This window comes from Lycorma delicatula, chromosome 6 (genome assembly GCF_047948215.1).
Source record: "Lycorma delicatula isolate Av1 chromosome 6, ASM4794821v1, whole genome shotgun sequence".
NCBI classification, from domain to species: Eukaryota; Metazoa; Arthropoda; class Insecta; order Hemiptera; family Fulgoridae; genus Lycorma; species Lycorma delicatula.
This window is the reverse complement of record NC_134460.1, coordinates 111,617,180-112,106,585: the sequence shown is the minus strand read 5'-3', so window position 1 is coordinate 112,106,585 and position 489,406 is coordinate 111,617,180. Positions and strand designations below refer to the sequence as shown.

Sequence of the window (489,406 nt, the reverse complement as noted above, 5' to 3'; positions counted from 1 at the left end):
TGTTAGCATATTTTAGAACAGCATACTTTACAATTTTTACTTGAAACATTTTATCTTGTTTAATGAAATGAAAATGCAAATTTTGTTTTCATTTTTTAACTAAGATCAGATGATCAACTTGAGTAAAATAGTTGCCCAATTAATAAGAATAACTGATCAAAATTTTAATGTTTTATGTGATTCAGTGGCTACCTGATCTACTGATTTCTTGCTGGATGTAAGTAAAAAATATTATTGTTTACATTCTGATGATAAATGGGACAAATGCATTCAAACTTAAACCTCATCATGCATTTTTAAAAAGTTGATTTTCATCTGCTAGGTTATTGGACTGATTCTAAAACACTGTTTTCAAAACACAATCATATGCAGCAAATAAGCACATGTCTCTGAACTGTGGTGTATAATTTTCTATTTATATACTACATTCTGTTTAAAACTAACAGAATGTAAATTGGAGGTTATGATTACTTATATTTGATAATTATGTTATGTATTTGATTACTATGTTTATATCAGAACTATCTAATTCGACAACTTCATCTTTAACATTATAATGAACTATTTTATACTTGTGGATGAAATTTTATCAGTCTTAAGTTTAAACTTAGGTTATTTCTTTGTTCTATTTAATTTAAGCAATTAGTTTTTTTTTGTGAATAAACCATCAAAGGATCATGTAAATATCATTTTTTAGTATTCTTTTTTTCCCAGAATTTCTTCATCTGTTCTGATTTGATCTTTTTCAATAGATTTCCACCATTAGGTTTTTTCTATTCCACAGGAATGTTCAAATTATACAAGAACTTACCAAACTTATATCTGTTTAAAAAATTTTCCTGAGTTAGATTGAATTTTTGTATTTGTTTTAAATTTTTTGATGTAGAAACCTTGATGGTTTGTGAATTTTCAAAACTTATCAAAGATCTATTTGTTCAGTACAAATTCATTCATCTTCATATATCTAACAAATGGTAATCTTCTTTTTCTACAACCTGTTTCTATTGTATTAATTTTTTTTATCAAATAAATTTCTTTATTTGAACTTAATTTAATAATTTTGGTCCTTTTTAGGTTTGTATATTTTTCTGAGGACACTCCTTTCTATTTTTAATATTTTTTTCTCTAAACCGTTAAACTGTTTTCATACCATAAAGAATGACAAGTTTAATTACTACATCATTATGTCTAAATTTTGGCAATGGATTTTTTTTTAAACACATTTAGTTAAAAATGTTAATTTTCTAATTTTGTCAATTTACTGCTTATTGAACAAAAAAAAGTTTTGAATCATTTCTGTTGACTTCAAACGATTCAAAATAAATCTAAGCAGCTATAAGTAATAGACCACTCTGTTTTTAAAAAATATTAACTGTCAAATACTTAATTACAGGTAAATATGGACTGAAATCTACTTCTCAATAAAATTACCAGTGATTCTGATGAAATACCAACAGAAAATCTTTTTGATCAATACACTATTTAATGTAATGGTACAATATTACATCAGGTCATTACAATAGATGACCTGAGTTTCTACTTTGTTTTACTTCAATAGATAAAATTTCATTAACATATTTAGTAATAACACAATAATGTTAGAAAATAAGATTTATCAACTTAGGCTTATACAGTTTTAATTTAAATATATTAAATATCAAAAATATTAATAAATTATAATTCCTGTTGTATTATACATCAGACTCTGCGAAATACAAACAGACAGTTATACAACCATCATCATTTCAATGACTCATGCTTAAATTTATGTACTGCTGCCATGATGATTGTTCTGAATCTTTCACCAATTCATGATATTTTTTAAGAAAAAGTTTTGATATTCAACATAATCTAAGGGATGTTATGTTAATCAATCGAAATGCCAAATAAATTATTACTACAAGTTTTGTTGTATTTAGTTTTTAAAATGGAAGTATTTTTCTTCTTCTATATACAAGTTATCGAATATGTCTCAAGGTGCAACAATAGTATAAATCAAGAGATTACTGATTTAAATACTTATTTGAATACTTATTTTTAAAAAAACTGCAATTATTAATTGCTAAAAAACCTCAAAAGGATTTTAAAAAAAGCAACTTAAACTACTATACCGATTGTAACGTAACTTTATACATGTGTTATATTTTTATCTGAAATTATAGAAATATATTGTTACTTTTGATCTATTGAAAATAATCACTTTACAGATTGGCTTCTTTTTTTTAAGCTAAGTGGTGTAATTTTTGGTAGTGTCAGCTATCTATCTGTATATTGTATATTTAACTAATGTTACAATTTTAAATGACTGCCAAGAATGATATCTTTGAATTCTGCAGTAAAATGAAGGAGCCACAAAAACGAACATATAGGTTGGTTTTAAACACCCTTCTGTAGGGCTTATTCGAGTAATATAACTTATACAACTTATATAAAATATACGAGCTTTTAAAAAAAAATTTTAAATGGATAATGTTAATATAGAGAACTAGCAAATACGTGTGCACCTCTACGTCAGAAGGTATCCTGTTAGTATTTGAAGGGTTAGTAATAAAAAACCACTTTTAATGGATCTAAGATACAATTTTAAGTAAATATAACATAAATAATACTAATTAGCCAACTGTGGTTTGTAGACATAACTGGAAAATAATAAGAGAAATTAAAAATTTGATCAGGTATACTTTCAAAAAAAATCTGCCAAATAACTCGTTTATTTAGGACTGAAATAATAATTTTAAAAAATTATACAAACTAATACTTCATGTAAAAATATAAATTATTTTGAGTTGAATTCCTTAAGTATATTACAAATAATTACAATGTAGAACTTGAAGATTAGTATATTGTGCAGAAGCAGGGGCTAATTATTGTAATGTAACAGGAACTAGTCGCATTTCTTTTCCTCAGAATCTCCAATTCCAGATAGTAGTTGTTAATTTTTGAGCCAAGATTCTCATAATTGGGAAGACAATAATGTTAAACAGCTTTGGTGATTAACATTATTCATCGACTTCAAATTTAACACCCAGTTGACTTCTAATTGTATCTTCAATACGTGCAAAAATTAGACTGTCTTCATGACTCATCAATGGGCTTTCCAGTAAACCTAGAAAAAGTTGACATTTCATATCAATAGCTATACCTCATCTTACTAAAAATTACACATCTAATAAATGGAAAAATTAAGAAACAAACTCTTCAATTCACCTTCTTTAATCTCAATATTCATGATTACTAAAGAATATATTGTTAACTGAAGACAGTGCAGTGATGGAGAATTAAGAATATTACTTGCTGATGATATGTCATCACACAGCCTTGAAAAAGACTAACAAATAAGATGTATTTTAATTATCAAACCCATTTACAGTGTAAATGGTAGACTGCCATTTGTAAATGTCATTACACAAACCTAATATTTACAAAATTAAAATAAAAAAAACATTAAAAATAGCCACATTAGGGCTAATTTCTCAATTGAATTATTATTTATTCAGTCTAATTTGGTGTTTCCCTAAATGTTAGATGAAAAAAGTCATTGTGTATGCTACCATGAAAGAAGTCATTGTATGCTACCAGGCAAAGCGCTGAGTAACAATGAATTCATTATCAAAGATGTAGGATGACTAGAATTAACTATATACATATCCTATATGGTAGAAGTTACTGTATGTGCTGATCACACCATGTGATTTACCTTAAAAATGCCTATCAAGTAAAAAAAAAATATTTTATTTGTAAAAATTAATTTTTTCACTTTCACCGATTGCTTTTCCTCTATGTTTAGTGCTTTCACAGAGAACTCTACTTCGTCAATATGTGTTTGTGGAAATTAGATTAAAAAATGGTTAAAAAATTAAAACTAATCATAGATTATTAGAATTAATAGATCATAGAATTAAAAGTATCAGCATAGTCAATGATATAAAATGAATCGTTCTGTTGCTGTTACAATCTGCGACAGATAATGTGGAACTAGAATTTTTGGTATCATAATTTTAATGTATTTTTGTAAAATCTTAAATTTGAATAATTAAGTATACTACTACTTTGGCGATCTATTTATTATTTTTTTTAACTATGTTTTTAAACTAGATTTCTTATTTTGTTCTAATAAGCCAGAAATATCTATATAAGATGTTAAATGTTAAAACATGGAGGAAAAGGAAAAAATTATAAACCAGTAAGCAAAAAATGTTTCTTTGGCACATGGTGATATAACTTGGAAACCATTTAACTAACATAAAACAATATATTTAAAATGTCTTGCATTATTCAGATCTGATGATATTGCTAATATTCTTCATTGCAGTTTAATAGATAAAAAAAGATTTTAACTAAACATGTGTTTGTTGCTGGGGCTTTTGTCTAACCAATATGGAGTAAATAAATCCATGCCTCATCTCAAAAGCATGAGAGGAAACTATTCTAGATTTAAGGGAGAAAGTGGTATATGGTTTATTATCTACACAAAACCTGCTATTGCATCTATATACCTTTTCTACAATTATCTTTCTCTCATTACTATGAGATTTATTAAGCTCCAAACACAGTATCAAATATAAACAAACATTCACTTATAGACATTTAGAAGAAAAATATATGATTTAAGTCTTATACAGATTGTTATACTCGTAAATAGAATGGAACCACAAAATATTTAAAATTAAAAATTGTTTTTATTAATATTCATTAAATTGAAAAAAGAACCCAAGGTAAATTTTTATTGTATATTAACACACATGAAAAATTACAGTCCCATGGCTGTGTTTTGTTTGAATGGACAGAAATAACTGATTAACATAGCCCAGGTGTTCGTATTTAAAATATTTATAATGAAGTGCCAAGGATTTGTTTAAAAAAAAAAACAATGTCTTTATAAATTCATTGAATGGTGTTTTCTTTAATATTTCTTGCAATAGTGAAATTCTTATAACAGTACAAGAAATGTTTTGATTATGATGCATACAAAGCATGTGTGTGGTATTTTTGATTCTGTGAATCTGTAGTTCTGTTTTTTTGTTGTTTTTTTTTTTACTTTGATTCCTTTTATTAACCTGTATGAATCTGTTTTAATGAGTGGTGTCAGGTTAGATGCATAATTGTAAACACTTGTTTATACATTGTGTAAGTTAATGTACAGAAAGATGCTGGTTTACTAATCCACAAGTATGTTAAGTGAAAAATTGCAAGTTTTATATATATGTTAAATATTTAGGCTTTCAAAATGAGTACCTGTCTATCAGTGAAAACAACGTTAAGAAACAATAGTTAATAAGTCTAATGGGACTGATGAACTAAATACTGAGAATAGTAGTTGTGGGAAATTACTGGTTCCTACTGATGCTGTTTGTACTTTAATAAGCTGTGCTAATTAGAGTAAATGTGGATAACTTCAATAAATTAGAATAATTTACTGAAAATTTAAGAGTGCTTGATCAGGTGGGAAAGTAAATAACAGACTTTTTAAAGAAAGGTTATCCATAACACCAAAAAATTATTTAGAAGGATAAATAAGTAAATTTCACGTAACTGCATATAAATTATGAAATACAGTTTATTTATAGTTGTCTATTCATTTCACATTCTCCTTTATTGTTATTTTATTCCATTCCATGTAATCTCTGTTTCTTTATACAGACAAGAAAAATTAACCAGTTCTAACTGATGAGCATAAAATATTTTTCATTATATTGTGGTTTCTTTTTATCAGTTTTATAAACCAACATTTTTTATACATGTTTAAAACATGAAAAAAAAGTGAATTTAAATTATCTTCCTTTTAAAAATGTTAAAATTTTTATGTAAACTAAATAATTACAAAAAGGAAACAAAGTTTTTGGTATACGGCAAGAGAAAGAACCAATTAGGTAATTTATTTCAGTTTTCTAGATTAGAATTATATAAAACTTAGATCATACAAGCCACGTATATAAAAACAGAATTTTGTTTAAAATACAAATTTTAAAAATAAACAATTTATTAATATAATACTAAAATATGTTCTTTCTTTTCTTAAAGAGCAACAATTGTAGTGGTATAGTACTTATAAAAATAATTATTTTAATTTTTTGTAGACTATTATGTATAGTAATTAGTATAGAATAACTTACAGACTATAAAGCCAGGAAATAATTTCCACTGAACAAGTAAAATGATAACTGACTACATTAAATTTGTTCTAATTCATAATTTATATTTAAAGCTATTAAATACTGATGATATCCTTTTTAAAATTTTATTGGTTTAATTCTTTCAGATGGCTTTTCCAAAATTACTGCTTGCTTAGACAGAGAACTCTGTCTAAGGATTTTGTTTTAAAGACTACTCATAGCTTGATTGTACATTTCTGTCTGCATTTTTGATCTGTTCATCATTACTGAGCTCAGCATGATTTTACACTATTATTTTTTTATCTTGTTACACAACATGTTGCTAACCCTTATCCAGTTAACCCAACCATCATATTATAAACTATGTTTAATTCAACCTTTGGTATTCCATTCTCTATATGTAATTTGTTCCCAGATGCTTGAATTTAGGTTACTGGTAGAAACTTTTCACCCTGAAGTTTTCTAAGTAGTTCTTAATACCCTTTGATTATTACATATCCTGTTTTTGCTGTTGATAATTTTTATTTCTTTCTCTTACAGAATGTTCCTTCATTCCTCCAGTTTCTTCTGAATTTTGTTAGCTGACATTTTATATAAGATGATGTTATCTATAAATAGCATACTCCATGATGAAACTCTTCTTACAGCACACTAACCCATTCATTACCAGAGTGAATAAATATGAGCTAAGGCCTGATTCTTGATGTAGCCAATTTCAACGGTAGAATCCTCTATCACACCTATAAACCTGCTTTTCTTGGTTAACAAAACAAAGACCTGACTTCTGATTTTTAGAAAATAAAAACCTTGGCCTTCTTTTTAATACTGCACACAATCAAATTTTTCTAAAATATATACTAAGTTTTTATGACTTACAATTACTTTTACACAAATTGTAAAACTTTTAGATAAACCTTGTGCAGAATAAGATATGTATAGTTTGAATATCCAATCATTTTTTATCTGTAAGAAATTCTAAGTGAATAAGCTGAATGTGACTTTTATTCTATTAAAGCTCATTTTCTTCAGAGATACTTTTGAAAAATTTGGATTTTTGTACCTTTTAGTAAAATCTGAGGTACAAGGAAAATGTTAACATCAGATCAAAAGTAATTATATATATATATATATATATATATATTCATATTAAAAAATGATCACCAGAACTGAATGAATGGTTAACTAAAACTGCTGAACTAAAGTATTTATTTTTTTTTGAATGGACACCAATTAAAATCAGAATAGCAACTGAAAATCAGAAGACATGCCACAAACAGCTGATAAAAGATTTATGACTAATGGAATTTACTTATTACAGTTGAATTCATAAACCAATAGAGATCAAGAAATATTTCTCACATAAGGTTATACAAGATCACTGAGGAAACTAATTTTTGACTGTACTAAATAAAGGAATGATTGCATAAAGTATATAATTTTACATTATAATTAAACAAGGTTTACTCATTAATGTCTTATTAACAGAACATCAAGAGTTATGATCAATAAATTATAATAAAAAAATAGTAAGTCTGCAAAAATATGTGTTATACCTTGTTTTATACATCTGTAAACTTCTTTAGCTTGAAAATTAAGTCCAGCACTGTTAGTATAATTATAACGTCCTTTATCACTGTCAGGCAAAGGGTATTCAAATTTTTCACCATTAACTGTTATTTTTGTGGGACACCAAAATGGCTGATGTATCTGAAAATAAACGTAAAATATATATTTTCAAATATTATATTTGAAAATATCTTATTGTTACCTGACAAAAATAATAATCACATTACAAAATATATTTTAATAAACAAGAACAGTTTTGCATTTTAATAATGTAGTATAAATAAATTTAAATGTTTAAAGAAAAGAAGAAAGATTAATCCTACTCACAGATTTGATAGTCGTAAAAAAAAATAAACAATGCACTCGACTTGCAGTTTTGCGATAAGAAAATTTAAAATCATTGTTTTTTATCATAGTAAAGTTTAAAACTGCTAAGAGCATACCTTCTAGGAAAAACTAGAATATTGATAAATTTATTATTAGAAAGCAGTTTAGTAAGATGAAGAGATGGTCAACTAGTCATTCACATTGCAAGAGTATAAAAATACAGTACTACTCAAATTAACTGAACACTGAATGAAAAACAACAACCTCTTATTACACAATTTATTAACAATAAAGAGTATAAATTTATACTTTAATAGTTGATATGCCCCTCCTTGTTCTTTATTACCTCCTGACAACATTAAGACATTGTGATTCAATTAAGGTTTTCATGTTGTTTTTTTTTTTAATTCTGTCATAAAACCATATCTTGATTGTTGAAGGAATCAGAGAAATCTTTGTTTTACAGTTATGGTTGGCAAGTTTTTGCTTACAAATTGACCACAGATTCTCAATTTGGTTTAAATTTAGTGAATTGTTAGACCAATGAAAAGCATTTATAACATTTTCAGTGAAGAAGTTTTTGCATTTAAGACAACAACCTTTGTAAGACTGTAACCATTCTTTCCTAAAGTAGTTACGTATTTATCAGAATTCATCATTCCTTCCACTCAAACCAATTGTCCTGGTCCATAAAAGATCATACAGCCCAAAACCTTTTCTTTGGAATATGTTTTAGTGTTTGCAGGATATGAAGAGATTTGAATCAGGAATGGTTGATCTGAGACTGTACAAGACTACACCACTTTAGAAGATAATGTTACTTAATTTGGACTTTTGCTACAACTTTGTCTTTCGTCTTCAAAATATGATTAATCAGTAAAGAGAACTCTTTTCCATTGTTCAACTATATACTCTTTATAGGTTTTACCCCATTGTAGACATTTTTTGGGCATTATTACAGTAAGCTCTTACTTTTTCATTGGTCATTGTGTTCTCCGACCAACTTCCCAAACTATCAACTTTCATTTGTTTAAAGGAATTCAAATCTATATAAATACAATTTTTTCTCATTTCTCTAATTAAATTACACTACAGCAACATCCAATTAATTTGAGTAATATTATAATTCAGCAACAGTCATACGTACATTGTAACCTTTTTTTTACTTCCTTGTGTGAAGTAAAGAAGAAGTATTGTGATCACAAAAAATGTTGGTTTCTAGATTTCAATGGAAATATCTGTTCTGACCATCCCTGAATCCATTTTGACTAGTTTTGGCGTGACGTCTGTATGTATGTATGTATGTGTGTATCTTGCATAACTCAAAAACGATTAGCCATAGGATGTTGAAATTTTGGATTTAGGAGTGTTGTAACATCTAGTTGTGCACCTCCCCTTTTGATTGCAATCGACTGAACCAAAAGTGTCCATAAAAGCTCAAAATACAAAAAAATGGATTTTGGACTTTTTCTTAATTGCAGTAATAAGCCCTCATTGAGAGCTTTTCAATGATATATATATATAAGTGGTACTTATTTTCATCGGTTCCAGAGTTATAGCCAAATAAAACTTTAATTAATGAATATTTTGATCTTACAAGGGGAAGGGGCACATCGGTTCGAATCAGACTTCTTCTTTTTTTTAATTTTTATATCGAATTATTAATAATTAAATATCAGAAATTTTTAATGAAATAAAATTTTATATAACTTTCATTTTTTTTAAAAATGTGTAAATGTAAAATTTAATAGTCAAGGAAGTCATGTGTTGTCCACATCAAATTTTTTTTAGATATTATTATGATTTAATACAACAGATTATTTTTATAAAAAGCCAACTCCCAATAAGGAATAAGGGTCAGAATACCAATCAATGAATAATTTAATGCAGAAATGTGAACAATAACATTGAGTTATATTTTTAAAAAAAAGAGAAAATTATATTTCTCATGTAAACTCATTTTACATTACAGGTTTTATAAAAATAATGTGATAGAAAATACTTCTGATTCAGAAATTTTCATACCTGTGTGCAGTATCAGAAGTATACTAGATCAAAGTGCATAAGAATTAAAAATATTTATTCTCTTTATCAAAATCTAGTTAAATTTTTATTAATAATTTTTTACATTACTATTCAGTGAACATCTTAAAACATTACACTGATAAAAGTAAAATAATAATTTCTCATTGTATATTATTTCACTGTGTGAAATAATATATAATGAGTATTTGTATTTCTCACCACCTTTTGATCTAAAACCTTTAAACCTTTGAAAGTGGTTTTATAAAAGAAAACATTTTGATGAAATGCAAATAAGTTTTCCCATCTAATAACAAGGACAACTTTCTGTGTCGGTGGTCAATTAGCGAAAGTAAAATGTGAACAAGATATAGAAAATTTTTTATGTTCCTAACATAAAATATAATTACATTTTTTATATAATATCAAAAAAACTGTTCATTGAAGAACTGTGAAAGTTTATGTATTCTAACCAGAACTTAATTTGTATATCATTAGTAAACAAAATTCTTTCATCTGCAATTAAAACTGCAGTTTTAATTTAAAAAAAAAATGATGTGTGTTGGAGGTGGACTCATTGCTTGCTGATAGTATTTGAAGGCTAGTAATTAATCACATGAAATCACAAAAACTGTAATTTCATGTTTCAAAGATAAATACTCTTAAAATAGATTTGCATTATACAAAATAATTTTAGTATTTAATGTTACAATTATTTACTAGATTCTGCTTTTTGTTCTACAGTAGTCAGACACTGAATTTCTCTCTTTCTCTCTCTATTCCTACACTTCAAACACAATTACTTGAAAAAGCTCAAGTAACTGAAAGGTGTTAGGATAGGAATTAACTTATGGTAATAATACAGTACTGATGACATAATACAGTAATTACCTTAATAAAACCTTTGGTACCATAAATGTATGCATCATTCTCCAATCTAACAATACTGTGCAATATGGTTGTTGCTGTTTTACCTTTAGGATATTTAATAATACAAGTACAACTTTCATCTACTTTATCCTGATTAAGATGACCAACAGAAGTTATCTCAAACGGAGTATTTTGTCCAAATACTAACATTGCTAACTGTATAGTATAGACACCTAAATCAAGAACTACACCACCTCCAAATTGTTTCTGTCTATAAAAAAATAACATGAACAATTATTCTGTTAAACAAGTTACTTCATAATAAATTGCTTTAAGCTATTAAGAAGAGCAGATCTTTTAATTTCTAAGGAATCAATAACCAATTATTCCACATGTTATAAGAAAAATTAAAATGTAAGATTCTTATAAATGAAAATAAATTTAAAGTTCTGTCTCTTTTGTATATATTTTCCCGAATTAATTCTTTATTCCCTTCTAAGGCAATGATTTTACTGAATAGCTACTGATCTGTTCTTGTAGGATGTAATTCAATAACCACTTGATTTACAAAAATTTTTGTATATGTAGATTTGGTTTGGGCAGATCAGCCAAGTGCAGAGAATGAATTTTAGTTGTTGTAAACATAAAACTGATACTTCTAAATCAGCTTGCAATATCTAGCAATGTAAGTGTTATTAGGAGACCCAGCTTTACCCAAACAAGCACTTCAGTCATTAGGCATATTTTACGGCTATTGAAAAAGTACCATTCATTACCCTTTTTATTATCTTATCAAGGATAGTGAGAAAGGGTGGCTGGTAAAAAAGGATATTATCTTGATGGATAGACTGTCATAGTTTACTACCTTATACAGGGCCTAGTCTAACAATATAGTAAATCAGACTCCAATAGAGTAGAGATGGATTACAATTCCATACCTGTTAAAAATGTGATCATTGTGAATATAAGCGTACCATTTAATTGGGAGGGAATTTGAATTGGTTCTGTGATTGTTCACACTTTTCTCTTAAAGATAACTAAGTTAATAAGATGGTAGCGACTGATTATTAAGGGACTAGAATTCCAAGATAATTTAAAATGCTTTTCTCTATGGTGCAATATAATTTTGTAAAATGTAGAATGAAAAATTATTTCCAACAAATAAATTTCTGTTCTTAACTTATCAGTACAACTTTCATTATAGGAATTATTTTTTCTTTCATACTATTTACTGAATTTATCAGTATACAAACTACTAATTTTACTCGTTTAATTTGTTTATATTGTAAAAAAGAAATATAAGAAAATCTTATAAATTCATACTACCTACTTTGATTGACAACCAGATTGTCCCAGAATTACTTTTGCACTGTGTTATCTAGTACACACATGAATTTTTTATCATTCATTAATAGTAAATATTACAGTTGTTTTTTATGTCCTTTCATTTCCTCTTGTTACAAAATTTCCTATACCTAGGAATGGAAAAAACAACTAACTAAGAACAGAGCAAAGGTACAATACAACAATCTTAAGAAAGACCTTTGTTTAATCTATCCACTGAACTGAGAATGGTTTAAATATATATATATACACATATACTAGCATTCCCGTCGCACTATATGGTTCACCTGCGCTATATGGTTACTTGCTTTTCCCATGCCTGTTTCCCGAGCTAAGGTGCTCTACTCTATGGTTCATTAAACTCACGCTTATAAGAATAATAATGATAATAAAAATTAAACTCTGTTCAATTTATAAAAACTATCAGTGTATTGTAATTTCTCCAAAGCAGAAGTTTGGTCAATACAGGATCCAGTATTTAGTGTTTAGATTTCCTGTTGCGGCTTCGCTCATGAAATACATAATTAGAATTACAAACATAAATTACCATCAAAATGTTACCAAATCTCATAAAGATTGATTGAATAACGGTAGCACAGAACTGTAAAAATTTAAGAAACAATTTATGTTTTTTTATCCCTTAAAATATTAAAATTCAAAAAACCTGAAAATGGGTTTTAAATATATATATCTGAAGAGTATTTGCAAACTCAAATTGAGTGAATATCTTGTTTAGTATAGTTGGAAATGAGGAAAATTTGCATTAATTGTTAAAATTTTTTTTTACCTTCCTTCACCCCTTTCAGGTCAAATTTAAAAAAATCTAGAATTGGTTTTTGGATATTTGCATGAAGATTACATCAATGAAAAATCAAGTTGATATCTTTATTTGTTACAGAGAAATTCATTTAACCCTTTAAATTCAGAATTTAAAAAAAATCATTTCTTAGTGAGCATACATACACCATAAAAAGAATGTATGTGTATTCGAATTTTCATCAACTTAGTTGATGAAAAATGAATACCTGGGTGATTCAAAAAGAACTTCACAACTTTAATGCTATAAAAATTTATTGAGGTAATTTACAGATTTGGTTGAGATCTCATTTCATAGAAAAACACATCAAGTTAGTCACCCAACATTAACTTTGGTTCAATATGGCTTCCATTGTAATGCAATATGCATCCCATCTGAATTCAATTTCATTCTAGACTGTAAGACTGTAGCCAAAATGTTGGGTGTTACCTCTTCAGTTGTGGCATTAATTTGTAGTCTTAGCTCAATAAGATCATCAGGCAAAGGCGGTAGGTACATAAACCGATTTTTAATGAAACCCCACACGAAAAAATCTAGCAAAGTCAAATCTCAGGAGCAAGGTGGCCATAGAACTTCATGACCAGTCCACCGACCTGAAAATCGAGTATCAAGAAAATCTTGGACTTCTAGATGGTAGTGAGCTGGTGCCCTGACTTGCTGGTAGTAATGGCATCCATCTTGGTTGTCATCATCAAACTGAGGAATTAGAAAATTTTGAAACTTGTCCAGATAAAGGTTGCCTCCTGGAAGAAGAACAGGCCGTACAATCTTTATTTGCTTAGGCCACAAAAAACATTGACCTTAGGGTTATCACAAATGTGCTGCAAAGTTACATGAGTGTTCACTATCTCATATTCGGCAGTTATGGATGTTCACCTTGCCACTGATGTGAAAAATTGACTCATCACTAAAAATTACATTGTTTAAAAATGTATGTTGTCTGCTATTCCATCAATCATTTCCACACAAAACTGCAGCCGAACAATTCATTGTCAGTAATGTGTTGAACCATGGTTAGTTTGTACCGCTTCAAGTGCAATTGTTTACACAATACGTGCCAAACAGTAGTTTGTGGAATGCCAGTCTCATGTGACGTACGTCAAGTTGATTTCTTCTAACTACGTGAAAGCTTTCTGTGAATTGTTCCACAGCAGCTTCAGGGATGTGTGGGCTTCCTGTTGTACATTTAACAGAACAACCTATCTCAACAAAGGTTTGGTGTCGAGTAAATCAATGCCTACTAGGAGACTCCCTGCTGTACTCTCCATGAAAACTATATTGAACTGTATCATTCTATCCTCAACAAGCTACCTTCTCTACAGCAAATACGATTTTTTCATAGTTTCTATCAGCCTTAAGGAGCAGCGATAACCAGATGGAAAATAACAGTATTTTGCATGTTACTAAACCAGGTTTCAGAGATAGACATGAAAACTATATTGAACTGCAGTTGTTGACTGCAAATCATGAAACCATGATAGTACAGGCCTTAAAAATCTTGATTTGCTTAGGGCACAAAAAACATTAACCTTAAGGTTATCACAAATCTGTTGTAAAGTTTCACAAAGGATTTCGCTACCCCATATTTGGCAGTTATGGTGTTCACTTTGCCACTGATGTGAAACATTGACTCATCACTAAAAATTACATTGTCTAGAAATATCAACAAAGAAATCTCGTTCTATCCTCAACAAGCTACCTTCTCTACAGCAAATACAATTTTTTCATAGTTTCTATCAGCCTTAAGGAGCAGCGATAACCAGATGGAAAATAACAATATTTTGCATGTTACTAAACCAGGTTTCAGAGATAGACATGACCTCATAATAACAATCAGATATTGGATTAAAAAATCCTTTTGTATTTAATTGTATGTCCTCTGGTGTTCTGATAATATATATGCAGGTTTACCATTACTTATTAGAATCTTTGACTGTCCTCTGCAGTTATAAAAAATATTTTCTTCCTTTAATTTGCTGTCAGTTGACTTTCAGATAGCCAAACTTCCAGATTACCCACTGGGTTGGTCTAGTGGTTAATGCGTCTTCCCAAATCAGCTGATTTGGAAGTCGAGAGTTACAGCGTTCAAGTCCTAGTAAAGCCAGTTATTTTTTTTACATGGATTTGAATACTAGATTGTGGATACTGGTGTTCTTTGGTGGTTGGGTTTCAATTAACCACACATCTCAGAAATGGTCGAACTGAGAATGTACAAGACCTACACTTCATTTACAACTCATACATATCATCCTCATTCATCCTAAATAATTATCTAAACAATAGTTACCGGAGGCTAAACAGGAAAAAGAAAGGAAGAAACCTCCAGATTACCTAATAGATTAAAATCAGTTGTAAATCTCAATATGAAATTAAGAATAAGTATTACACTTCATCTTCAGATTTGAACATTTGAGATAAATTAATTTCAGGTCTTTGATAATTGTTAAACCACTGAACTATCCACTTCTGGCCCAAAACATGAAAAAAATAAATTTTTCATATTCCTTTTGACAATTTATGGGATGATTTTCCTAAATGCAACTTTAAATCTATTAACTTTGTTAAGTTTATTTTCTTTATTATTATTTGTTTTAAGAAGTTCATTAAACTACTCTGTTAATCTTTTTTTTTACTTTTTTCCTTTACTGCTGACGATCAACTGGTAGTCACTGAAGTATTTTGAAATTATAATAATTTACTTAGTTCCTTTTTTCAAGCAATTACATGCTTAACCCCTCCCCCCCCCCCCAATTACACCTGGTGATATCAGATGGATTTTGTAGCATGAGAAAAATGCCTACCGTTATTGAGATTTTAACCCAGGACCTACTGAATGAAAAGCAGAATCCCAGAACTTCACCACAGAGGATGGCATAATAATAATAATAGAAATGGGTTATATTTCTAAGATGACAATGGATAAAACCATTATCTTGAGAACTGTTGATTTAATTTTGATTCTAAAACTTAAATAAAGGTAGAATCTGTGTTTTTTCCAACCCGTTCGTTTAAACCATGTTACTTACTAATGTATATCAGAGACTCAACTCAATTATTTAGAAAAATAATCATTAAATTTTATAGGAGCAAAAACTGAAGAGTAATATAAATGCCTGATAGATGCTTATGAAAGTCAGATTTCTCTAAAAGAAAGTCTAATTTCAACCACACATGACTGAAAAATTATTCTTTAATAGGTAAAATACTATTAATATAATATTTTAAGAAATTTAAGTAATATATTTCAGAAATGTTTTGAGAAAAAACTGATTCAGTAGATTTCTACTTTTATCACATTAGTAAAACAAAATGATATAACACTGTTTAAAAACACTATTTGCCAAACTCAAGACAAAAGCCATCACTGAATTTATATCCTTATAATAATACATAATCCTTATAATTAATACATACTTAACTCGCTCAGAATAAATTTCCAAGCCAAAATTTGCAGTCAGCTGAACAACATCTCCTATTTCTTCTTTTTCAAGTGATAACCTGAGTTTATCATATACTGGGAAAAATCTGCTCCAAACAGCTTCCATCAAGAATAAACTCTTTGATTTTGCAATCTGCCATCAAATAATAAAATAATGCAATTGCAGTCATTAATTAAAAAAATTTGTAAATTTTAACTTTTAAAAGAATAATTCAATCCAACATCTTCAGAACAGAATGTTTATATATGATAGAAATAAACCTTTTTCATTCAGTTTAATAGCTTAGGTACAGAATAGCTATTTTTTCAGTAAGGCTGTCATAAATAAACTTCTGCTTATGATTAGGTATAAGATGAAAAAATTGCAATGATGAAAATTGTCAGAAATCCAGCATTGACATTCAATAAAATCATAAAATATTGTCTTATTTGTAAATACTAAAGATTTGAAAAAGTACTGAATTGAAAGAACCATTGCTAGAAGAGATAAATGATTTCAAAATAAGTTTGAAAAAAATTTAAAAAATGTAACAGAAAGGGTAGTGTTTATTTAATAAAATATTATGGAAAACACATAACATATTCAAAAGAATTTTAATTAGGCAAAAAAATATTTTAGTTGAAAAGTTATTATGATCTTTTTAAGCTATCAATATATCAAAATAAGCAAGGAGAGCTTTTATCTAAATATTAGCTGTAGGAAGGTATATTTCATACAAATAACCATATAACAGTGTTTTAATTCAGTAGAATAACTTTAGAATATATTAATTGTAGTTCAATGAGGATCATCAAGACTTTGTCTTTGATAAACATTAAGACATTTTGCATGATTAAATCATACATATCGTTTTAACCTCTAAAGAAATTTCTACAAACTACAGTCCCTGCATACAAAACATGCATTACGGTAGAGGATTATAGCTTTTACCTCAGAAGACTATATCTGCAGATTATAAGCTATCTTTCAAAGTAGTTTTCTGTTAAGCGCTTTGCAATTGTACCATTTATAAAGACTTAAATATCTGATAAGGATGTTTTCAGGACTTTATTCTGAAAAATCATTGCATATTTTAAAAAATCCACGCTAAATCACTTGAATTTGGTTTGATATATAAAAATTTTGAATATGACCTTGGGATATCCCAATCTCTGAAATTTTATGGAGTGTAAATATAGCTTCAGCATGAAATATGCTTTCATAATCAAATGATATGATTAAAGATAGTAAATATCAGGTTCCAAGTCAGAGAATACATGTTGAATGTTCTACACACATCCTGTTTTCTAGAATACTACCAGAGCAGATATTTTTATATCTGATCAATAACCTTTTAATATCAATATGTAATGTCAGGCAACAACTGAGAGTATTCTACTAGGACAGCCATCAGCTACCTTGAGAATGTTCTTTTGTCATGAGACAGTGCAATAATATTATTAGATGCCCCGTAAAGTAGGTCTGTGCATAAAGAAAACTATTTATAATAAAAATTATAATTATAAAACAGAACTACACAGTTAATCTCATTTGCCACCAGATATCATATAAAAGGAAATAATTTGAGTGTGAGAAAAAAAATATATATATATATATGTATATATATATATATATATATATATATATATATATACACATTTCATAAAGAAAACATACAGAAAAACTATTTCTCTTCAATCTAAGAAATTTAATGCTGTATTTACCTTTATAAGTTTTTCAGCTTCTTTATAATTCATGCACAATGGCTTTTCACACAAAATATGTTTTCCTGATTCAAGCATAGTTTTACATACAGACAAATGTTGTGTATTTATTACTCCAACATATACAACATCTGTGAGGAAAAAAATATCACAATATATGTAAATAAAATAACAATACAGAATTAAACATATCCATGCAGCAGCATACAGTGTGTGTCCATAGACTCACATTATCTTTCTAGAAACTGGAAAATATACTAGATCATACTGTACATACTATTCTTTGTTTTATACTCATTTATGTTTATCCTCAGTGGCGGCTTGTGTGTAGACATTGTGGAACTGCAGCATCCCCTATTTCCATTTGATATTATCGATAATATTTAATATAATGAGTCTTAATTTCTTTAATTCCTTCTTTATACTTGTACAATATATAATCCTTAAACTTAATGTTAGTAGCCATCCCCCAGTTTATGAAAAAGGTACATAACATTTAGTTGTTTTTTCAGTAGTGATCAGAAGATGGAGGAAAGCAAAACTGCCAAATCTCTCCAAAAACACGCTGGAACGGTGAAAGAGAAGGTAATTAGTAAAAACTAATTATGTATTTATTTCTGTGTACATAGAAATTTAAATTAAGCACCATTAGTGTTTTAAGTGGATATTTTATTAAGTTATTATAAATGTTTGGTATTCGAGAATCTTTTGCATCTAGTAACTTTTCAAGTATCATTTATATTATTTTATACCCATAACTAAGTAAACTGAAAAAAACAATAATATAATCTTTATCAATAATTGTTATGACTTCATAAAATAAAATATTATTACAATTTTTCTGATTGGTAAAAAAAATGTTTCATAGGGAAATATATAATAATTGAAGTCAGCTTTTATATACAGATGTTTCTGATTTAAAAATAATTTTTTTTTTTAATTTTCCAGAAGAGTAAAAAAATCAAATGGTGATAAGATGGTAAGTATGAAGTTGTAGAACATTACAATGTTATTTTTTATCAAAACTTCTCAAACAAGCAATGACATGTGAAGTGGGTGGAACATTAAAAATTTAATTTTCATATATTCTACCATAAATTTGGAGGATTCTACTATAAATGATTTGAAGAATTTTAACACCTGAAGGCACTGTAAAAATTCACGGAACTGTGATAAAAAAAGAAAAATGAAAAAAACATTTAATGTGTTTTTTTGTTGTTGTTGGTCTTTGTTTTGATGACATAATTATATAACCACAATTTATCAATCGTTTATGATGCATTAAGGAAAATGTAGTGTCATTAGAGACCATTTATTATTTCCTCTAAAATTTCTTGATGATGTAATATTTTATCAGAATTTAACAATTTTTAATTAAATGTTGCTGCCACTTGTGTCAAGCCCTAAACATTGATGAAAATTGTTTCATATAAACGATACGAGATACTAACCAATTCAGTGATTTCCCTAATAAAAAAAAAAGTGAACTGAATATTTTTTATTAGCTTTTTACATTTTTGTTAGTCATTTATGTGTTTGTTTGATCTACCAACTACATAATATTTAATTAATTTATTATCATGCAAGGTTTTTACAATTCTTAAAATAATATTCCAGTATTCTAGTCGTCAATAGTCTTTCAAACAATTTTACAGCTCTTGACCTCATTTATAACAAAAGATCTGATCTAGAAGGTAGACCATCCTCATATCATTATTTTATAATAAAACAATAAATCCCCTTCATCTCAATTAAGTTACACTGTTAGTGAAAGATACCTTCAAGTCAAAAAAAAAAAAAAGATATAAACTTGTAAAATTATTGGTAAGCGTAAATTAGCTAGTTTTGGATTTGATTCCTGGCAAGAGTAATCTTATTTTAATCTTATTTTCCTCATTAAAATATGAACGAATGCATGATTGAGTTTTTAATAATAAAAAAAAATTATAAATATAGCAACCCACCCATTTACCATTTGTAGTCTACAACTTTGCTCTAAACTAATATTAGATACTCATTTCTTACTGGTTATAATTATACTAAAAAGTGTTAAAAGATACATTAATATAATGAAAATAGGTTACTTTCAATATATCAGTAATGTTTTGGATTTCAAGTAGCATATTCATTTCAATCTACTTTTTTTGGTTCTTAAACAGAAATACAACCAAAACTGGCAGTAAAAAAATAATAAAAAAAAAGATAACTTTGTAAATAATTACAGTTAAGAATTTACCAATGTTTGGGTTAGCAGCAATTTCTTCATAAGAACCATAAGCAGTAGGAATATTATGAATTTTAGCAAAGTTATCAGCTCGTGCTTTATCTCTTGCAGCAACTGCGATCACCTCATGTTCATCTTTTGGTAAATTTTTCATTGCACAAGTAAAGTCATTACTAATTTTACCAGCACTAACAATCCCCCATTTTAGAACCATCTAAAAAAAAATAAAACAGTAATAATAAAAACCACTTAAAGCAATAATTAGTAGTAACATATCCCAAGCTTCAATGATTTTTTTTTCAGTTGTAAATGGAGGTCAATACCTGCCAATTCAAAAAAAAAAAATGTATGTACTTCTATAATTATCTGTAATTCAATCAAGTTCCATGAACCACTATCACATTGAATGAGTGGAAAACTTCACTGACGCGAAGATATGAGTGTAAATTCATAGCAGGTAGATAAATTACCCCACAGGAGGACCTCAACTTTCGAGGCCTTGGGGAGTGGCGTCCCTACGGCCCTGAGCCCCTGCAGCCTCTTCACTTTATACACAGCTGCAGGTCACCACACTCACCACACAACTACATGTCGCAACACACATCTGGTTATGCACTGTACATACCTTACATGTCTCACCAGCAACACACCACCACACTACTCCCAACAAGAACATTATGAATTTCAACACTTCTTCCTACACACCCACACTTCACACGGTGACGCCTAGACACCGTGATTGATTTTGATTCCTGGCCGAAACTTAAGGTGTATCGACCGTGCCGATGGGTGAATCGAGAACAGTGGCCTCTGGGAACAAGGGCGCACCTGGTGGTATGAAACTCTAGCCCCAGTAAGCGGTACACTGCCAGGGTGGTCATTTTTATTCACTGGGACTCGTGGGACGACAGATGGAACCCGATAAAAACAACATACAAACCACAGTAGTTGACGGTCCACTTAAAAAAACCACCACCCGCTCAGAAGGCCAGCAAGAGCACGAACCCCTTTGAAACCAGCAGTTAGAAGAGATAGGGAGGAAGATCACAGAGGGAAACAAACAGCTACCCAACATGAACAGAAAACAGCACAGGAGAGACAAACAGATAAAGTCAGTGCGACGACCGAAGGCCGGTCAGAAGAAAAAGCAAACATGGAAGTTCAGGAACACTCCAACAAGAGCTCCGTAACATCGAGGATCTTCACCAGATAATCCACAAACCATAGAGAAGGGATGTATACAGATATGTTAACTTCCAAAACGGACCTCCTAGACACAATCGGGGACACTGATATTCCTCAAGCAAGAAGACACTGGGAAAGATTGACGTTCACAGATCTTATCACAGCAACGTCACCGGAGATAGCAGCACAGCTGGCTGGAGGTCAGGAAGCCCCAGATGGCACAGTATTCAAAGACTCACAGCAGGTGGAAATATTGTTCCACGAAGAAGAAAAAGTGACCCGCAATGAGGTTTACTTGCGGTATTGAGTGCACTCTGAAGAGTTAGTGGAGCAGGTGAACAAACAGGTCCTTCACAGACTGTGTTTAACAGAAAGGGAAACCCTGCAGTTCTGTGCTCCCGACGGAGGGTTTGGTGAAATGGTCAGTAAAGCGATAGAATATTGGACCCGTCGTAGCGGACTACCAGAAAAAATTCACAATCTGTACATCGCGAGTAAACGACGAAAGACAGAAATCCCACAAGGCCCTCCCTAATCAGTAGTTGAAGTGAAAAAAGAAGGCGCCACATATGCAGATTTAAAGAGATGAAAACCAGTCTGGGGACGGACCTCGCAGAAGACATCCTCTTCGTCAGAAAAGGACGCGTGGACAGCCTGGAGATCAGGATCCGTGATAAAGGCAACAGACGGACGATGTCGTGAGACGTCTCGGATCGGGCCTCGGAGACGTGAAAGTGAGCGAACGTGCATACGATGGACGGCTACAGGCTTGTGCAATCAAAGACATAAACGTCGACGCGACGACAACAGAGGTTGAGGATGCGGTGTGACTGGCCCTGGATGACAGCATCCCGATCCGTATAGTCTCATTAAGACCTTCATACTTTCGAAGACACCTCAGTACACCATGTACAAATGACGGCTCGACAGTACGTAATCCTTTCGAGCAATTCTACTAAGCATGTGCATCACTGAGACGGCGTCCGCCGCTACTTGCCTAATGTGGTTGCTATACAGCAACTTCTCATCAAACAAAACACCTAGGTACTTATGAACTCGAACTCGACTGATTACACAGCCTTTACACTTAATAGGGGGTTTACAAATGGTTAACTTGTCTGCACTCTTGAGAAGCATAAACTTCGTCTTGGGCACAGAGAACCTTAAATTTTGAATGTCCCTCCAGCCCTCTGCGGTAGACAAAGCCGCCTGCTCTCGGTCTTCTAGTTGCGGTCATGAATTACCACGAACTAACAGGAGACAGTCATCGGCGAAAGCCTGGGTCGTGACCCCTTCCGGAAATGTCACTCCCAAAAATCCTTCGAATACCAGGTTCCACAGCAAGGGACCGAGAACGGAGCCATCCGGGCTTACCCTGTTGGCGGATTTGTCCACAACTAGGTGCGCATCCTTAAAAAGAGCCGTACGATCCGACAAGTAGTCACACACTACGACCTGCAGGGCTACGGGAACATTGCCGCGTTCAACTCATAGAGGACAGAATTCCAACACAAGGAAGGAAATGCTGCCTCTATATCAATAAAAATTGCCAAAACATATTTACAGTCGGCGCTTTCCACCTCGGCAAGAGTATTTAAGATGCAATCCTCGGTGCTAATCTATTTTCATGAAGCCATACTGGCCTCGAATTAGAAATTTCATATCGATGCTTTCCCAGAGCCGTTCCACAACCAGCCTTTCAAGCAACTTGCCGATTACCGGCAAGAGGCTGATGGTTCGATAACTGCTGACCTAACTGGTATCCTTTCTTGATTTTAAGAGCACCCTCACTAAAGCCACCTTCCAACAAGTCGGAAAGCAACCCCAGTTTAGGCATCCTGAGAACAGTCTGCCAAGCTGCTCTCTTGTGACAGGCAGCAGATGATAGAAAATATCCGGATCAAGTTGGTCAATCCCCGGTGCCTTTCTCAGTGTCATTCGAGAAACCACTCGGGCTATATCTACGGGTTCCACAGCCCGTACGCCAGGGAATGGTGTCTCACCCGCCCTAATGCCGACTTCTGTTTCACCCTCCAGAGCATCTGTAAACAGAGAATCCAGGAACTCCTGGTAAGTCGCCACAGATGTTAAAGTGTGGTCACGACCACCAAATTTGGCAGGAAGCGGCCACCGGTAACCAAGTGCTTGGCTAAACCAACTAAGTCCTCGAGGCAATCTCCCCCGGATTGCTCCATCGCAGCTTATTAAAACAATACAACTACACTGCCAGGCACTACAGCTGCAGTTTGAACGAACCTACCACCTACATAAGGCAGGTGAGCGTTCAGCTTAGTTATTCCGAGCAAGGCCGCCTGTTCTCATGCAACCTCGCTCGAAAAAGTCAAAGCTTAAAAGCTCCTAATATAGACCACCGGCGAGGTAGAGCGAAATCGTTTCCTGAACCTGCCAGGGGATCAGAAAAATTTACTGGCCTCACGAGCCTATGAAACTGGGGACACGATTCAAACAAGGGAAACGTCCTTATTTAGCCGACAGTGGTACTTCTGCAACACACTACGCAGCTGTGTTGCCTAAACACCACAGCAACGCAGACTGGCTGACACCCACTGATCGTTGTCAGCCACGACGACGTAAATGTAGGCACGCTGTACATGTTGAAGCAATATATAGCTACCGGTATCAGTAAATACAAGTTTTACAGCACGGGGCCAGAGGCCGAGAAGCGATCCTTGGCCATAATATTGTACGCCGTGCCTGACTGGTTCTCGGCGCTGAACGTACAAGAGGAACGTCCCCAAATTATCAACACTACAGAGGAGAACGGCACTGCATATAATATCGAGATATAGGACTCTTGAAAGAAGCGGCAAACACCCCACCCGTACACCTACAGGTGAGATACCGCAAACGCGTATACTAGGGTATAGACAGGGCCGCAGGCAAGAGATTACTCAGGCAGGAATGGCCGGAGGAGTGGTTGACATCAATGAAGGTACCATGGACACATACCCCGTTATCACTGCTAGACACGTGGCTGTCATGTCAGACGACATGGCGAAGTGTCATATTATGTGACACAATTCCTGACAGGACACGGAGAGTTCGGCACCTAACTCCACCGGATGGCACAACGCCCATTCCCAAATTGTCTGCACTGTGGAGAGCTAGATAGCCCTGAGCACACATTCTTCGATTGCGCAAAGTGGACACAACCTTGAACCGCTTTGAACGTACGACATTTAATGCCTCAAAACATAATAACTCACCTAGTAAGGAACGAGGAAAACTGGCTGAAAATACAGCGTTTCATTACACAGGTTCTCAAACAAAAAGAAGAAAGCCGAGTTTGGTTCGGCTGATGGACACAGATAGGGGGCAGCAAAAACAAATATTAACACGCACGAACAACCGCTGAGAAGTCGGATAACACAGAGCAGCGAACACCCCAGCATACAAATAAGGCTCCGCAAACAACATTGGAAGGCTGGGCCCCGTTTTTTTCTAAATATCAGAGAAGAATGAACCCAAAAAAAACCCCCAGATGATACGGGCTCATCTGCCATGCCGGACATACAACCGGCAGGTGGGGAGGCCCGTTAGTCAGAAGGACGCCTCTCCTGATGCAACCCTATTTTGCTTCACTGCGGACCCATCACAGATAGGTAATTGAAAAAAAGAAAAAGGTAGATGAATTCACCAGATGGACTCCTGCTAGAGCGAAAGGTTTTCAGTGGATGGTCTGAAGGGGAATTGTGTTGGTAGAAAGATGCAAATATCTTGTTAATCCACAAGCAATAGCCAGAGTATAAATACTTTTCGTAAACATAATGTACGAAAAATCAGAGCACAATCCAAACTCTGTCCATCTAAAAATCTAACTAAATATAGATATATAAACTACCATAAAAAACAACCATAAAAAAAAATACCTGCCAGATAAATTGAGAGACCTAGCAGTAAGGGACAGATGTCTAGGATCTGCAATTTATAGGGGGATAAAACATCCACCGATATCCTTGTATTCTGTTCTGATGCTGAATCAACATCTTACCACTCATTAATTGTAACTTATAAATTAATACATAATAAAAAAGATCCAGTTTACAAATGGATATAGGACATACATAAGCAACTTCTTTAATGGTTGGCAACTATAATGGTTTTAAAATGATGGCAAAGCTAACCATAAGCAGCTATCATTTTAAAAGTTACCACATTACTTGTGATACCAACTAAAACTCTTCAAAATACTATCGTGATTTTCTTATTCTATAACATGTATGAACAAAAGTAGCTTTATGTGTGCTAAAACGTTCACTCATCATACAAATCAATAGCTTGTTTTCCTTTAGTTTGCAGGAAAGTAATTGTTAACACATCTTCCTACAACAAGCGTATGACTATCAAGCATTGTAACTCCACTATAGAAAAAAAAATTTAAAGAGCGCATGTTGGAGAAGCTGTTTGTATATACTCCGAACTCTTTGAGAAACTTTATAGTAGGTGAATGGAGAAATCTTTTAGGCATAAAAATTCATTATCAACTGATATTTACTTTTTGAGAAGTAAATTCCAGGAAATCTTTTAAAAAAAAAAATAATCTGATATGAACACTACCTGACTTGCTTGTACACTTATCAAACTACATATTTTTGTTTTCTACTGTTCCAAAATGGTGTTCTTTGACGTGTTTTTAAAGTTGGGAACAGAAAAAGGTTGCAGGTGCTCAACTCAAGTGAATAAGGTGGATGAAGAACTACAGGAATGTTTTTCTTTGTCAAAAACTCATTAATTGAGAGTGCAGTGTGACAAGGTGCATTATCATGATGCAGCATCCAGTTGTCTTTGATGGCTGGTCTCACGTGGGAAACTCTTTTCCGTAGTCTTTCAAGAATTTCTTGGGAAAGATATTGATTTACAGCCTGTCCTGTAGGAAAAAATTATGGACAATGCCATTATTATTGATGAAACAAATTAGCATGGTTTTGATTTGCTCATTTTTGGTTTTTGGGACGTGGTGAGTTTGAAGTGTGCCACTCCTTTCTCTGGCATTTTGTTTCTGGATTGTACTCAAATATCCAAGATTCATCACCAGTAATAACATTTTTTAGTAAATGAGAATCAGTTTCAATTTGTTCTAGGAGATCATAGCATACCTCCACTCTGTTGTTTTTCTGTTTAACAGTGAGGTTTTTTGGGGCTAATTTTGCACAAACAATTCATGTCTAATTCATTTGTCAAAATTTGATGGATTGTGGTACGGTTCAAATTCAATTGTTCTGCAATCATTCTGACAGTTAATCCCGGTCAGCACAGCATTTTCACACGCCACAAAAATTGTTATTCATTTCATCCTCTCAAGTTATAAGTAACGGTGTCCTCGAGGTTAAAAAAAAGAAGTTTATCCTTCTTCCTGCTATTCTGTTTAATTTTTTTTTGTTAATTTTACAGAAAACTTTGTAAAAAGTTTTTCAGGCCTTGGAAAGGTCCGGAAAAAAATTTTCTGGAGCAGCATTCCCACTAATTTTAGCTATGAAGGCTAAAATATTAGCCACTAATATAAAGGAAATATATTTTATTCTTATTTATTGTCTTATAAATAAACAAATGGTTAAAGGATATAAAGTTAAATTAAGAAATCATAAACAAAACTTTAACATCACAATGTAAAATATAGTTTTACTAGTCAAAATGCAGTCCTCCCTTAATAGTCAAATAATTTGATTATGAACGATTGAATTGTATTAAGTGGGTATTATGGGTGTATTAATATGAATTTTCATTAAATTAACGATTAAATAAATAAAGTAAATAAAGCAAACACTGAAATATAAATTTTACATAAATATAATGGTCTACTAAACGTATGAAAATATTTTAGTTTAGGATTTTGTTTATATAAAGAAATGTTTATAAAATAAAAAAAAACATGGTGAAATGAATATTTAAATAAATGACTGTGTATTGAAAATTCTGTGTGTCTTTTGTAATGATGTCTCATATTTTATTAATGAACTGTAAATTAATATTTAAACAAAATTTTTCCATTCATTTGTGTGCTTTATTGTTAATAATGTTAAACAGTTTAATCTTTATTTATTAATGGTCTGCAAATTTATTATGTTACTATTACATACATCATAGACTGTTGAGTATTTGAGATAATAGCTATCAAAAGCAAATAAATAAAGAAAATGTTACTTTGATCTGCACAGCTACTTTATAAGTAGTATACTGTTTTTATTTCTTGATATTTCTAGTCTCGCAATAAATTTATGTCAAAAAATTTAATGCGTCAAACAATGTAAAGAGATGCTTTTTACATATGAGAGATATATGAAAAAAGTGCAGTTGTGGTAGAGGTGATGTTCTGTGTCTAAAAATCCTCTTTTAAGTGGTACTATGTCAGTAATATTGCAGGTGGTAATATTGTGTGATCACGCAAGGTATCAGAAACAAGGTTTAAGGAATGATGGACATCATAGCAAAAGGTATCACAATATTTTGTTCATACCTTTTAGCCTACAGAATTCATATGCACTGTTTTACTCCACATATGCAATAAGATTGTAACAAGTGTAAATAAAAAATATTAATAACTCCTCAACCCTGTAGGGGAAGACACCTGCTTTATGATAATCCCAGTTGTCAAACCAGCCCCTCTGTTCCTAGCCCTGATGAGATTTACCGGAGCTCGTCTTTTATATCTTCTAAACCTTATAACACATCACAACCACCAATTTGACCCCTGTCAGGATGCCACTGATGCAAATGCCTTGGCAAACATTTCCATCAGTGTGTTTACTATCACCTTAGCCTCAGCCTTCATATGGCTTCTTCCAAGCACGACCACCTAACATAACTTAAACCAAATTCAAATAAAAAATCAACTATCAAATTAACCAATTCATGGATGCGCTATCCCCACATCTTCCTCATAACCCTGAAGGTTTTACACAAAAACTCTTCCCATATCTAACTTCAATTAGTCTTTTAAACACCAAAAATACTACTTCCATATCAACAAAACAAGAATTGATTACAACAACAATAATTTTATCCTACAATTCAAAGTTTTTGATTTACTCAAAAATCAAATTCTCTAATGAAAACATACACTATCTGTCATTACTAATAACTCACTTTCAAATTAAAGTGTTCTGACAAGATTTTTTTTTTGAGTTAATTATACAGTTCATTCTTAAGTGAAATTTAGTGACACTTTTTTTAATAACCCCTTTCTCATTTTAAATAAATTCATTATATTACTATAATAGCTGCATAAAACTATTTAATATTATATATATATATATATATATGGTATCATATATACTTGGTATCACAAAGTTCTTATGGGACTTTGATAACCTATTCTATTCATGAAAATAATACAAAAAATTCATGTAACATATGTCCTAAAACTGTCCTAAACATTTATTATTACTGGTACTTATAATGCACTTTGGTCTAGTTTCTAAATAGAATTCGAATTTTTCAAACTTTCTTTTGTTTTATTCAGTTTATCTTACACCATTTTGTTCAGAATTTTTATTAAAAATGTCCTTATTACCCATTTAACAAAGTTATTGTACATTAAATATTAAAAAAACTGGGTTTTTACTCCAATTTATTAGTATTCATCACAGATTTCTCAAAAACTACTCCAGATATGATTCTGGGTCCTATTTTATTCGATTTTCCAGTTTAAAAAAACCATAAGAAATCATTAATTCTGTTTTAACGTCCTAAATATTTCAGTACGATCTCATTTCGCCGGGGCAGCTGAAATCCGAGAGAAATTTTTCTCTAAACGTAACTCGCAACATTTCCATTACATTTCCATTACAGAAAATTGTGTTATTCCATAACATTTTACTGCATGTATAAAGTAAATGATAAAGATAAATGAGTAAGAATAAAAATACTTTTCTCAAACAATATTTAGAGAAAGATATTTATGTAACCTCGAAACAACAATTTAATCTAAGTTTAAATAAATTAAAACAACTTAAAATTCATGAAGCTTTACATACAGTTAATGGTCTTAACAGAAAACTAAACTAAAAGTTAACATTATTAAAGTAAAGAATAAACATTTCGGCTAGAAATCATTTGTGATTAAAAACGAAATTACGTCATGAAAAATTGTGCGATAACAATTATTATATACTGTAAGAAACTTTATAGCAAAGTACTTACGATTATTGATAAGAGAAGTAGATTTTCACGTGTTGATAGATTGTGATACACAAATTGTTATTACAACTGTCCTGTGATCAAACAAAATTTAAAGCATAATTATTCAAATAAAATAAATCCTCTAATAGTTGATATTCTTTAAATATGCAAACAGTAATGTTATTTAATACCGTGTAAATAACGAAGGTATGTAAGCTCGTCTCAAGATCGGTAGACTTGTTATTTTATTCTTTTAATAACGAGTGCGTGCGTTATACATTCGACTCATTATATCGTACTTAAGAACGATAAAAAGTCAGATACAAAGAGATTAAATATATTCGATTAGATTATCTAAAACTCTTCTCCTTGTGTTGTATATACTTGGTCTAATTTTGTAATGTCATCTAAATGAACATTATTGGAACTTAGGAATAAACGAACGTTGATTTTTTTAACGGTCTGCGCTAGGTCTTGCTACGCGTTACTTTCCTACTTATTTAACCTTAAAACAAGTTTACGTTGTGCATTTATAAACAAACACTTTTCTTCAGACGAGCTTACAAGGGTTAAAGAGACTTCGAGAAATCTTACGATTCTCCTAAAATAATATCTAAATAATTTACCAAAAATATGTTACAATAATAAATACCTTAAGAAAATAACCCAAATTCAAACTACTACGAACTTACAACTCAACTCGCCACGCCCGCGCATTACGTAATCGGCATAGAACAGCTTGAATTTACAGCATTTTCGTTTAGCCATTATAATTTTTCCGCTTCGACTAACCTCCGAATTTATTTTGCTAAGATTATTTATTTGAGATGATTGCAGAGTAAGTATGATTGATGAATATCAGGACTGTGACATATTTTTTACTAATTAAATTATAAAAACAGTAGTGAACATTTTTCTCCAATAATTTTTTTAAAATTATTATTCTTTATTTTTAATTCTAGGTTTGATGAACTACATCAAATAGATTTCAGTTTTTGGTGTAAAGGCGAATAAAAATAAATTTAATTTTAGAAGTTGGTAGCAGATATAAACTTTTTGGAATTTCTTTATTTCATTAGTTGTTGGCTTACTTCCAACTAGTCATAGGGGGTCATCGACTGGTGTCTTTAATCGACTGATTTCTTTAATCGACTATTAGTCGGCGACTAATTTCTAAAATCGACTTAAATAAGTCGGACCGCTAGTTAAAGTCGAGTGGGACATACAACCAATGTAACGACTGTTAGTTGGGCACAGGATATAGTAATAAATAAGGCGCTCCCATACGCAACTGAGATGACGCCAGCTTTGTTCATCATTGTGCAATTAATTACAAATAGATATTCGCTCTCACTATTAATATTACATCACAGTTTCGTTTTATCCGCGTAATTAAAAAGTTACGTCTTCTTATTTAATGCAACGTTTCTTATTTTGTACGGTGAGTTTAATTATGATTTATGCTCTTTATATTTGTTGGACGGCAATAATCTTCTGTAATTATTTTTAAAAAAACGAATTCTTATTTTATAATTATCTTTCGGTGTAGTTTCTTAGGTATAAGTAAAATAATTTTTTTTCGTAATTACAAGTTGACTGTTATTGTTGTTTACGAATTGCTATCCGTCCCGTTACAGTTTTTTTTTAAGATGAATAAACGATCCAGTATTTGGAATTTTTTGAGAACAATTCTCCAACAACTGCAGTATGTAAAGTATGTAAAAAAGAATTTAAAAGATTCAATAACTCTTCAAATGTATGAAAACACCTAAAAAAGAAACACATGGGAGTTTACGAAACTAGGATTGTATCATCACCTACCCAAGCTGATGCAAAGGATCATGTAACCGATTGTTATCGGTTACATGATCCTTTGGTTCGCGCCAAACCATAGGTACACCAAATGGCAAAGCCTTCCGCGTACCTTTCAGCCATACTATTAAATATACAGAACAATTAGTGCATACTATATGAGGATCCCACGTCTTATCTTGATGACCAATTTTACACTGAGAATACAAATAATATGCTTTTTTAATTAAAGGTGTAATGTTTTTTCTATTTGATTTCACGGTAAACTCACCACGTACATAACAAATGGCATCCACATCATTTACACAATTTCGAGACATTATGACACTGCACTGTTAACAAACTTAGGACAGCAATAAGACTGAACAAAATTAATTCATTCCTAAATCCACTGCTTAATACAAAGAACACAGCTGTATTTTCTGCTACACGTTCTGACCTGCACAGACATGATTAATCTTGTCCATGAAAGCTCACTCTTCGGTATTGTTTATTATTTTTTCATTTATATGTGTCTATTATTGTTTATTTATAGCTTACAAATTATGTTAACAAAGTAAAACAATAAAAAATGAGCTAACAAAATGACAATATAGGAGCTTAAAATGCTAACTATACGTTGAAAAATGAAAAAAATCCTTTAATTAAAATTTAAAATTTTTTCAAAAATGGTGGGTGATAGAAAGATTCTGAGTTCATATTCGTTTTAAGCATCAAAAAGCAGATTAAAATCATGTATTGCATGTTAGGAAACAAAAACTATGATTATAAGTGCTTATATTATGCCAAACATATATAAAAAGCAAAGTCAGTGGTTAAAAACATATTAGACAAAATTTTGTATTTCTTTATAACAACGAACGTTTGGACATCGAGAAATACGATTTCTTTTCTGACCGTAACTAATCATTTTTTTTTTTAACTAGGACGGGGTGAGTTAATTTTCTTCGTTTTATCTACAAAACAATTGCAAGAAAATCATACAAAGCAGTATTTGGCCGAAAAATTAAAAGAGGTTTCTACGAATGGAATGTTAGTAATAAAATTTGAATGTTAGTAAAAGTAATACAAATCTGGAACCCTGCCTATGACGGCATACTTCGGATGGCTCTACCGCGAGAAGTTAAAATAATGGGCTATTCTGACGACATGGCCCTGGTCGTCGAAGCGGGAACACTCCGTGAAGCCACGGAAAAGATTACCAACTCCTATACAGCAATAAGGGAATGGATGGCTGGTTGACGCTGGCCCCAGAAAAGACACAGGCGGTGGTGATCTCCTCTGCCAAACGGAGGCAGACGATCATGCTTGTGATAGAAGGTAGAAGGATTGCCTCCAGGTCGGCAATCAAATATCTTAGAATCTGGATAGGCTCCAGGCTCAGATTCGATGTACACGCTACAGAAGCTTGCAGCAGGGCTGAGAAGATAATGAGATTGATCGCCGGCCTACTTCCAAACACTGGCGGACCGACGCAGCAGCGGAGGAAACTACTGGCCGGGGTGGCGTACTCCACAATGCTGTATGGTGTGGAGCTGTGGGTAAGTGCAGTTAAGTATTCCAGATACCGTGGCAGAATGGAGGCGTTGCACAGGAGGTGCTGCCTCAGGATAATATCGACATACCGATCAGTCTCTAAAGAGGCTGCAGAGGTTTCAGCGGGTCACCTCCCAGGTAAGGTCGATATTGTTGCGGAGGAAATTGAGGGAACATTGCCACCTATAGATAGAAAACGGCTAGCCAATGATATAGAAGAGCTAATGGACGATTGGCAGGAGCGGTAAGACCGGTCCACGAAAAGACGGTGGACTCACCGGCTCATCGGGAACGTCAAGGGTTGGTATAGGAGATCGCATTATTAGCTGGGTTACAGACTCACTCAGTTTCTGGCGGGCCATGGCGGATTTAGGGCACACCTGTTCCGATCCGGTCTAGACCACACCGACCTCTGTCCGGAGTGTGGAGAGGAGGGAAGCCCTTTGCACGTCTACTTTGATGTCCACGTTTCAGGGAAGAGCGAAAGGAGAGTTCATTAGATACCCTGAGCTATGAAAATATGTTCCAGCTGGAAGACACTCAGCGAATATTAATGAGCGGAGAGGAAGAGTGGATTGCGGTGGATCGATATGCTAGGAAGGTGACAGACAAGCTCCGTCTGGGAGGAGTTCCGGCAGAGAAGAAGACGTCGGGGATGCCGGGCTGGACAGATCTGCGGCTGAGTGCCTGGGAAGCTCCTGCGAGCGTCCAGAGGTCGCCTTGGCACGTTGAGGCCGTGGACACTCCGTTCCCGGTGCCTGAGCGTGTTGCCTTCATCACTGACAGCAATGACTGTTGTGGGTATGTGAGTTGGGTGCTTGTTTTGCTAGGCGTGTGTGTACGGTGAATGCATATGTGGTTGATGGGCGCCTTTTGTGTTTAATGTTTCTCTCCACTTGATTTCTTGCGATGTCTGTGTGTGTGTTGGCAGGGTCTATACCTGTGTGTAGGAGTATGGTGTGTGTGTTTGAGGAGGTCTCATGTGCCTGTGGGAGGGTTTGTGCTTGGTTGGAACTGTGTTTGATATCCTTTTGTGATGTGCTGTGTTTTGTGATGCGCATGATGATATGGCTTTGATGTTTCCTTGTGGTGACCAATTGTGTGTGTGGGGGTGTTAACACCCCTGAAGTAATGCTCTACTAAGCCTGGCACTTCTTAGACACCCATAAATGGGGTTCGTTTACCTCTAAAAAAAAGTAATGTTCCTAGATGCTGTACACCAATCTTTTCTTTGTCTTGCCATTGGTGCATTTAGATCAAGCCCTGTCAAGCATACTTGTTGACTACAGTGAGCCATCATTTTAGCTAGCAGCAGGACCTGCTGCTAGCATCTTACTCTGCCCATCTTAAAGGACAACCAAATCACTCAGTTCTTAAAGCAATTCTTGCAAACCCTCATTTCCAGTGGATGAAAACCATCCACGTCATACAGCCCCAATGGGTGTTTATACCCGACGTTTAATATACCTTTACATTTTAACCCGCCTTCTATTTTCCCAACCTATCCCTACACATATCCTCTGTGGAGACTTGACCTCATTAATTTTAATCACTACCTCGGTGTATATAATAACAAATTAACAACTCCTCTCGTCTTTCAACAAATATTTTATCATTTTCTATCAAGATAAACCCAGATGCGGTAGTATACACAGATGGGTTGAGGTAGAGTGATACTGTTGCCCATGAAATTTTGTTGTAAGTGACAGAACTTTTGTGTTTGGTGTACCTGGTATTACAAGTATTATAATGGCATACAGTTCACTCACTGTATGCCATTAAAATGGTCTTGAATATCATTAAATCAAAATGTCTTCACATCCTTATCTGTAGTGATTTGTATAGTGCTCTCCAAGCTTCAGAGGATTTGTATTCCAGACATCCTATTGTCACCAAAATATATAATGCAATCGCTGAATTAAATCGTCACAATACACAGGTATTGAGATGATTTAATTCATTTTCATTTTTTGTGAATTTCTGCTGGATCCTTAGTTATATGTGAATCCTGGGTAATGAACATGTGGGTTCTGCTACTAAAGATGGATGTAGCCAACTGTCTTTCACCAATCAAGTTACAACTTCAGATTTTATCAATTCCATTAAACATGCACTTTGAAGAAGGTGGCAAGGTCCTGTGGACCTTGCCACCTCTCTACAGTCCAGACTCTGGACCTCTACAGTGGATACTAAATGAGAGGAAGTGGTCCTGTGCCTATTGTGATTAGGACCTACCAGAGCTATTCACAAATACCTGATGTCAGCAGAGAGTGCACCACTAAGTGTCCGATATGACTGCTGCTTGACTATGCACTACATCCTTGTGGATTGCATATATTGTGTGGCCTTTCTCGCAAATTTAAATTGCTAAGGAAGATACAACACATCCTAGGAAATGCCAAGACTGTATTAGACCAGTGTTGTTGCTTTTAAGAATAATTAATATATTTAATAGGATTTAACCCGTTATTAATTTTGATTATTTTGTTATTCGTGTTACATTTTTATCTTAACTGTTGCGTTTCTTTTACTGTTTCAGTTTTATTCCATGGGACCTCTGTACCATCCTAAAGAGTTTTCTCCAAAGCAGCCCAAATTCTTTTTGAGAGAAGTAGGCTGAAACCAAATAATGTTGACAAGCTAATTTTTTTGAATAAAAATGTAATGAAATAGACAACTGCATAAACACCTGTTTTCATGGTTATCTAATAGTTAAATCTTTTATGTTACTTCTTATATTTTTAATGTAATTTCTCATATTTTTTTATTAGTAGTATGCATACTATTCTTTCATATTACTATTTATTTGGTTTAAGTATGGCGTCATACTTTTTCAGTTAAATGTAAAAGATGAGCTTTAAGTTAGAAAATTTACTATGAGCCAACAACCATATTCCATTCCCTTTTGGTTTTCCAATTGACTTGTAAATCAAAACCAGAATTGATCCTCGCAAGCAATATAGCTACTTCAGTGTGTTCAGCTTCATACCTGGGGCAGACATATGACAAGACGCATATCATTGGCCCCGCACTCTGAATTAATCAAGCCAAATCTCTCCAACCTATCTCAAAAATCTCCATGTCCAGAAAAAACTGTGTAATTTGCTGATTGGGGGAAATCCACCTAATTAATACTGTGAAATTAGATATATGAGCATGTTGAAAAGGAACTGTTTTTAATAAATGTACTTGCTTATGCAGTATTGTTCGTAGCTGGTGTATTTAAATTAAACGTGTGGTGGTGGGGAGACGGAGACAGCATGGTGGGCTAATGCTAGATATGTTTCGTATGGAAAGAAACTGAGAGAAATGTTTCTTCTTTGTATAGCAGTTAATGATTTCGACTAATAACTAATTTGTAATTCAATGCAAAAGCAGTTTATTCGATCAAATTGTTTATGTGATTGTGACTAATATTGTCAGAGTATGTTGTCATAGGTAATGACTATTTTTTCAAAATCAGTAGACTAATATTTGTGTCTTGTCTACTGCCATCACTTATGTTATTTTTTCTTCCCTAATGTGTATGTTGCAATCTGTTCAACTAGTGAACAATAAGCAACTATCCAAGGTTCAATGAGATGAGGATGATATGTATGACATGTAAATGAGATATAGCCTTGTGCAGCACAGGCTGACCCTTCCTGATATTTATGTTAGTGATAATTATTGTAATGTGCATTATGTCAGCTGCAAACAGATTTCTTAACATATATTTTGAATGCAGCTACAACTGATTATTAATGCCGCCTATGGACTACAGTATGAATTATATGTGCTTAATTACAACATTGGTTTAAGTAAAAATAACACATTTCTGGCAGAAATGTGTTAAATGATATATTAAAAGTGAGGTGGACACTACTAACTGAACACTTGGTAACTGAAAATTATCTATTGAGAGTTACCTGTAAATGACTACATTGTATGTGAACTATAATTGTAAATATCTTTACTTCCAAAGAGAATAACTCTTTGTTCTAAAACTTCCTAAATTAATAAAAAATATCATTATATTTTATGTATCAGAATGCAATTTATGCTTAAATTGTATCTTGTTTTGTACTTTCATGTCAAAGAATGTTTCGATTTTTCTTTTTTTTTTTTCTTTCTTTGAATATTTATTACCAGTTTAATTACATTTATGCAATAAAATCTTGATATTAAAACTCTTTTTAGGGAGAAGCTATATTTGAAAATTACAACTAATTTTATTTCCATGCAAAATTTAATTTTGTAGCTTTGCATAATTATTGTATTGTATACCTTCTACAACCTACAGAGAAGGCATCTGGCTGTTCTTATTCTTGTTTGGTTATCACTGTAACCAAACATGTATAATGGTTACCTGAGATAAGTTGCTAGTCACTTGCAATAGCACAACCATTGTTAAGAAAGAAAAAGCGTTTCTACTATGCTATGCTTATTGAAGTAAGAAATGAAATAAATGGTTTCCTGCTGCTTTCTTCAATGAGGCAAATTTATTGTTGCGTGTTAGCACGCCAAGATCAGGAATCCTCTATGAGTGAAAGTATATTTCAGCTTAACATCTTCTCTCTGACCATCATGAAGAGTTGGTGTGTAGTGAACATCTCAGAGAAGAAACCAACTCTGGTTGGTGCCTCTTGTTCTTGTGGTTTATGTAAACTATCATTGTACATCTAATGGGTCACAGCCATAGAAAAAAAATGGAACAGAAATTGTAAAAAAAATTGTTAATTTGTTATGGAAATGCACATCATATACAATACCTCCATTTGTAACAGAACAAATAACCAGTAGTGGTAGTGTCTCGGTCTTTCATCAGAAGGTCCTGGGTTTGAATCCCGGTCAGGCATGGCATTTTCACTTGCTACATATCATTCACTTTATCCTCTGAAGCAATACCTAACGGTGGTTCCGGAGGTTAAAAAAAAAAATAGGATAACAGAATTGATGCACTTAATACAAATTATACAGATATAAACCCAGTACATACATGAAGTTGATTTTTTTTCTTGTAACATAAGGTGTATTCATATATCATTCTTGTGGTGTGGATCATACACCTTTTGTATGAACATTTTCAGAAAATATAGCATAGTGAACCTTATAATTTTGTCTAACTTACATGTAACATTTTGCTTTTAGTTTCTTACTGCTTCTTATATATAGATATGTAAAAAAAAAAATTTTTTTTAATAGAAAAACTTAGTTTTCCTGTATGTGTACACGATTAAGATCAGGATGTATCCTTATCTCATTTCTTTCTGTTATTCAACTTAATTTTTCTTACCTTCTGATTTTATTATACTTCTTTCTTCATAATTCAATAACATCCATCTTAAGAAAAACTTATTTTTTGTCAGATTTCCAGCATTAAATGACTTTTCAAGACCAACAAATGATGTGATGGTGTTTTCTTTTTCTTCGGCCTGGATTTGAAAATTAATCAAGCCCTATAATTATTTTTTTGGTCTCATATTTAAAAAAAATTTAACCTTTTCCCATCACAATGCTCCGCGCTTCTTAGCGCTCCGCAAAAATAGTTGGTATCTGATTTCCTCTCTTCATAGTCTTATGCTACCCTCTTGTGAAAAAATTTTCAAAAAATTACAGTATATTAACGAGATTTAACAGATTCTGACAAAAAAAAAAACCTTACGATTGGATATTTTTTATGCCTGTAACAACAAAAAAAATTGAAACCGTACAAAAATTACGATAATTTAATTGCAGAATTTTTTTTGCGCATTTCTACCGCGTTTTTTATTAGCGAAATTTTTTTTTTTTGATTTGTGTTTATGAAACATAGTTTGCAGATTAAAAAAAAAATACTTTCAAGCAAATCGGTTGAAAGTTGGGCAAAATATGATGAAAAACCCGTGTCATAAATTACAGATTAATTAGCATATCAGTTTCGAGAAATTTTTATAGTTATTTATTTTTTCTTAGCGTTACATATAATGTAAAATTTATTTTAAAAATTATAAGACTTCCTTAGAGCATTTATTACGTAAAAAAACTTTTTTTACAACAGAGTATTGCTGTTACACGCCACGGGGGGGGGGGGGGCAATAGAGTTCATGAAACGCATAATAATTACCCCAGTAATTACAAGCTATTCGGTACAAACAACAGTTATTTTTTATGTTACTATGTATATAAAATCGTAATATATATTATATATATATAATATATAAAATAAGAAATTACGAGCGCGCACTAGTTTTTACACCAACATATAAATCGCAATATGGGAGATTCCCCAAAAAAACAAAAGAATGAAATAGATGAAAAATAATAAATAACCTAAACAAATAAAATGAAGTAATAAATTTATAAATAAAAAGCTCTTACCCCTAGTTGGTGATATTTTGGCGTGTGTGATACACGAGAAAGCATCCATCTATACAGAGTGGTACCTCACAAGCCATACACCTCCAGACTGATCTTACGCGAATGCCGTTTGCCGAGCACACAACGCATTGTCTAAAACTGTTTGTTCCCTCACGTTTAGGAAAATGTCTTGCTTCACAACTTTCAAGACGTAAAAATTCACGATTTCTTACATAAGATCCTCGTGCAGAAAATCTCGTAGGAGATGATGAAACAAGCCCTTTCAAAACCTCATTTCGAAACCATCAGAAGGATTGGTTCTTCTCCATCTTATTGCCGTATTATTTATTATTTATTGTAAGCCGTATAAGCATTGACAAGAAGCATATCAAAAATGTGGAAAAAGAGCATGTCAAAAATGTGGAAAAAAAGTTTTTTCGTCCATTTTGTCATGCGCCTATGTAAGTAATAGCTTGAAGACAGAAGATAAGATTGATCAACAGCCCCCATATAATTATTGTAATCTACAATCATTACAGGTCTCACGACATTTTCTGTACCGTGAATTGTTACACTGTATTTACCCTCTTCAGCAGGCCCATGAATAGAAGACAGAAGTGTTACCATTCGCTTGTCATTGAATAGAATACAAGATATTCCATCCAGTGTCGTACGACAGGCTAACCGGTGTCTGGTCAAACCTAATTGTTTACGTCTGTTTCGTGTGAATTCAGCTGGCATTCCAGCACGATTGGATCGAGCTGTTCCACAAGCTAGAATTCCCACATCTTTCAGTCGTCGATATAATTGCAGGGATGAAAAAAAATTTTCCATATACAAATGATATCCACAATTTTCATAACCTGCAATTAGAATGATAACTGTACGTTCAGTAATTTTTTCGTTTACATTTTGTTCCTCTCGTTGTCTCCCGAGATATACATTCATATCGAATGTGTACCCAGAATTATCGAAAAGTCTGTAAACCTTTATCCCAAAGCGCTTTCGTTTACTAGGTATATACTGCCGAAACAAGACTCTACCCTTGTAGGCGCATAAAACCTCATCAACTACAATTTGTTGTCGTGGATTACAGAGTTCACGAGATTTCTGACGAGCAATTTAAAATATTTCGCGTACTCTCCAGAGACGGTCATAGTTACCAGTTTGCATTTCTGATTCTATTGGTGGATCCTGGTTAGTGAAGTGTAAATACTTCAAAATATGAAGAAAGACAGTTCTCGGTAATGTATTCCCAAACCAAGCGAAATGGGAAACCTCGTCAGTTGACCAGTATTCTTGTAAAGTGTGTCTTACAGTATGACCCATTTCCAGGATGATTGCAAAGAAACGTTTCATCTGGGCAAGACTAACGTCACCTTGAATTCTGTCCTTAGGTAATGGCCTATCAGGTCTACGGCTTTGAAAATACAAATTAGTTTGTGATGTTACTTTTTCAAGGATAGCCCCAAAAAACAACATAGATACGGCAAACGGCGTCTGCCCATGAATACGGGGATCAGGAATATATTCAGGCACATTGTGTAAATTCCTACGACGCTTCTTAGGCCGACCTCTCTTATGAGGAGCGGATTTAGCCAAAAGGTCGGGATTCTTTACAAATGCACCTGGTTCCGGACCCGTAAAAGGCAAACTGTTTAGTGTGTCATATTTACACCTATCAGTACAAACTAACCAGGGATTTCCAAGAACCGGCAGACGACCTTCCAACTCGTAACCTTCGTCATCTGTAACTGTTTCGTCATTTTGGGCCCGGTCAGTTGGATTTTCTTGTAACTCCGCCGTGTCAAGTTCCTCATCTTGGAGAGGAAATTCAACAGCTGGTTGCATTTCAACATCCAACTGCACTGGAGAACGATAATGGATTTCATGAAATATATTACCGTTTCCTTCAGCATGTGGATGTAGAACTGAACCGGCTACATTTATTTTCTGTTCCGTGTCAGTATCACTAATCGAATGACCTGGATCATCATCGTCGCTACTAAAATTCAGGAGATGCGGTTCCGAAAAATCGTTACTCCTAATTTCAGTATTTTTGATGTCATCCAAGCCCTCAAGGTCGTCACTGTCATTTTCGTCATAATCTGAAAGTTCTTCGTCAAGAGCAAACCTAATCTGTTCGTCATTCATTGTCTCGATAAAAAAAAAAATTACGGCAAATAAAAAAAAATCACAAATTTAAAAAAAACGCCCAATATGTGAAAAAAATCGCACTGAATAAAAAAAAACCGATGTAATTTTGAAAAAAATAATGAAATAATATATTACCAACGGAACGCCGGTTTGCGATAGTAAGTTACTTACTGCAGTTCACTCGTACTCACTCACACAATAAAGTAACATATGTTAGTATAAAGAAAGAGATTCAGTAAAAACTACGTTTTATAAAAATCCCCTCCACTTAAAAGGCTATTCGGATTGACAAAAAACTATTTTTACTGTATACTGTTATTCATTACGAATCGGTATGTGTTTCATTGATGCCGATATCTTTTGTCAGAAAAGATTTATTAGGCCTCAAATAAAAGTGACACATTTATGACCACAAATTCCTTTTTTTTTTGTGTGTGCCGTATAACATAACTTATTATGTGTTTCAATACATCGTTATGTTGCTAATATAATAAGCTAGTTTTGTAAATAATAAATAAATCCGTAACCCTCATAGCAATTATAATACACCAGTCACACACACACACACAAGCATATTTCTGAGAAAAAAATGGTCATATTCTTTCTTGTCCAAATAAAACATTTTAATTCGTATAACTATAGTTCAAATTGTATAATAAAACTGATTTCTTTGTGAATATAAAAAAATATAACCGACTTAGATCCCATATAAAATGTTTTTGTAACAGCGTTTTAAAACTGTCACCGCACAGAGCCACTTTACTGGCTTCCTGATCTGAAAAGGTTAAACTGGTCTTCATCTAGATCATCTTCCATTTCTCATTCTATTCTTCTATAAATGATCCTGGTTACTAATTTTGAAATAATATATAGAAATTAATTCTCATATCTTTCTTCTTCAACTTATTTTGACATGTTGAAAATAATATATTCTTTGAAATCAGAAATTTTACTTCTATTTGTTATCTTTATCTTTTCCTAGAGACTATTCACATAAAAAGGTAAATTTTTTCCATTTTGGTTTCATATTCATTGCTAAGGTAAGGTATGAATTGAACCTGCATTATTGACATAGTTTTGAAATTTGGATCCATTTTTACTGAATATAATAATTCACAAACAGAATGTTGTTGTGCAGTGTACACACACATGCAAATTTACTCTTACAAGGATGTTCCACATTTTTATTCAATATTTACCCTATTCTAATTCTATTAATTCTTTACTATTTTTTAATAAAAATCAGACTAACGGTCATGACATTCTACCAAACTTGATAAAAGATGCAATGATCAATATTAATAAAATGTAGCATGAACAAAAAAATTAAGCACAATAATAAATCTATTTAAAAAAATAATACTAAATGAATAACAAAATTCATAAACAAACTATTTATATCTAGTTAGTGAAAACCAGAAATCAAATAAACAAAAAAACTGGCTGTGTAATTTAGTGCTGGCTTGTCCTCCTCGTAGAGTAGAACTATTGAAGATTGCTAATTACAGTAACAAATGTTACTATATTCTGAGAGAAACAATAAAACAGGAAAAGAGTAAAAATGTAACGTTACATCAGTTTTACTTTTTGGTAACAAAAATGAAACTAATATTACATCATTGTTTGTATTATTGTTCTTCCATTTGACTTTTCATTTTTTGTCTTGCTGAAATGACTTAAAATCTGGAAGAAAGAACTAAACTAATTTTTACATACAAGTACAAAATAAATGTGCTAGAAAAAGTGTTTAATGAACGCCATCCACATAAATATGTTTCACACTCTTACATTGTAAAATTTGTAAAAAAATTCCAAGAAACTGGATCTGTCATGAACAAGAAATGTGCAGGGTAAAAGGTTTTAGATGAATTAACTTTGGTTGAAATCTTGGAAAATGTAGTAGCTAATCCTTAGAGCTCGATTCGTAAAATATCCCATGAAACTGGGGTTTCTTATGGTTCTGTTTTCACTACATTAAAATTGAAATGTTTTCTGTTTATAAAATTCAACTGCATCAAGAACTGAATGAGGATAATGCTGACAGGACTGAATTCTGTGAAGAAATTTTCAATTAATAGATGCCAATCCAATGTTTATAAAAAATATTTGTTTTTCTGATGAATTTACCTTATTTCTGAATGGCTTTGTTAATAATCTGCTGATATTGAAGCGATGTAAATACTCATGATTTCAATGCTGTAAACAAGCAGCATCCTGAAAAATAAATGTGTTGGCTGGGATTTATGGTGATTACATAATTGGTCGAGTATTTATCGATGGGAATTTGACAGGTGAAAAGTATTTGCAGTTGCTGGATGAAGTTATTCACCCACTAATAGTCCAGGTCTTAGAAAATCAGTTAGATGACAATGGTAGCATGTTACTTAACAAAGACATGCTTCACTTTTATTTCAGAAGAGAAGCACCTGCTCACTGTTCACTTCCAGTTCGACAATGGTTGGACCAAATGTTTCTGGATAGGTAGAAGAGGAACAGTTGAGTGGTCGGCAAGATCTGCTTATCTTACAAATTTCAACAAAGACTTTATTATTGTTTAAAGGAAAATGGGAATCATTCTGAATAAATGATTGACAAATTGATACTTTTTTTTTACTGAGGTAAAAAAAAGTGTTTCATTTATTATTTAATAAGGACTCTTACTGTTAAAAACATTCATAAAAAAATTAACTAATCGATGATTTAAGCTTTATTTTTTGATTAACAATTATTCATTTATGAATTAGTTTTTATTTAATTAATAACTTTTTCGTATGTTTAACTGATGTTATAATGCTAGGTTTACTGGTATGTTTTTTCAATGCGGGAGAAACAAAAAACCCATATTTTTAATAAGAATGTACGATTTCAGATCTAATGCTTTGGGCAGTAACACTGTATCCCAAAATAACCTGAAAAAACCACATTTTTAATCATAACTTCAATAACAGTGAACCAATTTTTATCATCTTTGCACCAAATTACTTGTTATTCAAAGGGCCTTCCAATAAGGTGTCACAAGCTTCATTGTCTCATTTAAAAAAAGTAAGTTTTCAACCCTTGAAAATTTAGAAAACATTTAAAGGTGAAATTCTGTTGGTAATTTAAAAAATAATTTTCAGTTTTAATCCACAGTAATTTTATAGTTATCTTTGTTGAACTAAAATTTCAAAAAGTACTACCCCAAATGGTTTTTTGTACCTACGGAGCGAAGCGGTGGGTGGATTTTAACTTTCTTTCCACCAAAATTCATTACTTTTTTTGGGTTGTCAATTAATGTAATTAAATATTACCATTGCCATTTAAGATTTTTGAGTTAGGGTAGGTGTAGCAGAGAGGGTGGGTTCCCCCTTTTGAAAATAATTTTATAAAGGTTCCCCCTGAAAATGATATACATGTCTGCAAACAGAAATACAATGGGACTGATAGCTGTTGAATAATAATTATGGTAACTTTTCAAATGATCACCTGGTATAATATTTCTTCAAAATGTCTTAAACTTTTATTATTATTTACATTTCTTAATTTCCAATAATTCCAAATTGGTTTGAATATCAGAAGTAGTATGTTTATTGTTAATGAGGTGGTCAGCAACATTAGAAAACCCCAATTTTCTATATTTATAGTGTCTAATATGTTCATGAAATCTGGTTTTAAAAGATCTACTAGTTTTACCTATGTAAATGTAGTCACAGTCATCTCAATTTATTTTATAAATTCCACGCAAATTGTAAAGTTATATGAATCAGTATGATTACTGTTTTTTAAATGTTTTATTATATAGTTAATTTGTTTTGTATGCAGGTTTAAATTTACCTTTATTATAAACCTTATATTTTCAACAATGTTATCAGTATCCAATATATCAAATTATATTGATCAATATAAATCCAATATCCAATATTGATCCAATATAAATATATATATATACTGTAACAAGACTGGTATAGCGGACCTGAGTAATGGATTCCTACCAATTATTATAAAAGTAATACAATAACGATTGGAAACAATCCAGAAAGGGACAAAAAGAAGAACCCTTTTTGTAAAGAACAGGTCCGTTTTACAATTGTCTTTTGTTATACTGCCCTTAACACACAATGAACACCTGTTGTATAGTGAGAAGAGACCAGGCTTGGAATTCATGGGAACAAAGCCTCGGTCGACTGTTCTCATGCTTAGACTTGGGTACGGTCTGGCAGGTAAAGCCGCTAGTAGTATAAATAGCTCTGGAAGACCAGCTAAAAATCAGTTTGGCAGAGTTCCACGAACCAGTCTGTGAGGTGTTATGACTTCAGTCCCACAAGGGCAGTTTTGCGAGGAGAGAGTTGTATGAATTCAGCAGAGTTCTGCAAACCAGTCTAGCGAGATGTACAACAGTCCAGCGTGGAGAGTGACAGGTATGAGTCTGTGAGACATCAGTCCAAGACAGTATCTAATCAACGAGTCAGTCAGCGAGGAGAGTATCTAATTTGATACAATTAAAGTGACACCACGAGTAATTCAGTAACTTATAAAATTACTATCATTGAGTTACAGTAAAATTATAAGTGTATAAATGAAAGAAATAATGTAATAGACTTCATTCAAAAACTGTTAAGAGAGACAAAAAAGAGATTTGCAAGTGAATCTTATGAGACTGCTTGTTAATGGGTGTGAATACTAGTTTTCTGTTTATATACCTGGAATAAATTCTGAACGATTATTTATTTTTAACTCTCTCATGTGTAATCTGTATTTACTTATTTACTAATGACATTTATCACTATTTGATATGTAATATCTTGATTGCTATTCTTTGTTGATTACGCTTTGTTGATTTTTGTCTGTTTTTATGTCATGCTTACTGTTTTGATTATGTTATGTCTTATGTCATGTAATTATCATTTACTACTATTGTCCTGACTATTATTGTGGTTGTAATTACTATATTAATATTTGTGTTCATTAATTGTTTTATTATTTTCACTTATTATTATCATTATTGTATTTATTATCATTATTAATTTGCCTGGTTGCAATTTAAACATTTTATACCAATAAACTATAATTATATAAACATTATAAATTGTCAACAACCTCTCAATACCTGATTGAACCGCATGCAGAACCATCACATGTGACAATATATATATATATATATATATATATATATATATATATATATATAAAATGGTAATTAATTTGGTTTTCTTTATATGTATATGTAAAATATATATATATATATATATATATATATATATACAAAGAAAACAAATTAATCACAATCTTTTAAGAAGATTGAAAAAAACTTTATTTAGTAAATATAAATACATTTTATTTTTAAAGAAAACAATATACATAACTTAATATTGCTAAAATAATTACTATGGCATCTGTTTATGTAATTATGCATCTATACAGATAATCATCTATTCTTAATTTACAAAGGCAGCTACAGATTAAAAACATTTTTAATGTGGTAAATAAAACCTTTATTAGGTGTAATGTAAATGCGTAGTAGAGACTTAGTTTAATGCAATAATAAATAGACACCGTTAACATAATAATGGATATAACTATAAAGATTGTGAGAAGTAAAAAGATATTTAATGAAGTCATAAGAATTTTAACTTTCTTTTTTTGATTTATTTTTTATATTAATTCATATAGTTGAAAGTACAGATTTTCATGAGTCAGTGTCAAAGAGTATTGCACACTGAACACAGAAAAACTGCACATAAATTTTATAACCAAACATATTTCTATAATTACTCATTTTTTTATTACAAAATATTATTATTTTACTAATTTAAAATCTGGCTGCCTATTTGAATGAAACTACAAACAAATAAAAATAAGCTGTGTCAACAATGTTATTTTTAATATTAACATCATCTGTGAGGGTTATTTTTTAGTTTTAACTAAAAAACTTTTTTTTAAAGACTGCGATAAGTATTTTCTGAACTGTTATCTACAACAGAAATTTTACTTTTATTATGTTCCTTATCATTACTATTGTTTCCCACTATTGTAGATCCAAATGAAATTCATCTTTTTGTTTCTCCCGACTGTTGTAACGAATTAAAGTTGGGTGTTTAGAAATTATTTCACAATACGCATGACACAATCTACCAAACTCAGGAACTGTAAGCTGAAATGGACGTAATGTTTGTTCAATATCAGCCAATTTACACATCTCTTGAGCTAGAACTTCTTGTGAAGATATGGGAAATAATGTCCTGTAAAAAGTAATATATCAATTCATTAGAAGTAATCATAAGAAAGATCAAGTAAATAATTATTATTAGTTTTAATTATAGCATTTGAATAAGTACCATAACATATTTATGCTACATTAACACATTTAAAAGCACCAATATATGATTCATCTTAACCATAACTTTTCATAGTAATAGTGATTTCATTACTCACTGTTTTTTAATAATTGTTCATTTGCCAATACAGGCAATGATGTAACATATAAGGAATAAATAGTTTATGATAAAAATGTAACCACTTATCTTTGATTTTTATTTCAATTCGACAGAATAAATTGAGTTTCATACCAATCATACCCTTTCTATTTATGTGAATAAAAACTGTAGAAATTATATAAATTAAAATAAAAATCACCTTCTTTTTGCCTATTTTCTTGTTAGTGCAATTTAAACTTTCCAAAGCTTTGAGAGGAATATAAAATATTACTATTTAAGGGAGGCATTAAAAAAAAACAACAAAAAACAGGTATTTTAACTCTCAATAAAGGAAGGAAAATTTTGTTTGAATTTAAATATGTTTTTTCCACACCGATATAATATATACATAGTTTCATTTCAATTAACTATGGAAATGATGTCTTGAGCTCCTAAGGACTCCAACGGGAATCTTCCCATTGCATGGAGAGGGTTGGGTCTAGAAACATTTCTTGGCGTGGAGTTCTGCTTTAGTCTGGATCATTTAAATAATAACTTAAATCAATAGAGAATATAAATTACATTTTTTAATGATTTTATAATTTTGAAAAAAATGAAAATTATAAATATTGGAATGTATGTTTATGTTACAAACAATAATTATTTTTAATTACAGAAGCTTGTTTGTTTAAACTTACTCAACACCTCTAATTAAGTACTTCTGACGAAAATGAAAAATACATCTTGTGACTTTTTCAACTATTTCAAAAGGCAAATCAATTACTGGTGTATGTAATGGAACAAGATGTACCACACCAACATCAACATCTGGTTTAGGCACAAATGCTTTACCTGCAAAAAAAAATTTTCAGTAATGTTAATACACAAACATATATGCAGAGAGAAAATAACAAGAGGGAAAGGTATTTGTTTCAAAAATGCTTCTGTACAGCAGAGCCGTTCCTAGCAAGGCGCTTTTTCTCTACTTACAGCCATACATCTACTTCTCTCCACAAGTGCCTTGTTATAACTACTCGGCTACACTTCTATTCACGTGAAGCAGAATGAAATAGTACGGTTTTGGTCATTAGCAACTTATTTGAGCCGTTGCAATACTATTACTGGTGAATGATTATTACCAAAATAGATTTGAATGAGTAAACAACATGCATCAAAAGTTTCCATAGCTAAATTTATAAATGAAAAATATTTGTTATTATATATAACAAAGTGGGTATTATTACAGACTAAATATATCAATATAAAACAGAAAACAAATTTATAAAACATAAAAGTTTTCTATTTTTCCCATGGCAATAATAAATAATTAATTATTTTTTATTATTCTTTAGTTCTTTTGTAGGCCAAATGGCCTATTGCATTTTTTATGTTCTTCATAACTTATATCAGTAAAAAATATCACACCGATGATGCTCTTGTCCTTTACCACTAACAGATTTAATGTTAAATATTTAAGAATACTATGACAGCATCAAAGAACTGGCTGACAGATTAAAATATGTTACTAATTACTAGAGACAAAAAGTTAGCTATTTACAAAATTACTACATAACGTATAACATGATAAAATAAGTCTCTACAAATAGTAACACAAATTAATTTTAATTTCATCATAAAAAAAATTGTACTAGTTACCAGGTATGTTAAATTTATGTTCAACATGACACCAATTCTGACACATAACAGATAGGCGGCACCTTTGTGGAGAAAGTATTGGAGCAGCTATTCTTTCGGCAACCTCTTTTTGAAATGTCAGTGTCATAGCCACTCTTCCATACCTCCAGGCATTTTTCCTATTTATAAAATTAAAAAGAAAAATAAATTTAAAAATTAGAGAAATAAAGATTTTCTTAATAAAGTAACATTAATAAAATTCTTATTTAGTCAGCATTTCTTTCTTTTTTATTTTATTGTTTACCATTACTACTGACTGCTGTGGTTACAAGGTAGTAATGTGTAGAGATACTTATAAATTCACTTATCTGAAATAAAGCTGTACATAATTGTGAACTAAAACGACTATAAAAAATTAAAAAACAACTCTGAGCCCTTTCCAGTATTAAAAATGAGTTTTTTTCTTATGATTGTGACGCAAGAGTTTTTGTTCTTGATTTTCTTGTTTAGTTTTATATTATCTGTGGTGCGTCCTGGTGTAAGGCAACTTTCCTTCAGATCAATTCTATCTTTATTTGTATAACTGAGATGAAAACTGGTTTTTTATTACTAGCTTGCTATGAATGATAGATGGTGGTTTACTTCATAAGGTTCTTTACAATCCCTTAATGTATTTCTTTTTTTTGTCCATGTCAGTGTACTGAAAATATCATTTGTGTATGCTAATATCTATTAAATATGTTTGTTGCTTAATCTGCAAAACAGCGCTACTATTTTTGGTAAACAGATAATATAACCTTCAGAAGCATTTTTCAAAAAATTTGAATAAAATAACTGAAATAGATTGATAACTGAAAATTATACGTAAATTGTTTTATCTCAGTCACATACTTTAATTATTTTATACAAATTTCAGTTCTGAATGAGCCGATATCTTTGTATGAATGAAAATGGTCTTTTAATGAATGAAAATAATTAAACCTAATGGTGAATTAATTGGTTTTCACAAAACAATTCTGGAATATAGTCAATGTTAGAATTGTTTCCTAAGTAGTAACACTCTTATTTAATTTTAATTTTATTGGAATATATAAAGTTTTTTCAAAGTCACTGACTACTGTGGTTACCAACCAATGACAATGACGAGAGAATTCATTTAAAACTATACTACATAATGCATTGCTTAACTTTGATTATAAATAGGAGCCAGTTAGTTAAATGTTGTTTTCTTACTGGCATCTTATCCTTCTCAAATTCCAACTTACACGATACTACTCCCCAAAATGTCTTTAAAGAATGCGGTTTACAATCTGACTGAGAACCATTTAATTTATCACTCATATTTTAATTGTTTCAAACCTTTTACATTATGCAATAGTAGTTTTTTCTACCTGAGAATATAAAATAGTCCAAAACTATATTCTTCCTTCAGGTAGCAGATAAAACATATGAACACTGCAAGAAAATTCCCAGTTCAAACTTAGTAAGGCAAGTTCAAAAACAACACAAAACTATTTCACAAAAATCTGTAACTGTGTGAAAAAAATCCTAAAAAAACATGAATCATACTTACTTTTCTGAAACTGCACGTAGCCATCTAATAATAAGAGGTGTTGCAACATTAAATGGTAAATTACCAATAAGATGAATACTTGGTGCATTTTCACTCCACTGCCTTAAATTACACTCATTAAATATTCTTTCCATATTAAAAGTTAAAACATCTCCAAATATAATATCCATCTGACATGGTACTGCTTCAGCCAACATCTAAAACACGATCATTACATGTGATCATTAAAACACGATCATTACATATTTTGTAAGAAATTTATTATATAAAAACTAACTACTCCATTAGAAAAATTGAATTATTCTTGTGGCTACTTATTTTCTAGAGAAAAATGATTACAGCCATATAAATTTAAGCTAGCAAATGAAAAATCACTAATGTGATGCTCCCATCATGGGTTAAAATGCCTTGATCTCCTGACAGTCTGTAAAAGGATAGGTACCCCATTACCTGCACAACATTGAAGCTAATCCTTGGTGTGCGTTGCTTTTTCAACTGAACCAATTTGAAAAAATTATTTCGTAATTAGTCTACTTTTTTCAAATGACAGTCTAAATAATAATTATACAATCTCTAACTTATTTACCCTTGATTTTATTCTTTTGAAAATATTTGGGATATAATCAAGTATATAAATAAATAGATGCATTATTCAGATCGTTATACAACACATAGATCTAATCACCAAAGGTAAGTCCATAATTTCACTGATTATAAATAGGTACGGATCCACCTTTTGTCAGGTCAACTTTGAAACCATTGATCAAGCAGCATTGTAAAGTAAAAAATTAATGAATAAAAAATACAAGCATTTGTGGTCGATAGTAACACATAACAAAATAATTATATAAAGTAAAAATGATGCAGCTATATAAAGATAAATAAATAGAATTTATACAAAATAATGTAATAATTTTGAAGTATTAATTGCTTAACATCTTAGCGAGTGTGTATTAACCAAGTATAATTGAGTATTAACCAATGTATGGAATATTAAGTTTTATGTAAGTATATTTAAAAATATCTTAAATGAATAATATTGCTGCTATAAAGGGCATTTTAAATAAATTGACCAGGAAACCTTCAAGGCCTTAACTAGAGCATCATAAAGCCCTTTCTTATTGAGCAATACATTATTTTTCATAATGTGAAAATAGTTCTGTTGTCTGATTTGATATTAGCAAGTACTGTTATCTTTTAGAAATAAATTATTACTTTTTTGTAAAGGTTATATACATAAATATAAATGCATGGAGATGTTATAATTTTTAGTGTAAAAAACCGTTGATCGCATTTACTGGTGTAGTAATATACTTCTGCTTATTATTACAGAAATACTGAATAGTTAAATCTGAGCCTTCAGGTCTGAGAAGGGAGATAAATACTAGATCAGGTGATGGCTGGACTTCCACAACTCTGCCACAATTAACAAGGTAAAATTAAACTAATATTCAAACATTTTTTAACTTTCAGGGAAAGTAAAGAAATTGAATGGTTTACCTTGGAGGGCCAGAAAACCAAAACAAGCCCATTTGTTAATCTGCTTTGTCATTAACTGCATAACAATGAGCTATAGGAGCCCCCTTTGTGGGGGATTTGAATAAGACCATATCAACAGAGACTCATTCTCAGAGTCCTTCTGACCCCTTGACCAACTGATACCAAAATTAAATATCAACTGTAAACAGAAATAATTGTGCTAAATTTCATCTTAACTCGTCCATCCAGTCCAGAAATATTAAAAAAAAAACAGGCCATTATACACGTGTGAAATATGAAACCAGTAGTTGTGCGAAAACACTGATGTGCAAAATTTGACCAGATTAACATACTTTCCCTTATACAGAATACTAGATAGCTATAAAATACAATAACATTGAAAGTTAAAAGAATTAAATATTTGTTTCAAATATTTGAAATAATTATGCTCAGTTCTGTAATAAGTTCATTGGCATCATCATATATGTAATTAAAAACTTTGTTGATAGTTGATATTTTTAAATAACAAAGATGTATTAATTTGCTTTTTATTGCAGTAATTGGAACTACTGATTCTGCGTAAACTACTAATAAAAAAAAATCAGAATATGAAATAAGCTTTTTAAAAGCTTTTATTTAACTCGGTTTAGGAATAATCAAGTCATGCAACTGCTATATCTTTTGATCTATCGTATGAAAATCAATGAAATTTGGTACATGTATGTAACTTCGATGACAATACAGCACTACGGTGTCGAAATTTGATATGACCCACCCCCACGCGGTACTCCTACGCTAAATTCATGCATTTAGTTGAAAATTTTCTCATGAACTATCGTATGAATATGATTGAAATTTGGTACACGTATTTAACTTCAATGTGTAAAAATAAATATTTTTACTTTTTTAAAAGCTTTTATTTTTAGTTTTAAAAAAATACAAAAAAACAACAAAAATATATTTGATTACATATAAAAAATAATTTTTAAAAAAAAGCTTTTATTAACTAATATTAATATTAACATTAATAAAAAAAAGGAAACAAATTAGAAAAATCCTTTAAAAAGTAAAAATTAGGAATTAAATCAAATTTAGAATTTTAAATAAAAAAATATAATATATTAACAAATATAAAAATGCACTGAAAAGTAAAAAATAAATTATATAAATATCTAATAAGTAACCAATAAATAAAAAATAAATGTAATAATTATGAAATTTTAAAATTAAAGGTAATGAAAATATTTAGTTAAATAAAAGCGTGGTGCAGTTTTTATAGTATTGTTTTTTTAGTATTGTTTATTTTTATGGTATAGTTTTTAATAAGTATTTATAGACATTTGCTGTATTTTAAAATATATTTTTTGTTTAATGAGGTTGTTTAGTATATGTATATACTTTATTTATCTGTACTAAAATAACTCAAGTTTTAATTCTTTGGTGGTTCAAATTTGCATCGAGATGACCTTTAAGGATTAATAAGATTAAAAATAAAAATTAAATTTAGAAATCTTGCATAAAGTTATTACATTTTGACGGTAATCTGAAAAATTATTAATTATTATAATTGTAATCGTAATTATGAATTCATTAAATAAAGATTCATAATTAATTAAAATGTTTTTTGTATTTTTTAAATGATTTACATTAAATACAGAACTAACAGATTACACTATTCACAGAATAATCACATAACCAAACAATCAGTTTTTAATTTAATTATACTTGACTAAGCAAGAAAAGGATGTCTGTATTATTTCTGCTGTTAAAATAAATGTTAAACCTTTTATCAAAAATGTATAAAATTTATTTTAATTATTCTTAATTGCTTTTTCTTTTCAGTAGAATTTAAAATTTTCAGGATATCAGAAAACTCAAAAATAACACAAAAAAGTGAAACTTTAATAGTTATTGTGGATTAATCAGAAGTTATTTTGGTTCAAATTTTTTACACATAAAAACTCCTTTTGAAAATCATACAAATTATGAATTTATTTCTAATAAGCAAATTAAATTATTAATATTATTGTATTAAAAAATGAAATAGCTTATTTATTTTAATCAACTGATTACAAACAGAATCATAAATAAATTGCTGTTAGGAAGCAAAGCAGTCATTTCATACATGAATTATTCAATTGATATTGGTAATTACTCAGTTTATTACCAAATAAAATTACATAACGTACTTTCTGTAAAATTTTATTTAACATAATTTAAACTAGCTTTGTTCTTAGCATTGGGTAAATCTATACATTAAATCACTACTTTTCAGCTTTTTTAAATTGTCATATATATATATGTTTTTAAAGAATAAATTTTAGGATCTTTAAACACATAACTTATAACTGCAGGAAGAAAAGTGAAAGATACAGTATCCCTATAAAAAGGGATTAAACTGAATATAAGAAACAGCTTAGTCTATCTATAAATATATTAAGGTCTAACTGGCAAAATTAAAAAAAAAATTGTTATATCATATTTGAAAACTTGTTCAATACAATTGTTAAAACATGTTTATATTTTTAGGGTAAAAAGTAGAAATGATTCACAGTATCAACAGAATTAACAGGCAAAAGTCTGATCCATTATCAAGCATGTGTATGGGGCATGCACCAACAGGTTGTTAGCACCTGTTACCAAAGTGTAAATGATATTGTGCACGAGTACAGTGCTGTGTATCTTACCTCTAATGGAGCTTGAAACCTCCTATCTTTTTCTATAACAATCAGTTTAGATGGATTTTTTCTAAGGATTGACCGAGTAATTGATCCAGGTCCAGGACCAACTTCACACACTTCACCATCTTTAATATTTCCAGCCGCACGAACTATCTTATCTGTTACACGTGAATCTAATAAAAAGTTTTGAGAAAGTTCCCTAATTGCTCTTAAACGGTATAATTTAATAATATCACGAACTGAATAAAGTGGTGGTAAGATAATTTTACTTGCTTTTGTAGCCATTTTGTTACTTATTATTATTATTATTATATTACTTTATTTATCATCAGATTTGGGAACCAGTACAGGAGGTTCAAAATCGTCTAAAAATGTTTCTTGTTTTACAGAATATATTGAGTAACCATAAATTCCAAATACAACTGCTCCTAATCCAAGACCAGTGTAAATATTTTTCTGCCTAATTCTTCTTAATCTTTCAACTCTTTCTCTATTTTTTGCTTCAACTATTTTCATAAATTCTAGAGTTGATTTACTTAGCAAATGTTTTTGTTTTTCTGGATCAAACTGTTTTAACTGATCATCTGCCATTACAGGAAAATCTGAAAGTAGAAAAAGAATACTTCAATACATAGTAATACAAATTAAACAGCATTACTCTTAACACTGCATTAAATTATTTATTATTCTAAAAATAAATCATGAACCATATAAACTTATAATTTTATTTATTTAAAATATCTAAATGTCTTACAAGTCTTAAATTTAGGAATATAACCAGAATGTTTAAGGTTAATGTTTGATTTATTCCAAAATGTTATAGAAGTGTCATCAGAGTACAAATGTACGTAACAACTCTTCAATTGATGCTGCGGAATACCTGTTTTAACAACTGAAAGACAGGTGTTTCTAAAGAGTTATACATTTTTTTCAATACACTGATAAATTCTTGGATATTACTGAAAGACGGCACATAAGTTATATACAACTGAAAAATTCACATTATTTATGATCTTACTGTGACTTGATATTATTGGAACCTTTTATCAAATCTAAAGCAAAACCACCACATACTCTCCAGCACTGATTTTAGAAAGAATAGTCTGAAAGAAATCAGTTAATGCTGAAGTTGTATAAAATCCTTTCTGTACAATCCTTTTGAAGCTTATTGATTGGGGGAAATATTTTGAATTATTTGAGATGTTTCATAAGGTGTGTGTTACTTTTTTAAAAATAACTTGTTAACAGTTGGTGTTAAAGATTTTGGTTTATTGCTGAAAACTTTTTTTAATAAAGAATAATTGACAAAACAGACTAAAGGATCTATCACATATTCTTGACATTATTTTAAAACAAAAGATGATAAATCATTCAACTACATTACTTGTTAAAACTGCAAATTAATTTATATTTTTCATGACTAGAAATAAAATTGAAATTTTAGTCATCAGTTATGGCTGTATTTGGAGAGAAGCTTTTGCATACAGAGAATGGAAAGGACTGACTGAAAATCTATCTAATTCACTGATTATTTATCTGGATTACCATTATATTGCACAGGCAAGTCCCTTCATACTTTTAAAATTGGTAATGTTTTATAAATCTTTGATTTCATTTTCAATGTTTTCTTACATGTTGTTTATGTTATCTCACTATATTTCCAAAAATGTTATACTATTACAAAAAATAACATTAAACATTTTTATAGAAGTGATAGGAAATTAAAATGTTATCTTAATTTGAAAATATGAAGGATTTCTATATTTAAATTAAAATTATTTTTGTACATTCTTTAAGAGAAAGAATTTTTTTCACAAACAAATCTATACTTTTTTAAAGTAATGCATACAAAACACACTAAAAGTCTGCCACCACAGAACGTGAAGACTAGATTAAATAATACAAAACAAAAGGAAATTTGCAGAAGTTTAGAGAGTAACACACAAATATTAGGCATAATATAAATTTTATCAAAATAGTATGAATAAGGCTTGGCTATTTATTTTCCTAAAGTGTATGTTGCAATTTGCTCAACTACTGAACAATAAACAACCCCCATGGCCCAAGTATATGAGGAAGATATGTATGGCATTTAAAAGAGGTGTAACATACAGATTAGGCAACCATTCCTGAGATGTGTGGCTAACTGAATCCCAACCATCAAAGAACACTGGTATCTCCTGTCTACTATTCAAATCCATATAAAAGCAACTAACTTTTACTAGGGTTTGACCTTCAACTTCAAAACTCAGCTGTTAAATTACTGATTTGCAATGACAAGGTAATCAGTAGACAAGCCCAAAGGGCAATTTCTTTATTACATGTAATTTCTTAAAACTAGCTTCCAAACATTCTGGAAACAATGATGATTCCACATAAAACATAAAGTAATTTTTTTTTCATAAAAAGGGAAAAAAATAGTTAAAATGTAATTTAATAGCTAGTTAAAAACACAACTTACTTAAGTAAATTGTAGAAAAAACGTAAAACACATGTCTACCATATTAAAAAGGAAATTGTGTTATAGATGAACACTAATTTCGAAGTTTTCTAATACACACACACACACACACACACACACACACACACACACACACACACACACACACACATACACATACACATACACACGCGCACTTAACATTCATGCCAAACACACTATAATGTAATCCCTAATTTCTTGAAATGAAAACCTTGGCCATAATGAGTTTATTAAGATTAACCCCTTACACTAAATACCATAATATTATGTCAGTCATATGTGCTGAAAAAGATGGTCCCATTATATTATATTTGTCACTTTTAGCCAATTTTGTTTTGCTATACAAAATAATGATGATATATTTTGGTGCTGGCCTAATTTCTCTTTTTACATAAAATTCTTAAGTGCTATGTAAACTATAAAGTGAAAAAAGGTTAAATTCTCTCATTGATTTTCAGTAGTCGATTGTGAAATATTTTGTTTACATACAGTTGAGTTCTGCTTTGTACAGGTTTACTTTGTGTTACCCACTGGCTTGGTCTAGTGGTGAATGCATTTTCCCAAACCAGCTGATTTGGAAGTCGAGACTTCCAGCATTCAAGTTCCAGTAAAGTCAGTTATTTTTACACAGATTTGAATACTAGATTGTGGATATCGGTGTTCTTTGGTGGTTGGGTTTCAATTAACCAGACATCTCAGGAATGGTCGAACTGAGACTGTACAAGACTACATTTCATTTACACTCATATATAACATCCTTATTCATCCTCTGAAGTATTATCTGAAAGGTAATTACCAGAGGCTAAACAGGAAAAGAAAGAAAAGGTTACTTTGTGTGAGCTGATAAGTAATTACTTTTGTAATTTGTTGTGTCATATGTAATTCCCTTTTTAGTTGTGAGCTACTGTTTGTTTCACATATTAGATTTGAGTGTGTGCAAGACTGTACGAACAGATGAAGTTTGGTGCTGATTCTTAAATAATTAGTCATAAGTTGATGTTATTATCAATTCTTTATTATATTTGAAAATACCTTTGTGTGTATAAATTGAATGTTAAATATACTTGAAGCATTAAATGAATTATTTATGTATTATTAAATGTTTATTATAATTGAATTATGAACTGAAACTGTTACTGAATGAGATTGTACAAGAATAATGCGATTGCCATTTGTAGGCAACTGGCTGGAACTGAACAGGAGTGACGACTGAAGAATGAATAATGAATGACCACATGAATGACGATGAACATGCTTAAGCTGGAGCCACTGCTTCATCAGGAGCAGGGTGTATCTGAAAGGAGCTGTGTGAACTGTCAGGCGTTGATTGCATCCGAAAGGAGCGAGTGACATGTAAGGAGCTGCTGAATCAACAGCAGCCGAATGCATATGAAGGGAGCCGAGTGTACTGTAAATATCCGAATGAATCTGACCAAAGCTGAAGAAATAAAAATTAAAAAATCCTATTAAATACATTTAAACGATAATAACAAAATATAAATATGTAAAGAGTATTTAAAAATTAATGAAACCTAAGTCTGAACACAAGACAATGGTTGAGAAAGTGAAAGGTAAAGGCATTGCAGATCTTTTGCATCAGCTTGAATCAAATTGTAGTGATAGTGGCTCTGATAGTGATGGACATGTAACTGCAAATGGGGAAGATGTTGAATTAATTGTAGAAGGCGAAATAATTGATGAAAACATTTTACTGATGGAAAATAATGCTCCAGTAACAGAGGTTATATGTAAAACAAAGGTTATTTACAGGTATGTAAACTACCATTACACCAATAAATTTTGTGTACCTAAAACGTTTACTGTTGAACATGGTAGTTAATGGATTACAATAATCCTATGAATTATTTAGATTATTTGTAACAGATGAACTTGTATAAGAAATTGTCAAACAGACAAACCTCTATGCTAAAAGATTTTTTATCTTGTAAAGTTCTGCAATAGTTTTCATATCTCAAGGCTTGAAAACCGACAAATAAAGATGAAATATTTGTTTTATTGACAGTTTACATGACAAATGGCCTTGAATGGAAGCCCAGATTAGATGATTATAATGCAAAGAAAAAACTGTTCTAAACAGGATAAATTTTATCTCTTATACCCTTCAGCAGGGTAAAATTACTTTCTAGACTTTTACATTTCGGTGATAATTCTCAGCTCCCCATAAAAAATAAGAACTATTTAAAATTAGTCAGTTTTTGATTATATCTGAAAAAATTTCAAGAAGTGTACACTTCTAAAGAAACATTGCTGTTAGTAAGATTTACTGTTAAGGAAGGGGTAGCTAAGCTTTCGCCAGTTTATTAGAATAAAAAGAGCATGATTTGACATTAAATCTTATGTAGTTAGTGTATTCACCTGGATACATTCAAAGTATTATTTTGTATGTAGGTAATGAAACTAATATTACAAAAAATCATGTCTGTGGACACTCGGCCAATTTAGCGATTTCAGTTTTGGAGAATGGGCTTCTAGATAAGTTAGTGTTTACACAATTATCACTGTAGTCCTGAACTTGTAGTGCAGTTGAACCAGAGAAATACTGACTTTGTAGGAACAGTGCAGAAGAATAAAGTAGGTAGGTGTTCCTCAAGAAATAGTCAAAGTAAAACTTTAAAAAAATGAATTTATTGCACTTACAGAAAAAAATGGCAGATTTATGTTGTTAAAGTGATTAGATAAATGTGAGGTCCTGTATCTTAGTACAGATCATAAAATACATTGTACCGAATTATAAAAAAAGGAAAATACAATGTAGTGCCCACAATTAATACACGACTTCAACACAAATGGGTGGTTGACAAGGTAGATCTGATGCTGTCAGTATATCCTATCAAAAGGAAGAGACAAAAATTGTGGTAAAACAAAGTTTTGGCATTTGATAAATCAAAATATTTTCAATATTCATGTGTTATGTGGAAAAGGGGAAGGTAAAATGAAATCTTTGGAATTCAGGGAAGCACTAGTAGAGGCAATCAATCACTGAGAACCACTGGCTGAAAAAATACGACCTCTTGTGGAAAGGCCTTCAAGTTCAGAAAACCCTCAGTGTCCAGGAAAGTCATTTTCTAAAATACATCCCTTTAAAGGAAAGAAACAACACTCGACCAGATGGTGTTTCATCTGTTCACTGGACAAAAAATGGAGAGAGAGTAGGTATTACTGTACTCCTTGTGAAATAGGATTTGTGTGCAATGCTATGTTTCAAGATATATTGCACTAAAAAAATTATTAGTTTAGAAATTATATATGTCTAAATAACAGAACATTAGTTTAGGTAGCTAAACTAGTAGTATTTTGTGCAACAATATCTAATTTTTTTTTATAAATTTTATGAAAAATGTAATAGCAAAAATTGTGAAATAAAGACATAAACGAGCACAAAGTACTATTTGTAAATAAATTATTATTATCATGTAATAAGTACTATATTTAATTGCAGGCAAACAGATAGAGTACCATGTATGAATGAAACATGATGGGAAATTGGTGAAATGTAAGTTAAGATATTAGCTTATACAAATTATATAATTGACATATAAAAATACTCATATAATTGTCCAATATAAAAATTTGTAAGATAACACCATCATCTTTTAAAATAAACAGTCAAGAGATTAATTCTATTTTGACTAAAATTATTTTTATTTCGTTAAATCAAAATCGGCGATGAATCTATAACTCATACAGCCAACAGTTCAAGACCATAATGAAAACGGATCTAATCATAAATTATATCTTAACATCAAACAGAAATTATATATTATTATAAATTACTTTTTAATATCATAAAATAAAAATTTATTTAATTTTTATTATCAAGTTTCTTTAAGTTCAACCTAATTTCTTTTTCCTGTTTAACCTCCGGTAATTATCTTCCAGATAATACTTCTGAGGATGATATGCATGAGTATATATATTAAGTGTAGTTTTGTACAGTTTAAGTTCGACTATTCCTGAGATGTGTGATTAATTGAAACCAACCACCAAAGAACACCGGTATCCACGATCTAGTTTTCAGGTACAACCTACTATGAATGCGATTATAACGTTTGTTGATAGCTGAATTATGTTTAACAGTTTTTACAAAATAGTGAATATGAATTACAATTAGTTAATGTAAACCAAAAAAATAAGTAAAGTACACGAGGAATAACAAGTAAATAAACATTTTACATCTCCTATACCAGAATACCGACACTTGCTGAACTTGAATTCAAATAGAAAGTAAAAAGTGTTATTACTCACCAATTAAATAAATGTATTTAAAACGAATTTCTCTGCATATAGATGTTGAAACAAAATTATTTGGTCATAAGTTTAACAATAAATTCCATAAAAATTTTAAGATACTTTAGGACCTCTTTATTAATACGCTAAGGTTATCTTTAGTTAAGCACATATGATTATAACGATGATTCTGCTGCTCGCGGATAATTTTCGAAGTAGACTGCCAGGCGTATTTGGAAGCGGTTTATTCGAATGATAATTATAACATAAACAGTGGCGGCTCGTAGCTAAAATTAGTGGGAGTGCTGCTCCAGAAAAGTTCTAGCCTTTGCTTTAAAATTTTGTAAAACGGAAACAACATGTATAAAAAGAAAATTAATTCAGAAACTTGATAAAATGCTAAAAGAACAAAATCAAACATTATTTATTTACTTTTTCCTTAATTGTTACAGTTCAAGCTTGATCTGTTCATTTAAAAATGAAATCCATTCTTCTTGTTTTAATTTAAAACAAAATTTAATCTTTAATTAAAATAAAATAACCAAAAAATTTAATCGAATAGAATAGCTGGAGGCAGGATAATAATCTAATTCTACAATTTATCACATTCAAGAATATGATTTTAAGCACAACTCACACGGAGTAAAAAAAAACCTTCCTTGTACCAGCACACCAGGGTCGACACTGTGGGGGTGATAGTGCTCTCTCTCCCTCACAGCCTCACATGCAGCTTCCTCCTATGTGTGCATGCGCACAACAGCCGAATACCACACCACTGGAACTGTGAAGCACATAGTTCCATACAAAGATTTTTATATCTTTTTCATAAACTGGGGGATGGCTACTGACATCAAGCTTAAGAATTGTGTATTGTACAAGTATAAAGAAAGAATTAAAGAAAAAGGACTCATATTAAATGTTATCAATAACATCAAGTGAAAATAGGGGGTGTTGCAGTTCCTATATGTGAGCCACCACTGATAACAAAAAAAGGTTAAATAAGTAGATATTCAAATGTTAGTAGAATTTCTAATTACTGATTAATGCTCTCAATTATTCTGAATAGAATTTCCATTTCAACTACCACTAAGAATGTATCTATTCCTACTTTAATAGAAAGCAATCAAGAGCATGTCATTTGAGTTGTGCCTGCTTTTTTAAATGTTTTTCACTTTATAATATTTTCTTTTTCTAGAAGATAATTTTGACCATTGTAGGCTACCACACCGATTATCATACTTATTATCTTGAATTTACTGAGAACTGGCTGGAATAATGCTTCTGAAGACTTTCCATATCACTAATCCCATGAAAGTTTTTAAGCTGTGGGTAGGAAAATGTCTTCCAAGGATTTTCCCTTGCAGTATGAGATTTTAGATCCTATAGGTATCTTATCTTCATAAGAAATGAATAAACATAAATAGGCCAGACATTTTTTTATAGGAAATTTTATTCTCTGAAAAAATTTGTTAATTCTTCCAAGAAGATAGTAAAAACAGTAATTTAATTTTCTTGGCAATCATATTTCTAAATCTAGGATTACAAGTTCATTGTTATGTAATTCCTGTAAATATCAAATAATTCCAGAGATGCTGTTAGTTTAAACTATTTGTAAATACTTAGCATTTTTTAATGTTATTGAAAAGACTACATACAGCAAGAGAGCTGTTATGTATGTATAAATAAATGTGTAATATAATTTACCACATATTTTTAGTTCATCTGTGTACATTCATGTTATAAGATTGAGAACCACAATTTATATTAGGTTGGGCTGATAGCTTCTGTAGAATCTATTTTTTAGTTTTAGACAAAAATGATTTGTGAAAATTACATAAATCCCATAGTTTAGAGAAATGCATGGAAAGTACTGAGACAATTTTTGTGTAAAAAAAGCAAAGTTGGGAAAAGTTTTTAGTAACAAACTGGTTGTGATTAAAACCTCCTGTAAAAATAAAATCCTTGATGGTATATTCCAAATTTTAATTAATTTATTTCATTCTGTATTATTAAAAAAAAGTTAATTCCTAACAGCTCTAACTTGAAACTAACAGTTAGCTGAAATAAATTGCAAAACAAAAAAAAAGGCTCAAAAACCATTCACAAAAGGTTTTACTTAAAATCTGAAACTAGATGGCCATTTTAACTGTTAACTATTATCGTTACTAGATACCAAGGAAATAATATATAAATAAATGAAAATAAAAATTACATAACACATAAACAATAGTATAAAATAATCGTATCTGACAATTTTTACAGGAAAAGATTTATTTATTTTCTTGTCAGAAACATGGTTTTAAACTAAATCTAAATTAAAACAAAAATTTACATCTAATTGTTTCACTGGTAGGTTTAAATCAAACAAAATTAGGTTGCAAAAAATTACAGGAAAATATTTAAAATGTACAAACATTATTGTTATATTAGGTGCTCCCAAATGGTAGTGTATAATTACCTAAAAACTACTGAAACCTCTACAACTCACCATGACCTAATGCAACATATGGTGTTGGGTGATATAAAAATTTCTCACAAGAAATACAGAGGTAGAAAGGCCCTTAAACCTCAGGGATATCTCCTCTTGTTATTAAAAAAGCTTAAGGAATGGAATTGTTTAATGTTCTTATGGAAGAAAACTTTATCCAAAAAATTATTAATAAATTTAAATTTCTATGCATTATCTGATATTAATTATAAAATCAAAAATAGTTGTGGTGATTAAAATCCATATAAATAATTTAAAATATAAAAAAGAAACAATATTAAATTCATATGAGTATACTAAATATATCAAATTCAAGGATTGTATGGAAAGTTCTAAGCCTGACAAAGAAAACTAGATTTTTAAAAAATTTTTATTTTTCAATGTATTCAACTTGCAATTCGATACATTTAGAACCAACAACTTTCCAGCTTTTTAATACCCTCAGTATAATGCAATATTGACCACCTCTGCAAAATAAGCAATTATCTCAGTTAACCTCATCATTTGAAGTGAATCTTTATCCATCAAGTTATTTCTTCAGGTTTGGGAAAAGGAAGTAATCACTGGGAGCCAAATCCTTTCACACTTCAAAGAGTAGGTCACGTAGTTTTGGACTAACATCATAAGAAGTGTGTGCCGGTACATTATTGTAGTGAAAGAGAATTTTCTTTTTTGCCAGATGTGGACGTTTAACCTTATTATTTTGTATACATTTTAGTTTCTGAATTCACTTTACATCTAAAAAGATCTATCTTTCTCAAAAAGATGAAGCTACAAGCAACATGATTTGTTTTTAAGGCAAGTTTTTAGAACTTTTCCTTCACCAAGTTATTCCATAATTTACATAGGTACATCAAATTACCAACCAGGTTGAATGACCACCACTGGGTTGGTCTAGTGGTGAACAACGCGTCTTCCCAAATCAGTTGATTTGGAAGTCGAGAGTTCCAGCATTCAAGTCCTAGTAAAGCCAGTTATTTATACATATCATCCTCTGAAGAATTATCTAAACGGTAGTTACCGGAGGCTAAACAGGAAAAAGAAAGAAAAGGTTGAATGACCAGCCTTCCAGAATTTATTTTTTTCTTTTAGGGAATGCTTAAAATCTCAGTTACACTGCCAATCAGCACTCTCACTGAAAGTTGAATCCAGCTAAAGGTTAATAAAATTTCTATTAAATTGTTGAAATGCATGATGGGTAAATTATGTAACAGTGTTTATAGATGTTATTTTTAAAAAAATGCATTATATTTAAATAATTTGTTCTTACATCTAGAATTAAATACATTAAGGAAATTAAATCATTTTTAGAACTGTCTATTTCTCTGAAATGTATTGTTTTTTACTAAATGTTAATATAAATTTTAAAAAATGAAATTTTGAAAATTTTTTACTAAAAAACTAATTTTGGTTTAATACAAAGTCTTATATTTTTATTTAATGTTATTACTTCCTCTATTATATAAAATTTCAAATATTAAATAATTAATATATAAAATAAAACTATAATATTTTGGAGTTCTTTTGATTTTTATAATTCTTCTGATTTTTTAATCTGTCCTCGACTTAAGATTTCTGATTTTTCAACTAAATCTGAATATTAGATTTTGTCTTTTTTAAAATTAAGCTCAGCCCTTTTGATTTTTTAAATCAAACTTTGTATAAGACTTCTAATTTTTTTTAAAATTTAACTTTGAATGTAAGGCTTCTGACTTTTTAAAAAATTGAAACCTGACATAAGACTTCTTATTTTTTTAAAAATCTTGATATAAGACTTCAATTTTTTACATGCTTTATTTTACAATGTTTTTCAATTTTTTTCATGTTTATCCTCAAATCTTGCATCCTTAATTTAACATATTTCCTGACATTGCCGACTGATGAAATTTTGCCGTTACTAAGGTCAAGTGACAGTACAATATTCCACCATTATTTCTGCAAACATCCCATCCTGTACAGGAGGAAATTAAGTGTGCAGGTATAAAAAATTGCAAAATCTGCAAAACAGCTATGCAGGGTTTTTAAATCCAAATTAATCTACTAATTAAACTGATACAAAGTATGATAATAATTTGATTAAAAAATATAAAGCAAGTTTTTAAAAATCTTTAAAAATTTATGTAATATTATTATTAAATTGAACCTTGAGCCTTCTAATATTTTAAACTGAACCTTGGCATATCAACAATTTAAAATATCTGAAATGATAATGGAATCTTAATATAAGACTACTGAATTTTTAAACTGAACCTTGGATAAGATTTCTGATTTTTTAAACTGAGCCTTGGTATAAGATTTTAAATTGAAGTGGGACCTCGTGGGCCCCACTTCAATTAATACCCACCTCATTTAATCTCCTTTCCATTATTGTTATGGTTCAACCATTTCTCTTTTGCTTTTCTTTTTCTTAAATTAAATTAACTGTTGTCAATTTGTAAATAGCTCTTTATGTTATAATCCCATCAAATGCTTCAAGTTTTTGTGATTGTTTACTTGTTTTACTTTCTTATTTTTGATGTTTTAAAAATCTATACTTCTTCTTCTTTCCATTTGGTTTTTATAAATGGGTGTGTGGCATGGTATGGTCACCTCCTTGTAGTGTTTGTTAAGTAATGCTTAGAACTGTGCAAAATACCTTTTTACTCATATAAAGGATGAGGTTACTAGCTATAACTACTATTTTGTAGATGAGGGCTGACTATTCTGAAACCTACATACTTCACATCACTCAAAGTTTCAAGTCCTGTGGTTACCAAACTGTTGCACTGAAGAAATCAGATATATAGCAAGGCCTCGACTTATGTGAATTCACATTAGCACGATTTTGTTGTACATGTGTACTGTAGGCTTACTATATGATTGCTAAATTTATTTCTGTTAGATACAACAGCATGTATGTACAGTTAGTGTAATTTTAGGAATTGGGGTTTAGTTTATTACTGTTACTACTGTACATACTGTTACGCAATAATTCCATGAATCATCACTTCTATTGTTTATCTTAACAGATGTTTACATAACATTATCTTACTCATTGCTCTTGAATAGATCAATTCCCCTACCTATTTTTACACTGGAAAGTTGCTTTATAAAGTTTAATTGTGCTACAACATTACAATTTGTCAGTCTTTCATTTCTTGTTTTTGTATTGTTACTGTGTGTACAATATGAATTTGAATAAAACTTTAAAAAAAAGGAAAGTGATTACTCTAGAAGAAAAGTTAGATGTTAAAAAATACAAAAAGGCGCTAAAAAAATTAAGGACTTAAAAGAAATGACTGGGCTTACTGAATCAACAATTCAGAAAAAAATAAAGAAGCCTGTAAAGGTGCTATGCGAATGAAGACTGCAACAGTTTCAGTGATTCGATCTGCAATTACAGAGAAAATGGAAAGGATGTTAAGCACAGGGATTGAATATCAAAATCAAGAGAACGTTCCTGTTTCTATGCAGGTAATTAAAGAAAAAGCTATTAGCATTTATGACTCGTTAAAATATAGCGCAGAAGCAAAAATGTTTATTGCCAGCAACGAATAGTTCCAAAAAATTTAAGGATTGTCATGGTTTCCACAGTTTGAAACTAACTGGGGAAGTTGCAGCTGCTGATAAAGAAGCTACTGAAAATTTTCTAATAATTTTAAAGAAAATTGTTAATGAAGAAAACTATGAACCCAGACAAATGTTTAAACTAGATGAAATTGGGCTCTTTTGGAAAAGTATATCCAGCCATATATTTGTTTCATTCAAAGATAATCTGTTTCAGGTTTTAAAGCACCAAAAGATCAGTGTATGATTTTATTAGACTCTAATGCTACCGATGATTTAAAATTAAAACCTTTAGTTATTTATCATTCTGAAACTCCAAGGGAATTTAAAGGCATATCATAAACAGAAATGCCAGTTTACTGGAAATCAATTAAAAAAGGTTGGGTTACAAGCATTTTATTTCAAAATTATTTTACTAAAAGAAGTTTCATTCCTGATTTGAACATTTAAGAAAATGATCCACAACTCGATTCAAAGGAAAAGAAAATGTTACACATTTCTTGAAAATATTTAATATCAAAATGGCTGTTGATATTATAGCAGAATGCTGGGGATGAGGTAACAAAGAGTTACTTGAATTGAGTTTGGAAAAGAATTTAGCCTGAAGCAGCTCTAACACAATTACCAAATGAAGGTATAACAAAACCAGTAGCTAATGAAATTGTTGGATTATTTTTTAAAGAATCTTGATATAAGACTTCAATTTTTTAAATGCTTTATTTTACAATGTTTTTTTCTCAAATCTTGCATCCTTAATTTAACATACGTCCTGACATTGCCGACTGATGAAATTTTGCAGTTACTAAGGTCAAGTGACAATACAATATCCCACCATTACTTCTGCAAACATCCCCTCCTGTACAGGAGTAAATTAAGGGTGCAGGTATAAAAAAATTGCAAAATCTGCAAAACAGCTATGCAGGGTTTTAAATACAAATTAACCTACTAATTAAACTCATGCAAAGTATGATTAAATTTGATTAGTGTTTGAATAAAAAATATAAAGCAAGTTTTTAAAAATCTTTAAAAATTTTTGTAATATTATTATTAAATTGAACCTTGAGCCTTGGGTTTGATGTACAGCAGATCAAGAAAACTTTGATGAACTAATCGAATCCCGCGTTCAAGAATTATCTAATGAAGATCTTGTATAATTACTTAATAGTGAAGAAGCAGAAGATAACCCTCAGGTAGCCAAGCAAGAGAAAAAAAAACATTCACTATTAGTGAAATGGCTAAAGCTTTTGAAAATTTGAAAGATTACTTATCGTATTTTGTTGGAAACGATCCCAACGAAGCAAGAAATGCAAACATTTCAAGGCTAATGCTGATGACCACAGCGGTTTTGACCGAAGCGTTACCGAGTCTATGGGTCGTTCCGTTGCTTTTAACTCACGAAGACACAAAGCGGTGCAGGCCGACCGGCGGTTTATCAACCGGAAGTAATCCGATTCTGTATACATCCAGATGACCCACCTCCACTGTTTTACAGCTTCAAGTGGTTGTTGTTTACCAGTATGTTAAGTTTGTCAAGTCAGACACAGCGGTTGTGTAGGCGGTTTATGCTATAGGTAAATTTCATTTCTTTACGCAGTTTACTGAAGCGTATCACATACATTTTTTCAATTGAATAATTTTATTTGTTGAAGCTGTAACAAAATGGAACAAATAAACATGAAACAATTAATTCATGAAATTGAAATGCGATCTACATTGTGGGACATGAGGCTGTCAGAGTACAGCGATATAGTACAAAGAAAACGGTGCTGGAACGATATAATTACTATTTTTGGACCGGGGGATGTATCAGAAAAGGAAAAAAGGAGTTAGTTGAGTAAAAACATAACCTTTATTTATTGAATAAAAATATTTATTTAAGTAAGATTTATAAAAAAGTAATATTTCAAAATTATAATTATAAAATAGATATTCTTATTACAAGAGCATTAACAAAATCAATATTTTATGTATTGTTTGGAAGCAGGAAACTCAAAGATATACTGAGTTTTAGCAAAATATTCAGCAAATTCCCAATTGCGGAACGCATCGTCGCCAACTATTACGTAAGGGTACTTTTCAGCTGAATTTGGTAATAAGCTTGGCTCTGGAAGAGAACGTTTACACTATTTTTTGAAAAGCTTTGAATTCTTAAAAATTCCTCGCTTGATTTTCCATACAATCCAACCTCTATATAAGTGAAATAGTTATTTGCATCGCACGTTGCAAATAGTACCGTTGAAAAGTAGATTTTACTTGTTGAGGGGGCTGCTTAGTTCTTATGTTCTTTTCATCTATTGCACCAATACAATGTGATTTTGCGTACGTTTCAAATCCTTTAGCAATTTCAAGCCATCTGTCTGTGGAAAATGGATGGAAAGCAGATTCAGCAGGACTGAGTCATATTGCACTGCATACATCTTTTACAATAACAGCAGCCGTAGTTCTACAGATGCGAAAATTATAATGCAATTCAGTAAAAGAACATCCAATAGTCGCGCACCTAAAAACAAGAGAACGGATGTTTCAATTCTCAGAAAACTTAAAAGTATATGCAATCATATTTATTTATTTTGAACAATGTATCTGCATCATTCATTGATTCCAAAATATGCAAGAATTCAAAAATTTGTCTGGCTTGAGCACAATATTGTGCTGAATTTTTGCATAATTATTACATTACCAGGTAATGTTAAACATTACCATTTGATATCTGTTTTTTATTCAAACTTGTGTTTTCGAAAAAAAAATACACTAATTCAAATTCCTTTTATTTTCAGGAGTTTTTCTGCAGAAAAAGAAGAAAAGTATTAGAAATAGTTTTTTTTTACGAAGGACATTCAGCGTAGAAAAATAAAAACTGGTTCCGTAGCCTCTACAAAGCGCCTTACATGTACTCACGACAGTTACACGTTCTTATAGAAACAATAGAACCAAGAGAAACAACAAACTTTCTCGAAATAACTGTTGCACAGCAAATAAACGAAGCCGGATCTCATGCGGCCACTGGGTCTTCTGATACCAAAAAAAACCTTTATATCCAGTTATTGGCAAAAAAATACTACATCCTGTTGAGCAAAAACTTACATCTTCCTTAGATACGGTTCAAAAAACAGATGACGACAACATATATATTTTCTATTGTCTTCACACCCATATCTGATATCATTGCCAAAAATGATGAATTCACAATGCAGACTCTTGAGGTAATCATAATTGTTAACAAATACGAAAAGTACGTTTTTCAGAAACAACACTGCTCAACATCATTAGCAGCTAAAATTGGACTTTCATACATACAACAGCAAACCCATTAAGCATTAAATCGATTGTGTCTCAATCCAACAAGAATAGACAACACAATATATTATACTTGGTTGACGTCCTGAAAGAACGCTTCAGTGTCTCTCAAACCAGCTGTCTGAGAGAACTGAACAACAAAACAAAGAACTGAACAGACAGAAGCACAATAGTTTGCAGTTCCTGCTCCAGAACATTAGTACAACCAAACAGGCGAATAACAGTATATTGTTTATTCTCCAGCAGATACAGTTCAGTCATTTGTGTCATGTTTTACTTCGGAAGATTCAGAATGAATCCTAATAAATGATGAAAGTAGACAATGACTAAAAATTCTGATCAGAAAATCTTTTCATAATATTACACTCTTGTAATAAAATCTTCTGATATAAAATTTGTATTGTTACTTTAACAATAAATTTTTAAAACATGTAAATGTTAAAATATTTACTTATAGTCTACTTACCTAACAGTTATAACAAGTTTTTCTTTTGGTGATATGCATGTTCCCATATGGGTGTTCTTTTTAGTTATTTTACCTTTTATTGCATTGAACATATCGTCAAATGAAGACTTCGACATCCGTGGGTAATTAAAAGATTTTTCTTCATCTTCCCTTACTTCATTGAATAAAGTGAAAAAATTACCGCTCTATGGTCTCTACTCGTAGTCGAGTGTATCCACATACGTCGTTGCTTCCGTTGTTTTCTCCATCGATAGTATATTAAGGATAACACAAGTATCTCTTCAAAATCTTCGCTCATATGTTTTTACAGTATTATTTGCATTGCTTTTAATTAAATCTTTGTACTGGTTTTATTTCTTCACTAATAAACGTTTTTGTCTATGGACTGCGCTAGTGTGTTACACATCTGGTGGTGCAGATGAATCGTCAACCGACTCATTAAACGAACTAATGTGTTGTGTCATACGTATTATAAACCGACTCGACAAACTCTTCGGTAAAAATATCTGTGTGTGTTATTAGCCTGATACAGTAGGCGAACGATTGTTTAGAGAAATTTTAAACGAGAATCGACGCTGCGCAAATTAGAAGACTTGAGATTCTTTCTTCAACCCAATACCATCGAAGCCCGTGAATGTGATACGTATGTGAATGATTTTAACAGACGAAACAGCTGAATAAACTAGTGATAGCGTTTTTTAAAATTTAAATCATGTCACTATTTTTTTTTTTTATTAATTATAATAAGTGTGGTCAGTACGTATGAAGGTTAATTAGTGTTGCAGCATCAACAAAAGTAAGTGTTTATTTTATTTCTGTTTTATATTTTTAAGACTGATTATTTCACTTATTTAGGTCTTCCTTTCATGTATTCTACTGTACATTCAAGTACTGCATATGCATATATTACTTTCAATATTTATGTATTTACCGGGTGTTTTAAGGTTAAGCCGAACAACCCAAGTTACGCGACGAACGTATCCCCCGCGTAAGTCGAGATCTTACTGTAATCGTACTTGTAGTTTTTATAAATTGATTAGGCTTTAATGGTTATTTATCAGTATCATTCGCACAAGCATGATGTTAATCAACACTGTGTGATGGGGGCAGCGAGTGGGGCCCCGGCCGGCTAGTTTACAATACAGTAAAGCAAGTTTTCCAACTACTTAATTCCTGTTATAATTAAACTTTTAAAATTCTTGTTTCTAATAAATTAATTTTCTTACCAGTTTCCATGTTTGGCAAAAGCTGACGTCTTTGATCGTGTAAATTTATAATTAGCTAAACGTTCCTGTATTGTAGTAGTCTTTTAGTTTGCCACTTGTGTCCTAAATTGCAGTTATTGTCTTCACAAAGCGGTTTATACATGCCTGCTCTTTTGATAGGTTTAGGTTTTATCTTTTAGTGTTTATGAGGACAGAAGCAAGTTTCCAAGAAATAACCAAGTAATGTTAAACTCAGAATTTTTGAAATATTTTTTATCTTGTTTCTATTTGGAGAACTAGATAGAATTTTTGTTCATGCTTTTTTCAATACTTCTCAATTATTCTAAAGTAAGATTGTTTTTTTTTGTGTTTGTAATGTCTTTGTAATAATGGTTTTTCTAGTAAAACCAAGGAAGTCACCTATACCTTTAACAAAATTTATTTCTCTTGTGATAAAATTCCAGTCTGTGACACACCTGAATTGCTGTATAAATCATCACATTAAAAGATACTGTTTTATGCTGCATTTGGTGAAAAGAATTCTTGGTGATATTTGTATCATCAACAATATACACTTACGGTAAATATTAAAAGTGATTTTGTTATCTTTATGAATTAATTTTATATCCAGAAATGATAACGTTTATTTATTTTTAATTTCACAGGTTAGTTTTATGCTTTTGTAAATTTAGTTTAATTTTTTATCAAAATTTTCAGTATAATGAAAAATATAAAAAACAATTAAAATATCACCTATACACCACAACTAAACTTGTGGAGAATTAAAATATTCTTTTAGCTTTCATTTCTAGATTACCCATGAAAATTTTAGCAAAGAATTTGGGCAGGAGGTTACTCTCTGTTTTATGAATTTGTTACAAGGTATCATTATTAAATTTGTAATTATTTTGTTTCATACATTAACATGTTAATCTTATAAACTTCTCTATGTTACATGAATCAGGAGATTGGTTGAATAAAAATCCTTCAAAATCTCCATTCTTTCCATAATCAGAATGTTGGGATAGTGTTGCAACTTCAAATGATATAAACATCTCACCAATCTAAAACTTAATCTTTTAAATCGTTAATTAGATCAAAGTTATTTTTAATGGAAAAATTAGAGTAGTTGCTGCAATCTGATAAATTCTTTTAATAATCATTTTATTGAATGATAGGTTTGAGCATTTATGCTGGAAACAATTGGTCGCATCTGATTACCTAGTTTATAAAATCTCAACAGTTTCAGATAAAATGTTTTCTAATAATTATCAGGTTAATTATATAGACTAGTTTTCACTAAACTACTTATTATAATAAGGCTCTACACAAGCTAACTACAGCCTGAGATTTTTCTTGAAACTCAGCAAATCATAGCAACTGCTAATAACCTGTTTTAATTTCTCAAATGAAATCAGTAAAAGTTATTAATTTTAAATCTGGATCTACTTCTATCATTTTATGAATTTCATTTTAATATCTAATTTCATCATACCTTGTTAAATATTTTGTAAATGGTTTACAAAATGCTTTCTTAGTTATACAAATACCAGTAGATTGTATTCTTCTTAAATTTAAGAAGATTATTTTCTTCTTATACCTGTTTCTAAGATTAGTTTGAGGCTTAGAATGGCCATTCTTTTATCCATACACGTATTGAAACTGAACTGGATTTCATCTAGAACAACCTCAAGCACATATTCTATTCATCAGAATATGTGATTGATGTATTCATTAATCTATTAGAGTGAAATTATACAGTAGTTGTTAAATTTTTTTTGTGCCTGATTTCTTTTGTACAATAACAATTACATTCCACTTATCTCTATAGCCTAATTTGGCATGCTTCTTTCAATCAAATTATTTACTCTGATACTACATCACTTACTTAACTTATATCAATTACATCAGTTACTTTTCTGTGCTCCATCAAAATCTTATCTTAAAACAGTGTATCGTATAAGAAAATCATTTAGAGTATTTCTTTCATTTAGACCTCATATGATAATTTTTTACATCTGGTATCTCTTTCTTTTACTCATACTGCATTTTTTTTTGTCCATACTTCTGGCGGTAATACATTTTGGTTTCATTTCCCAGAAATATTTTTTTTATACATTAAAAACTTTCACACAGTTCTTATCTTCTTTTATTTATTTCTGTATTTTCTGCATTCATACATTAATTTCAGTGTGTTTCTTGTTATTAATAACTACCTTTTACATTAAGGTTCTTCCTCTCCTTCATTTATTATTATTATTTTTTAAATTTATTATTATTTTTTTTAAATGTCTAGTTAACTTTCTACTGAATCTAATTTTATTTTACAAATTGTAACTTTACATATTATCTTTTTCAATTGTATTTCTTTTACTTAGGTTTTTCATTAGTTTCTTATACTTCAAGCCTACCATTTATTATCATAAAGTTCTCTGATCAGAATCAATGTTACTTCTTGATATGTTTTATGGTCTATAGTATGGTTTCAAAATTTCTAAATAACCATTCCGACCTATCTGTCTTCTTCCCATACCTCCTGGTCTCATCCATATGTACCTCCTTCTTTCATAATTCTTAAGGTGTTCGTAGTTGCATACAAACACTTCCTCTTGTGATTTCTTATCTCCACCCAAGAAATCTTGTACAGTTCTACATCTGAGATTTACTTACAATCTCTTATTTCATGAAGCATTCCTAACAATTTATTTTTTCTGTTTTGAGATTTTACATTTTAAAAATGTTTACTGATATTAGGCTGCATGTGTATAACAATAGTCTTAATAAAATTTTTAGATAAAATTGTCTAGTGTTCACTGACATTTCTGAAACAATCACTTTTGTTATAAAAAGAAATTGATTTACGTGACTTAGTTTGATATTAGCTTACTTTTAGTAAGTACTGGGTGAATTTCATGTGCAAATTTGTGGGTAAGTAGATGATGATATCCTTTATTATAAGGAGAGGGCTTCGTATTTCATTTTCAGAAAATTTATTATTTTGTATACTTTTGCGATAATTAAAGAGTTGGTTTTTACAAACTAATAATTAAAAAAAAAAAACTTTATTAACTGTCCAATTTTAAATCTTGTAAATTATTCATATAATTTACATTATCTTAAGATTAGATTTCTAAGCACTACATGTAAACACTAATGATTTTTGATGAAAATTATTTATATTAATTGGATATTAATTGCATAATACCACCTATTATGCAATAAAATAAATCTTTTATGAGTTACTAATGAACTCAAGAATGTTACTGGGGAATTTTATTTTACAGGCTTGAATAATGAACAATGAATAGAAGCTTTGAAACTTATTTTAATTAAATAATTATTGATTGTTAGTTGTAACTCAGTAGAAGCTTTAAATGTACACATCTTTAAAATGAAATTATTTTTTGTTTAATGAAGGTATTCTTGCAAAATATTTTATGTGTTAATCGTTGCAAATAAGTAATTAAAAACATAAAAAATAATAGGAAGCTTTCTTAAAATTCATTGTACTTTGGTGTATGATAATTTTTATTGTGAGACACCAAAGAATTCTTTCGTATTCCATCAAAACAGGAAATATTGGTACTAAATTATTAATATTATTGGTACTAACTTATTATTATAAGTTGTAAATTGTTGTAATTAACTTACATCTATGCATATATGTGGGACTTGAGAGATTTTAAATCCTGGTTTAAAAATTAAAAATTTTTTATTTGCTTTAAATTTGGAAAGGCCTATTTTAATATTATACAATGCAACTGTATTATTATAGCTTACTATATCTTTCAAAATAAGTAAAAATATATTTAAAATCCTGTGCCCTCAATGGTAGAGTAATAGTGCCTGTCTGTTGTTTGATGATTAGTCAGGTCATTTCTGTATAAAAATCCTTTCAAATTCTATTTGGCAAATTCCAGAAATATTAGAAAAATTAGATTTGAAATGATCAAAAAGTAATTTTTATCTATTTTATAGTTTATGTGAAATGTTGCTAGCTATTAAAAGTTTATCATTGGAAAACTTATCACCCACGGAACGTCGCTAAAATTGATAAAATATTGACTGGATCTTGAAATCATACATCACAACCAAGTTTATATTTTAATTATTTACTTAGCAATCATTATTGAATATAACAACTATTTACTTACATGTATAAAATATATGTACTGAAAATTCATCTTTATAGCTGAGAATATAGACACAATAAATCAAATTTCTTCATTTCATCATCATCAAAAGCAATCAACAGTAACACAAATCAAAAATTTCCTGAAAACAAAGAATGACAAACACTCTTATTCACTTCAAATCACTCAAACTGACATACCACCTGTTTTTAGATGAATTATCTACAGACTCAAAATTATGTCATCTGAGGACCATGTAGAAATCAATGTTAAATTTTCACTTAAAACGTTACAATGCTTTAATTAACACATTCCTATGCAAAGTAAATAAATATAAATAGAACACATCAAATTAACATAAATACATAAAGGGTAATGAAACTGATAAAAAAAATCTTCTCAGTGTGGCTTCAGAAACAATAAACAAAACAAATAAACCCCAAACATACAAAACCAAATCACCAGACAATCCCAATTCCTTTGTAATATATAAAAGTGAATTGTTCCTACCGTGCTGTGTTTTATTTTGTTCAATCTGGATGCAACTTTAAGATGCAATTAATATTTGAATGCGTTTACAACTATTGTTACGTCATTACATGAGTAATATGTACTTTAAAAAAAATAATAAAAAATAGAAACCATTAAATCTAATATTTAGTAAAGAAGTGTTTTCCTACAGTCATTTAATAAATTGATTATCTAATATTTAGTAAAGAAGTGTTTTCCTACAGTCATTTAATAAATTGATTATCTTCTGTTAATACTGCAACTGTTTTTTGATAGAATTAATGTTATGGTGATTTATTTAAATGTGATTTAAATTTAAAATTAATTGTTAAATTAAATTTATAATTTCTCTTATCCAGTTATCCCTGCTGAACTTTAATTGTTCATTATTTTGTTTTCATTATGTGTAATTTTTTAACAGTCACATTTAAACTTGTTATTCCCTTAAATGTTCTTTATACTTTCTATTTTAGAAAAAAATATATTCATAGTTTTTAATACAATATAAATGATTACATTTTTGTTTACTATACTTGTATCTTGCAAGTGCTTTTGATAATGTTTTATTAAAAATTCTCTAGACAATACATGCATAATTTTTTTTACAGTTCTGTTTTCCATATTATATTTTATGAACATTGCTTTATTACTAATACTTATTTTGGATTTATTTTTATTAATTAATTTGATTTTTTAATAACTGTTTTATATGCTATTATAACTGGCTAGATATATATAAATATGTAAAAGAAATATTAGTAGTATTTCTTTTGTAAGAAATAGTTCATTATCTTCATTATTTCTACAGGGCGTCAGGTCCCTTATGCCACCATTTTCTTCATCCCTTTTTCCCAAGCTTTCTCCTTCATTCCTCTGTAGTTTCCAATCTTCACCTCATCTATTAATCCTTCTTCCTCACTTGTTTTCTCCTTCTACTCATCCTTCCAGTGTAGTTACCAAAATTCCATTTCCTCTAACCCCATGTTCAAAGTATATATTTTTTTTTGGAATTTTTAATATAGTAAATTTATCTATTTTAGTATTCAGTATAAATTTAATTTATTAGTTATTTACTAATATATATTTTTCATATTAATTTCTTTAGTTAATTCACTTTTATTAGCAATTTAATATCAGATTGCATTGATCATATGATAAGTTGGTATTTTTTTTGGTGATGTTGATCTTCTATAAACATTTGGTTTAAACTGATGTTTATTTTTTAATGTTAACGTCTAAATATTTCCAGTCCTATTATTTTTAGTGTATTTTAGAAAAGTATTAATGTTTTTTAGTGTAGAATCTCTCCCCCTCTCCGTCTCTCTCTCCCTCTCTCCCCCCTCTCGCTGTGTGTGTGTGTGTGTGTGTGTGTGTGTGTGTGTGTGTGTGTGTTTTTTTGATGAAAAGTACTTAATTTTTTAGTTATTATACCATGTTCAGAATTGATTTACTTAGTATAAATTACTAAAATTATTTTTTTATTATGTAGGAAGTTTTATTTTACGTCTATGTCTAAAATTAAGAATTATTGTATCCTCCATCCTATGTAAGAAACACTTTTGATAGTATGTTGTTTAAATGCAAACTCATTATTAGCCGTTCTTACAAATATTGTCTATCATTAAAGGTTAAATTATTTTGAAATAAACCAAGGTTTAATAATTTACTTGATTTATGATTAATTTAAATAACATTTAAATAAACCACTATAACATAGTTCTAATCCAAAAAACAGTTGCAGATACTAGCAGTAGAAAATCAGTTTTTATTAGATGACTAGAAAGTGACATATATATCCCTCCTACATTTTTAATCTAATGATTTTATGCTTTTAATATTTGTATAATTCATATGATATTAAATTGACTGCTATGAAACCGACTGATGTGTATGTATAATAAAATTGAAAACAATAAACTGAGTCATTATTAAAGAAATGAATAATATTATTCTATTGGTTTTACATGTACATAGAGAAAATGTATTGCTTAGATCTGTTGGGGTTTTTTTAATGAAAAATACATGAGAAGAATAGAAAAAAATCTTTATAAAGAGATTTAAACAAAATTAAAATATTTAATTAAAATTTCTAGTTTTTGGTGTACCAATTCTTATACATTTTTTAAAAATAAAAATTTGTGGCTGAAGTAGGTGCTACTTGAAAAAATTGAGAAAACTGTTCCTTTAAAAAAGCCTAAACTGGGCAAGGAAAATGAAGAAATGATAATTATTAGGCAGGCAGTAGAGCATATTTGTAAAATAATTATTTTGTTTATTTCATGTATGCATAGGTGTTTTGTTGAATTTTATTAAAATGTTGTCAAACAGGATATTTTCCAAACTTTATCTTCAATTTTGAATACAGGAAAAAAATTCAATTAAAAATGAAATTTTATAGGATTATAGAAAAAAGCAGTAGTAAAATAAAACTGCCATCATTTTTTTTTCATCATACGTGAATTAATAATATTCAAACTCATCTGAAAGATGAATATATTTAAAATTATATTTTATAAGTGCAATGTAATTAATTTAAACTGCAGTGAAATAAATATTTCTTCTTTAATATTTATAGAATGTCATCTTTAAATAAAAATTTAATCTTAATTAATAACTAATAATTTCTTACTTCATTTTTCTTGGGTATAAATTTAAAATACTGTTGATGAATTTCTAATGTTAATTTACTTGATAGACCATTTTGTAAAAATTGTTAAAATCTTTTGTAAATATACATCTTCAACGATAAATTTATAAAATATGAATCAAGTCTTCCAGGTATGTTTAATGACTGGTATGTAACACAGTTAACCAGGATAAGAAAAATAAAAGAAATCATTCAAGAAAGCATTAACTATTTGTACAGTATAAAATAAAATAAATAAAAAACTTCACTCAAGAACGCATTAGTTGTTTGTATTACAAAGGTTGTATGTGATTGAAGTGGACACCTTTCAAGTAGACTCAGGTCATGCATAAAAACCAACCAGCCTACCATTCTCCTCTAAAACCTTTACTGTATGTCCTGTCATGACATCACAAAGGATGTAAACTAAGGGTGGTTATACTATTTATCCCTCTCCTAACAGCGAGGACTTGCATATCATTATCTTACCTATCACCCATCAAACAGTAGCTGCAGTTATTACTACTACAACTTTTACTACTGTGTCTGTATAAATACTGAATGATTGATGTGATTTGAAATTAATACACATTTATAAAATGTAAGATGATATGTGAACAAAACTGGAATGTTAACATATCATGTTTGTTAACAATAGATATACCTGTAGACAGTTAGTCTTTTGATGTTTATTTATAACTGACAGTTAAAAAATTTATAAATAAATTACATTACTGGTTTACGAAAAAAAAAATAGAATGCCCAGATTCAAAAGCTTATTTGGATTTTCTCTTTTCATTGTTACTGGTCAGAATTTATTATTTAATCTTATAATTGTCTACCAGTTTTGCTTCATTATAAAGAAAAAAAAATCACAAAATTTAAATATATGTACATCATTTTTTTTAGACAATGTTGGCTGATTAGTCATCTACGTAAAAATATATTATGTAGGTTATTCATTAATGACATAGATAAAAAATATAGCCCTACATATGTTAACTTAAAAGTATTTATAATAATTTTAAGAAAATGTTCACGAAAGGTAGGTACAAGATATTTACAGATCTTTGTACTCCTTTAAGTAATAACTACGGATGTGATAAAAAAAAATATTTTTTGATTATGATTAATTCCAAAATTAATAGCCACAGGCCTCTTAAATTAATTTATATCATATATATATGTAAAAATCATGTTAAGAAAATAAAATAAATTTTAAATGGTTAAAAATATTTTAAAACTTTGTTTCCTTACTTTGAAAATATATTTATCTCTATAAATTGATGTTGATTAGAAAAATATTTCCAGAATAAAATTCTGTCTATCAAATACGACTCTATCTACACTATTATGTAAAGAAGAGGGTTTTTTGTTCAAGAGAAATGAAAACACTACCTGATCTGTCGCTACTATATTTTTATCCATGTTTCTTTGCATAATTGAGAAGGTTTCTGGATATATTTCACCTGTAAAAAAAAAATATTTATGTAGTAGTATATAGGTTTGCTGGTTGAAACACAAAATTTAATGAATTGTGAGCTGTGAGTGTCTGTTACTGTGTGAACTGGGTTTGAACTGGTTGATTATGTACATCTAAAATTCAATTTCTAGATTTTTAGAATTTTCTAGAGAAGAATTTCTAGATTTTTCAGTCATTCGGAGTTTCAAGGGTTAACATTGCTTTTGAATTTTTTTTTGAAACCCTGTTATGTTTTTAATTTCTTTGTAACAAATAAAGAAACCAACCTGATTTTTGGTGAGTGTAATATTCATGTCAATAAACCAATTTTCAGATTTTTAAAATTCGACCTTGATGAGAGGTAAAAAAATTTTTTAACAATGATTGTAAATTTTCCCACTCTTGACTTCAGTGAATGAGATATCCAGTAGATCTGGGTTTGCAAATATTCTTTAGATAAGTTATTTAAAATCCATTTTGGGGCTTTTTTTAATTCAGATTTTTTTTAAGGGGTGTGAAGGTATATGACACTGAAGGGTGTGAAGATATATCAACCACCACAGCCACTGCTACCGTTACTGAATATGTGTCTGGTTTCAGCTGCCTCAGGTTACTTGACTAATAAACATAAAACAAAATTGACTGATATGGGAAACACAAGTAACCATATCGCGCGGGTGAAGCTGCGATGAGGAACTATCATTATATAGTTATTAGGTTAAAATTCCATCAGTTTTAAACAGAACACAAAAGAAACGTACTTTAGACTCAGTTTTATAAGAAAAGAATAGATTTGCAATACAAATTAGATAACATGATTTAGTTATAACATATTATCCATTACAGGACATCCTGGTATCTTTTGCTATGAGCCTGTGTGAGGTGGTGAGTTTAAAATGTGGAATTTTTACTTTATAAAATGTCTATCACTGGAAAAATAATTAAATTATTATTATAATTTATCCTGTTCTTATTTATTCATATAAAAATTGCATTTAAAAATAAAAATATATTGTAATACTTGTAATTATTGTTCTGCAAATATATTATAATATTCTGAAAATCAGCCCAATTAATATTCATTAGGTACACATAATTTTTTATGAGAAAGTTTCTAGAAAGAAAAAATATTTGGATTATCTATAATCTTAGATTATTTATTACATTTTAATATTGATTTTATCTTTATTCTTTCCTAATTTTGGCTTTTTAAATTTTATTTTTTCTACTTACTATATCAATTTTCCTGTTTCTATTTTTTTTTGGTATGTATTCATTTTTTCATTCTGTTAGTCAATAAGTAAATGCTCTGCTTGGTTGGTATATAAGAATAAACTTCAATGCATATTTATTTGAAAAGGGTGCTCACTATATAGTAATAACAATAGTTAAAGGAATCTTTCAAGTGTGTAGTAAACAAACAAAATTACATTTCATCTGGAACAAATGGCCATGAAAGGTCAATTGTATTATACAAAAAAATAGTTTACCTTCCTTTCATGTAGTACTCACCCTTATACATTACTTCTATTAGATTTTTTTTTTTTTCAGTAAACTTGTTTTGATTCTTCTCCATACTTTTCTAGTCAGTTGTATTATGCATTCTGTACAGGTTACTGAAATAATTTTTTTAATGACCTTTACAGTTATATCTAACTTCACTATTTATTAAGCTGTAATTATTTTTATTATGAACTGTTAGATGCCTTTCTTTTTTGTCATTTCTATGTGTATAATGATAGATTTTAATGGTTAGAAAATACTGATATATATATATATATATATATATATATATATATATATTGTGTGTGTGTGTGCACGGGCGCATACACACACACACACACAACATATATCCCCCATTTTATTTTTGTTCCTTAATATTACATTATAAGCAGTTAATATTTTGTAAATTTTAGAATTTTAAATATGTTAGTTGTATATAAATTTCATATTGTAAGGAAATCTGTTTATCACTCATATTTTAATAATTAAATTTTACTAAGTTTTTATATTTATTTTTTGTAAGTGTTTCTTGGGGTTTTTATTGGTTCTTTGAAGTTTTATAAAAATGTGATAGTTATTCATACAAAATATTAATTTTTTTTGTATTTTGTATTTTTTTTTTAATCAAACTGATTATTTTTTGCTGATTAAAGACAGTCTTTAAGCCTAGTAACTACATTCTTTGGAACATATGTTTATGAGTATTCTATACCTTTCTTTGTTATAAATAATAATGTAAAAGTAAATAATAATTTTTGTCTTTAGGATAAATAAAAGAAAAAAAAAATTTACCAGAGAGGATGTATATATATATATATATATATATATATATATATATATATATATATATATTCAAAGTATATTTTCAAACCATATAAGTGTGTATATAAATATATAAACCATTCTTATTGTACAGAATGTGTATAAATATATAAAATTCATTTAATTCACTGTTTTCATTAATTTAATTAATTAAATGTTAATTGGATTTACCACCAAGACAATAAAATAACACTCGGTCAGAAAATTGTTTCCTGTTACTCACACTGTTGATCAAATTTAAAAAAAAAACTTGTAATAAAATATTTTAATAGAAATGTCATCAATAATAAAACTACATTCAACTATGACAGACCATCTGTTTTGTTTTCCTTTCCCACAGAATTATTTTAATACATGTATGTTTTTTTAAAATTAGACTGACCATTTAATATATAACATCATAAGTGCTGTTTGGTTGAATGTCATTTTATTTTGCTGTAATTGATAGTCTCTGTAATTAATATTTATATATATTTATTATAATTTGTTCACTTTAAGATAACAAATAAAAATATCTTTTGTTAATTTTTAATGAATATGGTCTACAATTTGTATGTGAGAATTTATCAATGGACTTTTTATCTTTCTTGGTCAGCCTATTTTTATTACCATTATAATTATTTTGAAAGTATATCATGTGTTATATTTATCAAGAAATACATATCAAAATTTATTATTTATTAACTTTTATCAAGATATAAGAAATGTGTGTGTGTGTGTGTTTGTGGGTGTGTGTGTGTGTGTGTGTGCATGTGTGCAGTGAAGGACTACATATATACAATTGTAAATAGAATGGTTATTATATACAATATTTCATGTTTGTTGAGCCTAACTTTTATTAAAAGATAGATAATCCAATAGTTAATAAAATAGTGTAGTTGAAATAAGCTTAAATACAGAGAGATGATAGTGTGAACTGAATGATGTATGGGTTCTTTAGTAGTGATGACATAAAAAAGAAGGGGACTTCTGGAGAACTAGCTACTACTATACCAGTTAGACACAAAGAGGTTTTTTATTTTGTTAAGTTTGTTGGTGGTGACACCATACATCTGCTTATGATCATCTTTATATCCTTTGAACTTGATAAACCACCATATGGTAAGGTTTAAAATGTATGTGAATACCAATTCAGATATGTTATATTCTTGTGGACTTTATAATGTTTGTAAAAGAAGATAAGATTCTTATTTAAAAAAAAAACACAAAAAAACAATTATGCAATTCTTTTTCTACTAGTTTTTAAATCCTTCTTTTGTTAGGACCAGTGAACAGCTTATATTTGCTAAATTCTCTTTTAATAATTCTTAGTTTTTTCTGTTTCCTTTAAAAATATAATATTATATTTCTTCTTTTTGTAACAAATAAATATTAATAAGCAATTATTATATTTTGACTATGCATGAAATTTACTTATAATTTAACTAACAAATTGTAGAATTTTGAGGAGCTTATTAAAATAAAAGTTTTAATTTTGTTGTTAAGTGAGGAAATCATATCAAAAATTTTTTCAAATACTTTCTTCTGTCTTGGAACAAAGGATCAAAAACTCATTGCACAGTTACATTTAAACAAATTCTAATTTACACAAGTTATTGTGGGAAAAACAATATAATAAACTGATAGTCAAAATGTCGAGGGAATATACTGACATATTTTAACAATATACAGAACAATTATTGCTCTGTTACATGTGGAATAAACAACTGATATATCTGGCTTCTCTTTCTGTATAGTTTGTTTTGATAAAAAACATAATTTTTTCTGAAGAGTAGTTCAACATAATCATTTTCATTGATTTTGTATCTAGAATTGTCAATATTTTCATAAAATTAACAACTTATTAAATTTAAATGACTAGCTGTGATTTACATGATATGCTTATGCTAAATTTTGAGCAGAATATTTTTTAGAGAATATGTATGGATGTTAGGCGTTGTAACTGTAATCATTGTTGGTGACCTGACATAAGATGCCAGCCACTCATAAAATTTGCTTAATGATTTCCAAGAATAACAATCCCATGCCTAGCATATTTGGGAAAGTGTAGAGTGAAGTGGTTTTCTATTGCCTGAGCTGGATATGCTGTATGTATATGTGAACGTACCAAGCCTTTCAAACTGTGAACCAGACCACTACTGGGACTGGTTATAAAATGAAAATTATTACTCTTACAGAAGTTTATTGTGTTTATTGCTGTTTGTAACTCAGACCAGGAGTGCGTTAAAAAATTTTCTAGTACCATAATGTATGATTTTGTATTATAGTAGACTACAAGAATGTGGTCCACAGCCACAGGCATCTGGCTGTATGATGATGTTATAAAACAATGTGCATTTGTTTCGATGTTTATATTGATAAAAAGCAAAACTTATGTTTTTCGTGTCAAATGTCGTAACTTTTCTATAAATTAAATATTTAACAATTTATTTATGGTGGTGTGGCAAATGTTGGTTGCCACACCACCATTCCTAACTCTGATGGGTTATTGGAGGTCATCTTGTAGATCCTATAAACCTGATAATATATCATAGTCATCAGTTTGGCTTCTGTCAGAATGCCACCAATGCCTATGGATATCCAAAATTAAGGACCATTTTCTTTTAAATGGTCATTGCAGTTTGATTTTTATAATTAGGTTATATTTTTGTTAAAATAAAATAAAGGCCAAACTTAAGTTAAAACAAATTTTATGTAAAAGGAAAATTTGTTATTTCTCATAAAAGCAGTACTGAGACTGTGTTACAGTGTGCTCAGCCACCAGTGCACTCCTGACTCAGACATTTTACATGCTTCATAGCTATAAAAAAAGACCAGGACGGATAATGTAAAACAACAGATTAATGAATCTCTTTCTTTTGTGAAAGAAGTATGTTATGTGAACAGTCTTCCATCAATTCAGGTTGTAGAATACATAACCTGAAAAAACATTTTAAGGCTTGGTTTTATTTAAAATTTTTATTCACTTTGTTGTGTAAAGTATATTACTAAAATATTCATTACTTCATACAAAGAAAGCTATTGTAAAATCTATATTATTACTTTTCATTAATTTTTTTTAGTAGTACATTGACAGATTTTCCTTTTCACATCATGCATAATAAATTATTTACTAAAAAGAGATAACTACTTTTATGGATCTCACAATTTATTGGATAATGTACAAAGCTTTGTCTGATCCTTCAGTGTAAAATGTGCACTGAATATTTACACTTGAATATCCTTATTTGATGTTAAGATTATTATTATTAATATACAGATAACTGTTGTTTTGCCTATTCGATGTGTTCTTATTTCATCTATTCAACTGAGGTGTGATCATTATTATGGGTGAAATAACATAATCAGACAAAATAGCTTGAATCAATTATCTGAAGAACTGCACTATTGAAATTTTGTATAAGAAGACATTATTTTATATCCATGAGCTTATAATAGCTTCATCCAATTATGCCTTTTTAGTGATTATAAATTATTTAATGCTCAGAAAAATAGGGTAGGGAATAACCAAATTTTTTATAGAATTCTAGTTCTTGTAATAATTTATAGTATCTATTGTACAGAAATTCAGGAATCATTCTTGCAGAAATAAAATGTTCTTGATAAGAAGGTTTTAAAGAAATCTTTGAAGAGATATCTCTTTCAAAATTTTTTTTCTCTGTAGGGTATAACTTTTTTTATTAGCCTATCCACATATTAAATTAAAAAAAGTGTAAAATAAACTTAAAAAAAAAAATTAAAAAACAAACTAAAATTTAAAATTAATCCAGTTTTAACTCTTCTTTAAATTTTGACTTTTTGAAATCAGCACCCAATGGAGGGTTAATAAATGTTGGAGATTGTAAAATTAAGAAGAAAAAGTATTATTTATTTTAATTGTTATTTTCACAAATTTTGTTACAGTTAATGGTAAGAATTATTTAACAATTGAAATGTGCATTTAGTGGTAAAAGCAGATCTTTAGACAAACTTATTTAATTAAATACATTTTTCTGAAGGAGTTGAAGTTTGCATAATATTAGTTTTGGATATGCCAAAATAAAATTGTTTGTCTAAATAAACAATCTTTTTTTTAGAAAAACTATATTTTTTCATACTGATAATTAACAGTTGAACTTTTTTTCTATTTTTGTAGATAAAATACATTTTAATGTAATAAAAGATAATTGTAGTTATTTTTATATTATATTTTTATGTATTTATCTCAACATTATTTCATATGTTTATATTTTAAATAATTAACATCACATCTATTTTTTTAATTTAATTTTTATCTTATAATTCAGTGTACCAATTCTTGATGTGATTTACATATAATCTATTATTATGTACTGATAAAAAAAAGAAAAGATTAATTTATTTTATGAAAAATAATACTTCTAATTTAATGATTGAATCATTGAATCAACTTATTTGAAATTGTTAATTTGCAATTCTTACAAATTAAAACAATAACTAGTGAGTGTAACTTAATCTTTGGGATCTATGAGAATTCCTTTATTAAACTTTCTTATGTTTGTATTTTATTTTTGTATGTATATATACATATACATATGTATGTTTTGCATGTTACTTTGAGATCTAATGAAGTTCTCAGATTGCATTTCCTTGTTTTAAGGAAGACTATTCCGCCGAATTAAGGAAGTATGATTGTATTTTAATGATTCCTTTTTTTGTTAATAACAACACATGTCAGTTGGTAAAGTTGACTAAGATAACTTTGACTAAGATACACAGGTATTACGAAGTTATTAAAAAGAGATACAATACACGCTTAAGAATATTGAATGAGAATAAAGACTTACTATAAGAAAGTGTAACAGAAAAAGTGAAATCTTTATATTTATTGAATGCTTTTTTTTTTAATGGCCTAGATGCACCATCATATCCAGAATGATGTAGAATTTGTAATAATATTTCTACTAGGGTAATTAGTGCTACAGCTTGTTTTTATTTTTATTTCTCTGATTGTGTAGTTATTTATCTTTACCCATTCATATTAACTACATCATGAAACTCTTTTGCAAAGTATATACTCTTATTATCACTGCTACTGACTCAGTTCTTTGCACAGCCAACCTGTGAATGAATCACATTAGCTTGATGTAACTTGATTCAGTTACAGCTAAAAGTATATATATTGCAGAATATATATTATTATTCTGCGTAATGTAACAATTAACTAAGTAGTTAATCGTTACGTTACCAGTTTTACAAAAGTAGAGAACATAAAAACAATTTTGTGTAGATAATAACTTTATGACTGAAATAATTTTCAAGTATTCTTTAAAATTTCTTTATTATTTTACCTATAATGTATATATCAACCTGGTTCTGGACTTGAATCATAGTCAGTCTTAACATTTACTAAAGTCAAATAAGTTTTATCGTTATATAAAAAATATAAGGATAGCTGTGATTGGTAACCTACAGGCAATGGAGTAATTAAATAAATAAATATTTGATAAGAAGAGCAGTTATATAAAAATTGTTAAAAAACTATGACAGCTTTTATTTTAATAACAAAAACGCAGTTCTATGAGCAGTTGAAATAATAAATAATTTATCAGTCGTGTAATAAAAAAACTTACGTTATTTTTATGTAAAGATAGTCATGTATGTTTTATAAACAAACAAAAATGATATTTCCCTGTGTATTTTGCTAAATAATGAAAAATCTTTCAAATTTTCATAATACTTGGTAATATTTAAAACTGTTTTTAAAAGGTAAATATTGATGAATGATGATGACTTTCTTCCGAAAAACGCTTCTCTTAGATTTTTGTTATAAAAAAAGGAGTTAGTTTCTTAAGTAATCTGTTACTGTATAAAGAAGAAACTGGAGAAAAACTCGAGCTTCATTCTCCAGTGTTTCGCTATTAAATCAATCTCTAAATTAGATTTCAGAAACTATTTATACTTGAATATTAAAGATATTCTTTATTTCCTTATAAGTCAGTGAAAGTAGTTATCCAAGGATTATAAATTTTTGATTCTTTAAATCTATGTCATTTTCTAGTGGTGGAGGATCTATTGAAAGACGAGGTGAAACGTAAAGGGGTCCCACAATTTCTAGTGAACATTCAGGATCTGATGATCTCCAACCAGCAAAACCTAAAACAGAAAACATATTTTTCTAGTGGTAATGTAAATCCTTATAAATCTGAAGAAAGCATAACTGGAGAGGAGTAAGTTTTCAAAATGTCGAGTTTTATGGAGATTGATAAAACTTTTGTAAAGAACATACAATACATATTATTAAGAAACAACACTAACTGCTTTGAAATACTAAAATGTACATACAGCTACTCAAAACCACTACATTGAAATGTATCAAAGCTACTAATGTGTGCTTCTGATGCAACTAAAGATTGTGAATGAGTGAGAATAGTGTGTAACCTTGCCCACTACACATTTTTAAGAGAAAATGAATTCTGTATACAGCAGAAAGAAAATGCAGATTAAAAGCCATACATTTTTGATAGTAAGAACTTTTTTTGTTACTGTAAATATTAAGGAAGAAATCCTTACTGCTAAATTGATATAGAAATGTAAATGATAATTTTTAGGTAGCTGTGACTAAAATATTTTTGGCATAGGTATGCGGCAACCCCATTGCCCAGACATTGCAGATAGCCTGGCTGAGTGATTCTTGAGACAAGGAGTCCCTCCCTGAGACAAGGACAGATGAGCAGGTAGAATAGCAGAAAGATGAGCAGATGAATAGGTAGGGCAACCTATTGTCCTTAGATGACAAATTGCCCCAAAAGGTGGAGGAATCACTGAAGATGGTCAGTGGGATTGGGATACAGAAGGCTATGGAAAAACACTGCATTAAAAATCCAACAAATATTCCCAGGACAATCATGGCAACGATGATCAATATGAAATTGAATGTTGAGTACATCTCTTTTCAGGACAGTGGTGAATAAAATTATAATCACCAACATAATAGCCAACATTCACAGAGCGGATAAGTCATAAGAAGGCTAATATTATTTGTCAAGGTCATCACTGTTTGGGTATATGAAAATGTTGAGTAATGTGGAATGTTAGATTAGTATTTGTGGTGTATGTGATTTTGAACTATAATTAAAAATAATAGTTTAAATGTCTACATGCAATTGTAATTTGTGCATAAATATGTATTATATACTGTGTGTGTTTATGCGTGCTGTATCTACCTGAAGAAAGCATTGGTACTGGACCAGAAGGCTTTAATGATAAGGATGGAAATTCTGAAGTTTTTCTATGATATTTTAATCTTCGTTTTTCTATAAAATCTTCATCTAGGTTTCTTTTAATAGCTTCTTCTCTGTAAATCTGTTATAAGAAGATAACTAATTAAAAAAAGAAACAAAAATTTTATTACGGGTACTGTAAAAAAAAGTATTAAAATAAAAATAGGAAAATAGCTGTACTAAGATTATTGTTTTTATTAACATGCTTTTAAAATGTCAATGTAAAAAATAATTTCAAGAAGATAAAAAACATGTTTCCATTATGCAATGTTGCAGTTTCTAAATAAATTTTTGCACTTCAATCTCTAATTTTGCATTGTCTAAATAAAAAGGAAAAAATTTAAGGAATTTTAATTTAATGTATGTTAATTTAAATTTTCTTATATAATATAATTAATAAACTACTTTTCTTTTTTGTCTTCTAATTAATTATTTTTTTAAAGTTTTATTAAGGTTAAGCTTTTTGTATTCAGTAAGAATAATTAAATTCTTTCACAACATTCAATTGTGTTTAAGCAAGATAAACTAATTCCTGTTATAAAATTGTGCTATTAATACATTGTACATAAGGCTAGACGGTGTGAATAACTGTGTATTTTTTCTTACAGTGACATAATCTTACACTGACAAGTGTGATATAATAATGAGATTATATCATGTAATGGTTTGTTAATGCATGATAATATACTAAAAATTTACAGATAGTTGAATTTTGTTTCTTATTTCTATTCTAAATTGTTTTTTGATTTTTATTCCAACCTAACAAAAATATTCATCTTTTTAAAACTAATTTTACTTCTTTGTACGAAGTAAAGGAAGTATTGTGATCGTGAAAAATTTCGGTTTTCAGATTTGAATGAAAATATCCATTTTGACCAACCCTGAATCCATTTTGATTAGTTTGGAAGCACATCAGTTCGAATAAGAAATCATCTTTTTTTTTTAACTTTTTTATTAATATATTTTTTTATTTCTTTTTTTAAAATTTAAATATATTGATTTATTGATAATTATTGACCCATGATTGTAAAAAAAATTGAAAAAATAAAATTGTAAAAAAATATGAAAAAAATCACAAGTTAGTGAAATAAAATTTTATGTACTTTTAAAAATTTGTATATATAATTTAATAGGCATTATTACATAGTTGTATATGTAATAGATTTGGTGAAACATCTGATTATTAATTAAAAATTATAATTTAGAATCATATAATTTTTGGATTTTCTAGTTTAATTTCTGTTTTTATTTTTTGTAATTTTTCTGTAATTTCTGTTTAATTTTATCTACATAAAGTTAACTACTGAGTGATTGAAAAATAGACCCTCACAAGAACAACATATACACTGAGGCACACATACCCAATCTTTAATATAAATTGCAAAAAATTCTTATCTTTTAGTTCATTATTCCTTTGATATTGTTGGACAATATTCTCCGTAAGTCGGAGTTGATCATCATTTTATTTATTTGTTTTTTGTTGCCAATCATTTAATTGCTCTTTGGTCTAATATAGTTCTTCTGATCTTAATTTGTGTACACGCTCTCTAGTTTTCAAATTTTCTTTGTCTATGTTCATCATCCTCTTTTAATCTTTTTATTCTTTCCCTTGTCTTCTTCCTCTTTATATTTATCATCTTCCCTTAATATTTTTATTCTTTCTTTGTTGGGAACATTTTCTTCTATGTTATTCTTTCTTTGGTTTTAAAATTTTCTTCCTCTTCTATTCATCATCTTCTCTTAACTTTTTTGTTCTTTCCATGTTCTTAACATTTTCTTTCTTTTCATATTCATCTTCTTGTCATTGTTTTTGAGATATATTTCTTCACGTTATCTTTCTTTTTCATTTTTGATTATTCACCAAATAATCAATAATAAAAACTGAATATTTTACACTGTAAGGTTGAAATTAACATTTGTAACCACTATACAGGAGTTTACTAAACGGAATAGTGTAATTATTATTAACTGTTATTTATACGACACACCAGAAATCTCAAAATTTTGTTAATTAGCAACTCACGAAGATATGAATAATATTGATCTAGTAATATGAGTAATAAACAGACTTTTACTCTATTCTAATATTTCATGTAAGATTGTTGAATTAATAATTTTATAAATATTTGATGTAATAAAAACTAATATTTCAGCAATTTTGTAACTGTCTACTTTATTAAAGAATTGGAGGATCGTATATCACTTTCAAATGAAATAGGTTTAATTGAAGTGCAACAAAAAAAGTGTATATGTAATTTAATATGTGTACAAGGAAGTGCACATCAGATTTTTAAATTTAATATTACATTTTTTTCCATGTATATTTATTTTGTTATTCTATACTTGGTCAGTATACTATCACTGTAAATAATCAAATAGTCTGATATAATTCAGTTGAAGCATTTGGTTCAATTGAGAACTGTCAGTGGCATTACTAGTATATGATGGTTCTCATGACAATATCAGACCGTTTTGACACCTTGCTTACTGTTTCAATGGGCAAGTATACATATTGAAGCAGGATTTTCATGTGCATCAGATTTTGAAGGTTGTTACGGTACCATTTTATTAAATGTATCTCTCTTTCTCTTATGATTCAGTTTGTTTTTTTTTTTAAATTGTATTTTCAAGGTGGAATAAGAATGAAGAAATGTTTTTTAAAGTTAGTTATGGAAAACATATGCTTATGTTTAAAGTAAATAAAAAAACAGCATTCATGGAGTAAGTGTACAATAATTGAAATTAAAAAAAAAAATTGGTACTCGGCACAAGTGGTTGAGTGACAGTTCTTAGTAAACCTTTCTGTTCACTACTTAATTTTTATTATTAATCATGTGTATGAATTATTGATTTATTATAATAATATAAATTGTGCTTTTATATTAGAATATTAGAATTCTTCAGAACATGTATATCAATTAAGTTTTTTGAAACAGAGAAAAAATTAAGCAGCATTATGAATGTTTTAAAAACAAAGTTCTGGCTTAAATAATTAAATGGAAATGTGTAAGTAATAATGTAAGTTTTACTTTTTGTAAATTAGAAACATAGAAACTCTTTATATCTATAGAAAAGAGTATACATTCATGAAAATTTCTGTGAAAGAATATATTTACAATTTAGATAACTTTGATTGGGTGAAGGAATGGGGTTTCAACTTTAAATCTGTTTTGCAATTCCTGAAATCATTAGCTACCACTGATAAAATAATTACACTTTATTCAGACTTGGATATCACCTATTGGATCTTCATGCTGCCTGCTTTACAATCTTCACCAAACTATGTTTTCTATCTAATCTATGTTCCTTATATTGCTTGAACATTTTTATGTTTAAAGTTTAGTATGTTTATGGGTGAATATATTTATACATTTCATATTTTTCCTGCAGTGGTTGCTTGTCTTTATTACAACGATATTTATTCTCTGCAGTTTTCTGAAGCAACTTTTTTTCTATTCACTTTCTTGTTTTCTCAGAGGATACTTTTTTTTTGAAGATGGTTAGTTGTCATGCTTCTGAATATTTAAGAAGAAGCTATAGGAAAATCAAAGGCTGTGTTATTTCATTTTAAATATATAAATTGAGCAATTTGCTGCTTATTCAGTGTAGTAAATATAACTAAAATAAGAAGACTTCTTTCCTGTAATAATCTAAGTTGATGTATCTAAATTTAAAAATAGCTATATGCTGGTCAGCCCTATTTTGTTGTAAGAAATTTCATAACAAACCTAGAAATTTTATTAAAAAAATGAGTATTATCAAAAATGGTTCTACTGGAATAAATAAAATTAAATATGAATAAAATATTGCCAATCTCTGTGACAGAGTGGTAGCTACTCAATCTTTCATCTTAGGTTCTGAGTTGAAAACCCAGTCAAGAATGGCATTTTTTATTTGCTAAAAATTTCCATTTCCATATTTCTATCCACAAGCTTGTTTGTAAGCTTCTGTGGTGAATTAATTCATCAGTCAAAAAAAAAAGTTAACTTTGTTACTTCTGAATGTATTATGTATCTTACAATTAGGAAATAGTTAAATATTTGTTACTAGTGGCAAAATGTGGAGCACCTGGTCAGTTAAGCACCTTTAGTTCAGATTTTAAAGGTCATGATAACTTTACCTAGTTGTACAATAAATCCCTGGATCAACTCCTGTTGGAGCTACTATTTAATTCCATCATTCTTTTCACTTATTTCTTAATAAATCATTTGGAATATAATCTAGCCTATGGATTAGTAAAATATTTCAGAATATTGTAATGAACATGTATCCGTGTCAGTTTTTCTAAGAAAAAAGTAACTTAAAAGTATTCTGAAATATTATTTTAATATCAGATTTACATTTACTTTTATAATAATAATATATTACTTTACTGTTAAATAATAGGAAAATCATTGTGAAGAACCTTTTCTATTTCTTCATGTTTCATGAATCCCCATTTTTCTTCCCAAGCAGCTTGTGCAAACTCTTGCATCTTTATCATTTCTTGACTGTAAAAAATAAATAACTTTAATTTATTATTGAACAATAATGAATAATTGAACATGGTAACCATTTATTAGATGGACGTAATAAAATTATAATATATAATTATAAAACCCCCTTGTCAACAAATGAACAGTTAATTATTACATTTAAATATGTATGTCTGTCTGTATGTGTGTGAACACTCTTTGTCTTGATTTTGATTTTGGATTAAGATTAAGCATTGTTAGAGGATCACAAAAGTACATGAATGGTCATGATCAGTCCTTGTATTCACTTCAAATTGTCATAAAAATTAAAATTTTATATTAATTATTATGCAATTATGGTATAAGCTATCAATTTGGTTCAACACACTAATGTAAGGTTTACTAAATATTTATTTATAAATCATGTATAAGACCCCAAAACGGCAGAAAACTAACGTTTTAATAATTGAAAAAACAAAATATGCCATAAAACCACCAAAACATGAGCTAAATAAATTATATAAATGTAGTATATATAGGACTCCAATAGAGATTTATTAAAACCGTCACTTAAAGAAATATTAAAAAATTAAAATTAGAAAAATGTGTAACTTTTTAATTGCCACAGATACTGAAAAGGAACCAATATCATATAAGAGTATAGATAATGATTAACATAATATGTGAGTGCTGATCACCACCAAATTAATGGTAACATGACCTAAGGGAAAACATAAAAATAATCCCTTGAAGACTTGTAACCGTAATTTACAATAATGATATTCAACTAATTATATTACAGTGACATATTAAATATTAAAATTATATATGTATATAAAATTATTTGTGTGTGTGTCTGTCTGTCTGTCTCTGTGTGTGTATGTGTGTCTGTGTGTGTGTATATATATATATATTTAGGTTGATCAGTCAAATATAATATGTATATATATCTCCAACCAGTTTTCCAGCTAGTGCCGGGTCTGGGTGTGTGTTTAGGTAAATGCAATTACTGCTACTGGTTTGTTAGGCCTGATGCAACTGCATATGTTGTATAATGTAAGGGTAAATGTATTGGTAAACATGTAGTCTGGAACAGACTTAGGTTGATCATTCCTGAGACGTGTGATTAATTGAAATCCAACCACCAAAGAACACTGGTATCCACAGCCTAGCAGTCAAATCCATATAAAAACAATTGCTTTTACAAGGTCTTCAACATTAAAACCCTCGATTAAAAAATCAGTTGATTTTGCGATGATGTGTTTAATTACTAGGTTACCCCGGTGGGTTATTAAAATTATATGTATATATACATATATATATAGCAGTTTGCATTAAATCAAACAATAATATTCAGATATATTATGCAAACATGTGATGTGTAGTAATCTGAATTATGTAGAAATTATAGACAATAACTGTTAGAAATGAATTAATAATTGAGAGAAGAGTAATAATAATAACAATAAGAATATTTGTCGGGGAAAGTCTTATTAGATTTTTCATTGATAACCGGTTTAAAATTAAGCTTATAATAATAAAAAAACAATTAAACAGTATTATCAAGGAAAATATATAATTTAAAAATAAGTACCTCTGTTGAAATTTCATATTCACTCCAGGAATATGAAAGTTTTCTATTAGTCTATGCAGACAAAAAATCAGATTAGTGTTAGTTTATAGTTTCTAGTATTGTTTCTGAATTCATCTCAATTTTTTTTTGTGTGATTCTTCATATTTTTATTTTCCCACAATACATTCTAATGAAAATAATACTGGCTGATTGAATTTGAATTATTTGTGTTGTTACAGATTATGATTACATTTGGATATTTTTCATTTTGAAACTTGCTCAATATGAGTATTCTATTTCTATGAGGTATTTTGTAAAACTTGATTCTATTGTAGTGCCTGTATGTTTTCTTTATATATAAGGTTGATAAATAACAAGCAGTTTGTCTAATCAACTCTGTAATGCAATCACAGCATTTTAAGTTTTATATGTTTGGGTTGGTATGTTTTTCAATGAATGTTTTGTTAGTTTCCTACCATATCTTGTGTTCACTGTTATTTTGAAAGTAACCTTCTGTACTTTAATGTTGACAACTTTTATAGGTAGGTTGATGTATGTTAGTATTCAGTATTTTATATTACTATTTACATTTATGATTTTATTCTTTATTTTATACACAGGATTTAATCTATAAGTGTCTATAAGTGGGCAGCCATTAATTTGTGTCAAATATTTTATTTTATGGAGTTTTTCAACGTACTTATTGGCTGACAATGTGGGTGTATTAGGTAATGATAGATCAATGTTATACACTCACTTTGATCTTTTTGTTTGTTTGTAAGAAAGTTTCATGTTTGTGTTATGTGGGATAGCTAAATACAAATGAACAAATATGTTTGTTATTTACTTTATTGGATATGATGAGATCAAGAAAGTTAAGTAGTTTGTTGTTATTCTACTGAATAAAATGCTGTTTTAGTAAGGTGTGAAAGATCCTTTAGAAGAACAGTTTCACTAAACATTAATTGTAGACTAATCATTCAGATTTTTAATAATTTAAAAATATTATATTCATCTTGCTGTCTGTTTCAATGAACTTTTTAGAGTATTAATTCAGCTTTCAGACTTTATTTTAAACTGTAGATGTACATTTAATATAAAAAATTCACAAATTTGAAACTAATTAATGCTGAACTAACTGTTTAGTTAAATAAACAGATAATAAAATGTAATGTTTAAAATATTAAATTTGCATCTGTAAGGACATAAACTTAGAAATATGACAAATCTAATGTCATCAGTTAAAATTTGGAAAATATTGAATTGTTTATTTTGTGTTGTTTAATGTTAAAATTGATTTCAATATAAATAATTCTAACATGATTTACATACTGTTTTTAATACTTACTATTTTCCATCATTTTTTGCCAGATCTAAAGCATTCCTTTTTTTATATGATATTATGTCAGGTTTTTGTTTCTGATTAGTTACACTAGAAGCCATTTCTTAAAAAAGTATAAAAAAAATAATTACTATATCTATAATCATTCACTAGTATAAATAAATTAATAATTATGTGCAAAGTAATACTCATAGAATATTATAAAAGTTTTTTTTTTATAAATGATAATGTGTATTGAATTAATCGCAAACTAAAATGAATAGTTGACTATTATGAAACAAAATTGGTCATATAGTGTAAAGACAAAAGTGAAGTAAGTAAGTTAGCTTTACCTTCTGGTTTATTGATCCCAGTAAACTAAACCGTTGTCAAGAGAGAGATACAATACAAACTCAGTCAGTTGAGTTGCTGGTGCTTTATTGTTGTCTAATACATATACATATATTTTCACATATATATATATATACACACACACACACATCAGGCATTCACAGTTACATACATACAATTATATTAAATTATATATCTAGTTAGTTATTACTTCATATAGCTTATAAAATTGATATACTTAATTACATATCTTATATATGTATGTATGTCTGAGCTATAGAAATTAAGAAATTGTAATTAATTTTAATTAAATTTAATTTAATTATAACTGATTTTGTTTTATTGTAGTTATATGATTATTATTTACAAAATGAAATACATTTTCATCCTAGCATAAATTCGGGATTGATTAATTATTTTTATAGGAACATAATGAATTTACATAATACATAATGTAGATACATAATAAATTAATTACATTATGAATGTATATATATCTATGAGATACAAACCATACTGTTATTATTTACCCTTCACTTTACAGGTGGATTACTCTGCTAAACTGTATACCACAGCAAATATTTGAGAGCTCCAACCAAACTGTAGCTAGATTATTATTTATACGTGATACTTTAAATTTATTATTTTGGGCCATTATCCATAAAAGTTTTAATATGATGTTATGAGAAATAAGTTGCTCTTGAAAGGCAATAGTCATGTTCAAGAACAACAAACACACCATACATGGCATATATTTTGGACTCATCAGTAGTCAAGCCTACCAAAATGCTGTTAATATTCAGCTCCAAAGTGAGATATTTTTCTCTGTTCATTAATATGATCTGGTAGCATAAAAAACATCATTGTATCAGAAAATGATTCTGACTGGTGCCAAGTATACTTCAGGTACATTGCATATGTTACAGCTGCAAGAAAGGCTGGTTCAGGCTGGTAAAGCAACAAATTAATGTAGTTCTTTATCTCATAAAACAATGAATCATATTATGCTACCTCTACTCATTTGGAAAGGATTATATTTATTTTTTAAAAATTAAATGCCAAAATTTTTAACATGTTTTCAAATGTTAGCTGCTTGTGCTTAGTGTAATGATTAACATGATGGCTTCTAGATTTGTTGTCTCAGCTTTAATTCCTGATAAGCATGTGGGATTTCATTCATCTCTTATCCTTCTTGTTAAAATATATATACGAGGTCTGTAAATAAAGTAATGAGACTGGTTCAGAAAAACTTTTTATTTACAATCCAATTATACATGGACTCCTCTGTCACCCTCGAAAGAGTTTCCTTGGGAAGCCATGCAATGCTCAAACGGTTTTCCCACTCTTCATAGCACTTTTGGAACTCAGAAACTGGAATATCCTTTATGTGGTTGGTTAGATTTTTTTTATGTTTTCTATTGTTCCAAAATGGTGTCCTTTAAAGTGTTTTTTTAAAGTGAGGAATAGGAAAAAGTCGCAGGTACTCAACTCAAGTGGATAAGGTGGTTGAGGAACTACAGGAATGTTTTTCTTTGCCAAAAACTCATTAATTGAGAGTGCAGTGTTACAAGGTGCATTGTCATGATGCACTATCCAGTTGTCTTTGATGGATGGTCTCACGCGGGCATTTCTTTTCCGCAGTCTTTCAAGAATTTCTCGGTAAACATATTGATTTACATTCTCCCCTCTAGGCAAAAATTTCTTATAGACAATGCCATTACTATCGAAGAAACAAATTAGTGTGGTTTTGATTTGCTCATTTTTGGGACATTGTGAGTTTGAAGTGTGCCACACCTTGCTCTGGTGTTTTGTTTCTGGATCGTACTCAAATATCCAAGATTCATCACCAGTAATAACATTTTTTAGAAAATCAGGATCAGTTTCAATTCATCCTAGAAGATTGTGGAACATTTCCACCGTGTTGTTTTTCTGTTCAACAGTGAGGGTTTTTGGGATCAATTTTGCACAAACCTTTTTTATGTCCAATCGATGTCAAAATTTGATGGACTGTGATACGGTTCAAATTAAATTGTTCTGCAATCATTCTGACAGTTAATCGCCGATCGTACCATATCAAGTTTCTGATTGGCTGAACATTGTCATCACTTTTTGACATTAACGGTATTCTGGAGTGTGGATCATCTGCAACTGATTCCTGGTCATCTGAAAATGCTTTAAACCACCTGGGCTCATGACAGAGCATCATCTCCATACACTCTTTTCAATTTTGAAAAGTTTCAGTAGCATTCTCACCGAGTTTAACACAAGACTTTGTTGCACAATGGTGCTCATAATTAGTATCGCTCATTTTTGTAACGCACAACAAAAACTCATTTCACGAAAAGTTTATTTGCATCTCATGTGGCAACAATAGACTAAAAATATTAATACCGAATATAAATCAGCTGCCCATATAACCATATGTATACTATTAAATTTACAGTGTTGCTGCTTTCGCTGTCAAAATAAACTAGTCTCATTACTTTATTTACAGACCTCGTATATACTGTAAGCATGTTCAAGGTTATAATGATAACCGGGTAGTAGCGTCTCGGCCTTTCACCGGGAGGTCCAGGGTTCTAATCCCGGTTAGGCATGGAATTTTTCACACACGCTACAAAACATTCATCTCATCCTCTGCGGAATGAATTACTTTCCCGGAGGTAAAAAAAAAAGGTTATAATGATAAACTAAAAATAAATTAAATAAAAAATTATAACTTTTTCAGAAGTTTTATTTTTTGAATCTTTAAGACTATATTATTTTTTAAGCTGGGATTTGTGTGTGTATGTGTGTGTGTGAGAATGGTGATAAAAGAATATACCTGACCTTGGTGGGTATAAAAGCACAATAGGTCTAATCAGATTTGAATCTTAGGTAAATTTTGATTTACCTAAATGGTAATAAATAGATAATTATTAAATTTTTTTAAATTGCACACTATTTTTTTATTTATTGTGAATTTGGGATAAGTTAGGAGAATCATGTTTACTGTTACCTTAGAAATAGCTTTTTATTATGATATTATTCAAAACATTTACAGAATTCTTTCTCTTACCACTCTGTTAGATTATAGAAAGAACTTTCTTTCATTAAATTAAAAAAATATAATAAAAATCATTTCTAGAGTTAACAGTACAAAAATTTGTATACACATTCTTTTTATAGTTTAAGTGCACACAAAGAAAGGATTTTTTGAGACTAAAGGGTTAAAGTGGAGTAACAACGAAATTTAATATTTTTTAATTTCTCGGTAACAAATGAAGATATCAATGTGATTTTTGGTGTGAGTAATATTCATGGGAATATCTAAAAACCAATTTCTGTATTTCGAAGTTCAACCTTGAAAGGGGTAAAAAAAGGTATAAAAATTTTGAATTATGATTGCAATTTCCCTCATTTCCTGTACTAAAGAGATATTCAGTAGATTTGGACTTACAAATACTCTTTAGATAAATACATATGAAAACTATTTTTTTTTATTTCGATTTTTTTAAGGGATGCGACGGTGTACGGGTGCGGAAGCTCAACCAATACAACCACTGCCACTGTTACTGTTTGTGCGACGCCCCTGGCTGCACCTGCCTTCGGTTACTTGGTTAAAAACCATAAAATAAAAAAAAAAATTGACCGCGACGGTAAACACAAGTAAAAATATAGCTTGGTCGAAGCCGCGACGGGGATGCTATATATAGTACTTTTTTAATTATTTAATTGTTACATGATGTATATTCATATTTTTTACTACTCACATTATATTTAAAAAAAACTTTTATTTTAAATGTAATCAACTTTATAAAAACAAGAAAAAAATTAATGTATACTTTTATTTAACTTCCTTTATCTTTATATATATTTTTATTTTTATTTATTTTTTTTTTTTAAATAAGAAACTTTTCTTGTTTTCCAGTTTCTGTTGCTCGTTATAATGGAATATATTATTCTAAATAGAAATCTTGATACTTTTATCTAAGTTCTCTTACATTTTCTTTTATTCTACTATTCTACCTTTACATTTCTTTTCTATTTTATTTTTTGTTTAGTTAAGGTTCTAAAGAGCTGTCCTATTTTATGGCACCGTATCTACTAGTAAGGATTATAGTGTATAAGGTCGTCTAGTTTCTTTTCGCTTCAAGTATTCCGCGATCGAGACCGCTCGTGTTTTTAAAAAATTTTATTTCTATTTATACTGGCATGAGTAGTAGGCTATATATATGTATATATATATATAAAGCCGGAGGGAGATGAAGCGGTTGTGTTTTCCCATCTGCACCTTGGGACAGCTGACCAGTTGATCCATCATTATTGTCATTATTGCTAACCCTCTCCCTTTATCATTTTAACAATATGTAAAATATGTAATTCTCTTAGGGTGGCCACTGTGACAGACGACTTAGTATTCTGTTTAAAAAAAAGTCTTAGGAATAAAAAAGAAGGCTTGATATGTTAGCAATTAGGTTTTTTGTAAACGCAAAACGCACTCGTGTATTGTGCGCGCGCGCGCACGCACACACACAAAACTTGCTACGCAAACGCCAAGTATTGCTGTGTAGATTAAATATACCGATGTTACGTTTTTCATAATACATTTTAGTTCTGTATTTCGCCTGTATGGGAAAATTTCATTTTTAAGTTTTTCCACCTTAATTGTTTAAAAAATACTGTATTTAAAAAAAAAAAACGTAGCATTCAAAAGTTGTTTTGTTCAAGCGGAAGGAGATGGATGTTGTAATATTCATTTTACGAAAATCTAAATTTTAGATTTTCGAGGTCAGTTTTTTTTTTTAATAGGAATTTATTATTTTTTAATTGGATATATTTTTTTTAACGTAAAAAAAACAACTCGAATTTTATCTGAAATTATTATAATGTATTTTATATATTTAATAATATAATTTTTAATTGGTTCAACAACTCGAGAGCTATTTGTCTGGATATGATGTGTGTAAATTAAATTAAAAAAAAGAAAAAAGAACTTGATTAGTAGTAAATAAGTATATATTTTCAAGTTTTCAGAAATAGCCACTGTAATTTCCTATTTACTTTATTAAAAAAATCATGATAACAAATGGTTTATTACTATTTATGAGAATTAAGGCGGTTCTTGATATGTGTTATCCTTTTCTTTTCTTTCCTTTTTTTTTGAGATGATGGGAATCGACTGCTTTGATCATTTTGCCGTACGAGGATGGACATTTTTAGCGTATAAAAATGCCATGCCTGACCGGGATTCGAACCCATAACCTCCGGGTGAAAGGCTAACGACGAAAAATTTCATTTTTTATGAGTATCCTGTGTAGGTTCTGTGAAGCAATTTTCCATTCGGTTCCTTTATCGATCAGAACTTAGAGTTGAAGGAAAGATTAATAAATAATGTGTAAAGTATAAATATTATATAAACTGTGCTATATGTAAAGTTGATGAATCTGGTTTAAGTAGTTAAACACCATTGATGAGGCGATGCGAAATTTGATTAGACACTATATATTGCTATTTTAATTCGTACTGAAGTAAACTTTTGTAAAAAAAAAAACTAACCCTGTTTTTCAAGAACATTTGTGATTAGTGTAGTTACTATTTCTTTTAGTATTTGATCTAATCCCTTCTAATATAATCCACCATTATTGCAGATTTATATTTCGACAACTAGCTCATGCATATAGACTCATACGGCGATATCAACCCATCTTGGTATAAATTCCCATTGTGATCGAGACTTTCATGTTCATACATATTAAAGATATTCATATAATCATAGATACTCCCTCACATGTATCTACTGTGGTTTTATGTATGAAACATCCTTAATTTCACGAAAATACAATTATCCAATCTATTATTATTTTTTAATCAAAAAACCTGAATTCCATTGTAATTAACTTCAGCCACACCTGAGACTTGCTGTACTCCGGTTAAAATTATTTAAATAATATATTACATATAATTAAAAATATAATAACTGTGTATAAGTTTTCGATAAATACCTTTATCCTATCACAGTATTTTTAATTTATCTATGCGCATAATATAATTACAGTAACGGAACATTGCCAACTGTATATTTTCTGCAGACGTTATTTATTTCTGAAAAATATACGTAATACAATGGATTCAGTACTTATTCCTATTTGCTTTTAAAATATTTAAATTTTTATCAGAACGTATATTTTTACATATAACTACTGAGCAATGTAATAAAATTATTTATTTTCTATCTGCCATCACCCTTTTTAAAATCAAAATACCTTAAAAAATAAATTATAAATTAATAAATATAAATATAATTACCCTTTATTTATATTTTCTTGGAAAACTAAAATTTATATTTATTTAATATGAGCATTATTTCAAGTATCTTTACCGTAAAAATAATTTTTCAGTGTGGAATTTTTATTGTTAAATTTATGCTTGTTTAATTTGTATATCTCTCTTAATTACCTGAAAATATTAACTTTAAAAAGAAATTATTTTACCTTTCAGCTTTTAATGCTAGCAAGTTAATACGTTTAAAAATGATGCAACATGGAAATTTTTCAACAAATTGAATATTAATGCTGCCGTTTTTTTATCTCCTTGAACAAGTTTATGAAACACTTTGTGTTTATGAACAAGTTTATCTCTGGAACACTTTTCTGAATTGTATTGTTTTTAATTTCGAAGTTAATTACCGCCAATATTATATAAGTGATTCCATGATGGATAAATACGTTATTAATAATTGCTTAAAAATTTTTCATTTACATATACGAGCTGATACGCTCGGATTTATTTTCTTTAAAAAAAACAATCTGCGTTCTTGTCAATAACCCGTTAGGGAACCCTAAATAAAAGTTCCAAAAAAATATTTCGAACGAATATTGTTTAATATATTTGCTTAATTCTTATTCCCTGACATTTTTCTAAAAATAGATTTACAGAGAGTAAAAAATAAATAATTTTTTTCGCAAGGTGAAGTAAGAAACCGTCTCAAAATTTCCAAGAAATCTAAAAAAATCCATTTACTGGTAAAATGTTACACTTCAGTAAATAAATCTTTTATTCTGATCGGTTTATAATAAATAATACGTGGCATTGTCATGTCAATATTGGGTATATGCTATTCCACGGATATAAAAAATCTGATGTAGAACCAAATAATTTCCTTGTACGCCTAAGTTACATATACACATGTTTTGCTGCACTTCATTTAAACTTATTTCATTTGAAAGTGAGGTACGATTCTCCAATTCTTTAATAAAGTGGACAATTGCTGAAATATTAGATTTTATTACAATCAAATATTTATACAATTATGAATTCAACAATCTTATATGAAATATTAGGAAGAGTATAAGTGTCTTTATTACTTGTATTACTAGATCAGTATTATTCGTATCTTCGTAAGTTGCTAATTAACAAAATTTTCTAATTTCTGGTGTGTCGTGTAAATAAAAGATAATAATAATTAAACTATTCTGTTTAGTAAACTCCTGTATACTGGTTACAAATGTTAATTTGACCTTACGAAATTCAATTTTTGTTCCAATTTTTATTATTGGATTATTTGATCAAAAATGAAAAGGAAACAATCATACTGGAAAAAGAAAGATAACATGAAGGCAATATATCTCAACAAAAAAAAACGACAAGAAGCTGTATATGAAGAGGAAGAAAATGTTAAGAACAAGGGAAGACTAACAACATTAACAGAGAATGATGGATATAAAGAGAGAGAAAATTTGAAAACTAGAGAACGTGTACACAAATTAAGATCAGAAGAATTAAATCAGACCAAAGAGCGATTAAATGATTGGCAACAAAAAACAAATAAACGAAATAATGGTCAACTCCGACGTAGAACCTTGTTCGACAATATCAGGAGTAATGAAAAGATAAGAATTTTTTACAATTTATTAAAGATCGAGCATATAGGCCTCAGTGTTTAATGTTCTTGTGAGGGTCATTTTTCAGTCACTCTATAACTTTAATGTAGGTAAAATTAAACAGAAATTCCAGAATAATTAAATATAATTAAACAGAAAGTAAACTAGAAAAGCCAAAAATAATACGATTCTAAACTGTAATTTTCAATTAATATTAAATAATCAGATGTTTCAATAAATTTATTTCATATACACATACGTAATAATTCCTATTGAATTACATATACCAAATTTTGAAGTACACAATTTTTTATTTCACTAATAACTTATTTTTTCATATCTTTTTACAATTTTTTTTCAAATTTTTTTCAATCTTGGATTAATAATTGTTAATAAATCAGTATATTTAAATTAAAAAAAAAGTTAAAAAAAAGGAGATGAAGTCTGATTTGAACCAATGTGCCTTCCCTTGCAAGATCCAAATATTTTATTACTTAAAATTTTATTTGGCTATAACTCTGGAACCAATGAAAATAAGTACCACTTATGATATATCGTTGAAAAGCTCTTAATGAGAGCTTATTACTGAGTTATGAAAAAGTCCAAAATCCAAATTTGTTTTGGATTGTTGGGTTTTTTGAACAGTCTGGTTCAGTCAATTGCAATCAAAAGGAGAGATGTACAACTATATGTTACAACACTTCTAAATCCAAAATTTCAACATCATACGGTTAATCGTTTTTCAGTTACGCGAGATACATACACACATACATACATACATACATACATACATACATACATACATACATACATACATACAGACGTAACGCCGAAACTAGTCAAAATGGATTCAGTGATGGTCAAAATGATATTTCTGTTGAAATCTGAAAACCGAAATTTTTCGCAATCGCAATACTTCCTTTACTTCGTACAAGGAAGTAAAAAGAACTACTTCAGCATTTGTCTGCATGGATCAAATGAAACTCGAAAAATATCACGACCAGAGCAGTGTCACAAAATAAACAATTAATTATAAAATAGAATAGAAGTGGCTAAAGCCATTACTAATAATTAAAAATATAAATAAATAAATTAATATTAAAGTAAATACGTGAATATACTAAACGTATAAGATAATTACAAAATAAATTACAATTCAGAAACCATTCTCAGCTAATAAATCATAATAATCTTTTTTTAAGCTTAGTTTAGGATTTGAAATGAAAAAGAAAACTCCTAAGGAAAATTACTTTTAATACTACTTTTGCTTGTGTAAAAATGAATTCGGTTAGTGTAAATAAAAAAATAAAAACAACCATATGAATTTTTATTTTTTTTTATATATGGAATGAATAAATGCAAAGATTTATTTTTCACCAAAAGGAGGCGTTCCATTGATACCAATTTTAAGTGTTGAAAAAAATAGTTAACATTTCAATTGTACAAATTGCTTCCTCTGATTAAGATAAGTTTATTCTGCAAATTTCGTTGAACGAAGTTTTGCTTTTCATGCGTAATCGCGTAGAGATTGCAGAGAGACGAAATTTACGTGATAATTCGAACAAATTGAATAATGAGTCTTTTGTACAGTTTTATATGAAATGCGAAGATAATTTGAAAATAATATGCTATCTTAGCAACTTACAGACAAAACTTTATTAAAGTTTGCAGTTTACAGATAATATTCGGTATGAAAAATTGCTTCAATTGGATAATTGTAAACATTAAAGTTTTGTTTTAATCATTGATATTTCATGAAAAGTTGATAAATGAAATTGAATAGAATAAAATTCAATCTTTTTCCAAATTTAATTTTTGGGGACCAATAGTTAACTTACTCTTATAGAACAAAATTTAGTCGGTAATTAAAATTTTATTGCCCGTAAAAGATCGTTTAAGTTTAAAACTTACTTTTCATCAAGTAAGAGAATTATCTAAATAAATTTATGGTTGAAACGTTCTTAAAATTTAAATAAATATCATTGTAAAAGATAAATAATGTTACAAATATATCGATAACTTACCACGCAAGTGATGAAAATAATCATCAGTAAACTTTTAAAAAATTAGGTGATTTTTATGAAGGATAATTTGTATATAAAACTATCATAATCGCAGAGATTGTAGGCGTACAAGTTACTCCTTCAGACTGACAATTCCATCTAGCATACTAAGAAAATTGAGAAGTTTCCTCTTATGTTCTTCATTAAGCCGAATATATTATTATAAATCAGTATGCCAAGCCCAATAAAATTCAGGTAATAATCCTGTATGTGTCACTGTTGAACCAAGACTGGCCGCCCTGGTTCAGCTGTGACGCTTACTGTTCAAATAGGACCGGTTTTAGCGAAAAAAGAGTTATTTTAGAAAATTTGATTAAAGTAGGGTTTGTTCCATTGATTTTTCTTTTTATTTTCAGACTGCCAGCATAAATCCAACTCTTAGAGAAAGCCAGTTTGTACGAAATGGTAAAATTTTTTTTGTTAAACTTTTATTCTGTTAGAGGTTTTTACTTCCCCGTATAGATATTGCTATAACCCACCGGGTTGGTCTAGTGGTTAAACTCGTCGTCGCAAATCAGCTGATTTCGAAGTCGAAAGTTCTAAGTTTCAAATCCTAGTAAAGGCAGTTACTTTAATACGGATTTGAATACTAGATCGTGGATACCGTTGTTCTTTGGTGGTTGGGTTTTAATTAACCACATATCTCAGGAACGGTCGACCTGAGACTGTTTAAGCTACACTTCATTTACATTCATATATACCATCCTCGCTCATCCTCTGAAGTAATACCTTACGGTGGTTCCGGAGGCTAAATAGAAAAAGACAGATGTCGCTCGCTATAGCTCTGGAATGGGAAGTATTATAATCGGTCCAATTTGGGCATATTGGACCGTTTTTAACAGGATCTTGGCGTTTTGACACCTAAGGAACCCAAAAAATTAAAAAACCGGATGGAAATTTTCCGAATGTTAATATTCGTATGTACATGTGTCTGTTCGGTGTTGACCTCTAAATCACCTTATATCTTTAGAACTATTGGGCCGATTTTGACCAAATTTGGTCAGATTACTTCTATGTATGAGGCATTGTTGCTATTACATTTTTAACTTAAAAGGCCCACGTAATGAGACTGTAGAGCAAGGTAACCCTCAGTATCTCGAGATTTCGCCTAATTAAGGTCATATTTTTCTTAATCGCATTTGTTAACAATTAAAAAAATAACAATATTTGCAAAAAAGGTTTTTGCAAAATCGCACCCCACCCCAAAAAATGCTTTAAACTATTGCTGTGTTGTTGTGACATCACAAGTGAGGGATAGAATTAAGTAAACTATTAATTTTTAAAATGTAAAAAGGTAACTCGGTCTGGCTGGGTCTCGAACTCGATCGCCCGGTTGACTCAGTACCTAGTGCATTAAGCCTCGCGGTTACACCAGTCTGCCGATCGTACAAGCGAAATTTGTTTTATGTAAGTTGTGAAATTATATTAGTGCTGACCGTCGCCGCTAGTACCGTCACACCCCTGCGAATTAAATATGATATGCGCGCGCGCTTTAGTTAGAATCATTGAATTAAATAAACGAAAAAATATCATATTTAAATAAAATAATAGATTTTTAAAATTAAGTGGTGTGTGTAAGTCGTGCATCAGAAACAACTGTTATCAACTTTTAAAGTTTTGTGATTATTTCATTTGATATTATTTTTCTATATGATGGATTTTTATAGTTTCTTCTTTGCATTTTTTTTATTGTATTCTTTCGCTTAAATTTGTATTATTATGAAAATGTTACGAATTATGAACTTTTTCGTTATTTTTATTATTTAAAACGTTTTCTATAGTATTAGGTAAAGCAGTGAAGAGATTATATATTAGTATTTAGAAGCTCATTACAGAGTAATATTGTTTTTGCTAAAGAAAACCGTTTAATTTTATCTTAAATAAATTCGGGGAAGTTCTTTTAAATGGTTCAGTAATTCATTAAAATTAACAACGGAAGTATAATAAGGTCCTTTCTTGTAAGCCGAATTTTTGTGTTGAGTGACTCGAAAACATTTCTGTTTAGCTGGATACTTCCATCTATTAATAATTATTTATGTATATTTATTATCTTAAGAATAAGCGACTGCTCTTTTTAGGAACGATTGCGTATTCATAAATAATATTTAATAACGTTAGCAAGCTGATTAAAACTGTTCAAAGCAAAATATTTCGGTCTAATTTTGAAGCAATTGAAATTCATTTTGATCATCCTGCGTGAATTTTTCATCTAAAAAAATACCGAAATTTCGCCCTACAGGCATCAGAAATACTATCGCTATGATTAATGGGAATTCTAACCGTGCGATTAGGAATTTTACATCCACCTGAGACGCTTTATGCAAAACTTTATCCGTATTTAAAGTTAATTAATTACTATCAATTCGGTTAATAATTCTTAAAACTGCTAAAGTAGAATTTTCTAATTCTTTTAAATACCTTCGGGTATTGATACCTCGTAATCTGCAAAGATGGTAAAAAAACTAAGCAGATCATTAATAAATAATAAAAAGAGGACTCTTTTCTGTGACAGTACGTTTTCTATATTTTGTCTTGAAGACCCTGTTTTTATTTGTTGGTATATTTATAAATATGTAGGTATACATGATTTATTTTAAGGTATAAAAGAATTTTGCTAATTAGGCGATAAAATGGAAAGCGGGTGAATGAAGTAATGCATACATCAAAAGCAGATTATCATGAGCAAGCTTTTGTGGGAAAAAAGTTTCGTAATATGAAATGTAGAATCTAAAAATTAGAAATATATTTTAGAATATGTATGAGTATTTGCGGTAGTGAAACGTGGATGAAAAGAAAAATAGAAAGGAACGTAAATGAAAGAAATAGGAATGAAGCTTTTGAAATGCGATGTTAAGGAGCTTGTTGTTGATTTGTGTTTGAATTATACCGGTGGATAAAATTCAAAATTTAAGGTGAGTAGGAATGTAGAAAAAATTACTGTCCAATTTTTTTAAAAGATGAACTTGGTTGGTAGATCATTATAAGACATTCAAGTTTAGTTAATTTGGTAATAGAAAGAAGTGTAGAAGGTAAAACGTGCAGAGAAAGAGACGATAGGAATTTATGATGCAAATAATTAAGGATGTAGGATAATGAGGATGTACGAGTATGTTGAGGTTAAAAGGTTAGTGCAGAACGGAAAGAAATACAGAATAGCATGCTACTAGCCAAGACTGACTTACGATTGGTATAGAAATTATAGCAATCAAAATTCGAATTAATTAGTAGTTCATTATTATTTTATTTCAACACTCGTTTAGTTTAGCGTAATTCTTTGCCGTTCTTTAAAATATCGGTGAGTACTAACTTACAGTTAAATAACTTAAAACTATTTCGTATCAGTCGTTCTGATAAAGTGGAAGAACCTTTCGCATATTACCCGGTTCAAAAGTATGACGATTAAAGATTGTGTTATACAAAAAGAAGCTTAAATTAATCCATTCAACTAAATACATTTTGTAAATGGTGTCAGTCATTTGTTTGTTTTTGGTGAAACTCAAATATACTACCGGTTTTATAACAACATTAAAATTACATCCTGTCCCCTGTAGGGGAAGACACCCGCCTTGTGACGATCTCGTTCGCCACATCACCCGCTTCCGTTCCTAGCCCTGATGGGCTTTACCCCGGAGGTCGTCTTTTAGACCCTTAAAACTTGATAACACAACACAGCCGTCAGTTTGGCCTCTGTCAGGATTTCCATCAATTGTGATGGAAATGTCTCGAGAGACATTTCCATCACCTACTACACGACCTACACAATTTACACAACCTACTACCGCCTTCGTATGGCCTCTTCCAACCCACGACTACTTTCCACAACTTTCAACCCTCAGCTATCAAATTAACCGATTCGGGAAAGCGCGATTTCTGCACCTTCCTCTAACACCGAAAGTTTCACGCAAAAACTCTTCGTACATTTAACTTCAAATGAAAATGTGCTTGAACTTTATAATAAGAAGTGAACTTTGAACCTGTTGATCAAAATCCTATCGCTGTTGATTAAACCAACTGCCTGGTTAAAAAATACGTTTAACAATTTTTCATTGGTTTAATTATTATAAATACTTACATTATTTTGTTGTATATTATAAATAATTAATATATTACTTTTTTTTTTAAACGAAATAACATTAAGCTTATTAAAAATTAACATGTATCTCATTATTTCATTAATAATCGCGTAATAACTTAAAATGTTTTAGTTATATATTATTATTATTATTATAGTAGTATGATTAGTTGATGTACATGTGTTATTTATCTTTATGTATTAAATATAGGATGTAATTAGGATTATCTGGTTGTAAATTGATATAAAATACTGTATATATATATATATATATATATATATATATATATATATAATCTGCCAGCATATTACAAACGCGACAAGAGATAGGTACAAGCATCATTACATGACCGACGGCGTACAGACAGCGAGACGAACGTAGTCAGGACCGGTCGATCTTTATCTAGGTCGGATGGTCGCAAGCAGTACCCGCCAAGAGAGAGTGTAATAGACAAAGAGGGTTGAGGAGAGAGAGAGAGCGAGTTGTGAGTGAGTGAGAGAGAGGAAGTATAGAGAGTGATTTATAGGATGATTAGTGTCAACGGATGGTATGATGAGATACTATCGTCCCTATGTCCCTGGTATAGCATACTACTGCTATGTTCCTATGTCCCTCTGTGCGATGTCCGACCCCTGTGTATTCCTCCGGTATCTGTGTGTACCTGGGCTTATAAGCAATGGTACTTGGTCAACCGAGTAGTGATGTAGAGTATTATACCGCACACCTCTCACTTTTGTAATTTAGTAGTTTTGTTGCATACATCTTTCATTCTGTCTTCTTTTTATAACTCTCACATTTACTCTTACACTTTTCTCATTTACACTTTTTCCTCGTATTTTATTTACTGTTATATAGTGGTGCTAATCTAATTTAGCTTATAGAAAGGATACCTGATAATACTTCCCGTTTTATCTTACGTGGAATATAATTAAATAACAGCCTTTTTTCATCTCCTTACCTCACATGTACTCACAATTCTGTGAATACCGGGATAAAACTTATTATTTCTTTGGCCTTTGTGGTAAAGATTAGTTAAATAATGAATAAAAATTTAATTAAAATATTTTAGTTGAAAAGAAAGTTTATTATAGTTAATTTATTATAATTAAAATTACGAGTCATTATTATGTTAGTGGAAATTATTTTCATTTATAAAATTTGTAATAAAATTTTCCAAAGGTATGCAGTTATTATACGCTTTTTATATCGTTAAAATATTGATACTGTTTGATAACGAACAGAAAGGACGTTTCTAGTTACCTTACTTGGTCAATCGTGAAGTTTAAATAGTGATTTTCTGAAAACATTTGTAATCTAGAATCCTTATTGCTTTACAATAATATCAACTGCTAACTCTATATTGTTTAAATAGTTTATCAAATAAATTTTTTTATTTCTATTTCAAAAATAAAATCTGATGTGGACACCACATGACTTGTACGCCTATGAAGTTTCATATACACATTTTTTTTAAATGAAAAGTTCGCAAAATTTTATTTCATTAATAACTTCTGATATTTTTTCATATTTTTTAAACAATTATTATTGAATTATTTTTTATCGTAGAAATCTTTTTACAGAAAAAAAGAAACCTCTGAAAATCTTTTTTCAGAGGTTAATATTTATTAATAAATCAATATATCTAAATTAAAAAAAAAAAGGAGATGAAGTCTGATTCGAACCTATGTGCCTTCCTCTTGTAAGATCCAAATATTTCATTAATTAAAATTTTATTTGGCTATAATTTTGGAACTAATGAAAATAAGTACCACTTATGATATATCGTTGAAAAACTCTCAATGAGGGCTTATTACTGCAGTTAAGAAAAATTCCAAAATTCAATTTTTTTTTTTGTTGGATTTTGGGCTTTTTTTGGACACTTTTGGTTCAATCGATTGCAATCAAAATGGGAGGTGCACAAGTAGATGTTACAACACTTATAAATCCAAAATTTCAACATCCTACGGTTAATCGTTTTTCAGTTATGCGAGATACATACGCACATACGTACGTACGTACGAACTTTACTTCGTACAAGGAACTAAAAAATGGAATTATTTTTATTCACCACAAAAGATTGTATGTTTGTTAGGACATATACTTAAAACATTCCTTATTTATTTATTAATTATTACTTAAAATACTCCATATACTTAAATATTCCACTTAGAATATTCCTTAAGAAAGAGCCATATTTACAAGTCGTATTTGCTGATGGGAAATAAAAATTAGTTGCTCAGTGTATGAACTCAAATCAATGTTTACAGCCTATTTCATTTATAAAATATGTTTAATATTCAATGTTTGATCAGCATAAATAATGAAATAAACGTGAAAGTGAAATTGATTTTTTAAATAACGTTTTCTTTAATTAACGCTCAAAACGCATAACATTATAAATATTATGCGTTATTTTTTGATTAACAAATAAGGAACTACTTTTTTTTTGTTTAAAATGTAAAAAAATTGTTTAATTTTTTTTTTGTGTACATCATACTGGTGTTTATTTGCAACGTCGAAACTTTGTCAGTTTAGTTTGATCACATTAAGTACGGACTAATATCTATACAATGGTTAGTAGTACATCATCCAACTCCTTTCTGCTCTTTGTCGATCAGTATATGACATCTTAATAAGTGTTTTAAGATTTTTTTCTCATGATAAAATAAATCTTGAATTGAGTTTGATACTTTTAGTTTTTTCGTGTATTCAAAAGATATTGAGTACATCATAAAATCGATTATTATATCCGTCTGTTAGAAAGATGTGCAGTCATAAAAGTTTCCATTAAAAAGTATCATCATTTGAGAGAATTTTATGGGTTAGAATGTTAAATATGCTCCGTAGTATGCTATTCGAAATCACGTCAATGCGGAATTTAAAGTGAAAAATTAGTTTAATTTGACTTTTCGTTTGAGTTATGTGTATTTTATTTTAATAGACACTTAATTTTTACATCTTTTAATTACCATTCTAGTTTTTCGGTGATTAATCTGGATGTTTGCAGCCGAATATCCTTCCTGATGTTAAAAAATATTAGAGGGATGTAGCGTGGAAAATCTATGTATTTCCTTAGACGAAAACAGGAAAAAAGTTTAGTAAAATATGTTTGTACGATAGGTTTGCCTCTTTTATTATGATTTGCTAAGAAATCATTCGATGGTATGGAGTGAACAACATTTTATTTGTTATTAAAAAAAAGATTGAACTAAATTATTTAGAAGGAATGGTATGACTGCTGTTTTGAAAACAGTTACATCTGTCTTCTTATGTAGATATCCAGATCTAAATACCTTGAATCTGTTTCGTAAGCTTGGTGTAATGTGGTGAACGTTCTGATTTTTGCATCAATTAGTCTCGGGTATGATTACAGGGTAAGGTCTGACATTTTTTCATCTGTAAAACCATTCATTGAATAATAAGAATAATCCAAATAACAATATCCATTGAAAGATGTTCATGATCATAATACTAGGATAAAAAATACATTAGTGAAAGAATAACTGCTATTTATGTCCAAATAGAAAGAAAAATTTCTTGAAATGATTTTGTAATGAATTAAATAATATAATATAATTATGTAATCAATTTTTAAGACCAACAATTCTTCAACGTAAGTTTAGTTGTAGTTAGAATTAAACTTCTGTTGGCAAGTATAAAAATATATTAATGATTCATAAATTTACGTTAGGTCTATAAGTCACTTTGAAATATATTTCTTAGATTGTTATTACTAAAATCCTGTCTATCCTGATAGAAGTAACCTAAATAAATTTGGCGACATAATCACATTTTCATATGATTTTATTTAAATTCTCGAAATCAAACTAAATACGTTAAGATGAAAAAAAAATATATGTATTCGTGTATATATATATCTTATATATATAAAAATCTCGTGTCACAATGTATGTTCGGGATAAACTTCGAAACTACTGAACCGATTTTGATCAAATTTCGTAACTATCTGTAATTTGGTCTAACTTAAAAGATAGGATAGTTTTTATCTCAATTATTGACTTCAGTATTTGTTATTGAAATTAAATGTTTATTAAACGACAATAGTGTGTTTTTAAATAACCTTGGAAAAGAACATATTCAACTAACATAAATTGGTATTTAATCTCTAAAAACAATCGAAAATAACTTATTTAAGTATAAAGATAGATATTTAATTTTTAAATAACCTTGGAAATTCTACGTCTAGCGTGCGGTGTAAAAACTAAGATTTTCTTAGTAATCGTGTAATTTCCCAGCACAATTTTCGTTGTCGCAAGATTAATTTGAAAGATGAAAGGAGAAAAAAGGAAAGGGGAAAGGGTTAAAAAGGAAGGAGGAAAGGGAAAATTGTAAAAAAAGGGAAAATTGTATAAATGAAAATTGAAAAAAGGGAAGAAGGGTAAAATGGAAAAAAGAAACAAGGAAAAGAGGGGAAAGGAAAAAAGGAAATGGAAAAGGGAAAGGAGAAAAAAGAAAAGGAGAAAAAAGAAAAACGGGAAAATATGAAAAAAGAAGAGGGAAAAGGAAATAAGGGAAAGTGAAATGAGGAAAGAAATAAGAAAGGGGGATAAAAAGGAGAAAATTGTGGAAAGGGAAGAGAGGAATCGGGGAAAGATAAATGGAATGTAAAAATGAAAATTGGAAAAGGAAAGCAAGGAAAAATTGAAAAAAGAAAAAGGAGAAAATATGAAACAGGAAAAATAAATCCAAAGGGGAAAGAAGGGAAAGAGAAAGGGAAATCAGGGAAAGAAAAATGAGGGAATGAAGGGGAAAGGAGGAGAAAAGGAGAAAATGGTGGAAAGTGAAGAGGGGTAAAAATTGTAATGGGAAAAAGGAATATGTGAAAGGAGGAGAAGAAAAAAGATACGGAAAATGAGAAAGGGAAAGGAAGAAATGGGAATTGGGAGAAAGGGGAAATAGAAGAAACGGTAAAAGGAAAAGGTTAAATTTTGTTAATTCCGTAATGTTCATTTTGGTAATTTTTTTATGAAACTTTCAATTGTGTTTATTTAATCTATATATATACACTCAATTCTAGCAATAGCGAAGCAACGCCGGGTTTGCTAGTATATATATATATATATATATATATACTTTGAAGAAAAATATTAGAATATATACATATGCGAATATGACTGGCCATGATTTAACTCAATAGGCATGGTTTAGATAAAAGTGCCTTATTGCTAAAAATTGAATACATTTTCGTTATATTAAACTTAAACGAATTTTATCTAAATAAATTATTCGAGTGATATTTCATTTTTTATATCTCTGAAGAAGATATTCCCGATTTTCTTTTCCGTACTTCTTTTTATTTGGTTTGAAAAGTAGAAGATGATTTAAATATTAAGATATCTGAAAATTAAAATGTTTAAAGAATAGATGTGATTACTTGTATATAACTTAATTTAAATTATATAATTTATTTACCAAATAAAATTCATAAAAAGGGCACGAAAATTTTTTATAATGAAATTTAAATTTAGATATAACTTTAGAAAAGAGTATAGTATGAAATTTATAATTTTTCTATGAAGGGTCGTAAAGTTGTTTAAAATACTGAGTATATTCTGCAGATCGTATTTCCTATTCCCGAGTTGGTAATATAGACGTACAGAATGGCTGCGGGTTTTCAATTAGGTTATACCTTTTGCTATTCTAGTTTCTGATAGTTGACATTAAAAACATTCATTTTAGTTGTGACTTTTTTGTATTGCTATTGGTAATAATTAGTATGTTTGTTACTAGAATGTAAAATTTTTGACCGTTTTATTAATAAAAGAAAAAATTTCATACGATGATCTCGATTTCTTGAATTGAATATTTTTTCTAATAAAACCAATCTATATGTTTCATTTTAAAGCATTTTGATCGGTCGCAAAAGTTATCATAATTACTTATTTATTACGCTTGGGTATACTTCTCCTTTTATAATGACATTAAATCTTGGATATTCTTCAAAAAGTAAGAACGAGTTTTAAGGGCAAAAAATGTGCTTATCTGTTTGACGCCGGTAGGTGATTCATGTAAAGCGATTTTTAGTTTATTAAAAAATAACCAAAATTTTCATTTGTTTGAATTTTACTTTCCTGGCATCATAAGTAAGAGCTATGTTGTAAAAAGAAAACTACGGAAATTAATCACAAAAGAGGGTAAAACTTAGTGTATAATTTAAAATACATAATTTATTTACGAAATAAAATTTACAGGAAAGTTTATACAATAAAATTAAAATTCAGATAAAATTTTAGAAAAGAATAAAGTGTGAAATTTTTATTTTTTTTTGTGAAGGGTTGTAAAGTTCTCTAAAATACAGAGTATGTATTCTGTAGGTCGGAAAGTATAATAATTATCGGAAAATATGTTTTTTTTTGCAGTTTTCTGCGTTTATGTCCTTGGGGGACAAACGTCGAGATATTGCATCATTATCCCCTCCCAAAAAGTGGGGGGTAATGTTCCTACGTACGCTCGCGCGGGCGCGCGTGTGTTGTACGTTTGACTGGATAAACGGATTTTGATGAAATTTGGAACAGATACTCTTGTATAAGGGACGATCAGAAAGTTTACACCCCCTTTATGAAACAAACATATTTATAAAACCATTTTTTTTTATTGAACAAAAACGACATATTTTTATCTATTTTTCGACATAATCACAAAGTTTTTCTAAATACCTTGTGACAAGTTTTTCAGTTCCACTCTCTCATAAAAATTTCGTCGTTTCCTTCAACCATTTAAGGACCGCTTCCTTCAGTTCATCATCATTAGCGAAACGCTCCCCTCCAAGGTCTCGCTTGAGAGTATCAAACAGATGGTAATAGCAGGGTGCTAGGTCAGGACTGTAAGGCGGATGAGACACACTTCCCATTTGAATTTTTGCGGTAACTCTTTTGTCACATGAGCTGAATGAGGAGTAGCGTTGTTGTCGTTAAGAAAAACGACCCCGTTCCTCAATCTTCCGGGTTTTAGATCTTTATTGGCTTTATACAATTTTTTTATGAAGTCTCAGAGTAAGATTCGGCATTTATTGTTGTTCCTCGGGACATAAATTCACTTTAAACAACTCTCTCAGAATCGAAAAAGACTGTCAGCGTAACCTTTCGAACATTTGGAAATGTTTTCACTTTTTTTTGGCTGCGGAAAAATTTTTGTGTCTCCATTCATGTGATGCTCGTTTAGTCTCAGGAGTAATGAAGCACTCGGCTTTCATCCCCTGTGATGATTTGTTTAAAAAACTGGACTAGTCCTGGAATAACGATGAAGAAAAGAAAGAGCAAACGCAAAACGTTGATGTTTGTGGTTGTCGGTCAACAGATGTGCACCCATCTTACGGTAACGAAGCTAATCGTAAATAATTGCAAACACACTTAAGTTCACTTGAAATTTCTTTAATTTTAATGCCCCGGTTACTCAAGATCATTTGATTCACGCGTTCCGTGTTACCCGTCTTGTTTGCAGTTGGACGACCAATACGCAATTCATCACTCACATTTGCTTTTCCGTTTCTGAACATTTGGCACCATTTTGTGATCATGGGACGTGACATTGCATTCTCACCGAATACCTTAACAATTTGGTGATGAATTTCACAACAATTGTAATTTTTTACCGACAAAGATCGGACTACTGAACGCACTTCTATGCTGGACGAAACCTCTAGAGGACACGCTTTATTGAAAACGACATTACACACGTACTGAAATGTTGTACAGAATTGCTGCTGGGGAAGCGTGAAGACAACAACATAAGTGCTGCCACCTCAAGACATTAGTAATATATCCCTTTCAGTTCAAGAACACGGCAAGAGTGTACCTTATTTTTTGATCCACTTATGGGGTAATTTGTCGGTAAAAGTTTAGGGTCAATATCTGAGTAGATAGTTTCTTTGGGGTCAATTTTCTCAAAATTTTTCAAATATTACCTCACGTTATATTAAGCTCAATTCTTGCGTACATGCTTATGTTACCATTTTAAAAAAATTGCCCCTAAATTCCCCATTCCTCAAAAATCGAAAAAAAAACTGTTTTTATTTATTGAATATTTTTTAAGCGATTTTGTTTTTATCTTTCTAAGCGTATAGAGTAGTAGCAGTGCAAGTGATGAGCCCCAAAAACTATTTGGGAGTCGGAGAGCCGACCAAAGTTTAAAAACTTAAATTTTTAATTTTTTTAAAACTCTTTCTAGTTTATTAAAACTTTTAATAATAATATTACAATAAAATTGCTTCATAGTTTACCCCCACCGCTAAAAAAGAAATTTTTGGTAACTTCTTATTGGTTTTACAGTTTTCAGTGGAACTTTTTTGTAGTTCCTTCCATTTATTGTAGTAAACGTGAACAAATAAAAAAATTTACGTGCGGGTGGGAAACCAGAAAAAAGTAAAAAAAAATAATTTTTTGAATTTTTAAAACTTTTTCTTGTATAATTATTTTTCTAATATGTAAGAATAAATATTCAATGTCAGGAAAATATAACAACTTTGTTGTCAGCCCTTTTGAATATAACAATAATAATATATTAGAACACTAATGAGTCAAGCAATAAAATTATACTCATATTTTAAGCACGGCTTCTTACCTATTTCAAACGTATCCATTTCATACGTCTTACGATCTGAGATAAAGGGCGTAATCATACTGCCTTTGATAAGTTTTCTAACCATTTATTATTGTTACTATTACAAACCTCATCATTATAATTATAAAAAAATTGTAATAATTATTATAAAGAACTGTTCGCTGATGTGTGACATGAAAGCGAAACTTATGTAATCGTAAAAAGAAGGAAACGAACACTATGACATCCTTGGAAAAAAAAGCTGCACCAGCTAGAACTTAAAAAAAATTGATGTAAGAAATTCGACGAAATAAGAGAACTTAGGTGAAAATTTTCGAAATGAATCGAAATACTCGTACTTGTAAAAGTACATGTCGATTATTTCTAATAAGATTATAAGGATAAAGCATACTGGAAAAAGTAGTTTATGAAAAATAAATAAGTATTAAAAGAGAAAATTTTATGAGATTAGTATTAGAAGACAGTTATGCCTTTTTAGGCTTATCTGTGGAAATGTAAAGGAAGGAAGGAGAACTAAACTGTTTAAAAGATTTCCCGAATGTTATTTATAAATTAATTGAAGTAGTTTCTCAAAGAAAATCAATTTTTACATGTTTTAAAGTAATATTTATTAGATTAATAGCATTTTCTGAAACCTCATTAAATTTTATCTTAAATACGTATTTTTATCAATTAATGGCTTCAAAATTGTTATTTTACTCTGTACCGATTTTATTTGTATATTATTTTCATATAATTGCATCATTATTTCATATTGTTATTATTTTTACTTTTTAATATGAATGAACCATTTTTCAATCTATCATTAACTAAGTACTTTGTGTTTCTGTCCTAATGAAAGATTTTCACATGTTTCCATTATTTACCTAATATTGAAGATCTTTTTTCAGCAGAACAATAATCCTGTTACGCTTGATATGAACTATAAAATGTATAATTTATATTTTGATCTGAATAAAGCATTTATTTACTTATTTTAAAAATTCTGATGTGGACACTACTTGACTTCTTTGTATGTCTATTAAAAACTACACATTTTTTTCTGCACTTCATTTAAACTTATTTCATTCGAAAGTGAGATACGATCCTCCAATTGTTTAATAAAGTGGACAGTTACAAAATTGCTGAAATATTAGTTTTTATTAATATCAAATATCTATACAATTATTAATTTAACAATCTTATATGAAATATTAAGATAGAGTAAAAATTCTTTATTACTCTTATTACTAGATCAGAAAATGTTAAAACCTAAGAAATAATAAAAAGGAAGAACATGCTGCAAACCAGAAAAAATAAACAGGAAGAAAATGTAAACAAAGAAAGAATAAAAAGATTAAGAGAAGATGACAAATTTAAAGAGTAAGAAAATATAAAGATCAAGGAAAGAATACAAAGAATAAGAGAGAGATGATGAATATAAAGAGAGAGAAAATTTGAAAACTAGAGAACTTGTACATAAATTAAGATCAGACGAATTATATCAAACCGAAGAGCGATTAAATTACTGGCAACAAAAAACAAACGAAATGATGATTAACTCCGACTTAGGGGGAATATTATTCGATAATATCAGAGGAGTAATTAACTAAAAAATTGAATGGGGCATGTATGCCTCAGTGTATATATGTTGTTCTTATGAGGGTCTATTTTTCAGTCACTCGGTAGTTAACTTTAATGTAGATAAATTAAACAGAAATTCCACAAAAATTAAATTAAAAATTAAACTAAAAAATCAAAAAAATAATACGATTCTAAATTATAATTTTCGATTAATATTAAATAATTAGATGTTTCACCAAATCTGTTACATATACACATACGTAATAATGCCTCTTAGATTATATCATATACACATTTTTACACTATTTTATTCATTTTATTTCACTATTCACTTTCTGATTTTTTTCATATTTTTTTTTTTTTTATTGTTATTGAATAATTATTTATTGGAAATCTTTTTTTACAATCACAGGTTAATAATTATTAATAAATAAATTATTTAAATAAAAAATAAAAAATAAATATTTAAAAATTATTATTATTTATTAATTATTATTATTTAATTATTTATTATTTAATTATTATTTAATTTATTATTATTTTTAATTATTTATTTAAAAATAAATATTTAAATTAAAAAAAAAGTTAAAAAACAAATAAATTAAAAAAAGAGATGATGTCTGATTTGAACCGATATGCCTTCCCATTCTAATATCTAAATATTTCATTAATTAAAATCTCATTTGGCTATAACTCTGAAACCAATAATAATAATACCACTTGTGATATATCGTTGAAAAGCTCTCAATGAGGGCTTATTACTGCAGTTAAGAAAAAATCCAAAATCTAATTTCTTTTAGATTTTGGTTTAATAAACATATTGGTTTATTAATAATTATTAACCTCTGATTGTAAAAAAAACTTTTACGATAAATAATAATTCAATAACAAAAAAAAAGAAAAATGTCAGAATTTATTAATGAAATAAAATTTTAAGTACTTTTAATTAAAAAAAAATTAAAAAATGTAATTTAATAGGCGTACAAGGAAGTCATGTGGGTTCATATCACATTTTTTTTTAAACAGTTCATATTTTGAACTCTTCATAAGATAATACATTTTATTGATAATGGAATATTTAGTAATAAATTTTTAAAAATTTCTTTTTATTAAATTCAGTTCATTTGTAAATCTACTATTGCTCTCTTGAGCAAAACAAATACATTTGTTTCACATATACTTTGTATTTAAACGAATGAAAAAAATTAATAATGTTAAGATGAATCAATCAAAGTCTTTTTACTTAGGTATTGTATTAATTTATAGTGTCTGCACGCACCCACGCACACAGTAAGGCTGGTGATTTGGAGTAAATAACTGGAAAAAATAAAAATATTTTCCTCTTAATTTTCTCTTAAGATAACATTCATATGATCTTCTCTTAATACAAGTTTGACTAAGTTATCTTAAAAATAATTTTCACATGATCGTCTCTATATGGGGTAATCACCTTTTTTCAATTTCAATGGACCACAGCCTATTAAAATCCTTTATTTCATCACCGTAACCATTCATCGCATACTCAGTTTTGGTTAGGCGTGGTTATATTGATACTTAAACCGTCTATAATATTCTATGTTAAATTCAGTCCATCGATCAATATCCGAAACAATTCCATCACTATCGATTCCTAAAACAATTTCGTTGTTTTTAATTCCGCGAACTTTTACGGGAAAGTTATTGGTAAAATTAATATCCTTTACCGAATTCTTGTTTCTTTTACTATTAAAAAGAAAATCTTTTGAAAAAGGATAAATGAGAACAGTTTTTGAACCTAGTACCGATGCATCAACTCATCTACTCTTTGGCAGAGACACCATTCATTACGTTCACACTTTGCGGTCTGTAGCTGCGGATCTTTAATTCAAATAGCTGTATTTCTGTGTGGCATTAATAAAATTAATTATTCTATTTGGTTTTTTCAGCCATTAATTAAAGGATCTTTATCGTTCGTGAAATCTAGCCAAATTAAAATTTATACTATACATTTTAAAATTACAGTATTTGGGAACTGATAAATTTTATCAGAATTAATTTTAAATATAGGAATTTTTAATATAGAAACAGATATTTTTATATATACAAATTTTAATATAGGATTTTAAAAATTTTAATTTTAAATATAGAAAATTCCAGAAATTGAAAACGTTAAAAAATGAACGCATAAAAAGTCAACTTTTTAGCCATAGATATGTTACTGTATATTTTTCACAGTAAAATCACTGACAATAAATGTCAGATGAGCACTAAAGCAGAAAATATTTATCATTACATCACAGTTGAAGAAATATTCAGTATAATTGCTGATTTTATGTTATTAGTATTAATTTTTTAACTTTTCTAGGTTCTGCCTCGATTTTTCCCTCCAAATCTAACTGAAAAGGAACTTGAACCTTTTACAAATATTTTCTTATCTTTAAATTTTGGAAAGTTTAATTGTTAACAAGAATTAAAGCTTCCTTAGATTTTCCGTGGGCTTCCTTAAGTTTTATTAGTTGCAATAATCTTATTAAGAGCTTTCCTCTTTGGAAAAAAGAACATTGTCGCAGAAAACAGGATATTGTTGTATTTAGTCCATTTATTTAGAGCGAGTTCTCCTCTACAATAATTAATCTGGCCAATATCTGTTAGGAGTCTGTTGTTTATTTTATTGAAGCAGATAAGTATTAATCTAACGTTTTTTTTTGGGTGTGCGTAAGTTCCGTCCATTTGCTAAGTTAAATAATCCGGTGTGTCTACTGTTCAATACATTAAATTTTCTAATTATATTTTTTAAGCCCTTTTGCGCAGTTTATCAAAATATTACACTTTTTGATGTGTATTTCACAACCATGTATATTGCACAACTATCTTTAGAACGGCTAACTTTTTTATCGGCTTCTCTTTGTTTCAACATCTTTTATTTATAATACATTCTTTTAACTTTTTTTTTGTAACGTCTAAGTTTGTTACTATTTATTTGGGACTCCTAGAAATCTCAGTTTAAAAGTGGTCGGATTTATTTTGCCGAAATTTATTTTGTGTATTCAGAATTATACAGAAAATGTTGGAAGCGCGAATATAGCAAAGGATTTTTGTATAGTATTTGAACTATACAAATTCAAAAGTGTCGGATATGATTGTTATGCGCAAAACGATAAAAAAGAAACTGAATCTGTAGCTGGTAACTTATAATCAGATAACAAAAGAAGTAAAGACTAAACATCTTGTAAATAAAATGATATCAAAGACGTTTCATTTTGATTATGATAAACGATCGTACTAGAAAAGAAAGATGGAATAATTGATACCTTACCTTAAGGAATTTAAATTGTTTTAGATGTTGATCGGTGGATTAAATTCTATAAAATAATTGATCCTTTTAATATAGAATATTAGATGGTTTAAGTATCAATATAATGATGTTTAAGGGTTTATAGGCTGCGGTTCATTGAATCCACCGGGTTGGTCTAGTGGTGAACGCGTCTTCACAAATCAGCTGATTTCGAAGTCGAGAGTTCCAAAATTCGAATCCTAGTAAAGGCAGTTACATTTATACGGATTTGAATACTAGATCGTGGATACCGGTGTTCTTTGGTGGTTGGATTATAATTAACCACACATCTCAGAAATGGTCGACCTGAAACTTTACAAGACTGCACTTCATACATATCGTCCTCATTCATCCTTTGAAGTAATACCTGATTCCCGGAGTCTAAACAGGAAAAAAAGGCTACGGTTCTTTGAAACCAAAATGGAAATTATCTTAAGAAATCACCTGAATACTCTCTAAAGAGAAAATTAAGTGGAAATTATTTTGACTTGGTTTTCACTTGTTTGTTCCAAAACATCAGCTGTACTACTACTACTACTACTACTACTACTACTGCTACTACTGCTACTGCTACTGCTACTGCTACTGCTACTGCTACAGCTACTCCTACTGCTACTGCTACTGCTACTGCTACTCTTACTACTACTACTACTACTACTACTACTACTACTACTACTACTACTACTACTACTACTACTACTACTATACACATACACACACAAAAAACTCTACACACACACACACACACACACACACACACACACACACACACACACACACACACACACACACACACACACACACACACACACAGACACACACAGAGAGAGAGAGAGAGAGAGAAAAGAATTATTTGATTAAAATAAATGTATTCGAACGTATATAGATTTTTATGAACTATATCCTTATTTCATCTGTAAAAAATTATATTTCTTAACAATGTACTTAACTAAGTTCATCGGATCTTAACTAAAAACCACATTCTAGATCTTACTTTAATTTTAAGTTCTTTAACGTCTATCTGAAGTATTAGTTAAAGGATTTTTTTTTGAAATCAAATATCATTGATTCCATTTCTTTAATTTACTCATTTAAAAAATGAAAGTTTGTTATTGAATCACTCTCTCTTTTTTTACTTAATTGTTTAAATCTAGATCCTAAATTAGCTAATTATATTATTAAAATGAGTATAAATAATAATTTTGGAATACATCTTCGAAATCTGTAATATGTTTAGATCACTATACTAAAACAATTAAATGTTGGAACAACATAGGAAACGAGATACAAATGCTATTATTTGTGTAATTTAATTATAAAAATTTACTTAATATACTTTTTTCGTGTGCTTCTATGATGTGCAATAAAACTCCATTAGAATTCTCGTCATTAACTGAATTCCAAGAATAGAGATATTTTATTAAAATCTAATCTAAAATAAGAAATAAAAAATAACCGCAGGATGTATCGGCGTATTAATTAGATAAAATTAATTACTTCTTTATTTATATATGATTATTTAAAAGAAAACGAAATTATCAATTATCATTTTTATAAATAATTCATAATTTAAATTATGTAAAATTGACTTAATTATTAATTTTTATCTTTGATTTTATTGAAGTACTTTCCTAAATAGGATTAAAAAAAAATACTCTGATTTTAACGAGAAGTTTCCTGAATTACAAAACCATAAACATTCACACAGGAGAGAAGTTTGTTAACAAATGTACAGTCAAACAAAAGTAATCAACGAAGTTATTTTTAAGTAATTTTAATATTTATACAGACAGGAATAGATTTAATATTTATCATGTTTTTTCCGTAAATTTATTATTATTACTATAAATTTATAACTTTTTATACTTATTTTAACAAAATTTATCAGTTTTATGCATAAAAAATTATGCGGGTAAATGTGGAATTATTATATAATTTTTTTTTTACTATCCATACCAAATAGTTATTTAGTAAATTGGCTTTTTATACTTTACTCTATTTTTTTTTTTTTTTTACAGACTGCAGTCAGATAAATCTGAAGTTGGATTGTTTTGGCTGATTAATATTCGTCGTGAGAGAACATTTATATATCTGCTGAATTTATTTAAGAAGTTGAATAACGGGAAAGTTTAGCTTTAGAATGGAAGTTTTAAAGTTTTAGATAAACAAAACTGGAGGTAAATGTTTTTAATTTTTATTTTATTATAAGATATACAGAATATTTTATATTCTTAGTACTTTATGCTTTAACTACATTCTATTTATTATATAAACAAAGTTACCGACTTTAAATAAAATTAATATACATACATATATATATATTCTTTTAATTCTTCAATTAAAATTGTAAAAATGTTTCATTTATTTAACTGTTACGTAAATTTATAGAATTAAACGAACAGACGGTAAGTATGCTGTTCTTTCGACCGCTTTTCTGTTGGTGTATTATAATATAACAGCTGTATTGAGCAGAAGGCTTAAATTGTAAAGAAAGAAGGGGAGTGAATGACCAAAGCCACGGAGCAGGCTACTGCTTGCTGCCTGTAAGCATCTTGTCCATAAGCTAAACGCGTTAGGGTTGCGTTGACAGTCCTATTCAGGAACACAGGACAAACAAATAAAGAAGGTATAATATATCACTAAACGTTATTTTACATATCATTTACGTATTGTCTTCTTAATTATTTTGAAATTAATACGTTGAAATGTTGTTATTCTACCTCTATAAAAGACCGTTGCAAGAACGTTTCTTATTTTTGGATCTCGAATGTTCATAATTTTTTTTTAATAATAGATCAATATCATTTATCTGTTTTCATGTTCTGCAGTCGTGTGATTTTTTTTTCAACAGGCTAAATTAATACAGCAAAAACGTTTTTTACACCAGTAACGAAAAAGCTAACCAACAGTAGTAGGTACATAGTACCTAAAGAACAGTCAATAAAGAACAAAGTACTAAAGAATAATCTCACTTATTTTTGCGTTTTTGTGGTTTGTGAAAACTAAAGCTTAAACATTTCAGATATAATTATTTTATTAAATAAACTTTTAATCTTTCATCAGTAACTAAACACTGTCCGCTAATATTTTTTGAAATTTTTATCTTTGTTTATTGTTTAGAATGTGAAAAATATGTTTTGTCTAAAAAGCTTATTTTATTTTAGAAATATTTGAAAATACGGTTAATTTTTTTTATTAATTACATTTTATTTATTGAAGTTTTTGATATGTTTAAGTTAAAAGACTTTATCGTTTCATTGATGTTCAATACCTTCTTTAATCATTTAACACTTTTACGAGGGAGGAGATTTTGTCCGTTAATTTGCAAAATTGAATTATTTATTGAACGAAATGAATTCCTTCTGAACTTCAGGGAAAACTTATATACGAATTTTTATTTAGATTTTATCCGCCATTCGAAGGTCCGTCGGATATGTTGAATACATGTAGCCCGTACAAATACGAAATATCGAAGATTTGAAGTTTTTACAGATTTCTTGCTTTACTCAATAAAAAAAATATAAAAAAATAAATAAAAGGGTTGTTGCTCTTTTTATCTTTTTACTTCACAGCGATTATTTTTAGGTTATGTTTGTTTAGATAGGAAGGTTTTTTAAATAATCGCATGATCTTGAATAATTTATGACTTCATTGAAATATTACGAAATATTATTATTCTCTGCAAACTCGTGCTTTTAAAGTTTACAATTTATTTATAAAATTTCTATTCTGCTGTATCTTTCGTTATGCAAATAAATAAATAACTCTTTTCATCCTTTCTCCAGGAAATGCAAATTTATTTGTCACATTCTTTTTATTTATCATATCCTTTTTATCTCATTGTAATGGGTTCATAAGATATATATTTGGTTGAAATGCATTTCCCAGCGTAAATATTTGCTTCATTTATTATTATTATTATTATTCTTTTTTTAATAAAATTTCATATTTTAATAAATAAATAAATATTATGATGAAAAATTTATGAAGTTTAAATATACTTCTGTTGTTAAACTTATTTCTCTTTCAAAAAGCATTCCGGTGTCATCAATAATGGAATGTAGTCGCTTCTTTTCAAGAACTCATCTGTACAATAGTTTCATTTTATGAAAATAATTGCGCATAGAAAGTATCTTGTTTTGTATTTTAATTTTTGCTGTTATTATTTTTAATTAAAATTATATTCTGTTGACCGTACAGAATAACACACTATGTTTATTTATTTATTTTTTTTGACTAAAAATATTATTGTAAAAATTGTAAATTCATTTATTTTACAATGTTTTAGTTAACATACCGATATCGACTATTAATATCTAAAATCAACAACAAAAAAACTTAGGTTTACTCTGTGAAATAATTTGGAATTTTTTAAGAACTCTATTTAAAAATTATACTTTCAAAATTAATTACATGCATTTTAACCTCTCCACCACATAAGGAGTCATACGCACAAAAACGTATGACGTCACACAAGACGCTATTGTAGGAACTTAAAATACTGGTTGCCGATAAACTATTAGAAAAACCTAATAATAATTCTAATTTGATTGACTTGGTTCATCGCTAGACATATATCCATCCTAAAAAATAATTTCTGGACTGGTATGCCAAGAACAAAGGAATTTTATTTTGCTATTTAAAAACTATGAATATATTATACCTTTATTATCTTTTCTTACGTATTTAAGAAAGAGAAGTTGTCTATAGTTTAAAATTACAAATTTTTTCTAAAAATATTCATAGATAGGTTAAGCTTACCAAATTTACTTAAATAAAGTTTTTTTCTAAATCTAACACCCTCTCCATTAAAGTCTAAAATAAGAACGCAAACATTTAAAAAAAAAAAACTTTTCAATTTTTAAGGTCCGAGGTGTACAATTTTGGAAAATTACAGTTTTTTATTGTAGGATATATATAAAATTTCAACAATTTAAAAAAACAAAAATAAAACCGAAGGGAAACAGACCAAAAAAACCACATACATTTCAATTTTAAAAGATGGAGATTGATTTTTTGAATGTTTTTTTTTATTTTTATTTTTATTCAATATAGATAAATTGCCAAAGTAAATTTTTTTCTAAAGTGCCTCTGAAGAAAATCGAAATTGGTTTTTTCGTGATATCCCTACCCTTAGAAAAAAATTAGAAAAAAATTAATACGATCAGTATTAAAGTATTGTGTAGAAAAATTTAAGCCAAGTTTGAAGAATATAGGTTTGGTCAGTCCTTAGATATAAGGCTAAAAGCAGTGCGATACGCATACGTTTTTTGATCTAGATAAACTAGTAAAGAATTGCAAAAAACTGATAACCTGTTTTTTTTTACACGATTACTTTCCCTTTTAATATAGCTATTCTAGCTGTATTCGCCGGTAAAGTAATAAAAAAGTAAATAATAGAAAAATAAAGAAATGGTTTAAAATATAATACTGAAATCAGATTTTTTAATAGATAAAAAAATAAAAATGATAACATTCACTTTTGATATTATTATTTTGGCTGAAATTAAGGACCATTTTGAAATAATATATGGTATGGATTCATCATACCTTGAGAAGAAATTCAGTTTGAAAGTAAAGAGTAGAATAAAGGTAATGAAATTAACAAAAATAAGAGTAATGATTGTTATAATAAATATTAATCTGGTGGAATAAAATGTTCCAGACGTTCCGGAATTTTATTAATTGGATGAAATTATTAAAGATGGATGTATTAACAAAGTTATCAAAAGCAGACTGGCACAAACCAGAAATATTTTCTTATGGAGTAAAATAATATGTTAGTGATAAAAATATATTTCGAAATTAAAAAAAAAGTTTCGAAAACATTTGTATGAATTTCTGTGTTTAGTGCTAAAAAATGAACGTGGTCACAAGAAATAAGAAACTTTTGAGTTCTCATGTTATAGTAGAATGCCGAAAAGGTTTGGATGAGTTATGAGATCGACCGGTTACATTGAATAAACATGAGAGGATTGAAACAAAATTTTTTATAAGAATAAACAAAATTTCGTTTCAACTAAAAACCCAGAGTTAGTAAATTTTTATTTCGAAAAAGGAAATTTATAGAGTGATATTACTGACTTTACATATGAAATATCTGTAAAATAACTTTAAAAATGAAATTATATAAAACGGAAAAATTGGTTTATACCATTTGAGATTTAGAATAGAGAAGATTTAAGATATAGACATGTGCATCAAACAAGTCAAATTATATGCCTGTAATAGTAACGTGTCAACTTTTCATCTGGAAGAATTTCGGAATCGAATTCTGTTAAGACTTGGCACTTTTATTTAACGCTACAAAAATAAATTAGCCCACCGGGAAGACCTAGTGGTTAACTTGTCGTAGATCAGTTGTTTAACAGCTGAATTTCGACGTCGAAGGATCTGAGGTCGAATCCTAGTAAAAGCCAGTTGTTTTGTACATCAAACAATACATCTCACGTTTATTCCCCCCGCAAAAATCTCGAGCATATTTGAAGATTAATATTTATCAAAATGTGATTTAAAAAATTTACTATTAGTAGAAAATGCAAACAGTATGATATTTTTCGGTTTTAGGGCTAATGAAATAGAAAAAAATCTGATGTAGACATCACATGACTTCCTTGTATGCCTATTAAATTATATATACACATTTGTTTTTTTAATGAAAAGTACGTAACATTTTATTTCATTAATAACTTGCGACATTTAAACAATTTTTTTTTATTGTTGTTGAATTTTTATATATCCTAATTTTTTTTTTAACAATCGGAAGTTAATAATTATTAATAAATCAATATATTTAAATTAAAAAAAAAAAAACTTAAGAAAAAGGAAATGAAGTCGTATTCGAACCGATGTGCCTTCCCCTTGTACGATCCAAATATTTCATTAATTCAAATTTTAATTGGCTGTAACTCTGGAACCAATGAAAATAAGCACCACTGATGATGTCGTTAAATAGCTCTCAATGAGGACTTATTGCTGTAATTAAGAAAAAATCCAAAATCCAAATTTTTTTGATTTTGTTATTTTTTGGTCAATTCGATTGCAGTCAAAAGGAGAGGTGCACAACTAGATGTTACAACTTTCCTAAATCCAAAATTTCAACATCCTATGGGTAATCGTTTTTGAGTTATGCGAGATACAGCCGTACGCACCGTAAAGACATTACGCCGAACTAGTAAAAATGGATTCAGGGATGGTCAAAATGGATATTTCCGTTGAAATCAGAAAACCGAAATTATTCGCGATCAAAATACTTCCTTTACTTCGTACAAGGAAGTAAAAAGAAAAGTTACAAATGTAGTCGCTGAACGGCCTCCGTGGCACGAGTGGTAGCGTCTTGGGCTTTCATCCGGAGGTCCCGAGTTCGAATCCCGGTCAGACATGACCTTTTCATACTCTACATAATTACTACTTAATCTCATCTTCTGAAGTAATACCTAACGGTAGTCCCGGAGGTAAAAAAAAAAATATATATATATATTTAATTAAAAGTTTTAAACAATTTTGTAAAAAAATTTATATAAGATAAAAATATTTTGAAAGAAAATTTTTAATTAAATTAATAAGCTGCTACCTATATATTATAATACACATCTTTTTGATAAATGTGATATCATTTTTTTTTTTGCTAATATATAAATAATTATACATAATTTATAAATTAATTTACATATATATGTCAATTAATTTATAAGTTATGTTCATTCTTGCAGAATTCAATCCGTGGTGAAGTTGTAACGTCTCGGTATTTCATCCGGAGGGGTTCGGGTTCAAATACCGGTTAGCATGGCATTTTTAATTCACTAAAAATTCTATTTCTATATTACATGGACAAGCTTTCAAGCTTATGTGGTGATATCAAGGCAAAAAAAAACCGATGCGCGCGACAGAAACATTTACAAAACATATAAGTTTCAAAAAGGATAATTTAAAACCAATAACGATGATTTACTGAAAATACTACTTTAAAATTCGAGACGCGTTTCAGGTAATTTTTTTTTATTTTTATTTATTCCTCTAATACAAAAACATTTCTTATTATATTTTGTCTTAAGCTCAATCTTTTTCTTATGTAAAGGTAACAATTGTGAAATAATGACTAATGAAAAAAAATGCCAAGTAGAATTCAAGAATCGAATTGAAGATATTAATGGAGATATCTATCGAGCTTCTGAGGTGACAATACGATTAAAAACTTCTTTAAGTATTTAAAAAAAATAATTTTACAATTATATAAAGTTTTTTGTGTATGAATTCATTCTTTAATGTATTTTACACGAAGTGATAAGCCGGATCAGTGATGAATTTTATAATACATTTTATTTATGACGGTTTTTTTATCATGTTTTTTATTTTATGCAATGACGTTAGGATTTGCATGAAAGAATGCTTTTGAATATATTAATAATAATAATAATAATCATAATAATAAAATAATAATAATAATAATAATAAAAATTCAAAAGATTTCGTCTTAAGAATTCATATCTTAGTTTGCTTTATTCCTTTGCTTAATACATTAAATAGAACAAAAAGGGGAATTAATGACATGACCCTGTAACTTAGGGTATTGCACTTTGTAACCCAAGTATTTACGACGTGCGAGCTGCTTTTAACATTGACAGATTTGTTTCTCAACAAGAAATTTATGGTAGCTATTAAGGAATTCGATGAACGCTTATTTACGCTGTTTAAAATCGGGGACAAAGCGAAACTACACTTAGGGGGGGACATTTTAAAACTCGCGGATGACATTCTGGGAAATTTATTTAATTTGATTTCTTTTCAAAAGTTTCGTATCATTTTTTCAGTCGATGATAATTTTTAAAGGTAGGACAGGCCTGTAAGCACAATAGAACTCTGTTTACGACTTCTCTTGACAATAACCTGAGCTGCTACTTGTCAAAGTTAACTGTGACATTTACGATTCACCTCCCAGCTGCTGTGTAACCGTCACCATCCTGTGTTTTGTCAACGCAGTATGTGTACGCATGTGTATGAGTAAGCAAAGAGGAAAAGAGAGTGAGAGAGAGAGAGAGAGAGAGAGAGAGAGAGAGAGAAGAAAGCATGTTTACATATCCGTATACGCGTTTTTATGTTGCTTAACAATTCGACGAGTTGCGTCACGATGAAAAACGCTTTTATAGATATTGCATATTCTTGCATAGATATTGTCGTAAATGTATTTTATATAACGTAAAGATAACAGGCAAAACATAATGTAAATAATTTAATATAATGTAGGTGTAACTTAAGGTTCCTTTAATGAGACGTATTGTCTTCAGCCCAAATTAAAATTAATTTTATTTATTCTATCACACAGTAATATGTACACCAAATCTTTACTTCTAATTTTTCACGTACTTTGTCGTTAAAATTACATAAATTAAGGCTCGTGCGTTAATTTTTTTTTGTTACATTTTTAGTTTATTTAAAACTGTAATAATAAAATAAATAATATGAAATCTAAAGGTAATAAAAATATAGCAAGAGTTTATAAAATAAAATGCAAAGAGAAAAACTGTAAAAAAAAGTTAATTAAAATAAATTAACGAAAAAAGCATTAGAAATATAATAAAAAGAATCTAGTTATTCTGAAAACATTAGAAAGATAATTAATTACATTTTAAAGTATAAATAATGAGCAAATATTAGAAATAAGTAAATTTATGCTCGTATATTCCGTATTCTCGAAAGACACATAAAAAAATCTATACATAATAAAATAGAATTACATATGATGAAAAATCCAAAAAAAAGTGATTTGTTTAAACATAACAAGTAAAGTTTTAGAATGGTCACTGGATTAGGAATTTAAACTATTGAAATTAACATTTTAATATATATTTAAATTTCGGTACCAATAAACAATAATTCTTTTATCTGTCATTATAGTAACAGTAAAGTAGTGTTGAGATGATAAGTATACCTCTCTATATTTAAACTTTTAAAAATTTATGTTTAATGGATCTCCATACATACATATATATATTTATATATTCTAACAAAGGATCTATACGGAATTGTTAAACGTATAGGAAAATAAAATAAATAACAAACAATAAATTAATGAAAATATTATCTAAAAAGAAAGAAAGTGAATCTGATATTGAAGAATCTTTAAAATAATTTATAATGAGTTATCTAAAGTAACAATTATTTACAAAAAAAAAACCAGATAATGAGACTAATGCTCAAATAAAATAATTTAACGGTTAATTTAGATAAACAAATATAAATTTTTACTATAAAAACCTTTTTATTGTTATTTAACGTAGTTTCATTTTCGTACGAAAATAAGATTTGATTTATCCTTAAAGTATACATTTTTTAATGGTAATATTTGACGTCGGGAACGTAAATCTTGTATAATTTTATATTTGTATTAAATAAAAATTTTTCATTAGTTTTGCTTTAATTTAAAGTTAAATATTTTCAGTTCATCTTAATTTTATCTTTAAAAAAAATGTAAAGCGGTTCATTTCAGGTATTAACCACAATTTCAAGTAGTCTCAACAAAAATCCATTTTTGTTGACCCAGGATGTATCTTTTAAATACAATTTTCAATAACTTCTACTTGGAAAAAATAGAGAAAATTATGTTTGTTATTCTAATTACAATTGTTTATTAATTAAATTTAAAAAAAACCAAAAACCAGTTTTTATTGTAATTTTTTTATTTCAATAATAAATTAAGTAAATGCCTAACAAAGATCATACATAGAGATTATTTTTTATTTAAACTAGCTTGGTTAACTGAGCTTTGAGTAGAGTACACCAAGGAGGCTTCAATTAAATATTATTTCTTGTGTGTATATAAGTTTCGTAGGGGGAGGTCGGTAGATGGCATACCGACAACAGTTTTATTTATGTTAAATCTTTTACTGTAAAGCTTGACTGTACACTACGTCTTTCGATTATCCGTCCGGAGCACAGACGAATAAATTATTTTGCGTAAGTTCCAGTCTATCTGTTTAATTGTTTCTAATATCTCTTTTGAATATTTCTTAATTTAATTGGAAAAAGTGATTGGTTTATTTGAAACCCGGAAGCAGGATTATGCAAAATGGTAGCAACCACCAAACTCATCCAAGCGAACTCCGGTCACAATGGAAATCGTACGATCTGATCGAAGATTATCCGTGAAAATGATTGCAGAAGAACTCAACATCAATCGACAAACGGTTCGTCTAATATTAACTGAAGATCTTGATATGACGAAGGTTTGTGCAAAAATGGTCCCCAAAAATCTCACACAACAGCGAGAAACACGGAAAAATGTGGCAGCCGATCTGTTAGAGCAAACGGAAATCAATCCAGATTTGTTGAGCCGTGTTATCACTGGTGATGAAGGTTGGTTTTTTCAATACGATCCAGAGACGAAACGCCAAAGTTCGCAATGGTGCTCAAAGGGATCACTCAGACCAAAAAAAGCTCGCATGTCATAGTCAAAAGTGAAATGCATGCTTGTGGGCTTCTTCGATTCCAAAGGAATTGTTCATAAAGAGCGGGTGCCTCCTGGACAAACAGTTATTTTTATGCCACCGAAAAACTTGAGCTCTTGACATAACCCCCTCTCCGAAAGCCTTCTGAAGCTTACCATAAGTTGTCGTCGCGTTTTCATCCAATTTAACGCAAAAAGAAATGGCATACCGTTGCGCAATATTTTTCGGTTTCATTTCTGTGACGTGAGACACAAACACGCGTTCACTTATTACAGCGCAATTTACGACTGAGCAGTTGCATCAATGTGCCGCTTGGACTAGAAGTAGCTTATAGACCAAGGCCAAAAATGGTGTGCCTACGCAAGCTGCAGGGTTGCCACATCTTGCAAAGAAAAATCAGACTCATTACTTTATTGTCGCACCTCGTGTATATATATATATATATATATATATATATATATATAGAGAGAGAGAGAGAGAGAGAGAGAGAGAATGTGTTTAGGATTCTTTAAGTTTAGAATTTTGAACTAGAGTATTTTACAGTTTTTAATAAAAACATGTGTTGTAAGTAGTATCATGGGATTAGACCGCTTTGTTTTATGTGTATGATGTGTTTATGTTTACTGTATGGAATTATTTTTCTTGAAAAATTGGAGAAATAAATAAAACTAACTTTTGTGAAAGAGATACAGCTCAGTACAATTTTGAATAAACATTATATATATATATATATATATATATATATATATATATATATATATATATATATATAATTACGTGACATCGCAATTTACTTACCTGTCACGGTCAATTTTTTTAAATTTTGTGACCTTTAGTCAAGTAATAGGAGGCAGGTGCAGCAAGTCGCATCACACATACAATTACAGTGTGAGTGGCTGTGTGATTGAACCGCCGCTCTGTACATCGTCACACTCCTTAAAAAATCGAAATTAAAAATAACCCGAAAATCTTTTTTCGATATTTATCTGAAGAGTTTACAAGCCCAAATCTACCAAATATTTCATTAAGTATAGTTGGATATGGGGAAAATTTGCAATCATTGTTCAAAGTTTTTTAACTTTCTACACCCCTTTCAAGATCGAATTTCGAAATAATGTAATAATTGGTTTTAAATACTCACATGAAGATTTCACGCACTAAAAATGAAGTTGATATTTCCGTCTGTTACCGAGAAATCAAAAAATTTTCAGGTAAAAAAAAATTCAAAAATCCATTTTACCCATTTAAACTCGGAATTACAAAAACTCCTTTCGTAGTGTGCACTTACACGTAAGAAGAACGTGTATACAAATTTTCATCAATTTATCTTCAGTAGGTTTTGCTTGGCGTTGATTATGAATGACTCACGACAGATATCTACATATACCGGGTGATATTTAAGTACGGAAACAGCTTTATACTGCATAGCTGAGAGGTATTTGGAGGCAGAAAGAAATAGGGTTCTACATAGTTAAAAACAATCTGCATTCTGGTGGGTTTTTAATTTTTGTCCGCCATCTTTGATCCGCCATACTGAATCAAACTTAATCTTTTTAAATAGGAAGGTGGACATATGACACATCATTTCGATTTAGAATTTTACAAGAAAAACAATGGTGAAATCTGTTTTTCTGTTAATGGCTTCGTTAGCGAGTTATAAGAATTCAAAGTTGCAAACATATGGAGAAATCGTGTTAACAATAAAACGAGGTAAAACGTGCTACATAAACAATTTCATTGCATTTTACATTCGCAATCCATACAATAAGGAACTTTAAACAGTGATTTAATATTGATAATAATAAACAACGACTAATAATTAATAATACAACAACAAATTAAACGGCTATGTCAACTGATATTATTTTCCAAATCAAAATTAACTTCCCGTGTTAATATCAGCTGTTATCTGTTACTTATCAGCTGTTAATTTACAACAATGCAGTTTGTATTTCGTTGAAACAATGCAGCTTGAAACTAAAATTTGATAGTGCTAGTAAAAAGTTAAGTTTTTACCTTTAAATTTGTTTTTTGGTGAAAGTTTTGTTATTAGTTTCCTCGTTCATTTATTTTGTTTTATTAAATCTTCAAATAACAATACATTCTTAAAATGAAACCGAAAGAATAACTCTGTTGATGTTTGGATATGATGATAAGAATTCGGCCTTTACAAGAGGTATGTGACTTATTTAATAATAAATTTCCAAACAGAGAACTAATAAGTAATTCGACTGTGATCAAGGCAGTGCAGTGATTCGTAGAAACCGGAATTGTAAAGAATCGTCCTCGCACAGGTAGACCAAGAACAGTCACAACTGATGCAAGTCATTAGATGTATTGTAGATCTCTGTTGAAGACTCTCATTCATCGATTCGGAAAGCTGTTGTTAAATATGACATTAATTATTTTTCAGTTGAAAAATTCTTCAAACAAATCAATTTCACCATTATAAGCTATATCTGGTGCAAGAACTTTCGGAAGATAATTTTGACAGTCGAGTTAAGTACTGTGACAATGCAAAAATTAGACATTGAGCAAATTTTTCTAATTCCATGGTATTTACTGATGAAGCAACTTTTATGTTAAATGGCCATGTAAATAAGCAAAACTGTCGATATTGGAGCGATAATAATTCCAGATTGATATTTTAAGTTCATGCACGATACCGTCAGAAAGTGAACGTTTGGCCGGGAATCGTGGGCCATATTATTGCAGGGCCTTTTATTTTAGATGGCAATCTTACAGGAGATGTTTACTGGAATTTGTTAGCCGATAGGATTTTACCTAATATCCGTGAAAATGTTGAACTAGAATTAAATAATAAAGCATGTTTTCAGCAAGATGGGGCACCACCTCATTATTAACTAAGGGCACGGCAGATTTTAAATGAACAATTTCCAAGTTACTGGTTAGATAGTAGAGGAACCATAGAATGATCTGCCAGGTCCCTAGACATATCTCCTCTGGATTACGTTTTTTTGGTGGTACCTGAAACATACTGTTTACAAAACAAAACCTGCAGACATTTACGAATTGAAAAGAAGAATAATTGACGAATCTGCTCGTGTACCACCAGACGTGATACAAGTTATAAACGGATATTACTTGAGGTTAGCATATTGCTAGGCTGTAGAGGGAAAGTATTTTGATTATTTATTGTAGAATGGCATGCTTTCTGAATTTATTTCATTAGTAATTTACGAATGAAAACATTTATGTAAAATAAATATTTTAATATTTAAAGTAAATAATATCAGTTGATATAAACGTTTAATTTGTTGTGTTGTTAATTATTAGTTATTATTTATTATTACCAATATTATATCACTGTTTATCAATATTATAGCGTTGTTTAAAGTTCGTTATTGTGTACGTTATGAATGTAAAATGCAATAATGTTGTTCATGCAGCGCGTTTTACCTGGTTTTATTGTTTAACGATATTTACGTCATTGCAATTTTGAATGATTATAACTCGATAACGAAGGCATTAACAGAAAAACGGGGTTCACCAGTATTTTTCTTGTAAAATTTTAAATCGAAATCACGTGTCATATGTCCACCTTCCTATTTAAAAAGATTAAGTTTGATTCAGTATGGCGGATCAAAGATGGCGGAAAAAATTAAAAATCTACCATAATACAGATTTTTGTTTGTTTGTTTAACCTGCGGGACCACCGTTGGATATTACTTCAGAGGATGGGATGAATGATTTGTAGCGTGTGTGAAAATGCCATGCCTGACGGGGATTCGTACCCGGGACCCCCGGATTAGAGGCAAAGACGCTACCACTCGCGCCACGGAGGCCGGCGTACAGATAGTTTTTAACTATGCAGAACCCCATTTTTTTCTGCCTCCAAATACTTCTCAGATATGCTGTATAAAGCTGTTTCCATGCTCTTCCATATGTAGAAGAACATGTTCTGACTTACTAACTGATTCGTCAACGCTCAGCAAAAACTACTGAAGGTAAATTGATGAAAATTTAAATGTATGTTCTTACGATAACAAAAACGTTTTTGAAGTTCCTAGTTAAAATGGACAATTAATTTACTATTATTTAAGTGCTTGGTAAAAAATAATGATATCTTGATTTTTGGTGTGTGTACTTTTAATGTAAATATCTAAAAACCAATTTCTAGAATTTTCGAAATTCAACCTTGAAAGGTTTGAAGAAAAGTAAAACAAAACTGAAGAATGCTTAAAAAGTTTTCTCAATTTCCGACTATACTAAACGAGATATTCACTAGATTGGGGCTTGCAACTACTCTTCAGATAAATATTTAAAAATCATTTTTGGAGTTTTTGAATTTCGATTTTTTAAAGGGTGCAATGGGGTACGGCGCGGCGGCAAAACCAATACAGCCACTGTTACTAAATTTGACTAAAAAACATAACGTAAATAATAGTAATTAAAAAAAAAGAGAAACCAAGAATCACGATCACTTCCTAGTGGTGTTTATCAGATAATGCTAAGAACCAGGAAAAAATATTTTTACCTGTTGTTCGTACCGGTTACCAGTTATAACTAATATTTTTAGATGGAAGCCGACTGTTTTGAAATCCGCATTCTTAGATCACTTAGATCAAACTGTTGCTGTGAAAAAATTACAATAAACTTATAGTTTTTATAAATTGAGAAAGCTTTAACTTTTATTATTACTATTCCCACAAGCATGAGTTTAATAAACACAGGGGGTCAGTGGGCAGAGCACCTGGGTAGCCCTGACCGACTAAACATCCACTGACCGCGACGGGAAACGTAAGTAACCATATAGCGCGAAAGAAGCAGCGAGGGGTCTTCTAGCTGTACGTGTGTGTGCGTGCGCGCGCGCGTCTACATAGTAATTAATCTCTTTAATAAAATGAGACAAGTAACTATTTATATTAATAGTAATAATATACACCGATGAATTTATTTGTTTATTTGTCTGTCGTTTTTTTCTTTCATTTAAAATTGTTATTACTTTAAACTAATGAACTGCAAGATGTAGAAATCCTAGTTTGTAACTATTTTATTTATATGTATAAATATAAATAAAATAAAAGAAAATGTTTTTTCTGTTGTGGAGTGGTAACACACCATTTTCAACTCAAATATTAAACTTTATATAACAATTGAACTTTTATGGAAAGCGCGCGTGCACACACACACCAATGTGAAAAAATTATAGATAGATACACACTGACATCCGTACTGAAATATAATGTCGTGTTGTTTGTTATCTTATCTTTATGAGCATTGAAAAATTACGGATAATAATAGTCGTAATAAACAGAAAAGTAATTACAATTTTTATTACTGTTATTAATGCCGGCAAAAATATAGGTGAAAATTGTTAGTAGAAAAATATTTTAATGAAATTGTAATTACGCCACAGTATCATTAAAAAAACAACTACAGAAACGCGTATTTTTAATTTTAATTTTAACCTCGATGAAGATTTAATAAAACCAGAAGTTGTATACGTATTTATATATTTTTCTCTTACTTAGCCGCCCATTATATATTTTATATAAAATTAAAATTTTTAATACATCTTTATAATTAACTACATAAAAATCACTAAATATTTTTTTATTATCTCAATAATTTATGTAAAGAATCAACGTAATTTATGTAAAAAACGTAGATATGTTTTATAAGCGATTCTGTTTTAAATTTTAAAACTTTTTGGAAATTAATTCCAATCGATAAATTAATTCGTAATCGATATTTTTTCAAAGCTATTTAGTGGGTTACTCGATAATCACATCCTATATAGCATTTATGTATTTATAAATTATCTATTCCGGTAAACGGAAATGATTTATTCCTGTTTAGGAGAATAGATCATCTACTGAAATGATTTCTACTGATAACGGTTGTAGATGACATAATATGAGATACAAGTCAACCTCAAAATTGGGAAAGTTCAATGTAGCATCCTAGAACATGAACTCTATGGAAAGTGAGGAATGTAAGTAGTTAACTCTATTGACTTCATTGAATTAAACATGTTTTGCTTACCGTCGTTCTAAACCCATCGAAATACAGGAGATTATTAAGCCCTGTAAGTGACAACTTCACTCTGTTCATCTCAGAAACTGACTGTATACCGATCATTTGATCATGAATATTATCAGAGAAAGAGCTCTTCAAATGTCTGCTTAACTTTCAGGAAGATAGTTTTAGGTAAAAAATAGAATAGAATGACTTTTTTCTACGATTAAATTGTTTTATTTTTTTGGTTGTTTGTTTTTACATTTTTTTTTTTAAAGTTTGATTTTTGCTTTAAAATTTGGCTTAATTATTTATTTATATATTTATTCGTAATCTATTTAGTTCAGTGAAACAGACAGCTAAAATTAAATTTTTTCTGATTTACTCTGGAAAATCAGACATGAGATGATTATTATTCATATAAATCGGATATCATATTTGTTGGTGAATTGCGTTTTTTGTTGGATCACCTTTGACTGTTATACATTACATCCAACAAACATCCTACGAACTATTTAACTTAATTAGTGTTTAAATAAAAATTTATTATTGTCGATCGGAAATGGTGTTAAGTAGTATTTTTGTTTTGTGTAATTTTGAAGGAGTGACAAACATGAAAAGTGAATAGTGAACAAACTTTTAAAGAATAAAAATTAAAAAAAAATTAATTATTAAATGTTCTAATTCAACAAAATACAACATTTATAATAATTTAAAATTATAATTTTTGTTACTGTTTTAACAAGGTATTAATTTTATAATCAAATCCATAGAAATTTGCAGTTGTGAAATTAATATGTAACTGCCCAGCTTGAAAATACGTTATCGTATTAATCTGGGTTAGTTTAATACGGGAGCGAAATGAAAATAATTAATAATTGACGGAACGTTTTTATTGAGTCATATGATATCACGTGTTTTTTTTTTTTGTTGTCTAGAAGCTTAATATTCAATAAATAGTTTTTAAATGTATCATTGTATAAAAGAATTTTATTTTGTTTCTCTTCCTCTGTAATTTACATTTTACAACAGTCTGAATTCTTCAACCTGGAGTACTTATTGTTTCGAACGGTAGTAACCTTTTTAATAGTTTCTCTTTTAAATAAAAAAAAACTCATTATTTCCTGTTTGTTTTTTTTATTGTTTTGTATTGGACAATAACCTTTAATAGTCTAGACAAATTTTAAAGACAATTATCAAATTTATTCATTGAATCCTGAATGAACTTAGGAAATCCGTTTGTGTATAAATTGAACTGAATCACCGTATTTTAAAGTGACGATACAATCCAATTTTTATCACCAGTTGATGTTAAATAAGAATTGTTGTTCACCAGTTGATAAAAATATTTTAAACCAAAGGAACGTTTATGATTTTATAAAAAATGTAATTATTGAAGAAAACTGTTTTTTAAGCAAAGTTTCCAATCTGTTGTTGCAACAATTTCACATTACAAATATTTGTTTCTGAGACATTATAAATATTCCGTTTTTTACCCACAGTATTATTAATTGAAAAAAAATTATGTTCACTTTAATTACTATGAACGGAATTACGACAATAAAGAATTCTGTGATCGTGAAACGAGAAATGGATATCAGAACGTTTTGTTTCTTTGCATTGAAGTTTTGAAATTATGTAAAAATTTGACTGGGGAAATTTTTCTGAGTTAAATTTTTATAAATTTTTTTTAGCTATTCAGAAATTAGCTGGAATGTTCTGATCTAGAAAATTTACACACACACACACACACACACACACGCGCGCGCGCGCGCGCGCGCGCGTTAGGCTTCTGGACGATAATAAACTGTTAAAAATAATAATGAATTATAGTAATAAAAATTACTAATATTTCATTTGGTTTGATATAATTTTTCTGATTTTAATTTGTGTACACGTTCTCTAGTTTTCAAATTTTTCTCTTTTATCTTCATCATCCTCTCTTAATATTTTTATTCTTTCTTTGGTTTTAACATAATTTTCCTCTTTATATTTATCATCTTCTCGTAATATTTTTATTCTTTCTTTGTTTGCAGCATTTTCTTTCTGTTTGTTTTTTTGGTTTAAAACAACATTTTTTCCTTTTTTTAACTTTTTATTTTTGATTTAAATATATTGATTTGTTAATAATTATTAACCTCTGATTGTAAAAAAAAATCTTTTCAGTAAATAATAATTCAATAATAACAATAAAAAAAAAAAAGTATGAAAAAATCTGAAGTTATTAATACAATAACACTTTATGTACCTTTAAAAACGTGTATATTTAATTTAATAGGCGTACAAGGAAGTTATGTGGTGTCCACATCAGATTTTTTTTATTGCAAAAATTTTAAAATATATTTTTATTATAAATTACTGTTTTGCTTTTAATTATATTGAAACAAATAGTTCAGGAATACATAGAATTCAACACATTAATTTCATAATTTTAATTAAAAATTAATAAATAATTCATTATCGCCCAGAAAGCTTAGTGTGTGTGTGTGTGTGTGTGTATGTTTGTGTGTGTGTGTGCGTGTGCGCGCGTGTGTATGTTTGTTTGTGTGTGTGTGTGCGTGTGTGAATTATTTCATGTAGTAGGTTTTAGTTACTGAATAATTTGTAATCAAAAGAATCAATTCTTAGAAACCATCTTTCTCTTGTGACAGCCAGTTTTCTATTGATTTAGTATCAATATTGATACTCAATCTATTGATTGAGTATTCTATTGATCTTTCTTCTACGGAAAATTCGAATAGTCCCGAGTATACGATTATCTATCAATTAACAGTGAAGATAAAAGGAGGTGTACATTTGTTTTCTCTTTCATAGGAAAATTTTTTCCTTCAATATTTTGGATGGATAACTATTTTTAAGAAGTCAAAAATTAGTTAAATTAGACATTTTCTAATATAATTATTACAGAATTATATTGTTACTGGGGATGTCAATGATAACAATAAAAACTAAAAAAAATGTAAATTTGTAAATTTTGGGTCGAAATTCTGGCCATTAAGTATCTTAATAGAAGTCTCAAACTGAAAATCCAGCTTTAAAAGATGTACTTTACATTTTGATATATTTTTGTCTTATTCTAATCTCTATAATCACAACTTACGTGTAATGAATTCAAGCTCAGTTTAAAAGCATAAGCCGAAACCGCACAGTGTTTAGTTTTTGCTCTTACAAACATTGAACAATAATAATTCTCGAATATCTCTAAATTCTTATTCACTTAGTACAAACAAAAAGGTAGTAAACGTGTTCAAATAAAGATTTTGAAGATATTTTTATTTATAGACAGGCTATTTGCATGCTAAATATTTAAGGAAGGAGCAAAACGATTCCTGATTTTCTGGTCTTGGATTTTTCTTTCTAATTTTCAATAGTAATGGGTTAATTAGAATTAATTGATAGGCCCAATTTTTTTGGCAGGAACCGCTTTCCAGTTCACAAAATTTGTTGCTTGGCTACCAATTCTCGTTGAGTTTAGAGTACAGACACAAACTGAAATCATTCATATGAGCAGAATTTCTCAATGCTGGTTTTATGAATTTATCTTAGCTCGGTTTCAACGGAATAAATCTAATAAGAGTTATCAGAATAATAACTATTATTAGTAATTTCATGGAAAAGATTTTTAAAAAAGCTTTTATTATGTACAGTTCAACAAAAATAATCCTTGGGTTTACATATAGACTTCCGAGAAATTTAAGTTTAAAATGTATATTTTTCTCGTAGAGAATTATCTCTTGCACAGTGATTTTGTAAGGATTTAATACTAATCGTCTATAATATTATTATATAATTTTCAGAATTTATTGTAACAATTTATCTAAAATTACGTAGTTAAAATATTTCATAGGAAATAGAAATAATTAAACCTTTCATAGAAAATGTAGGTAACTTTATATTAATTTTTACTTTATAAATGTTGCTGAGCCATGTTGCTGAATCATCTCAATCAATACCTTCCAGTTATAATGGAAAATCTTTTCTTCCTTCACAATTTTTTTTCAATTCCTCTGTTGACTGAAATATTAAATAATGCACGGTCCATAATTGAGATTTTAAATGTATAAATTAATCCAAAAACAATTTGCCTATTTTTGTTGAGAGACGAAATAACATTTTAAAGAAGGTGTCCACTATATTGAAGTCTGCTATAAAAAAATTGAAAAAACGTTTAACAATTACTTATGAAATTTCAAAATGAAGTTATGGAATATTGAAATTTACTACCGGAAAAACAAATAAAAAGACTCTTGCGCAGTTCTGCGCAAGAAGACCGATTTTTTGTTAATTTAATTTGGTTTAATATTGCTGAAAATAGATACTGCAGATAAAGAAATATCAGCGTTCTAACTTTCAGCATCATAACCGAATCGTGCTTGTAACCTACCCTGCTAAACTTTTTTCGACCTTAAATTGAACATAACTCAAGAACGACTAAATCATTCTTCATCAAATTTTCATATGCACAAATTCAAATATACTGCTGCAGTATATCTAAATTTTAATGAAATTGATTTAATAGTTTTGGAGATTTTCGAGCCACAAAATGTTATATATAGGTCTATAAATAAATATATAAGGATACTGTAGTGTAAGTGAATGAATATTTTCGTATTCCTCATATCTTAAAATAAAGAAAATTTATTTTCACCCCGTTCCACTATGTGACCACCAAAAGTAATATACTTTTCTTCGAAAGTCTGTAAAAAAAAAAACAAACAAAAAACAGGGTAATTATTTTACATGATTTGTTATAATATTTTTAAGAAATTTATTTGTTTGAGTGAACCACAAGAATAATATAATTCCTCAAAGACAAGATTTTTCTTTCATGAAGATTAATATAGTTCTGAATTGCTGTGTATTTACATTAAGCATTATTACAACCGATTGAAGTAAATAAATGTTTATTTTACCAGATAAAAAAACATTTATATTTAATTTTCCATTCTTTCCTCACATTCTGATACATGTATATTAATGAAATTAGTGTTCTTCTATCATTATATGATGTAAATGGAGCTCCTCATTGTTCTGATTCCTTTTTTACTTACTTGTACGAAGTAAAGGAAGTACTGTGATCGCGAAAAATTTAGTTTTCCAGATTTCAACGGAAATATTCATTTTGACCATCACCATCCCTGAATCCATTTTGACTAGTTTCGGCGTGACGTCTGTACGTACGTGTTTGTATGTACGTACGTATGTTTGTATGTACGTACGTACGTATCTCGCATAACTCAAAAACGATTAGCCGTAGGATGTTGAAATTTTTGATGTAGGACTGCTGTAACATCTAGTTGTACACCTCCCCTTTTGATTTTAATCGACTTTACCAATAGTGACCAAAGTAGTTCAAAATCCCGAAACATCTACATTTTGGACTTTTTCTTAACTGCAGTAATAAGTTCTCATTGAGAGCTTTTCAACCATATATCATGTAGTACTTATTTTTACGGTTTCAGAGTTATTGCCAAAAAAAATTTTAATTAATGAAATATATTTGGATCTTACGGAAAGGCACATCGGTTCGAATCAGACTTCATTTCCTTTTTTTTTTAACCTTTAATATACATATATTAACTTTTAATTTAAATATATTGACTTATTAATTATTAACCTTTCATTGTAAAAAAATTTACGATGAATAATAATTCAAAGACAAAAAAAAATATGTAAAAATATCAGAAGTTTTTTAATGATATAAAATTTTATGTACTTTTCATTTAAAAAAAAAAATGTGTATATGCAATTTAATAGGCGTACAAGTAAGTCATGTGTTGTCCACATCAGATTTTTTGTATGTAATTACTGTACCTTATTTATTCTTAGTTCATTCTGATGCAAACAGAATGACGTCATGAAACATTTTCTAATTGATTTGTCATACAATAGCGATTGAGTAAGAGCATGTGCAATGCCTGCAGTATGTTTACGTTCCTAACTAAAGCTTCTACCTCAAACTCATTGCATAATGTGTGTTATGCTTACTTACTGTGAGTTATTGATAATGGGGCATTTTTAATATGATTTGGCTGTACCTCCATGAATTCAGTTTGTTAACACTAGAATAAAACTAAGATAAAATAAAGTATTCTGTCAACTCTGTACTATATTTATTAAATGGTAGTTCAATTCTTTGTAGTTTCTTTAATCCAAATCATTCAGTTATAAACCTACAGTATTACTAATACGTTACTCTTACTGACTCAATAAATGAAAAAAAATTAAGGTAAATAATACTGATAAATCTCGTTACGTGACAGTAATCCTCATAACTTTATCATTCGATGCCCTTCTCTATCGTTCTCAAAAAATTTACGACTTGTAACAATTAATTTAAACTGTTCTGGTCATACTTTTGCCAAATATAGAAATCCACTAGTTAAAACAACATTACTCGATTATAAGATTCTTAGTCCAGAATTTTCTGTGAAATAATTTATACTCCGTGTCATTAACAAAATGAAACAATATTTAAGGATTTCAGAAAATATTACATACGATTGAAAAAAGTATACTAAATGAAATACTGTAATAAAATTTTAAAAGCGATTTCAAAAGTAATAACTATTAAAATATCGTTCACCAACTTTCATCTTGTTACCCTGAAAGTGTCTCCCGGCTACTAAGAAGTGGATGGATTGAGGCTTTTAAATTCCTAATTTATAAACTTTTTATTGCTATGATTAATCGGTGATAAATTGTGAACTATTATTGATTTCTATTTATCATTATTTTTTAACATTTTATTAATAAACATTAGTAATTGAATAATATTTTTGAAAAGGAACAAATAAAGAAAAAAAATGGGTAAATGATTTAACATCCTGATTATTAATATTATGCCTTCAAGAGGATGTTAAAGATTAAACTGAAAAATTATATTGCCCTTTTTTTTTTTTTTATAAAAAAAATCCCTTTCGGCACGCCGAAGGCGGAGATGGATTTCATCGATGCTATGCAGGGGATAAAAAAATTTCACATTAAAGTTAAGAAAAACTTCAAATTTACTCAATACGACAATGGTTCAACACCCTGGGCCAATGGTTGGTGATGTATCTAAGTAAACGTATTTACTTAGATACGGTTTAGGTCCTTATCCAAAGAGTAGTAGGAACTTTAAACGATTTCGATATTTTACTTAATAAGAAACTTATAGCGATATTTTGTTTTGTTTTTTGGTTTTGGTCATCCCTTGCCGTAAGGGTTAGTCATATCAAAAATTGTTTCAAACAAAAATTTTAGGGTAATATTTACAGGACTAACGACCACTTCAAACCGATTCAATATTGTGCCTATTAAGGGAGGTACTTTTTTCTTTTATCTTCGAAACCCCATTTTTCTATCCCCTGGGCCAATGGTTGGTGATATCAGAAAACCTTTCTTGGATAAATATTAGGCCCTTATCCAAATTACAGTAGGAAGTTTAAACGAATTCGATAGTTTACTTAATAAGAAAACTATAGAGAGTAGAAAAGTTCCCATTTCTACTCTCATGGTCCGATTTTGCCCATTAACGAACTCGACCGAGATTTTTGGTCGTTATATTTTACGTATCAGTTTAAAAATGATTGGCGCAAAATTATGGCTGTTAGCGTGTTAACAAAAAAGTGATGTATCTTTATATATATATTTCTTGTGTGCGTGTGTATGAAACTGAACTCCTCCTAAACGGCTAGACCGATTTTGATGAAATTTTTTGTGTGTGTTTAAGGGAATTCGAGAATGGTTTAGATTCACAATTTGGTAGTTATTGATTCACAAGTAGTTATTGATTTTGGAATGTTTTACATTGGATCCGGCAGACTGCGCTACCATCGCAGTATCGAATATTCAATAATATTCTATTTTAATTTTAGTTTGTCCCGACAGTTGGTGCTGCGATCAAATTGAGAAAACTATTTCGTAATTTTGTGTTATTATTGTGTTACAAAAAATCGTGAGAAAACAGTTTTAAAATAAATAAGAGGCTAATAAATAAGATGGAAATGTAAACAAAGGAAAACCAATCAGATCAATGCAAGATGGCCGCTGTCAAACACAACGACCAATCACAAAGAGCCCGTATGGCCGTTGCCAATGTAAACAAAATCGCAACTGATTAAGTAACAAGTAGGCAGCACTGCGATCGCGTTTAGAATTGTGCGCGTATTGAGAAATATTATATTATATTATTATTTACTGAAATAACGTTTTAAAGTGTAATTAAAAAATATACATTGTGCAAATTTGTAAGGTACAGTATTGAAGTGAAAATGTTTTTTTAATTTATTTATGTGTTGTTGATCTTGGGATGGTTAAGGTTCACAATTGGGTCCGGCAGGCAGAGCTGCGATCGCGTTTTAGAAGTTTTTTTTTAATTTTTGGTTTATCAGTCAAACCCGGTAATTGGTGCTGCGATCGGATTCTAAGAATTTTTTTTATTTTGTTGCTTTTTCGCATATCAGTTACTTGCGTCGTAGCTTAGTATTGTTCTTACATTAAAATTCGTATTTTTAACGGACTACTGTGTTTAGAGAATAGTTTGAATTAAATCCAATAGGTAGTGCTGTTCTGACAATTGGATTTATTTACATTCTGAATTTTATAAAGTTAAAGGTGAAATTTTATAATGTTCCGTGATGTTTTGTAAGTTTCTTAATGTTCAGTATTAATTGTAATGATTTTGCAGCCACAACACTTTTCGTTAAAAAATTATTTTCCACCGAATACTGTGATTAGAGAGTGGTGTGAATTAAATCCGGTAGGTAGTGCTGTTGTTTTGCCATTTGGATTTATTTACATTCTGACTTTTTTAAAGTGAAAGGTTAAATTTTGTTAAATTGCTAATGTTCAGTTTTTTAAGGTTTTATGAAACTTTCAATTGTTGTCATTTAATCTGTATGTATACTCAGATCTAGCAATAGCGAAGCATTGCCGAGTCTGCTAGAATTGCGCGCTTATGGAGAATATTATATTATTATTTATTGAAATAACGTTTTAAAGTTTAATTAAAAAATGTACATTGTGCAAATTTGTAAGGTGCAGTGAGTATTTTATATGATTTTTCATGAATTTTAATGATGTATAGACGTGCATTCAATAACAATCAACTTAACCTAATTGTCAAATTAACAAATTTAAATTGTCAGTTCTTATTTGATTCTATGCAACTTATGAAGTATTGAAAGGCTCTTTGAAAATAAAAATTTAAGTTTGTAAATTAAATTATAACATTTATAAAATTAAAATATAAGCTACTTATAATATAGTTTAAAGTATATCTAAAAAATTGAATTTATAATGTTTTAGCTGATTAATTTTATAAAAAGTTTTCTAAAATTATTTTTAATTTACAATTATCTAAAATTTGGTAAAATAGATGTTAAAGTAAAGAATGAGAAAAATGATAAAAATTTCTAATGAAATTCTAACTACGTTGCTTTTTTACAGTGCTTTAATTTTTTTATTAATTGATTAATTAAGCTGTTACATGGTTATGGAACATCAAAATTATTAAATAAAAAATAAAAAATATGAAGGAGGTACTTTTTTTAGAATGATGTTAAGTGAAAATTAGTAGTAATGTGGATGAAAATTTATTAATTACACTAATTATTAATTTTACGACGTTTCGATGTTTTTATTTCAATTTTCTTCGGACATCTCAATATTTAGTGAAAATAATGTATATATATATATATATATATATATATATATATATATATATATATACAGGATTATCATAAAAGAATGGTGCGGTTTCAGTAATTCATAGGAAGATTGTAGGGAAATTTCTGGATGTTATATTAGTATCCCTGAAAACGTCCAACTCAAAAGTTTATCAGCAGTTGTAACTACAACGTCAGTTCTTGTATTGTTGTTGCGGTGAGTTTAGTGAGTTACTATGTTCTCGGATAAAGACAAACCGAAGTGTGTTTTATTGATGGCTGAATTAAAATCCGTAATTTTAGTGCAACGTGCGTTTCGACGTGATTTCGGAAGAGATCCACCACACAAAAATAACATAACACGTTGGTTCAAACAATTCGAAGAAACTGGATCGGTTAAGAAACAGAAATCAACCGGCAGACCAAGTGTACCAGACGAAACTGTTGAACTAATTAGACAATCGGCAATTAGAAGTCCTGGGAAGTCCATCCCCCGTCGAAGCGTCAAATTAGGTATTCCAAAATCAACAGTTCACAAAGTTTTACATAAAAAACTGAAATTACAGGCTTATAAAATCCAGATACTGCAGGAATTGAAACCCGATTATGGTGTAAAACGTTACAATTTCGCTGTTGAAATGTTTGACAGAATAAGTGAAAACGAATCATTTTTAGATGATATAATTTTTACAGACGAAGCTACATTCCATGTGAATGGATGTGTTAACAGACACAATTCACGAATATGGGGCTCTGAAAACCCACACGCAATTACTGAGAAACATCGCGATTCGCCTAAAGTTAATGTTTGTTGTGGTGTGATGAAAAATCGTGTAATAGGGCCTTTCTCTTTGCTGAAAAAACAATTAATGGAGTTGTGCATCTTGACATGTTAACCGATTATTACTTTCCTCAGCAGAATGGACTCGGAAACATTCATCAACTTTATTTCCAACAAGATGGTGCTCTCCCGCACTTTAATGCATTGGTCACGGACGCTTTGAACGAAAAATTTGGAGATCGATGGATAGGCCGGCAAGGAATCCATACTTTGGCCTCCAAGGAGTCCAGACTTGACACCTTGGGGTTTATTTCTTGTGGGGGTACATCAAAAGCGTTGTTTACACACAAAAAATTCGCACCCTAAACCGCTTAAAAAACAGGATTAATGAAGCAATGACAACCATTAACGAAGAAGTGTTAACTAATGTTTGGAGAGAAGTTGAGTATCGTTTGGAGATTTGTCGAGCGACTAAGGGCGCACATATTGAAATTTATTAATTATGTAAAAAAATGTTTGAGACGACAAATTTGAAAAATAAAAAACATAAACTGTAAGTAATTGTGTTTTAATTTAAACCATGTTCAAAACCGAACCATTCTTTTATGATAACCTTGTATAAAAAAAACTTTTGAGCTGAGATGGTTTTGGTGTCTCGGAGATGTGAAACGCGAAGATATGTCGAAATTTTCCGGAAGTCGAATCATGGTACCCATTAGATTTCATAAGAAAGTTATCTAAAAGAATACATTTGATCAAATATTATTATTTGATCAAAGTAACAAAGATTAACACTGAGTAATTTATCTTATATTAATATATTGTTTATGATTAGTCACATAATTTCGTAAGTAGGTATAATCTAATCGTATGGTAACAATAAAAAAATAGTTAAAAACTGTAGAATAAATTGTAGATTAAAAAAAACAGATGAAAACGTCTGTTTTATTGTTAATATCGCTATTAATCTTTTTAACGCGATATAAATTTCTGTTTCAAATTGCAATCAGAAATTTTGTAATATAAATGCAAAATAAATTACTAAATGCTACTTGGTATTGACTTTTCTTAATGGATTTTAGTTCCATTCTTGTATATTCTATAAAATCTTTGTTTATTATATAAAGTAAAATGAGTTATAAAATAGATTTATTAAATTAAAATTATTTATTTAATTTAAGGTACTGTAAAGTAATTTTAATTTAAAAGGAATTATATATATATATATATATTCATTGTTATAAATGAACATTGAAATTTATGAATACATTATCGCGCACATTACATTAATGATATATTTCCATAGTAATCTGTAACACTATAATTGGATGTTAGATACTATATGTGCACAATAAAAACTCTTAAGTCCTCTCTGAAAATTGCATGTTTATGCATTATATATATATATATATATATATATATATATATATATATATATATAATAGTCTCATCATTCATTATGAAGCATTAAGTGCATTAAAGGACGTACTTTGTTGCAAGATAAATAAAAAAGAGAAGAAATCATATCTTTCAGACATTATTATGTTAAACACGTCTCATAATGATTTATTAAATGGATGGTAGTTCTAAGTGTGTGTGTGTGAGTGTTTTGTGTATTTTTCTGGTAAAAAAATTAAAACAGAATTAATGTTTTTAAATTGATTGAGACTGGGTATTTTTTTTAAACAATGAGATAACATTTTTTTATAATACCGATATCATGTTTTTATATATATATCATTTATCAATTTATAACACACAAAAAAAAATTATTAATGTGTTAAATTTCAATATTAAACTTTTTTATTTATTTAACACGCTATGCATGCTTAAAGATAGTTGAGATACTGTTCTATTTTGATGAAATGCAATATATCATTTCCGGTGTGTTGATTACAACTAATTCAAAGGCTTTATTACCCACAAATTTAATTCTCTGGCGTTGCTCCGTGTACCACTTCTTCTTGTTTATTATTCAGAAGGGAACCCCTTAATTAAAATTTTATTTCCACATCTCGAGTAAAGTATATCACAAAAAAAAAAACACTTCCGAAAGCACTTTATACTTTCATAAATCTTCATTTTAAATTTGAAAAACTAATTATGAATGAAGATTGTTTAAAATTTAGTTTTATTTCATTTTTAAACAACTTCAAAAAAAAGGTGGCTTTTTTAGTTTGACCCGTAAATATAACGTGTTACAAAAAAAATGTATTTGTTTATTAATTCCAGAATTCTACATATCAAAATGAACAAAAAATATTTTATGAAAAAAGTAGTGATTTTCCCTTAGTTCTTCCATTCATGTTCTGTTTTTAAAGAAACATTTTTAATTAAAAATCGATTGGAGGAATTATTATAATATTTGGTGCACATTTTTACACCAACTTTTTTCTGTTAAATAAAAAATTATGGTGTAAACACGTTCAAAAAATTCAAAAAGGCCAGGTTGGTATTTTTATCTTTTACCATATATCCCGGTAGTCGTTAACTCTATAAAATACAATTTTTTAGTTAATAATGTTAAGACTTTCGTTGTAAACAAAATGACACATTATTTTTTAAAACTGGTCGACGGGCAACTGAGTTATTGCTGAACTGATTATATATGAACAGATTTTCAGCCGAATAAAACTGAAGATTTAGTCGATTGTTTTAGTAGGTAATAATTATAAATGTACTTGCCACAGGAAAAATTTGTACGTTTATTACTTTCCTTTAAGACTTACCAAAAATTATAATTTTCAAAGAATAAAGACAACTTATTTGAGTTTCTATCTACTTAAGAATACTATAATAATTCTTGCGAAGAGCTGATAATTATTTTTAGTATAAGCAACTAAGAATTGTTAAAATCGTTCAGTAGAGAATAACTACTTTATGAATTTATCGGAAGGCATCTTGTGAGTTCCTAATTAATTATGCTACCAACTATAGAGTGACACGATATAAATTATTGATTTGGAAGAATCATGTGATATACACAATATAAAAACACATTTTCACATTTTAATAGCTAAAAATAACTCATGTTTCCTAATATTAAACGAAAAAAACATTTATTACATGCTCATTTTGATATTTATAAATTTATTATTTAATAATAAAGAAAAGTCTCAAGTGTTGCCAATAATTACGTTTACTACTTTCAAATTTTCTAAATATTTTTATTTATAACTAGCCGGTCAGGGATTGCTTCGTTCGCCCGACCGTCTGGACCCCTGACGCGTTCGTTATCCTCATGTATGTGAGAAACTTTCGCATTTATATGCTAGTTCAGCCTCCAGTCGCTGATTTTTTTCCTCTTTGGTTTCTTGTTCTCGTGAAATCCGGCTACGCTTAGCGGTACTTGATGATCCTCCTAGATTCGATTTCTTCTTAGAGGGCATAATAAAAATATTGAAAAAAACTACATGGAAGGAAAAAGAAAAAATGAAAATGAAAAGGGACGTTATGTACAAAAAAAAGAAAAGAGAAAAGGAAACGACGAAGAAGGAAGTGTACAGATTTTACAAATAACACTGGTCAATATAATTTTTGTCTCTCGAGTACGTGTACTTAATGCAGGTTTTTAATCCTGTTTTCAAATATGTGTTCGGAATTTCTGCATCACCCACAATTTTTTTGTTATTTTAATTTTTTTAAATATTTTCGTTCATTTGTCCATTGTCAAGTAAAAGCTCCTAGTGTAAATATGATGGAACCAAATGAGCTAACTCAAAGGGTAGCGTTGCTGGTGTTATGCAGGTTCAGAAGTGTGTAGACATGTATAAACGTAATCTAGTGTAGCACACATTCATACGAACGATACCAGTTGAGAGATAGTAGTGAATCAGTAAACTCGTCATTGTGAGTGTTTTGTGTGTCTAAATTATTGTGTATTACATATTTACAACTTTATTTTTTTAAATTAGTCGTTAGTTACAAAATGCCTAGTTTGTTAAATCATCCTAACAATTTTTGTTATGTATGTGGTGAAGTGACACTAATTCCAAAGGCGAAACCTTACTCCATAAAAAAAAAGTGTTATGAATTTTATTTTGGGTTAAAGTCGAGTTCCAAGCAAGGCTCTGGGTCTCACATATCTGTTGTTTATCGTGTTCTAGGCTTCTCACTGTATGAAAAAATGGCACATGCCATTTGTTATCCCTATGATTTTAAGGGAACCCAAAGATCATTCTTCTGACTGTTATTTCTGCTTAACATACATTAAAGGGATTACGTCAAAATCAAAACATGTAGTTGTGGTGTACCCTAACTTGCAATCTGCAATGATACCAGTTCTACACTGCGAAAAATTGCCCATGCAGAGATTTAGAACATGTGACATTAAATAAAGAGAGCTCAGAGTCTAATGGAAGTAAGGAAGAAAAAGAAACAGATTCTGGTGATACAACTTTTGAACAAAGCAGTTCATCTGAGCCTCATTTACTGACTTAGCAAAATCTTAACGATCTCATACGAGATTTAACGTTATCCAAAAAACAGTATGAAATGCTTGCTTCCCGGGTAAATGGATGGATTCTTCTTCAAAAGAATAGAAAGATATGTTCTTATCGTAATCGTCATTCTGAATTTAATGACTATTTTTCTCAAGTAAATGTCTTAGTGTTTTGTAATGATATTTCTTCTCTTATGGAGACACTTTATATTGAACATAACAGAATGGCGCTTGTTCATTCATTCCTCCTCTAGAGCTAGTTTTGAAGCTGTGCTTCTGCATAATGGCAATAAATTCCTATCAGTACCCGTGGCTCACTCTGCTAGTAAGAAAGAAACATATGAAAGCTTTTAATTTATGTTGGAAAAGCTTCAATATGCAATGTATGAATATTTCTGGTGATTTGAAGGTAATTGCATTTATTCTTGGTCTGCAGCTTGGTTACACAAACTACTGTCGTTTTTTTGTGTGAATGGAATAGCAGGGACAGAGAAAACCACTTCATTAGAAAAGAATGGCCTAAACGCGAATCAGTCATTCCTCTACAGAAAAATGTGAAAAAATGACCCGTTGTATAATCTAAAACCCGTTGTATAAAAATATGTATCTACCACCGTTACATATTACACTAGGATTAATGAAGAATTTCGTCAAGGCCATGGAAAATACTCCTGGTTTTATGTACTTAAAACAGAAGTTTCGTAAAATTAGTGATGAAAAAATTAAAGAAGGAATATTTGTGAGTCCAGAAATACGATCCCTTATGCCTGATGAAAAGTTTGAGGATTATTGAATCCACTGTAGAAAGCAGAGCCTGGCTTGCATTCAAAAATTACTCAGAGATTTTGGGAAATCGAAAGACGGAAAATCACCGTGATATTGTCAACGATCTTATAATATCTTATAAAAATGTGGGTTGTAATATTTCCTTAAAAGTACACTTCCTGCACTTGCACCTAGATTTCTTCCCGGTAAATCTTGGCGCAGTGAGTTATAAGCATAAGGAAAACTTTCATCAGGAGACTTCAGCTATGGGAAAGAGGTATCAAGGTAAATTGTATTCTAATACGCTGGCCGATTATTGTTGGACCATCAAGAGAGATGCTCCACAGGGAAAATTTGGCAGAAAATCGTCATTTCTTACTTTTTAGGCGAGTCAGATGTTTGAATTTTGTGTAATTAAGAATGCAGAAAGTATTAAATGTTTGAAATTATAAATGTGTCTCAGAATCCTTGCGTGATGGGAAAAAACCGATATCATATTTGAATTCAGGAGGAAAAATACTGACAGAATCACATATTTTTATTCCCGAGATCAAAACAATTCTTTTTGTTCTCCAGTGTAATTGAAAAAGAAAAAAAGCAGAAGACAGAATAGTAGTAAACATAGTAGTATGAATATTAAATATTTTACAGATATTCATTAAAGTAAAATGAATTTGTCATTTTATTTCATTATGTCCCTGTTGCCATGTTGACAGAAATATAGTGGAGTAAAGGGATTAATTTTTGTTAATTTAATGAATATTTTTAATTCATTACTTCACCCCCAAGGGTGCTAGGGCCTCGATATATGGGCCAAACCTTCCCTGAGTTGGTCGGTTGGTTCTCTCGTGATATTGCAAACAAACAAACAAACGAACAGATAAACTTTCGCATTTATATATAAGATAGCCAGTAAAATGTTGATGTGTTATTTAATGTAATGTTGTGTAGGTTATTTCCATAAAAACTGCAAGCTTTTTGAAAGAAGAATCCACTAATAAGTCTATCAGTTTGGTTTAAAATTGTCATCAAAAATATTTTAAGTTATAATGAACAAGGTTTTTCAAAATTTTTTCTTTAATATTTTGTATTTCCTGTTTTTTTTTTTTTTTATATGTGACATTCATCTTCCGATCTTTTACCTAGAATATTTTATAGTTTCCTGCCTATTTTTTCTGATGTAGCCCTATTCTATATGTGCCACCTGTTCTTTTTGTTTTATTAAGAATATTTTAATATTAAGTATATATGTGTTTTTTTGTATCTAAAAAAATAATTCATTACGTTAAGCATTTTAAATACGGATTAATTCTATTTGAGATCATATATTTATATTTTGTATGGTATAAAATAATACGTTTCTATCTCTGATTACATAATAATGTATTTATATTTAAAGTTGTATTATTCTACAAGCTACTTAAAATCTAATTTCTGTATGTACATAACTGTTTATTTATTAAATATACACTACAGTTCAAAACAATTAATTATCTTATAAATTATTTGTAAACATGATTGTTATTTTAACATGTCTAAGCTTTCCGTGAGCAGAATTTTATTTTACATTACTGTTTTTTTAATTATTCTGTTATTGGCTTCGGGGAAAAAATCAAATATTTTTTTTTCTTTTGTTATTTCTTAATTAGTTGATGAAAATTTGTACCGGCAAATTTATTTTTAATTTTTTTACAAACGAAAAAATTTAATTAATTAAATAATTATTAATTATGCTCGATTTAAAAATCAACATTTGATAAAATAATTAAAGTAAAAATAATAATTGCTATTTATTTATTTTTCAGTTAAAAAAATTGTGCTATAATTTAGTTTTAGAGAACGCTTAATGATCTGAGTAATAAAAAAAAATATAAGAAAAATATAATCTGCATAATCTACCTTACAAATCGGTCCTCATACTATTTGTATGATTAACATTACTATTTTTATTTATTTTTGATTTTTTTACAAAAATTAAACCACAGGTAAATTTTGGGTGGCTGTAAATTCACGAATTCCCTTAAAAGATATTTTTCATATTCAACAAAATTAATAACCATAGTTATCTGAACAGTTCTTTTGGGTTCATTTTTTTCTTTTATGATTATATTACTTCAGGCCGTTCAGTAATATACGATTACCGGTATATTTTAATATTTAAAGGAGGGAGAGAAAGGGCAGTCGGTAACAAAGAAGCAGGAATACAATAGATGAATCTTGAAACCTCAATAAGTTGCACCCTTTATGCTATGAATAAATTGAAAAGAACGTAAATAAAAACTTTATAAAACTTCAAGTAATAAAAGAAAATAATGCAATTATTCATGTCGAAAAATTTTGCTACACAAATGAAATAAAAATCGTAAAATCTTAATGTAAATTTTACTTCTTATTTATTTCCAAAAAATATTCTTGATTTAAGTATTTTCCCCATATTAAATGCCTGTAGTACAATTATCTTCTTCTAGAATTGTTATGGTCTTTTTGAAATCTTAATTATACCGATAAATTGGTCAATCTTTCTTTCTACTGTCAGACTAAATTCCCTCTAATTCTTTTTTGTCACTTTCTGATGGCAGCATCTTAGATACTGTTTTGAGCTACCTATACATAATTTTGCATAAAACATCCATTTCGACTGATATTAACTTTCGGCAATTTTTTTTTCTGTTTATTGTTGTGTCCATGCGATTTGTTATAATATTTTTAAAGATAATATTTATAATTTTTTTTTTTTATACACCAGTTGTGTGATTGGAAAAAATGAGTTAATATGTACCTTTCTGAGATGATTAGGTACCTTTATTTTTTAGAAATGCTGACTTGATAACTGATTTTGATATGGGTTTATTTTATTAGTACACAGTTATTTATTTATTTTTTTTTAAGTTTCCATCAGTTAGATTCCTTTCTAGGTTAGATGAACATTATTTTTCTACTTTTCTGTTTATGAATACGTAAAAACAAAAATATAAAAATTGAATCCTACGGTTTAATAAACTGTTCACTTTACTATTTTAAGAAGAGAGTTTTTAAATAGTCTTCTAAACCTTATAAGCAGTATATCATTTTTAATTGCATTTTAATAATCTTTTATTGATATACATTCATTTTGGGTTTCAATTAATGGGACTGTATGAGGAATGATCTGCTTGAGACAGGACAAAATAATCTATCCAACTATAATTCGGGTTACATTCTACTATGACAAAATAAAACTATCAAAATCTTTACAGATTTCTTCAAAATAATTTTTAATGAGAAAGGTATTTGTTAAACAGTCAATAAAAAAATTGATAAACTAAGCAGTATCCAGTAATTATCTAATAACATTTGTTTTCTTAGTAAAATCATTTTAATGACAGAAACCAAAATACCTGGCTTTGTATCATGCAGTAAATATCTTTCAAATTTTCCAGTTTAAAACCGACAGTGTAATTTTTTTTAAAATTTTATTATTTCTATATAAAGAGAATATTCATTTTTAATGAATTGAACAAAAAACTTTGTTACGTTACCAGTAAAAATCTTGAGAGCCATTTTTTGGATTTTTTTGTTGAGTTCATCAGTTTTTATCCGCCCTGAAGCCAGACTCGAAACCAAGCATGAACACAGCTGCAGGGGGTGCCATCGCCACAAACTGCCTGGCCGACAACTGACGTTTCCCCCAGACAGCCGGGGCTCGGTATTTTAGTCGCCATGTCTCTAATGAGGGGACCTCGTAGAGATCCACCCACCGGGACTCCGGTCTTGACGCTATGCCTCAAATAAGGAACCCGCAGGGATCCCCCACCGGGACAGTGGTCTTACTTTGTCTCCCTCATCGAAGTCCGATCCATTCTCTGGGGTTTTCCCCCTGCCTCCCGGAACCAGACCACCAAGTAAGCATGAACACAGTTCCGGAAGGTGCTTTGCTTCTAGTCGCCAGACGAGGGAAACGGCAGGTCCGGCTATGCCGTCCCCGGCCTCCATCAGTCAGCTCGGTCCTTTGTGCTTCGCCTCTAACGGGGACACTCACGGAGGGACGGCCCCGCCGGGGCTCAGTCGTTTAGCTCAGGGTCTCGAGAGTTCCCGCACTTCATCACCACCGACCATTCGTGCAAGCACGGGCGAACGGCAGCTCCGTATGAAGCTGTCCCTTACCCCTTTAGCTTCCCGATATTTCATTTGCAGTATTTCCGACACAAACCCCGTGACAGTGTCAAAGTCCATCTAACTGCGTAGCATCGTTCCAACGATGGTCCTCACCACGAGATGCCCAGTTACGGCAGTACAGCCGCGGTGTTTCTTGTTCCATCGCGGGCACTGGAATATCATGTGTTCCGGCGTGTCAACTCCCGATAGTAGTGGCAGAAGGGGTCTTCAGCTCTTCTTCGTTCACACGGGCATGAGCGAAAGACCCAATGGTCGGTCAGGAATTGTGTTAGCCATAATTTCAGTTCGCCAAACTTTCTCCCGCCCCACGGCTCAATGTGCGCGAACAAAAACGATGCGTCCACCTCCCTTTCGTAGATACCACCTGGCTTGCCAATCCCTGTAGACAGCATCGTTCTTAGCCGCACCCTGATAAACTTGTGCACGAGCCGCTACCAGTTGCTGAAGTGGCAGCATCTCAGTCACCACCGGCACCGCCTCAGTCGATACAGAGGCGTATGCCGACGCCACCTTAAGAGCCATACGGCGCTGTACTCCCTCTAACAGTCTTCTGTTACGCCCTACCGGCCATGACTCTCTTCCACACTGGGGCGCCGTAAAGAAGAATTGAGGTCGCCACACGTGCGTACAGCATCCGCTTCGACATACGGGGCCATACTATCGAACGTTGGAGGTTCGATAGTAACTTAACCAAGTTCTTGACAGTCTGCCCAGCTTTCTCACTCACCACATGTACGTGACGAGTGAATGACCGCCTATGGTCCAACCACACTCCAAGTTACTTGGCGGCCTCTCGTGATTGGACCATCGCTCCCTCTATCGAAATCGGGAAAGGAATCAGTCGCCGCCTTCCCGCCATTGGGAGAAACAAAGATTTATCAAAGGACAGATGGCAGTTCCACCTCGGCCATCCACTCACCGACCATCTCGATAGCGGCATTCGCGGTACATGTCACCTCCTCTTCGGTCTTTGTCAATCCTATTTTATCTTTGTCCTCCTAAGATAGCCGCTCACACCCCTCCCCCTCAGCGCCCGGAAGATGGAGTCTCAGCTGAGGGAGTTAAAGGCATTTCGGACGTCGAGTAGTATCATCACCGGAATCCTGCGTGTCCTCCAAGTGCCTGCCGCTGATGCATCCACAATCTTCGTCACCGCGTCAACTGCATCGACCGTACACCGCCCTGGTCGAAAGCCATATTGCCTCACGTGCAGTCCTCCGTTCAGCATAATCTCTTCACGGAGCCTGGCGTCGAGCATTCTCTCGAAAAGCTTTGTGAGATTATTAATAAGGCAGATGGGCCTATACGAAGTGGACGCCTCTACCATGCCAGGTTTCTTCACCAAGACCAACCTCGACCACTTTCAATCTTCCGGAAGGAGCCACGGCGCAGCATGTTATTAAATACTCGGAGGACTTCCGCGGGTGTCTCCTGCACTAAGATTCGGACTATTTCGACCGGTATGCCATCCGAGCCAGGACTCTTGAGTAGTCTCATCCGTCTACTGGCCCAAACTAGCTTCTCGACCTGATTCTTTAGAGTTAGTTTGCTGATTTGTTTCGGTTTAGTGAAGAAGGGAACGAAAACTCAGTTTTTGTAATACTTCTAGCTTGGGATATTTTATACCGAAAAAGAAAGTAGGTATTATTTCGGTTAGGGTATTTAAAAAAAAGATTTTTACAAAGGTTAACATAAGATTAATCTACGAAAGACTGTCAATCCGGATAATTTGTTTATTCACAGCAGATTTAAGTTGCGATAAAATTGTCTAGATGTTGTCTAGATTGTCTAGATGCGATAAAAAAGTATTTTTAAAACTCATAAGTATATTATGTATTGCTTTGAATATAGTTTATTAAAAACATTTTGTTATAAGAAGTTTAACATTATCAACCATCTACTTAGCATTTGATTAATAGCTGAACCCTTAATAGTATATTAATAAAATGACAGTCTATAAAAAAAAGTTAAAGATATATACATATATTAAAGATTCATAATGTAGCCATCGCCTAATGTGTAAAAAAAATATAGAATTAATGCTTTACCAAAAAATAGTGGTAGAATATTGTTCTGATTTCTCACACAAGTTATTAATTCAGAAACTTCAGTTGAAAAGAAAGAAATATACTAAAAATCTTGTTCATTCGAACTTTTTCAACTATATTCATCATTATTTACTTATTTTATCTGATATTAAAAAGTTAAATTGAAAATAATTTTATAATTAATATAAGTAGTTATCATGAAGTAAAATATCACAACTTAAATATATTAATGAAAATGGGTTGAAAGAAAATAAATAAGAAATGGAAACATTGAAAAGAAAAAGTTCTATGAAGGAGCAGATAAGATAATTAATACTCTAGGTGATGGAAGAACTACATCTAATGTTATTATAAGGAGAAAAGAAATGTTCTTACAAACCATGAAAGAACTGAACTCTGTGATACAAAAAATGATATGAAATAAATGGAAGAATTATTAAAGAGTCAAATGTGAATCTATTTTTTAATTAACCAAGAAAGTATATGACACTGAATAAATATTGTAAAAATTAACTAGAAACTCAGTCATACTGTCAAAGTAGTAAGGAATTCCTAAAAGAATTTTTTGTATTCGTAAAATAATATAAATAAGCTACTTTATTTTAAAAATGTTTTTATATACTTTAAAAATAATCAAAAAGATATTCTAGTTCAATCCAAGAGAGAAGATAGATGAAGGATTTTTAAGTCTGTATCTTTTTTTTACTAACTTAAGAGCACCACTACGTATGTTTATCTGACATCATCCTCGAGATTATACTAACGTCCCAATTTATAATTAACAGTTAATATTTACAAAAATATATCACAGAATTTCTGAAAAAAAAAAGAACCAGGATCACAAGCTAACTTTCCTTGTTAAGGGAAGTTATGATTGTAGTGATTTTTCATTGAATCGCAGTGTATACTTTAATGTATAATCTGATAACCATTGAATCTCAAAAACTTGAATTTGATTTCAGTCCTACAAGTCAGAATTTCATTCTATTCACACAGAGATATGTAGAGAACATAGTTTCTGTTATGGAAAGTAAATTGACGAAATATGCTTCTTGTAAATTTCAGGCGTTTTACATCACAACTATTAAAAAAAGTTCTTGTAGATAGACAGTGGCTTATTTAAAATTGCTTCACTCAAAAGATAAATATTTTAGTTATTTATAGAATATTTATGTTTACATTGTAGGTAGTAAAACGAAAATACCCAGATGATTCAAGAAGGACTTAACAACTTTAAAAAGCATATAAAAAGTAATTGATATAACTTAAAGATTCGGTTGAGGAATTACATAGGGCGTGTGGTGCAGAGGTAACGAGAAAACAGAAATGAAACCCCTAAGCTACTAAGGACTCAAAGGGAGTTGTAGGATAAGGGATTACTAAAGAAGAGACCAAAAACCGGTTGGGGGGGGGGGATTCAGCAATGGTGTACCCCCGCTTGAGTGGACACAAAACATTTAAGATCCGACCGGCGGGACGACCCGCCATTCCGGACGTACAGCCGGTAGATGGGAAGGATCGTTAGAGTTAAGGACACTCCCTTGCGCCGAGTTATACTTAACTGTAGGTCCGGCACAGGGGAAGTGAGGGGAAAAAAGTGCAATAGTTTACGTAATACGCGTCTAACAGACGTTTTTGGAATGCCAGTCTCACGTGACGCAAGTCGATTTGATTTCTTCGGACTACGTGAAAAGTATTGTCTGAGTTGTTCCCCATCAACTTCAGGGACGCATGGGCGTCCTGGTGATTTTGTATGTTTAACAGATCAGCTGTCTCAACGAAGGTTTGGTGCCAAGAATAAATTGTGTACCTACTACGAGGTTTCCTACTGTACTCTACAGAAATTACATTGAACTGCAGTTGTAGGCTGCAAATTGTGAAAATAAAACACAAAAACACAGCGAGCGTTCCGCACCACTAAATGTATCCATTTTTAACAACAGTGGTGAAAACGCTGATGAAAACTTGATGTGTTTTGTAATGAAATGAGACATCAACCGAACGTGTAAGAAATTTAAATAAATTTTTGTATGCTTTTAAAGTTGTGAAATCCTTTTTGAATCACCCAGCATTTATGTTGCATTATATTTTATTGAATGTTATCATACCATAACTTACTTTTCATAAGCTATTCTCTAATTCTCCAACATTTTTTCAAGTCCACGTGAGCACTTTTCAACTGCGCAAGGCTTTATTTTGACTAAAATTGATATCGGTTACTTTTAACTATATTTGTAGTCTTTTTCTGCATTACAGAAAAACGTTTGCGATTTAAGTTCAGTTAATTACAATATCTAGTGAACTTTGAGTTTATACTAAGCAATTCCAACTATAATCGGGCTTACATCCCGTTAGGAAAAAAATTATCTACATGGAATACTAATTTTTAATGGAACTATTTTATTTAGTTATATTTGCCAGTGTTTTCAAAATACTTTTATTAATTGTGTTCCTTTTTTAATATTTTTAAATGTACCAACACACTCCTCTTCTAGTGATTAATCTACGGTATTATAGATGTTTTTGCCGAGGGTAAATTACACTAACGTATGTTATTTGTAAAGTAATTTTAGTTACATTAGTTGAATTTAATAGTTCCATGCCTGCATAAATCCTGTATGAAATTTATAATTAATGACTTTAAATAAGAAGTACGTATCGCAAAGTATCATCAGAGGTTTTGTTGTCGGTTGTTTTTGGTTGAGAATATGATGGTAGTGGTTTTAGTTAAAGAGAAAAAGTAGAACGGATAGGAGGAGAAAGAAGTTTGAAGTAGATGAAGATGAAGAAGAATAATAAAAGAAGAAAAAGAAACGGAGGAGGTATGTGGAGTCGGATGCTCCTCCTAGTGATGGAACACGCTGTGGGTGGCGATGGTAGGTCTCAGAGGGAGGAAGATGTGTGCAATTTCTAGGTCAACTCGGTAGTACTGATCTCGCTCGATGCTACCGCCACACCGCGCCTTACTCTTACGCTCTGACTCTACTCGACTCGACGCTGGTTGTTCGTTGTTCGTCGAATATACAGTATGGAAATGCAACCCCATCCCTTAACAGTGTCTCCCACATTCATCTTGCCTCCTTATAAATTATTCACTGTTGTTTTATTTCCCATCTGCACCGGAGAAAAGCAAGTTATTCTTTTCATTTCCTTAATCCAAAACTGCAACCGATTTTAAGGTCTTTGTTTACATAAAATATATGAAACTGTTGTAATATATTCCCGCTGTTGTGGCGTTTTATACTTCAAAAAACATAAGAAAATGGAGCTTTTTTCTTCTGTCTTATGTTATGCAGAGCACACCCTTATTTCTTCTTCAAACTGTCAGTTACAGTTACACCCACTTTAAGTATCAACCGGCACGCAGATGCATTCTTCAATCTCTGTTGGTAAATACGATACGGTTGAGTTACGAACTATCCAATCGTTGTTGAACGGAATTTTCCGTTTCGTAAGTTATGTTGCGTTATCAACTATCTAAACCTTCGCAATAGTTTAACCGGTTACTGTTTTTGGCATCTTGACAAAACTACGTACTTATTTTGTAAATTAATGTATTTATTCTATCATCTTATAGGCCCACATAATAATTAAACCGACTGATATTAATTAAATCGGTGCATTAATATCATGTTAATATAATGGCCTACTAGTAAATCAACGAAAAATAAAAGATTTCGCAGTAAGATCGAATAAAAAAATCTATTTTTATTAATTGTATTTAAAACGACGACATTTCTATTTCATTTTCTGTAACGCAATTAAAAATAGTAGCATTTATATTCGGTTTAGACCGGTTTTTCTCTTGCTATTCTTAAAATAATTACTTAGTTACCTACATACTCTTCCCTTGCTGGTTGATTCATATTTTGAACTCACCTATCTTACCGTCAGAATTCCTTTGAATTAGCATCACGTTATTATGTACTAGCCAACCAAGTCAGTATTTCAGTGTTTCGGCGCTGTTGCCGACTATGTACTATAGTCATCATTGTTGACTATGATAATCTGCAGAATTTTTCTTTTGAAATACACTTAATTCCCATCATATTAAAGGTTAATTTTATTTTTTACAATCATTTTTATGTTTAGTTTACTAAAGCTTAATGATTATTAAATTTAAAAAGATAATCATTCGTTAATAAAATGGTTATTACTTGGAAAATGGACGATAATTGGAAACCTTTTTTTAAAAGTCCTCAAATTAAACGAAAACGATAGAAAAAGGTTAATTATTAGGCAATTAAAAGCCCTATATGAATTTTGTTGTTGTTTCATTTGAACTGTGAAATTTTTTCTTGTTAAAATGTAGTTAAAAAAAAGATTTTTGTAGTCTTTTTTCAAGAAAAAAAAAATCAGTAATGAAATCATATTTGTGTATATTAACGTGGAATTAAAAAATAATTATAAAATATCTGACCAGAATAATGATTATAAAAAATAAATAACGCTTATTACACGCAGCATTAAACACTGGATCTAGATATTTAGTGTATAAGGCGGTAGTTCTTCCCGTTTTGGATACTATGAGAGGTGAAATAGTAGCTTAATATTTTTTCGCATGTAATGTCTCACGTCTTTGTTTCTCCTTTATTAGGGTTATACTTGGCAATTTTGTGAAACACAATATGAAACACAAAGATGCAATAAAACACTTTTTCTGATAAGTATACTAAAAATTACACGTAGACTTTCATACTGTCATAATGTTCATACGTTCATAATGTATTAAATAAATACATTTATTTAGTTTGTTTGTATAAAGTTTGTTATAAAAATAATTTTAGAATTTTTATCATTTATGGCTTATCTTTGACTCTAGAATTTGTTAAAAGGTTCATATATTATTTATTTACTAATTCTTTTATTATTATTTTTTTTTTAAGTCTTCACTCTACATCCAACAAACTGAACAATATCAGAGACGATTTTCTTTGCTTAAAGAATTAGGTATTACGACTTGTTCCGCTATCTCATCGGCCGGTCACCTAGGTTTTTCCATTAATATTTTATCCTTCGTAAATGATTAAGCCGATAAAAATTTAGGACATCACTTCCTGGTTCAACGTTGAGCTACGTTCAGTTAATAGGATCATCCTTCAGATAGATCATCCCCTTACTTGAAAACTTTTCAAAAATTTAGTTTCTGCTATTTTCATCTGATTGACTGGATTTACTTCCATTTGATAGTATAAAAATGATTACATTTTATATAATATTAATCATTTAACTCATGCTTTAACCATTATATACTTTTCTGCAAACATTACGGTAATCTGCTAATTTTGCTATCTTCTCTGATGTTACATGAAACATTAAGTGAATAATTTTCTTGAAAACAAAATTATTTTTTATTTTTTAGTACGAATTTGATTGTTTTTTTAATTTTTTTAAAGAAAAGGATGTTAAATTTTTTTATTTTTAAAAAAATTTTATTTTCTCCACCGAGCTGAATTGTTTGAAATCATATTTGAATAAATTAAATTCTCCTAAGTTATAAAATTTCTTTGTAATGTTAATTCTATTACTATTTTTTAAATATTTTATAAGTATTTAAATTGGCAAGTAAGTTTTTACATCTAGTTGTATTAATTCTTTAGCAAACAAAAATATATTTATTTGCAGTTTTATTCTGTTTTATAACCCGGAAAATTAGTTTCCATTATTATAAATGGTAGTAGTTATTTATAACTAAATCAGATGGTTAGCGTACAGCCCACAGGGCTGGTCGAGTGGTTAGCGCGTCATCGCAAATCAGCTAACTTTCAAAGTGGAGAGTTCTAAGGTTCAAATCCTAGTAAAGGCTAGTTACTTTTATACGGATTTGAATACTAAATCGAGAATACCGGTGTTTGGTGGTTGGGTTTCAGTTAATCACACACATCAGAAATGGTTTACCTATAAGTGACCAAGGATACACTTCATTTACATTCGTTTATAACATCCTCATTCATCCTCTGAAGTAATAACTTACGGTGGTTCCGGACGCTAAACAGAAAAAGAGAGAGAACTGATTAGCGGAGGTAAATTTTAGAAGGTAAATTTACAGTAGTTACATTAAAATCTGCTTCAACAATCACCTGAATACTCAATCGACAGTTAAAATCAATCGGATCGACAGCTACATGTTATCGATTCAGCTCTCTTCCTCAAGAAGATCCCCTTGCATCTCCGACAACTTATATATAAATGTTCTATGTAAAAAATATAGGAATATTTGAAATTAATAAAAGAGTATTGTGTTGCCACCCGACTAACGTCGCTGTAAAATTTCACTGTTGGAAATGAGTTTAATTAAAGTTGCAAGATTTGAGGACACTGTTAAGCCATTGTCAGTTTTAGATCCAAAAAAATTACAATGATATTGTAAACCGTACGGTAAGAGTACCGCAGATAACAAAATGATATTTATTATATCAATAAAGGTGAGAGACTACATTTCTATTATCAAAATTGGTTGTTAATTTAGAATTTTGTTAAAATATATATATATATATATAGATAATAGATATACAATAATAGAAAATAAAAAATGTTTTAAGCATTCCATATAATAAGCAAAAAAATAGAAAAATCTGTTACAAAACTCTTACCGGCCCGATTTCATTTATTAAACAAACCCAGATAATTATCAGGGGTAGTATAAAGTCATTACCACAGTTTTGGTTAAATTTGAAAATTATAAATTTGTTGCCACAATTAAACATCTATTAGCGTTTTATATTGGATGTTGACTTATTAGTGATTCAACATCTTTTCTTCAGTTACATGTTTTTTTGAAAGTAATTTTCACCTTATATTTCACTATGACTGGTATTATCTTTATTTTAAATATTCAATATTATTTCAAGTTTTTAACTTTTCAACGTGATAAAAATTTGTTTTTTAATTTTAGTATTGGTTTATAATATATAATTGGTTTTATAACGTAGTATTTTACTAAGGGCTATAAACAGAAAAAAATGAAGTAAATGCGTTTTGCATTACTTTCTTTCATATTTTGATCTTTTTTTTTTAGCAATAGATGTACTGATTATTTACCTAGTCTTACTTCGTTAATTATCGTTTATTTTTTATATGTAAAAATAAAATTTAGCGTAGTTTCTTTGACGTTCTGAATGTGTTATGATAAAAAATGTTATATGTAATACATATCACATTTACAGAAATGTTTTTATGATTATTCGTTGTTTTTTAACTAATTTTTTGCTTATTATATGGAACGTAATTTTTATTACCTATTATTGTATATCTATTGTCTCTATATTAACCAAGTGTTCTTTTTAAACAAAATTCTAAATCAATAACAGATTTTGATAGTACTATTGTAGTCTCTCACCTTTTTTGATATTAGAATCAGTTTGTTATCTGTGAGACTTATAGTACGGTTTAGAATTTCATTGTAATTTTTTTGGAAATCCAAAATCTGCGTGATATCCAAAAAAATTTAATTTTGTTAATTATTCTTTTATTTTTTTATGAATTACTGATTTTTATCTTATGGATTTATTATTAAAATTTATCGCCTTTCTAGAACAAACAAATATATATTTTTTGAATTTTCCGGCCAATCTTTTTGTCGATAGTCGTATCATTCACTTCATACCATGTTTTTCCTTTTTTAATAAAACTAGTATAATGATCTTCACGAATCGAAGAGATGTGATGTAATATTGCACTTATTTTGTAATTGTAACCCTCGATTTTTATCGTATTCGTGGACACACGCTTTATATTATTATTAAATGAAATTTTTTTATTTCTCCATCAATTAGTTCAAATAGTTCTAATTGTAAACTTTTTGTACGCTACCTAGTACTATCAATTACTGCTACCTGTTTTGTTTAACCTACGAGTCCCCAGTTAAGTATTGCTTCAGAAGATGAGATGAATGATTTGTAGCGTGTGTGAAAATGCCATGCCTGACTGGGATTCGAACCCGGGATCTCCGGGTGAAAGGCCGAGACACTACCTAGCCGCGCGATTCGTATCATATTTTTGCAATGTTTTCCTACTGTTCGTGTTTCTTGTGTTTTCTTAACAATTTACAGCTACTAGCTGCTATTAGGTGTCCAAAATTGATTACCTCTTGTGTAAAAATATTTATTTTGAATGATGAATATTGATATAACGAAAGTTAAATTAGAAATTTAACTCTAGAAATTGATACTAACGAATCGGGGTTTTCCGCTAGTGACCGGTACATTCCGGTGCCTACTTTCTTGTTATAGTTCATTATTTTATGAAGAAAAACAATCACATAAATATATATGAAAAATATGTAAAAAAAACTTTTAAAACACCACTCTTAAATTAAACGCATTAAAATTATTTTTTTTACATTTTAGTGCGTTTAATTTAAGAATGATATTTAAAAAGCTTTTTAATAATTTTTTTTATTTTCTACTTTTTAGTCTTCTTAAGTTTATAATTTACAGCTGCGCTAGCGCACAGGTTTGAGCGTATTTAGCGAAAGAAAGGATCGGTACGTTTTACGGTGGGTGAGCAATCAAAACATAGGACTAAACGATTTAATTTCCAGATAACCAATATTTGGTCAATCAGGAGTGTACCCGATGCATTAAACAGTTAGCGCTTGACCTGCTGATACATATGCCGTTTGAATCGTGAAAATCGGACGAGTGGTTGCCGAGATATTACGGTGGGACTCCATCGCACCCCCACCCCAATTTCCGAACGGCGCCCCGGGAGCACTTGAAAATATTATCATTCAACGAGCGAGTGGGGTTATCATTCAGGGTGTCGAAAGCATTTTTCAGAGCGCTAGGACCGACTGTTTTCGAGATAGTTGCGATTTTCGTCCGAAAATTCGGATCCGGTTAAAAAGTAGTAAATTTTTCCAAAACTATATATCAAAACGATATATATACATATATATCGATAGATACATAATAATATAACAAGTATACATCTGACCACCACGAGACATGTACTAACGATTCGGGATTTTCCGCTAGTGATCGGTACATTCCGGTGCTAAGCTAAGAAGGACGCACACACAGACAAATGCCGTTTAGTAGGGTAGGATAATCTCTTGTAAACTACTACTTTTATTTTTTTCTAATGAAGTAATGGGAATTAAAAAAATTGTTTCATCTTCAGTACTTTCATTTACATAAAAGCATTTACTATTAAAACAAGCTGTAGTATATTTTCTTTTAAATTTTATTATTTCAAGTACATTATCATTCAAGTTTTTGTTTGTACGCTATGTAGTACTATCAACTACTGCTATCTAGCGGCGCGATTTGTAATGCCACCTTCTTTATGAGGAAAAGTAACATATTCGATTCCCGCGGTTCATCAGATGGACGAAAAAGTTGTCTAACATAATTCGAGGTATTTTCTGAAAGTATTCTTTATTACAAATCTAATTGAACTGAAAAATAATGTTTTCATACGTATTTTTTAATTGTTTTCCTCATTTTCAATTTTTAGGTTTGGTCATGTTTAGAACTGTAAACATAAGTTGACTTCGCCGATTTCGCTGATTTCAACTCGGATAAGACTAGGTTTTTTTGGTCGAATGTCTATAAAAATTATAATTACATTAAGTATTAAATTATTTAATAAATTTGAGAAATTATTTCTTGAGAAATATATACATAACTACATTTCTTTGTATAATGAATTAATAAAATGCGAGTAATGGTAAACTATTATAAATACAGTACTTATCTTTTATATTATAGCATCATAAATCTAAATGAAAACTTTTTTAATAATTATTTCATAAAGTAAAAAAAAAAAAGAAATAAAATATACTTTTAAAATTTTAATTCATTATATAAAATAAAGTTTAATTTTAATGATAAAATATTGTATCATTAAATTTAGCTTGGAAAATATTGAATAATAAAACAAAGAAATTTATTACAGTTAAATGTTACGTACTAGAGTAATAAAAGTAATTAAAATCCTTAAATAAAGGGTATGCAAATACAATTTTATAAAACCACATTGTCTGTCTGTAACTAAAACTTAAAATTTTCAGTTGTATTTAATAAAATATTACTACTTACTAACTAAACTCTTTCCACTACTCTTTTAATGAAGAAAAATTTAATTTTCTTCGCAAACCATATCTGTAAGAGTTATTATATATTCTTTTGTTTTTTTTTCATACTTACTTCCTACTTTCTTTGTTTCTTTATTCATCATCGTAAGCTTTAATATATTTCCTCTTGAACTGTTTATGTTAAAACTATAAAATATGAATTTTCCCCCTTATTTAATACGTTTAATACTTCCGTAATAATAAGCTTAAGTAATATTTTCTTGGTTACTAGTATTGTTTTATAAAACTAATAGAAGAATATAAATTACTACTTTATTTAAAAAAAATTATTATTCTACCCCATTTTTGCTGTGGTAATTATTTTGTTAAAAATTATAAAAAAAATACTTTCCAGTAAAATTAAATTTCTTTATTATAGAATAATTTGATGTTTTTTTTTTTTATAATTTATTGTGTTTATTTCATTTTGTAAGCTTGATTTCAACATTTTTTAGAGAAGAGAAGTTTGAGTAACATGTATTTAAATAGCTGGCAAAGTATTGCATGATTTTCCCAGCTCCGCCGATCAAGTCATTCAATACCATTTAAAGTATCTTTTTTTTACAGTCGCATCAACAGTTAAAGCCATTAGCGACTTATTAGTGAAATGTAACTCTACCGGTAAATATGTAATCTTGAACAAACTCAGGCCGCCATTTCTAAGACGTGTAGTTAGTTGAAACCCAATCGCTTAAGATCTAGTACGCTCTAGTAAGTTCTAGATCTATCCACGATGTAGTATTCAAATCCGAATAAAAAGAATTAACTTTAATAGGATTTGAATCTGAGAACTCTCGACTTCAGCTGATTTATGACGAGTTTACCACTAGACCAACCCGGTGGGTTATCTATCAAAGCAAAGGAAAACAGGACAAAATAACAAAAAATATTTATTTAAATTTTAAGAAGGGGAATGATTTTTGAAAATAAATTGTTTAGACTGGGTGTATTTGCATTATAATTAAAAAAAATTATTTTATAAAGTTTTCTCTAAAATACCTCTGAAGAAAAGCATATTTTTTTTTCACGATATACTCCTACCCCTTAAATTAAAAAAAAATATCAATTCATAGTATATAGAAATATTTGAGTCAAATTGTAAGAAAATCGGTTATTACAGAAATGTAAGGCCAAAAGCAGTGCGACACTGATACATATGCAGGTGTTTTTTTTACTCTAGATGATTTATTTGGAACATAAAATGTAAAGATTTGCAAAAACTTTCATAACCCCTTTTTTGACATGATCACCATACTTTCCCGTTTATTACAGGTATTCTAGCTATATTCGCCGAACCCACTGGGTTGGTCTAGTGGTTAACGCGTCTTCCCAAATCAGCTGATTTGGAAGTCGAGAGTACAGCGTTCAAGTCCTAGTAAAGCCAGTTATTTTTACACGGATTTGAATACTAGATCGTGGATACCGGTGTTCTTTGGTGGTTGGGTTTCAATTAACCACACATCTCAGGAATGGTCGAACTGAGAATGTACAAGACTACACTTCATTTACCCTCATACATATCATCCTCATTCATCCTCTGAAGAATTATCTAACGGTAGTTATCGGAGGCTAAACAGGAAAAAGAAAAAAAGCTATATTCGCCGGGAAAGTAAAAATTGTTACAGTTTTAATTTTTAACAAAAATTTTGAAGTCTAATTTATGTAGATATATCTTAATGTATTTTCTCATAGATTTCCTATTCATGTATATTTCCTTTTAGAAATTTTATCCTATCAATTTCTCATCGTTGATAGATCCTGATGAAAATGTTTACCTTGAATTTCTACCGCTTGTATCTTCATATTATGTTGAAAAAGTCCAAATGTGAATCAATAATTCCAAAATTGGATCAATATTGTTGTTGATTTTTAATAATTTTTTTAATTATTTCAATGTGGCTCACTTAGGCTCATTATCTCCTTATCATTTAGTTTTTATGTTAAACTAGCTGCCAATTAATCCTGTTATTGTGGCCAATGTTTGGTCTAATAAATATCCCTTCTTTGATTTTTGCGTGGCTGATATTTGAAAAATTGTTCTTAAGTTAAAAGAAACCTTGAAATTACAATCTATTTTGTAATATTAATCATCTATAAAATTCTATAAATTATGACAAAAATGATATTTCTAGCGTTTCAAAATAAAGAAAATATTTTTGTTTCAGAATAAAGATAATATTTTTCCCCATATGTGATATCATATCAAAAAACAAACGTAATAAAAAAGAAATATATAAGATTATATATTTTGAGAGATGTATTTTTACGATTACCCGTTAAAATATACATGTATTTGAAAAGTAAACTGATATTACATATTGTGAAAAGTTATCTGTTTTGAAATTTTAAAAGCATTCAATATCTACTGTGGAATTTTATAAGTTTCCAAAGATTTTATCTAATATATTTTAGATTATTACATTCAGAATATACCATCCAGTTCATTACGCTATTTGTTTTGCATTAAAACACCGTACCATTTGCAAACTGAATTGCGGTTTTTAAGTAGAAATATATGATGTAGTGTAAAAAAAATCTAATACGTTATCTTGCATACAAACAGTTTCCTTTAGAATTTTTTAAAGAATACACCTGTAAATGCACATATTTCACATACTAAATTGAAAGCTTGCAATATATACATTCGATTGTTTAAATATTGAATAATGTATGGTTTTGGACTGGTTTACCGATAATGTTTTTATGATTTTCGGATAAAATAATGTTGATAACTGTTTTTCTTGTGTTTTATAAAAATGAAATCTTGTCTGGAGGGCTGTCAGTCTTTGTGTCTGATTTAAATGTAACATTTTTAATTGTATTTAATATAGTTTAAACAACATTCAGGGACGGTATGTATCTTATCGGTCAGACATTGTTTTGTTCCAACTGGTAATTTTATTCTCAACTTATGATTGGTTAAAGAACAAGGATTATGATTGGTTGGAAATTACTTCTTTATCGATATTAAGCTCCTGTTACAGTTCTGGTTGGTGGGAATTAGTGACTTTTTGATTGGTTAACCGTTTTCGTAATTTTGATATGTTAGGGAAATACGGTATTCTGATTCGTTAGTTACTGAAGTAATCTTTGGGGGCGGTGAAACTTAAGTGATAATACCCATGCATTCTTAGTATTTTTGATAAAATAGTTTTACCAGTCTCTGTACTAATTAGCCATCATTATTAATAGAAACTTTTAATTTTTATCAAAGAATAAAAAAAGTAAAGAAAATTCAATTAAAATATTTTTTTATCATCTTAAAATTTACTATTTTTCCAACTAAAACTGAACAATTACAGAACGGAACGCAAGAATGGCGGGAGTTTCAGTATTTCTCATTACAGATCACAGAGCCTGGACAATGTCCTTTGCTGCTGTATGTTTCTATTATCGGGTGGGTTTCATCGGTTATAAATTTTAAGTTTTATTTATGGACGGGTTTCGTAATTTGCGTTGCTATCCGTATGGACCAGCGTGAAATTTATTTACTGGTTCTTGAGCCTAGTACACCCGGCGTGATTCCCCTCCAGTCGATCCGCTGAAGTCCTTTCGGTACCAGCACCTACGGGGCAGCAGGAATAAAATCGTGTTCTCTTCGTGGGACGGTCTTGGGTATTGTCTAGGTTTTTATAGTTTTAACAAAATTTTATTTCGAAAACGGTCACTTTCGCGGCTGGAATTTTCGTGCGGTTTCCATTCATAGGTTATGCAATAACCTATGAATGTCCCGGAGATAGCCATTATCGGACACGGCCGTTCTCCCGAACAGTCTGCGCCACCCACACCTAGGATATGGTGGGTGTGCCTTATCGTAGCGAAAAGTGACGTTTCTGAGGAACCACGGTGCTCCAAATATCGTCCGCAACGCTATGTTTTGGACGGCTTCTCATTTCTTTTGGAGCGTGGAGTTCAACAAAGCTCTCCATGCAGAGTAAGCAAATGTTAGAATCGGCAGGTCGTATAGCCGATAATGAGCAGTTTGGTCGCCAGTGTTGAACAATAAGTAATTGCTTAAAAACATATATATATATCTTTATATATATATTTCTATATATATATTGGCACATCGGTTCAAATCAGACTTCATTTCCTTTTTTTTAACTTTTTTTAAATTTAAATATATTGATTAAAATATTTTTTATATTAAATAAATTAAAATCTGTAAAAGAAATTTTACGATAAATAATAATTCAATACTAATGAAAATGTATCATAAGTTATTGATGAAATAAAAGTTTAACTACTTTTCATTAAAAAATATATATATCTTTATATATATATATTTCTTGTGTGCGTGTGTATGAAGGTGAACTCCTATTATAAACGGCTGGACTGATTTTGATGAAATTTTGTGTGTCTGTTCAAGGGGATTCGAGAATGATTTAGATTCACAATTTGGTCCACTGGAAAATGTTTTTTTAATTAATTTTTTATTTATAAGTAGTTGTTGATTTTGGAATGTTTTACATTGGATCCGGCAGACTGCACTACCATCGCAGTATCTATCGAATATTCAATAATATTCTATTATAATTTTAGTTTGTCCCGACAGTTGGTGCTGCGATCAAATTGAGAAAACTATTTCGTAATTTTGTGTTATTATTGTGTTACAAAAAATCGCGAGAAAACAGTTTTTTAATAAATAAGAGGCTAATAAATCAGATGGAAATGTAAACAAAGGAAAACCAATCAGATCAATGCAAGATGGCCGCTGTCAAACACAACGACCAATCACAAAGAGCCCGTATGGCCGTTGCCAATGTAAACAAAATCGCAACTGATTAAGTAACTAGTAGGCAGCACTGCGATCGCGTTTAGAATTGTGCGCGTATTGAGAAATATTATATTATATTATTATTTATTGTAATAACGTTTTAAAGTGTAATTAAAAAATATACATTGTGCAAATGTGTAAGTTACAGTATTGAAGTGAAAATGTTTTTTTAATTTGTTTATGTGTTGTTGATCTTGGGATGGTTAAGGCTCACAATTGGGTCCGGTAGGCAGAGCTGCGATCGCGTTTTAGAAGTTTTATTTAATTTTTGGTTTATCAGTCAAACCCAGTAGTTGGTGCTGCGATCGGATTCTAAGAATTTTTTTTATTTTGTTGCTTTTTCGCATATCAGTTACTTGCGTCGTAGCTTAGTGTTCTTACATTAAAATTCGTATTTAGAGAATAGTTTGATTTAAATCCAATTGGTAGTGCTGTTCTGACAATTGGATTTATTTACATTCTGAATTTTATGAAGTTAAAGGTGAAATTTTTTAAGGTTCCGTAATGTTTTGTAAATTTCTTAATGCTCAGTATTAATTGTAATGATTTTGCAGCCACAACACTTTTCGTTAAAAAATTATTTTCCACCGAATACTTTGATTAGAGAGTGGTGTGAATTAAATCCGATAGGTAGTGCTATTGTTTTGCCATTTGGATTTATTTACATTTTGACTTTTATAAAGTGAAAGGTTAAATTTTGTTAAATTGATAATGTTCAGTTTTTTAAGGTTTTATGAAACCTTCAATTGCTGTCATTTAATCTGTATGTATACTCAGATCTAGCAATAGCGAAGCATTGCCGAGTTTGCTAGAATTGCGCGCTTATGGAGAATATTATATTATATTATATTATTATTTATTGAAATAACGTTTTAATGTTTAATTAAAAAATAAAAATTTAAGTTTGTAAACTAAATTATAACATTTACTAAATTAAAATATAAGTTACTTATAATATAGTTTAAAGTAAATTTAAAAAAATTGAATTTATAATGTTTTAGCTGATTAATTTTATGAAAAGTTTTCTAAAATTATTTTTAATTTACAATTATCTAAAATTTGGTAAAATAGATGTTAAAATAAAGAATGAGAAAAATGAGAAAAATTTCGACTAAAATTTTAACTACGTTGCTTTTTTACAGTGCTTTAATTTTTTTTATTAATTCATTAATTATGCTGTTAACATGGTTATGAAACATCAACTTTATTAAATTTTAAAAAAATATGTAGGAGGTACTTTTTTAGAATGATGTTAAGTGAAAATTAGTAGTAATTTAGGACACATTCCTGCTAATTTTAACATAATTAAGTTACTTATATTTATGTGTGTGCATTTATTACAGAATAATGCCGCGTCAGGACAACGTCTGTCGGGTATATATATATATATATATATATATATATATATACTCGACATATACCCGATATATATATCGTTGTGTGTGTGTGTGTGTATATGTGTATATTTATATATACATATATACACACACACACACCCACCCAACAAAGATTAATTTGTTGATTGCTAACTAAATAAAAATAACGTTTATTAAATAATGACATGACTTGAAATATTCATTCATCTATCTGTCCTAGGTAATTCATTTGATAAATTTATAGGTTTTTAGTTGTATTCTGAAGTGTTAACAGTAATTTCCTTTGATATTTCAAAATTAACTTCATTTGTAATGAAAGATTTATTGAATAATAACTATTTTTTAAAGGAGTATTATAAAACATCATTTCTGTCAGAAGCACTCGGATTAAAAAAAAAAAATAACCTAATAAAATTTTCAATGAAGTATATAATTCTACTACATTGTTTGTAATAATACACCTCTAGTTGTTAAATTTATGTAAGTATAAATGTCGATAGATAAGCTTTATTAATCAGATGCAATCAAATAAAGTTTAAAATAGAATAATAATATTTGTTTTAGGAAACTAATAGTGAAAAATTATACCGTTTAATAAAGAAGGTAGCTGGAAAGATTGTGAAAATAGCATTTTACAATTTATAGCAAGCAGTTCTTTCTTGATTGAAAATAAATAAGGTCAGAATCAATATCTGAAATTCCATTTAAATTTAAAAAAAAATAAAACGAATGAGTGTAGAGATTTGCAAAGTGACAGGTAATTCTTGTTAGGATTCTTAATTAAAAATAAAATGAAAATAAAGAACAATTCTGTAATTCTCGGAAAATGCAGGTGCTAATTAAATTAAGTTCGTTCTTTGAATTACAAATAAATCTTAAGAGAAAATTTACTTTTGCGTTAAATGAATCGGAAAACTGATTTGAAATTCCCATTCATTGCTGTATTAACGTAAAGAACCTCAGGCATTACTTTTTACGGTTATAAAACAGTGCGCTATTTCATCACTGTTCTTTGTTGTCTTGATTACATACAATTTAAAGTTTATATCTAATAATGGTCTACCTTATATTACATATGTTTTATCTTCGTTGTAACATTATTAGTTTACTTTGTACTTCAATTAAGATAAAAATATTACATTTTTAATGTAATAATAAGACAATCAGAATATAGATTTACGTGTAACAAAGGTCAATATCCTCAAGTATTAATCGAACGACACTTTTTAAAAAAGTTGTTTATTATTACTTCTTTAATAATAATTAAAGAAGTAATTCTAAATTATAGATTTCTATCGATCAAGTTTTTTCAAGTTTTTTCTAATTTATAAAAATCAACTGAGCTTTCAATCAATTGCTTGAGACAATTCAGGTTATTTTAATTTGAAGAAAATTCCATGTCTGACGATTCCCTCATGAAAATGGCAAGACATCGAAAAACAGGAAAATGGTGGTCATTCCTTGGCATTCCGGTTCACACTGGAAAAGTTACATGCTGCACAACAAATGAACAAAGGAGGTTTAATCACAAGGTTGTTTAATAGTTCGGAGATTACATCTTGTAAAATTTCAAGGCATAAAATTGTTACACTTTAAAGGACTGATACATTTCGAGTGAAGAAGTAAGTTCCTGACATTCATTTTCTTTTTGGTATTTTATTTTATTTTCTCTAATCATAATTAACCACGCGAGGATTTTCATAAGACTAATAAAAAAAAATATGTTGGTTATTGAACTATTAAGTTTGATGCAAGCTTCATCAGACTATAACTCTTATCTAAAGAAATTAAGAACTGCTTCATAACGAATAATAAATTTCCCAAAAATTTCCCCTTCTGTCAGATTAAGTAATTTTGGCTGATAACACTTAAAATCCAGTTCCTTTAGAATCTTTCGTAAACTTCTTCAGGTTATTTCCGGCTTAACTGATTGTTTCTGTTTGAAAGGATCTTTTGTAATGCTTCCGAAACAAATTGTGTACTAAAGTGTAATAGTTGTAAATATACCTGATTGTGCAGCATTAAAATTCCTTCAATATTTTCAAATTTTACCTTAGTTTATGCAAATTTGTCCATTTCAGTACTGGAGAATTAGGAAATATCGTATGGAATTAAAGACTGTTGCTTCACGGATGGCAGTAATATTTTCCATCAGTGGTGAAGCCTAAATTGTTGTCTTTTTTTTTTACTTAAAACATCTCCATTCTCAGTAATGGTACAAAAATGAACTGTGCAACAATTAGTAGTTGATTATTTCCAACTGCGTAATCAAAATTTTCGATCTGTTAAAGAATTTAAATCTGCAAGTAGGCGCAATCTGACTTTCAGTCTATCGTATATATATATTGTAATTGTCTTGCTTATGATTCAAATCAATGATAATATCAAAACAGATATAACCAACTTTATCACATCTATTATTCATGTTATACAAATCTGTTAAACATATTATATCTGTTTATCTCTGCTACATATTATATTTTGTCGCATAAGTTACAGTTTTACTCTTTTCAGGTCAGGGATTAACTGTTAAATAAACATCATTACTTTCAGAGAAATTAACTCTATTTAGTCCATATTTTTCGAGCGGTGTAACGGTTCAAACATTGACAAGAATGATTGAAAGAAAAAAAAAACAGTAATATAAATAATTTTCTTCTTTCAGTCGTGAAGAAATAATAGCGTAGTGTTTACTAATTCTCCACTGCAAGGTATCGATCATATATGTATATATTTAGATAATACGAATAATCCTGATACTGATGTCGATGTTGTATTTTGACAATCTTAAAGTGAATAATATTAAAAACAGTAATACAAATAATTAATTTTCTTCTTTCAGTCGCGAAATAATAGCGTAGTGTTTACTAATCCTCCCCTGAAAGGTATCGATCATATACAGAATGATTCAAAGAAACGGGAAATTTTGAAAGTTGTGTTGGTAGCCGTGGGCGATTGGTACCACTTTGTAAGTGGCGCCAGCCTCTAACCTAACCTGCCATTTAGTTATCATGGATCCTTGGAGTGGTGCGCAACATGCATTTGCTATCAAAGCGTTTTACAAAAACAATGACAGTGTGGAGGGAGCGCGTAGAGAATTTCGCCGTCATTTTAATCTGGGACGGCACGACCGTGTTCCATCAACACATGCAATTAAAACATGGATATCTAATTTTGAGGAAACTGGTTCGGCAATGAAAAAGAAACCTCCAGGCCGTGAACGAACCGTCCGTACACCACAGAATGTTCAAGCTTTACAAGATGCTGTCACACGAAGTCCACATCGGTCAATCCGTCGTCTTTCAGCATCTTTACAATTGCATAGTTCAAATGTTCGAAGAATGTTAGTGAAGGACTTGCAATACCATCCGTACAAGTTGCAGATCATCCAGGAACTGAAACCGAACGATGCAGTTGTGCGAGCACAATTCTTTAATGTAATGCTTCAGAAGATAAATGATAACGAAGAGTTTGTTCACGAACTGTGGATATCAGACGAAGCGCATTTCCACCTCAGTGGATTTGTTAACAAGCAAAATCTCAGATACTGGGCACAAGAAAATCCTACGCAGCTACACCAGCGTCCGTTGCACAGCCGGAAAGTGACCGTGTGGTGTGCTATGTCATCTTACGGTGTTATAGGCCATTATTTTTTTGAGGATGGCAACGGTCTTGCGATTACAGTGACGTCGGGTCGTTACGTAGCCGTGCTTGAAACCTTTGTTGTGGAACAAGAAAAGAGATTTCCACCGATTCTTAAGACAGCCTGGTTTCAACAAGACGGAGCAACGTCACATACGGCACGAATATCGATGGCAGCTGTACGCCGATTGTTTGTACAACGTGTCATTTCACGTTGCTTTCTGTCAGCTTGCGATTACTTTTTGTGGGGTCACCTTAATAGCAAAGTGTTCCACAGTAGACCTGCTACAACAGAAGAAAAAAATCTTAAATGAATGTCGGATCTTTGAAGGCAAAGATCCGAGAAGCAATTGCGGAAATTCCAGTTGAGATGTTACGTCAAACCACGAACAATTTAACGAAGAGACTTCGTGAGTGTTTGCGTAGAAGAGGAGGTCACCTGCAAGATGTAATCTTTAAAAAAATAAACTAAAATGTATGTATCCTAAAATGGCAACATTTGTACAATTACATGAAATTAAATTAATTAAAAAAAAAATTTTCATTAACGTTATTTAATTTTTTAAATTTCCCGTTTCTTTGAATCACTCTGTATATATATTTATATAATACGAATAGATCCTGATACTGATGTCGGTGTTGTATTTTGATAATCTTATAAAATTTTATATATATATATATATATGAGGAAAGAGGAGTTTGGGTCTTGCTTATTTCATTTCTTTTTTTGAAAGGGAATTATAGAACAGTTTTAATAGTAAATAAAAGTTAGAGTTTTTTAATATTCTTTTTAAATAAACAAAAAACTTCCAGAAGTTTAGAAATCGAAACAAATTCTATTAAAAAACTCATTTTTTGATTTATTATTAAGATTATGTTAGTAGTGATTTGTTAGTATTTGCAATAATTGGGCAATCTTTCAGTCTAATTTAAATTTTCTAAATCATTTAGAACTATTAAAAAACAGAGCAGAGTAAAGAAAACAGATAAATTTGTATCTATTCAAAAGATATATAAAATAATACATAAATTTTATAAATTTATTTGTGCTAATAAATATATATGTTTTTCCAAATATCTAAGAAAAGTAAAGCGAATATATAATGTAATTGGGACGTTTAAAAAATTAGCTTTATTATTAAATTAATTCAGTTTTATAAAAGTTTTCCTGTGTTTGTATGCACTGGATACGAGTATATATTAGTAATATATTTTCTATAAATGTACATTTTTATAACTTTATTATACACATCTATTTTTACAAAACATTTATTTGAAATCACTTTAAAATGAAAATGAGTTGTTGAATAATGTACAAGAGGGATATTTAGAATGACTTTAAAAGGCAGTTGTGAAGCAATACTACAGTAGCGTGCTAAGTCTGTTTTTAAAATTCTACCTAGGGTTAACATTTTCTCACTGCGGGACTTACTGTATTTTCTTACCCACGGGAGCAACTTCCATATTCAGTATCTCTCTTTTCAAAGGACGAAGGAAGATCATCTAAGAAAGAATGAAATCGCCGTCATGAAATAAAATTTTCATGCATTTCTTTTATTAAATTTTGGTCATATCATTTCTTTTATTTCTTCTATACGTGTTATTATTATTATTATTATTTCTTTCTGTTACTGAAAGTACATTTACTAAGTGTATTACATACTTGTAGTATAAATTATGTAAATTTATATACAATATTATCATGATTTGAATATAAAATATCGTTATATTTTTACACTTAAGAGATTTAGTGTTATGAATTGTGTTTTATGAAAACATTTCCTTAATGAATTTTAAAGTTACTTAAAAGAAGACTATAATAATATCTAAATAAATTATAAATGTAGTTTTAGAATCATTTTACAAACTATGGATGTCTTTGTCAAATTTTTCTGATGAAAATGAATAAAAATTAAAAAAAGATCAACAAAATTTAAACTCTTTCGGTAATTTTCATATAAATCGGTTGTGCTATATAAAATAAAAATTAAATGGATAAAAAGACATACTGACTGACAAAAATATTTGGGAAGATTAACAACATTTACATTAACCTTCAGTGGATTCCACTGATTCGATCGGCTAGTAGACCTGTTTTTACACAACTCCTGAAGACAGTGACGAATTTTGACAATCTTAAGTGAACTGTGTATTAAATAGGTAAATTTACTTTCAGTTTTACATCTCTTAGACGAAAAAAGGCTTGATTTGTAATCTTTAATTGAACTACTGTAGTAGTCGTTTAAAATGTAATATATATATGTATATATTCAGAGTATCACGAAATTCTCTCGGGGTTTTCATAACCTGTTGTGAAAATAATGGAAAAAAAAAACATATGTCCTAAAATGCTTCGTTTTTCGAGTTAACGACTAGTGAAAAATGTAGCTCAGGTTTCAGCTACCATGGTGAAATGATATATATATATATATATATATATGTGTGTGTGTGTGTGTGTGTGTGTAAATTAAAATATAATAAAATGTATATATACAGAGTATCACGAACTTCTCGCGGGACTTTTATAAACTATTCTACTTGTGAAAATAATGGGAAAAATAAAAAAAAAATTACAAAAATATATTTGATTACATATAAAAAAATATTTTTTATAAAAGCTTTTATTTAACTATTATTAATATTAAGATAAACATTAATAAAAAAGGAAACAAATTAGAAAAACCCTCGAAAAAGTAAAAAATAAGAATTTTAAATCAAATTGAGAATTTTAAACAAAAAAATATAATATATTAACAAATATAAAAATGTACTGAAAAGTAAAAAATAAATTATATAAATATTTAATAAATAACCAATAAATAAAAAATAAATAAATGTAATAATTATTAAATTTTAAAATTAAAAGTAATGAAAATATTTAGTTAAATAAAAGCGTAGCGCAGTTTTTATAATTTATTTAAAACAACACAAAATTTATTTTTACAACAATTAATCTTCACTTCATTTCCAATAACGACGTGAGGAGGCAGAAAGGTCTGCTGGAACCTCTCCAGTTGAGACTGACTAGCTACAAGTAACAATCTGGGAAAATCCACCCACCCGCTTTTTTTGTACGTGTTCTCACATAGTTGAAGTTCATCTTCGAATTCTGCTTGTAATTTAAGCCAAATTGAACGCACTCTTTCCGCTAAAAGTTTTATTTTAATTAATTATGAATTTTTATTTAATGAATTCGTAATTACGATTACAATTATAATAATGATAATAATTAATAATTTTTCAGATTACCGTCAAAATGTAATAACTTTGTGCAAGATTTCTAAATTTAATTTTTATTTTTAATCTTATTAACCCTTAAAGGTCACCTCGGTGCAAATTTGAACCATTAAAGAATTAAAACTTGAGTTATTTTATTACAAACAAAAATATTTATTTTTACATATCGAAGTTACATACGTGTACCAAATTTCAATCATTTTCATACGATAGTTCATGAGAGATGAAAATGTTCAATTTTCAATATAATAAACATATTTCCTTAAATGCTTCGTTTTACGGTTAGTGAAAAATGTCATTCGGGTTTTAGCTATCACCGTGAATGAGGTTATACTAAAATGTTTAGAACATTAATTAAGAGGCAGATTTAGTGATTTCTTATGGTTTTTTAAATTGGAATTTTTTCTAATTTTTTAAAATTTTTTATTCAATTTATTTTACACAGTTTTGTTCAGAATTAAACTCTCTAATTTTAATTATTTAATTTAATTTAATTTTTAATTTCGTTTAATTTTTTTGTGTTTATTACCCATTTAACAAAGTTATTGTACGTCAACGTAAAAAAACAGGGGATCTTATCCCAATTTATTGGTTTTCACCGCAGATTTCTCAAAAATAACTGCAGATACAGTTCGGGGACCTATTTTATTCGATTTTTCAGGTCAAAAACCATAAGATATCTCCAATTTTGCTCCTTAATTTCAGTACGACCTCATTTCACCGGGGTAGCTGAAATCCAAGCGAAATTTTTCATTATTCGTAACTCGCAAACGAAGCATTTTAGAATATATATTTATATAAACTTTTGCTAAATTATTTGTTTACACTTTTAAAATTAAATTATATGTTTGTTTCGTGTGTAAAACATATATAATTTTTAAATTTCATTATGTAGCGCATGTTATATATGATCAGGCTTTGATTACGTTTTTTTAATCAGAACTCAGAGATATATTTAATATTAATTGAAAACTTTTAATATATTCCTTTAACTGTAATTAAAACTACATAAAAGTACCTTCCTTTAAAATGCCTCCTGCATTTTTCTTTAGAAGGAGTGCGTGCTATTTTTTAAATTATAAAAAGACTAATTCCATTAAAGGATTCAGAATTTATTTACTAAAGGGATTTTAAAGCAACTTTCTGGTAGAGGGTTGAGGAAATCGTGTGAGCATTAAGCTTGGAAAGAACCCACGGATTCCAGCTCTTACAGGCCAAACAATCTGTTTCCAATCATATTAGATTTTTTTTTTTAAAACTTGCTTATTCATCTGAAACCTACTGTGAAAGAAAAACATCCGTATTCCTCATCATCAGTTCGATTCAGAAAAGAAAAAAAATTCTACTACACAGAGAATTGTAAACATAATCGGTTAAAATTCACTAAGTTCAAAGTGTTCTTGGACTTTAATAACTTTTACTACAAAGTTCAGCCCTTGTTGGTTTCCTGCATCAGATTAAAATTAAATTCTAGTTCATTTGTTATAAAATCTTATCTTACCAATGGCTTTGATTTACCAGTATATATATGTATTCCGATATAGATTTTTTTATGTTCTCGTGTTCCTCAGAGTAGAACACTAAGTCCTGTATGCTTTTTTTTACATAACTGTAAATTGCTGAAATCGTAGGGTATGATTTATTAATGAATACGACTTTGGTGGATGATACGGTAATAAATAGCCACAGATCACTAAATTGAGCCATTAAAAACCTGAAAATCCACATCAATTATTTAAGGAGGGTGAAAAAATGAGACTACGTCTGCATGTATAACATTTACTGATGGAAACCCATCCAACTTTATTTTATGGTAAAAATATCACTCGGTTAAAGGAAGTGAAATGTTTGGCCATGCGTTTGAATAGATATTTCACATGTAGTAAACATGTATAAAAGTAACGAACCGCTTTAATTTTTTTTTATTATTTTTCTATTAACAGTTATTCTTAGAAAATGATTTCTTTGTAGGGTGATTTTTTAATCTTGTTACCCAATTGTTAATGTCTGGTAATTTTTTTCTTAGAAACGGAAATATTGTTTTGTGACACGAAGTTGGTAGCGCTACTCAACCGGTATAGATACGGCAGTGTGAGTTGATTCTCCTTGAGCTGTGAAAACGTTTGTGCCGTTTCCGGTCGTGTTACGAACAGAATGTCTTTTACCGTAGAATAACGAGTTTTCATTTTTTAACAATATTTTTCTACGAAATCGTATGCGAGTGTAAAAGAATCATTTCAAATTCAATTTCTTGGTGTTTCTCTGCCAGAAAAAATGTCAATTTCTAGGCTAGCAAACCGATTTCGAGAGACAGGTAGTGCTTGCGACAGAAAACGTAGTGGTCGACCAACTCGCTTGACAGATGACGTTTTAGAGAATGTGAAAACAAGATTGTTCAATTCTCCCCGGAAAAGTTTACGAAAACTTTCCACGCAAGTCGGTTTGTCATATTCGAGTGTTCAGAAAGCTGCTAAAAAATTGAAATTGTATCCGTATCGCGTACGATTAGTCCAAGAGCTTCAGCCTCCAGATTTAAACAAGTGATTGCAATATTGCAGTCGGTTTAAGTCTCTCGTAAATGATAACGGAATCGAATTTTTAAACACAGTGTTCTTTAGTGATGAAGCTTGGATCCATCTTGATGGTTATGTGAACAGTCAAAACTGTCGAATTTGGGCGGTTGAAAATCCTAACGCTTTACAAGACAAATCTTTGCATCCTGAAAAAATTGGTGTGTGGTGTGCGATATCTCGTCATCGTATAGTCGGACCCATATTCTTCGAACAGGCAGTAAATGGTGAAGTATACAGGAATATTGTGCGCCAGTTTGTGTCCCTCCTGGAATCTCAAGAACTGTATTGCTGGTTTCAGCAAGACGGCGCTACATGCCACACGTCTCGAGAAACCATGGATTTTCTGCAAGAGTTCTTTGATGGTCGAATAATAAGTAAAGGCTTATGGCCTCCAATGTCCTCAGACCTCACATCTCCTGACTAATTTTGTGGGGGTATATTAAGTCCGAGGCCTTCAAAAACAATCCTCACACTATTGATGAACTTAAAGTCAATATATCAGACTTAATCACGAATATTTCCAATGCAACTCTTAAAAAGGTTTCTGCTAATATGCTGAAAAGAGTCCGTGCGTGTATAACCGCAAGGGGTGGGCATTTTGAGTATATTCTTTAACAATTATGTAAGTAATAGCTTTTTATTAAATCTCTTTTATAAGTAACAAATACATTTTTTTATTCCACCTAAATTTCCCTTTCTTAAATTACATTTAAAATTGGGTAACAGGACTAAAATATCACTCAATATAAATCGTTTCTGGAAGGAGAAATAGAAATTTGTGTTTCTACATCTCACCTTAAAATACAGTAACGGTTTGTGACAAAATCTTTAACTCTTTTCGCTAAATCCTTAGTGTGACACAAATGAAACATTACGTCATGATTTTAACATTTTTGTTACAAAAAAAATTACGATATTGAAAAATATTATAAAATATTTATTTAAAAATCTATTAGCAAGCTTCAAGATACAGTGAACATCGTATTAAAATAAATCATTCACAGATTAAAACATTTAAATATAATCAAAGTTCATATAAATTTATTTAAAACTATTCACTAATAATTAACTTGATTATTTATAAAATTATTATGGGATTTAAATAAACATGTACGTGAAATACGTAACTAATGAAACTCACTAATCGTACTCTATCTTCAACAGAAATAAAATTAAACCAAATATTCATTTTACTAATTTTATTTTTTATTGAAAAATGCTGAAACCATTACTAAAAGATCAAGACTCCTGCAATGGAATAAATTATTTTTTAAATTCTCCTTAGAATCCGTGTGAACTTTAAGTGCTGGTTATATATTTTAAAATTATTGGAATAATTTTGCCCGTTTCATTTTATGTATTAAAGAAAAGTACACAATTGGTATTATAAGAAAACGATGCTATGAGTATAAAAACATTAATAAATACGGATTTAAAATATTGATTTTACAACATAAATAAAATTTTGAATATTCATGAATGAGGTATCGGTTTCAATGTAACGTTTTTCATTGCTGCTTATTTTTTTGTTTTTTATTTATAACGTTTTCCTTTTTATTATAATTGTACTAAAAAGTTAAATCATGTCATGTGTTATTTAAAGATATTATTATTTGTTATTTGATTAAAAAATAAACTCAAATTATATTATAATCTAAAGATATATATATATATATATATATATATATATATATATATATATATATTTGTGTGTGCGTGTGCGCGCGTAATGTAGTTTAATGTAGTGTTTCCATAAGCTAACCATATTTCATTTTATTTTTATTTCAACTTTAAAATATTGTAAAGTAAAAACTGTACATATATATATATATTTTTTACTTTGCAATATTTTAAAGTTGAAATAAAAATAAAATGAAATATGGTTAGCTTATGGAAACACTATTTAAGATAAACACACGCGACACCCCACAACAGGTAACATGGCATTCTAATCTAAGTCCCAATGAACTTCCTGTTTTTAACACGCGAATATATTTTAAGCAAAATAATCTATCCGTGTGTAATGTTAAAAAAAAAGTTAATTTTACTTTTTTATCTCGTCGTATTTAATAAATAAACTAAATGAATAATTAAAAATTAAAATCTAAATTTTTAATTTTTTTTTGTTGAATAAAACCAAGTCGGTTAACCGTTACCAAAAACGTATTAAAAAATTATTATCCACCTGAAGATATCTTACCTCGTACTCCCTAAAACAAACAGGATTATTGAAGTCTGAAAATCGTTCTATACACTTACTCGATGTACGTTTGGTGAAGTATATTTGACAGTTTGTCTATTACGCAGTACTCCTTTTGAACGACTTATCCGTTTTTAATGAAACTCACAGATTGATTTGTTCTTGATCCTAAATTTCATTTCAAAAATATTTCTGGGGCGTCACCTTTTTCTTTCAGGAATGCTATTTTTTAAAAGTAATTTTAAAGCTTGAATACTATTTTATTAAGGACTAATTTAAATCTTTAAAACATTTTTGAAAGTTTTTTAAAAATATATTTTTTCTTTTATTAAAATACTTTTCTAACAGTAGACATTTATTATAGACTAACTATTGTAATAATTATATTAAAACATCTGTTGAAAAGAAAAAAACAAATTATTACAAAATATGAAGTAGAAGACTGCGATATTTTATTCTTTAGGCCGTTTTAGAATTAGAAGTTTCAAGAACATTGCCTCTTTTGTTACTAATCAACAGCTATTAAAAGAAAGTGATAAATGGGTTCATAAAAAAAATTTATCGTAAATGATTGCTAAGAAAAATTAAATTATTCTTGTCATATACCTATTCTACGTTTCGTTCAACCTTCTGATGGAATTACCTAATAATGCTTTTGAATTTTTGTAGCTACAAAACATGAATTTTGTTATACATATTTATTCAAAATCAAATTATTTAAATTATTAAAAAACTAAAAAAATTACTAATTCGGTTACGGAAGGACCAAATCTTTAATACAACAAAGATACTGTGTTACCACGGGATAGTTTAAGAAGAAAAATTCACCGAGAGGAAGTGGTCGTCTGTCGATTGCGGTTAGGACATACCAGAGCTACTCACGGGTACCTGATGTCAGCAGAAACGCACCACTATGCGTACGATGCTAATGCCGCTTGAATGTGCGTCTCATCTTTGTGGATTGCGTATGTTGTACGGCCTTACGTAGTAAATTTAAATTGCCCAGAAACATTCGCCATATCCTGGGAAATGATACGGAAGTTTTAGACCGGGTATTGTTATTTATACGACATGTTAATATTCTACATAGAATTTAATATTGTTTTTTTTTAATGTGAAACAATCATTTTTGATTCCATTTTTGTTTTACTCATATATATATATATATATATATATATATATATATATATGTGTGTGTGTGTGTGTGTGTGTGTGTGTGTGTGTGTATGTGTGTGTGTGTGTGGGTGTGGGTGTGGGTGTGGGTGTGGGTGTGTGTGTTTGTGTTTGTGTATATATATATATATTATATTATATTGATGTTAAACAGTTTTTTGATGTAGTTTTTCTTATAATTTTTATGTTCTTTATTGTTTCTGTTATTCCAGAAGGGGGCCCTGTACACTCTTCGGATCTTATTATATTATATTTATGTTTAGTTATAATTTTTATGTTGGGGTTATTTAGTTTTACTTGGTTTTTTTTTGTTATATTTCTAGTTCGGGCGACGAAAGCGAAAGCGTTTTTCGCTCAAAAAAAAGTCTTTAATAAAATAAAATTAATTTTTGATTTATATTATTAAAGTAGAAGAAATGCAGTATCGTTGATATCAAGGTTCATTCACCTGCTGTGCATTATATGTAGAAAATATTGATTATATTAATAATATGCATTACGATATGCGAACTTTTTTATTTTTTCTTTATAATAAGTAAAAAAATCTGATGTGGTCATCACATGACTTCATTGTACGCCTATTAAATTACATGTACACATTTTTTGCTGCACTTCATTTAAAATTATTTCATTTGAAAGTGAGATACGATCCTTCAATTCTTTAACAAAGTAGACAGTTACACAGTTGCTAAAATATTAGTTTTTATTAACATCAAATATTTATACTATTATTATTAAATTCAACAAACTTACCCGAAATATTAGGATAGAGTAAAAGTATCTTTATTACTCTTTAAACAAATGTAAGTCTTATATCTATCTAATACTGTGTTTTTTTAATTATTATGATGTAACCACCAACAAAATAAAAAAAAACGAAACAGGAGAAGGTTACTAAATTTTATAGCGATATTTATTATCAAGTGAAACAAATGCATAAATAAAATAAAATGATTTTTTTAAAATAAATATACAATTTTTATAAGATATTGCTAAAAAAAATCCAAAAATAATACGATTCTGAATTATAATTTTCAATTATTATTAAAACACACTGGGGAACAAAAACGAATATTGTTTTGTCACAGGAAGAAAAATATGTGATCCTGGTAGTATTTTTTTCCTGAATTCAAATATAATATCGGTTTTTCCCTCATCACGCAAGGTTTCCGAGAGGCAAGCATTTATAATTTCAAACATTTTAATACTTTCTGCATTCTTAACTACATAATATTCAAACAAATGACTCGCCTAGAAAGTAGATATCTGATCTTTTTTACGTTTTTATTATCCTTTGACCATTTGGTTTTGCAACTTTGTTGTTATTAGTCAGTTGTATAATTTATTCAACTTTTCTTTCAACATTTAATTTTATTTTTTCTGTTTATAAAAGTAACATTTATACGAACGATATGACAAAGTACTTCATGTAGTTGCATATAACATGAAGTACATAGAATGAAGTTAAAAAATGTTATAAAGAAGAAATAACAATGAAAAAAAGAAAGACAGGATGAAAAACAGTGCATGTGAAGGAGAAGGGAGAAGGAAGTTCAGTTGTTGAGGGAACTCCAGGTGGCTCGTTATCTTCACAGTGGCCTCCAGATGGTTAGTTTTATTTCCACGCTGGGAAAAACAGATAAATCTGTGCAATTCTTTCCCGAGATAAAGGGAGGACGAAATAGAGATTCTGAGTAAAGAATAAAAGGGTTCCTTTTACTATTCTGAATTTAATTATATCCTTATTTTTTGAACTCTTACTTTGACTCTTATGTACTATAAACCAAGTTTTATTTTTATTTTTTTAATTTGTAATCTATAAATCCAATTTAAAGTATAAGTTAAAATGAATTCATAAAATATGATCTGTGGTTACGCTGTTGAAAATTTGTAATATCTGAAGGAATATTAGGCAAATCTATCTTCTTGCATTTAATAAATAAAATATTAGCTGTCATTAAAAAGTGAAATAGGTCACAAGTGAAAAAGGGAAATAGGGGCATGAAAGATATTTGTTTCCCTGTGACCGCTTTTTATGTTCTTGCAATTCTAATTGCAAGTAAACTATACTAATTCTAATAAATTAATATTGTAATAATAACGAGAACTGAAATAGCATTTAATTAAAACGTTAATACTTTAAGTTGTTACGTGTTTAAATAACCTAATAACTCGATGGAATGATCGAATAGTCACGTATATTAATATTATCGAGGGATTAATAATTTACGTATCTGTCAGTATTCCAGAGGGGGAAACGCCCACATTTAGGGCGTACCATCTCAGTCGTTTCCACCAATAACCCCTCTAGCCTTCTGAGCACTTACCGAAATCGTTTTATTTATTTTGAATATATTCCTTGGAATTTTGTGGTGAACCTATTTATAGTTAGGTAGCTAATCTATAAGGCCCATAATTAGATTGATTGGCAAGATCAGAGATTACTGCAACTGGATAGTCGACAGAATTCTATTGTGCTCTAAAACAGATTGAAGACAACAAATTCAATACTTCCTTACAAAACAATTATAATTACGTAAAGAACTTTTTGTAATTAATATTAACTGTAGATAGGAAAGATTCTATGAAACATCATAATTAACTACAGAGTGGTTCAAAAAGGACTTCACAGTTTTAAAAGCGTGTAATAATTTATTGACATAAGTTATAGATTCAGTGAAGGTCTTATTGCATAGCAAAACACAAAATTTTGACTCGCGTAGTTCATTAGTACCGAATTAGACCGCCAGTGTTGTTTAAAAATGAATGCATTTACTGGTGCAAAATATGCTCGCTGTGTGTTTTGGTTTCACGATTTGCAGTCAGCAACTGCAGTTAATGTAATTTTCATAGGGTGTATTGCTAAGAAACCTCTTAATAGGCATACAAGCTTCTCTTGGTACCAAACCGTTGAGACAGGTTATTCTTCTTTCAGACAAAACGGCCCGTTTTTCTTGCGGGTGGTGGTATCGTTTATGTGGACATGTTTCAAAATTTTCTCATTCCTCAGTTAGATGATTCCTCAGTTAGACAAAGTTGGATGCAATTTCTATCAGCAAGACGGTACATCACCTCACTACTGCTTAGAAGTCCGAGATTTTCTTGACACTCGATTCTCAGGTGGGTGGATTGGTCGTGAAGGTCCAATTGCATGGCCACCTCGCTCCCCAGATTTGATCCCGCTAGAATTTTCCTTGTGGAGTTTTTATTAAAGATAGAATTTATGTTGCAACTTTGTCTGCTAATCTTGTAAAGCTGACTTCGATTTAACGACGCAGCTGCAGAGTTAACGCCCGACTTGCTGGCTGCAGTCTGGAATGAAATCGACTTCCATTCGGATGAATGTCGTATCGATAGTCATATCGAACCAAAGTGAATATTGGATGACAAAGTTGATGTGATTTTCTATTAAATGACTCAATTGAATTTGTAAGTTATCTCAATAAATTTTTATTGCTTTTAAAGTTGTGAAGTCTTTCTTGAGTCACCTGGTATATTGGATATATCGCTTGCCAATCTAACAATTGATTTAAGAAATCATGCCAAATCTTAAATGTTTCCATACTAATGAATATAATCTCTAATCATAGCTTTCTTTCATGACATTTATATAAGTGAAAATAGTAGAACGAATTTGTATTAGTGTAGAATTATTTTTATAAATCTTATGATGAAATAAAAAAAAAAAAAAAATACATAAAATATGGGAAAACTGAAAGTTCGTATCGTTCTCAGATAAATTTAAATGTTGATCAGTAAATGAGTAAAACTAAAATATCTTTAATGAGAAAAGCATCCTCAAGGGTATATATACGAGAAATTATATATACCTACTTATGAATATCTATTACAAAGCTGATGATTGCTACAGTAAATTCAAAACATGTGAAATGCTTTTCATGTTGTTTTACACTGTGAAATAATTATTGTTTCGGGTTAAATTTTAAAACTAATTTGAGCAAAAATTACTTTTATCTTAAGGCTAAGGAACAGGCTACTAAATTTTATACAAGCTACAGTATATATCTTTTATAATACATCTGCTTATCCTGCACTACCGTGACACAAAAAACGAATATTAGTAGGAAATTAAAAATAATAATTATTAAATGACTTATACTTTAAAATGAAAGTTTTTAGTCGACGTGCGATTTATCAAGATTTTAATATTCTTATGAATTTTAATAATAATTGTATAAATTTAAAATTTAATAATTAATTATACGTTAACTGGTGATGTTTTATAAGCTATAAAAGGATTTCAATATAATGTTCTTTATATACATAAAAATAATTTGTGGTGAAATATAAAAACAAGTCGGAGTTTTATATAAAATGAAATATTTTTCAAACTTAATTAATAAAACTATTTTTAATTTTTTTTAACAAACGTTGTTTAAAAATGATATTATTCTACGACACAGTAAAAGTTTTCATTTTTAGCATTCTTTAAAGGAAAATTTAAAAACAATTTTACATTAAATTTATGCTGAAATAAAATTAGATTAGTCTTAAGTTCAATATTCATTGTTTTTTATTATACTGTGTTGGCTGCCTTAAACAAACGCGCGCGCACATACACACACACACACACACACACACACACACACACACACACACACACACATATATATATATATATATAGGTTCTTTTAACAAAATCCATCATTACTGTTTAATTGAAAAATAATCCTGATTAATTCCTTAAAACGTAGTGGTAGCTGCATCGTACTTTAAATAGATAACACTTTTTATTTCACTGCTTTAAGCAAATATCTCTTTCTAAATTACGTTTAAAAACCCGAAGAGACTACTCTTCCTTAATATCATTAAACCTAGCTAATGTAGTCAAAATCAATACCAATTTTCTATACAAAGAGCGTACAAGGTAATAGATATACTCTAAAATTGTGCCATCGATGAACATGTAGAAAAAAATTCTTACACGATTTGGAAAAATTGTTATAATTGTAAGTTTTACATCAGTTAAGTTTTTATTAAATTTTTATGATTTAAAAAAAATTATTAGCTTTTAAAAACAAGAGAAGAAAAAAGGACAGACATTAAATTTACATGAAGTCGCAATAATTGTCCACTAATAAGAATGATGTTGCTCAATGGCTGACTAGCTGTTATATGACAACCTTGTGTATCAATGACAAGACATCGAATTAGGTGTGTCTCGCTGCAGAGGTATGTAGGTGTATCCTACATTCAAGGAGCACTTTCAGTATGCTACCAAAAAGGCTTGTTCTACTTTCTTGGTTTTCGGAGAGTAGCTCACCCCGATTGCGTGATTAATTTCAGAACCATGTGTGTTCTATATGCGGGTATATGTGTATTGCTGTATGGTGCACCTGTCTCGGCTCATCGAATGAGATAAAAATGGTGTAGGAATATTTTGTTGACAGCCCAGCGTCTTTTATTGTTATCTGTGATTGGTGCCTATAGAGCTTCTCTCGAGAGGCGGTCTAATTACATTATGATACTAAGAAAATAGGCCAACTTACGTCTTGGCGCAAAAAAGAAATAAACGACCAAGGTTTCCATTTACGGCATGTCAAGTGGACTGAATCGCCCGATAGCTGTTTCACACATGGTTTTCCTTATGTGAGAAGTATGCAGGTAGTTAGGCGGATATCCTCAAATCGGCGTATTACACAGTTTCTTTGTGGACATGGTGCTTTTCGAAATAGCCATGGTGCTTTTTCTGGTTGGCCAGATTTGGTTTGATTAATTCAGGCTTTTGTCCGGAGTTAGGGCCATTGACGATGTGCGCCATGTCTGCCCCAGGTACGAAGATAAAATAGCAACCCGACTGGTTAGGGGCCCGCCTGGGTGCTTACTTTGCCAAGATAGGCGTTTTGGCATCGAGCCCCGGTTATATTAGATATTCACTGTTAGGATGAGATTGATGTGTGGAGAACTCTATGATGGAGCTTTGGTGTAGGAGGGTGAAGGCATTAACCTCGCTGCCGAAAGCGGAAAGCAAAGAGAGAAATAGGATATGTTTTCATTAGAGGCTTATTAAATTTGTAAATTTGTTTCTTGATTCTTAAGTAAATCAAGAGTAGTTTCAGTAAATTGAATTGAAGGACAAAATTGTTGTTGCTGTCAACACTTGTTTTTTTGGTATGAGGATAGTATTTTTTGGTATTTAAAGACTCGATAAAATCTGAGTGCATAGTCCAATTGATGTCAGGTATAGGAAGAGTTTTTTGTGAGAAACCTTGGGTATTAGAGGAAAGTGCGGGGATCGCGCGCTCCAGCGAATCGGTTAATTTGATAGTAACTAATTTGGTTGTAAGTTACGGTAGGTGATCGTAGTTGAAAGAGGCTATATGAAGGCGATAGTAGGTTATGTAAATACATTGATGGAGATGCCTGCCGAGGCATCTTGTATTTGTGGACAGAGATCAAACTGATGACAGAGATCCTGACAGAGATCAAACTGATGACTGTGTTGTGTTATCACTCAAGAGGGTCTAAAGGACGACTTCCGGTAAAGCCCATCAGGGCCGGAGGGCGTAGTGTGGCGACCGGGATTACAAGGCTTCCCCTATGGGGCTCAGGATGTCCACTATAATTTTAATAACATAAAATTCAACTGAAAAACGCTGCTTAAGACATGCTCAGATAGATGCATATATTACAAAAACCACGTTTAAAATACGCTTAAACAATTTAACATGACATTTACATAATTTTTTTCCCTTCTTTTTGTGGTAGTCAAATCACTGGTGAATAAAACATATGCTATACAAATCATTGATAAAATTTTGGCATAATATATCCAGTTTTGAAGGGTATTAAGCAATTTAAACATTGATATCACTCAGCTTTTCGGTTCGTAATAAAAGAACTGAAAAGGAGAATCGTGGTACATAAAAAAATTCCATCCAGTTTTTTGAGTCCTTAGGTGTCAAAAGTCAAGATCTGGTGAAAACCGCCTATGCCCAAATTGGACCGATTACAATTCTTTCCTTTCTAAATCTATAGCGCTATCTAGACGGGAAAGTAAAAAGGACTTTGAAATGTGAACGTATTTGTTCAAGCAAAGAAGAAATTAAAATTTCAATCTTAATTATGACGTAACCTTGAATAATTCCAGTTTTTATCCAAAGTAATTTAGCCTTGGATAATAGATAATGACGAATGGGTGTAAGAAAATCAAAACCAAAGAATTCTACGCTCTTAAATTAGTAATAAATATTACTTTTATTCAAACTTCTAATTTTAAAAACAATCTGATAAATTAAGTTACTATTTTAACACTTATTATTTTGAGATATTTTGTTGAAAGTTATAACTTTCAAAAGATAAAATTTTAGCACAAATAAATTAATATTTTTTATTGTAGAGTAGATTGCAGATGTTTACGAGAAAGAAAATTATATTTCTGACAAATTCTTTATAATTTATAATCTAATTTACACATTCTTTAGATTAAGTTATTTCAGATTCCTAATTGCGCTCGCCTATGATGAATTAAACGGATAACCGTATTTAAATTTAACCAGTACTTAAGGCTTTTAACTCAAACCGATGTGATTATATATTGATATGGAATGGAATTATAGTTGTTGTAAAGTACTTTCATCTTTCACCCTGTAGTGGTGTATTATAACACTGGTAGCGTGGATAACGAGGAATTAAAGGTATTGAAAGGGTTACTATCTGACCGTGAAAGGTGAAAATACTCCTGGCCTGAATCGGGATATACGTTAAGTACAGTCCAGACCAGGACATAGTTAAACAAGGAAATAAAGATTTACAGGTTGCTTATTCAGAAACCTTACAAAGATCTTTCTAATTCATTAAATATACTGTCACCAGTTTTCTGATTGTTTTATATTGTAACTAGACAACTATGAAGATTTTTAGGGAGGATTCGATTTGTAGAATGTAATACAGTGAGGTCAGTGGGAATGTTTTATTGGGATGTGATAGGCTGAAATATAAAATAAATTTTATTTTTGGAATTTCTCTCTTATTTTATGTAGGATCTGAGCTTGCGAATCATACTTCACACCTTTTTAAAGCTGGAACTAAGCTTGTAGGCTTAGAGTAAATAGGAGATACACAAATCCTTCTTAAGCCGAGACTTCTCCTCTAATCTAAATTACTTTATCGTAGTAATATGCTTACGTCTTACATATCGTAGTACTTGCTTATGTCTTGGCTTGTTTCAAATAGATTTCTTTGCGGTTAACATCATTATTTTATTATTGATTTTAATATTTGACTTTTTTTTTGGAAATGTAAATTTTTTATTATTTGGCAAAGTTAAAACTAATTTTTGGTAATTTTAATGTTAAATGTTAAAATTTGGTAGTTTAAAGGTGCTTTATAAAAAAAGAATTGTAATTTCTTTTGATAAATTATTGAAGGTTGTAGGATTTATATCAGCTTAAGTTTTTACATAAAATTTGTACGCGTTTAAGTCTACAATTAAAGAACCAGTTGCGATAAGTTTTGAGGAGCTATAACTCGAAAACAGATCGTTTAACCCAGTATTTATAATAATTTATTACTTAATTAAAAATCACAAATTCACAGCATGTTCTGATGAATTTCATCTGTAGAACGCTTTTCGATAATATTTACGTTACTTAGTGTCAGTACTTTATTTTTAATGCCTATCTGCTGCTGCATGTTTATATTTATTGAATTCCCATCAATATTTGTGATCACATTTTTTCACTATCCACAGCTCAAAATATTTTTGCCAGTTTCTGTGGCCAGACTACTCCCAAATATTTTTGAAATAGTTGTATTTTCGTTTAGTATAGTATTAACAAAGTAACTGCTAACTACTTAATGATAATCAAAAACAAGTATTCTTACGTCATAGTCTAACATCTCCTAATATCCAACTTTATTGACTTAAGATATTTTGCTTTAAGGATGTATTAATAATTTTATATTTAAATAGTTGTACATTTTTTTTGTAAAAGTGAATTAATGTGGTTCTATTTCGTAGCTATAAGTGGCCAACAAAAGCACACTACACTGTACTTGGAAAGACGAGGTAAAAAATACAATACGAGAGCAAGTAAACATGATTAAAGCTTTTTCTTAATCTTTCATTTAAACATAGAAATTGTAGAGAATCAGTAGAAACTGAAATTAAATTGAAAATTAAAAACGCTTAATATTTAAAAAAAAATTTAACATTGTAAAAAAATACTTAAAAATATGTTCGGTTTCACTTTTAAATAGTTTTATTACCCGGAGTTCTTCTTGGTTTTTATTAATTATACGAAAAGGTATCGTTACAAAAATTTTTCAAATTGTTTCCAGTGCAGCAATCCTTGTTGGACCCTAATGCTTGTATATAACAAGAATATATTACGTTAATGTATTCGGTTTACTTCAAAAAAAAAAAAAAATAACATAAGAATTTTATCACATACTTTTATTATCGGAAAAGAATTAAATAAGAGAATGGTACAAATAGGTTGTAATCAACTGTTTATTTCATATGGAAGAAAAGAACCTTTCAGAATCAATGCCCTGGAACGTGAACTGTTATTTGGGATTTAAAAATAACGGAACGAAACGCAAGAATGGCGGGAGTTTCAATATTTCTCCCTACAGATCGCAGAGCCTGGATAATGTCCCTTGCTGTTGTATCTTTCAATTATCGGGCGGATTTCATCGGTTATTTAGTGGCGGTTATGAATTTTAAGTTTTATTTATGGACGGATTTGGTAATTTGCGTTCCTATCCGTATGGACCATCGTGAAATTTATTTACTGGTTCTGACCGTGATAGACTAAGCTTTTAAGCCTAGTATACCCGGCGTGATTCCCCTTCAGTCCATCCGCTGAAGTACCCTCGATACCAGCACCTGTGGGCTAGCAGGAGTGCGCCTACCGGAGCTCTAGTTATTTGGAGGGAGAAATGCACCCCGTTCTCCGGAGGGAGTCGCATATGCTGATTAAATGAAATAGTGGTCTCTTCGTGGGACGTTGATGTCTAGCTTTTTATAGTTTTAACAAAATTTAATTGCGAAAATGGTCACTTTCGCGGCCGGCATTTTTGTGAGGTTTCCATTTATAGGTTACGCAATATAGAGGTTCCTAAGCCTGGCTTGTCATTTTTTGACTCTCGTATCGCCTCTTCACAGTGGTTCGTTTAATATGGCATGAGGCCGTTTTCTTATACCCTGTGGAATACGGTCCTCTCGGCAGATGTCCCGAAGATGGCCGTGTCCGAACACGGCCGCTCTCCCGAACAGTCTGCCTGCCCGCGCTACTCCCACCTCAGATATGGTGCGTACTCCTGCATCGTAGCGAAGAGTGACGTTTCTGACGAACCACGGTGCTCCAAATATCGTCCGCAACGCTATGTTTTGGACGGCTTCTAATTTATTTTGAAGCGTGGAGTTTAACAAAGCTCCCCATGCCGGGTTTAAAAATAAAGATAAAATGATAGTTGATTTTAGATGTTTTTCAGGTAAATTATTTTAAAAGAAATTACGATGTTGCATTACCTTATTTTGTTTTCTTTTGTCCTGCTAAAACACATACCCAATCTTCATGACTCAAAGTAGATAACGCTACTTGGATACACCGAGCAATATTGCAACAATAAATACCGCAGATAAAGAAACGTCAACGTTCCAGCTTGCAGCCTCATAACGAACCACGCTCATAACTTGCCCCGTTCAAATTGTTTCGTCTTTATATTGAGGTAATTGAAGAACGACTCAAACAATCTTCGTAAAATTTCCGCATGCACTACTTCATACCCACAACTACAGGATATCTAAATTGCAATGTAATTGATTTAGCGGTTTTAGAAATTTTCTAGCTACAATATTTTATACATAGGCTTATAAATAAATATATAAAGAAATCACAATTTAAGTGAATGGTGTTATCGTACTCCTCATACCTCATAACGTAAAGAAAATTCATTTCACCCATTCCAGTCGCCCATGCGATCGAAATTTATACACTACTTTTCTTCGATAAGTGTGTAAAAAAATAAAAACTGCTGTAAATTTTACTAACACAATTTTCACATCATTTAAAATTTATACACAAAATCTAATTATTGAGTTTTACCGTTTCGATGTAGCTCCTCCGAAATTTGACTCGAGACAAAACAAGAAAGGTCAATTAGTTACAAAGAAAAAAAAAGATTATGTCCCTTGTTATCGGAACGAAATAAATTAGTGAATAAAAAACAAATGTTTACTAAATGATAAATTGAATTTAGAAATAGATAAAATAAATTGTTACACCTAGAAAAGTTGATTCAGTCTTTATGTGGTTTAATCTTTGCTCTTTGAAGTATTTTTTATTTATTTATACAGCAAATCAGACAAACGCCTCAAGTTAACTTATGGATGACGATGATGACTTTTGTTAAGTGTGAAAAATACCATTCTTGACCGGGTCTCGAATCCAGAACCTATGGATGAAGGGCGTATACATTACCATTCCACTGTGGAGTTCAGTATTATATTATTTGAATAAAATAATAAGCGATTTTTAAAAAAAATTATTACAGGTGGAAAGATAGTTATTGTAATGATGTTTTAAAATATTTAATATATTTGTAATGCCAGGAAAATTTCACCACCATGTTCAACCTTTTTTTCATGAAATGTAAATTCGATCATAAAAAATATTTCCAGGACCTAGGCTGTATTCTTTTCCATAAATACGTTTTTTTTTTACTCATTTCCTTATTATAATTTTTTTTTTAAACGGAAGTGAAATGGATATTATAGTTATTCCTTTTTAAATAAGGAATGTTGTTTTCCTTGTAACTTAATAACTAGAATAACTTGTTCAGAGAATTTCCCGGAATTTTTTTTTCTTTTTACAAATAGTTAAATTTTTTTTAAGGTAACATTTTTTATGAACTTTTGTAATAAGCTGCCTGATTAAAAACTAATATTTCCTTAGGGAAATATTATTTAGAATAAATTTTTAATTATTCATTTAAATTTTAAACTTTATCTTTTTAAATTATCTGGAGAAAAGTAAAACAGAAAGAAAATTGTTCCGTATGTATATATGTATACGACTGCTGTCTAATTATTTTTAAGAGTATAGCTGCTACACAGCTTTCACTGTTGATAAGACTCTGACATGAATTTTTCAGTACTCATTCAGTACAAGGTATCTCATTCTCTGATGTTACTGTAGCGTACAAAAAAAAACTGAAATTGTTATTTTTCAGTGAAACGTAATCATAAAAATTGCTTCAGTCTTTTTCTGTTGTACTATCTATAAAAATTATATTTATTTTTAACTTCCTGATGTTTTATTACATTATGATTTTAGTTTTTAATACATATTAATCTTTTTTTCAAAATATACATTAAAAGTTTTAAAGATTACTAATCCATAGATTATAAAAATCTGCTATAAAAAAAAAAATACAAAAAGTCATCGATCCGTCCAATTCATTGATTATATAATTCGTTACTATATCATTGTTCGAATGAAAATAAAGCAGTTACCGCCATAGCTTTATGCCTAGTACGCCACTCCAATATTGTTTAGGCTTTGCAAAGTGATTATATGAGGAACAGATCGGCTTTTATTATTATTATTTTTTTATGTATCAAATAAATTATTCTTTTTAAAATAAAATATTATAAAGGATTTCTTTTATTGTCACTTAATCTACTACCATAAATAAACATTCAATGTTAACTAGTGGATAACTCGTCGTAACAAACCAGTTGTTTAACAGTTAATTTTCGAAGTCGAAGGTTCTGAGGTTCAAATCCTAATAAAAGCTAGTTGCTTTTATACGGATTTAAATGTTAGTCAATGGGTACCGTTGTACTTTGGTGGTTGGGGTTCAATTAACTACACATCTCAGGAGTGGTCAGCCTGAGTCTGTTAATGACTATACCTCATTTACATGTTATACATATCCGCACCTCCTTGAGCCGTTGGGGGGTTGCTTATTGTTCAGTATATGAACAAATTGTAACGGACATATTAGTAAAATAAAAAAATAACCAAACATTCAAAGAATTTTAAGGATATTACGTAATTTCATTTTAATTTTTAGAAAATTATAAATAAGAAATGAAATCATTAAAATTTCTACCTTAAATAATCTTAAATATTATGATTAAGTTTTTTATTTATTTTGTTTTAAATGTGGTAACGTGTCCTAACTGTTCTATATAGTGTACGTAGTCTTATATGAGATTTAAGTCACTCGATTCTGGTTTCAAACATTATCAAAAATAAAAGCACTCCGTGTCGGAGAAAGTAATTTTCCGATGCCATCATTACTAAGCCAAATGTAATGTGACAGCATGCTAATCCTACTGGGGATATTCAGCTTTAATTTTGACATCATCCTTCTGCTCGTCATACGAACTCATCATACTCATCTGTTCATCGTACCTTGAATGTCATTCAGTTATACATACTACTGATGTCTCTCCTTACATAAGTCTCTGATGTTTTACGTAAATTGCAGAAATAAAAAAGAATGGTCAAATAGTGGGAAAAAATTAATACATCCTTTTCTGTTGTAAAACAATTGTCTGAACACGAGGGGAATTTGTAAAATAATTATTGCTCTGTCTAAATTCAGTTTTAAAACTTTAATCTCCAATACATACATGCACACTACATTGTTCCAAATGCAACGAACATAACATTTTAAATTAGAAACCAATATTAATGTTTATTGAATTAGTTATAATATTTCGGTATTTGCATTATCATCATCGCAATGTGGAAATGGAAAGTAAAATAATTATATGATACATAATACGTATTTATTTATCTTAAGTTTAAGTGTTGCTATTTCATTCTCAAAGGGTAATTGAAACACTCCATTTACTTGAATATACTCGTATTTTTATATTTAATTAGGCCGTATCAGAACGAAATGAATGAATGAAAGCTTCAATCCTTTTTATGATCAGATTTGGAGACATCTACGGTCCTCCTGTTCATAGTTTCAGTGTTAATTTAAAATTCCTCGAAAATTGTTGTTTTTTTTTTATCTCTAAGGATAGTTGGGATCTTACTTCTTATCTTTACTTAAGTTGTTAAAATTGGTGTGCATAAAAATAAATTAAAAAGTATTTATTACACAATTTTCTATGTAGAATCTTATATGTGAGATACGGGGAGCTGATGAGGAAGATATTGCTGATTTATTTAATTGCCTGATTCATCTATGCTTCCCTATAAGAAGACCCTTCTCATCTGTATAGATTTCGCAAGAATTTTTAATTATAAATAATTTGAAAAAGGTTCCAGAAATTGGCTTAATCATTAACAGGATGTTATGTATGTTACCACCTAAAGCCATATGCTACACATAACTCACCTTTTTAATGCGATCCTTCGCACAACGTATTTACCGTCAGTGCCGAGATTATCACAAACAACCAAGCCTTGAAACCAGATAAACCGGTGCTCAATAAATATTCATACAGAGCTTATTGCCTATTCTTTCTAAGGTGTTTCGACTTCCCTCGAAGGCTGTGGAAAATTTTGATAAGCAAAGACGTTATTCCCGGCCATCAGTTTTGCTTCAGAAGTGGCTATTCAACCATTGAACAAACACAGAGTTATTACTGTTACCAATAAGTGTCTGGAAAAGAAACTAAACAGAATAGAAACAGAATATAATAGAAACCGGTTCTGGAAAAGAAGGAATATTGTTCATTTTTGAACATCTTTGGTGGTGCAGCAGGTCTTTGCCAGGGTTTAGTTACCTGGACTTCCTTACAAGTTGAATATTGAGTGGTTGCCTCAACCGTTTTGTTTAGTATTACATAGTTACCTGGACGGTTGCCTTTCGTAAGTTAGATATAATAAGGAGTTTTCTAACTTTATTGACTACCAAGTCAGGAGCTTCACAAGGTTTAGTTTTGGATCCTTTTTTATTCCTGATCTTCAGTGAAGACCTTCCCAGTTCGGAGTTTATCACAGTTACATGCTTGTAGATGACACGGCTGACTTGGCGGTTGACGATGACGCAACTCTGGCCTCAGATAAACTGCAGTGCGCATTGGATCTTATCAGCGTGTGGCGATGTAGGTAAAAGATAAAAGTTAATCCGGCTAAATCTAATCGTGTGACGTTTGCAATGAAGAGAAGATACTGCTCTCAAGTCCACCAATAATGTTTCAATCCCACATATAATGTACGTTGACGTACAATGATACGGATTGCATTTGAACCGTTGTATGACGTGGAGAGGTCACGTAAAAGAAAAAAAAGAAACAACTATAGATTAGGTTTAATCGGATGTACTGGTGGCTAGACAGGGGATCTCAAACAAACTATTATTTTATAAGCTATTCTTGAAAGCGATGTAGAGCTACGGCATTTAACTACGGGGTACAATATGTAACAGCAACTTTGAAGTCGTTCAACAATTCCAGAACAAATATTCGGAAAATAACTGAAGCGTCGTGGTTCGTGAGAAACAATGAGATCGACGACTATCAGGGGATCCTATACATTCGTGAGGAAATCCAAGGGTAAGCATGAAATACGTATCTAAGCTATACACATTTAAACCATCTAAAAGTGAATTTGTTAGTAGCGAGGTTGTTAGATGACTGAAATAGATCCATGTGTTGGACCTGGGAAAAGGTATATGATGACTAAATGTTAAATCCCTGAACTGGGATGATAACACTAGATGACACTAAGATGATAAATTATGCCTGATTAACTAGTTTCTGTTAAATATTATTAATTGTATTATGTTATAATATTATATTATTGTACTAGCAGACCCGGGATTGCTTCGCTAATGCTACAATTGAGTATATATGTAAATTAAATGAATACAGTTGAAAGTTTGATAAAACGTTAAAAACTAAACATTACAGAACTTCACAAAATTTAACTTTTTACTGTATAAAAGTCAGAATGTAAATAAATTCAATTGTCAAAACAGTACTGCCTATCGGATTTAATTCAAACTACTCTCTAAACACACATTAGTCGGTTCAAAATACCCTTAACTTTCTTTCTAATGGTCAGATCGAGGATTTAATTACCTTTAAACTTTCTCCGGACAACGCGGACCATTTTGTAAAAACCTACGCGTAAATGGGTCCAGTAGATTTTTAGTGTATAGCGGACACACATACGAACATTGCCTTTTATATACGAGTATATAGAAGAAGAAAGTCTGTTTGTATATTTGTTTGTTTCGTGAATATATCTCGATACCGGCGCCAACTAGCGGGCATAGTTTTTGCAAAATATTTTTTTTCCACGTAACTAATATATATTCTGAATACGAGCCAAATCGAACCATAAATATAATTTTCCAAATATCTCAACTTCAGCGCCATCTAGCGGGTCCATTTTTTGCAGTGGTATTTCTTTCCATGTAACACATATTCAGAATATGAGCTAAATCCGACCAAAAAATACGATTTTTCGAAATATCTTGACACCAGCTCCACCTAGCGGGTCCAAACTAATTCAGAAACCTTCGGGGGCGTGCGCACAACTAACCAAAGTTTCATCGTAATCGGATGAATGATATAGGAACGCATACGGGACAAACAAACAAACAAATATTCATTAATATATATATTCATATATATATTACGTATGATTAAATTATATTTTCTAGATTGGCAGATTAGTATGTGATTATTGGTAAGATTAGAATTCTCTCATCAATTGTACTTAATCAACTGAGGACTATTGATTGTGTTGTATTCAGTCCTGCTATCTAATTTATTTTGTATTCATCGATTGTAATTATTCAAATTTAGATCGTTATATACTGAGGACTGTTGCTCGTGTTTTGCTCTGTTATCTCATTCATTTTTATTTTTTGTTATTTTTTTATTTATTCTGTCGGACATTGTTGTATTGTTATAATCTCATTATGTATTGTTCCAGAGAAGTAATTCACAGTATTTTTATTTGTATACTTTGAGGAGTATCACGGGATACTTTTCTTTCAAGTAATTATTTGTTATATGATTTATTTATAGTTTTAATATACGAGGAATCATATGTAAGTAAAACATTGCAACAAAAAAAAAAAAAATTGTAAAATCCTGAAAAATAGCTACACATCTACTAATTATACTCCAGAGAATAGTAGACTCCACTAATTTAGGAAATCTCTGAATTATAAATAATAAATTAAAACTTAAAACGTTATTATATTAATCATTTTTTCATGAAAGTCAAATTATTTTTTCTTTCTTATTGTTAATTATATTACAGTATTTAACTAATTTTAAGAATAAGTAATGTGTTTTAATCTACATATACTCGATGATTGAGTGCAAAAGAGAATATATCTAAAGCGATGCATTTACTAGATATTGCTCTGTTACTGACTTTCTAGTACTTTCTCAATCTAACTTTTATAATGAGCTTTTGTGTCTTCGAAAAGTAAACACGTTTCACTGTAATTGTAATAAAGAAAGATACACAAGTTGTTAAGATAGAATAAACGATAATCTACAGAAATTTACTTTTAATTCGACACTTGATAAAGTTTTTATCCTTTACTTAGTTGTTTTAATATGAGTATTACTAGTTTATACTGGTTTAAACTTAACGAAAATTTAGTTATTATACTGCAACGTTTTGAAAAACGAAATAAAGATTAATGCACCTCTTTAATAACTATATTTTAAAGAAAATAGATTCTCTTGAAATTCATGTTTTATAATATTATTTCTTACAGTTATTAAAATACATTTCGTGACATAAATAAATTTCAAGTTATAAAATAACATCATGTTTCTTCTAAAAGCTTTATTTTTCTCTATAAAAATCAAAAGATAAGATGAATTGTCTTGGGATTGTATTAAGTTAAATTATTATTTGTGGAATTATAACCGTTCAAGGAAGTTTTTATAATATTTCTTTTTTTTATTCCTTTTAAATTGATTACTTTTTATTTTAGTTATGAAGTAAAATACTTCAGAATAATTTTATTTTTATTGCTTTAGTATTTAGTATGTAGTTATAAATTTTAATTTATTAATTTACTGTAGTATAATAATTTCAAATAATTCAATAAGAAAAATACTCCGTAGTAATTTATTAATTGTACAATATTTTATCTCTATTACCAACTTTAAAAATTAGTTGAAATATTTTAATATTATACAAAGTATAATAGGATAGTATTATAATAAACTCCTTGCTTTCTAATTAAAATATATATATATATTTTTTGTTAATCAGTATCGTTGGAGAATAGTCGCACGGTTTTCCTATTTCATTGTGTGTAGAAGGACTTTTACTATGGATTTAATACGTTACAAAGATAATATGCATCAGTGATGTTTTATAAATTTTTCCTAATTTTATGGTTTTTACGATAATATAAAAACATTTTAACGACAAATAGGACATTTTTAGGTATGTTAATAAAAGTAAAGTAGTACATAATTACTTGAATAATTACTACTTTAAAGTAGTAGATAATTAATTGCATCGGAAAAACGATGCTAGGAAAGCTTTCGAATAGGGAATCAAAAGCAATATTTAACCGGTATTGTGATCGCGATTAAGCATGATACCTGTTTAATATTTAGATAAACGAACTTTTACTTAATTTTAAATATACAATTTGATTAGATAATATTTCTCTTTAGAGATTATTTTTAAAACAAAATAAATCTTGTGATTATTATTAAAAAATACCTTGAATATAGTTCAAAATCTGTTGACCACAAAGATGTCTGATTTATAAGTGTGAAATCATTGTTTGAAAAGTCTATAGTATTTATAAAGTTTGGAAAAAAGCGTATACACAACATTTTTTCCAGTTGTGTTTCTTTAATGTTCAAAAACGTCCACATGAATGTGAATGTACGGAATGACATGATAGAAAGGTCACTTGTTAGCTGTGTATTTAAGTGTTGGTTCTCCGGCTTGCACATACGAACGAATGTGTACGTAATTACATCATAAAAGGTGACGTGTGTTGTAAATACTTATTTAATTACCGCCTGAGCCTGATGTAATCAGTGAATTCAGTAATATTAAAAGGGTGAAAAAGAAAGTAAGTTAACTTTAGCAACATCAGGTAGCATTGTGATTAAACCAACGGGTTGATGATCTAGTGGTGAACTCGTAATCGCAAATCAGCTGATTTCGAAGTCGAGAGAGTTATAAAGTTCAAATCCTAGTAAAGGAAGTTACTTTTATACGGATTTGAATACTAGATCGTGGATATCGGTGTTCTTGGGTGGTTGGATTTCAATTAACCACACATCTCAGGAATGGTCGACCTGAGACTATACAAGACTACACTTCATTTACATTCATACATATCATCCTCTGAAGTAACCTTATGGTGGTTCCGGAGGCTAAACAGAAAAGAAAAGGTTGCATTGTGGTATGTATACTAGCATTGTAGTGCTGTATACTAAACTCTAAGCACATTATAATTAAATCAAGTTGATTATTAATTTATTCGAATTGATTACTAACATAATCAACTCGAACATGAATGAAATTTTGATCATGAAATTTGTGTTAATTCATATACATACTTGCACGTATATGAACAGTTTCGTTAACTCAAGACGGCCACAATTAGTTTTGTGGAAGTACAAAATACAAAAAAGATTTAGGTGGAAACCCTTCCTTGTTTTTTAAGGGTTTTAAAAATAAGCTTGTCTGTCAACCTAAATATTTTAAATGGTAACCCAACCATTTAAATTTTTTATTGATTGTTTTTCGAGTAGACATTTCAGGGTTTTTATATTTAAGATCTTTTTTGGCAACCGAACCTTTTTGGATCTAAGGCCTATAAAATTTCACAAAAGTTTTCATTAATTTGATTTTGGAAGAAAGAACTAAAATTTTTTTTTCAGATTAGGAAATAAAACAAAGCAAGTGTTGGAATATAGAAATTATTTTATTTTACCGCTATAACTTAATATTCCTGTATTTGACGACATCAGACCTGAGATTAATGATGTAGTAAAATTAATGATCATGTCATGTTAAAATATGATTAGCTGATATTTAATTGTATTTATAAAAGTTACTTTGCTAATATTAATGTCTACAATTTTTCGACAAATCTTGATTTTGTTTATCCGAAAACAATTTTTTAAGAAAAAAAATTTAATTAAATTTTCGTCGTTCAAGAAATGTGATTCACAAATTAAAACACAATAGACTCAAACATTTATAGCATTTTCTAAGGAAAATCTGGTAAACTAATAATGAAAAATATATCACATTTGGGAATAAATTTATAATCGACGAGAAAATGTAAGGTTCATCAAAACTTTTATTTACCCTTTTATGTTTAACCCTTCTAACAATAAGATGTGGAAATAAAAAATTCACATCAATCAATGCACATGCTCATTTAATGAAGATAATAATACAAACCAAATCAAAGTAGACGAATTTTGCCAACTATAACAAAATTAAATCCATAAATTACCATAAAACCACATAAACATTTTAGGAAATTTTAATGCATAGCTTTTTTTTTCTTTAAGCCTCCCTGGGCCGGAGCCGCAGTTAAGCATAACACAGCCCTAGGAGGTGCTAGGCCTCTAAACCCCAGTGCAGGAGTTTACCAGGCCCGCCTATGCCGGACCCGGCCACCCGCCCCAGGAGCTGGGACTCGGTTTTTTATTGCCTGCCTCTAACAGAGGCAACCCCAAAGTCGCCCCAGCCGGGACTCGGTCATTTCTAGCTCCTGCCTGTAATAGAGGTAACTCGAAAGTCGCCTCTGCCGGGACTCTGTCTTTCTAATCTTAATGAATAGATTAAGAATAAAACAGCATAACAGAAAACCGTATTCGGTTTTTTGTTCTGCTGTTTTCTGTTTCTGTTATGTTGTTTCCCATCCCATAAAAGAAGAAACAAGCACGCCTTCATGGCGTGAGTGGTAGCGTCTCCCCCTTTCATCCTGAGGCCCCGGGTTCGAATCTCGGTCAGGCATGGAATTTTTTTTTGGAATTTTCATACGCTAGAAAATTGCCATTTCATCTCAGCCTGTGAAGCAACATCTAACGGTGGTCTTAGAGGCTAAAAAAAAATTCAGGCTAATACTAATTAAAAAAATACTCATACTCATACTCATACTTGAGTATTTAAAAATACTCAACAGAAAACGTAGCGATCTTCAATCCGAATTTCGAAGAATTCCAAATCGAATGTATTACCATTTCCTTTAAAATCGGAAAGAAATCCAAAATGTCATAGCAAAAAAGGGCACGAAGGTCTAAACTGATCACTACCTCACAACAATCAAAATGTAACACATTTCACAAAACAGAAGGTTTAGTGTTAATAATTATTTTTAATTTAGCGTTGAGTTCAAAAATAGAAATTTCAACAAACTTGCAAGAATATTATTTTTTACTTTTAAAAGTAATGAGGTTGTTTTTTTAGGTCAGTTTTAAGAGTATTATTTTTTAACACTATATGTTGTGGACTAGAAAATTCATATTTAGCTAATATAGAATTTTATTTAATATTAGCTATGTATAAAATAATATATAGCTAATATATTAGCTAATAGCTAATAGCTTATACAGCTAATAGTTAATATATTTTATTATATAAAAGTTCATATAGTAATATATAATGCTCATAAAAATTTATTTTTAATTTTCTTTCTTAAGAAAGAAATGAAATATGTTTTACTTTTTTTTTCGATAGACGGTTTTTTTAATTAAATTTACATAGAATGAAAAATATCCGTAAGAGAGTTTTTTGTTAATTTTTTTAATTATCTTTTTCAGTAATTTAATCAAAATTTTATTGAGTAATACTTTTTACATATTTCATAGGTTAAAAGTTTTCATGCAAGTCTGTGCATATTATATGCTGACACCTACCGTTTTTATAAATGTGTATTGTGTGTTACAAGCAACAGAGAAACTACAACAAATTCGTAATAGAATTTATGATTTTACTTGAAAGTTAAATTAAACGCATACTATTAATTTAAATAATAATATATACTGCACCGTTATAAAATTATTCAGTGCTGATATAAATTAAACTATCCATCAGGTTAGAGTGAAACTGAACTAGGGAAGAAGATTGCAAATATTAGAGACTACTGCAATAAGTAGAAGCGGTGATAGAGGTATGGGACAGACATACAGAAATGGGTCAGCATAGCCGATTTGCATATCAATAGGATGTTGCTATCGAAGTCGTGGAACAGGGGTGGAGTGCATATGGGGAGGGAGTAGAATGCACTCCAACAATAACACTCTTATGCATACTGCATACTAATTTCATTGTGATATCCATATTATGACAGAAAAGTACTAGTTTATAATTATTTGATTATTACTATTATTTATACATCTGTCTGCTTGTCTATTAATAAATAAATATTGTGAAATTTAATAAATAATTTCTAAAATAAAACCGTTTGTAAAATGTCGCACAGTTATTTTTACGTATAAAAATATCTTTTGCATAAATATTAATCTCATTTATTTGAATTTATTTATTTATTATGTAACATACATCCTAAATTTTCTTTCATAAGAGTATAGTTGGTTATATGTTATCCAAGTCTCATAAAAATGTACTTAAAAGAAAAAAAATCCTCTTTGGCATGCCGGAAGGCGGAGGTAGATTTAACCGGTGATAAGTAGGGGATAAAAAAAATTTCCACCTTAAAGTTAAGAAAAACTTCAAATTTACTCAATACGACAATGGTTACTTGTAAAAAAAAAGTTTCATATGTTTAGCATATGGCAGCCCCATCTTACAATTCCAGCAAAATTTTGATCATCCCTTGCCGTAAGGTTTGGTCGTATCCAAAATTGTTTTAAACAAAGGTTTTAGGTAATGTTTAGAGGAGTAACGACCACTTCAAAAACCGATTCGATACTGTGCTATTATGGGAGGTATTTTGTCTTCCAAATTCCATCTTTTCCACCCCCTAGGCCAATCGTTGGTGATATCAAAAAACTTTACTTACATAAGTTTTAGGTCCTTATCCAAAGAATAGTAGGTACTTTAAACGAATTCGATATTTTATTTCATAAGAATGTTATAGCAACATTTTTTTTCGAAAAAGCCCTCCCATTTCGACCAAATCGTAGCATCTTTATCTTTTCACCTTGTACTGTTACTCCGAATCTAAATTGTTCTTTAACATCATTAACTGCTAGTTCCATGTAAAGATTAAATAGTAACGGAGATAGGGAACATCCTTGTCGGACTCCCTTTCTTATTACGGCTTCTTTCTTATGTTCTTCAATTATTACTGTTGCTGTTTGGTTCCTGTACATGTTAGCAATTGTTCTTCTATCTCTGTATTTGAACCCTAATTTTTTTAAATTCTGAACATTTTATTCCAGTCTACGTTATCGAATGCCTTTTCTAGGTCTATAAACGCCAATTATGTTGGTTTGTTTTTCTTTAATCTTCCTTCTACTATTAATCTGAGGCCTAAAATTGCTTCCCTTGTCCCTATACTTTTCCTGAAACCAAATTGGTCTTCTCCTAACACTTCTTCCACTCTCCTCTCACTTCTTCTGTATAGAATTCTAGTTAAGATTTTTGATGCATGACTAGTTAAACTAATTGTTCTGTTTTCTTCACATTTATCTGCCCCTGCTTTCTTTGGTATCATGACTATAACACTTTTTTTGAACTCTGACGGAAATTCCCCTTTTTCATAAATATTACACACCAGTTTGTATAATCTATCAATCACTTCCTCACCTGCACTGCGCAGTAATTCTACAGGTATTCCGTCTATTTTACCAATGTTCATTTCTCTTTCCACTTCTGAACACTTTTCTTTAATCCACTCTTCTTTCGCTAGTTTGCACTTCCTGTTTATAGCATTTCTTAATTGCCGATAGTTCCTTTTACTTTCTTCATCATGATATAATCTATCTGATACCTTGCAGTATCGCCTGGATTTTTCCAAGTGATTTCCAAGTATCGCCTGGATTCTTCTATTATGATTTTTAAATTGGGTGTTGGCAATTACTAAATTATACTTCGTGCAAAACTCTATAATTCCTCTTTCATTCCTTTTGCCCAGCCCGTATTCACCCACTATATTTCCTTCCTTGCCTTTTCCAATACTTGCATTCCAATCTCCAACTATTATTAAATTTTTATCTCCTTTTATGTGTTTAATTGCTTCATCAATCTCTTCGTTTTCACACTCTACCTCATCATCATCATGGGCGCTTGTAGGCATATAGACGTTAACAATCGTTGTCGGTTTAGCTTTTGATTTTATGCTTATTACAATGATTCTATCGCTATGCGTTTTGAAATACTCTACTCTCTTCCCTATCTTCTTGTTCATTATGAAACCTACTCCTGCCTGCCCATTATTTGAAGCTGAGTTAATTACCCTAAAATCACCTGACCAAAAGTCGCCTTCCTCTTCCCACCGAACCTCACTAATTCCTACTACATCCACATTTATCATATCCCTTTCCCTTTTTAAATTTTCTAGCCTACCAACCTTTTTTTAAACTTCTTCTAACATTCCACGCTCCGACTCGTAGAATGTTATTTTTTAATTTTCTGGTGACCCCTTCCTTAGTAGTCCCCACCCGGAGATCCAAACGGGGGACTAGTTTACCTCCGGAATATTTTACCAAGGAAGGCGCCTCCATCATTGCTATATGAAAATGCAGAGAGCCACATTTTCTTGGAAAAAAAGCAGCTGTAGCTTTCCATTGCTTTCAGCTGCGCAACACTCAGAGGACTGAGTGATGTTGATATGGCCGTTTAAGTCATTCTGACTCATGCCCCTAACAACTACTGAATGAGCTGCTGCCCTCTTTCAGGAATCATTCCTTAGTCTGGCTCTCAACAGATACCTCTCCGATATGGTTGCCCTTCGGTCCAGCTACTCTGTATCCCTGAGCACTCAAGCCCTCTCACCAACGGCAAGGTCTCATGATTCATAGAGGAGGGAAATATATATTTAAAAAAAAAAAAAATTAAAAAAAAATATTATGACAGATTTTATCCTCTCTTGGAAAAATTGTAGGAAAAATTTTTCATTCAGAATTCAATTTAAATATAACGTAAAAGAATAAAATATTTATTAATTATTAATTTTCCGGTTGTTGTACAAAATAGAGAAAAAGTAGTTAAAAATATAGTCTTCTCTGACACTTTCGTACATCTTAACACTTTAAAGTTCATTATATCCAAACTTCTAAAGTTTACGTTACAAAATTTTCAATAATTATGTATGACTGTAATGCACACAATTCTAATGCTATTATTTTACTATTTGTTATAAAAAAGAGTTATAATTTTTTACACAAAAGTTATTTTTTTATTAGTTGTTATTTTAATGTACTTAAGTATTAAGAACAGTTTAGCACAGAATCGTAGAATTTAGTGTGTTAGGAAATTTATTTTAGTAAATTATTAAAAACTTCTCTTCATGGGTTGAGGAAATATTTCAAACCGAATTAAACATTAAAATTTATTTGGTGATTGTTTTTTGCTTGTAAAAAAATAATATTTTCGTTTAATATTAGAAGATAATATGTATATTTGAATACAGCTGGAAGTAATTTTATTGGAAAATAAAATTATAAAAGCATTATACACGCCTAAACACTCTTCAAACTTCTGATTTTTTCAACGTAACGACGTATAAAAGCTTATAATTGTGAGTTCGTTCGCTAAATGAGACATTGTCGTATAGAAAAAGTTTTAAACTCTTACGTAGTAACAGGTTTATTTATTCCAAAAACAGTTGAATATTTTAAAAATAATCTCTTGCAGGTTTATTTTATACTGAATACAACTACACTCAAGTTAGTTCGTTCGTACTTCGCCGGTAAGAGTCTGCAGAACTGGACGGCATGGCGTAGTCAACGAACTATGTTTACAATTCTAAACATGACTTAACCTAAAAATGAATTAAAAATGGGAAAATTTTAAAAATACGCATAAAAACTTTATATTTTAGTTCAGTTAAATTTTTAATAAAAAATACCTCGAATTTTATTAGACGTATTTTTCTTCTATTTGATAAACTGCGGGACTGGGATATATCACTTTTTCTTCAAAAAAGCGGCTTTACGAATCGTGTCGCTAGGTAGCAGTACTTAATAGTACTAGGTAGCGTACAAAAACATGATAATGTTCTTGAAATAATAAAATTTAAAAGAAAATATACTAAAGCTTGTTTTAATAGTAAATGCTCTTATGTAAATGAAATTACTGAATATGAAACAATTTTTTTAATTCCCATCACTTCATTTAAAAAAAAATAAAAGTATTATTTTGCAAGAGAATATAGCTGCTAAAACACAAAAAACAGGAACAGTAGGAAAGTCTTTGTTGCAAATGTGGTAACAAAGATATTCGATCGGTAAAATTTTTATTCTACAATTAGAACTATTTGAACTAATTGGTTGAGAAATAAAGCAAAGTTCATTTAATAATAATAATAATAATAATAATATAAAAAGTGTTTCTTCTGGTACGATAAAAATTCAGGGTTACACTTACAAAGTAATAAGTGCAATATTACATCACGGATCTTCGATTCGTGAAGGTCATTATACTAGTTTTATTAAAACAGGAAAAATATGGTAAAAGTGACCGAGAAATTAAAAAAAAAATGTAAATTTTGTTTGTTCTAGAAAGGCAATAAATTTTAATAATAAATCCATAAGATAACAAGATAACAGTAATTCATAAAAAAAAGTAAAAGGATAATCTAACAAAACGCAGTGATATCCAAAAAATTACAACGAAATTGTAAACCGTACGGTAAGAGTCTCGCAGCTATCATTTCTTCTGCTCAAAAAACAAAAATTTTTGTAATATAAATAAAACTGTTTTTAACAAAATGATATTGATATAAAAAAAGGTAAGAAACTACATTTCTATTATCAAATCTGTTAATAATTTAGAATTTTCTTTAAAAAAATACATTTTAAATAAAAATCTTACCGCCCCGATTTCATTTATTAAACAACGAATAATCACAAGAATTGTATTATTTCTGTAAATGTGATATGTATTACATATAAATGAAATCGGGCCGGTAAGAGTTTTATTTCAACCTGGGGTTCGCGGTGATATGAAAGAGGGGTCGCGACATTAGCTTACAACTTTACACGTAAACAATAATGAAATCATTTTATGAGAAAAAAAATTATTATAAATATTTTACTTAAATTTTCAAATAGATGATTATTTTTCATTTAAAAGTTTCTCCATATGTGGATCTGTGCTAGAAACACACAAAAGCAGATTGTTTTTAAGTGATATAAGACGATTACTATATTTAGTTTTTCACAGAGGTAAGACGTGGCGAAAGAGATTAATATTTTTCTCTGACGAAATTTTCATATTCACTTCAACGACCAAGTCAAACCGTATAGTACCTAATTCTTCAGATGAGAATTGTAGTTGTAACATTTTATCGGCAGACGTTTCGATGAACCGGTCCTGAATCTCAATTGGTAACTTAGCAACTGCAGAAACGTTTTCATTTAATGGATTCAGTACCCATCTATTTCTTCGAGAAATCATTTTTATCCGTGAAATGCTCCGCCAATTTAATTTTAGCTCACGTAAATGAATCTTCATGCTATCCAAATTGTGGTGAATCGAAACTTTCCTCAATGTAATCGGAAGTGATTGGAAATATATCAAAATTTTTGCTTTGAAAGCGAATAGTCTAGATATCATGAAGCTTTTTAATGAAAGCACAAACTTTATCTGTTAATAAAAAGTTTTTATCACGTTCTTTTAAATTCACATTCAAGTCGTTTAAATGCGAAAATACATCAGGTAAGTAAACCAACAGCAATATATACTCATTATTGTGTAAAAACATTGAGAATGGCGTTATTTTATTCTGGAAAAATATTATTAATTCGTCTCGCAATTCCAGTAACCGGGTTAACACTTTCCTCCGCGATAATCATCTGACTTCTTCTTGGAAAAGAAGAGATTTTTTTTCTGTTTGCCTATTTCATCGCATAGTTTAGCAAACAGCCGCAGCAAAATAGTTTTAACTAGGTTTCATCGGGTTGGAGTTGGGAGGTCGCGAAATATCATTATATGTGTCTTTTTACTTTTTGGTGGTCTTGGAGCTAAAAAGGTTGAGAGTCATTGGGATAGAGGTAAAGCCACAGAAATACAATTAAATAACTGGAATTAAGTAGGCCTATATTTACCCAAATCATAATTGCTACTAATTATTATCTTTGGTAGCGGACTATAAAGTCGTGTTTATAAATTAATTAGAAAATGCTTGTGCTAAAATTTTGTATATTTTTTACTAACAATGTCTTATTGTAATTTCTCTTAACCGTGTACTTGGATAATTAATCTAATTGCCTTTAATCTTATTTCTCATTAGCAGAAATTGAGGAAGTTTCCACGTGTATAAGGGTTTTAAACTCATTTTATACAAAGAAAACGATTGGCGAGTGCTGATCTACTATTATAATGTCTGATTTAAAAATATTAAAAAACTAATTGAATGAAGTTTTGTTAATTTGAATTATATAATAAATTTCAGTGATATTAAAAAAAAAAAAACATGAACTAATCAGTAAGAAAGACTGAATATTAAGAATAAAACTGAACAGTCACTATTCCTGTAGCAGATTTATTTAATAGAGATATAATTGGGAATGATAAGTAAGGAAATTCTATACGTAGTGGTTTAATATATTCAAATAAATATAGTATGTTTTTCAACTGAAAATTTAAATTAATTGATGAATTTATTTTTTATTTGATAATTTTAACATTTTGAGAAAATCTGAATCACACTATTAATTAAAATTAAAGTGATTTTTATCAACTTTTTTATTATTAAAACTTAAATAATATATTAAAAATCTTCATTATAAATTTCTGAAAATTAAAAATAAAATTGAATTTATGAAACCGCTCCAACGAGGTAGATTATAACGAACGAAAAAGTAATCATTACACACATTAGTAATAGTGCTGTGGAGTTTGTAATCTTAATAAAAATTTTAAAAATAATTTTTATTTATAGGAGCTGTGCTGTTGCGGTTAAATAATCTAATATTAAAAAATAAATTAAATAAATTTGGAAATCCGCATAGAAAATGTTGTAGAACTATTTTAAGGTAGAAGATTAAAATATTTATTAATTATTAAAATTTTTTTTTAAATTTGCGATGATAAGTGTATACCGGCAGTGAAGTAATCTAATTTATCAACTATTTTTATAAAATTCAATGTTTTGAAAAAAAAGGGGATCCTTTTGAAGTATGTAAATTTTGCTTTTTGGATCATGTAGTCTATAAAGTACTATTTAAAAACCACTCTTATCTTGTCAACCGTAGTCAAAATATAAAGCGGGAGGGTGGTTGAAACAAAGAAACTTACATGTCTTATTCTTTTAATATTGTAGCATGTCGTTAAATAATTTAATTTAAAATCTAGATTAAAATTTCTGTAAGAGTTAGAGGATTTTTGTAACAAATCATCATCGTATGAGGCATGTTCTTGGCGCTATATCCACCTCCATTCTCCTCTATTTTCATATAAACTTTTAAGATCTTGATAGTTCGCATTTTCTTTAGTGGTCTTTTTCTGTTTGTTACACCATGTACTGATCTTTATAGCATTGTTTATATCAATATATGTCACTCTCATGAGTCCCAGCCAGTTAGCCTCCCATACAATTTCGAATTGTTCATATAAGTTTCTATTCTCACATTATCTTCCCTCATTACCTCTCATTTTTGATTCTGTCTATTTATTCTTTTCCAGTCTCTTTCATGCCTACATTTCAAATGCCTTTCTTTTAGTGTTCACTACTCATACAGAAGGACACTCCAAATTATTAACTTCACACGACGCTTTTTCAGCTTTCAATGATATCGTACCTCGTAATTCTATTACTTTCTGTTCGTTATTATTCTTGTTTTTGTTTCGTTTTCACTTTTACAGTAATTAAGTAGGTCATGAATTGTAATTGAGTCAAAAAATGGCACAATTTTTTAGATTATTCAGTTTACTATAAATATATTTCTTCCAAATTTATAAAAAAATAATTAGTATTATCAAATTGAAAAATTACAGGCCCTAACAACAAATTAAATTTTTTTAGTTCAGAGATTAATAAAGCACACCGATCTGTTTAAGTACTGATGCTATCGTTTAATTTTAACTTTTACTTCACGAATTTCGTTTTATACATTACTATAACGTTGTACAGGATATTTTAAAATTTCATGTAATAGATTTATTTGGAATATTCTACCGCAAGTATTTTAATCAGAGGTAGCGTTTTTTAGTTTTAGATTTTAATGTAGTTATGATATTTAAATTTTCACTCGTTTCTTATTTAAAACTTTTGTACAACGGCGTCCACCCACACCTTTTTGTTTAATTTTACAGTCTGAGAAAGGAAGGGTATAATTTTTTGCCATAGAGGATAATACAAGAGTATATAGGGTTTATGAATATTTTCGTCTAATAATCTGAAAGAGGCGGTATTTTATGACGTGAAAAAATTGATTAAGAAGTATGATCTTTGTTACATTAGCGTTTACTTTCTAACAAATATTAATCGGGTTTATGACCAATCACCAGTTTTTTATGCTTATAAGAAGTGGAAAGAAAGTTCAGTAAAACAGCTCAATGAAAATTACATATATTTGTTTGACAGTGAGTCTTGTATTTCATTTTTTTACATATTTCTTTTTCTTTTTCGGTTTTAATAAATTACGGGGATTAAATTTAACACCAAAAATTAAATAAATAGATATTAATTATGTCAAATTAGAATACGTTATTTTTTTTTTTTAATAACCAGTTTCTGTTTTTGAACATCTCATTCCACTTTTAGAGTAGAAGACAATATAAGCACAGAACCCTTTTACTTTGCCTTTTTTATGATTATGATTTTGAAGAATACGTGACTGTCTTCTTCTATTTTTATTTTTAGAAGTGTACTTTATTAGATACTAGCCGATCGGGACCCACTTCGCTTGTACTACCGTCTAGCTATAGAGCGGAGACCTTTGACCCGCATGGGTCAGGTCGGCCGAGGTGAACCCCGGAACCGGCCCAGGGGTTCCTCGCGGCCGACTCCGGGGCCGCAGAGTTCGCTATGCTTGACGGGAGGCCTCACCCCCTGGACTTCTGTATAGTTCGCTTCGCTCACCCTTCTCGCAGAGCTCGCTTCGCTTGCCATTCCCTTCTAGCCAGAGGGCTTCGCCCCCCTTGACCGCCGCAGTGTTTCTTACTCTCATGGTTGTGAGAATAATACTGATAAAAACGATTTAAGTTGTTCAGACTTATAGAAACCTAAAAAAGAGATTAAATTACAAAATACAGAACGGTAGTAACTATGAGAACTAAAGTATACACATCTTTGACGACGTAAAACGTAACTTATTTCTGCCGCCGTGATGACAGACTATAATGATGAAGTAAACAGATTGATCGTTTTTTCTTTAATGAATATCTTTAATTCACAACTTCACTCCCAAGGGAAGTAGGGTCTTGGTCTATAGTTAAAGAGACTTTTCTTGAGATAACAAAACTGTACCCTCCAAATTTGAAAGCAAACAAACCCGTAGACACACAAAATTTCAATTTTATACATGATTACTGGTGTACATTATATTGTAAAAAATATATGCTATAAAAAAGAGATTTAGTTTTGCAAGAGAGTTGATTTTAGGAGGGTTGGTTTAGGAGCAGCAACTGTTAAGTAAAATAATTTCAAAAGAATCTCTTTAAAATGTTTTAAATAAATGGAAGATGCTGGTTAATTAGGTTACATAACTGGGTGTAACAGCAAAGCCAAGATTTAAATTTAATTAGAAAGTATTTTTAATATTGAGTTTTTAAATGAAAACATAAAAATTTCAATTTAGATAATGGGTTTTGATAAAAACTATCCTACTGAAGAAAAATGTTTATTTTTAATGTGCATTCTGATAAACTACAAAACGTCTTTAATGCTGATATGTTCTAAGAAATTTGAAAAGGCGTGACAAGTACAGTATTATTAATTACTTGATTACATTATGACTAAAGTATACATATACGTATAAGATAAATATCAAAATGTAATCGTTGTACAATATTATGATTAAGTTTTTAAATAAAACTGTCAAGTTGAAAATTTTAATTGTCATTATGAGTTTCTTAACCGGTCAAAAAGTTACAGTTGAGTAACATTTTAATATTAAAATATAAATTTACTGTACTGTATTAGTGAAAATAAATATGTCACAAGCTCTGGCTTTATATATTATAAAACATTACAAAATAATGCATTATGAAATTGAGAAACTCGTGGTAAAAAATTATAGATATTATTTTCCCATTCCTTCGTATACCATGACTAAATTGCAGAATTATATTTCCTTGTTTTAAAAGATATTATTTTAAATGAAAAATGGTTTGACATCCAAGTCAGTTTGAGGCTAAGTCTTCTCTAATTTGAATTTCTTTGACAATATCTTTTTTCTTTTTTATTTCACTCTAGATAAATGTCATAAAATAGTAAATCAGAGAGAAATATTTTACGTTCTACAAATATCATTCTAATCAGTAAAGTGCATTATTTTGCAGGTGTACATATATCTTTATTACGTACAATAATCTGTCACAGTTTATATATGTTTTGGTAGTTGGCAGGAACTAACAGTTAAACAAGTCCTTCCTGTGAAGGGCTAGTTCAACGGTTTTTAATTCGTGTGGATACTTACACCGTTTTTTTCGAAATATGAGGTGCCTGCGATGTTTTTGCTTGTCCGCATGTGGAGGATTTGAAGAGAAAAATCAGTATAAATATACTTATGGAAGAACGCATGGTGCCAGAGACAATCTTCGTTAGTGGAGAAACCAGCGGTATGATTTTATAGAACTGGTATTGGTAGCATTTATTTGGGGCCGTGTAGATCGTTGCTTTAGGGTAGAATTCTTTTGGAATGTGAAGCGTATAAAGTAACTTAGAAAAAATGTTATACAATTGTCTGAAAGTAATGCGTTTGTTATTTGTTTCTAGTGTCACAGGGATGATTGAGAATCTTCTTGACGCCCTTAACGAAGCCATTCCTGTTTTGCCTACCGTGCATTTAACCTGCGACGTGGATTACGGGTGGAGAATTTTATCTGCAACTAGATCACTGAAAAGTGTAAAGAAAAAAAGGTTTCCAGGAAGAAAGACATGTTGATCAGTAGTTCAGAGGTAACGGAAGGGATTGGGGTTTGTGCTAGCTGCCTCCGCCATTGTGCTTATAGAAAGGTATACTTAATTGTGTGTGTGTGCGCGCGCGTGTGTAGAGTATAAGATATGTATTAATTTAATAAGGAAGTAAAGGTATTAATTTAATAAGGAGGGAAGGCATTACATTTCTCTCCTAATCTAATATTTTTTTGTATCAACTAAATAACCATATTTTCTACCTAAACAGTTATGTACAGCCTTATCCTTGACTTAAATTACCTTGTGCAGTGCTATGCAGTGGCGTATAAATAACTTTTAAATTAAAATAAAGGATTTTACTAGTTAATACTATACGTAATAATAATAATAATCACAACGCTGAAGAAAACCGTGTTCCTATTTGAATCAAATAAATGTTAACAATATCATAAATATGAATTAACTTTCACAAAATAAAATAAGTTTAGTATATAACAGACATTTTGATTTCTTTTCTCTACATTTAAAATCAGCAAATCTTTTTTTTCATTGATACTATTAAATTTCTACAACTTGTTCCGTCGGAACAATGAAAAGATGCGTCGAATGTTTACAGTTGATGTAAAGTACAGAAAACCCAACACAGTTAACTGCTTTATATTCCATTTATTCTTATAATATCACATCTTATAATATTTGCCGATGAATGATAATGAAATAATTTTTTTTAACGTGTGAAATATGCCTGACCTAGTCTCGTACCTGAATCTCCAAGATGAAAGACAGGGACGCTAACACTCCACCGTGGAGATCAACAAAAATTCTTAACTACCTTTATAACATGCAAAATTATTTCTTTAGATTTTTTTAGGTTTCATTTTGTCAATTGTTTTAAAAATATTTTTGCTTTAGAATAAACAATAAAAAATGTAATTAAATTAATTTGGTGTGGTAGACATTGATATTATACATTTTATTGTGGAATAAGGAAAGACTGTGATTATACTCTTGAATTGCATATAGAATATTTCTTTTTAAAAGGACATTCCATTCCATTTTTAAAGACATTAATCTAATATAGTTAAACAGTAAAATAAAAAATAAGTTTTTATTACTTAATCATATGACGTGAAACATAGAAATATCTTAATAGATAAAAAACTGAAAATAAATTTTAAAATTACTGTTGGATTTATAGATTAATTTTTCTTTTTAGCAAAGGTAGATCTTCTGCAGATTTGAAGAAAACCTTCGTTGAAATACATTCATAGTTCATTGATGAACATAGAAATAATTACAATGATGAAATGCTGTTTAATAAATTTGTCTAGGGATCTCGTTTCATTACATCGATTAGATTTCACAATTAATAAAATAAATCGGTACGTAATAATGAAATATTTATTTTATAAATTTAATTTACCATGCATTTAGAACTGTCGGTATTAATACAATTGTATAAATTAAATTTCCACCTACTAACAGTTTAAAAAGTGCAGCTCCTAGTACTTTCGGAGCTGTTACTCCATCTTCAGGGATTTTCAGGGATGTTAATTTAAATTCAAATCAATAATCGTTTTTGAAATTAAGCTATTACGTTTATAATAGTCGGTCGTCAAGAATAAAATTAATTCTTACGTCAATAAGACAGTAACGTCATGTTTGTAAGATATTTGCGACTATAGTGGCAAACAATCCCTGAAGATGGAGTAACTGCTCCGAAAGTACTAAGGATGTACACTTTTTGAATTGTTAGTAAATGGAAATTTAATTTTACAATTTATTTTTTAATATATGAAAATTAAAATTGTTTTTAATAATTTAAAATTAACACAATTTATTCAATAGCACCTATTTATTTTACATTGAAATATTATTAACTTTTAGAAATTTTTTAATTGCTTCGGATTAAAATAACGGCACCATTTCAAACATTTTCGGTCTAAATCTGTCTAATAACTAGTGTAAAAATGTAGCTAGTTTTATAGACTGCTTCGAGAGAATAATGTTGCAATTCAAAAGAGTTAAAGTAAAAAAAAAGAGATAGGAAAAAATCTAGGTTAAATACATTCGAAGTTCCTTTTTATAAAATGAGGTTCTTTATCTAAAAAAAAGAAAAGAAGTAAAATATTCTTGAAATTAATTATAAGCAAGAATATAGGTTTACAGACACTTAAACTTTCGTATTGTTGAAACTTAATTGGAATAAAGGAAAAATAAAATAACCATAGAACTTAATTGATGTTATTTAGTAGTTGAAATTTTAACTAAGTTTAAATGGTGCATTCATGTATGACGACGAAGTTTTATATTTTATCACTTCGTCTCTTCATCATTATCTTTCCTGTTACTCGTAGTTTTTAAGAAGATAATTTTCTTCAATTAATCGTCTGGTTATTAAGTTGTAAATAGTTTTTTTGTACTTAGCCTCATTTATTCGTTGCTTTCTATAACAATTCTTTTATTGTATCCTATAAAAAAATAAGAGAACCGTGTTTATTGAGACTATTCAAATTTTGTATCCAGACACTTTAAACTGAATTTAAATTCAACCGATTCAATCAGTAGAATATTTTTCCATTATATAGTTCACATCTCTCATTCGGACTACGTGCGATAACTAGCACTTCATTTAGACCGTCGCCTAATATGAAAAAATCACGTGGGAGTTAAAAGAAAGCAGTTAAATATCAAGCTTAGGCGAATAAACCGGTTGCGAGAAAGGAGACCCGTGTTGTTAAATAACAAACTGTTGTTGAATAAGGCGTTTTTAAAGCCGATATGGACCTACGGGGTACAACTTTGGGGTAAGGGAAGCAATAGCAATATCGAAATCATCCAAAAGTTCCAGAAGAAAGTTCTGAGGAACATATCGGAGGCGCGAATAACAAGGAGATCCACGATTATCTAGGGATGCTGTCTGTTCGTGAAGAAATTCATCGATTAAGTTCAAAGTATATACTTAAGCTTAACACGCATGAAATTTATCTGGCTGTTAACCTATTGGATAACAATGAGAACGTGAGATGTCTAAAACGGTTGCATATAGTAGATCTTGAGACTGTTCGGTGAATATAACTGTTGTTCTTAGTTTGTTTTATTAGTTTAACTGTTGTATTGACCAGTTATTCTCTTTGCTCTGTTTCATTACTTGTTGATTTATGTGTATTTTGTTACGGACTTTGTGTGTGGATTGGTAGATTGTGTGTGGATTGGTAGATATATTTTATTCGTTGTACTATTAATTGTATTATTCTTTGTTCAAACTTTTATTGTATTGTCTTGGGAGGAGGTATCATTGGATACCTCTCTTTCACGTCATATTGCTTATATTATTTACTTATTGTTTCGTTATTTGGGAAACTGATTTATAAGTAAACTGTATAAAAAAAATATTTATATTGAACTACAACTGAAGAACATCTGTGGCTGAATCGTTTATTAAATAAATAAATAAATAAGAAGAAATGCTGGATTCGATTTCTGACTAAATTTGATTTCTTTCGGCGAAATTAAACTGCCTTTCGAAGTTTTTCAGTCATGAATGACTTAGAAAAAGTAAACAGATGAATAAAAGTTCTTTATATTATATTTAATCTTATAATCACTTGGAAAACTCAAAATTTTAAACGATGAATATTTTCAATATTTTATTCTAAGAAGTTCTACAAAACTTAATTCTCAAACATGATACAGTATCATAAAATTGCCATGTATGCTTTTAATGAAAGTTACAACAAAATTACAATTATAAGTAATATAGTTTTATTTTTTATTAGATTATAATTTTTATTATTTTATAAGTAATTAGATTTTATTTTATTTTTATTTTTCGTGTTGTATTATTCATTTTTGAACCACTACATCAAAATTTTTCTCTGATGAAATTGATACAGTTATATTAGAGTAATTTAGGTTAAATTTTCCAGAAAGTAATTCGGATCCTATACTTAGGACATGAATTATTAATAATTTCTCTTTCCATTATTTTATCCATTATTGTTTGAAATGACCATTCACAGTATTTCTTGATCAATGTTATAAAACGACGGGCAGTCTACCTGCATACTTTTTCTATGAAATCAGTGAATCATCTTATTAGATTCGATAAACTGTTTTAACCATTAATTTTATAATTAACTAAAGAAAAAAAGCATTAACGATTTTGTTAAATGAATTAGAAACAAAAGAAATACTTAGACGAAACAAAATTTTGAGTACTTATCTAATATTAAAAAGTTAATCGTACATTATGAAGTGAGTTCACAATAATATTTTTCTTATTTAAACTGTTTAATTTATGTTTAGATTCATGTACCTGTATAATGTGTAAAAAGTGATAAATTCTGAAGAGTAGTAAAGTATTTAACAGGGCGTAGTAATGAAGTAAATGTTTATTCAGGTATTTGTTGAAGATTGACATTTAACAAATCGGCAAGCTTTCTTGAAAATGACATCGGTGATATTTTTAATTCAATCAGCTCGTGGATGCAGTAACTTTCATTTTATTAAGATTAAATTTATTAAAAAATGAGCACAGGTCGGTCGGATATTGAAATATTGTCGTATCGATTTTTTATTTTTATAATCATATACATTCTGTGTAGCGAAGTGGTACCTACTCGGTCTCTCATCTAGGGATTTCGGGTTCGAATCCTGAACAGGGATACGCTACGAAATTCCATTTCCATATCCCCAAGTACAAGCTTCAAAGTTTCTGTGGTGAATAAATTCATCAAGAAAAAAAAAATCAGTGTGTGTTGGTGTGTGTGCATACATGTGTACATAAACTAACTCAATTACTGAAGTATTCAGATTGTAGGAATTTTGATATATTCCGATTAGTGTTGTGTATTTATTCATATACTCGTAATTAGTTGAAAATATTCAGAATTGTGATTGGTCGCTTTTATTTTCAAGATAACAACTGAACGCTAAATATAGGTAACTGCATTGGCTTCTGATGAGAAAGTCATATCTCACATTGTCCAATAAATTTTTGATTTACAAAGAAAGCTATCCTACGACCAATCTGAACTTATGATGTGAAGTTGTGGGGGACAACAAATAATTGTAACGTAGATATCATATAACGCTTCCAAAATGAGGTAACGAGAACAGTTGCAAAGGCGTCATGATTGACACGGAATGATGAGTTTCACGAATATCTGGAGTTTCTGACGGTTCGTGAGGTTGTGAGTCAGCGCACTGTTGAATACCAACAACGTTTAGAAAATCACGTCAGCCACTTAGCGATCAGTCTGCTTGATAACAGCGGGGATGTCCGAAGGTTGAAACGTCTCCATATGCTTGACTTAGGAGCTACTGAATGGCAGTTTGCAGTTACTATCGCAAAATGTAGTGCTGTTTTTTGTTTACTTCTTTCCTTTTTCGTTATCGCTGTTTTTTGGTTATTATTTGTTTTTATGAAGTGAAGACAGAAATAATTTTTTACAAATGAACTTTAAAAAGCATTGCTTACTGATAATTTTTCTTGTGAATTGACTAATTATAAGAGCTCTACAAGAACCCCTATCATGTGCTTATTACCAAACGTATTACTTACGGTTTCATTTAGGGAGCCGATTGTAAATATACTAGTGGAACAAAAAAAAATATGTATGTAGATTCTGAGGTTTGTTTATGTGTAGGAAGTAAATCAAGTACTCTCAGTTAAAGCATAAATATAGCGAAAGCTATTTTATGAGAGGAGTTTAGTGCACGATTTTAAGTAATTTAAAATATTTTCATCACTGAGTAGTGATTAAACGCATTAAAAGGAGTTTAATAAATTGTTAACGCCCGTTGTAGGCATTTGATTCAACGTTTCTAAATGAATTTATTTTTCATTAACTTTTCTCTTTCATTTTACTTATTATTTCAAATTTATCAACGACTATTTTTTTAATTACACTGCATCCCAATTCGATATGATACAATACCTGAGAGGGGAAATACCAAAAGTTTTTTAGAGCGTATCTTCATTGAATTTCTGTACCAAACTACATTGTATTTGTTGGGGTGAAGAAGATATAAAAAAAATCTGTTTTAACATAATTTTAATGTGAGAAATTTAAAAAAAATAAATAAGTACCGTGTTTGGGAAAAATCATAGATAAATATCGTGTTTTTCTGGATTATTTAAAAAGCATAATCTACACTTTTATAGTTATTTAAAAATGAATTATAATATAATAAAGAAAAGAAAATATTTTAGTTTGGTACCGATTTTGAAATCATAAAAACTTAAACTTAAGCGTTTTTCATTGGTTAGGCAAACTGTAATATGAATAATGTTTCATTTTGCTTTAAAAATTGAATTGCTATCTTTTTTCTATATCGTTTCTAGTTCCATGCAGCGCTGGCCTCTTAGATGTTTTCAGTTGAATCTTTTACTAGTTATTTCTCTATTCACTAATCTCAATACACTAATTAATGCATTTTTTATCTATGTTTTATTTATTTATTTTTTTCAGAATAATTCAACATGAATTGGTCTATAGATTTTTGAACTTAAAAGAAGAATTTTTTCAGTTTTATCACTGTTAAATTTCGCTTTTCAAAGCGAAACTTCACTTTTCGCTTAAACAAGCGAATATATAATATGTTTGGGGAAATCAAGTTGGAAGAACTCCTTTTTAATCCAAATCAGAAAAAAACGTTTTTTTCAGAGATCGAGAGCTCTCTCATAACTCATCAAAGTACACTTTCACAGCCTAGACTTATACTCACATTTTAAGACATCTATTCTATTATTGAGGATTTGGAAACTATTTGCTTTTACTTGAACTTAAAAAAATCATAAACATATACTAGATTTGGTTTAAGTTAATAAAGAAATATTTACGAATGATTAATTATTAAATTTTATTCCAATAAATTTCAATGAAATAAAATAATCTCACAATTCTTTTTTAACAAAAAAATAAAAACAGAAATGTTATTAATAAATTTTCATTTTTATAACAGGGTTCACAGATATCAAACATACAAATTTTCTTACCTATGGAATGAATTTTCAGGTGACTTTACGAGGGTACTTCCCTTCCGATCCTGTCTTTATCCCAGAAACACAAACAAATTATGCTGGCGAAGGCGGATGGGAGTTTATACACACGATATTTTTTTTCGAAATGCACATCGAAGAACGGTGGAGAGAATCGACAGATATACGTAAGTACTGAAGTTCTTCGCAATATAGTTATATTGTTACGTAAGCTCAACTATTTATTATACGTACCGAGAACGTCTATTCACAAAATTTTCAAGTATTCACCATTGTAATCTTGCGGATATAAGGTAGTTTGGATTGCAACTTGATACATACATCGTTTTATGCGGGCACTTCGATTTGTGGAGAGGAAAGTAAAAGGGGCGAAAATAATACGAGTCCAATACAAGATACGATTGAGCCTCACATATTCACACATTTTATGTGTGTAGGTGAACGCATTTTACCCTTCGAAGAAATTCTCCTATAAAAATACCTACCGTTTAAAATAAGTACCGTAGGCTCGTGTAGATCGGTGAGAAACTTATATAGTTAATATTTACATGGGGGCGATACAGTAATTCTTAACATAAAAATGTAAGCGCTCGCCTACTGTAGATACCATGTGTGTTTTAACAGGTAAGAATTTACTTATCATTCACAATAAAACTTAATGATTTTTTAAAAAGAAAAAAAGTAAAAAAAACAAAGTAGGAAAATATTTTAAAAAACTAATAAGAGTAAAATTGATGATTTTTAATAATAACTTGAAAAATAATAAACTTTACAATCAAATTTTGTGCTACGAAATGAATACACAATTTTAAAAAAATATACAAAACTAAACAGTTAAAGAAAGTTGCAGCTTTTAAATACACCAAAAAAGAAACAATTCTGTTATTTAAAAGGTTTATTTTGTTTGATTTTAATTTGTTTGATTTTCTCCATTGACTAATCAATTTCAAAAATTAATTAAAAATTTAATTTGTATAACTTCCAGTGGTTATAATTTAACTGTAATTATAGTTATTTACAATTAAAAAGATTCTGGTCGTTATTAAAAAAAAACCGAAAATTTAATTATTCACGCGAAAGGGATCTAATGTGATTAGTTGCTAATACTTGTAGAACTTGTAAACGGAGATTTTCGTTTAAAATTACGTACTTTAATTAGTTTCTAAAATGAATTACGTATTTTCTTTTATAGGTAAAGTTTTTTTTTTGGTCAAATTATGTTAATTTATGATTAAAAGTAACGTAAATCGCCTTAAACTTTATACACCCATTTGGAAATTAGTTTTTAAAATAACTTTATAATTCATTTTATGTGAGAGAGTTCTTTAGTTTTCTAATTTCTTCTAATGAAATGGGAATTAAGCATTGTAAAAATTGGGTTCAGGTAGCTAATTAAGTAGTTGTGGGTTGTTATTTATCTCGTTAATATAAATCATTTTATTCGAACGGGATAAGAAATATCGTAAGATTTAGTTGTCGCCTTTTTTTAAATTGTAAGTTTGTTATTCATCTAAATTATTGGATAACACTTAAAAAGTATACGATTAACCATATCAAATCTAAATTAAAATTTACAAGAACTGTAATGTATAATTTGAATGCGTATTTATATAAACAGAAATTATTTTTTACAAATTTTAATTTCCTCCAATCATCATATTATACTGTACGTTAAATTTTAAATTAGTCATTAATGTTAAAACTGTTTATCATTTATACATTGGAACTGGATATACACACTTTTAAATTAACATTCGTAGGCAATTTAGTTTTCATTTACATATTTTCCCTTCACTTCACCGCAATGTGTTTAAATTTCATATAAATTAATAGTGTATTTTGTATATGCTAATTGCTCTGAAAATGAAATTTTTGAATATTTTGTTACTTTTTAATGACAAATCAAATAGTTTGTAGATCTTTCAGTCTGTTTCGTTTATATTAATCAGTATCAGTTTAGAAAGTGAAGAAGAAAAAATTTGTGTATTTTCCAGATGAGGAATTCTTCAAATTTTAATTCTCTGTTATTAATTAAGCTCTGTAAATGCTACAGTGTATCGATGAACTGCATATTCCTTTGAAAATTATACTGATTTTATTAAAAAGATAAAAAAAAATTCTACATTTATTGGAACAAAGGATATGAAACCGAATGTTTCATGTCTGATCACTTTCGTTACTAGTAGTCGTTAATTTATCGGCAGATTGCGATATTAGAACTGATGAAAAGTAATTGGGGCAGGAATATTGGATTATTTAATCAAAATATAATTTCACTAAGAGAATATAAATGTCAAAGATCTACTTTTCGACAAGAACGACGCCGACTGCTAATAATTTTAAATTGAGTAATTACTGGCAGTTCTGCGATTTCATTAGAGTACAAATTACTGTTTCGTAAAGAAAGGTGCATATTTCATTCGTAGTCCCGTACAGCAATGAAAAGTTCATTTTATCAATTTCAACCGATTTATGAATCGATCTGATCAATTTAGTTTAAAATAAAAGGCTTAATATTTTATCTAATAAAGTATGAAACTAATTTCTAAGACCTAAAATGATTAATGAATTCTAAGAGATCGACATTTTGGAATATCTCTATCCGTTCTTAATATATACATTTTTATTGGAAAAAAAAACAAAATGGCTTACACAGAGAAAATGAATCGAGACAGGACATTTTTCCCCAAGAAATTTTTTGTTTATCATTTCCTTGTTTGGTCAATACTTCCGACGATACAGTAACAACAGTATAAAAAATCTGATGTGTACACTAAATGACTTCCTTGTACGCTTATTACATTACATATACACATTTTTTTTTTTTTTTTTTAAATGAAAAGTACATAAAATTTTAATATGATTCTAAATTATAATTTCCCATTAATATTAACTAATCAGATGTTTCACTATATCTGATGTGGACACTATATGACGTCTTTTTACGCCTATTAAATTCCATGTACACATTTTTAAAAGTAAATAAAATTTTATTTCACTAATAATTAATGATATTTTTTCATTTTTTTTTTTTATTATTAGTATTGAATTATTATTTATTGTAATTTTTTTTTTATAATCGGAGGTTAATTATCAATATCAATAAATATATTTAAATTAAAATAAAAAAGGTAAAAAAATATGTGTATACGAAGTCAGATTCGAACCGATGTGTCTTCCCCTTGTTAGGTCAAAATATTTCATTAATTAAAATCTTATTTGACTACAACTCTGGAACCAATGAAAATAAGTACCACTTATGATAAATCCTTGAAAAGCTCTCAATGAGAGATTATTACTGCAGTCAAGAAAAAGACCAAATTCTTTTGATTTTGGGCTTTTTTTGGACACTTGATCCAGTCGATTGCAATCAAAAGGGGAAGTGCACAACTAGATGTTACAACATCACAACCCCGTAAAAAAAAAAAAAAAAAGATACCCGCCTAGCGGGTATCTTTCTCTGTTCCTAAAGATGTTACACCAGTCCTAAATCCAAAATTTCAACATTCTACGGTTAATCGTTTTTGAGTTATGCGCGATACTTACATACATACGTACAAACGTCACGCCGAAACTAATCAAAATGGATTCAGGAATGGTCAAAATGGATTTAAAATCTGAAAACCGCGATTTTTTCGCGATCACAATACTTCCTTTACTTCGTAGAAGAAAGTAAAAATGCTGTTTAATTGCAGTAGAATCTGAATATTAAAATATCATTTAATAAAATTTAGTATCACCTTCTGAATTCATTTATTTAATTGAAAAGTATAATTATATTTTTAAGAAATTTAATCTAAAATATAATGAAAACACCCTATTTATTTCATTAGTTTTTAATAACAAATATACTTTAATTATTAAAGAATATGAAAACTACATTTTTAAAATAAAATAATAAATGCAAAAATCCATTTACAGCAACAATAATAATAATAATAGTAATAATAATAAAATAAATTTTATGTTACCGTAATAACCCGAACAGTATTAAACGGTTTTTCGTGTTATATTATTATTAAATAATAAATGATATAAAAGATTTCATAAATTTTTAGTGTTAGACTACTACTATATTGATCCAACTATAATGAAGTAAATGTATTTTTAAAAGGATAGGGAACTGAAACGTTATGTATCATTAGTTAGTCAGTCATGTGTGATATTCGTATATTAATTCAATCATTTAAAAAAATCTAAACTCAGATGTTGGCGGAGTAAAAAAAAATCGAAAAAATCTCTATTGTTATAAATAAAACAAAATAAAAGTTTAATTTTACTAAGTTTGGAAAAATTAAGTCTCTGTAACAAACAGTACAATGTGGATAGGGGATTCATTTTTCGTTTTTATTAAAATGTAAGAATGAATCAAGAGATAACAGTCAATCGTCATGTTCCGCGTTAGTTTTCGAAATGTAGGTAATAGTATTGCGTGTCGTTAAGGCGCAAGTTATTATAGATAACGGAGATAATGCATTTCTTATTATTTAGGAGGAATACGAAAGAGGTGAATAAGGAAATATTAATTATATATTCATGAAAGAAATGTTTTTTTTTTTTATTATTGATCATATTACAGTGTGAATTTAACAGCTGTCTTAACATATCTTTTGACGTCTTCATCGTTGACATGAAACTTCTGTAAAATCATATCCTGTAGCTTCACATACCGCTCCAGTTAGAAATCGATTTTATAGTATGTATAGTCAGTCTGCAATCTTCATCAGCTAAGTGGAACCGGTTGAAAAAGAAATGGTTTAGATTTTATTCTTCAACATCAAAATTCTTCTTCAGACAAGGACATTTTTCAGTGCTCAATTTAATTTAATCTTTCATTTTTTAACAAAATTCAATCTTTTAATTTTAACCATTCAACTCAGTAGACATTATATATTATTTTTCAATCTTCTTCTCTACGAAATTACTACATTTTAAGTAATGTGATTCAATGTAATATTGTAAATATTTTTGTATAGAGATGAGATAACTAAAGTGTTCATTTATTTTAAATAATTTTGTGTAGACGATTATATTTTCTGTACTACGATACTATATATTTTACCGTAATTACCTTGTTTTTAATTGTCGTTACCGTAAATGCTTATAAAATCGTAAGATTATGTGTCCGTTTAGGTATAATCGGATATGTAATAATTTTAAAGTTATTTTTACTTCCTTGTGCGAAGTAAAGGAAGTATTGTGATTGCGAAAAATCTGGGTTCTCAGATTTCAACGGAAATATCCTTTTAGACCATCCCTGAAACCATTTTGACTAGTTTTTGTGACGCCTGTACTTACGTACGTATGTATCTCCCGTAACTCAAAAACGATTAGCCGCAGGAGGTAGAAATTTTGGAATTAGGCTTGTTGTAACATATAGTTGTGCACCTTCCCTTTTGATTGCAATTTACTGGACCAAAGTATTCCAAAAAGCCCAAAATTTCCAAAAAATTGTATTTTTGACTTTGTAACTGCAGTAATAAGCCTACACTGAAAGCTTTTCAACGATACATCATAAGTGGCACTTGTTGTCATTGGTTCCAGAGTTGTAGGCAAATAAAACTTTAATTAATTAAACATTTGAATCTTACAAGGGAAGGCACATCGGTTCGAATCAGACTTCATCTCCTTTTTTTAATTAATTTTTTTAATTTTGTTTTTTTATTTAAAAATATTGATTTATTCGTAATTATTAACCCGTGATTGTAAACAAATTTTTACAATAAATACAATAACAAAAAAAAAAAATCCAAGTTATTAGTGAAATAAAATGTTATGTACTTATAAAAATGTGTTCATGTAATTTAAAAGGCATTATTACATATGTGTGTGTTTGATGAAATATCTGATTATTTAATATTAATTGAAAATTATAATTTAGAATGGTATAATGTTTGGAATTTCTGTTTAATTTTTTCTACATTAAAGTTAACTACAGTGTGACTGAAAAATAGACTTTCACAAGAACAGCATATACCCTGAGGTATACATGCCCGATCTTTAATAAATTGCAAAAAATTCGTATCTTTTAGTTCATTACTCCTGTGATATTGTCGGACAATATTCTCCGTAAGTCGGAGTTATCATTTCGTTTGTTTGTTTTTTTATTGCCAATCATTTAAGCACTGTTTGGTTTAATATAATTCTTCTGATCTTAATTTGTGTACACGTTTTCAAATTTTCTCTCTCTTTGCATTCATCATCCTCTCATAATTTCTATTTCCTTGATCTTAACGTTTTCTTCGTTTTTATATTTATTATCTTCTGTTCTTTTATTCTTCCCTTGTTCTTAACATTTTCTTCCTCTTTACATTCATCTTCTTGTCATTATTTTTTAAGATGCATTTCTTCATGTTCATCGTATTCCTGTATGATTGTTTCTTTTTCATTTTTGATTATTCACCAAATAATCAATAATAAAAACTGAATATTTTACACCATAAGGTTGAAGGTAACATTTGTAACCGGTATACAGGGGTTTACTAAACGGAATAGTTTAATTATTGTTAACTTTTATTTGCACGACTCACCAGAAATCTGAAACTTTTCTTAATCAGCAACTCACGAAAATACGAATAATACTTATATAGCAATACGAGTAATGAAGGGACTTTTAATATTTCATGTAAGATTGTTGAATTAATAATTATATAAATATTTGATGTTAATAAAAACTAATATTTCAGTAATTGTGTAACTGTCTACTTTATTAAACACTTGGGAGATCATATCTCACTTTCAAATGAATCAAGTTTAAATAAAGTGCAGTAAAAAATCCGTATAGGTAAAAAAAAATTTAATAGGCATACAAGGAAGTCATGTAGTGTCTACATCAGTTTTTTATTCATAATTCAGGCTTTATATCCTTAGTAGCCATATTTATTTTATGTTTATTTTAATTGACAATTTAAAAAAAATTGCTTAACACGATATATTATTCAGTGGAATTCCACCACCAATCCAGGAAACTGATGGAGCAACCGTAAATAACTTTTTATCTGTAATTAAATATATTAAAATTTAGTTAAAATCATTATGAAGCAGAAGACCCAGTTTGTTCTTTTGAGATGATTTTCTAAAAATTACATTTTTTTTAGGTTAAAGGATCCGTTTTCTCAGAAACACGCCCATGTAATTTTGTGAAGCGTTTTACCTTTTATAGTTCTTAGTTATAACACAAGGTTTTTGAGAATTCAAATTCATTTTGAGGCATTCAGAGGCACAAACATTTTTTATTTATTTTCTCACCCATCGAATGGTTTAAGACAATGTAACATTTTATTATATTAATATATTTTAATTCTCTTGTGCTGACGTTCGTAAAAAAGGGTTATAGAAATAAGTCTGAGATTTTAAGACAATGAAAAATTTAACATAGGTCACGGATCAAAATTTAACACTGATTAGTTAAGAGTCCCACACTTTCCCTTAAATTTTGGAATTAAATAGTTTATGATTTTATTTCTTATATCAGCTAACTGATTTTTTAAATTTATATAACAGTGTGATGATTTCATCATCACACTGTTACAAATGTAATTATTAACCGCATTTTTAGTTTAAAAAAATAATTAAAAACTGTGGTAATTAGAGTATAAAAAAAAAATTGCAGAATATTTCTCACGGTTTAATTTCATGAACAACTTTTTATAAGTGCGGTATACTTTAATATTATGTGAAAACGAGTTCAGTTATTACCAGTCAGTTTTCACCATTTTGCTTAATTTAACAATTTTGTTTAATACTGGTGCTATTTAAAATATTACAATTCGATCGAAGATAAAAGATTAAAGAGTCTACCCTCTACAAGTCTTTTATAGTATTATTTTAAATAACTTGCACTGACAAAAAATTGTTTTTTTTTAGCGATTTGTTAAGAATTTGTAGAAATCGGTACTGCACTCGGGCAGATTTTCTAAGTGTATGTCAGGGGGTGATGGTGGGGTGGAAGGGACCACCTTTTCTTTATGTTTGGAGTCAGATGAATAAGATTTCGCAATGTTTATATAAATACGTATGTATAAGATTTTTTCGCCCGCTTTACCGGACGAAAATCTTAAACGATCTTGCAGTGGTAGCAAAATAAAAAATATATAAATAACACATAGTGTCAACGTAACATAAAACGTTACGTAACACCGAAAGCAACGATATTTTCAAAATTTACTACAACGAAAAACACTGAAATACACGATTAACTGCGATTGTCAACCGTTCGAGAGGAGATACGAAGATTCGGAAAAAGATACAAAGTGAGAATGAACAAACATTTGAACTGGCTCGCGGTTTACCTCCTGGATAACAGCGAGGATGTTAGGCGCCTAAAGAGACATATATTATTTCTGTAATTTTTCTAAATTTTTGAATTAAATCAGCTACCCTAGCGTGTTGTCCATCGTAAAAATACTTCATTTTGTTTCGCTACTTATGTTGATTTTTTGACGTGTTTCACTGGTTTTTTGTTTGTTTTATTAGTTATTCTTTGTGTAAGTTTTAAGATTATTTTTTGGTGTTCTCTTTTTTTATGGTCTTAATTTGATTAATGTTCTTTGGACTAATCTTTGTATCTTATTTATTTATGTTTATTATATATTTATATATTTGTGTATACTACGTAAGATACCAATACATATACATAGCATACACAGTTCTCAGCATGATATTTGCATGAGTAATTTGTTTTGTATTCAAATTTACTCATGGTTCCGGTAAACTAGAATCGATTGTAAATTAAACACTGCGGCAAAAAAATCATTGTTGCAGGGCACATCCTTCCTTTCTTAACTAAAACCAGAAATCTGCCCTTATGACGTACTTCGACAGAATCTTTAATATTAGGTTAATTTCATAATTTTTTAACATCCTATCTTGTAGTTAGTATCTATATAATAAAAGAAATTTAAAGGTTAAATGTATAATGAGGTCGTTTTTTATAAAATTGTAATTTATTCATTGTACCTAATTAAGATATTTATGGTTACGAAAGATGCAACTTCAGTTATTAGATGACTAATAACTAAGACTACATTTTTTTCTTAACTACATTCAAAAGAGATTACCTTATATTTGGCGTAACACCGCTGAATGCAGTAAAGTCGACTTAATGTAGCTTATGGCAAAAAAGTTAGTTTTACTTTTATTTTTTTTTAATAAGCTGTTGACTTTTTAAAGTTGTTTTGAATAAGTTAAAAATATGTAATCTTATTTATAATAAAGTGGTATTAATTAATTCAGTTATTAAAATATTTTTTTATTTTTCAAAGAAGATTATTATTGTTATTTTCAGGGGGTACGCTGTGGTTCATATCAGAAAAACATTTTCTTATAAGTATAGTTTTTCTTTAATTCTTTTTCCTATCTATTCTTCTAGAATCTATTTCCTCCTACCGTTTTACTCAACTAAACGAAATCTATATTAATAATTTTTTTACATTTTACGTGAACAGATATAATCATAAAATAAAATAATTATTTTTATTTTTAATTCATTTATATTTAATAATATATTTCAAGTTTTGAATTCTTCATCGTAAGTAAAACGTCACCTAGATTGTTAACTGTAAACCGTGACCTATATTTTATTTTCTTCTACTATTTTTCTTACTCTGTCCGTTACTATGGTGATAGCATTTAAAGAATAATCTGTCAACATACAGACCGACTGATTTGTTATATCCACGAACTCTCTCTGTTTACTTCAAACCTCGCCGCTAAATAAAATAATCTTAGACTAATGCCTATTATTATTTAATAATAAGTACTATTATTTACACAAATATTGCTACAAGCTTAATATTACGTCTAAATTTAATATTTTACTTAAAAAAATTGATGTGGATACCACATGAATTCCTTGTACTCCTGGTAAATTACATATACACATGTTTTTTTTATAATGAAAAGTACATAAAATTTTATTTCATTAATAACTTCTGATATTTAAAAAAATTTTTTGTTATTATTGAATTATTATTTATTGTAAAACTTTTTTTACAATCAGAGATTAATAATAATTATTAATAAATAAAAATATTTAAATTAAAAGAAGAATAAAAAAAAAGGAGTAGAAGTCGGATTCGAACCGAAGTGCCTTCCCCTTGTAAGATCCAAATATTTCATTAATTAAACCTTTCTTTGGCTATAACTCTGGAACCGATGAAAATAAGTACGACTTATGATACATCGTTGAAAAGCTCTCAATGAGGGCTTATTGCGGCAGTTAAGAAGAAGTAAAATATACAAATTGCTTGTGGATTTTGTCCTTTTTTGGACACTTTTGGTCCATTCGATTGCAATCATAAAGGGAAGTGCACAACTAAATGTTACAGGAGTCCTAAATCCAAAATTTCAACAACCTACGGCTAATCGTTTTTGAGTTATGCGAGATACGTACATACATATGTACAGACGTCACGCCGAACTAGTCAAAATGGATTCAGGGATGTTCAAAATGGATATTTCCGTTGAAATCTGAAAATCTTCATTTTTCGCGATCACAATATTTCCTTTACTTCGTAAAAGAAAGTGATATATATATATATATATATATATATATATATATATATATATATTTATAATATTTATTTGATTTTACAATTATTAATAAAACTAAGAACAATATTATTTAAATATTAATGATAAAGCTCGAGGTAAAATTTTCAGTGAAAAAAAGATTGTTGTTATAAAAAATTAAATACTCTTTTTATTTAATGAACCGATGAAAGTAAATTACATTAAAAAGAAATTAAATATAGAACAGTAATATTACAAAAAAATTTCAAACATTTAATATAACTTGCTTTCTACTTTTTATTCATACTTTAATCAAATTGTTATCATACATTGCATGAGTTTAATTAATGGGTTAATTTGGATTTCAAAAGATAACATCATATAGTGAAATTTCTATATTACGTATTCACTATTTATATTTACAAAATATCAAACAAAATTTCAATCATCATTTACTACACAAAGTAACGAAATAGTAAAGTTTTTGCATAGTGAAGTTTTATAGTGAAATTTTTATTTCATTTACTTAATTAACTTTTCCAGTTTTCGACAAACGTTTTTATGAGTTTTCATAAAAGATTTCTCATTTGATGTATATGTATATGTATATATGAATGATGACGAAATGTTATCAAATTTGAAACCAACAAAACCTCCCGTACCAAGTTTTTGTCATTTTTTATTTCAAACGGCTATCGGATTTGTCATCTGCGACTCCAAAAACCCGGAATAGGCATTTTGCAGATTTTGTAATTTTTTACACCCGCACCCTTAATTTTCCTCCGTATGGGGGGATGTTTGCAAAAGTAATGGTGGAATATTGTATTGTCACCTGACCTTAGCAACTGTGCAAAATTTCATCAATCGGAAATGTCAGGAAGGATATCAGTGTTAAATTAAGGATGCAAGATTTGAGGACAAACATGAAAAAAAAAACATTGGGAGTTAAAGAAAAGCAAGTAAAAAATAAATTAAATTACTATATTAAAATATTAAAAGTAGAAAAAACTTAAGTTTAAGATTTACAAAAGGTAGATTGATAAAAAAAATAAGAGCTGTTGGTTGAGCGGACAGTCTTGCTTACATGTTTTCTGTCGTTAATTTCCCCTTGGCCTGATTTTAATACGAATACAGACCCAAGGAAGAATTAACCACTATACACTTCCTCCATTCAATCTTTGTACTGATTATCCTGATCAACATCTTAGACAATGAGTGCCATGCTTGTGTTCGGTCTGCAGCATAGTCTCCGTGATGTTATGTGGGGTAATTGGTTTGTTTGGCATTTCTCCCGCCACCACCCAATTCTGTCGCCCTAAAGCATAAGACTGAATGTCTGTGCCACAAACGGCTACTGAGCCACGAAACTCTTTAGCGACTAGTGTCCTAAATAGCTCCTAGAGCATACCTAACAGCGTGGGCGGTATAAGCGCGGTACCGTACACCACCGGCTTACATGTCCCAACCGCTCACTTGTCATATATTTGCTGAAAGTAGGCGCACCCCGTCAACTACTAAAAATGTATATGACATCCGTAAATTAAAATTTACTTCTAGACAGCAATTCGCTGCGACGCCTAGGTCGCAGAATGCCAGCAAGTTCCTGTCGACCGTATTAAAGCGCTTGGAGCCTTAATTGGCTGAGCTCAGCCATATATCTCTACGTTAGCTTCCGACAGCATTGCGGTAGGAGTCTTTACCTTAAGTAAACTACTGATGTCGGTTGAACATAGCAACCGCATCAAGGAAGTCTCATACGGTCCGACAATGCGGCTCTCGCCGCATTGACTCGCCGCTTGTGAGTGTGTCCTCCAGAAAAACACGTTCACCGGCCACCAAAACCTGCTGGATCTTTGGCGAGGTCTCCAACACCCAGTGACTCTTTTGGGCTTTCTTCCTCCCCAGCTGCCTGACCATCTTGGTTTCCCAAAGTAAATCCTCGACGGACATATCCAGTGTAGGATTTTACCCGTGCACGGTCCTTAGGAGTTCGGGCTCGTCCACCCTTGTCGCTCTTGGAATATCGTATACTAATATCTGCGGCCTCCGCTCGGCTTATCTAGGGTAAGAATACCGTAATTTCTCGGTCATCCTTTTCAGGAGAACATTTTTATAGTGTTTATAGCGATATCCAATCCGATCGCACTCGAACACCGTGTGTTCTCTGATGTTTTCTTCATTCCACAATAGTCACACTTCGCGTAGGGTCTCAATGCCCGTGCGCACAGGTGTGCTTTAAAGCGACCGTGACCGGTCAGGAACTGAGTTAACTCGTACCTCAGTTCCCCGTGCTTGCGGCTGGACCGCATCGGGGAACTGTTGGTCCGTTTACATTTAACGACTGACATTATCCTTTTCCCGGGTTGTGATGGTAATATTAGCGTTGAAATTATATCCCTGTTGGAATTATTTGCCGATAAATAAAACTTAAAAAAGTTATCTTCATCAGTCGTCCTAGTAGCCGCCGATCGAAGTCTGTCTGGGTGGTGAATGGTGCAGGCCGAAGATCTTTGGAACGGTCTAAGATACACTAGCTGCTAGTGTAACTATTAGTGGAGTTTCCTGACGAATGCGGTGATCATAACTCTGTCTACCGATTGGCTTTTACTGTGACTGACTGACTAAGAGGAGTGGGAGTCTTGTTCTTGGCAATCGCCCGGATTTATGTACCTTCGGGATACGTAACGTACATCACGTAGAATTTTCGTGTTACAAATAATTTAATAATAAATTTAGGAAGTGGAACCTCCTGGAATAGCTTTAAGCTTGAAGATTGCCTAGAAATTATCGATAACTCTATTCCATCGTACTTTTACATTATATATTTTTTTTTTACTTAATAATATTAATCGTGTCACGAGTAATATTAATTACAAAAAAAGTAGCCATAGCTTTGATTTTTTTTAAATTTTAGATTAATTAGTGCAGCATTAAATATTTCTTTATGAGGGGGTTCCATAAAGAATATTTAAGTACTTATCCCCTGGGCTTGAAAATTAATTACAATGATCACAATAGAATAAATGACGATAAAATAATTAAGCGTGGGCATAAACCCGTGCTTATGTTTATGTTATGCTTATGTTTCAATTAAAGCCCCTTTAGCTCTGTAGTATTGTGTATATGAAATTTGTTTCGAAATATATAAGAAAAAAACTTTCAACTTCATATTTAATTTTTACAGCTATTATAAATGAAACCCTATATCAATAAAAGAACTGATCGATTACATAATTACGTCATGAACTCGTAATTGGTAGGATGTGAAATGTTTATGAACAAAAAAAAAGAAAATTCTGCAGAAATCTATGTAAATTATTACGGATGGTTTTTTTTAACTTAGTACAAATAAAAATTTTCAGTTTTATTTTCATTGTTTTGGATTCTTTTATCGAGCTATTCTTTGTCTGTAATGAAATTTTACTGACCAGATCGGTTATTGTGATTATTTCCTATTCCTTAAATTACTTTCTAGTTTTCAATTACTTTTAAAAGTAGTGTAATGTTCCGTTAAAAGTATTATATTAATTAATTTTATTGATATTTGTCCATTATCAAGATAATCTACCTTCTTTATATAGTTTATTTACTGTTATAAATTTTTATTTTTTATTGCAAGCCACGTTACTAACGAGCGTTACGGTGATTAAATATTTCTATCAATTTTATATTTATTTCATGAAAGTAATTGTCAAAAGTAATTGTTATTTTATTAGATTTCTCTATTTTATATATTGGATGAAGTAAGCGAATAATATTCCTTTTTACATGTAGTTTGGAATGCACAAGAATTTCTTATCGGCATACTTTTTTTTATTATTTTTTTTTAATACTCATTATAGTTTTTTTCTTTTATTCAGTTTTAATGATTTACTTAAGAAGTCTGTAATTTTAGTACGAACACTCTACAGGTATTATCTTTCCAATGTTTGTGTGTGTGCAGAAGCGGAATATAAATGAGATTTAAAAGAACAAAAAGTAAACTATAATAATTAATTAATTTTTTCTTTATTTTAGACGCGATTTACTTTTATTAAATTTATGAGGTAATGATGTTATAAATAAAAAACAAACACCATTTATTTGTTTTTTTTTTTTGAACCTCTTCATCTAACATTATAAGAATGAGGAAGGATATTTGCTCAGGTTGAGAGAGAATGTACAATATAAAGTCGGATAGAGGGAGAATAGCTAGGGAGAAGTGAAGGGAGAATTTTCCCTGGAGCGTTTTCTCTGTTTATCTTGGTTGTGGTTCAACAGTCCCGGCCCTATCCGCTTTGCACTGAATGCAGTCTTAACTCTTCTTGAGTAAATTCTATTTGACAGCTCGCTTTTCAATTTGATAAATGTCGAGTAGTCGCCGTAACACCTCCATATATCCCGTGTACAATATAGTCAACCGTTGCTTTTATTGTTTTGAAGGCAACACACGCACACGCGCGCTCACACACACTCATATAAGGAAGAAATAGAAATAGCAGATATATATACGAGTATGTAGCCGTAACAGCGACCAAAACCCAGCAATACCGTATTTTTCTTCCTTTTTTATTTTTTTCGCTTACTCAACCATTAAACATACATTTATTACCGTAACTTTTTAGCGATTGAAATTTTGTAAGTCTATGTCACTATATCTTGAAAATAATTTTTCCTACGATAACATTATTCATAAAACCTCTTCAAACGTCTTTTTATATTTAAAAAAATCTGATCTGGACATTACATGACTTCCTCGTACGCCTATTAAATTACATATACACATTTTTTAAAATGAAAAGTACATAAAATTTTGTTTCATTAATAACTTCTGATATTTTTTCATAATTTTGTTTTGTAATTGTTGTTATTGAATTATTATTTATCGTACAATTTTTTTACAATCAGAGGTTAATAATTATTAATTAATATATTTAAATTAAATGAGAAAAAGTTAAAAAAAAAAAAGAGATGAAGTCTGATTCGAACCGATGTGCCGTCTCCTTATAAGATCCAAATATTTCATTAATTAAAATTTTATTTTATTATTATATAAATTATATTTATTTTATAAATTTTATTTATTCTTTTTTTAATTTAAATATATTGATTTATTAACTAACCTCTAATTTTAAAAGGTTTTTACGATAAATAATAATTCAATAATAACAATAAAAAAAAAATGAAAAAAATATCAGGAGTTATTATAATAAAGTAAAATTTTTATGTACTTCTCATTTAAAAAAAAATGTGTATATGTAATGTAATAGGCGTACAAGGAAGTCACGTGATGTAAAAATCAGATTTTTTCATTTTTATATTTTAAAATTTAACGGATTTTGTTGATTAAATGGTAAAAAATACATGATATTAATATAAAAATAAATGCACATAAAAAAACTTAAAAAAATAAACACATTTCAATAAATGTCAAGACAAAAAAATAACTGTAGTTTTAGCAGCATGAAAATTTCTAATAGACTACGTCGATCATTTATCTTTTTGGCTTCATTATCACGGTAACCTTAATAATAGATTAGGTAAAATTGAGCATAAGAAAAACGGTTGTAGCTCAAGTTATTATCAACCTCCTGATCGACAGTATTTCTGGCTTTTGATAGTTATAAAAACATATCACCACCGAACTCTGGAGTAATTTCAATCTTAAGGGGTAATGATATAATTAGATCAATTAGCATCGCAGTCCTTTTTTAAGTAATTTTTATTGTCTAGTCATTCACAAAATCTTGGGCTTTTTTGTTTTTATGTTTAAGTACCTTTGAGTTAAAACTTATAAATTTTAACGCTCAATTACTTCATTTACGTAACAACTCATCATTTTATAATGAAGATTGAGTACATTTTAACACACAAAGTTAAAATTCTTTGAGAAGAATGACAATAAAAAAAAATGCTTCATTTCTATCTTTCTAGGAAGTGGGAAAATTAAGGTAGGTGGAATTGCTAGTCCATGATTTGTTTTTATAATTTTTGCGTTAATTAAAAAAAAAAATTCTGATTGAATATAGTGGTGTGTGATCGAGTAACAATTGTAGTTACAAAAACAATTTTAATAAAGCAGAAATTAATAATTACAGTTTTGGAATTATGAATTAAACTATTCTATATAGAATTAAAAATAATGATAAAATTTAATAAACATAAAAGATCGAATTCAAAAAAAAATATTTACCAATAAAAAAATGAATCAACGTATTGAAATTAAATTAAAAAAAATTCAGTGTTACTTATGATATCTAATGTTATCATTTATTTAAAACCATTTTGAAAATGAAAAACTAAACAAAAAGAAGGAAGAAGAAATAGAAAAACAATAACTAATATAAGAGAATTGTTATTTTGATCCATTATTCATGGATGTTATGTTACGTTTATGTTTTGTTAGTATAGTGAACCGTAAGATGAACCAGATTACTGGAATATATTTTATTTTCTTAACATTTATGTTATATTGTAAGGTAATTTACATAAAATGATGGCGCCATTATATTCTTGGCACTACATCTTTGTTTCTTGATTTTTTTTTTTTTTGATTTATGGGTTTTTATTTGTTTCCATTTATTATTTATTTTATTTTGACAGGATTAAAAATTTCGTTTTATTAGATGAAAAATTGAAATTTATATTCTCTATTTAAATTTCTAAATTTCGATGTATTTTAGACTTGTATTAATAAAACTCTTTCTAAAGTATTGATGCCAGTAAGAAGCAATGAATTTTAAGGGTAAAAGAATAAATAAAAAATAATAAGTAATTCTGAATAAAAAGTAGGAGTTATACTAGATGGCAACTGAAATAAATGAAAAATGGAGGAACTGATTTAAAAATGTATAATGTGAAAAAAAATTATGTAATTTATTTATTTAATAATTTGTTTTTGATAACAAAAGATTCTGAGAGTAGCTCGTTGGAGACGAAAAAGGAAAGCCATTATGAATGCCTGTCCGATTATGTACACTGCACTAGGCGTGTTTTTGCGTCTGCATTTGTGAATAATTGTGAGCATATCACTGTTCGTATTTCATTTTAAATATTTATTTTTTTGTTGTTTTGTATAATAAATTAAGTTTTCCTTTAATATTATTATTGAACGTTTTGTTAATCGGCGGATTAGAACTTAAAAGGGTCGGAATAACTAAACTTTATCTTGAATTACGTTCGTCAAAAAATATAAGGTTTGTATCTAATTAACCAGAATATCGATAAAATCTAAAACAAAATATCTAAAATTGTATCTGGTTGACACTTCTGTCTGTTAAATTGCTTGGTCTTTGATCTGGGGATTCTGGACGTTGATCAATTTCTTCTGTGATAATCTCATTCACTATTATTTCTTCGTGTGTTTGCGCATTCTGGTCTGAATCAATTGGTAAAAGCAAATAGATTCTGTTGAAAGTACAGCCTCACTTTCGTCGATAAATTCTATATTTTCAACCAATGTGGAATTCTCTGGAAATTTTTTATTATCAGATAAAGTAATAGTAGGGTTATTTACATAGACAGCAAAAGTATCAAGTAGGAGATTTGAACTTTTTTACTCGAATAGTGACAGAATTTATAATATGCCATTTTCCTCTATTGCTGTTACTTTTTTGGCTAGCTCAACTAACATCTTTCCTCGTTACATCTGAAAGCAAATCTTCAAAAATCTTTAAGTTAAATCAGTTGTTTGCAGGTTAAAACCGTTTGTTAGTTAGTTTGGTATGAAAAAATTTTTTATTAATAATTATTTTTTCTTGTTAACTAACAAAAAATTGTTTACAGGGTAGATATATTTAAAGGGAAAAAGATATTTTTAAGTTATACTCATCAGTCTTTGGAACAAATTGTTGTTAACAAGTAAATCCTTTTCAATTAAAGTATTTTTTTATTATCTAAAGTATTATATAATGTAACATTACCTAAGATAATAATAATAGTTTGTTCTTTTTAATTATTTGAAAAACAGATTTAATTTACTAAGAATTTGGCACCGTTGGTATTAATACAATTGTATAAATTAAGTTTCCACTTATCAACAATTTAAAAAATGTAAATCCTAGTATATTCGGAGCTGTTACTCCATCTTCAGGGATTTTCTAACAGATGTAAAAGATGTTGCGATCATAATAGTCGCAAACATCTTACAAATATGACGTTACTGTCTTATTGACGTACGAATTAATTTTATTCTTGACGAACGACTATTATGATCATAACAGTTTAATTTTAAAACGGTTATTGATTTGAATTTAAATTAACATCTTTAAGAAAATCCCTGAAGATGGAGTAACAGATCCGAAAGTACTAGGGTTTACTTACATTTTTTAAATTGTTGGTAAGTAGAAAATTAACTTATACAACAAAAAGATTGTAGGTTACTACAGTAGGATTGTAGGTTCGTAACTTTTGCTTGGTTTTTGACAAAACTGAAACAAGGCATTATTATATTTTAATTACGTATTTTAAAACAAATATGACACGTACCTTTTAAGAACAAAATTGATGTGACTGCAGCAATATCAAGTACAAAATACTCACATACTTTCAACATACCATACTACGAGCTTACAATTTGGTAACCTTTATAGTCGGCTGATGGAATTAACAGTTTTTCCGTGGCAGTGTCATTCAAATGGAGTTAGCAGGAATAATTGACATAAAAACACACATTTTAAAAATATCAATTGAGGATGATATTTCTCTTGCTACGTGCAGTTGTTTTTCCTGTTTTCAGCGATACAAAAATTAGTAAATAGCCCAAAAATGAACACCCTTCATCGACCGTATGTATATATATGAAATAAACCCGTATGTATATATTTATGAAAAAAAAGAAACGTATATTGAATTATAACAATAAAATAATTATCCTTATTTTTTGTTTAATTTTTTTATTGTATAGATTTTTTTTAACAAAAAAAAAAAAATTACATTTTATTTATTACATAACAATAAGCTGTCCAGAGGTATTTAAAATATAATAGTCATGTTTGTAGTCAGCGTGAATAATACGGGATAGAACATGTGTTATTGAATTAGTCTCACTGTAGGTGACGTATTTAGGACATATTATGGTAGTAGTAGACTGGGAACGGTTCACCAAGTGACATCGTTACCAGAGGCAAGTATGCATTCATTAATTACAATTTATCTGTTACTGAATTGTACGGAAATTACACTAACACACACACACACACACAAAACTCATAAAAAGAGACAATGTGTTAAGGGGGTTTGTACAATCTATTATCTAAATTTATTAATAAAAAACTAATATAAATATGAAATGTATTAGTCATTTTTTTGTTGATTTTTTAATAAATTACTTTTCTCTTGTTTAGTTTTATTAAAACTAAATTCATACAGAATGTTTTGTAAATATATACGTTTTTATATTAGATATAAAAACTCTAGCGCAGTTTTGAGCAACAAGACCGATTTTTTGTTAATTTACCTTTCTTTTAATATTTTATTAATTTGGTTTAGTTTTTCTAATAGATACCATAGTAAAAGAAACGTCAACGTTCCAGTTTGCAGCATCATATAATTGAGTATATGTAAATTTCAATGAAATCTATATGTATGTATATCTCTATGTATATTTATATTGGAATGGTATTTTCGTACTTCTCATACTTCAAAACGTAAAGAAAATTCATTCTCACCCCTACTATTTCAGACTCTTCAAATTCGACATTGTGCTATTAACTCATGATTAAAGCCAAACTATGTCAAGTTAAAAAATGTCCCCAAAATTAGTTAAATAACAGTACTGTTTGAAAATAACAGAAATTCAACCTGTCTATAGTATGATGGGCGAAGGCCGGAACTATTTACAAATTTTGAAATAAAAATATAAGCTATCATTTCCTTTCCAGTTTGCTAGTCTGAATAAAAATGTAACAAATAGAAGTTTTAAAATGTGGGAGAAAGTCCAGAAATGTTATAATCATGAAATCAACCTAAAACTCTTAACAACTGGGTTAGATTTAAGTTCTTCAACAAAGTGATGAAATCACTTTTCCTATACCCTAAAAAATTTGAAAATGACTTTTCTTAACAAACCATTTTTCCCAAATCCTTATTTAGTTTTGATCATTGTCTCTCTTTTTCTGTTTAGCCTTCGGAACCACCGTAAGATATTACTTCAGAGATTGAGTGAGAATGATATGTATGAATGTAAATGAAGTGTTGTACAGTCTCAGGTCGATCATTCCTGAGTTGTGTGGTTAATTGAAACCCAACCACCAAAGAACACCGGTATCCACGAACTAGTATTCCAATCCGTATAAAAGTAACTGCCTTTAATAGGATTTGAAATTTACAACACTCGATTTTGAAATCAGTTGATTTGCGATGACGAGTTCAGCACTAGATCAACCTGGTGGGTTTTGATCATTTGTCTGCCTGCTAACAGCAACAAACAAGTGATGATAAGTAAATTTTTTACAAGTACATTTCTTACAACAGAGGGTTTTCAAATCTATATATATATATATAGTAAACATTATTACGTCCAGAAAATCTAAACTGCGATTAGTGTCACATGTATCTTAAATGTTATACCAATATAATTATCATAAAAAAGACTGTAATAATTATAAAGTAACAAATTGATGTACCGCATTTTGTTGTAAAACAACTAAATGGGCTGATAAACGTATGAGCTATCTTATGTAGCTGAGTTAGATTGATTAGGTTATTTTTTCTACTTAATCAAATTATGTAATTTAAAATTAAAGAATTTGAATTTTATTATTATTTTGGGAAAAATTTCCTTTGTCTGAAGTATTTTTAAAACTATAATATTTTTAATTCACATCTAGTGTTTCGGTTATTGGCATTCCTTACTGAAATATGGATTTGAATTTAATCTTCGTTCCTCATCAGCAGTCAACATTGCCGTACATCTTTACACATTCCTACTTTTTAGTTGCGTTGTAAATCTTTACAAAGAACTCATTCATTTTTAAGTAAAGGAAAATTAAATATAAACATTTTTTTTTATCAGAAACAGAAATTTAGTAATTATTACAAATTGTAATTTTTTTTTGAATAGACTGTACAGCCTGGAATATTGAAGTATAAACCTTTATACTTTTATCATTTAATATGCAAGCTTATAAAAGAAAAACACAATACGCTATAAATATATTACTAATTTCAAAACAATCAACATACTGGTTGTTAAATTCACTTCAGAGAATCCATTTATATTTTTTAAAATAGGGAAATTTGAAAGTTTGTTAATTTATTGAAATTTTAACTTGAAAGTTTCAAGTTTACAGGCTTTATAATTGCTATAACTGTAATTTATAATTAAATAATTTGAGTTTTATTAAATAGAATAATATCCCAGAACGTATTTTTTTATTAGAAAAAAAAAACACTGGAAAAAATGTATACTATATATAGCTTTTTGCTCCTGGTATGTATTATATAGGCTCCACGTATCCCCTTAAAATGACGCAAAAGCAGCTCTTACATGTCACCCTTTCGTTAATATAATAATCACGTAGGATCTGTCTGTATTGAATATTTATTAAAAAAGAATTTCCGTATTTTTAACAACTTCGATACTCAAAAATAGGTGAACTGAATTTAAAAGACTTTCGGAAAGATTTACAATAAGCGGAAATAAATTTCAATTTTACCTTGAAAACTATTTCTTTTGACTATTATCTTAAAGTTATTTCTGAAAGAGTCAGGGCATCCTTAAACATTTTATTCATTTTTCCTTCGTTTCCTTTTATTAACTGACAACAATTAATATTGAAGTACTCAACATAATGACATACCTTGCACTAGTTAGTTATGTCTATCTATACTTATAGATAATAAGTTACATAAAACATTAAAAAAAAATGAATTACAAATATTGACAAAAACGCACAACGTTGCAATAATAATTGCAAAGTTACCAAGATTTACCAAAAAAAGAAAATTACTGTGTTTCTTTTAAAATCACAAACTAAATACTAAAGATCAGAGTAACATCCAAGCATACATCTTGAAAAAAAGTAATTTACATTGACTAACTAAATACTACATTGAACAAACTGGACGCATTTTTACTGAAAAGACCTACATATAATGTTAGAATCAACCTTTGCTAATCATCTTGTAAAAAATTGGACACACATTCACATATACACACTCTTACACACACACACACACACACACACACACACACACACACACACACACACACACACACACACACACACACACACACAACACATTATTAAATATTAAATATTTAATAATGATATTAAATTAGGCATATATATATATATATATATATATATATATCAGCGGCTGAACACGATACAGTAACTCAGATGCAAACTGGCGCACAGTATACGGACGCGCTGATACAAACATCACTACCGCCGCGCAGATGACCGCGCAGTTCTCCCACCATAGCGGTATAGCAGCCCCACCACCCTCAGCCACCAATAAAAGAGCGTGCATCACGAGAATGAATGCAATTCATCGTCGACCACCACCCGGAGAAGACAACGAAGAAGAAGAAGATGGAAGAAGACAGAAGAAGTTCCCTGGCAGACTCATCGTGGGCCTTCCCGGCGTATGTCAACATCCCCGCCGGAGCAACAGGCCTGGCCGGCCCGCCGAGGGAATCGCTGGACGCGGACGCTACCTTCCCGCTCCAGCTTCAATAGCCCTGGCCGGTGGACTCGGCAGTAGTAGCCGGCCCAGCGTGGGATCGCTTGGGGATAACCGCCTCATCCGCGACGGCGAAGGACGACCGACGCCGACTCGACACTGCGGGGATCTGGGAGCCACCACTGCCACACTGTAGTGGGGACCCAACTGCCACTGAGGGGAAGCCCAGTCTGGCTTCAAAGGACGAGCCGTAACTCCCTGACTTCGCCGGAGACCAGCTTCCGGACCCAACAGCTCTTCTCAGAGCTAACGCAAAAAACGGCCCTTTTCAGGGCCACCACAAGGTTATGAATTACGAGCCGTCGAAGCCATTCGACAACAGTAGTCCTTCTCAGGGCTTTCATAAGGTTACTAATTAAAACGAGCTGTCAAAGGCAATCGACGACAATGACGGCCCTTTTCAGGGCACCATAAGGTTAGTAAGTACCACGTGCCGTCGAAGCCATTCGGCGACAATATATATATATATATATATATATATATTTATACACACGCGCGCGCACACACATGAAAATATTAACCATAACATGCAAAGTTTACATATGGTACTTGAAAATCATTAAACTCAACATACTCGAACAATACTAAATGAATCAATTCATTAAAATGAACTAAGATGACGTTCAGGTCGTGTAATATGAGCTCCATTAATAACGTATAATCATTATCATCATAGAAAAAGGAAGTAGATTGTTGTCCTGAAAATATTTTCTAAAATAATATTTTTACTTTGTAAAAAAGGTATGCAGAGTGTAATTCACAAAAGATAATTTAAAATATGTTTTTAGATCTTAATGAAATTTTCAGCTTTTTTTGCTGATGAAAAGATTTTTGTCGTTTAGATTGAATTCTAATAAAATAGTATTCTTAAATTATAACATTTTATCAGAAAAAAAAAGAAAGATATAGAAATCAATACGTTTTTGAAAAGTCTTTATCTACAAGTACTATTAACCTTTTATATGGGGATTCTTCACAAACTGAAAAAATAAATTTTTAACATTTTTATGTTGTGGTAGCCTAAAATAATATTTAGAATTGATATTATACTGTAAAAGGTTTTCGTTTTACAGTATATACAATGAGGAAAAAATCTGATGTGGGCACCACACGATTTCCTTGTATGCCTATTTTAAATTACATATATACTAGCGGACCCGACAGACGTTGTCCTGACGCGGCATTATTCTGTAATGAATGCACACACATAAATATAAGTAACTTACTTAACTTAAAATTAGCAGGAATTTGTTTGTGATTGTTGTATTATTGTAATGGGTTTATTGATTAATTATGTGTAGTATGGTTACTAAATATTTTCACTTATTGAGATGTCCGTTGAAAATTGAATTAAAAAATCGAAACGTCGTAAATTAATAATTAGTGTAATTAATAAATTTGCATCCACATTACTACTAATTTTCACTTAACATCATTCTAAAAAAGTACCTCCTACATATTTTTTATTTATTTAATAATTTTGATGTTTCATAACCATGTTAACAGCTTAATTAATCAATTAATAAAACAATTAAAGCACTGTAAAAAAGCAACGTAGTTAAAATTTTAGTCGAATTTTTATCATTTTTCTCATTCTTTATTTTAACATCTATTTTACCAAATTTTAACTAATTGTAAATTAAAAATAATTTTAAGAAACTTTTTATAAAATTAATCAGCTAAAACATTATAAATTCAATTTTTTAAATATACTTTAAACTATATTATAAGTAGCTTATATTTTAATTTTATAAATGTTATAATTTATTTTACAAACTTAAATTTTTATTTCAAAGAGCCGTTCAATACTTCATAAGTTGCATAGGATCAAATGAGAACTGAGAATTTAAATTTGTAGGTTAAGTTGATTGTTATTGAATGCACGTCTATACATCATTAAAATTCATGAAAAATCATGTAAAATTCTCACTTCAATACTGCACCTTACAAATTTGCACAATGTACATTTTTTAATTAAACTTTAAAACGTTATTTCAACAAATAATAGTATAATATAATATTCTCAATAAGCGTGCAATTCTAGCAGACTCGGCAATGCTTCGCTATTTCTAGATCTGAGTATACATACAGATTAAATGACAACAATGGAAAGTTACATAAAATTTTAAAAAACTGAACTTTAGCAATTAAACAAAATTTAACCTTTCACTTTATAAAAGTCAGAATGTAAATAAATCCAAATGGCTAAACAACAGCACTACCTATCGGATTAAATTCACACCACTCTCTTAATCACAGTATTCGATGGAAAATAATTTTTTAACGAAAAGTGTTGTGGCTGCAAAATCATTACAACATTATGAACATTAAGAAACTTACAAAACATCACGGAACCTTATAAAATTTCACCTTTAACTTTATAAAATTCAGAATGTAAATAAATCCAATTGTCAGAACAGCACTACCTATTGGATTTAATTCAAACGATTCTCTAAACACAGTAGTCCGTTAAAAATACGAATTTTAATGTAAGAACAATACTAAGCTACGACCCAAGTAACTGATATGCGAAAAAGCAACAAAATAAAAAAAATTCTTAGAATCCGATCGCAGCACCAACTACCGGGTTTGACTGATAAACCAAAAATTAAAAAAAAAAAAATGTCTAAAACGCGATTGCAGCTCTGCCTACCGGACCCAATTGTGAACCTTAACCATCCCAAGATCAACAACACATAAGTAAATTAAAAAAACATTTTCACTTCAATACTGTACCTTACAAATTTGCACAATGTATATTTTTTAATTATACTTTAAAACGTTATTTCAATAAATAATAATATAATATAATATTTGTCAATACGCGCACAATTCTAAACGCGATCGCAGTGCTGCCTTCTTGTTACTTAATCAGTTGTGATTTTGTTTACATTGGCAACGGCCATACGGGCTCTTTGTGATTGGTTGGTTTGTTTTACAGCGGCCATCTTGCATTGATCTGATTGGTTTTCCTTTGTTTACATTTCCATCTGATTTATTGGCCTCTTATTTATTAAAAAACTGTTTTCTCGCGATTTTTTGTAACACAATAATAACACAAAATTACGAAATAGTTTTCTCAATTTGATCGCAGCACCAACTGTCGGGACAAACTAAAATTATAATAGAATATTATCGAATATTCGATGCTGCGATGGTAGTGCAGTCTGCCGGATCCAATGTAAAACATTCCAAAATCAACAACTACTTATAAATAAAAAAATTAATTAAAAAAACATTTTCCAGTTGACCAAATTGTGAATCTAAATCATTCTCGAATCCCCTTGAACACACACACACAAATTTTCATCAAAATCAGTCCAGCCGTTTAGGAGGAGTTCACTTTCATACACACGCACACAAGAAATATATATATATAAAGATATATATATTTTTTAATGAAAAGTAGTTAAACTTTTATTTCATCAATAACTTATGATAAATTTTCATTAGTATTGAATTATTATTTATCGTAAAATTTCTTTTACAGATGTTAATTTATTTAATATAAAAAATATTTTAATCAATATATGTAAATTTAAAAAAAAGTTAAAAAAAAGGAAATGAAGTCTGATTTGAACCGATGTGCCATGTGGACCAAAAAAAATTAACATTTTCCTTCCCTTCTAAGATCCAAATATTTTATTAATTAAAATTTCAGTTTACTATAACTCTGGTACCATCAAAATTAGTTCTACTTATGATATATCGTTGAAAATCTCTCGATGAGGATTTATTATTGCAGTTAAGAAATGTCCAGAGTCCAATTGTTTTTTGGATTTTGGGCTTTTTTTGGACACTTTTGGTCCAGTCGATTGTAATCAAAAAGGGAGGGCACAACTAGATTTAATAACAGTCCTAAATCCAAAATTTCAACTATGGCTAATCGTTTTTGAGTTATACGAGATACATTTGTACGTACGTCATGCCGAAATTAGTCAAAATGGATTCAGGGTCAGATTCACAATACTTCCTTTACTTCGTACAAGGAAGTAAAAATGTATGATTTTTTAACAAAATTAATACGGTTTTAATACAGAACGATTACAAATGAAATTGCATTCATTCATTCAAGTGATGAGTTTTTACAAATCATCACTTTTGTTGATTTGTAAAAAAATGATTTTTCAAGCATTAGAGGTTACTACTTCTATGATTCTACAGAAATTTTTTTAAAGTTTGTATCTATCACTGTTCTACCTGTGCACATACATCACACGGCAGATATCAACACAGTAGTCTATAAAATGGAAGTTTAAAGCTGTGGTAAAAGATACTCTAAGCGGTAGTTTTATATATACATATAAGGGAGTCTCGAAGCGTGGCACGTATAGTGACGGGAGGTAGCCCTCTTGCCTAGGCCATTTTGGCTCACCTGCATTCAAGAGCAGTGAGTCGGGGTGTGTCCGATGATGGCATGGGGGACCCTCAAGGGTGGATTGAGGGCGCGAGGCTATGGGTGTACGCCGTGCATGCCTATGGCCTGATATAAGAAGGATTCAACTGCCACGGCACCCTGGCACGACTGATATACTGCTCAACGGCGGTTCTGGTCGCCCCGAGGGTGCTTAAACAAACTATAAATGAGACTTCGTAGAAGAAAGAAAGAAAGATATGGTATTGATAAGATTAATTTTAATTTTAATTTCATGGTCTTTTGAGAACTTATCTCAAATTTTAATATTGGGGCCCTTTACACCCCGTAAGTGTTTGTGATTGTCCTTGTCTTTCATGTTTTAATGTTTATTGTGAAGTTTGTGTTTTTAAATAAAATGTAAGGGCCCTTTACACCCTTACATATGACGATCCTGATGGAGATAATAATTTCTTTTAAAGAATGTGACGAGGGCTAATGACCTTAGCAGTCGATGCCTGTAAAAATTCAGTTAAAAAAAAAAAAAAAAAATGATCAAAAGACGGTAAAATAACATCAAATTATAAAAGTCCTTAAATATGAAAAAAACTATCAGTTTTATTAATTTTATTATGATTGTTATTATTATAATCACAGATAAATTTTCATTAAAATTCTTTTTATAAAAAATGTGGATCGTCTGTTGAAATACTATTCGGAAATTTTGTATTCTTATTACTAGCTATCATCAGAACTACACGATGAAAGGGTAGTAGTACCAGAGGTCACTTACATTAAACATTACTGATAAAATGCTTTTTTACCATTTTTATCCATAAATTACATAATGATGAATGGTATATTAGCCGAATAGAATTTGTTTACTCTGTAGTATACAATTTCCTCGGTGGAGGCAATCCGAGTTCAAACTAAAAGTAATTAATCTATCAGAGTTGTGAATAGAAGAAAGAGGCTGATATAAATTTTAATTCAAGTTAGATCTTTATTTGATTTTGTTTTACATAGTGTCTTTTGTTTGAAAACTTATGTAAAACTAAAAAAAGATATCTGAAGCAATTTATTAAGTATATATTAGTAACTTATATAAATGTAAGAATTAAGGGGATACATAACATAAAAAAGAGGGTAAATGGAATATGATTTTACGAGTGATTTAATAGTTTCTAACTTAATTTTTTTTGGGAGGTAAAACAAAGGGAAAATTAACCAGAAGATTTATAATTCATTATTCAATGGAAAAAAGAACATGCAACTTATCGTTGTATTTTTTGCTGTAATATAATAGGAATTCGATTTTCTTTGAATTCCAAATTATACAGAAACTTTAAATATGGATTTTGGTTTCTATATTTTATTATATTTGCCTTTATAATATGAATTTATATGTAGTAAGAAAATTAATGCAATTAAATTTATGCAGGTTTTTTTCTTTTTATTCTTTCTTACTTTCTTCTTTACTTTATTTTCTTCCCTCCATTTCCTACTTCAAATATTTTTCCTCTTTCTCTCTCTTACTCTTATTGTTCATTTTCTTCTTGTTATTATCGATTTTTCTTATCATCCCGTTATTCTTTTTTCTAACTCCATCCCACTTTCTTTCTATATCCTTTCTTCTCTTTATATTTTTACTCCTGATTTTTTCCTACCAATTTATTTGTAATCTTCCTGCTAAAAACTCTTTTATTCAGCAAGATTCAGGTGATGTAGTCATGAATAGTTACACTGAAAATGACATAGCCATCCTCAAGAATAAAAAGCTCTTTATGCAAGGCTTACTGTGGGAAATGAGAAGTAAAGTGTTTTTCATAGCTGCCTTCTTCATTAAGAAAAATATACCGTTGAGTATCAATGTATGGCAAGCCAATCAAAATGTAGATTATATCAACCGTGCAAGCAAATTTTCATTCTATTCATCATAGGAATTAATTGTTTAGTGAATATATCATTACTCACAGAGAAAAAACCCTGAATACTGAGTCATGTTCTCCGGACTTACATGTAAACATATATATATATATACGTATATAAATTTCGTGAAAATGAGTTCCAGTCCTGGTCTACCTGTAAAATCATTGCAAATTATTTGTTTAATTGCTGATTTTCGAAGTCGAAGGATCTCAAATTCAAATCCACGTAAAAGTTGATTGCTTTTATACGAAATTTGAATACTAGGCAGTGGATACCGGTGTACTTAGATGGTTGAGTTAAATTAATCATACATCTCAGAAATGATCGGTCTAAGTTTGTAAAAGACTACGTCTTTTTTTTACTATATGTATCTGATTGGTCCCGGGAGGGGTTGCTTATTGTTCACTAGTTGAACAGATTGGAACGTACACATTAGGTTTAATATGAGTACCATGCGTTATTCATTTTTCAGTCTTTTAAAAAACAGCGTAAGTAATAATTACTTTTTTATTTTTTTTAGTGATTTTAATTTCATACTGGTAAGCCCCCTAAAATAGATTTTGTATTGCTAAGCTCTCTAGAAAACTATTCAAATTATATTAAACTGGGTTTTTACAAGATTAAATTTTATTTGCTTCCAAGAAAATCGTAATGGAATACAAAATTATTCACTAAAATGTTTGACTACTATATGGAATGTATGATGTTTTGTGGTTAATATATATATAACATTGTAATAATACTAAACTAAGAGTTCTGTTAATTTTGTTTTGTACTTAAATTAAATACAGAACAGAATTATATTTAATATATTTGAATATTTGTGATTCGTATGAAAATTAACAGACTGTAACCTTGTAAGTGAAAACTTTGTTTAGTGGTTTGTAGCTAATTGAATTAAAATTAATTACTAGTTGAATGAAGTGGTCTAAAAGTTATGATAAATGTATGTTGCGAAAATTGATAGAACAATGAAATAGAAGATTCAACATATACAACTATTAATCATTCTTAAATTTTAATCATATTATAAATCACGTTATTTCAATCGTGGTAAGCATATTGCTAAACAAAAATAGATTGATTATTTGCAAAGAAATCAAAGACAAATAAAATAATTCTAAAAATTTTTAGAGCTGACCTATGAAAGAAAAATTTGAAACTCAACGTTATGATTTGAAATCATTGTGTGAACCATTTTCTTTTTGCCTCCGCTACAACCGTTAATATTGCTTCAGAGGATAAGATGAATAGCAATTTTGTAGCATGTGTCAATTCTGAGTGGGATACGACCCTGGAACTTCCGGATGAAATGCCGAGACGCTATCACTCGCGCCACAGATTATTAATTTAATAATGAAAAAAAAAAATTGCAGTTGACTTTTTTAGTTATTTTTTAACTACAGTAATTATTATAATATAAGTTTTCTATTAATTGTAATTTTTAATGATTTTTAGCTTTAGACTTTATTTACAAAATAGTTGTGCGTATAATTTTTTTCTAATCTGGAATTAGGTTTTTACTTTGTTGTTAGAACAGTTAGCTGTTCGTTTGATTGTTTCATCTTGATTCATGGACGTCTGAATGAAAATTTTTATAAAATCTCATATACGTTTTGTAACTTATGGTACCTTAAACAATAAGATAGATCTTTTTTAAATTTTTTTTTTTTTTTTTAAAAACATCTGCCCATTTCTTGATAATAAACGATTTTCAACGATTTCTTACTCAATATTTATTCGGAGAAAAAATCCGTGGAACTGTATCCCGATCGGTTGGTAAGAATGTTGTTTTATTCCGCCGTAGAAGTAGGTTAATGTGCTTCAGAGTTCATTATTTATGCTTAATAGTAACTGCTAGAATAACTACCCTGATTTCCAGTTAATCACAGAATAAAAACGGTAAAAAAAACATGAAAGCGTTATTTACAAACTGTTAGATAGAAAATGTTTAAAATCATGAAACTGGTATCAAATAAAGTGTTTAATAAAAGGACATAAAAAATTATATATTTGTTTTACGCTACCATTAAAATATTCTGGATGTATAAGCATATCACGTAGAAATAGTATTTCCAAAATTATTTCTACATTATACTTCTATATTATATAATATTATACTATTAAGATTATTTAATAAATCTGACTATTAATATGACGACAAAATTTAAACTAAATTTTAATTTAATCAGTGGAAACTAAAAAAAAAAAAAATAGTTTGAAATGGGTGATGAGAAAAAGTAGAGGCACACTTCATAAATTTTTTCTTAACTTTTATTTTAATAGTTCTATAACTATAAACTAAGTAGTAGAGGTGATAAAAGTTACTTATGCAAGATCACTTAAGTGGTTTAGAAGATATAACCCAGCAACATAATTTCTTAGTAATCATAAGAAGGAAAACAAATTTTGATACAGCATAACTTATCTAAATAGTAATTTCTAGAACCTTTTTCTTTTTTAGTTGCGGTTTTTTGGAGCCTTCTGTGAATTACTGGTAATGGGTTTTATAAGTTTCGAATGAAAGGGTTTACAAATATTATATTTGTTTTAAAAATTTTCAAATGTAAAAAAAAATGTATACTTTTTTCACTTTAACATTACGTATGAAATACAAATAAATAAAATAATTTTTTTTACAAATTAAAGAAAAAGAAATGGAATATTATTTCCTGAATATTTAATTAAATTATTAAATCCTATTTAATTATTACTTATATAGGTTATACTCCTACATCTTCGACAGATTTAGCCGTTTTCATTAGTAAACCATTTATTAAAATGAATAATTTTTATTTCTGAAAACTAGTTTTCTAAGAATTAATCGTTTCATAATCCTTAACATTGTATAACGAATACAATTAATTTTAATTATAAAATATTGTATTTTCTTTTTAAAGTTAATAATTAAATTTCATAATATAAAAACCTTTATAATGTCGGTATACCGAAAAAAGCCATTTCGATAAGAAGAAAAATATATACAAAGTAAATAATTTTAAAATAATTATTTCAATAAATTAGGCTTGAAAGAAACCTTTATTTTAATATATATATATTTATTTATAAAACTTGTTATTTCAATATTGTGACTGACAATGAAACCAATTGAATTTAATAACTTGAAAGTTTTTTCAAGTTATTACTTTTTATCCTTCAAGTAAATATAATTAGACCTTGAGAATCTTGCTATCAGAAGTCATGTCCTTTTTTACTTCTTTTTACTTAATTAAAAAATAATCTTATTTGATATTTTTTTATGTAGTTAGTAACATATTCAGAAAAACAAACTTAGGTAAATTGATAAACTTAAATTACATACTAAAAAACTAAAATTTGTCGCAAAAGTTGTAGATAAAAAATATTTTATGAAGATATAATCATATTATTGTATTTTTACGAAACTTACAATCATTTGAGAAAATTGAAAACATTTTCCTGACCAAGAGAAAATCTAATACATAATTTAAAATGATAATTAAAAGTTTAAGTTACAGGAAAATTAACTGGATGATTTTATTAAAAATAGATTAGCCGTATAGAAATGATGGCTAGAATTTACTTTTTTGTGTGGAAATTTTTTATTCGAGATTGTTAAAAAAAAAGAAATTAAATTTATTAAGACTTTTTCGGTTACCACTTATTTTTATTTTATCATCTGATGTATTGGTTAATAAAATAACTCTGCAAGTAATTTTTCGTTGAAATAAAGATACCGCATTTATCAACATAAGCCCTGTCAGCGCATAAGACCTGCAGATTTTTAAGACTTTAAGGAGAACGAAAAAAAAAATATATATATATATTCGATTACACCTAGATATTTCAATAAATGAAAGATTTGGTATCAGTAAAAAATAAACAACCCTCAGTTTCATAAATTTATTTTTTAATGTTAAGCTTTCCAGTTAGTCATCTTATTCATCAGTTTCGTATCAATTTTCTGATCCAGAACCATAGTCTTCGTCCTCTTCATTTTTCCGAGGATATCGCCTTCCGTTTCATCCATATTATTTGAAATTTAACAATTTTTACAGCTTTTAATCACTAGTTCTGAAAATATATTTTCCATGAAACAATTTTCCATTTACATACCGACGAGAGAAATTATTTTTTAATTCGTCCAGTGAGTGCAAATGAATGATTATTGTTTATCATCCAAGAAGAATAAAACTTTCAATCTGTTTCTAAAACGATAAGGAGAAAAGTTAATCCTCCTAGAATTCCAAATTCAGAATTATTTTCATATTTTCAGTTAGATGTCTCCGAAAGTAATCAAAGATGAGCTCAAATTTTAATAATAAAACTAAAAAGTGGAATGTACTATATTTTCAGAAACTCGTTTTATTCTACGTATTTTATTCAAAATAAAGAACTAATTTCAATTAATTTTTATTATTTTTTTTTGATAAAGAACAAGGATATTAACACTTGTACCCTTCCTCTAATGGCTGAGGCGGGTATTATAATAAAATTAATCTTTTTTTAAGTCTTGTAACTGTTTTTATATAACCTTTTATAGTCATATTAGTTAATAGTTCATGCATTAATAATCATTCAATCATTATAATGACTCGAATAAGACTACTACCTCGAAATTTTAGAAGGAAATCATGAAAAATGCTGCGGATCTTAAGCGCTTAAGATGGTGTACTTATTTTATATATATTCATTATATTTCTAACTTAATAAAGCTACCGTTATGTTTAGTTACTTAATTTCGTTAAAGCTACAAAAGGAAAATTAAAGTCACATTTTGAAGAAGTAAAAACTGTACCGTTTTGTAAATTCCGTGAAAATAGTCTTGAAAGACATTCTTTTTAACTTTTACTTTCCTCGGTTTATTAGTATTATTATTACAACCGTGTTTTGAAATATCGATTCATCCACTTTCATAATCGTATTATTTTTTTTAATCCATTCATGTATAAATAAATGTATAAAATATGTGCGTAGTCTATAACTTTAATATTTTGAAACACATTTTCAACTTTTGTAATCGAAATAAATTTTGATTAAAGAAGAGAGAAATGTTTTTGGAATTTGAATTTTGCAAGTGTGACGTGACGCTTTAAAATATTTAACTGATGAAAGTGCATAAAAAGTGAATGTGGAAATGGGAAATGGGGGACCCCGTTACATCAGGTAGACAGCGTGATGGTGGTGCTGCATCGAACGGGAAGCAGAGAGGGAAGCTTTTACCGCGCAGACGGAGTAGAGGGTGCTCATGACGGCCGGTCCCGACGTCTGCTATCGACCAATCATCACGGTTTGGCCTCAATTGCCTTGCCCTTGTAGAGAAAACTCTCACTGAACACAGTCGCCCGACTATACCCGATTCCCTTTTCATCTTTTGAATCAAATATTGTACCTATGTCGGTTTCCAACTTTAATATTCGATTACATACACGACCGTTTTGTGAATGTAATGGATACGACGTCAATATATTAAAATGTCAATCGCACGGATTTTACGTAATACGTTGCATCAATTTATTTTTTCATCTCTTTTTCGATTACTCATTTTACTTTTTACTCGTTTACTTCATTTTACTTTTTCGATTACTCATCTGTTAAAACAAATAATTTTACCCTTTTGATTACAATTTTGGTATCTGTTCATTATTTAGATGACTTTATTTACTCATTTTAATATAACGTTACATTAATATGTAGTGTTATTTTATACAAATAGATGATACTCTCTATTTGATTTTAGTCATTCAATAACGTGGATAAATAATAATATAATTGTTACCGTGTGAAATATATTTGAAAAAAATAAACTGTTTTATTCCTTACTCATTCAAAATTAACATCTAATGTTTTGCAACAGTCATGATGCGAGTTTATTTTTAAATTTAACGTACGTCCCAAATCTTGACCATTATTTAATAATCATAAAAATAATCAAAAAAAGCTTGTTTATGTTAGCGTATGTATCTAATTTAACAAGGCTAATAAAATATTGTAGAAAACAGAATTATAAAAATAATACAGGTTTTACTAATTTATATTCAGTTATAATATGTTAAATTACAAGAAGAACGCAAACAAGATATTTCAGTTGTTTTCAGAATAGTAAAAAAAATGGATTCTCATCCTTGTGAGCAAACGGGCCTCTCAGTTCATGTACGTCGGATCATTAACGAATTTATTGAGGAAACTTGTGAATTAATGCGATTAATTATTTTATTCTTCTTAATTCTGCTTCTTAATACTTTTATAATTCTTTTAAGATTCACCTTTCGTATTAAAGTGTTAATAAAATGAACGAATGAAATTTAAATGGTGTACTACCGATTTAATTTTATTACTTTTTTAAACATGTTGAGCAGAATTGAAAACTTGACTTTTATGACGTAATATTACTTATAACGTAATACAAAAAGATTTGTTTTATTTTTGTACGGGTTGGAAGTAATATTTATTTATGGTACGCTATTTTCTTTAATAAATTCAAAATGAAAAATATAATTGTAATACAACATTTAATATTCCAGGAAGCTTTATGAAACTACCGTGAAGATAAACGTTCTTTCTCGCAGGTTTTCATAAAATCACCGATTTCTTTATACTTTTACATTTATTACAGTTACTTCAGATATATAAAATGACAATTTACAGATCAATCTGGTTTTTAAAGCCTTTTAATATACAACTATCAAATAATAATTGTAATAAAGTTTACAATTCAACTGTAAATAGCAGCAACTATTTATTCTAAATATTTCTTATTAAAACAGTTGTGTAATTTATACGCTAACTGCACCTCTCTCTAGCTATATATATGCCTGAGTAATTTTGCCGAAAAGTGTTTTACCGTTTAAAAAATTATATTAAGGTTAATCTTTAACTTTTGACGCCATAGATATTTCGTTAAATGTATACAAGTTTAATGGTTGTATCGACAGGGTTTCAAAAAGTGGTTTATTATTATTTTTGAAAAATATTTATTTGTTAGCTAAATTAAAAAAAAAACACATTTTAGTAAAAATTTGTGGTTCTTTAGTTGTTACCTAATGTACGTTAATCATAGTTTTTGTAATTTATTTATTTTTTAATCAGTTACATGATTCATTGTAAATGAATTTCCCAGTGTATGTATTGTAAAAAAATGTCAAATATTAAATGAGGTTACATCATTTTGTTATTTAAAGTTCTTAAAATTTAAGGAAATTTTATTTATAACTGTACGTCGTCTTCCGATTTTTTGGTGATAACTTCTTGAATTGCAATCATCGGAAGCTATATTTTTGGAGAAAAATTATGTATCTATTAGACTATTTTACATTAATTAAATATTTAAGAAAACTATAATGATAAAAAACCAATTACTGGACCTTATTATTTTATTTTTTATGATGAAAAGTAACGAGTTTTGCTTGTGAATAATGCCAATCGTGATCGGGATTCAAACTCGGAACCTTCTGGATGGAAGATAAAAATATTAATATTCTGCCACCAACGTCGCCTTAGATTATGATTATATAATAATTTAATAACTTCACAAATTTTTGAAAAATTAATTGTTTTATTTTATTTTTATGCGTCACGTGAGGATGAAGAGGAAACAGATGAACGCAAGGTACATGGAACTTCATTGGCTGTTACGGAGGAATTCAGGCCTCACGTTATCCAACAAGATCTTAATTTATAAGGCTATCCTGCGCCCAATACGTACGGTGAGAATTGTGGGGAACGGCTAGTACTAGTAATGTGGAAATTGTACAACGATTCCAGAACAAAGTAGCGAGGGTAATTTCCGAAGCTCCGTGGTTCACGCGGAATGATGAGATTCAGGATTATCTGGAGCTCCCATCAGTTCGTGAGATTGCACAACAGCGCAATGTCAAATACTTGCATAGGCTTGAGAATCATGTAAACCTTTTTGCAGTTAATCTACTCAATAACAGCAGAGACGTCCGGCGGTTGAGATGTTCCCATGTACTCGACTTAGGGTCTGCATAACAGTTTAGAATCTAACACCGTCAAATTTAGTGGTGTCGTATCTAATTTCTTGTTACTTCTCTTTCTGTTTCTTTTTTATTTATTACTAGTGTTTGTTTTTTGAACTATATGGTGCTGAAATTAAGGGTTTGTAATTTATGATTGAGCTTGAAATTTCATATTGGATATTAAGTTTACTTGCAACTATTTATTGTGTATTACTTATTTTGGGGGTTCCTTAAGGATCTCCTTATCACATGCTGTCAGGAAACTTACTTATGGCTCCGCAGGAGAGCAGATTGTAATTATAATTGTTATTGAGCAAAAAAAAAAATATTTTTATTAATGTATATATATATATATATATATATATATATATAAACCAGTGTCCTGACTGAATGACCCCTATTAACGCACAGCTAGAAACCGCTTATGCAGGTTATAAACCTCAAAAACTTCCAAAAATAAGTTCATGTGGTTTTGGGGTTTTCCATTGGTCATGTGTTTTCTGTAGGTGAATTTTGGAGGATGTATTCTTTTTATAATGTAGGCGCTCACTAAGCAAGGATTTTGGATAACTTAATTTTAAAGTAGGTGAAAAAAAGGCGAATGTTTTAATGCTGAGGTTTTTACAGTCATGGAAGTTGTTATTTAGATTTTTCTTTCAAAACAAAACGGCGATTCACCATTTTTTAAAAATTCAGATTGGTGGCACGGGGTAGGACCAAAATGTATAAAAATTCCAACTGTCAAAAATATGTCTAAATTTCTAAAAATCCAGAAATCACACGAAAAAATCGACCGACAACAGGTATCTTTATAAATTTAAATAATGTGAAAGTTATGGCAAAAACTTTTACTTCGAATTTTTAGGAAAAGTTTTTAATAAAATTTGTTTATACTAATTTATACATAAAATAAAAAATTTCCTTCCTTGAGTCACTGATATATTCTTTTGCGGTTTAAATATTTGTAGGCACATTCTGATAGGAGTAGAAGATATAAACACAAAGATTGATAATAAATAGGAGAAAAACACAAATGAACAAAAAAAATATAGGACAAAAACACAATCAGAATTATAGGTCAAAAACACAAATTACTCACCATGGATAGATGGCAACGTCGAATTGAAATAAAAGTTTTATATATCTCTGGAGTGGTTTTACGGCCGACGATTGCAGTACATCGCAGGTGGGAAATCCTTCTGCTTGTGTAATCGTATCAATGCGCCAGTTTCCCTTTTTACTTTGGAGCCAGTGATTTCAGTCTACCATTAATTTTTAGATAAGAGTATGTTTCACTTTGTAACTCTTTAAAATGTTCAGAGTATAAAATAGATGGATTTTTTCAGTGGAACAATGATTTGAAATGCCGATGAAAAGTTACAGCCCCACTTGTTTACCCCATATATGAGGGAGAAAATTGGAGGTATCAATAATGTGTTTACAATGTAATCTGAAAAATCAGTAATGCATTTTTTATTTGATGGGGCTATACTAATTAGTTCTATATAAGAATGCGGTACTTCTTCAGGTGATAGGAAGTTTTCCCAGCTCCTGCTAGGTTACTTCAATGGTGTTTGGTTCCTGTCCTATACGTATCCGCCGTCGTCTGTAAATGGCCTTAAGTAAATTTGTCAAGTCATTTTGGATCAAGTTATTTTCGGTATTTATTTGGGAAAGTTCGCGACTAATTATTTTCTGTGGCCTTCCATAAATACATTTTATCGCTTTTCATTTGCAGGTTTTTTCTTTTTTACTTGTACGAAATAATCACACTCAATCTGTCTGTCTGTGACTTATTTTCTTGGTCTAGCACATCATGTTATTAACGGTTTATTAACTCTTAATGTTTGTTTCAATTTTGCACAACAACCCTTGACTGTGCACCTCCTGAAAATATTCCCATTAGTAGCCAAAATCCTTTGCTTACTACACTTATTGTTTTCAAATATAACACTTTGGATTCCTTTGTTTGTAATAATTATAATAAATTCCATATTAAACCAAAATTAAAACAGTATTAAACTACATTATTAAATAACATTAAATTTTTTATACGCACTCACATTAAATCAATAAATTAATCAAACCGGTGACGGGCACAGCTATAAAGTCCACGATAACTGAAATAGAAATTGAGTATTTTCAATGTAGCTAGATAAGAAGTTTACGTCAATATTTTGTTTTAATCATTACAAAACTAAATAATTTTAATCAGGTTGTAGTTTTTCTGTTTCGCTTCCGGGAATCACCGTCAGGTATTATTTTAGAGGATGATATGTATGAGTGTAAGTGAAGTGTAGTGTACAGTCTCAGGTAGACAATTTCTGAGAGGTGTGGTTAATTGAAACCCAATTACCAAAGAACACCGGTATCCACGATCTAGTATTCAAATTCGTATAAAAGTAACTGTCTTTACTAGGATTTGAACGTTGGAACTCTGGACTTCGAAATCAGCTGATTTGCGAAGACGCGTTCACCACTAGATCAACCCGGTGGGTTGAGGTTGTAGTTTAAGATAGTGATTTCAATTTTTTTAGCTCCATCCCCCAAAAATTATAAAAAAATAAATATTTTGCGACCCTCAACTCAGTGAAACTTAGTAAAAACTATTTAGCTGGGTTGATAGCAACGGGTATAAACATACATCTATGAAGTGTTACAAACGAGAGCGATTTTCACTTCCAACTAGATGTGTACGTGCTCCTTGTAATTTAGTCAGGTTGCATAATATTCGCTGGGAGAGCGAACATGCATGTGATAAGTTTGAACACGCCTTGCTCACAGCAATATAAAATAAGTGTAAGGGATTGTACAATGTCACTTTAGTTTAGAATGAGAAGCGTGAGAATGGTGCCTTTATTTAAGTTTTTAAAAGCTAGTTTCTTAAAAAAATAATAATAGTAGAGGTTTAGTTTTTTTAATGTGCAATCAAACGGTGTAACTGTTATTTTTTTCAATTATATTTTTGTGCAGAATGGATAATTTGTGATAAAATGAAATGAACCATCTACATCCAGTGAATCGATTGGTAAAAAGATTGTACAATGACAGTTATTTAAGTTATGGACAGTTTATTATGGTTTTATCTCTTTGGATGGAAAGCCACAGTGCGTTGTGTGGTTTCAAGTCCTCTTCGATGAAAGCTTGAAGTAATCAAAATTAATACTATACTTGGAAACATCCGGATCGTAAAAGTAAACTTGGAATTTTTTGAAAGAAAATTTCATACTTTGAGAAATCAACAAGCTTCTATTTATAAATCGAACCATACTGATAAAAGTACACGTGAAGCATCTTATCTTGCAGTATTAAGAGTAGCTAAGATATTTAAATCCCATACAATGGCATCTATTTTCGCATTTGAACGACTTGAATGTGAATTTACAAGGACGTGAGAAACATTTCATTAATGACAGACGAAGTTTATGCTTTTATTAATAAGCTTGATACCTTAATTATTGGCCTTCAAAGCAAAAATTTTGATATGCTTCCGCTTACTTCCGATTACACTGAGAAAGATTTTGATGAAGAAGACACTATTATTCTTACCGTTCGGATAGCATGAAGGTGTAGTTTCGTGAGTCAAAAATTCAGCGGCGGAGTATTTCCCGAAAGATAAAAATGATTTCTCGAAGAGACGGGTACGGAATCCATTTAGTAAAAACGTTGTTGCAGCTGCTAAGTTACCAGTTGAGATTCACAACCAGCTCATCGAAATGTCTGCCGATAAAATATCAGAACTACAATTCACATCTGAAGATTTAGTTAAATACGTCTTAGTTTGCTCATCGAAGTTGATATGGAAATTTAATCACAGAAACATTGAAAATCCCTTTCGCTACATCTTACCTCTGCGAAAAGATTTTTTTTCTATGGTTACGCTAAAAACTTAATTTAGGAATTTTCTTTTATCACTTGAAAATAATATGCCTTTGTATGTTTCTAACATAGATACATGTTTGGAGAAACTTTTAACTGAAAAACAAACGCAACCATTTCATTAATTTATTTTCTTTATATGTGCACGTTTAAAAGTAAGTAAAAAACATTTTACTTACATTATTTATGAGAAAAATTTCATTAATTATTAAAAAATTATTAAGTATTAAAAAACTACGTTATTTATTTTATGAAAAAAAAAATCATTTATTATAAACTTGTAATAAATTTTTCATAAATTTTTTTCATAAAATGGGAAAATTAGAATACGCGAAACATCTTTACACGTAAAAAATAATGAAATCATTTTATGAGAAAAATCCTGATAGAATAAAAAAGTACTTAATCTATTTTAATTGCTTTTTTTTATCTAACCTTTAATATTGATATAAAATGTGATTATATCTTTGAGAAAGGTGAATCCTCTGAAAAATGTTTAATCGGCAAAAAAATAAATTAGCAGCTTGATAGAATACTAAACTGATGTGTGTATACAGAAACTAATAATTTATATATTTTTTTATGCATTACATTTACTTATTTAACTAAAATAGATTAAAAACTTCTATCAGGACAATGACGGATATAAGCAAATATTCTGTCAGGAATATAAAAGGGTAAATTTACAAATGATTTTCTCGTTTTGGGCATATTCAAATCGGAGTGAACAAGGAAGATAAAGAATGATTGAAATTTGGCATCACTCTTAATAAAAAGATACATCGTTAATCAAATTGTATGTGGCTTTTTTAAATTATATCATTTAATAATGTCTTCGAAGTTTTATTAAATAATTTATTATAATTTTGAAAATAGAAAACTTAGGAGACTGAATATTACGGGCCCACGTAAAAAAAATAAGCTTATTTTTCATATGTCATTGTAGAATACTGAAGGTTATATGTTTCTTTCTATTTCAAAATGTCAATAAAATATTTGTAAAAAAAATATTTAATTTATGAAAAAATACATTTTAAAAATATTTTGAGAAAATGCCATTGCAGTTTATTTGTTGGACAGATATAACCATTAACTTTTGTTAAACGACTTGATATAAAAAAATTGATATAAAAAAAATTAAATATTTGACGAATTTTACACGAGATGAAATGAAATTCATAAACATTTTATCTTTATTTGTCGTGGTTGGACAACAGTTATAAATAAAATTTTATTTTGTTATTACTATTATTTTATTTTTAAAAATTATTTTAACAAAAGAATTAAATATAAGTATCAAACTTTTGCTGATGTTACATCTGTTTTTGATTTTCTAACTAGACACGCAATATATCCTATATAATAAATTAAAAAAATTAAAAGATACGTTTTTGTTGTTAAATAATAGTTTACGAACATGTTCTAAACCATTTATAGCATTATTCTGATTTTTATCTTTGTTATTTCATTGATTTATTTATATATCAAACTTTCAATTGAAGCGCAATTTCTCGTATTTTAATTTTTTTTTTAAATAGAAAGTAAAAGAAAAAATTAATAAATGAAATTAATTTTCAAACAATATTAGTACTTAATTTTTTTTAAATTTATCAGAAAAAGTAAATCAATGATTCTAATTTTTTCTTTCAATGGTCTAATTTTTTAAATTTGAAAAAATTCTTTGTTATAGAATTATAAATTTATACGAATCAATATATCACTGTTTAAAATTTATTGAACCATTCCATTTCAGATGGAAGATTTAAAGTAAGATTAAAAGCAGGGATAGGGATTTCCCTAAGGTACCTAAACCACAAGAGATTTCGGTGTACATCCATTTACTTAACCTGGTAGATCACGCTCTAGTTCGATACCTCTGATTAGTTAAAGAACTCGTCTTGATATTGACATTATTTTTCCTTGAAATGGAAGCTTTCAATATACTGTTTTCTATTCTTTTCAGTTACATAAACAATCTGTATAAATATTTTTTGGTGTTTGTTATATTGTTAAGTAATTGAAAATGTTAATCGACCGTATAATGTACCATTAATTATTTTTTTAGGAAAAATTTGAGAGATTTGAGAGTTATCTACATCTGGTTTGCTCGTTAAAAAATTAAATCAAGGAGCTATATGTTATTTTATTGTTTCATGATTTTGTTTACAGAATGTATTGTAAAATTATCGACCAGAGAATTCTATCAATAATTTTGATTCTATGAAGTTTACCTAATAATATAAGCTGTGATTAAAACCAGAATTCTTTAAAACAGTTACGTATGTAATTATAATAATTCGTGTACACGGACTGTATCATTAACGATATATAATAAAGAATATTAGGTAAACTCCCCTTTAAAAATTAAGAATATTGACTTAAATGACTGCTGGATGTATATTTTTAAAATATCTGTTTCTGTATCTCCTCCTATGACTTGGTTTCCTATGTTTTATCATATTTCATATATGATAAAACATAGGATAAAACATATATGTACTTCAATTCTTTATGAAAAAAGTAATGAAAATATTACAAAGGAGCATTGTGTGTTAATTGGTATGTATATAAATCGGCTTACGTTTTTCAAACGTCATAATCGAGGTCAAATTTCTTTTATAGGCATGTATATACAGGATGATATTTAAGTATAAAAACGTCTTCATATTTCAAAACTGAAGGGTGGTAGATATAAGTACGGATCTACATCGTTAAAAATTACTACTTTATGGTATGTTTGAAATTTTTTCCGCCGTCAACAATCCACCACATTGAATCAAACTTTTTTATTTTCAAAAAGGAAGGAATCCTAATTTTACATTAGGATTCTAATGTAAAATTTTACGAGGAAAAAGTATTTCAATTTTAAAATTAAGGCTGTAGAAGGGAACCGTTTCGAACATTTCTGTACGGTTTTAAAATTTATTGTATTAAGTAAGTTAGGACTGAAAACATTTAAATACATTTAAAAATATTTAATTAGGACACCTTCAATCGAATGAAATAAGGTTTTTCAAGAACCTAAATTTCCTTACTTGGATCAGTATTTGTTCATCAATCCTCTCACCTGTATTTCGTTATCTTTCCTGTTTTTATTTTTTTGTATTTTTATTATCCTCATGTTGTATCCTTCGTTCATTTAAAGAAAAATTCATTGTATGTATACTGCCTCAAATCAGTGGGAGGGCCTTTGTATTAAGCTAAAAAATGTATTATTACAAATTATACGTACGTTTTATTTAATTCCACTTGTCCCAGTTGCAACTAATCTGTTAACTATTGTTATTTAAAGAGTATATTACTGCTGAACAGTTTAAAATAATTCTAAGAAATTTATTTGTATATTTATAACTAATGAAATTTATTGTTAATAGTAATTTTAATATTTGGATTATTTTACTCAGTTAAAACGAAACTTATAATTAGTGTACTTTTTTACATTAGTAATAACTAATTAAAAGTATTTCGTTCCTCAACTTTTAATTAGTACTTTACCTTACTTAAGTAAAGAACTAATAGTACAGGTATGAATAAATAAGTACGGTACTGCTGAGAACGAGTGAAACTAATGAACACACTTGATTGTTGTAAGAACAAAAAAGGTATTAAAATACAAAATAGGATATACTCGTGTATATATATTTTCCTGTGTACGTTGCAATCTGTTCAACTAGTGAACGATGAGTAACCCTCTCATGGTTCAATGAAATGGGGGTGATATGTATGACATGTAAATGAGTTATAGTCATGTAAAGACTCAGGCCGACCATTCCTGAGTTGTATGGTTAATTAAACCCCAACAACCAAAGTACACTGGTGTCTATTGTCTATTATTCAAATCCGTATAAAAGCAATTAACGTTTACTACGATTCGAACATCAGAATCTTCGACTTAACAGCTATTAAAGAAGTGATTTTATAACGACGAATTTACCACTAAACCAGCCCGGCGGGGTAAGAAAAGGGTATGAAAATAAATTTATTATAAATCTGTGTTTAGATTTCTACATATTAACCTTCTACTGTATACATTTTTCCGAAAATAAAAGAACTCATTGTTTGCCTTCAATAAAAGATGTATACTATCTATTCTTGTGCAGTACTGCAATATCTATCCATAACCTAGTAAGGATTGGGTATTTGTAGGGCATCTCCTGCTGCCACTCAATCACACGTACGCTTATCCTATTTAACTTGTTGGCCATAACGTTAGTAAATAACTTTCCTTCCTAATTCATACAGGCTAGTTACAGATTTACCCCTTGGCTAAAACCAAATTTATGCTTACAATTCATTTCCATAAAACAGAAAGAACAGGGAGGGCTCCGGTAATGGCATCAACGGGATTTCCTGTATTACAACAGAACGAAAACAAAAAATACATTACCGCCTGACATTAAATACATCCAGTACTCCTTTTAATTTAATACTTTTCCTAAGCTAAGACCTTATGAATTATGTAACAAATATCATTTTCAACTAAATCCCTGCAGATATTGCCTACCGTTTTATTATTTGATTTACTTTTCACTTGATATCCCTTTTAAGGTTTATTTTTATTAACTTCCGGGATCACCGTTAGGTGTTGCTAAAGAGGATGAGATGAATGACAATTTTTTTTTTAGCATATAAGAATGCCATGCCTGACCGGGATTCGAACCCGGGACCTCCGAATGAAAGACGTACGCTGAAACTCTGGATTTCCAAATCAGCTGATTTGGGAAGACTCGTTCACCACTAAACCAACCCGGTGGCTTAAATAATGCAACTAGAAAAATTATATAGATTATATATACTTTTTCTGAGCTTTATTTATATTATTTCTGTGGTAGAAGTTGAAAACTATTACCACACTAAGTCAGATTTAAACAAAAAATTACAATTCCTTAAATTACTAACAATAAATAATTTATTCAATTATTATTGAATAATTTTTATTTAATAATTAAAGACAGAGTTGTGGAGGCAAAACAGTTTGATAAGAGGATTATGATACTTTCAACAGTAAACTGATAATCCTGTGGTCATCTGTTTTAGTAAAATTGTTTTGTTTATAACCTTAAAATCTCATTTTTCGATGGCAAGTCCTCTTGAAGTTTGTGAATTAATTGAACAGATACAATGATACGTTTTTTGCTTTCCGAAGATGAAAAACCGGTCAACATTTACTCTCATATGACCAAACAACAGGGCAAAGTTGTATGAACCACATATTTTTTACCAGTGGAGAGAAAAATTTAAAGACACTCGAACTTCAGGAACGGGTTAGTATCGTTATTGAGGTCCAAGTAAAGTTTCAACTCCAGCGCTTGTAAGTCGCATAGATTTTCTTATCAAAATAAGCTGACGAATTACAGTTGAGATTGTAATTGAAAGATTACGGTTAATTGTTGGTAGAGTTAATAACATTTTAACAAAAATAGAGTACCGTAAAACAATGCAACATGGGCCAAGAGAGTTGATAGATTACCATAAGGAGATTCGCATGTGTACAGAGCTAAAACAACGGTATCAGTAGGAAGGTGATGCTTTTTTGCCTAGTATTCTAACTTGTGATGAGACATAGATTCACTATTATAACCAGAAGAAAAATATAGAGCATGGAGTGGAAGAACTCCATGCTCTATATTTTTTCACCTGTCGAGAAAAATCTCCGAACCGAACCATCAGCAGGAAAAATCGAATTTTTTCGATTTTGTAGAATATAAGCTAACAATAAACAGCGCAAACTACTATATGCTTATTAACAAAGTGAAGCCAGTAGTGCAGAAAAAATTCTCTGAATTTCAGCACAAAGGCATCAATCTGCTTCACCATAATGCCCGGTCTTGCTTCAGCCTAGAGAAACTAGGATCAGATAACTGGATCGTCTATTGCATTGTGATCCCTCATCCCTCATACAGTTCTGACTTAGCCTCACAGGATTTCCACTAGTTTGGTACACTCAAGGAGATGCTAGGTGGTAAAAAGTCTAATAGCAATGATGATGTCAAAAAAAAAATCTGATGAGGACACCACATGACTTCCTTGTACGCCTATTAAATTACATACACACATTTTTTTTTTTTTTAAAGAAAAGTACATAAAATTTTATTTCATTAATAACTTCTCATATGCTTTCATAATTTTTTTTATTATTATTGTATTATTATTTATCGTAAAAGTTTTTCTACAGTCAGAGGTTAATAATTATTATCAATATATTTAAATTAAAAAAAGGAGATGGAATCTAGGTTCGAACCTATATACCTTCCCCTAAGATCCAAGTATTTCATTAATTAAAATTTTGTTTGGCTATAACTCTGGAACCAGTGAAAATAAGTACCACTTATGACATATTGATGAAAAGCTTATTACTGCAGTTAAGAAAAAGTCCCAAAACCAATTTTTTGGGGGAATTTTGGGCTTTTTTGGACACTTGGTTCAGTCGATTACAATCAAAAGGGGAGGTGCACAACTAGACGTTATAATAGTCTTAAATCCAAAATTTCAACCTTTACTTCGTGCAAGGAAGTAAAAACGGTTAAATTGGCTCTGACATCAAGACAAAATTTCTTTGCATCAGGCATAAATAAGCCGATTTAGAAATGGGACAAGTGTTTTGTTGTTGCTGAAGATTATGTTGAAAAGTGAAAAGGAATCTCACATTGATTAAGTAAACCGTTTTAACTTAGACAAATTTGTGTCGGTAATTATTGAATGATCCTCGTAGATAAAAATATATGCAATTATAATCTCAGTTATATCAACTGCTATTAAACAAGATATCATGAAATTAACATTTAATATACAATTGTCTGCGACTAAACTTACATCTAAGTACTTGGGGTTTTTTTTTTAGAAATTCATGTCAATTACAATAACTTGAGAAGAGTTATTATACCCTAATTTTTCTATTTTAATCCACATGACACCATTATTCCATAGATCAATCCATAGACCAATGACATCCATCATTCGTAGATAAGTAGTTTTTCTGAAATTATTTTGTAACATAGTTTTGAGATACCTCATAAAATTTAGTTCAATGCTTCGACAAAACACATCTAACACAGCGTCATAATGTTGTGTTGACTCTTTCATAAAAAATACATTTTAAAATTATTATTGTTGAAAAGAAAAACTTATAAACAAAACCAATTGTCCGTTGTCGGATTAATGATCCGCATCTCTTTGATATGTCATCTCGATGTTATTTACTTTTTTAAACAATATTAAAGCACTTAAAAAATTGTAATAGAGCTGTTGCTAGATTTTGTCACTTTTATTAGTTTTATTACGGTATTCTTCGACAAAATTGTTTACTTTGTAGTAATTGCATTAAAACTGTAACGTCGTTGATTTAATTTCTGTATAATTTTATTTGTTTATACAAATTGGCGATTTTTTCCTCTAATATTACTTTTTTATTTGTATTATTATTAGTAAAATTTATTTTATATTTTTAAATCTGATTTTACAACTGGTGGATTCAGGTATGTGTCCAGATTGCGGACAACTGGATGACGCATACCGTGTAATTTACGAATGCGCAGATATGAAATTATGCGAATCGAGACTGTCTACGGAGACTATTCTCACTACCGTGAGAATTAGAAAAACCGGGCAATGGGTAATCGTTAAAAATTTCATCGGGTACCTTGCAAGAGAACGGAATGCCGAAGGAATTTAGGTTTCACCCGGTCTTTCCGGTGTTTGTTGCTCTTGTGTTATAAGGTTTGATGTTTTTGTAGGGTTTTATTTATTTAGTTTTATTTCTGTTTCTTGTTTTGTGTTGTGGTAGCGTGTTAAACTCAACTTCTAACTTATCGGTTAGGTAGTTGCGATTTAATTTTATTTCCTTCATGTCATTCAGTCTTGTTGAAGACCCGACATAGAAGTGTCTTGTTTTAAAGAGTTCATTTCCTAGTAGTTCACTGATGGGAATACCACATGTAATCTTCCCATCGGTGAATTGCATGCTTTCAGTCTTGCTGATCTGTCATTTGTCGAGGTTCTGAAGATGACCTTCCGTAAAGCCTATAAGGGTTAGGTACGGAGGGGGTGGCGTGGCGACCGAGACTATCACGTGGAGAGTGTCTTCTCCTACGGGGTCAGGATAATTACGTAACATTATCGTAAATTGTAGTAGTTTTTTGAATGAGGGCTGCTCCGAAAAAATAATTTTATTTCTTTCGAATAGTATTATTTTTATCGAAGTGTTGGATTTTTGACAAAGTTTTAGTAACCTTAGAACTCTAAAATTTGTATAGTAAAGTCATTTATGGATTCTAAATATCTTAAAACATCCTCTAACTGTCAGTTACAATTCATCAACATCATTAAAATGATTTTAAGAAGAATCAGTAAGGTTTTAGTTCAATAAAAATTATTAATAAATGCGTAATATATTTAAAATCAACCAAGAATAAAACTAATGTGTATAAAAAAAACAACATTTTAATGGGTTTTAAATATTGCAGAATTGTATGAGAATGAAACTCTTCACATATCTAAGGTCTAGAATGAAAATTACGGGTCGGATAACTTTTTATTAAATCCGGATTCTGCAGTCATGTTTGATTCATTTAGGAATTATGAATTTCTTGAATTATATACTTGCTCATTCATCCGGTTTAAGAAATTTCTTTGAAAATAATTATATTTTTATAACGTTAATGGTGGATGTTTATGTTACTTTAAATAATTGCAAACCCAGAACAGTATTATCATGTGAGCAGATGTGTGGAATTTAAACGGATTAATGTAGGCAGGTTAATTTTTCTTAGTAACAGATATCGTTTTAAGACTTACCCGTCAATTGACATTGATTAAAATGAATTCATACTACTGTGAAATTATTTCATATAAGCACAGCCCTACATAATATAACTAAATCTCTGTTAATAAAAATTATTTCAAATGAGTAAATCAGTGATTTTTTTTGTTTAATCTCCGGAATGATTGTTAGGTATTGCTTCAGAGGATGAGATGAATGAATGATTTGTAGCGTTTGTATGCCTGATAGGGATAAAATTTAATAATTTAGTATAGATAAATAAACACTGACACAACGTGGGTTGAACGTAAATTTTTTAGTTTTATTTTATTTGAAATTTGAGTAAAAGAGAAAATTTATTCCAGATGGAGTAAGTTTGTCTTTCAAACAAAATAGATATTACATACTGACAGCTTAAAAATAAAAACTAAAGCCTGTGCGAAGTAAAAAAAAAAGGGTAAAGAAAAAATAATTTCAGTAGAAACTTACCTTCTTTCACTGCAGAAAAAGTTGACTCACTTTTAAAACAGAAAAAGATCTTAATATTAAAATGATAGTTATTTACTAGAATATAATTTTTCTACCATAATTTCTTAACCAAATTTCTTAACCATAATTTCTTAACCAAGGAAATTGTTCAGCTTCAGTAATCACAGGACTAACAAGTAACATTTGAACAAGTAAATCACCCAGGTTTAAAATACATTACCATAATTTTCTTGTTGAAGCTAACGCTTGATTCATTAAAACATATACTGTTCTTTTTAATAAAAATAAGACTGGATAATAAAAATCTTCCTGAACTAATTAATAATTTTTTTTTGTGATCGCAGCTTTATTTTAACACTTGTACACGCGCGCACGCGATACAATAATATCCATATGATGTCGATATCTTTTTCCCTAAAATATAATTGTGATTATGACTGAATATAATATTCCTTTCATTAATTTAAAGAAAAAAATTACATCAAAATATTTCTGAATCTATGTTTTAATCCGTTACTATTTTCTTAGTTTCCTTAATTTGGTTACTTTATGTTGGTTAATTTATTATTTGTGTACATAATTTTTTTCTTAAAAAATAGGTTAAATTTAATAAATATAAAATATTAAGAAAAAAAGTTATATCCTTCGTTGTTTTTCAGATTCTGTGTAATAAATACGATAATTGAATGTTAAATTTGATAGTTGTGTAAATATACAAGTACAGAAAATAAAGATTCACAGATTAAATTGCTTTTTCTACGAAAATAAAATAGAAGAAACTGATTATCATGGACTTTTAGTTGATGAAAAGTTCAGTTTTGAAGTTAATAAATATTACAATATGATAATGTAATGTACGAGAAAGATCGATACAATACTGGATAAATAGTAATGATAATATAGGGAAAATAAGGTAGATGTAAAAATAGACTAATATAAGCAAAGAGAGCGGTATAGAGATGTCAATCCTGGAACAAACTTGACCCTTGACGTCATACACCCCTTCACGAACCAATATGATTGCTGTATTTTTGGTCATGTTGATCATGTGACGCTGGCCTCTCCCCTCCCACAAGGACCATTTGATCCCCGCCACGCAACTTTCTTATTCCGCCTTCTTGTCCCCGTCCCTTAACCATCTTGTTCCCACTTTCTTATCTCTATAAGTTAGAATTAAAATAAAACAAAGTACGGTGATGTATTTTAGATAGAAAAGTTTAAAATTGAAAATGAACAAAATGCTTTTACCGTGGAGAGGGTATGATAGGAGACACAATTCGTGCGTTGATAAAAAGACTGATGAAAAGTGCGTTGATAGCGAAAGCGCTTCTAAGAACGTGTCACTTTTAAAAATGGAGTTCAAGGAACAAGATAAGCTTTCAGAGTGGGTAATTTCGATAACAGTCGCAAACGGTATCGAGGATAAAATGAAACAGAGGCAGAGCAAGATGTTTCCCAATACCAGGTGTTCAGTTGTAGATCCTTTGAACTGTGGTAAGACGAACACAGTTTTTAATTTGTTATTTGGCCGTAACGGTTTGCGTTATAGTAGTATTTATGTATCCTCAAAACAGCTTTAACAACCGAAATATACATTTTTGCCGATAGTAAGTGTTATCCGACATTGAAGATATAAATTATTACCCTTGGAAGGAACAACCTCATGGTTATTCCTCCCGAAGAAACGGAGCCAAATCGGTATCAATCTTTGCTGATGTTGGTAAAAATAACAATATTACGAATTATTTCGATACGGTACGTCATAATAATTTCGACATATTCAAATCGCAACAAAAATAGCTTCTTAATCGTTGGTAAAGAAAGTGCAAAGACAAAAGGCCTCTACCGCTTTAACTTCGATGTCTACGTTATAGAATTTTTGTGGAATAAAAGAGCTCGCATGCTATCCCGCATTCTTTTGGAAAGCCTGGGCGTGACTGCATGCTTTTGGAAATGTCTACGCGCTAGCAAGCCTGTTCCTATATGCTTTCGTTAGTGAGTCCGCTAGCAGGTCCGCTTCCGCCCTTTGATTTTATCGCATATACATGTAAGAGATATTCTTGTATATATCATTACGTATCATAGTGTCCAAGTTGGGGGATCTCGATTCAATTACCGAGGAAATCGCAAAGATTCAAAAGAACATAAAGAAAAACCATGCGGCCTTATAACCCGGTTTGTGTGAAAGTGAACAGATGTATGCGAAGAATTTTAAGGATATAACCAAACGATCACCAAACTGGCTGAGAAAATATCGAGCGGTGAAATAATCGAACGGAGTAGGCCTAAAGATAATCTGCAATCCGATAGATCATCCGTATCACGCGAAGAAAGATGACGAAACGCGTTATGAACGCGATGAAGACGCACGCGTGGGCGATTATCGAGAAAAAAAAGTTACGTGAAAGGGAATGCCGGACCAGAGGAGGGTTGTGCTTACGCTTAATGTCCTCACTGGGAGGGTATATTACACCCATTATGGTACAAGAGAGAAGACGCTCGATACACCGACAGGAAAGTTGCAGGCCGTGACATGGGTTTAGAACCATTTCGAAGGCGAACTGGCTAGGGAGTATATGTTCGATGCCGTAAGTCATGTAAAAAATAATAACGATACTATTTATGGAATTCACATTAAAAGTGGTGATGATTGATGTTTTTGTAGTGTTTTGTTTATATAATTTTATTTTTATTTCTTGTTTTGTTTTATGTTATGGTTGCGTGTTGAACTCAACTTCTAACCTATCCCTACCCTACCCCAGAAAATTGAAAACAAATCTGTTCATTTCGATCAAGACGAAGGAATTTTTATAGGTGACACAAAATTCCGAGACACGTGCGGATTAAAAAGTTGCTTTTTAAGAAAGAACCTAATCCGTACGTATATGCCGACGAAGACCTCGTAGAGTACAGAGTTTACGGAAGTTGTTTCTGGCACAGAAAAAACTGGCAGAGATAAAAACCCGTTTTTTGATGAGACTACAAGACCCAGTTACGTCTACTTTAATGATTCGAACGAGCTTTGTGAATGATTGAAATTGTTGATAGCTTCAAGTCGCCGGTCGTACCGATCATCAGAACAAAATAATTTTGGTAGTGGAAGAATTGTAAGAACTGGGAATTATAAAAGAAACATGCGTTCAATTCAGTGTCAATTGTTCACGATGTCTGAAAAGATCGGATCAACGTATCTACAATCAAACAATGATGATCTTTGAACAACAATGATGAAATAACAATTCCGTTCATCAAGTCATCTATACACATCTAGCGCAAAGTTACTTGGTAATTTATTATGTTATTATTGGGTAAAATAACGCGGTAGATGTCGGTTTAGAAGCGGTCAGTTATTGCATTCCTTTTCTATTGGATTAAATACGATATGAAATATGAGATACAGAAGAGGACTCGTAAGAAATATGGATATAACCTCCACAATAAAACACATGCCTACTCTGATAATGCGACAAATATTGCATCTAATTTATCAGATGGCATGGACGCTGTGAAAAAGCTTAGTAAATGGAAAATTTGCGATTCATATACTCTTGAACGTGTTTATGGGATTTGCCGAAGATTAGAAATACTTATTTTTGAACATAAAAAAAGAACTGATACTTCAAAGGTCTTCTTCTAATAGTGATTTTGTTTAGATATTAGTCGGTAAAAGCGATTGCAATTTAACAGTCTTCAAAGTCGTAAGATCTTTTACGTACAAGTCGCAGATGATCAACGGTTACCGCTCTTAAGAATGGTGGAAAACGATACACTTATAACGATGGCTTTCAGAAGGTGGAATTTATACAGTACCCGTCTTTTTCAAGAACACAGACAAATGTGTGGACAGTAAAATGTGCTTCTCAAGCGGAAAAGACAAGTTATCTGGTAATAGGATTCTAAACGTATAGAAAGAACCAAGCGAACAAGTTCAGTTCGAATTTTCACAATTTCAACATCAAAAGAAGTTTCAGAGCCTCACGATGAAAGCATGGCAGCTGAAATATATCACCACGCCTGAGGGAAGGGAACACCACGGTTATGACGAAATCTATTGGGAGAGCCTTTTCCAATACGGTAGTAGTCTTGTAGGAGGTTGTTTTAAGAACAGCAGTGCATACATTTATCTCTGCACTGGACACTAAATTTTTAAGGAGTGCTTTATTCATGACCATGCGCCCAAACAGGCGCCGCGTAAGAGGTCATGCTTTCAAAGACACTTGTACACCATGTACATTTGACGGCCGGACAACCCGTAGTCTGTTCGAGTAATCCCAAGTTTGTGCATCACAGAGAGGGCGTCCACCGCTACTTGCTTAGTATGATTGCTAAACAGTAACTTCTCATCGAAGAAAACACCTAAGTACTTATGAACTCTCACGGCTGATTACACAGTCTTTGTACTTAATATGGAGGTTTCGACTGTACGATAGTTTGTCTACACCCTTCAGACACTTCGTCTTGGGCACAGAAATCTTTAATTTTGATTATCCAACCAGCTTCTGAGGTATACAAGGTCGCCTGCGCTCCGTCTAGCTGCGGTCGTGAATTACCATGAACTAACAGGAGACATTCATCGGTGAAAGCCTGGGCCGTGACCCCTTCTGGGAATGTCAATCCCAGAAATCCGTCAAAAACCAGGTTTCACAGCAAGGGATCGAGAAGGGAACCCTGCGGACTTACCCTGGTCACTGATTTTTCCACAACTAGGCGCACATCTTTAAACAGAGTACGGTTGTTTAACCGTACTACGGCCTGTAGGGCTACGGGAACATTGGGGTGTTCCAACTCAAAGAGGACAGAACTAAACAAGGAAGGAAATGCTGCCTCTATGACAATAAAAATTGCCAAAACATATTTACAGTCGGCGGTTTCCACATCGTCAATAGCATTTAAAATGCAATCCTCGATGCCAAGCCCTTTCATGAAGCCATATTTGCCTCGATTTAGAGAACAGTTCATACCGATGTTTTCCCAGAGCCTTTTCTCGACCAGCCTTTTTAGCAAATTACCGATTACCGGCAAGCGGCAGATGCGTCGATAACTGCCGACTTCACTAGTATCCTTTTCTGATTTTAAGAGCACCCTAGAGCGAGGATTTCAAGATCGATTTTAAGAGTGAGGATAAAGAAAACCTCGCTTCGGAAGAATTTTATTATCCTTTCAAAAACCAAAAAGTCAAATGGAATTGGTACTATCGGACTTAAATACTGTCTGGATTCGGAAAATAAATATGTAAATTATTATATAGAAAATTTACCCATCTTGTACGATAACATAGTGCCAAGGAAATCGTAAAAATAATATATATTAATTCCAGGACTGTAATGTATTATAGGTACCGATGATGAAGGGGGTATTCTTTCTCCGGAAGGTTTATTTTAAAGTGGTACAGACCATCCTGGTGGTGACAGTCATTTATTTTTATTTTGTTTTGTGATAAAAATGGTGGTAAAACTTGAAACTCTGAAGACCTGCTATGATATTTTGAACACACTTGAATCTAACGATAAATTTTTGTTGGACGAGGAAAAGGAAAATCATATGCGTACGTCAATATCGTTCGTACACTGTTAATGATGATTCAAACTTGTACTTCTGCGAAACCTTTAGACATCATTTGAATATTATCAGAGGTACAATCAAGTGAAAATGATTGAGTCTTTTTTGACAGCTATTAGGCGGATGCGATATCCGTAAGAAGAGAGTGGTAGGGAAATCAGTATCACTGATGGACGTTGGGAAGTTGAACCAGACGTGAAGTTTAGGATTTAAGGAATGGATTTGTCTACTTAGATCATTTATGTCTTACCGGTTGGTCCATTCTCACCAATAGACGAATTTTCATCTACTTAACTATTACTACCTTCTCAAACGAAATAGTAGAGGAGTTCCATGCGATACTTGGCACATATATTTTAGTATTACCGTTACGTATGCACGTGCAAGTCATTCAGAGAGTGCTTAAAGCGTTTAACGATTGATTAGGTTGAGATCACGATCTAAAAGTCTTTTGAATGGAAAATTAAAAAAAAATTCGGGATTAGAGTAAAAGAGGGGGGAAAATGTTGCGACATTATCGACAATTGGTATTTTTAATTAGAGGGTTTACAAAACTGAAAATCAGAAGCATGAAGCAGACACCTTTCACTAATATTGTGGTCAGTATGAAACGTGCGGCTTTGCATCTCAGTTACGATTCTTTCATCGCTCTGTTTGATGAGGAATCTACCACTCACGTTCCGGAATATCGCCCGTTTGATGTGTGCGGTAATGGTAATAACATTCACGTATACAATTGTGTGTGAGAATTTATTTGACATTACTTCGAGATATTAAGATCCCGTGTATGAAAGAATGCAGTTTTCTGTGGGGATTACAAAACTGTCGATTGATTGACGCTGATTAGTTGGAAAGCTTTTTTCAAGAATTGCGCAATCGTGAGACTACTTCTAAGAAACAAGACGCTTGTCACACATCCTTGTCTGTAGATAATTTTCAAATACTACGATACTGGCAAATTTTATTCTTTTTTTGAGTAGCAGTTTTCACGTATCCAAAAGGATTCCAGTAACATTCATCGGTGTCTTTAACGATTGCAATTATTTACAAAAATATTAGAAAATCTACAGTGTTTCCATGAGTACGCTGTATGGGACATGAAAAGGGATTTACCAAATATACCTTCGTTGGTATTCATTTTGAACGACACGATAAAGAACGAGCAGTATTAAGTTTATTTACTTTCTAATTGTTTAAATTGGTTTGTTGATGAAGATCTAAGACATGCAAAAGTTCATTCGATGAAACTGGTTTATTTCGGATTGAAACTTGATGAAAAGGCGTAAAATATTCAGTTGATACTATGAAGTGATACATAATAGAAAAAATAAAATAACAATAAAAATAAATTAAAATGTTGTGTTTTATATTAGGCCTCCTGGCAAAGAGATTATACTCTTTAATAAAAAAAATCTCGACACGGCGTAGTTTCTTCAACATGAAATTCTATTTCTATCGTGGGGGGAAACGCAATCAATTGGTAATGGTGGAAAATGTTGAGACCTGAGATTAGTGAAAATAAAAAATGTAAAGTCTTCGATGTTGGTCTTTCTGAAGAAGAGCTATTAATAACGTACTATTATGAAGTACGGACATGGCAATCGCTGCTTTCTGAATTCTTTTATGGAGTGTAAATTCAGTTCAGTTTTTAAAAAATATTCTTTTCAGAATAAGACAACACGTGCACATACATACACATACACATTCATCTACACTCAAACCCCCATGCGGTAATACTCGCCTAATGTCGTAAAAGATTTTTTTTTTTTCACTACAATGAAAAATGCCTAACCGGATGAAAAGGCCTGTGCTGTAATCTGATGAAGGATCCGTTCTCTGATAATTGTTGAGCGATTTGATGAAGAAAGTGTTTGCGCGCACGCGCGCGCGCGGGCACACTCACAGAGAGAGAGAGAGAAAGAGAGAGAGATAGTGAGAGAGAAAGAGAGAGAGAGAGAGAGAGAGAGACGCATACACACAAAACAAACTTACGTGCGTTACGTGATCAAAATACTGCAATCTTGTTGGTTCTTAGAGAGGTGTGTGATGTCATTGGATCAAAGGTGTAGGTTGTGCCAGGATTGACATTTCTGTACTCTTAAGAAGAGCTTTTACGCAAAAGTCAGCTTGTTTTATTGAGTGAAAAGAAAAAAAATGTGTTTGCTCTAAAGTGTCTTATGTTGTCGAAATAGGGTAAAAGAAAATTAAATAAATCGTAAGCAGATTAAAAGAAGAGAATTGAAGTCTGGATCCTGTACATTAATACCTTTTAATGAGCTTGATTATAGAAGGATTTGCTGAGAGCAAACAAAATGTGAGTATAGGATGTAGTTAATATAACAGTACTGAGGTTAAAAATTTGTCCAGAATAAAAAGAATGGAGAATAACATGAAAACATCAAATGACTAATGGCACAAATTCTTTTTGTTCTCTTTCATTTCATTGTATTTTTTTCTTGTTTCATTTCTTTTGTATTTAAATATACTATTTAAAAACATATGTTCCTGTAATGTTAATTAGAATAATAAATATTAATCAATTTAGAAATATTCCAATTAGAAGTTTTCCTTCGTCGGATAGAGCAGGTAAAATATTAATTATAGTTAGTAGAAACTCCAACTTCTGAAATAAAAATTAATAAAATAATGAAAATTAAACCATGAAAGTTATACTCAGCATAAGTTGTTCAATACATCACTCGTAGTTAATTAACCTTTATAGATTAGATTTTGATTTTATCTTCTATTTCCTTTGTTTTATTAGATAATGCTATTGCTGTTGTAAATGTATGCTATTATTGAGTAATTTTATTGTTCAAATCAGTGAACTAATAGCGGCATTGAAAGAGACTTTTTGGAAAAACTACTGAACATAATTATCCTTTATTTTGAAATTTATTGATCGTTAGTAAACATTTGATTATCCTCATTCATTCATATTATTTAAAACTAAGTTAACAGTAACTTTTTTTTATTTAATTTTATCCTAATACAATACTACAATTTTTTAAGTGTGTTTCATGTTTTATATATAGGTAACTTTTAAAATTTAAAATAAAACCGAATTTTATGAACTATAATTTTTATAAACTATAAATGAAATAAAGTTATGATCTTATTCATTTGACCGGGAATCTAATAAACGCTTTCTCACAGGGACATACATACAAACACGTATATATTTTCATAGCATTTAGAATAATTGTTGTAATACGACATGAAACTGAAATCGTACATTTTAAATATATCGGAAATTGAATATTCTAGGCTGGCATTTATTTGTATACGTAAGCTTTCTACGGATTGTTTTATTGGTTAGTATTTTTTTATCTAGAAATAAGTTAAAATATTTTAACTTTTTCTTGTATATCATATATTTCATTCATGTTCTTTCTAGTAAGTAAAATTAGGAATCTCTTATTTAGAATACAAAGTAAGGGTATCATAGTCTTAGATTGCCAAAAATGTTCTGCATCAATAGCAAATAAAGAATATAATTTTTAAGTAATGAATGATTCTTTGGCTTTTTCTTTTAAAAAGATTTTCTTTGTGTAGTTGTACAATAATGGTAGCAACTAACAAATTGCAGTTAAATATGGTGAAATAATGTTTTGTGTTTCTTTACTTCGGCCATTGATATTGTACAATCAATCAAGCACATGATGATAATCGCTGATACGTTCCTGGAACTATCAGTTGTAAAGAGCGAAGTTTGTCATCTTATCCAGAAATCTTTATAATTTTTGTTTGCCGGAGCGAGAAATTTTAGTTGTTGTAATAAGATTTAGATTTAGCTTGTTTATAATTTTGAAAATAATTACAAGTAATGAAGTAGTAGAGACTGGTTAAAACAAAAGTAAATTTCAGAAAATGTGAAAAAGTGAGTTTTGGATTGAAATGAATGAAATAGTACTAGAAGTTTCAAACACGATTAAAAAGCGTTTTTTTTTACAATAAATTTTGTGGAAAAATCCATAAAATTCGGTTAAACGTAACACTAGAAACAGATGCTTATAAATAAAGCGTACTTTTTTTAACATATTTTGATTACTGTATTTGTTTATTCATTAGAAGAAATGTTTTTCCCTAATGGCCGTAAAATGTAGAAAATTCTGTTGTAGTGATTTTATTCAACTTAACTTTTTATTAAGAGGATTTAAACATTTATATATTGACTTCTTCAATACAACTAAAAAAATAATAATTTTTTATTACGAAAAATTTTGTTAATTGAATGGAATCTACCGAATGAAAAACACATTTTGTTGTATTATTGAAAAACGTATTCAGATTTTTGAATGTATTCCTCAAATATAGAATAAAATGGAATATTGCCTTATAATGTTGGAGATTATCTTTACTTACTCTTGTGAAGTTCAGGTGGTTGAACCATTAAAATCCCTTCTAACTGTAGACTTTTTGAAAAATTTATTCCCATAGAGGAAAATGAATTATCATTTTTTTCAGTTAGGCAACTATCAACGAAGTAAATAAAGTTTAATCTCAACAAATTATAAACTAACTTAAAAAAGATATGAGATTTGTATGTAATTAATTGGTAGTTTATATTAATTACAAATGTTTACTTAGATTTTATAGAATGTAGTTTTTTCTGTATGGTGTAAAAATTCATGGAGATAAGGTAAATAGAATTTATTAAAAATTAAATTGTAAGGAAGAAAAAGTTTGTTTTTTAATTTTCTTTTTATTTCAAATTCTCTGTAACCTATTTAATAATTTTAAAAAATGAACTGCATTAATTATCTAATTTACCCACCCGTAATTTATTTTATTGCTCGTATTAATTAACGTAAACAATAATTAAACTTAAATATAAACAAATAGTTGAAAATAATAGATACTCTATATTACGTTTTCTAAACATTATTTTTTGTATTAATGAATTTTTCCGATAAACTGTTTTTAAATTAATAAATTTCACTTGATTCCATTTGGAATCTCAAATATTTGAATTGAAAATAAAATTCAAAATTTGTTCCATATATTCTTCCAGTTCACCTTTCTAGATCTCTTTTAAGTTTAACAAATCCGTATCAGTTTCCTTACTCTGAATTATTCGTAAATTTCCAGAGGACGTGCAATTTATTTCTCATATTGAACTATAATATACTGAAGAAAAAACTAAATTTAAGTGGTTTAGAAACTTTTTATTGCCTTGTATAATTAATTAATTCCATTATTGTGATATTAAGAGTATAAAGATTTTATTGAAAAACATCTTTAATTTTCCTTATTGAACGTAAGCAGAAGAAAAAAATGATAAAAGTCATTTTCAAGTGTAGGTAGTAAACGTTTAATGTAAATCATTACAAGACTTTAAACCACATTATTATTTTGTTCCTAGGGATAAAAAAAATCATGTTATTATTAACATGACATGAGATTTAAAGAGATTATTCTATTTTTCGACAATATTCTGTTATAAAAAAAAATATTTATTATTTTAAGAGAACAGATATAGCTAGTAAATTTTGATTTAACTAAACGCGGCAGTTTTTTAATAGAACAAATTGACTGGATGTGAGGTTTTATTTAATATTGCCATTAAGTGAAACCTGAGGAAAACCTAACGGGTTTTTAAAAAATCTGTTATAAATACACAAACCCAAAAAATATTCACGAACTTAAAGAAAGAATTGTAGCATAACTAAATGAAATTGTAAAAGAAACGCTTCAACATAGTAATCATGCAATTTTATGAAAATTAGGTTGCCATAATTACAAGTATTCTAGGCGATCTGAGATGAAAACAAGTCAAAATCTGAGATGAGAATAAGTCTTGTGTTATTCCGTTTACAAGAATAACAATTATCTGATAATAGGCTTGCTAAATAAATGAGGAGTGAAGTGGTCTACAAGTAAAACCAACATTCTATTCATCAGAGGGACACTGGTTATATAATGAACATGATTACTTTCAGAAAAAGCAGCTCTTATTTGTTTGTATCTTTACTCTTCACATGCTTTACATATGTAAATTCTAAAAGAGAAGGAAACGTACAGGAGATGGCCAGCTTTATAAATGTTTCAGAAGTGTTACAATTCTGTTATAGTTAAACATATGTTCGCAGGCTTTGTTTTATAATTTTTTTTATCTGACAGAATGAGTGACGAATAATTTAAGAAATAATTTGTATAAATCTCTTAAAATACTTTTATTGCAAAAAACATTATTTCATAGATCCTTACAAAGTAGTAATATTTTGTTTTTGTTACTAAAATATATAAAAAGAAATTTTCACACATACACCCATACACGTAAATTATTGAGTGTAATGTTGTATTTGTATGATCCTTAGCACTATTTTCCACTTCAGTTAGACTTTGAAATCGTATTCTGCTCTTAAATTCCAAGTAATACCACTTCCTTACATTTATCAGTCTTACCATATAATAATACATGGAATTCTCCGCAAGCGTATGATATAAATCATTCTTACAACTTACCATAAAACGACTTACAATATTTTATTGGAATTGAATTTTTAAAAGAGTATTAAAAAAATTTATGATCCCATTTTATTACATTCATTCATTCATAGTGTTCTGCCATTAAGGCAGGTCCTGTCATGGCTGCTGCTCTCCATCTTATTCTATCTTTTACTAACCTCTTTGTTTCAGCATATTTCCCCTTTTCCATAATCCCATCCATCATTTGATATCTCTTCCTTTCCATCCATTGACCAAGCCTTCTATCATATCCACTAATACCTTATTTTCATACAATGTCCTAGCAAGTTCCTTTTTCTATATTCAGTCACATTCAGTATTTACCTGTTCTCTCTGGATTTTGTTTAATATTTCCTCATTTGTTACATGTTCTTGCCATCTGACATTTATCATTCTGCACCATATATCTGAAATGCTTCAATTTGTTTTCTGTCTATTTTCTCATCATCCATGTTTCAGCTCCTTAGAGCATTATACTCCAAATAAAACATCTCAGTCTCTTCCTTAACGCTAAGTTTAACTTTCCACACAAGAAGTCTTCCCTTCTTATTAAATGCCTGCTTACTTCTTGATATTCTTGTATTAATTTCTACTGTGCAAGTCAGGTCATCAGTTACAAAGTTCTGTAAGTACTGAAATTTACACCTGCTCTAAAATTTCATTTTTTATCTTAATCTCAATTCTCTTCTCTTTTCCGCCTAGTTTATTTTGTCTTCTTTTTGTTGATCCTCCCCTACCCTGATTTTAGCTTCATTTAAGTAATCAAGTGTTCATTTAATTTATTCAGACTTTCTGCCAGTACTGCCTTGTTGTCAGCAAAACATGGGCATTCCATTCTATTTCCCCCGATCATTATTCCTCTTTTCCCATTCAGACAGCATTTAATTATTTCTTCCAGATATATAAAAAACAGTGTTGGCGACATGTAGCATCCCTGCCTCACTCATCTTCCAATCCTTGTTCTTCCTGTCATTTCGTCTCCAACTGTAATCTCCGTTTATAATACAGCTCTTTTTAGTAGGCACCCCTTATTTTTCAAAATTAACAGTAATTTATACATCTAACTTAGTCAAATGCCTTTTTTAGGTTGACAAATGCAAATACACTTTTCACTTCCTTTATACGCATTTTACTTATTACTCTTAGCAGCCCTAAAGCTTCCCTTGTTCCAACACCTCTTCTAAACTCGTACTGTTCTTCCTCAATACTGCCATCCAATTTATTGTACCATATCCTCTTATTTAGAACTCATAATAGCACCTTCGCTGTATGTAATATTAGGCTGATTGTTCTATTTACTTCACACTTCTTTGTATTTTCCTTTTTTTTCCATTGATACTATTATTGTATCCTGGAAGTCCTCTGGTCACTTTCCTTCTTCAAGTATTCTATTGCAAGATCTAGTAATAACTATTCTCCTGTCTCTTTTAGTGCTTTGAACAGTTTAATTGGTATTTCATCACATCACTTGGCTTTTCCTTTTCTCATAATTTTGTCTCATTTATTTTTATTTTTAATATACTGTACCCTTTTTGATCTTTTGAACTTTGTACTCTTGTTCCTCTTCCATATCTATTTTTCTTAGGTTTTTTCCTAATGCATATAAATCCCTAATGTATTCTTCCTATCTCTGTTTTATTTCCTCCTTCTTATTTAGTTTTTCCCCATCCTTTGCCTCTATCTGATACATTTTCTTCCCCCGTTTCTCTATAAAAATTATTTCTAAAGCTTCTTCACACATTATTTCATATCTTCTTTCTTTTTCAAAATTTTCTATCGCTATATATTTTTTCCTTAAGCCACTTTTCCTTAGCTTTCTCATTTTACCTTCTTCTCTTTGTACATTTTTCCACTTTCTCCTTTCATTCGTCTTGTCAAACATTTCACTTGTAACCCACTCTTTTCATAATCTCAACCTGTTTTTAAACCCTATTGTCTCTTTTTCTGTTTCCTTTAAACTCTTCTTAATTTTCATCTGTTTATTATCTGCATTACTTGGTTTATCTCCCATTCTCATTTTTTCCAGCATCCTTTTTCCATTTCCTGTTACCTTAGCTTCTCCAAATCATGGTAATTTCTTTTTCTGCCATTCCCAGTTTTCTTGAGCCTACTGTTCACTTCTGCCACAACTAGATTGTGATCTGAATTTACATCTCCATCTAGATAAGCCTTAGCGTTCTTTAAACAGTTTCTAAATCTATGTTGTATCATAATATAATAAATTTTGTTATTTTTCTCTGTTCATTCATGATGCCCACATTTATCTTCTCCTTTATGATTTTCAAACGGGGTGTTTCCCAGCATTAATTCCTTCTCCTTGCAGAATCTAACCACTCTTTTTTCTCTTTCAATTCCTAGACCGTATTTTCCCATGGCCTTGTTTTCTCTTCTCTCTCCAACCATAGCATTCCAGTCACCTAGTATCACTATGTATGCCCCTTCCTTTCCTTTCCAATTAATTTTTCTATCTTTTCATAACACTGTTCCACTTCCTCATCTGTTTTCTGAGTGGCTGGCATGTACACTTGAATTATTATGCTAACTTTCTCTTCTCTCTTTATCATCATCATCATTATCACCCTTTTATTAACATACTCAACCTTTAATACTTTTCCTACCAGTTTCTTATTCGTCAGTCTACCTTTTTTTCCTGTTTTGCCTGCGGGATTACCATCAGGTATTACTTCAGAGGATGACTGAGGTTGATATGTATGAATATAAGTGAATGTAGTCTTGTACAGTTTCAGGTCGACCATTTCTGAGATGTGTGATTAACTGAAACCCAACCACTAAAGAACATGATCCACGATCTAGTATTCAAAAATGTATAAAAGCCTTTACTAGAATTTGAACGTTGGAACTCTTGACTTCAAATTAGCTGATTTGCAAAGATGCGTTCACCACTAGACCAACCCGGTGGGCTTTGTCAGTGTACCTACTCCATTATTATCACATCTTTCTGCCTGTGAAAAGTAAACTGGAAATCCCTGCTTGATATCTCTACATTTCCTTTCCATCTAACTTCACTCATACCGAATATGTAAGCTATTTTTGCCATCTCATTCTTTGTATTCTCAAGTTTTCCACTTTGTATTAGTGTTAAGATATTCCATGTTTATATTCTTAGTGGCTTTTTATGTTTCTCCTTGATATTTTTTATCTTATCTCTGTAAATTTTCTTTTCTGTCCTTTCTTTCCTAGAACTTCTTCATATGCATGAAAGAACCCCCCTCTCGGAGATCCGATTGAGGGAAGCTTTACCTCCAGATACTTTTATAGTAAGGTTCGTACCATGCCATGAACTACTAATTACTCACATGGAACTTTAATGTACTGGTTTCCACTGTTGCCTTCTGCATGCTAATGCCTTGAAATATTATTTGATACTTTTAATAATTAAATAATTTGATAATATTTAAGCTTGGTCAAATAATAATCAACTAAGTGTGGAACTAAAATTTTATCATAATATACTTTCTTAAATATGAATCCATTAATGTAATAACAAAATCAATGGTAAATTAGCGAAATTAGCACGAAACTGCAATTAAAATCCAATTTATATAGGGAAGGTTATTTTTTTATTTTGATGTACAAAACACGCAATAATTTTATATTTATACTATAACTTATGTAGAAAAAATATAAAACAGCTTATATTTACTAAATATTATTATTTTTACTACATTAAAGTAAATGACTAATTAGATCTAATTATTTATTTTTTATTATAAATTTGTGAAAAGAAAATTTCATGAATTATATAATTTATTTTAAATTAATAAATGGGTGTGACTACTTATTACATGTTATTTCTAGTTGATCGTGAGACCTTAGGAAGCTTTTGATTGGTCACCCAATAACCAATCGACTAAAAATATATCTAACGAGAAGAACATAGGCATACGCGTCCCAAATTTTTATTAAACCTCAGAAAAACATTTTGAATTTATTATTCTGCCTTCGTAACCGATAGAAACTTATATCGTGAATTACGTCTTCTATTTAAAACGTTTATTTGACTAATTTGCAGACTAAACCTACTTGTTTGTAATGACTGTTAGATTTGCCGTATCCATTAATATAAACATTTGGTAAAGATGTTAATAGATGCGCTTTAAATTTTACTTTTTAGTTAAGTTTTTCAAGCATGGTACCATTGGTATATAAGATTAATTATATAAAAATAAAATGGAAATCAACCTTACCAACAATTTGTTTGTATTGTTCTAATATTTTCCGTCATTCGACCATCTTCAGAAGCTAAGTTATCTTTCAATTTAAAAACATGAAAATTAACAAAATTAAATTAATAAGTTAAAAAATATTAAAATTATAACCGCATAACAACTGCGACTTCCTTACGTAACGGACGTAATTACTTTTATACAATGACGACCGATTGTTATGATTTTAATATTTTGTAATTTTCAATTAACATATTTTAATTTTAATGTTTTTAAATTGAAAGAAAACTTATCTTCCGAAGATGGTCGAATAGCCGAACGTACTAGAGAAACACAAATAAATTATTGGTAAAGTTCATTTTCATTTTATTTTTATATAACTAATTTTAATTTTTGTTTAACAGTTCCTTTTATAAAAAATTTTTGTTTTTGTTTATTAAAATAAAAATAATCTAGTGAAATAATGAAATATAAAATATACCACCATGAAAAAAAAAATTGTGATACTAATGTTTTGAAACATGAAAAACTTTCTTCAAATAAAAAAAAAGCGATTTTTCCTTCATTTTAAATTAAAAAAAAGTAATAATAATACCACATGAAAGAAGTATGACATGTAATATTATGGAAACCTATTAATAATAATTTCATCACTATTTATGGATAATAAAACAACAATAGTAATAGATTTTTAAATCAAAATATGTATATAATATTGGGTACTGGGTAAAGCGGCAAAATGCATTCCTTGCAACCCCGTTGTTTTGCAATGTGAAACATGTTAAAGAATCATTATTTTCATCAACGGTAGTTTCTGCTCTAAGGCAGGTTTTCTCATGGCCTCTCTCCAATCCTTACGACTCTGTTCAGTTCTTTTCATTGTTTCGTACTTTTATTTTCTATCTTTATACTTTCTGTTAACTGGTATCTTCTTCTATCTCTTCCTCTTCTTCCCCCAACCATCCCTTCGATCAGTGTACCCATCAATTATTGATGATCAGTACCTATTATCTCATCAAATACCTTTTTTCCGTAGGGGAAGAAACAAGCTCTGTAAGCCGTCGGCAGGCCTGCACTGAGGGCAAATGCGAGGCTCACACCCGCTAAAAAACCTCTCCCTTATACAGTAGCTCGCCTTTCGGCATTACTCACGGGCTGCTGTGTCCTTGTGGGCTAGATGAATGAGTCGGAGCGTCCTCGGCACGTCGACGACAGTGATGACCATTGGGGGCGGTCCTCGACTGCCTCCGTACCAAGGCTATACCCTCCTCATTCATCTGCGCAAACAGCTATTGCTTTCGGCTCTCTTCTGTCACCTTCCTTCTAAGTATGCTCTTGCCCAACGTGTCTATGGCCTCCCAGGAGGCTTCACTAGACAATAATTTTTCCGTTATGTTATCTGGTACAATTGTCCCACAACCGCCAGACACCTCTGCCTCTCTGAGACCCATCTTTCACATTCAAAAAATGTGTGCTCAGCCGTGTCGTCCTTCCCGCAGTACATACACTCTGGGTTAAGCCTCCTCTTCATTTTATAAAGGTCGGAATTAAATACCCCACGGCCCGTTAAATGCTGGGTCAGCCAGAAGATAACCTCCCCGTGCCGCCGGCAGACTCATTTCTTGACATCAGGGATGACGCGGTAAGACCATCTTCCCACGTCAACTGCTTCCCACCTGCTTTGACACTCGGGTAGCATACTCTCGTATGCTACTTCCTTTAGATCTCTCCATTAGATCTTCCTACCTTTTCTGCCACCTGCAGCTCAACCGGGGGCACACCTGCCATCATGAATACCGCCTCCGTGGACACAGTCCTGTATGCCGATCCGATCCTCAATGCCAATTTCCTTTGGACTCTGTTAAGACTAGCCTTGCATTTCTTATCACTTCCTAATTCAGTTCATCTTTCTATTTTCTTCAGAATTTGCCTATCTTCCCCAATCCTTTTTAACACTTCCTCGTTTCTTACTTTACCTTTCCAACGAACATCCGCCATCTTTTTCTTATCAACATCTCCGAAACATCTATTCGTATTTCTCAGTGTCAGTGTTTCCGCAACGTACATCGCAACAATCAGATATAACGCTTAGCTAGTCTTTTTTAAAGTCTTTTGTCCACTGGACCGCATAGCAATCTTCTGTTCTTTTTGAAACCTTCCCTTGCTATACTCATTTGCACTTCTATCTCTTTTGTCCAGCGCATATCATCACTAATAATGCTCTCTAATTATTTGTACTCTTGTGCCTCCTAATCTTTTCTCTTTCTAATTTTATTTTTAAATATTCCTCTTTCTTTCCTATTATCATGCACTTAGTCTTTGTCTTATTGATTTTCATCACATACTCCGCACATTTGCTGTTGAGGTCCATTAGCATTGATATAAACAAGTATGAACTGATTATCTGCGAATCTAACACATTCTATTTTCTATCCTCCTACTAATAATCCTCTTGTTCCATTAAAAGCTTCCTCTATTTTTTCCCGGAAAAAATGCAAAACAGTATAGGTGAGATGTAGCATCCTTACCTTACTCCTTTTCCCAGCCCAATTTCCTCTGTAAACTGCCTTCCAATTCACACCTTTACTTTTTAGTTTGATATAGGTCTACTATAAGTCTTCTTTCTCTGTAGTCAATATTATATTTCCTTAGTAATTTCGATCCCACTTCGCACGATGGAACGCCTTTTCCATGCCTATAATACATAAACCTCTTTTCAATTACTCTCAACAACGCTATTGCGTGTTTAAGAGTAGCATTCTGAAAATTGAACGGTATCAAGTAAGGTAAAATGCCAATGACCTAATCTACCTTTCGTTAACAAATATCTGTTGCTCATCGAAGATACACAATACTGAATGAAGTGTTTCCCTGTTTGCTATTGACATTTATTTGAGGAAATGATATGACAGCAGCAATCAATTTCAATTAAAATGTATTTAATTAAATACAGATAAATAAAAAGATAACGAATCAAACTTATTTAATAGCGTAGGAAATATAAACAGAAATAATTCTTTTAGTCAGGAATTGGGAGGTCTTTTTTTATACTAAAATTGAATGAGAGTGTATCAGAATGAAAGGAATAGTTTAGATTGTAGAAAAATATATATGTGGCGGGATATCTGACAAAATATTTCATCGTCTAGGCAGGCTATGTCATTTCCTTTCCATTTTTCTTCTAGCAAGTATATGTTATTATTTATTGGATCTGTTCACCAGTTTTAACAAATAGAAAAGAAAAGACATTATACATTCCATTAAAAAATCCGGTAACAAAAATGTTCATAATTTTTTTTTATATATATTAACAGTTGGGCCCAAAATATTACACAATTATACGATTTAATTTTTTACATCCCAAAACTTTGTTTAGCGAATCGTCTTTAAATCTAGAAACATATTACATGTATAATTATAAAAAAAGGTTCAATTCTAGATTTCTCTTTAATCGGATTTTCTTTCATGGGGATCTAAATGTTCCTATTTAAAAAAAAAAAATTTATGAATGTGTGAAAATAAAATAATAATGTAATTACACTGTAAGTCTATGAAATAAATGAATAAAAATATAAACATTATATCAACTTTCAGTAAGATAAACTTAAAAAGGATAGAATAATTCAGATTATATTCCGGGATCGTAGGACGTTTATACGCATCATTTTAAAAATATCCATTAAAAGCACAATAACTTTAAATATAAAAAAAAATATTGCGCAGATTTGTGCAAGACCGATTTTTGTTAATTTAATTTGGTTTTAATATTTTAATATTTTTTTTAATTTGGTTTAATTGCTAACAATAGATACCGCAGATAAAGTAACGTCAACGTTCCACTTGCAGCATCATAAGGAACCACGCTTTAAACTTGCCCCGCTCAAATTTTTTCGGCCTTAAATTGAGCCTAACTCAAGAAGTACTCAGTCAATCTTCATCAAGTATTCACATACACAGTTTCTAATACACAACTACAGCACAACTAAATTTTAAAGAAATTGATCGCGTAGTTTTAAAGATTTTCGAGCCACAAACTTTTGCGTTTGGAAAGTTGCTGTGCACTGGAATTATGAAAGTGTAACGACGAAACTTTCTTAATTATTACTTTGTACTTTTATTTCATTATTTTATATAAACGGATATTACAATAACTGGAATAGTTTATAATAAGTGTTAAAATTGACCTCCTCCAACCTCAATACAACATTGCACACTTATCAATTTATTTTCAAACACTTTAACCAGGTGATGTACTGAAATGTAACGTACGTAAGCCGTTATTGAGGTTTTAATTCGTCAATTGTACGTGGTCTGTTGCGATAAAGTAATTGTTTCGCTGCTCCCCATAGAAAGTAATCTGGGGGAGTCAGATCGGGCGATCTTGCAGGCCAAAACCCCTCGAAATGATTCATTCACCAAAGACATTTCGTATAAAAGTCATTGATCTGTTAGATGTGTGCGCTGTGGCTCCATCTTGTTGGAACCAACCGAGATTAATTTTCACATTTGTTAACAGACTAATTAAGTTTGTTAAAGTAGCACAATAACGATCACTATCAACTGTATTTTCAAAAAAAATATTCGATCCACAATGCGCGTTCTACTTACACTGACTCACACTCCAAATTTTCGCTTCGTATAAAAATTGTTCGTGTAATTCATGGGGATTAGTTGTCGACCACGCTCGTGTATTTTGTGAATTAATATACCTTTCCAGATAATACCACACTTCATCTGTAAAAAAAAAAAACGTAAATTCGAGGATACCTATGGAATGTTGTTCAATAGAACGTTTAAATCATTGAGAATAATTAAGTCTGTAGGTTTTAGTTTTTGAACACACTACTTTGAAGGGTAAAAGTTTCGGTTCTTTTTTTACAGCTTTATACTATAGCAAGTCCGATATCACTACTCAACAACTGACGTTTTGGTTTATTACTGAGCAACGCCCAACGAACCCACACGGCAACCAACCTAACACCGAAAGAATAGAATGAACAACATAATTTTAAAGCATACTGCACAGCTACTTTCCGAACGTACTGTATATAAAGAAACCCCAATTTAAGTGATTATTATTTTCGTACTCGTACCACAAAACGTAAAGAAATTCCTTTCCCCCTCTCACCATGCGAGCGAAAGTAATACCGTACTTTTCTTCGAAAAGTATTATTGAAATAAATTGGAAAACCGTTATTTTTCAATGCTGTTGTTTCCAATGTTTTTCTTAATAAATGAATGAAAAAATTATAACGAAGTAATAACAGTAATAAAATAAACAACACTTTCGAAATGATACAACGCATAACAATAAAATAAAAAGATAATCTTGAATAGTATTGAAAACATTATTTTTTAAAGCACTACAACGATTATAACGAATAGAAATGAGAAATAAATAACTATAATGAAAGAAATTAAATGATGTATTAGGCAAGTCTTATTGAAAGCGTAAAGTTAGTTTAATCGCTAACTTTACGCCATAAGATTTTTTTTCGTCGTAGGAGGGAAAAGCACTTCCAGCCACTGCCTGCCCGCACCGACTAAACCCCCTCACCATATGATACAACATGCCCTGATACCTTTCGGCATTACTCTGGGGCACGCTGTACATTGTAAGAGTTAAAACAAAATATGTATGTCAATCAATATTTGTAATTCTGCTTGAGACCATATACATTTCAATCGTAGGATTTTTAAAATCCTTTCTAAATGCTTAATTATAAAACAATGGTGATAATGCTAAAATCTCTTACATTTTTGTTAAATCTAAATAAATAAAAAATCATCAAAAAAGTTTTCACAGGTTTAAATACAGATAAATTAAAGAAAATTGAAATGTTTTATTTATTTTTCAAAAAGGTCTATGCCTAGTTTTATAATTACTGTACGCTGAAAATTAATTAAAAAATATAACATGACATGTGCAATTAAAATTATGATAAATATCACAAGTATCTGAATTATAAAAACGAATCCTTCATAGAAATTCATAATTAACCCATACTAACATGGAAGTTTATACATATACTTTTATTAAAATTTCATTAAATTTAAATGCGTAAATTCAAAATTTTTGTATGTCTATTATCTTTTGTAAAATATTTAATTCGCATCAGTGAAGAAAAGTTTTTAATAAAAAGCTTTTAATTTTCTAAAAGTCCTGTTGAGATTTAACTGTAAAAGTAATCATAGAAGACATATTAAATGTTAAATAATATTAACATATTATATGTTAAATATAATATTAACATATTATATGTTAAATATAATACTAACATATTTTATGTTAATATTTAAAATAATATTACCATTTTTAACCTTCATATACATTTTATAAATTTAATTTTCCTTTATTTGAAAATATTTTTTCTATTTTCCGTGATTCTATTATGATAGGTTTAATAAATTGAAGCGGCTTTAATTATTATTTACCAGTACAGTTTTTACACACTTAAGGATATTGAAAATATGAACATATATAATGTGTGTGTATTAAACATGAATATATTAAATGTTAATATAGCTAACATATTAAATATTAAATTCGGTGAATTGTATATTGACCGAATTTTTACTTAATATAACTGAAATATGAAAATATGGGTAACATATTTTAACAACGTATAAATATAATAAACCACACATGCAGGGAATATTATTCAGTGATTTCTTTCTTGAACCATAAATCAAACAATTTTAAATTTTAAAACCTTCATTGAACTCTGTTAAAATAAATATTTATATAATAGTGTATTAATTTTTAAAACAAAGACATTACCCTACACTTTTCCAATTTTTACAAATAAATTGACTGCAATATTGCATTCATATTTGCTCACTTGAGTTCAAATCATAGTGTTATTCAAAGTCTTTTTTTAACTTTTTGTTTATTCCTTAGATAAGAGTAAGTATATAGAATATCGATTTTAATCTGATGAATAATATAACTGAAGTAAGTCTCACTGGTTTCTATTACCGGACTTTTTTAACCAGAAGACTTTTAATTCCTGCGAGTGTTTTGTGATTATAGAATAAATAAAATATGGTTTTTCGATATTTTTTGTTGTGATTGTTTGTTATAAAAAAATTAATCATTAATCCATTTTAATTAATTTAAAAATATATATGTAGCTGTAATAAAATTATTCCATTTGTACAATAACTCATAAAAAAAATTAATTAAACTGAATTCTGATTTACGACTGTAGTAAAAGAAATATAGCAGTAGTATTTTTTTTTGCGTTTTCATTGATACTAGCTGAGAAAATAAATTTCACCGATATCCTTTTTGATTTTAAAACGTAATACAGAATTGAAATATCGATCTTCTATACATAAAATAAAATAACTAGGGTCGTCCGTGTGCACTCTTATTACGCAAAAACTGCTGGACGGATTTTAATAAAACTTTGCATATTGAATACTTAAAGGCTTGTTCATTATCTCCGATTAGATTTTTCACCATATTCCTAATGGAGGTTAAGGTATTAATGATACTCATTAAAGAAAAAATTAATTCTTTTAGATTTAATGTACAAGAATTTGTACCGTTGGTATTAATACAGTTGTATAAAATAAAATTCCACTTACCAATAATTGTAAAAGTATATATCCGAATACTTTCGGAGCCGTTACTCCATCATCAGGCATTTCCCAAAAGATGTTAATTCAAATTCAAATGTATAATTGTATTTAAATTAAAATTGTTACGTTCATAATAATAGGTCGGTCGTCAAGAAATTAAAAATAATTTATACGTCAATAAGACTGTAACGTCATGTTCGTAAGATGTTTACGACTATTATCTTTCTATTTGTAATAGTCTCAAGTCTCTTTCTAGTCTATAGTCTATTTCTATTTATAATAGTCGTAAACATCTTACGAACATGATGTTACGGTCTTATTAACGTACAATTTAATTTTATTTCTTGACGACCGACTATTATGAACGTAACAGTTTTAATTTAAGTACAATCATACATTTGAATTTGAATTAACATCTTTTGGGAATCGCTGATGATGAAGTAACGGCTCCGAAATTACTCGGATGTATAATTTTAAAATTGTTGATAGGAGGAACTTTATTTTATATAATCCTTTTACTTCGTTATATTTCTATTACCATGGTAACAGAAAAAATCTCTGAATTCAAATCTATATACTAATCATTAACATAATCTGTAGAAAATTTAATATTTTATTATTATTAATTATTACTGTTTTTTTAATTATCACGTTCAGCGATCTTTTATTAGTTTTGATTGTTTATTTTGGCTGTTGATATTAGATTGTCAAAAAATTAAAAAATGTTCCTTCAAGAAAGAGAATTAATCTTTCTTATTATTCAAAATCTGCTAAAAGAGTGCGAGTATCTCGGTCCTCTGAAACAAGTGCATGATTCTCGGTTACCTGCTAACCAAGAAGGCTTTGCTCAGACTCAAGCTCTATCGCCATCTACAGCAGGAGCGTATCAAGCTCTGATTATGATTCTTCGTGTATTAGAATACAGAACATATTCGGGTTAATTTGTTCTACATTAAGGACGCCGGAAATGTTGGAGGAAAGAAAGACTTCAGGCACAACCATGAAAATAACTAACACAGGTGGAGTCCAGGCTAGACTGAAGTGCGAGCCAAGTGAGCCTTGACTGGCTATTTAAAATAATATTACCATTTTTAAACCTACATACACATTTTATAAATTTCATTTTCCTTTAGTTGAAAATATATTTTCCATTTTCCATGATTCTATTACTTGTAGATAGATTTTATAAATTTAAGCGGCTTTTATTGTTATTTATCAGTATTATTTTTACACGCTTGAGGAGTATAATGAACACAGAAGGGATCCAGGGGCAGAGCTACCTGGCTAGACGGTGGCCCTGTCCGGGTGGCTAGTCTTATATGTTGTATTAATATTATTTATGAGCAAGTTTGACTGTGGCTAGCACTACTTTATGGATTAAACTTTCATTCGGTAATTTTCCTGCTACATAAAGTTTATTTTTCATTTCAATATAAGACGTTTTTATTAATTCTACATGGGATTCTATGGACAATTCCATCTTCAACACCATGCAAAAAATGAAGTTGAAACTCATTTTTTCAAGCTTAAACTTTCCTTCGATCATTTTTCTTCAACATGAGGTTTCTTTTATATTTCAGTATAAGCCTTTTTTCTACATACAATTCTTTTGATAACTTACAACGTCTGCTGTATTTTCGATTGAAAATAAATCGAGTAACGATATGGGTTACTTGGTTGATTCCATTTTTTTTATAGGAATCCCATTTTAATACGAGACGTGTTGTTTTTATCCTACAACGGATTCTGCAGGATGATTTCAGTAAGTTACGAAACACTATTTAATAGAAAATAGATAAGAATACTATTTAAGAATAAGTTGTGGTAAATTTTGCTCATCTCATCTCATCTAGTGAGATCTAGTATATAAATGGTTTGCAAAAAGCATTAGCTCAATATAAATATGTTTAAGCATAGCGTCGTATGTAGAAGATGATCGAATGAAAGTTTAAGCTTGAAAAAATGAGTTTCAACTTCATTTTTTGCATAGAGTTTGTTAGATCCAGTCCATGATGACCATAAAAATATATGGTAGAGTTTTAGAGCTAGTTTAGACTGTATTTTTTGTTGAGATGAGATGGTAGATAATGAAATGAAGCAACGCTATGTTCTTGAATCGTTATATTTAATCTGTTATCATCCTTGACATTTTAATTGAATTACAATAGATACATTAAACTTAAGAATGTATGACACTTTAGTCATAATTGGGGTACTGGGCGGGATTATAACGTAGAATGCTAGTACGAGCTTCACTTTCCGGTTAACGCTTGCACGCACTAGATCGCAGCACCGGACGGCTCCTCGTGGAACGAAACAGATTTGAAGATGGTATTACCCATTGAGTTCAATGTAGATAAAGTCGTACTTGATTCTAAATAATCGTTTTTTGTAAAAAAAAAACAATGATCACTAATTTTGAAAGTAAATTCGGACACAAATTTCCGTTTTCAAAAAGCGTGGTTGTATGCATGAACATTGTTCAATATAAATGTTAAATAAATCATGAAAGATACTTGACGGGATGTGTTTTATGAATATGTGGCTTATTTATAAAATTTTGAGTCTCAAAAATCTCCAAACTACTACATCAGTTTCATGGAAATTCAGATATCCATGTTAAAATTTGATGAAAATTGATTGAGTCGTTCTTGACCGATCAGGATCAGCAAATTTCGGTCGGACCTTTTCTGAAGTCTGAATATTTTTATACTTACTGAGGGACTTTGATGTGCTTCAATTAAAAAAATCCCTTTCGGCGCACCGGAAGGCGGAAGTAGATTTCACCATTGCTAAGTAGGGGATAAAAAAGATTTCCACCTTAAAGTTAAGAAAAACTTCAAATTTACTCAATACGACAATGGTTGCGCGTGAATAAATTTTTACATGTTTAACATACGACAAGCACCATCTTCTTACAATTCCAGCAACATTTTGGTCATACCTTGCCGTAAGGGTTGGTCATATCAAAATTTGTCTCAAACAAAAGTTTTAGGTAATGTTTAGAGGACTAACGACCGACCGTTACTGATTTAAACCGATTCTATACTGTACCTATTACGGAAGATATGATTTTTTTGTCTTTGAAACGCCATTTTTTCCACTCCTTGGGCCAATGGTTGATGATAAGTTTTAGATAAGTTAAGTTAGGTTGATAGATAAGTTTTAGACCCTTATCCAAAGAATAGTAGGAACATTAAAGGAAATCGATATTTTACTTAATAAGAAAAGGTTTTTCGTAAGACCTTGTTTTATTTTTTCCAAAAACTCCCCGCCCATCACCATAGCCTGATTTTTCCCATTAACGAACTCGACCGAAATTTTGGGTCGTTATATTTTTTGTAGTAATTTGAAAGTGTTTGGCACGGCAGTTATGTTTTCTACAAGAAAGTTAAATATATACTGTTGAATTGACGGTGGTTCTGAGGTTTGGGAGATGTGAAACGCAAAGATATGTCGAAATTTTCCAGAAGTCTTATGGTATACTCATTACAATATGTAGCTTTCTTATGAAATCTACCTAACAAGAATGCTAATCGAAAAACTGTATTGCGCATAAGATAACAATTTTATTCAGGATTCTTAAAAAATTGATATCTAAAATCATTCTTATTTAATTAATACTATGAATTTGATTGTACGGAAGGTGTCAATTAACCTATTTTAAAGATTAAAGAGGTAGTATCGCCGCCTCTCTGTCATACTTGCCAGAGAAGAAGCTAGCGACGCCCCTCGATTAAATACCTTACTTTCTTGAACTTTTATCGATTTCATTTTAAAATTTAACGGGGTCTATTATTTTTCGGAATGTTCAAAAAACACAAGAATTATGAATCTTTCTTATAAAGCGAATGTAGGAAAATATAACTTAAATGTAATAAGTAAACAAACTTTTATTCAGATCGATATATAGGAGCATATTATATCACTCAAATCAGGAATTAATAAATTTGCTATTCCACGGATATAGAAAATAACTGTCGATGCATTTTCCCGGACAAGGGAAACTGTAATAAAAACCTTGATCAGAAAGCCTAAAATATACAATAATAATAATAATAATAATAATAATAATAATAATTATTATTATTATTGTTATATTTGTTTGTTTATTTGCCTGCTGATACCGCCACATAAGCTTGAAGCGTGGGATATGGAAATAGAGTTTTATAGTGTGTAATAATGCCATGCCTGACCGGATTCGAACCCGGGACCTCCAGATGAAAGGCCGAGACGCTACCACTCCGTCAAAATTAAGAAAAAACTATTTACTTTAAAATTTAATGAATAATATTTGAGCAAAATACTTTAAACGAAGATGGAAAAAGTTCAATTATTTCTCAATTACTACTATTTAAAAACAAAATTGCAGTGATTATGTAAAAGAATTTTATTCTATTTCTAATAAATTGGTGGAAAGACCTTTTAATTAAATCAGTAAGGTCTTTGTGGAATATCGAAATAGTTGATTCAGTTATAAATAATCGATTTTAGGATTTGGTTTTTTAGAGGTGGATGCTATATATATATTTATATATGATATTTGATATATAATAAGGTTATTTTTATTTATTAGCAACGGTAGCTTATTCGTATATACGATATATACATATACGGATAGTTTAGAATAATTATCTTACTAATATTTAACACTAAATATTACAGGTGCCAAATAATGATCTGATAGCACGTTTTTATATATTGAAAAACGTTTTATAATTTTTGAAAGTAATGTGAAGAAATTGTATTAAATTTCAGACGGGAATGGAACAGGCAAAAAAACCAAACAAAAACATATGTGACGTGTAATATTGCAACCAAATAGGAAATAAATTTTAGAAAGCTTTATTTTAACATATTGTTTTGCAAAAAAAAAATCATTATTTTTATTAAAAAAATTAAAGGTTAAATAATGGTATAGAAGAAGAAGAAGAAGAAGAATCAAAGGCAAGTTGTTATGTGGTGGTGATATTGAATGGGTCAATAAAAATACGAACAACTTTTGAGTGCATAAATTTGTAGGGTCAAGGTAGACAGTTGGGGTGATGCAGGCAGGGATGGCCGTCTGCCAAATGACGGTAGTTATTCTATTCCAGGTCACCGGAGTAGCGCCAATCACAAGTTCCGTTCTATGTTCTCTGTCTCTGTCTTTAGTCCATTACCCTGAGGGAAGAGTACAGAGGTGGTTGTAAAGCAATTTGTACCTAGAATATATTACTAGTTGTATGTTACAATGAACAACGTACTTCTAACGGTAAATTCTCATTTAATCCTATTTAATTATCCACATTATTCTAAATTATTTAGTTTAAAATTAAAAACGGGTAACTCAGAATTGTATATTATACAAACAAAGATCGGAAACCTTTACAAACGGTAAATAAACGATCTTCCGCTAGTGAATAGATTGCTTAGCTTTTAATTAAGAAATTTAATTAGAAAATGTCGATTTTGTTTTTACATTTAAGTTTTTCAACTTATAAGAAAGAAGTGATTTTAATAAAACAACAGTAAATGATGTAAAAGCCTCGTACAAAGATCGCATAAGTTATGTGTGTATAGTAGGAATGCTTTATGAAGGATTTTTTGTGATAAAGAATTAAAATCAGGTTGTTGCCTGATTAAAATGCATTTTCAACACGTTTTAGAAAAGTAAAGTAGAAAATCCAGTTTATGGACATTATTGAAGTGAATGACCTGGTTTATAAATAACTATCTGTTTTCTGATTATTATGCTAACAAAAGATATTATTACATAGTTTACATTGCTGCAGAAAAACGTTAAAAGCAAAAGGTTGTGGTTGGAGATAAACCCCGATAAAACTGAATATATGGACGTTAGTACTCCAGCTTGTGATATTGAAAAAGGGGGGGGGGGTCACAATGATTTGTAAAGAAGATTTCAGATATTTGGAAGTGATCTTTCTTTGGATGACAGAAAAAAAGATGCTGACAATAATTGTAAAAAGAGAACTGTTATTGATGGATTAAATTCATTTTTGAGACAAAAATATAAATAGATAAATTCCTAAAAGTTTACTTTTAAGACATTCTTTGACATCTGTGCGGCGTATGGTGCTGAGATATGGTAATACTGAAAGAATTGGAGAAGTGCTTTTTACCATTAGAAATAGGTTACTAAAGAAGATCCTGCGTTGTTTGCAGCTTACAGTATATAAGAAATGATAAATACAAAAAAATAAATCTTGAAGAATGTCTTGTCGCTTATGTTCATTAACAAATCTTATCTGGTTTGGATATACGCAGTGCCAGAGGAGTTGAAGTTACCTGATCGGGAAAGGATGACACCCGCAAAATAGAAGAGGCAGAGGAAAACCTAGAAGATGAGCAGAGTAAGTTCTCACAACTAATCGAGAATATACCTAGAAGCATAAAATAATCGAGATAAATATAGAGCAGAATGCAGGAAACGGCTGCTCTGAAAAAGCAGGCTGCTCGGAAAAGATTATAAACTCGCCTAAAAGTAAAAGAAATAAAAAATTTAGTATTTTGTAATACTTGAAGGAAAACTGTAAAATTTCAGAATCTGTATGTTACAAATCTATGAATGAATAACAGTTATTTTTGTAAAATTTTTATATGAAAAATCGAATATTAAAATTTTAGCAAAATATGACTATAATGGTAAATAAATAAGAAGTTTAATTTCTCTAACACTTAAAGTGTTGTTCATAAATTTGAATGATGTAGATTCTTTACTTTGAAAGAAATCCTGCCTGAAAATATTTAGTCTAAGTTTAAAATAAAACAATTCATATAACTGAAAGGAAAAAGCGATGAAATTAATGTAAAGATAATCATGATAAACCAATGTTGGTAGATGTCATCATCAAAGATCATGCAGGCGATTTGACATCAGTCACTTCCGAAAATGGTGCGACTGTTCACAGGAATAATAATCCTATAATAATTATCCCAAGTCTGGTAATTAGGGAAAATGTGAAGTGAAATGGTTTCACGTTGCCTTTTTTCTCAAAAAAATAGCAAAATAGCAAAAAATAGTCAAATAGTATGATAAACCTTCTGTAATGCATTTTTACTAAGACTTTCATAGAAATTGGTTGTACACCATACTCTCAGAGAAAGCTATTATGAAAAGTCAAAATTGAAAGATTACAAATATTTCTGATTGTTTATATTGATCAGAGTCTTAAAAAAGACTTGGATAGGTAGTTTAAAGCGACAAATTACTCCACTTACTTCTATCTGACGAACAAACTAAGAAATTATCTAATTAAATAAAAAATTAGGTCGTAAGAAAAACACTCATACAAAAAGAAGTCGAGAACGAAACTTCTTTACCGAGAAATTTGTTAAACGTAAATCATATTACTGTGAATTATGAAAATGAGCAACTTTTCTTTTTTCATTTTCCTTTATTATTCAGTTGTGGTTTTTTTTTCATTTATATTCAACTACTTTCAGTTATACTAATAACAGTGCACGACATCTATCACTGGAACAATTAAATTATTGAGAGATCTATATACCAATGGTGCCATTTCAGTGGCATTTGTATAAACTTCTTCGAAAAGGTGAGCGAAAAATAGAGCGTGCTCGCGCGGTAGTCGGCGGGGGGGGGGGAGCGGTTTGCGGCTGTCACGCGCGACTGAAGCTGAATTCTTAACTTCAAAACGGTGGAGTGAGAAAAAATCGCTGTATCTCCGTGAATATTGTACGGATCGAAACGAAATAATTTTTTTAATTTTTAAAATTAAAAATGTTTTTAAAAAAATTAATTTAATTTTAATGTACTTTTTTGAATCAAAATTTATGAACGTATAGTATTAATTGGAACAAGTCAACGTATATCATTTGGACTAAATATTAGATAAACACAACAAATAGTGTTTATAAAAGTATTCTCAGACAGAATTATAATCATAGAGTGCACTCATATTCATGATTTTCAAGATATTACAATGTTATCATTTAAATTTAACAATTTTTTTCATCTACAAAAACGAAAAGTGGTAAGTACATAAAAGCCGACTATATCTGAAATAATATGTAAAAACTGATAGCGCTTAGAGTTATTATTTTTTCGATCTACCTGAGTTTCAAAAATAAAATACAAGGTCTCGATCCGTCCAAAATTTGCGGAGATAGAGCGATTTTTTCTCACCGCCGTTTTGAAGTTAGGAATTCAACTTTATTCGTGCGCAACTGTCGCGAACCACTTCTACCTCCACGACTACAGCGCGAGCACGTTCAATTTTTCGCTCATTTTTTCGAAGACCTTTAAACAAGTTTTACATTAATTTGTGGTCTAAAACTTTTCAACATTTGAAAGTACAAGTCTTAATGAATAGATTCACTTGAAATGGACACGAAAATGTTCTTAAAGGGCAAAATAATTGTAGTTGTCTGAAGATTCTTTTTAGAAACAAATTATAATATCTCACCAACGAATAAACCGATTTTCTCGTGTAACCATTCATTGAATTCGGAATTCCAAGAGCTAACTTTTAAAACGATAAAAATAGTAAAAAGGTTATTTTTACAATAAATATTTTCTTAAAGTTTTTGTGGTAACTAATTAACGAAATTCAACATTTAAGGACTTAAATTATAGGTACTGCAAATGTTCATAATAGTTTTATTCAGAACTTTTTCGCCTAGGAAGTTTACCTTGGCCTACAAAATTAAAAAACTGATTTCCACCACCTTTGTCCACGGCCTTTGTCTAACGGCCGCCATTTTGTCCAGTTAGCGAAATATTTGTCTAGACGCATATAAACAAGTTTTACTTACCCTATGTACTTTCCTAAACTGTACTAATTTTTTAGTTAAAAAATCCCTATTGAATGGACTAATGTGGTCTTTAAATAATGTACATACTAACAATATTAATGATCACAGTTACGTATGTGTGTACAGGATTAGAAGATAATTGTTGAAAAATATTAAAACCGATCGTAGTTGCGGTGACAAATAACCAGTAGAAATAGGTGATAAAATACTCATTACCAAAAATACACGGAAAGAAGCGAAGTCCTACTGTGTATTTAAAGAAAAAATTACTTTCCATAATAGATATATCAAGATATATCATCAAAATTTGTTAACGGTGTGAGGAATATTCTTGTTTTTTTCTATTTGTAGGCAATATTTGGTAATTTTGAACTCTAACGTAATGAATTTTAAGACAATTTTGTATTAAATCTTTTGAATTAAGAATTGTAATGTTTTGTTTTATTCCAACCAGTTATTCCAGTTACTGTCGGGTCCTCTCTCTCTGTGTGTGTGTGTGCGCGCGCGCGTGTGTATAAGCAACTACAATTACTGCCACCAAGTACCAGGCCTGACGTAGCTCGCAGTGTAAATGGAAATGCATTGGTAAACATGTAGTCTGGAACAGACTCAGGTCAACCATTCTTTAGATGTGTAGTTTATTGAAACCGAGAATATTTACTTGGTAAAATTCTCTTCGGAAGACAAAATATAAACCTTGGTTTTGCAAAAAGCGTTATGTACCTATTATATTATTTTTGTATTTATATGAATTGAGCAGAACAATAACGGTTTCAAGTTCTGCAAATATTTAATACAGAATTATTATTTTGCTTGGTTATCATGTTTCATAAAATAAATACTATTCAAGCATTGATTTTATGACGTTTTTTGGGAGTTATGGGGGACCCCGTAATTTCTCCAACCCCCTTGTCATGTTGGGCTCATAATTTAGCAATAACGTTGCTCTATACACATAATTATTTTTTGTTAATTTTCAGGAATTTTTCATAAGTATTCCAGAGTTATTATGTTTCAAATGATCCAACACACGTATTGTGTAAAAACGCTAACATACCTATATTCTTGATAACGACATTCTATCAGTTTATTTTAACATTTTGGGTTCCCTCTTTAAAATATTCTTAAAAGTACAATTTCCGGTAAATATCACCAATACAAATTCAATAATTATTGTTAACCTTTTGAAATACAAACGTTATTCTTCAATTTGTGAATCTATGTTTATATAAAAAAAAAGGAGAGTTGTGAATTTGTTAAACAATGTTTTTAATTTCTCGAATAAAATTTAAAATTATTTTTCACTTTTAAATTGCCATTATATTGGCTAGCTAAACATTTTCCCGTTTATTCTAAAATTGTTGCTGCTGAATGATATTTTATATTAAATATATATGTATATATATTATACCTTAGTAAGAATTATAGGTATAACTATTTTTTTAAATTTGTTTTATAATTATATTTTCTTTTAATATCGTAATTTTTTTATAATTTGTTTTTATTAATTATCCTAAGTCCTTTTTACTTAGATTATAATTGACTTATTTAGGTATCTGAAAAACTAAATTTGTTTTTCGTGAAGAAAATAGTTATTTTATTTTGTTTAAAATTATTATTAAATTTATGTGATATAAATGTATTAAATTCAATATACTTATGAGCTCTTTATTTGATATGAATATCTGGTAATTATAATTAAATGAATCCACATTTGAATGTGGATTCATAAAATCAAAGATTAACACGTAGAATGTTGATTTCTATTTGAAAGGAGAATGTCTTTCGTATAGGAGGTTTCTTTATATTGAATATAGATTCTTTTTTTTTTTTTCTCTCAGCTCCCCTGGGCCAGACCGAATTGTTGGTATTACGCCGCCCAGGGGAGTGTCTTTAAACTCAAATAGGCCTCCCCACCTACCGGCTATATACCGGCATGGCAGGTCGGCCTACCGGTTAGCTCTTTTTGAGAGTTCTTTATTAATATTGCCCTTTTGGACACCACGCCAGACCCAGTTCGCCGCGACGCGGCGCCGGTCCCTTCAGTATTCAGTGTGCTGTTACCTGACTATTACCCGTGGAGTCCTTGGTGGCTCATCAGTGCCAACACACCGCAGCATGCTGGACCTCACCAGCAAGGCTGTCCACCCAGTCCTATTCTAGCCAACACCTTGTCTTCTCTCATCGGAGTATTTCTGTACAACAACTTGTCTAACAAAACTAGCAAAATTATTCCAGTTTGACTCGCTTCTTAGCATGTAGTCTATTGTTGTCTCTGGAGTTATACCTGTGAGTGCCTTACTATGTCTAAGTGTGTCCCACCTATTGCACTCAAAAAAGGTGTGCTCAGCATCATCTATCTCGTTGCAGTAGTTGCAAATTGGCTCTTCTCTCTTGCCTATTTTGTGCAGGTAGTTATTGAAGGAACCATGTCCTGTAAAAAACTGCGATAGGTGATGATCAACCTCACCAAATCTTCTCGACAACCATGGCTTGATGTTGGGGATGAGGGTTCTCGTCCATCGACCCACAGCTTCCTGCGACCATCTTTCCTGCCAGATATTATAAACGGCATCCCTGACCTCTTGTTCTGGCTTGCCTTGTGCCCTCTCCACCCTATTTTTTGCGATTAGGTCAATGGGAGGTGTACCCGATAACACGCACAGGGCGGCATAGGACACTGTCCTGTATGCGGACACAACACCTAGGAGCACACACCTGTGCGTCCTCGCCAGTCTCTCTTTGTTGCGCCTGATGGCGATAGAGCGCCACCAGGCCGGACCGGAACGGCATACATAAGCGAAGACACGACGGTAGTCGCCAGTAAACGGCGCTTTGAGGCCCGAGGGGCATTCTGCGATGACATAATGATGTTTAGACTTTTTATCATCCTTTCTGCCTTGTTGCATACATTGACTATGTGCTCGGTGTATCTACCGTTTTTCTGGAGGATAACTCCTAAGTACTTGATGTTATTCGCTTCTTCTATAGCATGACCGTTGATGGAAATATTGAACGGTTCTAGCACTCTTCTACCCGTAAAGGCAATACACCGGCATTTTTCCGTAGACAGTTGCAGACCCCTGGACCTCAACCACTCCTGTATAGTGTCGATGGCCGCATACACCCTCTCCCGCACCTCCAAGACCGTCCTTCCCTCTACGAGGACTGCAAGGTCATCTGCATAAGCCAGGACCTGGACGCCGACAGGAAACTCCTTCTGAAAGAGTTCATCTATAATCACCAGCCACAACAACGGCCCCAGAATAGAGCCCTGCGGAACTCCACCGTGCATTTGAAAATGTACTGTTTCTTCCTGTGCTTCTACCAGACATCCTCTGTTGGACAAGTAACATTCAATTTGCCTACGCAGGTACGGGCTGAGGCCCCTAGCCGCAATTGCGTCATTAATATGACCCCAACCAATAGCCCCGAACACGTTTTTTATGTCTAGTGACAGCATCAGTGGAATTCTCCTGGTTCGCCAAGTGTCTCTCTTCACCTCGTCGGCCCATCCAGAAATTCGGCAGATAGCCTGCACGGTGGATCGCCCCCGCATAAACCCGTACTGGTTAGGACTGATTCCGGCTCCCTCTTCTAGTTCTTTGATGATGCGGCCAGCCAACATCTTTTCTACTAGCTTCCCCATCATGTTAAGGAGGCTCAGGGGTCTATAGGTTATATCTTCCTCCGAAGATGTGCCTTTAGGTAGGAATACCACTCTGGCCTCCTTCCAGGAGTCGGGGAAGTCTCCGTTCTCCATGCCGTGGCTGGCAATCTCGAGCATCTCCCAGGGAGCCTTCTGAACCAGCCCCTTGATCACTGCCGCGGGAATCTTGTCCGGGCCAGGGCTCTTTTTGGTTGCCAGACTCCTCGCCACAAGTTGTAGCTCTTCCATGGTGAATCTTCTATTGTCGCAAGGTGTGGATCTCACGATATCAGGCACTGTATGCGGGAACAACCTGGCTACCTCCCTTGCAACACTGGTCTTATTGAGGATAGGCATACGTCTCCCGAACTTTTTGGTCACAATACGATATACCTGGCTCCAGGGATTGCTGTCAAGCTCTTCGCAGAGCCTGATCCAGCAATCCTTTTTACGTCTCTTAATAGCCTTATTGAGCGTTCTTCTTGCCTCGAGGTATCTATTGGCTATTTCCTGGTACCCTTCTCAGTTATTTCTAAGAATAAGTTGTTTCCTACTCCTAAGGGACTGGTCTTGTCTCATTGCTTCAATTTCAGCAGTCCACCAATATACGGAGCGCCTCCTTGTATTGTTAGCTGCCATTCTGTCCATTTCCTACTTTATTATATTAAATAAAGCCTCAGGTGATTGTTGATGTCTATCAGACAGTCTACTTACAGTCCTGTTGACGATTTGCTCTATTTGTACTGATGAGAATCTCGGAGGGGGGGGAGGGCACTTCACGCCTGAAATCTACGTCTTTCAGATCCAAGATAGAGGCGCGGTGATCGCTCGCTATATCTTCTGAGAGAACCATCCACTGGTACTGATTCCTCCTCCACCTACAGACCAGGTGAGGTCAAGCACCGACCGATGACCTCTCGCTACGTACGTGGGCGTATCGTCATTAATGCAGATGCAGCCGGCAGTTTCCAGGAGATCGGCAAGGATCTGTCCCCTCCTGTTGGTGTATCGACTGCCAGCCGCCACCATTTTCACCCAAAAAATCACCCAAAATTACGATCCTCTTGGTTGAATTGGTAATCACACCTTGTAAAGTGTCGATGAAGTTAGTAAAGTCCGCGATCGCAATGTTGGGCGAAATGTACACACCCACGAATAGAGTTGTTTCGGTCTCAACAGACACCATGCCACTACCTCTAAACTTGAAATTCCATTGTATACTATGACTTACGTCCATAATGGCAACATCTCCCGACATATCAACAGTCCATCCAAGTTTGGCAGCTTCATATTTATTGGGTTGGGTGACCACAAGGAGGTCTACGTTCTTGTCTGCAACAACACGACTAATTAAGTCGTGAGCGAGAATACTCCTATTGGCATTCGCTAACATAGTCCTAATCATGCAATTTTTTCTTACATTGCCATGCTCCAGTCCTGTGTTCACCGCTCTTACAATCGAGGCATTGCTTAGGTTCAAGACAATCCGCTATCTTGTGACCTCTGCTACCGCAGTTAAAGCACAAATCGAGCCTATCTGGGCCCTTACATTCGTGCCTTCTATGGCCCGTGCCCCAACAACGGTAACACCTGTCTTCATCTTCCCGGATGTACGCCCGGCAACTAATCCATCCGATTCTTATTCTTTCCTCGACCAGTTTGCATGCCGCTCTGTAAGAGGTCATGACCGTAATATTTTGTGTCTCGCCAAAACCTTTCCTCATGGATGTTATCTTGACTTCCTCGCTAGAACCCACGCGATTTATAATGGCGGCCATAACCTCTTGCTTGGATGTGCACAACAGTTCTCCTTCCAGCTCTGCTTTTTATATCAACGTGAAGGTCGGCAGCCTTATCCCTCTGGATAGATGTAAATTGTTCCCCTTTCTCTGCACCCTGTATCCTAACTAAGAGCTCCTAGTTACGGCCCTTTCGCAATGAGATGACGTTATTTGCCTCCTCGCTGGTGACAGCATCCTTCATGGACCGGAGGAGCTCCGCGTACGTTTTTCCTTCTGCCTTAACAATCACTGTTCGGCTTTGCTCCGCCGGTGGAGTAGCCTTCTTTATCGGGATTTGATTATTACCGATGTGCCTGGTCCCACCATCCCCTTGGAGAGTTAACACATATACAGGTGTTTCCCTTGCTCTGAAGATATAGGATATGATCTTCTTGGCAAAATTTCCCATACTGCCCGAAGGCAGTATGTACGCTGAATTTGGTGACTGTATAGCTTTTTGAACGCCTTCAATAAACAAGAAAGGGTTTCCTTTTCCGGGGCTCCCGAGTCGTAATGTATCTTAAATTTCTTCTTCTTTTCTTCAACGATTTGGTCTCCTATTAGAGTTATTTCGTCTTTTATGATGTCACCAGCTGCGAGTTTGTTACCCATATCCTGCTCACCTACTCTCCTTAAATCTCTAAGAGTACAAGTGTCTTTGACTTCAGGTGGAAGGTCAGTAACCAACTTTAGCTTGCCCCTAAGTGAGTTAGGCCACCTTTTAGGGAGGAGCTCAATGAGTTCTTCATCACTCACATCGCTGGTCAAAATATACTCCATGTAATCGTCACCCGCAATAGGGTCCGTTTGGGTAGCTTGGGAAGTCTTTGTGTCTGGAGAGGACAGCTCGGAAAGCGCATTCAGTCCCTCGTATACTCGCCTTAGATCCTGTTCATGGGTCGCAATGTACTTATTCAAACCTGGGCCTAAATGCTGTTTCAACGATATCAGTATCAGACCCAATTGGTATGCTAGACTGCTCACTGTATCGGGTGCCTCTTCTTCCTCCTCGGAAGATCCTTGACGGAGCCTCTTCTTCCCTTTTAGATCGGTTTTCTTCACCGTCGTCGATTTTGTCATGCTGCTGCTACTTTGGGCGGATGTCCCATCCATAGGGAGTGAACCACGTCTTCGCATGATATAGTACTGTACTCAGGGGGCCGTCTCAAGTTCTACGAATACCCACTCGGGGGAGAGGCCCCAAAAAAATTTGGGTGGTGGTTGAGGGGGGGAAGAAAAATGTATGTGACCGAAAATAGGGTCAAAAAATTTGGGGGGGTCGTGGGGGTAGGGGGTTAGGGAAGGTTTTGGGACGAATTTATGTCCAGGTAGGAAGGAAATCGAGTGGGTAGTTCTCGAGATATTAGTAGAAATGTAATTCCCTAATAAAACAGCTCTGAGGACTTAGAACAAATCTCTACTAGTACGACGGTAATACGAGAGAATAATTACAAGTCCTTGTTTACTACAATAAACACGCCTGTATGAGCCTGTGTATTAACTTAGAAAAATTTCGCTAAGCATTGAATAATTCTAACCTCAAATTCACTATATAACTTATTAAAAAAGTAGTTTTAATTCACTTGATCGTACTTAAAGTAACGTCCAATAAAAGTACGATGCACTAGAAACGTAAAAACGCATTCACCTGTTATAAATCTTCAGTTTTAGAAGGTAAAAAACACAATATCCACAGCTCACTAATAAAGCTGAAAATACTCTAATAACTTTTTTAGTCCGTGACCGAATTCAAAAAACTTACTATACTTGTCATACTTGTATACTTTTTATCCTTATCACTTTAGTTCCTAAATGCCGTATCCGAAATATAAACCAAAAAACCAATCTAAAACACTAAAAAGCGCGGAGCGGTACACAACACGTCTGTTCACAGCGATGTCCACAACTCGACTTGAATATAGATTCTGCCACGTAATATCTTTTCCACGACAATCTGGTTTTACTGCGTTGAGATGTAAAATATAAGAATTTTAATTGGTGCTGTATGTGATGCTGTGGAATAGCTAAAATTAGTTGAATACGACGACGAAAGCCACGAATTTAAATTCACACCGTAATAAATCTAAATTTAATAATTAAAAATAAAAACGTAATAATATTATTTCTAAATAAATCATACTTCGTATTAATTCATTTTTTATCTCCCTTATTACATATAAATATTAATTCTTATACTTATACTTAATTCAAATTCAATTGCATCTAACCTACAGGCATATTAACTGATTAAATAAATTTGGTCAATTAATCATGCACGTAGCAATGATAATGACATGATCTTAGAGTTCTATTATACAGATTGACTTCGTATCTTGCCAGTGTTGTATATGAAACTCCCTTCATTTCATCCAGTTACAATAAATCGTAAACCAACGACTGTATTTTATTTGTTATTTTAAAAGCAATAAACTTATATCTAATTTTTATTTTACTCCGCTTAGATATGAATAAAGCAATACTGGTGTTAACATTGTTTACGTAATATTTTACATATTGGCAATTTATGACTATAAAATTTTTCACTACTCTGAATAGAGTAGTTGTACAGTTGTAGTAGAGTAGTTTTTTCAAAATACTTTTATTTTACACAGATATCTCTTCTATAATCATTACAACGTAGAACTACGAATATTTTAATATTCTTTTACATAAATATACTTTTGAATAGTAATAAAATTGATTTATGTAAAGCCTTTTAATATTATCCAGGCTTATAATAGATACGATTTATTTTTACGCCGGGGATAAATGGATTTTATAATTATATAATCCACTTATTATTGAAAAATATAACAAAATAGAAGTTTTTTTCAAACATAAATTTTTTTTAGATTTTTAAAATTTAAATTTCCCTATAAATATTATTAGTTTAAGAACGGTGACTTTTTGATTATCTTTATTGTTTTTTTATATAAATACGAATATGTGTAAGAAAAAATTACTGCAGGCAAAAATGTTTTTTCTATTCAAATTAAATTTTTTTTAAGTTGAGCCAACTAAAAAAAAAACATTCTGTCTTTCTTTTTAATCAGAAAGACCTAATCCTAATGTAAATAAACGGTTCTTTTATATTATTAATAATTTTTGTATATGTATATATATATATTTTTCTTTTTTTTTGCCTGAAATTATTAAGTTTAAAAAAATAAATTATCCTCCTATTTGTTTGATGCTAATCCTAGTGAAATACAGAGTTTTCCCTTGTCTTATCTATTTTAGATTAAATAATATAAATTATAATCCAATCGAAATGAAGTATTAGGTTATTTAATCGAATTCATTAATGATACAATAATGTATTTAATTCAATGATTAAAGAGATTTTACTGATTATTTGTGTCAGAATACAACGTTGTCATCAAAGAAGTGTTAGTTTATATATGGAATTTCTGATATCTAAGTTAAACAGTCACAAAGCGTATTGTTAAAGCCACAAATCCGTACTATGAATAGATTATATGTTTTGTATCTAGTGCTGCGTTACAATATGAGAATACAAGCCAGAGTGCTATGCAATGCTTGAACAACTTGTCCTAGTTTGCAATCAAAGTACACTCTGTTATGCTCTCATTATCTATCTCTTTTCGTATTTCTCTCTTGACTTCTAGCTCTCTTTATCATCCACTCTCTCTCTCTCTCTCTCTCTCTCTTCCGCTCTCGACATGGATAATCCGCATGTCATACGATATGAATACTATATAAAATATACATACATTTAATGAATCAGTGGTAACACGATATAAAATTATTATTAAATTATCCGTTTGACATAGACAATATAAAACATTTGCATGTGTACGTTTATATGTAACGCCATAGTCTGGATTAGGATTTGGTATTTCTGAATGGTAGAGATATTTGTTGGCTGAACTTAAAAACGAGAATTTAAATGGTATTTCAGGAAATGAAGGGTACATATAAAATTATTACCTTATAGAAAATGGCATTACATTAAATATCCAATGAATTACACTAAATAACCAATTGGACATATTTTAAGAGTGCATCAAACAGGTCATTTTTTTATCTGTGTATTTGTCTTTACAATCGGTACCTCTTAGGAGACCAAAGTAAATTTGAGTCACGATAATCTCGAGAAGAAAGCACTTCGACTAAACCCCTCACTAAATTATAAAAAGGTTTAATACCTCATATACATAAGAAAAGTACTTTTATATGTGGTCCAGGTAAAGTTAAAAAGTTAACAAAGCACTAAAAATAAATCGCAAATCACAGGAAGAAACAGGAAAAAATAAAAACAAATAATGTCTTCAATATATGCAAGTCCATCCAGAATACAGTGCAAGTGAAATGTTGTAAATTCATCCTAGGAATTTCAAACATTACGACATAAGATTTCCCAAAGAAGCGAGTAGTAGTATTATTATAGTAGTAGTAGTAGTATTCGCATAGTCAGTTCAATACTTTATTAAGTAAGCTGAGAGATAACAAATTATTTACTTTTATGCGATTGTCATTCTTTGAAGAGTAAAAAGAAAATGAAAGAAAAAAGAGTGGAAAAAAGAAAATGAGTAAAAGAGTGCAATGAAAGAAATAATTTTTGAGAAACGGAAAATTGAATGAAAAGAGAAAATGGAAAAAGAATTCATGTAAACGAATTCGAGGCCGAGACGCTACCACTTCGTCATGGAGATCGGCAATTTGATAAAAATTATTTATTAAACCTATATAAAATATAAAAAATTGGTGGTCATTTATATTAACGAAAATATCCAAAACGGCTATTAAATACAGTTCGTGAGGTAAAAATTTTCTTTTTAGGAATATTAAAAAAAAGTGACTTCTTTATATAATAATATATTACTTATTTAATTTATAACTTATCTTTATAATTTTTATCCATAGAAACATAAATTTAAAAAATGTATTACTGCAGCAGTCGGTTATGTAATTTTCATAGTAAACCGTTTTCATGAAAAACAAAATTTTAAAAATTGTTTGCAAGTAAGAATATTTATATGTGAAATCATAAAAAAAGGCTGACAACGTAGCTGTAGGACTTTCCCGTCACGCGGTTAAAAAGCCGCGTTCCGGAAAAGTCCTACAACTGTGGGTTGTTTCTGATGCACGGTTTACACGCACAACTTAATTTAAAAATATTTATCATTTTATTCAAACATAATACTTGTTCGTTTATTTAATTTTTTGATTCTAACTAAAGCGCATACCGTATTTAATTCGCGCGGGTGTGGCGGTACTAGCGGCGACGATCGTCAATAATTAAACTAATGTAATTTCACAACTTACGTAGAACAAATTTCGTTTATATGATCGGAAAACTGGTGTAGCTGCGAGACTTAGCGCACCAGAACGAAGTCAACCGGGCGATCAAGTTCGAGACCCAGCCAGGCCGTTTTACTTTTTTTACACTTTAAATATTATTCAATTATTTAATTCTACTGCTCACCTGTGACGTCACAACATAGTATACTATGTTGTGACGCCCCAACAAGTGCTCTAAACTACTGTTTAGAGCACTTTTTGGGGTGGGTGCGATTTTGCAAAAGTTTTTTTTTGCAAATATTGTTACTTTTTAATAGCAAACGTGGGTCTAAGAAAAATATAATCTTATCTAGGCGAAATCTCGAGATACTGAGAGTGGCCTTGCTCTACAGTCTCATCCCCTTGACCTTTTAAGTTGAAAATTAATTGGCATCAATGTCCTATATATAGAAATAATCTGACGAAGGTTGGTCAAAATAGGTCCAATAGTTCTGGAGATATAAGGTGTTACAGGCCGACACCGAACACAAACTTACATGCAAACATTAACATCTGGAAAATTTCCATCCGATTTTTTTGGGTTCCTTAGATGTCAAAACGTCAAGATTCGGTGAAAACCGCATATGTCCAAATTGGACCGATTAAAATACTTTCCATTCTAGATCTATAGCTCTGCTATAGCGCTATCTAGACGAGAAAGTAAATTAAATGTGTGTGTACGATCACATACATAACACATCTATATTTATATGTAGAGTGATAAAAAACTAAAAAAAAAAAAAATCATGTAAATATCGGTTTGAGAAAAGGTTATTAAATTTGCCAATCAGATACTTTCTTTTCCTGTTTGCCTATGGAAAAATAATGCATTACTGCATTTCTGTAGGCCCGATTTTATGGAAATATTAGGGACTTAATATGTTTCTTTAACTGAAGAATTAAAAACAGCAGTGTTATTGTTGGACATTGTATTCGTTTGAGAATCGTTTAAAATGTCAAAAATGTTATAATTTCACAGTTTGATAAATGAATAACAACTTAAACTATATGCTAAACAAATTATTATTCCAAACCTTTTAAAAAAAATCATATAAAAATATCAACAAAAACACGGTTATAATTATTTTCTTTTCCCCACTACATACTTTTTACTATAAATAATATGTAAGATAATTTATTTATTATTCTTTTTCAATGAACATCATTCAGTTATTGAAAATCAGAAATTTGTTTCTTACTGATAGTAAGTATAATCAACTAAAAATTATTTATTTCTGCTGGTGAGGATGAATGTAATAACTAATTCGAATATTATAAAAAGAAAATGTGGAGGGATTACAGAATATAGTTTACGTTATGTTAACTAGAGTATGCATTGTTATGCAAAGTAGACGAAGTAATGGTAGTTGAAAAATATTGCGTATATAAAGATACGTAAATGCTTACTATCATGCTATCTATGCCTTTGTATCTATTGAGAAAATAAAATATTAATGCTAAATATCTTAAAGAGAAATGCTTTGAAATGGCAATTGACACGCTTAAATAGCGCCTTCATTATCAAAATAATACCTAACTATCGTTGATTTAAAGTCCAAACATCAGTTCCTTTTGTTGCCGACTTCGAAAAATCTACTACAACGGAGTCTGAAAATGTGGACTCTTCTATATTTAATTTCCCAAACTTTTGTATTACTTAGGTATTCACTAATACGTTTTCATAACACGAATAAACTCGGCTTGTATAAGTTATTGCATAGCATATGACGATATTCTGTGTATTTTTGAGTACCAGAGTTTGTCGCAAATAATATGAAAGTTCTCGTATAAATAAAGATTGACGAAGAAAAAGTACGAGGAAGTGTAATATATTAATTTATAGGGTCCTAAAACAGGAAATGTAAGGATTTGTGACAAGAGTGGTCAGACATTGCTGTTTGCAAATTAACGGATTGTCTCATTCCATACTCGCTGGTTATTTTAAAAGGAGGATAAGATCAATGAAAATTTGTTAACACAGATCTTAGATCGTAAAATGTTCAATCTTTTGTTTGGTAAATTGAGAAAATATTGTTGATACTTCACATAGAATACTTACGGATATCATGCTTGCTGTGCTTTTATGATTTTGTTTCATTATTGGCTTAGGAGAATGCTTACATCTAGTCTATGAAATAAGACTAGACAGTACGACACTGTCATGTAAGAGGCAGATATTTTTTAAATTTCTTGTTATTGTTTCATATTTCTATTCTTAATTTAGGAAACCCTTAGATATGAAAAAGGACATCCTGATAGTTATCTAAGATATCAAAAAGTAACGATTCAATATTTAAATAAATTGTCGTACTCTGATAGTAAACACGACTTTTTTTAAATTATTTTTTATTTTTTCTTCTATCCAACCACTTAAATGTGAATATAAAAAAAAACATTTTATATGGCACTTTACACGATATCGATATAATTATTTCTGAGATTGTTTTAAGGTTTCGTATATATTAAAGAAATTAAAGTGTTCTATAAAATTCTACTTTTTCATAACAAAAATATAAAATTTTCATTCCCGTAATAAAAGTCCATAATAATATATTAAATAGATGATGTCAGGAATGGGTACTCCACGGATAAAAAAGGAACTGCTAGGGATTTGTCTGGATGGATTAAGGGAAACTATTGTTTAATCTCGATCATATATTGAAATATAAAATAAAATATAGAAGAGATTAAATTCTGTATTAATATATTAAAAATATAAATTCATAAAGTATATATGAAAATGTTTAATAAATAAAATAAATCATGATTCAGAAGGTGTAAATGAAATACGTTGAAAACATGTTTACGTCTATGTTAATTGAAGATGCAGAAAATTCAGTTTTTATTTATTTTTTAATTGGTAATATTTAAAAACATTTCGACAGAGTAATATTGTTTCTGTAATTTAATTTTAAGTAAATTGGTGTAAAGAACTTTTAGATGGTTTGATAATTTATTAAAAATGACAAAGTGAGATAAGGTGTTTTCTCTAAACCGAAATTTATTTATTCTTGTTTTGTTTAAAACTGTTTAAATTTTTGTTTTATTTATTTTTGTTTATAATTTAAAAAAAGTCGTGTTTACTATTAGAGTACACCAATTTTTTAAAATATTGTATAAAATTATACAAAAGTAATATATTTATAAATGTTAATATATAAATAACTACAAATATACAGTGCGTTCGGAAAGTCGCTGTACAGTATACTTTAAAAGAATTATGTGTGCATTCTGTTCTTTCGGCGTTGCTTAGTAATTCTTAACTTTTCCTCTACAATGTGTATTCAAGAACTGAAAACTACGGACCATGCCAAAAGACTAAATTATTGTCGATGGTTTAAAAAATTTATTGTTCAAACAGTTTCATCTGAGGGTATATTAATTCACAAAATACACGACTGTGGTCGACAACTAACCCTTGAGTTACACGAACAACATTTACACGAAGCGAAAATTGGAGTCTGGGTCGTTGTGAGTAGAACGCGCATTGCGGGTTCAGTCTTTTTGAAAATATAATTAATGGTGATTATTATTCTGCTGTTTTAACAGATTCATTAGTCGGTTAACAGAAGGAGAAATCATTCACGTTTCGTCGGTTGGTTCCAACAAGATGGCGCCACAGCGCACGAAGCTAACAGGACACTGACTTTTTTACGAATTGTCTTTGGTGAACGAATCATTGCGAAGGGTTTGTGGCTTCACGATCGTCTGATCTGACTCCCCCCCCCCCGATTACTTTCTATGGGGGGGGGCAGCGAAATAAGCAGTGTATCGTAACAGACCATGCACAATTGACGAAAACCTCAATAACGGGATACGTACAAGATATTCCAGTACATTAGCTGGTTTAAGTGTTTGAAAACAAATTGAAACATGTGCAGTGTTGTAATGATGTTGAAGGAAGTCATTTTCAGCACCTTTTATAAACTATTCCAGTTATTGTAATACCCGTTTCTATAAAATGATGAAATAAAAATACAAAGTAATAATCAAGAAAGTTTTGTCATTACACTTCCATAATTCCAGTCCATTGCAATTTTCCGAATGCACTGTATGAAATCTGTACATATAAAACAAAATGTCCTGACTGACTCATTATCAACGCCCAGCAAAAACTACTGAGGATAAATTGATGAATGTGTATGCACCTTCTTCTTACGGTGTAACAAGCATACTAAGAAATAATTTTTTGAAATTCTTAGTTTAAAGGGTTAAAATTGCAGTACCTGTCAGTTTTACTATTTTTTTAATTTCTCGGTAACAAATGAAGATACTAACCTGATTTTTAATGTTTTTTATCTTTATGTGAATATCTAAAAACCAATTTCTAGATTTTTCGAAATTCGACCTTGAAACGGGTGAAGAAAAATAAAAATATTTTGTACTTTGATTACAAATTTTTCCCATTTCCGACTATATTAAACGATATATTCACCCAATTTAGACTTGCAAATACTTTTCAGGTATATTTATGTAAAAACCATTTCTACAAACCATATATTTATTTAAAAACCATTTTATGTTTTTTTTTTTAATTTCGATTTTTAAGGGGTGCGACGCCGTACGGCGCGGCGGCTCAACCAACCCAGCCTCTGCCATTGTTAATGTATGTGAGGCGCCACTGGGCTGCACCTGCCTACTTGACTAAAGAAAATAAAATTAAAAAAAATTAAAAGGAATATATGAGAAACGAAGTGCGGTCACCTCATAAGTGTTGTTTGTCGGGCAACGTTAAGGAACGGGCAAAATCATTTTTTACTCGTACGAAGGCGAGGTAATCAGCTGTAACTAATATTTGTAAGATTTAGACTATTTTGAAACTCGCATTATTCAGATCAATACGAAGTTTTGGGTCCTGTACTGGAACAAACTCTTCCTATGAATAAATTGCAATACACTGATAGCTTATATAAATTGAACAGGCTTTACATTTATTTATAATTATTGTCACAAGCACGAGTTTAATGAACATTGAGAGGTCCTAGTCTTGGTCCTGACCGCCAATCTTTCTATCTCTTTTTTAACTCGTGGACATTTAGTACTATTTGTGTTCATTTCTTTTTAAGATATTTTGTATTTTTTAATAATTATTTATTTTTTGTAATTTAAAAAATATAAAAAAACTTGGCATTGAGGAATTAATATTGCATTCAAGCTGAAATTCTGATTATGTGTTTCGCTAGCAAAACCGCGACGGGAAATGGTAGTATTAACATAATAAATCAAAATCCCTTTCGGCACACCGGAAGGCGGAGGTAGATTTCACCGGTGCTAAGTAGAGAATAAAAAATATTTTCACCTTAAAGTTAAAGTTTCCACTTTAAAAAGTTTCACATGTTTAGCGTATATCAAGCACCAATCTTACAATTCCAGCAATATTTTGGTATTTCTTGCCGTAAGGGTTGGTCAATCAAAAATTGTGTCAGGGATAAAGGTTTTAGGTAATGTTTAGATGACTAACGACGACTTTAAAACGATTCGATACTGTGCCTTTTAAGGGAGGTATGATTTTTTTGTGTTTGAAACCTCATTTTTTCCACTCCCTGGGCCAGTGGTTGGTGACATCAAAAAACTTTACTTAGATAAGTTTTAGGCTCTTATCCAAAGAGTAGTAGGAATTTTAAACGAATTCGATATTTTACTTAATAAGAAAGTTATAGCGATATTTTGTTTTTTCGAAAAAGCCCTCCCCCTATTTTCAGCCCCGTGGTCCGATTTTGCTCATTAACGAACTCGATCGAGATTTTGGGTCGTTATATTTTATTTATTAATTTATACTTTTGAGCTGACTGAGGTTTTGGGGTCTGGAAGATGTGAAACGTGAAGATATGTCGAAATTTTTCGGTAGTCGAATAATGGTACCCATTTCTTATGAAATCTCTAATATAAATAAATTTAATACTTTTAAATCTCTAAATATTGGACTGCGTTATTTTAATTTATGGTCGTCAAACAATGATCTGATATCTTATTTTTTATCTGTTAAAATTCTTCCTGATTTTTTTAAGAAACCCCAAAAGATTATGCATTTCAGATAGGAGTATATGGCGTAATAAATATTTAATAATGATAATAAATTAGTGTTTTATTAAGAGGCTTCAAATGGAAATATTACGTTTGATTTTATTGCAAATAAAATCAAATTGATCGTCCCTAGAGAATATGTCGTGTAACAAAACATCTAGAAATGTCATAATAATGAAACAAGAAATGCTACCGTTATCATTAATGAGAATTCTTATACCTGTTTTTTAGTGCAACGTTTTTAGAGAAACATCTTGTTTAACTGTTAAAACAATAACCGGTATATTTTATTGGAATTTTAGATAATGTCTGACTAAAATTATTATTTAGACGTATAATTAATTAAAGCAACCTTATTACTATTAACTAAAACTCTTACTTAGAGTAGACAGTTTTACACGGTTAAACTCCTTAGTGGACTTATTCGTTTTATGTATTACTATAGAAAATATCCTCGTATCACATGTGAATCTACGTTGATCATGAATATAAACAGCAAGTGCGTCCTGAAGAAAACATATTTACATTTATTATTTTGTTTCAGATCATTTACATTTAAATGGCTACACAGTGATTTCTCAACGTTACCGTTGTTCACTCTTATATAACTTTATGACTCTTATTTTGATACTTTTTACCGAAAAAGATAACACACTCATACCCTATAATTCTGCGTTAAAATAGATAAATAAATATATATGTAAAACGTGATACAAAAAGTTATATAATTTTCTTTTTTATTGCTTCTCTTCGAAAGAATCTTTCAAAGCTATATTTTTTATAACTACGATTACTGGAATGTGTATTTGGTATACAATATATATAATATTATAAGATATTCCTGGAAGTGGCAGTTTTTATTATGTTGAAATTTTTATTTTTGGAAAAAGTTTTACGCCTTATAAATTAGTATTCAAAATTAAAATTTTTTTAAATAAAAAATCTCTTTTAAAAACAATTAATTTATCAATAATTTTATTTTAAAAAGATTCGTTTTGTACTTTTTATACATTTTAAAACATCGCATTTATTTGTATTCTATGTGGTTCATCATGCAATACAACATTTTTTTCATATTTTAATTCATCACAGAACATCAATATTAATTAAATTTCCACAAAAAATAAGTAGGCCTATATGCAATTGTAGAAATATATAGGTTGTAAAAATAAAACTGTCGTAAAATTACCAAAAGCTGAAATTTACTCAGCGATTTAATATTATAAAAGACAATTTTTTGAGGGTTAAGGACCACGCAAATATACATTCTTCGGGTTTCTTTTACTTTTCTCCCAACATTTGTTCATTCTTTCCGCTTGTTTGATCCTTCAATCTTCCAACCATTTCTCTTTGGGGCCATTCTTTTTCTTCCTCAACGTTTCAAACTCAGTTTCGTGTTGTATTTTTTGTCTGAAAAGCTATTCTATCTTTCATTTTCTGTTCTAGGATCCCTAGGTTCTATAAAGAAATTATTTATTAAAAATTAAAAATAATTTTTATTATAAATGTTGAAAGAAGACAATTACAAAAGTCATACTATCTCGGTTGTGGGATTCTATTTATTTGAATTAGTTATTTTTAAGCTTATAATTATTTGACACATTTCTCTTTCAAATACCAGAGCCCCTCATCTCTGGCCCACGGGACTCTCTGTAACTAAATATCAATCCGATTATATAACGTATCTTGCGCTCGCTTGTACACAGGACATTCGTCTGACCACAACTATGGTGAGCTGACTTCCCAATACGAGCATAGTTCACACAAATAGGCGTACCCCATCCTTTTTAACCGAGCAATCCTTTGCATAATGACCTTCTTTAGTGCAGTAAGAGCAAATCTCATTTTCTTTGCAATTTTTGGCCGCGTATCCAAGACCTGAATATCTAAAACATCTACTTACTTTCAAGAAATCCTTAATTTTACAAGACTGAAAGTCAATAAATACACGACCTCTTAATAAATACAGCCCTAAGCCACTTACAATTTCCGCCCGGTAAACAATTTCAAACGTACTTCCAAACTCATCAACGCTGTACGTAGTATTCTGGGTCCTAACTGCATCAATAAATACTTGTTCACCTAAAGCACGTGAAACATCTTAAACACAGACATTAGTTACGAGGCCGAAGAGGCCTCGCAACTACTGTATGGGATATTGCTGTATTCTCTCATTATGTTTTATTTCAATAGAAAATTATATTTTACATTATATTTACAGAATACATTATATTTTACTTACAGAATAATTTGTTGCTGTTGGCTTACTTAGTTGATGTATTTTCACATTTAAACTACTTTAATGTGAATTTATAAGAACAAGATAAAAGCATTTTATTAACGACAGACAGAGTTCATGGTTTTATTAAAATGCTTGGTATCTGGATTATTCGCCTTAAAAGCAAAAATTATGATATGTTTCCAATCACTTCCGATTATATCGAAAAAATTTGGATGAAGAAGATACTATTATCCTAGGATCTAAGTGTCTCCCCCCCCCCTGTATGACCACCAGTGGGGAGACACTCCCCCCTGTATGAATGAAAAGACTTCTGACTGTATTTAAATAATTATCTTTCTACTTTTTTGTAATTAAACAATATATTTCATATTTTATCAAAAAACTTTTAAAAAATATTAAATAAGACGATTTATTTATAAAGAATTTCTTTTTTATAAGGCTTTTTAAATTCCTTTTTATCGATAAAATATCAAAGGGTTTAATAAACTATTATTCTCCAGCGTGATAATTAAATTTTTTACTTACATAATGTGAAATTCCTGTTAGATTAATTTCAGAAAAGAAATTAACCGTGAATATTTTTCAATTTTTTATTACTTAACTCAAGAAAGATTGGGGATAAGTGTACCCAAAATCCGATGAGATTATATAATAATTTTAATGTTTAACCAAAGGAATTACTTTACTGATAATTAAAGAAAGAGCTATTAATCTAAATCTAGTTTTTGTCTAAAGAGTTAAAAATCTAGTTTATATTTAACACGTGTCCTAAACTAAGTATAAATTATAAATATGTATCTATTTGCTATTACAAAATATTCACATAATTTTTACTAAAGATAATAGGTACATGTAGGAAGATAATATAAAATATAATTATAATTCAATTTAAAAAAAAATTGTATAAAGATTGCTGATTACAACAGGCAATAAAATTCTTAATATATATTTTTTACTGAAGTACACCCGTAGTACGATCATAGGTTCTGGCTTCTGTCCAGTACCTGTAAACCTTTATGGTAATGTCCTGGTTCTGGCTCCAGACAGTTCCTATGCCAAGACGAGATCTCCCCCTCTCTCCAAACATCTATAATAGTCAATATTCTTCATAAAATGCCTTCCTCCTATTGGCGGTTACCGGATTTCGTATTGGCTACTGAGAGATTTTTACAATATATACCAGTTATAAAATATATTCTCATGTTAAAGTATATTCTCCATATAAATGCATCATAAGTTTTACCCTAAACACACATATGTATATATATATCAAGCAGACTGAGATTTTATGTATTCGTATGTCCTGGAAGTACTCTGTTCTTGTGTATTTCATATTTGTAATTTTTCAAATTTATAAACCTTTTGCTCGGTTTAAATGATATGTTTAAAGTTAGAATAGTTTGCTTTTAGATGTTCAACATTGAACCATTTCAGTGTTGAACATAATATGTTAAAAATATAAAATTTTTTGATTTTGTCTTTTGCAAAAAAAAAATTATGAATTTGTAAAAAAATTCCTTTTTTTATTCACATTTCAAAAATATTATTTTATTAATATCGTTCAGTGATTTATGGGAATGATCGCATTTGGGTAAAATTACGATATTTTTTCAAATGATCTTAATACAAATCGAAGAATTTCGGATATAATCCAGTTTTTAACCTTCGTTTATGTTGTTTTTATATAAAAATTAATTAGATCAATTTAGCAATGTAAAGTAAAAAAAAAGAAGACATATACTAGACAGATAAAAAAATTTCTTAACCCAAAGAACTATTTTTTACATGAAAAATATTACATATAAGTAATAAGTTAATCTCGTTTAAAACTGTCAGTAGTATATAATAAATAAAATCCTTTGTAGAGCTCTTGGAATATCTATTATGAGATTGAAGGAATAAAATCTCGTCTGAATTCCCAAGAAATACCAGGAAAGCAACTCAAGTTTATTTACCTTAAAATCTCTTCTAAAAATCTTGGTGAATAAAAAGATTAAAAATTCTTGATGTTGTATACCTTTTTAATTAAATTTGTTTTAAATATTTAATAATTTTAATAATATTTTATTTTATCATAATTATATTTTTATATTTATGTACCGTTTATTGTATATTTAATAATTTAATTGATATCACAAGGTGAAAAATAATAATTTTTTTAAAAGGTATACAAACAATACAGATTATCTAAAATTTCTTAAATTTTTTTTTACATATATTTGCACATTGTAGCTCATTACGATATATTAGCGGTAATTATCATTATGTTATATTATTACGAAGTCGAGAGTTCTATAGTTCAAATCCTAGTAAAGGCTTTTATACGGATTTGAATACTAGATCGCGGATACCGGTGTTCTTTGGTGGTTGGGTTTAAATTAACAACAAACCTCAGGAACGGTTGACCTGAGACTGTACAAGACTACACTTCATTTACATGCATACATGCATCCTCTGAAGTAATACCTTGCGGTGGTTCTGGAGGCTAAACAGAAAAATAAATTATATCCAAAAAATCATATTGGAGTAATTTTTCGCCATGAAATTTTTAAGAAAAGTTAAAATGATTAATTATTAATTTTCAAATGAATGGATTTGTAATTATAAAAATCTTTTGGTTTTTGATTAATTATAAGCATCTTTTTCAGGGTAGTTCTGATTGTATTTTTATTAATTGCGCCTATTTATGCATTACTACATTCGATACTATTCGATAAGTAATCGAATATGTCTACAAGAAGGTGATAAGACGGAGTAAATTATGAAAAACAAGTTCCATTAATTTGAAAGCAAGTCGTTTGCATTTCTAGCGTAATTACTTTGTTATTCTGATCAACTAGTATAAAATAGACTGTTAGAGATTTTAAGCTATTATTTTTTTTTTTTTTTCTAGTACAGATATGACGCTTGTATTACACTTTGGAACGAAAAAGATTTTTTTTTTGTCTCAGGAAGAAAAATATGTGTTAAGTATTTTTTCTCCTGAGTTCAAATATGATATCGGGTTTTCCCCCATCAGGTATACAATTAACAATGTTGATGGATTATGATGAAGATTATAAAAAAAATAATGATAAACAATAGACAAGAATTAGCGTTGAGACGTAGTAATAACGACGTAAACGCGATACACGCTACACTTTCAGATCATAAATCTAAATTAAGAATAACGGAAATCGTATGGATTGTATCGTATTTAAAAGCGGCGCCTGAATATTAATTGGTATTTGTTAAATTGAAAGAGAAAAATAAAGATGTGCGTATGGAATTTAGTGGGAACTTCACGAACATCCAACAGTTTCTCAAACAAATTCTATCACGTGGAATGTAAAAACATCATCCCAGTTAGACAAACTGCGTTATGTTATTGTAGGTTTCCAAACCGATAAGGAAAGATAACTCTGTTAAAGATATTTCGAAATTTGATTCTTGTAACGTGAGAAATATTAAAGTGATGGTATATTTCACCCGATATCCATATGAAGATTTACATATGGGAAACATATAATGTATAAACTGTTTACAGAATTTCAAAAGTCATACTATAAAAATATCGAGTCACCAACACATTTTCGGATTACAAAAAACAATTATCCATTATAGGTGATTGATCGGGACAAGATGAATCTATAAAAGTAGGTGTTGTTGATTTGAGAATTAAAATTGAAACCGAAGAAAATTTCAAGCCCAACACAACAGCATATTGCTGTTGCGCATACGACAACGTTGTCGGGCATTCACCATTAAAAGTTATAAAGCAAGAATAGTCGATTAGGTTTTACTTTTTTGCTGTCGCTGTAAATTGAAAAGATTGTAATGGCCAACTTCGCCCGAAAATAATCAGCGTTATTGTACGATCATATTTTTTAACATGCATACGCTATTGTGGCTTCAGTACGACAAGAAAATAATTAGCGTTATTATATACTTGAATTTTTTACGCTCATAAACTATTGTCGCTTTTATACAACAAGAAAATAATTAGCGTTTTATTTAATAAAAATTAAAATATATATAAAACAAAAAAAGGGGGAAACTATATACATATGTATGTAATTGCGGTTACATGAAAAAATTAACCGCATGCTTCACCATCAGAGTTGTGTTCAAGCTTCCGCTGTACATTGGCTCACGCGATCACAGGATTAGAGGTTTCGGACCGAAACGTTTTTAGCGTTTCGATCGCTCCGCTCTTTCCTCGGCCGTTCTGCGATTCATTCAGTCTTAGAAAGCGTTTTATTATTTTTGTAAATAAATAAGCGAACCCTGCTCGAAAACCGGGCTCGAACAACGCAATTGGCTGTCTGAACACTCTTTGCGTCCCGAAACCGAGTGCTCGAAACAATACGTCGTGTCACGTGCACTTTGCATCACATCTAATATAATGAATTGTCAATTTTAATAAACGTAACTTATTGCTGTTAGTTTTTAATGTATCTAACAGGCATATAGATAAACATGGTTTTTTCATTACTATTGATTATAATGGATCAAAGGTCGCATTTTATAATATTAAAAGTTAATTTATAAAAACAACTATATTATTTTAATTGACGGCTGTATACAATGCGGGGAATCTCCTACTAATGATAGACGTCATCAACAGGCTATAGTATGTTATAATTAAATACATTAAATAACGAACCACGGCAAGTGATGCAGAATTTCAGGGTGTATTTTCCATAATGAACATGCTTTTATTTTAAATTTACATAGTGAAAGAATGGATTTAATGAAAAATTACCTGATGAAAGAGCGGTTCTGGTGGATGCAAAAAAAAAAAATTAATTAAAGAAGCCTGAGGCAACGCACCAAGTATTGATGCAGTACCTCAGGTTTCCATACTACTAGAACAAGGTATTTTCATAAAATATTACCTATGTTATATTATGTTTTTTTTTTTAAATGAATTTTATAAATTAAATCAAACGAATAGAATGTATATTCTATTTTTATTTATACGACGCATGTATATTTAAATATAAATATATTTTTTGTTTAATTGATAAATGTCTTTAAGGAAACACTTTTAATAAATTTGTAGTTGATATATATAGTTTAGTATTGTAGATTGATCCACTATTTTGTTTTTTCTTAAGCTCTGTTCTTAGTTAAGTCGTTATTTCTTATTTCCCACTTATGGTGAATGACAGTAATTTCCTTTTTTTAAACGCCGTTTCCATCATTGCTATCCTGCGGTATAACTTCCTACATTTTTGTGCCATTAGATAATAATCATCATCATTATCATTGTTATCATCCTTTTTTCCTTTTCCCATTTCATGTTATTTATTTTTCTTTGCTTTATCACAATATTCTAAAACTGCTTGCTCGGATCCTCTTTAGTAAATTAAATTTTTATCGTACACATTTTCCTTTTTATTGAAAACTCATTCTTTTTATGTTGTTTATTTTGCTAGTCTGCTTTATAATAATTAAATATAATTTATTATAATAACATGTTAATATTCTTAGAGAAAATTTATTCAGTTGATTAGCTGATCGTCCGATCATAAATACTATTTTCTTGAGTAAATGAAACTTTTTTTTATTAAAACGTGTGTTTTTTTTTTTTAATATACATTTAGGGACAGATTATTTTAATTATATTTTTAGTTTTTATTACCTGAATAATCCTCGGTTCCCTCAGTTTCTAATTTTCTGTATTATTTGGAAGAGTTCACTTTTGTCACATTCTGAAATAACCCTAGCCAAGAAACGTTCTAGGAACTTTAAAGTAGGTTAAAATTAAAAAACTTCTTCAAAAAGGATTTGGTTTAATTTTTTACAATCTATTTTTTTATAAATGCAATCAGCTATTTGCATTTACTGAATAACTATATTAATGTTAAAAACAACTGAAAGAAAATGTGTACACCTTAATCGTGATAGTGCCTGTTTCACTAAAATGTTCCGGCGACATCGATGACGTGACGTGAATCTTGATCTCAGTCCTGCAGGAAGCTTCCTGGCGCTCGATAAGATTAGGCGTGAAGAGAAGGCGGAAGTGAGCTACCCAAGAGAAGTGATTGGTCTTATTGCTGCAAAAAGGAGGCTTAGGAGACGATGCTATAGGAGGCCTGAAGATAGGACAACTTGAACAGGGCCGCCTGCAGATTGAAACGACCACTTAATTCTATTAAAAAGGAGTTCATTCAGAAATTACCTTGAAAGTCTGTCCCCTTCACGTAGAGATGGTTACTCTATACGGATGGCCATAAAGAGCTTTCAACGGCCTCCACCCTTTTTCCTTTTCTGAAGGCTTTGAATGGGTCGTGGACTCTGAATGATGCGGAAAGCCAAAACTATTTGCTACTTTCTTGAGAAGTCAAGGACGCCGCATATCAAGCGGCGCCCTTGTGAACAGGAATCTTATATTCTTTAGCAGCCCGATTTCTTTGAGCCTACCTATTATGCAGCTTTTCTCAGCAGAGGTTCTACAAGCGTTCAGGAACGGACAAAACTCACAGAAGGCCTCTGGTTTTAACTTGATCTCTAATAAGATGCTATTTGTTCTTCCTACCACATCCATTCAGTACATAACGGAATTATTTAATAGTATCCTCCGGATGACATACTTCCATCCCGAGTGGAAAGTTTCACAAATGGTTGTGGTTTGGAAACCGAGTAAACTTGTTCATGATGCATCCTCGTACAGGCTAATAAGCCTGTTTGCTACTCTGTCGAAGGTATTTTTTAGAGGTTATTTCTTCGCAGGATGTGACCTATTCTGGAGCAGTCAGTTTATTCCAGATCACTAGTTCGGTTTTCGCAGTGGACACCCTACTATTAAGAAAACGCACAGACTTGTTAATGTCATCAGCAGGAGCCTAGTGGAGATGAGGTACTGTATAACAGTACTTCTTAGATGTCCAACAGGCCTTTGACAAGGTCTGACTGCCTGGGTTTTCATACATGTTGAAAAAAGCTTCCTGAAACTTATTACCTTGTTCTTCGTAGCTACCTGGATGGGCGTTTCTCCCAGGTAAAAATAATTAATAATTATCTACGTTCTTTGACAGTAAGTCGGGGGTTGCGCAAGGCTCACTTTTGGGTCCTATCTTATACTGTATTTTCACTAACCACTTTATGACAACTAATATAGACGGGAGGTGAAGCTTAATTTAATAAACTTTTTGCTTTTAAATTTAGAATTTATTTTTCTCTGTTTCAAGAATTTATTTCTTTTCGTTTCTCTGTTAAAGGGTTGTTTTTATTTCTCAATATGTCATTATTTTAAAAAATGAGGTATTTGAACGTCTTATTTTTTATGAAAGTATAATAAGAAAGAATTTCATAAAATATATTTATCATAAAGTACTTATTTTTCTTTTAGATTTAATATTATAACTATCCTTGGTAAGAAATTATCTTAATGAAATAATTTTATCTTATATTTTTTATCAGCTACAGAAATATACCTTCATTTTTCGTATGAGAATCTTTTCCCAAATTAAAAATAAATTGTAAAACTTTTGACGTATTAAACTAATTTGAGCAGACTGAAGTTAAAGTCATAGTTTCCTATATAAACGATGCGTAGTTTGTTAAATTGCGTTTAAACTTTGACCTTGATTAATTACCAAAGCAATCCACTACAAAACTGCTGATGTGTTTGTGTTAACTAGTCACGGATAACCCAAATAAATAGTATAATTTTTGTAGAGAGTTACTGTGGAAGTTAATCAAACAAACAATTAATTAAACAAACTTAATTTTTAATTAATGGTCATTTTCTCAGTAACTTGTGTTTTTTTCACTAAACTTTTATTAATTTTGGGGGAACCTATATCTCGATAAATTAAAATAAATAAATGAAATTTATCAGAACATTCGCTGAACCAAAGGAAAAAAAGTGTGGATAAATTTATTTAAATGAGTCAACTCCATTCGGTACCCATTGCAAAAATTAAGAATCACAGTGACTAATTAATTTTTCTCTAATGAATGTCTGTAAAATATTTAATATTCTCACAACCATGAGGATAACGAACCCGTCAGGGTTCTGGCTAGACGGTCGTGCGAGCGAAGCGAGCCCTTACTGGCTAGTATATATATATATATATATATATATATATATTTAATGTAGCTATTATTGGTAGAATTATTTAAAAATAATTACATGTCCCATTTCGTCAATACACAAATTAAATTTTTGATGCGTGTTAAGCTACGGAGTGATGAATCTACAATTGTACACCGTTATATTCCACATTTAATCATTGTACAGTGTATAATCCACCTTTCTTGTTATCTTTGTATTGATGTGGATCACATATTATTATTATTATTATATTTTATTTATTTTATTCTGTTATTTGTTTTGTTTTAATTATTTAGGGATGTCTAATAATAAGAAAATTATTAACATAAGGTCAATGCGAGTTTGCTGTTGGATATTCGCCATCGGGTTTTCCAATTTCCTATCAGTAGCAGGTATGTGATTTATATATTACATTCATGTGTATTATATTTTTTATTGAAAGGTGAAGAGAGATTGATGAAAGGAGGTAAGTTTTTTCCTTCTCACTCATCATGAGTTAATTAGTTAAGTAAACATAGTTGTGTATGTAGTGTATGGGCACGTTGTGTATGGGCAGTTCTAATCTGGCTATTGCATTCCAAACCAGAATGTTAATTTTTCATTGGGTACTGTTTAATTATTATATGTTGACTGAATGTACGTGACTATTAGGAATTTTAACTATACGTCTGATTAATTATATGGCCATGATCGGCAGTTCGTTCGTAGAATGAGTAAGAAGTCATCGTGAAGTACCGTGAAGCCATCTTCACGGTATCATTGTTTTGAAGAGTATTGGTGTATTTATTGTTATGACGAAAATATTGTAAACTGCATTTATTTTATTTTATAAGTACTGTTTACTTGATGAACTTATAATTTTTCTTTTTTGTTAAATAATATGAGTATGGAATGATGCATTTCAATATCAAAATTGTAATGAAATTTTCTCTCTTAAATTTAAAGAAGTAGGTTGTGATATAAAAAATATTAAAGTAACTTGCACCACATCTGTAATTATTTTATTCTATTCTTTATAACATAAAAAATGTTAAGTAAATGTCATATGTATATATATATTTTTTTTCTATACATATTAAACATTTAGTAAGGTATTGCTTCAAACACAAACTCGGTAGGCAGAATAATTTATATTAACTGGTTTTGCAACAGAAAGAGTTCGTTCATTCATTTAAGTAGAAAACGCCTTCAAAATAACATGATGCTATAACATTTACACTTTGTAATGCAAGAAATCTGAACTGTTGAAAACAGGCGTTATGTGTAAACGAAAATTGCCTTAACGTAAATTATATTATTTCCAATCTCACGACCATTAGAAAGCGAATTCTACTTAAAAGTTATTCTAGTCCAACTTTAATTATTAAAACATCTCGAGTGTTAAAATTGCAGATGAGTTCTGTAATTCATTTTAAAGCAAAATTTAGTTCGCAAATTTACATTTTGCTATTTTCTGATTACATCTTTGCAAAATAAGTTATTAATTTTAAATATAAATATATATACAATTTGAGGAAATTAAACTGGATTATTTTTTTGTTTCTAAATTAGTTTTTTAGTGTTACATATTGCATGTGTGTATGCGCGCGCGCGTGTGTGAAGAGAATTTTTTTTAAAATAAGTTATTAAATAGGATAGATTAATCGCAGGTTATTTTACTGAGTATTTTTTTTGTTATTGAATGAATTTACTGAGGTTGAATTTAATGAGTCTAGTTACGTACGAGAAGCATCTGAAAAACGTTATGAACTTTTAAATTTACACCTTTTTAAAAACGTTTGGTATTATCAACTGATGTAATGTTGTTTAATCATTAAATTCAAGCAAATCGCCAGTATGTTATCAACCCTGAGACAAAATAGTGTTGACGACGGTCTAAATTTAATTTATTTATGGGAATTAAATTATCAAATGTAACTTCTACCATTGATATTTACTAAAAACTATTTTATTTCCGAAGATGCAATCTGAGACGTTGCAGGTTTTCTAACCATGGAGTTCTTAAAGAATACAGTTTTTTCTTTTCACCAGAAAAACTTTCAAATATTATTTATAGCCTTTTGTCACTTTTTTACTTTTTCCAATATTAAAAAAATGCTTCATTTTAAGGATCACCATTTTCATTAAGAAGATAAAACTTTTTTTTAATAATATATATATATATATATTATTAATATGTATATATATATATATATATATATATATATATATATATACAAACATGCATACATACATATTTAATTAATTGTTATAATCCAAACTAAAGTAGTACAGATTTTCAGAAGGTCGTTCACTCTCACCGCTATGTTTAATTAGATAAATGCTATTTACAAGGACATTGATGGTAAAAGAAGTAATGTGTACATTTTTGATCTCAATAAATAGTTTTATGTAGTAAATATTACTTTATAAAATGAAAAAAGGCGGCTTTATGCTTCAGCAAACAAATAGGTTAAATCTTACATAACCGGTAATAAACAGATTATTGAAATAGGTTCATTTTTTCTTCAGTAAGTCAAAGACGTTGCGTACAGACATTACGCGTCTGTATTGTTATACACGTCAACTGTGTACGTTCTGTTTTATTCATATTTATTTATGAACGATTTCCTGACCTAGATGAAAAGTTTCACGCTACACGGTAACAAATCATCAGATATGTCGCAAAAATTTATCTTACATCGATATGTTAAGATGGCCTTGTCGATTCCTTTAAAACCAGAATCCAGGATCAGATAAAGTGGCCCTTCCTTGTACGGTTTACCTGTTTAGCTGTCAGATTAGACTAACGAGTTTTTAAATCACAAAACGGTAAAAAATTACTTCAACAGTATAATTTCAAAGATTTATTAATAAAAAATTTGACGTGGACACCCCATAACTTACTTGTACACCTATTATATTACATTACACATTGTTTTTAAAATGAAAGTACATAAAGTTTTATTTCACTAATGACTTCTGATATTTTTTTTTATAGTTATTATTAAATTATTATTTATCAATGAAAATAAGTACCACTTACGATTATCGTTGAAAAGCTCTCAACGAGGGCTTATTACTGCAGTTAACAAAAAGTTCAAAATCCAGATTTTTTGGGCTTTTTTGGACCGGTTGATTGCAATCAAATCAAAAGAAGAGGCGCACAACTAGATGTTACAACGGTCCTAAATCCAAAATTTCAACAACCTACGGTTAATCGTTTTTGAGTTATGCGAGATACATATGTACGTACAGACCTCGCGCCGAAACTTGTCAAAATGGATTCAGAGATGGTAAAAATAAATATTTCCGCTGAAATCTGAAAACCGAAATTTTTTCGCGATTACAATATTTCCTTTACTTTGTACAAGGAAGTAAAAATAAGTCCTAGTAGTGTATATTTATCTGTTTTCGAGAAATCTGGGGTAAAAGACAAAATATTGGGGTCGATAAACACACTGCTTTTCGTTTAGCGTAAAATAACTTTGTTAATTGGCTAAAACTCATATAAAAGTTTTAAGCAGATTTATAGATTTTTAAATTTTATTAATAAAGTCCACAGAAATTTATTGTATTGTTATGTTAGAATCTACATTTTTTACATATTTTAAAATGTGATTCAAATCTGAATTATTTCATTGTATTTTAATTGTTATTGTTCTTTGACTACATAAGGTGGGATATAAAAGGGTTATTTCCGTAAATTTTTACCGATATCTACAAATGTTTGTCATACACTGTTTTATGTATACAAAATAGTGATCTTCGTATTAGTTTTTTAACACATTTTATATATACTTATAGAGAAACAGGAAATTCTGATCTGTATTTCAACTTCGCTTTATAGCTATATAACTATACGTTTAGTTTTTAAAGAATAGGCGTGTCTTTTGCTGGAGAGGGATTCTTATATTATGAAACCGTGCGCGCGCCTAAACAAACCCCTTCATCATTGAACCAACCTGTGTGAGAATTTCATATGTAGCCCATCTGTTGTATGACTTTCCTTTCGTATAAGCGACCGAACTATAATATCCTCTTACCACCAGTATTAAAGCAGACTAAAAACTAAGCCGCCAAGGAACATTTACTATATTATACACTACAAAAAAGAGAGATACTTTTGAAATAAATTCTAACTACATAAAAAAAATGGAAGTCGTAAATTGTTTTATAACAGTTTATTTCAAAGTTTTTTTTGGAGACAATCAGCTAATGGTAAGTTATTTTTTCCACTACTTATTTAAAAGTTGTCGGCTATTTTTCATACAAAAAATTTGAATAGTATACCATACAAAATATTAAATGTTATAGAAATAAATCGTACAGGAATATTTCTAGTCGTTTCTTCATCTATTTCATATAAAAAATGATGTGATGATTAATTTTTTGTTTGACTTTTAAAAGTATAAAACGCACACACACACACACGCGCGCGCATATGTAAAATCTTCTCTCCTTATTCTTTTCACTATTCAAATTCTTTGATCAGTTTGAAGAATGATGTGCATAATTTGATTGTTTTGGCTGATTCAGTGTTACAACAGCTATATATTGTTTGTATCTAATTTAGCGAGAAAAATCAAATTATGTTCATCATATTTTGAACACGGGACATTTATAGTAATTCATAAAAGAATTATCTTATTAAAGGCTGTGATTTGAATGTATATGAAAATTTACAAATATATAACACAATTTTTATATGATACTAGCAGACCCGGCAATGCTTGGCTATTGCTAGATTTGAGTATATATAGATTAAATGAACACAATTGAAAGTTTGATAAAACATTAACAAAATGAACATTACGGAACTTCACAAAATTTAACCTTTTATTTAATTATTATTTATTAACCTATTATTATTTAATTATAGATACTTATTGTTTATTTTTTCTTATATAATTTAATAATTGATTCCAAATAACGAAACTTAGAAGGAATGCAATAAAGTAGTAAATCATTAATGTGTTGTGCAGTGGCGGCTCGTAGATAAAATTAGTGGGGGTGCTGCTCCAGAAAATGTTTTTCTAGGCCTTTTCAAAGCCATGGTTAAAGTTTTCTGTAAAGTAAAGGAACCGAAAAAATGAATCAAATAGAATAGCTGGAAGCAGGATAATAATCTAATTCTATACTTTATCATATTCAAGAATATGGTACGCGGATTTTAAGCACAATGTGCTTATAAACCGTATTCGGTTTAACCGAATAAATAATAAAATGTCAGTACGAGTAGAATAGAAATGCCGGTTTAAACGCAATTTCAAGGTCATTCGACGCTGTGAACCCCTGGTGCGAGGCTAGATGAGGCGAGGTGAGCACCTCGTGCGAGGCTATAACAAGGCGAGGTGAGCACCTCGTGCGAGGCTATAACATTGAGCTACTGACAGCTCCGTGGCGTGAGTGGTAGAGTTTCAGCCTTTCATCCGGAGATCTCGGGTTCTAATCCCGGTAAAATAATAAAACCTTTTAAAATATAAATATACAAATTTAATAAAAACTATAACAATTACGTCAACGAACAAGCAGATATAAATCGTTATTATTTTCCTTATGAAAAACGCTAAATAACTGCACAATCATGTTATGTGAACCCTGGTGCGAGGCTAGATGAGGCGAGGTGAGCACCTCGTGCGAGGCTATAACAAGGCGAGGTGAGCACCTCGTGCGAGGCTATAACATTGAGCTACTGACAGCTCCGTGGCGTGAGTGGTAGAGTTTCAGCCTTTCATCCGGAGATCCCGGGTTCGAATCCCGGTAAAATAATAAAACCTTTTAAAATATAAATATACAAATATAATAAAAACTATAACAATTACGTCAACGAACAAGTAGATATAAATCGTTATTATTTTCCTTATGAAAAACGCTAAATAACTGCACAATCATGTTTAGACCTGCTTATCTATTGCAGACACATCTGCTCAAGTTTTAACAATTTTTTTTTCCTTATAAACAGGAAACGCTTATCAACCGCTTGTTTCGACATCCTTATCACCAATCACATCCGCTCGACTCTGATTAAAACAAAAATTAATCTTTTCCTTATAAAACAGGAAAACAGTCAACCCCGCATCCTACCAACTGGTATAATTAGCGAACTTCGAACAGTGCACTACCATTTCAAAAGTGGATTTGATTGCAGACGAAGAGTTTATACTGTACGTTGTTGAATGTGATATATTTGAAAATTTTGATCCGAATATTGGTATATGTTTATATTGAATCAATTCGGAATATATATGAACGAAAGAAGAAGAAGCATCATAGTAAATAATCAGGTAAGTGTTTTGATTCTTAATAAGATAAGTTATGTAGAAAGCATTAATGGTGTTCTCACCTAACTTTTAGTTCAAACACTATTTAAAAAACTACCTAAGATAAGTCAGTGTCTTAAGAAATTAGAAATAATAACAGTAAAATCTCTGAAAATATAAATTTAATAAAAAAGTAGAATAATAAATTTTAAAAATTAAAAGAGAACTATTAACAATGTCCGCTATTATGTTATGGCATATAGATATAATTAAAATTAAATTTTGAAATATATCTGAAAAGTTAAACATATTTATTTAAACAAAATCGAAAATGTATGACTAGTTTACGAGCTCAAAATGCCACATCCATATCGTTAATATCGTATCGATTATAATTCGATATATCGTCCTAACCTAAAGTATTCGATATATCAGCATAACGTATTTTTAGTCGATGTTAATTTACGCGCGCAATTTTCCACATCTAATACCGTTTATATCGTTTCATCCTAACTTAATTAGTCGGTGTTAATATTAAGCATGCAAAGTGATACATCCAGTATAATTAAAATATAAATTATCCATATCTAACATTAATCAAAAAACTAGAAAAAGTATTTTTTCTTATTTGTTTAAGATATGCTCAATAAGCTGCCATATAATATCGTATTACAACTTTACGTAACTCTTCAAGTTTTTTCGGCTGCAAATAAAAATTATTATAAAAATTACATCATGCTTCATGTGGGTAACAAAAAAAATATATGTAAGGTACATAAAAACGATGTAAACGAATATAAAATGAACATAAAAGATCATGAAAGAACCATAATCAAACGTGAAACATACATAAACGAACATGAACCATACCTGAACAGTATACGAAACGAACATGAAACTTACATGATAAAAACATGAATTCAACATAAACGAACATGAAACAACTTAATCAATCATAAAATGAAAATGAAAGAGTTATAATTCAAATATTAAAGATCATAACAGAAACGTAAAAAGTCAAACAAAATGAAAATGAAAATTATTATAAAAAAATATGAAATGAGCATAAAAACAATGTCAACTTTGGACGATTTCTTCATGCTTACATTGGAATTCGTAAGTGTAAATCGTACTAGTGCCTTTATCTTCTGATAACCAGCATTAGAGTTACTTAATCAGTCAAATTTAACAAGATACATAAAAACGATGTAAACGGATATAAAATGAACATAAAAGATCATGAAAGAACCATAATCAAACGTGAAACATACATAAACGAACATGAACCATACCTGAACAGTATACGAAACGAACAAGAAACTTACATGATAAAAACATGAATTCAACATAAACGAACATGAAACAACTTAATCAATCATAAAATGAAAATGAAAGAGTTATAATTCGAATATTAAAGATCATAACAGAAACGTAAAAACGTCAAACAAAATGAAAATGAAAATTATTATAAACAAATATGAAATGAGCATAAAAACAATGTCAACTTTGGACGATTTCTTCATGCTTACATTGGAATTCGTAAGTGTAAATCGTACTAGTGCCTTTATCTTCTGATAACCAGCATTAGAGTTACTTAATCAGTCAAATTTAACAAGATACATAAAAACGATGTAAACGAATATAAAATGAACATAAAAGATCATGAAAGAACCATAATCAAACGTGAAACATACATAAACGAACATGAACCATACCTGAACAGTATACGAAACGAACATGAAAGAAACTTACATGATAAAAACATGAATTCAACATAAACGAACATGAAACAACTTAATCAATCATAAAATGAAAATGAAAGAGTTATAATTCGAATATTAAAGATCATAACAGAAACGTAAAAACGTCAAACAAAATGAAAATGAAAATTATTATAAACAAATATGAAATGAGCATAAAAACAATGTCAACTTTGGACGATTTCTTCATGCTTACATTGGAATTCGTAAGTGTAAATCGTACTAGTGCCTTTATCTTCTGATAACCAGCATTAGAGTTACTTAATCAGTCAAATTTAACTATAACTCAGTTGAGTTTGGTTTGATTTACGACTACATTAAAACTTAAGTAAATGTACAAGACATCTAAATTTAATTATCAAATGGACTTTACTCGTTTAAATCTGATCCGATTTCAAATGTTATTTGAGTTCCATCATATTAGTGGTCATATGTTGTATACCTGACTGGATACACATAGACGAGGTAACGCACAGGCTTTTAATAATCGTTTTTTCCTGTTCGAGGTCAAGACGTCGCTATCGATCACGTGATACCATTTCAATTTTTTTGTAATATCTGAAACAAATTAAAATAACATATATCGTAACATTGTTTTTTTTTTGGTGTGTTTCATTATATATATTATTTATTTTATTTGTTTAAAAGTATTTTTTAATTGTATTTATTTTAATTGTTTAAAAGTATTTATTTTTTTTTAATTTATAAAGTATTTTTTTAAATTTAATTAAATAATTTATTTGATTTGATTTGATTGAAAGTTATTTGATAATACCATACTGTTCCATTAGTATTTATTTTTTTAATTAATTAAAGTAAAACTTACCTTGCTAATTAAGATGAAAATGTAATGATCTCTCTCCGATCGATGTATTCACTTTCAATAACAGATTGCGAATGATGAAATCACACAAATTTTTTCACTTATTTACAATCACAACCGGATTTAAACGACGCAAGTTATAGGTAAGAAATTAAAATAAATACGATTCGTGGAATTATTTATCGTGTCGATAAGAACAAAAAAAAAATAATTGGCTTGTGGTTTTAATTATTAAAAAAAAAAAAAACATTTTCCTTATCGCATCCGCTCTTATTAGAGACGACGTTCCAGTTCGCACGTGCGCACTAACGGCTAGTGCGCATGCGCCGATTCATATACAAAAACGGCCCGAAAGAGAGAAGAGAGAAAATAAAGAGGGAAGGGGCAGGATAGGCATTCGTGTATCGGAGACTGCAACGATGGTATAGAAACGGTGGCTGTGTGTGTGTGTGTGTGTGTGTGTGTGTGTGTGTGTGTGTGTGTGTGTGTGTGTATTAATATTACTGTACCATAGCAAATACGATTCTTGGAATTATTTTTCGTGACGATAAGAATGATTTGATAAGAAAAATAATTGACTCAACCAGATGTTGTTAAGCAATTAAAATAAATATTGATAATAATAATTTATGGCTTTGATAAAAAAAAAAAAAAAAAAAAAAAATTGGTTCAATTCGTGGAATTAATTATCGTGACGATAACAATAAAAAATTATTTATAGCGTTGATAAGAAATAATTGGCTCGACCGGATGTGATTAGTAGATAAGAACTTAAAATAAAAATAATTTATGGCTTTATAAATTATATTAGGTATACATCATATTAGTGGTCATATGTTGTATACCTGACTGGATACACATAGACGAGGTAACGCGCAGGCTTTTAATATTCGTTTTTTCCTGTTCGAGGTCAAGACGTCGCTATCGATCACGTGGCTTGGGTGTGGTACTTTGTGCGCGTATGATAATTTCCATGTTTCTTTTGGTCGAGATGACGTAATGGTTTTTTCCTGTTCAAACATGTTTGAGCTCACGCGGCTTGGGTGTGGTACTTTGTGCGCGTGTAATAACTGTCATGTTTTCTATTGGTCGAGATGACGGCATTGTGTGAGTGGTGGGAAGAAGAGGTATATAATGCGTTATTATAAATACTGTTTAACTCATTCACTTCTTGTAACTCGCTGTGTTCGCTTGTATCTCATGTTTATATTGATTCAATACGGAATATATATTTGAACCAAAGAAGAAGAAGCATCATATTAAATAACAAGGTAAGTGTTTTGATTCTTAATAAGATATGTTTATGTAGAAAGCCTCTAAGCATTAATGGTGTTCTCACCTAACTTTTAGTACAAACACTAATTAAAACCTTCCTAAGATAAGTCAGTATCTTAGAAATTAGAAATATTAACAGTAAAATCTCTTAAAATATAAATTTAAAAAATTAAAAGAGAACTATTAAAAATGTCCTCTTTTATGTTATGTCACATAGATATAATTAAAATTAAATTTTGATGTATATCTGAAAAATTAAACATTTATTTAATTAAACAAAATCGAAAATGTTGTTTCCATTATAGAAACATCTAATTAAAAAAGTAAATATAATTACATTGTCTATGCATATAATCTTCGCTCATATTATATAACGAATCATGTTTTTTTTAAATTGCAAATTTTATTGTAATCTGTACAACGTAAGTTATAGACTACTCATGCTTCATGTGGCTAACAAAAAAAAATATGTAAGGTACATAAAAACGATGGATATAAACGAATATAAAATGAACATAAAAGATCATGAAAGGATCATAATCGAACGTGATACACGCATAAACGAACATGAACCATACCTGAACAGTATACGAAACGAACATAAAAGTTCATGAAACTAACATGATAAAAACATGAATTCAACATAAACGAACATGAAATAACTTAAACAATCATAAAATGAAAATGAAAGTCATAATTCGAATATTAAAGATCATAACATAAACGTAAAAGCATCCTAAATTATTATAAACAAATATGAAATGTGCATAAAAACAATGATAACTTTGGTCGATTTCTTCATGCTTACATTGGAATTCGTAAGCGTAAATCGTACTAGCGCCTTTATCTTCTGATAACCAGCATTAGAGTTACTTAAACAGTCAAATTTATCTGTAACTCACACGAGTTTGGTTTAATTTACGACTAAGTTAAAACTTAAGTATACAAGACAACTAAATTAAATTATCAACTGAACTTTACTCGTTTGATTAACTCTTATCCGATTTCAATTGTTATCGATTCATTCTTACGAATCGATACTGTGTACACACATCCGGTTGAAAATTAAAACTCAAGTAGCTGCTCCCTTTAAAGTCCGCCAACTAGGTACTTAAGCTGTCTCCTCTAGGCGATTTCTTCAGTCCTGCATTGGATTTCGTGAGAGTAAGTTGTACTAGTGCTTATATTCGGATAACCAGCCTTAGATTTACTTAAACAGTCAAATTGTAAGTTATCCGAGTTTGGTTTGATCTACGCCTACAACATCATAATTGTTAGCTTAATACAGCAATTAGACCGACTACGATAAACTTAATGTAAGTATATAAGACTACATAAATATTATTCGCATTATTAATTCTCACCCGATATATAGGCTCATATTCGACCACAATCTAATTCGTGATTGTTACTGTTTTTTGTTGCAGGAACATGTCTGGAGTAAACCGTTACAAGAAGATCAGACTCTCTGCGATCGATCAAGTCGGCCGGTTCATCCTTGTTGAAAACGCATTCAATTGCAACCTGGCCACATATTACTACAAGAATGACAATCAAACAAACAAGGACATCGGACCACTTTTAAATTCTATGAAGCTTGAAATCGGAACGTTGCTGACCGAAACGGTTGATCGCTATGGTTCTATAAAATACAACATCTTAATCGAGCTGTCGTACGAAAAGCCAATGATCGATGAGTATAGAGACATATGCTTCAAAACAAAAAACTTTGCGGTCATCAACGTGAACGATATCGAACATTCGACAGAAGCTGCGTTCGAGTCATTGCTTCGCGAAGAGACCAATTTTGAAGGAAAGCAGAGCGGTTGGACGCTTCTGAGTATTGATGGGGTCTTAGTTCGCATAAATCGTTACCGTCCACTCAAAGGGTCATCTTTCATTCCTCTACCTAAATCCATCCTACACAAACATGCCGTCGTCAACGTGAAGAATAACGACGATCTTTGTTTCGTATGGTCGATCCTGTGCAAGTACGTGCAAGGTCGTGATCGTAATCGTATAGATAAGAGATACGACGCCCTATTAAACAAATACAATTTTGGTTCCCTTAACTTTCCAACACCTTTGAGTGATGTCTACAAATTCGAAAAAATGAACGATGGGGTTTCTGTAAACATTTACTCGGTAGATGAAAACGAAAACATCATTCCGATCAAGGTTTGTTCTGCTGAAAAACATGACCATTTTGATCTTTTGTTGCTAGTCGAAGGCGATCGCCATCATTTCTGTTTCATTTCCGATTTCGAAAGGTTGATAGGATCCCAGCTGACGAAACATGAGCATGGAATTAAGATTTGTAAAAGGTGTTTCACCTACTACAAAACTGATAAAGATTGTGCAAGAAAAATGGCGGATCATCTCGAAAGATGCAGCAGTAATCCTCCTGCAAGAGTAGTTCTCCCCGAAGTGCAGGAAGATGGCTCTCAACCCGTATTGCAATTCAAGAATTACCATCATATGTTTCCAGTTCCTATAGTATGTTACGCCGATTTTGAATGTATCTTAAAACCGATCGCAAAGTGCTATCCTAACCCCAAAAGTTCATACACCGTTTCTACGGAGCAGCACATCCCCATGAGCTATTGTGTGTATTTTGTAGTTCATCCTTCCACGCCGGAAGCCGTTCGAAACGTGATTCCAACAGACCCTATACTTTACAGAGGAAAAGAAGCGTCCTGTTCGTTTATGCAACTCCTCCATGACGTAGCTGCTCGTGTTGGTGAAGTCCTAAAAGTGTACAAAGTAATGGAATTTTCTGAAGAAGACAGAAATTCCTTCGACTCAGCCACAAAGTGTCAGATGTGTAATGTGAAATTCACCCCTGAGGTCCGACCGGTGAGAGACCACTGTCACATCACAGGAAACTACCGCGCAGCACTATGTTCCATATGTAACCTGAAAAGGGTTAGTCGGACCTTCATCCCCGTTTTCATACATAACAGTTCAAACTATGATTCCCATTTCATCGTCAGAGAACTAGGCTATGACGAAAAACAAATCACTGTGATCCCGAACTCTACCGAAAAATACATCTCCTTTTCGAAGAGAATCAACGACCGTATTTCCGTTCGCTTTATCGACACCTACCGATTCATGGCCTCCAGCCTAGATTACCTTGTAAAAACCATACCTACCGATAAATTCAACCATACCAAAAGGTTTTTCAACGAATCGGATATGCCCCTTGTTACCAGAAAAGGAGTCTACCCATACGAGTACACCACCTCTTGGGAAACCCTAGAAGAGACCTCTCTTCCTCCGATAGAGGAATTCTACAGCAGTCTCACGGGATCGGGTATATCCGAAGATGACTATGAACATGCGATAAAAGTGTGGGACCATTTCAAAATAAACACACTAGGTCAATATAGCGATCTTTACCTGAAATGCGACGTGCTGCTCCTGTCGGACGTTTTCGAAAATTTCAGATCCCTATGCCTTAGGGAATATAGTCTAGACTGTGCGCATTACTTCACCCTGCCTGGTTTCTCGTTCGATGCGATGTTGTTCAAAACGAATATCCAACTTGAACTGATCACAGATTACGACATCTACATGTTCTTTGAAAAAGGTATCCGCGGTGGTATTTCGGTTTGTGTTAAAAAACATGGGGAAGCAAATAACCCCTACATCCCAGATGGATATAATCCCCATCAACCGCCCAAATACCTCATCTACCTTGACGCCAACAACTTATACGGCTGGGCCTTGAGCCAATGTCTTCCGTACAAGGATATACGGTGGGTAACGACTGAAGAAAAAGATTCTGTGATGGCAAATTTCATGGCCATACCAGACGATGGTCCAACCGGATATATACTCGAAGTAGATGTCGAATATCCCTCACACCTCCACAATGCGCACAGTGACTTTCCCTTTCTGCCTACGAACGAAACCCCTCCGATCTCTAATTACCCCAAACTCATCCCATCGTTACGGAACAAGTCGAAATATATCTGTCACTTCTCCACCCTAAAACAGGCGATTAGAAACGGACTTCGGGTTACCAAAGTTCACAAAATGTTGCAGTTCGCACAGTCCGCATGGTTGAAGGGCTACATTGAGCTCAACACGCTGAATCGCCAAGCAGCTCGAAATGAATTTGAAAAAGACCTCTTTAAACTGATGAACAATGCAGTTTTCGGAAAATGTATGGAGAACGTTAGAAAGAGGGTTAACATCGAATTGGTTTCCTCTGAAAAAAGGCTGATGAAGCTCATCAGTAAACCTACCTTTCAGGATAGGATCATATATAATGAAACTCTATGCGCCGTTCAGTGCTCTAAGGAAAAGATATATTTCGACAAACCTATATACGTGGGTCTGTCCGTGCTCGAGTTGAGCAAGACTCTTATGTATGACTTTCACTATGATGTTATGAAAAAAAAGTACGGATCGAAAATATCTCTACTGTACATGGATACGGACAGTTTTTTCTACGAAGTGAAAACTGACGACTTTTACCAAGACCTACAAGAAAGTACGTTCGCAGATTACTTCGACACGTCCGACTACCCGGTAGCTCATCCCTGTCACTCGCTGAAGAATAAGAAAGTGATAGGAAAATTCAAGGATGAGTGCAGCGGAATACCGATCCGAGAGTTCATCGGCTTGAGAGCAAAACTATATACGTTCAAAACTGGTCCTGGAAAAATTATCAAAAAAGCTAAAGGAATAAAAAAGAATGTAGTTAAAAACGAAATTGAATTTGAAGATTATAAAAAGTGTTTGCTCGATAGTAATACTGTTGTGTACAGGACCATGAAGATGTTTAGATCTAAAAAACACATAATCGAAACTATCCAACAGAACAAATTAGCTCTAAGTTATTTTGACGATAAACGTGTCGCTATAGACAGACTAAATACTCTGCCGTGGGGTCATGTCAGTATCCCGCTGGAATTGAATCAAGTATTTAACGATAGGACCGAGGCGACCACATCGGAGGAAGTGATGGAGTAATTCGTGGCTAACATGGTATTCATATTAAAACATGGTCTGGAAGTGGGGTTGGAAGGCCAGCTTCTGGAGGTTGGCGGCGGGGGTCCAACAGGATCGCCGTCGCTGGATGCCCCAGGAGACGCTGGAAACCCTCACGGAAGGGCAGCACATGAAGAGCCACTAGCACGCGCGGAGACGATGCTATATGATAGTGTGTTCCATACCGTTTTGTGAGAGGGAGAGGTTTTTAGTAGGTCCCTGTGTCCGCAGGAAACCCCACATACCCCACACTTCTACTGATTATCTGGCTGCAGATTAAAATATATATATATATATATATATATAAAAAAGGAAAACAGGTATTTTAACGTTACGTTATACATATTTAAAAAAAAAAAAAAAAAAAAAAAAAAAAAAAAAAAAAAAAAAAAAAAAAAAAAAATTCGAGTGTTTTATAGTAGGCCTCTCGGGGAGAGATTTCACTCATGTAAAAAAAAAAATCTCAACGCGCCGCTGTTGCTACCTCCAGGGTGGTGTGGAAACGCAACAATCATTTTTTACTTATTTATGTAAAAACAATAAGTGAGAAATGAACCCGAGACCTACGGATGAAAGGCCGAGACAATAAAAACTATAACAGCGAGCGACTGAAAGCTATGATCTTCCATTCCACAGTAATCAAGCGAGAAATAACGTTATTTATCAGTTTGGCAATTAACTCTACACTGTTATCGCATCCTGTTTTTAAAATTATCGATCACGCGCATTCCGTAAACACTCACACATATACCGTTTCTAAGAATTGATACATCGTTTTCCCTCGTACAGTTACATCCCGTTATATTATTCAAAGACTACTAGTCATATCATTTATGCTCCTGCATTGTGTTTGTATCTTTAAATAATTGTTAAAAGGTGTAGTTAAATATTTTCTAAAAGCGACAGATCGGAACTGGATTTTATTAAACATCATCATCATCTTCTTAATAAGTTAAATGTTTTAAATATTTATCTCTTTGAAAAACATAAGTGTAGAAGGTCTGTAAGCATTAATGATATTCTCACCTAAATTTTAGCTCAAACGTTATTTAAAACCTCCTTAGATAAGAAGGTATCTCACGTCTCGAAGAGGCAGTCATTAATGCTTACAGACGCTCGCTGTTATAGTTTTTATTGTCTCGGCCTTTCATCCGTAGGTCTCGGGTTCATTTCTCACTTATTGTTTTTACATAAATAAGTAAAAAATGATTGTTGCGTTTCCACACCACCCTGGAGGTAGCAACAGCGGCGCGTTGAGATTTTTTTTTTTACATGAGTGAAATCTCTCCCCGAGAGGCCTACTATAAAACACTCGAATTTTTTTTTTTTTTTTTTTTTTTTTTTTTTTTTTTTTTTTTTTTTTTTTTTTTTTTTTAAATATGTATAACGTAACGTTAAAATACCTGTTTTCCTTTTTTATATATATATATATATATATATATTTTAATCTGCAGCCAGATAATCAGTAGAAGTGTGGGGTATGTGGGGTTTCCTGCGGACACAGGGACCTACTAAAAACCTCTCCCTCTCACAAAACGGTATGGAACACACTATCATATAGCATCGTCTCCGCGCGTGCTAGTGGCTCTTCATGTGCTGCCCTTCCGTGAGGGTTTCCAGCGTCTCCTGGGGCATCCAGCGACGGCGATCCTGTTGGACCCCCGCCGCCAACCTCCAGAAGCTGGCCTTCCAACCCCACTTCCAGACCATGTTTTAATATGAATACCATGTTAGCCACGAATTACTCCATCACTTCCTCCGATGTGGTCGCCTCGGTCCTATCGTTAAATACTTGATTCAATTCCAGCGGGATACTGACATGACCCCACGGCAGAGTATTTAGTCTGTCTATAGCGACACGTTTATCGTCAAAATAACTTAGAGCTAATTTGTTCTGTTGGATAGTTTCGATTATGTGTTTTTTAGATCTAAACATCTTCATGGTCCTGTACACAACAGTATTACTATCGAGCAAACACTTTTTATAATCTTCAAATTCAATTTCGTTTTTAACTACATTCTTTTTTATTCCTTTAGCTTTTTTGATAATTTTTCCAGGACCAGTTTTGAACGTATATAGTTTTGCTCTCAAGCCGATGAACTCTCGGATCGGTATTCCGCTGCACTCATCCTTGAATTTTCCTATCACTTTCTTATTCTTCAGCGAGTGACAGGGATGAGCTACCGGGTAGTCGGACGTGTCGAAGTAATCTGCGAACGTACTTTCTTGTAGGTCTTGGTAAAAGTCGTCAGTTTTCACTTCGTAGAAAAAACTGTCCGTATCCATGTACAGTAGAGATATTTTCGATCCGTACTTTTTTTTCATAACATCATAGTGAAAGTCATACATAAGAGTCTTGCTCAACTCGAGCACGGACAGACCCACGTATATAGGTTTGTCGAAATATATCTTTTCCTTAGAGCACTGAACGGCGCATAGAGTTTCATTATATATGATCCTATCCTGAAAGGTAGGTTTACTGATGAGCTTCATCAGCCTTTTTTCAGAGGAAACCAATTCGATGTTAACCCTCTTTCTAACGTTCTCCATACATTTTCCGAAAACTGCATTGTTCATCAGTTTAAAGAGGTCTTTTTCAAATTCATTTCGAGCTGCTTGGCGATTCAGCGTGTTGAGCTCAATGTAGCCCTTCAACCATGCGGACTGTGCGAACTGCAACATTTTGTGAACTTTGGTAACCCGAAGTCCGTTTCTAATCGCCTGTTTTAGGGTGGAGAAGTGACAGATATATTTCGACTTGTTCCGTAACGATGGGATGAGTTTGGGGTAATTAGAGATCGGAGGGGTTTCGTTCGTAGGCAGAAAGGGAAAGTCACTGTGCGCATTGTGGAGGTGTGAGGGATATTCGACATCTACTTCGAGTATATATCCGGTTGGACCATCGTCTGGTATGGCCATGAAATTTGCCATCACAGAATCTTTTTCTTCAGTCGTTACCCACCGTATATCCTTGTACGGAAGACATTGGCTCAAGGCCCAGCCGTATAAGTTGTTGGCGTCAAGGTAGATGAGGTATTTGGGCGGTTGATGGGGATTATATCCATCTGGGATGTAGGGGTTATTTGCTTCCCCATGTTTTTTAACACAAACCGAAATACCACCGCGGATACCTTTTTCAAAGAACATGTAGATGTCGTAATCTGTGATCAGTTCAAGTTGGATATTCGTTTTGAACAACATCGCATCGAACGAGAAACCAGGCAGGGTGAAGTAATGCGCACAGTCTAGACTATATTCCCTAAGGCATAGGGATCTGAAATTTTCGAAAACGTCCGACAGGAGCAGCACGTCGCATTTCAGGTAAAGATCGCTATATTGACCTAGTGTGTTTATTTTGAAATGGTCCCACACTTTTATCGCATGTTCATAGTCATCTTCGGATATACCCGATCCCGTGAGACTGCTGTAGAATTCCTCTATCGGAGGAAGAGAGGTCTCTTCTAGGGTTTCCCAAGAGGTGGTGTACTCGTATGGGTAGACTCCTTTTCTGGTAACAAGGGGCATATCCGATTCGTTGAAAAACCTTTTGGTATGGTTGAATTTATCGGTAGGTATGGTTTTTACAAGGTAATCTAGGCTGGAGGCCATGAATCGGTAGGTGTCGATAAAGCGAACGGAAATACGGTCGTTGATTCTCTTCGAAAAGGAGATGTATTTTTCGGTAGAGTTCGGGATCACAGTGATTTGTTTTTCGTCATAGCCTAGTTCTCTGACGATGAAATGGGAATCATAGTTTGAACTGTTATGTATGAAAACGGGGATGAAGGTCCGACTAACCCTTTTCAGGTTACATATGGAACATAGTGCTGCGCGGTAGTTTCCTGTGATGTGACAGTGGTCTCTCACCGGTCGGACCTCAGGGGTGAATTTCACATTACACATCTGACACTTTGTGGCTGAGTCGAAGGAATTTCTGTCTTCTTCAGAAAATTCCATTACTTTGTACACTTTTAGGACTTCACCAACACGAGCAGCTACGTCATGGAGGAGTTGCATAAACGAACAGGACGCTTCTTTTCCTCTGTAAAGTATAGGGTCTGTTGGAATCACGTTTCGAACGGCTTCCGGCGTGGAAGGATGAACTACAAAATACACACAATAGCTCATGGGGATGTGCTGCTCCGTAGAAACGGTGTATGAACTTTTGGGGTTAGGATAGCACTTTGCGATCGGTTTTAAGATACATTCAAAATCGGCGTAACATACTATAGGAACTGGAAACATATGATGGTAATTCTTGAATTGCAATACGGGTTGAGAGCCATCTTCCTGCACTTCGGGGAGAACTACTCTTGCAGGAGGATTACTGCTGCATCTTTCGAGATGATCCGCCATTTTTCTTGCACAATCTTTATCAGTTTTGTAGTAGGTGAAACACCTTTTACAAATCTTAATTCCATGCTCATGTTTCGTCAGCTGGGATCCTATCAACCTTTCGAAATCGGAAATGAAACAGAAATGATGGCGATCGCCTTCGACTAGCAACAAAAGATCAAAATGGTCATGTTTTTCAGCAGAACAAACCTTGATCGGAATGATGTTTTCGTTTTCATCTACCGAGTAAATGTTTACAGAAACCCCATCGTTCATTTTTTCGAATTTGTAGACATCACTCAAAGGTGTTGGAAAGTTAAGGGAACCAAAATTGTATTTGTTTAATAGGGCGTCGTATCTCTTATCTATACGATTACGATCACGACCTTGCACGTACTTGCACAGGATCGACCATACGAAACAAAGATCGTCGTTATTCTTCACGTTGACGACGGCATGTTTGTGTAGGATGGATTTAGGTAGAGGAATGAAAGATGACCCTTTGAGTGGACGGTAACGATTTATGCGAACTAAGACCCCATCAATACTCAGAAGCGTCCAACCGCTCTGCTTTCCTTCAAAATTGGTCTCTTCGCGAAGCAATGACTCGAACGCAGCTTCTGTCGAATGTTCGATATCGTTCACGTTGATGACCGCAAAGTTTTTTGTTTTGAAGCATATGTCTCTATACTCATCGATCATTGGCTTTTCGTACGACAGCTCGATTAAGATGTTGTATTTTATAGAACCATAGCGATCAACCGTTTCGGTCAGCAACGTTCCGATTTCAAGCTTCATAGAATTTAAAAGTGGTCCGATGTCCTTGTTTGTTTGATTGTCATTCTTGTAGTAATATGTGGCCAGGTTGCAATTGAATGCGTTTTCAACAAGGATGAACCGGCCGACTTGATCGATCGCAGAGAGTCTGATCTTCTTGTAACGGTTTACTCCAGACATGTTCCTGCAACAAAAAACAGTAACAATCACGAATTAGATTGTGGTCGAATATGAGCCTATATATCGGGTGAGAATTAATAATGCGAATAATATTTATGTAGTCTTATATACTTACATTAAGTTTATCGTAGTCGGTCTAATTGCTGTATTAAGCTAACAATTATGATGTTGTAGGCGTAGATCAAACCAAACTCGGATAACTTACAATTTGACTGTTTAAGTAAATCTAAGGCTGGTTATCCGAATATAAGCACTAGTACAACTTACTCTCACGAAATCCAATGCAGGACTGAAGAAATCGCCTAGAGGAGACAGCTTAAGTACCTAGTTGGCGGACTTTAAAGGGAGCAGCTACTTGAGTTTTAATTTTCAACCGGATGTGTGTACACAGTATCGATTCGTAAGAATGAATCGATAACAATTGAAATCGGATAAGAGTTAATCAAACGAGTAAAGTTCAGTTGATAATTTAATTTAGTTGTCTTGTATACTTAAGTTTTAACTTAGTCGTAAATTAAACCAAACTCGTGTGAGTTACAGATAAATTTGACTGTTTAAGTAACTCTAATGCTGGTTATCAGAAGATAAAGGCGCTAGTACGATTTACGCTTACGAATTCCAATGTAAGCATGAAGAAATCGACCAAAGTTATCATTGTTTTTATGCACATTTCATATTTGTTTATAATAATTTAGGATGCTTTTACGTTTATGTTATGATCTTTAATATTCGAATTATGACTTTCATTTTCATTTTATGATTGTTTAAGTTATTTCATGTTCGTTTATGTTGAATTCATGTTTTTATCATGTTAGTTTCATGAACTTTTATGTTCGTTTCGTATACTGTTCAGGTATGGTTCATGTTCGTTTATGCGTGTATCACGTTCGATTATGATCCTTTCATGATCTTTTATGTTCATTTTATATTCGTTTATATCCATCGTTTTTATGTACCTTACATATTTTTTTTTGTTAGCCACATGAAGCATGAGTAGTCTATAACTTACGTTGTACAGATTACAATAAAATTTGCAATTTAAAAAAAACATGATTCGTTATATAATATGAGCGAAGATTATATGCATAGACAATGTAATTATATTTACTTTTTTAATTAGATGTTTCTATAATGGAAACAACATTTTCGATTTTGTTTAATTAAATAAATGTTTAATTTTTCAGATATACATCAAAATTTAATTTTAATTATATCTATGTGACATAACATAAAAGAGGACATTTTTAATAGTTCTCTTTTAATTTTTTAAATTTATATTTTAAGAGATTTTACTGTTAATATTTCTAATTTCTAAGATACTGACTTATCTTAGGAAGGTTTTAATTAGTGTTTGTACTAAAAGTTAGGTGAGAACACCATTAATGCTTAGAGGCTTTCTACATAAACATATCTTATTAAGAATCAAAACACTTACCTTGTTATTTAATATGATGCTTCTTCTTCTTTGGTTCAAATATATATTCCGTATTGAATCAATATAAACATGAGATACAAGCGAACACAGCGAGTTACAAGAAGTGAATGAGTTAAACAGTATTTATAATAACGCATTATATACCTCTTCTTCCCACCACTCACACAATGCCGTCATCTCGACCAATAGAAAACATGACAGTTATTACACGCGCACAAAGTACCACACCCAAGCCGCGTGAGCTCAAACATGTTTGAACAGGAAAAAACCATTACGTCATCTCGACCAAAAGAAACATGGAAATTATCATACGCGCACAAAGTACCACACCCAAGCCACGTGATCGATAGCGACGTCTTGACCTCGAACAGGAAAAAACGAATATTAAAAGCCTGCGCGTTACCTCGTCTATGTGTATCCAGTCAGGTATACAACATATGACCACTAATATGATGTATACCTAATATAATTTATAAAGCCATAAATTATTTTTATTTTAAGTTCTTATCTACTAATCACATCCGGTCGAGCCAATTATTTCTTATCAACGCTATAAATAATTTTTTATTGTTATCGTCACGATAATTAATTCCACGAATTGAACCAATTTTTTTTTTTTTTTTTTTTTTTATCAAAGCCATAAATTATTATTATCAATATTTATTTTAATTGCTTAACAACATCTGGTTGAGTCAATTATTTTTCTTATCAAATCATTCTTATCGTCACGAAAAATAATTCCAAGAATCGTATTTGCTATGGTACAGTAATATTAATACACACACACACACACACACACACACACACACACACACACACACACACACACACACACAGCCACCGTTTCTATACCATCGTTGCAGTCTCCGATACACGAATGCCTATCCTGCCCCTTCCCTCTTTATTTTCTCTCTTCTCTCTTTCGGGCCGTTTTTGTATATGAATCGGCGCATGCGCACTAGCCGTTAGTGCGCACGTGCGAACTGGAACGTCGTCTCTAATAAGAGCGGATGCGATAAGGAAAATGTTTTTTTTTTTTAATAATTAAAACCACAAGCCAATTATTTTTTTTTTGTTCTTATCGACACGATAAATAATTCCACGAATCGTATTTATTTTAATTTCTTACCTATAACTTGCGTCGTTTAAATCCGGTTGTGATTGTAAATAAGTGAAAAAATTTGTGTGATTTCATCATTCGCAATCTGTTATTGAAAGTGAATACATCGATCGGAGAGAGATCATTACATTTTCATCTTAATTAGCAAGGTAAGTTTTACTTTAATTAATTAAAAAAATAAATACTAATGGAACAGTATGGTATTATCAAATAACTTTCAATCAAATCAAATCAAATAAATTATTTAATTAAATTTAAAAAAATACTTTATAAATTAAAAAAAAATAAATACTTTTAAACAATTAAAATAAATACAATTAAAAAATACTTTTAAACAAATAAAATAAATAATATATATAATGAAACACACCAAAAAAAAAACAATGTTACGATATATGTTATTTTAATTTGTTTCAGATATTACAAAAAAATTGAAATGGTATCACGTGATCGATAGCGACGTCTTGACCTCGAACAGGAAAAAACGATTATTAAAAGCCTGTGCGTTACCTCGTCTATGTGTATCCAGTCAGGTATACAACATATGACCACTAATATGATGGAACTCAAATAACATTTGAAATCGGATCAGATTTAAACGAGTAAAGTCCATTTGATAATTAAATTTAGATGTCTTGTACATTTACTTAAGTTTTAATGTAGTCGTAAATCAAACCAAACTCAACTGAGTTATAGTTAAATTTGACTGATTAAGTAACTCTAATGCTGGTTATCAGAAGATAAAGGCACTAGTACGATTTACACTTACGAATTCCAATGTAAGCATGAAGAAATCGTCCAAAGTTGACATTGTTTTTATGCTCATTTCATATTTGTTTATAATAATTTTCATTTTCATTTTGTTTGACGTTTTTACGTTTCTGTTATGATCTTTAATATTCGAATTATAACTCTTTCATTTTCATTTTATGATTGATTAAGTTGTTTCATGTTCGTTTATGTTGAATTCATGTTTTTATCATGTAAGTTTCTTTCATGTTCGTTTCGTATACTGTTCAGGTATGGTTCATGTTCGTTTATGTATGTTTCACGTTTGATTATGGTTCTTTCATGATCTTTTATGTTCATTTTATATTCGTTTACATCGTTTTTATGTATCTTGTTAAATTTGACTGATTAAGTAACTCTAATGCTGGTTATCAGAAGATAAAGGCACTAGTACGATTTACACTTACGAATTCCAATGTAAGCATGAAGAAATCGTCCAAAGTTGACATTGTTTTTATGCTCATTTCATATTTGTTTATAATAATTTTCATTTTCATTTTGTTTGACGTTTTTACGTTTCTGTTATGATCTTTAATATTCGAATTATAACTCTTTCATTTTCATTTTATGATTGATTAAGTTGTTTCATGTTCGTTTATGTTGAATTCATGTTTTTATCATGTAAGTTTCTTGTTCGTTTCGTATACTGTTCAGGTATGGTTCATGTTCGTTTATGTATGTTTCACGTTTGATTATGGTTCTTTCATGATCTTTTATGTTCATTTTATATCCGTTTACATCGTTTTTATGTATCTTGTTAAATTTGACTGATTAAGTAACTCTAATGCTGGTTATCAGAAGATAAAGGCACTAGTACGATTTACACTTACGAATTCCAATGTAAGCATGAAGAAATCGTCCAAAGTTGACATTGTTTTTATGCTCATTTCATATTTGTTTATAATAATTTTCATTTTCATTTTGTTTGACTTTTTACGTTTCTGTTATGATCTTTAATATTTGAATTATAACTCTTTCATTTTCATTTTATGATTGATTAAGTTGTTTCATGTTCGTTTATGTTGAATTCATGTTTTTATCATGTAAGTTTCATGTTCGTTTCGTATACTGTTCAGGTATGGTTCATGTTCGTTTATGTATGTTTCACGTTTGATTATGGTTCTTTCATGATCTTTTATGTTCATTTTATATTCGTTTACATCGTTTTTATGTACCTTACATATATTTTTTTTGTTACCCACATGAAGCATGATGTAATTTTTATAATAATTTTTATTTGCAGCCGAAAAAACTTGAAGAGTTACGTAAAGTTGTAATACGATATTATATGGCAGCTTATTGAGCATATCTTAAACAAATAAGAAAAAATACTTTTTCTAGTTTTTTGATTAATGTTAGATATGGATAATTTATATTTTAATTATACTGGATGTATCACTTTGCATGCTTAATATTAACACCGACTAATTAAGTTAGGATGAAACGATATAAACGGTATTAGATGTGGAAAATTGCGCGCGTAAATTAACATCGACTAAAAATACGTTATGCTGATATATCGAATACTTTAGGTTAGGACGATATATCGAATTATAATCGATACGATATTAACGATATGGATGTGGCATTTTGAGCTCGTAAACTAGTCATACATTTTCGATTTTGTTTAAATAAATATGTTTAACTTTTCAGATATATTTCAAAATTTAATTTTAATTATATCTATATGCCATAACATAATAGCGGACATTGTTAATAGTTCTCTTTTAATTTTTAAAATTTATTATTCTACTTTTTTATTAAATTTATATTTTCAGAGATTTTACTGTTATTATTTCTAATTTCTTAAGACACTGACTTATCTTAGGTAGTTTTTTAAATAGTGTTTGAACTAAAAGTTAGGTGAGAACACCATTAATGCTTTCTACATAACTTATCTTATTAAGAATCAAAACACTTACCTGATTATTTACTATGATGCTTCTTCTTCTTTCGTTCATATATATTCCGAATTGATTCAATATAAACATATACCAATATTCGGATCAAAATTTTCAAATATATCACATTCAACAACGTACAGTATAAACTCTTCGTCTGCAATCAAATCCACTTTTGAAATGGTAGTGCACTGTTCGAAGTTCGCTAATTATACCAGTTGGTAGGATGCGGGGTTGACTGTTTTCCTGTTTTATAAGGAAAAGATTAATTTTTGTTTTAATCAGAGTCGAGCGGATGTGATTGGTGATAAGGATGTCGAAACAAGCGGTTGATAAGCGTTTCCTGTTTATAAGGAAAAAAAAAATTGTTAAAACTTGAGCAGATGTGTCTGCAATAGATAAGCAGGTCTAAACATGATTGTGCAGTTATTTAGCGTTTTTCATAAGGAAAATAATAACGATTTATATCTACTTGTTCGTTGACGTAATTGTTATAGTTTTTATTATATTTGTATATTTATATTTTAAAAGGTTTTATTATTTTACCGGGATTCGAACCCGGGATCTCCGGATGAAAGGCTGAAACTCTACCACTCACGCCACGGAGCTGTCAGTAGCTCAATGTTATAGCCTCGCACGAGGTGCTCACCTCGCCTTGTTATAGCCTCGCACGAGGTGCTCACCTCGCCTCATCTAGCCTCGCACCAGGGTTCACATAACATGATTGTGCAGTTATTTAGCGTTTTTCATAAGGAAAATAATAACGATTTATATCTGCTTGTTCGTTGACGTAATTGTTATAGTTTTTATTAAATTTGTATATTTATATTTTAAAAGGTTTTATTATTTTACCGGGATTAGAACCCGAGATCTCCGGATGAAAGGCTGAAACTCTACCACTCACGCCACGGAGCTGTCAGTAGCTCAATGTTATAGCCTCGCACGAGGTGCTCACCTCGCCTTGTTATAGCCTCGCACGAGGTGCTCACCTCGCCTCATCTAGCCTCGCACCAGGGGTTCACAGCGTCGAATGACCTTGAAATTGCGTTTAAACCGGCATTTCTATTCTACTAGTACGGATAATATTTTTTAGTATTATTAGATAATAACTTAATAAAATGTCCGCTTAAAAACACTATAGTCCAATAGTGCTTGATTTAAAATTCTATGTACACAGAAACAAATACATTATTAGTTTTTACTAATTATCTTCTCTTTCGCCCTTCCAGCGTTTTTTTGAACAGATTTGGCAATCAAAGAGTCCTTGCTTTTCACTATCTTCTGATTGTTCCCACAAACAACAAAAAACAACTAAACCACTTTCATATTCCTTTCATCGACTAAACTAGATAAGCGAACGTACAAGGAACGTTCCATACACACGCGGTGTAAAAAAAAACTACCTTCCATCAGCACGCTAGGGTCGGAACTGCGGGAGCGACAGTGCTCTCCATTCCTCGCAGTATCGCGTGCAGCTTCTTATGTGCACATGCCCAAAACAGCCAATAACCACTCCGCCGGAACTGTGACGCGTACAGTTCCATACAAAATTTTTTAATCATTTTCTTAAACTGGGGGATGGCTGCTGACAGTAAGCTTAAGGATTATATATTGTACAACTATAAAGAAAGAATTAAAGAAAAAAGGACTCATTATATTAAATGTTATCAATAATATCAAGTGGGAACTGGGGGTGCTGCAGTTCCACAGTGCCTATACGCGAGCCGCCATTGGTGTTGTGGCATAGTGCGTTTTTATTAGTAGTGATATTCGGCAGCTCTTTTCTTAGTAGGAAATACATTAATGTGTATGTTATTATCAAAAGATGACTAATTCTTGTAGTATAAGTAGTACAAGAACTGACACACTTGTTTACCTCATTTTTTCCCTTTAAACGGCAACACTATACAGAATTTGGGAATCGAACGGTAGAAAATATTAATATTTGAAACACTTTGGTTCTGTTCTGTTGTTAGATATTATTAAACTTTATTTAATAAGTTTTTATCTTAAGTAAAAAAGAAGTACGAACAAAATAATAAGAAATGTTTAAAAAGAACGTGATATTGTTCTCTTTAAAAAAATGTATAAACAATAAACAAAAGCAAGACAGGATAAGGAGATTTTGTGAACATAAAACTAGTTGATTGTTTTAAATTTTACAACTACTAACTTAGTCGATTTTCTAAACTCTAGATTTTTTTAGGCATTAAATTTAAAAAAAAATACTCTTCTACGTTTTATTTGAGGAAGAAAAAAATATTTTCAATTAGAATTTAAATCTTTTGGTCGCGACGTCTTAGAAAAAGTAAATAAATATTCTTTAAAAGAATACATTTTGAAAGAATCATTAATTTTTTATTTTGATAGCACAAAAAATGAATTCCTTTTTTCCATATGCCATTGAATACTATTATTGGGAATCCGATTATCTCCGTGGGAATATGCGGTTTTCATCGGATCTTGACGTCTTGACGTTTTGACGCCTACAGAACACAAACAACCAAAAAACCGGATGGAAATTTTCCGGATATTCGTATGTACGTTGTGTTCGTTGTTGCACTTCTTATATCTTCATAACTACTGGACCGATTTTGACCAAAGTTGGTCAGATTAGTTCTATATATGGGGCATTGATTATTAATATTTATATTTGAAAGAGTAATAAATATTTTAAATTAAGTTTTTTGTGTATAAGCCGTGCATCAAAAAAAATCGGCGTGACGAGAAAGTCCTATTACTGTGTTGTCAATTTTTTAATATTCTTTCCAAAAAGATGACAAGGGTCGCGATTTTAGTTATTGAATTAATAATGCCGATTGAACTCAGTATCTTACGAGGCTCGGCTGATAAACTTTGCACACTAGCGTGCTACATGGAAACAAAAGGTACTATAGAGTTGGGCGTGGCAGCACACGATACCCAAAATCCCCCTCTACAAATCTGCCATAATGCGTTGAAATCAGTTTACTTGTTTGTCTTCAGTAGGAGTTAAAATGAAGTCGAGTACGGCCAATATATCAACACGATTAAAAATAGCGTGCAGTGATAGAATTTTTAACAGCAGAGAATGTGAATCCTACGAATATTTTACATCGTTTAAAAGCGGTTTAGGGTAGTGAAACTGTTGACAGGAGTACTGTGAATAGGTATAAAATTTGGGAATGTAAAGCTGGTAAACCGACAGTTGAGGACACACCTCGCAGCGGACGTCCAGTTTCTGTGACTGACAAGAAACATCGAAAGGAGGTGGACAGTTTGCTCCAAAGTGACCGGCGAATCGCCCAGCAACGCATCGCTATTCAGTTAGGCATATGTAAAGAACGAGTAGGCCATATTATCAAGCAATTGGGTTACCGTAAAATCTGTGTATGATGGGTACCGCGCAAACTCTCTGATGGCTCTCCGCAAGCTGAAGATTGAGCCTATTCCGCATCCGCCATTCTCGCCGGATTTGGCTCTGTGCGACTTCCACTTTTTCCCTTATTTCAAGAGGGACCTCAAAGGTAATCATTACACAACCGACAATCAGGTGAAGAAAGCTGTGGCTACTTGGATCCGAGAAAGACCACCAGAATTTTTCAGTGACGGAATCCAAAAACTTATCGCACGTTGGAAAAAGTGTATCAGTGAAAACGGGGATTATGCTATGATATTGTACTTTTATTCATTTTTTTATTTCATTCCAATATCTCTTTTCTTTCTCATGCTACGCATATATGTGCAAAGTTTATCAGCCGAGCCTCTAACTGATAATTATTGAATTATTGTGGTAATTTGTGTGAAGAAGAATGATGGAGAAAATAGGAACTAGGTATGGAATTGTTGGAGGAATGGAAGGAGAAAAGCGAACATAGTGACAGAGAAAGACAGACGGAATGAGTAAGTAAGGAAACCTTTTAAAGGGCATTAGAGCTTCAAGTACTGCTAATGCTTTCGTCTTGTCATTACGATAGTAGAAGTAGGGTAACTTGCTCTCGCTTGCATGTTTTACTTCCATACCCGCTATTCTACTACATAGCTATGACCACATCTGTGTGCGACAACCGAGATCACCCTTGCAGTATCGTCTACACTTCCCTGTGATTCTATCTACTTTTCTTTATTTGAAATTCATACCGACCACTTGTCATCAAACAACTAAAACCCTTATAATTCGAAAACCTACTCTTAACTGATAATTACTTGTTACTACAGTACTAAAGACTCATTACTTACCCGGAGCTCACTATTATGGAAATAACCAAAGCATATTTAGCGTTCAGTACAGATGTCACCAACAGATGCTTTGAAGCAGCGAAAGATAAAGAAAACATTTCCAAGTTTTAATTAATTTTCTAAATTTATTAAAACGTAATCTCTCACCTTCAGTAGTTTTTATTTTTTGTCAATACATCGTCTATTATCAATATAATAAGAAAAATATGGTTTTTAATGAAATAAATCAGTTTAAATTATTGATTTCATATTTATGTTTATGTATACTATTTAATAATATTATAAATATATATGTTACTTGTTTTCAATTCGAGAAGGCCAATTTAGAGTAGATATTCAATGGTCATCGTTGTTAAATATTAAATATATTAATGCCAGGTGGTGTATGATGATTAAATATGGTGTATAATGAATGTATTTAGCCTTCAATGTAGGTTGGGGGGGGGGGGGAGGCTGATACATTAGAAATTGTTATACTAATTTGTCCATGAATCCATAGGGTAGCAATATTCAACAAATTTAAATAAACTTAATTTTTTTCTCCTTACTTTATCGGAATGTGGAATGATGATTAAGTATTTATGCTCTTTTCCTTTTGAATTTTTTATCCGATTACAGAAATTTTTCACTACGTATACTTTAGCTTATTTGAAAATTCAAAAATAATTTCTCATTTGTTCGGGTTTCAATAGACAAACAGTTAAGAGGGGGTATTCAAGCGTGATTTGGAATACTAGAATATATTAATATTTATCTTACAAGATTTAGTCATTTCAAGAAAATGGATTATTGAAGTTTTTAATATTGCTTGGTGAATCTGTTGAAAAATTTAAATTAGATTTACTGTTATTCATAAAATTAACATTTTCTCACCTAGCACAAACAGTGGGTTTGTATTTATATATATATATATATATATATATATATTTTTTTTTTTTTTGAAAAGTCAAGAGAATTAGTTCTTGTCTTCTCGCTCGGAAAATAGAGACTTCTCTCGATCGCAGGAGGTAATCTTTTGTTGCTTTTCGATTCTGTTAGGTTATAATTAACAAAACATACGGGCCTGGTGGTCTAGGGATATATAAACTTAAATAAATAATTATTCAAGAAATTATCACAGTTCTGTCATTTGGGAAGTGGAATTACTAAAGATGGACGAAGAAGGAGCGATATAAAATGCCGAATAGCACAAGAGAAACGAGCTTTCAGTAAGAAATATAATTTGTTTACATCAAAAATTAATTTAAACGTCAGGAAAACATTTTTGAAAGTATATGTTTGGAGCGTAGCTTTATATGGAAGTGAAACTTGGACGATCGGAATACCTGAGAAGAAAGAGTAGAAGCTTTTGAAATGTGGTGCTATAGGAGAATGTTAAAAATCAAATGGATGGATAAAATGACAAATGAAGAGGTGTTGCGGCAAATAGATGAAGAAAGAAGCATTTGGAAAAATTTAGTTAAAAGAAGAGACAGAATTATAAGCCACATATTAAGGCATCCGCTTTAATATAGGAGGGAGAGGACAGGAAAAATTGTGCAGGCAAGCAACGTTTGGAATATGTAAAACAAATTGTTAGGGATGTAGGATGTAGGAGGTATAGCGAAATAAAATGACTGGCGCTAGATAGGGAATCTTTGAGGGTTGCAACAAACCAATCAAATGACTAAAGACAAAAAGAACATAATGGGTACAGCCAGTTATGAATAAAAAAAGCTGACTTTTGGAATGTTGCATGAAACAATCAACTCTATTTTCACGATTTCTGATCTTTCTGGGAAAGTTGTATTGTTAAAGAGAAACTTAAATAAAGAGTTGTTTTATTATCTGTATTGATTACGTATAGAATGGTAGGTGTACTATACACTCATGGCTGATAAAATAACTACTTCTGTATTTGCTTAATTAAAACTAATTATTTCTTTAAATTGTTACTTTTTACATTCTTTTCTTTAACTCTCGTTCCATGGTTACCACTTGCTCATGCTCTTAAGGGAAAGAGGAGTAGTACACATGCGCAGTAGATTTTTGGGATTATCATCGATCAACCAACTTAAAAAATGCATTACTCAGTAAACATAAATAAAAGATAATTTTGTTTTCAACACAATAATATGTATAAAGCTGTCTATTTTCGCAAGACCACAATGAAAAGCATGGGGCGCCCTTTCATATTCAATATCGACATAAATTCTTTAAATATGACAAAAGTTTTGATGCAAAATGGAAATGGTAGCTTCAGTATACAATACCTAGTAAATCTTTTTGGATGACCTAAAGTTAAGGTGCTAAATAGAACTGAGGTTGCGCCCATTATTTTCATTGTGGTTTTGAAAAAATAGATAACTTTATACATATCACTTTGTTGACAACAAAATTATTTTCTATTTATGTTTACTGGATAATCCATTTTTTAGATTTTTTAAAAGCATGTTTTTAAAAGGTTTTTTAATTTTTTTTTTAATAAATTAACTTATTAGATAACACTGTATAAAATTTAGTGTGGCGCTCTCTTTGATTTAATATGTTTAAACCATACCGGTAGCGTTGATGGTAGTGATTGATAAAAAGTTTAATTTTTAATATCTGTTTGTACGAATATGATATCTAAATTTTAGTGTAACTTCGCGATATTTTATTTTTTTGTTCAATTCAGAAGGGAGTCCTTTCCACTACAGTTCAGATTATATTTGTTTTGTTTAGTATGTATATATATATATATATATATATATGCATCGGAATTTGCATTTTTGCTTATTTTTTTGCAAATATGGTTTTGTGTTAATTTAACTTTTGTTAACTAACTGAGGTTCCTGTAGGTTTTAATTTTTTTAAACGATTTTATTAAAATGATAAAATATGTATGAAAAATATATTTACAATATTAAAAAGTGTTGGCAAATTAATATACAGATTTAATTTATTTATTGAAATAATGTTTCTTAAATAATAATAAGATTTTTAACGGTGATCAAACCTTTTTCAGTCGGGTTATAAAATCATCCATGATACTCTAGAAATATATTAAATTTTTTCTTTATCTCACCAGTATTTCCTTTCTTTGGCTCATATTCTGTAGTTTTTTTTTTAAGGGTAAACCTTTGAAGTCAAATTCTACAAAGGGAAAGGGTAGCAGATATGTGGTCTAGGAACTGAGTTAATTATTAAATTTTTCAATTCTTATATTGATATTCCCTGTAAAAAATTCTACTAAATTTGGACCGACCTTGAGATTTGCGAGCCGTTGCACAGTACTAATAATTTACAAATATTTTTTAGCGCCCGAAATGTCATTATACAAAAGTTTCTTGATAATATTATTTTATTTCTGTAGAATTCAGTTTAATTATTAATTAATTATAATTAATTAATTAAATCTTTTTCCAAACTACTCTCTTAGTACTGTTTAATAATATTGTTTTAATAATCTTTTCAGATCGTGAATCGCAGAATTAATAAAGGTCATTTTATTTATTTATACGTGCCTCATAAAATTTGATAAAATGTTTGTAAAATGTTCCTTATAAGATTTGATATGTCTTTCCTAACTGTTCTTTCATTTAAAATTAAATATCCGCAAAAGTGTTTTATAATATAAGCGAGTGGCTTTGCTACGGCTTCAGCGTTTACATACTCGCAGTCAGGATTTCGTGACGACGATTTATAAAAGGCCAAATGCAATTAATATAAAGTAGTGTAATATATGGGTAATCTAATACAACGTTTAATCTTGTCCTCAAATATTAAAAACAAGAAATCCACTACAACGAGATGTATTGTAATTTTTTACTATCTTTTGTAACGTTTTACTATATTTGGAGTGACTATTGTACTTGTATGCTAAAGAATCCACCCTTTACTTACCTGCGGAATTAAATTTCTCTACTCTTCTTTTCTTTCTTTTTCCTGTTTAGCCTCCGGTAACTACCGTTTAGATAATTCTTCAGAGGATGAATGAAGATGATATGTATGAGTGTAAATGAAGTGTAAGTCTTGTACATTCTCAGTTCGACCATTCCTGAGATGTGTGGTTGATTGAAACCCAACCACCAAAGAACACCGGTATCCACGATCTAGTATTCAAATCCGTGTAAAAATAACTAGGACTTGAACGGCTTTACTAGGACTTGAACGCTGGAACTCTCGACTTCCAAATCAGCTGATTTGGGAAGACGCGTTAACCACTAGACCAACCCGGTGGTCTCTACTCTTTTAAGATCAAATAGTATCACGATCAGCAATTCTTTTTATTGATCTGTATTTATTCTTAGTAATCTCTGTATTTAAAAAAGTCGATTTTAAATCAAATATCTTTGTTTAACAATGACACGTGGCTGAATTAATTAGTTTTGATGTATTGGTTTAGTGGACGCTGAAATGAGAGAGAGATCGCTTAATCACTTTTCATAATGCCCTACTTTGAACATTATAAATGAGAGTTGATTCTAATTCATTATCTCTTGTTGAACAAAAATATATGCAAATTCTACTATTTTATTTTCGAATTTTTAATGATGTTATTCTTTAAGTCATTTTCGTTTTTTTTTTTTTTGTATAAATCGCTTTACAAATTTTTATTTAGTGTTAATGATAAATACGCTGATCGATGTGTAACTGTTAGAGAAAATTTTTGTAGATTTTTCTTTTACGCTTAAGTTTTAAGTATCTTTTTATTAGTCGTATAATACGATTATTATTATTTTCTTTACTTTCAGGAGAGAAGTTTTTCTCATCTTTTGTCAAAAGTTAAACAATAACATAATTGAGACATTTATATTGTTGTAGTAAGAGTTGTCAGCAATAGAGGCAAGAGTAGAATTTAGTTTGTTTATCATTCTCAGTTATGGCTTGAGTAACTTACATGCATTTGTATTTGATACGTGCGTTAGATTTATCTTTCGTGTTTTTGTCGGAACATTCTGAAACCAAACGTTTGCCTATTTTTATGTCATGTAATGAACACTTTTTGTGGAAGAAACTAAAAAAAAAAGTAATGTTATTGTTCTATTTTATATTATATATTTATACAAAATAAAATTTCAGTTTTGTTTAGTAATAGCTTGTCTGATAGTCAACAATCAGGATGCGGGTTTCTTTAAAAGTACATACAAGATCCTTTTTTAATAAGCTCACCTTGATGTATTTCCATATTTGAAACTGTTCTATTTCTGTTACTAAGTCCTATACAGTCAAAAAGGTCTATAAATAAAGAAAAATATAATTTTTTCTACGTAAAAAAGATACAATATAAACATTTTTTTAAACATTGGTAAAAATCGTTTGTTTTTCCAAAAATGGCATTTCTGAACAGAATGTCAAATTTTGTAAAAGCTCCTGATATAAACAATGAAACAAAAGATGGGGGTCAATAAAATAGATTTTTCTAACGTTAATAACTGTTTAAAAGATAGTATATTCATTCATTTTTTTCTAAAATTTTAAATTCTACATATGAGTGACTATATTTTTACCACATAGAATAGAATATAAATTTCATTAAAAAAAATTTATGGGAATTAAAAAAATTAATAATTGTGGATTAAAAAAATCTGATGTGGACATCACATGACTTCCTTGTACGCCTATTAAATTACATATACACATTTTTTGCTGCATTTCATTTAAACTTATTTAATTTGAAATAATCTTCCAATTCTTTAATAAAGTGGACAGTTACACTATTGTTGAAATATTAGTTCTTATTAACATCACACATTGTCTTTATACAACTATTAATTTAACAATCTTACATGAAATATTAGGATGAAGTAAAAGTCCCTTTATTACTCGTTTGATTAGTATTATTCGTATTTTCGTGAGTTGCTGATTAACAAACGTTTTGGATTTCTGGTGTGTCGTATAAACAAAAGTTAATAATAATTAAACTATTCCGTTTAGTGACCTGCTGTACACTGGGTACTAATTTTAATTTTGACGAAATGGTGTAAAATATTCAGTTTTTATTATTGGATTATTTGGTGAATAAACAAAAACGAAAAAGAAACAATCATACAGGAAAAAGAAAGGTAACATGTAGAAATATATCTCAAAAAACGACAAGAAGATAAACATGAAGGGGAAGTAAATGTTAAGAACAAAGAAAGAATAAAAAGATTAAGAAAAGATGATAAATATAAAGAGGAAGAAAACGTTAAAACCAAGGAAAGAATAAAATGATTAAGAAAGGATGATGAATGTACAGGGAGAAAATTTAACAACTAGAGAACTTGTACACAAATTTAGATCAGAAGAATTATATTAAACCAAAGAGCGATTAAATGATTGGCAACAAAAAAAAAAAATAAAAGAAATGATGATTAACTCCGACTTAGGGAGAATATTTTCCGACAATATCAGACGAGAAATAAATTAAAAAATAAATTTTTTTACAATTTATAATAGATCGGGAATGTATACCTCAGTGTATATATTTTTCTTGTGAGGGTCTATTTTTCTGCTACTCTGTAGTTAACTTTAATGTAAATAAAATTAAACAGAAATTCCAGAATAATTAAATAAAATTAAACAGAAATTAAACTAGAAAGTCCAAAAATAATACGATTCTAAATTATAATTTTCAATTAAAATTAAATAATCAGATGTTTCACCACATTTATTTTATAAACACATATGTATTGCCTATTAAATTACATTTTTTAAAAGTGCATAAAATTTTATTTCGCTGATAATTTTTTCATTTTTCTTTTTCTGTTATCATTGAATTATTATTTATTGTAAAAGGTTTTTACAATCACGGGTTAACAATTATTAAATCCATATATTTAAATTAAAAAAAGGAAAAATTATAAAAAATAAATTAAAAAAACAAAAGGAGATGAAGTCTGATTCGAACCGATGTACCTTTTCTTTAAGATACAAATATTTCATTAATTAAAATTTTAATTTTAATTACAATCAAACAGGGAGGTGCACAACTAGATGTTACAACAGTGCTAAATTCAAAATTTCAATATCCTAAGGCTAATCGGCTTTGAGTTACGTGAGATACATATGTACGTACAGACGTCATGCCGAAACTAGTCAAAATGGATTCAGGGATGGTCAAAATGGATATTTCCGTTGAAATCCGAAAACCGAAATGTTTTGCGATCACAATACTTTCTTTACTTCGTACAAGGAAGTGAAAATGTCAAACTATAAAAAAAACCCTCTTTTAACTAAAAGAAAACCTATTTTTCTTTTCCGACGCCATCTCTATTTCGCAGTCAGAAACGCACTGATTTATTTGGTTAAAAATTTTTATATATATTTTTATTCACGTATGGTAGATATACATCAACGAAAATCCTCCTCTTATGAAAAAAGCCATTTGCTTGAAATTAATCGATTATAACCCTGAATTTAGTTAAAAATAAGGAAATAAGTGCCGAGATATGACGTTTAGAGGACCTCTAAGTAAGAGAAAAAATTTCTTGATTATGGAAATGTATATTTTTCTAATTTGAAATTTAAATGCTAATTTCACATAAACATAATGTCGAATGATTTATTCAAATCTATTTCATAAATATTGATATTGAATCTTTTTTTTTATATTTAAAGTACGGTAATTTGTGAAATTTTCTTGAAGTTTCGAGTAAAAATATCTTGCATATCAGCATGGTTCAGGTTATATGCGTGCAAATATACAAAATTCAAGATGACAATAATAAATAAACGAAGTAATAAATAAATCAAATAATAAATTTACCAACAATGCCAAAACAATAAATTTCATTAATTCGCCGGTGCGTATGTAAATCATATAATTATAAATTTTCAAATTAGATCGTTTTTTTATGTTATTTGAAAGAAAAGTAGACCGTAGTAACTTCATTTATATTTTTACAAAATATATATTAATCATTTTTAGTTATTACAAATTAACTCACAGCGGGTTTGGTCAAAAACATCGCTTGAACTTACATAAAAAATAAATATTTAAAAAACGAATAAAAATATAATTAACTATAAAAATAATAACTACCAAACTATGAACAACCATCAAACGGACCTTTAATTTTGAGTTGTGTTCAATGACCCACCGGGTTAGTCTAATGGTGAACTCGTCGTTGCAAATCAGCTGATTTTGAAATCAAGAGTTCTCGGTTTCAAATCCTAGTAAAGACAGTTACTTTAATACGGATTTGAATACTAGATCGTGGATACCGATGTTCTTTGGTGGTTTTGTTTCAATTGATCACACATTTCAGGAGTGGTCGAACTGTGACAGTACAAAACTACATTTCATTTACATTGATACAAATCATCCTCTGAAGTAATACCTTACAGTGGTTCCGGAGGTTTAACAGAAAAAGAAAGAAAGGGTTTTAAGAGGATTTATTAGTTTATTTAAATGTTTATTATTATTTTTTTTGTTTTTTTTAATCTTTATTTATATTTTCGATAACTCTACAAAAGAGAGGAGATCCCATGTGAAAAAGGCGTTCCCTAGAAACGCAAAAGATAGATTCTTTATTAAATAAGTAGTGGAAGTAAAAGGAACTACAAAAATGAACTAAGGAAATCTGAAATACTGGATTACGTACTATTGTTTTATGAACTTGTTTAAATAATCCAGGAAGATAAAACTATGAACATGTATAAAAACAAAGACAGGTCAAATTGAGAACTTTCTTCTTTTTTTAACTGACTGGTATATTTAATACCAGTCGATTAGAATTGAGACTCCTAATTTTGAAATTCGTCAAAGAAAATGTAGTGTGTTTGTATATTTAATTTTATGTATCACTTCTTTTTTTATTGTATTTTTAATGATTAGTCAACCTCCGTAAACGATTGATAGCATTTTGTTTTCCATCCAGAAGATTTGAGTTTTATGAATGCCAGACGTTGCATTTACTCATTTTAATAATTTCTTTAATACACTTTCCTTAAGATTGGCATCAGAAAGGCATCATTCGACCGTAAATGTCCGACTCCATTGCATATAGATCTTTAGATATCCCATCTAAATCGTATAACATTAAGAAAAGCGGGCGTTAAATCTGATTAAAAAAATAACTAAATTAACAAAATAACTGGTTTTTCCAGATTGTATCCATTTTCAAATGTTTAAATACTCATACAGTTTTACCTCTCCCAAAAAATATAAATATAAGAAGTGGATTAGGGTTCAAATCTTTTTTTACATTTGTTATTTTTCAAACTGTAAATTTCAATACTATATTTCCATACTCAAGTTCATGTTCCTTGTAATGCCCGCTAATCGTTCTTAAAAGGTTAACCTGTTGTTTTTATATTGAAAAACTTTCATAACTTCTCTTATGTTTATTTATTTATATTTTGGAAAAATGGATTATAAACTTATTTTTTAGATTTTTCTTTATAAAAGATTCTTGTTGTATTAATGTATAAATTTAGAATTAATACCGTCTTGTTGGAGAATCTTTTATATAATGAAATAATCTTTGGCCCAAATAATTCCGTAATTGACATATTTTAATTAACATTTAAAATTTAGTTGTAAAAATTCTATTAATCTGTTAATATAAACAGTGATTATTTTACGCTTGTATTTTAAATATATAAATTAAGTTTGTTAATTCTTTCTTGAACATTAGTAAAAATAAACAGTAGAAAAGGGAGCATTTCTGTAAGGGAGCGTTAAAGAAAGGAGGAGGGGAAGTTGTCTACAGACTGTTAGATACCCACCCGCCCCCGTTTTTCTTCATCACCCTCTTCCTTACTCTTTTTTCTTGTTTTTCTGATTCTCGTTTTCCAAACCACCCACCCATATCTAGTAGTGAATGTCAAGTCGAGAGGGAAGAGTCCTCACAAGGAATATCTTACTCTGACAGTACAATAGAATTTGGCCTGGATGCTCCGACTGCTGTAAGAGTGGGACAAGTGGAAAGAACTTGATTTCATCGTTCCTTATTCGTTCGCGAGAAAAGTCAGAATAAGCGAAAAATGAAATGAATATCTCACTCACTTGCTCGGTTCAACGTTAAAAGTTACGCTTCAAGAATTAAATTTGAAATTTTATTTGTAACTCCTTTTTTCATTTTTGTTGTTATTACTACTATTATCATCATCATTTTCATATCTTCAATTCTGGCTTGAAATTAAACAACAAAAGTCTTTGTTTTCTGAGCTAGTCAGACAGCTAGACAGAAAGATATAGAACTGACTGACACTGAAGCCGTGGGTTGTTCCTCTTTTATTAATTCAAAATAATAATTGTTATTCTTATTCTAGATGACTATAATATATACTCTGCATGTATATGTGATGTATTTATAAATTTACAATCTGATGTAATAGAAAATAATGAAGTTTTGATAAATGTTCAAATCTTTTTACAATAATTCATTACTATTGTTATCAAAATAAATTATGGAGTAAAGAGATATAAGTTTCAGTATATTAAATTAAAAAACACTAATACTTTATAAAATATATAACTTTGATATTTCTTTTGCTACAAAATGCTCTTAATATGTTTTAAAAAACCTTACATTTATGTTATTGAATTAAACCTAAAAAATTCATGTTCTGAAACTGTTTATCTATTATAATATATAAATCTAGTGGTTTCTGAGCGTCTGTTAGTCTTTCAAGCAAAAAATACTCAACCGATTTCGCTGACATTTTACATGAACATAACTTTTATACCCCGAAAGAACATAGGATTATTGATGTTACGAAATGTTTCAGCGTTTAACGGCTTGTGGACTATTCTGAAACCCGGATACCCGCATATATTCAAAGTTTCAAGTCCTTTACTAACCAAACTGTTGCTCTAAAGAAACTACAATATACAGGTGGTTCTTATAAACCGAACAAGTATTAATTGTTATTTATCCGTATTATTCCCGCAAGCATAAGGAAAATTAACATACTGGGACCATCCATTCCCTGACCGGCTGGTAGATTTTATATGAGTTTATAATTTGTATATACTGTGTATACGAGGTCTGTAAATAAAGTAATGAGACTAGTCTTTTTTGGCAACCAAAGTGGCAACACTGTAAAGTTACTAATAAACGTATGGTTTTATGAACACGTGATTTATATTAGATATTAATATTTTTAGTCGATTGTTGCCACGTGAGACGTAAAAAAATTTTCGTGAAATAAGTTTTTGTCGTGAATTACAAAAATGAGTGATACTAATTATGAGCAATGTTGTGCAATCAGGTTTTGTGTTAAAATCGGTGACAATGTAACTGAAACTTTTTCAAAATTGAAAAGGGCGTATGGATATGACACTCTGTCACGAGCCCAAGTTTTTAGGTGGTTTAAAGCATTTTCAGATGGCCGGGAATCAGTTGCAGACGATACATGCTCTGGAAGACGGTTAGCGTCAAAAAGTGACGACAATGTTGAGCGAATCAGAGACTTGATACGGTACGACCGGCGATTAACTGTCTGAATGATTGCAGAACACTTGAATTTGAATTATACCGTAGTCCATCAAATTTTGACAAACGAATTGGATATAAAAAAGTTTGTGCGAAATTGGTCCCAAAAAACCTCACTGTTGAAAAGAAAAACAATAGGGTGAAAGTGTATCGCGATCTTCTAGGGCGAATTGAAACTGATCCTGATTTTCTAAAAAAATGTTATTACCGGTGATGAATCTTGGATATTTGAGTACGACCCAGAAACAAAACGCCGGAGCAAGGAGTTGCACACTCAAAACTCACCACGTCCCAAAAAAGCAAAACTGAGCAAATAAAAATTCAAAACTGCGGTAAATTTATTTCTTCGATATTAATGGCATGTCCATAGTTTTTTCCTACAGGAGAGACTGTAGATCGATATGTTTACTGAGAAATTTACCGTGTGAGATCAGCCATGAAAGACCAACTGGATGCTGCATCATGACAATGCACCTTTTTACACTGCACTCTCAATTAATGAGTTTTTGGTAAAGAAAAACATTCTTGTAGTTCCTCAACCACCTTATTCACCTGATTTGAGTTCCTGCGACCTTTTACTGTTTCCGACTTTTAAAAAATATCTCAAACGACACCATTTTGAAACAGCAAAAAACATTTACCGACTATCTGAAGGATATTCCGGTTTCTGAGTTCCATCACTGCTATGAAGAGTGGGAGAACCGTTTGAAGCGTTGCGTGGCTTTTCAAGGGAACTATTTCGAAGGTGATAGAGTCAACGTATAGTTGGATTGCAAATAAAAAGTTTTTCCGGTCTCATTACTTTATTTACAGACCTCGTATAACATAACGTGTAAGCGTAATGTGATCATATATATTTTTAGTTTTGAGCTTATATGTAAAGATATTTCATACAATATACCCATATTTTATATGAATATATAATTTATAATCAGTATTATCTAAACTTCCGGTGCATAAATTTCCATACTACCACAAACCCCTTTATTTGTTTATTCTATCTGTTTTTATTAAATAATAATGAATACGATTTATAACGTAGAATTGTCATTAATATTAATTCTATTTAATATTGCAGGATTAATTATAAACTTATCTAATTTAAAATTAATTGTTTATTGTTATTAAATCGTATTACAACTAATTAGTACAACCCACATATACTTGATTTGTTGTCACTGATATTGAAATTTACATATGATGTTATATTCTATTCTAATTATTTTTAAATTAACAAAATAATTAAATTAATCTTTTATTTTATTTCTAAGAATGTGTACTGGCCATAAATAATTTTGAATGTAAAGACGAACTTTGCTGAAATTGTTTAGTTGATTTAGATAAAATATCTGTCCTAAAAGTTTTAAATGTTATAAACTTTACTACACACTTTTAAAATTTGTTTGTTTATTCAAATGGCATTAGATTTTATAAATTCTTAAGGACAACCCACCCGGAGAGCCTAGCTGCTAGTATATATATATATATATATATATACATAATTAGATAAGTAATTCACCACATAAGCTTTAAGTTTGTTCGTGGAAGTATAAAATAAAAATTCTATAGCTTAAGAAAGATTACACACATGATCGGGAATCGAATCCCGGTCTTTCCGAATGGAAGGCTGCAACGCGACGGTTCAATTCTTCCACTTAGTCTGGCAAATATAATTACCATTGCTATAACAAAATAAATACTTTTAAACAGATTAAAACTTTGTGAGCTAAATATTTTCAACAAAATTCGGATTGTTGAATTGTTCACTTCTAGTTTATTAAGTAAGTATTATTGAATCATCCAAAAATTCTTTTAAAAATTAACCTTCCTTCTTCATTTCATTTTCTAAAGACAGTTTTTGAAATTTTTATTAGTAATTAGGTTTATAACAGAACAGGCGCCTTAGAAATGTTATTCAGTTAATTGAATAATTTTATATAGAACAATAACAAATACATAAATAAACTAATGATGCATTATTAATAAAAAAATAACAGTATAGAAAACAAAAAAAATATTTTGTTTAAATATACAGAAAACCGCAGAAAGCAGTCAACCCATGGTTAACTTTTGGCACAATTGAAGAAAGTTACGAAAACTTCACTCTTATAGTTTGGAAGATTTCTGAAAGAAAAAAACGTAATTTCTGTTTCTGAATTTAAGTTCTTGTTTAGCACTAGGAGGGTGAAGAAAAGGATTGATGAAAAAATATATAACGCGGGTGAAAAAGAGGTGATAAGAAGAGGTGATATGTATTTTTCTACATTTTTTAATTTTAATTTTTTTTTTTTTTTTTGATAAAAAGACTTTGGATATCAGAAAGTATGTTGTAAATCATTATGCAGTAAAAATTCAATGAAAGCATTGATGATTATAAAAGATGAACCATTTATATGTACGAAAATGTTTAGTATATCCTCCAATTGTAGCTTATCGTTTTAATATGAGTATTTTCCTGTAGTTTCTTTCTCGATTTGTAAAAATTATTATTTTATTTTTATATTTACATACCTCTGCAGTTCGCCTTAATAAAGACAGTGGATACCGGTGTACTTTGGGGTTGAGGTTAAATTAACCTCACGTCTCAGGAATGGTCGACCTGAGTCTGTACTGGATTACTTATCGTGTACGTCATACATATCATCCTCATCTTTTTGGCTCGTGGAGGGTTGCTTATTGTGAGTATTTTGTACCAAATACTCCATATAATTATTTTAGGTTTGGTTATTTCTTTTTTGTTTTGGTTTATAACTGATTGCAACATACTCTTACATATTAGGAAAATAAAAAAAAAAAATATTTTTCAAGTTCGTATAATTTTTTACGATTTTTAAAAAAGTTTTTAATTTTTTTTTTACATTTTTTTTACAAATTTGTAGAATTTTTTATTTTACAATCTACTCTTTGACCGCGACCGCTGTAGTCGGGAAAGTCATGCAATACTTTGCCAGATTTATTCCTATTTTTTATTCAGGTTTCAGTGATTTTAGATTATTTTGGATAAGATATTGTTTTTGTCATTGCTTTACTTCTTCCAAAGCCTTTTAACTTAATAATAAAATGATTTTTTAATTTGTGTAACTTTTAATGTAAATTTCATATTTTTATTAATATATATATATTTTACTTATTTAATGTCTCGTCAACTTATTGGTCATTAACGAAACCTAGTGGGTCAGATGTATATGATTACACAATATATTTATATTTTATTCATGCTTTAATTAAATATCTTTCTTTTAAAAAAAACAAATAAGTTATTTTCCTTCGCCTGTTCTACTTTCTTCTTTCTAACTTTGAACCTGTAATCTGAGATATGAATTTCATCCTTTACTGCTGCTACTTATATATATATATATATATATATATACATTGTTCAATTATATTAAGTTGGATAAACTTTATCTACACGTGAATAATATTAAAATAAAAATGTATATATTAGTAAAACAATAAATAAATAAATAAATATATATATATATATATATATATATATATATATATTTAAAATTAAATTTATGGAAAATAGTTCTTTTTAAAATATATCAGAGAAAATTCAAGATTATTTTCTTTCTTATAGAACGGAAATTTTCCCCACTTTATCCCAGACTAGATGCGCCATCCTTTTTACTATCGAGGGTACAATTCTTTGTCGTTTTATTTTTTTTTTTCTAATTCTTTTTCTTTTGTTAGAATAAGAAGTACAGAAAGGAAGGTTACGGAAATTGAACTTATAAGCTGAACTATAGCTTATAAGATTCACAAAAGGACTACTCGTGAAGTGAAATTACTTTAAGTCAGCAAAAAATCTGAGTAAACATGTTTAATGTAGGTTTATTTTGATTTGTTAATAATAATTTTTATTATTTTTGCATGAATTATTAATTAAATTTTACATGATCTTTTCACTAGATATACATATATATATATAATTTATTAAATAAATGAATACTTATAATTTAATTATAAATTTATTCGAGAAGAAAATTTTTGGACGAACTTTCATTTTAATTTTAAAAGCAATAGGATATAACTATAACTCTTGGTACTGTTTTTACAATTTTTACAATTAGAGGCTAATAATTATTAATAAATCAATATATTTAAATTTAAAAAAAAGTTAAAAAACCGGAGATGAAGTTTGTTTCGAACCGATGTGCCTTACCCTTGTAGAATCCAAATATATCATTAATTAAAATTTTATTTGGCTATAACTCTGGAACCAATGAAAATAAATACCGCTTATGAAATCTTTTGGATTTTGGCACTTTTGGTTCTGTCGATTACAGTCATAAGGGGAGGTGCACAACTTGATGTTACAGTAGTCCTAAATCCAAAATTTCAGTATCTTACGGCTAATCGTTTTTGAGCTATGTGAGATACATACGTACAGACGGTCACGCCGAAAAATGGATTCAAAATGGATTCAGGGATGGTCAAAATGGATATTTCCATTGAAATCTGAAAACCGACATTTTTGCGATCACATTACTTCCTTTACTTCGTACAAGGAAGTAATAATAGTTCCTTTAATTTTTTACTTTTATCATGAAACGTCTAAGATTAAAACTTGTTAGAAAAAATACTACTAATGTAAGTTACTTAAATATATGGAATAATTCATGAAGAATGCAACAATCAGAATATGTTTGACTGAAGGATATTGAAAATATAGAAGAAGATTTATATGAATAAAATTTAATAGCACTTCCTGAGTGAGTATCGATTGGCAAAAGATTTCGCCCTGATTTGTGTTTTTGGTAAAATGAAGCTTGACTGTAATTCTTGTGACAAAAATTAAGGGTAAATTTAATAGTTCTACTGGGTGAAATCTGACCTGAAAAATAGAAAAAGAATAGCTCCTAGAACTATATCTTTTAATAGTTTTCGAGGAATCTGGGATAAAAGTCAAAAGATTAGGATCGAAAAACACTATTTTATGTTTGGGGTAAAATAAATTTCTTGCCATTTAATTAATATCTACTAGTTCAAATCTGCAATTACTTTTGTTGTTTTGTTTTTAATAAACTTCGAAATCTTATGTTTGTATTTAGTTACTATGGACTTTATTCATAATACCATTTTATTCAGAATCTGAAGAATCTAAAATTCTACAAGTTTTGTTTAAAATGTTTATGTTTTACTCATATTATCAATTTAACAAAGTTATTTTATACCAATCATATTATATATACTAGTTTGTTTTTCGACCCCCGGTATTTTGATTTTTACCCCAATTTTATGAAAAGGTATTATTAAAAATACAACTATTTTTTTCAATTGTTCAGGTCAGATTTCATAAAAAGAACATAAAAACGCAATTTTTACCCCTTAAAAACGGAAGTTTAACCCCTTAATTTGGGTTCCAGAAATATATGCTCTGGCTTTATTTCACCAAAGTCGCAGAAATCAGAGCAAAATCTTTCGCCAGCGTACATTTGCTAATAAAGAATTTCTGAACCTATATTTATACGAACTTCCTTTTTTACTTTCTCCAGTAGAACATATGCTGAACGTTTGTTACATTCTTTGCAATCTATCTATATAACAATAATTGTAAAGAATGTTAGATTTAAAAGTGCTACTGCATTATTTTTGGGTTCTCTTATTTTTTTATTTTATGTGTTTAGGAGTTAAAAAACGATTACTTATTTATAAATAGTCAGTAGGTAAAAAAACCGCTGTTTTGAAATATGGGCGATTAAAAAATAAAAATAAATAGGTGTCATATCTAATATAAAAATTTTAACGAAGGACTAACTTTCTTCTAAACTTTTTTACACTTTAAAAATTCCGTCATTTTATTTTTTATAACCATTTTAATGTTTGAAATAAAACTATTGTTTTTGTTAATGTCAAAATATTCTTATATGACTAAACCTAATTTACTTTATATTTATATATAATTTATGCATTTGTAATATACCTTATAAAAGTTACTTAACTTATTCTGAACACCAGCAAAATATGTTTATAAACTAATTTTAATTAGAATCTGATCATTGACTCTACATAAGCGTACCAATTAAGACACGGTCGGTGTTCAAGATGAGTTTAGTTGCGGTATAAAGGTGACAAGTAGAGTAAACAAGCGCTTGATTACTACTAGTATTAGTACGATTTATATTACATAAATTAGTCAACTTCTGACATAAACATATCAGAAAACTGTATCCAGTAGCTACCGCTACAAAGGTAGCTCTGGTAAAATATTACTAATAGCAAAATTCTTACACATTACAGCACTGATACATTGCATTCTTTCCAAATAGTTATACTTTGGCCTCAGCAAGTACAAAAACTACTTTACCTTCCTATAGTTGGTCTAAAGGATCTGATCCAGTACCCATTCCTTTACTGTGTTCTGCTTCTGTTCAGTTTTTTCCAGGTGGCTTACACCTATGAGCGTTTAGGAGTAAACTATTCTTAAATGTTCAAACCAGCCTGTATACTTTTGTTCTTGTCACTGCGAGATTATTTTATTCTCTTTAAATACTACAATGTTTCTTGAAACGATTAGTCTGGTGGACACTTTTGTAGCTCTTATGAAAACCATTCCTAACGAATATTACATTACATTTCCATTTTTTTTCCTATAACCCAACGTAGCTTAATGCGATGGAAATTTGAAGTTTTAAACCTTAATTTTATTAAATGTAAGCTCGGTGTAGACTTTAGTCTTATTATTAAATAACGTATTGTTTTTTTTCAAAGATATACTGGATCGTATTACTAGATTAATTTAATTTATGTTTGGATAGTACAGGTTAATTCAAAGAAACGGGAAATTAAAAAAATTAAATAACGTTAATGAAAAATGTTTTTTAGAAAATGAATTTTATTTCATGTAATTGTACAAATGTTGCCATTTTAGGATACATACATTTTAGTTTATTTTTTAAAGATGACATCTTGCAGGGGACCTCCTCTTCTACGTAAACACTCACGAAGTCTCTTCGTTAAATTGTTCATGGTTTGACGTAACATCTCAACTGGAATTTCCGCAATTGCTTCTCGGATATTTGCCTTCAGTTCTTCCGTTGTAGCAGGTCTACTGAAAAACACTTTGCTTTTAAGGTGGCCCCCAAAAAGTAATCGCAAGCTGAGGGATCAGGCGATCTGGGAGGCCATCTAATGTCACCATTTCGTGAAATGACACGTTGTCCAAACAATCGGCGTACAGCTGATATTCGTGCAGTATGTGACGTTGCTCCGTCTTGTTGAAACCAGGCTGTGTTAAGAATCGGTGGAAATCTCTTTTGTTGTTCCACAACAAAGGTTTCAAGCACGGCTACGTAACGAGCCGACGTCACTGTAATCGCAAGACCGTTGTCATTCTCAAAAAAATAAGGGCCTATAACACCGTAAGATGACATAGCACACCACACGGTCACTTTCTGGCTGTGCAACGGACGCTGGTGTAGCTGCGTAGGATTTTCTTGTGCCCAGTATCTGAAATTTTGCTTGTTAACAAATCCACTGAGGTGGAAATGCGCTTCGTCTGACATCCACAGTTCGTGAACAAACTCTTCGTTATCATTTATCTTCTGAAGCATTACATTACAGAATTGTGCTCGCACAACAGCATCGTTCGGTTTCAGTTCCTGGACGATCTGCAACTTGTATGGATGGTATTGCAAGTCCTTCACTAACATTCTTAGAACGCTTGAACTGTGCAATTGTAAAGATGCTGAAAGACGACGGATTGACCGATGTGGACTTCGTGTGACAGCATCTTGTAAAGCTTTTTTTTTTTTTTCCTACTCTCCCCGACCGGATATCCATTTAAGTATACTCAGTCGGGGAGAGTGTCCTTCTACTCAAAGGGGGCGTCCCCCACCCACCGGCTTTACATCCGGCACGGCAGGTTGGCCCCCCCGGTCTTGGATCTTTTGTTTTATTTTTTGCCTGCCTCTAATTCCCCGCGTTAGGGCCAAGGTCCGGCGATGCCGTCCCCCAGCCCCTCCGCAGGGAGCCGGGTCTCGGTCTTTACGCCTATGCCTCTAACCGACGGTACCCACCCCACAAAGCGCCTAGACGCCCGCAGGGAGACACACCGCCGGCCGGGATTCGGTCTTTTCTTTTATTCCCATCTCCCCTGGAGTTCTCCCCCTTCGCAGGAACCCGCATACCAGGGCATACGGGCCCTTCACGGAAAGACTGTCCACCCTTCCCTACTTAACTTAATCACAGTCTACCGCCCTCTTCTTCCTTAGTTCTCAGGATCTCTCCAGCAAACCTTCTGAACCAGTCCCAGTTCTCTTGATTTTGTACCATCCAATTAATTAGATTATCCGGTGTTAATCGATTTGTTATAATTACCCTCCTGTTTTCAGCCCATCTAGGACATACAAATATAGTGTGCTCGGCATTATCTGTTTCCTCACAATAAACACATTGTGGTGTGTCCCTTTTTCCAATTCTGGCTAGGTACTGCCCGAAAGATCCATGCCCCGATAATAACTGTGTCATATAGAAGTCAACGTTTCCGCGTCTACTTCCATATCACCTACCTATATCAGGGATTAGTCTTCTAGTCCAATCCCCGACTCTTGAGCGTGACCATTCCAACTGCCATTCTTGCTCCAATTGAGCCGCTATCTCGTCTTGTGGTAGTCCCTCATATCTAAGCATCCTGCTTTTAATCTGCAGGTCTATTGGTAGAACCTCTGTTATTACGCAAAGCGCGTCATAGGACACCGTTCTGTAACTAGCGGCCACCCTCAACAGTGCAAGTCTATGCGCGCTTCTCAATTTTCCTTTATTCCGTTTAATACTAATTGTATGTCCCCCAAACCGGGGCCGCGTATAATATCATTGATGTTTTGCAGCAGTTATTAATTTCCTAGTTTCTATTTTTGGTGTTCCATGGTTCTGGAAGAGTCCTCTCAGAGCTTTGACCATTGGAGTGACCCTACTACATATCATATCGATGTGTCTGCTAAATCTCAAATTTTTATCGAGTATGACTCCCAGATATTTTGCCTCATTGACTTGCATAATTGGCTCTCCTCTGATATTCAAATTTATACCTCTAATAGGTCTTCTGCCGGAAAGGGCAATACAACTGGACCTCCCTGGGGCTATCTGTAGTTGGCTTCTTTGTAACCATTCATCTATAATTCCTAATGCCAGATTGGCTTTGCGTTCTAAGTTATCTACATCCCTATCCTCAACGAGGATTGCTATGTCATCAGCATAGCCAATTGCAGTAACTCCTTCAGGATAATTCAGTCTGCAGACTGCGTCATAAAAAATGTTCCACAAGGTTGGGCCCAGCACAGAACCTTGAGGAACGCCACCAAACATCTGGAAAACTGCCTTACCTTCCAAAGTTTTGATCTCAAGAAACCTTTGATGTAGATAGTGATTAACTTGATTTATTAGATATTCGCTTATTCGCATCTCATGCAATGCATCAATTATAGATGACCAGGGTACTGATCCGAACGCGTTCCTAATGTCCAGCATTATCACTAGGGGGATTTTCCTGGTCCTCCAGGTACCGCTCCTGCTATTTAAAGCCCAATTTTTAACTTTCTCTAAGGCATTTATGGTAGATCGGCCTTTTCTGAATCCATATTGTTGTGGATGTAGACAGCCCTTTTCCTTAAGCTCTGCCCTAAGGCTGCCTTCTATCAGCCTCTCAATCACCTTTCCCATATTATTAATAAGAGTAATCGGCCTATATCCATTATTTACCCCCGCCTTGGGTATAAAAACCGTCCTGGCTGCTTTCCGGCAGCCAGGAAAATTACAGTTTTGTAGACCATAACTAGTCAGATCCACAATTTCCCAGGGTATTATTCCTGCTATAGTCTTGATGATGGCCGCAGGTATGCCATCCGGCCCTGGACTTTTCCGGTTTTTCAACTTTTTAATGGCCTCCATTACCTCTTGTTCTGTGAATCAGCCACCTTGTAAAGCTTGAACATTCTGTGGTGTACGGACGGTTCGCTCACGTCCTGGAGGTTTCTTTTTCATTGCCGAACCAGTTTCATCAAAATTAGATATCCATGTTTTAATTGCATGTGCTGATGGAACACGGTCGTGCCGTCCAAGATTAAAATGACGGCGAAATTCTCTACCCGCTCCCTCCAAACTGTCATTGTTTTTGTAAAACGCTTTGATAGCAAATGCACGTTGCGCACCACTCCAAGGATCCATGACAACTAAATGGCAGGTTAGGATAGAGAGGCTGGCGCCACTTATCAAGTGGTACCAATCGCTCACGGCTACCAACACAATTTTCAAAATTTCCCGTTTATTTGAATCAACCTGTATTTTTTATAAACAAGTTAACTGAAACTAGAAATTTTTTCTAATACTTTATTAATTAAAACTATTTTGGGATGTCCCGGCCACCTTATAAAATACTCGTTCTCTTAAAATACTGGTACAGTTACTTAATTTTGGGATTAAAAATCACTATATATTTATTACATGTTAAACTAAAGTTATTAAGAACTCTTTTAAATCAATCTTTCACTTATTTAATATGACCAAATCTTAATGAGCCGTTATCAAAGCAGAAATAGTTATCAACCTACAACGCAGGTATAGAGGGTATAATAGTTTTACTTTTAAAATAGTTATCTTTTTTAAATTGGTAAACGATTTTTATAATACTTAAGTACAAAGGAACATTGCATTTTAATTCGATTTTAGACCAACCAATCAAGAACACTGCTTTATCTTTCTTTTCAAAGCTGATATCGAAGAAACTATAAATTAATCATTCAAGCAAAAATAAAGTTAGTCCTGAAGATATGTTTGTAGGAACACCTCCGAAAACACTTTATTTTTTTGTGTGTTTTTTCTGCAGAAATTCAAATTAGAAAACGGGTTCAGTTCTTAAATGAAATTGGGTAAAAAATATAATTATAATTCTTTAACAAATAAATAAATATAAGAATAAAGTTGTTTTTTTTAAATCGGAAATGATTATAACTATTTTAATTTGATTCCATAACATTTTTAAAAATATTGGATCTCCCAAAATTTCAAAAAATTATAAAATATTAAAATATTGTTAAGTTAAAATGTAAGTTAATAAGTTAATCATTATATTACCCCAGTAATGTGTGGTTCATGGACTTTGCTGTTAATGAAGGAGATGATAGAAAATATGTAGAAAACTCAGATAACTATGGAAAGATCAGTGCTGAAGGTTAAATTAAATAATAAGAAAAATAATACTTAGATAATATCTCAGACTGGATTAGGGGGTATCGGAGAAATAATAGCTAAAAGTGAATGGAGGTGGGCAGGCCATGTGTCAAGAATGGAACCGGGGAGATGGACAAGGAAAATTCTCGAATGGCGACCAAAAGATGGGACGAAAGAGAGAGGGTGACCAATGACGAAGTGGGTGGATGATGTGAGGAAAGGGAAGGGAGTGACACCACTGAATGTGGTGGCACAAAATCGCGACGCGTTGAAAAATCATGAAGAGGTCTACGTTTTTAATATAATGGCGATGGAAATAGAGCTAAGAAGAAGAAGATAAAATGGCAAACGTTGATAGGGATCATTCAACCATACTATTCGTGAACTTTTAAATAAATTGTATCTCAACCGATGAATTGTTTAATTCGATGGGCAACTTTAAATGTATTAATTATTATTACTGTTACGGTTATAGGAGAGTGAGATCTTATATGGTTTACAAATCACTTCTAATAATGCCATAGCCATCTCTAAGAATAGCATGCATCCAATACCAGGTGTAATAGAGATTAAATAGAGAAGTGGTTACAAAGAAACGGTTAAGTAATGACAATAACCCGATATAAACTTATAAAGAAGTAATGGGAGGAAGTATCCTGCGATAAAGTAGCAAATAGCAGCAAGGCTTATCTTTCAACAACCGTGTGACTAATTGTACACCTGCTTTCGTAATATCGTTCTGAATTTACTATAATTATACTTTCAGCTGAATATATTTAACTTACATTTTTCACTTAGTCATTTAAAAAAAAATAATTCTGTTGTTTCTTTATTACAAATTTAAGTGATTAAAAATATTAAAGCAGCCTATTCATGTATTGTATGATAGAACAGCAATTTATCTAGTTGTATTAAAAGTCAGAAGTTCGTTCTACTTCTCGTATATATATATATATATATTCTACTTACTGGAACAAGTTATAATTAACTTAAGTTTTCCCCTTCTTCTTCTTCCTATTTTTCTTCATATACCATGTTAATACTTTAAGTAACTTAGTTACAGACTATTAAGTACATCACAACAATATCATAATTAATTGTATGCTGTTTTATTTTATTAAACATCATTTCTCATTGTTTAACTTTTTCAACGTTTTATATATTATCATTAGTTTTATGAAATTTTATATCAAACTTTTAATTATGTTACTTTACTCATATTATAGATTAATGTATTACTGTACCAAATTGGCGTAGATTTATTGTAATACTGAGAGTTGATTTTAATAATTTTAATATTAATCTAAAAGGTTTTTGTTTATTTATTCACAAAAATAATATCAGATTTCATGAGTTTTAAATAATACTAATTACAAGACCTGAAAGTATTAATTAAAATCTGAAAGTATTCAAATAAATTTAATAACTCCCTTTGAAATACTTGTTTTGTTTTTGTAATCGTTTTATTTAATCTTTAGTTTACTTATCTTATTTGCTTTATATTTAATTTCCGGCTTTGAATACTTTACTTTTTTAATTAACATTTTTTTTTTAGATCAGTAACGTTTTCTTAATAAAATTTTTTCGAAAGATTTCATATTCCCAGACATTGGTGCAGATGTTCCGTTTTTCATAATTGTAGGAAAATATATCTACTCATCCCTGATATGATCCATATAAAGTACGTGGATGTACCGATTTGAATAAAATATTTCTTTAGAATTATTACTTGCAGGTAAAAAAAGAACATGTTAATATTCGTTGTTTGAGTGCAGCATCTTTTTGGACAATCCTAGCAATACTAATATCATAAAATCAAACGTTGTTAGGCATCTCCTAGTTCAGTCGTGTTTCAGTTATGGTTTTCTTTAAAAATTTTTATAAACATATAGAAATTCATGTTTCTTTTCACACTGTCAAGTTGGACTAGATATCCTTGTCTCACGCCTTTCTTATTTATTTATTTTTTTTTTTGTAGAGGTGGAGGAATCCTTTTTACGGACAGAGTGTCAGATTCGCGAACAGGTTCCGTAAGATGTTATTAAAGTACGTATGTGAACCTGTGCCCTACCGATTAAACCTCTACCCTGCCATATGACAGAATAGAAAGAACCCTTCAACGTCCCGAAGTCGGACTCACATTAAAGTATTACTCAACTCCGGGTGGTAATTATCCTATTAAGGAATAGGTTCCTCTTAAACAGCCTTGGTATCGTCTGATCTCTTCATTTGACTAGTCGTACTTTATCTTTCCTATACTCCTCAGGAGTCCTGTATCGGTTATTGGAAGTGGTTCACCTGAGTACGTCACCCCTCACGAATCAGGCTGTCCGCCCTTCCCTATTCTAATAACCTATTCTTCTTGCATCCTCTTCATTCTTCTTCAGGATACGAACCGTCACCTCTCCTACCCGATCCATGCTCTCTTGCAGCATGAAACTCGGTATGTTGCTGAGTGTTACGCGGTCCAGTTTGAATCCGACACGACATTCAGTCCATCTCCTGCACTCGAAAAAAGTATGCCGGATGGTACCTTTCTTTCTCTATACCTTCTATTTCTCTACACTTGTTTTAATCTGAGTTGATTTACTTTATCTAGATTTGATTCTTGTACAGATTAATTTTAACTCCTATTTACCTATTTTTCAGTATGATTTTCCCTAAAATGTTTAAATTTGCCTTCATTCTACGATATCAAATCGTATATTTTCCTCCAGGAAAATATCCACAAATTTGTGACTTAAATTCAAGTCTGGTGTATATGATTAGCTTGCGGACCATAATGACGACATTTGTTCAGAAACCAAATAGATATTCATTTTGCATGCCTTTTATCACTCGTTCTATTTGACAAAATATTATTCCAGTACTTTCGATGTATATGGTAAGATGACAGTTTATTCAGTAGTTTTCAGGTTATCTGTTCCTGGTGTCAATATGCTAAAAATATTACTATTAAAAAAAAGACTGGATAAGTATGGCTTTTGCAACTACTATTAATAAAAATAAAACAGTCAAAAAAAAGAAGATTTGAAAGGTGAGGAATAAATTTTAAGAAAAGTTTTTAAAGAATATTTATGTATGTAAAACTAAACAAATTTTCTTAAGTAAGGTTTTCTCTACAAGTAAAACTTTTTTTTTTTAGCCTTCTTCACTAAAGGCTAAAATAAGCAAAATAAAATTTTCAAAAAAAAGTTTTGGATTTTAAGCACAGGGTCTGAATTTAAAAAAAATTGTAGACATTTCATGATAGTTACAGAGTTGTCATAGCTATACAGTCTATACTTCATGTATAGACATGAAGTATAAACTTTCAAAATGTTATGAAAAATATTTAAACCAAAGGAGATAATGCAAGGGTACAAGAAACATATATTTCAATTTTAAAAGGTTTGGGATTGATTTTTTTGAAAAGGTTTTTTTTTATTATTTATGTTAAAAGCATAAATACGAGGTTTAAATGCATTGTAGGAAATAGATTTAGTTTTATCGAAGAAAAATCGAAATTGATTTTTGAGATATCCCCACCCTATTAACGAATTTTGAAAAATCAAAGTAATATGATTAATGCCCCATTTATATCAATATTTGAGCCAAATTTGAAGAAAATAGTTTTCGTCAATTTTGAGACATAAGGCCAAAAGCAGTACGACACATATATTTTAATACGTACTTACATACATATTATTTTTGGTCTAGACCCTAAAATGTAAAGATTTGCAAAAAATCCGATACCCCATTTTTGACACAATCACCATACTTTCCCTTTTAATATAGCTATTTTAGCTACACTCGCCGGGAAAGTGAAATGTAATGAAAATTTAAGTATTAAAATTTACAGTTCCTCTTTACAACTAATCCTCATCTACGATAATGATTTTACAAATGTTCACGATTGATTCAATGGTTCGTAAAGAGGAAATCCCAAAATGATGCTCCCCATTTAAATTGCATGAAGTATTTTTGCCTTTTTTCTTTTAGTAGTGGAAGAATACTGTATGTTCCCTATTACTATCTACTTTCTTATTACTAGAATGTCAATCACATTTCCTATTTCTCTGTTTTCTATTTTCCAATACAATTTTCCTATTTTTCAAATAAATTTACTCTGATACGAATAAATAGATCGAACTTAAAGCTTTCGTATCGTTTTATTCTTTTCTTTCTTCTTTTAAGAAATTTTTCATCAATACAGCTTCATCAAATACAGTTATCAGTATTTTGTAGTTTTATGTTTTCATCCTTGATTTTGTTGACACAAATACGAGAACTTAATAAAAATGGGCTTTTAGATTAAAAAAGGAGATTTTTTTAATAAATTAACAATAAAAAAAGAGATAATTTTTCAGTGATCTGAATTCTCTATTGGGTACCATGAGCAGAAACATTACATGTGTAATTTTTTGTTAATGAATGAATTCTCCCGTGCAGTATATCTTTTAAAATTTAAGTTTGATATATGTTCAAAATATGATTACTCTGAGCATTCCTAAATTTTCGGTTTTAATCATTGTTCTCTCTGCAATAATTTGAAATTGAAACTACTTGCCAATATTAACAAAAAAAAAAACAAAAAAAAAACTAAAAAGCATATAAAAATTATTAAATGTAACAATAAATATACTGAAAAGTAGACGTTTGATGCAGATGTTAACTATCTGAATTTGACTGAATTCTAAATTTACACATATGTAGTCTGTAAATTCGTCACTGTCAAGCAATACGTATATTTATCGCATGTTAGTAACTAAAATTTTGTAGTATTTAAAAAAAGTAAGTATGCATACATATTCTTTATATTATATTTTCATAAAAAAACATTTATTTTTATCATAAAAAATTATTCAATTGGGAATAAAAAAAAGAAGTGAATTGGGGACGTAAGACATAGGATTACCAGTTGTGTAGTCAGTGTACTCTTATAATAACTTCTGTTCTTTTTTGACGATTACTGTAGCGGTATTTAGTTCAGTACAATTGACTTTATATTTAATCAAAATTAAAAAAAAGAAGAGTTACTTAATAATTAGTTATCCAGTTTAATGAATTATTTGATTTAATTACAACTTTGTCGTATAATTTTAGAAAATACATTTCTACAGATTATTTGAATACGTTTGAAATAGTGATCTTAAAATTACGTAAGTCCAATTTGTAGAGGAAACAAATTATAATTTAAGCTAATGTATTAAACTACGACAACTAAATTAATCGGTATGGAAATAAGATACAACTTAAATATAACTTATGTTTGTATATGTATACATACATTTGTTACTGAGCTTTTGAGACGTTCCTAGATGAAGTGGTTAGGGATTTGCTAGTTACATATAGAAGTGGACAATTATATACTTAGTAGTGCAGTACAAGTACAGATCGCTGTTCATTATATAACCGCAAGCGCTTGTCTTCTACCTAGAATTCGCATAATAGTAATCCCAGTACACCCTTATATCCGTATTGTAAAAGCAGAAGTACAACCTCTTGGTGTTGGGAGTTGTGTTCTACTCTTCTATTTTCTCCTCTACGTTGTTTCCCTCTTCCTTTCCTTTTCTCGGTCTATCTTTTTTTGTTCCGTGTCCGTTTTAGCATTTTGCTCTCTCGTTGTTGGTTTCTCCTTTTCTGTTTCTATTCTTTAGTAGTTCGTCTTTGTTCCCGTTGCTTTATTTTTAGTTTTATATTTGTTTCACGTCTATCCGAGCCAGACTTTACTATTGTTCGACGCCTGTTCGATCCAACCCCTTTCCCTTTGCCAAGGACGCCCTTAATGGCAAACCTCTAATTAATGCAGGAAAATGTAACAGCTCTCTGTACATCATTTCTCTCACTCATAAATCTCTCTATCTCTTATTTTTCTTCATTAGTAAATAGTCCATTAGGAGAAACCTCACTGAACAGATATAGAAAAATATATATAAATATTGTCTTTATAGCTATTACTTACTCTTTGAATAAGAAATATTTTTCTTTTTCTTTTTTTAAATTATTAATACCTATTTTGATATTATTTAACTTTGGTTTTACCCTCGACTCACTTTATATTATTTTTAATTTATAATAATACAAATTACTATTACGTTATTAAAAAAATAATTATAATTACTTTAAAGATTACTAATACTAATTACTAATACTTTAAAGATTAGATTTTTGTATGTAGTAAAGTAATTGTGAAAGTATTAAAATTATATTTAAATCAATCTATAAAATAAATTTATTACCTTATGTTAATCTTGTGAAAAAATGAATTTGCTTGCATTATATCATATGTATCAAAATACATATGAATTAATCTAGTTTTCTATTATAAAAAGAAGAAACGTTTCTTTGTGGGTTAAAAAAAACCTCTAGAACCTCTAAATTAATCGCTAACAAATTTTACCAGTAACTTTATTATGTAATCCGAAATGCCATAGGCTATTTTGAGATAAAAAATTATTTATTAAAACGTGTAAATAATAAGTAATTCGTTATAGTGCTGTATTCTCATTCGGGCCGCTAGGTGGCCAGCCGGTCCAAAGATATATTTTTAGTTACTTTCAATAGATATATGTATTAAATTTGTTTGAACCAACCAGCTGATTGCCTTAAAATTTTCAGGCTCCATTCGTGTTATCCCAGGTAAGGTTTTATTTAAGTCATAGACCGAGGGTCTAACTCCCTTAAAGGTTAAGACATTAAAAATATTCATTATTTCTTCACAATCAAAGAGGGTGAAGTTGTGAATTACAGATATTTATTAAAGAAAAAATAGATTAATCCTTTTACTTCATTATTATATTTCTGCTACCATAACAAAGAGAAAAGTTATGAATTTTTCGTCGTCAAAGGTGTGTGTACTTTACTGTACCATTGTTACTGTCTTTTGTAATTTAGTTTCTTCTTCAGGTTTTTCTAAAGCCTGAGTACTTTAATTATTATTCATCAGTGTTATTCTCACAACCATGAGGATTACAGTGCGGGTCCAGGGAGTGGAGCCCTCTGAGTAGACGGGAATGGCAACTGAACAATCTCTGAGGATGTCCAAGGCGGCGGTATCCCTGGCAACAAGGGAATGGCGAGTGAAGCGAGCTCTGCGGTACTGGAGTAAGTTCCAGGGCCACAGGAGGCCTCGAGGAGCCTCTGAGTTGGCTCCGGGGTTCATCTGGGCGGATCCGGGCCCCGAGGGTCCAGGTTAGACGAACCGGTTAGTTATATATACTCTCACGAAAAAACTGCTCGACTGATTATGCTGAAATTTTGCATGAACATAGCTTGTATACTTGGAAAGAACACAGGACTATTGCCGTAGTAAATTATTCACTGTTTCAAGATGATTGCCATTTTAATGGTTTGCAGTAACTACCGCATTATATTTCTTACCGATATTTAATTTTCTTACAGCCAAACCATTGGCCAAATCGAATTCATAAACCATCTACTTTATTTGAAATTAAATTTTGTAAAAAAAATTTTTTTTTGTCTTTTTCGATAAGTCTTTCGGTTATCGAGAAAAGTAGCTTTAAAGGTGAGACAGTGTTCGGCGAACAATCCTTTATACTTGTTCTTTACTTTCAAGCGCCTCCACTTTCCATTTAATATGGCGTTTTCGATGACTATAAATAAGTCACAAGGGCAGATGCTTCAAGTGGCTTGTCTTAACTTGAAGAGTCAATGCTTCTCGTATGGGCAACTGCATATAGCTTGCTCCAGAGTCTCCTGCGGGAACAATCTGCATATAAAAATTCTAGAGAGAAAGACTGTAAATATTATATACAAGTTAATTCTTTAGATTATCTTGTTCATAAACTGTTCCACTAAACATAAAAAGAAGTTAAATATATAAAATAAAAATAAAAAAACATGAGCCACTATGATACTGTATTGAGACCATTAATCCTCTGCGGGATGGAAACCTCCAATATAACAAATCTACAATCACTTTTAAAAACTAAAAGGAAAATTTTAAGGACGACCATGGCCCCAGAAAAACGAAAGACGTTTACAGAATCAAGTCAAATAAAGATATTTAAAAAATTAAATAAACACAAATAAAACCTTTGAAGATTTAGACACCACAACCCGAAAAAGAAGACTAATTTTTTTGGAAAATATGATTCGAATGGATTCAGATAGATTGAACAAAAACGTTTTGATAAATTTTGGAAATGTAAAGCTCCACTTCCATACATAAAACAAGTAAAGGAAGACCTGAAAAAGCAAATATACAAATAAAAGATTGTCATGGTAGAAAAAAATTTAGAGAAAAGATCCGCAGATTTGACATTTTTGTGAGTGAAAAAAAAAAGAGTGCACATTTACTGGACAGAAGAACGAAAAACACAGCATAACGAAAGAATAAAAGAATTCTGGAGGAAAAGAGCGAAAATCAGAACAAGAAGGAATTGAAATGATATTTGCGTGGTCCTCTGCAGCCTCTTCGAAAAAAAAAAGAAGTACGGTACCTCCTTGCTTTTTTTGTCGGGTAACGCTAAGAACCGTGATAAATACATTGTTACCTTAAGAAGGACGGGTAACCAGCTGTAATTACTATTTTTAAGATGGGAATTGTCTATTCTGAAACCCGCATACTACAGAAAGTTTCGTGTCCTGTGTTCACCAAACCGTTGCTCTGAAGAAATTACAATACCCTGATAGTTGTTATAAATTGAAGAGGGGTTTAATTGTCATTTATCAGTATTATTCTCACGAGTATGAGGATAATTAACACAGTAGGGGTCCAGGAGGCTGAGCTCTCTGGCTATACGGGAAGGGCAAGCGAATCAAGCTCTGACCGGCCAGTAATACTTATAAAACAAAAAGAAAAGCTCACTCTCATAAATAATACCGCAAGCTGCTCTCACATAAAGAGCTTGAGCTAAGAGAAAAAATACAATAAAATATATTACGGTAATACAAATCTCAAGATAAACAGTTTTGCACTTGTTAATATAATTAATATCGTGTTTTTACTTTTTATTTTTAAAAAATATAAGTATTATAAAAACTTTTGTGTACATAACTGCTTACTATTTCTGTCGCAAATGAGCTTCGGTCAACATTTTTTGATATTACATAATTAAAACTTATTGGACTATATTTTGGTATTGTTTAAATTAAGATGAAATAAGTATTTAATTTTTTTTTTTTCATCAGTTGGTTCGTGGCATATTTCAGTTTACAGTCCTGTTCTTACTCATTAATTTCATAATTTATATTTTCTACATCCTAACTCCTTAATTATCCTATTTATCATATTACTGTATCCTTTACTTTTTGTACCCATTTTCATTCTTTTTTGTAATATTATGATAACCTAACACTGGATACATAAATTGTTCACCAACCTTTTCGATAATTTTATGTAAAAATTATTTTTTTAGTTTTGGAATCCATCTTAAAGCTTCTTTCGAACGTTAAAAACTATTTAAATTTTTAATTTTCCAAAAATGTAATCTCTTATATTTTTTTTTATATTTCACTTTAATGTATGTATTTTTAATCAAAGCTCATTATGCTCCACGTAAAATATTTTAATAAATTTCTTCATATTACGAGATTATGAAGAAATGTTTAAAATGAAGAAATTTGTATTTATAATATTTCTTATTTTATTTAACAGAAATTTCAGTCAAATTTACGTTTGATAATAGTAATTTACTGTTATTTTATTATCTAAAAAATCTGATGTGGACACTACGACTTACTTGTACACTTATTAAATTACATACACTTTTTTTTTTTAAATGAAAAGTACATAAAATTTTATTTCATTAATAACTTCTAATATTATTTTTAATTGTTATTATTGAATTATTATTTATCGTAAAAATTGTTTTAAATCAGAGGATAATAATTATTAATAAATCAGTATATTTAAATTTAAAAAAAGGAGATGAAGACTCATTCGAACCGAGATGTACCTTTCCCTTTAAGATGCAACTATTTCATTAACTAAAGTTTTATTTGGCTATAACTACGGAACCATTGAGAATAAGTACTACTTATGAAATATTGTTGAAAAGCTTATTTCTGCAGTTGAGAAAAAGTTCAAACTCCAATTTTTGGGGAATTTTGGAATTTTTTGAACACTTTTTGTCCAGTTGATTGCAAGCAAAACGGGAGGTGCACAATTAGATGTTACAACAGTCTTAAATCCAAAATTTCAACATCCTACGGCTAATCGTTTTTGATTTATATGAGATACGTCTCATATAACGCCGAAACTAGTCGAAATAGATTCAGGGATGGTCAAAATGGAAATTTCAGTAGAAATCTAAAAACTGAAATTTTCGTAATCACAAAGTATTGTGATTACGTACAAGGAAGTAAAAAACTTGATTTTCTAATATATTCTAGGCTTATATTAATTTTTTTCTTATATCAATAAAAGTGTGGAAAGAAAAACCGCCCACAAAAGTAAGTTTACTAAAAAATCAAAAAAATCTAAAACTAGATACGAATTTAGTGTTGAATAATTATTGTTAATAGATATAAGATAACTAGGAAAAGTAAGTATAAAACCTTAAATCACCAAAAATAAATTCATTAAGAAAAGAGTGATATAAAAGGAAATACTGCAAAAGGCTTTTGCGTTAGAAGATAAATAATTAATTAATCTAACAGTTATTTGTATAATAATAATAACAATGTTTTGGACGTCCTCCCATTTCCCCTTGTGGACGGCCCTCACCTCCCTGGATCCAAGGACAGAAAGGGACTCGGCTCAGAAGGGCGGAGGTGTAGAATAAAACAGTCTTAACCTTTGTTTAATATAGACCTTTGTTTAATGCACTCTTGAACTTGAGTTTATAAAAGAAAATTCAAGTTGAATGGAAACATACATATTCTGATACGTAGATGTTGCTGCATCAAGAAATAATAAAAATAATATGTAAATAAAAACAACTGTTGATTACAAAATAAAACAGTACTATAATTTTAATTAATACAGTACTTTTTGAATTGCTTTAGGCAAAAAAAGCCAAAACTGAAAGATTTACTATATTGTAATCTATTGCTCGTAGTGGCCGCCTCATCGCTTTCATGCCCTCCCGTCATAATTCTTAGTAAAGTCATCGCCCATAGATTACGAGAAATTTAAATAAGGTCTAATATATTTTAAGAGAATTCCCTATATCTGAACTGTTGTAGTGTGAAAGCTACTCAGTTGTTTTCTACATATTAATTCAATACAAAACAAGATTAACCTGCATTTAATATGTTTTTACTTCCTTGGACAAAATAAAGGAAGTATTGTGATCACGAATAATTTCGGTTTTCAGATTTCAACGGAAATATCCATTTTGACCATCCCTGAATTCATTTTAACTAGTTTCGGCATGACGTTTGTACGTACGTAAGTATCTCGCTTAATTTAAAAACGATTAGTCGTAGGATGTTGAAATTTTGGGATTTGTAACATCTAGTAGTAGTCTGTTGTAGTAGTAGTAGTAGTCTGTTGTAACATCTAATAGTGCACCTTCCCTTTTGATTGCAATCGACTGGACCAAAAGTTTCCAAAAAAGCTCAAAATTAAAATAAATTTGGATTTTGGACTTTTTCTTAACTGCAGTAATGAGGCCTTCATTCAGAGTTTTTCAACCATATATCGTAAATAAAACTTATTTTCATTGGTTCCAGAGTTAGTGCCAAATAAAATTTTAACTAATGAGATATTTTAATCTTAAAGGGGAAATCACATCGGTTCGAATCAGACTTCATATTCTCCATTTTACTTTTTTTTATTTTAATTTAAATATATTGATTTATTAATAATTTATTAACCTCTCATTGTAAAAAATGTTTACGATTAATAATTCAATAATAACAAAAATATATATATATATATATATATATATATTAAAAGTTTCTACTTCTAGAAGAGATGCTGAGGCATCTCTTCTACTTGTTCTCTTATAGTCCGTTTCTTTTCTTCGCTGTATCGGTACATCGGTAATCGAAACGTCCGGGCTTCCTTCTCGAAGACGGATCCCACGTATTGCTGATCAAGTTAGTTACAAGGGAGTATTGGAAAATAATCTCTGGTGCTGCTTCAAAACCCTCTCCAATCTTGTCGTTACCTCAGGGGGTGCTGTACTTATCACTGCCGTCCAGTCCAGTTTCGATGCGGCAGGTTCGGGACGATTGTGTCAAAAAACGGTTTTGCCGTTACAGCAGGTCATCAATATCACGGATGGTTGCCGCTAGCAGCGAAAGTCGAATCTGGGGTCTCAGCTGCTCCAGCAATATTGGTAGGAAGGTAACTTTACTGCCGGGAGCTAGTCGGTGAAAAGTTTCCTCTTCAACAAAAGGAAAAGCTCCGCCGATTCATTAGCTCCCTGCGTTTGTAAGTAAAGTGGGTGGTTATATTGATGCCGAAATCGGTCGATGAACTCGGACCAATCGAGTTGTAGGTCTTTATATTGCCTGGCCCAGAACAGAGCCTCTCTTTTCAGCTTCCGTTCGGCGTAATCGAACTGTTGTCGTCGATTGGCTTTGACGGGTCGTAATTCATAATCTTGTGGTGGCCCTGAAAAGGATCGTTTTTTGCGTTAGCTCTGAGAAGAGCTGTTCGGTCCGGAAGCTGGTCTCCGGCGAAGTGTGGGAGTTGCGGCTCGTTCATTGAAGTCCAACTGGGCTTTCCCTCAGTGGCAGTTGGGTCCCCACTACAGCGTGGCAGTGGTGGCCCACAGAGCCCCGCAGTGTCGGGTCCGCGTCAGTCGCCCTTCGCCGGCGCGACCGAGGCGTTTCTCCCCGAGCGAGCTCACGCTAGGCCGGCTACTGCTGCCGAGTCCGCCGACCAGGGCGATTGAAGCCCGGCGAGCTGGAGCGAGAAGGCAGCGTCCGCGTCCAGCGGCTCCCTCGGCGACCCGGCCAGGCCTGCTGCTCCGGCGGGGATGTTGGCATCCGCCGGAGATAATATTTTTAAGTAAAATATGTCTTGTTGTTATATTTAATTCTATCCAATTAAGAGGAAAATAAACTTAAGAAAATTATATTTAAGTTAATATTCATATATATATATATATATATATATATATATATATATATTTTTTTTTTTTTTTTTTCATTTGCATCTCAAATTATATTTACAATCGGTTTCTTATATTAGAAACCATTAGTAAATTTTAGGACAATAATCAAGTTATAAAGAAGTTTCCCTTGAAAACCTTAATTAAATACATTCTAGACGTCAATAATAAATCAACGGTAGTATATGCAATTATATTATTATGTAATTGTAGTATGCGGTACTGTCAATATAGCATTGATAAAGTTTAGTCAGTTGTGCGCTAGAAATCATAATATTGTCCATTATTACGAATATAACCACAATATAAAATGAAAAATTGTAACATTGGAACAGGTAACATTAGGTACATAAATTATCGTTAACAAATACTTCAATGATACACAACCTAAGAAGAGAGGTCTCGTCCTGAGAATCAGTGTTAGGTTCGAAGATTCAGTACATGTACCCCCAGAATATATTATATGTATATTTTTTCTTATCTCTCTCTCTTTTTCTATTCAACCTACGGAACTACCGTAAGGTATTACTTCAGAGTATGATGTCTGTGAATGTAAATGAAGTATAGTCTTGTACAGTCTTAGGTCGACCGTACCTGTGGTTAATTGAAACCCAACCGCCAAAGAACACCGGTATCGACGATCTAGTATTCAAATCCGTATAAAAGTATGCCTTTTCTAGAATTTGATCGTTAGAACTTTCGACTTTGAAACTAGTTGAGTTGCGATGACAAGTTCACCACTCGAGGACCTACCCGGCGGGTTTTACCCTTTCACAATTCATTTATTTACAATCGGTTCCAAGAAGTGACTATAATGAAATACAATTACAATGAATCGCCAAGAATCGCTTCACATCTAACGCATTGTTTAAGAAAATGTATATATATATAACAATTTTATTGTTTTATTTATTTATATATATTTGTTAAACATTATACCCTACTTTCGCAAGTAGATAATTAAAAAAAAAAGATTAAGATTCCATATTTAAAGCATAAACTGTACGTAATATTCGCATACACAGTAAAACTAAACACTTTAATTTAAGCTACCCTTACATATATTTAATCATGTAATATATTTTTTAGTAAAACAACAAATTTATCTAATGTTTTTTTTTTTTTAAATTAAAGTTATTTAAAACGGTCATAAAGTTTGATAAATATCAAGGGAGGTTTTTGAAACTAGTGAAAAGGAATTTATTTCGGGATAGGTAGAACAAAAATCCATTCGTACTTCAATGTCAGTGATGGTTGGCAGACCGTAAAAAACGTGTCGGGGATACTAACAAGAAAGCTCGGTTTTATAACATGATTTTACTTCTAAATACTTTTGTTTTTATACCCGTAAAACGTCAAGTGGATAAGTGTCAAGATCAGTTTTCTCAAGTCAACCCTTATCTATGTAGCCATTTATTTCGTTTAAACTTTTCCTTGTCCATCTGTGGTACTAATCCACTGCTCAACTGACACAATAAACAGTCAGAACGTTTTCCGTTTTTCTCTTTTCTTCTATATCATGTTCAATTTTCAGTATATTTACAACAATTAATAAAATATCACGTCACTAAAAAAAAAAGTAAAATGATTTCCTTCAGTTAATAAAAAATATGCTTAATACCTATTACTTTTCGTATTACATCAACTTATCATTAACTTTGTTATTCACAGCTAATAAGTGTAATTATTGGGCATAAGGCAATCTATTTCGACTTAGTGAAACTTGATTCCATACTAACATAATGATAAGATTATTTATAATTGTTTTTATTTCATGCTGTAATTAGTTTTATTTGTTTTTCAATTATACTTATTTCACGTAACGTTTGTAGTTATTGTTATTATTATGAATATCTTAATATAAGTTGACAGTTAAGAATAGGCTTATTAAGTGGTTATGTATCGCCTAAAAAAATACATAAAAAGAAGTAATGTTATCTCATCGAATAAATTTAGAAAAAACTTCAATCATTATTGTAAAAAAGGACTGTAAAATATTAAAACTATGTTACTACTTATTTGTCTAATTTTAAATATTAATAAATAGTAAGTAAATTATTACATCCTTGCAGTTTAATGAAAAAAATTATTACTTTTCACTCGCTGCGTTTGTTTAGTACTTTCGGGTAAAAAGAGTTTTGCTTCAGTCACTGCTACAATACAAACTAATCTTCTACTATTACAATCTGTTAGTAGATAATGAAATTTTTTCACTTTAAGTATCATTAAAAAAATTATCTCTCTCTTTCTCTTTTTCTGTTTAGCCTCTGGAACTACCATAAGGTATTACTTCAGAGGATGATTTGTATGAATGTAAATGAAGTGTAGTCTTGTGCAGTCTTAGGTCGACCGTTCCTGAGATGTGTGGTTAATTGAAATCCAACCGCCAAAGAACACCGGTATCAACGATCTAGTATTCAAATCCGTATAAATGTACGCCTTTACTAGAATTTGAACCTTAGAACTCTCGACTTCGAAATTAGTTGATGTGCGATGACAGGGTTCACCACTCCCGGACCAACCCGGCTGGTTTTTCCGTATCACAATTCATTTATTTACAATCGGTTCCAAGAAGAAACTATAAGGAAATACAATTACAATAAGAGATATTTCCAATGAATCCCCCTCAATAAAACATACATACATAAGAGAATAGTTAAAATATGATATAAATATAAGTGGATATATAAATTCATAAGACAATGGTTCAATTGTATAAATGCACAGATTCACTTCATAAAAAGTATAAATATCCGTAAAACAATGATAAAAAACAAAAATCAAATAATATTACAAGACAAAATAAAATAAAAACAAAACGTAACATATTTTGCTTATGAAGGAATTTAGGCCTTTCATCAGACATAGAGAAGATGCTCATTACTTAAGGAATATTTTCCCAGCCCAAGAGTCACTCAGACTCCCCCAGGTCCAGCCACAGGCATTTGAGTCGCCAGACATCTTTACTGCTGTCTAGGAGATTCAGCGGTAGGTAGTACATGATTACCTAGCCGTTACTTGTAATGTGAACCGAATCGCTTGATTTCCTCGCGGACACGAGGCGATTCCAGATAGTTATGAATTTCTTCAATCCGTGTAAACCACGGCGCCTCTGTAATAAGTCTCGTCAACTTATTCTAGAAGCGTTGTATAACCTCAATGTTACTCTTACTCATCGTACCTCGTAGCTGTATATCATACATCCAAATGACTTTCAGAATGACCTTGTACATTAAAAGTTTGTTAGACAGCGGCAAATATAAATTCCTATTTGTTAAATAATAAAGCTAACCTGATGTTTAACTGCCTCCTCTTCACTTTCACGTGAAGATATTTACATATTTAAATTTGAATCTAATTCAATCGCGAAGATCTTATTTTACTTCTTCATTAATTTCATTTTCGTTGGTCTGTCTTTTTTTTTATTACTTATATTTTCTCAAGTATAAAGGATTAAAGTTGTTGCCATTAATTTCTAATATTGATATATTTTTTATACTAGAATTTAATTGTTTGTTTTTTCTGATGTGATCAGTATAAGGAGATTTTTGTTTTTAGTGTTTTAAGAGTGTGGGATTATAAATGTTTCTGAAAGGGTTTTTTAAAATTATACTTTTCTTTTATTTCTACGTCGACTGTTTTCGGATCCTATTTTGTTAAGAATTACCTTCATTGTACAAGAAAAACCATTGTAAATAATACCTTCATTATACTAGAATTAGATGTTTATTAATTATTTTATCTAATTTTTTTTAGTTAGTTTTAGAAACACATTTATTATTGTTTTATTAAAAAAACCATTATGCGTTTATAATAAAACTAAATTTTTAAAAGTTTTTTCTAATATTTTGAATATATTTATTTTATTATTATGTTTAATATATTAATTAATTAATAGCCTTTGTATAATAACAATTTTATGGGTTACAAACTACAACGTACCCGTGGCAATTCTGCTTTTCATCCGAGACGTTTTGGGTTCGAAATCAGACTTGGAAAATTTTATAAATAAAAAATCTATTCAGAAACTTTATTGAGAGTCCGCCTGTTGTTCTTAAAAATGTAAATAAATTAATAAATTCACAGTAACAATATATTTATTTAATCCTTTATTTTATTCAACGTTACATTATTTTGACTTTTGTTTTAGTGCTCTGACCGTAAAGTTGTCATATTTTTGTAGTACTGGTGTATTGGTCTAACGGTAATTATTGTTAAAAGTAATAAATAAGCAGTAAGTAAATAAAAAATAATCTTTCAATATATAATTTTTTTTAAATCTCATCTTATTCTTTATAATTAATTAATAAACGTAATAAAACTTTTTTTGCATTATTTTATTAAAGTCGCTTTTAATTTCATTCGGAACTTAATATTTTAAATACCAGAAAAATTATTTATTGTTTTAGTAAAGTTTTTAAAAGAGTAAAGTTTTAACAAAGTTTTAAGTTCTTGACTTTAAAAAAGTAATGAAATAAATTAAGTTTTTGTATACCCATTATCTATTTATTACATCGTCCGTAATTTTACAATGAAGACTAAAACTGACAAGTTATGTAAAAACGTAAGTTATGTAAAAACATAAGGGTTGTGAACTAAAGTTTGCTAGAAGCTTTAGCTCACTGCTTTGCTCGTTACTTTAGCCAGCAAACCCTTTTCTGTATACATTAGAGTAACAAATACACACATAAACACACACACACACACACACACACACACACACACACACACACACACACGACCACACAGAAACTAGTTACGAGACTCCGTTCTCTGCTATGTTATGTTGGGCTGACTTCAGCTAGCGCACAGCGTGGAATATTTATTTTAAAGCAATATTGTATGTAAAGTATAAAGAACTTCACGTAATCTTATTTCTACTCTCAGCTTCGTTATAAGTACTGACTAGAGCAACTAAGCATCCACGTAATAAATGTAGTTTAATATTAGGAATATATTGTAATAAAATAAATTGATTTAAAGTTAAATTAAAAACAAGATTAGGAATATATTATTAATAAGAAGATAATAAATTATTATATGAAAACCTTTGGTATTTATCTACGTAATAATAAACGAAAAAATAAGAATAAATTAATATAAAGGCTTATTTCAAACAATAAATTTTATTAGACGTTTAACTGGAAAGATTATAAATATTTTCAATGCTAAGAATTACTTTTCATATTTTTAAAACGATTTATATACACTAATAGTAGCATTAGCGTTCGTAATGTGACTTTTTTATTGTATTTTTTAAAATATGTTGTATAAAATCCAATTAAACACATGGGTTTCTGCTAAAAATGTTATGAAGAAAGTAAAACATTTACGCGCACGAATGTACACACACATAAATAAATATATTATTAATGCAGCAGTGCATAGTTTTAAATTATATTTTCTATGTACTAAATTTTAATACTAAAATTAACGATTACATGCGTTTTTATCAATTGAAAAAATTGTTACAGCCTTTCAAACGTTTCAGCGTTTTTAAACAGAAATGTTTTCAAATTTTCGTGATGTATTGTCTAAATTTTCAAAATTATGTATGGTTGTCGAATAACTGCCGCCTTGGTGAAGTATCTCGGTTAGGTTGAATTATTCATGTAGTTGGTTATTTGCAGGTTCAGTTATTTAAATAAAAAGCCTTGAATTAATTACGAATAGCGTTTGTATTTATTATAGTTTTTGTTTATGTAATATATCAATGATGAACGATGAATTATAAACAAGACAATTTGAGTCTTCAAGCAATTGAACGACACAGCCTGATTCTAATGAGGAGCCGGCTTATATAGTATACATGGAGCCAAGTGAACCGTCAGGAACTGTGTGCATCGTATGGAGCCGAGTGAATTGTGAGGAGCCGAGTGAAGTGTCCAGGAGCTGTTTCAACAATAGTTTTATATTTAGCAATCATATGCTACCATAATTCGATGTAAATCTTTATAATCTTGAATCTTACATCTGTGTTAAATATTATTTTCTAATTTTTATTTCTAGCTGAATTTTTAAATTAGTTTTTTTCTATAATGGTAGCTTGATTGCGTGGCTTTTTTTTATTTAACAAGGCGTAGTTTTTGAATAATGAAATCATTGGAGAAGAAACCAGAAGAGTTTCTTTTAGTAAGATATCTTTTTTTAATTGCAATATTTTATTCTAATAATCTAAAATTATTTCGAAAATGATAATGGATATAATATTATTTAATTTTTATTTCCGGTTGCATAAAATTAATATTTTGTTTTTTGATTTAAATGGCATGAAATTAAATAATTAAAAAGAAAGAATTATGGATAAACACATTTTCTTTTTATGTGTAACTTTTCTGATATTATTACTATATTGGTGATAGAATTTAAAGGTTATCATGTGATTTCATTTACTGATCTTAGTGATTCTTATTATATTCTGATTTTTTAAAGTTTTTTGTAGCTAATTAAATATTTACTATTACTGTCAATAAGGTTGGTTGTTAATTTATTTAATTAATAATGTAATTATTATCTAAGTAACATTAATTACTATTGAAGTTATATATTAATTAAACATCGAGTACCTGAATGCCTTGTTTAATTTATCTTCTTTGAGTACAGTAACGGTAGACTATAATCCTATTTTAGGTTATCAATGTCAGTGGCCATACATATTACATCAATGGACGGGTTCCTGACTCAGCAACCGCATAACAGCTTCAGTAGTATATATTATCCCCTTTGCTCGATTATCCAGGATATCTTTATATTATGTAATCAGTATTAAACTTTTAGTATTTACTTGTAATGTTAATAGTTTATGATTAATATAATCATAAAAAAGGACGTAAAAATTGTTCAGTAGGTACTTACTTATATTGGGATATGGGATATAAATTAAGCAGTGTTTTAATAATATTAATTTCACTTTTTTGTTAATACTAAAATTTACTCGTAATTTTATTCAATGTGTTTGAATAATTTTTAAAAACTTTACCTAGTAAAAAAAAGAATCATACGAATATTTCCCTATTCAATACGTTCTAAATATAATACTTTTTCTGTTGTACTAAAAATAGTACCTCCTGTATGCTAATTACAAAGTTAGAATTCTATGTGTTAGAAAACAAAAATGAGCATACACACACACACACACACACACACATATATATATATATATATATACATATAACTTACTAGAAAAACCATCCTTAAAAAGTAAAAAGAATAACAAAACTTTTTACCATTTTAAAAAAATCAACAAATTAATTTGATATCTGCTTCAAAAAGTGTGGATTTAAAAAAAAAGTAAAAGTGATATTAAATTTAAATTGCGTTTTTTAAAAACAAGTTCATATTATAGTTGTTGATCGTAAACAAAACTTATTAGTAAAAATAATAAAAGGAATGCAAAGAAATCACGTTAAGAAGTATTCCTACCAAGCGTAATATAAGGGTTAGTAAAATCCGGGAATAAGTAAGTATTGTTGAAGTGAAGACTATTTTAGGCGCGCCGCGCACTTTTGGATTGGCATTGAAAAACTGTGATCCATCACGGTCTATGGTGAAACGCTCATTCGGGTGAATTCGGGTGAGTCGAGTTTAGCCGAGCGAGGGAAAAACAGACTGCTGGATATTGAATAAGTATGATCCACAAAGCCTTAATGTGTTACGTTCATTCGGTTGAACTCGGGGGAGCCGAGTATGCCCGAGCGGAGAGAGTAGTCGTGCGGTGTGGCTCCTGTGCTTTGGTTGTGTTGTGTATAGTTTTACGTTAAATATATTTATAGTTGTTGTTCGGTGTACGTGTAATTATTCGTTCTTCTAATAGTGAAAAATATTATTGAAGAGTAATTCAGTCATTGTGCATGTAAGTAAATTTATGTATTTCTCTGTAATATAAGGATCATTAATATATATATTTCTTCGAAACAGTTATCGCCAAAGAAGTTATCACTTAGGCTGCTACATTAAGCACACACAATTTTTTTAAAAAATTTATTAGGCGCGTGTAAATGTGCTACAACCATTTTACATTAAGTTGCGATGATGGGAAATAATTTACAATACAAGGAAATGTTTAGTACTTACGTATTAACGCCACCGCAGCTACAGCTTTATTTAAAAACAAAGTAGTCAATCGGATTTCGGTGGAAAATGAACAGTCTCTTTATTAATTTTAATAAATGGTTATTTATATTTATTTATTTTATAAATATAATTTAACCAAACTTAACCTACGCTCGCTTCGCTCGCTAACTTTGACTAATTAACACCGTAATTTTTTGAGTATTTATTTAATAAATTCAGTAATTATTGTAATTATTTATTATTTAAATAATCAAAACATTCCTGTTAATTATTCAAGGTTAGCGAGAGTAGGTTAAGTTTGGTTAAATTATATTTATAAAATAAATAGATATAAAAAAATTAATAGAGACTGTTTTGAATCTATGTTAAACTCTACATTGGCCCATTTTCCACCGAAATCCGATTGATTACTTTGTTTTTAAATAAAGCTGCGGTGGCGTTAATACGTAAGTACCAAATGTTTTATAAAAAAAAGATCAAAAAGATTAATTTAACTGGTGAAGCTTAACGAATCGAATTACAAAGGTATATTTTTTGAAATTGGCTAGAGGTAAATTTTCTTATATTTATGTTTTGATCAAAACTATTGTTTTTCATACACTTCATTGTTATTAATAAATAGTTAAGAGATTTTAAGCGATATTTTTATCACTACTGCTTTAATTGATTATGTTCATAAATTCTTTGCAGAGTACTCTGCTTCATCAGAACTTTTCTTTTTTGTACTAAAAAGCGATTAAAAACTATAAAAGATATGTTTAAAGTAAAACAAACTAATGTAGCTACATCCTATCAAACAAAGTTATTATTTAGGAAAAATATTTCGGTAAAAATTTTTAGTAAAAATTATATTTTTCAATTTAAATTAAATGAGTTATTTCTTTAACCATTAATTAAAAGTAAATGTATTAATATTGTTAACGTTAGAGAAAATAAACACATATTCACAATTATAAAAAAATATTCCAATATTAAAAATGAAGTACAACAAATTTTAATCCGTTGCACGAGAAAAAATATATATAATAAACAGCAATGAATGAAATAATAATTAAACTAATAAAACCGGAACAAAATGATTAAATTAAAGTAGAAATAATACGTGTAATTTAAATTATTTAAAATGCTATTATTATTATTTTATATTAATCAGTAATTGCTATTAATAGATACCGTAGATAAATAAACGACAACGTTCACCAGCAGCATCACAACGAACCAGGCTTCTAACTTCCAACTTGCCCCGTTCAGATTTTTTCGACCTTAAACTGAGGGTAACTGAAGAACAACTCAACCAGTTTTCAACAATTTTTGATACGCACAACTTCAGATACACTTCTATAGGATATCTAAATTTCAATGAAATTTATCTTGTACGTTTTGAGATTTTCGAGCCACAAAATTCTATATATAGGCCTATATATATAAAATAAGAAAATCCCATATTAAGTGAATGGTATTTTCGTACTCATATCTCAAAACGTAAAGAAGATTTATTTTCACCCCCCATTCTCATCATGGCGATGAAAAGTAACACCGTACTTTACTTCGAAAAGTCGGTAAAAAATCCTTTCTCCATAGTGGAGTGGTAGCATCTCTACCTTTCATGTGGAAGGTTCTGTTATTTGAATTCCGGTAACGCTTCACATTTTTCATATCATAAAAATTCATCTATAATAAACTGATTGAAGTTGGGGATAAGCTTGGTTTTTTTCTTTGAATGAATAAATAAGTAGTATAAGTAAATTTGAAAATGGTATCCATTTTGTAATTTCATTACCTACCAACAGATTGTGAGAAAATAGTTTAGATTTTTCTGAGTCTCATTTAAGAGACGAAGTCTCGACTTTTAATGTTTTAACTCTTAAAACAAACTTCTATGGAGCATACATTTCTTTGACAAACATAATGATTTCAACTTGTATAAAAAAATTTATTTTGAATAAAATGATTATTTCATAATTATAATTTAAAAATTATAAAAAATTGTTTTTTACAACTTAATGATGTATCTCAATTGTTATACGTAATATTCATTAGAATGTAAGATTTAAATATTAAAAAAAATTTAGGTCTTTCCCAGATTTTTAAAAAAATTGAAATTTCTGTAAGTACAGTACGTATTTCGCTACTGTATATTTTGCTTGATATATCTAAAAGAGTTTATAAATTATGATATTTGGTCAGAATTTTATGAATTCGGAAGATTGATTCTGTCAAAACTTTGAAAAAATTGGATGATGAATTGGAGAAATGATGACAGGATCTATATTTAGAATTTTACAAACACTTTACTCTGGGTGTTTTTTAAATCGGTAAATAATTGAAAAACGTCAAAATTAACGTTGATTTTAAAAAAAATATCAACAAACCCCTAAAAAAATGGGAGGGAATATTTTAGAAGTTTTCTTACCTAATAATTTATAAAACAAAAAATAAATATATTAAAAATAATTATTTTTCAACTAATCAGGTTTTATCATGAATGGGAGATTTTAATAACTTTATCTAGAGGGATAAATAATCCATCAACCGTGAAAAAATCTGTAAAAATTTTCTAACATTCAAAATTTCATATATCGTCTAGAATTTTTTTTTTTAATATGATGCGCTATTCAAAACAATATTATATGGATATCACAGACATAATACTTCATACATTGCAGCTAGTTCCTAAATATTTGGAACGTGATTTTGATATTAAAAATTCCTTTATAATCTAGGCGGTATCTGTTTTAAAATGGGCATATTTGGATTTTTTCTATATGATCGCTAATTTTTACTTTAATGTCTCCGGAATATCATCAGAAATGATTATTTCGTTAAGCGCCAGTTGAAAAAGATGTGCTTAATTTTTATTAAACAAAAATTAAAAAAATAGCAAAAATATCCATTTTTCTCCTATTTCCCTAGATAACTCGATAACTGTTAATTTTACAGAAAAAATCGAGAGAAAAAGTTTTGTTATTAAATTTTACACACAATGTCATCGATTGAAAATCGAATAATACGTTATTATTAATCCAAAAATAGCAATAACTGCCAAAAAATGATGGGAATATTTTTCAAATACTTGTATTATACATAGGAACTTCACATTTTACCTCAATGAACTTTTAGATATGATAAAGCAACACGTCAAATTTCAAAAAAATGAGTGTTACAGTTTTTGCACAATACCGTAATTTCGAAATCCAGATTTAAAAAAGAAAATGCGATTTTTCCAAATTGTGTAGAGCCTGAAATAAAGTCTTAAGATACTTGAAAATTTAATCACGTATGAAAGAGTACTCAAAATTTCAAATGCATTTTGAAAAATCTAAATCAGTTAATTAGGAGAGCCTAGGGAATTTTTCAAACATACTTCCAATTTTAACAAACAAAATTTGTTTTTTTTAAATCGATGTTTTGTAAGCTAAAAAGTTCAAATGTTATAATGGAAAACGAAAAATATTGCTAAATATATATTAATTTATTCCTAATGATGCACAATGGCGGTCAACTTTAACCGGTTGTATCTCCGGAGATAATTAACGATTCGAATCCTTTTTTGTAAGAAGCGTCTTTCCGGGTATTTTAAAGCTGTGCTTTTTAAAATAATTTAGATAAAAATTCTTGAAGATATTCAATTTGTTTAAAACCAAAAAAAAATTTCAAGTATATTCAAAAAATTTCGTCGGCTCTCCTAATTAACCGATTCAAAATTTTCAAAATGCGTTTGAAAGTTTAAGTGCTCTTTTATATGTGATTAAATTTTCAACTATCTAGAGACTTTATTTGAGGTGCTGTACAATTTGAAAAAATAAAATTTTTTTAAAAATCTAAATTGAAAAATTATTGTGTAAAAACTGTCGGACCGATTTTTTTGAAATTTGACGTGTTGCTTTATCACATCAAAATGTTCTTTGAGGCAAAATATGAAGTTCCTATGTTTAAGTACTAAAAAAAAAATTTTTATATAATCTAGTTAATTTTTATTTTTTGACAGTTATTGCTATTTTTGCATCAGTAATAACGTACTTTTTGATTTGGAACCGATGACTTGTCTGTAAAATTTAATAAAAAAGTTTTTTCTCTCTCGATCTTTTCTCTAAAATGAACAATAATCGAGTTATCTAGGGAAATAGGAGAAAAAATTGATATTTTAGCGATTTTTTTTTAATAAAAATTTAAGCACACCTTTTTCAATTGGCTAATAACGAAATAATCATTTCTGATAATATTACGTAGGCATTAAAGAAAAAATTAGCTACCATTTAGAAAAGGTCCAACTGAAAACAGATATAAACATTTCTATAAAACATTTCCTATATTACAATTTGCACAATGTAATATTATACATTGTACAATGTATAATACACAATGTAATATAAACATTTCTATAAAACATTTCCTATATAAGCATTTTTGCAAAATTTAACTTTTCTGGTAGCGTAAAATTTAATTTTTTTTTATGGACCAAAAAAGCTTTTTTCAGTAAAAAACCATTAAATAAAGGTAATGTTTAGAAATAAAAAATAATTAAAATTTTGGATAGGATTTTAAGTAAATAAACATGATAAAATATTAATTAATAGCCCTGAAAAAGTTAGACTTTTGCATTTAATAGCCAATCATAAAATTGTACGTAGAAAAAATGATTCCTTACTTTTTTAATCAATTGATTAGATCCTTTTTTCTATTTAAATTATAATGTGGTATAATATTTAATTCATATTATAAAACCTCGTACATTGAATTCTATAGCAAATATTATTTTATTTTTTTAAATAAAGCATATTAAATTTAGAACCAGAAAGTAATAAATTTTAATGAAAAAAATTTAATAAACGATTTTTATTTTTAAGTAAAGATTAAACTTTAAATTATAATTAAATGAAAATATAATTTTTGCTTTTTAACTTAAGTGGTCTCCCAGCACATGTATTTTAATACAATTATTATAAAAAGATTACCTTAGCGTACGCCTATTCTATTAAATTATAAAATAAATAACAAACTACATTAAAAAATTACTTCACGGAATGTTGATTAGTCTTATATTTTAACCTGTCATACAATCTTAGTAATGATGTTGACAATCATTGTGAATTACCAGTAACAGCAGTTGTACGTTTGCGACCTCGTTGGCCCTTATTTACTTGCACTATTTAGCCTTGTCTGGTGACTGTTTGCTTATAACTATTTAAACAGATGTTTTGTTGGTTGAGAAACTGCGTTGTTTATTTTGTCTGGCTGTCATCGGCAGCCTATTCTCATTCCTATTTTACGTACAACTTACAAGCAATTTCAAAACTTATCTTTTATCTCTTTAAAAAAAAATAAATACGTTTTTTACCGCTGTATTGAACATAGTTAAAACGATTTGTCGTTTTTGGAGGAAAATAACAACCCATGACATTTGAAGAATTTTTTAAAATTTGTTATTATTATTGACAAAAGATATAAATCTAGTATAAAATGTATTTACCATTACTCTGTTGTTAAAATTAATTTCCAAATTTGATTTATTTGAATTTTAATTTCAGGATTATTTAAAAAATGATCTGATTAAAGAAGGTAAACCTATCAAAAGTGTAACGATTTTAACGATAAATTTTGAAAGTAACATATTGGGTTAGGGCATTCATTCGAAAATGTATTACCAATAATGATGAACATTTATTTACCTTTAAAAATTGTGTGTGCACGCGTCCATCCCTATATATGCACACACTGTAAGACAGAAGATAATTAAATTTACTTTATCTTCGATGAGTAGAAATATATAACGAAACACAAAATCAATGCGTTTATTCTTAACAAAATTGTAACGTTCATTTTTCCTGGTTTCGTTCTTTTTTTTCATTTAGGGGTTAAGGCGGTTATCGCCTGATGCTCTTATAAGCTCATTTCTTCTGAACATAGTGAATTATGGAAGTTTTGTAGCATGTGAAAAAATTCCAAACCTGATTGGAATTTTGAGATGTGTATCTTACAAATAAAGTTACTTAATAATAGGTTATTATCAGTTATTCAGTTAGTTCTAATTAGGAAAATTACTTCACGTGTTTGTGTTTGTACCATGAAATTTTCCAGACTAATAAACAAGCATGTTAAAGTAATACAAATCGGTTTCATATTAAATTAAGGTTAACTAAGTTAAAAGATGCAGTAAATGGTAAAAAAATATAAATTAATTATACACTTTATGTAATAATTTTATTATATTAACTTTTATAAATATATATATATATAGGCCTATATATATATATATGTGTGTGTGTGTGTGTGTGTGTGTGTGTGTGTTTTAAGTACCGTAATAAAACGATTCTAAGTGATTGAACAGGAACACAGATCATTTCCTCAAATAGCTTAACAGTTTTACCGAATAACTGGCATCTTAAAATTAAGTTTACCAAGTAAAATGAGGAGTGAATTGGTTTCTTGCCTTTTTCACTGAGCCAAATATACCTGGAACGAGGCGAGGGTGTGGCGACCGGAACGTCACTAGGCGGGTGTCTTCCCCTACGGGGTTGGGATGAGCCAAATACACCAGAGTTGTAAGGGAACTCGAGAGAGTTAAATCCTTCTATGATCTGCGGGTTAACTGGAGGACTCGCAGAGACTGGGTAATTGTTGCTGGCTTCCTTCGCTTCCTCGCCCTGCGCAGGACGGCCGAAGGGATCTAGTAGAGTAGGAACCTGGGTGGCTAGGGTCTACCTGGACAGTTGATTGGCCGAAGGCCTTTAACCGTGGCTGCTTTGGCAGCGAGCCACGGTTAATCAGATAAGAGGTGTCAATAATTGTAAAGCTGTTGGCGGAACGGCGACTGCACTGCCGATGGGCATGGGATGCCATGCAACCGCGAGAAGTAGCGGCATCTCGACGATAGTTTATTCTGGTGAATGTCACGTGGGACTCTGCGATGGAGCCGAGTGAGAGTAGGAGGTCTATCCGCCTCTCCCTAGTGAACCAGCCTGATGTCCATAATTTAATCCATGTCTGGGTTTATTTAAGCGTAAGCTTAGTTTCATAAGGGAACTAGGATTTTCGTTGTTGCGATCAACATGTTTGGTGGTATGTTGTGTTTATTTTGCCTCGAATTTTGAGACATTCACATAATTGGCTCATAATAGGTAGAACTATGCGCGGGGTTCGCGCTTCCGCGAGCTCAGTTAGCTAGTTCAGAGGGATGCAATGTAGGACATTCAAGATGTCCGAACGAAGCCTACAGAGAAGGCAATAAGCTGAGTTATTAAATCACCGATGCAAATGTCTACCGAGGCATTTACATCGGTGGCATCCCAACGAGGCCAGGCTTATTACTGTGAGATGTAAAAAGTCAGAGGGCGATAGACGACTCCCGTTAAAGCCCAACAGGGCAACGAACGGGGGGGGGGGGCGACCGGAACGTCACTAGGCGGGTATCTTCTCCTACGGAGTTGGGATGAGCCAAATATTTCGGCTATATTTTACGGCTATATTTCGGAATGCCAAACCTCCCGAACTTATGTAATATTCATCTCTACATGTGGCACTTAACTATTCTCTGTTTACCACAGTGTAAATAATAAAATAGCTTCATTTAATAGCAGAAATATCTGTAGTAAATGTTTAAAACTGTTCTCATCCTGACAACGCCTCATTTAGAAAGTAATAGTAATAAACAAAATACATATAATATTAATTTAAGCTGTTATTAATGCGTATAAATTTTACAAAAGTACATATTGAAGAATATTTTGATTTTAACATTGTCGAAAAAAACTTTTTGAAATTTCAACCGTTGAAATTTCTATGTGATTTACAAGTTCAGGGTAGATTTTGTTAAAACGTTTTAAAATAAAGATTATATTTACAAAAAAATGAATTCGTAAAATAATTCTGAGGGAAAAAATTAATTAAATTGTTTAATCAGAATTTCTTACCTAGTCTTGAAAAATGATTTTTCTAAGAATGGAATAAAATAAAAAAATCCCAAAAATAATTTCCAGAATTTTTGTTAATTCAGATAAAAGGTAAGACTAAGGAAGACGAGGAAAAGTTTAGGGTAAGAAATATTTATTTTATTCTGATCGGTAATTAATTACTTGTGTATTACACAGATCACGTCAGGAATGGGTTCGTATATTACTCCACAAATAACATAAGGAATTGTCTTAGCTTGGAAACTATGGTAAAAGTTTGAACAGGGCAGCATTACACTGTTAATTAAAAGATAAAAATGTAGGAATGGTTGGTAGGAAAGCCGATGTAAATCATTTAAGATAAAAAGATACATGAAACAAAATTGTATGTTTGAACATACTAAATAAATGGCATAGTTACAAAGTAAATAATAATGCAGAAAATAGGATTTAAGCCCAATCTTTTTAATAATTAAGATTAGTAATTATTAAAAAGATTGGGCTTAAATCCTATTTTCAGTACGTGTGGACGTCCTACTTGACGGATCGGGCTGATTTTTTTCACTCTTCTCGGAGTGGCTCATAGATATGTCATCGGACCCCAAACGTGAGTATCCTCTGAGAATTTCTCACAAAATAATTAATTGTGAAACTGCCCGAGATGATTACTCACAGGAAAATCAATTTGAAGGTCCGTCGATGTTTGATACGTCTGCGAACCATTCCAAGCAGAAAGAAAAAGAAACATCAGCCTGATTCATCTAGTAGAACGCCCACATGAATTGGAAGTAGGTTTTGAGCACGAATTTTACCTGTGGTAGGGAAAGATTGAGAAAAACAAGGGGGTTGTTGGTGATAGGTGTTGTAAATAGAATAAGTAATTATCCGATTTTTTCAAATATATAACATTACTTTATAATAGTAACGCTGCATAGTAGTTATGGTCCACTTATAATACTTAAGTTATTTTAGATCGTACATAAGTACGAATATTTTGCATTTCCGTTTAAAGTAAATATTAAACGAAAACGCAAAACATTCAACTTAAAAAAAAAAAAAAAAATTAAATAATGTTATTTAAAACCTCATCGACACGAGTAATATTTTTATATTAAAAGAAATATTTTAATTTTATTTCAAATAAATTTGTGGCATGATCTTTCAGATTAGTTGAAAATTTATTAAATCTGAAAACAGAAGCATACTAAAAGCTTTTTAGTAAGTGTTCCGTTCCACGTCGAGCCGTCCGGTGTGCGATCTAGTGGGTGCTAGCGCTCACCGGAGAGTTAAGCCCTTTTGGTATTCGGCGCTCGAATCTGATCCAAGGCGGTCACGTCATACTCTTCGGATGGACTCCATTCTTTGTTCGGATGAACGTTAGCTTTTATGTTTTATTTAATTTTATATTATTATTTTTATATGTCAAGTTATTCGTTATGTTACAATTCATTTCATTAACTGTCATGACGACAATTCATTAAACCATTATTCAACAAGCAACAAGGCGTTGTCTTCATTCATCATTTATCAACATACAATCCAACCTCGTTCTAAAATCTACCAGTAAGCCAAAGTATTTTTTGTAGAGTTACACAAAGAAAATATTGTTTGGTTTAATAGAGGTAGATGTTAACAATAAATATTTTTTTTTTAGCAAAGGATGCACATTCATCTACTTATAATTTCCAGTTCATCCAGAGATTCTATTGGAGGAATCGGGATGATTTTGTTTTTTATTCTGCTCGGAATGGCTCGCAGATATGTCATCAACCATCGACAGACCTTTAAATTGATTTACCTCTGAGTAATAAACCCGAAAAAGTTCTCAATTAAGTAATTAATGAGGATTTTATTTTTTAGGAATTCTCAGGTAAGACTTAAGTTTGGGGTCCGATAACGCTTAATGATATACTCGTATCTGTGGGTCATTTCGAGCAGAAAAAATATCAACCCGTTCTGTTCAGTAGAACGCCCAAACGTACTGGAAATAGGTTTACAGTCCAATTTTTTTATATATAAAGTTATTTCATTTTTGTAACTCTCAACATAGAATTTTAAAAATTTAATAAAATACGTTTTTTTTTTTAGATCTCGGTAATTTTAATCTTTTAATTAGATTAAGAGGTATATTTTATTTTGAACGAGTATATAAAACGAACATTAAGGTGTATAAATTATAATAAGGTATTTCCTGTCTATTCTTTGATCATTGTTGAATTACGTATTAATAATTTTTTTAATACTTTTTTTAAATATTTATAATTAATGTCAAATGAAATTTACTTGATGGTAGCCTAAATAATTATGTACTTGACTAAAGAAATGTCATCTATTTTTTAATTCTATAAGTAATATTACAATTATCTCCTCTTTTTAATGGCTGCATTTCGTGTTTTGCGCTGTCATGCTGTAAATGACTTGATGTTCAAAATTAGAACTTATTCTGCGCATTATTGTATGTAAATTTGCAATGCAAAGGACTTGTTTATGCAGTTATAGCAAAGCAGTTTTATTTCGTTCAATAACGATGACATTGCATCATTAGTGTGTAAAGACCGACCATAGAAACCAGACGCCATGAGAAATGATAAATAAAGATTATAACTCTATGTACCTGTGACATTGATGTGTGTGCAAATGCTAGTAAGAAAAAAATAAAGGTTTCTTTGTCGTATTGTAATGTTGATGATTTTTTTTTAATTTTATTTTTATTAAAAACTTTACATTAATTTGTCTGCTAAGGTATACACAGTTCTACATATTTGCACAGCGGATTTAATATTTTTCACGTAGAACTAAAGAATAAAATAATTTGTTTAAATAGCTTTTAATATTTCATTGATTAATATTCTCATGCACAAAAAAAATTAATGTTCAACACAAAAGGATAGTTTTTTTAGTTTGCTAACTTTATCAGTGTGAAAAACATCTGTACTTCTATTTCTACTAGGAATAGTTAATTGACAATTACTGTAAGCTTTAATATTAAAACGAAATTTCAATTAAACATTTTATATGTTCAAAAGAAAATTAAATTTAAAAATTACTGGTGAATTGCACGCCTTTGAAGCAGTAAAACAATTACAAAAAAAAATCATTAATAAAATTTAAAAAGAGTTAATTGAAAGAATATTATTTCATAACGGCGATAATCCTTTGTTCTTTTGAGATATAAAAACTAGGTTTATGCAAAATTTCAACTCATTCAGTTGAGTAGGTTTTGCGTGAATGGGAACAAATTTACAGACACAACTAAATTTACCTATATACACAGAATCTTTCTAAAATGGTCGGCTGGCTATACTTTTTCGGTTCCTACTTGTAAAACTAAACAAAAAATATCCTTAGAAAAAATGGCAACTTCTCTTTCATTTTCCCACTGTCCGCCTCTTCCTAGTGGACTAGACCGGAGTTCATAATTTAACCTAAGTCTTGGGTTTATTAAAGTTAAGTTGAGTTCACTTAGGGAACTAGGACTAAATTTCGTTGTTGCGATCAACATGTTTGGTGGTATGTTGTGTTTATTTTGCCTAGAATTACGAGAAATTCACGAAATTGGCTCATAATAAGTAGAACTAGGCGCGGGGTTCGCTCTTCCGCAAGCTCGGTTAGCTAGTTCAAAGGGATACGATGTAGGAAACACAAGATGCCCGGACGAGGCCTACAGCGATGGCAAAAGCTGAGTTATTAAATCACCGATGGAAATGTCTACCGAGGCATTTACATCGGTGGGGCATCCCAACGAGGGCAGATTTATTACTATGAGTGTAAACGTCAGAGGGCGATAGACGACTCCCGTTAAAGCCCAACAGGGCATCGAATTTGGGGGGGGGGGGTGGCGACCGGAACGTCACTAGGCGGATATCTTCCTCTACGGGGTTGGGATGTCCGTCATTTTGTTATTTTTATATAAAAATTTACATCTCAAGTTCGGATAGACGAATCACATTAATATTTGGTAAGCATCTTGGTAATAAAGTTTTAAAATTAGCAAAAAATCAGGACTTTAATAACTTCGAAAATTATAAAATGGCGGCCATGTTTATTTATCAATCCGTTATATCTCCATAAATATAAGTTTTATCAAAATTTATGTTATTTACAAAAAAAAAAAATATTAAGCCTTTTATTTTGAACAAAATGACATTTTATATTTGAAAATCGGTGAACTAATAGCCGAATTATGACAGAAAATTAATGTAATTATGTGTCTGTCTTCATGTCTTCCTCTTTATGTCCAATTCGATGAAATATTAATTGTTTATTTTAGTATTCTAAATTAATATCAAATTAAGTAATAATTTTCTCACAATAGTAAACCTAATAATTATGACACAAAATTACATCAATAATCTCACATAACTCGACTATTTGTTAATCGATTTAAAAAAATAAAATGTCATTTTGTTCAAAATAAAAGGCTTAATATTTCAGCAACATACATTTTGATGAAACTTATTTTTATGGAGATATAACGGATTGAAAAATACACATAACCGCCATTTTGTAATTTTGTAAGGCATTTAAATCCTGATTTTTTGCTAATTTTAAAACTTTATTTCCAACACGTTTACCAAATATTAATGACATTCGTTTATCCGAACTTGAGATAAAAAATTTTTATACAAAAACAACAAAATGACGGACAGTGGGAGAACGAAGGAGAAATTGCCACTTTTCCTAAGGATATTTTTTGTTTAGTTTTACAAGTAGAATCCGAAAAAGTGTAGCCAGCCCACCATTTTAGAAATAATCTGTATATATAAACAGCTATGTAGATCACATATAAAGTTTGAAGGAACGTAAATTTATCATTTTTAATTAGAAGAGAAATTTTCAATTAACAGTTTTGTGTTTTACTTAAAATTATTTTTACCGATCTAATTATCTCTGATAATAAAATATCTGCAGATATGATATATATATATTTTCTGTGAAACCAATATTACGATTTGGAAACTTTAGTAAAATTAAATTTAACAGGTTTTTTAAAAATTTAAGATCTTTAGAGTAAAGAGTTGAAAAAGTACAGTCGTAGTGTTAAACTAAATTAGTTTTTTAAAAATACGTAGTTAGATGTAATTAAGTTTTTACTTTTAAACCTTTACCCCTCGAGTAATGCATGGTGTACTATAAACTTAACACAGCAAAGTGGTGTAAATGATCATATCTGAAAAGACAGGAATGGTCTCTTTTGTATCAGAGCGACAAAATTATGCTATTTTTTAATTTACTTTAATTAGGTTGATATCGGTGATTTTAAATTTAATAAAAATAACTTATAAAAAAAAATCTAGAACTGTTCTGAGAAGACATAGTTTTTAAACTTTCCACTATAAATTGTTGAGTTCATGTTAGTAATTATAATATTAAGCGCTTCAGTTTATGTTGAAAGAGTAATTATAGCAACCACCACTAGTTTTGAAATATTCCGTTGCAGTTTTCTTTCCGGGTTCTAGTAAATTTTCATCTTTTTTGTTTTAGTTTTATCGAGGTAAAAATTAAATTTTAAGTTTTTTTAAGTATATCATGATACATTATTTCATTTCTTTGTTTTCAAGGATTTAAAATTAACTTCTTTAGGGTGAGAAAAATATACTCTTAACTGAAGTGTTGTACAATTCTTGGATAAATTTCTGTATCTAATTATTTTAAAATAAATGTTAAGGTAATATAAAAATTCATGTTAGAAAATAAAATTTGATGAGTATTAAAATGAAACTCAAAAAAGTATCTTACTTCTTTGAAGCTACAAACCATAGTTAGAAATGAATTTTTTGTTGCGGCAGATTGTGATTTTATTTTACTTTTCAATTAGTTGAATTACGTATGAGCATAACTCTCTCTTTCTTTCTATATATATATATATTTACATACATAATGTACAATATATAGAAAGTCATAAAATGTTTCGTGATCGAGGTTTATGTTATGATTATTTTCTAGGTTGCCGGGACCTGTAAGAGTTGCTAAACATTATTGATCCTAACGTGGTACTGTATAACCAGTGTTACCTTTTTTATACCTGTGAAATTAAAATAAGGAATTAGAAATAATATGGTTTGAAAAAAATTTCCGGAATATTTTTTAATTCTTTAAAAGAAAACTATAATTTATTTTATCATTACATTTTCATGAATATGAATTTATGAAAGTGCAATATATATATATATATATATATATATATATATATATATATATATATATATATTTCATACGTTTGTAATAATATCCATATATAATTTTTATGAAAATAAATACGTAGAATTATCATCAATAAACTTAGTAGTGGTTTGGGAATGTAACGTTTAAAACAGTTTTCAAAAAATTTCGTAATCACTCAATTTGGGGAAATATTTATTAGAACTGAAAAAAAATGTTTCCTTAAATTTCCACATTAACCTTGCTTTGTCATTCCAATTTTTAAGGGTTCAACAACCGTATAATTAAGCTCTTTAGTGGCCCGCTTACGTAACGGAAATTATAGTAATTTGTTTATAACCTCGCATACATAAAATTGCATTAACAGGTAGCTCCAGCATATTAATAAGTTGCATGTTTGTAATTAATTAATGAAAAAATAATTACAATATACCGAAATAATTCCAGGAAATCCTGTGCTTAACATGTAAAAAAAATAGAAAGATTGTATCTGTCCCTGTTTAAATCACTGTTCTTTTTTAATTTCATAAATTCTTGATTTTGAAATTTATATATATATTTTTTTGTAATAAAGATGATTCACGAAAGTAATAAATTTAGGACGTTTGAAAACTTTATTTATATGAAGTATAATAAAATGTATAAAATACATATAAATAATACATACCTTCTTGTATAAAATACAAGAAGGCAATAAAAGAATTATTTTTGGTAAAGTGATTATACAATTAACATAATTCCTGACTGCCCTTATTAAAGTGTCGTTAGAAAACTTCTAAGAATTAAAATAATATAATTACTCATTTGCGTGTGTGGATATTGCTATATGTTTGAAGTTAATATTATTAGTTTATGATTATTCTTTTCCTTATTCTCATTTTCAAAATGAACATTCTTTGTAAAGACAAACCCCAAAAACTTACCCACTATAACATACTATTTTCGAATGAAAATACAATTACAATTTAATATAATACTATTACAATTTATTTTGACTGAAAAAATTGTTTTAAAAGTTATGAAAGATGGGAAACTGTTTATCTAAAAGTACCCAAAAATATTTCCATGGATAATAGAAAAATAGTTAGTTATTTGTGAATAATATCTGAATTTTTTTCCGTGTGACTATATAAAATCGATTGAAGATTAAAAATTTGTCAAAAAGGATTCGTTTCTTTAATTCTCATTCAGTTTTTTAAAGAAAATTTTTAAAAAGTGAAATGAAAATGTGTAAGTTAACAGGAATTTGGTTGCTAAAAAATAAGATTACCACAGTTTTTTATTGTTGTTATAAAACCTAGAGTACTATAAATCTTTAAACTCATTGGAAAAAGTATGACCCGAATGACATTGTTTTAAAAAGTTTAATATTTTGACTATTTACAAATAACATAAATAGTATGTACAATTTGAACTTCCACAGCAAATTTTTAGATAAATCATTTTCACATTGAATTTTATAGAAATTTGAAAACTTTTTGTAAAATTTGTAATTCAATCTTTTATAGTATTCTCATATTTACTTCCTTGTACGAAGTAAAGGAAGTTTTGTGATCGCGAAAAATTTCGGTTTTCAGATTTCTACGAAAATATCCATTTTGACCATCCCTGAATCCATTTTGACTAGTTTCGGGGTGACATCTGTACGTACATATGTATCTCGCATACTTCAAAAACGATTAATCGTAGGATGAAGAAATTTAATATTTAGGATTGGTTGTAACATTTATTGTGCACTTCCGCTTTTGACTGCAATCAACCGAACCCAAAACTGTCCAAAAAATTCAAATATCAAAAATTTGGATTTCGGACTTTTTAACTGCAGTAATAAGCCCTCATTAAGAGTTTTTCAACGATATATCATAATTGGTAATTATTATTTTCATTGGTTCCAGATTTATAGTCAAATGAAATTTTAATTAATGACTTCAACGGGAATGTGCATCTGTTGAAATCAGACTTCATATTCTTTTTTTAACTTTTTTTTAATTTAAATATATTGATTTATTAATAATTATTAACTTCTCATTGTAAAAAAAATCTTTACGATAAATAATAATAATAAAAGAAATAAGATATGGAAAAATATCAGTAGTTATTAATGAAGTAAATTTTATGTACTTTAAATTAAAAAAAAGAAAAAAAAAATCGTGTATATGTAATTTAATAGGCGTACAAGGAAGTCATGTGCGTCATCATTTGATAGATTATTTAGAATGTCACGACAATCTGATTTTTAAATTACTATACCACTTTTTTATATTTTAGTTTTAAGACACATCATGTTAATGAAATAACTTCGAGTAATTTAACCAAGAAAGTTTAAATTAAAATTTACAAAACTACAAGCTATCAACTTTTCTGGCAAATTACGACTATTTTGACGGCCTCTAAAATCGTTTAAATAATTCATATACATAAATTTAGAGTTTGTCCTAAATTTTATCTGATTTCATTTAAGTTCTATAAAAGATGGGAATTTATTTTGCAGTTAGTTTAAATCAGCTGATATAATTACTCCACAATCATTCAACTCTATTTTTATCATTTTACAAAATGAATATTATTTTATATAAAAAAAAATTAATAATTTATCCTTCAATGTTATTGGAAAAGTAATAAGGATATTGCTGGCAGTCATGAAGAATTCTATTATTCCATTGAGATTTCCTAATATTAGTATTCTTTTCAAAATTTACTCTTATCTGTGTAAACAACAACATAAAATTTGAAAATACTGAAGAAGGGTCTAAGATTTACCAGTATCATGTAGGCACTATCTAGAACTAATTGCAATTTATAAAACAAAAATACCTTATTCAGAAAACTTAATAAAGAGCCTTTAAATGTGCAGCCAGAAAAGCTTAACTTAGACTAAAAATACTGTGAACAACTTATTAAATATTCTAAGGGAATTAAAATTTAGTGATATCGGGTAAGATTACTTCATTCATTTCGTGAAGTTGATTTTGACACAGGATGGATTTTGTGAGGAATTTATCTTCCGTTGTGAAACAAATCCTCATTTCTTTAGCTTAGCGATAGGTCCTGATGAAGCGTGCTTCAAATTGTATGTTTACTAAATTATCGTAACTGTTTTTATTGGTTTCATGAAAATTATCTGATAGTTATGTAGAAGGAACTAAATTCATACGGAGTGCATGTTTGACATAAAATCACAAATTAGGATTCGTTACTCGAAATTGAAAACGGATAATTTTTGTTTCGAGATGTTAAGAAGTACTGTAACTTTGTTTATTCCCGAGCTATTAAACTATTCTGTGTTTGACGGTAACGATTTGTATGTGTCTTGAAAAGGCCGGACAACTTTTCACTTTGCCCTTCGGGTTAGATCCTAAAAATTAATTTTTTGTTGGATATTAGAACGCCGAAAACCCCTTGGCTGGCCAGTAGTCATGTAATTTGACGCCTTACAATTCTTTTCGTTTTGTGGAATCAGAGACGTGGTATTTTCTTCATATTTAAATGATTTAAAAATATTGGTTGAAAAATCAGTTAATTTTGTAAATATGAATGCAACTTTAAAGAAAAAATGTGTATTTCAGTGGTTAAAATCTGTCTTAAATGTATAAAATAAAAGGGCAACATTTTGAATATTATTTTTGTTTAATAAACATGTAATGTAAAAAAAGTTTTTTTATCAGATATTTTGGAGAAAATAACTTTTAGCCCTACCGGAATTTCGAAAGATACAACTTGTTTTTTGAAGTGAATTTTTTTTTTATACATTCAGTATGCATAATCAAACAAAAGAAAGAACTTTAATTAAACATGAAATTTTGCAGAGCAATTTGCTACACCAGGCTACTGGTTTTGCTGAACATTTCTCGGAAAATGTTTTTCAATTTTTTATGATTATTTAATTCATTTATTTTGTCTTCCTGTTAAATTAATATTCAAATGCATTGCTGTAAAAGGATTTTTTTTAGATTTTAATTAGTATATCTGACAATCTTTTTCTTTTACTTTTTTGCTTAATGACCTACTTCGTATTGCAACTATCTTCTTTCTTTTAATGATTGCGGTTACTTATTTAACGTACAAATACATAATAATCGAAGCTGTATAATTTTTAATCGAATCGCTTCATATATTAGGTAATTAATTACGTTTAAACATTATTTATTTAAGGTTAGAAAAACATCATAATCTAAAAAAGGTCAAAGCCCCATAACGATTGGGACTAATTTGGCAGTCGTTATATTAATGTTGAGGAAGGTGGCAAAGAGTGCAATTCAGAAAGTAAAAATGTTCGATTGTATCTGGTTGTACAGGATGCTTGGCCTTATCTACAGTATATATTTACTGTGCGCTCCACGAATAAACAAACCATAACTTCTTTGTCTCTTACACAGTACATTACACTGTTGCATAAAATACGCGTAGACAAAGTCAGCCTCTCATTATGTTGTAAAACATTCTGTTGTTAACAATTATTTCCGTCATGTAGGGTATCTTGCATGTATACGTTTACAGCTAGGTGACTAGAATGTAGAATACATCGACCGAATCGACTCTTGCGTTCATCAGCCCTTTAGTTTCTCCGTACATGTAGAATGCACGTACATGAATAGTTGTGGACACGATTATACAATCTAGTTGACTAAAGCGCACGCGCGTTCACACGCAAACGCCTACACTGTCGCATAGATAGAATCGTAGATGTTGTTGAGGTTAAATGCATCTAAGGAATTTAAATCTGATTTCTATGATATAGATATGAATGCAAAATAATACAAAAATATTGAGGAATGCCATCGAGACCGGAATTTAAATTTCTTCGGTTATATTATTTTCGTCACATAAATTTGCAAATATAGCTACTGAAAATAATGTTTATTTATTTGTTTATGAATGTTTATTTATGACGTGTCATTGCAAAATTTATAAATAATCAGACAACATATCGATTTCAAACACAGGTAGACTAGAGAATTTTGTATTGTAAATTCCTAACTTAAAACTTTACGGGAAAATCCACTTTTTAATATTTTTAATACGGTGAATTCATTACAGCGTAATCTATATATCAACTGAAGTTCAATCATATTTAAACATTTTTTTAAAATGCATTCAAATGGGTGTTCTTGTAATCATTTATAAAAGTTAACAGTAATTTTTGTTAAATAGTACAAATAATAGGTTCTCATGAACAAAAAAGTAATTAATTACAACTTCTAGACATTTCTCAAAGAATCATCATTATACGTTAAGTAACCGATTAAATATATATTTCAAAGTATGGATTTTCGTAATTTAGAGGGTTTAATGTAATGGTCTTAACAAGTTATATGAAAATATTTTTTTTTTCAAATAAAAATAAATAAAAACGAAAATATTACCTATAGTGGTTTAAATTTAAGCTAAAATACATTTAATTTTTATAAAGTCTTCACTGAAGTCTATTAATAACTTCCCAAATTATGAAATGAATATATTTATTCAAACATAAAATCTGAAATTATTTAACTCTAAAACTATAACATTAAACTCTGTAGGAATATATTGTGGTAAACAATATAGAATGGATTGTTATAGGTAAAAATATTTAAAAAATATGCAATTTATGGGTGAGTCTTGAGGGGGGTACCAACTTTACTTTACGTTTTTTAATCTCCTGAACAGGATTCTGCTATGTACATGTACATATGTTTGTATAAGATTCTTTCGTCCGTTCTACCGAACGCAACTCTTAACCGATTTTGACGAAACTTGGTAGGGTGATAAAAAACTATTGAGAGTAGAACCCTATTGATTTTCAAGGGATTTGGTTTTCGGGAACTGGAGTTATAGTCAGTAACCATTTTTTGGTTACGTAACGAGTTGGTTACGTAATGAGGTTTTTGGGAAAGTTTTTAGTTTTTTATCGTTCCACTGAGCGAAGTTTTAACCGATTTTGATTTAATTTGGTAGGATTATGTAAACCTAGTAGAAGTAAACCCCTATTGATTTTCAAGCGGATTTTGAATCGGTTTGTAGGAACCGGAGCTAGAGGCAAAAAACTAGGTTTTTGTGTCATCTTCAATGTTTTCAAGGGTTTTATGTTGTAAATTAAAGGATGATGTGTTATAAAGCCAAAATTATATTTTGGCGAGCACCACCAGATGCGAGCTGGTTTCCCAATGACCCTAAAACATCATATATGTAGCCCAAATCAGGTCTTTGCGGGCACCGCCCGGTGCGAGCTAGTTTCACAATAGTACTGTAAATTTCGCATTAATTCAAATTGTGATCAGGTACGAAGGAAAGGTATTGCTGTCCAAAAAGTTAAGTTTTGAAGTTTTAATCGTTTTAAATCAATTTGAACCTTTTATTTTTTGTGAGCACTGATTCAAAATTACAAAAAAATTGTGGGTATCAAAAGTTGGTTGTTGGCAAGCAGCAGTGTTAAGCAGTTGATGCAGTCATAACTCAACAACTATGTGAAAATTATGAAGGAAATAAACACAAATATACTAATATAATGCATTTGTTGGAACAATACACAATACGTCGCACTGTTATAAAAGAACAAATATTACTAACTTAAACGTGAAATACAGATAAATACCGAAAACAATATTATTTTCAAAAATCATTGCAGCAGTGCAATATTCTTTCTTTCTTAAATAAGACCGGATATCCGTCCTTCTGATGCACTTACTCCGGCAGAATTTTTTTCTTTTTGTCTAAATTGAAAAATATGTATGAAGTAAAATTAGATAAAAAATATAAATTTCAAGTAAAATTTAGGCAGTTTTGTTTAAAATTTAATCAATTTAAGGGGTTAAATGTATTCTGTGAAATACGATTGCAACGTAACTCTGCTCAATTAAGAATGCATGCTCTAATTACGTTATTTAAATTGTAGCAAGGAGAAACAATCCTTTGTATGAATAATTCCATATCCTATCTGACATAATGAATCCATGATAATAGACAGTTGGATTTAATTAAATTTAATTTCATTAAAAAGAAATTCATTATTAATTTAAAAAAAAAAATAATTAAATTTCAGGATTGAATAATTTTGAAGATTAAATATTATATGATATCTATTGCATAAATAATATGTCGGCTAGGCTTATACAAATATTAGGTTTAATATAAATCATATAAGACTAGAAGCCTAAAAAATGTATAATATAAACCTAAAAAGGTATATATTTTTTATATATTTATACTTTTTTTTTCAATGGAAAAAAAATTCAATCACTTTTGGATGTAAATTTAAATTTTCTTATTGTCGTATTATTATTAGTTGGATGAAAAACACAGAGCAGAGTATGCAAGAATACCTACCTCTCTTTTAATATTATTTGAGTGATGGTGGGTTTTAATTTTTCGGAAGAAAGTTTTCATATTTTGAAGTGATTGTTTATGCCAGCTTAGGTGCGCGTGCGTGTGCGTGTGTGATTGATCATATTGATTGCTCCATATATCGGAAGAATGTGTCTAAATTAATCTACACTATTACATAAAGAGGAAGAGGGTTTTTGTTTGTTCGTAATAAACAAAAAAAACTACTCGATCAATCGCAACCAGATTTTTACCCATGTTTCTTGGCATAACTGGGAAGGTTTTTAGGTATATTTCATCTCGAAAAATCTCTGATATATATGTATATATATATATATATATATCTTGTAGTAAAGATTTTCTGATTGAAGCACAAACTTTGATCAATTGAAGTAATGAATTGAATTGTGAGTCTCTATCACTGTGTGAGCTGGGTTTGAACTGAATGATTCGAATCAATCGAATGAATAATATAAAAAAATAATAGAATTAAATTTACGTTAGATAAAATAATATTAAATAAATTTTTAAAAATCTGTTAACTTCCCGTGGGGATTGCGTGTGAGGCTATAGTGGGGAGGCACCTCGTGAGAGGTTAGACTAATCATCAGCATCAACTGGTAACAAACGGGGAGATCCTAGGGTGCTGTTTTGGGGAGTGTAACGCGATGCTCTTATAATAACTCTGGAAACAATCGTCCGATTTTCAAAATTCAAACGGCATATTTGTTGAACGCTAACTTTGTACGCATCGGTACATTCCCGATATATACTGTTATAGATATATATACTAATATATATACTAATAGATATATACTGTTATTCGGAAATATAAATATAAATTGTCTGTTTTTTTGTTTGCTATCGTATTACGCGAGAACCAACCGACCGATTACTTTCAAATTTGTAGGATACATTTGTATTATCCCAGGGAAGGTTTTAAGCCACCGACTAAGGTCCTACCTCCTTTGACAAGGAGGGTGAAGTTAATATAACAAGTTAATCCTTTTACTTCATTATTATATTCTGCCACTGGCAATGAAATAAGTTATGAATTTGTAGTCGTCAAAGGTGTGTGTCTACTTCAGTTACCATAGTTACTATTATTCTATATTTTGCAATTTAGTTTCTTTTTCAGGTTTCTATAAAGCCTGAATACTATAATTATTATTTATCAGTATTATTCTCAATCATGAGAATAGCGTACAGTGCGGGGGCCTAGGGGTTGGGCCCTTCTAGGTTGAATGGTAATGGCAAGCGAAGCAAGCTGTACGGCCATGGGGTAGGCTCCTTGGCCCCGTGAGGCCCTGAGGAGCCTCTGAGTTGGCTCCGGGATTCGCTTGGGCTGGCCTGAGCCTCGAGGGTCCAGGCTCTGGCTAGACGGGCCGGCTAGTATATTTTTCTCTAAATTAGCGTAAATGAATAGTGTTACTTGATTAACTGTAAGTTCCAGAGCTTTGAATTTTAGTAATATAACTTTATACATTATATTCTAGAAATAAATTAAAAAAGCATACAAAATATACAATTATACACATAACAGTTGAATGTGGCATATCAGTTTTTTTTTGGTAATTATAGTCAGGTCCTAATAGCTGCGAATCATGTGGGTTTTAAATTAATGTGTAAATTTAACATTTTTTTAATATTACTATTATACATTATACTGCGATGCAAGAGGTACCAGCAAATTTTGAGTTCTCTAATGATTTTAGTTTACTGCTACTTCGTGCAGATAGATAGAATGAAGATTTCACTTTTAAATTGAATAACAGGCATACCGATTTGCAGCTGTTTATTCACTTCATTAAAGAAGGAGAACCATATCACTCATTTTCATATTAAGTCCCTCTTAAAAGCTTATTATTCTTCTTCATTAAGAGTAATGTCTTTATTGGGAAAAAGAAGAAATCTCAACTAAGAATAAATCTAAGGTGTCATTTTTGATTGGATCTAAGCTATAAGAAATGATTGGAATTCAAATAAAGACTGCAGCATACATTTTAAGACTTAAACTCGGTGAAAGGTTTTTTATAACTATTTGATTTACGTTGAAGATTGATATATATTAGAAGTTTGCCATTTTCAATCTTCTAGTTTCAGTGTGTGAAAAATGAATTTTTATATGTTATTTTAATTCTTGAAAAAGAAGAAAAATATGTTAATGTTGAATAACTTCTGTTTAAATTTCATTAACTTGAACCGTTTATTTTTAGTATCTACCCATCAATTCCTGTCATAAAATTTAAAATGAACAAAAATGATACAGCCTGCTGATCTGACTGACATATTTATTTCTTAACAGACTTAAAAATATATTTATATTTAAAATCAGTTAGTGGTTAAAGATATAAAAAAGAAGATTTTTGGAATAAATTAAGTACGGGAAAGTTTAAGAGCTGTTTAAAAAAATATATAAACCTAAAACTTAAAGTTAATTTTAGAAATGAGTTAGTAAAAATAATTAGATATAAAAAAGGAAGTTTTGTGACAAGTCGACTTCTGTGACAAAATGATTGTGTCTCTTCTTTCATGCTGCAAGTTCAGATCTCAAATTCTAGCCAGACCAGCAAATCTTTACACGTTATAAATTTCATATACATGTATTATATTTCAGCCACGGGTTATGTAGTGTACAAGTCTTTAGAATATCTATGGTAAACTTATTATAAAAAAATAAATAAAATGGATTTAGCCAATCCGTGGTAGCGATTATGACATCTAGTAATATTTTTCCCTTTGTTTTATGTGATCAATGTATTTTTTAACTTTCAGTTTTTGTTTTTTTTTTTAATAATTCTAGAATTTTTTCAGTTCTCATAATTTATTTATTGTTTATTTTTTAATATTTCTTTATAACTACAGGTTATGATTGATTATTAATCAAAATGCGTACCTAGTTCTAGATTTATTGCATGGAAACTGTTCTAGATCAATCGTTTAGATTGATCTAGATCAATCTGAGATCATGGTTTATGATTATAGATTTTATTTGAAAAAATTTCATACGACAATGTATCTCATTTTTTACCCATTGCATATGCTAATTCACTTTTATCATCGTTTCACGCATTTGGCTTATTACATTTTATAAAGTATACAGTAATGTCTGTTACACGCTAGTTTTATAACAGGATGAATATCGTTTACTATGAAAAATTATAGTATTTTTAATTAATTTGTTATTAAACTTAGGTATAATTATTTGTATGGTTCATTGTTGTTCTACAATGCAGCTACTAATTAATTCGTACTGGCTTATAATTAATTTTAATTATAATTAATGATAACTTACGACTTTTACATTATATTGTGTACGAAAAATAAAATAGTAACCTAATATTTTCGAGTGTTTGTGTGTGTGTGTGTGTGTGTATGTGTGCATGTATATAAATATATATATATATATATGTGTGTGTGTGTGCTTGCGCGTGCTTATGTATGTGTTTAGGCTTAATAAGGATGGTATATTTAGTATTATTTATTACACATACTCTCATATAATCAAATATTGCAGTTTTTATATTATAATATTTTATGCGTATTTACAATAGAATCATGTAATTTTTTGACGTGTTATGTTGCCTAAGTGAAGCAGACTTGAACGGTGGACTTTTTATATAACAAACAGTAAAAGGATGTGGAAAAATAAACGATCCATAAATAAATATTCTTGCGGTAGATAATTTTCGTTTCTGGCCCGCAACTAGGTTCAGTTCATTTTAGTTAAAGCAATGAATATTTAATGCAAAATTCCCCATCCATTTCATTTCCTGCATTTTGCGATTTAAGTAAGCGTCTGCCTGAATTTATTATATTTATATAATATTATTATATTTCCTTATCTTCGTAATTTTCTTTTTTTATTAAAATAAAGAAGGAAATGTACTTTAATTTTATGGTACTAGTAAATTTATATCTGCTGTCTGTGCATATTATAAATAAATAATATTTATGTGTGCGTGCTCTATTAATGATAATTTCTGAAGTAAGGTTTTTTTATTAAATATTATCTTTAAAATTATATTAAGGGCAATAAATATCTACTTGAAAAATATATTTTAAAAATATAAGACTTCAAGGAATTTTAATATAATAAGAAACTTTATTTCTAAAAACGATAACTTTCACTGTTAAATAAACAACAGAAGATTGTTGCATGAAAAGTAAAAAATCAAGGAATGATTTACTAGATGGATATTTATCAGCATCATAATCTAACCTCCAGAAGTTATTTCGGTTAGGATGCAATTAAAATAAATATCTGGTCTGATATTTCACTTTCACACTTACTTCTAATTTATCAAATTTTAAGTATAAGTTACTCCTTAAAAAATAAACCATTTTTTATTATCATAAAATGAACAAAAATTGTTCGTTATAAAATTTAACAAAGTGATAATAAAAGTAATATAAAATAAAGTTAATAAATAAATAATCAGAGTTAAAAAAACTGCAATAAAAATTATAAAATATATATATTTTTTCAATTCTAACGTAATTATCAAAATTTAACGCAACGTTAGCACAATATTAAAAACAATATACCGACTTTTAATTTGACACCGATTTCAAAGATTCAAAATTTAAAATTGAACTTGAAAAAAGTACGTTATATTAAAAAAAAAAAAATGATTTTTATTATTTTTGTAAAAATAATGTTTTTTATAGATTTATTTTTAAATATATTTCGAAAAATAAGTCGTTCGCATGAACACACTATGGATCTTTTTTTTGATAAAAATGAAAAAAAGGAATACAAGAATATAGCGCGCGGCGTATAGCTGTGCACATTACGTGCGAGAGAGATAGACCAATAGGATGGGTGGAACAGTTAGATAGTCATACCTTTACGAAAACATCTCTTATAGTTCCGTGTACTTACATAGTACGCAGTATGTTGTCAGAGTTGTTACAACTATTTTCTGGATAGTTAATAGCGCGGTAAGCCAGCCGTCACCCTATGTGCATAGCAATACGCCGCCCGCTATAAGGATGTAAAGAACTGCTATTGATCGGTAAAGGATCTCCGAAATGCGGGTATTTTGCATTATTAAAAACAATCACCTCTAATTCTTGAATTTTAAAGTGAAAATACGTTGAATATCAAAATAATATCGTGAGATATAATAATATAGTATTAAGTCATTTTAAAGGCATAAAAATGATAAATATCTAAAAATTGCCTGTGTACAAGTCAATTTTCTTTAAAAATCTTATTTCATTTTAATTGATTGATAAAAAAATTACAATGGAACCATGACAGGAATTTCCGTTAAAATTTTTTTTCTTTAGAAAAAAATTTACAATCGGTTTCTCCTAACGAAACTATAAGTAAATAACATGTTCAAATATCACATGGTAGAGGACGAACCATCTTTTCGACCATCTCAGGAATGGTCGAATTGAGGATGTACAAGACTACACTTTATTTACACTCATACATATCATCCTCATTCACCCTCTGAAGAATTATCTAAAAGCCTCCGGTAGTTACCGGAGGCTAAACAGGAAAAAGAAAGAGGACCAACCAATGATAACTCCACAAGAAAATAAACAGTAAAAAATTATAACTTAAACTCATTACGTCAAAAGCAATGTCATCACTGAATTTTAAAACTTGCCCAATCTATAGACCACATGTGACCAACACATTCAGTTCGCACGTGATGTTTTTTTTTTGTCAAATAGAAGATCCTCATGCACATATGTACAGGTAGATAAAAGAAATAAAAAATTAAACGCATAAATAAAAGGTTGAATACGGCAAATAGTTTAGCATTAAGACAACAGTAGGTAGATAGAAAGAATGGAAACAAAGAATAGAAACATCAACAGGTAAATCTATAAGGTAAACAGTACAAAAAAAAAAACATGAAATCTTCAATGAGCATCACTAATGTCGAGCACATGAACCCTTTTTCAGTCGTCTAATATCGTCACCGTTGTCTAGCAGGTTCAAAGCAAGGGGATTTACAAGTCTATTTAGTCTAACCATGTTTTTAGAACTGAAACAGTCAGTCTCATCCCGAATATATGAGATCCCCAGTTATGTGTATTTCAGAATTTCTGACGAACCAAGGCGGCTGGGTCACTTTCCTTAATATCTTTTACTGTGATCTTTATATCACTTTAATATCGCTGTCACTAGTCGTTCCCCAAAACTGAATCCCATACGTCCATATCGGTTTCAAGAAGGTCTTATACAGAAGAACCTTGTTAAAGAGAGACAACTGCGAACCACTACCCATTAACCAATACATACGCTTGAATCTGTTTCTTCTTCTCCAGTACGTAACCTCTCACGTCATACGTAGACCTAGGTGTAAGGCAAACTATCTCACACTAGTTGTAGGAGAAAATTCAACGTAATCCAAGTAAACTGGAGAGCTAAAAATATTTTTTAAAAATTCATCGAAATTGGTATCGAACGTTATTATTGATAGAAGACAATCGTCGGTTAAATTTATCTAATAAAAAGCATACTGGTTCAATGAAAAAACTTCTCGTTTTTTTTTAATTTTCATTAATTTTGACCGGAGTTTATATTTCTGTCCCATAATATCTCAGAAATGACTCGACCAATCGAATTAAAATTATAACTTTACCTTCTACTACCCATAGCGGTGTGAAACAGTGATCACAAATAAATATTGGTGTTCAGGTTTAGGTTAAACTAGTGATATTTTCGTAACGACCTGTCTATATGAACTGGAATTTTAACGTAGCTTTATCGTTTTAAACCTTAATAAAAATAAAATAAATGTTGAGAATTTACATGTGATTGTAAAGAAGATTAGATTTCCGTTGAATTATCAAAATTTCCAATTTATTTACGCTGCACTTATTCTAAGTAACTATTTACTCCTTGCGTTTCGGTGTACAATGTAAAATATTCATCGATTTCCCAGTTCCTTGCCAATTGAAATTCTTCATGTTACAGTACCGCTAGTGTTCGAAATTTTATTTTTTTTTAGTTTTCAGATAGAAAGAAAATTACTTTTTAAGCAATTTTTTTTTTGTCTGAGATCTGCAAAATCGATTTTGCTGCTACGTGTATTTATAAGTAGAATTGTAAAAAATCAAGATAAATAGTAACTTAAACTGTAGTTGAATATTATTACGTATATTATATTCTAATTAATTATTCTAATTGGTGAATGCATAAATGTTCACAAACTATAGATAGTTTTAGAATTTTTAATGTTAACTAATTAACATGAATTATTTAATTTAGATTTACCTCATTTAAATTGATCGTTTTAAAACATGTATTTTGTTAATCTGACTCGATTAAATATTATTTTAATTCTAAAGCTGATTATTAACAATAAATAAATTTTTATGAAATTTGAACGACTTTTTTCTTTAATTAATAAATTTTTTTTCATAAAAGTATCTTTTATATAAAAAATTACACTTTTATAATTTATTTGTTATACAATTAATTATATCTACAGATTGTTACGTAGTAGAGAAAACTTTTCGGTCGGTAGATTTTAAGTTGTTTAGCCTTTAATTACACAATCAAATTTTCACATCCGTTTCAGTCTGGTAACAATCTTTACACACATCACACTAGATTGTTAAGTAAAACCCACTTTCAAAAGTACCGCTATCTATCTTTCTTTTAATAATTAATGCTTATAAAAGAAAGTTAGAAAATGTCAAAACTATTTTATATGCAGTGAATAGTTGTAAACTATTCATTTGATTCGTACATAATAAATTATTATCATTTCGTGTTCTATAACTTAGTTGTTATATACTTTTTACAACGACTTAAATTAATTTAGCAAATGATTATAAAAGTATTTAATAATGTAAATTTCTCATGGTGGTATGAAGTGGAATTTTTTTCTAAAACAGAAGATAAATCCTTTATAAATAACTTATTTTGTAATGCCAACTTAATCATATTTTTAACATCATTATTATTTAGCTCCTCAATTCAATTTTAATAAAATTATAAGAAGATTTTAACAATTGAGGCAGAGAATAAGTTGAAATCTAAAGTAATAAATGAATGCCAAATTCAAAGCTCTCATTCACTTATACCACCATCTCTCTATGTATAAATACATAGATATCTTCGTTAATAAATAGATTCGTAGATATCTACGTATTCTTCGAATACGTAGATTCGTTAATCTAGAAAGAAGTGATATCTTCTTTCTAAAATGACGGATCTAAAACTCAATGAAGATAAAAACAAAACATATCGGCCTAATTAAGTTAAAAATATTCCATTCGAATTACATATTAATTTTTATATTTTATAAAATCACCGTACTCTAAAAGTAATTAATGAATCTACCTCATGTATCACGGCATATACTAACGAATCATGCAGCTTTTATTGACTTTAGAAGTCATTTGTCTTTCAAATTTTTGTTAGTTTCTACATTGCTACAATGATCTAACATTGAACTAGATTCAATCACATAATCTTAAGATATAATAAATTTACTCTATTTCAAAATTTAGTCTATTAAGAAGCATATAAATGCAAAATTTATTTCATTTTTTAAATAATTTTTTTTACAATTTATGAACAGCATTAAATTTTTTTTTATAAATATATATAGTTTCCCATATAAAACGCACGCAACCCAACCTTATATTGGTAGGTATTGAAATAATAAAAAGGCATGTGGAAATGTAAATGTAATTTTTATATTACCATCCATTACCTTACATTTAGAGTAAATGTTGGAATTGGCCGCCAACTTTTTGAATACAAGCTTCAATTCTTTTTACAGCGTTTCTTGCAACTTTTTTATTTAATACAGCTTGTTCAATATTGACTTTCAATTGTTCAAGTGTTTGTGGTTTGTTGCTATAGGCTTTTTCTTTGAGGTAACCCCATAGAAAAAAATCCGCCGCAGTCAAATCAAATCTGGAGATCTTGGTGGCCACAAGCCTCGACCGATAACACGATTACCAAATAATTCCTCGATGAAATCACAAGTTGAACTTGCGTAGTGCAATGTCGCACCGTCATGTTGTAGCCGGCAGTGTCTGTCTTCCTCTTCCAAGAGTGCGACGAACTGAAATAAAATATCCTGATATCGTTCTGCATTAATGGTGTATTCGAAAAAAATAGGACCGATTATTTTCTTCCGCGATATCGCGCACCACACGCCCAACTTCTGCGGGTGTAATTGTTTTTCGTGATAAACGTGGGAATTTTCAGAGCTCCAAATTCTACTGTTTTGGCTGTTTACGTAGCCATCCAAATTGTACCGTGCTTCATCGGTGAAAAATAACGAATCCGTAACATTAATTCCCTCACGCAGAAATCGACGGAACCATTGACAATATTGTAGCCGTTTTTCTTTGTCGGGCTCAAGAAGTCGATGAACCGTTTGAATGCGATAAGGTCGTAATTGTAATTGTTTGGTTGCCCGATGAACAGTTGATTTAGACAAATTAATTTCAGCAGACAAACGTCTGATCGATTTATTTGGAGAGGCGAGTAATCGGTCTTTGATTTCAGCGACTGTATCTGTATTCAACACCGACGCAGATCTTTTGTGTTCCTTGTTATTAACAGAACCGGTCTCTCTAAATTTTGCAACTAACCTTAATACTGATGTTTTTGTTAAGAGCTGGTTTATCTGGGTACTTATGGCGAAACAAATCTTGCACTGCAACCACTGATTTTGTACTGAAGTACGACTCGACAATGAAAACACGTTCATCTAGCGAAAACACCATCTTGTCTCTAACAATAAACTGAACGTTATGATTGCATTGTTGTTACTATCGGTAGTGGTCTACTGCGTCGCCGCGATGTTCAGATGTTGGGCGAGTCCATTTCAGTGACGAGTAGGGGAGTAATCTTGACTTTTGAAATTTCATGGATGAGTGATTGATGGGTTGCGTTTTATATGGGACACCCTGCACTTTACAAAGCTATCGCACTTCTTTGATATACGATACAAACATTAAGGGGTTTCAATCATCCTGTTCTGTTAACGTTTGTACCTTTTTATCAGCAACCACTCAAAATATTTACATGAATTTTTTTTTCCATTCTAAAGATCTAATCTTAATCTTATATTTGAATGTCCACACTCTAATTTTCTTGAAAAGCAATTTTTCTATGGATATTTTTTGTAAACTATCTTTTTTGAATGAAAATTTTCTACGAAAATATTTTTTGTGTTTTTTAGTTATGAATACTTTTTAATTCTGTACATTCAGTTTGTAGAGCTGTGATCTGAAAATTAAAAAAAAATGTATCCTTTTATTTTGAATAGAAGCTGAGAAAAAGTAACATAATGCCAAAAAAAAAACTGAAGAAATTTTAATTTAAAGATGCAGTAATATCAGTTTAAAATTCATTTTATGTAATAATGTTCAGCACTTATTTTTAGTAACTGCCTGTTCTGTATGATGGATTTTCACGACCCTCTTCTTGTTCATATTGGTCTAGCTTTCTTCTCTTCAAACTTTGCCATTGCCTAACCTTTTTTTCGAAATCGCCGAAACTAGTCAAAATGGATTATTCAGGGATGATTAAATTAAATATTTCCGTTGAAATCTAAAAACCGAAATTTTTCGCAATCACAATACTTCCTTTACTTCGTACAAGGAAGTAAAAATAACGTTTATTATAATTTTTTGTCATGCTAATAATACGTAAAAAGACACACAAATATATATGTATATATATATATATATATATATATATATATATATATATACACACATTTATTGAAGATTGTTATATTTTTTTGTGTTCTTCTAGTTGATCTATTTCAGTTTAGTTATGGATTGAGTTTTCTAGACGAGTATAAAAATATAAATATCAAGATTTAAACTGTGTTGGATATGATGCTTACTGTTGTATCATGTCAATGATGAAAGGATGGGCGGTTTGTTTAAACGACTATTTAATTCACACTTAGTAAATATTAATACATAAAATTAAACAAAAAATATTTTTAAAGAATATATAACTAATTTTCCTTATAAATATTTACTCCGTATTTCTCCTAAATAGTCGCTTATAAATGTATCATCATTATTAATTCAAACTCAAACATTGATAATTAACCCCCACGTATAACCTTATGACGTTAATACATATGGTGATAAGTAGAGATTACTTGATGATCCATGCTAACGATTACCTCTCACAAGTCTCACGAGTGTGGTCCTGTCATTATGTGTGAAAGTCCTTTAATTTTATCAAAACACAATAATGCATTTACTGTATTTTATTTATAAACAATAAACTTTTATTCCATTTTTAACTCTGCTACATTAAAGAATAGTAGTAAAATTATTTAAAAATACGAATATATTGTATATAATTCAGTCTATAACGATTCTTAATTTTATTTATGCCCACCTTTATAAAATTCCAATACATCATATAAGAAGATATCCCTTTTGTAATTATATTAGCCTAACGATACAAAAACTGTTAGCATTTATTTTACATATATTTACTCTTTTTCAATACTGCAATAGATACCATTTATTTCTGCTATTTTTTTAAAAATATATTTTTTTTTACGAACGTAATTAATTATATATTTAGTATATAAGAAAAAAATATTACGGTTAGCCTTAAAAATATTTGTTTAATTGTTGGTATTTTTATGCAAATTAACGGTACATTAAATAACCTTGATTAATTTATATACATTTTTTTTAATTGGCTAAAATTACTAAGCTTAAAATAATTTCTTCAGCGTTTAGTGCTGACGTTTTACAATTTGTCTCTCAAGTTTATAATGATGGTTATAAGAGAAAATACCAGAAATATAATATTGAAGTATATTGCTTATAATTTTTACATAAGATTAAACGTTGTCTTTACAACCTAAAAATCACAAAAATTAATTATTTTCTTCTTAAAATTGTTGTACCGAAGATGGAACTCCACATTTATATTTAATTAAGTAGATATACGACAGAAATAAAATTATGTCAGAAATTATGGTCAATATTGTAAACTAGGATATGTACTTTGCATGCAAGATTTTTAAGAATGCTGTTTTATTCACTCAATATCAAATAGAAAAATTACTTTAGTATAATCGCTGTCATTCTTATACTGCGTAGTGAGATAAAGTTGTGTTTTATCACCTATATTAAAAACATTTCTACTTTTCTTTTTGTTTAAGTAAGTAGACCACTTATTTTTAAAACGGTAAGTGTACTGTTTAGGAAAAGAACTAACGAAATTTTATGTAACAGTCATCCTTATTTTAACAGTCATCTTTCTTATAAATGTATCTTATGAATGTATCTGTTTGTTTTATGTGCTCACATTTTTAGTTTAGCTGCAATTGGCACAGAGCGGACCAATGGTGGTGCGCTAGACGGCTGCGCGTATTGCATGAACGATTTACTTTTCTAAAGAGTCATTCGTTTGAACGATTTATACTTCTTGATACAAACGATTTATCTATAATTATATTTGTGTTTTGGGATAGAAAAGGAAAACATTGGGGTTAGAGCTGTGTTAAAAAATTACAACTAAAGAAACGGCTTAAAATTCGAAGCTTTTCATTGTAAAAGCTTTGTTGTTGTTAGTACGCTAAATTAATGAAAGTTATTTAATTACAATTTGCAAAAACATTTAACAAAAACACGTGTAATGAAACATAAACCATGTAACATTTTCGAAGCGAGCCGTAGGCCCGCCTTTATCCTAGTATATGTAATACATGTAAGCGATTCATGATCAACGGCCAACAAAAACACTACTTGAGGTAAATTGATGAAAATTTGTATACACTTTTCCGGTGTAACTGCACACTAAAAACGATTTTTTTTAAATTCGGAGTTTAAAGGGTTAAAATGAAGTAACAATGAAATTTACTGTTTTTGAGATTTCTCGGTAAAAAATGGTTTTACAGAATTCATAATTCTGTAAAAACAGATTTATGAATTTTTTTAAATTTGAACTTGAAAAGGGAGAAAGAAAGGTAAAACAAACTGAGCAATGATTGCAAATTTTCCTCATTTTCGACTATAGCAAACGAGATACTCAGTAGATCTGAACTTGCTAATATTCTTCAAATAAATATTTTAAAACCATTCTCAGATTTGTTTTGAATTTGGATTTTTTAAAGAGTGCGACGGGGTACGACGCCGTAGTTCATCCAAAACAACTACTGCCACTGTTACTATTTGCACGACGCGACTGGATTCATCTGCCTCCTACTTGACTAAAGAATCTATTAAAAAAATAAGAAGTTGGTCACCTCCTAGTGGTGTTTGTGGAGTAACGCTAAGAACTGGTGGGCAAACTAAATTTTTATCCGTGCGAAGGACGGGTAACAAACTGCAACTAATATTTTTAAGATGAAGACCGACTATTTTGAAACCTGCATACTTCAGATCCCTCAAAGTTTCGAGCCCTGTACTGATAAAAAAACTATTGCTCCGAAGAAATTACAATAGACTGATATTTTTTTATAAATTGAACAGGTTTTAATTTTTATTTATCATTATTATTCTCATACGCCTTAGTTTAGCCCTGACCTGCTAAATAACTCCTGATCGCAACGGGAGACGCAAAACCAAATAGCGCTAGCCGCGATGGGAATGCTAGTGCGCGCGCGCGTGTGTGAACACACCACTTGATTTAAGCATTCATAATTATGAGCTGAAAATATGTTAATCAGTTTTCCTATGATTATTCTATTTTTTATTTTTTTTATTCTTAAATTTAATTTCCTGTAAGAATTTTTTTAAGTTTCGTTTTTTTGATTAAGTTTATTTCATATATTTGTTTCAATCGATTTTAGTAACAATTTGCTTTATGTTATATACCATCAACCCATTTATATTTCAGTATTCCAGAAAATTTAATTTTCCAGCGTTTTAGTTAACAGAAAAAATACGCTTTTAACAAACTAGAATCAATACAACAAAAAATAAAAGCTAGCGATTGTGTTTAGTGTGTTATTTCACCGTAAAAAAACAATCGTTTAAAATTATAATTACACCGTATATACCATCAATTTGTTTCTCGTAAAACAGATAAAATAACATATGCATAAGTTTTCTATTTTTTAATATACGTAAAAAAACTACAATATTACAATTTCTGTACTTATAGGTTAATGTACTGTGTTCGCTTAAACAAATCTGTTCAATAACCATGACTTAATTCTATTATGTTTGTGAAGTATAAACGAAGAAAGATAAACATTTGTTATTTTTTTATGCTTCAAGCCACAAAAAACATATAATTATTTAAATATTTTAAATGTATAAAAAAAGTTATTTCCAACGACGAAATTATACTTTCGTAACTGCCAGAAATAAGTTACAATTTGGTAAAATATATTATCTGTAATATTATGCATTTGTTTTAAATATATTCTAAAATAGGTTTCCGTTTCTCAAAACTCCTATTGAAGAGCCTAATTTTTATCAGTTATAAAAGTAAGATTTAAATATCAGAGTACTTACCCTTCTTATTTATCTAGATTTATTGTATTACCCACATCACGTTTTTTTGCACTGCGATTTGATTACCATGATTTGTGGATTTGTACAGGTTTTTGATTATTGAGTTAAAGATCAGCACAATATTTTTTATTTTTGTAAGCAATTGATTTTAATTAAAGGCAACCTTTCAATGGTCATATGATATTTTTCAGTAATCAAACTAGTAAATTTTAGAATAAAAAACTACAGAGTATAGAATAGTTCAGCTTTCAAAATGAGATTTTTTTATTACTGGAAACTCTATCAAAAAGTTCCACAAACCTTGGTTGGTTTTTTTTTTTTTTTAATGAGGTGGGAATCCCATTTACGGACGCGTAAGGAGGTTCGGGGTCGCTAACAGGTGCCGCAAGATGTTATTAATATGCGTATTAAACCTGCGCACTACCGACTAAACCGCCACCCCTGGCTACCACCCTTCCTGGAACCGCTAATGAAGCATTCCTTCTGGAAGGAGGGTTACACGCCCACTCACACGTCATAGTGCAATCGCATCATAATAGGAATATCAACAGAAACACATCAGCTACAGCAAAACAACAGCAAACAAGAAACATCACCATACATCAAGATACAGAAATTGATTATGAAACTACGGACTACACACAAAGAGAAAAGTCACACAATATCTGTGGACGCCAACAGATACGGGAGCGGAGTGTCCGCTGCCTCTTCACGTCAAGGCGACCCCCACATGTACGAGGGACCCCCTAGTCGCTCACTCATGGACCTGTCCGTCCCCGCACTCTCCGACACCGCCTATTGTTTCGTGTCTCCTCCCATGCTTGGAGGTCTCTCATCATAATTTTCAAGTACGTAGTGATCGCCTTCCAGTTTTCTTTCTTTTTTATCATTACGTCCATCAGCTCCTCAGGGTGGAAGATCACTTCCCTGCCTAGTATGTCAAGTAGCTTCCACCAACCATCTAATTAGCAATTTTATTGAAGAAAACCAAAGTCGGTAGTAAAATTCCAAATTTTTCCTTCTTCACAAATTTGTATTATTGATTAAAATTGATGGATTCAAACACTAAATGCTTAAAAATTGTAACGTGTCATTATCAGTATAATGATGTTTATGAATAAATAAATGGGGGTTTCATTAATTATTACGATTAGTTATACTTAGATTTGAAGATTACGAGAATATTTTTATTTTGATTATTTATTCGTAAATAATTAACCATAAGTTTCATTTTGATAGTGCAAACAAAGGTTATACATTTTTAACATCAAAAGAATGTACTGGGTATAAGCGTTTAGGTGTGCTTTTTCACAGTTTACCTATATTTCATAATTCGAAAATAAATCGCATGAGTTGAAAACTGTTTTCTTTAATTTTTTCTATAGCATATATCTTTTAAAAAGTTTTTAAGTTATTTATTCATTCACTTCAGAAGGCTGAAGCTCACTTTTTTTTATTAAATACACTAATCTTTATTTTTCATAGGAAATCTATATACAAAGTGTATCACGAGATTTTCCCGGGACTTTCATAACCTATTCTACTCTTGAAAATAATGGGAAAATTTCAAGTGAATATATCTACTAAAGTGCTGCCTTTGCGAGTTTTTTTTTTAAGGTGGAGTAACCCCATTTACGGGCGCCTAAGCCGGAATCGCTAACAGGTTTCGCAGGATGTCATTAAGTACCTAGGTTAAATACCTGATGTTACGTATGTATACCTGCGCACTACCGACTAAATCTCCACTCCTGGCAACCTTTTCCCCTGAAACAGCTAGTACAGCATTACTTCAGGGGGAAGTAAATGCCCACACACACACACACACACACACACACACACACACACACAGTTGGTCACTACAAGGAAACATCAAAGCCATACCATTACGCGCGTCACAAAAACACAGCACATCACAAAACGATATCAAATACAGTTCCAACCAAGCACAAACACTCCCAACAGGCACATGAAACCTTCTTGAACAGACACACGGGTACAGACCACGCCAACGCACAGACATTGCAAGAACTCAAGCGGAGAGAAACACCAAGCACGAAAGGGATTCTCGAAAGAGGCGCCAACACCCTTACATGTACTCGCCATACCACACACACACACACACACACGCTTAGCAATACGTGCACTCAACAACTCACATACTTACCCATAACAGTCATCAGTCGTTGCTTCAGTGATGAGGGCAACACGCTCAGGCACCGGGAACAGAGTGTCCATGGTCTCACCGCGCTAAGGCATCCCTCGCACGCTCGCAGGAGTCCCTCGGGCACTCAGCCGCAGACCTGTCCAGCTTAGTAACCAAGACGTCTTCTTTTCTGCCGGAACTTCTCCCATAGACAAAACTTATCTGTCGCCTTCCCAGCATACCGATCCACTGCGTCCACTCTTCCTTTCCACTCATTAATATTCGCTGAGTGTCTTCCAGCTAGATTTCCATAGCCCAGGATATCTAATAACTACTTTCGCTCTTCTCTGAAACGTGGACATCTGAAGTAGACGTGCAAGGGGTTCTCCTCCTCTCCACACTCCGGACAGAAGTCTGTGTGGTCTAGACCGAATCGAAACAGGTATGCCCTAAATCCGCCATGGCCCGCCTGAAACTGAGTGAGACTGTAACCCAACTAGCCATGCGATCTCCTATAACAATCCTTGACGTCTCCGATGAACCGATGCGTTCACCGTCCCTTCGTGGACCAGTACGCCACCAAGGCCAGTAGTTTCCTCCGCTATTGCGTCGGCCCGCCAGTGTTAGGAAGTAGGCCGGCGATCAATCTCATCACTTATCAGCTTTGTCGCAAGCTTCTATATCGTGTACGCCGAATCTGAGCCTGGAGTCTATCCAGACTCCAAGATATTTGATTGCTGATCTGGAGGCAACCCTTCTATTTTCTATCACAAGCTTGATCGTTCGCCTCCGATTGCAAGTTACGGCTAGTGTTACGATATAAGCTACGTTATGGCTAGTGTTATTTTACAACTGTATAATTTCCAGTTTTTTAAAAATTCTGTTTTTACAATTTTTCACACCTCCATAAAAGAATTTGGTTTTTGTTTACATCAAGTAAGTACTTCTCTGACAAATGTAGTAATGTACTGTTTCTAAATAAAATTCAAATTTTTCTTTTTTTCATTCAACTTATCCTACACCATTTTGTTTAGAATTAAATTCTCTACAAGCGTTATTTAAAAGTTTTATGTATTTATCACCCATTTAACAAAGTCATTATACGTCAGATATAAAATAACAGAGTTATTTTTTTTTACTCCAGTTTACTGATGTTCACCCCAGATTTCTCAAAAACTACTGCAGATACGGTTCTGGAACCTATTTTATTCGATTTTTCTGGTTAAAAACCGGAAGAATTTATTACCTTTAATTAAAGTCCTGATATCTTCAGTAAGACCTCACTTCACCGGGGTAGCTGAAATCCGAACAAAATCTTTCACTATCCGTAACTCGCAAACGAAGAATTTTAGAACATTATTTATATAAATGTTTTTCCATTATTGTCACGAGTAGAAAAGGTTATGAAAGTTCTGGGAGATACACTCTGTAGAAAGAAGAATGTTTGTGTGACCGTTTGTCTTTATAGAGATCTACAGGAGGAAAATTGTTATCTATATCTCATTTTAAAAAACTGTTCCCACTCACCTTTGCAACCTCCATGCAAAATTTTAACGCGCAACTTTGTGGTTTATCGCGAATATCTCGAAAACGGTGATGAAATTGACCAAAGTGGAAGGGGTGATTTTCTGAAACTTTACAACATTTGCTACAAAATGCATTTGTCCGGTTCTGATAGCGTTTCGAATTAGTTATCAATCATACATGAAAATTAGTGCACAACTGTTTTGTTCTTTACTCCGTTTTCGGTGTGAGTCACCAATTCATCTGCTATCTCTTTCTCACTCGTTTTTCATCTCATTGTCGGCTTCACTCGCTCAGTGTTAGACTACAGAAAAACCTGCAAGCTGAACTTCAAGCAGTGTCCAGAGCTGCCGAAACTGAAGAATGTCAAAGAGCTCAAGCTACACGTCAAGTACAAGTGCGAAACTGCCGGTAGCCGCTACTTATACATAAAAGTAAAAATTCTATTAATTGGCCTAATAAAAATGTGTATATATATATTTGTTTTTTTTTAAATAAAAAATTGACTACAAAAAGTACTGAAACGTAGTCTTAATTCGTCATTCAATACTGTCAGATGTCTTTGGACTAAATATAGAAACGACCAGTAGCGGCTCGCGTTATAGGCACTGTGGAACTGCAGCACCCCCTATTCCCACTTGATACTATCGATAACATTTAATATAATGTCCGTTTTTCTTTAATTCTTTCTTTATGCTTAATATCAGTAGCCCACCGAGCTGGTCTAGTGGTGAACTCGCAAATCAGCTGATTCGAAGTCGAGAGTTCTAAGGTTCAAATCCTATTAAAGGCAGTTAATTTTAAACGGATTTGAATACTAGATTGTGGATACCGGTGTTCATTGGTGGTTGGGTTTCAATTAACCACACATCTTAGGAATGATCAACCTGAGACTGTACAAGACTCATTCTTGAAGACTTCTAAAAGACTTCATTTACACTCATACATATCATTCTCTGAAGTAATACCTGAACGGTAATTCCTGGAGGCTATACAGAAAAAAGATAAGCTTAATTTCAGTAGCTATCCTCCATTTTATGAAAAAGATACAAAAATGTTTGTATGGAACTGTGCGCTTCACAGTTCCAGTGACGTGGTGTTTGGTTTATGTGCGCGTGTGCACATAGGAAACTGCACGCGAGGCTGCGTGAAAGTGAGAGCACTGTCACTCCCACAGTGCCGACCCTAGCGTGTTGGTGGAAGGTAGTATTTGTTTACTCCGCGTTTGTATGGAATGTTCCTTGTTCGTTCCCTTTTCTAGTTTAGTCGTTGGAAGGAATATGAAAGTGGTTTAGTTTTTTTTTCAGTAATGATCAGAAGATGGTGGGAACGCTTTGATTGCCAAATCCGTCCAAACACACACGCTAGAAGGGCGAAAGAGAAGGTAATTAGTAAAAACTAATTATGTATTTGTTTCTGTGTATATAGAAATTTAAATTAAGCACCATTGAACTGTAGTGTTGTTAAACGGACATTTTATTAAGTTATTATCTAATAATACTAAAAAATATTATGTGAATTGACATTTTATTATTTATTCGGTTTAACCGTATACAATATTCTTGAATGTGATAAAGTGTAGAATTAAATTATTATCCTGTTTCCAACTATTCTATTTGAATAATTTTTCATTTTATATATTATATTATAATTTTTATTTAAATCTTATTAAAATTAAATTAAGTTTTTAGTTGATCTATTGTTCTTTAATTCTGCAAACGTTGATTGCTATTTTAAACTAAAACGTAAACTATAGAGAGATTGTAAATTTATTTACCTCAAGTTTTTTTAATTTGTTTTTAACAGTATTTTTATTTCAAATAATAAGATAAAAAAATAAATAAAAATAAAGATGGAGAATACGTAAGAGTTTATTACATTCTCATCTACAATAAATAAAGTTAGAAGATAAGAGGCTTCTTTTAGCTGCTGTATTTGCTGTCGACGCTCCTAGTACACTTGTAATATACTCACAGTTAGTTCAGGTTGAACATAAATTGCGTTCTATTCTGTTGTATTGCAATCTTACGTACCGTGTAGTTGTTGGGTTTAGAATATATTCGTAACCGTAACGTTGAATATGGGTAGGCTGGAAGTTAACTATTAATAGTAATTTACTGGTTCAGAACCTTACGACGTCTCAACCTGAAGAAATATAGGGTGTATTTAAGTAGTAACTTATTTTACTACTATATAAATACAATGGTGTTTTTTTAACTTATAATCACAAGCTATATTTTTAATTAATTACTTTGAACTATAATTTTTTCATAATTTATTCTTTGTTTTTTTAAAGCTTAATTAACTTACCATTGTTTAGGTAGTTATTTTCTTTTGTATTCACACGCGAAGGTATTAGAACATTTCAACATGTTTCAACGAGTTTAATCGACTAATATAAAACTACTAGAGTTAAAAAGTTTAACAATAAAATAATCTTTAATTTTTTCAATAGATAACATAAAAAATGCGTCAAATTATCAAAATTATTTTTGTTATTAAACAGGCCACGGTATACATTTTATGATGTACTCTTTGTGACTTTTCAAGCTTATACGTCACTATTTATGTTCTGATAAATTAGGTTCACACACACACACACACACACAAGCATACATATACGTGTATATATATATATATATATATATATATAAATCACACACATATATAAATCACTCTTTATAGATATATATATATATATATATATAAAGAGAACGATGCTGTGATGAATGACACTGCTGTAACTAATATTATTACTTATTTTTACTTGAACGTGTCTATATGTGTAAACGTATGTTTATGTTCTAGGAATCAATAATTTACGCTTAAATTATAGGTTCGTTTTTTTTACAAGCTGACACCATCATCCGTTATCAACGCTATTCCATTCATTTTGATCTTCTATTTCCTTCAATGGATTTCTTTTTTATCTTTTTTTCTTACTTTCTATCGTATATCTATTTTCATTTCTTTAAATGAAAATAGATTGTCACACCTAGATCATTGCATTGTAAGATTTTTCCCTTTGTTTTACTTTTGTCTCATTTCTCGTACTAAATAGATACAAATACGAGTATCTTATAGTTTTATCTCTTATTATATTTTCTTTGTTTCTTTTAAAAATTAATTTATTTTTCTTTAACGTCCCAAATAATTATGCTTAATTCTAGCAAGAAATTTATTTAGAAGTTAGGTAAAATTTTAGTTTTTTACAGTTTTAATTTGTTTATATATATATATATATGTTTACAGCTAGTGTGTCCTTCGAAGGGGTATACGATTTTGGTTTAGTATCGCTCGCCCATTCTCCCACCGATTATACTGAAACTTTACACAACTTTTACCTAAGATTCTAAAATTTTTCTGTGAATTCGAACCTTCTAGGATTTATAGAAACACAATGACGGCTTTTAGATAAAAACATCAATTTTAGCTAAACCATATTTTTGTTCATTACAAAATAGCTGGTAAAAACGATTAAAAACAGATGATGTACTGTTAAAAGGCTATTCAAATTAAATAACACGTTAATAATTTAGTCATAACCATGACTAATTATCTAACTGTTTTTAATTATGCTAATTCTAATCGTCATTTGTTTCTTCTAATCATTTTAAAGTTATTTTGCAACGAATAAAAAATATATTTTATCTGAAATTGACGTTTTTATTTGAAAGCAGTTTGTTTTTATGAAGCCTTGAAGGTTGAAATTTTCTCAAAAAATTTATAGAACCTTCGTTAAAAGGTTTGTAAATTTCAAATAGAATCGGTGGAGGAATGGGCTAGTAATAATAAATCAAAAGCGTGTACCTTTTCCGTGGGACACTCTTTGTGTATATATATATATATATAGTTTTCCTTCGGTCATTGTATAATGAGAGTCACCTGACTTGATTAAAATAACAAATTAGTGTTGAAATTTTATTAATTATTACTTTTATAGTTATTTCGACATAATACCATTATAGCGAACTATAATCTTATTTGTTCAAAAAGTAAAAAATAATATTATTTTAATTTTTCTTAAAATTTCAATTTTAGAAGTGGACGTCAAATACGGTCGTACTAGCCTACTACTAGCTTCGACTTCAAAAAGCTGAAGTTTAAACAAATGAAAAAATGTTAGTTTTTTATGTGTATTTTAAAACTCAATTATTTTGGAGTTTTAAAGCTTATTTTATTTTACATTTGAATTTAGTTAGGCCTAAAAAAAATTTAAATATAAAAAATTATGTTCGTCAGTAACATAAAGGTAATAAACCTGAAATGAAATATAGAAAAAAAGATTATTGTCTAGTGTAAGCCAATCTTTCTGCAATTTTAAAATTTATATTATTTTTGTTTTAACCTTACGTTATCCAAATAATTTTCGCGTAAAAATGCTTTTAATATTAAATTAACATTAAGTCAGTCTCTGTAGTAGTAGTGTTTCTGTACATCCCGAGGGTCCGGATTTGAGTTAATGTCAACCATGTTATTTTTTACGCGTTAAAAAATTCATTATCACACCTTCATAGTAACTATTATTATAAGTCAGTATGTGTTACTCCGTGATTAAATAAATTAATAAATAGAAATATTTTTAAATAGTCTACGTAGGTGATGCGGATCTTCAAAAATAAATTCAATTTAGCTTAACAAATAAAAATTCATAATAGAATCACCGGAGAAACCTATAAAAAATGACAAAAGAATCATCAAAATCTGATGAATAGTAACAGGTGAAATATAGCATCAGATTTAGAACTTCCTTCATTTTTTGATGTCGTATAGTATTATATTTTAATTGTTTAGGAAAAGATTGTTCATATTTCTACTTGTTTTAAGCAATTAATTTTTTTATTTTCTCGACAAAATTTTTCTATTACTTTCAGTATTATGTCAGATTTACATTGTACGCCTAGATTTATTTAATAGTGTTTTTCAGTACGATTACAGAAAACGTAACCTACTTTTATAACTGAAATAAGGTAATTTATATAATACAAAATTATATGAAAACAACGGGAAAAATATAAGCTTATTGTTGTTAAGAGGATTACAACACAATGACGGCAGATGTCTGTGACGTTGCTCTACTCTAGAAGGTGCTGTAGTAAGCTAGTGCATAGGCACATCTGGGTCATACCTGATGACCGGCCGGAAGAGATCCAGACATACCTGTCCACTTCCGTTGCACCTGCAACTGACACTGTCTTGTCAGTACGCATGACCTGCACATGACGTCCATATGATCGACAACAATAACAATGAAGACAAAAGCTATTGCATTATACATTATCATTGTTAAAGGAAATTCCGTAGAAATTTTTTTATTTGACTGCGTAGTTACAATCTATTGATTAATAACGTTAAAATAAAGAATATATTTTTTTTTTCGAAACGTTTTTAAGACGTTACTTTATTGTTTTGTTATAAATGTATTATTATGAAGAATAAACTTCTATAAATTATCGTATTTCAGGGATTTTTTTGTGTAAAATTATAGTTTTTTTTATTCATTTTTTTTGTAATAAAATATATTTTTTTTATCATACGTTAACATTCTTCATAATATTTTTTTTTTGTATACACAAGCTACGAATAAAATTCAATAAATTGCATTTAACGGAAAAAGAAATATATTGTCATCTAAAAGAAAGAATGGAAAAAATCTTCACTTGAAAAAAAAAGTGAAAAAAGGCTATCGTATACATTTACAACATTTCTCGTACATTACTAGTGTAATTTAAGGGGTGAGATTGAACAGATGGAAAAGACATTCGTACAATGAATGGGTATGCAGCTCTGAATTCTGCCTTTCCTTCTACTCTTCCTCGTATAATTTTCTGTTTTTCTCTCATTCTATTCTCTTTTACTCGTTAATTCTTCCGCTTTAAAATACTGTTACTAACTAGAATAAAACTTTTAATTATTATTTTATTTTTATGTTTTTCATTCTAACTACATCATTTGTTTTTACCTTAAAGAAAAAAATCAAAAACAAATAAATTAAAAAAGAAAATGTAAATAAAAATGTATGTAATCAGACTGAATTTACTTTGGCAAAATTATTAGGACAGATTTTTTGTATTTTTTCAATACAACATTTTATGAATTAAATTTTCAAAAAAGTAACCTAGATTTTTTATTTTCTATTTTATTTATTTTTTGGATGGTGTAAGGAGTAGGTATAACGTGGAGGATATCTAAAACTTTTTGAAGTTAAAAACTAATACACATATTTCAGTTTAAGGGAAAAAGTCATTTTTAATGATAAGTTGTGTTTTTAATTTTTTCATTATATTCTCATATCTTTTTGTTTCATTTACATCATTTATAAACAAGTTAGCCGCTAAGTCAAGAAATAGTTGATTCCTTAATTTTTATTTATTACTTTAAAATCGGTTTTAGGCTTTTAATTATGAGCTATTTTTTGTTGTCTGCAGATTATCAATTAATAAAATCCTCTTTTTTTAGTTTTCTATTATTTTTCCTCTCGATAATTTTTCACGTTACATTTTAGTACATCTTTATCAATTTAACTTTTGAATCAGTATTTTTAATTTCCAGTACAAATATGCGTTACTTTCAATGGAGAGCAATGTATATGTTTCTAAGCCAGTTCATTTTTAACTGAAAAACTCTAGATTGGATAGAGAAAAAAATACAAAAGAAATCTAGTATAGTTAATTGAATTGGCTGCTGCACATAATTCGATTTATGATTATTGGACTAACTGGTGGAACAGTTATTTACATTTGAATTTCATTTCACCTATGAGAAATAAATTTTGTTTAAAAAAATAAATTCATAAATTTACTACTCATTTGCTTATTTTATAATAAAATGAATAAGTTGAATGTATAATTTCATTTTTAGTTTATTTTTCCATCATAAATTATAGATTTTAATTTATCTATCTACTTAACGTAAGAATGTTTAATTGTTTTTATTAAACCTCTGTACTTCCTAAACGTGTGTGCAGATCAATTTTAGAAATCACACAGGTAGTGCTAATTGATTATCAGGCTACATACAATTTATTTAGGTGATCGTAACAACTGACATTTGATCTGTTTTATAATAGAATCATTTAAATACTTTTTTTTTATTGGTAATGAAATATTAATTTACATTAAAAGTATTTACACAAGAGCGAAAGCTGGATGCCATTAAATAAAAATAATAAACTGTATCCGTGCTTGAATTTCCACTTAGTCCTGAATATGTATCTGATCACATGATCATAGTGTGGTTATTTGATATGGATGCATTAATCCGTAATTATTTATTTATTTTTTACGTAATTTTTTTGTATAGATTACATTATATTGCAGTTTTTTAACCTTTTCAATTATATACTAGCAAATTTGTAATGATAATTGTAATATTAAACTACTACATATATATAAAATAGAATAAATTCTATTAATGATGAATTATATATTTTATAGTAACATCATAAACCCAGACATATTAATTTTATTATTATTGGGATATTTGTAATAATTTGTTTAAAATTGTTTAATAATTCTCTTAAATAGTTGTACATTATTAATAAAATTTTGTTTTACAATTCGATAAAAACGATCCTTGTTTGTTGAAAAGGATACGGATACGTTTTTTCAGTAATTTTTTTATATCTCTTTTGTTAAAACTTTGATATGCTTACGCTATTATATATAACCTTTTCTTATGTGGATATATTTCAAGGTTTGTCGAAAAAACTTCTACAATTCTCTTAAATTTTCCGCAATTTAGTTGTATTTTTAAATTTATCTTTATGTTAGAAAATGTGAGAAATAAGACACAGTAATAATCTCATAAGATACATCTCACACACATAATCCATACATAGACACAAAATATACATATATATATATATATATATATATAAAACATAAAATCTATGTTTTTTCATAATTTCACGGTTTACTTTGTTTGTCCGTGAACCTTGATAGAGCTATCTTTTACCGTATGTATAGATCAGTCTTTAACCGTTGAACATTTCTTAGTCGGTGTGAATCGAATACTATTTCACTGGGTAATAACAGTCATTTATCTAATAACAATGATGGCCATTGTAAAAAATGATGTGGCAATATTTGTTCGTGAATATATAGTTATTTATGTATTGTATACGAAATGCACTTCATTTCAAAGTAATTAGGTAGTATTTTTAACGGTAGTTGTCGTTTAAAGAATAAGATATTCATGTACGGTTATTTTTTATAATATATATTTACGAAGTCCTGAAAAAAAAAATGATTACGTTAGAAAATGAAGAATCCTATTTTTTAGTATTCTATATTCTGTGCACTGGACAATGTTCTGTGCATCATCTTAAAAAAAAAGAAAAACAAAACTTATTTTTATTAATTAAAATATATTTGAAATATTCCACTAAAAAAATTGGAAAATTTGTATTTTATTATACACGCATCCTCCTTCGCGGCATCGCCCGCGCTGTCTGCGTATAGAACTTAAAAATTGAAAAGATATTTTTAGTAATTATGTATGAACTGTTGATCTCAGAGTTTCGCTATTCACAGTGACTCTTCTCTTACCTCTTTTACTCCAAATAATGTTATTTGAAATAAGGTATTGTTCTGTCTAAAATTATTTAAAAAAATTTAAATAAAAGATGTGTACTCAAAATAAAATTTTTAGTAAAACTAAGAGGATATTGAAATTGTTCAAGGAAAATCTTTCCTTCCGCACAGCATAGTTCAGGAGTTTCATCATTATCATTCAATTTTTTTTTGGCATTGTAGTGGTTACATATTTTAATTATATTACTTACTTGAATCTATTTCAAATTCAGAGTACAAGTTCAAAGTGATAATTAAAAGCTGATTTAAGACGACATATTTCTGATATGTTGAACTCGACTTTGATCCGACCGTATTCTTTGCTTTTAAAGTCTTTGAGAATGCTTTGACGTAGATTCACGTTGTCTACGATCATAAATTGTAGTAGCCCTAGAAGTTCTTCTTCCTACCTGTGACGTCGCCGATCTAGGCGTTTTGAAAATTTGAATATTAAATTGAAAGTCGTATCTATGACAATTATGTGTTTGGTTTATCCTGATGAAATTTCTTATTTCAGGATTAAACGTCTACAAAGTATTACTTTATTCGCGTAAGGATGAGTTCTCCTTGGTAGTCGCCAAATTAGACAATGACATTAAATTTAATAAAAGACATTTCTGAAGAAGTCGATATTGATATCGAAGTTCAATATTTTTGAATCCGTCAAAACTTTGTTAATTATGTAAATAGTCGTCATTTCCTATAATTTTATTATCGAACAAATCTATTACGTATGTTACGATACTAATACACATTGATCTTCTATATTTAATGTTGTTATCTTCAGAAGATATAGATATAGTAAAGAACATAATTGTCTGAAGAAGTGATATTGACACAGACAATGATCGATTTAGACGATATTAAATTTGTTAAAAGAAATGATAGGTTATTTATATAAACTTTTTTTTTATTTGTGCTTTATATTGGAGATTGGTGAGGTTTGAACTGTAGTAAACATTCCGGGAGTCATACGAAAACTACAGTTAAAATTTTGTAATGATTGGTTCAGAAGTTTTCGCGGTTATCGGAAACAAACGAAAAAGGCATTATTTCTTTATTAGTAAGAATCTGCGGACTTCGATGATTTAAAATCATTTATATCAAAACCTTTCTGCCAGATATATTACTTTTACATCAAATACCTTTATGCAAGATCGATTTTGGCCATTTGAAACTACATTTTTATATAAAGGCCAATTTAATAATTATTATCTAAACTGTAATAGTTTTCAAATCGCGTTGAGCATATATCAAGTTTTTAAAGAAGGTAGACATTTTTAATTAAAATATTTATTAAATGGATCACATCAGGAACGGTAAGTCAGCTTTTTCATAGATAAAAAATTGCTCTGACTCCCAATTTGCCTAGAAGTGTCAAGGAAAACTGTGTAAGACCTTAGTCAGCAAATAATTAAAAAGTAAAAAATGAATTAATTAAAAAGAAGTAGTTTGGTAGATAATAAATTCTGAAAACATTGAGTTTACAATGTATATATATGCGTGTGTAACTATGTTACTAAAAAAGATAAAACTAGTACAGAATAAATAATAAAATAATTAATTTTATAAATATAAAATAAATAATTAAAAAATATTTAAATAAACCTAAACGAGAACCGTATGCAAAAAAAAATCAGGAAGATGTAATTATATGTTTATATAAAGTTCCCACATTTCAACACATTAACTAGAGCCACATTAATTAGAATAAAAACTACCTTATAAGAGAAAATGGTATTAGTCATTGCCATATATCAACAATGATTTGGCTATAAATAACTAAATTGATTGAGAAAGTAGTTATTCCTATATAACAGTTAATTATTTTTCTTAAAAACTTGTACAGTTCTAGGTATAAATCGAAAGCCTGAACTTTAAAATAAAGATTAAGGGTTTAGCTACGAAAAAATTGAGAATAAAAGTAGATTTTTCCCTTCAGAATTTGAAAAAATTGATGTTCTGTAATCTTTTTAGGCAAGTTAATTTTTTATTCTTAACATAACTATACATCTTTAACTCTTAGTTATCTCTTTCCATATTAAAATTATCTATTTTTTTTACTTTCCATTTCAATAATTTTATCCTTTTACTAAAATTTTATCCTTTTTTATTTTATCCTTCATTAATGACTAAATTAACTTATAATCGTACCGAAGTGTCTATCTGCCATTCTTATGCTTTTATCAGTAATTTGATCTTTTCTTCTACTTCTTTTGATACGTAATCAATCCGTATAATATTCAAATTTCTACAATTAACGTAAAATTGGATTTCCTATTTTCCATATTTTACTACTGCAAATTAGGCGGTAAAAATATTTGAAAAAAAAACAAATTCTTTTTCATCCTGGATTATTGTTTAAAGATTAGCAAAATAATTTTTTTATCGAACTTGTTTGGTTAATCTATTGCTGATTTTTTCATCATTCAGCTTTTGTAATTTTAATGATAGATACCTTGTAAAAAAACATATTTATAAAATATACAAATTTTATTTTCAATTATTGTAAAAAAAGGAAAATTATTAATACATTAATATTTACAAAAATGTAAATTAACTCGTCTAACGAAAAATATATTTTATTTTAATAAAACGCATGTGGTATATATATATTTTTTAAAAACAAACAAAATAAATATTTATCTATATATGTACCATCTAAAATAAAATAAAATAAAAAACTCATCATGGAAAAACAAAGCTGCACATTTTTACAAATATTATTGTTATCGTAATTAAAGATACAAATTGAGGAATAAAATTTTATTTTATTAATATTAGTGAGGGAATAGGTATTGAAAAATTTTCTTCAGGGTATTTATATGAGTACATATTTTATTACTAAAAAAAAAAAAAAAAACAGAAACTAAATAGTTTATTTTTGATGATTGTGTTATAATTAATGATATTTTTTGTTTTTATTGTATGTTTCTATAAACTAAGTGTTTGAAATAGAAATATTGTAGTAAAAATAAATATAAACAAAATAAACTTTACGATATTTTTATTTTATTTATACAGTACTTATAAATTATATCAATTATTTTGTTCTTGTCTACTGTATATATATATATGGCTTATAAAATATAATGAAATACAATTCATAATAATATAAAATATATTTGTTATAGTAATTGGTACCTGTAACGCCAGAGGCTGATTTACATTTATCCAATTAGGGTTATCACCAACTAGGGATTTTACAACTATAAAATTATTCTCAATAGAATTCATAGTACAGTGTAGAGAAATGTCTCTATAAGGGTTCGGTTAGAGTACAACTACCTCTGTTACCTGTTTATTATTCATATTTATATTCACGATATTGCACACACAGAGTCACTAATGTAAATTCTAACGGATATGGAAATGAAAGTAGAAAATAGGTTTTATGTAATTACACATAGGTAAAAATAAAAATTGATGATTAATTTACTAAAGATAATTGGATAAAAAGTATTCAAATTTTAACAGTTTACCGCAGAATAGAATGGAATTAAAATGGCATCAAACCAGTTATGTTAGAAATGGAAGAAAAAAGCTGTTAATTATTATGAATTATAAAATTTAGATAGTATTACATCATTAACATACTGAGCCTTTTATTTAATATTTTACACATCCATTTTAATATTTTATTTAAACGGAGTCTCACTTTTAAACATAGGCCACTGGTAATAGAAAATTAGCGCTCTTTACTTACTACTAAAACTAGCTTTATTTTTACGTATTAGTGATAGTCCAGATTTTTTTTTTTTTTTATAAATATAAGTCCGAATTGAGAAATTAAAGGTCTGAAACCTTCAATCATTTTTGAAAAATAATAAAATCCTATTTCACATAAGTATGCAATACTTCAACTTAAATATCCTTATGAATTTATATACTTATGAAGTATTCTTACTTCAATAAGTAAGAATACTTCATAAAAATTCTGGGAAATTATATCTGTGTAATTATATTATCTGCATACTTTTCTCATCTACATTTATTTAAATATTTATAAAATTTTATAGGAATGTAGATATTAAATTATCGGAAAATTTGGTTCAAGTTCTCCATTAAAATCTACTTTTCTGCTTAAAACTAGTAGTTTCTAGAGGAGAACAAACGAACCAGGCGATTTTTAATGCGTCTATTAAATCTATCCAGAAGTATATTTTTTTTTTTTCTGTAATCTTTGTTTAGATTTAGATCCTTAGGTTTTTAGCCTTTCGCCGCTTTGTACATGAAATTTCGTTCAAAAGAATCTGTATCCGAAGTTTTTCAATTCATATCTGATAAAAACGGTCAGAAATCGTACAGATAGAATGATCCGTATTGTTTAGAGAACAAATAAATAATTGCGATTTAATAATTTTGGTTAATGGTAATATTTAAATTCAATACATAAGGAATAGTTCCTCGCTTTTAATTATTTGTATGTTATTTTATAGTTATTGCCTTATTTCATTGGAATTATTTGAGTTTGAAAATATAAATTTGTTTCCATACTTTTTTGTGTGTATCCAAGATTACTTATTTTTAATATGCGAGATATTTTTATGATTAAGTAACATATAAGCTTGAAGCCGGACGGAATTTGAACCTGGGGGCCTTCCCCGATAAAACGTTAACGTGCTACCACTTCCTCAGGAAGATCCGTGGATAGTCTGTGTGTAAAAAAAAGGGTAACCAAAAAAGAGCGGTATGGAACAAAAACTTAACGGGAAATTTCATCAGGACTTAAAGGGAAAGTTAAAAATGTGTTATTTATATTTATAGAAAAAGCTGGGTAAACTAATTTGGTTTAAGCTGTACAGCTTTGTCCCATGTAGGTTAGCACTGGCTATGAGTTATATAACTTTAAATTTAAAAAAACTGGAATGCTAGTTTGCTACCACGCACCACTATTAGCTCCCAGTGACTTGAAGACAACATACATTGCGTTAACATACAGAGCAAATAGAAAGGCTTTACTGTATTTACAAACTTCAGATGAGCACTACTCTGCCTTTCTCTCAACCTATTTACTGAAGGTGATCTTCGTTTTGCTAAACGCCCACTTGTTACAAAGTCAATGAATGAGGCTGGTTTCTCAGAAAAACAACGGTTTTGCTTGGCTTTTTGAGTTGGTTGGATCTGTGATTATCATTGTAGAATAAAACCTGGCTGAGCCAAAAATCTTACGTTACATCCCAGAGCAGTGCTGAATTATAATCTGTGTTTGGGAAAGCCGATACTTAAAACGTAGTTAATTATTTTTTCGGCACACAGGGATATGTGAATTTTGTAATCTCTAGCAGTAACATCTGGCATAATATCTTGCATATGGTTTAGCAAAGACCTTTAGAGCTAGGTAAAGTTCACTTGTTCGTATGTCATATGAAAGCATATGGCATTGGAATACGTATGGTATTATATGGTTTTTTTCTTCTTTTGATATATAATCTTTACTTCAGATTTTCTTTAAATGATCCAATAAAGAACAAAATGAGGCAAGGACTGTAAATTGATATAAAAATTACGATTATATTTTATTTCTTATTCTGTTTTAATTTACCTGAAACTTCCGTTCATCCGGATTGAAATGCGGTCCATCAAGTCTGGATTATAGTTTCTGCTGTACTTTGCTTTTATGTAAATTCACTTATTACGCTTAAAACTTGTCGTAATAGATAGTTACTTTAGAACATTTAAGCGGTGGTAAACATATTGAATAGAGGTAGAACTTAGTTGACGTAATGGCTGTACAACTACTTTACTCATTACCTAAGACCGTCGTCATAAACTAGTGGTTTATGACGGACCTAATGCTTCAATGAACTATAAGCCTGTCAACTAATTAGCAAAAGTCTTTGCACGTACAAGCTATAATTTGGAAATGTGATAGTACTTTTTATAAAACGTTTTTAGTTTTATTTAATGTAAATCTAATTACTTAAACTTTTTTATTGGTCAGTGATATAAGAAACATAATTTATTGCAAATAGACGGCGTTTTGATAAAAACTTAACAATTTTAATATTTCCTTTTTTGTGTTCATATTAACTTAAAAAAAAAAATATCTTAAAATAAAATAAATAATTAATTAATGAAATGACGGTAAATTAAAAAAATAAATATAATTTTAGTACTAATTAATTACCACAGCAGTTTTAATTAATTACCAGCATTTTTTTGCATTGTTGAAAAAATTCAATCACAATATACTATCAAAAGCTGTTAATGACATTTTCAGTAGATGCCTCCATTTTTTGTCAGCCCGTACGATAATTATAAAATCAAATGTGTTGGCCAGCTACATTATTTTAAAATGATGATCATATATATTAGTGTCTGGTTTTCAAATTTGGAAAATTAATTAAAGTGGAAAATAAAATAAAGGTAAAATTAAAAGACCCTTATTTATGTGTTTTAGTTTTATTTATTAGTAAGGAAGAATTACAATAGAATTACAGTGTTAATTATAACAGATTTTAAAAATGGCCACCATTAATAAAAATGCAGGCAGTTCCTCTCCTGAAAACATCAGTAACAGCTTCCGATAATGTGTTGTGATGAACATTGTACAACATTTTTCTACAATACACAAAATAGCTGATAATTAAAATTGCATTTATTGTTTTATTTAAATTTACAATTTTCAGCCTGTAGCTCTGTTACGGCTGCGTTTAGAGAATAATACCCAGGAATAAAAATTCTTAAAATATCATTTTATACCCAGTAATACAATTAAAAGATGAGCTTTCTATTTGGAATAATGAAACTTGCCTCCACACTGGAAAAAAGGAGAAGACTTCAAAAATGGTAATACTGTATTTTCAATTAGGGGAAAATCTAGGGAAGGTTTTCTATTTAAAGTTTGTCATAAAATTTGTAGTTTGAGATCCCGATGGTTGGCTATCTTGAGTTCAAGTTCAACATCATCATCCCCTCTTTCTCTCTCTCTCTCTCTCTCTCTCTATATATATATATATATATATATACTTAATGTTATCATTGGAATGGTGGTGGGAGTATCTATGAAAATAATAACATTTTTAATAGTGGGGGTTTTGGTTTTTATTAGATTAGTTGGTTTGGCGGGGGGGGGGGGTTGTATTTGCTGGTGTTGTTTTTTGCCATTTGTGGTTTGTCTTGATAAAGTCCTACATCTTGGACGAAACGTCAAGGTTTTCTGCTTTTTTTGTTATTTTGTTTGTTTGGTGTTGACCTAATGAATTGCATTAGAAAGTTTTCTATTAATTTGGATAATTTTCTAACTTATTTAGTTTTTTTTATATTTGTCTAACCAAAGTATAGAGTTTTATTATTATTTTATATATATATGAGGCATTCTCGCATGCATGTTTCTTATATATCTCAAGATAATATAGCTATTTTAAATATTACATTTTTGTGTTATAATAACTTAATTTTTATTGCAATTCATATTTTATTTCACATTTATAGTCATATTGATTAATTGAAAATTTGTTAATTTAATAAGCAAAAACTAGAAGCCTGTCTCTTGATTAAAATAAGAAAATCAAAAATGACGTAAAAATATTAGTAAGGAAATAGCTAAGACTCCATCGCATACGAAAATCTCTATTATTTATTTTCTTCAATATTTCCAACTAATTTACTTTTTGCGTGAATAAAAGCATTTTACTTTAATTTTCCGGCAAAATTATGAACATCTATTATTAAATTTGAACATCATAGGAGCAGTAAACTATGAATCGACAAGATGTAATAATTTTTTTTTTGTCTAATGAAAACGTTGCAGTCTATTCAACTAGTGAACAATAAGCAGCCCCCCAACGGGTCAGTGTTATGAGGATGATGTGTAAATGAGGTGTAATATTGTACAGACTTTGGCCGTCTATTTCTGAGACGTGTGGTGAATTGAGTTCAACCACCAAAGTACACCGGTATCTACTGTTTAGTATTCATATCCGCATAAAAAATTAATTTTTACTAGGATTCAAACCTCAAAACATTCGAATTCGAAAATCAGCTGTTAAACAAGCGACGACGAGTTAACTTATAGACCAGCCCGGTGGGCTAAGATGTAATAATGATGTAAGTACTAAAAATCTCATAACGAAGGAAAAATCTCAAAATAGTTAATGTTCACCAAATCATAAAAAAATACTTAAAATAGCAAATTATCAAGTGTTTTTTAGATAAAATATATTTTACTTTGTCTATTTGTAAACAGCGTACTAGAATATTTATATTTAAAATATAAAAATAAAATATTATTAAATATGATTTATTTCATGAATAATAAAGATTGACATGAATGAAAAATATACTTATTTAATAAAGAAACTTCTGATTTTTTTGATATTGATCAAAATATAAAAATTATTTATTGTGTATAATTTTTGAAGTCGATTTTTTACATTTAAAAAACTAAATTGTTACTCACTAAAGACAAAATAAAAATAAAAAGTATAGATCGAGAAAGGTCTTACATATATATATTAAGTAATTGAGATCTACTGCTCCCATGAACTATTAGAAGCAGTATATTAAACTTAAAATACCGGAGCATTGTACCATAAAAGTTATTACTAATTCTATTATGATGTTAGCCAAAGTCTATATCTTATAAATGAAAATGCAGACGTTAACTGCCCTGCATATTTTCTACCAGTAACTCATTCTTAAAATATTTTCTTTGTTATTCTGTCTGTATATAACTGTAAAATAGTACGATATTCAAATCTTTATACGAACTTAATGTATGTATAAAATACACAGGGATATATCACAATCAAAGTTAATATCAGTGACTGTAATGTTCTAATTCAAATTATTTATTTACACCAAATGCTAAAATTAAATTTCTAGACAATAGCGTTAAAACACGAAATATGCTGTTCGGTTGACTTATAAAACTGTTTAAACTACGCAAGTTTTATTAATTTATAACAGCACTATAAATATGTTTAATATAAACAAGCAATTGTCATTATTCATAGTCAGCCTTTATTATTCTAACTTATATGACAGTGCCGTTACACACACACACGTATATATATATATATATATATATATACCGCTACAGATGCACAAATGTTACTAATGTAAAAAGTTTACCATAGTATGTGATTTCAGAATTTATTGTGTATGACAATAAATTCTGAAATAGCGAATTAATATTATTAAAATAAAACTGAAATATTTCAGTATCATATAATTTAATGAATTCCAAGAAATTAAAATAATTTTTTAATGTATTTTTTGCTTTTTAGAGCAATTTATTTTTTTACAATCGGTCGCCAAAAGGATTGTAACATAATTAAAATTGTATGAGTAAGAGTAACGTGTCAGGGGACCACCCAAAGATAGCTCTTCTCAAATACAAAATTAATAATATGCAAACCTTTCATGACACAAACGAAGTAATTCGTTATTAAAAGCAAACATAATTTATAATAAAGGTAACAGATAACAAATAATAATGTCAGATAAATAGATAATAATAATCCAGTCACAAAAAATTAGTCATTAAAGTAAAGTCATTAAAATAAAGTCGCGAACATTAACGTCAAATAAAGACAGGTAAAAAGAAGCATGGATTCTAAAAATTTAAACTACATTTAGTATAAAAACCACGGTATAATCACTGGTCACGCCCTTCAGTGATCATTTAGGAGGCTAAACATGTATACTCCCCAATCGTCTTACTTCCCCACCATTGTCAAGTAAATTCAGCGCCAGATGATTCACATGGTTCTCCGGCTTTGATATGTAGTCTCTGCTGATCCTCCGTATCTTCTTGCGAACACATGTGATCTCAAGATACCCGTGCACCTCATCGTTTGTAGCAAACCATGGAAGTTCCTGATACTATCATGAGAACCTTGTTTTGAAACCGTAAGATGGTTTCAACGTTACTTACTATTGCAGTAGTCCCCCATACTTATGCACTATATCTCCATACTGGTTTCAGGGAAATCTATACAACAATTTATTCGTCAAGGACAAATGAGACCGTCTACCCACGGATTCAGTACATTGGTGCAAGTTTAACATTCAGTTTCTCTTCTTCTCTTTGACGTGATCCTTCCAGGTCGATCGACAATTTATATATAATTCTAGGTACCGTACTGTGTTAGCGAAAGTAATGAGAGTATTGTCCAGTTGAACCGGAGGACAGTTATTTCTCCTTGTGGTAAATGTCATTTGACTCGATTTGGCAGGATTGACTTTCATCCTCCATCTACGCAGCCATTCGTTGATAAGGTCGAATGCAAATTGCAGTTTGTCCGAGATCACTATCTATCGCCAAAATCGTTGTGTTGTCTGGTAAGGTGACAACTGTCACATCTTCTGTAGTGGGAAGAACTGCAGTGTATATAAAATATACAAAAATACTTATTTTTAGGTCAAGTAATATATTACTTGTTGTAATGTGTTATCAAGTAATTCTCAAAAAAAAGAAGAAAATGCTGGATATTAAAATTTAGAAAAATAAATAAACTGTTTAATTTGTTCTTGTAAGCAAATATTCGTTTTTTTCCTTCATAAAATCCAGCTTGAATAAATCAAATTATTATGAATTATTACTTTCCCTACTAATATATAAATGTATGCATGCAAATCAACATTTTTGTATAATAATTAATTGTAGAGTGGTTTATTCGTACAGAATAAAACAAAAAGTCAATAAAAATATTAAAGAGGTAAAACGGATTTAATTTTTACTTCTCTCGTTGATTGGTTATTCAAATAACGTACAAGTATTTTCGAAGTTCTAAATGATGTAAATTTTAAAATATGAAAATTAATAATATTTTTTCTATCTTAATTTGTTTTAAACTATTGAAATCACCTTTTCTTTTTAATAAATAAATATTTTATTAACTATTTATTAAATAATGATAGATTTATTTTCATGTAATGTAATTACAATCTTACTAAATTAATTTTTTTTTATTTCTTTAATTATTATTACTTTTTTTATGAAAAACAATAATTTATGCATATATCATAATATTAAAATAATAGTTGCAATGACAGATATAGAATAAATTAAAATATTTTATTTTTATAATTTATGCAAACATCAGTGAAAGTAAAATAAAAATAACTTTTTTTATTTTCCTTTTATCCCTAGAATGTTTTACTAATTTTCACTAACAACGTAACTAGTTTCTTTTTATTTTTTTTGTTCATTATTATCTTATTCATTTATGTAGTGACTCTATATATATATTTTAGCATCATATCGCGGCTTCGCCCGCTCTGTATGAATACTTGCGTTTCCTGTCGCGGTCAATTTTTTTTGATGCCTCCGATTAACACTAAAAGTCGCATAGACTGTGTTGGTTGAGTCGCCGCGCCGGACACCGTCTCACCTCTTTGAAATTCAATTTAAATTCAAAATCCCGAAAATGGTTCTTCGATATTTATTTGAAGAGTATTGGAAAGCCAAAATCTACTGAATATCTGTTTAGTTTAGTCGGAAATGGGGAAAATTTGCAATCATTGTTCAACATTTTTTTTACATTTCTTCATTCCTTTAAGGTCGAATTTCGAAAATTGTAGAAATTTGTTTTTAGATATTCACATGAAGATTACACACATCAAAAATCAAGTTGATACTTTCATTTTTTACCGAGAAATTAAAAAAAAAAATAAATTCATTGTTACTTCATTTTAACCTTTTAAATTGTTATTTCAAAAAACCTTTTCATGTCTACTTACACCGTAAGAAGAATGTGTATACAAATTTTCATTAATTTAACTTCACTAGTTTTTACTGGGCCTTGATTATGGATCACTCATGACATGTTCTTTTATATATATATTTTTTGTAAAATCCAAGTATTTCATTAATTAAATTTTGTTTGACTATAACTCTGAAACTAGTGAAAATAAGTTCAACCTCTGATATATAGTGGAAAAGCTCTCAATGAGGGCTTATTACTGCAGTTAAGAAAAAGTCTATAATCCAAATTTTTTTTATTTTGGGCTTTTTTGGACACTTTTGGTCCTGTCGATTGCAATCAAAAGGGGAGATGCACAACTACATGTTACAACAGTCCCAAATCTAAAATTTCAACATCCTGCGGCTAATCGTTTCTGAGTTATCAGAGATACATATGTACGTACGTATAGACGTCACTCCGAAAGTAGTCAAAATGGATTTAGGGATGGTCAAAATGGATATTTCCGATGAAATTTGAAAACCGAAATTTTTCGCGATCGCAATACTTCCTTTACTTGTTATTTTAGGAGAGGAGCAACGCAATAAATTTTTAATTATATTAATCCTCTCCCATTCTTGGAGTAATACCATATTTTAAAAGTCTCATTTAATAAAAGAAAATTAATTTAACTTGTATTTTTCTTTCTATTCAAAATAATGACCGGTGAAGTAACTGAAAAAAAAAAAAAAAAAAAAAATACTCAGTTAGATATAGATGTGGATATATCCGTATCGTATTTGGCAAGTATCTTCTGATTTATGTCCATACTAAATTACTTTCAGTTATTTGTCTATAAGAATTTAAAAAAATTAATAAATGAAATTAGAAGCCCTTGTTTAATTACTGAAATAGAGTTCTCTTATGCTACCGCAGAGCTCTTCTTAATAAGTATCTATACCAGTAATTTTCGTCCCAAGTAAACTGAGAGTACAAAAATAAATTGGTATTGATTTTTACAAAAATAATGATGTTCATTATTAATCCAGTACTATTTGTATAAAGATATTCTCGTATCTTTATATTGTATATATATATACATATCTTCGTTTTGTGTGTGCCCGCCCATATAACTTAAAAACTAGTTAACAGATTTCGCTGAAAATTTCACAATTTATTATTCTTTATCCCGGGAGTACTTACATGATATTTCCGTAATATTACAATAATTTAATAACATAATATTTAATCACATATTAACTGTCAGAAGTCTATATTGGCATAGACAATGATCGATGTAGACAATGACAATAGATGTAGACGTATATTGTGTTTTCATTGAAAGTGGAACCATCCAGTAAAATTAGTTTTCTAAGACCGGTAGAGATGAAATATTACTGAAACAAAATACCATAAAATTAAAAATTACTATCATAAAATTCAAAATTTAGTGAATGAACTAAGAAACAATTTAATTTTTTCGTGAAAGACTTTAAAAATGATTTATTGTAATTCCGTTAAAAATTATCCAATTTTACTAGTTTTTAGTAGTTATTTTTCATTAAAAAGATAAATAACTTTTTATTACTTCTTGAATTTCTCTCATTATTGTACAATACTTTTATATTAATATTTTTCAAGAAATTATAGAGAAAAAACAACTGAAATGAAAAGAAAGTTAAATAAAATAAATACAAATAAAATTTTACTTTTTACAATCAAAGTAAATGTTAGCGAAAGGTTTTATTACTTTTTCTTTTTAATTTTCTAATATTATAGTTAGAAGCTTTTGTAATTTTTTTATAAAAGATGAACAGGTGCTAGATAAAAAACAAGTAATGGCAAGTAAAAACAAGTCAAAAGGAGCATTGTAATTTGCTCTGTGTGTATATAATTTTCGTAAAATAGTAGATAAATTTTTTACCTACTAATCAAGCGTGTTCAGTTTAGTAACATCAGGTGCAAAGGATGTTTTTCATTTTTATTAACGAATCCTATCTTTTTCCTGGTAATAATACTCTATGGTTAAATGAAAAAAAAACGAAAAAAAACGAATAATGTATGTGCATGGGGTTAAATATGAGTTATTTTATTTAAAAACATAAGTTATTTTTCTTAATCACATGATTGTTTGTTATTTGATGTAACAGTATTCTATTAACAATTTTTTTTTTTAAATTTACATCTCTTTATTCTTTATTTTCACTCCATATCTTAGCTTATATCTCAAGTCAATTTTTACTTCCTTGTACAAAGTAAAGAAAAAGTATTGTGATTGTGAAAAATTTCGGTTTTCAGATTTCAACGGAAATCCGTCAAAATCCATTTTGACCATCCCTGAATCCATTTTGACTAGTTTCGGCGTGACGTCTGTACGTATGTGTATGTATCTTGCATAACTCAAAAACGATTAGACATAGGATGTTGAAATTTTGGATTTAGGACTGTGGTAACATCTAGTCACTTTCCCTTTGATTGCAATCGACTCGACCAAAAGTGTCCAAAAAAGCCCAAAATCCAAAAAAAATTGGATTTCGGACTTTTTATTAACTGCAGAAATAAGCCCTCATTGATAGCTTGTCTACTATATATCATAATTGGTAGTTATTTTCATTGGTTCCAGAGTTATAGCCAAATTAAATTTTAATTAATGAAATATTTCTATCTGACATATTTGGTTCTGACAAGGGGAAGAAACATCGGTTCGAATCAGACTTCATGTCTTTTTTTAAATTTTTTTTATAATTAAATGTATTGATTTATTAATAATTATTAACCTCTGATTGTAAAAAAACAACGTTTACGATAAATAATAATTCAATAATAACAATAATAATAAAATTGAACTTATTAATGAAATAAAATGGTATGTACTTTTCATTTAAAAAAAATGTGTATATGTAATTTAATAGGCGTACAAGGAAGTCATGTGGTGTCCACATCAAATTTTTTAATCATCTGTTGGTTGGGTGTGACTATACAAACGAGAACAATAAAAAACAATCTGTTACTTCGACAATTCATGTAATTTGTGAATGAAAAATTTCAGGTCAATATTTTTGGAGGTGATTTCTATGTATTTTTATCAAAAAGGTGTTTTCTATCATTATTGATATATTATTATTATTTTTGTGGAAATATACATTAAAAATAAAAATTAACGATTTTAGTACTCAAGTATATATTTTTTTTTGTGGTAGACTTTTTATTAGGCATGCGATAATATTTATATCTCTTGGTTCAAAATAGTCTTTGAGAATACATTTGTGTTACTTATATGAGTGTTTTGTTTACTAATTTATTACGTGTGTGGATATATATATATATATATATATATATATATATATATATATATATATGTGTGTGTGTGTGTGTGTGTGTGTGTGTGTGTGTGTGTGTGTGTGTGCGTGTGTGTGTGTGTGTGTGTGTGTGTGTGTGTGTGTGTGTGTGTGTGTGTGTGTGTGTGTGTGTAAAACAAATATTTTATTTTATAATTTTTTAGGTAATACAACCATTTAATAAATATTGTAATACAAAAATAAATAAAAAAAATACAAAAAGATAAATAAACCACGTTTCACTCCAAATTCAAAGCTTTTTATGGCATGGTTGTGTTACGTAAAGATTTATGAAATAAAATATTTGTTGTTTACACAAACAACCCTCCTCTATGAATCATGAGACCTTGCCGTTGGTGAGGGGGCTTGAGTGCTCAGGGATACAGAGTAGCTGGACCGAAGGTGCAACCATATCGGAGAGGTATCTGTTGAGAGCCAGACTAAGGAATGATTCCTGAAAGAGGGCAGCAGCTCTTTCAGTAGTTGTTAGGGGCGTGAGTCACAATGACTTAAACGGCCGTATCAACATCACTCAGTCCTCTGAGTACTGCGCAGCTGAAAGCAATGGAAAACTACAGCTGCTTTTTTCCAAGAAAATGTGGCTCTCTGCATTTTCACATAACAATAATGGAGGCGCCTTCCTTGGTAAAATATTCCGGAGGTAAAATAGTCCCCCGTTCGGATCTCCGGGTGGGGCCTACTAAGGAAGGGGTCACCAGAAAATTAAAAAATAACATTCTACGAGTCGGAGCGTGGAATGTTAGAAGCTTAAAAAAGGTTGGTAGGCTAGAAAATTTAAAAAGGGAAATGGATAGGGTGAATGTGGATATAGTAGGAATTAGTGAGGTTCGGTGGGAAGAGGAAGGCGACTTTTGGTCAGGTGATTTTAGAGTAATTAACTCAGCGTCAAATAATGGGCAGGCAGGAGTAGGTTTCGTGATGAACAAGAAGATAGGGAGGAGAGTGGAGTATTTCAAAACGCATAGCGATAGAATCATTGTAATAAGGATAAAATCAAAACCTAAACCGACAACGATTGTTAACGTTTATATGCCTACAAGCGCCCATGATGATGATGAGGTAGAGTGTGTATACGAAGAGATTGATGAAGCAATTAAACACGTAAAAGGAGATGAAAATTTAATAATAGTTGGAGATTGGAATGCAAGCATTGGAAAAGGCAAGGAAGGAAATATAGTGGGTGAATACGGGCTGGGCAAAAGGAATGAAAGAGGGGACCGACTTATAGAGTTTTGCACGAAGTATAATTTAGTAATTGCCAACACCCAATTTAAAAATCATAATAGAAGAATATACACTTGGAAAAAGCCAGGCGATACTGCAAGGTATCAGATAGATTATATCATGGTTAAGCAAAGATTTAAAAATCAACTCGTTGACTGCAAAACTTACCCTGGAGCAGACATTGATAGCGACCATAATTTGGTGATAATGAAATGTAGATTGGGGTTTAAAAACCTAAAGAAAAGTTGTCAGATGAATCGGTGGAATTTAGAGAAGCTTGAGGAAGAGGAGGTAAAGAAGATTTTCGAGGAGGACATCGCAAGAGGTCTGAGTAAAAAAGATAAGGTAGAAAATGTAGAAGAAGAATGGGAGAATGTTAAAAAGGAAATTCTTAAATCAGCAGAAGCAAACTTAGGCGGAATAAAGAGAACTGGTAGAAAACCTTGGGTTTCAGACGATATATTGCAGCTGATGGATGAACGTAGAAAATATAAGAATGCTAATGATGAAGAAAGTAAAAGGAACTATCGGCAATTAAGAAATGCTATAAATAGGAAGTGCAAACTGGCGAAAGAAGAGTGGATTAAAGAAAAGTGTTCAGAAGTGGAAAGAGAAATGAACATTGGTAAAATAGACGGAGCATACAGGAAAGTTAAGGAAAATTTTGGGGTACATAAATTAAAATCTAATAATGTGTTAAACAAAGATGGTACACCAATATATAATACGAAAGGTAAAGTCGATAGATGGGTGGAATATATTGAAGAGTTATACGGTGGAAATGAATTAGAAAATGGTGTTATAGAGGAAGAAGAGGAAGTTGAGGAGGATGAAATGGGAGAAACAATACTGAGATCTGAATTTAAGAGAGCATTAAAAGATTTAAATGGCAGAAAGGCTCCTGGAATAGACGGAATACCTGTAGAATTACTGCGCAGTGCAGGTGAGGAAGCGATTGATAGATTATACAAACTGGTGTGTAATATTTATGAAAAAGGGGAATTTCCGTCAGACTTCAAAAAAAGTGTTATAGTTATGATACCAAAGAAAGCAGGGGCAGAAAAATGTGAAGAATATAGAACAATTAGTTTAACTAGTCATGCATCAAAAATCTTAACTAGAATTTTATACAGAAGAATTGAGAGGAGAGTGGAAGAAGTGTTAGGAGAAGACCAATTTGGTTTCAGGAAAAGTATAGGGACAAGGGAAGCAATTTTAGGCCTCAGATTAATAGTAGAAGAAAGATTAAAGAAAAACAAACCAACATACTTGGCGTTTATAGATCTAGAAAAGGCTTTCGATAACATAGATTGGAATAAAATGTTCAGCATTTTAAAAAAATTAGGGTTCAAATACAGAGATAGAAGAACAATTGCTAACATGTACAGGAACCAAACAGCAACAATAACAATTGAAGAACATAAGAAAGAAGCCCTAATAAGAAAGGGAGTTCGACAAGGATGTTCCCTATCTCCGTTACTTTTTAATCTTTACATGGAACTAGCAGTTAATGATGTTAAAGAACAATTTAGATTCGGAGTAACAGTACAAGGTGAAAAGATAAAGATGAACAGCATAGATGAAGTCCTACGCAAGAACTATTGCATGAAAATAAACAAGAACAAAACAAAAGTAATGAAATGTAGTAGAAATAACAAAGATGGACCACTGAATGTGAAAATAGGAGGAGAAAAGATTATGGAGGTAGAAGAATTTTGTTATTTGAGAAGTAAAATTACTAAAGATGGACGAAGCAGGAGCGATATAAAATGCCGAATAGCACAAGCTAAACGAGCCTTCAGTAAGAAATATAATTTGTTTACATCAAAAATGAATTTAAATGTCTGGAAAAGATTTTTGAAAGTGTATGTTTGGAGTGTCGCTTTATATGGAAGTGAAACTTGGACAATCGGAGTATCTGAGAAGAAAAGATTAGAAGCTTTTGAAATGTGGTGCTATAGGAGAATGTTAAAAATCAGATGGGTGGATAAAGTGACAAATGAAGAGGTATTGCGGCAAATAGATGAAGAAAGAAGCATTTGGAAAAATATAGTTAAAAGAAGAGACAGACTTATAGGCCACATACTAAGGCATCCTGGAATAGTCGCTTTAATATTGGAAGGACAGGTAGAAGGGAAAAATTGTGTAGGCAGGCCACGCTTGGAGTATGTAAAACAAATTGTTAGGGATGTAGGATGTAGAGGGTATACTGAAATGAAACGACTAGCACTAGATAGGGAATCTTGGAGAGCTGCATCAAACCAGTCAAATGACTGAAGACAAAAAAAAAACACAAACAACCGAGATGTTTCTTTTATGATTTTAAAATATATATATGTACACTAGAATTTCCGTCGCTCGCGAAATACATAATCATAATTACAAACATAAATTTCCATCACAATGTTACTAAATCTCATAAATAAAGATTGATTCAATAGCGGGAGCGTAAAACGGCGTAAAAAAAAATGTATTTTTTGCCTCTTAAAATATTAAAATTCAAAAACCTGAAAATGGTTTCTAGATGTTTACCATAAGAGTATTTGCAGTGTCCGAATCTAGTGAATATGTCGTTTATTAAGTCAGAAATGAGGAAAATTCGCTATCATTGGATGCAGATTTGTTTCCTTTCTGTACCATTTTAAGGTAGAATTTAAAAAAAATCTAGAAATCGGTAGTTCGATATTTACATAAAGATATAAAAAATCAAGTGGATATCTACATTTTTTACCGAGAAATTAAATAAATAGTAAACTTTAATGTTACCCCATTTTAACCCTAGCTCAGAATTTCAAAAAAATCTAGAAATTAGTTTTTAGATATTTACACATACATAGTGTTTACAGACCCATAGTTAGTACACACACATAGTTTTTAGATATAAAGATTACACATACCAAATATTTAGATGATATTTTCATTTTTTTCCGAGAAATTAAAAAAATTAGTAAAATTTAATGTTACCTCATTTTAACCATTTAAACTCGGAATTTCAAAAAATTATTTTTTGGAATGCATTTACATTGTAAGAAGAACTTGTATACAAATTTTCATCAGTTTATCTTCAATAGCTTTTGCCGGGAGTTGATTATCAGTAAGTCCTGATTGATTGATAATTAACATGTCATGACATGCTTTAATAAAGAACGCAACTTTTGAAATGCCCACCATTTCTGTTCTAGTATTTTGGCAGCACTGAACGTTACCCAAATTTCATCTGTTGCCTTTGTGGTTAGTAGTCACGGAGCACCGAGTAGCGCATGATCGTCATCTGTTTTCTGTATGGGTAGAAATGGAGGCTTCTCGACGGAACAGAATGTGTCATAGTGAATACTTATTGCTGAATGTTGTACAGAGACTGCTCTCAAACTCTGTGGAATTTATGATCAACGTATTGAACCGTATAAGTCGACAGTAATGAGACTGATTGCTAAATTTGAGAAAAAAAAATATATAAGATATATTTAAACTCATTTTTGGCAATAAGAAACTAAACCACAAGGATCTGACTCAATCCAGACGTAAATTGGTGAATTACTCAAACGTGAATTACTCACCCGCAACGTAAATTGGTGTCCATATCTAATCTGTAGATGAGTAAATCTCAATCTGTTGATACAGTCAAAGTTCAGGCGTTGTTTTCGAATCATCTACGGTTAACAATCGTCTGCAGTGCAAAAAAATTCTGCGACCAGTTTTCGTACACAAATATACAAGTGATTACACACGTACACAAATCTACAAATTCTCCTACAATTTAATCCCTTGTACGAGACTATTTTGGCTACGGTAAAATTTTTTGATAATTAACCATGATGACATATTTTGGTTACCTGGTAGATTTATATTTTAGACAGAGTGAGAAAGTAATTTAGATATTAAAGTTTCTTATCGTTAAATATATTTATTAATAGTCACGGAGATCAAATTAGTATTTCTTTTGATCATGCAAGTTTTAAAATATTACAAAGACTATCATTATTGAGAAATAAAAATTAGCAAATAATATTAAAATAACGTAATTAATTTAAGATCAATTACGCAGTTATAAAAGAGATTTCTCAACTGATCTTAATAATTTCGAAAAAAAAAATTACTAATAAGTAGTCAGTTCAAAGTAAAGTACTTATTTTAACAGTGATACCATAAAAATAGAGTAAGAATCAAAAATGTGATTTTTACAATAATTTTTAGTTAATTTATTTCTTGCAGTTATTTAAAATATCAACAGGTGGATGGGAAAATGAGGGATAAGGGTTAACATAATCAACAGGTGGCTGGAAAAATGGAAGGTAAGGGTTACCCAAGCGAAGTCGAGTCATGAGACTATCGCTATGAGGAGAAGAGAATGTTCGCGGGGGAACCTAGGTGGCGTTTTATTTCCGCATACCGAAAGATTAATGGCGGAAGTGATTGCTGGAGTTCCACTGATCCACCTCCGGGCGCTAGAACTGAAACGAGTTTATGAAGGTATGTCGAAAGCGGAGGCTAGGAAGAAGAGAACAGATGAGTGGCAGGCGGAATGGGTGGGAACGGAAAAGGAAGCTCGGACGAGAAGGCTAATCCCAAGTCTGGAGCCGTGGCTCGGGAGGGGGTTCGAGGAAGTGAATTACTACATCACCCAACTCCTCTCGGGGCACGGGGAATTCGGTTCCTATTTGTTCCGCTTCAGAAAACGAGCCACACCAACGTGTATCTACTGCCAAGAGGAGGATACCCCGGAACACGTAATTTTTACTTTAGACGATGGGAAGGAGTCAGGAGACTCCTGGGACTATCATGGATTACCCCTGATAACTTAGTAAATTACATGCTCCGGGGAAGACCGCAATGGGCAGACGTAGCATCGCTGGCCTCTCGCAGCTTGACTACGAAAGCTAGAGAGACAGAACTATGGGGAGGAGACTGACAGGTAGAACATCTAACTGCAAGACAACTATCAAGTCTGGCAGGTACTCGGAGACGGAAATTTGTAAATATGTAGATTAACTTGTAAATACTGACTTCGTCCATGAGTATTGTATAATTTTGTATACTGACTGGAGCTAATAAAACTATAGCGTGGATGTCAGACTCCACTAATGTGAATTTGAAAAAAGGGGATCGGATTGTGGATACGTGCAGGGCCAGGGAGGGAGCCTCTTTTCTGAGGGCGTTCGGGTCCAGCAGATGGCTGGATCAGGACGTTCTGATGACGCATTGAGGACCCTCGAGGTTTGTGAGGTAGGCGCGCGATTCAGGAAGGGTATGCGTGGGGTGCATATCCGGACCCAGACTAGGATATAGGGAAGGGAAGGGTCGCCCTCTTGGGGAGAGTCACCATGAAACAGGGAACGATGTCGTGATTTCTCAATGATCCAAGAGCGACCCCATCGAGAGATTAGCCTCAAGCTGCACTTTGGGGGACTAGTCTTCAGCCACGTCACTTGGGACCGACCGAAGTAACGTCTTCTAGGCGGTTAACGGTTGTTCTCAAGTGTTTAAATATATAAGAAAAAAAATACCGAAAGATTAAGGTATGTAGGCCTTCAACTGGATCGTTGGCTAACATGGAAGAGTCATATACGGGAAAAGAGGAAGCAAGCATAAAGAAATGTATGATTGCTGGGCAGGAAGTCTAAGTTATCATTATCCGATAAGCTTTTTTTGTACTTTGCCCCGGATCTGAAACCGATTTAGACTGATGGAATTGAACTATTGGGAACATTAAGCAAAAGCAACGTCGAGATTTTGCAGCGGTTCCAGGACAAATTAGTGAGGTGTATCACAGAGGCGCGAAAAATAATGAGATCCACGAATATATTTAATTACGCTGCAACCGGGAATAAATTAAACGCTTCAGTTCTAGATATGGACTGCGCCTGAGCAACCACATGATCCACTTGGCCATGAACCTCCAAGACAATAGAGAGAACTTTAGAAGGCTTAAACGACTTCACTTGTTGGATATTAGTGATTCTGATGTGATTTGTGGTAAAGCATTCTGTGAATGCTCTATTTTTGTTTTTTTCGCTTAATTTATAATTCATTTTTTCTTTCTCAATGTTCATCTCTTCCTTCTTTTTTGATTTCTGGTTTTCGTTTGGCTTGTTATGTTACTGATTAATATATTTTTTGTGTTTAATTTTATGAGATTTCGGTGCAAGTTTGTAATTATTATGGAGTTTCGATGGGAACTTACTTTGAAGTGTTTGTGTATAATAAAATTTACGTAAGATTTCTATAAAATTGTAAATAAAATTTGGAACAAAATGTTTTTTAATATGGGAAGAAATTTCATAGTGCTTAACATTACATAAATATTTTAAAAATATTTAATGAAATATTATTTTTGAGAAATTTAAATTGGTTTTTAATGAAATCGGCATTTATATTTTTAATTTTTTTTTTTTTAAATAAACTTTTAATCATAAATACATATTACAGCTGCCTAGAAAAAATACCTGCCTAGGTAAAAGTAGAAAAATGTTTTCTTCTCATTTCGAATAGTACAGCTAGTTTTAATTTTTTTAAATAAATAATTTT

At 30.3% G+C, this 489,406-nt stretch overlaps 4 protein-coding genes and 2 long non-coding RNA genes across 8 annotated transcripts; 2 read left to right on the top strand and 4 right to left on the bottom strand.

The window, feature by feature from the left end:
* Nucleotides 1–2,695: 2,695 nt before the first annotated feature.
* On the bottom strand, nucleotides 2,696–30,503 carry LOC142326127 (trans-1,2-dihydrobenzene-1,2-diol dehydrogenase-like). Of its 3 annotated transcripts, XM_075368325.1 has the most exons (8): nucleotides 30,403–30,503; nucleotides 29,772–29,842; nucleotides 20,439–20,640; nucleotides 18,203–18,333; nucleotides 16,474–16,631; nucleotides 10,920–11,169; nucleotides 7,667–7,820; nucleotides 2,696–3,106 (listed from the first exon to the last, which is right to left on the bottom strand). In XM_075368325.1, exons 3-8 carry the CDS (start codon nucleotides 20,638–20,640, stop codon nucleotides 3,000–3,002), a joined length of 1,002 nt encoding a protein of 333 aa, XP_075224440.1. In that variant the 5' UTR covers nucleotides 29,772–29,842; nucleotides 30,403–30,503; the 3' UTR covers nucleotides 2,696–2,999. The 3 variants fall into 3 exon arrangements, with proteins under 3 accessions (XP_075224440.1, XP_075224442.1, XP_075224441.1); XM_075368327.1 differs by lacking the exon at nucleotides 29,772–29,842 and having other exon boundaries at nucleotides 30,403–30,494; XM_075368326.1 differs by lacking the exon at nucleotides 30,403–30,503 and having other exon boundaries at nucleotides 29,772–30,368.
* A 384-nt stretch (nucleotides 30,504–30,887) lies between these two features.
* On the top strand, nucleotides 30,888–71,758 carry LOC142326126 (uncharacterized). Its single transcript, XR_012756702.1, has 4 exons — nucleotides 30,888–31,191; nucleotides 35,638–35,759; nucleotides 52,506–52,606; nucleotides 70,875–71,758. It is a non-coding gene; the product is annotated as an uncharacterized LOC142326126 (long non-coding RNA).
* Nucleotides 46,873–55,618, bottom strand: mtTFB1 (mitochondrial transcription factor B1). The gene is made up of 5 exons (XM_075368323.1): nucleotides 55,340–55,618; nucleotides 51,174–51,370; nucleotides 49,622–49,779; nucleotides 48,664–48,817; nucleotides 46,873–47,791 (listed from the first exon to the last, which is right to left on the bottom strand). The coding sequence occupies exons 1-5, from the start codon at nucleotides 55,616–55,618 to the stop codon at nucleotides 47,578–47,580; spliced, it is 1,002 nt and encodes a 333-aa protein (XP_075224438.1). The 3' UTR covers nucleotides 46,873–47,577.
* On the bottom strand, nucleotides 55,652–62,230 carry Ccdc56 (Coiled-coil domain containing 56). Its single transcript, XM_075368324.1, has 2 exons — nucleotides 62,082–62,230; nucleotides 55,652–55,935 (listed from the first exon to the last, which is right to left on the bottom strand). The coding sequence occupies exon 2, from the start codon at nucleotides 55,922–55,924 to the stop codon at nucleotides 55,652–55,654; it is 273 nt and encodes a 90-aa protein (XP_075224439.1). The 5' UTR covers nucleotides 55,925–55,935; nucleotides 62,082–62,230.
* Nucleotides 71,759–72,343: 585 nt separating the features above from the next.
* On the top strand, nucleotides 72,344–345,511 carry LOC142327012 (uncharacterized). Its single transcript, XR_012756892.1, has 5 exons — nucleotides 72,344–72,656; nucleotides 128,534–128,692; nucleotides 227,814–228,053; nucleotides 234,977–235,127; nucleotides 345,428–345,511. It is a non-coding gene; the product is annotated as an uncharacterized LOC142327012 (long non-coding RNA).
* Nucleotides 89,977–98,852, bottom strand: LOC142326519 (uncharacterized). The gene is made up of 4 exons (XM_075369097.1): nucleotides 98,738–98,852; nucleotides 95,768–95,852; nucleotides 91,306–91,444; nucleotides 89,977–90,235 (listed from the first exon to the last, which is right to left on the bottom strand). The coding sequence occupies exons 1-4, from the start codon at nucleotides 98,830–98,832 to the stop codon at nucleotides 90,090–90,092; spliced, it is 465 nt and encodes a 154-aa protein (XP_075225212.1). The 5' UTR covers nucleotides 98,833–98,852; the 3' UTR covers nucleotides 89,977–90,089.
* Nucleotides 345,512–489,406: the final 143,895 nt, after the last annotated feature.

Coding starts and splice junctions, on each gene's coding strand:
- LOC142326127 (XM_075368325.1), bottom strand. CDS start 20,640: ATGGTTCTAAAATGGGGGATTGTTAGTGCTGGTAAAATTAGTAATGAC. Junction 18,334..20,438: donor TGCTGCTAACCCAAACATTG/GTAAATTCTTAA, acceptor TTTTCCTCACAG/ATGTTGTATATGTTGGAGTA. Junction 3,107..7,666: donor TTACAGATGTATAAAACAAG/GTATAACACATA, acceptor AACTTTTTCTAG/GTTTACTGGAAAGCCCATTG.
- mtTFB1 (XM_075368323.1), bottom strand. CDS start 55,618: ATGGCTACAAAAGCAAGTAAAATTATCTTACCACCACTTTATTCAGTT. Junction 51,371..55,339: donor GGTTTCAAGCTCCATTAGAG/GTAAGATACACA, acceptor ATCGTGTTTTAG/ATGTTGGCTGAAGCAGTACC. Junction 49,780..51,173: donor CTACGTGCAGTTTCAGAAAA/GTAAGTATGATT, acceptor TTTTATAAATAG/GAAAAATGCCTGGAGGTATG.
- Ccdc56 (XM_075368324.1), bottom strand. CDS start 55,924: ATGGCAGATGATCAGTTAAAACAGTTTGATCCAGAAAAACAAAAACAT.
- LOC142326519 (XM_075369097.1), bottom strand. CDS start 98,832: ATGGCTTCTAGTGTAACTAATCAGAAACAAAAACCTGACATAATATCA. Junction 95,853..98,737: donor GCAAAAAATGATGGAAAATA/GTAAGTATTAAA, acceptor TATTTTTTACAG/TCAAGAAATGATAAAGATGC. Junction 90,236..91,305: donor AGTACCAATGCTTTCTTCAG/GTAGATACAGCA, acceptor TTTCTGTTTTAG/GTTTTGCTGGTTGGAGATCA.